Source organism: Hypanus sabinus, chromosome 6, assembly GCF_030144855.1.
Source record: "Hypanus sabinus isolate sHypSab1 chromosome 6, sHypSab1.hap1, whole genome shotgun sequence".
Lineage (NCBI taxonomy): Eukaryota > Metazoa > Chordata > Chondrichthyes > Myliobatiformes > Dasyatidae > Hypanus > Hypanus sabinus.
The window spans coordinates 182,528,918-183,015,110 of NC_082711.1; the positions used below are offsets into that span (position 1 = coordinate 182,528,918).

At 42.7% G+C, this 486,193-nt stretch overlaps 5 protein-coding genes across 8 annotated transcripts; 2 read left to right on the top strand and 3 right to left on the bottom strand.

Annotated features, from left to right (window-relative positions):
* The first annotated feature begins 106,973 nt into the window (after positions 1 to 106,973).
* LOC132396199 (integrin alpha-E-like) lies at positions 106,974 to 407,621 on the top strand. Of its 2 annotated transcripts, none has more exons than XM_059973778.1 (31): positions 106,974 to 107,075; positions 132,955 to 133,072; positions 134,405 to 134,508; positions 137,248 to 137,315; positions 141,136 to 141,250; positions 151,820 to 151,891; positions 155,725 to 155,840; positions 164,178 to 164,332; positions 187,339 to 187,492; positions 192,923 to 193,073; positions 195,944 to 196,020; positions 200,234 to 200,366; positions 207,662 to 207,804; positions 207,960 to 208,100; positions 223,360 to 223,563; positions 225,084 to 225,214; positions 242,623 to 242,765; positions 247,520 to 247,677; positions 256,078 to 256,206; positions 260,898 to 260,971; positions 278,023 to 278,164; positions 309,832 to 309,936; positions 333,488 to 333,567; positions 334,352 to 334,432; positions 336,693 to 336,759; positions 352,458 to 352,550; positions 365,012 to 365,086; positions 366,049 to 366,156; positions 367,284 to 367,388; positions 384,376 to 384,486; positions 407,483 to 407,621. In XM_059973778.1, the coding sequence occupies exons 1-31, from the start codon at positions 107,045 to 107,047 to the stop codon at positions 407,549 to 407,551; spliced, it is 3,453 nt and encodes a 1,150-aa protein (XP_059829761.1). In that variant the 5' UTR covers positions 106,974 to 107,044; the 3' UTR covers positions 407,552 to 407,621. The 2 variants fall into 2 exon arrangements, with proteins under 2 accessions (XP_059829761.1, XP_059829760.1); XM_059973777.1 differs by lacking the exon at positions 106,974 to 107,075 and adding an exon at positions 127,018 to 127,129.
* LOC132396202 (uncharacterized) lies at positions 226,181 to 233,502 on the bottom strand. 2 transcript variants are annotated; one of them, XR_009512896.1, is made up of 3 exons: positions 233,428 to 233,502; positions 227,851 to 227,995; positions 226,181 to 227,506 (listed from the first exon to the last, which is right to left on the bottom strand). XR_009512896.1 is itself a non-coding variant. In XM_059973782.1 (2 exons), exon 1 carries the CDS (start codon positions 229,074 to 229,076, stop codon positions 228,129 to 228,131), a length of 948 nt encoding a protein of 315 aa, XP_059829765.1. In that variant the 5' UTR covers positions 229,077 to 230,146; the 3' UTR covers positions 226,181 to 227,506; positions 227,851 to 228,128. The 2 variants fall into 2 exon arrangements, 1 of the variants encoding a protein (XP_059829765.1); XM_059973782.1 differs by lacking the exon at positions 233,428 to 233,502 and having other exon boundaries at positions 227,851 to 230,146.
* LOC132396201 (uncharacterized) lies at positions 343,722 to 394,175 on the bottom strand. Its single transcript, XM_059973781.1, has 2 exons — positions 394,109 to 394,175; positions 343,722 to 347,230 (listed from the first exon to the last, which is right to left on the bottom strand). The coding sequence occupies exon 2, from the start codon at positions 346,359 to 346,361 to the stop codon at positions 345,399 to 345,401; it is 963 nt and encodes a 320-aa protein (XP_059829764.1). The 5' UTR covers positions 346,362 to 347,230; positions 394,109 to 394,175; the 3' UTR covers positions 343,722 to 345,398.
* Positions 349,267 to 351,687, top strand: LOC132395138 (uncharacterized). Its single transcript, XM_059971438.1, has 2 exons — positions 349,267 to 351,432; positions 351,607 to 351,687. Exons 1-2 carry the CDS (start codon positions 350,847 to 350,849, stop codon positions 351,648 to 351,650), a joined length of 630 nt encoding a protein of 209 aa, XP_059827421.1. The 5' UTR covers positions 349,267 to 350,846; the 3' UTR covers positions 351,651 to 351,687.
* A 9,379-nt stretch (positions 407,622 to 417,000) lies between the features above and the next one.
* Positions 417,001 to 481,224, bottom strand: LOC132396204 (uncharacterized). 2 transcript variants are annotated; one of them, XM_059973786.1, is made up of 2 exons: positions 480,874 to 481,224; positions 417,001 to 417,516 (listed from the first exon to the last, which is right to left on the bottom strand). In XM_059973786.1, exons 1-2 carry the CDS (start codon positions 481,194 to 481,196, stop codon positions 417,183 to 417,185), a joined length of 657 nt encoding a protein of 218 aa, XP_059829769.1. In that variant the 5' UTR covers positions 481,197 to 481,224; the 3' UTR covers positions 417,001 to 417,182. The 2 variants fall into 2 exon arrangements, with proteins under 2 accessions (XP_059829769.1, XP_059829770.1); XM_059973787.1 differs by lacking the exon at positions 417,001 to 417,516 and adding an exon at positions 434,600 to 436,192.
* Positions 481,225 to 486,193: the final 4,969 nt, after the last annotated feature.

Below are 486,193 nucleotides of genomic sequence, written 5' to 3' on the forward strand. Positions count from 1 at the left end.
CCTCCTCAGCTCTGTTCTAAAGGGACACTCTTTTACTCTCGGACTGTGCTCGCTAGTCCTAGACTCTCCCACTACTGAGAACATTCTTTTCCAAGTCCACTCTATCCAGGCTTATCAATGGGATACCCATCAGTCCTTCTAAACCCATGATGGTGCAGGCCAAGAGCTATCAAACACTCCTCACGTATTAACCGTTTCATCCTTGGGCTCTTTCTTTAAACCTTCTGTAGATCCTCTCCAAAGGCAGCACATCCTTCCACACAGTTGGGGTCCAAAGCTGTTCACAATATTCCAAGTTTGTCTGACCAATGCCCTATAAAAGTTCAGCAGTACATCCTGATACTCTTATTCTATTGAAAAGAATGCTAACATTGCATAATAGTCCTTAAAACTCAGGGTGTGTTTGCTGCGCACAAAGTACATGACTGTATTTAGTGAACAGGTTGCTGAAAAAGTGCAATCTCAACACATGAAAAAACATAGAATTAAGAATTTCCAGACTTCTGTTAGTTTAAGCTTGAGCAGTTATTTTCAAGGTATTCAAGATCCTGACTCATGTTGTGAAAACTTCAACAGAGCACAGTCTAAAGTTCATGTATATTTGGGATTTCTGAGTGTATGTGCACTCAGTACTGTAGTGATTAAAATCAGGCACTTCTGTGCTTCATTGTTATCGTGTGAACCCTCTGGAAACAGCATATTTAGAAATCCAGTAATGTCAGGATTAAGCAATTACTATCAAATCATTTTCAAAAATAAAACATTACAACAGTAAGTGAAATGACATCAAGAAATAGTTATATGATACATTTCCAAGAGGATAAAGTCAGGTGCTTCAGAACAGAAGAGAAATGTAGGGAATTAATTAATTAATTAATTCTGTGTCAATTATGTAAATCCAACAATACCTGCTTGTTGAGCATAGATTTTCTCGACTTGAGCAGATAATTCTTTGTCCTTTTCATCAAGCATGCTTCTTATCTCCTTGAAACAATTGTCTTCTACTGAATTGTTGGACATCTGTGGAATACAGCATGACACCAGACAACTCAAGCACCTGTTTTAGAGATTGTCACTTTCATAAATGAGATATACATCAAGCTTTATCACAGGTCAAAAATCCTGTGAACAAGGTACTGGAACTGTATATAGTCAAAGCTGACCAAGGTCTGACAGTATTTAATCCGGGATGTCGGCATGGATTCCCTTAATGGAGAACGCCTTTACGTGCCTTTAACATAGGTTGGATGATGCATGAGCATCCACTATATGGCACTTGACAGATTGGGGTCTACTGCCATGGAATGCAAGATTACTGGGAACCCTTCACTGCTGCATCCTTCACCTGCCTTCACTGCCATTGTGATGTGTCATCATCTTCTGTCAGTTTCACTGTTGAGGCCTTGGTTGGATTGCTGTCAGTCTGGAACCTCCCCCTTGAACTATATCACCATGGGTGACCCTACCAGAATCTAAGCTCCAGACAGCATTACTCTCAGGATCTTAGGAACTCACAAGCCTCCCCACTATGACAAGGCAGTTGACTTTCCCAATAATATATGATTAAGTTCATATTCCACATGGATTTATCAGCCATATTCTAGAGACAACAATGACATCTGGATCTGGAAATTTAGCTGGGTAGTGCTATGTTTTGAGAGCTGTGATTTAATTTTGATGTTTTTATGTTCATCAGATGCAATCATTCTGTACAAATTGCATAGCCTATGAAATGCAGTGGAATGTCCAGGGATGCTATAAGACTATAGACTGGGCCTCTTGTATAATAAGATAGCCTCCTGAGTTTAATATCTACTTTGTCATGGCCTTTACCTTATTTTTACCTGACCAGCACTTTCTGTGTAACTGTAACTGATATATTATTATATATTTCTAATCCTGAGGAATCCATACCCACAGTTTTATTTTTGTTGGCTCAGTTTAGTAATTTTTTGGGTTACAAACTGAACCTTAATAACCTTACAAACCTTTGTTTCCTCAAAATATGCAGGTTCCAATTTATGAACGTTTACCTTTTAGATTGGTTACTGATTATTTTATACATTTAGGGGTTAAAATTACAAAGAAAAGGGATTTATTTCAGGCTAATTTTTTACCTTTAATTAATCAGATTAAACATTTATTTACCTATTGGTCACCAATGTCTTTGTCATTGATAGGTCGGATCAATGCTATCAAGATGATTATACTATCTAAATTTTTATATCTATTTCAAGCGGTACCAATTTTTATTCCAAAATCTTTTTTTGATAGTGTTCATTCTAAAATTTCTTCATACATTTGGCAGAATAAAAACCCTAGGCTAGGTAAAAGATATTTATGGAAGTTTAAAAAGGAGGGTGGTCTGGCACTGCCAAACTTTAGATTTTATTACTGGGGCAATTAATATCCGCTATTTGAAATTTTGGCTGTGGGACTTGGATTTTAATCACTACAGTACTGAGTGCACATACACTCAGAAATCCTCATTGGGTAAATCCTGAATGTAAATCTGTACAAGGGTTTTCATTGGGTTCTGTTCTAGGGACTTTGCTTCCCTTTTCTCTTTCTAAATTGTATAAACATTTGGATAATCCAATAGTTAAATACACTTTATGAATATGGTTTCAATTTCAGAAATTTTTTGGGTTGAATCAATTTATTTTAGCAAGTCCTTTTATATCTAACTTTTTTTCTATCCCTCTATCCCCCTACTTGACTTGGAAAACTAAAGGCATATTACGATTTTGTGATTTATTTTTGGATAACTGTTTCATGTCCTTTGAACAATTAGCTTACAAATATAATTTACCTAGATCCCATTTCTTTAGATATTTACAGGTTAGAAACTTTTTAAATACTGTTCTTCCTACTTTCTTAAATTTATATTCTATGGATAGTTTGGAAAAATTTTTAGATATAAATCCTTTTCAGAAAGGTGCAATAGCAACTATCTACAATATAATTATGAAAATCCATTTAGATGTATCTAATAAAATTAAAAAATGATTGGGAAAGGGAACTTACCCAGCTTACTTTACTTTTATTGAAAAATGGGAAAAAATTCTTCAATTAGTTAATTCATCCTCTATATGTGCTAAACATTCATTGATACAGTTTAAAGTAGTGCATAGAGCCCATATGTCTGAGGATAAATTAGCTCGCTATTATTCTCATATAAGTCCAGTGTGTGATAGATGTCCTTCTGAGACAGCCTCTTTAACCCATATGTTTTGGTCATGTTCCTCTTTGAAAAAATATTGGGAAGACATCTTCGATATTATTTCAACTGTATTGAATATTGACTTACAACCTCATCCTATTACTGCAATTTTTGGTTTACCAATGATAGAACCACATCACTTAACCTCTTCAGCGCGTTGGATGATTGCATTTCTTACATTAATGGCTAAAAGATCTACAAACGTTTGTATTTTGCTGAATTGGAAAGAGATTAATCCTCCCACCACATTTTGTTGATTCTCTCAAACAATGTTATGTTTAAACTTAGAAAAAATCAGAAATGTTATATATGATCCATCTATTAAATTTGAAAAGACTTGGAGGCCTTTTATTCAACACTTTCATATGATGTGTTTTGACCTTTTTCCAAACCTATTCTCATGTTTTAATATATGCAGAGAAGTTTGGAGTTGATGACACTAATGGTTCTTTCTTTTTTGATGTTACAAACAGCCCATGTTCTTTTTCTTTGCTTAGCTTTTGGTTAGTATTGTTTAGTTTTTTTGGCGGGGGTATATATTTTTTCTTTTTCTTTTTTTTGGATATGTTAATCCTTTTTTATGTATACTATATTTTGTATTTGAACAATTTTGGGAGGTTTATTACCCTTTTATTAACTGATTATATATTTATATATGTAACTATTAACAATGTAATCCCAATAATTGTGTAGCAATACTATGTTATATTTACTATTTTTATATTTTGATATTAATAAAAAGATTGGGAGGGAGGGAAGGAAGGAAGGGAGGAAGGGAGGAAGGGAGGGAGGGAAGGAGGGAGGGAAGGAGGGAGGGAAGGAGGGAGGGAAGGAGGGAGGGAAGGAGGGAGGGAAGGAGGGAGGGAAGGAGGGAAGGAGGAAGGGAAGGAGGGAGGGAGGGAGGGAGGGAAGGAGGGAAGGAGGGAAGGAGGGAAGGAAGGAAAGAAAAGAAGAAAGCCTTTGGCACATTGGCCTTTATAATCAATATATTGAGTACAGGAGTTAGGATGTTATGTTGATGTTGTATCAGACATTGGTGAGGCCTAATTTGGAATATTGTGTACAGTTCTGGTCACCTACTTACAGGAAAGATGTAAATAAGATTGAAAGGGTGCAGAGAAAACTTACAAGGATGTTGCTGGAACTTGAGAACCTGAGTTACAGGGAAAGGTTGAATACGTTAGGACTTCATTCCCTAGAAAGTAGAAGATTGAGGAGAGAAATGATAGATATACACAAAATTGAGGGGTATAAATAGGGTAAAAACAAGCAGGCTTTTTCCGCTGAGGCTGGGTGAAATGACAACTAAAGGTCATAGGTGAAGAGTGAAAGGTGAAATATTTAAGGTGAACATGAGGGTGATGATGAGAGCGTGGAAATGAGCTGACAGTGCAAGTGGTGGATTCAGGTTTGATTTCAACATTTTTTTTCCACGTTTTTATTTAAGAGAAATTTGGTTAGGTACATGAATGGAATGGATATGGAGGGATATGGTCCAGGTGCAGGTTGATGGAGCTAGGCAGATTAATGGTTCAGCATGGATTAGGAGGACTGAAGGACCTGTTTCTGAACTATAGTTTTCAATGATATTGTGACTCTAGTTGAAGGAAAATATTAAAAATAGAATGATGAGAGAATTGAAGCTATTTGGGCTATAGACACTAATTGAAGCCTTTCTCTTTAACTAGAAAAACTAAAACTAGACATAATTAAGCCTTTTGATCGTGGTGAACAAAGTAAGGATATAGTGAGTTTGGCTAAGGGTTTGTGGAAGTTGACAAAGATGATGTTGAAGAGGTTGTGGCATCCCATGACCAAGAACTGAGAGATGAAAAGCTGATGAAGTGGAAAGGATAACAATTGAAACCGAATGCAGTAGCGAACAGCCCGAAAGTGAAGTCGTCCAGGAACTGAAAGTGAGGAAATTGCGTGAGATTTTCACTGCGATTGACAATACTGCAATTATTGCAGAAAAGTATCACTTAATTTTGAAAGGGTACATAGGTTTAGGGCATATTTGCAGGATGGTTTGAGTGCTTACAAAGAACTGTATGATAGAAAAATGCACAAGGCTAAGCAGTCAAGCATACTGTCGTTTTTCAAGCCTTCCACATCAGCCACAGCAGACGACGAAACTTGACCTTTGACATTGAGGCAGGCAGACATAGAAGAAGGTGACCTGCCTGCCCTGATGGAACGATGATGAGATGACACCCCAGTGTCCCACCACCCCAACCTCTGATGACTCAGCCTAACACACCATCATCAGTGTCCTCATTGTCTTCCCGATTGGGGTAAGTGAAACTACACTGGGCGTACATTATTTCTACTTTATATAGGCTGTGTATTTTTATGTGTTATTTATTAGCTTCATAGGTTAAAGGTTACTGGAAATAGTGCTTCTGCTGGGAGCCCTTGAGCCGTGTGTTTTTGCCGGGAGCGCTTGTGCTGTGTGTTTCTGCCGGGAGCGCTTGTGCTGTGTGTTTTTGCCATGAGTGCTGCCAAGTGTGCTTGTGTGAGATTTTTGCTGTGGCGGACAGTGTTGTAATAATTGTAGAAAAATATTCCTACATTATATAGCCTGTGTATTTATCAGATCATTCCTGCTTTTACTATATGTTACTGTTATTTTAGGTTTTATGTGTTATTTGGCATGATTTGGTAGGTTATTTTTTGGGTCTGCGAATGCTTACAAATCTTTCCCATATAAATAAATGGTAATTGCTTCTTCACTTTACGACATTCTGGCTTACGAACCGTTTCATAGGAACGCTCTACCTTCGAATAGTGCGGGAAACCTGTATTTCATTATTGAATGCTGATGCTAAGATCCTGTCAAAGGTAATGGCCAATCAGTTGGAAAATATTTTGGGTAAAATTACTTTTAAAGATCAAACAGGATTTATAAAGGGTCGTTAGTCCTTTTCAAATGTTTGGAGATTATGTAATATTATATATTCGTCTTCTTTTAAAACTCCGCAATGCATCGTCTCTTTGGATGCTGAAAAAGCGTTTGATCGAGTCGAATGGAAATATTTATTTAATGTCTTAGAGAAATTTGGTTTCGGTGTTAATTTTAATAATTGGATTAAAATGATATATAAAACTCCTATTGCTACTGTTATTACTAATAATTGTAAATCCCCTTTTTCTCAGCTTTCATGGGGGACAAGACAAGGTTGTCCATTAAGTCCTTTGTTATTTAACTTAATATTAGAACACCCTGCTATTGCTCTTTGTGAAGCTAAAGATATTCATGGGATTCTTGTGAATGAGACCATTCATAAGATTTCTCTTTATGCTGATGATTTACCGGCTTATATATCTAATCCTAAGGAATCTATCCCTGCCTTGTTAAAATTATTTAATGAAATTGGAGATTTTTCAGGATATAAAATTAATTTTAATAAAAGTAAACTGTTTCCTTTAAATGAATCTGTTTCTATACATGATAATACTCCTTTCAAAGGTATGGATTCCTTTAGATATCCAGGCATTATAATCACTAAAAAATATAAGGATCTTTATAAAGCTAATTTTATTCCCTTGGTAGTTTCTATGAAGTATTTATTTAGCAGATGGAACCCATTTATGTTTTCACTTGCTGGCCGCATCCATATAGTCAAAATGATAATTTTAATAAAATTTTTATATTTATTTCAGAATATCCCTGTTTTTTGACTAAGAAGTTTTTTTGATCAAATTGATTCTATTATCTCATCTTTTATTTGGAATAATAAAAGACCAAGAATTGGTAAATGTCACTTACAAAACTTGAAAAAGGATGCGGTCTTGCTTTGCCTAATTTAAGAATGTATTACTGGGCTGTTAATGTGCGATATATGTCCTTTTGGTTATACCGGGTTGATAAGAATCAGCAGCCAATTTGGATAGATTTGGAATTGAAAGCTGTGAAACAGCTTTATTTAATCTCGTTATTGGGAGCTGCTCGACCTATACAATTAGCTAAAGTTGTTAATTTAAACTTATACCCTGTGATTCAGTATTCTTTACAAATTTGGCTCCAGTTCCGTAATTCTTTTAATCTTAAAAAATTTAAACTTTGTAGTTTAACTTACCGAAACTATGTTTTTAAGCCTTCTTTGAGTCATCCAATTTTTTTGTTTTGGAAAAATAAAGGTATTAATTCTTTTTTGGATCTATTTAAAGAAGATAGACTGATATCTTTTGAACAGTTAGTTGATAAATATTCTCTTTAATATTCAAAAATAAAAACACAAAATGCTGGCAGAACTCAGCAGGCCAGACAGCATCTATGGGAGGAGGTAGTGATGACGTTTCAGGCTGAAACCCTTCATCAGGAGTGAAGTAACATGGGATGGTCGAGGGGGGATAAGAAGTGGGGGGAGGGATGAAGTAGAGAGCTGGGAAGTGATAGGCTGGAGGGAAATGGGCTGGTGGAAGGTGGAGAATTACGGGAAATAAAAGAGAAAGAAAGGTAGGGCTGGGGGGAGAATGTAGTGAGGGGGGAAAGAGAGAGAAAGAGAACCAGACTAAAATTATATATAGGGATGGGGATAAGGGGGGGGGGGAAGGGGTATCAACGGAGGTCTGTGAGTTGAATGTTCATGTCGGCAGGCAGGAGGCTACCTAGGTGGGAGATAAGGTATTGCTCCAATGACCTGCGTGTGGCCTCATCTTGATGGTAGAGGAGGCCATGGACAGACATATCGGAGTGGGAGTGGTCTGTGGAATTGAAGTGTGTGGTCACAGGGAGATCCCACCAATGCTGGAGGACTGAGTGCCTGTGTTCGGCGAAACAGTCTCCCAGTCTGCGGTGGGTCTCCCCAATGTATAAATGGCCACATTGGGAGCACCGGATACAGTATATCACCCCAGTTGACTCGCAGGTGAAGAAAGGGGCTTCCCTTCGTCTACTAACAACTCTGCCCTCCATCGCATCTCACGTATTTCACGCACCTCTGCCCTCACCCCATCCCCCCGCCAGCCCACCAGGGATAGAGTCACCCTGGTCCTCACCTATTACCCTACCAGCCTACAGATCCAACTTATAATCCTCCGTAACTTCCGCCACTTCCTACGGGATCCCACCACCAGCCACATCTTCCCCTCCTCCCCACTCCGCGGGGATTGCTCCCTATGAGACTCCCTTGTCCATTCATCCCCCCCATCCCTCCCCACCGACCTCCCTCCAGGCACTAATCCCTGCAAACGGAAGAGGTGCTACACCTGCCCCCATACTTCTTCCCTCACCACCATCCTAGGCCCCAGATAGTCCTTTCAGGTGAGGCACCACTTCATCTGCGAGTCAGCTGGGGTGATATACTGTATCCGGTGCTCCCGATGTGGCCATTTATACATAGGGGAGACCCGCTGCAGACTGGGAGACCGTTTTGCCGAACACCAGCACTCAGTCCTCCAGCAGTGGCGGGATCTCCCTGTGGCCACACACTTCAATTCCAAAGACCATTCCCACTTCGATATGTCTGTCCATGGCCTCCTCTACCGTCAAGATGAGGCTACATGCAGGTCGGTGGAGCAATACGAGACTGTTTACGAGACGACAAAATAATGACAGTCCACTCAAGTAGCGGCAAACAGCCTGCCTACTGAGCTGGATACAAGACCACACAACAATGGACGGTACTATAACAGACAAGTTTGCTCCAAGCAGCAGGAGTTCTTGACTCACCCTGGTGGGTTAACCTTGCCCAGACACGCTCTACCAGTTCGGTCAAGAGTAAATTGCCTTTAATCACCAAGCCCGAGGGACATGGGAGAACCAGGAATTAAAGGGAAACAAGGAGTCAACGGTACGGATCATAACACAACCTAGGTAAATTGAAAGGGAACCCAATCCAGACCATGACAGGAATAATAGCTCAAAATATCCGTGGTATTTCTTTGCCTGACCAACATGTTATTGCGTTTGTTACACTGATAGCTAGGAGGGCTATTCTATTGAAGTGGAAGGATATGTCAGCTCCCACTCTGTCACAATGGTTCTCTCAAGTGATGTTATGTCTTAGTTTGGAGAAAATTAGAAGTTGAATCTTTGAACCTATGTTTGATTTTGAGAAAAGATGGGGTACATTTGCTCATTACTACCATTTGAGTTAATTGATGGACTTCCTCCATGATCTAATTGTAAATTTTGGTATAATTTTTTCTGCTGTCAGTTTGATGTTTATCATTAGAAGCTTTTTGGATGATGCATGGCTCCAGGGTTGAACACCTAATGGGTTCTTTTTTTCCTCTCACCTTTTTCTTGCTTTAGTAGGCTTTTTTTCCTTTTCTTCTCTTTTTTTTGTGTCACCATATATTTCAATCTTTAATTTTTTTTCTTTTGAGACATGGTAAGTGTTATTTACTTCAATACACTCTTGTTATTTTGGATAATAATAATAATAATAATAATAATAATAATAAAAAGATTTGAAAAGAGGGCTGACCCATTCAATGCAGTTAACCAGAAATAAACTGCAAACACTGGTTGCAAAAAAATATGTTCCAGACCAGTTTGACAGACTCTCAATTACTTTTCTTCTCTTTTTCTTTTTAAGTAGCTGAATATATAAGGGAATCAACATTTTTCTAGCCAAAGCTTCAGGAAATTCATTTTATTTACCATCAGCATTAAAGCTGATCTAGTGTAATTTATGTTCTTTTCTATTAACATACCTGATTAACCTGTTGCCTCATCCACCACTCCATGAATGTCACATATTCTTCAACCAGCTGAGTGCTAAGTGAATTGAGTGTTGTGTTCTGAGTCGCTGCTGCTATGGAGACTTGTACCAATGGAACCAGCAACAGGTAGTTTGATTCTGAAAGACACATGCTGGGGGGTTGAATATTCTGGTAGTAAGACAGGACATTTCTCATGGCCCAGGCTGCATCTGTAAGCAAATTCACAACTCCATAACAACATTGCAGAAATTTATAAATTGTGACCAACTAACACAAAACAATGATTTGAGGTATAACAAGACCTTAAAGAATCAGAATTAGGTTTATTATCACCGGCATGTGATGTGAAATTTGTTAACTTAGCAGCAGCAGTTCAATGCAATACATAATATAGAAGAGAGAAAAAAAAATTAAAAAATAAGTAAATCAATTACAGTATACGTAACAACACACACAAAATGCTGGTGGAACACAGCAGGCCAGGCAGCATCTATAAGGAGAAGCACTATTGACGTTTCGGGCTGAGACCCTTCATCAGGACTAACCGAAAGGAAAGATAGTAAGAGATTTGAAAGTAGTGGGGGGAGGGGGAAATGCAAAATGATAGGAGAAGACCGGAGGGGGTGGGATGAAGCTAAGAGCTGGAAAGGTGATTGGCGAAAGTGATACAGAGCTGGAGAAGAGAAAGGATCATGGGACGGGAGGCCTTGGGAGAAAGAAAGGTGGGGGGGGGAAGCATCAGAGGGAGATGGAGAACAGGCAGAGTGATGGGCAGAGAGAGAGATAAAAAACTAAGTATGTCTGGGATGGGGTAAGAAGGGGAGGAGGGACATTAATGGAAATTAGAAAAGTCAATGTTCATGCAAACAGGTTGGAGGCTACCCAGCCGGTATATAAGGTGTTGTTCCTCCAACCTGAGTTTGGATTCATTTTGACAGTAGAAGAGGCCATGGATAGACATATCAGAATGGGAATGGGACATGGAATTAAAATGTGTGGCCACTGGGAGATCCTGCTTTCTCTGGCGGACCGAGCGTAGGTGTTCAGCAAAATGGTCTCACAGTCTGCGTCGGGTCTTGCCAATATATAAAAGGCCACACCGGGAGCACCGGATGCAGTATACCACACCAGCCGACTCACAGGTGAAGTGTCGCCTCACCTGATAGGACTGTCTGGGGCCCTGAATGGTGGTGAGGGAGGAAGTATAAGGGCAGGTGTAGCACTTATTCCGCTTACAAGGATAAGTGCCAGGAGGGAGATCGGTAGGAAGGGATGGGGGGGGGACGAGTGGACAAGGGAGTCACGTAGGGAGCAATCCCTGCGGAAAGCAGAAAGCGGGGGGGGGGGAGGGAAAGATGTGCTTGGTAGTGGGATCCCATTGGAGGTGGCAGAAGTTATGGAGAATTATACGTTGGACTTGGAAGCTGGTGGGGTGGTAGGTGAGGACAAGGGGAACTCTATCCCAAGTGGTGTGGCGGGTGGATGGGGTGAGGGCAGATGTGTGGGAAATGGGAGTGATGCATTTGAGAGCAGAGTTGATGGTGGAAGAAGGAAAGCCCCTTTGTTTAAAAAACGAAGACATCTCCTTCGTCCTGGAAAGAAAAGCCTCATCCTGAGAGCAGATGCGGCAGAGGCGGAGGAATTGTGAGAAGGGGATAGCATTTTTGCAAGAGACAGGGTGGGAAGAGGAATAGTCCAGGTAGCTGTGAGAGTCTGTAGGCTTATAGTAGATATCAGTAGTTAAGCCATCTCCAGAGATGGAGACAGAAAGATCAAGAAAGGGGAGGGAGGTGTCGGAAATGGACCAGGTAAATTTGAGGGCAGGGTGAAAGTTGGAGGCAAAGTCAATGAAGTCAACGAGCTCAGCATGCATGCAGGAGGCAGCGCCAATGCAGTTGTTGATGTAGCGAAGGAAAAGAGGGGGATGGATACCCGTATAGTACAATATACGTACATTGAATAGATTAAAAACTGTGCAAAAACAGAAATACTTGATATTTAAAAAGTGAGGTACTATCCAAGGGTTCAATGTCCATTTAGGAATTGGACGGCAGAGGGGAAGAAGCTGTTCCTGAATCGCTGAGTGTGTGCTTTCAGGCTTCTTGAACCTCCTACCTGATGGTAACAGTGAGAAAAGGGCATGCCCTGCGTGCTGGTTCTTAATAATGGATGTTTCCTTTCTGAGACTCTGGTCCCTGAAGATGTCCTGGGTACTTTGTAGGCTAGTACCCAAGATGATGCTGACTAGATTTACAACCCTCTGAAGCTTCTTTCTGTCCTGTGCAGTAGCCCCCCCCCCACCACCACTCCATACCAGACAGTAATGCAGCCTGTCAGCATTCCATAGATCCACAACTCTCTGGGTGAAGAAGTTTTTCCAGAACTCAGTTCTAAATGGCCTACCCCTTATTCTTAAACTGTGGCCTCTGGTTCTGGACTCCCCTAACATCGGGAACATGTTTCCTGCCTCTAGCATGTCCAATCCCTTAATAATCTTACATGTTTCAATCAGATCCCCTCTCATCCTTCTAAATTCCAGTGGATACAAGCCCAGTCACTCCAATCTTTCAACACATGACAGTCCCACCATCCCAGGAATCAACTTCGTGAACCTACGCTGCACTCCCTCAATAGCAAGCATGTCCTTCCTCAAGTTTGGAGACCAAAATTGAACACAATACTCCAGGCGTGGTCTCACCAGGGCCCTGTACAACTGCAGAAGGATCTCTTTGCTCCTATACTCAACTCCCCTTGTTATAAGGCCAGCATGCCATTAGCTTTCTTCACTGCCTGCTGTACCTGCATGCTTACTTTCAGTGACTGATGAACAAGGACACCTAGATCTCGTTGTACTTCCCCGTTTCCTAACTTGACACCATTCAGATAGTAATCGGCCTTCCTGTTCTTGCCACCAAAGTGGATAACCTCACATTTATCCACATTAAACTGCATCTGCCATGCATCTGCCCTCTCCCCCAACCTGTCTAAGTCACCCTGCATTCTCCTAACATCCTCCTCATATTTCACACTGCCACCCAGCTTTGTGTCATCTGCAAATTTGCTTGTTACTTTTAATCCCTTCATCTAAATCATTAATGATTTAACTACATAACACCTCATAGGCCTGATTTTATCCTCACAAATCAACGAATATGTAGTAAATAAAGATCACTCCCTACTTGTACATAGTTTTCTCCTTTCGCTTGTTCTTTCTTTCCTCTCTTTTCTATAAGTGTATACCTCAGATAAATATTATGTGGAGATTTGTGGCATATATGACTAGATTATATGTACAATATCTGAAATACATCTTATGGAAATGTTTGTTTGATGACGAACTTCAAAAAAAAAGTACAAAAAAAAGAGATTGAGTCTGCCGTTGACTTATTGTGCCAATAGGCAAATTGCAATGGGTCCAGATCCTTGCTGAGACAGGAGTTCAGTCTAGTCATGACCAACCTCTCAAAGCATTTCATCACTATCAATTGAGTACTACCAGATGATAGTCATTAAGGCAGATCACATTATTCTTCCTAGGCACTGGTATAATTGTTGCCTTTTTGAAGCAAATGGGAACTTCCGCACGTAGCAGTAAGAGGTTGAAAATTTCCTTGAATACTCCCACTAGTTGGTTGGCACAAGTTTTCAGAGCCTTACCAGATACTCCACCTGGATCTTCCAACTTGCAAGGGTTCACTCTCTTTAAAGACAGCTTAACATCGGCCTCTGAGGCAGAGATCAGAGGGTCATCAGGTGAAGCAGGGACCTTCACAGTTGTACTTGTGTTCTTCCTTTCAAAGTGGGCATAGAAGGCATTGAGTTCATCTGATAGTGAAGCATCACTGCCATTCATGCTATTGGGTTTCACTTTGTAGGAAGTAATGTCTTGCAAACCCTGCCAGAGTTGCTGTGCTTCTGACGCCACCTCCAACCTCATTCGAAATTGCTTCTTCATCCTTGAGATAGGCCTCTGCAAATCATACCTGGTTTTCTGGTACAGATGATGTATCTCCTGGTTCATCCACGGCTTTTGGTTTGTTAATATACAGTAAACCGTTGCAGGCACACACTCATCCTCACAGGTTTTAATGAAGTCAGTAACAACTGTAGCATACTCATCCAGGTTCTTAGATGAATCCCTGAATACAGTCCAGTCCATCGATTAAAAGCAGTTCTGTAGGCGCTCATGTGCTTCCCTTGTCCATACCTTCTTGGTCCTCACTACTGGTGCTGCAGTCTTCAGTCTCTGCCTATACTTAGGGAGTAGAAGTACAAACAGGTGATCAGACTTCCTGAAGTGAAGTCGTGGAATGGCATGGTAGGCATCCTTGATGGTGGTGTAACAATGGCCTAGTGTGCTGTTTCCTCTGGTATTGCAAGTGATCTGTTGATGGTAATTGCTTAGTGATTTTTTCAGATTGGCCTGGTTAAAACATCCCAAAACAATTGTGAAGGCATTAGGGTGTGCTGTTTCATGCATGTTGATCCCATTGCTCAGATCATCTAAAGCTTGATTGATGATGGCCTGAGGTGGAATGTATACTGCCACCAAAATAACCCCAGAGGACTCCCATGGTAGGTAAAAAGTATGGCGCTTAACTACTAGATATTCTAGGTTTGTTGAGCAGAATTGGGACTGCACTGATATATTTGTGCACCAAGAGCTGATAATGAGGCATACTCCTCCACCTCTGCTTTTGAGAGACTCTATAGATCTATCCTGACGGTGTATAGTAAACCTGTCGATCTGAATTGCTGCATCCAGTACGGAAGGGGTTAACCAGGATTCCATGAGACAAAGGAAACACATGATCCTAATGTTCCTCTGATTCAGCACACTTGGTCTGAGATAATCGATTTTACTCACCAGAGACTGCACATTTGCCATTAAGATTGCCGGTATAGGGAGTTTAAAGCCAGGTCATTTGGCTCCACCATTCCATCAGGGCTGATTTATTATTCCCCTCAACCCCATTATCCTGCTTTCTACCTGTATTCTTTGACTCCCTTACTAATCAACCGCTGCTTTAAATATACCCAATATCTTACTCCACAACTGCCTATGGCATTACATTCCCCAGATTCACTACCTTGTGGCTAAAGAAATTCCTCATCTCTGTTCTAAATGGATGTCCTTCTATTCTGTGTCTGTGTCATGTGTCCTTGGCTCCGCCACTGTGAAAAAACATCCTCCTCACACCAACTCTATCTAGGCCTTACAATATTTGAAAGGTTTCAATGCAATTCCCTCCTCATTCTTCTAAACTCCAGCAAGTAAAGCCATCAAACAATCCACCCATATGTTAACCCTTTCATTTATGGGAACATTACTGGCACAGTCGTAAAACAATGATGAACTTACATAGCAACTTTAATGTTAGAAGCCCTTAGATATTTCACAAATGAGTGTAATTAAAACAAATTTTACATTGATTTATATGTCAATTCTAAGTTTAAAACTCTGGTAAATGAGGCAGACATTAAGGAGAATCACAAATGAAGAACAGCAAGAAGTTTAAGAATCGTGCTAGAGTTGAGAGAGCAATAAGCAAGAAGTCGGAACAAGCGCCAAAAGGACTGCATGGCTAGAGCTGGTCACAGAGAAAGGGAATGGAGATAATGTGGGGATTTGTAAACGTGGATGAGAGGCTTTGAATCAAAGCATTGGCCATTCAAGCTGAAAAATGCCTTGGTATAGTTTAGGGGTTTTGGTTATTTTCAAAGTTCATTAGGAGAGGATGATAGGAGATTAATCAGGAGCCCAGTAAAATTATTTATTCTTATTTAGTCAAAATCATGTATGAGGGATTCAGTAATAAATGGGCTGAGCCAAAAATGGAGTCAGGCTACAAAATAGAGATCATTGAGTCACGCAGTGTAAACATAGGCCCTTCAGCGCATGTCCATGCTGGACATCCAAATGCATATCTACACCATCTCCACTTACCACAATTCTGTGTTGTTTCTAGTGCCCATGTAAACACTTTTAAATATTGTGTGAAAATAGGCCATCTATAGCATAGGCATGGATGACTACTGAAACATGAAACAGCTCAAGAAAGGTTAAATTGAGCTGCCAGCTTGATCAAAATTTATTAATGAATGCTAAGACATCAATGATCCTTTAGAAACAAAATTGAATATTGAAAATCTCCAATAAAACCAGAAAACATTGGAAATCACTATACCTCAATACTGAATCTGTATATAGGAGGGAGAATAAAAATTTAGTTGAATGGTGCCATAACAACCTCTCACTCAATGTTAGTAAAACCAAACAGCTGATTATTGACTACAGGAAGAAGAAACTGGAGGTTCATGAGCTAGTCCACATTAGGAGATCAGCAGTAGAGAGGGTCAGTAACCTTAAATTCCTTGAAGTCAGAGAATCTGATATGATAACGTCCAGATTCATGACCCTGTTTAGATTCATAGAGTCATAAAGCCCTTTGCCTAGCAGATCCATGCTGACCTATTTGCTCTTCTCTTTCCTATCTTATTTGGTAACAATAGGATCATATCCTTCTATGCCTTTTGTTGGTGTACATTCCTTAAACACAGTAGCTGTATCCGATTATGGCTGGCAGGCCTTGTATATGTCCTCCCTGTTGCATATTTAATATTTCAGTAATTGAGTAATATTGTAAATATATTGTTTGATTAAGTATTCTTTGCTGTTTACATAATGCATTATGGGTTATATGTAAAAGTATGTAAATTGCATTTGTCATGACACTACCACGAGATAAACATGCACCTCACTTAAAGTAAAACAAAGTTAAACTCACATTTCAGACTACCATCCTTGCTATAAATTAGTAATGTTTTGGAGTTACAAAACATAACAGTGGTGACTAGGCATTTTTAAAATGAACCCTAGATGATTACCTGCTTGTAAGAAAAGGTTGAAAACGGAAAAATTCATGGGTTCATAAGAAGTGAGTACCGGGTGATAATGATCATTAAAAAAAGAACAGAAATGGCTAGCTACATCTGGAAGATTGAGACTGTTGATTACAACAGATAACTGGATTTTGTATACTGAACAAATTCAGCAGTGTTTTAAAGCAAATGGAATAGCCAATAAGAAACAAGCACCAATTTTGCTGAGTGCATTGGATTTAAAGGTTTACAGTTTGCTTTTAAGTTTAATTGCTCCAACCAAACCAGCTGAAATGAGCTTTAGTCATATCGTGAAAGTAATACAGGAACATTTAGGACCAATAATTTAGAACGAGCTGCTATATTTCATAAGGAGTTTGAAGGTTTGTTAACTAAACACTCAAACTTCTATAGATGTACTGTGGAGAGCATTCTGACAAGCTGCATCACAGTCTGCTACAGGGCGGGGGGAGGGGTGGGCTACTGCACAGGACCAAAAAGAAGCTACAGAAAGTTGTAAAAGTATCAGCTTCACCTTGGTTACTGGCCTCTGTAGTACCCAAGACATTTTCAAGGAACGGTGCTTCAGAAAGGTGATGCCCATTATTAGCAATCCCCATCACCAGGGCATGCCCTCTTCTCATTGTTACCATCAGGGACGAGGTCTAGAAGGCTGAAGGCACACACTCAGCGATTCAGGAACAGCTTCTTTCCCTCTGCCATATGATTCCTAAATGTACTGTGAACCCATGAACACTACTTCACTCTTTAAAAATATTTCTGTTTTTGCACTATTTTCAATATACAGTTGGCCCTCCTTCTCCACAAATTCTGCATGCGTGAATTCAACCAACTGCGAATCGAGAAAAAGCAGAGCGGCAGAGGATGAGAGGTGACCTGATAGAGGTGTATAAGATGATAAGAGGCATTGATCATGTGGATAGTCAGAGGCTTTTTCCCGGGGCTGAAATGGCTAACATGAGAGGGCACAGCTTTAAGGTGCTTGGAAGTAGGTACTGAGGTGATGTCAGGGGTAATTTTTTTTTTAACGCAGAAAGTGGTGTGTGTGTGGAATGTGCTGCTGATAAAATCCTATGGTGTTACAGAAAGTATACTGGCATGGATAGCAGAATGGCTAACAGGCCAGAGACAGCAAGTGGGAATAAAAGGGGCCTTTTCTGGTTGACTGCCAGTGACTAGTGGTGTTCCACAGAGGTCAGTATTGGGACCACTACTTTTCACATTGTTCATCAATGATATAAATAGTGGAATTGATGTTCTTTGTGGTAAAGTTTGCAGATGATACGAAGATAGGTAGAGGAGTAGGTAGTGCTGAAGAAACAATGCAACTGCAGAGGACTTAGATAAAAAGGTACAATGGACAAAAAAGTGGCAGATGGAAAACAGTGTTGGGAAAAGTATGATAAAGCATCTTGGTAAAAGGAATAATAGTGCAGACTATTAACTAAATGGGGAGAATGTTCGAACATCAGAGGTGCAGAGGGACTTGGGAATCCTCGTGCAAGAGTCCCAGAAGGTAAACTTACAGGCTGAGTCTGTGGTGAAGAGGGCAAATGCAATGTTGGCATTTATTTCAAGGGGAATAGAATATAAAAACAAGAAAATAATGCTGAAGCTATATAAGACACTAGTCAGGCTGCACTTGGAGTACTGTCAACAGTTTTAGTTTCTCTATCTCAGAAAGAATGTGTTGTCATTGGAGAGAGTCCAGAGGAGGTTCACAAGGATGATTCCAGGAACTGGGGTTAACATATGAGGAACATTTGACAGCTTTGGGCCTGTACTCACCAGAATTTAAAAGAATGTGTCAGGTTCTCATTGAAACCTACTCAATGTTGAAAATACTGGATAAGGTGGATGTGGAGAGAATATTTTCTCTGGCAGGAGTATCAATAACTAAAGGGCACTGCCTGAAAATTGAGAGGAGACCTTTTAGAGCAGAAGTAAGAGGAACTTTTTTAGCCAACAAGAGGTGAATCATGAAATGCTCTGCCACAGACTGTGTTGGAGGCCAAGACCGTGGGTATGTTCAAAGTGGTTGATAGCTCCTGATTGGTTGGAGGATCAAGGGATATGGTGAGAGGTCAGGTGTATGGGGTTGAACAGGATTTGGGATCAGCCATGAGGAAATGGTGCCGTGGACATAATGGGCTGTAATGTCTAATTCTGCTCCTATGTCTTATGATCTAAACAATCTGTCTACGTAAGTGTTCCTCCAGTTCCTGCTGACCTATAATATCTTCTCACCAGAGAGACAATCCTCTTCTTTTAAGTCTAATCATGTGGCTTCACTGAATTATCCTCTAAGATTATCTTCTCTAATGAAAGTTGTTATGTCCTCCTTCACCAAGAAGGCAACTCTTCCTCCTATCTTGCCCTCATTTCCGCAGTGGTGTATCTACGGAAAATAGTGCCTATGGCAAGCACTGAAATTGTGCTCCTGTCCAAACATCTGACACCCATCTTTTAGATAACTTTACCATAATATCAGCTCAAAACAACAAGTTAAGCTTGTTAATCTTTTAATTAACAAATTATGGCACTACATGAAAATTATAACTGCACCTTCCTTGCTTTCACTGATGCAAATTGGTCTATGATGTGATCAAAGTCAGTTTTTTCAGTTCTCTTTCTACACTCAGATCACAGTCTACCTTGACCCATGGAGGCTCTCAGATAGGAAAGTATTAGTTTTAACTTGCTGAATGATCTCTCACAGCTGGCAATGGAAATTGCAATGGTTAGCATTATCTGAATAACAATGCAAAGATTGGGGAAGGCGCTCTCATCTCCATACTGAATAATAAATTCAAGAAGCTCTTCAGGTCTTGATATTTTCATGTTGATCTGCCTTGATAGCAACATTCTGCAATCCAAAATTTCTTCATATAGCTGCTGTCCATCAACATCAGAGCTGTACAAATCGCCCGAATTTTTGCACTTCTTCTTTAGGTTGTTACTGTTGGCACTGTAACACAGTCTCTCGACATTGAGAAGGAACCCAAACTTGGCGTCAGTGTCATGCAAGCGAGCAAACCTTTCATCCAATTCTCTGTGAAGACGGTCGAGTGTTCCCTTCAGGACTCTTTCCATTTCCTCCTTAGCTGTTAACCCAGTGTCTCTCGAGTTCTCATCAGCCATTCATTTCTTTCGTTTCTGACATCTTTCAACTTCAATATTCTATTCTTGACAGAGACTGACACATTTGTACTTGATCCACCTTCAGATTCTAATAAACTTGTAGCAGGTGCAGGTGACTCCACGGAACGTGTCGAACTACTTGTTCCAGGCTTTTCAAAGAAGGACATGAAGAACTTTCTCAACTTCTTGGCTTCCACTGCCTCCAACTTTCGTCTCTTCCGTCCTTCAGCTCCATTTTCCTTCTTCTTCATGAAGAAACATTTCATAGTGTTCTTACACAACGCTCTGAAATAAGGCCATCCTAGTGCTTCTCACCCATGGTAATCAAAGACAGATCATACATCTGAAGAAATTTCTTTTTTCACTATCTGAGGATGGCTTGTCTGACTTTAATAGGAACTGCTCAGTAGTGCCCAGGGCACATGCCATACCTGCCATACTTTAGATACGTCACTGCACTTCCATCACACCTGCAACATCTGTACTCTGCTACACTGAGCTGCTTTTCTGCCCTTTCCTCAGCCATATTTCTGTTATGGCAGTGATATCCCAGTTGCCAGAGTCAATTCACACCCTGAGGTTATCTGTTAAGCCTCTTGGTTTTTAATAAATACAGTTTAAACCAATAGTCTTTCCTCCCCCTTTAGTGCCCTTCTGTCTATTCCAAAGACTAAACTTGCTCTTGTTGGCTACACTATTCAAATAAAGAACAATACAACACAGTACAGACTCTTTGAGATATGGTCTTGAGTGAACATCTTAACTTACTCTAAGATCAGTCTAATCCTTGCTTCCCATATCCATGTGCCTATCCAAGGAGTCTCTTAGATGTCCTAATGTATCTGCCTCTACCACCACCCTTGGCACACCTAGCACATTTTGTATTAAAAAAAAACCTACCTCTGACCTTTTCCCTATGCTTTCCTCCCAACAGCACTCTTCAGAGCCCTGCCATTTCCTGTATGAGTTCTGCCTTAGCTTAACTTCCCAAAATGCCACACTGCACACTTGTTCAAGTTCATTTCCAGTAGAGATGAGAACTGAGCAATACCGTGGTTGATGAAAAATTAGAGTGTAATTTTGTGTTCAGTTCTGGTTGCCCAATCATAGGAAAGATGTGATCTGGCATTTTGCATCTCTGAAGGTGTTCCGTGAGGCTTGGAGCGAAATGTGTGGCCTTGAGGCCAAGAAGCCTGGAAACAGGGTGGGAGCCCATGATCAACTCCATTTCTCACCAACATCAACAATTAAAGCACCGAGTGAGATTGAAATCGCCAATAAGAGTGTGGAAGGTGAGTGGGTGTTCAGCACAGCCCACCAGCCACGGTAACCAACCCACAGCCCACCAACCACCAACCCACCAGTAGCTCACGGCTACTGGACAAATGTGTCTGCAGGTAACAGTGTCTCTTTCCCTCTTGCTCACTGCTCCTGAAGGAAGGTCCCTGCGTTCAAAAGGACTCTCTTTTCCTCAATGCTACAGGAAGATAATCCAAATAGAACATACAGGGTAAATGGTAGGGCATTGATGAATGCAGGGGAACAGAGAGATCCAGGAATAACAGTGCATAGTTCCCTGAAGGTGGAGTCTCATGTAGATAGGGTGGTGAAGAAGGCTTTTGGAATGCTGGCCTTTATAAATCAAAGCATTGAGTACAGAAGTTGGGATGTAATGTTAAAATCGTACAAGGCATTGATAAGGCCAAATTTGGAATATTGTGTGCAGTTCTGGTCACCGAATTATAGGAAAGATATCAATAAATTAGAGAGAGTGCAGAGACGATTTACTAGGATGTTACCTGGGTTTCAGCACTTAAGTTACAGAGAAAGGTTGAACAAGTTAGGTCTCTATTCATTGGAGTGTAGAAGGTTGAGGGGGGATTTGATCGAGGTATTTAAAATTTTGAGAGGGATAGATAGAGTTGACGAGAATAGGCTGTTTCCATTGAGAGTAGGGGAGATTCAAGCGAGAGGACATGATTTGAGAGTTAGGGGGCAGAAGTTTAAGGGAAACACGAGAGGGTATTTCTTTACTCAGAGAGTGATAGCTGTGTGGAATGAGCTTCCTGTAGAAGTAGTAGAGGCCAGTTCAGTTGTGTCATTTAAGGTAAAATTGGATAGGTATATGGACAGGAAAGGAGTGGAGGGTTATGGGCTGAGTGCGGGTAGGTGGGACTAGGTGAGATTAAGAGTTCGGCACGGACTAGGAGGGCTGAGATGGCCTGTTTCCGTGCTGTGATTGTTATATGGTTATAAGACGGTGCCAGAGTTCTGGACTCTGGGCTATGTTAAATCGATGTGGTTTGTGGATTGGACTCTGTACTTCATGTTATGATGTGTTCCTAGTTTCTGGTTGCTCCTTTTTTGTTGCTATTTTGGGCGATTTTGAAGTGGGGTGACCTGCAGATAACGAACACTGAACTAAACTGAATAGGCCTGGACTCTTCCGATTTTGTTTTTTATATTCTGTGTTTTTTGCTCATTTTTGTTGCTGTTTGTGCAATTTGTCTTTTTATGTGTCTGGGAGAGGGGTTTGATGTTTTTCTTTTTCTTTAAATGGGATCTTTGGTTTTCTTTGTTTTGTGGCTGTCTGTGGGGAAGACAAATCTTGAGGTTGTAAATTGCATAGCATATTTTGATTGTTTTGGGGTATTTTAACCAGGCCAGTCTGAAAAAATCACTAAGCGATTAACATCAACAGATCTCTTGCAATATCAGAGGAAATAACACATGGACCACTGTTTCAGCACCATCAAGAATGCCCACCATGCTATTCCATGCCATCACTTCGGGAAGTCTGATCACCTAGCTGTACTTCTACTCCCTGGGTATAGGCAGAGACTGAAGACTGCAGCACCAGTAGTGAGGACCAAAAAGGTGTGGACAAGGGAAGCACAGGAGTGCCTTTAGGACCGCTTTGAATCAGTGGACTGGATTGTATTCAGGGATTCATCTTTGAATCTGGATGAGTATGCTGCAACTGTTACCCTTCATTAAAACCTGTGTGGATGAGTGTGTGCCTACAAAGACTTCCTGTACATTCCCAAACCTAAAGTCGGGGATAGACAATAGACAATAGGTGCAGGAGTAGGCCATTTGGCCCTTCTAGCCAGCACCGCCATACACTGTGATCATGGCTGATCATACACAATCAGTATTCCATTCCTGCCCTCTCCCCATATCCCTTGACCCTGCTATCTATAAGAGCTCTATCTAACTCTCTCTTGAATACATCCAGAGACCTGGCCTCCACTGCCTTCTGGGGCAGAGCATTCCACATATCTACCACTCTCTGGGTGAAAAAGTTCTTCTGCATCTCTGTTCTAAATGACCTACCCCTTATTCTTAAACTGTGGCCTCTAGTTCTGGATTCACCCATCAGCGGGAACATGCTTCCTGCCTCCAGTGTGTCCAATCTCTTAATAATCTTATATGTTTCAATCAGATCCCCTCTCATCCTTCTAAATTCCAGTGTACACAAACCCAGTCATTCCAATCTTTCAACATATGACAGTCCCACCATTCCGTGAATTAATCTTGTGAACCTACTCTGCACTCTCTCAATAGCAAGAATGTTCTTCCTCAAATTTGGAGACCAATACTGCACACAATACTCCAAGTGGGGTCTCACCAGGGCCCTGTACAGCTGCAGAAGGACCTCTTTACTCCTATACTCAATTCCTCTTGTTATAAAAACTAGCATGCCATTAGCTTTCTTCACTGCCTGCTGTACCTGCATGCTTGCTTTCATTGACTGATGTACAAGAACACCTAGATCTCATTGTACTTCCCCTTTTCCTAACTTGACTCCATTTAGATAGTAATCTGCCTTCCTCTTCTTGCCACCAAAGTGGATAACCTCACATTTATCCACATTAAACTGCATCCGCCATACATTTGCCCACTCACCCAACCTGTCCAAGTCACCCTGCATTCTCATAACATCTTCCTGACATTTCACACTGCCACCCAGCTTTGTGACATCAGCAAATTTGCTAATGTTACTTTTAATCCCTTCATCTAAATCATTAATGTATATTGTAAACAGGGGCAGTCCCAGCACCGAACCTTGCGGTACCCCGTTGGTCACAGCCTGCCATTCCGAAAGGGACCCATTAATCACAACTCTTTGTTTCCTGTCAGCCAGCCAATTTTCAATCCATATCAGTACTCTGCCCCCAATACCATGTGCCCTAATTTTGCCCACTAATCTCCTATGTGGGACTTTATCAAAAGCTTTCTGGAAGTCCAGGTACACTACATCCACTGGCTCTCCCTTGTCCATTTTCATAGTTACATCCTCAAAAAACTCCAGAAGATTAGTCAAGCATGATTTTCCCTTCATAAATCCATGCTGACTCGGACTGATCCTTCTACTGCTATCCAAATGTGTCATAATTTCCTCTTTTATAATTGATTCCAGCATCTTTCCCACCACTGACGTCAGGCTAACCGGTCTATAATTCCCTGTTTTCTCTCTCACTCCTTTATTGAAAAGTGGGATAACATTAGCCACCCTCCAATCAGCAGGAACTGTTCCTGAATCTATAGAACATTGGAAAATGATTACCAATGCGTCCACGATTTCTAGAGCCACCTCTTTAAGTACCCTGGGATGCAGACTATCAGGTCCCGGGGACTTATAAGCCTTCAGACTCAACAGTCTATCCAACACCGTTTCTTGCCTAATATAAATTTCCTTCAGTTCATCCTTTACCATAGTTCCTTTGGCCACTATTACATCTGGGAGATTGTTTGTGTCTTCCCTAGTGAAGACAGATCCAAAGTACCTCTTCAACTCATCTGCCATTTCCTTGTTCCACATAATAAATTCACCTGTTTCTGTCTTCAATGGCCCCATTTTGGTCTTAACTATTTTTTTGCTATTCACATACCTAAAGAAGCTTTTACTATCCTCCTTTATATTCTTGGCTAGTTTACCTCCGTGCCTCATTTTTTTCTTCGTGTATTGCCTTTTTTGTTATCTTCTGTTGCTCTTTAAAATCTTTCCAGTCCTCATGTTTCCCGCTCATCTTTGCTACGTTATACTTCTCTTTTATTTTTAAACTGCCCTTTACTTCCCTCGTCAGCCACAGTCGCCCCTTACTCCCCTTAGGATTTTTCTTCCTCTTTGGAATGAACTGATCCTGCACCTTCTGCATTATTCCCAGAAACACCTGCCATTTTTGTTCCACTGTCTTCCCTGCTAGGGTATTGTTCCATTGAACTTCGGCCAGCTCCTCCCTCATAACTCCACAGTTCCCTTTGTTCAACTGTAATACTGACACATCCAATTTTCCCTTCTCCTTCTCAAATTGTAGGTTAAAACATATCATATTATGGTCACTACCTCCTAATGGTTCCTTTACCTTGAGGTCCCTGATCAAATCCGGTTCATTGCACAACACTAAATCTAGAATTGCCTTCTCTCTGGTAGGCTCCAGTACAAGCTGTTCTAAGAATCCATCATGGAGGCACTCCACAAACTCCCTTTCTTGGGATCCAGTACCATTCTGATTCTCCCAGTCTACCTTCATGTTGAAATCCGCCATGACAACTGTACCATTACCTTTGCGACATGCAAATTTTAACTTTTCATTCAACTTACACCCTACATCCAGACTGCTGTTTGGGTGCCTGTAGATAACTCCCACTAGGGTCTTTCTACCCTTAGAATTTCTCAGTTCTATCCATACTGACTCTACATCCCCAGATTCTATGTCCCCCCTCGCAAGGGACTGAATATCATTCCTCACGAACAGAGCCACCCCACCCCCTCTGCCAGTCAGTCTGTCCTTTGTATATCCTTGAATATTCATTTCCCAGGCCCTGTCCACTTGAAGCCATGTCTCAGTTATTCCCACAACATCGTACTAGCCAATTTCCAACTGAGCCTCAAGCTCATCTACTTTATTCCTTATACTTTGTGCATTCATATATAATACTTTTAATTTGGTACTCCCCTCTCCTTTCATATCAATTCCTATTTCACTTGGCCATACTGTATGATCTCTTCTTGAGCTTTCTACTCCATTGATTCTGTTGTCCTTTTCAACTTTTCTTATTTTCACTTTCCCTTTAACTCCATCCTTATATTTCCAGTTCATCCCCTCCCTCCCACTACTTAGCTTAAGCTCATCCGTGTTGCAGTGGCAAACCTGTCTGCCAGAATGCTGGTCCCCCGCCTATTAATGTGCAACCCGTCCCTTTTGTACAATTCATCCCTACCCCAAAACAGATCCCAGTGGTCCAAGAATGTAAATCCTTGCTTCTTGCACCAGTTCCTCAACCACACATTCAGATCCATTATCTCCCTGTTCCTGCTCTCTCCAGCACGAGGAACTGGAAGCAAACCAGAGATAACCACCCTGGAAGTCCTGCTTTTCAGCCTTCTTCCGAGTTCTCTGAAGTCCCGCTGCAGAATGTCCTTTCTCTTCTTCCCGGTGTCATTTGTGCCAACATGCACTACCACTTCCGGCTGTTCACCTTCACCCTTGAGGATTCCCTACAATCGGTCCATGATGTCCTGAATCCTAGCACCAGGGAGGCAACACACCATCCTTAAATCTCGCCTGTTGCCACAGAAACCCTCTTCCTTATCTCTTACTATGGAGTCCCCTACTACCACGGCTCTTCCTGATGTCTGATTCCTCGGCTCTGCTTCTGCACCAATTTTTGGCTCGCAGACCTGTCCACCTCTTAGACTTGCAGTATCTTCTGTCCTGACAGCTTCCAAGAAGGTGAACCTGTTTACGAGAGGTAATCCCCTGGGGTCTCCTGTACTTCAAGCATCCTTTCCTTCCTTATCGTCGCTCCCTTTCTCTCTTCCAGTATCCTCAGTGTAACGACCTCACTGTAGGTCCTGTCCAGAAAACCCTCGTTTTCACGGACAAACCTGAGGTCATCCAGTTCTTTCTTCAGTGCTGCAATATGCTCCTTCAGAAGCTGAATCTGGACACACTTTCCACAGCTGTAGCAGCTGGGGACACCATCAGTGTCTCTGACCTCCCACATCATGCATGTAGCACACTGAATCAGCTTAGCGGTCATGTCTTCACCCTCTGCAATTGTGCCTGGCGTAGTCTCCTCGCCAAAGACTCTCGAGCCAAAGACTAGCACTTTTCACACCAGGCACTTCCCTCGACCAGGCCACTTCTGATGAAATACAAGGTACGTCGTTTGCTCAAGGCTAGATCTGTGGCATTCAAGTCTGGCGACCCGGGTCTGTACCAGAAAACCAGGTATAATTTGCGGAGGGCTATTTCAAGGGCGAAGAGACAATTTTGAATGAGGCTGGAGGCGACATTGGATGTACGAAAACTCTGGCAGGGTTTGCAAGACATTACTTCCTACATGAATGGCAGCGATGCTTCACTACCAGATGAACTCAATGCCTTCTATGCCCACTTTGAAAGGGAAAATATAATTACAGCTATGAAGATCCATGCTGCGCCTGATGACCTTGTAAACTCTGTCTCAGAGGCCATTGTTAGGCTGTCTTTAAAGAGAGTGAACCCTCACAAGGCGTAAGGTCCCAATGGAGTACTGGGCGAAAATTCCCACTTCCTTCAAATAGGCAACAATTATACCAGTGCATAAGAAGAATAATGTGAGTTGCCTTAATGAATATCGCCTGGAGGCACTCACATCTACAGTGATGAAATGCTTTGAGAAGTTGGTCATAACTAGACCGAACTCCTTAGCGAGGACCTGGACCCATTGCAATTTGCCTATTACCACAATAAATCAGCGGCAGATACAGTCTCAATGGCACTCCACATGGCCTTAGTCCACCTCGACAACACAAACACCTATGTCAGGATACTGTTCATAGAACACTACGGCATAGTACCGGCCCTTCAGCCCTCCATGTTGTGACGACCCATATAATCCTTTAAAAAAGTACTAAACCCACACTACCCCATAACCATCCATTTTTCTTTCATCCATGTGCCTGTCCAAGAGGTTCTTAAATACCCCTAATGTTTTAGCCTTCACCACCATCCATGGCAAGTCATTCCAGGCACTCACAATCCTCTGTGTAAAAAACTTACCCCTGATGTCTCCCCTAAACTTCCCTCCCTTACTTTTATACACATGCCCTTTGGTGTTTGCTATAGGTGTCCTGGGAAACAGGTACTGACTATCCACCCTATCTATACCTCTCATAATCTTGTAGACCTCTATCAAGTCCCCTCTCATTCTTCTACGCTCTAAAGAGAAAAGTCCCAGCTCTGCTAACCTTGCTTCATATGACTTGTTCTCTAAACCAGGCAACGTCCTGGTAAACCTCCTCTGCACCCTTTCCATAGCTTCCACATCCTTCCTATAATGAGGTGACCAGAACTGAACGCAATAAGTGCGGTCTCACCAGAGATTTGTAGAGTTGCAACATGAACTCTCTACTCTTGAACTCAATTCCCCTGTTAATGAAGCCTAGCATCCCATAGGCCTTCTTAACTACCCTACCAACTGTGCAGTGACTTGATGGATGTATGGATTTGAACCCCAAGGTCCCTTTGTTCATCCACACTCTTAAGTAACTGACTATTAATCCTGTACTCAACCTTCTGGTTTGTCCTTCCAAAATGCATCACCTCACACTTGTCTGGATTGAACTCCATCTGCCATTTTTCTGCCCGACTCTGCAGCCTGTCTATATCCTCTCGTAACCTTCAACAACCTACAGCTCCATCCACAACTCCTCCACTCTTCGTGTCATCTGCAAACTTACTCACCCATACTTCCGCCTCTACATCCAGGTCATTTATAAAAATCACAATAGCAGGGGTCCCAGGACAGATCCCTGCGGCACTCCACTAGTCACCGACCTCCAGGCAGAATACTTTCCTTCCACAACTACCCTCTGCTTTCTTCCTTTAAGCCAATTTTTTATCTAAACAGCCAAGGTTCCACTTATCCCATGCCTCATGACTTTCTGGATGAGTCTCTCATGAGGGACCTTGACAAATGTTTTGCTAAAGTCCATGTAGACCACATCCACTGCGCTGCCCTCATCAATTTCTTTTGTTACCTCTTCAAAAAACTCTATCAGGCTCGTGAGGCATGATCTTCCCTTCACAATGCCATGTTGACTATCCATGACTAGGCTGTACTTCTCCAAATGCTCATAGATTCTATCCTTAAGAATCCTTTCCAGTAGTTTGCAGACCACCAACGTAAGACTCACCGGTCTATAGTTCCCAGGTTTCTCCCTGTTACCTTTTTTTAAACAAGGGAACTACATTTGCCATTCTCCAGTCCTCTGCAGCCAAAGAGGACTCAAAGATCATAGCTAATGCTCCTGCGATCTCTTCTCTCAATTCCCACAACAATCTGGCGTGTATCATATCTGGCCCTGGGGATTTATCAATCTTAATGTTTTTAAGAAGATCCAGTGCTTCTTCTTCCTTAATCTCCACATTGTACAGCACACAGGCCCGCTCCACTTCGTCCTCATCCTAATCAAGATCCTTTTCATTTATGAATACTGAAGCAAAGTATTCACTTAGGACCTCCCCAACCTCCTCCGCTTCCAGGCACATGTTGCCCTCTTTATCCTCTAGCGGTCCCACCTTCGTTCTCATCATCCTCCCATTCTTCACATACGCACAGAATGCCTTGGGGTTCTCCTTAATCCTACATGCCAATGCTTTCTCATGTCCCCTTTGAGCTCTCCTAAATCCTTTCTTTAGCTCCTTCCTGGCTACCCTATATTTCTCATAAGCCCCTCCCACTTCCTGCTTCTTATATCTAACATATGCTTCCTTTTTCCTCTTGACAAGTTGCCTCACATGTTTCGTCAGCCACGGTTCCCTTTTCCTACCATTTTTTCCTTCCCTCAGTGTGACAAACCTATCCTGAACCCATTTCAAGTGGTCCCTTGACCACTTCTCCCACAATACCTCTGTGCTTTCCCCTTTGAACATCTGTTTCCAATTTATTCTCACTAGTTCCTGCCTCATCCCTTCAAAGCTAGCCCTTCCCCAGTTAAGCATTTTACCATTTTGTCTGATTTTATCCTTTTCCATAGCTATGCTGAAGCTAAGGGAGTTCTGGTCACTCTCACCAGAATGCTCTCCCACCAAGAGGTCTGTCATCTGACCAGGTTCATTACCCAGAACTAGATCCAGTATAGCCTCTCCTCTTGTTGGCTGGTCCACATATTGTGTCAGGAATCCTTCTTGAACACACCTGACAAATTCAGCCCCATCTATCCCCCTTGCACTCAGGAGGAGCCAGTCAATATGAGGGAAGTTGAAATCACCCATAACTGCTACTCTATATTTCCTGCACCATTCTAAAATCTGCCTGCTTATCGGCTCCTCGGTTTCCCGAGAGCTATTTGGGGGCCTATAGACTACTCCCAGCACAGTGATTGATCCCTTCCTATTTTTGACTTCCAACCACACTGACTCCATGGACATTCCTTCTGCAGCGTCCTCCTTTTCTATAGCTGTGTTACCATCCCTGACCAGCAATGCCACTCCCCCCTTTTTCTACCTCCCATCCTATTCCTTTTAAAACACCTGAATCCCAGGATCTGCATCATCCAATCCTGCCCTTTCTCCAACCAAGTTTCAGTTCACAACATCATAGTTCCACATACTAATCCATGCTCTAAGTTCATCCTCCTTGTTCCTAATCCTCCTAGCATTGAAGTAGATACATTTCAACCCCTTTAACTGGCTACAGTTATGTTACATCCCCTGCCTGTCCTTCCTCATCAACTCAGAGTTCTTAGCATCATGCCCTTGTCCTTCTGCCTTAATCCCTGAACTCACATTCTGATTCCCACCATCCTGCCAACCTAGTTAAAACCCTCCCCAACAGCTCTATCAAACCTGCCCGCCAGAATATTGGTCCCCCTGGGATTCAAGTGCAACCTGTCTTTTTTGTACAGGTCACACCCGCCCCAAAAGAGGTCCCAATGATCCTGAAAACTGAATCCCTGCCCCCTGCTCCAATCCCTCAGCCACGCATTTATCCTCCACCTCATTCTATTCCTATTCTCACTGTCGCATGGCACAGGCAGTAATCCCGAGATTACTATCTTTGAGGCCCTGCTTTTCAACTTCCTTCCTAACTCCCTGTAGTCTTCTTTCAGGACCTCTTCCCTTTTCCTCCCTATGTCATTGGTACCAATATGTACCACGACCTTGACTGTTCTCCCTCCCACTGCAGGATATCTTGGACGTGATCAGAAACATCCTGGACCCTGGCACTTGGGAGGCAAACTACCATCCGAGTTTCTTTCTAGCGTCCACAGAATCGCCTGTCTGAACCCCTGACTATAGAGTTCCCTATCACTACTGCCTTCCTCTTCCTTTCCCTTACCCTTCTGAGCCACAGGGCCAGATTTTGTGCCAGAGGCATGGCCACTGTCACTTCCCCCAGCTAGGCTGTTTCCCCCAACAGTACTCAAACAGGAGTACTTATTGTCAAGGGGTACAGCCACAGAGATACTCTTTAGTACCTGACTCTTCCCCTTCCCTCTCCTGACTGTGACCCATTTCTCTGTCCCCTGTGGCCCCAGAGTGACCTCCTGTCTGTAACTCCTCTATCACTGTCTATCAGCTCCTCACTCTCCCTGACCAGACGAAGGTCATCGAGCCACAGCTCCAGTTTCCTAACACGGTCCCTTTGGAGTTGCATCTCGATTCACTGGGTGCAGATGTGGCTGACCGGGACCCCGGGACACTCCAGAACCTCCCACATCTGACACTGACTAGAGAAAACTGGCCTCACACACATACTACCTCCTTTTGCAATCAACAACTGCCTCACCTCGACCCGTTACCACCGAAGCCCATTGAGCTAAAGCCCTTTCACTCTGCTGCCCGCTCCCAACGCTGCCCACTGGATATGGCTGCCTTCTTTTTAAACTGTTTGCGCCCGCTGGAAATCCTTAGGTGGTCTCCCGCTGCCTTCTTGTTCCAAATCAAAAACTTCTGCAGATTCCTTGCCCTTTTTAAACTGTTCACGCTCAACTGGCTGATGTCATGTGCCTGCGCAGTCTGGCCTCTCTCTTCCCCCGAGAACTCAAAATGTCTTCCTGCTGGAAATCCTTAAGTCTCTCCCGCTGCCTTCTTGTTCCGAATCAAAAAAACCTCATTGACTATAGCTTGGCATTTAGTACCATCATTCCCACAATCCTGATTGAGAAGTTGCAGAACCTGGGCCTCTGTACTTCCCTCTGCAATGAGATCCTCGACTTCCTAACTGGAAGACCACAATCTGTAGGAATTGGTGATAACATCTCCTCGCTGACAACCAACACTGGTGCACCTCAGGGATGTGTGCTTAGCCCACTGCTCTACTCTCTTTATACTCATGACTGTGTGGCTAGGCATAGTTCAAATACCATCTATAAATTTGCTAATGATACAACCATTGTTGGCAGAATCTTAGATGGAGACGATAGGGCATACAAGAGTGAGATATGCCAACTAGTGGAGTTGTGTCACAGCAACAACCTTGCACTCAACGTCAATAAGATGAAAAAGCTGATTGTGGACTTCAGGAAGGGTAAGACAAAGGAACACATACCAATCCTCATAGAGGGATCAGGAGTGGGGAGAGTGAGCATTTTCAAGTTCCCAGGCGTAAAGATCTCTGAGGACCTAATGTGGTCCCAACATAGCGATGCAGTTATAAAGAAGACAAGACAGTGACTATACTTCATTAGAAGTTTGAAGAGATTTAGTACGTCAACAAATACACTCAAAAACTTGTGTACTGTGTACTGTGGAGAGCATTCTGACAGGCTGCATCACTGTCTGGTATAGAAGCAGTGGGGGCTACTGCACAGGACCAAAAGAAGCTGCAGAGGGTTGGCTCAAGCACTAGCCTACAAAGTACCCAGGACATCTTCAAGGAACGGTGTCTCAAAAAGGCAGCGTCCATTATTAAGGACCTCCAGCACCCAGGACATGTCCATTTCTCACTGTTACTATTAAGTAGGAGGTACAGAAGCCTGAAGGCACATACACAATGATTCAGGAACAGCTTCTTCCCCTCTGCCATCTGATTCCCAAATGGACATTGAACCTGCGAACACTACCTCACTTTTTTAACATATAAGGTTATATATTATTTCTGTTTCTTGTATAATTTTTTAATCAATTCAATATATGTATACTGTAATTGATTTACTTATTTATTATTTTTTCATCTTCTATATTATGTACGTATAGCATTGAACTGCTGCTGCTAAGTTAACAAATTTCACGACACGTCAGTGATAAACCTGATTGTGATTCCATTAATAAAGTACTTTTAATCTTTGAATCTCAAAGCAGTTTTCTTCCCATCCCTCAATCTACCTATATCCCTTTGCTTAACCATATTGTCCTTATGTCTTTCTACACAGTTTGCAGGGTGGTTAAGAAGGCATGTGATATGCTTGTCTTTATTAGTTGAGACATTGAGTTAAAAAGTCAGGAAGTTATGTTGCAGTTTTATAAAACTCTAGTTAGACCGCATCAGGAGTATGGCATACAGTTCTGGTTGCCCTATTATAGGAAGGATGTTGTGGCTTTGGAGAGAGTGCAGAACAGATTTAGCAGGATGCTGCCTGGATGACAGAGCGTGTGCTACAATGTTGGACAAAAGCTGTACAAACTCGGGTTGTTTTCTCCACAGCACTGGAGCCTGAAAGGAGGTTTGATAGAGGTTTATAAGATTATGAGAGGCATAAATAGAGTAGACAGACAATATCTTTTTCCAAGGGTTGAAATGCCTAATCCAGAGGGTATGCAATTAAGTTGAGAGGGGTTTAGTTCAAAGGAGATGCGAAGGGCACGTTTTTACACAGTGAGTCTGGGTGCCTGGAATGCGCTGCCAAAGGTGGCGGTAGAGGCAAATGTATTAGGGACTTTTAAGAGACTTTTAGATAGGCACATGAATGTGATGGAAATGGACATTGTATAGGCAGAAATGATTAGTTTAGTTGTCCATTTGATTACTAATTTAATTTGTTCAGCACAAAATTGTGAGTTGAAGGGACTGTTCCTAAGTGTTATGCGTGATGAACAGACCTGATGGAAATGGAGTGCAGAGTTAACCATTTCCACCCCCCCCCCCGAGAACTATGAACTATGGCTGTTGCTATGCTGCTAATGAGAGAGAGAGAGAGAGAGAGAGATGAAGCACAGAGGCAGGAACATCTGCTACAGATAAGAGGGAGAGAGAGACTGATGATTTATTGTATCTTGACTCTTCCTGGATTATTTACCTTTCACTACAAGGACTTTACTTTGCTCATTAACATTCCACAGGAGACAGCAGGAGTGGCCTGATTTGATGGACACAGTCATTTATAGTTGATGGATAGCTGAGACCCCATTAGTAGGGATAAAAGACAGGTCTGGGGAGACACCCCTCAGACACACCAGTGGACACTGACGGAGTTTTGTGAACCCACAGGAAGGTGGGGGCTTCGAGGACCAAATCAGATCAGTCAATAAAGCTCACAGTGTGATGGCAGGGCCAGTGGGGACTTGTGTGTGTGTCCACTCATGCCAGAGTGACGAGTCCACCACAGAAGAATGGTCTAGCTGAAGAACACAGGGGTCATAGCTGAATGACCACAATGGTACGACGGAATCAGAAAGCAACAGGTTTGCCTGCTGCTGCTGTTACATCTCGCTTGCTCTCTCTCTCTCCAACGATTACAACACAACAACCATAACTACCTCAGCACGCATGAACTGAACTTTATACTCTTCTATGACAATTCATTTACCCCTAGACATCGATAGTGCTTGTTTATTATTGTCCCTACACTTTTAGGTTTATTACTGCTAACTTGTTTTATATGTATATTTGCATTTTTGATACTGTATTGTGTAGTTTACTAATAAACACCTTTAGTTTTGGTACCACCAGACTCCAACAGATTCTTCTTTCTCTGCTGGTCTGTAAACCCAGTTACGGGGTACATAACACTGAGCAATACTGTTCTACATTCTTTGTTTTCTATACTGATATTGTATCATCACCACACTTGAAAAGTTTGTTCCCTTCTCCAATTCAGCAATGTAAAATGCAAACACTGAGGACTAAAGAACATTCCTTGGGGTACTCCACTAATTATATATTTCCAGTCTGAGAAAGACCTATTCATTACAACTCTTGGTCCACATTGTTGTACTGAATTAATTAAAGTAGAAATCAAACACACAGCTAAACTAATCCCTTCTGTTTACACAATGTGCCTATCTAAGAGCCTCTGGAACATCTGTATTGTATTTGCATCTATCTCTATCCCTAGATGCACATTCCAGGTACCTAATATTTACTGACCTGCACATTTCCTTTGACCTTATCCCCTTTTACCTTAAATGCATACCTCTAGTTTGAGATATTTCATCTCTGGGAAACAGATACTGGCTCTCTTCTCTACTTGTGTCCCACTTGGCAGCGCGATAATATCAGTGCCGGACTCTGGAGCGAAGGTTCCTGAGTTCGAATCCAAGTCGGGTTGAGCGCCGAGCTAGCGACTTGGCCTCGTAAAAACAAGAATAGCTTGCTATGGAAACGCTGCCATGATGGTGCTCTGATAACTCCACTGCAGAGTTAAGGGTTATTCTTCTTCTTTCTCTATTTGTGCCTCTCATAATCTTACAAATTTCTGTCAGTTCTACCTCACCTCCCCCAGCCTTTGCCACTCCAGAGAAAACAATCCAAGTTTGTCCAACCTCTCGTTTAGCATATGCTCTCTAATCTAGGCAGCATCCTAATAAACCTCTTCTGCATCCCCTCCTAAGCCTCAACACACTTCCTATAATGGGGCAACCAGAACTGTCTGCAATCAGATATGGTCTATCTAGAGCTTTATAAAGCTGTAACATAACTTTCGAACTCTTAAACTCAGGTTTATGACCAATAAAGGCAAGCAAGCCATATGCTTTATTTACCAAATAAAAGCAAGCAAGCCATGCACTTTCTTTACTATTTAACTTTCCCTTCAAATAATTTGAGCAAATCTGTCAAACAATTTGTCATACAAGACTGTTCAGATAAAAATAGTTAAAAGGTTCAATTATTGAATACTTCAATTATGATGAGCATAGATTTTACATTCTGGGTAAAAGTTACAAGGGAAATTTGAGGCAGAATTTGTTTATGTAGTCAATATATGTATATAGTATAACCATATAACATATAACCATATAACAATTACAGCACAGAAATAGGCCATCTCGGCCCTTCTAGTCCATGCCGAACACTTACTCTCAAATGGTCCAACCTACCTGCACTCAGTCCATAACCCTCCATTCCTTTCCTGTCCATATACCTATCCAAGTTTTTTTTAAATGACAAAATCGAACCTGCCTCTACCACTTCTACTGGAAGCTCGTTCCACACAGTTACCACTCTCTGAGTAAAGAAGTTCCCCATCATGTTACCCCTATACTTTTGCCCCTTAACTCTCAACTCATGTCCTCTTGTTTGAATCTCCCCTACTCTCAATAGAAAAAAGCCTATCCATATCAACTCTATCTATCTCCCTCATAATTTTAAATACCTCTATCAAGTCCCGACTCATCCTTCTAAGCTCCAAAGAATAAAGACCTAACTTGTTCAACCTTTCTCTGTAACTTGCTGAAACCCAGGTAACATTCTAGTAAATCCCCTCTGTACTCTCTCTATTTTGTTGACATCTTTCCTATAATTCTGTGACCAGAACTTACACAATACTCCAAATTTGGCCTCACCAATGCCTTGTACAATTTTAACATTACATCCCAATTCCTATACTCAATGCTCTGATTTATAAAGGCCACCATACCAAAAGCTTTCTTCAAAAGCTATCCACATGAGATTCCACCTTCAGGGAACTATGCACCATTATTCTTAGATCACTCTATTCTACTGCATTCCTCAATGCCCTACCATTTACCATGTATGTCCTATTTTGATTAGTCCTACCAAACTCACACTAATCAGCATTAAACTCCATCTGCCATCTTTTAGTCCACTCTTCTAACTGGCCTAAATCTCTCTGCAAGCTTTGAAAACCTACTTCATTATCCACAATGCCACCTATCTTAGTATCATCTGCATACTTACTAATCCAATTTACCACCCCATCCTCCAGATCATTAATGTATATGACAATCAACATTGGACCCAGTACAGATCCCTGAGGCACACCACTAATCACTGGCCTCCAACCTGACAAATAGTTATCCACCACTACTCTCTGGCATCTCTCATCCAGCCACTGTTGAATCCATTTTACTACTTCAATATTAATACCTAACGATTGAACCTTCCTAACTAACCTTCCGTGCGGAACCTTGTCAAAGGCCTTACTGAAGTCCATATAGACAACATCCACTGCTTTACCCTCATCAACTTTCCTAATAACCTCTTCAAAAAATTGAATAAGACTTGTCAAACATGACCTTCCACGCACAAATCTACATTGACTGTTCCTAATCAGACCCTGTCTATCCAGATAATTATATATACCATCTCTAAGAATACTTTCCATTAATTTACCCACCACTGATATCAAACCTACAGGCCAATAATTGCTAGGTTTACTCTTAGAACCCTTTTTAAACAATGGAACCACATGAGCAATACACCAATCTTCCAGCACCATCCCCATCTCTAATGACATTTGAATGGTCCCTGCTATTTCTACACTAACTTCCCTCAAGGTCCTAAGGAATATCCTGTCAGGACCCGGAGATTTATCCACTTTTATATTCTTTAAAAGCGCCACTACTTCCTCTTCTTTAATCATCATAGTTTCCATAACTACCCTACTTGTTTCCCTTACCTTACACAATTCAATATCCTTCTCCTTAGTGAATACCGAAGAAAAGAAATTGTTCAAAATCTCCCCCAGCTCTTTTGGCTCCGCACATAGCTGTCCACTCTGATTCCCTAAGGGACCAATTTTATCCCTCACTATCCTTTTGCTATTAATATAATTGTAAAAACCCTTTTTTAATTTATTTTCACCTTAGTTGCCAAAGCAACCTCATATCTTCTTTTAGCTTTTCCAATTTCTTTCTTAAGACACTTTTTACATTCTTTATATTCCCTGAGCATATCATTTACTCCATGCTGCCTATATTTATTGTAGATATCTCTCTTTTTCTGAACCAAGTTTCCAATATCCCTTGAAAACCATGATTCTCTCAAACTTTTAACCTTTCCTTTCAACCAAACAGGAACATAAAGATTCTGTACCCTCGAAGTTTCACCTTTAAATGGCCTCCATTTCTCTATTACATCCTTCCCATAAAACAAATTGTCCCAATCCACTCCTTCTAAATCCTTTTGCATCTCCTCAAAGTTAGCCTTTCTCCAATCAAAAATCTCAAAACCTGGGTCCAGTCCTATCCTTCTCCATAACTATACTGAAACTAATGGCATTGTGATCACTGGATCTGAAGTGCTCCCCAACTCATACCTCCATCATACAACTCGTACCTGACCTATTTCATTCCCTAACAGGGGATCCAACACTGCCCCTTCTCTAGTTGGTACCTCTATGTATTGCTGCAAAAAACTATCCTGCACACATTGTACAAACTCCAAACCATCCAGCTCTTTTACAGAATGGGCTTCCCAGACTATGTGTGGAAAATTAAAATCTCCCACAATCACAACCTTGTGCTTACTACAAATATCTGCTATCTCCCTACAAATTTGCTCTTCCAATTCTCGCTCCCCATTAGGCGGTCTATAATACACCCCTGTGTTACTACACATTTCCCATTCATCAATTTCACCCAAACAGTCTCCCTAGACAAGCCCTCTAATCTATCCTGCCAAAGCACCGCAGTAATAATTTCTCTGACAAGCAATACAACACCTCGCCCTCTTGCCCCTCCAATTCTATCACACCTGAAGCAATGAAATCCAGGAATATTTAGTTGCCAATCACACTCCTCCTGCAACCATGTTTAATAATAGCTACAGCATCATATTTCCAGGTATCGATCCATGCTCCTAGCATTAAAATAGATGCATTTAAGGAACTCTCCACCTCTTACTCTTTGTTTATCCCTAACGGTGCAAACAACTTAATTATCTTTTTCTTCCTTCTCCCCTACATCTTTGGTCTGAGCACTCCCCTGCTCTGTCACCTGCCTATCCTCCCTCACACATTGTCTACTAGCTTTCTCTATTTGTGAACTAACCTCCTCTCTCCTAGTCTCTTCAATTTGATTCCCACCCCCCAACCATTCTACTTTGAAGTCTCCCCAGTAGCCTTCGCAAATCTCCCCCCCCCGCCAGGATATTGATCTCCCTAGGATTCAAGTGCAACCCGTCCTTCCTCATCAACTCAGAACTCTTAGCATCATGCCCTTGTCCTTCTACCTTAATCCCTGCATTCACATTCTGATTCCCACCCCCCTGCCAAACTAGTTAAAACCCTCCCCAACAGCTCTATCAAACCGACCCGCCAGGATATTGTTCCCCCGGGATTCAAGTGCAACCTGTCTTTTTTGTACAGGTCACACCCACCCCAAAAGAGGTCCCAATGATCCAGAAATCTGAATCCCTGCCCCCTGCTCCAATCCCTCAGCCACGCATTTATCCTCCACCTCATTCCATTCCTACTGTCGCGTGGCACAGGCAGTAATCCCGAGATTACTACCTTTGCAGTCCTTCTTCTCAACTCACTTCCTAACTCCCTTTATTCTCCTTTCAGGACGTCTTCCCTTTTTCTACCTATGTCATTGGTACCTATATGTACTGTTACGAACGTGCCACAACTCTGAGGGGCCGAAGGGTACAAAGTAGCCCCCTCCTTTTTGAGAATCGCAAGATCGCTATTAATTCAGGTCAGGGACCCAGGAAATGAGAGAGAGACATGCAGAATCCACAAGGGTTTTGAATGTGTCCTGGCCCCCAGAAAGGCGGAACCATTGATAACGACTATTGTCTCTTGGAGACAGAATTGTGTATTGAGTACTGTACTATTCATTGAAGCCCTCAGGGAATGACCAGAGTGGGCTGGTTGAGGGATTGCATCATCCCAACCTGATTGACATCCGAGACCCCGTGAGTAAGGATAAAAGAGTGTCTGGGGAACAACCCCTTTAGACGCACCAGGAGAAACGCAAGAAATCCCGTGACAGTGTTTAATAGCGACAGCCGGTGGAGGACCCACGTGCGTCCTTTCCTGTTGCCGGGATTGGGGCCTTACCATGGAAGAATGGCTTAGCTAAAGAAGAGGCCACCAATGAGATTTCGAAGGATCGACATCATAAAAAGGAAACGCTGGCAAGTTCTAAAAAAAATCTGTCTCTCTCTCCAACCAAAAAGCTGCAGCCTGAATGAGCTGAATGACTTTTATATTTCCATCAGACAATACATTATCCCCTAGACAACGATAGAGCTTATTTCTTATTGATTATTGTTATACCCGCACTTTTAGAGTTAGTATTGACAACGTATATTATCTGTATGTTTGCATTGAGAATATTTTTGTGTATTTTTACCAATAAATACTTTGAAAAATAGTACCATCAGACTTCAATGGACCTCTCTATCTTTGCTGGTAAGTGACCCAGTTACGGGGTTCATAACAGTACCACGACCTCTGGCTCCTTACCCTCCCACTTCACGTTATCTTGAACGTGATCAGAAACATCCCGGACCCTGGCACCAGGGAGGCAAACTACCATCTAGGTCTCCTGACTGCATCCACAGAATCGCCTATCTGACCCCCTAACTATCAAGCCCCCTATTACTACTGCCTTCCTCTTCCTTTCCCTACCCTTCTGAGCTACAGGGCCAGACACTGTGCCGGAGACACAGCCACTGTTGCTTCCCCCAGGTAGGCTGTCCCCCCCCAATAGTACTCAAACAGGAGTACTTACTGTCAAGGGGTACAACCACTGAGGTATTCTCTAGTACCTGACTCTTTCCCTTCCCTCTCCTAACCGTGATCCACTTGTCTGCCTCCCATGGCCCTGGTGTGATCACCTGCCTGTAACTCCTCTCTATCACCTCCTCACTCTCCCTGACCAGACGTAGGTCATCGAGCTACAGCTCTAGTTCCCTAACACGGTCCTTTAGGAGCTGCAGCTTGGCGCACCTGGCACAAATATGGACGTCCGGAAAGCTAGGAGACTCCAGGACCTTCCACATCCAACACTGAGAACAACAAGCTGCCCTCACACTTATACTTCCATCTTTCCTCAAATAACAGGAAAAACGGAAACCTAAACCTACCTTGCCTCGCCCAGTTCTGTCTAAGCCCGTTGAGCCAAAGCCCTTACGCCATCACTCTACTCCCAGCTTACTCCACTGCCCACAAAACGACACAAATAGACAATAGACAATAGGTGCAGGTGTCAATAGGTGACAAATAGACATAGACAATATGCCATTTGGCCCTTCCATCCAGCACCACCATTCAATGTGATCATGGCTAATCATCCACAATCAGTACCCTGTTCCTGCCTTCTCCCCATATCCCTTGACTCCGCTATCTTTAAGAGCTCTATCTAACTCTTTCTTGAAAGCATCCAGAGAATTGGCCTCCACTGCCTTCTGAGGAGGCCTAAATGGCCTACCCCTTATTCTTAAACTGTGGCCTCTGGTTCTGGACTCACCCAACATCGGGAACATGTTTCCAATGTTCATTGCCTGATGGATTGATAGAAACTGAATCAATCAGGGCATTCAGGAGACAACTGGTCAAGCATTTTAAAGAAAATAATCAGAAGAGGCTGTAGGAAAGTGAGAGGCTGCTTTACTTGGAGCAAGCATAGGCCTGGTAGACAACAATGCTATAAACCCAGTATATTTCATAAATGTCAGATAATTTTGTTTCATTATATTATTCTAAATATAAATGACTCCAGTCTGAGAGTAGCTTACAATTTGTTTCACTGAGGGTTTTGAAGGTTGGATCTGAAGACAGGAGAGATTCACATTTCAGTAATATCTCCTTGTTATTACCGGGCTTCACAACATTTAGAGAAAGCCAGGAAAGGTATTCCATTCTCACTACAGAGAGAGAGAAAAGAAGCATATCAGGAAAATACAAAGACTCAGGTTCAAATTTTGAAATTCTAACTAGGTTTATAGATGTATTTGTAGTTGACCATGTTTATGACATTGACTAATTTTACAATTAACGTGCTATGTGCTGAAAAACATGTCAAAGAATGTCATTTAAAAATTAACAAGTATAGTAGAACTTTTCCATGTCAGTAACAATTTTGTTACAAAGGATTAATAGGATTGTTTACTTAATAGAATTTTGAGGCTCTTTGTTGGTTGGGGTTGATCATGGATTTGGTGTTGAAGCTGTCTATGTGATAAGCAAGCCTAGGCAGTACCATATGGAGAGCATGCTGTTACTCATCTCCAAGCAGCTGATGGATCCAAAGAAACGACAGAGACTGATAAAATTTGACACCAGCAGTGTTGCAGGAGTTGCCAGTCAGCATTGAACTTAACTTAGAGACTCCAGCTCTAGAGTTTTCCTTGGGGTTTACTACTGAAGCCATCCCCAGAGTGGGTATAGCTGCAGGACAGCGGTGGTTTGAGGTCAGAGTTTTCCTTTCCCTAGATGAGCTGACAACTACGGCTGATGAGTCTCCTGTGAGATGTGGCAGTCTTGGAGGACCTCCCCTCTTCTGCAGAGTCACATCTACCAGAAGTGCTTGTGGCTGGGCAATCTGGAAGACCTTGTGAGGAATCTGGAGCAGCAGCTGGATGACCTTCGACTCATAAGGGAGAATGAGGCAGTCATAGATGAGAGCTACAGGGAGGTAGTCACACCTAGGCTGCTGGAAGCAGGTCGTTGGGTGACAGTCCGAGGGGGAAAAATGAAGGAGAGTAGACAGGTAGTGCAGAGCACCCTTGTAGCCATTCCCATGAATAATAAGTTTACCGTCCTGAATGCTGTTGGTGAGGATGACCGACCAAGTGTGAGCCACGTTGGCAGGGCCTCTGGCACTGAGTCTGATCCTGTGGTGCAGAAAGATGGAACGGAGAAGAGGAGAGCTGTCGTCATTGGAGACTTTATAGTCAGGGGAGCAGACAGGAGATTTTGTGGACGTGAGAAGGAAACCCGCATGGTTTTTTGCCTCCCGGGTGCCAGGGTCCGGGGATGTCTCTGACCGGGTGCATCACATCCTGGTACGAGAGGGAAAGCAACCAGAAGTCGTGATACATGTTGGGACCAACGACATAGGCAGAAAGAGGGATGAGGTCCTGAAGTGTGAGTTTCGGGAACTAGGCAGAAGAACAGGACCTCAAGGGTGGCGTTCTCAGGATTGCTGCCAGTATTACGTGACAGTGATAGTAAGAATTGGAGGAGATGGCAGTTGAATGCGTGGCTGAGGAGTTGGTGCAGGGGGCAGGGTTTTAGAATTTTGGACCACTGGGATCTCTTCTGGTGAAGGTGGGACCTGTACAGATTGGATGGGTTGCACCTGAACTCGAGGGGGAGCAATATCCTTGCTGGTAGGTTTGCTAGCATGGTTTGGGAGGGTTTAAACTAATTTGCAAGGGGGATGGGACCTGGAGCGATACAGCAGTGAAAGAAGTGCATGGAGTAAAGCCAGATCTAACATATAGACAGGTTTTGAGGAAAGAGCAGCAGAATAAAGAGTATAAAGGTAGTAAAGTAGAAGGGTTAAAGTGTGTGTACTTCAATGCAAGAAGCATCAGGAACAAAGGTGATGAACTGAGAACTTGGATACATACATGGAATTATGATGTGGTGGTCATTACGGAGACTTGGCTGGCACCATGGCAGGAATGGATTCTCAATATTCCTGAATTTCAGTGCTTTAAAAGGGATAGAGAGGGGGGGAAAGGGGAGGAGGAGTGGCATTACTGGTCAGGGATACTATTACAGCTGCAGAAAGGGTGGGTAATGTAGCAGGATCCTCTTTTGAGTCAGTATGGGTGGAAGTCAGGAACAGGAAGGCAGCAGTTACTCTACTGAGGGTATTCCATAGGCCCCCTGGTAGCAGCAGAGATACCAAGGAGCAGATTGGGAGGCAGATTTTGGAAAGGTGCAAAAATAACAGGGTTATTATCATGGTTGACTTTAACTTCCCTAATATTGATTGGCACTTGATTATTTCCAAGGGTTTAGATGAGGCAGAGTTTATTAAGTGTGTCCAAGATGGATTCCTGTCACAGTATGTTGACAGGCTGACTAGGGGGAATGCCATACTAGATCTAGTATTAGGTAACAAACCGGGTCAGGTCACAGATCTGTTAGTGGGTGAGCATCTGGGGGACAGTGATCACCGCTCCCTGACCTTTAGCATTATCATGGAAAGAGACAGAATCAGAGAGGACTGGAAAATTTTTAATTGGGGAAGGGCAAATTATAAGGCTATAAGGCTAGAACTTGCGGATGTGAATTGGGATGATGTTTTTGCAAGGAAATGTACTATAGACATGTGGTCGATGTTTAAGGATCTCTTGCAGAATGTTAGGGATAAATTTGTCCCGGTGAGGAAGATAAAGTATGGTAGGGTGAAGGAACCATGGGTGACAAGTGAAGTGGAAAATCTAGTCAGGTGGAAGAAGGCAGCATACATGAGGTTTAGGAAGCAAGGATCAGATGAATCTATTGAGGAATATAGGGTAGCAAGAAAGGTGCTTAAGAAGGGGCTGAGAAGAGTAAGAAGGGGGCATGAGAAGGCCTTGGCGAGTCAGGTAAAGGAAAACCCCAAGACACTCTTCAATTATATGAAGAACAAAAGGATGACAGGAGTGAAGGTAGGACAAATTAGAGAAAAGTGGGAAGATGTGCCTGGAGGCTGTGGAAGTGAGCGAGGTCCTCAATGAATACTTCTCTTCAGTATTCACCACTGAGAGGGAACTTGATGGTGAGGACAATATGAGTGAGGTTGATGTTCTGGAGCATGTTGATATTAAGGGAGAGGAAGTGTTGGAGTTGTTAAAATACATTAGGATGGATAAGTCCCTGGGGCCTGATGGAATATTCCCCAGGCTGCTCCACGAGGCAAGGGAAGAGATTGCTGAACCTCTAGCTAGGATCTTTATGTCCTCGTTGTCCACGGGAATGGTACCGGAGGATTGGAGGGAGGGAAATGTTGTCCCCTTGTTCAAAAAAGGTAGTAGGGATAGTCCGGGTAATTATAGACCAGTGAGCTTTACGTTTGTGGTGGGAAAGCTGTTGGAAAAGATTCTTAGACATAGGATCAATGGGCATTTAGAGAATCATGGTCTGATCAGGGACAGTCAGCATGGTTTTGTGAAGGGCAGATCATGCCTAACAAGCCTTATAGAATTCTTAGAGGAGGTGACCAGGCATATAGATGAGGGTAGTGCAGTGGATGTGCTCTACATGGATTTTAGTAAGGCATTTGACAAGGTTCCACATGGTAGGCTTATTCAGAAAGTCAGAAGGCATGGGATCCAGGGAAGTTTAGACAGGTGGATTCAGGATTGGCTTGCCTGCAGAAGGCAGAGGGTTGTGGTGGAGGGAATACATTTAGATTGGAGGGTTGTGACTAGTGGTGTCCCACAAGGATCTGTTCTGGGACCTCTACTTTTTGTGATTTTTAGTAACGACCTGGATGTGGGGGTAGAAGGGTAGGTTGGCAAGTTTGCAGACAACACAAAGGTTGGTGGTGTTGTAGATGGTGTAGAGGATTGTCGAAGGTTGCAGAGAGACATTGATAGGATGCAGAAGTGGGCTGAGAAGTGGCAGATGGAGTTCAACCCGGAGGAGTGTGAGGTGGTACACTTCACTTGGGGATACATGTCCACAGATCCCTGAAAGTTGCCTCACAGGTAGATGGGGTATTTAAGAAAGCTTATGGGGTGTTAGCTTTCATAAGTCGAGGGATAGAGTTTAAGAGATGCGATGTAATGATGCAGCTCTATAAAACTCTAGTTAGGCCACACTTGGAGTACTGTGTCCAGTTTTGGTCGCCTCAGTATAGGAAGGATGTGGAAGCATTGGAAAGGGTACGGAGGAGATTTACCAGGATGCTGCCTGGTTTAGAGAGTATGGATTATGATCAGAGATTAAGGGAGCTAGGGCTTTACTCTTTGGAGAGAAGGAGGATGAGAGGAGACATGATAGCGGTGTACAAGATATTAAGAGGAATAGACAGAGTTGTCAGCCAGTGCCTCTTCCCCAGGGCACCACTGCTCAGTACAACAGGACATGGCTTTAAGGTAAGGGGAGGGTAGTTCAAGGGGGATATTAGAGGAAGGTTTTTCACTCAGAGAGTGGTTGGTGTGTGGAATGCACTGCCTGAATCAGTGGTGGAGGCAGATACATTAGTGAAGTTTAAGAGACTGCTAGACAGCTATTGGAGGAATTTAAGGTGGGTGGTTATATGGGAGGCAGGGTTTGAGGGTCGGCACAACATTGTGGGCCGAAGGGCCTGTAATGTGCTGTACTATTCTATGTTCTATGTATATGAGGGTAGAGTAATGGATGTGTGTATTCTGACTTCAGCAAGAACTTTGATAAGGTCACACGTGATAGACTGGTCTGGAAGGTTAGGTCCATAACGGGTTACAAATTAATCTGAGGGGGACCAATATCCTTCTGGGCAAATTTGCTAGAGTTGTTGGGGAGGGTTTAAACTAAACTGGCAGGGAGATTGGGAGCCAGAGGGACAGGGCTGAGAGGATGGTGCAGTTGGTATACAAGCAGATGAAGTGTGTAGTGAGACTGTTAAGAATGACAGGCAGATGATAGGAGAAAATGAGTTGCAGTTGCAGTGCAACATGGGGACAAAATTGAAAAGGGTGATGAAAGTGTTAGATTTGAATGAATGCAGTATATGGAGTAAGGTAGATGATCTTGTAGCACAGTTTGAGATTGACAGGTATGATGCTATGGGCATCATGGAGTTGTGGCTGAAAGAAGATTATAGTTAAGAGCTTAACATCCAAGGATCAAAAAGACAGGCAGATAGGCAGATTGGGGTGGTGTGACTCTGTTGGTAAAAAGTGAAATCAAATCCTTAGAAAGAGGTGACATATGATTGGAAGATGCAGAATCATACATAGAGTTAAGGAACAGCAAGGGTATAAAACCCTGACGGAAGTTATATACAGACCTCTGAACAGTAGCCAGGATGTGGGCTATAAATTACAACAGGAGATATAAAATGCATCAAATGGACAATGTTATGATAGTCATGGGGGACTTCAATACCCAGGTAGATTGGGAAAATCAGTTTGGTGCTGATTTTGGAGCCCTAGCGTGAGAATCTGTAGAATGCTTATGAGGTGATTTTTTAGAGCAACTTGTGGCTGAACTCACTAGGGGATCAGCTATTCTGAAATGGGTGTTGCGTAATGAAGAGGATTGGATTAGGGAGCTTAAGGTAAAGGAACTCTTAGAAAACAGTAATCATAATATGACAGAATTCACCCTGCAATGTAAGGGGGAGAAGATAAAGTCAGATGTATCACTATTACAGTGAAGTAAAGAGAAATACATGAGAGAGAAGCTGGCCAAAATTGATTGGATGCGATCACTAGAAGGGATGATGGCAGAACAGCAACAGCTGGGATTCTCAGAAGTAATTCGGAAGGTGCAGTATAGATACATCCCAAAGAAGTTGTTTTCTAAAGGTAGGATGATGCAACCCTGGCTGACAAGGGAAGTCAAAGCCAATCTAAAAGACAAAAAGAGGGTATATAGAACAAAAATTACCGGTAAGTTAGAGGATTGGAAAACTTTTAAAAACCAACAAAAGGCAACTAAAAAGCCATAAGAAGGGAAAAGATGCAATATGAAGGTAAGCTAGACAATAATAAGGTACCAAAAGTTTTTTCAGATACATAAAGAGTATAAGGCAGGTGAGAGTAGATATTGAACAGTTAACAATGATGCTGGAGAGGTAATAATAGGGTCAGGGAAATGGTGGACAAATTGAATAAGTATTTTGCATCAGTTTTCACTGTGGAAGACACCAGCAGTATGCTAGAAGTTTGAGAGTGTCAGGGGGCAGAAGTGAGTGCAGTTACTATTACTAGGGAGAAAGTGCTTGGGAAGCTGAAAAGTCTGAAAGTAGATAAGTTACCTGGACAAGATGGACTACACCCCAGGGTTTTGAAAGAGGTAGGTGAAGAGATTGTGGAAGCATTAGTAATGATCTTTCAAGAAAGAATAGATTCTGACATGGTTCTGAAGGACAGGAAAATTGCAAACGTCACTCCCATCACAAATGGAGAGAGGCAGAAGAAAGGAAATTATAGGCTACTTGGCCTGTCATCAGTGCTTGGGAAGATGTTAGAGTTGATTGTTGAGGATGAAATCTCGGAGTACAAGGAGGCGCATGATAAAGTAGGCCAATATCAGCATGGTTTCCTTAAGGGAAAATCTTGCCTGACAAATCTGTTGGAATTCTTTGAGGAACAAGCAGGATAGACAAAGGAGAATCTGTGAATGTTGTGTACTTGGATCTACAGAAGGCCTTTGGCAAGGTGCTGCACATGAGGCTGATTAGCAAGATAAGAACATGTGGTATTACACGAAAGGTACTAGCATGGATAGAGCATTGACTGATTGGTAGGAGGCAAACAGTGGGAATAAAGGGATCCTTTTCTGATTGGCTGCTGGTGACTAGTGGTGTTCTGCTAGTGTCAGTGTTAGGATTGCTTCTTCTTATGTTGAATGTCAATGATGTGGATGACAGGATTGATGGCTTTGTGGCCAAGCTTGCAGATGGTTCAAAGATAGGTGGAGGTGCAGGTAGTGTTGAGGAAGCAGGGAGGCTGCAGAAGGACTTATATAGATTAGGAGAATTGGCAAAGAAGTGGTAGATGGAAGACAGTATCAGGAAGTGTATGGTCATGCACTTTGGTAGAAGAGATAAAACAGTAGACTAATTTCTAAATGGGACAAAATGCAAAAATCAGAGGTGCAAATGGGACATGGGTGTCCTTGTGAAGGATTTTCTGAAGGTTAACATGCAGGTTGAGTCAGTGGCGAGGAAGCCAAATGCAATGTTAGCATTAATTTCAAGATGACTAGAATATAAAAACAAGGATGTAATGCTAAGGCTTTATAAAGCACTGGTGAGGACTCACTTGGGAGTATTATGAGAAGTTTTGGGCCCCTTAATTAGAGAAGGTTGAACTAACATTGGAGAACAGTAGGTTCACAAGAATGACTTTGAGAATGAATGGGAATTATATGAGGTGTGTTTGATGGTTCTGAACCTGTACTTGCTGGAATTTAGAAGAATGAAGGGTGGTCTCATTGAATCCTATCAAATGTTGGAAGGCCTAGATAGAGTGGATGTGGAGAGAATGTTTCCTACAATTGGGAAGTCTAAGACCAGAGGGTACAGCCTCAAAATAGAGGGATGTCCATTTAGAATGGAGATTAGGAGAAACTTCTTTACTCAGAGGATGGTGAAACCATGGAATTCATTGCCATAGGCAGCTGTGGAGGCCAGGTTTTTGGTGTACTTCAGGCAGAGTTTGATAGGTTTTTGATTACTCAGGGCATGAAAGGTTATGGGGAGAAGGCAGAAGAGTGGGATTGAGAGGGAAAATAAGCAACCATGATGAAATGGTGAAGCAGACTCAAAGAGCTGAATGGCCTTACTCTGTTCTTATATCTTATGGTTTTATGGTCTTCATATGTTGTAAGTGGGGTGGCACGGTAGCATAGTAGTTAGCACAATGCTTTACAGTAGTGGTCCCCAACACTGGGCCGCAAAGCATGTGCTACTAGGCCACAAGAAAACAATATGATTTGGCAATATGAAATGATATGAGTCAGCTGCACTTTTCCTCATTCCTTGTCACACCCACTGTCGAACTTGAATGCACGTGAGGTCATCAGTCAGTCATTAACCTATAACTACTTGATGAGTAAAAAACAAATATTGCTTGAGAGTTTCTTTGGAAGAGGTGATAGGGGACATAAAAGGCTTAACGATGATGATGACACAGAGACAGCTGAGGCCGAGACTGCAAAAAAAAAGAAAGCTTCCTTCAACAGAAAATACAATGAGTCATACACAAAATATGGCTTTAATGCGACTGGTGACCCGCACACTCCAAGCCCCTTGTGTGTGATATGTGGAGACAAGCAGTCTAATGAGGTAATGAAGCCCTCAAAACTGCTTCGGCACCTTCAGTCCAAGCACCCTGCACTTAAAGACAAACCCGTTGAGTTTTTTGAGTGGAAAAAACGTAAGCAAGCGGGACAGAAGCAAGTGCTGAAAGATGCAACCTCCACAAACGCTGCTGCTCTGAGAGTGTCGTACTTAGTGGCTAGCTGTATTGCTAAGGCTAAGAAGCCTTTCACTGTTGGTGAAGAATTGATTCTGCCCGCTGCCAAGGACATGTACCGTGAACTGTTGGGAGAACCTGCAGCTAACAAGTTGGCACAGGTTTCTCTTTCAGCTACCACAGTTTCAAGGAGAATTCATGACATAGTGGAGGACATCGAAGCTCAGCTGTTGGAATGGCTTAACGAGTCACCATGGTATGCTATCCAGGTCAACGAGTCTACCGTTGTCGACAACAAGGCAATACTGCTGGTTTATGTGCAATATATATTTCAAGACAATGTGCACAAGGATATGTTGTGTGCACTGCTGCTGCCAACTAACACAACTGGGGCAGAACTATTCAAGTCTTTGAATGACTACAGGCCAGGCAAACTGGACTGGTCATTCTGTGTTGGAATATGCACAGACGGGGCTGCAGCTATGACTGGACGGCTATCTGGTTTCACTACCCAAGTCAAAGAAGTTGCTCCTGAATGCCAGTCTACACATTGTGTCATACACATGGAAATGCTGAATAGCCGAAAAAATGTCACCTGATCTTAACAACGTATTGAGTGACGTTGTTGAAGTTATCAATCACATCAAAGCAAGAGCCCCTAACTCACATCTGTTTGAGCAGCTTTGTGAGGAAATGAATGCAGAGCATAAACACCTTCTCTTACACACTGAAGTCAGATGGATATCAAGGGGGAGAGCCCTGGCCAGGGTTTTTGAGTTAAGAGAGCTGCTACAGAGATTTCTTTCAGGAAAAAAAGTCACCACTGTCAGCACACTTCAGTGACAAGGAGCAGATAGCAAAACTCGCTTATCTGTGTGACATCTTCAACCTACTCAATGAACTCAATTTGTCACTTCAGGGGAGAATGACAACTGCCTTCAGGTTGGCAAATAAAGTGTCTGCTTTCAAAGCTAAACTGGAACTGTGGGGACGGCGAGTGGACAGGGGCATACTTGACATGTTCCCGACATTAACTGGGATTTTGGGAGAGACTGAGGCTGCACCGTCCTTCTCATAGCTGATGCGCAATCACCTATCTTCGCTGTCGACAGAATTCGAGCGTTACTTCCCAACCTCAAATGACCCAAGACATGCAAAGGAATGGGTCTGTGACCCATTTGTGAACATCCCTGGTGAAGCATCCATGTCAGCGTGGGAAGAAGATCAAATCCTCAAACTTGCAAATGACGGTGGGCTGAAAAGTATATTTGACATAACATCTCTGCCGGCACTCTGGATCAAAGTCAAGGCTGAATATCCTGAGATAGCCACGAAAGCACTGAAAACATTGCTTCCATTTCCAACATACCTCTGCGAAGCGGGGTTTTCTGCAATGAATGCAACGAAAACTAAATTGCGGAATAGACTGGACATAAGGAACCCCCTTCGAGTATCGCTGTCTCCCATCACCCCTCGATGGGACTATCTTGATATAGGGAAATATATCCAGGGCCCAGGGCTCCCACTGATTCAGCGATATTGGTGTGTTGCAATGCTTTTGTATGTTCATACAAGGAAAATGTGCGTTGTGTGTTTAATATCCAAACGTTACTTAAAATGTTATGATGCTATTGACTTGTAAGTGACTTATAATTGACTTATCACTATATTCATGCAAGGAAAATATGCGCTGTGTGTTTAATATTAAATTTGTTAGATAAACCCTTTTCGAAATGAAATTGAGTGTATTAGCCACTTATAAGTGGCTTATAGTTGGCTTATAGTTGACTTATCACCTGTATTCCAGTCACGATTAACACCCTCCCATCCCTTGTCAGCTGGTCTGCAAGAATATTGTCAATATTAAACCAGTCCGCGGTGCAAAAAAGGCTGGCGACCCCTGCTTTACAGTACTAGCAACCTGGGTTCATTTCCTGCCACTGTCTGTAAGGAGTTTGTACATTCTCCCCTTGACTGCATGGGTTTCTTCCCAGTGTTCCAGTTTCCTTCTATAGTCCAACAATGTATTGGTTGGTAGGTTAATTGATCATTGTAAATTGTCCCGTGATTAGGCTAGGGTTAAGTTGGGGGCTGTTGGACAACGCGGCTCAAAGGGCCAGAAGGGTCTATTCTGCACTGTAGCTCAATCAATGAATACTAAAAGATGTAGATGACGGTCATTTTGTTAAAACACAAAAAATCCAGAAACATTTTATATTGTTGTATGTTCCAAATCCCTGACCCTGTCAATAGATTTTCTTTCTGATCTGCTATATTCATTTCCACCTGCAAAACAATGGCTGAGAAAGGATCATTTTTTCCCATTGTTACCTTTTGTGTTGGACAGATAAAGGTTCCAGGTAAGCTTCCTCAAATCTGGAGGTAAACTATGGTTGAATAAAATACGCAATTTGGATTTCATGTCTGGCCATTTATGTAATAGAGATATCTGAAAAGTAAAAATAAATCTTCAATATCTGAAAGAAATATTTATTAATATTTAACCCTCAAGGTTTGCTTCTAAAACTATTTGCCTGAGCTATTCCAGCACTATGATCTCCTTACCAGATGTTTCTTTGTGTTTTAGTTTGATTACAATTCCTCACTGAGTTACAGAAAACAAACCCATGATGTGGTCATTTTCCCCATCAGAAACATGGTCCATACACGCACAGATCATTGTTTTTCGAGGATACACTTAAGTACTCTAATCAGTTCTCATTTAAATAATTAATGCAACATGCTAGTAGGTTATTTCTTCAGCGGTTTGATCAGGACATGACTGTGCAAGCGCGTGGATGTTAGCCAGGTAGAACAGCGAGAAGAGTTTAAAAGCAGACGGTTATTTCTTCAGCAGTTTGATCGGGGCATGGCTGCACAAGCATGTGAACGTCAGCTAGGTAGAACAGTGAGAAGAGTTTAAAATGAGACAGTTTTATAGGGTGATTGATGAAGGTCAATGCACCATATGCTTTCTTAACCACAGAGTCAACCTCACCCTGGTCATTTATTGAAATCACAAAGAGTAGGGGTCCCAGAACAGATCCCTGAGGAACACCAGTGGTCACTGACCTCCATGCATATTATGACCCGTCTACAACCACTCTTTGCCTTCTGTGGGCAAGCCAGTTCTGCATCCACAAAGCAAGTCCACCTGGATCCCATGCCTCCTTACTTTCTCATTAAGCCTCACATGGGGTACCTTATTAAATGCCTTGCTGAAATCCATATATACTGCATCTACTGCTCTTCCTTCATGAATGTGTTTAGTCACATCCTCAATAAATTCAAGTAGGCTTGTAAGGCATGACCTGCCTTTCACAAAGCCATGCCAACTATTCCTAATAATATGTGCCTTTCCAAATGTTCATAAATCTTACCTCTCAGGATCTTCTCCATCAACTTACCAACCACTGAAGTAATAATCAGTAGTCTATAATTTCCTGGGCTATCTCTACTCCCTTTCTTGAATAATGGAACACCATCCGCAACCCTCCAATCCTTTGGAGCCTCTCCCATCCTCATTGATGATGCAAAGATCATTGCCAGAGACTCAACAATCTCCTCCCTCACCTCCCACAGTAGCCTGGGGTACATCTCATCCGGTCCCAGTGACTTATCCAACTTGATGCTTTCCAAAAGCTCCTGCACATTCTCTTTTTTAATATCTACATGATCAAGTTTTTCAGTCCACCATAAGTCATCCCTACAATCGCCAAGATCCTTTTCTGTAGTGAATACTGAAGCGAAGTATTCATTAAGTACCTCTGCTATCTCCTCCAGTTCCATACACACTTCTCCATTGTCACACTTGATTGGTTCTCTTCTCTCATGTCTTATCCTCTTGCTCTTAACATACTTGTAGAATGTCTTTGGGTCTTCTTTAATCCTGTCTGCCAAGGCATTCTCATGGTCTATTCTGGCTCTTCTAATTTCTTTCTTGAGCTCCTTCCTGCTAGCCTTATAATCTTCTAGCTCTCTATCATTACCTAGCTTTTTGAACCTTTCATAAGCTCTTCTTTTCTTCTTGACTAGATTTACAACAGCCTTTGTACACCATGGTTCCTGTACCCTACCATCCTTTCCCTGTCTCATTGGAACGTACCTATGCAGAACTCCACGCAAATATCCCCTGAACATTTGTCACATTTCTTCCGTACATTTCCCTAAGAACATGTTTCCAATTTATGCTTCCAGGTTTCTGCCTGATAGACTCAGATTTCTCCTTGCTCCAGTTGTCTGTTCCTATCCCTCTCCAATACTATGATAAAGGAGATAGTGTTGTGATCACTATCTCCAAAATGGTCTCCCACTGAGAGATCTGACCAGGTTCATTTCCCAATACCAGACCAAGTATAGCCTCTCTTCTTGTAGGCTTATCTAGAGACTGTGTCAAGGAACCTTATTGAACACACCTAACAAACTCCACCCCATCTAAACCCCTCGCTTTAGGGACATGCCAATCAATATTTGGGAAATTAAAATCTTCCACCACAACAACCCTGTTATTATTACACCTTTCCAGAATCTGTCTCCCTATCTGCTCCTTGATGTCCCTGTTCCTATTGGGTGGTCTCTAAAAAATACCCAGTAGAGTTATTGACCCTTTCCTGTTCCTAAATACCACCCACAGAGACTCCTCAAAAATTTAAGTCAATACAGTCGGCCCTCCTTATCCATGGGGGATTGGTTCCGGGACCCCCCGCAGATACCAAAAAAAGCGGATGCTCAAGTCCCTTATTTAACCTGTCTCAGTGCAGTGGTCTTTAGGACCCAGCGGAACCCCAGACTTTATTTAACCTGTCTCAGTGCGGTGGACCTTAGGACCTGGTGCAGCTCTGAATCCATAGTGTTTCTGTTCACGAAAATAATCACGATCATGATTGAAAATAAGGTGGACGTAATAAAGCGATCAGAAAGAGGTGAAATGCCATAGGTCATTGGAAATGCGTTAGGCTACAGTTGGTTAACGATCGGAACAATTTTAATGGAGGATGTGAAAGGCCCTGGCCCGATGAAAGTTACAATTATTACCAAGCAATGCAGTGTTTTAATTATTGAAATACATATGTTTCAAAGTGTTTTATATGCATAGAAAGGTAAATTATATACTATATACTAAGAAAAACGTTTTACTAACTGACGCTAAATAATACCGGATGTACCTGTTTCAAATCCAACTTAAAGACGGACTCAGAAACAGAACTTATTCATAACCTGGGGATTGTCTGTACTTTTAAATCATCTCTAGATTACTTATAATGCCAAATACAATGTAAATGCTATGTAAGTAGTTGCTATACTGTATTGTTTAGGGAATAATGATGATAAAAAAAAAGGTCTGTACATGCTCAAACGAGCGCTGCAGAGAGCTGCTCATGCGGAACCCACGGATAAGGAGGGCTGACTGTAATTAAAAAATTCAACTAAATTGTTTACAACATTTTTTGAACTATTGCAAAGGAAAAAAATGTGTACTGTCATTAAATTACCAGTCAGATTGAAGTTGGTAATTAATGGACTATGTGATGAAAATATTTACAGTAATTAGTACTGCATGAAAAATGTTGAATGTATGGAAGATCATAATCCTGATATTTTAGCTTTGTTTCTACTAGTGCCTGATCTACTGAGTATTTACAATAGTTTCTATTTTTATGTCAGGTTTCTAGTGACTGCACAGCTCCCAAATGACCATAGCTCAAAGTGTAGCATGTTGATTGTTAAAAGAAAAAAAACGCACCACACCATCCTGGATATGACTCTGAAATGCCTCATTCCTAGTTTGCACTGGTTTGCTTTCCTGTATTTTGCCAGCGAGGTGTCTAAAAATCTGTTCCTCCAATGTAGAACTGATCCGACTAACAAGAGCTTTGTAGACACTCCCTAGAGACACAAAAAGGAAAACATCAGTTTCTGAAGACAGGTCACTTACCTGAAGTGTTAGTTCTTGCCCAACCAAATAAGCATTTTCACCAGTTTCCATTTTCATTTTATCTCGGGATGTCATCAGAAGTAAAAAAAAGTACAAAAACTACAAAACCTTCTACAAAATGTTGATCTTGAGAAGTTCATCAAAATTCAAGGTGCAATTAGCCCGATGGAAGTTCAAGGAGCTGGGTAAGGTACAATAGACAGTGTTTTAAGCAAAGAGAGGAGGAATGGGCTAAGAATTCTATACTTGAATGCACGTAGTGTCAGAAATAAGACAGATGAGCTTGAAGCTCAGATGAAAATGGGGAACTACGATATTGTTGGGATAACGGAGACATGGCTGCAAGGGGATCAGGCCTGGGAATTGAGTGTACCAGGGTATACGTGCTATCGTAGAGACAGAAATATGGGAAGAGGGGATGGGGTGGCCCTGTTGGTGAGGAATGAGATTCAGTCCTTAGCAAGGAGTGACTTAGGAACAGGGGAAGTAGAGTATGTGTGGATTGAGCTGAGGAACAGTAAGGGTAAAAAGACCCTAATGGGTGTTGTGTACAGGCCCCCAAACAGTAGCTTGGATATTGGGTACAAGTTGATTAGGGAGTTAACATTGGCATGTGCTAAAGGTAATGCAGTCATTATGGGAGATTTCAACATGCAGGTGAACTGGGAGAATCAGGTAGGTGCTCGACCCCAGGATAGGGAGTTTGTGGAGTGTCTAAGGGATGTAATTTTGCAACAGCTTGTGCTTGAGCCAACCAGGAACGAGGCTATTTTGGACTTGGTGATGTGTAATGAACAGGAATTGATAAGTGATCTTGAAGTAAAGGAGCCATTAGGAAGTAGTGATCATAACATGATAAGTTTTTATCTACAATTTGAGAGGGATAAGGGCAGATCAGAGGTGTCAGTGCTGCAATTAAATAAAGGAGACTAAGGAGCCATGAGGGAAGAGCTGGCCAAAGTTAAATGGGTGGATGCCCTGGCAGGAAAGACAGTGGATCAGCAGTGGCAGACATTCTTGGGCATAATACAAAAGATGCAAATGCAGTTCATTCCAATGAGAAGGAAGGATTCAAAGAGGGGGAAGGGGCCACAGTGGTTGACAAAGGAAGTCAGAGATTGTATAGCATTAAAGAAAAAGAAGTATGACAGGGCTAAGATGAGTGGGAATACAGATGATTGGGAAAGTTTTAAGGAACAGCAGATCTTAACTAAAAAAGCAATACGGAGAGAAAAAATCAGGTCTGAGCTCAGTCTAGCCAGGAATATAAAAGGGGATAGCAAAAGCCTTTTTTAGCTATGTGAAGAGAAAGAAGATAGTTAAGAACAATGTTGGCCCCTTGAAGAATGAATTGGGAGAAATTGTTATGGGAAACAGGGAAATGGCAACAGAATTTAATGCGTACTTTAGATCTGTCTTCACCAGGGAGGACACAAGCAATCTCCCAGATGTATGGATGGGCCAGGGTCATAAGATATCAGAGGAATTGAAACAGATTGACATTAGGAAAGAAACTGTGATGAGTAGACTGATAGGACTGAAGGCTAATAAATCCCCGGGTCTAGATGGTCTGCATCCAAGGGTTCTAAAAGAGGTGGCTCAGGAAATTGCGGATGCATTGGTAATCATTTTCCAATGTTCCTTCGATTCAGGATCAGTTCCTGAAGATTGGAGAGTGGCTAATGTTATCCCACTTTTCAAGAAGGGAGGGAAGGAGAAAACGGAGAACTAACGGAGCCTAACGTCAGTCATGGGGAAGATGCTTGAGTCCATTATTAAGGATGAAATAGTGGCATATCTTGATGGCAATAATAGGATTAGGCCGAGCCAGCATGGATTTACCAAGGGCAAATCATGCTTGACTAATCTGTTGGAGTTTTTTGAGGGTGTAACAAGGATGTTAGACGAGGGTAAGCCAGTGGATGTTGTGTACCTAGATTTTCAGAAGGCATTCGATAAGGTGCCACATAGGAGATTGGTGAGTAAAATCAGAGCTCATGGCATTGGGGGCAGGGTTTCAACATGGATAGAAAACTGGTTGGCAGATAGAAAGCAAAGGGTAGCAGTGAATGGGTGTTTCTCAGACTGGCTGGAGGTGACTAGTGGGGTACCACAGGGCTCTGTATTGGGACCACAGCTCTTTACGATTCATGTCAACGATTTAGATGAGGGCATTGAAAACCATATCAGCAAGTTTGCTGACGATACTAAACTGGGTGGCAGTGTGACATGCGAAGAGGACGTTAGGAGAATACAGGGAGACTTGGATAGGCTGGGTGAGTGGACAGATACTTGGCAGATGTCATTCAATGTGAATAAATGTGAAGTTATCCACTTTGGAAGCAGGAACAAGAGGGCAGAGTATTGTCTGAACGGTGTAGAGTTAGGTAAGGGAGAAATGCAAAGAGACCTAGGAGTCCTAGTTCATCAGTCAATGAAGGTGAATGAGCAAGTGCAACAGGCAGTGAAGAGGGCAAATGGAATGTTGGCCTTTATTACAAGGGGAATTGAGTACAAGAGCAAGGATGTCCTTTTGCATTTGTACAGGGCCCTGGTGAGACCACACCTGGAATATTGTGTACAGTTTTGGTCTCCAGGTTTAAGGAAGGACATTCTGGCAATTGAGGAAGTGCAACGTAGATTCACTAGGTTGATTCCTGGGATGGCAGGGCTGTCTTACGCAGAGAGATTGGAGAGATTGGGCTTGTACACGCTGGAATTGAGGAGATTGAGAGGGGATCTGATTGAAACGTTTAAGATAATTAAAGGATTTGATAGGATTGAGGCAGGAAATATGTTCCAGATGTTGGGAGAGTCCAGTACCAGAGGGCATGGATTGAGAATAAGAGGTCAGTTATTTAAAACAGAGTTGAGGAAGAGCTTCTTCTCCCAGAGAGTTGTGGAGGTGTGGAATGCACTGCCTCAGAAGACGGTGGAGGCCAATTCTCTGGATGCTTTCGAGAAGGAGCTAGATAGATATCTGATGGATAGGGGAATCAAAGGCTATGGGGACAAAGCAGGGACTGGATATTGATAGTGAATGATCAGCCATGATCTCAGAATGGCGGTGCAGGCGCGAGGGGCCGAATGGTCTACTTCTGCACCTATTGTCTATTGTCTAACTAGAAAGGTGTATTTTGCAGAAAGGGGGAAAGTGTTTTTCTCTCTATGCAAAAGCTGCCTTGGCATGGTGTACACTGTCAAGACACAAATCCCAGAAAAGTAAAAAATAGGAATAGCCCATTTTGCTAATAATGTTAAGACCATAAGACCGTAAGATATAGGAGCAGAAGTAGGCCATTTGGCCCATTGAGTGTGCTCCGCCATTCAATCATTGACTGATCCAATTCTTCCAGCCATCACCACCCTCATATCCTTTGAAGCCCTGGCTAATCAAGAACCTGTCTATCTCTGCCTTAAATACACCCAATGTCTTGGCCTCCACAGCCGCTCGTGGCAACAAATTCCACAGATTTACCACCCTCTGGCTAAAGTACATTCTCCGCATCTCTATTCTAAATGGACGTCTTTCAATCCTGAAGTCGTGCCCTCTTGTCCTAGAATCCCCTACCATGGGAAATAACTTTGCCATATCTAATCTGTTCAGGACTTTTAACAGCTGGAATGTTTCTATGAGATCCCTCCATTCTCCTGAACTCCAGGGAATACAGCCCAAGAGCTGCCAGATGTTCCCCATATGGTAACCCTTTCATTCCTGGAATCTCTTATGAATCTTCTCTGAACCCTTTCCAATGTCAGCACATCCTTTCTAAAATAAGGAGTACCACAATACACAAGTGTGATCTCATGAGTGCCTTATAGAGCCTCAAGATCACATCCCTGCTCTTATATTATATACCTCTAGAAATGAATGCCAACATTGCATTCGCCTTCTTCACCACCATCTCAACCTGGAGGTTAACCTTTAGGGTATCCTGCACAAGGAATCCCAAGACCCTTTGCACCTCTGCATTTTGAATTCTCTCCCCATCTAAGTAATAGTTTGCCTGTTTATTTCTTCCACCAAAGTGCATGACCGTACACTTTCCAACATTGTATTTCATTTGTCACTTCTTTGCCCATTCCTCTAAACTATCTAAGTATCTCTGCAGGCTCTCTGTTTCCTCAACACTACCCACTCCTCCAACTATCTTTGTATCATCGGTAAATTTAGCCACAAATCCATTAATCCCATAGTTCAAATCATTGACAAACATTGTTAAAAGCAGCAGTCCCAACACCGACCCCTGTGGAACTCCACTGGTAACTGGCAGCCAGCCAGAATAGAATCCCTTTCTACCACTCTCTGTTTTCTACCGATCAGCCAATTCTCCACCCATGCTTGTAACTTCCCTGTAATTCCATGGGCTCTTATCTTGCTAAGCAACCTCATGTGTGGCACCTTGTCAAAGAACTTCTGAAAATCCAAGTACACCACATCCACTATCTCCCTTGTCTACCCTGCTTGTAAATACCCCAAAAAATTTAAGTAGGTTAGTCAGGCAGGATTTTCCTTTCAGGAAACCATGCTGGCATTGGCCTAACTTGTCATGTGCCTCTAGGTACTCTGTAATCTCATCCCTAACAATCGATTCCAACAACTTCCCAACCACTTATGTCAGGTTAGCAGATCTACAGTTTCCTTTCTGCTGCCTCCCACCATTCTTAAATAGTGGAGCAACATTTACAATTTTCCAGTCATCCAGTACAATGTCAGAATCTATCGACTTTTTAAAGATCATTGTTAATGCCCCCGCAATCTCTCCAGCTACTTCCTTCAGAACCCAAGGGTGCATTCCATCAGGTCCTGGAGACTTACCCACCTTCAGACCACTACTACAGCCGTGAAGATCCCTGTTGTACCTGATGACCCTGTGATCTCATTTCAGAGGCTGTCTTTAAAGAGAGTGAACTCTCGCAAGGCCTAAGGTCCTGATGGTGTAAGAACCTGGTAAGGCTCTGAAAACCTGTGCCAACTAACTAGCGGGAGTAATCAAGGACATTTTCAACCTCTTACTGCTTTGGGCAGAAGTTCCCACTTGCTTCAAAAATGCAACAATTATACCAGTGCCTAAGAAGAATCATGTGGGCTACCTTAATGACTATTGCCTGGTAGCACTCACATCGACAGTGATGAAGAGAGGTTGTTCATGACTAGACTAGACTGAACTCCTGACTCAACAAGGACCTGGACCCATTGCCTATTGCCACAATAGGTCAACAGCAGACATAATCTCAATGGCTTTCCACACGGCTTTAAACCATCTGGACAACACAAACACCTACGTCAGGATGCTGTTCATCGATTATAGCTCAGCACTTAATACCAGCATTCCCACAATCCTGAACCAGGGCCTCTGTACCTCCCTCTGCAATTGAATCCTCGACTTCCTAACCGGAAGACCACAATCTGTGGGGATTGGTGATAAGATATCCTCCTTGCTGATGATCATCTCTGGCGCACCTCAAGGATGTGTGGTTAGCCCACTGCTCTACTCTCTATACACATGACTGCATGGCTAGGTATAGCTCAAGTACCATCTATAAATTTGCTCATGATACAACCATTGTTGGTAGAATCTTAGGTGGCGACGAGAGGATGTACAGGAGTGAGATATGCCAACTAATGGAGTGGTGGCATAGCAACAACCTGGCACTCAACGTCAGTAAGATGAAAGAGCTGATAGTGGACTTCAGGAAGGATAAGACAGAGGAACACATATCAATCCTCATAAAGGGATCAGAAGTGAAGAGAATGAGCAGCTTCAAGTTCCTGCATGTCAAGATCTCTGAGAATCTAACCTGGTTCCAACATATCGATGTAGTTATAAAGAAGACAAGACAGTGGCTATACCTTATTAGGAGTTTGAAGAGATTTGGCATGTCAACAAATACACTCAAAAACTTCTATACTTGTACATTGGAGAGCATTCTGACAGGCTGCATCACTGTCTGGTATGGAGAGGCTATTGCACATGACCAAAAAAAGCTGCAGAAAGTTGTAAATCTAATCAGTTCCATCTTGGATACTAGCCTACAAAGTATCCAGGACATCTTTAAGGAGCGGTGTCTCAGAAAAGCAGCGTCCATTATTAAGGGCCTCCAGCACCCAGGGCATGCCCTTTTCTCACTATTACCATCAGGTAGGAGGTACAGAAGCCTGAAGGCGCACACTCAACGATTCAGAAACAGCTTCTTCCCCTCTGCCATCCGACTCCTAAATGGACATTGAATCTTTGGACACCACCTCACTTGTAACCATAGAACCATAGAACATTACAGCGCAGAAACAGGCCTTTTGGCCCTTCTTGGTTGTGCCAAACCATTTTTCTGCCTAGTCCCACTGACCTACACCTGGGCCATATCCCTCCAAACCCCTATCATCCATATACCTATCTGTTTTTCTTAAATGTCAAAAGAGAGCCCGCATTCACCACTTCATCTGGCAGCTCATTCCACACTCCCACCACTCTCTATGCGAAGAAGCCCCCCCCCAATGTTCCCTTTAAACTTTTCCCCTTTCACCCTTAACCCATGACCTCTGGTTTTTTTTCTCCCCTGGCCTCAGTGGAAAAAGCCTGCTTGTATTCACTCTATCTATACCCATCATAATTTTATACACCTCTATCAAATCACCCCTCATTCTCCTACGCTCCAGGGAATAAAGTCCTAACCTATTTAACCTTTCTCGTAACTCAGTTTCTTAGGTCCCGGCAACATCCTTGTAAACCTTCTCTGCATTCTTTCAACCTTATTAATATCCTTCCTGTAAGTAGGTGACCAAAACTGCACACAATACTCCAAATTTGGTCTCACCAATGTCTTATTGTATCGAAGTTTGCTGATGACACAAAGATGGGAGGGAGTGTAAGGAGTGCGGAGGACATTGAAACCCTGCAGGGGGACATAGATAGGCTGAGTGATTGGGCAGACATTTGGCAGATGAAATATAATACTGACAAGTGTGAGATCTTGCACTTTGGCAGGAAAAATAATAGAGCAAGTTATTATCTAAATGGGGAGAAACTGGAAAGTGCTTCTGTGCAAAGGGATCTGGGGGTCCTGGTGCAGGAAACACAAAAAGTTAGTATGCAAGTGCAGCAGGTGGTCAAGAAGGCCAATGGAATGCTGGCTTTTATTGCTAGGGGGATGGAGTATAAGAACAGGGAGGTCTTACTGCAGTTGTACCGGGTATTGGTGAGACCACACCTGGAGTACTGTGTGCAGTTCTGGTGTCCATATTTAAGAAAGGACATACTGGCTCTCGAGGCAGTGCAGAGAAGGTTCACTAGGTTAATTCCGGGGATGGGTGGGTTGATGTATGATGAGAGGTTGAGTAGATTGGGACTCTACTCATTGGAGTTCTGAAGAATGAGAGGCGATCTTATTGAAACATATAAGATTGTGAAGGGGCTTGATCGGGTGGATGCGGGGAGAATGTTCCCAATGATGGGTGGAACTAGGACTTGGGGGCATAATCTTAAAATAAGGGGATGCCGTTCCAGGACTGAGATGAGGAGAAATTTCTTCACTCAGAGGGTAGTGGGGCTGTGGAATTTACTGCCCCAGAAAACTGTGGAAGTTACTACACTCAATAAATTCAAAACGGAGATAGGCATTTTCCTGGATAAAAACGGCATTAGGGGATACGGTGAGCAAGCAGGTAAGTGGACATGAGGCTAGGTTTAGATCAGCCATGTGATCTCCTGGACCAGTTTTCGATAGCCTGGATGGGTTGGAGAGGAATTTTCCAGATTTTTTCTCCTCAATTGGCAAATCATTTTTTTTCCCCGGGTGATCACATGGGTTTGGGCGGGATGAATACTAAAATAAAATGGGTGGCATGGTGCCCTGTTGGTTGGCACTGTTGCCTTGTGGGATTCGGCGAAAACTAGAGTTAAGATTGGATCAGCCATGATCTTGTTGAATGGCGGAGCAGGCTTGAGGGGCCGATTGGCCTACTCCTGCTCCTATCTCTTATGTTCTTATGTTCTTATACAACCTCACCATTACATTCCAACTCTTATACTCAATACTTTGATTTATAAAGGCCAATGTACCAAAAGCTTTCTTTACAACCCTATCTACTTACCTACTTCTTAAAAAAAATATAGCATTTCCGCTTAGCTTCCTGAGCACCTTCTCAGTCATAATTTTCACTGCACGTACTTCACTTCCCTGACACTCTTGGATGTCCAGTATACTGCAGATGTCTTTCACTGTGCAGACTTATGCAAAATATACATTCAGTTCCTCTGCAATCTCTGCATCTCTCATTACAATATTTCCAGTGTTTTCTATTGGACCTATATCTACCCTTAACTCTCTTTTATCCTTTATATACTTTACAAAAGCTTTTAGCATCTTCTTTGATATTAATAGCCAGCTTCCTTTCATAATTCACCTTTTTCTTCCCAATGACCTACTTAGATTGTGCTGAATTAAACTAGTAATTAAATGTCTAGCGTAACTAATCCTTTCTATCTACATAAATGTCCATATCCCTCCATCTTCTGCACATTCATCTGACTATCTAAAAGCTCTTAAATCCCTCTATCTTATTTCTCTTTACTAGCACGTCATACACACTGCTCTCTGTGCTCCGCACATCACCTTTCTATTATTAGATATTTCAACCCTACCTATCCTGCCTCTTCCTCTCATTGTCTTATTAACTTCTATCTGGTCAACCTCCATTCCCATGCCACACTTCCTCAGCCTCCACTACTGCAGGGAAAACAAACCAAGTTTGTCAAACCTCTCCTTGTACACATGCCCTCTAATGCAAGTAGAATCTTGATACATCTCTACTACACCCTCTTCAAAGCCTCCATATCCTTCCCATAATGGGGTCTCCAGAATTGAATGCAATACCCTAGATGCAGCTTAACCAGGGTTTTATAAAGCTGCAACATACAGTAACTTTCTGACTCTTGTAACCAATGTCAAACTAGGTGGAAAAGCAAATTCAAATTACAATGTTCGAAGTAAATATATTATCAAAGTACATATATATCACCATATAAAACCCTGAGATTCATTTGTAGATTTTATTTATTATTTGTTAAGAATCAATGCAGAATGGGTCCTTCCAGTCCTTCAAACCGCACTAGCCAGCAATCCCCTGATTTAATCCTAGCCTAATCATGGGACAATTTACAATGACCAGTTAACCTACCAACCAATACGTTTTTGGCCTGTGGAAGGAAACTGGAGCACCCAAAGAAAACCCATGCAGTCAAAAGGAGAATATACAAACTCCTTCTTGCAGACATACTCAATAAATCCAATAATCAAAATAGAATCAATAAAAGACTGCAACAACAGGTTGGACAACCAGTGTACAAAAGAGAACAAATTGTGCAAATACAAAAATAAAGATAAAAAAGTTTCTAGGGGCAACTTGGAAGGTGCAAGATAGATATATCCCAAAGATGAAATAGTATTCTAAAGGGAGCCATGGGTGACAACGGAAGTCAAAAAGAGCATGAAAGTAAAAGAGAGGGCATATACTGTAATATAGTAAAAATTAGTAGGGAAATAGAGTAGAAAGCTTTTAAAAACCAACAGAGGCACCAAAAAAAGAAGAGAAAAAGATGAAATATGAAGATAAGCTAACCAGAAATATCACTGAGGATACCAAAAGTTTTTCAGATATATAAGAGTGAAAGAGAGGCGATTGTGGCTATTGGACTGCTGGAAAATGACACTTCAGAGGTGGTAAAGGGGGACAAAGAAATGGCAGACAAACTTAATAAGTATTTTAGACCATAAGATATAGGAACTGAAAAGACCATTTGGCCCATTGAATCTGCTCTGCCATTTCATCATGGCTGATCCAATTTTACTTTCAACCCCAATCTTCTTCCTTTTCCCCATATCGCTTCATGCCCTGACCAATCAAGAATTTATTAAGCTCTGCCTTAAATATACATAAAGACTTGGCCTCCACAGCTACTTGTGGCAAAGAATTCCACAAATTCACCACTCTCTGGCTAAAGAAATTCTTCCTCACCTCTGTTTGAAAAGGACACCCATCTATTCTGAGGCTGTGTCCTCTGGTTTTAGACTCTCCCACCCTAGGAAACAGTTTCTCCACATCCACTCTATCAAGGCCTTTTACCATTCAATAGGTATCAACGAGGTCACCCCTCATTCTTCTGAATCCTAGTGAATACAGGCCCAGAGCCATAAAATGCTCTTCATATGACAAGCCATTCAATCCTAATATAATTTTTGTGAACCTCCTTTGAACCCTCCCCAGTGTCAGCACATCCTTCCTAAGATAAGGAGCCCAAAACTGCTCACAATATTCCAAATGAAGCATTACCAATGCTTTATAAAGTCTCATCCTTGAAATGAATGCTAATATTGCATTTGTCTTCCTTACCACTCACTCAACCTTCATATTACCTTTAGGGAATCCTGCACAAGGACTCCAAAGTCCCTTTGCACCTTAGTTTTTTTGTATTTCCTCTCCACTTAAGAATGCTGAGGACTCAATCCCTCACTCTGACAGCGGGAAGGCAACAAACCATCTGGGAATCTTGTTCTCGTCCACAGAACCTCCTGTCCAATCCCCTAACAAAAGGGTGGCACCAAAGGGTGGTGATTCTGTGAAATTCACTGCCATGGACTGCTCTGGTGGCCAAGTCATTGGATTTATTTAAACAAAGGTTGACAAAGTTCTTGGTTAGTCAGGGCGTCAAATGTTCTGAGGAGAAAGCAGGTGAACGGGGTTGAGGGGGATTATAAATCAGCCATGATGGAATGGTGGAGCAGACTTGATGGGATGATTAACCTAATTCTGCTCCTATATCTTCAGGTTTTATAGTAGATATATAAATATTGGTGAGACTGAATTTAGAGTATTGTATACGGTTCTGGTCACCTGCCTAAGTTTGAAAGAGTATTTACAAGGATGTTGCCAGGACTTGAGGACCTGAGAAGTTATAGGGAATGCTTGAAGAGGTTAGGACTTTTAATTAGGTTTTGAGCAGCAGCCAATCAGCAATCAGAAGATTAAAAAGTCATAGCTCATGTAAGTTTGCCAATTGAGTTCAGAAGGTTGGTGTTTTGAGTAGCAGTCAGTCAGTGATCGGGATTGACTGGAAAGAACAAAATAAAATAAAGCAGGGGCAAGTGGAGTGACCATTGTCGGAGTGGTCTTTGTTTGAGTGGACAATGTTAGAGTAGTTATTTGAGGCTTTAGCTCTTCAAGGCTTCAGTGATGAGAGGCGTGGTTGAGAGAAGGCGAAAGAGCAGTTGGTAGATTTTTCCTCCAGTTTATTGTTTTCCTCCTTTATATATCAATAGTTAGAACAGTAGGGATGTCAGGCAGGATATTTGAATGTTCCTCTTGTGGGATGCAGGAAGGCATAGATAGCCCCAGTATCCCTGATGACTACACTTACAAGCTGCAGCTCTGTGTTAAGGAGTTAGAGTGGGAACTAGATGAACTCCAGATCATTCAGGAGACTGAGGAGTGATAGGCAGGACATATAGAGATGTAGTTAACCCAAGGTCAAGGACACAAGAGGCCATGCGACAGTAGGTAAGGGAAAGGGGCAAACCAGCCAGTGCAGAGTACCTGTGTGGCATTCCCATCAAGAACAGGTATACCATTTTTGATACTGTTGGTGGGGGAAGGGCAGGATGGAAATTACCTAGCAGAGGGAAGTCACTGTGGTCAGGTCTCTGGCACTGCATCTGGCTCTGTGACTCAGAGAGAAGGTGAACTGTGGTGATAGGTTATCACCTACTGCAATTCTTTGAGGAAATTACAAGCAGGGTGGACAAAGGAGATGTAGTAGATGTGGTGTACTTGGATTTTCAGAAGGCCTTTGACAAGGTGCCACACATGAGGCTGCTTAGCAAGATAAGAGCCCATGGAATTACAGGGAAGTTACTAGCATGGGTGGAGCATTGGCTGGTCTGCAGAAAACAGAGAGTGTGAATAAAGGGACCCTATTCTGGCTGGCTGCCGGTTACCAGTGAAGTTCCACAGGGGTCGGTGTTGGGACTGCTGCTTTTTATTATGTATTTTAACTCTTGATTCAACTTGCACCCTATATCCAGGCTACTGTTTGGGGGCCTGTAGAAAAAGATCCTAATGGGAGTTATCTACAGACCCCCAAACAGTAGCCTGGATATAGGGTGCAAGTTGAATCAAGAGTTAAAATTGGCATGTCGCAAAGGTAATGCTATGTTTATTTTGGAGGATTTCAACATGCAGGTAGACTGAGAAAATCAGGTTGATACTGGATCCCAAGAAAGGGAGTTTGTGGAGTGCCTCCGAGATGGATTCTTAGAGCAGCTTGTACTGGAGCCTACCAGGGAGAAGGAAATTCTGGATTTAGTGTTGTGTAATGAACTGGATTTGATAAGGGAACTGGAGATAAAGGAGGTAGTCACCATAATATGATAAGTTTCAAACTACAATTTGAGAGAGAGAAGGGAAAATCGGAAGTGTCAGTATTACAGTTGAACAAAGGGGACTATGGAGCCATGATGGAGGACCTGGCCAAAGTTGAGTGGAAAGATACCCTAGCAAGGATGACAGTGGAACAACAATGGCAGGTATTTCTGGGAATAATACAGAAGGTGCAGAATCAGTTCATTCCAAAGAGGAAGAAAGATTCTAAGGGGAGTAAGGGGCGACCATGGCTGACAAGGGAAGTCAAGGACAGAATAAAAATAAAAGATAAGTATAACATAGCAAAGATGAGTGGGAAGCCAGAGGATTGGGAAACTTTTAAAGAGCAGCAGAAGATAACTAAAAATCGGGGAAAAAAGATGAGGTACGAAGCCAAGAATATAACGGAGGATAGTAAAAGCTTCTTTAGGTATGTGAAGAGGAAAAGATTAGTTAAGACCAAAGTTGGGCCCTTGAAGACAGAAACGGGTGAATTTATTATGAGAAACAAGGAAATGGCAGATGATTTGAACAGGTACTTTGGATCTGTCTTCACTAGGGAAGACACAATCTCCCAGATGTAATAGTGGCCAGAGGACCTAGGGTAAAGCAGTAACTGAAGGAAATTCACATTAGGTAGAAAATGGTGTTGGGTAGACTTATGAGACTGAAGGCTGATAAATCCCCAGGGCCTGATGGTCTGCATCCCAGGGTACTTAAGGAGGTGGCTCTAAAAATTGTGGACGCATTGGTAATCATTTTCCGATATTCTATAGATTCAGGATCAGTATTTGTGGATTGGAGGGTAGCTAATGTTATCCCACTTTTTAAGAAAGGGAGGAGAAAGAAAACAGGGAATTATAGACCAGTTAGCCTGACATCAGTGGTGGGGATGATGCTGGAGTCAATTATAAAAGATGAAATAGCAGCACATTTGGATAGCAGTAACAGAATCGGTCTGAGTCAGCATGGATTTATGAAGGGGAAATCATGCTTGACTAATCTTCTGGAATTTTTTCAGGATATAACTAGGAAAATGGACAAGGGAGAGCCAGTGGATGTAGTGTACCTGGACTTTCATAAAGCCTTTGATAAGGTCCCACATAGGAGATTAGTGGGCAAAATTAGAGCACATGGTATTGGGGGTAAGGTACTGACATGGACAGAAAATTGGTTGGCAGACAGGAAATAAAGAGTAGGGAGTAACGGGTCCCTTTCAGAATGGCAGGCAGTGACTAGTGGGGTACTGCAAGACTCGGTGCTGGGACCGCAGCTATTTACAATATACATTAATGATTTAGTTGAAGGGATTAAAAGTAACATTAGCAAATTTGCAGATGACACAAAGCTGAGTGGCAGTGTGAAATGTGAGGAGGATGTTATGAGAATGCAGGGTGACTTGGACAGGTTGGGTGAGTGGGCAGATGCATGGCAAATGCAGTTTAATGTGGATAAGTGTAAGGTTATCCACTTTGGTGACAAGAACAGGGGGCAGATTACTATCTGAATGGTGTCAAGTTAGGAAACGGGGAAGTACAACGAGATCTAGGTGTCCTTGTTCATCAGTCACTGAAAGTAACCATGCAGGTACAGCAGGCAGTGAAGAAAGCTAATGGCATGTTGGCCTTAATAACAAGGTAAGTTGAGTATAGGAGCAAAGGGGTCCTTCTGCAGTTGTACAGGGCCCTGGTGAGACCACACCTGGAGTATTGTGTGCAGTTTCGGTCTCCAAATTTGAGGAAGGACATTCTTGCTATTGAGGGAGTGCAGCGTAGGTTCACAAGGTTAATTCCCGGGATGGTGGACTGTCATGTGTTGAAAGATTGGAGTGACTGGGCTTGTATACACTGGAATTTAGAAGGATGAGAGGGGATCTGATTGAAACGTATAAGATTATTAAGGGATTGGACATGCTAGAGGCAGGAAACATGTTTCTAATGTTGGGGGAGTCCAGAACCAGAGGCCACAGTTTAAGAATAAGGGGTAGGCCATTTAGAACGGAGTTGAGGAAAAACTTTTTCACCCAGAGAGTTGTAGATTTGTGGAATTCTCTGTCTCAGAAGGCAGTGGAGGCCAATTCTCTGGATGTTTTCAAGAGAGAGTTAGCTAGAGCTCCTAAAGATAGTGGAGTCAAGGGATATGGGGAGAAGGCAGAAATGGGATACTAATTGTGGATGATCAGCCATGATCACAATGAATGGCGGTGCTGGCTCGAAGGGCTGAATGGCCTTCTCCTGCACCTATTGTCTATTGCAGGCGTTCCCAACCTGGGGTGCCTGCACCCCCAGGGGGTGTGAGATGGAATTTCAGGGGGTGCGACAGAGTGGCTTGTGTCCTTGAGTGGCAAGTCATGAGTCATCACTCAGCCAGCTGCCAGTGTGCCTTGAGAAGTGGTAGTAACATTTGTCCCAAGCACACTCCAACTCATCACATTAGTGAGGTATGTCAATGATGGTGCTGTGAAGGAAGATTTCCTGTTTTGTAAAGATCCGAGAACAAACACAACTGCAAAGGATGTGATGCAGCTGGTGAAAGACTTCTTTGCCAAACATGATTAGATATCAAAGTCATTGGTTCTGTGTGCACTGACGGGGCACCTACAATGTTTGGAAATAAATCTGGCTTTTCTGCATTGATGAAAAAGGAGATTCCAGACTTGCAAGTTACCCATTGTTTTCTTCATCGGCATGCTTTGGCATTAAAAACATTGCCTCCAAATTTGAAGAAAATCCTTGATACTTGTATGAAGATCATCAACTGGATCAGGGGCGTGCTTTGAACCATCGCAACTTCAAATCATTTTGTGAGGATCTGGGAAGTGAGCATTCAGTTTTGCTTTTCCACACAGAAGTCCATTGGTTGTCACGAGGACAAGCTTTAACCCACTTCATTGAGCTGCGGGAAGAAATCAAAGTTTTTCTGGAGGAACATGAATGTGATCTGGTTGGGGCAATGGAATCATAGGAATTCGCCCAAATGCTGGCTTAATTAGCTGATATTTTCACTCGTATGAATGACCTGAGTGTTTCTCTTCAAGGAAAAGGGATAAACATATTGAAGGCTTGTGAAAAGTTGAATGCCTTCAAAGAAAAGTTACGTCTTTGGCATCGAAGGATGGAAAGAGGCAGTCTCTCAAATTTTCCTTTACTAGAAGAGATGGTTGATGATGCTGGATCCATAACTCCTACTGTGCGTGAAGAAATTGTGGCTCATTTGGAAATGCTGTCAGAATCGTTTGATGGATATTTTGCTGCTGGAGACCTGAAGATTTCAGAAGAGTGGATCATGAATCCATATTCCTACAATTTGGAGAAAATGTCAGATGATGAAGAGCTGAAGGAAGATCATTGATTTGCAGACAAACCGAGCTCTTGAAATGCAATTTGAAAGCAAGACTTTGGAGGAGTTTTGGTGTGCAGCACTGGATATGTTCCCAAGACTTGGTGGAAAAGCACTCCATGTCCTCATTCCATTTGCAACAACATACTTGTGTGAATCTGGATTCAGTTCTCTTTTGTCAATCAAGACAAAATCTAGGAATCGCTTGAATCCACAAGCAGACCTGCGGATTGCAGTCAGCAAGAAAGTTCCACGTTTTGACCAATCATGAATGAGAAGCAGCAGCAAAGAAGTCATTGAATTTTATGTTCACAATTGGGATTGATTTTACTGTTTACAATTTTTTCTGAATAAATTAGAATCTAATTGCTCAATTTATATTTGCATTTTATGCAGAGTTAAAAGCTTATTTTTTTTTTAAGTTTTACCTGTTCACCCGTAGTATTGTACGTGGTTCAATTTGTGGTTCAAAACTTAGAAATTAGACTTCTTCATCTTCAAATGTGATATTACTTTTGTAGAGGGTGCGAACATTAATCAAACATTTCCTAGGGGTGTGGGGCATAGAAAAGGTTGGGAACCACTAGTCTATTGTCTATTGTCAATGTCAATGATTTGGACTACGGTATTAATGGGTTTATCGCTAAATTTGCCAATGATACAAAGACAGGTGGAGGAGCGGGTAGTGTTGAGGAAACAGAGAGCCTGCAGAAAGACTCAGATAGTTTAGGGGAATGGACAAAGAAGTGGCAAATGAAATACAATGTTGGAAAGTGTACAGTCATGCACATTGGTGGAAGAAATAAATGGACAGACTGTTATTTGGATGGGGAGAGAATTCAAAATGCAGAGATACAAAGGGACTTGGAAGTCCTTGTGCAAGATACCCAAAAGGTTAACCTCCAGGTTGAGTCAGTTGTGAAGAAGGTAAATGCAATGTTGGCATTTATTTCTAGAGATATAGAATATAAGAGAAGGGATGTGATGTTGAAGCTCTATAAGGCACTCATGAGACCACACTTGGAGTATTGTGTGCAGTTTTGGGCCCTTATTTTAGAAAGGATATACTGACATTGGAGAGGGTTCAGAGAAGATTCGTGAGAATGATTCCAGGAATGAAAGGGTTACCATATGAGAAACATCTGGCAGCTCTTGGGCCACGTTCCCTGGAGTTCAGGAGAACGAGGGGGGGATCTCATAGAAACATTTGGAATGTTAAAAGGCCTGAATAGATTAGATATGACAAAGTTATTTCCCATAGTAGGGGATTCTAGGACAAGAAGGCACGACTTCAGGATTGAAGGACGTCCTTTTATAACTGAGATGCAAAGAAATTACTTTAGTCAGAAGGTGGTAAATCTGTGGAATTTGTTGCCACCAGCAGGTGTGGATGCCAAGTCACTGGGTGTATTTAAGGCAGAGATAGGGTGAAAGCAGGGGAGTGGGGATGGCTGGAAGAATTGGATCAGCCCATGATTGAATGGTGGAGCAGAGTCAATGGGCCAAATGGCCGACTTCTGCTCCAATATCTTATAGTCTTATGGGATTCTTTAGGAGGAGGGAAAGGACGGTCTATGGTTAAGAATGAGATCCCAGATGGTATGTTGTCTCCTGGTGCCAAGGTCCAGGACATTTTGGATTGAGTCCTCAGCTTTCTTAAGTAGGATGGTGAGCAGCCAGAGGTCATGGTCCACATAAGTACCAATGACATAGGTAGAAAAGTGATGAGGTTCTGCAAAGAGAGTTCAGGGAGTTAGGTGCTAAGTTAAAAGACAGGACCTCCAGGTTTGTGATCTCAGGATTAGTACCCATGCCACATGCTAGTGAGACAAGAAATAGGAAGCTCATAGTATTTAACACATAGATAAGGAGTTGGTGTAGGAGAGAGGAAATCACAGTTTTCAGGGAAGGTGGGACCTATAGAGGGAATTTGTTGAATGCCTATGAGATGGCTTTTCTGAGCAGCTCGTGCTTGTGCCTACTTGGGGAAAGGCTATCTTAGATTGGATATTGTGTAATAACCCAGATCCTATTTGGGAGCCTAATGTAAAAGAACCCTTACGTGGCAGTGATTATCATAACTCAAATGTATCAGTGTCACAATGGAATAAAGGGAATTACAGAGGCATGAGACAGGAGCTTGCCCAGGTAGATTAGAGGAGGATAATGGAATTGATGGCTTTGTGACAAAGTTGGCAGAAGATACAAAGATAGGTGGAGGGGTAGGTAGTATCGAGGAAGTATTGCGATTGCAGCAGGACTTAAACCAATTGAAAGAATGGGCAAAAAAGTGGCAGATGGAATACAGTGTTGGGAAATGTATGATAATGCATTTTGGTAAAAGGAACAATAGTGTGGACTATTATCTAAATGGAGAGCAGATTCAAGCATCAGAGGTGCAGAAGGGCTTAGGAGTCCTTGTACAAGACTCCCCAGAAGGTTGATTTACAGGTTGAGTCTGTGGTAAAGGAGGTAAATGCAATGTTGGCATTTATTTCAAGGGGAATATAATATAAAAGTGAAATAATGCTGAGCCTTTATTACACACTAGTCAAGCTGCACTTGGAGTATTGTCAACAGTTTTGGGCCCCATATCTCAGGAAGGATGTGTTGTTATTGGAGAAAGTTCACAGGAGGTTCCCGAGATGGTTCCAGGAATGAAGGGGTTAACATATGAGGAGTGTTTGGCAGCTTTGGGCCTGTACTTGCTGGAATTTAGAAGAACGCGGAGGGATCTCAATGAAACTTACCGAATGTTGAAAGGAATAGTTAGAGTGGATGTTTCCTATGGTGGGGATATCCAGAACTAGAGGACACAGCCTCAAAATTGAGGGGCAACCTTTTAGAACAGAGGCAAGGAGGAATTTTTGTAGCCAGAGAGTGGTGAATCTGTGAAACACTCTGCCACAGACTATGGTGGAGGCCAAGACTTGCATATACTGAATGCAGAATTTGATCATTTCCTGATCGTTCAATGCATCAAAGGGTACAACAAGAAGGCAAGTGTATGGGTTTGAGTGGTCAGCCATGTGCAATGGTGGAACAGGCTCAATGGGCTGAATTCCTAATTCTGCTCCTATGTCTTATACAGAAGAGACAGTTTGCACCATGGGAATGTTTGCTAGTGCTGCATGGGGGAGTTTAAACTAGATTTGCAGGGGGATAAGAACCAGATTGCCAGAACAGATAGCGGAAAGGTTGTGGAGACAGATATTGTTAAGATCTCAGACAACATCAGGAATCAAAAGGATGGTGCGACTTATGCCTGAGCTGCATATATTTCAATGCAAGGTATATTGCAGGAAAGGCAGACAAGCTTAGGGAATGAAATTATAATATTGAAGCCATCAGTGAGACTTGTTTGCAGGAGGGGCAGGACTGGAAGCTCAATGTTCTGGGATTCTGTTGTTTTAGATGCAACAGTGCAGGAGGGATTAAGGGGGGAGGGGTGGAGTTACTAGGTAGGGAAAATGTCATGGCAGCACTTAGGACAGATTGGAGAACTCATCTATGAGGCTTTGTGGGTGGAACTGAGGAAAAAGAAACATCACTACAGTAATGAGGCTGAATTATAGACCACCCTACAGTGCAAGGGAGTTAGAGGACTAATCTATAGAGAGATTACACTGTTGTACAAACCATAAACTTTTTATAGTAGGTGATTTTAACTTTCCACATATTGACTAGGAATCCCATACTGTAAAAGAACTAGAAAGGATGGAATTAGTGAAATGTGTACAGGAATGTTTTCTTAATCAGTGCACGAGAAGTCCCAATGAGAGAGTGTGCAATAGTTGATCTGCTTTTAGGGAATGAGCCAAAGCAAGTGACAGAACTTTGTGTACAGGTACACTTTGCACCTAGTGATCATAATGCCATTAATTTCAAAGTAAATACAGAAAAAACTAGGTCTGGTCCCCAGGTTGAGATTCTAAATTGGAGAATGCCAAATTTTAATGATATCACAAAGAATTTTGGAAGTGTGGATTGGGATAGGCTGTTTTCTGGGAAAGGTTTACTTATTAAGTGGAAGGTCTTCAAAAGTGAAACCTTGAGAGTACAAAGCTTGTATGTGCCTGTCAGAATAAAAGGTAAAGATAACAGGTGTTGGGAACATTTGTTTTCAAGAGATATTGAGCCACTGTTTAAGAAAAAAAAAAGAGGTGCATAGCAGGTATAGGCAGGTAGGAACAAATTATGTACATAGGGAGTATAAGAAATGTAAGAGAGCACTTAAGAAAGAAATCAGGAAGGTTAAAAGAAAGCATGAGGCTGCCCTAATAGACAAGATAATGGAGAATCCTAAGTGATTTTACATATGTTAATGGCAAAAGGATTGCAAGGGTCAAAATTGGTCTTCTGGAAGATCAGATTGGTAATCTATATGTGGAGCAATAAGAGATAGGGTGACATTAAATGGAGTTTTGCATCTGTATTTATTCAAGAGATGGACACAGAGTGTATGGAAGTGAGGCAAAGCAGCAGCAAGGTCATGGACTTTGCAGATTACAGAGGAGGTGTTCACTGTATTGAGGCAAATTTGGGTGGATAAGTCTGACAAGGTGTTCCCTTGGGCCCTATGGGAGGCAAGTGCAGGGGCCCTAGCAGAGATATTTAAATCATCCTTAGTGACAGGTGAGGTACTTGAGGATTGGAGAATAGCTGACATTGTTCTGCTCTTTAAGAAAGGCTCTAAGAATAAACCAGAAAAATATAGGCCAGTGAGCCTGACATTAGTGGGAAAGTTATTTCAAAATATTTTAAGGGACTGGATATATGAATATTTGGAATGACATGGATTGATTAGGGACAGGCAGTATGGCTTTGCTCGTGGTAGGTCATGTCTAACCAATCTTATAGAGTTTTTTGAAGACGTTACCAGGAAGGTTGATGAAGGCAAATTGTTAATGTTGTCTGTGTGGACTTCCACAAGGCATTTGACAAGGTCCTGCATGGGAAGTTGGTTAAGAAGGTTCAGTCATTCGGCATTCAAGATAAGATAGTAAACTGGACTAGACATTTGCTTTGTAGGAGAAGCCAGAGGGAGATAGTAGATGGTGTTCCATCCTGGTCACCTCACTACAGGAAGGATGTGAATACTATAGAGAGAGAGTAGAGAAGATTTACAAGGATGTTGCTTAGATTGGAGAGTGTGCTTTATGAGAATAGATTGAGTGAATTTGGCCTTTTCTCCTTGGAGTGACCTGATAGAGGTATATAAGATAATGAAAGGCATTGTTCATGTGGATAGCCAGAGGCTTTTTCCCAGGGCTAAAATGACTAACAGGAGGGCACATAGTTTTAAGGTGCTTGGAAGTAGGTACAGAGGGGATGTCAGAGGTAAGTTATTCACAGTGAGTGAACAGTGGTGAACGGAATGCATGCCAGCAACAATGGTACAGGTGCATACAATAGGGTCTTTTAAGAGACTATTAGATGGGTACATGGAGCTTAGCAAAATAGAGGGCTATGCGGTAGGAAAATTCTATGCAGTTTCTAGAGTAGGTTACATGGTCAGCATAACATTGTGGGCCAAAGGGTCTGTAATGTGCTGTAGGGTTCTATGTTCTATGGTTTTCTTTCTGACTGGAGTTCTGCGACTAATGAAGTGCTGCAGGGTTCAATGCTGGGTCTGTTGTTGATTGACATCTTTATCTATGATCAATCGCTGAATTATAGGAAAGATGTCAACAAAATAGACAGAGCACAGAGGAGATTTACTAGAATGTTACCTGGGTTTCAGCACCTAAGTTACAGAGAAAGATTGAACAAGTTAGGTCTTTATTCTTCGGAGTGTAGAAGGTTGAGGGAGGACTTGATAGAGGTATTTAAAATTATGAGGGGGATAGATAGATTTGACGTGGATAGGCTTTTTCCATTGAGAGTAGGGGAGATTCAAACAAGAGGACATGAGTTGAGAGTTAAGGGGCAAAAGTTTAGGGGTAACATGAGGGGGAACTTCTTAACTCAGAGAGTGGTAACTGTGTGGAACGAGCTTCCAGTAGAAGTGGTAGAGGCAGGTTCGATTTTGTCATTTTAAAAAAATTGGATAGGTATATGGACAGGAAAGGAATGGAGGGTTATAGGCTGAGTGCAGGTAGGTGGGACTAGGTGAGAGTAAGTGTTCGGCACAGACTAGAAGGGCCAAGATGGCCTGTTTCCGTGCTGTAATTGTTATATGGTTATATGATCAGGATGATAATGTGGTTAACTGGATCAGCAAATATGCAGATGACACCAAGACTGAAGGTGTACTGGACAACGAGGAAGACTGTCATGGCTTCTAGCAAGATCTGGACCAGCTGGAAAAATGGCAGATGGAATTTAAAGCAGACAAGTGCAAGTTGTTGCACTTCAGTAAGACAAAAAGGGCAGGTCTAAACACAGTGAGTGAATGGTAAGGCACTGAGGAGTGTTTTAACAAATGGATCTGGGAATACAGATCCATAATTCATTGAAAGTGGCATCACAGGTAGATAGGATCGTAAGGATACCTTTTGTCACGTTCACCCTCATTAATCCAAGTATAAGGGATGATCGATAAGTTCGTGGCCTAAGCTAGAAGGAGTCAATTTTAGAAAACCTAGCACATTTATTTTTCAACATAGTCCTCTCTTACATTTACACACTTTGCCCAGCGGTCATGGAGCATATGGATCTTGGACCTCCAGAAAATGTCCACAGATGAGTGATTTATAAGTGTAAGTGATAGAGTGATAGAGGTGTATAAGATGATGAAAGGCATTGATTGTGTGGATAGTCAGAGGCTTTTTCCCCAGGGCTGAAATGATTGCCACAAGAGGACACAGGTTTAAGGTGCTGGGGAGTAGGTATAGAGCAGATGTCAGGGGTAAGTTTTTTACTCAGAGTGGTGAGTGTGTGGAATGGGCTGCCGGCAGCAGTGGTGGAGGTGGATATGATAGGGTCTTTTAAGAGACTTTTAGATAGGTACATGGAGCTTAGTAAAATAGAAGGATATAGGTAACCCTAATTTCTAAGGTAGGGATATGTTCAGCACAACTTTGTGAGCCGAAGGGCCTGTATTATGCTGTAGGTTTTCTATGTTTCTATGTTAACTCTTTGAGTGACTATGCAGAAAGTTTGAAGTTAATAACTCATCTCCTTCTACCTTAGGCCACAAACTTATCAATCACCCCTGCTGTGGACGTTTGCTGGAGGTCCAAGATCCGTATGCTCCATGACCGCTGGACTAAGCGTCTAAATCTAGGAGGGGACTATGTTGAAAAATAAATGTGCTAAAATTGAGGCTACGAACTTATCAATCACCCCTCGTATTGAGTACAGGAGATGGGAGATTATATTGAAGTTGTATAAGAAATTGGTGAGGCCTAATTTGGAGTATTGTGTAAGTTTTGGTCACCTACCTCCAGGAAAGATGTAAATAATACTGAAAGTACAGAGGAAATTTACAAGGATGTTGTGGGGACTGGAGGACCTGAGTTATAAGGAAAGATTGAATAGATTATGATTTTATTCCTTGGAAAGTAGAAAACTGAAGGGAGATTTGATACAGGCATACAAAATTATGTGGGCTATAGACAGGGTAAGGCAGGCTTTTCCCACTGAAATTGGGTGAGACTACAACTAGAGGTCATGGGTTAAGGATGAAAGGTGAAAAGTTTAAAGGGAACATGGGGGAAACTTCTTGGTGGGTTGTGAGAGTGTGTAACAAACTGTCGCCACAAGCAGTGCATACAAACTTAATTTCTATGTTTAAGAGAAGTTTGGATATGTATATGTATGAAGGGGTATGGTGCAATTTGATGGAAGTAGGCAGTTTAACTGATTTGGCATGAACTAGATAGGCTGAAGGGTCTGTTTCTGTGCTGTTCTCATGAATCACTTGAGTTTATTCCTGGTGTGTAGGTATAGTGGTATACAAAATTATGAGCTATATAGATTGGGTGAATGCCTGCAGGCTTTTTTTTGCAGTTGAGTGAGACTAGAACTAGAAGTCAAAGTAAAAGGTGAAATATTTAAGGGGATCTGAGGAGAAATCTCTTTACTCAGAGGGTAGTGTGAGTGTGTAACAAGCTACCAGTGGAAGGGGTAGATGTAGTTTCAATTTTAAGATTTAAGAGAAGTTTGGCACGTGGATGGGAGGGGTTTTGAGGAATATGCTTCAGATGTAAGATTGATAGGAATAGGTAGTTATCAGGTTGGCATGGACTAGATACGCATAGGGAATATTTCTATGCTGTAGTGTTCTATGACTATGTCTCTAAATATTGTTTAGATTTTACTGTTATTGTGATGTGGACTATACAACCATTGTGAACGAGTCATTTCAATTTTAGATTACAGCATGTTAAAAACTAATTTTATTTCCAATACTTTCATTTTCCCAAATTTCTAATTAAGAGTTCACCACCAGCTTCACCCCAAACATTGCATTGTACTATAAACTATAATTAAAAGGGTGTAGATCGTACAAATTCCTCAAACACCTGTTTCTTCTCAACACCTGTATGGCAGTTGGTGGTGACAAGATTCTACCATGTAGGAAATCAGGAAGATGAACCCACATCCTGTTTCATGCTGAAGATACAGAGACTTCACACGAGAATAAGAGCAGGAATAAGCCACCTGACCCCTCAAGCTTGAACTGCCATTCAAAATGATCACAGTGGATTGACCTTGCAGAGCTTAACTCCTTCTCTATTCTGACCCCTCAAACCTGGGCTGCCATTCAGAATGATGATGGTGGATCGACCTCACACAGCTTAATTCCTTCTCGATGCCAAATTCCCTTAAGTTCTATTCCTCTGATTTTCCAAAAATGTATCTATTTCCACTTTAAATGCTTCTTATGATTTACCTTCCACAATTTTTGGGTTAGAGAATTCCAGAGATTTACTAAACTTTGCAGTAAAAAATTTCTACGTGCATTGGTTTCAAATGACCAATTGCTTATTTTGAAGCTACACTCCCTCTTTTGGGACTTACCCAATAATATAAACATCTTTAGGTGTCTTATATGCTTCAATAAGATCACCCTTTTTTATTCTAAACTCCAAAGAATACAGACAAGAGAAAATCTGCAAACGCTGGAAATCCAAGCAATGTACACAAAATGCTGGAGGAACTCAGCAGGCCAGGCAGAATCTATGGAAAAGAGTAAACACTCAAAGTTTCGGGCCAACACCCTTCATCAGGACTGGAGCAAAGTGAAGAGAAGTTGGAGTAAGAACTTGGGGGGGAAGAAATACAAGGTGTTAGGTGATAAGTGAAACTGGGAGAGAAGGGGTGAAGTAACAAGCTGGGAAATTGATTGGTGGAAGGGATAAAGGGTTGGAGAAGGGGGAATCTTATAGGAGAGGACAAAAAGCCATGGAAGAAAAGGAAAGGGGAGGAGCACCAGAGGGAGGTGATGGGCAGGTAAGGAGATAAGGTGAGACACAGAAATAGGAATGGGGAATGGAGAAGGAGGGGACATTACTGGAAGTTCAAGAAATTGATGTTCATGCCATCAGGTTGGAGGCTACCTAGACGGAATATATTGTTCTTCCAAGTGTGGCAGACAGAGCGTAGGTGCTCGATGAAGTGGTCTCCCAACCTACATCAGGTCTCACCAATATACAGAAGGCCCACAGTGGGAGCACTAGATACAGTAGATGACCTCAACAGATTCACAGGTGAAGTATCGCCTCACCTGGAAGGGCTGCTTGGGGCCCTGAATAGTAGTGAGGGAGGAGGTGTAGGGGCAGATGTAGCACTTGTTCTGCTTGCAAGAATAAGTGCCAGGAAGAAGATCAGTTGGGAGGGTCGAATGGACAAGGGGGTTGTATAGGGAGTGATCCCTGCAGAAAGCAGAAAATGCGTGGGGGAGAGGGAAAGATGTGCTTGGTGGTGGGATTCCGCTGGAGATGGTGGAAGTTATGGAGAATTATGTGCTGGATGTGGAGGCTGGTGAGGTGTTGCTTGGATTTCCAGCAAATGCAGATTTTCGCTTGGTTGACCTCTACTGCCACGATTGGGCCATACTCAGGTTGGAGGAGTAACACCTTATATTCTGTCTGGGTTGCCTCCAAACTGCTGGCATAAACATTGATTTCTTGAACTTTAAACTTGAAGTCAAAGAATCTGAATGTATTGTATCTCTGGATACAGAGAAAGCCTTTGATAGGGTGGAGTGGCCTTATTTCTTTCAGGTTTTGAAGAGGTTTAATTTTGGTCCAGCATTTTTTTCCTGGATTAAATTGAGTTATCAAGCCCCGGTGGCTGCGGTTATAACTAATAATCAAAAGTCTCCTTAATTTAGATTATATAGAGGAACCCATCAGGATTGTCCTCTTAGTCCTTTATTATTTAATTTGGTTTTAGAACCACTTATCGCTCTTAGGGATTCTAATTCTGTGCAGGGTATTAAGAGAGAGGATAATTTACAAAAGGTTTCATTATATGTGGATGATTTATTAGTTTACATTTCAGACCCTAAGAAATCTATTCCTTTTATGTTATCTATATTTACGGAATTTAGTATTTTCTCTGGATATAAACTTAACTTACATAAAAGTGAATTATTTCTTATTAATAATTATTCTGATTATTATGATCAAATACCTTTTAATATTGCTAAAAACCATTTTACTTATCTTGGTATTAAAATTACTAAAAATTTTAAAGACCTATATAAGTATAATTTTTCCCCTCTAATTGAATACACTCAACAAACGCTTTCTAAATGGTCGCCTATGTCGATGTCATTGATTGGTCGAATAAGTGCTATAAAAATGGTTATTCTACCAAATTTTTTTTTTTTTTTTTTTATACATACATTTCAAGCAGTTCTTCCTTTTGTTCCAAAAATATTTTTTGATAAAATAGATTCTATGATTTTGGCAACACGAGTGAATCTGCAGATGCTGGAAATAAATAAAAACACAAAACGCTGGCAGAACTTGTAAACTTCATCAGGAGTGTTTCAGCCCGAAACATCATCACTACCTCCTCCCATAGATGCTGTCTGGCCTTCTGAGTTCTGCCAGCATTTTGTGTTTTTATCTATGATTTTGTTTTACATTTGGAATAATAAAAGCTATAGAGTATTCTGAATAAACTTTTATTGCAAAAATCAAAAAAAGATAGAGGACTGGTCTTACCAAACTTTAGATTTTATTATTGGGCAATTAATATTTGTTATATCACTTTTTGAATTCATGATATAGACAACCAGGATTGCCCTTCATGGTTACACTTGGAGGAGAATTCGGTAGCGGGGTTTTCTTTAGCTTCTTTATTAGGACCTCCCCTTCCTTTCTCGTTCTCCAGAATAGGTAGACAAGCTCACAATGCTATTGTTAAATATATTGTAAAAATCTGGTTTCAGTTTCGTAGATTTTTTGAATTAAATAACTTTCTACTCTAGTAATATCTATTTTAACTTTTTTTTTTAAACCATCAACTCTGGATAAGGCTTTTTTAACATGGAAAACTAAGGGAATAAAAACTTCATTTTTCTTTTTACAGGATTGTTTAATGTCTTTCACAGTTAATGGATAAATATGATATCTCTAGCATACATTTTTTTTTAGATATTTATAAGTTGGAAATTTTTTTATGTGATTTTCTACCAAATTATCCCTTGGCCTACTCATCAAATTTAGCTTGTGCTATTTTTCAGCTTAAACCTTTTCAAAAACAATTAATAGCTATTATTTATAAACCGTTAATGAATGTTCGCATGTCACCTAATGATAAGGTTAAATGCACTTGGGAAATAGAACTTCAACACTCACTTCCAGATAATCAATGGAGTAAAATTAATTATCTAGTTAATAATTCATCTATTTGTGCATGCCATTCCTTAATTCAGTTTAAGATGGTACACAGGGCCCATATGTCTAAAGATAAATTAGCACATTTTTTCTAATATAAGCCCTATTTGTGACAGATGTAACAGAGGTCACTACTCTAACTCATGTTTTGGTCCTGTGTAAACTTAAATGATTTTTGGAGGGATGTGTTTAGAATATCATCCAAAGTTATAGATGTGGATTTACAACCCAATTCACTCACGGCAATTTTTGGGATTATTCCAGAGGAAACAGGTAGAGTTTCTGCTACTGCTCAACATGTGATAGCTCTCCTAGCCAGTCAAGTTGAAAACCTTATCTTGTTATACTGGAAAGATTCTGATCCATCTATTGTTTTTAACTGGCTCTTCTCCATAATGTCCTGTTTAAGTTTGGATTAAACAAATTTTGAGCAAGTCAGGTGACCCTTTATTCAATATTTTCATATTGTTTAATTTATTATTTATTTATTTTTTTCTATAGGGAAAATTTTTTCCTTATCCGCAAAAGTTCAGAGGTGACTGGAAGGATGTTTTCTCTCTTCCTTTTTCTTCTAATTTTATCCTCAAATGGACTGCCCAGTTGTGGTTTATTGTTTATATTATATATATAAACAGCATAACACTATTCTTATCTGATTTTGACATTATATATATATTTTTGCTGTATATGCCTTTTGTATTATGTGTTTGTTAAAACATCTCCTTTGATTTGTATTTTTTTGTTTTTACTGGAAATCAATAAAAAAGATCAAAAATGAACTTCCAGCAATACCTCCACCCCCTTCACCATTCCCATTCCCCTCTCTCACCTTAACTCCTTATCTGCCCTCACCTCCCTCTGGTTCTCATCTCCTTCCCTTCCTTCCATGGCCTTCCATCCTCTCCGATAAGATTCCCCCTTTTCCAGCCCTTTATCTCTTTCACTAATCAACATCCCAGCTCTTTACTTCTCCTCCCCTCTCTCAGTTTCACCTATCACCTACTACCTTGCATTTCTTCCTCCCACCTCCTTACTGACTTCTAATCTTTTTTCAGCCATGATGAAAGGTCTCATCCTGAAACATTGACTATTTACTCTTTTCTACAGATGCTGCCTGGTCTGCAAAGTGCCTCCAGCATTTTGTTTAACATACATAACAATTACAGCACGGAAACAGGCCATCTTGGCCCTTACTCTCACCTAGTCCCACCTACCTGCACTCAGCCCATAACCCTCCATTCCTTTCCTGTCCATATCCCTATCCAATTTTGTTTTAAGTGACAATATCAAGCCTACTTCTACCACTTCTACTGGAAGCTCGTTCCACACAGCTACCACTCTGAGTAAAGAAGTTCCCCCTTGTGTTACCCCTAAACTTTTGCCCCTTAACTCTCAACTCATGTCCTCTTATTTGAATCTCCCCTACTTTTAATGGAAAAAGCTGATCCATGTCATCTATCCCCCTCATAATTTTAAATACCTCTATCAAGTCCCCCCTCAACTTTCTATGCTCCAAAGAATAAAGACCTAACTTGTTCAACCTTCAAGCATAGAAATGACCATTTCAGCCCACGGTGTCCATGGCAATTTTTTTGCCCATCTTTGTCAATTCATATTTCCTGCATTAGATTCATGTTTGTGTTTCTAAACAATACAGACCCATTCTATTTAGTGTCTTTTAACAGGGCAATTATCTCATCCTAAAAATAAGCTTTGTGAATCTCCTTTGGACTGTCTCCAATGCTGCTACATTCTTTATGTATGCTGAACAAAACTACAGCCAGTACTCTAGGTATAACCTCACTACCAAACTTAAAACTTCCATATTTCTAAATTACAAATGTACAACCCCTTTGCAGTAAAGGTTAATATGACAGCTGCTTTCTTAACTACCTGTTGCAATCCCTGCACAAAAACACCTAGATTTCTTTGGCATAATTGTAGTTTTTTTTCCATTTGAGTAATAATCTGCCTATTGATTCCTCTTACCCAAGTCTATAGAATTTCTCCTTGCAGAATTTAATGAAGCTCTGGAACTCTCTAACCAAGAACTGTGGAGGATAAATCATGACTTCACTTTGCCCGTGTTATACTTCATTTGCCAAAATTTAGTTCACTAATTCAATCTATATGTCACAGTGTGGGAACAGGGGTGCTGGGAGAGGACCCACAAGCAGGACACAAACACTTCTCTCTCAGGTTAAAATAAAATGGCTTTTATTGGTAGTTACACAGAAGATTGGAAAATTGAAGACAAAAGAACACGAACCTCAGACGAGGGACTAGAATCGCCGCGGACCCCGGACTCGGACTGGGGGGGGGGGGGGGGGAGAACACGCACAGCTGCAGACCCCGGACTCGGACTGGGGGGAGCATGGACAACGGATAGGACATCTAGTCAGGACTCCGCCTTCGCACTGAGCCAGGACTTCTTCAGGGGGTAGACACAGACAATGGACAGGAACATCAAGTCATGAACTCCGCCTTCCATTCAGGCACCGAGCCGAGACTTCTTCAGAGAGTAGACGCAGACAAGGAGCATAAACATTGAGTCAGGACTCCGCCTTCAACTCACCCCTGGGAGATTGACCTCGCCGCCCCGACCTTCTCTGGCGACGGAAGGTGAATTGTTGGTTCTCCGATGCGGGCTGGATCGCTCTGGCTTGTCGTCGCGGCGGCAACTTGTAAAGGCTTCTCTAATGCTCTCGCCCCGAACTGCTAAAGCGAGGCGCTTATAAGCTGCTGGTTCGGGTCGAGGGTAGATTACCTTGATTGCCGAGTTCGAGGGATGCGTGAAACGCAATTAGACGGGAACAAGGAGTCAATGGTCCGGATCGCAACCTAACTAAATTTAAAGGGGAACCGATCCGGACCATGACACTGTATCCAATTGCAGAAACACAATCCTGTCCCTTAGAATACTTTCCAATAATTTATCCTCTCAAAGTGCCTCACTTGTCTGCGTAAATTCCATCTGCCATTGTTCAACCCATTTTCCCAGCTGATCCAGATCATGCTACAAGCTTTGATAGCCTTTCTCGCTGTCTACTACACCCCTAATCTTGGTGTGATCCACAAGTTTGTCAAAACAGTTTACCACATTATAATCAGCATCATTAATATAATAATAACCAACAACGGACCCAGCACTGATCCTTGAGGCACAGCACTAGTCATAAACCTCCAGTCAGAAAGATAACCATCTATGATCACTCTCTGACTTCTCCTGCTAAGCCAATGTTGAATCAAATTGTCTACTTCATTCTGAATGCCAAGTAATTTAACCTTTTGGACCAACTTCCCATGCATACTTTGTCAAAAGCCTTGTTAAAATCCATGAGACAATGTCCACCACCTTTTCTTCATCAATCTTCCTGGTAACCTCTTCAAAAGATTCTCTCAGATTGTTGAGATTTGACCTACCACACACAAAGGCATGTTGATGATCCCTAATCAGGCATTGCCTAACCAAATACAGTATATATCCTGACCCATAGAATACCTGCCAATAATTTACCCATGACTGACATCAAGCATACTGGACCATAATTTCCAGGCATATTCTTGGAGCCTTTCTTAAACAATGGATTGCTTATACAGGACTTACCATGCACAAAGTCATGTTGACTATCCCTAATCAGTCCCTGTTTATCCAAATATTTATATAACTTCTCTTAGAATACCTTCTAATAACTTTCCTATTATTTATGTCAGACTCACTGGCCTATAATTTCCTGGGTTATTCTTAAAACCTTTCTTAAACAACAGAACATTAGCTATTCTCCAATCCTCTAGCACCTCATCTGTGGCTAAGGATGTTTTAAATATCTCTGGTAAGGTTCCTGTAATTTCTATGCAAAAACCTTGTCAAATCCTGGGGACATATCCACCCCAATTTGCTTCAAGACAGCAAACATCTCATCCTCTAGTATACATAGGGTCCATTGTCTTCCCTGCTGCATTGCCTCACATCTATAGACTCTCAGCCCATCTCTTGAGTAAATATAGAAGCAAAAGATCCATTTAAAATCTCCCCTATCTCATTCAGCTCCATGCATAGATTATCACTCTGTTCTTCCAGAGGACAAATTTTGACCATTGGAATACTTTTGCTCTTAATATATCTGTAGAAGACCAGAGGATTCCCCTTCAACTTGTCTGTTAGAGCAACCTCATGCCTTCTTTTAGTCCTCCTGATCTTCTTCTTAAGTGCTCTTCTGTATTTCTTATACTCGTCAAGTACCTTAACTGTTCCTGCCTGCCTATCTATGTTATGCACCTTCTTGTCTAAGGATGTTTTAAATATCTCTGGTAGGGCTCCTACAATTTCTATGCAAAAACCTTGTCAAATCCTGGGGACATATCCACCCCAATTTGCTTCAAGACAGCAAACATCTCATCCTCTAGTATACATAGGGTCCATCCAGGGTCTCAATATCTCTGGAAAATCAAGGTTCCCTAAACACGTTGCCCTAGGCTTTTATTTTGACAGGAATATACAAACTCTACTCTCAAAATTTCACCTTTGAAGGCCTGCCACTTTCCAAGTACATCTTTACCAGAAAACAACTTGTCCCAGCCCACACAGCCAGATCCTTTCTGATACCATCAAAATTGGCCATTCTCTAATTTTGTATCAACCCAAGGGCAGACCTATTCTTTTCCATAATTATCTTGAAAATAATGGCATTATGATCACTAGATACATAGTGTTCCCCTACACAAAGTTCCGTCATCTGCCCTGTATCATTTCTAACAGATCTAGTATCACTCAGTCTCCAGTTGGGACTTCTAGGTACTGATGAAGGAAACTTCCCTGAACATATTTGACAAACTCCTTCCTGTCAAGACTTTTTACAGTATGGCTATCCCTGTTAATATGTGGAAAGTTAAAACAACCTGCTATCACAAGCTTATGTTTATTGCACGTTCTGCAATTTCTCTACAAATTTGCAGATTGTTGGGTGGTTTGTAATGTAGTCCCATTAATGTGGTCATACATTTCCTATTTTCAATTCTACTCATAAAGCCCCAGTAGATGAGCTCTCCATTCTGTCAGGACTGATCACCGCCATGACATTTTCCCTAACTAGTGCAATGCCACCCTTTAATCTCCCCCACTCTGTTATGTCTAAAACAATGAAATTCCAAAGCATTGAGCTGCCACTCCTTCCCCTACTTCAACCAAGTCTCACTAATGACTATAATGTCATAATTATACTTGCTGATCCATGCCATAAGTTCATCTGCCTTTCCTACAACTTGCATTGAAATATACACAACATAAAACATTAGTCTCAGCATGCTCAACTTTTTGATTCCTGACTTTTGCAAGCAGGCTTAATAAAATCTTTCTCCATAAACGAGTCCACCATTTGTTCTAGCGCTTTGGTTCCCATCCTACTGCAATTCTAGTTTAATCCACCCCACCCTACCCGTGCAGCACTAGCAAACCTTTCCACTAGGATATTAGCCTCCCTCTAGTTCAGGTGCAAACTGTCCCTTCTGTACAGGTCCCACCCTCCCTGAAAGAGAGACCAATGATCCAAAAATCCAAAGACCTCCCTCCTTCTTCACTCCTTAGTTAACGTTAAACTGTATGATTTTCCTATTTCTTGCCTCAGTAGCATGTGCCACAAACCTGGAGGTCCTGTCCTTTAACTTATTACCTAACTGAATCATCTGCGGCTCAACATCAGTAAGACAAAAGAGATGGTGATGGACTTTAGAAAGACTAAGCCTGCATTGCTCCCTGTTGCTATCGATGGTAAGGACTTGGATGTGGTGAGGTACCTACACGTACCTGGGGGTGCACCTGGATGACAGATGAGTCAAAAGGCTGTGCTCCACAGAGGCTATGTACAAGAACGACCAGAGTTGCCTCTACTTCCTGAGGAGACTGAGGTCCTTTGGAGTATGCATGTCTCTCTTTCACATGTTCTACTAGTCTATTGTCACCAGCGCAATCTTCTATGTGGTGGTGTGCCAGAGCAATGGCATCAACACAGGTGATGCCAACAGGCTCAATAAACTGATTAGAAAGGCTGGCTCTGTTATAGGAGTGAAACTGGACACACTGGAGGCCGTGGTTGAACAAAGGACCCTATGGAAAATTCTGGCAATTTGGACAATGTTTCTCACGCTCTGCATGCTTCCTTGACTGAACAGAGGAGCACTTTTAGTAACACATAACTGTGCTGCTCCAAAGAGTGCTACATGAAGTATTTCTTACCCTCAGCCGTTAGGCTCTATAATGAGTCAACCTATAGCTGGGAAGTGATGACACCCTCCTGTTAGACTTATTTATTTATTCTTTTTTACTTCTCTTCTAATATTTGTATATCTGTGCATTTGTAATGCTACATTTGTAATACTACAATTTCCTTTTGCGATCAATAAAGTATCAATCTATTTATTAAACTCCCTGAACTCAATTTGCGGGACCTCATCACCCCTCCTACCCATATCATTGGTACCAATGTGGACCACAAACTTCTGGATGCTCAACCTCCCACTTAAGAATGCTATGGACTTGATCCGAGAAGTCCCTGATTATGGCACCCAGGAGGCAACATACCATCTGGTAATCTCATTCTCATCCACAGAACTTCCTTTCTGTTTCCCTAACCAATGAATCCCTTATCACTACAGCTTGCCTCTTCTTCCTCCCTTCCCTTCTGAGCCATAGAGCCAGGCACAGTGCCAGAGACCTAACTGCTGTGGCTTTCCTTAACTAGATCATCACCACCCCCACCCCACCCAACACAGTACATCTGTTGTTGAGGGTAACAACCACAGGGGTTCTCTGTACTAGCTGCCTATCCTCTTACCCACCTTGAAGGTCACCCAGTTACCTGTGCCTTGCACCTTGTGTGTAACTACCTTCCAGTATGTCCTGTCTATTAACCTCTCAGCCTCCTGAATGATACAGAGTTCATCCAGTTCCAGTTCCAACTTCTTAACATGGTCTATTAGAAGCTGCAACTGGATGCCCTTCTTGCAAGTGCAGTCATCAGGGACACTGGAGGTCTCCCTGACTTAGACTATATAATGTCCATGTCCTTCCATTTTCCTCAAGTTCAAGTGTCTATCTAAACATCTCTGAAAAGTCCCTAAAGTATCTGGCTTCACCACCCATCACTCTCTGTGCAAAAAACTTGCCCCTCATATCTCCTTTAAAATTACCCCCTGCCACCTTAAATGCATGCCTTCTGGTATTAGATGTTTCAACTCTAGGCAAAATATACTGTCTGTCAACTCTCATAATCTTATAAACGTCTATCAGATTTCCGCTCAGCCTCCGCATTTCCAAAGAAACAACCCATGAGAATTTATCCCTCTGCTCGTTATAGCATATGGCCTCTAATTTAGGTAACATTCTGATAAATGTCTTCTGCACCCTCTCTAAAGCTTTGACGTCCCTCCTATAACAGGGCAATAAGAACTTTTCGCAATAAATGCAGCCTAACTAGAGTTTTATAAAGCTGCAACATAACTTCCTAATTTGTGAACTCAATGCCTGGACTAATCAAGAGAGTTCTGGGGAATAGGATTAACTTGCACTTGGAGAGGCTGGATTTAAACAAGAAAAGTCAGCATAATTTTGTTAAGGGGAGGTTCTGTTTGGCTGTTGATGTATGCTATGTAGTCTTTAAGAAAGGGCCATAGAAGACTGATCCGAAAGGGTGGAAGCCATTAAATTCAGGACACTTTGACAAATTGGATCCATCACCGGCTTGGTGATAGGGGCAATGATTAATTGCAAATTGGGAGTAGGCCAGTGGCGAGAGTAAAAACGTCAGGCTTTGGCTCAAAGGTGGCTTCGGCTCAGAAGAGGCGTTGGCTATGGGTAAGCTTCTGTTAAGGTTTTCTTTTTGTTTTTCTCTTACTGTATCTGGTGTAGTAAATGGCAGTTATGTGTTCTTCATGCCAGATGTTGGAGTCCTGGGAGACCCAGAGTCTCTCAGGGAACTACATCTGCATGGTGCATCCAGCTGCAGCTCCTTGAAGACTGTGTTAGGGAACTGGAGCAGCTGCTGGATGACCTTCGGCTTGTACAGGAGAGTGAGGAGATAATTGATCAGAGTTACAGGGAAGTAGTCACCCTGAAGTTGCAGGAGGTGAGTAGCTGGGTGACTGTCAAGAGGAATGGAAATGTAAATGGGCAGAACAAAGCACCCCTGCAGCCATTCCCCTCAAAAATAAGTATATCGCTTTAGGTACTTTTGTGGGGGTGACCTCCTGGGGGAATGTCATGGCGACCAGGTTACAGCCACTGAACATGGGTCCGTGGTGCAGAAGGGAAAGAGAGAGAAGAAGGGAACGGTAGTTTCAGGTAGTGAAGGGAACAGACAGGAGATTCGATGGATGTGAACAGGGCACCCGGATGGTATGTTGCCTCTCAGATGCCAGGGTCAGGGACGTCTCAGATTGCATCCACAATATTTTGGATAGGCAGGGAGAGCAGCCAAATGTCTTGGTACATATTGGTACCAATGACATAGGAAGAAAAATCAAAGAGGTTCTGAAAAGAGATTTTAGAGAGCTATGTAAAAAGCTGAGAAGCAAGACCTTCAGGATTGTAATTTCTGGATTGCTGCCTGTGCCACGCACCAGTGAGGGTAGAAACAAGATGATTTGACAGATAAAGGTGTGGCTGAGAAGCTGGTGCAGGGGGCAGGGTTCTAGGTTCTTGGATCATTGGGATCTTTTTTGGGGGAGGTATGACCTTTTCAAAAGTAACAGGTTGCACCTGAACCAAGGGGGACCAATATTCTCATAGGCAGATTCATTAGAATTGTTGGGGAAAGCTTAAACAAGTTTGGTAGGGTGGATTTGAACCAGAGTGATGGGACTCAGGATAGGATGGATGGTAGAAAAGTAAACATAGCATGCAGTCAGACTGACAGGAAGGGCAGGCAGGTGATAGGGCATAGTCGCAGCCAGCAGGGTGAGTATCATTAGATTAGGGACGCAAAATCAAAAAGGTTAGCAAATATGGTACACATGGTGTTGTATCGCAATGCGCAGAGTATAATAAATAAGGTAGATGATCTTGTTGTACTAGATTGCCAGATATGATGTTGTGACCATCACTGAATTATGGCTGAAGGATGGTTGTAGTTGGGAGCTGGATGTCCAAGGTTACACTTTGTATTGGAGGGATAGGAAGGAAGGCAAAGGGGGAGACATGGCTCTACTGGTAAAAAATGGCATCAAATCAGTAGAAAGATGTGACATAGGATCGGAACATATTGAATTTTTGTGGGTTGAGTTAAAAAACTGCAAGGGCAAAAGGACCCTGATGGCAGTTATAAACTGGCCCCCCAACAAGTGGCTGAGAGGTGGACCACAGAATATACCAGGAAATAGAAAAGGTGAGTCAAAAGAACAGTGTTATGATAGTCTTGGGAGATTTTAACATGCAGGTCGATTGAGAAAATCAGGTTGGAAATGGATCTCAAGAGAGTGAGTTTGTTGAATGCCTAAGAGATGGCATTTTAGAGCAGTTTGTCATTGACTAGGGGATCAGATAATCTGGATTAGGTGTTATGTAATGAACCAGAAGTGATTAGGGTTCTTAAGGTAAAAGAACCCTTAGGAACCAGTGATTACAGTATGATTGAGTTCAACTTGAAATTTGATAGGGAGAAGGTAAAGTCTGATGTAGCAGTATTTCAGGGGAGTAAGGGAAATTACAATGGTATGAGAAAGGAGTTGGTCAAAGTAAATTCTAAAGAGCTGCTGGCAGGGATGTCAGCAGAGCAGCAATGATGAGCATTTCTGGGAAAAATGAGTAAGGTGCAGGACAAGTGCATTCCAAAAATGAAGAAATACTCAAATGGCAAAATAGTACAACTGTGACTGACAAGTGAAGTCAAAGCTAATGTAAAAAAAGAGAGTGCATACAACAAAGCAAAAATTAGTGGGAAGATAGAGGATTGGGAAGTTTTTAAAAATCTAAAGAGAGCAACTAAGAGAATCACTAGAAGGGAAAGGATGAGATATGAATGCAAGCTAGCAAATAATATCAAAGTGAATAGTAAAAGAGCAAACACGAGGAAATCTGCAGATGCTGGAAATTCAAACAACACACACAGAATGCTGGTAGAACACAGCAGGCCAGGCAGCATCTATAAGGAGAAGCACTGTCAACATTTCGGGTTCAGACCCTTCATCAGGACTAACTGAAAGGAAAGGTAGTAAGAAATTTTAAAGTAGGAGGGGGAGAGGAAAAGGCAAAATGATAGGAGAAGATCGGAGGGGGTGGGATGAAGCTGACAGCCAGAAAGGTGATTGGCAAAAGGGATACAGAACTAGAGAAGGGAAAGGATCATGGAACGGGAGGCCGAGGGAGAAAGAAAGGGGGAAGGGAGCACCAGAGAGAGATGGAGAACAGGCAGAGTGATGGGCAGAGAGAGAAAGAAAAAAAAGAGGGGGAAAAAAAAACTAAATATATCAGGGATGGGGTAAGAAGGGGTGGGGCATTAACAGAAGGGGTGGTGGGAGGATGGGGTGAGGACAGATGTGCGGGAAATGGGAGAGATTTGGCGCCACTGTATCTGCTCTTAGGATGAGGCTTTTCATTCCAGGACGAAGGAGATGTCTTCCTTTTTTAAACAAAGGGGCTTCCCTTCTTCCACCTTCAACTCTGCCCTCAAACACATCTCTCCCATTTCCCGCACATCTGCCCTCACCCCATCCGCCCACCACCCCACTCGGGATAGGGTCCCCCTTGTCCTCACCTACCACCCCACCAGCCTCCGGATCCAACGTATAATTCTCCATAACTTCAGCCACCACCAACAGGATCCCACTACCAAGCACATCTTTCCCTCACCCTCTCTTTCTGCTTTCTGCAGGGATCGCTCCCTACGCAACTCCCTTGTCCATTCATCCCCCCCCCATCCCTTCCCACCGATCTCCCTCCTGGCACATATCCTTGCAAGTGGAACAAGTGCTACACCTGCTCTTACACTTCCTCCCTCACCACCATTCAGAGCCTCAGACAGTCCTTCCAGGTGAGGCGACACTTCACCAGTGAGTCAGCTGGTGTGGTATACTGCGTCTGGTGCTCCTGGTGTGGCCTTTTATATATTGGTGAGACCCGACGCAGACTGGGAGACCATTTCGCTGAACACCTACTCTCTGTCGGCCAGAGAAAGCAGGATCTCCCAGTGACCACACATTTCAATTCCACATCCCATTCCCATTCTGATATGTCTACCATGGCCTCCTCTACTGTCAAGATGAAGCCACACTTAGGTTGAAGGAACAACACCTTATATACCGGCTGGGTAGCCTCCAACCTGATGGCATGAACATTGACTTCACTAACTTCCGTTAATGCCCCTGCTCCCCTTCTTATCCCATCCCTGATATATTTAGTTGTTTTTTTCCCCCTCCCTTTTTTCTTTCTTTCTCTGCCCATCATGCTGCCTGTTCTCCATCTCCCTCTGGTGCTCCCTTCCCCCTTTCTTTCTTCCTAGGCCTCCCGTCCTATGATCCTTTCCCTTCTCCAGCTCTGTATCACTTTTGCCAATCACTTTTCTGGCTCTCAGCTTCACCCCACCCCCTCCGGTCTTCTCCTATCATTTTGCATTTTCCCCTCCCCCTCCTACTTTCAAATCTCTTACTATCTTTCCTTTCAGTTAGTCCTGACGAAGGGTCTGGGCCCGAAACGTCGACAGTGCTTTTCCTTATAGATGCTCCTGGCTTGCTGTGTTCCACCAGCATTTTGTGTGTTGTGTGGATAGTAAAAGCTTTTTGAAGTATGTAAAAAATAAAAGAGAGATGAGAGTGGATATAGGACCAGTAGAAAATGAGACAGGAGAAATAATATTGGGGGTCAAGGAGATGGCAAGTGAACTAGATGATTATTTTACATCAGTTGTCACTGTGGAAGACACTAGCAGTTTGCCAGATTTTGTGGTGTGTGAAGGAACAGAAGTGGGTGCAGTTACTATTACAAGAAAGAAGGTACTCAAAAAGCTGAAAGACCTAAAAGTATATAAGTCAACTGGACCAGATGAACTGCACCCTAGGGTTCTGAAAGAGACAGCGTTAAAGATTGTGGCGGTATTAGTAATGATCTTTTTAAAATCATTGGACTCTGGCATGGTGTCAAAGGACTGGAAAACTGCAAATATCACTCCACTCTTTAAGAAAGGAGGAAGGCAACAGAAAGGAAATTATAAACCAATTAGCCTGACCTCAGTGGCTGGGAAGATGTCAGTCAATTGTTGAGAATGAGGTGATGGACTACTTGGTGTCACAGGACAAGATAGGACAAAGTCTGCATGGTTTCCTTAAGGGATGAACCTGTTGGAATTCTTTGAGGGTATTACAAGTAGGATAGATAAAAGGGATGCAGTGGATGTTGTATGATTGGACTTTCAGAAAGCCTTTGACAAGGTGTCACACATGAGGTTACTTATAAGTAAAGAGCCCATACAGGAAAGTAACTGACATGGTTAGTGCATTGGCTGTTTGGAAGAATTAAACAAGCATTAGTTAGGCCATTGCTGAAATACCATCCATATAAATCTGGCCACCATTCTATAGGAAATATGTCATTGCATCAGAGAAAGTTCAGATCAGTGGCTACTTGTCAGAAATAGAATGGAGATTTTCAGCTGTGGGAAAATGGATAGGCTAGAGTTGTTTTCCTTGAGCAGAACAGGCTAATAGAGGATCTGATTGATGTAAGACAAAATTATAAATGTCATAAATAGGATAAAAAGTGTTTAACATTTTCTCTTAGAAAAGTTATCCATAATCAGTGTGCATAGGTTTAAGGAAAGGTGGGAGATTTAAAGGGAACTTCAACCAAGATCTGGGCTGCATGCCTGAGGTGTAGGTGGAGACAGAGTTTTGAGTAACAGTTAAGAAATAGATAAGAACTTGAAAAGCTATGACATAGAAGGCTATAGGCTGAATGTTGGAAAATTGGATTAGACAGAAGGGCCTAGTTCCACTATGACTCTCTACTTAGGCAATAAATTTATTTCATTGATTACCTTCATTGATTACTTTGGCAGCTCGGTCTACAAGAAGTGTTTTCTCCGATGCAGATAAATCAGTGAAGAAATTTACATGTCCTTCTGCTAATTGCTGGAGCACAACATCAACTAGCTCTTTGCAATACTCCTGCCAACCCTAGAAGAAAAAATATTCAAGAAGAAACTCAGTGATAATAATAGAAGGCAATTCTAGATTTAGTGTTGTGCAATGAACCAGATTTGATCAGGGACCTCGAGGTAAAGGAACCATTAGGAGGTAGTGACCATAATATGATATGTTTTAACCTACAATTTAGGAAGGAGAAGGGAAAATCGGATGTGTCAGTATTACAGTTGAACAAAGGGAAATATGGAGCTATGAGGGAGGAGCTGGCCAAAGTTCAATGGAACAATACCCTAGCAGGGAAGACAGTGGAACAACAATGGCAGGTATTTCTGGGAATAATGCAGAAGGTGCAGGATCAGTTCATTCCAAAGAGGAAGAAAGATCCTAAGGGCAGTAAGGGGCGGCCGTGGCTGACGAGGGAAGTAAAGGGCAGTACAAAAATAAAAGAGAAGTATAACACAGCAAAGATGAGCGGGAAACCGGAGGACTGGGAAGCTTTTAAAGAGCAGCAGAAGATTAAAAAAAAAGGCAATACACCAAGAAAAAATGAGGTACGAAGGTAAACTAGCCAAGAATATAAAGGAGGATAGTAAAAGCTTCTTTAGGTATGTGATTAGCAAAAAAATAGTTAAGATCAAAATTGGGCCATTGAAGACAGAAACGGGTGAACTTATTATGGGGAACAAGGAAATGGCAGATGAGTTGAACAGGTACTTTGGATCTGTCTTCACTAGGGAAGACACAAACAATCTCCCAGATGTAATAGTGGCCAAAGGAACTAAGGTAAAGGATGAACTGAAGGAAATTTATATTAGGCAAGAAACGATGTTGGATAGACTGTTGAGTCTGAAGGCTGATACGTCCCCGGGACCTAATGGTCTGCATCCCAGGGTACTTAAAGAAGTGGCTCTAGAAATCATGGAGGCATTGGTAATCATTTTCCAATGTTCGATAGATTCAGGAACAGTTCCTGCTGATTGGAGGGTGGCTAATATTGTCCCACTTTTCAAGAAAGGAGGGTGAGAGAAAACAGGGAATTATAGACCGGTTAGCCTGACATCAGTGGTGGGAAAGATGCTGGAGTCAATTATAAAAGAGGAAATTATGACACATTTGGATAGCAGTAGAAGGATCAGTCCGAGTCAGCATGGATTTATGAAGGGAAAATCATGCTTGACTAATCTTCTGGAGTTTTTTGAGGATGTAACTATGAAAATGGACAAGGGAGAGCCAGTGGATGTAGTGTACCTGGACTTCCAGAAAGCTTTTGATAAAGTCCCACATAGGAGATTAGTGGGCAAAATTAGGGCACATGGTATTGGGGGCAGAGTACTGACATGGACTGAAAATTGGCTGGCTGACAGGAAACAAAGAGTAGTGATTAACGAGTCCCTTTCGGAACGGCAGGCTGTGACCAGTGGGGTACCGCAAGGTTCGGTGCTGGGATCGCAGCTGTTTACAATATACATTAATGATTTAGATGAAGGGATTAAAAGTAACATTAGCAAATTTGCTAATGTCACAAAGCTGGGTGGCAGTGTGAAATGTCAGGAAGATGTTATGAGAATGCAGGGTGACTTGGACAGGTTGGGTGAGTGGACAAATGTATGGCAGATGCAGTTTAATGTGGATAAATGTGAGGTTATCTACTTGTTGGCAAGAAGAGGAAGGCAGATTACTATCTAAATGGAGTCAAGTTAGGAAAAGGGGAAGTACAACGAGATCTAGGTGTTCTTGTACATCAGTCAATGAAAGCAAGCATGCAGGTACAGCAGGCAGTGGAGAAAGCTAATGGCATGCTGGCTTTTATAACAAGAGGAATTGAGTATAGGAGTAAGGAGGTCCTTCTGCAGCTGTACAGGGCCCTGGTGAGACCACGCCTGGAGTTACTGTGTGCAGTTTTGGTCTCCAAATTTGAGGAAGGACATTCTTGCTATTGAGGGCGTGCAGCGTAGGTTCACAAGGTTAATTCCTGGAATGGTGGGACTGTCATATGTTGAAAGATTGGAGCGACTGGGCTTGTATACACTGGAATTTAGAAGGATGAGAGGGGATCTGATTGAAACATATAAGATTATTAAGGGATTGGACACACTGAAGGCAGGAAGCATGTTCCCGCTGATGGGTGAGTCCAGAACTAGAGGCCACAGTTTAAGAATAAGGGGTAGGCCATTTAGAACAGAGATGCGGAAAAACTTTTTCACCCAGAGAGTGGTGGATATGTGAAATGCTCTGGCCCAGAAGGCAGTGGAGGCCAAGTCTCTGGATGCATTCAAGAGAGAGTTAGATAGAGCTCTTATAGATAGCGGGGTCAAGGGATATGGGGAAAGGGCAGGAACGGGGTGCTGATTGTGTATGATCAGCCATGGTCACAGTGAATGGCGGTGCTGGCTAGAAGGGCCAAATGGCCTACTCCTGCACCTACTGTCTATTGTCTATAATAGAAATACCCTCATATCAGGATTCAAAATTTATGTGGCAAAGCTCTGTTGTGCTTACTAGGATATAGTTGGCTGGTTCCTTTTCACTGGAATATTAATAATTAATTGTATATTGATATTTAGGCAGCACTGCAGTGTAGTAGTTAGCATAATGCTACTACATCACTAGTGTTCTGGGTTCAATTTTGCAGCTGCCTGCAAGGAGTTTAAACGTCCTCACCGAGACTACTTGGGTTTCCTCTGGGTGTTCCGGTTTCTTAACAGTGGGTTATTAGTGCACAATTCCTTGTCACTGTTTATTGATACATGGTTCACTCACTGTGTAACTACACAGTCCCTATCACTGAGGAAATTATACTAGTACCTTTTCACTTTTTAAAATTCATTGAAGGGACCCTGTTCATGCTACTGCTGCACTGTTAGATCCAGCTCAAACCAAATCATCAAGCTCACTGATGACACAACAGTGGTTGGCCTCATCAACAATGATGAAGAGACGGTGTACAAAGAGAAGGTGGAGTGGCTTGTAGAATGATGTGAGCACAACTTGAATCTCAATGTGAACAAGAGTAAAGAGACAATTGTGGACCTCTTTTCACTGAGCATAAACACCTCCTCCGTGGACAGAGTTAGGAGCACTGAGTTTCTGGGAGTACACATAGACAATGATCTCATCTGGTCCCTCAATATCACCTTTAGTCAAGAAAGCACAGCAACTTCTCCACTCCCTGAGGAAACTGAGGTGAGTGAGGCTCCCCCCCCCCCCAGCACCAACCCCCACCATTCTAACCAATTGTTACAGGAGCACCAGTGAAAACATCTTGACCAGCTGCATCACTGTCTGGTACATGAATTGCAAGGCATCTGACCACAAGACCCTACAAAGGATTGCGAGGCCTGCTGAGAGGATCATAAAAACATAGAAAATAGGTGCAGGAGTAGGCCATTCGGCCCTTCAAGCCTGCACTGCCGTTCAGTATGATCATGGCTGATCATCCAACTCAGAACCCTGTACCTGCTTTCTCTCCATACCCCGATTCCTTTAGCCACAAGGGCCATATCTAACTTCCTCTTAAATATAGCCAATGAACCAGCCTCAACTGTTTCCTGTGGCAGAGAATTCCACAGATTCACCGCTCTCTGTGTGAAGAAGTTTTTCCTCCTCTCGGTCCTAAAAGGTTTCCCCATTATCCTTAAACTGTGACCCCTCATTCTGGACTTCCCCATCATCGGAAACAATCTTCCTGCATCTAGCCTGTACAATTATACGTTTCAATAAGATCCCCCCCTCAATCTTCTAAATTCCAGTGAGTATCAGCCTAGTCGATCCAGTCTTTCTTCATATGAAAGTCCTGCCATCCCAGGAATCAATCTGGTGAACCTTCTCTGTACTCCCTCTATGGCAAGAATGTCTTTCCTCAGATTAGGGGACCAAAACTGCACACAATATTCTAAGTGCGGTCTCACCAAGGCCTTGTACAACTGCAGTAGAACCTCCCTGCTCCTGTACTCAAATCCTTTTGCTATGAATGCCAACATACCATTTGCCTTTTTCACCGCCTGCTGTACCTGCATGCCCACCTTCAACGACTGGTGTACAATGACACCCAGGTCTCGTTGCATCTCCCCTTTTCCTAATCGGCCACTATTCAGATAATAATCTGTTCTCCTGTTCTTGCAACCAAAGTGGATAACCTCACATTTATCCACATTAAATTGCATCTGCCATAAATTTGCCCACTCACCTAACCTATCCAAGTCACCCTGCATCCTCTTAGCATCCTCCTCACAGCTAACGCTGCCGCCCAGCTTCGTGTCATCCGCAAACTTGGAGATGCTGCATTTAATTCCCTCGTCTAAATCATTAATATATATTGTAAACAACTGGGGTCCCAGCACTGAGCCTTGTGGTACCCCACTAGTCACTGCCTGCCATTCTGAAAAGGTCCCGTTTACTCCCACTCTTTGCTTCCTGTCTGCCAAACAATTCTCTATCCACATCAATACCACACCCCCAATACCATGTGCTTTAAGTTTGCACACTAATCTCCTGTGTGGGACCTTGTCAAAAGCCTTTTGAAAATCTAAATATACCACATCCACTGGCTCTCTTCTATCCACTCTACTAGTTACATCTTCAAAAAATTCTATAAGATTCATCAGACATGATTTTCCTTTCACAAATCCATGCTGACTTTGTCCGACGATTTCCCCTCTTTCCAAATGTGCTGTTATCACATCTTTGATAACCGACTCTAGCATTTTCCCCACCACCGCTGTCAGACTAACTGGTCTATAATTCCCCCGTTTTTCTCTCCCTCCTTTTTTAAAAAGTGGGGTTACATTAGCCACCCTCCAATTCTCAGGAACTAATCCAGAATCTAAGGAGTTTTGAAAAATTATCACTAATGCATCCACTATTTCTTGGGCTACTTCCTTAAGCACTCTGGGATGCAGACCATCTGGCCCTGGGGATTTATCTGCCTTTAATCCCTTCAATTTACCTAACACCACTTCCCTACTAACATGTATTTCCCTCAGTTCCTCCATCTCACTAGACCCTCGGTCCCTTACTATTTCCAGAAGATTATTTATGTCCTCCTTAGTGAAGACAGAACCAAAGTAGTTATTCAATTGGTCTGCCTTGTCTTTGTTCCCTATGATCAATTCACCTGTTTCTGACTGTAAAGGACCTACATTTGTCTTGACCAATCTTTTGCTTTTCACATATCTATAAAAACTTTTACAGTCAGTTTTTATGTTCCCTACCAGCTTTCTCTCATAATCTTTTTTCCCTTTCCTAATTAAGCCCTTTGTCCTCCTCTGCTGGTCTCTGAATTTCTCCCAGTCCTCAGGTGTGCCACTTTTTTTTGCTAATTTATATGTTTCTTCTTTGGTCTTGATACTATCCCAAGTTTCCCTTGTCAGCCATGGGTGCACTACCTTCCCTGGTTTATTCTTTTGCCAAATTGGGATGAACAATTGTTGTAGTTCATCCATGTGATCTCTAAATGCTTGCCATTGCATATCCAAGGTCAACCCTTTAAGTATCATTTGCCAGTCTATCTTAGCTAATTCACGCCTCATATCTTCAAAGTTACTCTTCTTTAAGTTCAGAACCTTTGTTTCTGAATTAACTATGTCACTCTCCATCTTAATTAATCTTAATCATCAGAGTTTCTCTTCTACCCATCTGAGATATTTATAAGGAGCACTGTGTCAACAGGGCTCTTAGCATTGTCAGTGATCCCTCCCATCGTCCCACAATCTCTTTGACTCCCCTACCATCAGGCAGGAAATACCACAGCATTAAGACAAGGACTGTTAGGATGGGAAACAGCTTCTTCACGCAGGCCGTGAATTCCCTGCCACCACTGAGGTCTCATCACTTATGAAGCATGGGTAGTGTTATAGTGTTCACTTTTTAACTCGTGTCATAAATGAAATGTTCTGGAATGTATTCTATTATTTGTGAATTTATTTATGGAAGTATTATTTCATGTATCGTGTAAGATATAGATGGCATTGACGATCAATGGTGACTTTCTGTGGGCTGCAGAAAATTGTTCCAAAATTTATTTAAATATTCTTCTTTTGAATTATTTGTGCAGTAATCTGCATCATGTAACTTTCCTCTGAACAATGGACTTTTAATTCACCTCAATGATCTGAAGAAGCCGGACCAGTCAGGTGTGATGCCTTTAAGGCTTTTTGCCATGGCTGAAAGTGTGGCAACAGAGTGGAAATCCAAGCCAGGATGAAATGCAGAGGGGTGAGGCCTCCTCTACTCATCATTTTGCTGGCAAATGTGCAGTCAACGGAGAATAAAACTGAGGATATGAGGGCAAGACTACTGTATCAGATGCAGATGAGATTCATCTCAATTGTATGGTTTATCGAAACTTGGTTATATGCGGACACACCGGGTACAACAGTCAGACCAGAAGGATTCATGATTTACAGAATGGACCGAACTGCGGATTCAGTTAAGGCAAAGGAAGGAGATGTGTGCTTTATGGTTAATTCTTGTTGGTGCTCTGTCATGGCAGTTCTGTCAAACTCATGCTCCCCTGACCTGCACCTCCTAACAGTCAAATGCCGTCCATCATATTTATCTCAGGAGTTTTCAAGTGTAATCCTGACTTCAGTGTAAATACCAGCAACTGACTATACTCAAGCACTCACAACAATGCATCATGCCATCTCTAAACAAGAAACAGCCTATCCCAACACATTTCAAATTATAGTTGGGGACTTCAATACCTTCCAATAACTTTCCGATTGCCGATGTCTGGCTCACTGGCCTCCAATTTCATGTTTTTTTCTGAAAGCCTTCCTTAAACAGTGGATCAACATTTTCACTCAGAGGTAAAAAGTAATGAAAAGAGGTGAAAAGTCACCTAGTAAACTAGGTGAAGTCCTCTTCACCTAGTTCAAGGACACAGCTTTAAAAATCAATGTTTCATAGCCATTTTTTTGGAGCTTGAACAGCAGCCAACTGGAGTTTGGAGACAAAAAGTAATGGTGCCTTCAGGTCAAAGAGCTTTAAAAATCAGCGCTCACAGCTACTTTTTCAGAGCTTAAACAGTAGCCAATCAGAATTCAAAGGCGAAAATCAGCCAATCAGCGATCCTAAGCGTGAGAAGACATAGCTCAGTCAGATTCGCTGACTGACTACATAGGCATCAATTTGCAGCAGTTTGATATTTTCAACAGCCAATCAGCGATTGGAATTGATTAGCAAGAACAAATTAAAATAAGGCAGGAGCAAGTGGAGCAGCCATTGTTGGAGTGGACAGTGTTAAAGTTGGGATTTTGGGGCTTTAGCAAAGAAGAGGCTTGAATGAGAGAAGGTGAAAAAACTGCAGATACATTTTTCCCAGTTTATTTATTGTTTTCCTTCTTCATATTTATACAGTTAGAACAGTAGGATGCCATGATGGATAGTTGAATGCTTCTCTTACAGGATGTGGGAAGGCAGGGAAACCTCCAGTGTTCTTGACGACAACACCTGCAAAAAGTGCATCCAGCTGCAGCTTCTAACACTCTGCATTAAGGAGTTGGAGATGGAACTGGATGGACTCTGGATCATGTGTGTGGAAGTGAGTGATTGATAGGACATATAGTGAGGTAGGTATACCTAAGGTGCAGGACACAGGACACTGGGTGACAGTCAGGAGCATGAAAGGGATTAAACAGCCAGTGCAGAGTACTCCTGTGGCCATCCCGTCAACAACAGGTACACCATTTTGGATACTCTTGGGAGGAGGAGGATGACCTAGCAGAGAAAAGTCATAGTGGTCAGGTCTCTGGTACCGAGTTTGGCTCTGTGGCTCAAAAGGGAAGGGGGCTGAAAGAGGTGAGCTGTGGTGATAGGTGATTCATTAGTTAGGGGAACAGAAAGGAGGTACTGTGGACAAGAATGAAATTCCCAGATGGTATATTGTCTCCTAGGTGCCAGGGTCCACAACATCTTGGATCAAATCATCAGCATTCTTAAGTGGAAGGATGAGCAGCCAGAGGTCGTAGTCCATGTAGGTACCAATGGCATAGGTAGGATGAGAGACAAGGTTCTGCAAAGTGAGTTCAGAGAGTTAGGTGCTAAGTTAAAGGGTAGGACATCCAGGGTTGTGATGGGAAGATCATACAGTTTAACACGTGGCTAAAGGATTGGTATAGGAGAAAGGGCATTAGATTTCTGGATCATTGGGCTCTCTTCCAGGAAAGGTGAGACTTGTACAGAAGAGATGGTCAGCACTTGAACTGGAGGGGGACTAATATTCTAGTGGAAAAATTTGCTAGTGCTGCATGTGGGAGGAAGGGGGTAGGGTTTAAACTAGAGTTGCAGGGGGATGAGAATCAGAGTGCCAGAACATATGGTGGAGGGGTTGTGGAGACGGAGGATCGTTAAGACCCCAATGTCAGCAGTCAAAAGGTTGAGCATGGTGTAACTGATGTCCTGAGCTGCGTATATTTCAATGCAAGAAGTTTCGAAGGGAAGGCAGATAAGCTCAGGGCATGGATCAACACATGGAATTATGACAATGTAGCCATTAGTGGCACTTGGTTGCAGGAGGGGCAGGACTAGCATGTCAGTATTCTGGGGTTTTGTTGTTTTAGACAAGACAGAGTGGGATGGATTAAAGGGCGAAGGGTGGCATTATTAGACAGGGAAAATGTTACAACAGTGTTCAGTCAGGACAACTAGGGAACTCATCTATGAGAATTTATGGGTGGAACTGAGGAATAAGAAACAAAGTAGACCACTGAACAGTTCATGGGATTTAGAGGAACAAATTTGTAGAGAGATTGTAGACTGTTGCAAGAAACATGAAGTTGTAAAGTTGGTGAATTTAACTTTCCACATATTGACTGGGACTCCCATACTGTAAAAGATCTAGATGGGATAGGGTTTGTCAGATATGTTCAGGTAAGCTCTCCAAGGCTGTGTGCTCAGCCCATTGCTGTTCCCACTACTAATGCATTACTGTGTTGCAGGATCCAGCTCAAACCCTGTCATTAAGTTTGCAGATGACACAACAGAGGTTGGCTTTATAAAAACAATGACAAGACGAGGTATAAAGGGGGAAGTGGAGCTGCTAGTGGATTGCTGTGAGAAGAACAATGTAAGCCTGAACTTGGAGAAGATACACAAACTTCTGTCACCTGCCCCGTCTCATTCCGAATAGAAGATCAAGTGTAACACATTCTCTCACTGGGACTTCGATGTATTGATTAAGGAAACTTTCTTGAACTCATTTGACAAACTCCATCTACTTCTTTTATAGTATGGGAATTCCAGTCAATATGTGGAAAGTTAAAATCACCTACTATCATAAGGCTATGTTTCTTGCAACAGTCTGAGATTTCTCTACAAAATGTGCTCCCCTAAATTCCAGACTGTTGGATGGTCTATAATATAGCCCTATAACCGTGGTCATACCTTTCTTATTCCCAAATGTATCCATAAAGCCTCACTAGACGAGTTCTCCAGTCTGTCCTGACAGAGCACTGCCCTGACTTTTTCCGACTAGCAACGCCACCCCTCGCCCCTTAATTCCTCCTACTCTATCCAGTCTGAAACAACTGAACCCTGGAATATCGAACTCTTAGAACATTATGGGAGGTTAGGAAAGAAACTGCTGTGCCCTGACAAAAATAGACACAAGCGAGGCACCAGAAGACTGGAGGTAGCTAATGTGCCTTTATTTAAGAAGGGCTGCTAGAACAAGCCAGAGAACTAATGGCCGGTGATTCAAAAGTTGCTGGAGGGGAGTCTGAGTGACATTGTACATTTACTTTATTTATGCCCCGAATAATTTTATACAACTCTATAAGGCCACCCTTCAGTTTCCTATGCTTCAGAGAAAACAGATCTTTACGAGTCTCTCTTTCTACACAAGCTTTCTAGCCTCGGTATTTATCTTTTCGTGTCCCTTAGTATATATGTTTCAATAATTTAGCCCCTTTATCTTCAAAACTCCAAAGTATACAGATTTTAACATGTTTAATTTCTTCCCAGAACAAGCCTCTCACCCCGGGAAATAGACTTCTGCCTGCTTTCCTTTCGCCTGATTTCCCAGCATATGCGTAATTTCACTCTTGATTCCTTTAAATGTATCTGGCAGCGGGATATTGCCTGAATCTTCGTGTCACTAACCTCACTGAACTGCACTTGTTCTCGAACTTCCGCCAACCACCTCGCCGCCATAGCCATAGCCGACCTGTGTTTACGCGAGGCGGTTGCCATGGTGACAGCTCACGAGCGGTGAGCGGGAAACGCACGGAAGGCGGCGGAAAGTCGGGCCCTCTGCTTGCCGTTCGTGCTCGGCTGTCCTTAGAGAGGGAGCAATGCGGTCACAGTGGAGGATTTCCGGGAGCGGTCAGAACACTGACTATTTTTCAGTTTAATAATCGTATTTTAATTTGAATTTAATCACTCTCTTGTAAATGATTAATGTTTGTATTTTGGGTATTTTTGTGTAAATAAACTTTTATTATGGTTTTGTTAAAAAAAAGGGGAAACGCTCTTCAGACCAGCGTGAGTTGAGGATTTCGGCACTTGTTTGATTAATTAAATTCGAATAGAATTTTGCCCTTTCGGTATTTATTCGACATGACATTATGGAAGATCTCTGGCTTTTTGCTGTCTGCCATAGAAAGATACCCCAAAGAGGCTACGGACGCGCTGACTTCACGACACACAGAACAACCACTTCCCACCTCGGGACAGTTTAGATCATGGCTCTTCAGATGCACTCAACACTGTTATAGTTGTTCGGTGACTTTCCTGAACCCTACTCTCCACTGATTACAATTAACAAGTAGACACACGAAATACTGGAGGAATAATGCTGGTAATCTTGAGCAACACATGAAATACTGGAGGAACTCGGGAGGTCATGTTGCATCTATGGAGGGAAATAAACAGTTGACGTTTTGGGCTGAGACCCTTCATCAGGTTCTCTGTTAAGGTAGGTAGTGTCAGGAAAGATTGAGGAGGTTTGACCCAAAAGCAGAGCAGCAAAGACGATTCAGCAATGATTGATAACTTTTAATAATAGACTGCAAAATAACAAGCCAAGTAGAATTTTTAAAAAATGAGAGCAAACTAATTACAACAGGTAACAAGGTAAACATGAGGGGAAACTTCTTTACTCAGAGGATGGTGAGAATATGGAACCAGCTGCCAATGCAAATGGTGGATGCAATTCCAATTTCAATGCTTCAAAGAAGTTTGGATAGGTACATGGATGGGAGGGGTATGGAGGGCTATAATCCTGCTGCAGGTGAATAGGACTAGGCAGTTTAAGTGGTCCAGCATAGGCTATATAGGCTGAAGGGCCTACTTCTGTGCTGAGATTTTCTATGACTAATAGTCTGAAAGTGGATAGTGCAAAGCTTGTCTTAAATACTGTTCATACAGATCAAATCATTACATAATGCATTGAGGTAGAACAAGGTAAATCAATAACAATGCAGAGTTAAGTATAATAGCTATAGAAAATGCAGTGCAGATAAACAAGGTGCAACATCATAATGAGGTAGATTGTGAAGTCAAGAATTCATCTTAACACACTAAAGAATATTTAATAATCTTATATCTGCAGGGTGGAAGCTGTCATTGAGTCTGGTAGTATGTGCTTTCAGACCTTTATATCTTGTGACCAATAAAGGGGAAGGAGAAGGTAGAATGCCTGGGGTAGGTGGGGTCTTTTATTATGCCAGCTGCATTACTGCAGCAGACAAACTTAATAAGTACTTTAAATCATAAGGATGCAAAGAATATCATGGACAAAACGAATATCTAACATGGATGTCATGAACAGAGCAAGCACAAAAAGAGAAATAATGTATGAGGTCATGAAAAGGCAACATAACTTCATTGGACATGTGATTAGGAAAGAGGTGTTAGAATGCACAGTAATTATGGAAAAGATTGAAGAGAAGAAGGCAAGAGGAAGGCAAAGACAAATGATGATGGAGACAGCAGCCAGAGAACTGGAAATGAATACCAATGACTTGATCCATTTGACCCAAAACAGGAGTGTGTGGGCCATGGCAGTCAAAGCTCCAGCTGGGCATGGCACCTGATGATGATGATGAGACCATAAGACCATAAAATATAGGAGCAGAATCAGGCCATTGGGCCCATTGAGTCTCTATCATTTCATTATGGCTGATCCATTTTTCCTCTCAGCCCCAGTCTCTTGCCTTCCTCCATATCCTTTCATGCCCTGACCAATCAAGAATCTATCAACCTCTGCCTTAAATATACATAAAGACTTGGCCTCCACACCTGCCAGAATTCCACAGATTCTCCACTCTAAAGAAATTCCTCCTCATCTCTATTCTAAAAGGACGTCCCTATATTCTGAGGCCGTATCCTCTGGTCTTAGACTCTCCCAGCATAGGCAACATCCTCTACACATCCATTCTCTTTCTTTCTTTTTAAATCTTTTAAATTAATTTTAAGCAAACATAAATGAAACATGAATACAAAGAGTTTGAGAGTACATAGTTAATAGTTTAAGTAGACATTCAAATATATAATAATCAATATATATAGCCTCCCAAACTCATAGTATTTATGAACAAAAGAAATAAAAAGAAAAAAAACAAAAAAAGAGAAGAAAAAAAAACACTAACCAACATAATGTTAGATATATACAGTAGTGCCAATAACTCCGAACCTCCATCCAAATAATTAAGGATAATAAAAGTGAGGTTTAGGAAAAGACAATTTAACTCATATGAAAATGTTGAATAAATGGTCTCCAAATTTCTTCAAATTTAACTGAAGGATCAAAAACAACACTTCTAATTTTTTCTGAGCTCAAACAAGAGATAGTTTGAGAAAACCACTGAAATATATTTCGTTCCAATTCAATAAAATAGATCTTCTAGCCATTAATGTAACAAATGCAATCATTCGTCAAGATGAAGAGGATAAATGACTATTATCCACCATTGGTAAACCAAAAATTGCAGTAATAGGATGCCGTTGCAAATTGATATTCAGAACTCTTGAAATAATACTGAAAATATCTTTCCAGTAATTTTGCAAACAAGGGCAAGATGAAAACATATGGGTCAATGAAGCAACATCAGAATGACATCTGTCACAGGTTGGACTAACATAAGAATAAAATCGAGCAAGTTTATCCTTAGACATATGAGCTCTATGTACAACCTTAAATTGTATTAGGGCATGTTTAGCACAAATAGAGGACAAATTGACTAATAGTAAAATTTTCTCCCACTGCTCAGTGGATATAAGATAATGAAGTTCTTCTTCCCATTCCTTCTTAATTTTTTCTGATACTTCTGGCTGTATTTTCATGATCATATTATAAATGACAGCTACTAAACCCTTTTGACAAGGATTCAGAGCTAAAATTCTTTCCGTAATGTCCAATGGACAACATCCATTCTATCAAGGCCTTTCACCACTCGATAGGTTTCAATTAGGTGCCCATCGTTCTTCTGAATTCTTGTGAATGCTCTTCATATGACAAGCTGTTCAATCCTGGAGTAACTTACATGAGCTTCCTTTGAACCCTCTCCAGTTTCAGAATGTCCTTTCTAAGATAAAGGACCCAAAACTACTCACAATATTCCAAGGTAACATGTCTGAATGATTGGCGTCCTGTCGCACTCACCTCAATAATAAGCAAATGCTTTGAGAGGCTGGTCAAGGACTACATCTGCAGCATGCTACCCACACTGGACCCCCTACAATTCGCCTATCAACACAACCGATCAACAGATGACGCAACAGCCACAGCTCTATCCACCGTCTGTACACATCTTAAGAAGAGGGGTGCTTACGTGAGAATGCTGTAAACAGAAACATAGAAAACCTACGGCACAATACAGGCCCTTCGGCCCTCAATGCTGTGCCGAACATGTACTTACTTTAAAAATAACCTTGGGTTACCCATAGCCCTCTATTTTTCCAAGCTCCATGTACCTATCCAGGAGTCTCTTAAAAGACCTTATTGTATCCATCGCCAGCAGCCCATTCCACACACTCACCACTCTGCATAAAAAACTTACCCCTGACGTCCCCTCTGTACCTACTGTAACTACTGTTTTTGAACTACAATTCAGCATTCAACACAATGATTAACTGCAGGCTTGGCAAGAAACTCAGAGACCTCCACTTTCACCCTGCCTTGTGTAGCTGGATCCTGGACTTCCTGTCAGATTGCTAGCAGGTGGTAAGCGTGGGCAGCCTTACCTCTGCCCTCTGACCTTCAACCTCGGGGCTGTGTACTAAGCCCCCTCCTTTACTCTCTGTATACCCATGACTGTGTCGCCACCCACAGCTCCCAATCTGCTAATTAAATTTGCTGACGATGCTACACTGATTGGCAGAATCTCAAATAATAATGAGACAGCCCACAGAGAATAAGTCATTACCCTTGACTCAGTGGTGGCAAGAAAACAACCTGTCCTTCAATGTCGCAAAAACGAAGGAGCTGGTTACGGACTACAGGAGGAATGACAATGGGCTAGCTCCTATTGACATCAGTGGATCTGGGGTTGAGCAGGTGAACAGTTTTAAGTTCCTCGGCATCCACGTCACCAAGAATCTCACGTGGTCTGTACATACCGGCTGTGTGATGAAAAAAGCACAACAGTGCCTCTTTCATCTCAGATGTTTGAAAAGTTTGGTGTGGGCCCCAAAATCTGAAGAACTTACTTAAGGGCACAATTGACAGCATCCTGGCTGCCTGCATCACTGACTGGCATGCTCGTGTTCATCAGTAGAAGTGTGGAAATAAGAGTCTGGAAGTTATGCTGCAGCAATATAAAGCTTTAGTTAGACCGCTCTTGGATTATTGCTTGCAGTTTTGGTTATCCCTCAGGTCTATAGGAAGGATTTGAAGACTGTGGAAAGGGTGCAAAAGATGTTTATCAAGATGCTGCCTGGATAAAAAGGCATGATCATGAGAGGGTTTGAAGGGTTGGAAGGGTCTTCTCCGCGCCTGATGACTAAAAAGGAATTTGAGTTGTCCTCTCTAGATTGTCAGAGGCTGAGGAAAAACCTGATAAAGTTTTAAAAACTATGAGAGGCATAGATAGGGTAAGGAGTCAGAATCTTTTCCCTAGGGTAGAAATGTCAAACACCATGTTTTTAAGGTTATGGGAAGAAGCTTAAAGGTGATATGAGGGCCACGTTTTGTTTACATGCCTGGAATGTGTTACCGGGGTAGTAGTGGAGGCAGTCAATTTGGTGAATTTTAAGAGACTTTTAGATAGACATGAATATGAAAGGAATAGAGAAATATAGATATTACAGGAGGAGGACATTTAGTATAAATTGGCATCAAGATTAGCACAACATCTTGGACTGAATTGCTGTTCTGATAATATAAGTTCTAAAATATGGCTGGAGAATAGTGTATACTTATGGTCACCACTATAGAAGAATTACGGTTTAACCAGGAGAAGTGCATCAGATTTATCAAGATATTGCCTGGGAGGTCCTGTTTCAGTTCTGAGTTTGGGGTAGTTTTATTTTTCTTGAAATGAAAGAGGTTGAAGATGATTTGAGTGATGTACAAAATATTATGAGCAGCATACATAGAGTAAAGTCATAGAGGATCATAGCGCAACAGCACAGAAATAGACCCTTTGGTCGTCAAGTCCATGCTGAACTATTATTCTGCCTAGTCCATTGATCTGTACCTGGACCATAGCCTCCACACCCCTCCAAACATGTACTTGTTCAAACATCTTAAGTGTTGGAATTGAACTCCTTACAGAGAACATAGAATAGTACAGCACATTACAGGCCCTTCGGCCCACAATGTTGTGCCGACCCTCAAACCCTGCCTCCCCTATAACCACCCACCTTAAATTCCTCCAATACCTGTCTAGCAGTCTCTTAAACTTCACTAGTGTATCTGCCTCCACCACTGATTCAGGCAGTGCATTCCACGCACCAACCACTCTCTGAGTGAAAAACCTTCCTCTAATATCCCCCTTGAACTTCCCTCCCCTTACCTTAAAGTCATGTCCTCTTGTACTGAGCAGTGGTGCCCTGGGGAAGAGGCACTGGCTGTCCACTCTGTCTATTCCTCTTAATATCTTGTACACCTCTATCATGTCTCCTCTCATCCTCCTTCTCTCCAAAGAGTAAAGCCCTATCTCCCTCAATCTCTGATCATAATCCATACTCTCTAAACCAGGCAGCATCCTGGTAAATCTCCTCCGTACCCTTTCCAATGCTTCCACATCCTTCCTATACTGAGGTGACCAAAACTGGACACAGTACTCCAAGTGTGGCAAAACTAGAGTTTTATAGAGCTGCATCATTACATCGCGTTTCTTAAACTCTATCCCTCGACTTATGAAAGCTAACACCCCATAAGCTTTCTTAACTACCCTATCTACCTGTGAGGCAACTTTCAGGGATCTGTGGACATGTACCCCCAGATCCCTCTGCTCCTCCACACTACCAAGTATCCTATCATTTACTTTGTACTCTGCCTTGGAGTTTGTCCTTCTAAACTGTACCACCTCACACTTCTCCGGGTTGAACTCCATCTGCCACTTCTCAGCCCACTTCTGCATCCTATCAATGTCTCTCTGCAACCTTCGACAATCCTCTACACTATCTACAACACCACCAACCTTTGTGTCGTCTGCAAACTTGCCAACCTACCCTTCTACCCCCACATCCAGGTCGTTAATAAAAATCACAAAAAGTAGAGGTCCCAGAACAGATCCTTGTGGGACACCACTAGTCACAACCCTCCAATCTGAATGTACTCCCTCCACCACGACCCTCTGCCTTCTGCAGGCAAGCCAATTCTAAATCCACCTGGCCAAACATCCCTGGATCCCATGCCTTCTGACTTTCTGAATAAGCCTACCGTGTGGTACCTTGTCAAACGCCTTACTAAATTCCATGTAGATCACATCCACCACACTACCCTCATCTACATGCCTGCTCACCTCCTCAAAGAACTCTATCAGGCTTGTTAGACACGATCTGCCCTTCACAAAGCCATGCTGACTGTCCCTGATCAGACCATGATTCTCCAAATGCCCATAGATCCCCTCTCTAAGAATCTTTTTCAACAATTTTCCCACCACAGACGTAAGGCTCACTGGTCTATAATTACCCGGACTATCCCTACTACCTTTTTTGAACAAGGGGACAACATTTGCCTCCCTCCAATCCTCCTGTACTATTCCCGTGGACAACGAGGACATAAAGATCCTAGCCAGAGGCTCAGTAATCTCTTCCCTCGCCTCTTGGAGCAGCCTGGGAAATATTCCGTCAGGACCCAAGGACTTATCAGTCCTAATGTATTTTAACAATTCCAACACCTCCTCTCCCTTAATATCAACATGCTCCAGAACATCAACTTCACTCATATTGTCCTCACTGTCATCAAGTTCCCTCTCATTGGTGAATACCGAAGAGAAGTATTGTTGAGGACCTCGCTTGCTTCCGCAGCCTCCAGGCACATCTTCCCACCTTTATCTCTAATCGGTCCTATCTTCATTCCTGTCATCCTTTTGTTCTTCGCATAATTGAAGAATGCCTTGGGGTTTTCCTTTACCCTACTCGCCAAGGCCTTCTCATGCCCCCTTCTTGCTCTTCTCAGCCCCTTCTTAAGCTCCTTTCTTGCTACCCTATATTCCTCAATAGACCTATCTGTTCCTTGCTTCCTAAACCTCATGTATGCTGCCTTCTTCCACCTGACTAGATTTTCCACCTCACTTGTCACCCATGGTTCCTTCACCCTACCATTCTTTATCTTCCTCACCGGGACAAGTTTATCCCTAACATCCTGCAAGAGATCCTTAAACATCGACCACATGTCTATAGTACATTTCCTTGCAAAAACATCATACCAATTCACATCCGCAAGTTCTAGCCTTATAGCCATGGCTCACACCTGGTCGGTTGTCCTCGCCTACAGTATCCAGGATGGTAAACTTATTATTCAGGGGAATGGCTACAGGGGTGCTCTGCACTACCTGTCTACTCATATTCACTTTCCTCCCTCTGACTGTCACCCAACGACCTTCTTCCAGCAGCCTAGGTGTGACTACCTCTCAGTAGCTCTCATCTATGACTGCCTCATTCTCCCTTATGAGTCAAAGGTCATCCAGCTGCTACTCCAGATTCCTCACATGGTCTTCCAGATCGCCCAGCCACATGCACTTCTGGCAGATGTGACTCTGCAGGAGAGGGGAGTTCCCCTAAGACTGCCACATCTCACAGGAGAGGCACATCACCATCTCAGGAGGCATTGTAAAGACTAACTGGGAACAAACTCATCCTCCGCCTCTTCTCATCAAAGCCTCTCGAGTCAAAGCCTCAAAGCTCCACTCCTTCACTGGCCCACTCACTCACTGGCCGCTTTCCACAGCCCTCGTTACAATGTTGTATACCTCTATCAAGTTTCCACTCATTCTCCTACACTCCAGTGATTACAGCCTTGCCCTAATCCTCTCTACCATCTGATTTTTGAATGGATGTTGAACCCATGAATTCTACCTCACCACTTTTTATTTCTTTTTTTTGTACTACTTATTTAATATAACTATTCTACATAGGATATACTTACTGGAATTCACAGATTTTTTTTCTCTATTATCATGTATCGCATTGGAATGCTGCCACAAAGTTAACAAATTTCATGACAATAAGGAGGATAAATGCATGTTACAAAAAGATATTGAGCAGAAAAATGGCCAACGAATTCAATCCTGATGTGTTAATGAATTTTGAGAATTCAGCATGAATAGGACTACACAAATCAAAGTCAAAGTAAATTTATTATCAAAGTACATATATCTCACCATATACTACTTTAAAATTCATTTTCTTGCAGGCATATACATGAAAATACAATAGAATTTATGAAAAGCTATACATAAACAAAGACCAACAAACAACAACTAACCAATGTGCAAAAGACAAATTATGCATATAGTAAAAAATAGCGACTAGAATATAGAAACGAGGATGTAATGCTGAGGATTTATAAGGCATTGGTCAGACTGCACTTGAGCAGTGTTGCACTCCTTCTCTAAGAAAGAATGTGTTGGATTTGAGAGAGTCCAGAGAATGTTCACAAGAGTGATCCCAGAATTAAAGGGTTACTTATAAGGAGAGTTCAATAGCTCTGGGTCTCTACTCACTGGAGTTCAGAAGAACAAAGGGGATTTCAGTGATACCTGTTGAATATTGAAAGGCCTAGATAGAGTGGATGTGGAAAGGATGTTTCCTATAGTGAGGGGAGTCTGGACCAGATTGCACAATCATGTAATACAAGGACATTATTTTAGAACAAAGAGGAGAATGAATTCCTTTAGCCAGAGATGATGAACCTGTGGAATTCATTGTCTTGGACTGCTGTGGAGTATATTGGGTATATTTAAAACAAAGTTGATAGGTTCTTGATTAGTAAGGGTGTCAAAGGTCAGGGGGGAAAGGCAGGAAAACGGGGTTGAATGGGATAATAAATCTGCCATGAGAGAATGGCGATAGACTTGATGGGTTGAATTCTTCTAAGTCTTATGGTCTAAATAAATAATACTGAGAACATGATTTGTAGAGTCCCTGAAGTGAGCCTAGGTTGTAGAGCCTGTTCAACATTGAGGTGAATGAAGTTAGCCATGCTGGTTATCCATTCAGAGCATGGTGCTTTATAGGGTAATAATAGTTCCTGAACCTGATGGTGTGGGACCTATGGCTCTTGTACCTTCATTTTGGTGGTAGTGAGAAGAGAGTGTAGCCTAGATACACAGTGAATAGTAAGGGCCTAAGGAGTATAAGAAAGTAGAACATCGAACAGTGCAGCACAGGAACAGGCCCTTTGGCCCAAAATGTTACACCAAACTAAATAAAATAATAATCAAATAGCCAAGTAAACTAATCTCTTTCGCCCACACAATGTCCAAGTACTTATATTTTCCTCAAAATCATGTGCCTATCTTAGTGATGTATCTGCCTTATGTATCTGCCTCTACCATCACCCCAGGCAGTGCATTCCTTTCTGTGTAAAATATTTGCCCCTCACATCTCCTTTGAAATTACCTTCTCACCTTAAAAAGCATTCCCTCTGATATTAGGCATCTCAACCCTGGGAAAAAGATACTGTCTGCTCTAACTATGCCTCTTATAATCTTATAAACCTCTATCAGAACTCCCCTCAGCCTCTGCTGCTCCATAGAAAACAAACTAAGTTTGTCCAACCACATGCCCTGTAATCCAGGCAGCATCTGATAAACCTCTTCTGCACCCTCTCCAAAGCCTTGGCATCTTTCCTTTAACAGGGCAAACAGAACTGTATGAAATACTCTACATGCAGCCTAACTAGATTTTTATAAAGCTGTAACATAACTTCCTGATTTTTGAACACAGTGCCACAGCTGGCTGAGGGATTGGAGCAGGGGGCAGGGATTCAGATTTCTGGATCATTGGGACCTCTTCTGGGGCAGGTGTGACCTCTTCTGGGGCAGGTGTGACCTGTAAAAAAGGGACAGGTTGCATTTGCATCTGAGGGGGACCAATAGACAATAGACAGTAGGTGCAGGAGTAGGCCATTCGGCCCTTCTAGCCAGCACCGCCATTCACCGTGATCATGGCTGATCATACACAATCAGTACCCCGTTTCTGCCCTCTCCCCATATCCCTTGACCCTGCTATCTATAAGAGCTCTATCTAACTCTCTCTTGAATGCATCCAGAGACTTGGCCTCCACTGCCTTCTGGGGCAAAGCATTCCACATAGCCACCACTCTCTGGGTGAAAAAGTTTTTCCGCATCTCTGTTCTAAATGGCCTACCCCTTATTCTTAAACTGTGGCCTCTAGTTCTGGACTCACCTATCAGCGGGAACATGCTTCCTGCCTCCAGTGTGTCCAATCCCTTAATAATCTTATATGTTTCAATCAGATCCCCTCTCATCCTTCTAAATTCCAGTGTACACAAGCCCAGTCGCTCCAATCTTTCAACATATGACAGTCCCAGCATTCCGGGAATTAATCTTGTGAACCTACGCTGCACTCCCTCAATAGCAAGAATGTCCTTCCTCAAATTTGGAGACCAATACTGCACACAATACTCAAAGTGGGGTCTCACCAGGGCCCTGTACAGCTGCAGAAGGACCTCTTTACTCCTATACTCAATTCCTCTTGTTATAAAAGCCAGCATGCCATTAGATTTCTTCACTGCCTGCTGTACCTACATGCTTGCTTTCATTGACTGATGTACAAGAACACCTAGATCTCGTTGTACTTCCCCTTTTCCTAACTTGACTCCATTTAGATAGTAATCTGCCTTCCTGTTCTTGCCACCAAAGTGGATAACCTCACATTTATCCACATTAAACTGCATCTGCCATACATTTGTCCACTCACCCAACCTGTCCAAGTCACCCTGCATTCTCATAACATCCTCCTGACATTTCACACTGCCACCCAGCTTTGTGGCATCAGCAAATTTGCTAATGTTACTTTTAATCCCTTCATCTAAATCATTAATGTATATTGTAAACAGCTGCGGTCCCAGCACCAAACCTTGCGGTAACCCACTGGTCACAGCCTGCCATTCTGAAAGGGACCCGTTAATCACTACTCTTTGTTTCCTGTCAGCCAGCCAATTTTCAATCCATGTCAGTACTCTGCCCCCAATACCATGTGCCCTAATTTTGCCCACTAATCTCCTATGTGGGACTTTATCAAAATCTTTCTGGAAGTCCAGGTACACTACATCCACTGGCTCTCCCTTGTCCATTTTCATAGTTACATCCTGGCAGGGAGGTTTGCAAAGGCTATTGGGGAGAGTTTAAACTAGAATTGCTGGGGGGTGGAAACTGAACTGAAGTGACAGAGGAAAGGGAGGTTGGCTCACAAATAGAGAAAGCTTGGACACAGTGCGAAAGGGAGGGTAGGCAGGTGAAAGAGAAGGTATGCTCTCAGACCGATGGTTTGAGATGTGTCTATTTTAATGAGAGGATTATTATGAATAGAGCGGATGAGCTTAAAACGTGGATCGGCACTTGGAGCTATGATGTTGTGGCCATTACAGAGACTTGGATGGTGCAGGGGTGGGAATGGCGACTTCAAGTGCCAGGCTTTAGATGTTTCAGAAAGGACAGGGAGGAAGGCAAAAGAGGTGGGAGCATGGCACTGTTGATCAGAGATAGTGTCACAGCTACAGAGAAGGAGGAAGTCATGGAGGAGTTTTCTACGGAGTCTCTGTGGGTGGAAGTTAGGAACAGGAAGGGGTCAATAACTCTACCGGGTGTTTTTTATAGACCACTCAATAGTAACAGGCATTGAGGAGCAGATCAGGAGACAGATTCTGGAAAAGAGTAATAATAACAGGGTTGTTGTGGTGGGAGATATTAATTTCCCAAATATTGATTGGCATTTCCCTAGAATGAGGGGTTTAGAAGGGGTGGAGTTTGTTAGGTGTGTTCAGGAAGGTTTCTTGACACAATTCTTTCTCCTTTACCATAGCATCAGAGAGAGATAGGAACAGACAAGTTAGGGAAACGTTTAATTGGAGTAAGAGGAAATATGAGGCAATCAGACAGGAACTTGGAAATCGGAAACAGATGTTCTCAGGGAAATGTACGGAAGAGATGTGGCAAATGTTCAGGGCTATTTGTGTGGGGTTTTGCATAGATACGTTCCAGTGAGATAGGGAAATAATGGTAGTGTACAGGGACTGTGGTATACAAAGGCTGTTGTAAATCTAGTCAAGAAGAAAAGAAGAGCTTACAAAAGGTTAAAAAAAAACTAGGTGATGATAGAGATCTAGAAGATTATAAGGCTAGCAGAAAGGAGTTTAAGAATGAAACTAGGAGAGCCCAAAGGGGCCAAGAGAAGGCCTTGGTGGACAGGATTAAGGAAAACCCCAAGGCATTCTACAAGTATGTGAAGAGCAAGAGGATAAGATGTGACAGAATAGGACCAATCAAGTGTGACAGTGGAAAAGTGTGTATGGAATCAGAGGAGATGGTAGAGGTGATTAATGCATACTTTGCTTCAGTATTCACTATGGAAAAGGATCTTGGCAATTGTAGGGATGACTTGCAGTGGACTGAAAAGCTTGAGCATGTAGATATTAAGGATGAGGATGTGCTGGAACTTTTGGAAAGCATCAAGTTGGATAAGTCACTGGGACCAGATGGGATTTACCCCAGGCTACTGTGGGAGGTGAGAGAGGAGATTGCTGAGCCTCTGGGCAATGAGTTTTGCATCATCAATGAGGATGGGAAAGATTCCGGAGGATTGGAGGGTTGCGGATGTTGTTCCCTTATTCAAGAAAGGGAGTAGGGATTGCCCAGGAAATTATAGACCAGTGAGTCTTACTTCAGTGGTAGGTAAGTTGATGGAAAAGATCCCAAGAGGCAGGATTTATGAACATTTAGAGAGCATGGCTTAAAGTATGATTAGGAGCATGGCTTTGTGAAAAGCAGGTCGTGCATTACTAGTCTGATTAAATTTTTTGAGGATGTGACTAAGCACATTGATGAAGGTAGAGCCATAGATGTAGTGTATATGCATTTCAGCAAGGCATTTGATAAGGTACCCCATGCAAGGCTTATTGAGAAAGTAAGGAGGCATGGGATCCAGAACTGGCTTACCCACAGGAGGCAAAGAGTAGTTGTAGACGGGTCATATTCTGTATGGAGGCCGATGACCAGTGGTGTGCCTCAGGGATCTGTTCTGGGACCCCTGCTCTTTGTGATTTTTATAAATGACCTGGATGAGGAAGTGGAGGGATGGGTTAGTAAATTTGCTGATGACACAAAGCTTGGGGGTGTTGTGGCTAGTGTGGAGGACTGTCAGAGGTTACAGCGGGACATTGATAGGATGAAAAACTGGGCTGAGAAGAGGCAGATCGAGTTCAACCCAGATAAGTGTGAGATGGTTCATTTTGGTCCGTCAAATATGATGGCAGAATATAGCATTAATGATATGACTCTTGGCAGTGTGGAGGATCAGAGGGATCTTGGGGTCCGAGTCTATAGGACATTCAAAGTTGCTACGCAGGTTGACTCTGTGATTTAAGAAGGCAATCAGTGCATCGGCCTTCATCAATCGTGGGGTTGAGTTTAAGAGCCAAGAGGTAATGTTGCAGCTATATAGGACCCAGGCTAGACCCCACTCAGAGTACTGTGCTCAATACTGGTCGCCTCACTGTAGGAAGGATGTGGAAACCATAGAAAGGGTGCAGAGGAGATTTACAAGGATGTTGCCTGGATTGGGGAGCACGACTTATGAGAATAGGTTGAATGAACTTGGCCTTTTCTCCTTGGAGTGACGGAGGATGAGAGATGACCTGATAGAGGTGTACAAGATAATGAGAGGCATTGATCATGTGGATAGTCAGAGGTTTTTTCCCAGAGCTGAAATGCCTAGCACGAGAGAGCATATTATTAAGGTGCTTGGAAGCAGGTATGGAGGAGATGTCAGGGGTAAGTTTTTTACGCAGAGAGTGATAAGTGTGTGGAATGGGCTGCCGGTGGCAGTGGTGGAGGCAGAAATGATAGGGTCTTTTAAGACTCCTGGATGGATACGTGGAGCTTAGAAAAATAGAGAGCTATGGATAACTCTACCTAGTTCTAAGGTAAGGATATGTTTGGGACAGCTTTGTGGGCCATAGGGCCTGTATTGTGCTGTAGGTTTTCTCTGTTTCTATGTTTGTATGTTCTGTTTCTATGTTTGTATGTTTTCTATGTTTCTAATGAAGGCAAGCATGCTATATTCCTATAAATCTATGTAGGCATTTTCAACGAGCTGTGAACTTGGACCTTAAGATCCCTTTGCTCATTGACACTGTTAAGGGCTTTTCTAGAAAGATAGTGGTGAGGAAGGCAAATGCAATGTTCACATTCATTTGAAGAGGTCCAGAATATAAGAGCAGGGATGTGATGCTGATGCTTTATAAGGTAGTGGTGAGGCCTTCCCATGAGTATTGTGAGTAGTTCTGGGCTCCTCATCTGAGAAAAGATGTGCTGGAATTGGGAGACAGTTCAGAGGATGTCACAAGAATGATTCTGGGAATGAAAGCATTATCATATGAGGAGTGTTTGATGCTTCTGGGCCTGTATGCACTGGAATTTAGAAAGATGAGGGGAGATCTCATTGAAACCTTTTGAATGTTGAAAGGCCTGGACAGAGTAGGTGTTTCCCATAGTGGGTGAGTCTTGTTTAAGAGGGCACAGCTTCAGGATATAGGGGCGTCCATTTAAAACAGAGATGCGGAACATTTCTTTAGCCAGAGGCTGGTGATTTTGTGGAATTTGTTACTGCAGGCAACTGTGGAGGCCAGATCCTTGGGTATATTTAAGACATTTGTTCAGCATAGACTTTCCACTAACCACACTATCCTCAGTGATGCATTTAATCACATCTTTCAGAAACTTAGTCAAGTTAGTCAGACAGGATTTCCTGTTAACAAAGCCACACTGACTAATTCTGATAAATTCCTTCCTCTGTAAATGCAGATTAATTCTAACTCTCAGTGCTCTTGTTACTAATGCCAGACTCTCAGCCCTGCAGTTATCTGGCTTAACCCTAACCCTGCTGCCTTTCTTGAAAAAAAGCATTATCCTCTCTGTTCTCTAGGCATCTACTATCTTTTTTGTCGCTAGATAAGCAGTTAAAATCCCTGTAGGGACCTCAGCCATCTCCTCTCTTGCCTCCATAGCACCCAGTGATATAGATTATCATGACCTGGGTTTATCTACCTCCCGAGCCTACTAATACAGCCAATAAACCTTTTAAAAAGTTAAAGTCTGTCCCGAGCCTTATAAGCTCAGCAGTTTCCATGGCATGAAGCGACTGAGAATACGAGACTCACCCCCCCCCCCCACCTCCCCGGATAGGACGCCAGTCTATTGCAAGGTTAACCCCAGCATTTTGCCGGTACCCATTTTCAGCTGGGTGGACTGGAGCAGTGTGTAGTTAAGTACCTTGCTCAAGGACACAACACATTGCCTCAGCTGGGGCTCAAACTCACAACCTTCACTAGTTCAACGCCTTAACCACTTGGCCATGCACCACACAATAAACCTTTTAGATGGTAATTTATTCTAGAATCCCACTATTCATTCTCTGAATTCTCTAATCACAACATCGTTTTTCAGAGTGAATATGGGTAAAAAATATTTAACATCTCACCTATCATTTAACATCTCCCATGCACAGATTGTATTTTTGGATGTGGTTCTGACACCCACCATCGTGAAGTGCTTTGAAAGGCTGTTCATGGCACACATTAACTCCAGCCTTTCAGACAACCTTATCCAACTGCAATTCACCTACCATCGAAACAGGCCTATGGCAGGCACCACCTCCCTGGCCCTGCACTCATCTCTGGAGCATCTGGACAATGAAGATACCTGTGCTATACTATTGTTTATTGATTACAATTTGACTGTCAATATTATAGAAACATAAAAACATAGAAAACCTGCAACACAATACAGGCCTTTCAGCCCATAATACTATGCTAAACATGTACTTACTTTAGAAATTACCTAGGGTTACCCATAGATCTCTAATTTTCTAAGCTCCATGTACCTATCCAGGAGTCTCTTAAAAGACCCTATTGTATCCGCCTCCACCACCATCGCCGGCAGCCCACTCCACACATTCACCACTCTCTGCGTAAAAAACATACCCCTGACATCTTCTCTGTACCTACTTCCAGGCACCTTAAAAACTGTTATAATACTATAAGTAAACTCATCTTCAAATGCCTAGAGTTAGAACTCAACACTTCCCTTTTCATCTGAATTCTTGACTTCCTGAACAACAAATTGCAAACACTAAGGATAGGCAGCAACACCTCAGTTATATTTTTTATAAAGCTTTCATTTTAATGCCATCAGTAACTGGAGTTTTAATGGAGATCAAATCTTTTTTAAAGGTCCTGGCAATATTGAAAAGTATCTTGGCGCCAAGATAGGCCCTTCGAAAGGGTGCTTCAGTGATCAGTACAAACTCTTGAGCTGCCAGCAGAAGTGCTGGATGCAGGTTTAATTTTAACATTTAAGGGAAATTTGGACAGATACATGATGGGAGGGTTATGGAAGGCTACATCAATGGGACTAGGCACAATAATAGTTCAGCATGGACTAGATGGACCAAAGGGGCCTGTTGCTGTGCTATAGTGTTCTATGACTTTATGACTATTACTCTTAAGTGCTTTGAATGGCTGGTAATGGCAAACTTCAAAACTCCATTCCTGGATGCTCACCAATATGCTTAGTGACAGAATCCATCTATGACAGATGCTACAATGTCTATCATGCAGCTGACCTGATACACCTAGAAAACAAGGGCACTTACATCAGAGCACTGATCCTGGATTTCAGTTCTGCCTTCAACACCATTGTCCTACAGACCTTGGTGAACAAACTCCTACTCTAAATTCACTGCTATTCAACTGGGTGTTGAACTTCATAACCAACAGACTTCAATTAGTCAGAATGCATAATCGCTCCTCTCTCCTCATCATCCTGAACACGGGTGACCCCAAGACTATGTGCTGAGCCCATTGCTGTACGTTCTGCTCACACACAACTGCACAGCCGCCGAACACCCTAGGAATCCCATTGTCAATTTTGTCAATGATACGGCAGTGGTGGGGCTCATCACTAACAATGAGACTGCCTATAGAGAGGAGGTGGAAGAGCTCGAGGCCTGGTCCCAAGCAAATGACCTCTTCCTCAATGTCAACAAGATATAGGAAACGGTTATTATCTCAAGGAGAACTCACATTACTCGCTCCCCTTTTTACATTGGCAGCACAGCAGTGGAAACTGTGAGCAATTTTGAGCTCCTGGGGCTGTTTATCTCACAGAACTCATAGTCCCAGAACACAACTTCCACAGTCAAGAAAACTCACCAACATCTCTACTTTCTAAGGAAGCTGAAGAGAGCTTGACTATGCATACCAATACTCACAACTTTCTACAGATGCGCCATGGAGAGCATCCTAACATGCCTGTACATTGTGTGGTACAGAAACTACACTACAATGGACAAGAGGGCTCTACAGTGGGTAGTTAAAACTGCCCAACGCATGACTGGCACTAACCTACCTGCCATCAAGAACGTAAATAGAGAAAGGTACCAAGATAAAGGCCAGCAAAGACATGAAGGATCCCACTCACCCTGCCTATGCACTGTTTGTCCCACTCACATCAGGGAAGGAAAAAAATTGGATTACTGCAAGTATATGTATAACACACACACACACACAATTTTAGTAATGAGTTGCTCTGCATATCATCCATACAGATCAATTCATTACGTGCATTGTACTACCTGAATGATTTACAAGACAAGTTTTTCATTGTATCTAAGTACATGTGACAATAATGAGCCAATTTACCAATTTAATGATAAGCACAAGTGATACTGGAAATTCAGAGCAACACACACAAAATGTTGGAGGAACTCAGAAAGTCAGGCAGCATTTATGGAAATGAGTAAACAGTCGACATTTCGGACCAAGGCATTTCCTCTTTGTCCGCTCAATAACCTAAGCACCCTTTAAAATATTTGAGAACTGTGCAAGGACTTTCTTGTTTATAATTGTCTGTATCTGTCATTAGCTTTTTTTCATCCTGTCATGAATATCTAAAGATATTTGTATTTGATTTTACTTTTCATTATGAAAGGAATACATGGACCTTGAATTCACTGTTTAATTTATTGCATGTAAACTTTACTGTAAGTAACTGCTCCCAGTTTCATTTTCATCATTTCTGGTTTTATCATATTGAATTGCCTTTTTCATTTTCAGGATCTAAGTTCCGATCTATCTTTGTTCCACTATATAACAGTCTTGAAGCTTCGAGTTTTGCTCACTATTTGAATGTGCAGGAATCTTTAGAGGGTACTGGACTCAGCTCATTCCATCATGGGCATATCCCTCCGCACTATTTGTGGTATCTACATGAGGTGCTATCTTAAGAAGGCAACATCAATCATCGAATATCCCCACCATCTGGGCAGACTAGAGAGTCCTTGTGGAAGATTCTCTAAAGGTTAATTTGTAGGCTGAGTCTGTAGTGAGGAAGGCAAATGCAATGTTAGCATTCATTTCAAAAGAACAAGAATATAAAAGCAAGGATGTAATGTTGAAACTTTCTAAAGCACTGGTAAGGCCTCACTGGGAGTATTGTGAGCAGTTTTAGGCTCCTTATCTTCTAAAAGATGTGCTGAAACCAGAGGGGGTTCAAAGGAGATTTACAAAAATGATTCCAGGATTGAATGGTTGTCATATTTGATGTTTCTTGGCCTGTATTCACTGGAATTCAGAAGAATGAGAGATGACCTCATTGAAATCTATTGAATGGTGAAAGGCCTTGATTGAGTGAATGTGGAGAGGATGTTTCCTATGGTAAGTGAGTCTAAGACCAGAGAGCACAACCTCAGAATAGTGGGGTGTCCTTTTAGAACAGAGATAAGGAGGAATTTCTTTAGCCAGAGAGTGGTGAATCTGTGGAATTCATTGTTGCAGGCACCTCTAGAGGCCAAGTCATTATGTATATTTAAGGCAGAGGCTGATAGATTCTTGATTGGTCAGGGCATTGAGGGATATGGGGAGAAGGCAGATTGGGGCTGAGAGGAAAAATGGATCAGTCATGATTAAATAGCAGAGTAGACTCGATGGGCCAAATGGCCTAATTCTGCTCCTATATCTTATGGTCTTTTGGTACATGGATGGTATGGGTATGGAGGGCTAAAGACAGAGTGCAGGTCGATGGGAGTAGGCAATTTAAATGGTCCAACACGGACTAGATCAGCCAAAGGGCCTGTTTCTGTGCTGTACTTTTCTGAGACTCTATTACACAACACTACCTGTTTGTGTCATCAGAAAACCTGCTACATACCTTCTATATACACATCCAAGTTATCATATTTTACAAACAACAAAGGACCCTGCAATATGCTGATAGTCAGTGACTTCTGCTAAAAAGCATCCTTCCACCACTACCCTCTGCCTCATTTCACCAAGTAATTGTGGATTAAATTAGAGACGTTATCTTAATAAAGATTGTAAGGCTTTAGAGAATACATATGTCCCCCAGTTTGATTTTTCTAGCCCTCAATGCTGCAAGCATCAACTTATGTTAGCTGCTGACCCGAAGCTACATCTGTGCAGCCTGTTTAAGGAACAGAGGTTGCATGACTTGCACCACATCCTCTAACAACAGCTCAAAGCTAGAACAAACAGCACTGCAAAGACGTCACAACTCTTGTGGGTAGAAGCTTTGTTCATTTGCAGTCTTTTCCACCCATACTTTGTATTTGACAAACAGACGTTCTCATTTTGTGATTGCTGTGAGCTGTTACCATTAATATTGAAGACTTTATTTGTCTTAAAATGAAAAGAGTGATTACAATGATATTTTTCTTGCTCTTAGGTAAGTACTTTTATATTTCATGAAAATGAAAGAAAAAACAAAAGATGCTGGAAATCTCAAATTAAGAACAGAAAATGCTGGTAATATTTCACAGCTGTAGCTGGCAAATTGGAGACCTGAAACATTAATTCTGTTTTTCTTTCCACAGACACTATTTGACTTGCTAATTGTTGCAATAATTTCTGTTTTGTACATTTCTTTGTATGGTTGAAAACAAAATCATCAAACTTTGGATATGGATTATATATTGTAAAGCAGGGATTTACAGTGTAGTAATGATATTCACCCCGAGTTATACTGACTGATGCAGCAAGGTTGTTATTAGAGAGCTTATAATTGTGTAACATTGATTTTTTAAAATGAATGCATCAATTTTTATTATTGTGATTTTAATTATTGTCTCCCCAAAATTTAAGTATTTTCATAAGTATATTATTTTGTGAGTGCTTGGCGGTGGGTAAATATAGCTGAGGAATACCACCAAGCAAAATTGTGAAAAGAAGTAAAGCTTTCAAATAGTTGCTAGCAAAGTTTATTGCTGAGTGTAGTTTTATGTAATTGCCCTCAAAACTAATCCATCACTCATTCCAGTGTAAAAAAATATTAGTTCAAATGCCATTGATCAATCTATCCTGTTCTCACCAAACACTCATCAAATGATTCTGCAAGTTATGTAATTCCTTTTCAGAAGAGGAATTCATCCACTTCTGTTTTAAATGGCTTCTTTGCTTTTCTGTTCAATGATTCATGTTGGCAGTTATTTCCACTATTAAAACAGACACCAATTAAAAAAAAACAAAGTTCCCAAATTTCCTGTTATTTCATCACAATTTTCTCTTTGTCTTTCAGTCGTCAATTTTCATGCTTGGCAAGAGAACTATGTTTGTTTCAGGTTCTCCATATTTGTTGAAAGGTTTATTTCTAAATTCTTTCCTCTTCCTCTCTAGAGAATAAATTGCAGGGTAGGCTGATCTCAACTAAAAGATCATATGCATTTCTTGTAAAAATGCCCAGAAAGAAAGATGAATGAACCATTACTAAAAGTTAGAAGTGTCTCTTGGCCAAATGTTTTCCTTTTGTTTTGAAGCAATTCTATAATTTATGCAATATTGTTCTAAATGGAAGCCGTGGTAGCCCAGATAGGCCTTTATGCTAACTAAGGTGAACTGCCAGACGACTAGAGGACAGCAGATTTAGTGCTTTTATTTAGGAAGGGCAAATGGTTATTATTAAAGGCATAAGAGCAAACTATTAGTGGCAGGAAAGTAATTGGAAAGGTGGGGATGAACCAAAAATAGTCAACATGGCTTTGTTGGAGAAGATTCTATCAAACCAATTTGCCTGAATTTCTCAAAGAAGTATATGGATAAGCTGTGTGTTATAGGAGGCAGTTGCATTCCCAGAAAACATGAAGCCACGTCATCAGTGTATGCACAAAGAAATGTGAACTGAAAATAAAATAAAAATTGACACACAGATTCCAGAAATCTCTGTCTCAGATTTGTTCACAGTGATCCATGAAGTCTGCAAGGAAGAATTTCTGTTACCTGAATTGCTGTGATGTACTTTTTGTAATTTATAATAATTTTGTGTCTTTGCACTGTACTGCCTCCACAAAACAACAAATGTCATGTCATATTGCTGCAGCTCCTGATAAACCGTGTTAGGGAACTGGAGCTGGAGCTGGCTGAACTTCCGATCATTTGGGAGGCAGAGGCAGAAATAGACAGGAGTTTCAGGGAGGTAGTCACCCTTAGGAGTCAGGAGACAGGTTGTTGGGTGACTGTCAGGAGAGCGAAGGGGAATAGACAGGAAGAGCAGAGCACCCCTGTGGCCGTTCCCATCAACAATAAGTATGCTGTTTTGGATACTGTTGGTGGGGACGACCTACCAGGGACAAGTTGCAGTGGTTGCATCTCTGGCACCGAGACTGGACCCTCAGCTCAGAAGGGAAGGAGGGAAAAGAGGAGAGCAGTAAGGATAGGGGATTCAATAGTTAGGGGGACAGATAGGAGGTTCTGTGGAAGAGATCGAGAATCCCAATGGTCTGTTGCCTCCCTGGTGCCGGGGTCCATGATATCTCGGATCGAGTTCTCAGTACTCTCAAGAGGGAGAGTAAGCAGCTGGATGTCGTGGTCCAGGTAGGGACCAATGACGTGGGTAGGAAGAGTGAGGAGGTCCTAAAAGGTGAGTTTAGGGAGTGAGGTGCCAAGTTAAAGGACAGGACCTCCAGGATAGCAATCTCAGGATTGCTACCAGTGCCACGTGCAGGTGAGTTTAGAAATAGTAAGATAGTGCAGATCAACACGTGGCTGAAGATATGGTGCAGGAGGGAGGGCTTCAGATTTATAGATAATTGGGCAGCTTTCCAGGGAAGGTGGGACCTGTTCCGGCGGGACGGTTTACATCTGAACTGGAGGGGGACAAATATTCTTGCAGGCAGGTTTGCTAGAGATGCTCCAGTGGATTTAAACTAGATGTGAGGGGGGAGAGGGACCAGAGTGTAGGAATAGATGTATGGGAGAAGGAAGAAAAAGAAGACAGTAAAGTTCTTTGTACTGTGAGAGATAAACAGAGAGGAAGAGGTGGAGAACTTCTTAAATGCATTTATTTTAATGCTAGGAGCATTGTAAGAAAGGTGGATGAGCTTAGAGCATGGATTGATACCTGGAAATATGATGTTGTAGCTACTAGTGAAACATGGTTGCAGGAGGAGTGTGATTGGCAACTAAATATTCCTGGATTTCGTTGCTTCAGGTGTGATAGAATCGGAGGGACAAGAGGGGGAGGTATTGCGTTGCTTGTCAGAGAAAATATTACGGCGGTGCTCTGGCAAGATAGATTAGAGGGCTCATCTAGGGAGGCTATTTGGGTGGAATTTAGGAATGGGAAAGGTGTAGTAACACTTATAGGGGTGTATTATAGACCACCTAATGGGGAGTGAGAATTGGAGGAGCAAATTTGCAAGGAGATAGCAGATATTTGTAGTAAGCACAGGGTTGTGATTGTGGGAGATTTTAATTTTCCACACATAGACTGGGAAGTCCATACTGTAAAAGGGATGGATGGTTTGGGGTTTGTAAAATGTGTGCGGGATAGTTTTTTGCAGGAATACATAGAGGAACCAACTAGAGAAGGGGCAGTGTTGGATCTTCTGTTAGGGAATGAAATAGGCCAGGTGACGGAGGTATGTGTTGGGGAGCACTTCAAGTCCAGTGACCACAATGCCATTAGTTTCAATATAAGTATGGAGAAGGATAGGACTGGACCCAGGGTTGAGATTTTTGATTGGAGAAAGGCTAACTTTGAGGAGATGCGAAAGGATTTCAAAAGAGTGGATTGGGACAATTTGTTTTATGGGAAGGATGTAATGGAGAAATGCAGGTCATTTAAAGGTGAAATTTTGAGGGTACAGAATCTTTATGTTCCTGTTAGGTTGAAAGGAAAGGTTAAAAGTTTGAGAGAGCCATGGTTTTCAAGGGATATTTGAAACTTGTTAGGAAAAAGAGAGATGTCTACAATAAATATAGGCAGCATGGAGTAAATGAGGTGCTTGAGGAATATAAAGAATGTAAGAAGAATCTTAAGAAAGAAATTAGAAAAGCTAAAAGAAGATTCGAGGTTGCTTTGGCAAGTAAAGTGAAAATAAATCCAAAGGGTTTCTACAGTTATATTAATAGCAAAAGGTTAGTGAGGGATAAAATTGGTCCCTTAGAGAATCAGAGTGGACTGCTATGTGTGGAGCCGAAAGAGATGGGGGAGATTTTGAACAATTTCTTTTCTTCGGTATTCAGTAAGGAGAAGGATATTGAATTGTGAAAGGTAAGGGAAACAAGTAGGGAAGTTATGGAAACTGTGACGATTAAAGAGGAGGAAGTACTGGTGTTTTTAAGGAATATAAAAGTGGATAAAACTCCAGGTCCTGACAGGATATTCTCTAGGACCTTGAGGGAAGTTAGTGTAGAAATAACAGGGGCTCTGACAGAAATATTTCAAACGTCATTAGAAACAGGGATGGTGCTGGAGGATTGTCGTATTGCTTATGTGGTTCCATTGTTTAAAATGGGTTCTAAGAGTAAACCTAGCAATTATTGGTCTGTCAGTTTGACGTCAGTAGTGGGTAAATTAATGGAAAGTATTCTGAGAGATGGTATATATAACTATCTGGATAGACAGGGTCTGATTAGGAACAGTCAACATAGATTTGTGTGTGGAAGGTCATGTTTGACAAATTTCATTGAATTTTTTTGAAGAGGTTACGAGGAAAGTTGACGAGGGTAAAGCAGTGGATGTTGTCTATATGGACATCAGTAAGGCCTTTGACAAGGTTCTGCACGGAAGGTTAGTTAGGAAGGTTCAATCGTTAGGTATTAATATTAAAGTAGTAAAATGGATTCAACAATGGCTGGATGGGAGATGCCAGAGAGTAGGGTGGATAACTGTTTGTCAGGTTGGAGGCCGGTGACTAGTGGTGTGCCTCAAGGATCTGTACTGGGTCCAATGTTGTTTGTCACATACATTAATGATCTGGATGATGGGTTGGTAAATTGGATTAGTAAGTATGCAGATGATACTTAGGTAAGTGGCATTGTGGATAATGAAGTAGGTTTTCAAAGTTTGCAGAGAGATTTAGGCCAGTTAGAAGAGTGGGCTGAACAATGGCAAAGGGAATTTAATGCTGATAAGTGTGAGGTGCTACATTTTGGTAGGAATAATCCAAATAGGACATACGTGATAAATGGTAGGGCATTGAAGAATGCAGTAGAACAGAGTGATCTAGGAATAATGGTGCATAGTTCCTTGATGGTGAAATCTCATGTGGATAGGGTGGTGAAGAAAGCTTTTGGTATGTTTCCCTTTATAAATCAAGGCATTGAGTATAGGAGTTGGGATGTAATGTTAAAATTGTACAACGCAGTGGTTAGGCTGAATTTGGAGTATTGTGTACATTTCTGGTCACCGAATTATAGGAAGGATGTCAACAAAATAGAGGGAGTACAGAGAAGATTTACTAGAATGTTACCTGAGTTTCAGCACGTAAGTTACAGGGAAAGTTTGAACAAGTTAGGTCTTTATTCTTTGGAGTGTAGAAGGTTGAGGGGGGACTTGATGGAGGTATTTAAAATTATGAGGGGGATAGATAGAGTTGATGTGGATAGGCTTTTTCCATTAGGAGTAGGGGAGATTCAAACAAGAGGACATGAGTTGAGAGTTACAGGGCAAAAGTTTAAGGGTAACAGGAAGGGGAATTTCTTTACTCAGAGAGTGGTAGCTGTGTGGAACAAACTTCCAGTTGAAGTAGTAGAGGCAGGTTTGATATTGTCATTTAAAGTAAAATTGGATAGGTATATGGACAGGATAGGAATGGAGGGTTATGGGCTGAGTGCGGGTCAGTGGGAATAGGTGAGAGTAAGCATTTGGCACGGACTAGAAGGACCGAGATGACCTGTTTCCATGCTGTAATTGTTATATGGTTATGAAACAGCCTGTGGCTAACAGACACAAATATTTGTGTCTTCTTTACTCCTCTGCACATGTTCCCCATTCTCAAAAAGAAGCAGTTGAACTGATACTCAGCAATTTAATTTGGACCTAGTGCACCAACACTCACATTTAGATTTGTAATTTTCCAATAGAGTCTATTCTTTATTGCAGAGTTTTTATATATGAACGATCATTTAATTTAGTAGTTAGGGATTTGTTGATTTATGCATACTTGATTCTTTCAGTTAACAACAGATGGATCATTATAAATTTTCTTATAGCAATGATATACTTTACAGAAGTATTCATCTTTTAATTTTTGATTTATCTATTCTTTGCAGCTCCAAAGACATTGTACACCTTCAACATTGATACCAGATTTAAGGCATTGTTTCAAAATAAAAGCAATGTACTCTTTGGACAGAAAGTTGTTCAATACGATCATAGTGAAAATAGTGGGTAAGATGGTGTATTTTGATTATACTTATTCATCTGTAAGCATTTTGAAAATATGTAAATGAATATGACCTTCTTGATTGTAACTTACCCTTTGTTATTCTCTATGTAAACGTATTCTGTACTTTTCATTGATTTTGTTCTGCCTGAATATATTGAACCATCTATTGAGGTCTTGTAAATATCTGTTATATTTCTCACAGCAAAGGAGAATTTAAGAAACTCTTAGATAGCTATATAGATGATAGAAAAAAGGAATGCTGTATAGGAGGAAAGGGTTAGACTGATCTTGGGATGGGTTAAAACCTAGACAAAATATCATGGGCCCAGGGGTCTGTACTGTGCTATTATATTCTATGTTCTATGTACTGAGGAGCAACTTCTTCACACAGAAGGCAACAGGTATTTGAAATGAGCTGCAAGTGGAAGTGGTTCAGGCAATTATAATAATAATACCATCAGACATTGGATTTGGATAGAAAAGCTTTAGAGGGAAATGGGCCTTATAGCTGAAGGGTGTAGAATGTTGCCACATGCAGCTGTGGAGGTCAGGTCGTTGAGTATATTTAAGGCAGAGATCGATAGGTTCTTGATTGGATGTGGCATCAAAGGTTATGGAGAAAAGGCCAGGAACTAGAGTTGAGGAGGAGATTAAAAAAGGATCAGCCAAGATTGAATAATGGAGCAGACTCAATGGGCCAGATGGCCTAATTCTGCTCCTATGTCTTATGGTCTTATGAGCAAAGGTGGCCAGATGGGACTAGTTTGGTGGGCCCATGGTCAGCATGGAGGGGTTGAACCAAAGGTCCTGTTTTTATCAGGCTGATCTGATAGTAATGTTAATTCTGTGCTCATAGAGCCATTTCTATCAGATCAGCCACAATTTTATGAAATGGCAGAATAGGCTTTTGTGTTTCTCTTGCAATCTTTTCCTGCTCTTGCTATTTATGTTCTTGTGAGAAAGAATGCAGTTTGAGTGTTTTTATGAGGTAAAAATTGTAAAACAACTGCTTATACAACATTGAATAATAAGTTCAAGTTTATTGTCATCTAACTCTGCATTCATAAAACCAAACAAAACAGCATTTCTCCGGATCACGGTGCATTCTCAAAACATATATCACACTCAGCACATAAAACAAAATATTACCACAAATAAATTAATAAAATATAATTCAAAATGCATGTAGTGTGCAGCAGTAAACATTAAACCGCTCGCTTTACTAGTGATGAGACCTCAGTGGTGGCATGGTTTTCATTAGTCTCATTAATAATACAATAATAATCAGCGAACATTTTGAAACTTGGCATTATATCTGATCTTTTTATCCTCAGGATATTGGTCAGCTCTCCTCTATATACCAATGACAACAGACATTATGGGAGAATAGAGAAATGTGATCTAAAAAGAAAATCATGTGAATCTATCAAACTCCCAGGTAATTTCTCTAAGAGCCATATGTTTATACTGTACTTTTCTACTGAACTATGTGTTGATAAAATTTGCAAAGATGATTTGTGATATAAATTCTTTGTGAATCTCAAATGACACAACTGGAACTGATCTACTGGATTCCATTTGCTGCAATGTTTTTCAAAGTATTGACAATATGCGTAGTGATCCTCAGCATGAGAAAAATTATTAGAAAGCAAATGTATCAAAAGTGCAGTTACTAGAAAGTTCTGATAGCTAATAGCAAGGATACAGAGACTGGGTACATGGTGGCTGTAGTGAAAGCCAGCTACAAAATACACTGCAGTTACTTGCCAAGTTTTCTTGAAAAGCATCATCAAACTCCTTAACATCTACAAAAGGAGCTCAATGGTTGAACATCATTTTGGAGGAATGGGATCAGAGTGGAGGAAAGGAATTTTAAGTATGTTGGGTAGAAACTGCATTGGTATAGAGAGTGGAAAGTAAAAATAGATAATACAGTATAAAGAGGAAGGTGGAGTATTGAGTCAGGGGCCAGTAGCTGATTGATGGATTGAGGAGGATGGGTAAATGGAGTTAGGTAGGGAAGGGCAAGAGGTAGGGTAGTTGTTAGTTGGAAGCAGGCAGATGGAACCAGGTGGGGTGAGGGGAAGTTGAAGGGGAGGGTGATAAGCTTGAAGCTGGAACACAAAGGCAACCAGTCCTGGATTCTGAAAATTAAGGAAGGAGATAATGGAAACTATTAGGGGAAAGGTAGATGGAACCATATGGTGGCTAAAATATGTTGATGTACAGGATGGGAGGGAGCACATTGGGTGATTGGGAAGGGAGACACAATGGAAGGATTAGAGGTGGATCAGAAAGAGAGTTGGGGAGAGTGGATGTGGACACAGGAGGGAATAGTTATTTGAAACTGGAAAATTCAATATTCATATCATTGGGTTGTAGACCATTCAAGTAGAATATGAGGTGCTGTTCCTCTAGTTTGCATTGGGTCTCACCCTAGTAGTGGAGAAGATCAAGGAGGACAGGTTGACATGGGAATGGGAAGGGGAACTGAAATGGAAGACAACCAAGAGCTTGGAATAGCCATTGTGGGAAGTGTGCATGTGCTCTGCAAGTCGATCGCCTACACTTGGTCTTGCTGATGTAGAGAAGGCCACATTGGGAGCATCAAATGCAACAGATGAGGTTGGAGGTGGTGCATATGAATCTTTGCCTCACTTGTTGACCTCTCTGGATGGTGGTGATGGAGGAGGTGTAAGAACAAGTATTTTATTTACCATGGTTGCAAGTGAAATTACCAAGGGTCAGGGAGAGCAGGATGGATAGGAAGAGATGAGCTGACCAAGGAGTCAGTGAGGGAGTGAACCCTGCATAAGGCAGAGAGAGGTGAGGAGAATATGTGGCTCATGGTGGGATCACATTGCAGCTGGTACAAATGACAAAGACTGATATGCCAGATGAGGAAGCTGTGAGGTGAAAGGATTAGAGGAATTCCATCTCGGTATCGCTGGTCAGTCAAGACGAAGACAAGATTTCTTCAACTGAGGATAGCAACATTTTTGGAATTCTTTTCCCAAGATCCTTGGAGGGAGGTTTTTTAGTGCTACTCAGGAGGGTTTAACTAACGTGGCAGATTGGTGATAAGAGAAGCAGTAGGTTAGCAGGTGTGGGGGTGGGAATTAAGGAAAACGTAGAGATTAAGTGAAGAGGTAAATAAGCAGGGCCAGGGTAATGGGCACGAGAGGAATGATTATCTGAAGTATATTTATTTTAATGTTAAGAGTTTAAGGGGTAAGGCAGATAATCTTTGGGCCTAAATTAGAACTGAAATTGTGACATTGTAGCCATTACAGAAACTGCATTGAGAGAAGGGCAAGACTTTCAGTTCCAGGGTACAAATGCTTCAGACATGACAGAAAAGGGTGTGAAAGAGGTAGGGTTTTTAAATTACTAATTAGCAGAATATCATAGCTGTATTAAGAGAGGATATCCTGGAAGATTCATTCAGTAAGGTTATACGGGTAGAGCTCAGGAATAAGAAAACAAGCAGGATTTCCCAGTGGTCTCCACTCCCTTTCTGACATGTCGGTCCATGGCCTCCTCTACTGCCATGATGAAGCCACACTCATGTTGGAGGAGCAACACATCATATTCCTCCAGCCTGATGGCATAAACATCGATTTCTCTCATTTCCAGTAATTTCCCATTCCCCTTCCCTCTTCTTCCCCATTCTGGCCACTTTCTTCCCTCTTTTCTTCTCCTCACTTGCCTCTCTCCTCCTCCTGATGCCCTCCTCCTTCCCTTTCTCCCATGGCCCACTTTCCTTTTGTATCAGATTCCTTCTTCTCCAGCCCTTTACCTTTTCAACCAATCACCACCCAGTTTGTCACTTCATCCCTCCTCCCCCACCCACCTGGCTTCACCTACCATCTTCTAACCTGGACTCCTTCCTCTCCCCCCCCACTTTCCTATTCTGGCTTCTTCTCCTGTCCTTTCTGGTCTTGATGAAGGGTCTCAGCCCAAAACATTGACTGTTTATTTCTTTCATGGATGCTGGCTGGCCAGTATCTTTTAAATGTTATTCTGTTGTAGTAATTTCTTTTAATTTCATTGAAAAATAGCAGACTTTAAGATATCAATCAATAAAATAATCTGTGATAGTAGGATCAAAAAGTATCTTATCATTTTTGTGTATGTTCAATAAGTGAAATAAACATAGATTTTTTTTATATTTCAGAGACTGAGAAATTACACAGTGGACCTGGATTCACCATGGCTACAAGCATATTCCGTTCACAATTCTTGGTAATCATCTATACTGTTTAAACGCACATCTAGTATTGAGGATCAAAACCCCAGAGTTTATTAACCATGTTCACTACACATACTTGTCAAGATTGTATCAACTTTCAATGAGAGACATTGAACAGATTATGTTTCTTGTAGTATTAATGTCTGACTGATGAACCTTCAGTGTTGTTCTGGGAATACTTCAGTGACAGATGCTTATGCATGCTACACCACTCTGTCATGAAATCTCCATTTGACAACTTGAACATGAAACTTGACAAAGCAGCATCTAAATGCAGCCCATCAATCAGCCCAAACATTAACTTCACAAACAAAGTTTAAATATTAATATATATTAGATACAAAATTAAACCATAACTCTGTAAAATATAGAGGCAGAATTAGGCCACACTGCACATCATGTCTGTTCTACCATTCAAATGTTCCAAGTTTTTTCAATGCTATTCTCCTGCTTTCTTCCCATAAATCTTAACCCCTTTATCAATTAAGAATCTATCACTCTCTGCTTTAAATACACCTGATGACTTGGCCTCCACAGTCTTCTGTGCAACATATTCCACAGATTTGTCAACCCCTAGTTGAAGAAATTCCTCTTCATCTCAGTTGTAAAGGGACATTCCTTTTTTCTGGGTTGTGCCCTCAGATTATAGACTCTCCGACTAAGGGAAATATCTTCTCCATGTCCATTCTACACAGGCCTTTCAGTACCTTGAATCTTTCAATGACATCTCTTCTCTTCCTTCCGAATTCCAGCAAGTAGAGACCTGGAGCTATCAAATGCTTCTCATAGTTTAGACCTTTTATTCCTGGGATCATTCTTGTGAATCTTTCCAGGGCCAGCATATCTTTCCATAGATATGGGTCCAAAATTGATCACAATTTTCCAGATGTTGTCTGACCAATACCTTATAAATCTTCAACGGGATATCCTTGCTTATATTCTAGTTGTCTCAAAATGAACACCAACATTGCATTTGCCTTTGTTACCATTGACACAACTTGTAAGTTGATCTTAAGGGATTCCTGAGCAAGGACTCCCACATTCCTTTGCATTCCCTATTTAGCAAATAGTCTATACCTTTGTTCACCCTACCAAAATGCAAACCCCCCCCCCCCCCACCACAGTAAACAGGGTTGTTACTCTGCGACCATCTGTCACTCCAGTGATTCTTGGAAGTTCAATATTGATGCCTCCACAATCTCTTCAGCCACCTCTTTTGGAGCTTTGAGGTGTAGTCTGTTTGGTCTAGGTGATCTACCTTCAAGCCTTTCAGCTTCCCCACCACCTTCTCCTTAATAAATGACTACTATACTCACATCTCCCCCATGACTCTCTTGAATTGCTGGCATGTTACTGGTGTCCTCAACCATGAAAAGTAATGCAAAGTACTGATCTACCTCCTCTGTCATTTCTTTGATCCCCACCCACGGATGTCTTATGTCACCTGTCCATGTTGCTGCTCTTCAAACGCGGAGTGGAGGCCTGGACTCCAGACATCCTTTGTCCCCATGTCCATGTCATTAGCCTTTGAGCATGGAGCGCAGAGTAGAGGCTAGTCTATGGATGCCCTTTGTTCCAATGCCTACATTGCTGGCCTTCGAATCCAGACCAGAGGCCTGGAATACAGGTATCCTTTGTCCCCATGACCATGTCGCTGGCCTTTGAATTTGGAGTGGAGACCTAGACTCCAAAGGATTCAAAAGATTCAAAGTGCATTTATTGTCAAAGAATATATAAATTATACTACTTAAGATTAGGTTGCTTACAGGCAGCCACAAAGCAAGAAACCCGAAGAACCCAATTATTAAAAAGACCATAACCACTGTGCTGAGAAAGGGGAAGAAATAACACACACATGTCATGCAAACAAAAGGAGCAAATTACAGTATTCCGAATCAGATTGAGTCCTTAGGTCCACTCCCTGGAGCAGCCAGAGTAGGCCAAAGCCTGATCAGAGTTCTTCATATTAGTGAGGCAAAAACACAGTGAAATATGCACAGATGACAGCCGCTGGGGCAGTTCACAATCTCAGTAGCACAGGGAGAGGAATGAACATTGCGGGAGAGTGAGCAAAATCTGTCCAACCTTTGCCTCCAGTCTCGACGCTCAGACTTCCCAGTCTATTTGGACTGGTGCTTAAATTGTCCAAGCACTGGGAAGTGCCTACCTCTAGGACCTGGATCCTGGTGCAACAACATGCTTGGGCTGCACAGCCTGAAGCCATTCTCAAACTTACCAAATCAGCTTAGCACTTGGAGTGATCCAACCTTGCACCCGGGTTAGGTGGACAGGCATCAATTCCTCTCAGAATTGCTCACTCCAACTCCAAAAGCAATACCAAATCTGTCTGTGATACCATCTTGAACACATTGAGCTTCAGCTTTGTGATGTACCTGCACAACCCATCCTTCAAATCATCTTCATCTCTACTTGCTTCTTCATTGTTTGCTGTGATAGTTTAACACAACTTACTTCAAAAAAGTTGTTATTAGTAATGTTTTTAGTTGATTTTTTTTTGCCTTATGAACTACCAATGAGCTGTCAACCCATTCAGTAGTACCATAGAAACATAGAAAACCTACAGCACAATACAGGCCCTTCGGCCCACAAAGTTGTGCCAAACATGTCTCTACCCTAGAAATTACTAGGCTTACCTATAGCCCTCTATTTTACTAAGCTCCATGTACCTATCCAAAAGTCTCTTAAAAGACCCTTTCGTATCCATCTCCAGCACCGTTGCCGGCAGCCCATTCCACACACTCACCACTCCCTGAGTAAAAAACTTAGCCCTGACATCTCCTCTGTACCTACTGCCCAGCACTTTAAACCTGTGTCCTCTTGTGGCAACCATTTCAGCCCTGGGAACCAGAATACAGATGTCTGTTGTCCCTATGTCTACACTGCTGTCCTTCAAATGCAGATCAGAGGCCTGTGCCCTGGATGTCCTTTAACCTCATGTCCACGTTGCTGCACTTCAAATGTGAAGTGGAAGCTTGATCTCTAACTCCTCTACATCCCTGTCCCTATACCCTAACATGACCCCTAACTCCCCTCTCTGTCCCCAAAACCATCCCTTCAAACTTAAAAATACAGCTAAGTCTGAGCTACGATCTCAACAGTCTGCAGCTTGATGCCATCTTGATGAAAGCTCTACCCCCTCTCCAAAGTCTCTGCCTCCTTCATGTATATTTTTAACTACCCTACTTCACTTCTCAAATTCTTCTGGGGCTTCTCCTGTTGTCAGTTCTGTGTACTTGACTTAGCCTATTTCATTCTTCTTTATCCATCATATGCTTAATGCTTCATTATGCTGAATTTAATGCAAAAGATAAGATTTTAAGGGCCACCCTAAAGTACATGTCCAGAAGTTTTTGCTAGTCAGAGTCTACACAAGGAAACAATTTTCTCAAGAGGCTAGTCATTCACTCTTGAATATGTTTTCAACTGCCTTTCAGGCAGAACCTTCCTAATCAAAGAGAACTGGGTAATTACTTAATGGAATCATTTACAGGAAATGCACAAGGGACTGGGATTAATTGAATTGAACAAAGAATTGATAAGTAACAGGTGTTAACAAGTACTAGTGTTAACAAGTGTTACTTGTTAACAAGTAACAGGTCTGTTTTTGTTTTGAATACATCTATGAATCTAAAATTTTCAGCGTATTTTCTGTTGCTGCTCCTCAGCTCTGTGTTGATGGTCAGCTACAGGAACATTATGGAAAGTGAAATTTGCACTTTTGCTGTAGAACACTGTAAAATAGACAGTATAGATTTAATACCAGACAGACTCATGATTATTATGATATTACAGATCTGTCAGCAACAACGAAAATGGCTACAAAAGAATACTGAAGATTTGAATGGAATTTGCACTGTCCTCTCTTCAGAACTTAAGGAAAGTTATATATTTGAAGCTTCCTCATTGGGTGGGTATATACCACTACAGTTCCTAATTATATATTAATTTAATGACTATTCTCAGCTGGACTTTAACATTGTTAACAAGTAGTTCATTTCTGAAAATCCCTGAATGAAGATGAATGAATTATTTCAAATTTTGCCTGACTGCTTTTATTTATTTTTATTTAGAAATATAGCACAGAACAGTCCCTTCAAGCTCAATGGGCTGCACCACCCAGAAACCCACCTCTTTAATACTAGCCTAATCACAGGATAATATACAAAAACAAACAACACACCTATCCTCAACATCTTTGCACTGTGGGAAAATCCAGAGCACCCAGAGAAGCCACACAATATTGGGAGAATGTACAAACTCATAATAGATGGATCCAGAATTGAACTCTGAACTCTGGTGCCATGAGCTATAATAGTGTTGTGCTAATCACTATGGCACCGTGGTGCCCCAGAGAATAGTTATATGCTTGAAAGCAAATAGTGCTTGAGTCAAAAGTGATGATATAGAGTTCTGTATTGAGAAGTTAATGAGTGGATTGGCAAGCATACTGGAAAATTCAGCAGGTTTTTAGATGAGTTGTAGTTTTGGACTGAATTGACTTTTTTCTCCTCCTAGGTCAATTAAAGCTGGTAGGGAGCGCTTGGGCTGTGTCAAAAAGTTAATTTCTCAATGTCTCAAAAATAGTATACAGTATGTGCTAGAAGTTGTAAGATGCCTGTACATAAATGTTTTGCCACAGAGAAGTTAATTTCTTATAAAGGCTTTCGTAACAAAAATAAACACTTGTACTTTATGTGTTCTGTCCTTATGGAATGCAGAATAAATTTGGTGCAACTGGAGCTGGAGGATTGCACAGGAAAGAGAGGTCAGGGATGGGATATGGGGGCAATGATAGGTCAATAATTGGCAAGACAGTGCCAATCAACAAGCTGAAAATCAGGCTGATAGGCTGGGTTGAAGGTCAGATGGTGGGAATGAATGTAGATATAGAATCATATGGCAGGTCAATTCAGTCCAAAAATACAACTCATCTAAAATCTGCTGGATTCTCAAATATGCCCTCCAGTTCATGCATAACTTTCATTGAATACAGGAGATTAAGGTGTGCTTTTACAGGATGTTGCTGAGACTGCACTTGGAGAACTGGGTTTAATTTTGGTCACTCAGCTATAGGAAGGATCACACACAAAATGCAGGAGGACCTCAATAGATCAGGCAACATCTATGGAAATGAACAGTCAATGTTTCAGGATTCAGTAGCATAGTAGTTGATCCAGAGCACTACACCAACAGTGACTGAGGTTCCATTCCTATTGCTAATGGTAAGGAGTTTGTACATGCTCCCCGTCACTGCATAGGTTTCCTCCAGATGCTCCAGTTTCTTCCCATATTCCAAAAATTTATGTGTTAATAATGGTTTGTAAGTTGTGGGCATACTATGTTAGCACCGGAAGTACGGTGACATTTGTGGGCTGCCAGGCATATCCTTGCATTGTCTTGGTCATTGATGCAAAGGATTTATTTCACTGTATGTTTCAATGTTTTAACATACATGTGGTAAATAGAGCTAATCTTTATAATTGTTATATTTATAGTGGGCTAGACTAAGAGCAGATATGTAAGCAGATCACAGAAATAGTAAATATGAGAAAGGGGGAAGATGCCAGAATAAAAAAGTGGGGTGAGGGGAAGGAGGGTAGCTGGAAGGTGATAGGCGAAGCCAAGAGTTTGGGAAAGGCAAAGGGCTGGAGAGGAAGGAATCTGATAGGAGAGGAGAGTGGACCATAGGAAAAAGGGAACGAGGAGGTGACCCAAGGGGAAGTGATAGGAAGGTCAGAAGAGGTAAAATACCAGAATGGGAGATCATCTAGGGAAGCTATTTTGGTGGAATTGAGGCATGGGAAAGGTCTAGTAACACTTATAGGGGTGTATTATAGACCACCTAATGGGGAGCGAGAATTGGAGGAGCAAATTTATAAGGAGATAGCAAAGATTTGTAGTAAGCACAGGGCTGTGATTGTGGGAGATTTTAATTTTCCACACATAGACTGGGAAGCCCATACTGTAAAAGGGATGGATGGTTTGGAGTTTGTAAAATGTGTGCAGGATAGTTTTTTGCAGAAATACATAGAGGTACCAACTAGAGAAGGGGCAGTGTTGGATCTTCTGTTAGGGAATGAAATAGGCCAGGTGACGGAGGTATGTGTTGGGGAGCACTTCGGGTCCAGTGACCACAATGCCATTAGTTTCAATATAAATATGGAGAAGGATAGGACTGGACCCAGGTTTGAGATTTTTGATTGGAGAAAGGCTAACTTTGAGGAGGTGTGAAAGGATTTCGAAGGAGTGGATTGGGACAATTTGTTTTAAGGGAAGGATGTAATAGAGAAATGGAGGTCATTTAAAGGTGAAATTTTGAGGGTACAGAATCTTTATGTTTCTGTTAGGTTGAAAGGAAAGGTTAAAAGTTTGAGAGAGCCATAGTTTTCAAGGGATATTGGAAACTTGGTTTGGAAAAAGAGAGATATCTACAATAAATATAGGTAGCATGGAGTAAATGAAATGCTCGAGGAATATAAAGAATGTAAAAAGAATCTTAAGAAAGAAATTAGAAAAGCTAAAAGAAGATATGAGGTTGCTTTGGCAAGTAAGTTGAAAATAAATCCAAAGGGTTTCTACAGTTATATTAATAGCAAAAGGATAGTGAGGGATAAAATTGGTCCCTTGGAGAATCAGAGTGGACAGCTATATGTGGAGCCAAAAGAGATGGGGGAGATTTTGAACAATTTCTTTTCTTCGGTATTCACTAAGGTGAAGGATATTGAATTGTGAAAGGTAAGGGAAACAAGTAGGGAAGTTATGGAAACAATGACGATTAAAGAGGAGGAAGTACTGGTTCTTAAAAGGAATATAAAAGTGGATAAATCTCTGTGTGCTGACAGGATTTTCCTTAGGACCTTGAGGGAAGTTTGTGTAGAAATAGCAGGGACTCTGACAGAAATATTTCAAATGTCATTAGAAACGGGGATGGTGTCAAAGGATTGGCATATTGCTCATGTGGTTCCATTGTTCAAAATGGGTTCTAAGAGTCAACCTAGCAATTATAGGCCTGTCAGTTTGACGTCAGTGGTGGGTAAATTAATGGAAAGTATTCTTAGAGATGGTATATATAATAATCTGGATAGACAGGGTCTGATTAGGAACAGTCAACATAGATTTGTGCATGGAAGGTCATGTTTGACAAATCCTATTGAATTTTTTGAAGAGGTTAAGAAGAAAGTCGACGAGGGTAAAGCAGTGGATGTTGTGTATATGGACTTTAGTAAGGCCTTTGACAAGGTTCCGCACGGAAGGTTCGTTAGGAAGGTTCAATCGTTAGGTATTAATATTGAAGTAGTAAAATGGATTCAACAATGGCTGGATGGGAGATGCCAGAGAGTAGGGTGGATAACTGTTTGTCAGGTTGGAGGCCGGTGACTAGTGGTGTGCCTTAGGGATCTGTACTGGGTCCAGTGTTGTTTGTCATATAAATTAGTGATCTGAATGATGGGGTGGTAAATTGGATTAGTAAGTATGTAGATGATACTAAGATAGGTGGCGTTGTGGATAATGAAGGAGGTTTTCAAAGCTTGCAGAGCAATTTAGGCCAGTTAGAAGAGTGGACTGAAAGATGGCAGATGGAGTTTAATGCTGATAAGTGTGAGGTGCTACACTTTGGTAGGAATAATCAAAATAGGACATACATGGTAAATAGCAGGGCATTGAGGAATGCAGTAGAACAGAGTGATCTAGGAATAATGGTGCATAGTTCCCTGACGGTGGAATCTCATGTGGATAGGGTGGTGAAGAATGCTTTTGGTATGGTGGCCTTTATAAATCAGAGCATTGAGTATAGGAGTTGGGATGTAATGTTAAAATTGTACAAGGCATTGGTAAGGCCAAATTTGGAGCATTGTGTACAGTTGTCACCAAATTATAGGAAAGATGTCAACAAAATAGAGAGAGTACAGAGGAGATTTACTAGAATGTTACCTGGGTTTCAGCACCTAAGTTACAGGGAAAGGTTGAACAAGTTAGGTCTTTACTCTTTGGAGCGTAGAATGTTGAAGGGGGACTTGATAGAGGTATTTAAAATTATGAGGGGAATAGATAGAGTTGACATGGATAGGCTTTTTCCTTTGAGAGTAGGGGAGATTCAAACAAGAGGACATGAGTTGAGATTTATGGGGCAAAAGTTTAAGGGTAACTCGAGGGGGAATTCCTTCACTCAGAGAGTGGTAGCTGTGTGGAACGAGCTTCCAGTAGAAGTGGTAGAGGCAGGTTTGCTATTGTCATTTAAAGTAAAATTGGATAGGTATATCGACAGGAAAGGAATGGAAGGTTATTGGCTGAGTGCAGGTCGGTGGGACTAGGTGAGAGTAAGTGTTCGGCATGATGGTCTAGAAGGGCCAAGATGGCCTGTTTCCGCGCTGTAATTGTTATATGGTTATATGGAAATAGACTGTTACATACCCCATAACTGGGTGTCAGACCAGCAAAGACAGAAGTATCCGTTGGAGACTGGTGGTACTATATTTAAAGGTGTTTATTGATAAAAATAAGCAAAACCATATCAATAATGCAAATATCCATATAACACAAGGTAGCAGTAATAAACCTAAAAGTGTCAGAATAATAATAATAATAATAAGCAATAATAAACAAGCTCTATCAATGTCTAGGGGTAAATGAATTGTCATAGAATATAAAGTTCAGTTCAGTTCATGAGTGCTGAGGTAGTTATGCTTGTTGAGTTGTAATCGTTGGAGAGAGAGAGAGAGAGAGAGAGAGAGAGATTAAGCAGTTGCAGTCAGCAAACATTCCTGTTGCCTTTTGATTCTGTTGCACCATTGTTGTGGTGGTCATTCAGCTATGACCCCTCTGTCCTTCTGCTAGACCATTCTTCTGTGGTGGACTCATCACTCAGGCATGAGTGGACACACACACACAAGTCCCCACCGGCCCTGCTGTAACACTGTGAGTTTTACTGACCGATCTCCTGGTTCGGTCTCCGAAGCCCCCACCTTTCTTGTGGGTTCCAACACTCAATCAGTGTCCACTGGCGTGTCTGAAGGGTGTCTCTCCAGACCTCTCTTTTTATCCCTACTAACAGGGTCTCAGCTATCCATCAATTCTGAATGACTGTGTCCATCAAATCATGCCACTCCTACAGTCCACTGAGGAATGTTAACGAGCAAACTATTGTCCTTGCGCGAAACAGTAAATAATTCAAAAGGAGTCACAACACAGTTAATCAGCAATCTCCCTCTCTCTCTTATCTGTCGCAGATGTTCTTGCCTGTTTTTCATCTCTCTTTCTCATGGTCAGCATAGCAACAGTAATAGTTCATGGTTCTTGGGGCGGGGGGGGATGGTTAACTCAGTACACCATTGTCCATCAGGTCTGTTCATCACTCATAACAAGAAGAAAAGTGTAGGGGGAGGTAACTTTTTTTACCGGAAGGAGAAATTGATATTTATGCCATCAGGTTAGTGGCTATCCAGATGGAATAAAATGTGTTGCTCCTCCACCCTGAGGGTGGCTTCATCTTGGCACAAGAGATGGCCATGGGCCAGTACGTCAAAATGGGAATGGGAACTGGAATTAAAATGTTTGGCTGCCGTGAAGTTCTGCTTTTGGGAGATGGAGCAGAGGTGCTCAGTGAAGCAGTCCTCCAATTTACAAAGGGTCTCACAATAGAGGTGGTCACATCTGGAGCACCAGACACAGTAGATGACCCCAGCAGATTCACAGGTTAAGTGTTGCCTCAACTGGAAGGACTCTGAATGGAGGTGAGGGAGGACGTGAATGGGCAGGTGTAGCACTTGGGCAGTTTGCAGGGATAAGTGCTGGGAAGGGGATTAGTGATGAGGGACAAATGGACAAGGGAATGGTGGAGGGAGAGATCTCTGTGGAAAGTGGGGGTGGGGTGGCAGAGGAGATAAAAGTATGTTTAGTGGTAGGATCCCTTTGGAGATGGTGGAAGTTGTGGAGGATGATGTGTTGGTTGCAAAGACTCATGGGGTGGTAAGTAAGGATAAGAGGAACTCTAGGTGGCAGGAAGATGGGGTGGGCATGGATGTTTGGAAAATGGAGATGTGGGTGAAGGCAGCATCAATAGTGGAGAAAAAAGACATTCTTTGAAGAAAGAAGACATCTTTGACATCCTGGAAAGGAAAGCCACATCCTGGGAACAGATGTGGAGGAGGTGAAGGAACTGAGAAAAGGGAAGAACATTTTTACAGGGGCTCTGATGGGAAGAGGTATGGTCAAAATACCCCTTGGGAATTGATAGGTTTATAAAAGATATTGATTGAGAGTTTGCTTCCAGAAATGGAGACAGAGAGATTGAGAAAGGGGGGGGGGAGGTCTTATAGAGGAGATCACAGAAATAGTGGAGGATTTTAACTTTCTGAATATTGATTGGAATTGGCTTAACTCAATGGGCTTAGATGGGGTGGAATTTGTTAAATGTGCTAAGTATACAGTGGATTTAAACTAGATATGAGGAGGGGAGGGGAACCAGAGTGTAGGAATAGATGTATGGGAGAAGGAAGAAAAAGAAGACAGTAAAGTTCTTTTTACTGTTAGAGATAAACAGAGAGGAAGAGGTGGAGAATTTCTTAAATGCATTTAATTTAATGCTAGGAACATTGTAAGAAAGGTGGATGAGCTTAGAGAATGGATTGATACATGGAAATATGATGTTGTAGCTACTAGTGAAACGTGGTTGCAGAAGGGGTGTGATTGGCAACTAAATATTCCTGGATTTCATTGCTTCAGGTGTGATAGTATCGAAGTGACAAGAGGGGGAGGTGTTGCATTGCTTGTCAGAGAAAATATTACAGCTGTGCTCTGGCAGGATAGATTAGAGGGCTCGTCTAGGGAGCCTATTTGGGTGGAATTTAGGAATGGGAAAGGTGTAGTAACACTTATAGGGCTGTATTATAGACCACCTAATGGGGAGTGAGAATTGGAGGAGCAAATTTGCAAGGAGATAGCATATATTTGTAGTAAGCACAGGGTTGTGATTGTGGGAGATTTTAATTTTCCACACATAGACTGGGAAGCCCATACTGTAAAAGGGATGGATGGTTTGGAGTTTGTAAAATGTGTGCAGGATAGTTTTTTGCAGAAATACATAGAGGTACCAACTAGAGAAGGGGCAGTGTTGGATCTTCTGTTAGGGAATGAAATAGGCCAGGTGACGGAGGTATGTGTTGGGGAGCACTTCGGGTCCAGTGACCACAATGCCATTAGTTTCAATATAAATATGGAGAAGGATAGGACTGGACCCAGGTTTGAGATTTTTGATTGGAGAAAGGCTAACTTTGAGGAGGTATGAAAGGATTTCGAAGGAGTGGATTGGGACAATTTGTTTTATGGGAAGGATGTAATAGAGAAATGGAGGTCATTTAAAGGTGAAATTTTGAGAGTACAGAATCTTTATGTTCCTGTTAGGTTGAAAGGAAAGGTTAAAAGTTTGAGAGACCCATGGTTTTCAAGGGATATTCAAAACTTGTTAGGAAAAAGAGAGATGTCTACAATAAATATAGGCAGCATGGAGTAAATGAGGTGCTTGAGGAACATAAAGAATGTAAGTAGAATCTTAAGAAAGAAATTAGAAAAGCTAAAAGAAGATACGAGGTTGCTTTGGCAGGTAAGGAGAAAATAAATCCGAAGGGTTTCTACAGTTATATAAATAGCAAAAGGATAGTGAGGGATAAAATTGGTCCCTTCGAGAATCAGAGTGGACAGCAATGTGTAGAGCCGAAAGAGATGGGGGAGATTTTGAACAATTTCTTTTCTTCAGTATTCACTAAGGAGAAGGATATTGAATTGTGTAAGGTAAGGGAAACAAGTAGGAAAGTTATGGAAACTATGACGATTAAAGAGGAGGGAGTACTGGTGCTTTTAAAGAATATAAAAGTGGATAAATCACCATGTGTTGACAGGATATTCTCTTGGACCTTGAGGGAGGTTATTGTAGAAATAGCTGGTGCTCTGACAGAAATATTTCAAATAACCATATAACCATATAGCAACTATGGCACAGAAACAGGCCATCTGGACCCTTCTAGACCATGCCAAATGCTTACTCTCACCTAGTCCAACTGACCTGCACTCAGCCCATAATCCTCCATAACTGTCCTGTCCATATACCTAACCAATTTTACTTTAAATGACAATACCGAACCTGCCTCTACCACTTCTACTGGAAGCTCGTTCCACACAGCTACCACTCTCTAAGTAAAGAAATTCCCCCTTGTATCACCCTTAAACTTTTGCCCCCTATCTCTCAACTCATGTCCTCTTGTTTGAATCTCCCCTACTCTCAATGGAAAAAGCCTATTCACGTCAACTCTATCTAACCCCCTCATAATTTTAAATACCTCTATCAAGTCCCCTCTCAACTTTCTACACTCCAAAGAATAAAGACCTAACTTGTTCAACCTTTCCCTGTAACTTAGGTGCTGAAACCCAGGTAACATTCTAGTAAATCTCCTCTGTACTCTCTCTATTTTGTTGACATATTTCCTATAATTTGGTGATCAGAACTGTACACAATTCTCCAAATTTGGCCTTACCAATGCCTTGTACAATTTTAACATTACATCCCAACTCCTATACTCAATGCTCTGATTTATAAAGGCCAACATCCCAAAGGTTTCTTCACCACCCTATCCACATGAGATTCCACCTTCAGGGAACTATACACCATTATTCCTAGATCACTCTGTTGTACTGCATTCTTCAATACCCTACCATTTACCATGTATGTCCTATTTGTATTATTCCTACCAAAATTTAGCACCGAATGTCATTAGAAACGGGGATGGTGCCAGAGGATTGGCATATTGCTCATGTGGTTCCATTGTTTAAAAAGGGTTCTAAGAGTAGACCTAGCCTGTCAGTTTGATGTCAGTGTTGGGGAAATTAATGGAAAGCATTCTTAGAGATGGTATATATAACTATCTGGATAGACAGGGTCTGATTAGGAACAGTCAACATGGATTTGTGCATGGAAGGTCATGTTTGACAAATCTTATTGAATTTTTTGAAGAGGTTACAAAGAAAGTTGATGAGGGTAAAACAGTGGATGTTGTCTATATGGACTTCAGTAAGGTCTTTGACAAGGTTCCGCACGGAAGGTTAGTTAGGAAGGTTCAATTGTTAGGTATTAATATTGAAGTAGTAAAATGGATTCAACAGTGGCTGGATGGGAGATGCCAGAGAGTAGTGGTGGATAACTGTTTGTCATGTTGGAGACCGGTGACTAGTGATGTGCCTCAGGGATCTGTCCAAGGTTGTTTGTCATATACATTAATGATCTGGATGATGGGGTGGCAAATTGGATTAGTAAGTAGGCAGATGATACTAAGATAGGTGGCGTTGTGGATAATGAAGTAGGTTTTCAAAGCTTGCTGAGAGATTTAGGCCAGTTAGAAGAGTGGGCTGAACAATGTCAGATGGAGTTTAATGCTGATAAGTGTGAGGTGCTATATTTTGGTAGGAATAATCCAAATAGGACATGCATGGTACATGGTTGGGCATTGAAGAATGCAGTACAACAGAGTAATGTAGGAATAATGGTGCATAGTTCCTGGAAGGTGGAATCTCATGTGGATAGGGTGGTGAAGAAAGCTTTTGGTATGGTGGCCTTTATAAATCAGAGCATTGAGTATAGGAGTTGGGATTTAATGTTAAAATTGTACAAGGCATTGGTAAGGCCAAATTTGGAGTATTGTGTACAGTTCTGGTCACTGAATTATAGGAAAGATGTCAACAATATAGAGAGAGTACAAAGGAGATTTACTAGAATGTTACCTGGGTTTCAGCACCTAAGTTACAGGGAAAGGTTGGACAAGTTAGGTCTTTATTCTTTGGAGCATAGAAGTTTGAGGGGGGGACTTGATAAAGGTATTTAAAACTATGAGGGGGATAGATAGAGTTGACGTGGATAGGCTTTTTCCATTGAGAGTAGGGGAGATTCAAACAAGAGGACATGAGTTGAGAGTTAGGGGACAAAATTTTAAGGGTAACACAAGGGGAAATTTCTTTACTCCGAGAGTGGTAGCTGTGTGAAAGAGCTTCCAGTAGAAGTGGTAGAGGCAGGTTCGTTATCATTTAAAGTAAAATTGGATAGGTATATCGACAGGAAAGGAATGAAGGGTTATGGGCTGAGTGCGGGTCAGTTGGACTAGGTGAGAGTAAGCATTCAGCATGGACTAGAAGGACCGAGATGGTCTGTTTCCATGCTCTAATTGTTATATGGTTATAGTTTATCTCACCAGAAAATGGGCGGTTCTTGACCTTATTTTAGGCAGCTGGAATTTAATCCAGAAAAGTATGATGTTCTCCCTGGAGTAAAGGAAGTTGAGTGATGACTTGATAGAAATATGTAAGATTATAAGAGACATGGATTGGGTTGATAATCAAAATCTTTTTCCCTTGGTAAGGAGTTTTAAAGGGGATTTAAGGATAATGCCCTGGTCATACAGTAACTTTGATGTGGCTTTTGTAATTTCTGGAATAGGCAAATCACACAACAACAACAACAACAACAACAACAACAACAACAACGACGACGATGACGACGAATTTCCAGGTAACAGATCAATGATCAAATGAAAACCATTGGCAGCAGTGTGGATATTTTAATAATAATATAATATGTTTTAAAAATAATATAAAGGATACCATTATAATGGAATGCAGGGACAGATAAATCTGTTGGCACAAGACATTGAAAAAGGCTTACACAATTCTGGGCTTTATCAACAGGGGCATTGTGAATATAAAGAAGAAATTCATGTTGACCTTTATTGGGAGAAGGTTGGAGTTGCAGAATTAAGTATTGTTACAATATTATTACAGGGCAGTAGTAGTGCAACTTGAGAGTAGCTCACTACTCTACTCTCTCTACACTATATATATATTTCTTTTTGTAATTTATTGTTTTTTTTATTATGTATTGCACTGTACTGCCGGCACAAAACAACAAATTTCATGTCATATGCCAGTTATAGTAAGCCTGAATCTGATCTTGATGTTCTCCTAAGGGGTTATCTATTGGTGGTCTTCAGGTTGCTGTAGTGGCCAACCTGGGATCAACATATTCTGGTGCAGTGTGGGCACCACAGCCATTCACCACTGGCTGATCACCACAAGATTTAATCCAGGACGTTAGGGTGGATTCCCTTAATGGAGAATGCCTGTGTATGACTATGTTTAATGAAGAGAGGTTGATTCATGGGCAGCCAATACACAGTCCCTGACAGATCAAGGCTAGGGTCCAATGGCATGGAATTGCACTAGGGAAGACTAGGGACCCTTTTCTGCTGCAACCTTCCTCTGCCTTCATTGCATTGTGATGTATCATCATTTTCTGCCAGCTCCACCATTGAGGTCTTGGTTGGGTCACTCTTTGTCTGGAACCTCCTTACAGCCATGGGTGACCCAACCAGCAGCTAAGGCCTGATGGCTAAACTCCAAATGGCATCTCTCTTGGGACCTCAGGAATTGACAAGCCTCCCCACCGTGACAAAGTGACGATCCTTGGAGAAGAATATTACAGGGTAATCGTGAGGCCACCTCTGGAATACTGTGCATAGTTTTGATCCCTTTATTTAAGAAGAATGTTACAGGGTAATAGTGAAGCTATCCTGGATTACTGTGCACAGTTTTGATTCCTTTATTTGAAAAGGGATATGCAGGCAATGGAGGCAACCTAAAGAAATATAGCTAATTCTTGGGATGAGAGGCCACTGAAGAAATTATATCTGTATTCTTTAGAACTTAGAAGAACGAGTAAGTACATAAAATCCTTACTGTGTATTATAACAGGTGGATGTCAGGATATTTCTTGAATGAGGCAGCAGAGTGATGCAATTAAGAGAGTGATCATTCAAAACTGAACTGCATAGGAAGTCCTTACAGAGGGTGGTGAATCTCCAGAAGTTCCTATCCCAGAGAGCCGAGAAAGCTAGGTAGTTTAAAAAAAATATATTTATGGAGGATGTATGTACATTTTTGACTGATCATCAAACTGACACAGAAGAGAGGATGAGTCCTGGAGCAGATTAGCCATAATCATATCAAATAACAAGGTGAGTTTGAGGGGCCAAGTTCTCTTTAAATACTTCTCCTCTCACCCTAAATCTATGCCCCCTAGTTTTGAGTGAGGGAGGGAGAGGGAGGGGAAGGGAGAGGGAGGAGGGAGATGGAGAGGGAGATTTTAAGAGTAGAAGGCTATTTCTGTTAATACCTACAATAGGGTAGTTAAATCTGGGGGCCCTTCCAGTGACGATGGTTTGAATAGGATGGGTAACATTTACCAGAACTGCAGGACAGTGAGGAGGAAAGGATCATACACACCATTGATTGTAAATTGAATTGAGTTGACTTTATTTCTTATATCCTTCACATACATGAGAAGTAAAAATCTTTACGTTACGTCTCCATCTAAATGTGCAATGAACAATCATAATAATTTATAATAAATAGTACAGTCAATGTAATATAGAGTACATTCAAGTCAGTGTGAGTTCATCAGTCTGATGACCTGGTGGAAGAAGCTGTCCCAAAGCCTGTTGGTCCTGGCTTTTATGCTGCAGTACCGCTTCCTGGATGGTAGCAGCTGGAATAGATTGTAGTTGGGATAGCTTGGATCCCCAGTGATCCTACGGGCCCTTTTTACACAGCTGTCCTTGTAAATGTCTTGAAACATGGAAAGTTCACAACTACAGATGTGCTGGGCTGTCTGTACCACTCTCTGCAGAGTACTGCGATTAAGAGAGGCACAGTAGACATCCATGTGTGCTTGCCAGAGTGCAGTGGAATATGTCTGCAGACAGCATATAACCATATAACAATCACAGCACTGAAACAGGCCATCTCGGCCCTTCTAGTCCATGCTGATGCTTACTCTCACCTAGTCCCACTGACCTGCATTTAGCCCATAACCCTCCATTCCTTTCCTGTCCATATACCTATTCAATTTTACTTTAAATGACAATATCAAACCTGCCTCTACCACTTCTACTGGAAGCTCGTTCCACACAGCTGCCATTCTCTGAGCAAAGAAGTTCCCCCATGTGTTACCCCTAAACTTTTGCTCCTTAACTCTCAAGTCATATCCTTTTGTTTAAACCTTACTCTCAATGGAAAAAGCCTATCCACGTCAACTCTATCTACCCCCTCCTAATTTTAAACACCTCTATCAAGTTCCCCCTCAACCTTCTATGCTCCAAAGAATAAAGACCTAACTTGTTCAACCTTTCTCTATAACTTAGGTGCTGAAACCCAGGTAACATTCTAGTAAATCTCCTCTGTACTCTCTCTATTTTGTTGACATATTTCCTATAATTTGGTGATCAGAACTGTACACAATTCTCCAAATTTGGCCTTACCAATGCCTTGTACAATTTTAACATTACATCCCAACTCCTATACTCAATGCTCTGATTTATAAAGGCCAACATCCCAAAGGTTTCTTCACCACCCTGTCCACATGAGATTCCACCTTCAGGGAACTATGCACCATTATTCCTAGATCATTCTGTTCTACTGCATTCCTCAATGTCCTGCTATTTACCATGTATGTCCTATTTTGATTATTCCTACCAAAATGTAGCACCTCACACTTATCAGCATTAAACTCCATCTGCCATCTTTCAGTCCACTCTTCTAACTGGCCTAAATTGCTCTGCAAGCTTTGAAAACCTCCTTCATTATCCACAACGCCACCTATCTTAGTATCATCTGCATACTTACTAATCCAATTTATCACCCCATCATTCAGATCATTAATGTATATGACAAACAACGTTGGACCCAGTACAGATCCCTGAGGCACACCACTAGTCACCGGCCTCCAACCTGACAAATAGTTATCCACCACTACTCTCTGGCCTCTCCCATCCAGCCACTGTTGAATCCACTTTACTACTTCAATATTAATACCTAACGATTGAACCTTCCTAAGTAACCTTCCATGTGGAACTTTGTCAAAAGCCTTACTGAAGTCCATATAGAAAACATCCACTGCTTTACCCTCATCAACTTTCCTAGTAACAAAGATTTACTAGCAGCTGTGATTCCAGACTGTTTGAAGACCATTAGATTTGAAAATTGTAAATTGTGTTTCTAGCCTTGACTGCTGGGAGGGGAATTCCATTCCAATGTAAATTTTATTGCATATGATTTAATTTTTTAATGACAGCAAGTTAAAGCTTGAATACATGAAATTAGAACTTGACTGGCAGAATGGTACCCACACCTACATAGGAAATGCACTTAAGTGGGACATTAAATCACTAAAACCCATCTAAAGTTTCTTAAAATGTGAGAATAAGAACTTGAGGTACGATGCTTCTTAGAACTAAGCTAATGTGATGCATGCTTGTTTCACGGGTACTTATAAAGATTTTGTTTTTGCAGGCACAGAGATTGCAATTGTTCTGGATGGATCAGGAAGCATTGAGAAGGAGGATTTTGAAATAGCAAAAGAATTTGTTATAAACATAACAAGAAATATTTGGAAAAAATGCTTTGAGGTAATTAATGAAAATGACTGAAAATGTAGAACTTGGGCCAATGCATAGATTAATTTCAAAGCAAAAAATGTCAACTATTTATAATAAACAAAACAAAAAGATGAAGGCATAAAAAACATATAAATCATTAGTAAAAACAGAAAAGGTGGAAGCCCTCAGTAGGCCAAGTGGCATTTGTGACGTGAAAATATTGGGTTAATGTTACATCTTGATTACATTTCATCAGAACTGGAGAACTGGCCTGAGTTGTTGATTTCATTGTTGAATCTTGAGTGCTGTATCTTGCCTGTGAAAGATGAAATGCTGTACCCTGAGCTTACACTGGGATGCTTGTAACAGTGTAACAGGATGAATCACTGTTAACAGTGTAAGTGGCATAAGATAGTATTGGCAGAGATGTATATTAAGGGGAGAAAAGTTACCAGGGTGAGAATAGGGCTCCTCAAAGACCAAATGGGACATTTTTGTGTGAGCAGTAGATGAGCAAAGTCCTTAATGACTATTTCTCCTCTGTTTTTTTTCTCATGGAGAAAGACAAGAAGAATGGAACAAGGAAAGTAAATTTAAGTGAAAAGTAAATTTCAGAAGGATGAGAGGGTATCTTATTGAAACCTTTTGAATGTTGAAAGGCCTAAACAGAGTAGATGTGGAAAAGATGTTTCCCTTTGATGGGGGAGTCTAGGACAAGAGGACACAGACTCAGAATAGAGGGGTGCCCTTTCAAAAGAGAAATGCAGAGAAATTTCTTTAGCCAACGATTGGTGAATTTGTGGAATTTGTTGCCACATGCAGCTGTGGAGGGCAAGTCGTTGGGTGTATTTAAATTCATAAGTTCTTGATTGGACATGGCATCAAAGGTTAGAGGGAGAAGGCCAAGAACTGGGGTTGAGGAGGAGATAGAAAAAAGGATCAGCCATGATTGAATGGCAGAGCAGACTCGTTGGGCCAGATAGCCTAATTCTACTCCAATGTCTTATGGTGTTCTGGTTTAAATGGGGAGGTGTTGGGGATAGTCTGCATTTTAGTAAAGAAGCTGATCTTCCTTCCAATAAGATGGTATCATGCTCAGATTCAGTGACCTCTCTGAAGCCAACCAAAGGCTTTTTAAATGTCATTTTACAAATGCAAGACAAAGATAGAGTTAAGAACTTCAAGTACTGCAGGTCTACCCTATCAGCGAGTTGCTCATTGGCAAAGGAGCTGGAATTGCTGGACTTGGTGCATACTGTGTTGCAGAAAGACGTTGAAGTCGGTGCGTGAAGGCAGTGTATAGTGTAACAGTGAGTGATTGTCTTGGATGTATTTCTTGCAATCACAAGACACTGTTGGACATTGGTAATGTAAAATACTGCAAGTCCAATTCACTGGTTTATTGGGGCAGAGGAGCTGCTTGGCCCTGGTTGTAGCAAGGACTAGGCTTCATGCTCTGGGCTTGCTAGTCCAGTAAGGGGAGATGTTGAGGAGGAGGTGTGGCACGGCATCCATGCTGGATTGAGGGCTAGCCCCTCCTCTCAGTGCTGTGCTCCAGTATTTGCTCAGTGGAAGACAAGCTAGATTACGTGCGTGCATGTGTACACTTGTCTGCAGACTGCTGAGAACTACTTGCTCTTGCCGACAACACCCATGCACCATCAACTTACAAGACATGTCATTCAGGGGCTTGGGCTATATATATATTTTTTTTTGTGTGACTTGGCCCCAGAGGAACGCTCTTTCATTTGGCTGTATTCATGAGTATTCACATACGCTTGAATAATAATTAAACTTAAAATTAAACTTGATGGATATCTTAAGAGGTATGAAGTTAGATAAATCTTCAGAGCCTGATCAGGTATTTCCCAGAATAATGTGGGAGGCTAGAGGAGAAAATGTTGCAGGAGGCCTGGATGACATATTTGATCATTGTTAGCCATAGGTGAGGAGCCAGTAGGCTGGAATCAGGCAAATGTTATTCCTTTAAAAGAGTGACAAAGAGCAACAGTACTATAGACCAATACAGTGTCTGTAAAAAGTATTCACCCTCCTTGGAAGTTTTTATGTTTTAATGTTTTACAACATTGAATCACAATGGATTTAATTTGGCTTTTTTGACACTGATCAACAAAAAAAAGAGTCTTGCAGGTCAAGGTGAAAACAGATCGCTACAAAGTGATCTTAATTAATTACAAATATAAAACACAAAATAATTGATTGCATAAGTATTTACCCTTTTTAACATGACACACCAAATAATCACTGGTGCAGCCAGTTGGCTTCAGAAGTCACATAATTAGTTAAATGGAGATCACCATGTGCAGTCAAGGTGTTTCAATTGATTGTTGTGAAAATACACCTATATCTGGAAGTGCCAACAGTAAGCGAGTCAGTATTCTGGCAAAAACTAAACCATGAAGACAAAAGAACACTCCAAGCAACTCTGCAAAAAGGTTATTGAAAAGCACAAGTCAGGAGTTGGATATGAGAACATTTCCAAGTCACTGAATATCCCTTGGAATATAGTTAAGTCAATCATCAAGAAATGGAAAGAATATGGCACAGCTGTAGATCTTACCTACAGTAGGTCATCCTCAAAAACTGAGTGACCATGTAAGAAGGGGACTAGTGCGGAAAGCAACCAAGAGACTTATGACAACTCTGGAGGAGTTCAGTGGCTGAGATGGGAGAGACTGCAAATACATCAGCTGTTGCCCAGATGCTTCATCCAGTCGCAGTTTTATGGGAGAGTGGCAAAGAGAAAGCCACTGTTGAAAAAAGCTCACATAAAATCTTGGTTAGAGTTTGCCAGAAGGCATGTGGAAAATTCTGAAGTCAGCTGGAAGAAGGTTCTATGGTCCGATGAAACCAAACTTGAGCTTTTTGGCCAACAGAATAAATGCTATATTTGGCATAAGCCAAACTCCACACATCTTCAAAACACACAATCCCTACCGTGAAGCATGGTGGTGGCTGCATCATGCTGTGGGGATGCTTCACTGCAGCAGATCTTGGAAGGCTTGTGAAGGTAGAGGGTAAAAGGAATGCACCAAGATACAGGGAAATCCTAAAGGAAAACCTGATGCAGTCTGCAACAGAATTATGACTTCGGAAAAAAAATTATTTTCCAGCAAGACAATAATCCCAAGCATAAAGCCAAAGCTACACAGGAATGGCTTTAAAACAACAAAGTTAATGTTCTGGTGGTCAAGTCAGAGTCCAGGCCACAATGTAATTGAGAAATTGTGGCTGGACTTGAAAAGAGCTGCACATTCACAATCCCCTTGCAATCTGACAGAGCTTGAGCAGTTTTGTGAAGAAGTATGGAGAAAAATTGCAGTGTCCAGATGTGCAAAGCTGATAGAGACCTATCCACACAGACTCAAGGCTATAATTGCTGACAAAGTTGCATCTACCGAATACTGACTTGTGGGGGTGAGTACTTATGCAATCAATTCTTTTGTGTTTTATATTTGTAATTAATTTAGAATACGTTGTGAGATCTGATTTCACTTTGACATGAAAGAGTCTGTTGATCAGTGTCAAAAGAAAGCCAAGTTAAATCCATTGTGATTCAATGTTATATAACAATAAAACAAGAAAACTTCCAAGGGGGGGGGGGTGAATACTTTTTATAGGCATTGTAAGTGTGACATCTCTGGTTGCCAAGTTACTGGAGAGAATTTTAAGAGATAAGATATATATTCAGTATATCTAGAAAGATGGCTGATCAGGAGTAGTCAGCGTAGCTTTGTATAGGGGGGATCATGTATTACAATTTGATTTGAAATGTTTGATGATGTAACCAAGAATATTCATAGCGGCATGGTGGTAGAGGTGGTTTATGTGGATTTTAAGTAAGGCCTTTAGACAAAGTAGCAGAATTAGGCCCATCGAGTCTGCTCTGCCATTCCATCATGGCTGATCCTGGATCTCTCTCAACCCCATACTCCTGCCATATCTTTGTCATATCCTTTGATGCCCTGACCAATCAGGAAGCTATCAACTTCCACCTTAAATATACATATAGACTTGGCCTTCACCGCTGTCTGTGGCAGAGCATTCCACAGATTCACTACTCTCTGGCTAAAATATTTCCTCCTTACCTCTCTTCTAAAAGCTCACCCCTCAAATTTGAGGCAGTGCCTTCTAGTTCTGGATAACCCCCACCATAGGAAACATCCTCTCGGCATCCATCTTATCTAGTCCTTTCAAAATCTGGTAGGCTTCAATCAGATCCCCTCACATTGTTCTAAATTCCAGTGAGTACAATCCCATGCTGCCAAACACTCCTCATATGTTAATCTCTTCATTTCTGAAATCATCCTTGTGAACCTCCTTTAGACTCTCTCCAATGGCAACACATCCTTTTTGAGATATGGTGCCCAAAACTGTTGACAATACTTCAAGTGCAGCCTGACCAGTGTCTTATAAAGCCTCAGTATTATCTCTTTGCTTTTATATTCTATTCCCCTTGAAATAAATGCCAGCATTGCATCTCCCTCCTTCACCACAGACTCAACCTGTGAATTAACCTTCTGGGAGTCTTGCACGAAGACTCCTAAGTCCTTTTGCCCCTCTGATGTTTGAATTTTCTCCCCATTTAGATAATGGTCTGCACTATTGTTCCTCTGACCATACGTTATCATACATTTCCCAACACTATATTCCATCAGCCACTTCTTTGCCCATTCTTCTAATTTTTCTAAGTCCTGCTGCAATCGCTTTGCTTCCTTGCCATTACCTATCTCTCCACCTATCTTTGTATCATCCATAAAGCCATCAATTCCAATCTCTAAATCATTGACAACAATGTGCAAAGTAGCAGTCTCAATACTGACCCCTGAGGAACACCACTAGTCACTGGCAACCATCCAGAAAAGGCCCCTTTTATTCTCACTTGCTGCCTCCTGCCTGTCAGCTATTCCTCTATCCACGCCAGTATCTTTCCTGTAATGCCATAGGATTTTATCTTGTTAAGCAGCCTCATGTGTTGCACCTTATCAAATGTCTTCTGAAAATCCAAGTAAATGACATTCACTGCCTCTCCTTTGGTCACCCTCAAAGAATTCTGACAGTTTTGTCAGACAACACTTCCCTTGGTTGAAACTATGCTGACTTTGACTTATTCCATTAGTCTCCAAGTATCCTGAAACCTCATCCTTAATAATACACTCCATCACTTACCCAACCACTGAGGTTATGCTAACTGGCCTTTAACTTCCTTCTTTTTTTGCCTTCATCCCTTCTTAAGGAATGGAGTGACATTTGCAATTTTCCAGGCCTCCAAGGACCATGCCAGAATCAAGTGATGCTTGAAAGATCATAACCAATGCATTTGTTATCTCTTCTGCAATCTTTCTCAGGACTCTGGGATGTAGCCCATCTGGTCCAGGTGACTTATCCACCTTAATACCCTTCAGTTTGCCTAGCACTTTTCCTTTGTAATAGCAATGGCACTTACTCCTGTTCTCTGACACTCACAGACCTCTGGCACATTGCTAGCGTCTTTCACAGTGAAGACTGATGCAAACCTTTAATAAAGTTCCACATGATGCGTTGAATTCAGGGAGAGCTGGTTAACTGGATACATGATTAGTTGATGGTAGAAAGCAGAAGTTGATGGTGGAAAATTGGGCCATTACTAGAATTCACCAGAATTCAGAAGAATGAGGGGTGACCTCATTGAAACATATCAAATGGTGAAATGCCTTGATAGAGTGAATGTGGAGAAGTTGTTTCCTATGTTGGGAGAGTCTAAGACCAGAGGACAGAGTCTCAGAATAAAGTGGTGTCCTTTTAGAATGGAGATGAGGTGGAATTTCTTAAGCCAGAGAGTGGTGAATCTGTGGAATTCATTGCCACAGGCAGCTGTGGAGGCCAAGTCCGTATATATATTTAAGGCAGAGGTTGATAGATTCTTGATTGATCAGAGCATGAAGGGATATGGAGGGAAAGCAGGAGAATGGGGCTGAGAGGAAAAATGGATCAGCCATGATGAAATGAAAGAGCAGACTTGATGGGCCAAATGGCCTAATTCTGCTCCTCTATCTTATGGTCTTATGGTTATTAAACATTAGGGTTAGTGTTAGACCAGGTAACTATTTTTTTAAAACAACAAAGAAATTATGGGCAAAATGTCCTCTTGTAATGGAAGAAGACATTTGTGACCAAGTTGCTCACAATACATAGATAGGTGAAGGGCAGGTAGGGTTAAATAAACAGGGATTCTGCAGAGAGAAGTAAACAGATTGAGAGAATGGGCAAATAAGTGGCAGATGGAATATAGTGCAGGGAAATGTCTAGTAATACACTTTGGTAGAAAGAATAAAGGTAAAGACTGTCTTCTAAATGGGCAAAATATTCAAAAACCTGAGATGCAGGTTCTGCAAGATTCTCTGAAGATTAACTTGCAGGTTAGGTTGGTGCTAAGGAAGGCAAATGCAATGTTAGCATTCATTTTAAGTGGACTAGAATATAGGAGCAAGGACGTAATGCTGAGACTTTATTGGGCATTGGTCAGATTGTACTTGGAGCATTGTGAGCAGTTTTGGGCCTCTTATTTTAAAAAGGTATGCTGACATTGGAAATGGTCCAAAGGAGATTCACGAGAATGATTTGGGAATGAAAAGGTTCATGTATGAGGAGTATTTAATGACTCTGGGACCTTACTCGCTGGAGTTTAGAAGAATGAAGGGGCTATCTCATTGAAACCTTATCAACTATAGAAGGCTGAGATAGAGTGAATGTTGAGGGGATAGGTGAGTCTAGGACCAGACGGCACAGCCTCAGAATAGAGGGACATCCATTAAGAACAGACATGAGGAAGAATTTCTTTAGTCAGAGGTTGTGAATCTGTGGAGTTCATTGCCACTGACGGCTGTGGAGGACAGGTCATTGAGTATATTTTAAGTGGAGGTTGATTGGTTCTTAATTAGCCAGTATGTCAAAGGTTATGGGGAGAAGGCAAGGGAATGGGATTGAGAGGGATAATGAATCAGCCATGATGGAATGGTGGAGCAGACTTGATGGGCTAAATGGATTAAATCTGCTCCAATGTCTTATGGTCTTATTGTTTTGTCTCCTAAATTTTCTCTGATTTAGTTCCTGAAGGGGCAGCTTGATTCTTGTGCAGATGTGTCTAAGATTATCTTGTTATAGAGTAGGACTACAAATACCAATATCCCTGCCATGGGTGTTCATTGTGATCAGTCCATTGAAGAGATACAGCACTATCTCCCATTGCTCACCTAACACTTGAGGGGATTTTTTTCCCCCAATCAGCTCCATGACTTGAAGCAGTTACATTAAGAGCTACCGGGCTAGCCAGAGATTGCCTCTTGTATTTCTTCCAATGAATAGTTAACATGCAGGAGTACTGGAGCGTAAAATGGGGTCACAAGGGTCTGCAGATAGAGTCATAAAAGAATACAACACAGAAACAGGCCCTTCAGCCCATCTAGTACATGCCAAATCATGCTGAGATCAGGAACAAAATATTGATAGAAGGACTCAGCAGATCCCATCTGAAGAGGCAAAGGGATAGATGACATGACAGCTTGAGATATATTGGTTTTATATTTGGTCCTGAAATTAGTTTTGTGGGGTTCTCATTAGTTTGCTTTTAAATGCTGCTTGTTTTCAGATCCTTCTCTTCTTTGCCACAGCCCTATCTCAGTAACTGTCTTCAACCTGACAATGTTAAGGAAGCCTTTACATCCAGTTCTTCTCTTCTTATCTTTTCTAAATTTCATTTTCCCACCATCAAGCTGAATACCTTCACCTGGCAAAATGTTAAGTGGCAATTTAATGTCTTAACAATTCCCTAACCTCTTAAAATCCCTCTCAGTCTCTACCTTACTTCATGACACTTGTTAAAATCTACCTCTGACCAACATTTGGGTCATCCAACCACGTATGGCGCCAAGGTAGTGTAGTGGTTCTTACAGTTTGGGACATCAGAGTTCGGAGTTCATTTCTGGCATCCTCTAAAATCAAATTTTCATGTTCCTTTCTGTGATGGTTTTCTCTGAGTGCTCTGGTTTCCTCCCACAGTCAAAAAATATATCAGATAGTGGGTTAATTGGTAATTATAAATTGTACTGTGATTAGACTAGGGTTAATTGGTGGTTGCTGGCTGGTTTGATTTGAAGTGCCAGAAGGGCTTGTTCTGCACTTTATCTCTAAATAAATAAATAAACAAACTTGGAGTAATATTTTGTTTGATTGTGCTCTTCTAAAGTGCTTTCCATTATTTGCTTTCCTTAGGGATGTTTTACATGTACAAGTTGGAATGAAATAATTTTTAAATGACAGTTTGTGACTGAGTAGTCACTAAAATTTATATTTGTTTTCCATTAACAGTGTGAATTTGCATTGGTTCAGTATGGAAAAGAAATTGAAACAGTATTCGATTTGAAGGACAGTCAAAAATTGAGTTCTGGAATTTTCCCAATTGTGAGAAATATGACTCAGTTGGGTAAAGTCACAAAGACAGCCTCTGCAATACAGCATGTTCTGTGAGTATTAAATATTCTGCAGTCATTACTATATAACAAAAATCCCGCTGCACCTTTTGGTTGTCATCCTCGTTGTCTACTACACCCCAAATCTTGGTGTTAACTGCAGAATTGCTGATCCAGCTTAACCATATTATCATTCAGATTGTTGATATAGATGACAAACAATAACAGACCCAGCAATGATCCTTGCAGTATTCATAGGCCTTCAGTCAGAAATGCAACCATCTAATAGCACTCTCAGGCTTCTCCCACAAAGCCAATGTCTAGTCCGATTTATTACCTCATCTTGAGTGCCAAGTGACTGATCCTTCTTAACCAGCCTCTTATGCAGGATCTTGTCAAAAAACCTTGCTGAAGTCCATATAGACAACATTTACTTACTCCTTCATCAATTTTCCTGTTAACTTTCTCAAAGTTATATATCCGGTCACTTAGAATACCTTCCAATGTCCACTGATGTCAGGCACACTGGCCTGTAATTTTTTGGTTTATTCTTAGAGCCTTTCTGAAGCAGTGGAACAAAATTAGCTACACTCCAATACTCCAGTACCTCACATGTTGCTTAGAAATATCTCTGCTAGGGCCCCTGAAATTTCTGTATTTTCCTCTCACATGGTCCAAGGGAACATGTTGTCAGATCCTGGGGATTTGCCCACTCTAATTTGCCTCAAAACAGCAAAGCTCTGCTCCTTTGTAATCTTTATAGGGTCCATGACCTGGATGCAGGTTTGCCTCACTTCTATAAATTGTGCTTGTTTCCCGAGTAAATACAGATGCAAAAAAATCAGTTTACAATCTCCCTCATCCCTTTTGGCTCCATGCATTGATCACCATTCTGATCTTCCAGTGAACCAGTTTTGTCCCTTTTGTTCTTAACATATCTGTAGAAGCCACAAGACCATAAGATATAGGAGCAGAATTAGGCCATTTGGCCCATCAGGCCTTTCTGTCATTTCATCATGGCTGATCCATTTTCCCTCTCTGCTCCAATTTCCTGCCTCTTCCCCACATCCCTTCATAACATGTCTAATTAAGAATCTATCAACCTCTGCCTTAAATATACCCAATGACTTGGCTTCCAGAGCCACATGTGGCAACGAATTCCAGAGATTCACTACTCTCTGGTGAAATAAATTTTTCCTCATTTCCATTCTAAATGGATGTCCTTCTATTCTGAGGCTGAGTCCTCTGGTCTTAGCCTCTCCCACCATAACAAACATCCTTTTCACATCCACCCTTTTGAGGTCTGTCAACATTCGATAGGTTTCAATTTGGTCACCTCTCATTCTTCTGAATTCCAGTGAGTAAAGGCCCAAAACCATCAAAAGCTCTTCATATGACAAGCTTTTCGATGCTGGAATCACTTTCATGAACCTCCCTTGAACCCTCTCCAATTACAGCACAGCCTTTCTTAGATATTTCCTTTTTTGGAGAATCTAGAGAGCTAGGCAGAAAGCTGAGAAGCAGGACCTCCAGGGTAGTAATTTCAGAACTGACACCTGTGCCATGCACCAGTGAAGGTAGAAACATGATGATTTGGCAGATAAGTGTGTGGCTAAGAAGCTGGTGCAGGGTTCAGGTTCTTGGATCATTGGCATCTCTTCTGGGGGAGGTATGACCTGTACAAAAGTGATGGGTTGCGCCTGAGCCCAAGGGGGACCAATATTCTTGTGGGCAGGTTTGTTATTGCTGTTGGGGAGGGTTTAAACTAACTTGGCAAAGGCTGGGAACTGCAGTGAAGGGACTCAGGATAGGACAGATGGTAAAAAAGTAAAGATAGCATGCAGTCAGACTGTTAAAGCAGAACAGCAATGGCTTAAGTTTCTGGGAAAATGAGGAGGGTTCAGGACTGATATATTCCAAAAATGAAAAAAAAATACACAAATGGCAAAATAGTATAACCATGGCTGACAGGAGAGGCAAAGCTAATGTAAAAGCTAAAGGGAGGGCATACAACAAAACAAAGAAGCGGTCATCAACGGAGTGATCTGAGGCAGAGTGGTAGAGGTTTGGCTCATTCAGACTTTGGCGATAATGGATTGAGGGAGGTAAGTTACCTGTGAGGAATAGAAACAGGTAGTATGCCTGTGAGGTCGGTGTTCTGTATTGGGTGTCAGATGTGGGATGTCTGGGAGACTCCCAGCCTCTCAGACGACCACATCTGCACCAGGTGATTCGAGCTGCAACTCTTTAGGGACTGTGTTAGGGAACTGGAGATGCAACTCGATGACCTTCATCTGGTCAGGGAAAGTGAGGAGGTGATAGAGAGAAGCTATAGATAAGTAGTCACACCAGGGCCCCAGGAGACAGATAAGTGGGTAACATGCAGGAGAGGGAAGGGCAGGAGTCAGATACTAGAGAGTACCCCTGTGGTTGTCCCCCTTAACAAAAGGTACTCCTGTTTAAGTACTGTTGGGGTGGACGGCCTACCTGGGGGAAGCAACAGTGGCCACACTTCTGGCACAGAGTCTGGCCCTGTGGCTCAGAAGGGTAGGAAAAAGAAGAAGGCAGCAGTAATAAGGGGACTCTATAGTTAGGGGCTCAGACAGGCAATTCTGTAGACGCAGGAAAGAAATGTGGATGGTAGTTTGCCTCCCAGGTGCCAGGGTCCGGGATGTTTCTGATCACGTCCATGATATCCTGAAGTGAGAAGGTGAACAGCCAGAAGTCGAGGTACATATTGGTACCAACGACATAGGCAGGAAAAGGGAGGAGGTCCTGAAAACAGTCTAAAGGAGTTAGGAAGGAAGTTGAAAAGCAAGACCTCAAAGGTAGTAATCTTGGGATTACTGCCTGTGCCACATGTCAGTGACTATTGGAATAGAATGAGCTGAAGGATAAATGCATGGCTGAGGGATTGGAGCAGGTGGCAGGGATTCTAATTTCTGGATCATTGGGACCTCTTTTGGGGCAGGTGGGACCTGTACAAAAAGGATGGGTTGCACTTGAATCCGAGGGGGACTAATGCGAAGGTGGGAGTGGAGGATGCTATCATGTACTTGCTGCACAAATCCCTCTCTCACCTGGACAGGGTCAGTGGTGCTGTGAGGATTACATTCCTGGACTTCTCTAGTGCCTTTAACACCATCCAGCCCAGGATCTTAAGGCACAAACTAACGGAGATGGGAGTAGACTCACACATGGTGGCTTGGATAACGGACTACTTGACAGACAGACCTCAGTATGTGCGGTTGGGAGACTGTAGGTCTGACACGGTGGTCAGCAGCACAGGAGCGCCGCAGGGGACCATGCTCTCTCTGGTCCTGTTCACCCTGTACACATCAGACTTCCAGTATAACTCGGAGTCCTGCGACGTGCAGAAGTTCGCTGATGACACGGCCATAGTGGGGTGTGTCAGGAATGGTCAGGAGGAAGAGTATAGGAAACTGATACAGGACTTTGTGATATGGTGCAACTCAAACTACCTGTGTCTCAATATCACCAAGACCAAGGAGATGGTGGTGGACTTTAGGAGACCTAGGCCTCATATGGAGCCAGTGATCATTAATGGAGAATGTGTGGAGCAGGTTAAGACATACAAGTATCTGGGAGTGCAGTTAGACGAGAGGCTAGACTGGACTGCCAACACAGATGCCCTGTGCAGGAAAGCACAGAATCGACTGTACTTCCTCAGAAGGCTGGCGTCATTCAATGTTTGTAGTGAGATGCTGAAGATGTTCTATCGGTCAGTTGTGGACAGCGCCCTCTTCTTTGTGGTGGCGTGCTGGGGAGGCAGCATTAAGAAGAGGGACGCCTCACGTCTTAATAAGCTGGTAAGGAAGGTGGGCTCTGTCATGGGCACAGAACTGGAGAGTATGACATCGGTGGCAGAGAGGAGGGCGCTGAGTAGGCTACGGTCAATCATGGAAAACCCTGAACAACCTCTGCACAGCACCATCCAGAGACAGAGAAGCAGCTTCAGCGGCAGGTTGCTGTCAATGCAATGCTCCTCAGACAAGATGAAGAGATCACTACTCCCCAACGCCATTCAGCTCTACATTTCAACCACCAGGGGCAAGACATGTTAAAGTGCCGGGGTTAGGACTGAGCTTAAGTTACCACTCAATGCACTTTAGTAAACTATTTAAGAACTTTTTAAAAGCTATTTATTAATGCTTTTTGGCAGGGTGATTTTAGATGCATATCATATTTATACTGAGTTAAATACTGTATGTAATTAGTTTTGCTACAATAAGTGTATGGGACACTGGAAAAATGTTGAATTTCCCCTTGGGGATGAATAAAGTATCTATCTATCTATCTATCTATCTATCCTGGCAGGGAGATTTGCTAAGGGATTTAGGGAGAGTTCAAACTAGAATTGGTGGGGGATGGGAACCAAACTGAAGAGACGGAGGAAGGGGTGGTTGGCTCACATATAGAGAAAGCTTAGAGACAGTGTGAGAGGGAGGACATGCAGGTGAAAGAGAAGAGATACGCTCAGGTGTTTTAAGATGTGTCTATTTTAATGCAAGAAGCATCATGAACAAAGCAGATGAGTTTAGAGTGTGGATCAGTACTTGGAGCTATGATGCTGTGGCCATTACAGAGACTTGAAAGGCTCAGGGGCAGGAATGGTTACTTAGAGTGCCAGGAAGGCAAAAGGTGTGTGTGTGTGTGTGTGTGTGTGTGTGTGTGTGTGTGTGTGTGTGTGTGTGTGTGTGTGTGTGTGTGTGTGTGTGTGTGTGTGTGTGTGTGTGTGTGTGTGTGTGTGTGTGTGTGTATATAGGAGGAGCACCACACTGGGAAATCTTTTCTGTGTAATGGATTTGTTCACTGACTTTTATGAATACTGCCCTCAACTCACAAGTAGGAGGGGTTATCCCCCACAGCTAGACATTTCCTCTAGCTCAACACAGGGTCATCTACTAGAGACCTCAGCCTTGGAATCGCACATTTGTTGCCATTTTTGTTATTATTTGCATTTCTTTATTCTTATTTATTCAGGAAGTAGATTGATTAAGTTTTAGTCTGCTAATTTCAATTATACATTGACAGATAAATACAGAAGGCTAAGGACAAAGCAAAATTCATTTTTTTAAAATATTTTTTATTAGTTTTTCAAAACATTTTACAAATTAAAAACCCCAAATCCCAATGAGGAACATTAAAACAGTGCAAAATTAAGCATACAATAACAATATGCTGCAAAGGAAGAGAATTTAGCAAAAAAAAAGCACCTGAATTAAAGACAAGTAAGCTTAGTGTCCTCCCCAAGCCCCACAACACAAGAAAAAAATACAACAGCAACTCCAGACCAACCACAACACAATATAGAGAGTATAAGTCAGGACAGCCAAACTCCCAGACTGTGAATACACTCAGCAACAGAGGGTAATAATGCCTTCTACCAGAAAAAAAAGGAGCTGAAAGCAAGGGACTGAAAAGAAAAAAAAACCCTAGTCAAGAGGAAGGTTATGAAAGTACTCGATAAAAGGTCCCCAGACCTTATGGAACTTTAGATCCGAATTGAGAACTGAATAATGAATTTTTTCGAGGTCCAAACAGGCCATGATGTCGTTAAGCCATTGAGTATGAGTGGGCGGGGCAACATCTCTCCATCTGAGGAGGATCAAGCGTCTAGCCAGGAGAGAGGCAAAGGATAATATTCGGCATTTGGTCAGACCCAGACATAAATCTGTCTCGCCCCAAAAACCAAACAGAGCAATTAAGGGGTTTGGTTCTAGGTGCTGATTCAGAATACACGATATCGTAGTGAAGACATCTTTCCAGAATTTCTCCAAGCTAGGACAGAACCAGTACATATGGATGAGAGAGGCCACGCCCCTCTTGCATTTATCACAGAGCGGACTAACGCTAGGGTAGAATCGAGATAGTTTAGATTTAGACAAATGGGCTCTATGAACAATCTTAAACTGTAAAAGGCAGTGGCGAGCACAAAGAGAGGTTGAGTTAACCGATTTGAGAACTGAATCCCAGCTCTCCTCAGATAAGGAGATATTTAAATCCTGCTCTCAGGCCATTTTGATTTTATCCATGGGGGCCCGTCGTAAGGCTGCTAGTTTATCTCGGATGATTGATATTAAGCCTTTACCTAGTGGATTCATGGAAAGAAATAGGTCCATAGCATTTTTCGCAGGCATTTCAGGAAAGTTAGGAATTAAAGGAGCAATAAAGTGTCGGATTTGGAGATATCTGAAAAAATTAGCATTGGGCAGATTGAACTTAACAGAGAGCTGCTGAAAAGAAGCGAAGCGATTACCAATGAAAAGATCTTCAAAATGTCTAATGCCCTTCCTATACCAAACCTGGAATGCTGAATCGTATGTAGTAGGTAAAAAAAGGTGATTATGAGCAATAGGGCTGGAAACGGAAAACCCCTGGAAACCATAGCATTTCCTGATCTGAGCCCATATACGCAAAGTGTGTCTAACAAGAGGATTAGCTATTGATCTGGGCAGACTACTAGGGAGTGCAGAGATAGATAATTGTTTAGTGGAGCTCAGCTCCATCCCCACCCAGTTAGGGCATTCGGGTTGGCCATGGAAGAAAGACCAGAAGGTAGCACAACGTATATTAGCTGCCCAATAATATAAACGAAAGTTAGGTAAAGCCATGCCACCCTCTTTTTTAGATTTTTGGAGATGGATTTTTATTAATTCTAGAGCGCTTATTCTGCCACAGATATGACAAAATAATAGAGTCTAAGGAATCAAAAAAAGATTTAGGAATAAAAATTGGGATAGATTGAAATAGGTATAAAAATTTGGGGAGAACATACATTTTAACAACATTAATACGACCTACCAAAGACATAGATAGAGGTGACCATTGTACCAGACTCTGTTTTATAGCATATGAAAGATTGGCAAAGTTTTCACGAAAGAGATCTTTAAACTTCCGTGTGACTGTAATTCCAAGATAAGTAAATTGATTATGGACTACTTTAAAAGGGAGATCATGAAATGTTAGTTCTTGTGCTTCTTTATTAATTGGGAGAAGTTCACTCTTATGTAAATTAAGTTTATAGCCAGAGATCTGGCTAAACTGGTCAAGAAGTGAAAACATTAGCGGTAAGGGTGTAGACGGATTTGAGAGAAAGAGTAATGAATCATCAGCTTAGAGAGAAACTTTATGCTTAACACCCCCTCTCCAAATCCCAGTCAATTCAGGGCAGTTTCGAAATGCTATCGCCAGAGGTTCCATAGCCAAATCAAAGAGAAAGGGACTTAAGGGGCATCCCTGGCGGGTGCCATGTTTGAGATTAAATACTTGGGATTTCTGAAAATTGGTTAAAACAGAGGTGGTAGGACACAGGTACAGCAATTGGATCCAAGAGATGAAACTTTGGCCAAGGTCAAATTTTTCTAAAACTGCAAAAAGGTAGTTCCACTCTATACGATCAAATGCTTTCTCCGCATCGAGGGAAATAACACATTCAGGAATCCCAGTTGGAGGTGAGTATAAGATATTAAATAGACGCCGAATGTTAAAAAAAGGGAACCGGTTTTTAATAAAGCCTGTTTGGTCATCAGAGATAATGGAGGGAATGACGGTTTCTAATCTATGAACCAAAACTTTAGCTAAGATCTTTACATCAACATTGAGCAGAGAGATCGGCCTATACAAGGAGCACTCTGTTGGGTCTTTGCCCTTTTTTAAAACAAGAATAATAGATGCCTCACTGAAAGAGGGTGGCAATTTGCCGTAATTAAATGAGTCAGATAATACTGAAAGTAACTGAGGAGAAAGAAGAGAAGAGAATGATTTATAAAATTCTACAGGGAACCCATCAGGTCCAGGAGATCGCCCTGAGGACAGTGCAGAAATTGCAGTAGATATTTCTTCTAATGACATAGGCGCATTGAGTTTGGCTTTGAAATCAGATGAAAGTGAGGGGATATTCAGATTCTGTAAAAATTGATCAACAGAGGTATTGTCATTCAGAGATTCAGAGGAATAAAGCCGAGAATAAAAATTTTTAAATGCGTCATAAATTTCTAAATGATCCGATGTAAAGTCTCCGTTCTCCTTCCGGATCTTTGTAATATGTTGTTTGGCTTTGGAACGCCTCAGCTGATTGGCTAGGAATTTACCAGACTTATCCCCATGAATGTAAAAGCGACTCTTGCTTTCGAGAAGTTGGCGTTCGACAGGTTGAGTGGACAGAAGGTTAAATTTAGTTTGGAATTCAACATGCTTCTTGTATAATTCAGGGTTCTTAGTTTGGGCATATATTTGATCCAATTCTTTAATCTGGTTAATGAGGTCTAATCGATCTGCACGGGATCTTCTGTTGAGATTTGCTGTGTAAGAGATTATTTGCCCCCTCAGATATGCTTTCATGGCATCCCAGACAATCTGGGATGGCACTTCAGGTGATGTATTAGTGTTAAAATAAAAGGTTATCTGATCCTTAATAAATTTTTAAAAATCATCATTCGATAGTAAAGTTGAATCAAACCGCCAGTGTTTATTCCTCTGAGGGAGACCAGGCAAATTCAGAGAGAGAGTAATTGGGGCATGGTCAGAGATCAGTATACTCTGATAGTCACAAGAGTGGGCAAATGGAATAAGTTGGTTATCGAGTAAGAAATAATCAATTCTAGTGAAGGTATGGTGAACATGTGAGAAAAAAGAATAATTTCTCTCCGTAGGATGGAGGAAACGCCATATATCAGAGATACCATAATTAGAGAGAAACGATTGGATAGCTAAGGCAGATTTAGTAGGTGGTCTAGTAACAGAGGACGATCGATCCAAATTGGGATCTAACCAACAATTAAAGTCACCACCCAGTATAAGAGAGTATGAGTTTAAGTCTGGTAGTGAGGAAAAAAACTGTTCACAAAATTAACATCATCAAAGTTGGGGGCATACAGGTTTGCTAGTGCAACTTTAGTGTTATATAGTTTACCAGAAACAATAATAAAACGGCCATTTATATCAGATATTTTATTATGGAGTTCAAAAGGAATATTTGAGTTAATAAGAATGGAGACTCCCCTAGCTTTAGCAGTAAAGGATGAATGAAAATGCTGACCCGCCCACTTTGACAAAAGCCGGGAGTTATCAGAGCAACGAATATGAGTTTCTTGAAGGAAAGCAATGTCAGTTTTGAGTTGTTTGATATGTGAGAATACCTTCCTCCTTTTAACAGGGTGATTCAATCCCTTTACGTTCCAGCTCATGAATTTAAGTGCACTAGCCATTATCGATTATTAATGCATAAAAGGCAGAAGGCATATAAAAAGTCAAGCAGTACAATAGCAGTCTGGGAGCAGAGATGTAAACATAGATTCATAAAATCAACACATATACATGTCCTGAGCAATAAAGAGATATAACATATACAGTGAGTGATGTTGGAACTAGAAAATCCACCCCACCCACACAACCCAAAACTAGACAGCTACCAAAACAAGTAGCTAGCTCTACCAAAAAAATTAACCCAAATACAACTTCCAGATCTGTGTCATTAACAGCAGTTCCGTATAAATACAATAATAAATAGTAACTAGTTTATGCACTAAAAAACATAACTACAGATTAGAACACCTTCTGCAGGAATATAAAACTTAATACAGAGAAAATCGGAAGAGGACCAAAATTAACCTGCCAGCGATAAAATTATAGAAGAATAAAGTAAGAGAAAGGAAAAAAAAGGGATAAAAAAAGGAGAGGAAGGGGAAAATTATAAATTCAAGACGAGTATTTATCAACCATTTACAGAGAAGAGAGAAAAAAATTCAGAAATTAGAAAAAAGGGGTGAAGAAAAGAAAAAAGTATAATAAAATAAATAAATATAAAAAGAAGAAGAAATAGATCGGCAATTAAACTGTGAACCAACAAACAGGAAGGCCTTCACTGAAGACTTCAAACCTCCAAAACAAGTTAAAGTCAGTTGTAGAACTCTGTAGATAAAGTTGTACAACAATAAAAGATAGATTTCACACACACCAAATCCAGGGAGAGATTGTCAACAGCCCTTAGAGTTTCGATGAATAATGTCTGAATGATTCAAGTAAAGTCTGTGTCCAGAAAAAGTAATTTTACTACGAGAAGTACTTATCCACCATTTTAGGAGGTCTGATCGGGTTCCGAAGATGGCTGGATAGCCGGAAGACTTGCCACAAATGCTTCAGCTTCCTTGGCTGACTTAAACCATTTGTATTTCCCAGTGTTAAGTTTGATTCGTAGATCACCAGGGGAACGAAGCGAAGGTTTAAAACCACGATCAAAAAGCACTTTCATTGCACCTTTAAACTCAGCACGCATCTTTAAGGTCTGGGGTGCAAAATCTTCCACAAAGCGAATGGTTGTATCCTGGAAAATAAAAGAACCTCTGCAACATGCCTCTACGATCAGACGGTGTTTTACCTGGTATTGATGGAAGCACAAGATTACTGGTCGCGGGCGGTTGCCCAGAATTCCAGCGGGAACATGGACCCGGTGTGCCCGTTCGAGCTCAGACGGGTTCGGGAGCAAATCTTTCCCGAATATCTCACAGAGAAACTCGGCAAAAAACTTCACTGTTGATCCCTGTTCGGTGGCCTCTGGCAGTCCAAGAATTCTAAGACTGCAGCATCTGCTGCGATTTTCGAGATCCACCATTTTGAAAAGGAGTTTGTTACACTTTTCCTCCAAGCTTGAACAGAGAGTCTCCAAGTATCGAACACGACTTTCTAAATCTTCAGAAGTCGAATCGATGCGAGATAAGTGTTGGGCAAGTTTGCCCACCTTGTCATTGATTTGATCAATCTTGACCTCCAACTGTTTGAAAGCGGTTTTGAATTCCTTTAAAATTTTGTCTCGGAGCTGACCAAGCGCAGCCAGAGTCTCGTCTGAGAGAGCCGGAGCTTCCTTTCTCCCGGATTTAGAGCTCTTGCTAGACATTGTAAGTTAGAGGTGTTCACAGGCAAGTAAGAGGTACAGAAAGAGTTCCCGACTAAGGTTTAAAAAATGGAGACATTTAGTGCAAAGATAGCGACAGTAACGGAACAAAAGTTCAGAGCAGCTAAGCAATCTCCATCTTACCGGAAGTCCAAATTCATTTCTTTTAATGTCAATGGGCTATTAAATCCAATCAAATGTAATAGAATTTTATCCAAAATGGAAAAAGAACAAGCCCATGTAGTATATTTACAGAAAACTCATTTAACTGATAATAAGCATAGAAAACTAAACAGAATGGGCTTCATTAATTTGTTTTTCTCCTCATATAAATCAGGACATAGGAGAGGAGTTGCTATTCTTATCTCAAGTAAGCTAAATTTTGAAAAAGTATTCAAAATGGGAGAAAAAGAGGGCAGATATATTCTGGTCAGGGGGAACATAGATGGAAATTCAGTTACTCTGTTGAATATATATACATCCCCAGGAAGTGATATTGGTTTCTTTCAGAAAATTACTGATATTATGGTAACGGAAACAGAAGGTCTCCTGATATGCAGGGGAGACTTGAATTTACAATTACAACCAAACTTAGACTCTTCCAATAGAAAAACCTATGAAACAAAATCCTTATGTAAGCAAGTTAATACACTTTTTGAGGATGTTGGTTTAATTGATATATTGAGGGACCTTTTCGACAACAGAAGGGATTACACTCATTATTCTGCCCCTCATTCTGTATATACAAGAATAGACTATTTCATAACATTTGGAAAAGACAAAGACAAAATAAACACCTGTAGAATTGGGACAATAGATGTAAGTGACCATGCACCTATATATTTATCTGTTGATTTTGACCTACAACCAAAGAATACTATTTGGAAACCAAATTCAAGTCGACTCAATGATCCGTACTTTAAGAAACAAATTAAAAAAGAAATTGGTCTCTACTTAGAATTTAATGATAATGGAGAGGTTTCACCTCCCATTTTATGGGATACTCTGAAGGCTGTCTTAAGAGGGAAAATTATAGTGATACGTTCATATAAGAAATAAATAAGGAATAAAACATTAGAGGAATTACAAAATAGGCTAAAGGAACTAAAGAAAAAACACAAACTGAATTTGGCACAGGATACCTTAGGGGAAATTAAAAGAATTAGGAATGAAATTAATAGTTTGGCTACGCAAGAAATCAAGAAAAATTTAATGTTTCTGAAACAGAGACATTATGAAAGTGGATCAAAATCTATGAAAATACTGGCGTGGAAACTGAAAAAAAAGATAGCAGAAAATACAAAACATAGAATTAGGGACCCAAGAATGAAAATTATAAAAAATAAGCTAAGTGAAAATCAAGAAGCTTTTGAAGTGTTTTACAAAACTCTATATTCCAAAGTTCCAGTGGTATGCATAACCCAAATTGACACCTTCTTGAATTCTCTAGAGTTACCCACATTAAGTGAAGAACAAAATAGAACGATGACTGCTGACATAACTGAAGTTGAATTAAAAGCTACAATTAGTAGGCTTAAATTAAGCAAGTCACCAGGATCAGATGGGTATACGGCAGAGTGGTACAAAGAATTTAAAAATGAGTTAATTCCTGTTTTACTCCCCACACTGAACTGGGCTCTAAAAAAGGCACAAATGCCACCCAGTTGGAAGGAAGCAATAATCTCAGCTATACCGAAAGAAGGCAAGGATAAAATGGAATGCGGATCATTTAGACCAATATCCATTCTTAATGTAGATTATAGATTATTTACCTCCACAATGGCCAAATGATTAGAGGAGTTTCTACCCATACTGATACATAATGATGAGACAGGTTTTATATGACAATGCCAAACACAAGACAATATACGAAGGACAATTCACTTTATGGATCATATACAAAAAATAAAATCGAAGCAATAGTGATAAGCGTGGATGCTGAAAAGGCATTTGATTCGGTTAATTGGAATTTTCTTTACAGAGTTTTACATAGATTTGGTTTCCAAGACACAATTATTAAAACTATACAGACACTATATGACAACCCTACTGCTAGGATTAAAATCAATGGATATTTATCAAATAGTCTTACCCTAGAAAGGGGCATGAGACAGGGTTGTGCATGGTCACTGCTACTCTTCGCATTATATCTAGAACCATTAGCGCAATAGATCAGACAAACTGAAGATATCAGGGGAATTACAATTAAAGGGACAGAGCATAAATTGGCTTGTTACGCTGATGACATTTTGATCTATCTAGGGCAACCAACATACTCTTTACCTAAATTGATGTAATCCTTTGAACAATATGGTCAATTATCAGGATACAAGATCAACATTGATGAAACCCAATTACTTTCATATTACTATAGCCCACCAAGAGAAATTGAAAGTAGATATCCCTGGGCATGGCACACAGATTCTTTCAAATATTTGGGCATCATTATGCCAAAAGATTTGGCAAAAATATCAGAACATAATTATCAGCCTTTATATAAAAAAATAAGGAAGATATGGCAAGACAGAACCTGATTCCTTTTTTCAATCTCAGTTCAAGGATTGAGTCTATTAAAATGAATATACTGCCCAGTCTGTTATATCTCTTTCAGACCCGACCAATAGAGATTAATCAAAATCAATTCAATGAATGGAACAAGATGTTATCAAGGTATATTTGGCAGGGTAAAAGGCCTAGAGTTCATCTCAAAACTTTGCAATTAGCAAAGGAAAAGGGGGGTTGGGGCCTACCTTCTCTTAGAGATTACTATTTTGCAGCACAGTTGAGAGCTGTGACATGTTGGTGCAACCCATCATATGACGCTCAATGGAAAAGCATTGAGGAGCGGGTACTTCCCATCCCCATACAAGCAATTTTGGCTGATAACCACCTGCAAAGGTACATAAATCTTATTGATAACCCATGGGTGAAATTGACTCTTAAAATATGGAAAACTACTATAAAAGAATATAATCTAGAGGGAGATATTGCATTCTTAAATGGTGTGCATATGACTCAGATTTTACACCAAATAAATTGGATGCTAGATTTAAGGACTGGACAGCTAAAGGAATAACAGTTCTTTGCAACACAATGAAAGAAGGAACACTGTTCAGTTTTGAAATGCTTAAAGAGAAACACTTATTAGAAAAACAAGATTTTTATTGGTATTTACAGATGCGACAATATGTTAATAAGATGCTTAAAAATGTAACCAAGGCAAGTACATGCTTGATAGAGCTATTTAGAAAAGCATATAATTCAGATAATGGTAGTAGAATCATTTCAAGCATGTATAAGGGGTTGTCAAATCTTAAAACACATTCAACTTCATACATTAAAACAAAATGGGGGAAGGAAGGAGGGATAATTATATCTTTTTTATTTATTAAATTTTAGAAATTACAAAGAATAAATGTAATAGTAAAAAAGTAAGAAAGATAATACTAACCCTCCCCCCTCCCCTTAACCCTCCCCCCCTTAACCCTTATCTAAAGAGAAAAAAAAAGAAACAAGAGAAAGATTGCCTGGATATTGGAGGATCCCCACATGCTCCATGGAGTTCAAAATAATTTTGATATTTATTTTTTACTTTCCCCAATTACTATAATTTTATCTTCAAAGGACCTATGTATTTAATCCTATCTTTTGTAAGTATGGGAGCCAAATTTTCAAAAATATATCATATTCATTTCTTAAATTATACGTAATTTTTTCAAATGGAATACAACTATGTATTTCATTATTCCAACGATCCATAGTTAAATATAAATCAGATTTCCAACTAACTGCGATAAATTTTTTGGCTACTGCCAATGCAATTTTTATACATTTTTTCTGATACTTGTTCAATTTAAGTTTCGGTATTGTCCCTTCAATGTCTCCTAATAAAAATAATAGTGGACTATGTGGGAGTTGTACTCCAGTAATTTGTTCCAATAAAAGTCTTAAATTTATCCAAAATGGTTGAATTTTAAAACAAGACCAAGTAGAATGTAAAAAGGTACCAATTTCTTGATTACATCGAAAATATTGGTCAGACATATTTGAATTTAATCTATTTATTTTCTGTGGTGTTATATATAATTGATGTAAAAAATTATATTGTATTAATCTAAGTCAAACATTTATTGTATTTCTCATACTATCTAAACATAATCTTGACCAGTTTTTCCCATCAATTTTAACATTCAAATCAGATTCCCATTTTTGTCTTGATTTATGAATTCCTAATTTAATTATTTGCTTTTGAATCAAATTATACATACAAGATGTAATTTTTTTAATTCTTCCTTTCTGAATCAATATTTCTATTTCACTAGGTTTTAGCATCAACATTGTTTGTCCCAGCTTTTCTCATAAATAGGCTCTTAATTGAAAATAACAGAAAAGAGTGTTATTTGATATTTTATATTTATTTTTTAATTGATCAAACGACATCAATATACCTCCTTCGAAACAATCACCTATATATTTAATCCCCTTTTGGAACCAATTATGTAAAAGTTTATTGTCCATTGTAAAAGGAATAAGCCTATTTTGAATTAAAGTTCTTTTTGCTAATGAAGATTTCTTTATCTCATCATCTATATTTACCTTATTCCATAAATCAATCAAGTGTCTTAATATAGGAGATTCTTTTTTTTCCTGTATCCATTTGGATTCCCATTTATATATAAAATCTTCTGGTATATTTTCTCCTATCTTATCCAATTCTATTTTAATCCATGCCGATTTTTCTTCATCAAAAAAAGACGCAATAAATCTCAGTTGATTTGCTTTATAATAATTCTTAAAATTTGGAAGTTGTAACCCTCCTAGATCAAATTTACATGTCAATTTTTCCAATGATATTCTTGACATCTTACCTTTCCAAAGAAATTTCCTTACATATTTATTCAGTTCTTGAAAGGGATAATTATATCTGAGGAAGAATGGACAATAATATGGAGGCATCAATGGAAGTGTAACAGTTCACAGAAATGGAGGGAGTTTGGATGGAAAAACTTAATAAGATATTTTATTACACCCTCTCAGAAATCCCATTATGATAGTAACCTCCCCGTTTGCTGGAGAAATTGTGGAAATCAAAATGCAAATCATTATTATATTTTTTGGGACTGCCCTGTTATCAAAGAGTATTGGAGGGGGATACACAATGCCCTACAAGACATCTTTAAATGTGAAATACCCTTAGAGAGTAAGACCATATATTTTGGATATATACCTTAAGAATGGTTGAAAAGAGATAAATATTTAATGAATATACTGTTGGTGGCTGGTAAAAAGACTCTTACTAGGAAATGGTTATCACAGGAGGGCCCAACTTTAAATGCGTGGATGGAAATTACAATGGACATTTACAAAATGGAGAAGATAACAGCATCTGTTAACCATCAGCTGGAACAATTTGATTCATACTGGGAAAAATGGTTTAACTACATAATGCCTCATAGGCTTGATTTTATTCTCACAAATCAATGAATATGTTGTAAAAAAAATCACTCCCTACTCGTACATAGTATTTTCCTTTTGCTTGTTTTTTTTCTTTCCACTCTTTTCTATAAATATATACCTCAGATAAATACTTAGTGGAGATTTGTGACATATATGATCATAGATCATAAGGATGTTAGACGAGGGTAAGCCAGTGGATGTTGTGTACCTAGATTTTCAGAAGGCATTCGATAAGGTGCCACATAGGAGATTGGTGAGTAAAATCAGAGCTCATGGCATTGGGGGCAGGGTTTCAACATGGATAGAAAACTGGTTGGCAGATAGAAAGCAAAGGGTAGCAGTGAATGGGTGTTTCTCGGACTGGCTGGAGGTGACTAGTGGGGTACCACAGGGCTCTGTATTGGGACCACAGCTCTTTACGATTTATGTCAACGATTTAGATGAGGGCATTGAAAACTATATCAGCAAGTTTGCTGACGATACTAAACTGGGTGGCAGTGTGACGTGTGAAGAGGACGTTAGGAGAATACAGGGAGACTTGGATAGGCTGGGTGAGTGGGCAGATACTTGGCAGATGTCATTCAATGTGAATAAATGTGAAGTTATCCACTTTGGAAGCAGGAACAAGAGGGCAGAGTATTGTCTGAACGGTGTAGAGTTAGGTAAGGGAGAAATGCAAAGAGACCTAGGAGTCCTAGTTCACCAGTCAATGAAGGTGAATGAGCAAGTGTAACAGGCAGTGAAGAGGGCAAATGGAATGTTGGCCTTTGTTACAAGGGGAATTGAGTGCAAGAGCAAGGATGTCCTTTGCATTTGTACAGGGCCCTGGTGAGACCACACCTGGAATATTGTGTACAGTTTTGGTCTCCAGGTTTAAGGAAGGACATTCTGGCAATTGAGGAAGTGCAGCGTAGATTCACTAGGTTGGTTCCTGGGATGGCAGGGCTGTCTTACGTAGAGAGATTGGAGAGATTGGGCTTGTACACGCTGGAATTGAGGAGATTGAGAGGGGATCTGATTGAAATGTTTAAGATAATTAAAGGATTTGATAGGATTGAGGCAGGAAATATGTTCCAGATATAACCATATAACCATATAACAATCACAGCACGGAAACAGGCCATCTTGGCCCTCCTAGTCCGTGCCGAACCCTTAATCTCACCTAGTCCCACCTACCCGCACTCAGCCCATAACCCTCCACTCCTTTCCTGTCCTGTCCATATACCTATCCAATTTTACCTTAAATGACACAACTGAACTGGCCTCTACTACTTCTACAGGAAGCTTATTCCACACAGCTATCACTCTTTGAGTAAAGAAATACCCCCTCGTGTTTCCCTTAAACTTCTGCCCCCTAACTCTCAAATCATGTCCTCTAGTTTGAATCTCCCCTACTCTCAATGGAAACAGCCTGTTCACGTCAACTCTATCTATCCCTCTCAAAATTTTAAATACCTCGATCAAATCCCCCCTCAACTTTCTACGCTCCAATGAATAGAGACCTAACTTGTTCAACCTTTCTCTGTAACTTAATTGCTGAAACCCAGGTAACATCCTAGTAAATCGTCTCTGCACTCTCTCTAATTTATTGATATCTTTCCTATAATTCGGTGACCAAAACTGCACACAATATTCGAAATTTGGCCTTACCAATGCCTTGTACAACTTTAGCATTACATCCCAACTTCTGTACTCAATGCTTTGATTTATAAAGGCCAGCGTTCCAAAAGCCCTCTTCACCACCCTATCTACATGAGACTCCACTTTCAGGGAACAATGCACAGTTATTCCTAGATCTCTCTGTTCCTCTGCATTCCTCATGCCCTACCATTTACTCTGTATGTTCTATTTGGATTATTCCTGCAAAATGTAGAACCTCACACTTCTCAGCATTAAACTCCATCTGCCAACGTTCAGCCCATTCTTCTAACTGGCATAAATCTCCCTGCAAGCTTTGAAAATCCACCTCATTATCCACAACACCTCCTACCTTAGTATCATCGGCATACTTACTAATCCAATTTACCACCCCATCATCCAGATCATTTATGTATATTACAAACAACATTGGGCCCAAAACAGATCCCTGAGGCACCTCGCTAGTCACCGGCCTCCATCCCGATAAACAATTATCCACCACTACTCTCTGGCATCTCCCATCTAGCCACTGTTGAATCCATTTTATTACTCCAGCATTAATACCTAACGACTGAACATTCTTAACTAACCTTCCATGTGGAACTTTGTCAAAGATGTTGGGAGAGTCCAGTGCCAGAGGGCATGGATTGAGAATAAGAGGTCAGTTATTTAAAACAGAGTTGAGGAAGAGCTTCTTCTCCCAGAGAGTTGTGGAGGTGTGGAATGCACTGCCTCGGAAGATGGTGGAGGCCAATTCTCTGGATGCTTTCAAGAAGGAGCTAGATAGATATCTGATGGATAGGGGAATCAAGGGATATGGGGACAAGGCAGGGGCTGGGTATTGATAGTGAATGATCAGCCATGATCTCAGAATGGCGGTGCAGACTCGAGGGGCCGAATGGTCTACTTCTGCACCTATTGACTATTGTCTATAAGATATATATGTACAATGTCTGAAAGACATCTTATGAAAATGTTTGTTTAATGATGAACTTCAATCAAAAAAAATTACAAAAAAAAGAAGGCGTACGGGTGTGTTGGCCTTCATTAATCATGGAATTGAATTTAGGAGCCAAGAGGTAATGCTGCAGCTACATAGGACCCTAGTCTGACCCCACTTGGGGTACTGTGCTCAGCTCTGGTCGCCTCACTACAGGAAGAATGTGGAAATTATAGAACGGGTGCAGAGGAGATTTACAAGGATGTTGCCTGGATTGGGGAGCATGCCTTATAAGAATAGGCTGAGTGAACTCAGACTTTTCTCCTTGGAGCAAAGGAGGATGAGAGGTGACCTGATAGAGGTGTATAAGTTAATGAGAGGCATTAATCATGTGGATAGTCAGAGGCTTTTTCCCAGGGCTGAAATGGTTGCCACAAGAGGACACAGGTTTAAGGTGCTGGGGAGTAGATACAGAGGAGATGTCAGGGGTAAGTTTTTTACTCAGAGAGTGGTGAGTGTGTGAATGGGCTGCCAGCAACAGTAGTGGAGGTGGATATGATAGGGGCTTTTAAGAGACTTCTAGATGGGTACATGAAGCTTAGTAAAATAGAGGGGTATAGGTAAGCCTAGTAATTTCTAAAGTAGGGACATGTTTGGTACAACTTTGTAGGCCAAAGGGCCTGTATTGTGCTGTAGGTTTTCTATGTTTCTATGTTTCTACCTCCTCTGTACCTACTTCCAAGCAACTTAAAACTATGCCCTCTCGTGCTAGCCATTTTAGCCCCGGGGAAAAGCCTCTGACTATTCACATGATCAAAGCCTCTCATCATCTTGTACACCTCTATCAGGTCACCTCTCATCCTCCGTCATTCCAAGGAGAAAAGGCCAAGTTCACTCAACCTATTTTCATAAGGCATGCTCCCCAATCCAGGCAACATCTTTGTAAGTGTGCTAGCATTGGAGAGTGTTCAGTAGATGTTCACAAGGATGATTCCAGGAATGAAAGGATTATCCTATGAGTAACATTTGATGGCTCTGTGTCTGTACTCATTGGGATTTTGAAGGATAAGTGTGGATCTCAATGAAAACTTTTGAAAGTTGAAAGGCCAAGATAGAGTAGATATGGAAAGGTTGTTTCCCAAGGTGGGGGAGTCTAGAGCAAGAGGGCACAGCTTCAGAATAAAGGATCGTCCATTTAAAACAGAGAGGTGGAGAAATTTCTTTTGACAGAGGGTGGTGAATTTGTGGAATTTGTTACTCCAGGCAGCTATGGAGCCGGGTCGTTGGATGTATTTAACACAGGGCTTAATGGGTTCTTGATTAGACATGGCATTAAAGGTTACAGGGAGGGGGCCGGGGAGTGGGGCTGAGGAGGGGAAAAAAGGATCAGCCGTGATTGAATGGTGGAGCAGACTTGATGGGCCAATGGCCTAATTCTGCTTCTATGTCTTATAGTCTTATAAGGGACACAAAACTGTTCACAATACTCCAAGTGAGGCCTCATCAGCACTTTATAAAGTCTCAATGTTACATCCTTGCTTTTACATTCTCATCCTCTTGAAATGAATATAAACATTGTATTTTCCTTCCTCACCACCAACTGAAACTTCAAATTAACCTTGAGGGAACCCTGCACAAGGACTCCCAAATCCCTTTGCATCTCAGATTTTTGAATTTTTCTCTTACTGGGTGCTTTTCCACAGTTAAGACAGATGAAGACACCAGCAGGGTCCATGAGTGTCAGGGAGCAGGAGTGAGCGCCATTGCTATTAAAATGAAAATGTGGTTGGCAAACTCAAAGGTCTTAAGGTGGATAAGTCACCTGGACCAGATGGACTACATCCCAGAGTCTTGAGAGAGGCTGCTGAAGCAATAACCGATGCATTGGTCATGATCTTTCAAGAATCACTTGATTCTGGTATTGTCCCAGAGGCCTGGAAGATTGCAAATGTCACTCCATTCTTTAAGAAAGGAGAAAGGCAAGAAGGGAAATTATAGGCCAGTAAGCTTAACCTCAATAGTTGGGAAAGTGTTGGATCCTGTTATTAAGGATAAAGTTTCAGGATACTTGGACACTAATGATAAAATGTCAAAGTCAGCATGGTTTCTGTCAAGGGAAGACCAATCTGTTAGAATTCTTTGAAGAAGTAACAAGCAGGGTAGACAAAGGAGAGGCAGTGGACGTTATTTATCTTGATTTTTCAGAAGGCATTTGATGAGGTGCCTCACATGAGGCTGCTAAACAAGATAAAATCCCATGGTGTTACAGGAAAGATATTGACATAGATAGAGGAATGGCTGACAGGCAGGAGGCAGCATGTGGAATAAAAGGGGCCTTTTCAGGTTGGCTACCAGTGACTAGTGGTGTTCCTCGGGTCAGTATTGCTTTTCACATTGTTTGTCCATGATTTGGATAATGGAATTGATGGTATTGTGGCTAAGTTTGTGGATGATACGAAGATCGGTGGAGAGGTAGGTAGTGCTGAGGAAGCCATATGATTGCAGCAGGACTTAGACAAATTGGAAGAATGGACAAAAAAGTGGCAGATGGAATACAGTGTTAGGAAATGTATGATAATGCATTTTGGTAAAGGGAACAATAGTGCGGAATGGTTACCTAAATGGGGGGAAGTTTCAAACATCAGAGGTACAGACGAACTTGGGAGTCATTGTGCAAGACTCCCAGAAGGTTAATTTACAGGCTGGGTCTGCGGTAAAGAAGGCAAATGCAATGTTGGCATTTATTTCAAGGGGAATAGAATATAAAAGCAAGGAAGTAATGCCGAGGCTTTATAAAATACCAGTCAGGCTGCACTTGGAGTATTGTCAACTGTTTTGGGCCCCAAACCTCTGAAAGGATATGTTGTCATTGGAGAGAGTCCAGAGGAGGTTAACAAGGATGATTCTGGGAATGAAGAGCTTAACAGATGAGGAGCGTTTGGCAGCTTTGGCCCTGTACTTACTGGAATTTAGAAGCATATGAGGGATCTCATTGAAACCTACCAAATGTTGAAAGGACTAGATAAGTTGGATGAGGACAGGATGTTTCCTAAGGTGGGATAGGGGGGGTGTGGTATCCATTACTAGAGGGCACAGCCTCAAAATTGAGGGGCAAGCTTTTAGCAGAGAGGTAAGGAGGTATTTTCTTAGCCAGAGAGTAGTAAATCTGTGGAATTCTCTGCCACAGACTGTAGTGGAGGCCAAGTCTGTGAGTATATTTAAAGTGGAAGTTAGGGCATTGAAGGATATGACGAGAAGGCAGGTGTATGACCATACAATTCTGTATTCCATCTGCCACTTTTTTGCCTATTCTCCTATTTGTCTAGATCCTTCTGCAGGCTCCATACTTCCTGAACACTGTCTGCCTGTATTCATATTGTCCACAAAGCCATCAATTCCATCACCCAAATCATTGACATATAATGTGAAAAGAAGCAGTCCCAGCACTGAAGTCAATGGAACACCACTAGTCACCAGCAGCCAAACAGAAAAGGCCGCCTTTATTCCCACTCTTTGCTTCCTGCCAGTCAGCCAATCTTCTGTTCATGCTAGTATCTTGTTTAGCAGCTTCATGTGCGGCACCTTGTCAAAGGCCTTCTGAAAATCCAAGTAAGCACTGTCCACTAACTGTACTTTATCTAGTCTGTTATGTACACAAAGAATTTCAACAGATTTTTCAGGCAAAATTTCCCTTAAAGGAAATCATGCAGACTTTGGCCTATTTTATTATGGACCTCCAAGTACTCCAGAACCTCATATTTAATAATGAACAACATCTTCCCAACCACTGAAGTCAGTTACCTGGCCTATAATTAAATAGTGGAGTGACAATTGTAATTTTCCAGTCCTCTGGAACTATTATAAAATTTAGTGAAAGATCATTACTAATGCCTCCACAATCTCTTCAGCCACATTTTAGCTCCTCAAGCACCTTCTCCTTAGTAACAGTAACTGCACTCACTTCTGCTCCCTGACTGTATTGAATTTATGACATACTGCTGGTATCTTCCACAGTGAAGTCTGACAAATATATTTATAAAGTTTATGATATTATATAAAACCAGAAAGATGTGTTTCTGAAAGCTAAACCTTTTCTACTACTTGTACGTCCAGAGACAATATCTTCAATGAAAGTACAGGCTCCAAAAAAAATGCGAAACAGTTTATCATTGTGGTAACAGATGGCGATATATTCCAAGATGAGTTAAACCTGACCGACGTAATCCGCTCAACTAAAATCGCTAATGTGACACGGATTGCTGTTGGGGTAAGCTTCTTACTACCACATCCTGGATGTTATTTCTATTTACTTACTTAGAGATACAGCACATTAACAGACTCTTCTGGCTCAATGAACTCTCACCACTCAATTACACCCATGTAACTAATTAACCTCTACTAACCCATTTATCTTTGGAATGTAGAATGCAAGATGTTCTGAGGTTTAGATGTTTTGTTTCAAAAGGGGCATGGAGAGGTGCGGGAGTGGCATTACTAATCAGGGTAGTATCACAACTACAGAAACAGAGAATGTCATAGAGAGATTGCCCACCTAGTCAGTGCAGGTGGAAGTCAGCAACAGGAAGGAAGCAATCACTCTATCTGGAGTATTCTATCGACACTGCCCCTCCCATTAGCAACAGAAATATTGAACTGTAATTGGGAGGCAGATTTTGGAAAGGTGCAAAAATAACAGGGATGTTGTTATGGGTAACTTCAAGTTCCTTAATACTGATTGACACCTCTTTATTGCAAAAGGTTCATTTGGACATAATTTGTTAAGTGTATCCAGAATTCCTGATGCAATATGTACTCAGGGCGACTAGAGAAGAGACCATACTGGACCATAGTGGTAAGCAAGGAACCAGGTCAGGTGTCTGATCACTTGGTGGGTGAGCATTTCAGAGACAGTGATCACAACTCCCTGACCCTTACCATAGCCTTGGACTTGGATAGAAGCAGAGGGCATGGCAAGGTATTGAATTGGGGAGGATGAATTATGATGCTATTAGGCAGGAACTTGGTAGGGTAAATTGGGAATGGATGTATTCTTGTTTAGGCACCAAATGCATAGGGTTCTGGATTGATTTGTCCCATTGAGGCAGGGAATGGATGGTAAGGTGAAGGAACCATGGTGACACGAGATGTGGAACATTTAGTCAAGAGGAAGAAGCTTACTTAATGTTTAGAAGCGAGGATCAGATAGTGCTCTAGTGAATTACGAGGTAGTCAGGAAAGAGCTGAAGAGTGAACTTAGGAAACCTAGACAAGAATATGAGAAGGCCTTGGCAAGTAAGATTAAGGAAAACCTCAAGGTGTTCTACACATATGTGAGGAACAGGATGAATACTAGAGTGAGGGTAGAACAATTCAGGGATGGAAGAGGAAACTTGCGCCTGGAGTCAGTGGAAGTAAGGAAGGTCCTTAATGAATACTTTGGTTCAATATTTAGCAGTGAGAAGGACTTTGGCATTTCTGAGGACAATGTTAAACAGATGAACAGGTTATTGGAGGATAAGCTGGAACTTTTGAAAAATGTTAGGATGGAAAGTATCTAGGAAATGAAGGAAAAGATTGCTGTACTTATAGAGATGACCTTTGCATCCTCAATCGTCACCAGATAATTGGAGCGTGGTAAATATTATTCATAAGTTCAAGAAGGGTAGTAGGGATAACCTTGGGAATTGTAGACCAGTGAATCTTAATTCATTTGGTGGGCAAATTATTGGAGAAGATTGTTGGGGACAAGATTTCCAAGCATTTGAAGAAGCATAGATTAATTGGGAATAGTCAGCATGGCTTTCTGAAGGATAGGTCACGTCTCATGAGTCTGATTAAATTTGTTGAGGTTATGACAAAGCACATTGATGAAGATAGAGCAGTAGATTTGGTGTATATGGATCTTAGTAGGATGTTTGATAAGGTTCCCCAACAAAGGCACATTCAGAAAATCAGGAGGCATGCAAACCAGGTAAACTTGGCTGTGTGGATACAGAATTGGATAGGACTGAAGGTGCTGTATCAGAATGTACGCAGTATATGGAATAAGGTAGATGAACTTATCAAGCTGGATGAACTCAGCAGGTTGGGCAGCATCTGTTGAAAGGAGCAGTCAACATCTCAGCCCAAAACACTGACTGTTCCTTTCAACAGATGCTGCCTGACCTGCTGCATTCATTTAGCTTGTTTGTATGTGTTGATTTGTATCTTCAGTATACTTTGTGTTTAGGTAGATGAACTTGTAGCACAGTTGCAGATTGGCAGATATGATGTTGTAGGCATCACTGAATCATGGCTGAAAGAAAATTATGGCTGGAAGCTTAATGCCCAAGGATACACATTGTATCGATAGGCAGGAGGGCAGAGGGGGCGGTGTTGCTCTCTTAGTAGAAGATTAAATCAAATAATTAGAAGAAGATGACATAGAGTCGGAAGGGACTGAGTCATTATGGACAGAGTTAAGGAGCTGCAAGGGTAAATAGACCCTGATGGGAGTTGTAAACAAACCCCCAAACAGTAGTAATGAAGTGACCTACAAATTATAACAAGAGATAGAATACATTACAAAAGGGCAATGAAAAAGAATTTCAGGAGGTATATTGTATACATTTCTCTGACATAAAATTAAACCTATTGAACTTGTTTTTACAGAAGTCATGGGGAACTTCAATGTGCAGGTAGATTGGGAAAATCAAGTTGGTGATGGATTCCAGAAGGGGGAATTTCTAAAGTGCCTAAGAAATGGCTTTTTAGAGCAGCTTGTGGTTGAGTCCACTAGATGGTCAGCTATTCCCGTTTGGGTGTTGTGCAACGAACCACAAAAAGATTAGAAAGCTTAAGGTAAAGGAACCCTGAGGGAAAGTGATCATAATATGATTGATTTCATCCTGAAATTTGAGAAGCTAAAGTCAGATGTATCAGTATTATACCAGAGTAAAGGGAATTACAGAGGAATGAGAGAAGAGTTGGCCAGAATTGACTGGAAAAGGACACTAGAAGGGATGATGGCAGAGCAGCAATGGCTGGAATTTCTGGAAGCAATTTGGAAAGCACAGGATATGGACATCCCAAAGAGGAAGAAGTATTCTAAAGGCAAGATGATGAAACCGTGGGTATCAACAGAAGTCAAAGCCGGCACTAAAGCCAAAGAGTGCATATAATAGAGCAAAAATTAGTGGGATTAGGAAGCTTTTAGGAACCAACAGAAGACAACTAAAAAAGTAATTAAGAAGGTAAAGATGGAATACGAAAGTGAGCTAGCCAATAATATTAAAGAGGATACCAGAAGTTTCTTAAGATACATAAATTGTAAAAGAGTGTGGGAGTGGTTATTGGACCGCTGGGAAACAAAGCTGGAGAGGTAGTAATGGGGGACAAGGAAATGGCAGACAAACTGAATAAGTATTTTGCATTAGTATTTACTGTGGGAAACACTAGCTGTATGGTGGAAGTTCCAGGTGTCAGAGAGCATAAATTGTGTGAAGTTACCATAACTAGAGAGAAGGTTCTTGGGAAACTGAAAGGTCTGAAGGTAGATAAATCACCTGGACCAGAGAGTACACCCCAGGATTCTGTAAGAGGTGGCTGAAGAGATTGTGGAGGCATTAGTAATGATCTTTCAAGAATCACTAGTCTTTGTGCAAGATTACATAGGGTTAACTTACAGGCTGAGTTGGTGGTGAGGAAAGCAAATGCAATGTTAGCATTCATTTCAAGGGGACTAGAATAGTAAGGCAAGGACATAATGGTGAGACTTTATAAAGCACTGGTGAGGCCTCACTTAGAGTATTGTGAGTAGCTTTGTGCCTCTTATCTTAGACAGGATGTACTGAAACAGGAGACGGTTCAAAGGAGGTTCACAAAAATAATTCCAGGAGTGAATGGCCAGTCATATGAAGTGTGTTTGATAGCTGTAGGCCTGTATTTATTGAAACCTACCGGATGTTGAAAGGACCAGATAGGGTGGCTGTGGAGAGGATAGAATATCCAGAACTAGCGGGCCCAGCCTCAAAATTGAGGGGTAACCTTTTAGAACTGAGGTATGGAGAGTTTTTATAGGTGGAGGCCAAGTCCGTGGGCATACTTAAGACCAAAGTTGACAGTTTCCTGATCAGTCTGGGCATCAAAGGATATGGCAAGAAGGCAGGTATATAGGGTTGAATGGGATCTGGGATGGCAGAGCAGACTCAATGGGCTGAATGGCCCTGTTCCACTCACATGTCTTATGGTCTTACTTGTGCAAAGGACAGTACACTGAAAAACCCAGGTAACTTGGCCCACTGCAACAATTGCCACTTTACTGGCTCCTATATTTTTTTTATTGGCTGCTGACAATTATCTAATTAGCCAATCAATTTTCAACAAATGATTTGCAAGTGTGCTTATTTTAGTTTCTTGCTTTGTGAAACTGAACAGAAAGCCCTAAGGCTACATCTACACTTGACTGGGTAAGTCTGTAACCGAAGCTTTTTCTGTTCGTTTTGACCCTCTGTCCACACTGAAATGGCGTTTTCCTCCCCTGAAAATGGAGCTTTTCTAAAACGCCCTCCAGAGTGTTTTAAATTTGAAAATGCCGCTTGAGCAAGAGTAGTGTGGACGAGGTAACCGGAGATTTCTAGAAACGCTGTCATGACGTGCAGGAACAGACTGCAGCATTTCATTGTTTTCCTGAACACAATCCCTCCACACAACCTAGCAATTTCAGAACAGACAGCAACGAGACTGAAGCCAGAAGAGTTAGAAATGTACTCACCAAATACTTTGACCCATAACTTACTGAATAAATAAGTATACGTACTCACTTTGCCCTGTTTTCTGCCCTTGCTTGTATGAAGGTAGTTTACCTATTTATGCAAGTACTTCTCTGACAATAGATGTGTAACAGCCTAATGTAACATTGTATGGAAATACAAGGTGCTTTATTAATAACCTTGTTATTAATAAACTAACACTGATAACACTGATACAGACATGTTTTATACATTTAACAAGGTGCTTTATTAATACAATAGATTTATCAGTTTTTCAATGTTCATTGTCAGTCAGGCCATACTATCTGTGAACTCCCTGTCGGTTGCTACCATACGCTCCAGTATTTGTTTTTTTTTAGTTTTTAGTCATCCTGTGTGAGAGCCAACAGCTGTCCATCGTTTGGCAATTTCCTTTTAAGTTTTTCTAGTCTGTAACTGCACAAACGCGCACTTTCACTGCAAGATTCGGCACTTGTTTTCTGTAGGTGTGTCCTGTGCATGCCCAGTAGGAGGAGATTCGCCCAAATACCCGTTTTAATGTGGACAGAGGTATTTTCAAAAATGCTTGGTGTGGACGCTTATCGTTTTTACGCGAAACCAGCATTTTCAAAATTATCCGCTCTAGTGTGAGGTAGCCTGAGACTCTCCTATTAAAAACATTTACCCTTGTTCCAAATTCCAGCTCCTGTTAGGTGAAACTGAACTAAATAATTACAGCATTGTGGTTTCTTAGAAGGAAGTTTCAGCTATTCAACAAGACATTGGATAGAGTCTGAAGTTTCTGTGGGTTGGATGACTTGATACAGCCAATTATCAAAGGGTTACTTCAGCAGCAGTTATTCTGGGCTCTTCATTATGTTACAGTTAAATAAAGGTGCTTTATCTATCAAAGGATGTGATTGATCAATCTATTGCAATATTAACTTTGTAATTCTGTTTCCACCAAGGTTGGTAAAAGCTTTAGCAAGCCAAAAGCAATGAATGAGCTAAAGCTAATCGCGACTGATCCAGATGACAAACATTTATTCCAAGTGGGTAACTATTCTGCTTTAGATGGTCTACTGGCAGATCTGGAGGAAAATATAGTTGGAATTGAAGGTATTTACAATATTTATTTGTTCTTTATTCTGAAATGAATGTTTGAATTAAAACCAATAAAACAGAATTATTCATCATAATTATTGACCATCTTTGTTTTAAATCTTATTATGACACAAGATCAGGGAAAATAACAAAGCATATTATCTAACTAGGAAGAGGGTATACAGCTATGAGATGGAGATGGCCTTGCAGATTATGGGTACATTTATCACCCTATCCAGTGTTCTCACTTTCAGGGATCTATGAACTTGGACCCCAAGATTCATTTGTGTGTCGATGTTTTTGGCATTTAATAATATACTTGGATCTTTTGTTTGATGGCTCTCGGCTTGTACTCACTGGAGTTTAAAATAATGAAAGGGCAGCTCAATGAACTCTATTAAATATTGAAAGGCCTAGATAGAGTAGAGGTGGAGAGAATGTTTCCTATACTGGGTGAGTTTAGGAGCAGGAGCAGAAGGCACAACCTCAGAATGCAGGGATGTTCTTTTAGAACAGAGGTGTAGAGGAATTTCTTTAGGTAGAGGATAGTGTATCTGTGAAAGCCAAGTCATTGGGTATATTGTGAGCTCAATTTCAATGTTTAAAAGAAGTTTGGATAGGTACATGGATGGCAAGGATATGGGTGGGCTTTGGTCCAGATGCAGATTGATGGGACTGGGCAGTTTAAATGGTTCGGCATGGACTAGATGGGCAGAAGCACCTGGTTCCGTGCTGTACTTTTCTTTGACTCTATGACTCTATATTTAAAATAGAGGCTGATAGATTCTAGATTAGTACGGATGTCAAAGGTTACAGGAAGCAGGCAGGAGAATGTGATTGAGAGGGATAATAAATCAGCCATGATCAGAGCAGACTTGATATGCTGGATGGCCTAACTTTGCTCCTATATATTATGGTAGAATGGTGCTCAGTATTTTGATTTATGAAGGCTAATATGCCAAACACTCTCTTTATGATCTTATCTACCTGTGATGCCAATTTCAAGGAATTCCCAGATCCCTCTGTTCTACCAGACTCCTCAGTGTCCAACTGTTCACTGTGTAAATCCTGTACTGCTTTGTCCTCCCAAGTGCAGCACACTACACTTGTCTGCCCTTGTCAACCATAACCATATATACCGCCATATGAAACAAAGTTTCTCCAGACCAAAGTGCACAACACAGTACGTATAACTCACACACATAACACATAGTGATATTGCCACTAATAAATTTACACACAATAAGGTGTATTTGAGGCACAAGTTGAAAAGCAAACAGCATAAAGCTACTGGCACTTCATGTGTGATGAGACCTGGGTGCTGGCAGGAAGTTCAATAGTCTTACGGCCTGGGGGAAGAAGTTGTTTCCCATCCTAACAATTCGTGTCTTAATCCTATGGTAGATGATCAAAGAGATGTTGGATGGATGGGAGGAATTATTGACAACGCTAAGGGCCCTCTGTATGCAGTGCTCCTGATAAACATCTCTGATAGATTGATAGATGAAAGAGAGATCTCAATGATACATATCACTTGCAGCACGAGGGGTCCCAGCACACTTGACTATTGCTACGCTAAGATTAGAAATGCTTATCATGTCACTAATATGTCACGGTTGTCACAGACTTTATTGAAACAGTCATAGATGAGCATTTGCCCACAAAATCATTCGGAGTCTTTCCCAACCAGAAACCCTGATTAAATCAAGAGATCTACAATCTGTTGAGGGCCATATCAGTGGCATTCAAGTCTGGCAACCAAGTAAAATATAAGAAGTCTAGGTACAACCCCCAGAAAGCCATCTCACATGTGAAGTGAATCATTGAAGGATGCTCAACTGCTGTTGCAGGGTTTGAATGCTAGCACCTCTAGCAAAGTGAAAGCAAGTGACATATCATAGGTGACAACAAAGTTTTTCTCCCAGATGAGCTCAATGCCTTTTATGCCTGCTTTGTTATTAAGGGGAATGGCTACACCAGTACTCAGCACTGTCTACCTATTCCCCTTCCTTCTCCTAACAGTTACCCAGTTACCTGCATCATGCACTTGAGTAATTGTCTCCCTTTAGCTCTTGTGAATCAACCCCTCTGTCTACTGAATTATCTGTTGGTCATCCAGCTCTAGTTCCCTAAGGCTGTCTGTAAGGAATTGTAGCCAGATGCAATTCTCGCAGGCGTTGTCATCAGAGACCCTAGATGTCTCCATGACTTACTGCAAGAGGAGCAACCACGACCCTGGGTTATATACCCACTGCTTTAGACTGTGCAAAATTAGCAGAAACCTCACTCTAGTCTCTGCCTCTTCTCATCAAAACCTCAACTCTCCACTCTAAATTTGGCCACTGATTCAACTTAGCCATTTTTTATTGGCCTTTGCCAATTGCTGAATTATCCAATTAATTTACAACTAACAATTCATATTTGTGCCTCTCTTATGCTCTGACTAGCTGAAACCGAACAGAAAGTCCAAACAGATGTCAAAAACTGAAAGAAATATATTAGGTTATCTGTCTGAGTGGGTAATGTGAATGGGTAATCTTGATGAAGTAAAGACAAGCCATGAATTTCTAAGGCTTAGAAGTCTACAGGCTAAATACTGGCAAATTAATGTTGAGAGGCACCTAATGTTCAGCAAGTAGTTTGTGGGCCATAGGGTATGTTTCTGTGTGGGATGAATCTATGACTAAGGAGTGAGATAAATTTGTAGATGGAATAGGCATTGAGGAGTATGGGGATACATTGGGAATCTAGCAATGGAATAAAAGATTAGCCATGATCTTATTGAATGGTAGCGGGCTTGAAAACCAAATAGCTACTACTTGATTTTTTTATGTTATTATATTTACTGATTATCTTCATTTCCTTTTTATTTATTAATTCAACAGGTACTCAAGGTGCAAATGTAAGTGCCTTTCACATGGAGCTGGCACAAATCGGATTTGCTGCAGATTACTCTAGTGATGTAAGATGGTGTTATATTTTTCTAAAATCTGTGATTTTATGTTGTTTTTATGAATGTGAACTACAGGTCTTCTCCAGGTTATATCAGGATTGCATTCCTGAGAACGATCCATAACACAAACTGCTTGTAAGTCAGAAATACAGCAAATTAAAGCAGTTAAACCAGGTGTTTAACTCAGTCAATTTGATATAATGAACCCAGTTCCCACACTGCAGCATGCTCCTGTAGTCCAGTAGCAGCCAGCAAAACCATTCTACTGGTCTCCTAAATTCTCATTTGTATGTACAAGCTGTCAAGTTGAGCATCCGTAACCTCTGGATGATTTGTAAATGAATAAAAAAGATTGAGGGCCACAAGTTGCCCAGGTATATGTGCCAATTTTCTAATTTGTGTCAGAATTACCACTTGAAGTTTCATTTTAAATTCCACCTTCTGCTGAATTGAAGCAATGTGTTTGTGATGAGAGCAAAACTCTATAGGCACAACAACATCAGTTATAAGAACAACATTACTAATTCAATTGCACCCAGTACAAAGAGAAACACTGAATTGATAGTCACTGTCTTTACCTTGAACCTCTTGGGACTTGGCTTTGTGTGACTATAGCACAAGCTCTTTCCCTTCTGCTGTCCTATTAGATGCAGATTTTCTTCCTCTTGGTTACAGAGTCATCAAGCACAGGAAAAAGGCCCTCAGTCCACTATGTCCATGCCAATTGCCAATCCCCTCAAAGACATGGAATCATATAGCATTCAAACACATTTGGTCACTGTGTACATATTAACTTGTGGACACTTTGTATTAATTCAGACATCACTTGGCCCATCGCCAGCCTGAGAAAGATACTAGCATGATAAGCAGATTGGCTGAATGGCAGGAGGCAAAGAGTGGGAATAAAGAGGGCCTTTTCTGATTGGCTGCCAATGACTCTATAACTCTATTAAATTAATCCCTGGAGGAATTCAGGGGATGCAGGAGTATAATTGAGAAGGAGATTAGAAGGGCAAAAGGGTCATGTGATAGCTTTGGCAGAGAAGATGAAGTAGATTTTATATATATTAGGAGAAAAAGATGAATAACTAGAGAGAGAATAGGGGCACCTTTATATGGAGGTGAGGAGATGGGTGATGCCCTCAGTGAATATTTTTTTCTCTGATTCTGTTGCTGAGAAGGAGATGAAGACTTCAGAACTTGAGTCAGTTAATGTGGATGTCCTTGGGATAGCCTGCATTACAGCAAGTGAGGGTAGGATTTTCACAGTGAAGTGTAGGAACCTGAAGAGTGTTGTATAACAATGAGACTAAGGACATGGTCAGGCTGCATTTGAAATATTGTGAATAATTTTGAATTGTGAATTTAAGGAAGGATATGCTGGCCCTGAAGAGAATCCAGATGACTTGAGAAAGAATGATCCCAGGAGTGAAAAGCTTAAAAAGCATATAAGGAGCATTTGAAATCTCTGGTTTGTACTTGGAGTTCAGAAGGATGAGGGATTAAACCTACTAGATACTGAAAGGTCTGGATAGGGTGGATGGGAGAGGATGTTTCCATTAATAGGTGAGTTTAGGATCTGAGGGTACAGCCTCAGAATAAAGAGATATCCCTTTTAAAACTGAGAGAGTGCCAGAGGGCAGCACAAAGTCTGTGGAATTTGATTCGGGGTTACAGAAAGGAGGTGGGACAACAGGGTTAAAAACTGTCATTGTTTAATGGTGGAACTGTCTCAATGGGCTGAATGGTCTTACTCTGCTCCTGTATCTTATGGTCTTATTAGATACAAGTACATGGTAGTTAGACAGGCTGGTGAAGAAGGCTTTGGTACACTAGTCTTCAGAAATCAGGGGATTAAGTATAGAAGTTGGGATATTATGTTACAATCATACAAGATATTGGTGAGACTACATTTGGAATATTGTGTCCAGTTTTGGTCAACTTCTCATAGAAAAGATGCAGTAAGCTGGAAAGAGTATAGAGGAGGTTTATGAAGATGTACTGGAACTTGAGGGATTCATTTATGGAGAGAGGTTGAGCAGGTTGGAGCATTTAAGAATGAGACTGTCTTTTTTTCAGTGGGTCAGGGAAGAAGAGAGTGTATTGGGTCAGAGCCCTACAGAAGTCAGGAGAAAAGACTAAAGGATCAGATTCAGGCATGACCAGTCTTTTTGGACTCTGCAGGCTTAGAAAGTATTGGTGTCGAAGGCCTAACCTCAGCTGCAAATACTTGTAAAAGGAGGGTAGGTTGAAGCGGAACAGCCATTGTTCGGAGCGGCTATTGGCAGAGGGTGCCAGTAATAGAGTGATAGGCCTTGGCTTTGGCTTAGCAGGCTTCAGTATGAACAGGCAGAGGCACAGTTAAGAAGAGGAAAGCTTTTCTCTTTTTTGTTGTACAGTAGTCAGGATGGAATTCTCCTGCTGTCAAACGTGGGAATTTGGGATACCTAATGACTTCCCTGATGACTACAGCTGTGGGAAGTACACTCAACTTCAGTGCCTGACTGACTGGGTCAAGAAGTTGGAGTTGGATGTACTCAGGATCATTCAGGAGGCTGAAGATATTAGAGATGAAGAGGTGGTCACATCCAGAGTATAGGCTTCAGACAGAAGATGGGTGACTACCAGGAGAGGTAAGGGGATTAAGAAGTCACTGCAGAGTTCCCCTGCAGCCATTCCCCTCTGCAACTGGAACACTGCTGGGGTGGGGGGTGGGGGGAGATAGCCCATCAGATCATAGCAGCAGCTGCTAGATTGGTGACACTGTAGCTGGTTTTGAGCCTTGACAGGGAAAGGTAAAGTCAGGCAGTGTAGTAGTTACAGGGGACCAAAAGGCAGGGGGACAGAACGAAGATTCTGTAGCCACAAAAGAGACACCAAGATGGTGTATTGCCTCCCAGGTGCTAGGGTCCATGATGGATCAGAGAGGGTGCAGGATATTCTCAAAAGGGAGGGGCACAGTCAGAGGCCATGGTGCATATTGGCACCACTGACATAGGCAGAAAAGGGGAAGAAGTCCTACACAGTGAGTATATAGAATTAGGAAAGGGGCTGAAGAGAAGGACCTCCAAGGTTATAATATTGGGGGGGCTAGAGCAAGTAGGAAAGGGGTGATGGCACAGATGAATGTGTGGCAGCAGAGATGGTGCAGGGGACAGGGTTTCAAGTTCTTGGAACATTGGAACCTTTTCTGGAGAAGGGGTGACCAGTACAGGAGGAATAGGTTGCACCTGAACTGGAGGAGAACCAATAACTTGGCTGGGAAATTTGCTAATGGTACTCGGGAGAGTTTAAACTAGTTTTGCAGGGGTCTGGGAACCAGAGCTTTAGGTCAGGATAGCTATAGATAAGAATAGGTTGTTGTGGGTGAGTTTTAAATTGGAGTAGGGCAAATTACAAGGGCATTAGGCAGGATAAAGAACTGTTAATTGGGAATGCTTTTTCTCTGGCAAGTCCACATCATTCATGTGGAGGGTGTTTAAAGATCAATTGCACAGACTACAGGGAAGGTATGTTCCTGTTAGAAGGAAGGATGGGGATGGAAAAAAAGAGAATTTTGGATGTCCAGAGAGGTGATGAATTTAGTCACGAAGTAAAAGGAAAAGTATATCAAGTTTCAGAAATTGGGATCAAAAGAAGCACACAAGGAGTATAAAGAAGCCAGGGAAGAATTAAAGAAGGGAATTGCCATGAAAGGTCCTAGGCAAGTAGAATTAGGATGAATCCCAAGACATACATCAAGAGGAAGAGGATAACTAAGTAGGACAGCTCAAGGATAAAGAGGGGAATATTTGTTTAGATGTGAAGAATATGAGTAAGATACTTAATGAGTATTTTGCTTCAATATTTACCAAGGAAGAGGATTAGTTGAGGCATTGAGTTCAAAAGTCAAGAGGTTATGTTGCAACTTTATAAAACTCTGGTTAGGCTATATCTCGAGTATTGCATACATTTCTAGTTGCCCTACTATAAGAAGGATGTTGAGGCTTTGGAGAGGGTGTAGAAGAGGTTCAGCAGGATACTACCAGGTATAAAGGGCATGTGCTATCACAAGACGCTGGATAAAGTTGGGTTGTTTTCTCTGGAGTACTGGAAGCTGAGGGGAGATCTGGTAGAGGTTTACTAGAGTATGAGAGGCATAGATAGAGTGGACAGAGAGTATCAGTTAATATTGGCCCTAACACCATGATCCATGCTATAATCACTTACCATAATCTTACAGGACAATATTTTGCTTGGTGCTGTGGGAGCTTATGATTGGACTGGAGGAGTAATGATATACAACAAAGATAAAGGAGTAAAGCAGTTTCTGAATGAATCCAAAGGAATGTTTTCAGCTGCTTACGGTTATCTTGGTATGTAAACTTTCATCATATAACTTACCACATTTTTATTCATGCGACTACCTTGTGTTCAAGTGCTACACTTCAAACAAGCAATAAATTTAAATATATGGTGTGGCAGCTCATTCCATGCTCTCACCACACTCGGAGTGAAAAAAGTTCCCTCTCATATTCCCATTAAACAGCTCACCTTTCACTCTTAACCCATGGTCTCTACTTCTAGCCTTGCCCAAACTTAGTGGAAAAAGCCTGCTTGCCCTTCCCATCTCATAATTTTGTATACTTCTATCAAATCTCCTCTTATTCATCTACATTCTAAGGAATAATGTCCTAAACAGTTCAGCTTATTCAACCTCTCAGATCCTCAAATCCTGGCAAAATCCTTGTAAGTTTTCTCTCCACAATTTCAATATTATTGATATCTTTCCTGCAGGTAGGTGCTCAGAACTGAACACAATGCTCAAAGTTAGGCCTCGCCAATGTCTTTTACAAATTCAACAAAACATCACAACACCTGTATTCAGTACTTTATTTATGAAGGCCAATGTGCCAAAAGCTCTCTTTATGACCCTATCTACTTGTAATGCCACTTTCAAGGAATTATGAATCTGTATTCCCGAATTAACTTCTGTTCTACTGCACTCTCAGTGTCCTATCGTTCACCATTCAAGTCCTACTCTGGTTTGTCCTCCAAATTGTGACACCTCAAGTTTGTCTGCATTAAATTCCATCTGCCATTTATTAGCCCATTTCTTCAGATCCTGCTACAAGCCTTGCTTGACTTCCTCACTATCTACTATACCCCAATTTTGGTGTCATTTGCAAATTTACTGATTCAGTTTACTACATTATCACCCAGATAATTGATAACAAACAACAACAGGCCCAATCTATGCGGTGCTCCACTAGGCATAGCCTCCAGTCAGCCATCCACTACCACTCTCTGGCTTCTCTCACAAAGCCAGTGTTGAATCCAAATCATCGTTATGAATGCCAAACAATTGAACTTTTTTGACCAACTTTCCATGCAGGACCTTGTCAAAAGCCTTATTAAAGTCCATGTAGACAACATTCACTGCCTTTCTTTCATCAAATATCCTGGTTACTTCCTTGAAAAACTCTTTAGATTGATTAGACATGAACTTCCACTCATAAAGCCATGTTGACTATCCCTAATCTTTCCCTGTCTATTGAAAATTGGCCAGTTAGATTACCCTCCAATATCTTTCCCATTACTGATTCAGGCTCACTGGCCTATATTTTCCTGGCTTATTTTTAGAGCTTTTCTTAAAAACAGAACAACATTATCAATCCTCTAATCCTCTGACTCCTCACCCATGGCAAAGATCACCTCTGCTGTTGTTGTTGTTCGTCCTTCGGAGTCGAAGACAACCACGACTTCTGTCAGGTGGAGGATTTGTGACTGTGGGTCCGGAGGTGACTGGTGAGGCTAATCCGGGCCCTAAAAGCTCACCCACATGTGGGACACATGAGGGTAGGTGCTGCAGTGGAAGTGGAGGTATCTCGAGCCTTGTGCACGGCGCGTTTCCTCTGAGCCTCTGCGGTGCGTCTGATTTCTGCTGCATACACTCCTTTAGTGGTCCTGCTCCACCAGGTTGGGCGGTCCAGAGCAAGTGATTCCCAGCTACTGGGATTGATGTTGAGGTCTTTGAGGGACACTTTGAGGCAGTCTTTGAAATGTTTCTTCTGCCCTCCAACTGTGCGCTTGCCCTGGCTCAGCTCTCCATACAGCAGCTATTTTGGTAGTTGACTGTCTGACATCCTGACGACGTGGCCAGCCCATCTGGCTTGGGCTTTCTGTAGGAGGGTGTAGATGCTGTGGGTGCTAGCCCACTCCAGGACCTCCGTGTCTGGGACTTTGTCCTGCCATCATACGTGGAGAAGTCTGTGGAGGCAGCTCAAGTGGAAGTGGTTGAGCTGTTTAGTGTGTCTGCTGTAGACAGTCCAGGTCTTGCTGGCATAGGGGAGGTTGGTGAGAACCACTGCTCGGTAGACCTTCAGCTTGGAGAGACCTTCAGCCTCTCTCTCTCACCTCTGCTACGGCCCCTGTAATTTCTGCACTAGCCTCCCACAGGGTCCAGGGAACATCTTGTCAGGCCCTGCTGATTTATCCACCCTAGTTTGCCTCAAGACAGAAAACACCTCATCCTCTGTAATCTGTATATGGTCCATGACCTCAATGCTCTTTTGCCTCACTTCTACAAACTCTGCATTCATATCATGAGTAAATAGACATATAAAATATCCATTTAAGATTTCCACCATCACTTTCAGCTCCAGGCATAATTATATTGAAAGTAATGGCATTATGATAACTAGATAAAAAGTGTTCCCCGACACAAACTTGCCCTGTCCTGTCACCTGCCCAGTCTCATTCTAACAGTTGTAGTATCACACTCTCTCTAGTTGGGACTTGTATGTATTGATTAAGGAAACTTTCCTGAACACATTAAAATCATTAGATATACAAGCAGAATGAGGACATTTGGCCCATCGAGACTGTTCTACCATTCCATCGTGGCTTTTTAAATATTCCCCTCAACCTCATTCTCCTGCTTTCTCCCTCCAAGAAGATGGTGGCTTTTTAGAGCACCTAGTTGTTGAGCCTATTAGGGGATCTGTCATTCTGGATTAAGTTTTGTGTAATGAAATGGAATTGATATGAAAACTTAAGGTAAAAGCACCCTTGGGAATAAGTGATTATAATATGATTGAATTCATCCTGAAATTTGAGAAGGAGAGCTAAAGTCAGATGTATTAGTATTACAGTGGTGTAAAGGGAATTACAGCAGCATGAGAGAGGAGTTGGCCAGAATTGATCAGAGACACTGGCAGGGATGACGGCAGAGCAGCAATGGTTGGAATTTTTGGAAGCAATTCAGAAGACACAGGGTATGGACATCCCAAAGAGGAAGAAGTATTCTAAAGGCAAGATAACACAACCGTGACTAACAAGAGAAGTCAAAGCCAACATAAAAGCCAGACAGAAAGTAAGCTAGTTAATAATATTAAATAATATTTAATAATGATATTAAAAGTTCCTTCAGAAGTGTAAAAGAGAGGCGAGAATGGATATCGGATCACTGGAAAATGATGCTGGAGAGGTAGTAATGGGGGAACAAGGTAATGGTGGATGAACTGAATAAGTACTTTGTGCCAGTCTTCACTGTGGAAAATACAAGCAGTATGGTGGAAGTTCCAGGTGTCAGGGGTCATGAAGTGTGTGAAATTATCATAATGAGAGAGAAGGTTCTTGGGAAACTGAAAGATCTGAAGGTAAATGTCACTGAGACCAGATGGTGTACATCACAGTGTTCTGAAAGAAATGGCTGAAGAGATTGTGGAGGCATTAGTAATGATCTTTCAAGAATTACTAGATTCTGGAATACTTCTGGAAGACTGGAAAATTGCAAATGTCACTCCACTCTTCAAGAAGGGAGAGAGGCAGATCAGTGGATGGGAAGATGCTGGAGTCGATTATTAAGGATGAAGTCTCAGGGTACCTGGAGGTACATGATAAAATGGGCTGTAGTTGCATTGTTTCCTCAAGTAAAAATCTTGCCTGACAAATCTATTAGAATTCTTTGAAGAAATAACAATCAGAATCAGTTGATGTCGTGTACTTGGATGTTTAGAAGGCCTTTGACAAGGTGCCGCACATGAGGCTGCTTGACAAGCTATAAGCCCATGGTATGACAGGAAAGATTCTAGCATGGATAAAGCAGTGGCTGATTGGCAGGAGGCAAAGAGTGGGAACAAAGGGAACCTTTTCTGGTTGGCTACCAGTGACTATTCATGTTCCACGGGGGTCTGTGTTGGGACCAATTCTTTTTATGTTACATGTTAATGATTTGGATGATGGAATTGATGGTTTTGTTACAAAATTGCAGATGATACAAAGATAGGGGGAGGGGCAGGTAGTTTTGAGGAAATAGAGAGACTGCAGAAGGACTTAGACAAACTAGGAGAATGGGCATAGAAGTGGCAGATGAAATACAGTGTTTGGAAGTGTATGGTCATGCACTTTGTTAGAAGAAATGAAAGGGTTGACCATTTTCTAAATGAAGACAAAATACAAAAACCTGAGGCGCAAAGGGATTTGGGAGTCCTTGTGCACAATTTCCTAAAGGTTGATCTGCAGGTTGAGTCTGTGGTGAAGAAGGCAACTGCAATGTTAACATTCATTTCAAAAGAACTAGAATACTAAAGCAAGGGTGTAAAGTTGTGGTGTTATTAAGTGCTGGTGAGGCCTTACTTGGAGTATTCTGAACAGTTTTGGGCCCCCTATCTTAGAAAGGATGTGCTGAAACTGGAAAGGGTTCAAAGGAGGTTCACGAAAATAATTCCAGAATTAAACCTTGTCATATGAAAAATATTTGATGGCTCTGGGCCTGTATTCACTGGAATTCAGAAGAATTTGGGGAGACCTAATTAAAACCTATCGAATGGTAGAAGGCCTTAATAGAGTGGATGTGGAGAAGATGTTTCCTATGGTGGGAGAGTCTAAGACCAGAGGACACAGCCTCAGAATAGAGGGGTGACCTTTTAGAACAGAGATGAAGAAGAATTTCTTTAGCCAGAGAGTGATGAATCTGTGGAATTTATTGCCACATGCCGCTGCAGAGGTCAAGTATTTCTGTATATTTAAGGCAGAGGTTGATAGATCCTTGATTGGTCAGTGGCAGAAGGGATATGGGGGTGGGAAGGCAGGAGGTTGGGGCTGAGAGAAAAAAATGATCAGCCATGATGAAATGGTGGAGCCGACTCAGTGGGCCAAATGGCCTAATGCTGCTCTTGTACCTTAAGGTTTTATGGTCTTATAACAAAGAGGAGACTCTGGTGATTTGAAGTACATAAAGTGGACCATGTATATTGTAGCATGTTTGTGGGAAGGTCGGGAAGAAATTGCTGGGAACGCAGAGGTATTTGTATGACCCTTAGCCATGGATAATGTACCAGAAAGCTGGAGGATAGCTAGTAGAGTGTCCTTATTTAAGAAGGGCTGCAAAGACAACTTGTCACCAGAAATGGGATCTTCTAGGAGAGGAGCCAGAATTTGGAAGGACAAGGACTGATTGATTAATTAATTACCTATCTATCTATCTAATTAATTAATTAATTTTATTTAGCAATGCAGAATGGAATAAGCCAATCCGGCCCTTCGAGCCGCACCCCAGCAACCAACCTAATTAATGCTAACCGAATCATGGGAGTATTTACAATGACCAATTAATCTTCTAACTTAAATGTCTTTGGACTGTGGGGGTGGGGGCAATCAGACTACCCAGAGAAAACCCTTGCATTCACAGGGAGAAAGTACAGACTCCTTACAGAGGATGCTGTGATTGATCTCCTATGTCTGATGCCCCAAGCTGTAATAATGTTGCCTTAACTGATATGTTACTATGGCACCTTAGGAATTAGCAATAGTCAGCGTGGCTTTATGTGAGGCATAAACTTGCAAAATGAATTGAGTTTTTTGAGGAGGTGACAAAGGTGATTGAGAGTAGGGCTGTAGAGCTTGTCTACATGGACTTTAACTAAGACATGAGGGTGATAAGGAAGTTTAACATGCATTGGATTTTCTCTCTCATTCTCTCACTCTTCATGTATGGGATAGACCAATGGATTGTTTTTTGTGGAGTGTTGGATGGTGATATAAGGCCTGATAGAAGTTTATTTAAAAAAAAATGAGAGGTATAGACAGTCAAAATTTTTACCCTAAGTAGAAGTATAACATTAAAAAACATAAAAAGAGCATTTCTTTTCTTCGAAATTTGCATAGACTCAGCATGTCATCTGAAACATTGACAAACTTCTATAGATGCATGGTAGAGAGTATTCTGAATGGTTAAATCAAGGCCTGGTTTGGAAAGACCAATTTCCAGGAGCTGAAAGTCTACAAAAAGAGGTGGATACAGCCCAGTCCATGTCAGGCAAAGCCCTCCTCATCATTGAGCACATTAACAAGGAGTGTTGCCTCAAGAAAGAAGCATCCAACATCAAGGGCTCTCATCATCCAGGCATTCATTGTTCCCTTCTCCCCACTACCATTGGGCAGGAAGTACAAGAGCCTTAGATCCCACACCACCATGTTCGCAACAGTTATTACTTTATAACCATCAGGGTCCTGGACCAAAACGGATAACCTCACTGACTTCAACACTGAACTGATCATAAAACCTCTGATTTTAGATACACATATGGATATGCAAGAAATGGAGAGATTTCTGTTATAATGCAGGAATCTTAAACTGGCATCATACGTTGCACAGTTGTCATAGGCAGAAGGATCAGTTCCTGTGCTGCATTGTTCTATGTTCATTGATCTAACACATTCTTTAGTTCTTTTCTATCTTGCAGGATGTCAGTGTTGCTGGCTGTCAAATTCATGACCTGCTGCCTAATGTAGTTTTCCCACTTGGTGGATAACTTTTTCTTACAACTTGTAATCTTGGTTACATTTAAAGTTTGAAATAGCAACCAGAAATTCTGGAAACTTTCAGTAATTCAGGCAGCATATGTGAAGAACCAGTTCAAGCTCATATGATCTCTTGGATGGCATGGTGGTGCAGCAAATAGTGTACAGCTCAGGTTTTATCTTCACCATGAGTGCTGTTTGCACAGTCTTCCTATGAATGCCTGGATATCCACTAGACATGCTGGTTTCTCCCACATTCCAAGGACATATCGGCAGTTTAATTGGCAATTAATAAAAACAATGAAAGGGAAGAGAATGGGCACAAGTCAGAGAGAACATATTACAGGGCTAACACGAGGAAATCTGCTGATGCTGGAAATTCAAACAACAACACACACAAAATGCTGGTGGAACACAGCAGGCCAGGCAGCATCGATAGGGAGAAGGGTCTCGGCCCGAAACGTCGACAGTGCTTCTCCCTATCGATGCTGCCTGGCCTGCTGTGTTCCACCAGCATTTTGTGTGTGTTGATATTACAGGGCTACAGTGAAGTAAGGAAAGAAGGTATGGGGCTGATGGCATGGTTTCGCTGACAGCCAGCTTCGACCATATGATCAACAGCCATCATATATGTACAATATAAGGTCATTGACCCTTCTCCATGGATGCCACCGAACTCTGAAATTAAACCAGACAACCATGATTATCTGGTTTAATTTCAGATTTCCAACATAAACAACATTTTCTTATGTTCCTAATCATTTGTGATGAAGGTCCCCAGCTGAAATGTTAATTTTGGTTTTTTTTCTCTCTGGCTGTATTTTCTATTTTAAAATTTTTGTTGATGTCTTTTTCCAACTGACAGGGTACAGTGTAACTGGAGCAAAAACAAAAAGTGAACAACACCTTTACATTGCTGGGGCTCCTCGGCATAGCCAGATAGGTCAAGTTGTAGTATTTGAAGCCGGAACATCTGTCAAAATAAAACAACGTATTTCTGGAAAACAGGTTAGTTTATACCTGGCTCTAACTAAAGCTCAGCACTGCCAAATTACAATTAACAACAAGTCAAAGGTTTTGTTGCTGACTAAAATATTGAAGTGATAGAGATTAAATGACAGTGGAAAAGTAATGGGGTTCAATAATTGAATTTATCTTTTCAGCTGGGATCATACTTTGGCTCAGAGTTGTGTCCCCTTGATGTAGATGGAGATCTTGTAACGGATTTTCTGCTTGTTGGTGCTCCATTCTTTCACATACATGGGGAGGAAGGTGCTGTTTATGTTTACCATCTGAATGAAAAGGTATGAAACTAAGGTTCATACAATTATAGAAGTTATGCAACAAAATAACATTATTCAGCTCATTTAATATATTCCAGCCAGCCAAAAATGCAAATGTAGTCCCATTTAAAAATCCTTTTTGATGTTTCTGGCTGGGCCCAAACTGTTATTTTCCTAAGTTGAGTTCTGTTTGCTGCATTTTTGTGTTAAATTAGCTGTTCATTTGCCAGTTTTGTGTTACCTGCAGATTTGGAATTTTTTTCCCTGTACACTCAGGTCTAAGTTACACATACATATTAAGAAAAATACAGATACCTGGGTAACTCCACCATATAGTTCTTGATAGCCTCTTTTTTTGTTACTTTCCAGTCTTCTGTCATGTTGTATTGCTCCTTTTAATCTCTGGGCTTCAGTGCTGACGACAAGCACATTATTCAAAGTACACACATACCAACGTATGTACACAGTTTATAACCCTGAGATTCATCTTCCACAGAAAACCATGGTACCTGTTCAAAGAAAAATGAATGTACAAGGGTATACATGCTATTGTAGGGACAGAAATGTGGGCAGAGGGGGTAGGGTGGCCCTGTTGGTGAGGAATGAGATTCAGTCCTTTGCGAGGGGAGACATAGGATCAGGAGAAGTAGTCTGTGTGAATAGAACTGAGGAACAGTAAGGGCAAAAAGACCCTAATGGGTGTTGTCTACAGGCCACCAAACAGTAGCATGGATATTGGATGCAAGTTGAAGAGGGAGTTAACATTGGCATGTGGCAAAGGTAATGTCGCAGTAGTTATGGGGGATTTCAACATGCAGGTGAACTGGGAGAATCAGGTTGGTGCTGGACTCCAGGATAGGGAGTTTGTGGAGTGCCTACGGGATGCATTCTTGGAACAGCTTGTACGAGAGCCGACCAGGGACAAGGCTATTCTGGATTTAGTCTTGTGTAATGAACAGGATTTGATAAGCGATCTTGAAGTAAAGGAGCCATTAGGAGGTAGTGACCATAATATGATAAGTTTTTATTTGCAATTTGAGAAGGATAAGGGCAGGTCGGAGGTGTCAGTTTTGCAGTTGAGCAGAGGAAACTATGGAGCCATGAGGGAGGAGCTGGCCAAAGTTAACTGGAGTGATATCCTAGCAGAAAAGACAGTGGAACAGCAATGGCAGGTATTCTTGGGAATAATGCACAAGGTGCAAAATCAGTTCATCCCCCGGAGAAGGAAGGATTCAAAGGGGGGAAAGAGGCCACAGTGGTTGACAAAGGAAGTCAGAGATTGCATAGCATTAAAAAAAAGGAAATATGACAGAGCTAAGGTGAATGGGAGGACAGATGATTGGGAAATTTTTAAGGAACAACAGAACTTAACTAAAAAGGCAATACGGGGAGAAAAAATGAGGTACGAACACAAGCTAGCCAGGAATATAAAGGAGGATAGCAAAAGCTTTTTTAGCTATGTGAAGAGAAAGAAAATAGTTAAGAACAATGTTGGGCCCTTGAAGAATGAATTGGGTGAAATTGTTATGGGAAACAGAGAAATGGCAGAAGAATTTAATAAGTACTTTAGATCTGTCTTCAAGAGGGAAGACACAAGCAATCTCCCAGATGTATGGATGGGCCAAGGACATAGGGGAAGAGAGGAAATGAAACAGATTGACATTATGAAGGAAACGGTGATGAGTAGACTGATGGGACTGAAGGCTGACAAATCCCCAGGTCCAGATGGTCTGCATCCTAGGGTACTAAAGGAGGTGGCCCTGGAAATTACAGATGCATTGATAATCATTTTCCAATGTTCCTTAGATTCAGGATCAGTTCCTGAGGATTGGAGAATAGCTAATGTTATCCCACTTTTTAAGAAAGGAGGGAGGGAGAAAACAGAGAACTATCTTCCTGTCAGCTTAACATCAGTAGTGGGGAAGATGCTAGAGTCCATTATTAAAGATGAAATAGTGGCATATCTAGATAGCAGTGATAGGATTGGGCCGAGCCAGCATGGAGTTACCAAGGGCAAATCATGCTTGACTAATCTATTGGAGTTTTTCAGGGATGTAACCAGGAAGTTAGACAAGGGAGATCCAGTGGATGTAGTGTATCTCGATTTTCAGAAGGCATTTGATAATGTCCCACATAGGAGATTGGTAGGTAAAATCAGGGCTCATGGTATTGGAGGGAAGATATTGACATGGATAGAAAACTGGTTGGCAGATAGAAAGCAAAGGGTAACGGTGAATGGGTGTTTCTCTGAATGGCAGGTGGTAACTAGTGGGGTGCCACAGGGCTCGGTATTGGGACCACAGCTGTTTACAATTTACATCAACGATTGAGAATAACATCAGCAAGTTTGCTGATGATACTAAGTTGGGTGGCAGTGTGACATGTGATGAAGATGTTAGGAGAATTCAGGGTGATTTGGATAGGCTGAGTGAGTGGGCAGATACTTGGCAGATGACGTTTAATGTGAATAAGTGTGAGGTTATCCACTTTGGGAGTAAGAACAGGAAGGCATATTATTATCTGAATGGTGTAGAGTTAGGTAAGGGAGAAATACAAAGAGATCTAGGAGTCCTTGTTCATCAGTCACTGAAGGTGAATGAGCAAGTGCAGCAGGCAGTGAAGAAGGCTAATGGAATGTTGGCCTTTATTACAAAGGGAATTGAGTACAAGAGCAAGGAAATCCTTTTGCATTTGTACAGGGCCCTGGTGAGACCACACCTGGAGTATTGTGTACAGTTTTGGTCTCCAGGGTTAAGGAAGGACATCCTGGCTATAGAGGAGGTGCAGCATAGATTCACGAGGTTAATTCCTGAGATGTCAGGACTGTCTTACGCAGAGAGGTTAAAGAGACTGGGCTTGTACACACTGGAATTAAGGAGATTGAGAGGGGATCTGATTGCAACATATAAGACTATTAAGGGATTGGACAAGATAGAGGCAGGAAATATGTTTCAGCTGCTGGGAGAGTCCAGTACCAGAGGGCATGGTTTGAGAATAAGGGGTAGGTCATTTAGGGCAGAGTTAAAGAAAAACTTCTTCTCCCAGAGAGTTGTGGGGGTCTGGAATGCACTGCCTCGGAAGGCAGTGGAGGCCAATTCTCTGGATGCTTTCAAGAAGGAGCTAGATAGGTATCTTATGGATAGGGGAATCAAGGGATATGGGGACAAGGTAGGAACCAGGTATTGATAGTAGATGATCAGCCATGATCTCAGAATGGTGGTGCAGGCTCGAAGGGCCGAATAGTCTACTTCTGCACCTATTGTCTATTATCTATAAAAACTTCAAGCCCCCAAACATGCAAAAAAAGAACAAATCATGTAAACGGCAAAAGAAACAAGCGAAAAATATAGAATGTAAAACACCATACCACAAAGTCATCTAAAAAAACATAGAAAACCTACAGCACAATACTGTACAGGCCCTATGGCCCACAATGCTGTGCCGAACATGTACTTTAAAAATTCCCTAAGGTTACCCATAGCCCTCTGTTTTTCTAAGCTCCATGTACCTATCCAGGAGTCTCTTAAAAGACCCTATTGTATAAAGAGTGCAGGCATATTCAGTTCAGTTCAATCTAGTGCTGCATCATTTGTTATCTGCACACTACAGAGCTGGTCTGTCTTGATCAAAATCACACAAAATAGCAACAAAAAAGGAGTGACCAGAAACACATCACAACATGAACTACAGAGCCCAATCTACAAACCACGTTGGTTAAACCTTACCCAAGACCCAGAACTCCAGCACTTTGCTCTGGGAGCAGTAGACAAGGGAGAGAGAACTGATCACACACAAGTAGACAGCGCTGAACACCCACCTACCTCCTGCTCTAGTCTTTGTTGATTTCAATCTTTTTTGATGCTTTAATCAGTGAGGAGTGAAGTCTATCATGGGCTTGTACCTAATCTACAGGCTTGTTTGCCTCCAGGCTGAAAACTTGGCTCAAAACTTCATGAACCCCCTCGGAGACAGCAAAATGCCAGATTGCTCAAAAACACACCACTAAAATATAAATTGTAGGCTCCCACAGTGGCAGAACCACGTTTGAAAGAAAATGAAGTAAATGAAGTTAAAAAAGTAGTTTCATGAACCATCTGAAAGATGGTCTAATTCATCCATACCACCAGGTTGCCTACCTCAGCTCAAGTCAAGTCAAGTCAGTTTTAATTGTCATTTCAACCATAACTGCCAGTACAGTACACAGTAAAAATGAAACAACATTCCTCCAGGGCTATGGTGCTATCTGAAACAACACAAAACTACACTAGACTTCAGACCTACACGGGACTACATAAAGTGCACAAAACAGTGCAAGGCAGTACAATAATTAATAAATGAGACAATAGGCACAGTATGTGCAAATTACAATATAATAATAAATAATGTAAATGTAAACAACGTGAACAAATTTTTAGCAGGAATTGAGACAGAAATGAGCAAAAATTGCAAAGGGAGTGGAGTGTGTGTGCATGTGTGTGTGTGTGTGTGTGTGTGTGTGTGTGTTGGTGTCAGACTAGACACTGGGAATTAGGAGTCTAATGGCTTGGGGGAACAAACTGTTGCACAATCTGGTTATGAGAGCCCAAATGCTTTTGCCAGATGGCAGGAGGGAGGGGAGTTTATATGAGGGGTGCATGGAGTCCTTCACAATGCTGTTAGCTTTGTGGATGCAGCGTGTAGTGTAAATGTCTGTAATGGCAGGAAGAGAGACCCCGATGATCCCTTCAGCTGAACTCACTATCTGCTGCAGGGTCTTACGATCTGAGACAGTACAATTTCCGAACTAGGCAGTGATACAGCTGCTCAGGATACTCTCGATACATCCTCTGCTGAATGTGGTGAGGATGGGGGGGGTGGGGGGGGGGAGGTGGGAGATGTACTTTTCTCAGCCCTCGCAGAAAGTAAATGCTTCTGGGCTTTCTTGGGTATGGAGCTGGTGTTGAGGGACGAGGTGAGATTCTCCACCAGGTGAACACCAAGGAAGCTAGTCCTATTTGCTGTGTTTGGCCCATATCACCTCAAATCTTCCCTATCCATGTTCCTGTCTAAATATCTTTCAACCATTGTAATTGTACCACACTTAGAATTACAACATTTAAAATATATTTAGATGTGTAATTGGATAGGAAAGTTTTAGAGGGATTTGATCATAACAAAGGCAAATGGAACTAACACTCTTGGTTGGCAGGGATAATTGGACTACAGGTCCTGTTTCCATACTTTATAACTCTATGACTCAAAGAGGGATTTACCTTTACCAATTTCTTTGGCAGCCCTTTCCATATACTCAACACCTCTGTGTTGTCCTTCAGGTCCCCTATACCTTATCACCTTAAAAATACTCCTTTTGTTTTTAAAGTTTCCAACCCTGAGGAAAAGACTGTAATGGTTGTTGTGTACTGTTCAGCTAGGTCTTCCAATATAAAGAAACTGACTACAGCCAATGCAGAGTGGATTATATTATTAAAGCATTTATTATTTTACTTGCAAGGGGAGCTGTACTTACTCCAAGTTTCATCTGGAAATATAGCTTATTTTATAAAGAACATTGATTAAGTTACTCCATTCCATAACATTACATTCCTCTGCTATCTTCATTCTTATCTCGTTCTCACATTTGATATTTAGAAGCCTTATTTTCCCTGTTGTCAAAAATCCTTTTTGGCCATAAAACAAATTGCCTCTCACTAAAGAAAGTAGTTCGTTCCCAGATAACATAAACACACTTGTAAGTTTTCTCACCCATACCAGCAAAGCATCCTAGGATTTCATAGACCCCATTTTGTTGCATTACATTTTACAGAAGTTACAAATTCATAAAGAATTCAGAGTTACAGATATATTTTCATGCCATTCACCTTAACTATATCTCTCATAGTTTTACTGTATATGCCTTCCACAAGTTCACATCTCAGCCTCCTACACCCTAGGGGAAGGAAAACAGTCTATCCAGTCTTTCCTTATAAACTCAAAGCCTCCATTCCTGGTAGCACTCTTGTGAAGCTTTTCTGCACCCTTTCCAGCTTATTGACATCCTTCCTAATATTCTGAATACAGTCATACCAATATCGTGCACAGTTCTAATATGATGTCCTAATTTAAGAGTGTCAAATTGAAAAAGATAGTGGCTGATTGTGGTAGTGTAATTGAGCTCTGACCAGCAACAAATCTGAAGTTTGTGTTTGACAGAGTCTGGACAGCTGACTGGGTAGAAAGAGGCAGCAGGGATTGCGGCAGTGTAACTGAGCTCTGACCAGGGACCAGTTGCTGTTTGGAATTGATTACCAAGAGCAAATTAATGGAAGGCAGAGGCAAGTGCTGCAGCCGTCGTCTGACTGGACATGATTAGAGTGGTGATCTTGAGGCCTTAGCTCTTTGAGGCTTCAGTCAGAGAAAGCAAAAAAAGAAAAGTTCTAGGTAAACTTTTCTTTTCCCTTCTTTATATATGATCAATTAGGACAGTAGAGATGCCAGATAGGAAAGTTTAATACTCCTCTTGCAGGATGTGAGAAGGCAGGGAGATGTCCACTGTCCCTGATGACTACAACTATGAGAAGTGCATCCACCTGCAGCTTTTAATAAACCACATTAAGGAGTTGGAGCTGGAACTGGGTGAGCTCTGGATCATTCGCGAGGCTGAGGGGATCGATAGGACATATAGAGAGGTAGTAAACGACTTTGGATACTGTCGGTGGGGTGGGGGAAATAACCCAGCAGAGGAAAGTCACAGTGCTCGGGTCTTTGGCACTGAAACTGCCTTTGCGACTGAGAAGGGAAAGGAGGGGAAGAGGTATGCTGTGGTGATAGGGGATTCATTAGGGGGACGGACAGGAGGTTCTGTGGGTTAAAACAAGACTCCTGGATGGTATGTTGCCTCCTGGGTGCCAGGTTCCGGGATATCTCGGATTGAGTCCTCAGAATTCTTAAGTGGGAGGGTGAACACCCAGAAGTTGTGGTTCCTGTAGGTACCAATGTCATGGGTAGGATGAATGATGAGGTTCTGCATAGGAAGTTCAGGGAGTTATGTGCTAAATTAAAGGACCTCCAGGGTTGTGATCTTAGGATTGTTACCTGTGCCACGTGCTAGTGAAGCAGAACTAGGAAGATTATAAAGTTTAATATGTCACTAAGGAGTTGGTGTAGGAGGGAGGCCATAAGATTTTGAGAAGGTTTGTTAATGCTGCATGGTGAGGTTTAAACTGATCAAACCAGTTCTAAAGGTGAAAACCTGTCCTGAGGATACAATCTCTGCACGGCGGGACTGCTTTAATAATACGAATTAGAGAATGTTCAGTAAAGCTGCTACCTATGGCAACCATATCAACATCAAGGAATATGTGGATTCTGTGACCAGCTACATAGAAAAGTGTACTGATGATGTTAATACACAAAACACATCCATGTGAGGGCAAATTAGAAGCCATGGTTCACTGCAGAGGTCCATGCCAGGCTGAGGGGTCATGATGTTGCCTTTAGATCAGGGGATGCACCAGCTCTTAGGAAAGCAAGAACTGTGCTTTGCTGTTCCTTCAGGAAGGTGAAATGAGAGCATTCTCAGAGAATTTACAACAACTTCTGTAATACCAGAGACATGAGGCACATGTGGCAGGGAATTCAGATGATTACAGATTACAAATCTACCTTGCAAGTCAGCTACCAGGATGCTTCGTTCCCTGAGAGGCTGGTTAAGAAGGTTCAGTCACCTTGCATTCAGGATGAGGTAGTAAATTGGATTAGTCATTGGTGTTGTGGGAAAAAGCCAGAGAGTGGTAGTAAAAGGTTGCCTCTCTGACTGGAGGCTTGTGACTAGTGAAATGTCACAGTGATTGGTGCTGGGTCCTTTATTATATGTCATCTATATCAAAGATCTGGATGATAATCTTGTTAAGCAGCCCCATGTATGGAACTTTATCAAATACTTTCTGAAAATGAGGAAAGGTACATACTGGGCAACTTACAGTATGGGAGTGACAAAGTGGGCCAGTCAAGATGAAAACATGTGCACTGGAAAACACCCCCCACCAAGAAAAGAGGGAGCCCCCCACCCCCATGTAGGAGGCTCAGTTGATTCACTATGCTATTAAACTGCATACAATACACTTGCTATCTCACTTTCACTTGCTCAGTATAATTTCTCAAGAGGAGATCAAGTATAAGCCTGATATTTTGCATATTGCTTCATAGAACTTTCCTGGGCACATTCTGCCCCATCTAGTAGAGCCATAAAGCAATATAGCATGGATACAGGCCCTTCAACCCAGTCAGCTCATGCCAACCTACAGTGCCCACCCAATTACCTGCATTTGGTTAACATCCCTCTAAGCTCCCCAACCCATCACTCTCTCCATGACTCCTCATTCACTTGTCCCTTTCCACAGACACTGCAACTGTGCTAAGCATTACCTACACTACCACTATATCTTCTCCCTCATCACTATACATGGTCCTAAATGTTATTTCAGCTGAGGCTGCACTTTAGCTGTGAGTTTTTTGGGGGTCACTTATTGTATCTGGTGCTCCTAGTGCAGCCTTATTTACATCAGTGACATCAATGAAACACACTACTCATTGAGGACCGCTCTGTCAAGAACCTTTGCTGTTTGTGACCATGGCCAGGATCTCCTGATGACCATTCATTTCAATTTCATTTCCCATCCACACACTTCCCATTTGTCAAAGACCTCCTCCACAACAATGAGGCCAAATGCCTAATATTTCATCTTGGTAGTCTCCAACCTGATAGCATGAACATCAATTTAACTAACTGCTGATTGATCACTCTGTTGACCAAACTCCTCCTTTATGTTATTTCATTATGGTGGTCATACCACCCTTTCTCTTCCTCACCTCAGCTATCATGATCTGCCCATCACCTCCCTCAGGTTTCCCACCTCCTTCCCTTCATTCCATAGTCTACTATGTTCTCCTATCATATTCCTTGTATCTTCCACCCACCCTCTCCCAGCTTCTCACATAATTCCCTTTCATTCCCCCTCCACCACCCACCCACCTTCACCCTCACCTACCTTCTCCCTCATCCAGACTTACATGTTACCTGCCAGTTTGGGCTCCTCTCTCTTCACCCTATCTTCTTGCCCTAACTTTTGCCCTTTGTTTTCTATTCCTGATGAAGTGTCTTGACTCAAAACATTCACTGTTTATTTCCCTCTGTAGATGTTGCCTGACTTGCTGAGGTTCTCCAGCATTTTCTCTGTGCTACTCCTCTCCCAACATATCTAGAGCACTATGGCATATTATTTTTATGTACTTCATCTAAATTTCTCTCAGTCCCTTTGTTCTAAAGAGTACAATCTCAATGTAGGCAGCTTCTCCTCGCAAATATAATTATAAGACAAAAGCAGAAATTCTGTTACAACTCCACTAGTGAAGCAGCATTAGTAAAAGAAATATCAGTTAACATTTCAGGTCATAAGACCATAAGACAGATTTACAAGGATGTTGCCTGGACTGGGGACCATGCGTTATGAGAATAGGTTGAGTGAATGTTGCCTTTTCTCCTTGGAGTGACAGACAATGAGAGATGAACTGATAGAGGTGTATAAGATGATGAGAGGCATTGATTGTGTGGATAGCCAGAGGCTTTTTCCCAGGGCTGAAGTAGCTAACACAATGGGGCATAGTTTTAAGGTGCTTGGAAGTAGGTACAGAGTGGATGTCGGGTAAGTTTTTCACACAGAGAGTGGTGGGTGTATGGAATGTATGGTGGTAGCGGTGGATACGATAGGGTCTTTTAAGAGACTCTTAGATAGGTACATGGAGCTTAGAAAATCAGCTCTGTGGTAGGGAAATTCTAGACAGTTTCTAGAGTAGGTTACATAGTGGGAACAACATTGTGGGCTAAAGGGCCTGTAATGTGCTGTATGTTCTATAAGACATTGAACAGAATTAAGTAATTCGGCTCACTGAGTCTGCTCCACTATTCCATCATCGAAGATTTATTAACTCTCTCAACCACATTCTCCTGTCTTAGATCATAAACATAGGAGCAGAATTAGGCCATTTAGCCCATAGAGTTAGCCCCACCAGTCCATTATGGCTGATCCCAGATCCCACTCAACTCCATACACCTGCCTTCTCGTCATTTCCTTTGATGCCCTGACCAATCAGGAAACTATCAGCTTCTGCTTTAAATATACCCATGGACTTGGCCTCCACCACAGTCTGTGAGCATTCCACAGATTCACTACCCCCTGGCAAAAAAATCCTCCTTGCCTCTGTTCTTAAAGGTCACCCCTCAGTTTTGAGACTGTGCTGTCTAGTTCTGGATACCCCCACCACTGGAAACATCCACTCCACATCCTCCTTTACCTAGTCCTTTCAACATCCAGTAAGTTTCAATGAGATCCCTCTGCATTCTTCTAAATTCCAGTGAGTACAGACCCAAAGCTGCAAAATGTTCCTCATATGTTAACCCCTTCATTCCTGAAATCATCCTTGTGAACCTCCTCTGGCCTCTCTCCTATGACAACACATCCTTTCTGAGATATGGGGCCCAAAGCTGTTGACAGTACTCCAAGTGCAGCTTGACTAGTGTCTTATAAAGGTTCAGGATTATCTTCTTGCTCCTAACTAGGGCCTTCTTTCAGCCATGACTCAGTGATGCCCATACATAATTTCGACCAGTTTCTAATTGCACCATGAGTTTGTCCATCTTATTCTGAATGCAACATGCATCTAAATACAACACCTTCAGTCCTCCATTCTTCGCCCTTTTGAATTTTGCCTCAGCGGTACAATTTAACTTTTTGCTCTGTCTGCATTTAATACCCAATGATTTCATTGGTTTGACCTTCCTTACATTCATGTTACACGCATCATCTACTTGTAAACCTGCTGACTCATCCTCAGCTCCATCGTACTGGTTCCCATCCCCCTTCCACATTAGTTTAAATCACTCTTAACAGCTCCAGTAAATCTGTTTGCCAGAATATTGGTTCCCCTCGGATTCAAGTGCAATCTGTCCCTTTTGTACAGATCTCACCTGCCCCAGAAGAGGTCCCAATTATCCAGAAATCTGAATACCTGCCCCCTGCTCCAATTCTTCAGCCATGCATTTAACTGCCACCTTACTCTATTCCTATCCTTATTGTTGCGTGGCACAGGCAGCGATCCTGAAATTACAACCCTTGAGATCCTGCTTCTCAGCTTCCTTCCTAACTCCCTGTATTTTGTTTTCAGGACCTCCTCCCTTTTTCTACCTATGCCACTCTTGCCAATATGTACCACAACTTCTGGCTGCTAGCCCTCCCTTTTCAGGATATTGTGGACATGTTCAGAAACACTGCGGACCCTGGCACTGGGTGGCAAACTATCATTTGTGTTTATTTTTTGCATCCAAAGAATCATCTATCTGTCCCCCTAATTGTAGAGTCCCCTGTTACTGCTGCCATCCTCTTTAATTCCCTACCCTTCTGAGTCACAGGGCCAGACTTGGTACCAGAGGAATGGGCGCTCTTGATTCCTCCAGGTAGGTTGTCCCCACCAACAGTACTCAAAATGGAGTACTTGTAGCCATGTGCTACATGCAGCGCTAAAATAACGACACAGAGTCGGAAAACTAAACAGCCTTGCTTTTAAGCCTCCCTCAACCCGCCCCCCGTGGGCACGGATGCTCCAAAAGACACGTACTCACAAACCCCCGTAGGCTATCTCCCTTAGCCAGAACGCTGGCTAATTGTGAGCCGGTTCAGATGTGCCAGGAAATGGGTCGCTACATACTTATTGTTCGGGGGGAGGCCACAGGGCTTCTTTCCACTATCTGATGCTCTCCCTTCCCTCTCCTGACAGTTACCCATTTATCTGTCTCCTGTAGGTTTGCGGTGACTACCTCTCTATAGCTGCTGTCTATCACCTCTGCACTTTCCCTAACAAGCCAAAGATCGTGAAGCAGCAACTTCTGTTCCTTAACATTGTCTCTCAGGAACTGCATCTCGATGCACCTGGTGCAAATGTGGACATGGGTAGTCTCCCAGAAATCCCACATCTTCTGAGGGACATATCTATTCTGTGCCTTGTGAACTATTTCCAAACCCTAAAGCCACCTCTGCTTGGTTGTCATCCTTGTCAGTATCCTCCTCCAATCCACCTGTGAAAGCTTCTCTCTCATGCCTCTGTAATTCCCTTGATTCCATTGTGATGCTGATACATGTGACTTATGCTTCTCCCTCTCAAATTGCAGTATGAATTCAATTATATTAAGATCATTGCCTCTTAAGGGTTCCTTTACATTAAGCTCCCTAATAAGATCTGAGTTCTTACACAACCTTCAGTCTAAGATAGCCTTTCCCCAAGTAGGCTCAAGCACAAGCTGCTCTAAAAAGCAGTATCATAAACACTCAACAAATCCCCTCTCTTGCGATCTGACACCAATTTGATTTTCCCAATCCCCTTGCATATTGAAGTCCTCCATTACAAATGTGACATTACCCTTATTACATGCCTTTTCCAGCTCCCTTTGCTTGTTGGCATAACCCTTGGCAGCCAGACTAATCAAGAACCTATCAAATTCTGCTTTAAATATACTCAATGACTTAGCCTCCATGGCCATCTGTGGCAATGAACTCCCCCCGGCTAAAGAAGTTCCTTCTCATCTCTGTTCTAGATGGATGTCCACTATTCTGAGGCTGTGCCTTTTGGTCCTAGACTTCCCCTCCATAGAAAATATCCTGTCCACGTCCACTCTATCTGTACCTTTTAATATTCAATAGACTTCAATGATATCCTCCTCTGTACCCTCTCTATTTTCAGCATACAATATTCAATAGGTTTCAATGAGATCCTGCTCTGTACCCTCTCCATTTCCAACACACAATATTCAATAGACTTCAATGAGATCCTCCTCTGTACCCTCTCCATTTCCAACACACATTTTCATAGATAAGGGGCCTAAAACTAATCACAATACTTCAAGTGTGGCCTAACTAATGTCTTATAAAACCTCAGCATTACATTCTTATATTATATTCTAGTCCTCTCCAAGTGAATGCTAACATTGCATTCCTTACCACCAACTCAACCCTTAGGGAACCCTGCATGAGGACTCTGAAGTTCATTTGCATCTCTGATTTTTAGGTTTTCTCCCTGTTTATAAAATAGTTTGTGCCTTTATTCCTTGCTAACAATGTGCATGACCATACACTTCCCAACACTATATTCCATCTTCCACTTCTTTGTCCATTCTCCTAATCTGTCTAAGTCCTTCTGCAGATTCCTTGTTTCCTCAACAATACCTGCCCCTTCACTTGTTTTCATATCATCCACAAACTTAGCCACAAAGCCATCAATTCTGTCATCCAAATCATTGATATTTAACATGACAAAAAGTGGTCCTAACACTGACCCCTGTGGAACACCATTACTTACTGATAGCCAACCAGAAACATAGAAACATAAAAAATAGGTGCATGAGTAGGCCATTCGGCCCTTCGAGCCTGCACCGCCATTCAGTATGATCACGGCTGATCATCCAACTCAGAACCCTGTACCTGCTTTCTCTCCATACCCCCTGATCTCTTTAGCCACAAGGGCCATATCTAACTCCCTCTTAAATATAGCCAATGAACTGGCCTCAACTGTTTCCTGTGGCAGAGAATTCCACAGATTCACCACTCTCTGTGTGAAGAAGTTTTTCCTCCTCTCGGTCCTAAAAGGCTTCCCCTTTATCCTTAAACTGTGACCCCTCGTTCTGGACTTCCCCAACATCGGAAACAATCTTCCTGCATCTAGCCTGTCCAATCCCTTTAGAATTTTATACGTTTCAACAAGATCCCCCCCTCAAACTTCTAAATTCCAGTGAGTATAAGCCTAGTCGATCCAGTCTTTCTTCATATGAAAGTCCTGCCATCCCAGGAATCAATCTGGTGAACCTTCTCTGTACTCCCTCTATGGCAAGAATGTCTTTCCTCAGATTAGGGGACCAAAACTGCACACAATATTCTAGGTGCGGTCTCACCAAGGCCTTGTACAACTGTACAAAAGCCCCCTTTATTCCCACTCTTTACCTCCTGCTGGCCAACCACTCTTTTATCCATACTACACACAAAATGCTGGAAGAACTCAGCAGGCCAGGCAGCATTTATGGAAAAGAATAAACAGTTGATGTTTTGGGCTGAGACCCTTCAGCAGGACTGGAAAAAGAATGAGAAGTCAGAATACAAAGGTGGGGGGAGGAGAGAAAGAAGTACACGGTAATAGGTGATAGGTGAAACAGAGAGAGAAGAGGGTAAAGTAAAGTGCTGTGAAGTTGATTGGTGAAAGAGATAAAGGGCTGGAGGAGGGAGAATCTGATAGGAGAGGGTAGAAGATCATGGAAGAAAGGGAAGGTGGAGGAGCACCTGAAGGAGGTGATGGGCAGGCAAGGAGATAAGGTGAGAGAAGAGAACCGGAATAGGGAATGGTGAAGAGGGGCCAATTGCCTGAAGTTCAAGAAATTGATGCTCACGCCACCAGGTTGGAGGCTATAGAGATGGAATATAAAGTATTGCTCCTTCACCTGAGTGTGTCATTGCAGCAGTAGAGGAGGCCATGGACTGACATGTCAGAAAGGAAATGGGAAGTAAAATTGAAGGATGGGTACCGGGAGATCCTGCTTTCTCTGGCATATGGAGTATAGGTGCTGAGCAAAGGAGTCTCCAATCTATGTAATGTCTCACCAATATACAGGAGGCCACACTGGGAGCACTGGGCATAGTATATGACCCCAACAGACTCACAGGTGAAGTGTTGGCTCACCTGGAAGGACTATTTGGGGTCCTGAATAGCAGTGAGGGAGGAGGTATAGAGGAAGGTGTGGCACTTGTTCTACTTGCAAGATTAAGTGCCAGGAGGGAGATCAGTGGGGAGGGCCGAGTGGACAAGGGAGTCATGTACGGAGTGATCCCTGTGGAAAGCGTAAAGTGAGGGGGAGGGAAATATGTGGGGTGGTAGGTGAGGACAAGAGGAACCCTGTCTCTGGTGTAGCAACAGGAGGATGGGGCAAATGTGTGAGAAATTTTATCTTTCCTGTAATACCATGGGTTCTCACCTTGTTAAGCAGCCTCATATGCAACACCTTGTCAAGGTCAATGTCCTTTCCTCAGAATTCTCCTATAATTCTTTGCTTTGAAACACCCTTCTAAATCTCCTCTACACCTTTAGTGCTGTTGTTACCTTTAGGCTGGTGATCAGAAAATATATAATGCTCCAGTTGTGTTCACTGGACGACATATAATCATGCTTCAGGATATCTCTGCTCCCCATTCATTATTTTTTAATTTAACAGGGTATCTTCGATGATGAGATGCGTTTGATGGGAGAAGTCGGTAATTCCAATGCCAGATTTGGGTTTGCTATTGCAAACATAGGTGACATTAACAAAGATGATCACAATGATATAGCTATCGGAGCTCCAGTGGAAGAAGATCATTGTGGCAGCATCTATATATTCAATGGTAAAAGGAATGGCATCCACAAAACTTATTCCCAGGTAAGGTTATCTGTAGGAGATTCATTATGATTGGTTGTATCCAGGCTCTCAAACTTTTCTATTATATCTGTAACTATCTTGAAGAGCAAAAGCAGCTATATCCTACCCTTCTGAAGCTTATGACACTAGTAATATAAATAGGAATGGTAAGTAATTAAACATCTTTTGAGAAATCAAGATTGATAGGTTGAGGAAGATGTTAAGAAAATGAGATTTTAGAAAGAGTGGTCAGTCCTCAATGTTTTCCGAAGCCAATGTATATCATCATCTTTGATGTTTTGAACTCCAAAACTGTCTTAAGATTTAATGTTGCACTAATGGCCTCCATAATCACCTTCATCAGGCTATGGTTTTACAGTCTGGTATGTTCCATAGTCACTCACCAGCAGTGCAAGAGAGAGGAAATGTGCCATTGAATGTAACAGTATTTGTTGATGAGGCTGCACTTGCAATATTATGTTCAGAGTTGTTCACCCTCTTATAGGAAGAGTGTAATTAAAATGGAAAGAGTTCAAACAAAGACTCTATGGACTGCGTTATAAGGAGAGGTTAGTCAGGGTGGGCCTCTCACTCTTCAGAGCACTGGCAACTGAGGGGTGATCTCACAGAGATATATACAGTAAAATCATAAAGAGCTTAGATAGGTTGAGCAGTCTTTTTTTCCCAGAGTTGGGGAATCAAAAACGTTTAAGGTTAGAGGTGAATGGTTCATTAAGAACTTGAGGCAACTTTATTTTTACATAGTGGGTTGTAGATATATGGAGCAAGCTGCCAGAAGATGTGACTGGGGTGGATACATTGGGAATATTTTTTTTAAATGATTAGAGATTAGAGGGATAGTGGCCAATTTCTGGGAAATGAAATTTGCTTGAAGATACATCTTGGTCAGCATAGACTCATATGGGCCTATTTGACTATGTGACTTCAACTTCGCCCATAGCAATATTCGAAGTACATTTATTATTGAAGTATGTACAGCATATGATGTACAACTTGAGATTTATCTTTTTACAGGTAGCCACAAAAACAAAGAAACCAAATGGAATCCCTTTTTAAAAGAGGCCCTCAAACACTCAATGTGCAAAAAATAAACAATGCAAACAATAAAAAGTAAAGAAATAGGACTCAGAACTAAAGTTCACAAATCGAGTTCACAGTCAGTTCATTGCTGCAGCCAGGAGCCCATTAGTTGAAGGCCACAGCCTCATTTCAGCACAGAGACAAGTAAATCTCGTGGAGTAGTGAACTAAACACCGGCCTGGCCCCAACACCCCAACCTTTTCAACTGGCCCTGTGCTTAGATAGACCAAACATCGGCTCATTCCTCACTTTCAGGCCTGGACCCTGCCGTTCCAATTTGACCTCAATATTGCATTTAGTGTCCACTAAAATTTCTAGTGAAAGATAGATGGGCGTGTATAGACTGGATCTGATCATGAGAAAAAAAAGACAAGTAAACTATCAGAAAATAGTTTAATTTACTATCTACTGATACACTTTTTACTCTTTGTATTCTTTAGCAAATAAAGGGGAAGGATGTAATGACTGGTCTGCAGTACTTTGGACAATCAATAGATGGCACAACAGATGTGGATGCAGATGGGCTACTTGATATAACAGTCAGTGCAAAGGACAATGTTGTGGTGCTCAGGTATGTAGACTTACTGTGTAGATTCAGGTTAATTCAGACACGAGGGCCAGTACATTTTGGACCAATTAGCTGAAGTTTCATTGAAATGGTTAAAAGTTATACAAAAGAAAAACTTCCATTTAAATGAGTAACAATTCATGTATTTAAATGAACTACCAAACAAGTTAAAGCTCTACCAATACCTCTACAGTACTATAAAACTGTGTATTAGATCCCAATAGTTATCGATGGATGTGGTGAACTACATATACCTGTCTGGACACGCCCCCTGCTGACTGCTCCTGTGGCTCCTCCCACAGACCCCTGTATAAAGGCGATCAAGGCCTGAGCCCAGCCTCTCAGTCTCCAGGATGTAGTATGGTGGTCACTCACTGCTTGTTCCTTCTTCCAGTCAATAAAAGCCGATATCTCACCTTACGTCTCAGAGTGAGTTATTGATGGTGCATCAATGGAGGAATTTATCTGCCATGTTCTTTTGATTAACTGTAAATGAACAAAATCAGTGCAGACACCTAGTGCAGGTATGGACTGCCTTCATGCAATGCTTTAAATGATTGCATCCTCCAAACCTTCATTTTCATTGTAACATTCAACATGATTGTTGATACCTTCCTAACTTGTTGAAGTAGTGAATTCATTTAATTTTCATTCCCTGCTGTTTCTGGCATCTCCAAGCCTGAATAATTGAAACCACGGTGAGCAAAACAGTTCAGAATTGTCTTGTTGATCATTTCTTGCCAGTTATCAATGACAAAAATCACCACTTTTTGCAGACAAACACATGCAATTGACTCTTTTTAACTGGTCGCTCTAAGCATGCTGTAGTGTCCAGCGGCCTCACAAGTGCCTGCGACTGATACTAGTTAGGAACTGTTCCGCAATAGTCTCCTTCCCCAGTCGAGCAGCACAGTGTCCCAAATAAACAAAAGGAATCCAGGCTATTTTCTCAATTTAGGTTTTATTCATTAAGAGTTATTCCAAATAAACAGCCGCCCTGATTAACTGATGGGCCAATTAACCAGAATCCACTGTATAACATCTTACATTAGACAAATCAGTTTGTGACTTTGCTGACATTTTCACTTTGCTTTATTAATGTTCAATATTGCCTATATAAGCTGGAAATACGAAAGACTGCAGATGTAGAATATGGAGTAACAAACAATCTGTGAAGACACTCAGGGGGTCAAGGAACATCTGTTGGAGGAATAAATTTATTGACTTTTCAGGTCAAAACCTTGCGGCAGGACTGAGAGAGAGGAAAAGATGGACAGTATAAAGAGAAGGAGATCCTTCCCCTCTTTATGCTGGCCATTTCCCCTCTCCACTATCAATTCAGATGCGGGATCTGGACCCGAAGCATTTACAGTGCTTCCTCTTCCACAAATGCTGGTCAACCCACCAAGCTCCTCCAGCACATTTTTTGTGCCTATATAACTTGTTAGATTGATTTGATCAAAAGGGCGGCATGCAGTTAACATGATGCTGTTACAGTTCTGGAGTTCAGAGTTCAATTTTGTATCCTCTGTAAGAAGTTTGTGCATCTTTCTCGTGAACACATGGGTTTCTTCTGGATGCTCCAGTTTCCTCCCACATTCCAAAGACATATCAGTTAGTAGGTTATTTGGTCACTGTAAATTGAGTATCCTGATGAAGGGTCTCAGCCCAACGTGTCAACTGTTTACTCCTTTCCATAGATGCTGCCTGGACTGCTGAGTTCCATAAGACCATAAGACATAGGAGTAGAATTAAGCCATTCAACCCATCATGTCTGATCCACCATTCCATCATGGCTGATTCTGAATCCTACTCAACCCCATACACCTGCTTTCTCACCATATTCTTTTAGTTTCTCCAGCATTTTGTGAGTGTTGCTTTGGATTTCCAGCATCTGCAGATTTTCTTGTGATTGTAAATTGTCCTCTGATTAGACCAGGACATGCACATGATGAACAAATGAATGATTAGACTAGTGTTAAATAGATGGGTTGCTGAGTGGTGAGGCTCAGTGGGTTGGAAGTGCTTTTTCTGTGCTGCATCTCTAAAAAAATATAGGAGTTTAAACAGTGCAACTAAGGCTGTTGGGACTCAAACTGAACAATTCTTTACGTGGATTGTTTTTTTATTGTAAAATATATATACACAGTAGTAACTGGGTTACATAGTGTAGTGTTCTCATTCAGGTGTAAGAACTCTAAACTAAACACCAAGGTAAACCATAGTCAATGAGGCATGATCCCAGTAAGATTAACCGTTTACTGTTCACTCTTCCACATTAACGTATGGTGAAAACTGTTGATAAAACAATACAAAATATATTCAGTATTTGTTTCCTTCTTGACATCACATTTACATCATAAATACTTCTAAAAGTAAAACTACAACAAACTATATTACATTAAAATACAACATACAGTCAGAATCTACCTACACCATCAACTGGCTTTAAATACACTTCAACACAAACTATCCAGCAATGCTTTCAATAGCACAAGAAAATAAACTTTATCAACCATCATTACTTTTAACAGAATCAGCGTTAACATTTTTACTTCAACATATCGATTATCTTATAAACTTACGGCATTGCTTCTATGATGTTTCTTAGTGCATCATGTTTCTTTAAAGAAACTTACCTTGTGCTGATCCTGCACACACAAGCCCCCTCCTTCCTGTTTCTCCAAACTGGTATTTTCCCACAAGACACGGCGAAACCGGGTGTGTTGTCATCGCATGCCACATCACAGACAACGAATGTACTTTCAACAACCTTAACTTTAACTAGAAAATAATTACAAATGAATTACTAAAGCGAAAATGTATTAAAGCTAAACAAATGCCTTAAGGGCAACACACTCCCCGCCTGACCTTTGTAAGGTCACTATGAACATAATACAAAACTTCAGTCTCTAAATCAGTCTTTAGGTAGAAGTAGAACGACTTCTGCAACTGGCCTTTGGTAAGTTTTCACATCACCTTCGTCAGAAATTTTCAACTCAACCTTCCTGACATGTCCATCCCTACCAGGGAATGTGGCACTGATTCCAACCATTGGCCAGCAGTTGCAGGCAATCTGCTTGTTCCTGAGCAGGACGATATCTCCAACTTGAAGATTCCTGCGAGGTTCTGTCCACTTTTGTCTGAGTTGCAACAAAGGTAGATATTCATGTCTCCAACGGGACCAGAACTGATTTGCGAGAGCCTGAACCTGTTTCCATTGCTTTGTGTACAAGTCCTTATCTGAGAAGTCCCCAGGTGGAGGAGGAACTCCTGCCTCCTGCATAAGGAGCATTAATGGCAAGAGTATGAAGGGGTTTTCTGGGTCAGAAGACACAGGTAGGAGTGGTCGTGCATTTATAATGGTTATGACCTCTGCCATTAGTGTGCACAGCACTTCGTGAGTCAGTCGGGTGCGTTGCTGTAAAAGTATTGAATCAAGGATCCTTCTGGCGATACCAATCATCCACTCCCATGAGCCTCCCATGTGAGAGGCATGTGGTGTGTTGAATTCCCAGTTGCATCCTTGCTCACTGAGGTACCTTTGTACTGTTTTGTCCATCCCGAGCTCCTTGGATGCTCCAACAAAGTTCGTGCCGCAATCAGACCTTAACTGTTTTGCAGGGCCTCTTAGTGCAAAGAAGCGCCTGAGAGCATTAATGCAGCCGGATGTATCCAAAGATTCGATTACCTCAATGTGCACCGCTCTTGAACTCATGCAGCTGAACATGATGGCCCACCGTTTGCTCTCTGCTTGTCCTCCTCTGGTGCGTCTAGTGTTGATTGTCCAGGGACCAAATACATCGAGCCCCACATATGTAAAAGGAGGGCAGGCATTGAGGCATTCTGGTAGGAGGTCTGCCATACATTGAGCTTCCAGCTTCCCTCGCAGTTTCCTGCAGGTTACACATCTGTGAAGTACTGAATTGATCAGTGTTTTGCCTCCCAAGATCCACAGTCCCACTGCCCTGTCAGGTGACAGTCCTGATGCCTTACCTGTTCATGGTGATGGCGAGTAAGCAATAAGGACACATGGCTGTCTTTGGGCAGGATTACCAGGCTCTTCTCTACAGCTGAAAGGTGAGAATGTATTAACTGGCCTCCAATGTAAATGAGATCGTTCTTCAGGATCGGGTTGAGTTTCCTCAAAGGGCTGTCCTTTGGTATTTGTTTATTAGCTTGGAGGGCCAAAAACTCCCTCACAAAAGCTGCTCTTTGAGTTGCTTTAAGGATGACGTCCTTTGCCTGGGCCAATTCGTCCACAGTGCGAGGTAAGTTACATTTGTGCCATCCCTTGCATTTACTATTTCAGGATGAGTGTTTGTGGGATCTGGCTATGTGAATGAGGAATGCAAGTCTTCTAACTAAGGAATTCAAGATGAAGAACCACTGAAAGCATTCGGTGGTACATATTGATTCTTCGAGGTAGGTGACTCCTGTTTGTATTTGCGGCCGAATTTCCGAGTCTCTTTCGGGTTCGATCAACTCAAATTTCTTAATCGTTTGAGTTTTTTCTGCTGATGGATGATACTGGAAGTGGGGTTCCAGGAAGTCTGCGCCAGACGGGATGCAGATACGGATCTCGATGCATGGTCCGCAGGGTACGTACATAATGCCATTGTTCATGCTTTGATGACAGGCAGATACGTTGAACTCTATTATAAACGTAGACGTAGAAATGTTTTGATTCATTATAAATATAACCAAGCACCACTTTGCTATCCTTATAGAACTTGGTGTCATCCAGCTCTAGGTCTAGCTTGTCCTGGATAAGATCCGCCATTTCCACAGCCAGGACAGCTGTGCACAGTTCAAGCCTTGGAATTGTCAGCTCAGACTGAGGAGCGAGCTTCGCCTTACCAGTTACAAATCCTACTTCAACTTGACCATCCTTCCCAACTACTTTCAAGTAAGCCACAGCACCGATGGCCTGGGTTGACGCATCCGAAAACACGCACAATTCTCTGTGCGCTGCCTTGGTGAATGATGTCGCAATGTACCTACGTGGGATATGAAGCTGTTTTAGATCTTGAAGTGAATCTCTCCAAGCCTCCCATCTGCTTAGCTTGTCTTCTGGTAGAGGAGTATCCCAGTCGGAGAGCTCAGAGGTAAGTTCCCTGAGAAGGGCTCTTCCCTGGATCGTAACTGGCGCCAGTAGGCCCAAGGGATCGAAAACACTGTTGACAGTGGAGAGAACTCCACGGTGAATGGCTTGATCACGGTCGGCACAGAGAACATGAATATGTCAGTTGTAATCTCCCAAAGGAGGCCCAAACTCTTTCGTGTGGGTATGGTTTCTCCATCTAGATCTAGGTCTTTGATTGCCGGAGCATAGTCATTGTGTGGAAAGGCCTCCATGACTGCCTGACAGTTTGATGCAAAGACTGACTGTCCCAGTGTCTTGTCAGTCACTTTACTACACTTGTTGAAGCCTTGTCGTGCTTCCTTGATACACATGAAGCTTGTGCAGGGTTGAAAAATTGAATGGTGGCCACTCTAGCACATTGGTCTTGAGTGTGTTAACTGTTGTTTTTTTGTACGTTGCCAAGGCACACCTCTCCTATCACCACCCAGCCCAGATCCAGGCATTGGGCAAAGGGGGTCTTGTGTGGTCTATTGACCTGCTGCCTGACCTTGTGCACCTGGAGAATGTCTCTTCCAAGTAGCAGAAGTATTTCTGCTTTTGGATCCAGTTCTGGGATGTGCTTGGCAATGTGGTGGAGATGCAGCTGGTGTTGCACTGTGCTTTGCAACCAAATCTCAGTGCTGTTATTCAAAATTTCATTGCACTCTAAGAGTGGAGGGAGACAGATGACAACTTTACTGTCCAGCGACTCGAGCTGAAGCCTTCTGCCTTCCTGCCATATGTTTCTACGCTGCCTGAGCAAGTTCTAAGGTAGTATGGGAACTGATTACTCTCTACGTTGATCAAGTCGAAGAACTCTGGTCTGACTAGTGAGCAATTGCTCTGGTCATCCAGAATTACATAGGCTTTTATGGCCTTGTCTTTGCCTCCCTTAAGGTATACCTTAGTGAGGCAGATCTTTGAGCAAGAACGGCTTGACTGACCTTGACCGCAAACTTCTGTGCAGCTCGAGCTGACAACAGTTGTCTTGGAGTGATCCTCTCCGTCCCCGCCGTCCTCTTGTGAGGGTGAGGGAGCTTTGTCAGTTTGTGGTAACGGGCCGGGATGCATGGCCCCATTGTGATTAGTGCTATTACATTCTGAGCACTTCACGGGGGTCATACACTCTCTAGCGAGGTGAGAGGTAGAGGAACAGCATTTAAAACATTTTTTTCTCCTTGACTAGGGCCATTCTCTTGTCAAAGGGTTTTTTCCTAAACGTTCTGCATTTTTGAGGGGGTGGGATTTGTTGTGCAATGGACAATTCTTGCTAGGGTCATTGTTAGTTGTGGAGACTTCAGTTTTACGCACCGAGACAGGTTTACTGATGTTAAAATTATTCAGAGTGGATTTGACTGGCTTGGAGTGAATTGTACTACTACCTTGACTCATGAGGCTAGGGTCGTTTCACTTCTTCGCCTCCTTGCACACAAACCTAGTGAAATACTTAAAGGGAGGAAATCGACCACCGTTCTCTTCCTTATACTCTGAGCCAACAGACACCCACCTTTCCTGCAGCCCAAGTGGAAGTTTGTCCATGATTGGTCTAATTCTGTATGAAGTATCTAGATATAACAGGCCAGTTAAATAGCCATCTTCTTTAGTGCCTTCAATCTCCACGTGTAGATCTCCGAGTTCTCTTAATTTAGTGTGGTCCTTGGCTGACACCCTAGGAAAATTTTCCAGCTGTCGAAATAGTGCCGTTTCAATAATAGCACTCCGGAAGTCTCTCCCATGCTTTGCGTAAGGCTAGCTTGGTTGATGTACATTGAACGTATGCGTCTCACCTGTTTGCATGATTCTTTTCCCAGCCATTTTGTCATAAGATCCAACTCTTGGGTTGCTTCGAGCTGGACTCCGCCGGTAGCGTTGGCGAATGAGGAGTACCATGCACATTAATTTTCAGGCTTATCGTCAAACTGGTATAGTCCTGAAGTGATGAGTTCTCGCCGTGCTAAATACTGTGCCAGGGGTTCAACTACAAGTGGCACACTGGCTGGGGGAATATGTTGGCAGGCATATGATTGAGCGTGTATGTTCTTTATGGGATTTGCTGTTCTGACTTCAGCCTTTGCCTCTTCTCTCACCAAATCTGGTAAGTTTGGTGTCAAGAAGTATTTGTCATCAGCCCTTTCGTTCTCGATTTAATCACAAAGTTGCAAGCGTGAATTGTCTTCCTCAGATGGATGCGATACAATTGGGCCTCTCTTTGACTCCTCATGAAATGGGACGTTAGCATATAAGTATGGAAAGGAAGAACAAATCTTCAGGTCCATTTGAGATTGGACGTAGTCGCTAGTGCATTCCAATCTGGTCCTTTCTGAAGTAGGTTTTACTTCATCTAGAACATGCATTTCTTCAGCACTTTCTAATATTTCTGCTTCCACACTAGCTGCTTTGGCTTCTCAGCGTAGCGTCAGCACTTCTAACTCTGTTTCTATCCTTACCCTTTCCAAATGGTTTTTGGCTTCTTTGGCAGCCTTTTCCATTTTCAGTTTTGCTTCCTGTTCAGCATATGACGCTCTCACCTTGGAGGTTTCTGCTTTAGCTCTTGCGAGGGCAGCCTTACTCGTTGATGCCCCACTGCTCCTTGCGCTGGATGGCAACAACTTGACGCTTGATTGCGTGACCATCATACCATTTGTTGAAACACCAAATAATGCCGCCTTTTCACTGCAGTATTCTCATTCAGGTGTAAGAACTCTGAACTGAACACCGAGGTAAACCGTAGTCAATGAGGCACGATCCCAGTAAGATTAACCGTTTACTGTTCACTCTTCCACATTAATGTATGGTGAATACTGTTGATAAAACAATACAAAAGATATACAGTACTTGTTTCCTTCTTGACATCACATTTACATCATAAATACTTGTAAAAGTAAAACTACAACAAACTATATTACATTAAAGTACAACATACAGTCAGAATCTACCTACGCCATCAACTGGCTTTAAATACACTTCAACACAAACTATCCAGCAACGCTTTCAATAGCACAAGAAAATAAACTTTATCAACTGTCATTACTTTTAACAGAATCAGCATTAATATTTTTACTTCAACATATCGATTATCTTATAAACTTACGGCGTTGCTTCTATGATGTTTCTTAGTGTGTAGAAAGAAACTTTCCTCATGCTGATCCTGCACACACAAGCCCCCACCTTCCCATTTTTCCAAACTGGTATTTTCCCACAAGATGCAGCGAAACAGGGTGTGACATCATCGCATGCCGCGATACATCACAGACAACGAATTTACTTTCAACAACCTTAACTTTAACTAGAAAATAATTACAAATGAATTACTAAAGCAAAAATGTAATAAAGCTAAACAAATGCCTTAAGGGCAATACACATAGTAAAGCTCAGAATTGAAAATCAGGCTACTTTATGCTTTTTTTTAATGAAATAGTTAATACTTAATTTGTAGTTGAGAAGTCTAGGGAAAATGATCACATAATTCACTAGAATGACTCCAGCAATGAAGAATTTCAGCTGTAAAATTACACTGGAGAAGTTAGAATTATTTTCCTTGGAGCAAAGAAAGTTGGGAAGAGATTTGACAGAGGTATAGAAAATGATGTTAGGTTTAAGTAAAGTAAATAGAGAGAAATTGTTTCCATAAACAAATGGTTCAATGCCCAGTCAGCAAAGATTAGGGTAAAAAGATACAAGGGGGATATGACAAAAAAAATGTAGCGAATGATCACCTAGAATTTGCTGCCTTTAAGGATGGTGGAAGCAGAGTTAATGAGAATTGTCAAAAATATTGGAATCAGCACTAGACAAGGCTAAGGGGGAATGGGCCTTAAAAGATTGCTATACAGGAGCTTTCATGAACAAATGGGATGAATAGCCATGTGATTTTAGAAAACATAGAAAACCTGCAGCACAATACAGGCCCTTTGGCCCACAAAGTTGTGCTGAACTCGTCCCTACCTTAGAAATTACTAGGCTTACCTATAGCCTTCTATTTTACTAAGCTCCATGCACCTATCTAAAAGACCTTATCGTATCCGCCTCCACCATCGTTGTCGGCAGCTCATTCCATGCACTCACCATTCCCTGAGTAAAAAACTTACCCCTGACATCTCCTCTGTACCTACTCCCCAGCACCTTAAACCTGTGTCCTCTTGTGGCAACCATTTCAGCCCTGGGAAAAAGCCTGTGACTATCCACACGATCAATGCCTCTCATCATCTTGTACACATCCATCAGGTCACCTCTCATCCTTCTTCTCTCCAAGGAGAAAAGGCCGAGTTCACTCAGCCTATTCTCATAAGGCATGCTCCCCAATCCAGGCAACATCCTTGTAAATCTCCTCTGCACCCTTTCTATGGCTTTCATATCCTTCCTGTAGTGAGGCGACCAGAAATGAGCACAGTACACCAAGTAGGGTCTGACCAGGCTCCTATATAGCTGCAACATTACCTCTCGGCTCCTAAACGCAATTCCACAATTGATGAAGGCCAATACACCATACGCCTTCTGCTCAGAGTCAACCTGCGCAGCTGCTTTGAGCATCCTATGGACTCGGACCACAAGATCTCTCTGATCCTCCACACTGCCATTAACACTATATTCTGCCATCATATTTGACCTACTAAAATGAACCACTTCACACTTATCTGGGTTGAACTCCATCTGCCACTTCTCAACCCAGTTTTGCATCCTATCAATGTTCTGCTGTAACCTCTGACAGCCCTCCACACTATCCACAAAACCTCCAACCCTTGTGTCATCAGCAAACTTATTAACCCATCCCTCCACTTCCTCATCCAGGTCAGTTATAAAACTCACGAAGTGTAAGGGTTCCAGAACAGATCCCTGAGGCACTCCACTGGTGACTGACCTCCATGCAGAATATGACCCATCTACAACCACTCTTTGCCTTCTGTGGGCAAGCCAGTTCTGGATCCACAAAGCAATGTCCACTTGGACCCCATGCCTTCTTACTTTCTCAGTAAGCCTTGCATGGAGTACCTTATCAAATGCCTTGCTGAAATCCATATACACTGCTCTTCCTTCATCAATGTGTTTAGTCACATCCTAAAAAAATTCAATCAGGCTCGTAAGGCATGACCTGCCCTTGCTGATTACTCCTAGTCATATTATACCTCTCCAAATGTTCATAAATCCTGCTTTTCACGATCTTCTCCATCAACTAACCAACCACTGAGGTAAGACTCACTGGTCTATAATTTCCTAAGCTATCTCTACTCCCTTTCTTGAATAAAGGAACAATATTCACAACCCTCCAATCCTCGGGAACCTCTCCCATCCCCATTGATGATGCAAAGGTCATCGCCAGAGGCTCATCAATCTCCTACCTTGTCTCCCACAGTAGCCTGGGGTACATTTCGCCCGGTCCTGGAGACTTATCCAACCTGATACTTTCCAAAAGCTCCAGCACATCCTCTTACGTAATATCTACATGCTCAAGCTTTTCAGTCTGCTGTAAGTCATCACCACAATCACTAAGATCCTTTTCCATTGTGAATACAGAAGTAAAGTATTCATTAAGTACCTCTGCTATTTCCTCTGGTTCCATACACACTTTCCCACTGTCACACTTGATTGGTCCTATTCTCTCACCTCTTATCCTCTTGCTCTTCACATACTTGTAGAATGCCTTGGTGTTTTCCTTAGTTCTGCCCACCAGGTCCTTCTCATGGCTCCTTCTGGCTCTTCTAATTTTCTTCTTAAGCTCCTTCCTAGTAGCCTTATAATCTTCTTGATCTCTAACATTACCTAGCTCTCTGAACCTTTTGTAAGTTTTCCTTTTCTTCTTGACTAGATTTATTACAGCCTTTGTACACCACAGTTCCTGTACCCTACCGTAACTTCCCTGTCTCATTGGAACGTACCTGCACAGAGCTCCACACAAAAATCCCCTGAATATTTGCCACGTTTCTTCCATACTTTTCCATGAGAACATCTGTTTCCAGTTTAAGCTTCCAATTTCCTGCCTTATAGCCTCATAATTCCCCTGATTCCAACTAAACACTTTTCTAACATGTCTGTTCCTATCTCTCTCCAATGCTATTGTAAAGGAGATAGGATTATGATCATTATCTCCAAAATGCTCTTCCATTGAGAGATCTGACACCTGACCAGGTTCATTTCCCAATACCAAATCAAGTACTGCCTCTCCTCTTGTAGGCTTATCTACATGTTGTGTCAAGAAATCTTCCTGAACACACCTAACAAACTCCAACCCATCTAAACCCCTTGCTCTAGGGAGCTGCCAATTGATATTTGGGAAATTAAAATCTCCCGTTACGACAACTCTGCTATTACTACACCTTTCCAGGATCTGTTTCCCTATCTGCTTCTCGATATCCCTGTTGCCATTAGGCGGCCTATAAAAAACATCCAGTAAAGTTATTGACCTCTTCCTGTTCCTAAACTCCACCCACAGAGACTCTGTAGACAATCCCTCCATGGCGTCCACCTTTTCTGCAGCTGTGACACTACCTCTGATCAACAGTGCCACACCCCCACCTCTTTTGTCTCCCTATCTGTCCTTTCTGAAACATCTAAAACCCAGCACTTGAAGTACACATTCCTGTCGTTGAGCCATCCAAGTCTCTGTAATGACCACCACATCATTATCTCCAAGTACTGATCTACGCTCTAAGCTCATCCGCTTTGTTCACAACACTCCTTGCATTAAAATAGACACATCTCAAGCCTTCAGTCTGAGTGCATCCCTTCTCTATCACCTGCCTAACCTCCCTCTCGCAGTGTCTACAAGCTTTCTCTATTTGTGAGCTAACCTCCTCTTCCCCAGACTCTTCAGTTTGGTTCCCACCCCCTACAACTCTAGTTTAAACTCTCCCCAGTAGCCTTAGCAAAACTCCCTGTCAGGATATTGGTCCCCCTGGGATTCAAGTACAACCCATCCATTTTCTATAGGTCACACCTGCCCCAAAATAGGTCACTATGACCCAGAAATCTGAATCCCTGCCCCCTGCTCCAATCCCTCAGCCACGCATTTATCCTCCACCTCATTCTATTCCTATGCTCAAAGTCGCGTGATTAATCCTGAGATTACTACCTTTGTGGTCCTATTTCTCAACTTCCTTCCTAACTCTTTTTTCAGGACTTCTTCCCTTTTCCTACCTATGTCATTAGTATGAATATGTACCATGACCTCTGGCTGTTCTTCCTCTCACTGCAGGATATTTTAGACGAGATCTGAAACATCCTGGACCCTGGCAGCTGGGAGGCAAACTATCATCCAAATTTCTTTCCTGCATCCACAGAATCACCTGTCTGACCCCCTAACTATAGAGTCCCCTCTCACTACTGCCTTCCTCGTCCCTACCCTACTGAGCCACAGGGCCAGGTTCAGTGCCAGAGGTATGGCCACTGCCGCTTCCCCCAGGTAGGCTGTTCCCCCCCAACAGTACTCAGGCAGGAGTACTTATTGTCAAGGGGTACAGCCACATGGGTACTCTCTAGTACCTGACTCTTCCCCTTCCCTCTCCTGACCATGACCCACTTATCTGTTTCCCGTGGCCCTGGTGTGACCACCTGCCTGTAACTCCTCTCTATCACCTCCTCGCTCTCCCTGACTAGGCAAAAGTCATCAAGCTGCATCTCCAGTTCCCTAACTCAGTCCCTCAGGAGCTGCAGCTCGACACATCAGGTGCAGATGTGGCCGTCCGGGAGGCTGGGAGACTCCAGGACCTCCCACATCTGACACTGAGCACAGAAAACTGGCCTCACACACATACTTCCTACCTCACCTGTTTATTCTGAGAGGGACGCAAATCAAATGCTAAAAACCTGAACTTAAGTAAAGGCAGTTACATGGGTCAAAGAAATTGCTGAGGTTTAGAAGTGATAGGATGTTTAATAAATCAAAAGGGATGGTGGTACAGATTGTGAAGGAGATAATAGCAATCACATTTGTGGCACTGAAAATACAAGCAGAAGTTTGTCAAAGAAAGTGGATCCAGAGTAAGTAAAATTTGTAAAAAGAATCAAAGATTAAATCCCTTTATTTGAATGCATCTTCCGGTTGTAACAAGATTATTGAGTTGATTGCACAAATAATGAAGGATTAGTAAGACAGCACATAGGTGCAAGAGAGAGGCAAAGGGTGATGGGTTCAAAGACATGGAAAATTGTGGTAAAAGGTGAATGGCAAGTGCAGGAGAAGATTATTAAAGTCATCAGAATGAAAAAATATAGGATAGAGAGTTTTGAAAGATTTTGGAATCTAATTTCAAGCAACAGAGGAACAACATTGAGTAAGGAGGTGATGAATACAAGATTGAGTGGGTTGCACGTGAATGTGTGCAGTGTATGTAACATGGTAAATGAGTTTACAGCACAGACTGAATTTGTTGGGTACAATGTCAGTGGCATCATGGAGATGTGGCTGAAAAAAGAATCAGAGATGGGAACTAAGCATCCAAGGTTGTGCATCCCATCAATAGAACATGCAAGTGGGCAGAGGGAGATGGGTGGCCTTTTTGGTACAAAATGAAATTAAATTGATAACAAGGGGCAACGCAGGATCAGAATCTTTGTGGGTAAAGTTGAGGAGCCAAAAAGATAAAAAGACCCTGATAGGAGGTATGTGCAGACCTTCAAATAGTAGCCAGGATGTAGGCTACCAGGTGCACCAGAAAAAAACATTTGAGAAGGATAACATTACAGTGATCATGAGGACTTCAATACGCAGGTTAGATGGGGAAAGTTAATACTGCTGAGGTTTTATAAGGCATTGGTCAGACTACATTCAGAAAATTGTAAACAATTTTAGTCCCTGTATCTGAGGAAAGATGTGTGTCCCTGGTTGTGATAGTAGGTGGCTTTAACTTTGTGTATATTGACTGGGATTCCCACATTGTAAAAAGACTAGATGTGATGGAGCTTGTCCAATGTGCTTAGGAAAGTTTCTTTAATCATTAGAGAGAGAATTCAACTAGACTGGATCTCCTATTAGGGAACATTAGTTTCAGTATAAATAATGGAGAAGGTAGGACTGGTCCTTGGGTTGAGGTTCTATATTAGGGCTAGAACCCTAATAAACCCTGATGAACCGATGAACTAAATGAGTATTTTGTGTCAGTCTTCACTGTGAAAGACACTACGCAGTATGCCTGATGTTGTAGTGCGTGAAGGAAGAGAAGTGGGTGCAGTTACTGTTACAAGAGAGAAGGTGCCCAAAAAGCTGAAAGACAAAAAGGTACATAAGTCACCTGGACTAGAGGAACTGCACCCTAGGATTCTGAAAGAAGTAGCATTTGAGATTGTGGTGGCATTAGAAATGATCTTTCAAAAATCATTGGACTCTGGCATAGTGCCAGAGGTCTGCAAAATTGCAAATGACACTCCACTTTTTAAGTAAGGAGGAAGTCAGCAGAAAGGAAATTATAGATCATTTAGCCCGAACTCAGTGGTTGGGAAAATTTTAGAGTCAATTGTTAAGGATGAGGTGATAGAATATTTGTTTGACACAGGACAAGACAGTACAAAGTCAGTATAGTTTCCTTCAGGGAAAATCCTGCCTGACGAACCTATTGGAATTCTTTGAGGAGATCACAAGTAGGATAGATAAGGGGGATACAGTAGATGTTGTTTATTTGGACTTTCAGAAGGCCTTTGACAAGGTGTCACACATGAGGTTGCTTACCAAGTTAAGAGCCCATGGTATTACAGGAAAGTTACTAACATGGTTAGAGCATTGGCTGATTGGTAGGAAGCAGCGAGTGGGAATAAAAGGTTCCTTTTCTAGTTGGCTGCCAGTGACTAGTGGTGTTCCGCAGGGGTCGGCATTGGGACCACTTCTCTTTAAGCTGGATATCAATGAGATGATGGAATAGATGACTTTTTTCCCAAGTTTGCAGATGTTGTGAAGATTGGTGGAGGGGCAGGTGGTGTTGAGGAATCAGGTAGGATGCAGAAGGACTTAGACAGATTAGGAGAATGGGCAAGAAAGTGGCAAATGTTGAAAAATGCATGGTCGTGCACTTTGTTAGTGGAAATGAACGTGCGGACCATTTTCTAATTGGGGAGAAAATCCAGGAATCTGAGATGCAGAGGGTCTCGGGAGTCTTTGTGCAGAACACCTGATGGTTAACTTGCAGGCTGAGTCAATGATGAGGAAGGTAAATGCCATGTTAGCATTCATTTCAAGAGGTCTAGAATAAGGTTCATCCATCGTCATCGATGAAGACCTCGACACCATTAGTAATTTTTATGAGGTCGAGTTGCTAGCTCAACAGATGGAGAGCATGTACAGGGGCCGGCCAGATTCGAACTTGGGACTTCTCGCCCCGAGGTCCAGCACTGATGCCACTACGCCACTAGCCAGCTTGATGGTGTCAAGACTAGCGCTTGATTTGGATTTAAGTGAGGGAGAGTTGCACAGCGTCAGCCTCACTCTCTCCTCCCAATTCCCATTTGGATCCAGTGGCAAGACAAGTCGAGATGGCTGGAGATGGGACTAGGCGCAGTGGATGACCAGGACGTCTTCTGTGTCTTGTCGTGCTCTACAAGTTCCATGACTCTTTCAGAGACGAGCTTCTTGATCATTGGACCTTTCATTGGTCTCGTCCGCTCAATCTGCTGGAGTCTGTCTTCACGTGCTGGGATAGACATCTCCCTATCTCACTGAGCATTTGAGATCTGTCGGCTACCCTCACCTGGTTTAGCCAGCTTGTTGAAGCTATTGCCCGGGGTGTGGCCACTGTTGCATGCAAACAGCTACGGGGAGCCACAGATGAAAGCTGAATGCCAGGTGGGGACAAAAGATGGACTAACCGCCTTGAAAAGGACATGACATGTTTCCCCATCAGAAGTGCAACCCCTCCCTGGTCTAGAATACAAGAGAAAGGATGTGATGCTGAGGCCTTATAAGGAACTGGTGAGGCCTCACCTTGAGTATTGTGAACAGTTTCGGGCCCTTCCTCTTAGAAAAGATGTGCTGGCATTAGAGAGGTTCCCAAGGAGGTTCAAAAAGCTGATTCCAGGAATGAAAGGGTTATCATATGAGGAATGTTTAATGGCTCTGGGTCTGAACTCACTGGAATTCAGAAGGATGAAGGGGATATCTCACTGAAACCTTTCAAGTGTTGAAAGGCCTAGACAAAGTAGATGTGGACAGGATGTTTCCTATGGTGGGAGAGTCAAAGGACAAGAGGGCACAGCCTCAGGATAGAGGAGCGCCCTTTCAAAACAGAGATTTGGAGAAATTTCTTTAGCAAAGGGTGGTGAATTTGTGGAACTTGTTGCCACGTGCCCCTGTGGAGGCCAGGTTGTTGGGTGTATTTAAGGCAGAGATTTATAGGTTCTTGATTGGACATGGTATCAAAAGTATGGGGAGAAGGCCAGGAACTGGGGTTGAGGAGGAGATAACAAAAAAGAACAGCCATGATTGAATGGTGGAGCAGACTCAATGGGCCAGATGGCCTAATCTTGCTCCTGTGTCTTATGGTCTTGTGGTCTAAATTAGAGAAAGGCCAATTTTGATGGTACCAGAAAGGATCCAGTAAGTATGGATTGGGATGGTTTGTTTTCTGGCAAAGAGGTGTTGATAAGTGGGAGACCTTCAAAAGTAGTTCCCACACTCCTGCCAAACTAGTTTAAACCCTCCATAAAAGCTCTAACAAATCTGTCCACTAGGATATTGGTTCCTCTCAAGTTCCTGTGTGTCTCATCCTTTATGTACAGGTTGTACCTTCCTCAGAAGAGATCCCAGTGATCTACAAATCTAAAACCCTACCCCCTACACCAATTCCTCAGCCACACATTCATCTGCCAAATCATCCTAGTCTTACCCTCACTGGAGTGTATTGCAGGCAGCAATCCAGAGATGACTACCCTTACCAGCTCTCTAAACATACATACACTATATTCCCTCTATAGATGCTCTATAATGAGTCCATCAGCAGCTCCAATCACTCTAGGGAGTCTGCCAGGATATACATCCTGCAGGAGAAGCACACTACTGCACTAGCTTCCAGAAACATTACAAATGTTCCCTTTGACTCAGACTGTAGGATACAAAAATAAACTACTATTCCTTGTTACTACTTCCCTGGTCACCAAAATTAGCACTTTAACCTCAACAGCAGAAACCACATGAAGCTAGCCCTTCTCAAAATGGCCACTCCAGTTAGAGCTGGAGAAGAGAGCTCAGAATGTACTTGACAACATGCAGGAAACTGTGAATCACAGCTAGAATAACTGTTAAACAAAAAATGATTACTTTTACATTCTATTTTGGAGCTTTAACATGAATTGATATTTTTTTTTACAGCTCAAGACCAGTTATCAACATCAAGGTGGCTGCCAGTTTTTTTCCAGAGATGGTGCCTCTATCTTTTGCAACCTCTTCTGAGCAGAAGAAAATTATTCGAGTTCATGTCTGTTTTAATGCTGAATCAAATTTTGGATCATTAGGTAATTTTTCAGTACAGAATTCAAAAGAAATGTCAACAGTATTGTTTTCATGATTTTGCTGAGGGCAATTACGTTTTAAGATCATGCAGGAAAGATTAAGGTAGTGATGATAGATGCAGACAAAATGTAGGATAGTCAATTGAGGATATTTGATTATACAACAATGAACAGAGTTTCCCGTAAGCAGAATTTTAGACCTAGATAGAGTGGATGTGGAGAGGATATTTTCTGTAGCAGGGGAGTCTAGGAACAGAGGGTAGCCTCAGAATAGAAGGATGTCCCTTTGGAACAGAAATGAGGAGGAATTTCTTTAGCCAGGGGGCGGTGAATCTGTGGAATTCAGTTGTGGAGGCCAAGGCAGAGATTCATAGGTTTTTGATTAGTAAAGGCATCAAAGGCTATGGGGCAAACACGAGGAAATCTGCAGATGCTGGAAATTCAAACAAACCACACAATATGCTGGTGGAACACAGCAGGCCAGGCAGCATCTATAGGGAGAAGCGCTGTCGACATTTCGGGCCAAGACCCTTCGTCAGGCTGTGGGGTGAAGGCGGGAAAATGGAGTTGAGCAGAATAATAAATTGGCCATGATAGAATGACAGAGCAGACTTGATAGGCAGAATAGCCTAATTCTGCTCCTATAGTATGTCTTATGTCTTCTTATTATGTTAATAAATGAAATGCAAAGTGATTCTCCAAATACACCAAGTTTGGGTGGGACTACAACTGGAGGTCTTGGGTTAAGGATAAAATAGTTCAATTTAATATCAGAGAATGTACACAAGACACAACCTGAAATTCTTATGGAGAGAGAGAGAGGGACAGAGAAAGAAATAACACACTTTCAGGAATGATGGCAGAGCAGCAATGGCTGGAAATTCTGGAAGCAATTCAGAAGGCACAGGATATATACATCTCAAAGAGGAAGATTCTAAAGGCAAGATGACATAACTATGGTTAGCAAGGGAAGTCAATGCCAACGTAAAAGCCAAAGAGAGGGCATATAATAGAGCAAAAATTAGTGGGGAGTTAGAGGATGGGGAAGCTTTTAAATACCAACAGAAGGCAACTAAAATAGAAATTAAGAAGGTAAAAATGGAATATGAAAGTCAGCTAGACATTATTATTAAAGAGGATATCAAAAGTTTCTTCAGATAGACAAAGTCTAAAAGAGAGGAGAAAATGGATATCAGAGTGCTGGAAAATGATACTGGAGGTAGTAATAGGGGACAAGGAAATGGTAAATGAACTGAATAAGTATTTTGCATCAATCTTCACTGTGGAAGGCACTAGCAGTATGCCGGTAGTTCCAGGTATCAAGAGTCATGAAGTGTGTGAAGTTACCATTACTAGGGAGAAGGTTCTCGGGAAATTGAAAGGTCTGAAGGTAAACCAGATGGTGTACACCTCAGGTTCTGAAAGAGGTGGATGAAGAGATTGGGGATGATTAGTAATGATCTTTCAAGAATTACTACATTTTGGCATGGTTCCAGAGGACTGGAAAATTGCAAATGTCACACCACTCTTTAAGAGCAAGAGAGGCAGAAGAAAGGAAATTATAGGCCTAGCAACATACACAAAATGCTGGAGGAACTCAGCAGGCCAGGCAGCATCTGCGGAAAAGAGTAAACAGTCCACATTTCAGGCTGAGAGTCGTCATTATTTTGAGAGGTCTAGAATATAAAGGAAGGATGTAATGTTGAGGCTTCATATGGCATCACTTGGAGTATGGTGAGCAGCTTTGGGCCCCTTATCTTAAAAAGGATATGCTGAAACTGGAGAGGGTTCAAAGAAGGTTCACAAAAATGATTCCAGGATTGAATGGCTTGTTACTATTTCATGGCTCTGGCTTGTACTCACTGGAATTCAGAAAAATGAGGAGCTGTCAAGAAGGCAACTCCAAAGAAAATCATCAAATATCCCTGCTTTGGTCTGTTACAGCTAAAAACCACAGCTACCTCTCTAGTTAGTAACATCATTTCAAGGCGATTTAAAAAATCAATCGCTGCTCAGATCTGTAACTGTGCTACAAATTAATTTACTTTTCTCAGCATACTGCATGCATTCAAGTATAACACATAAATAATCTTCTGGAAATAGTAGGGGACCGAGGGTCTAGTGAGATGGAGGAACTGAGGGAAATACATGTTAGTAGAGAAGTGGTGTTAGGTAAATTGAAGGGATTAAAGGCAGATAAATCCCCAGGGCCAGATGGTCTGCATCCCAGAGTGCTTAAGGTAGTAGCTCAAGAAATAGTGGATGCATTAGTGATAATTTTTCAAAACTCCTTAGATTCTGGATTAGTTCCTGAGGATTGGAGGGTGGCTAATATAACCCCACTTTTTAAAAAAGGAAGGAGAGAGAAACCAGGGAATTATAGACCGGTTAGCCTGACATTGGTGGTGGGGAAAATGCTAGATTCAGTTATCAAAGATTTGGTAACAGTACATTTGGAAAGAGGTGAAATCATCGGACAAAGTCAGCATGGATTTGTGAAAGGAAAATCATGTCTGACAAATCTTATAGAATTTTTTGTGGGTGTAACTAGTAGAGTGGATAGGGGAGAACCAGTGGATGTGGTATATTTGGATTTTCAAAAGGCTTTTGACAAGGTCCCACACAGGAGATTAGTGTGCAAACTTAAAGCACACGGTATTGGGGGTATGGTATTAATGTGGATAGAGAATTGGTTGGCAGACAGGAAGCAAAGAGTGGGAGTAAACGGGACCTTTTCAGAATGGCAGGCAGTGACTAGTGGGGTACCGCAAGGCTCAGTGCTGGGATCCCAGTTGTTTACAATGTATATTAATGATTTAGATGAGGGAATTAAATGCAGCACCTCCAAGTTTGCAGATGACAGGAAGCTGGGTGGCAGTGTTAGCTGTGAGGAGGATGCTAAGAGGATGCAGGGTGACTTGGATAGGTTAGGTGAGTGGGCAAATTCATGGCAGATGCAATTTAATGTGGATAAATGTGACGTTATCCACTTTGGTTGCAAGAACAGGAAAACAGATTATTATCTGAATGGTGGCCGATTATGAAAAGGGGAGGTGCTACGAGACCTGGGTATCATTGTACACCAGTCATTGAAAGTGGGCATGCAGGTACAGCAGGAGGTGAAAAAGGCAAATGGTATGTTGGTATTCATAGCAAGAGGATTCAAGTATAGGAGCAGGGAGGTTCTACTGCAGTTGTACAAAGCCTTGGTGAGACCACAGCTGGAGTATTGTGTGCAGTTTTGGTCCCCTAATCTGAGGAAAGACATTCTTGCCATAGAGGGAGTACATAAGAAGGTTCACCAGATTGATTCCTGGGATGGCAGGACTTTCATATGAAGAAAGACTGGATCGACTAGGCTTATACTCGCTGGAATTTAGAAGATTGAGGGGAATCTTATTGAAACGTATAAAATTCTAAAGGGATTGGACAGGCTAGATGCAGGAAAATTGTTTCCGATGTTGGGGGAGTCCAGAATGAGGGGTCACAGTTTAAGGATAAAGGGGAAGCCTTTTAGGACGGAGAGGAGGAAAAACTTCTTCACACAGAGTGGTGAATCTGTGGAATTGGATTCTCTGCCACAGGAAACAGTTGAGGCCAGTTCATTGGCTATATTTAAGAGGGAGTTAGATATGGCCCTTGTGGCTAAAGAGATCAGGGGGTATGGAGAGAAAGCAGATACAGGGTTCTGAGTTGGGTGATCAACCATGATCATATTGAATGGCGGTGCAGACTCGAAGGGCCGAATGGCCTACTCCTGCACCTATTTTCTATGTTTCTATGTTTCTAACACCTTCAGTCCTGTATTCATCACCCTTTTCATTTTTGTCCCCCTTTTACATTGCAACTCATTCCATTTACTACAATTTTACCCTATCATTTGCTTTTCCTTGCTAGCAATCACACCACATACTACTTTTGTTAGTAAATCAACTACCCCATCCTCAGCCCTATCACTCCAGTTCCTATTACTCCGATCTTCTGTTAGGAAATGAGAAAGGTCAGGTGACAGATGTGTGTGGAGGGGAATACTTTGGACCCAGTAACCATAATTCCATTAGTTTCAATATAATTACGGAGAAGGATATGACCAGTCCTCAGGTTGAGATTCTAAATTGGAGAAGGGCCAATTTTGATGGCATCATAAAGGATATAGCAGGTATGAATTGGCAGAGGTATGTTTAATAGGTGGGAAACCTTCTAAAATAAAATATTGAGAGTACAGAGTTTGTACATTCCTGTTAGAATAAAAACTTGATTCTTGATTTTCAAGGGATATTGAGGCCCTTGTTAAGGAGAAAAAGGAGGTACATAGCAGGTATAGAAAGGCAGGAACAAATGGAGTACTGGAGGAGTATAAAATGAATATAAATATGTATATAAAATGTATATAAATATAAAATGTGTGTATATATATATATATGTATATAAAATGTATAAAATATGCAAGAGAACACGAGAGGGAAATCAGGAGGGCTAAAATAAATCACAAATTTGCTCTGGCAGACAAAATTAATCTTAATGACTTCACGGGTATATTAAGTCCAAAGGTTTCATTATGAGAATAGTCCAACATCCAAGTTAAAATAATATTAGAAATTAAGACTTGGAATGGCAGATCATAAGAATCCAATATTAATGTTTAATTGTCAATAAGATGAAAAATGTACAGTAAAATTGGAATCAAGTGGTTTGGGCAAAAAACTGGAATAAATTAGATAGAATGTATCAATATATTTTATTCTGGATTTTTGTAGATTTGAAGAATTCTTTTGTTAATTACACCATCAACCTGGACACAAAACAAAAAAACAAAAGGGTAATGTTTACAAAAAGTGATGGAACTCCTGGCACCATGTCTGATTCTGTGAGGATTTCAGAAGAAGCTTGTAGGAACCATTCAATCACTGTGCAGGTAAGATCAGAATAGTCCTGAAAAGTAGGCAATACATTTTATTTCTACTCTTCAACTTTTAGATTTGAACTATTTCAGGGAACATAAAACAGGACAGCAAAGTACAGGGCCTTTGGCCCACAATTTTGTGCTGCCCTTTTATCCTACTCCAAGATTAATCTAACCCTTTCCTCCCACATAGCCCCTCCACTTTTCTTTAATTCTTGGTCTTTCTAAAAGTCTCTTAAATATCTCTAATGTAATTGTCTCTATCAGCACCTCTGGTAATGTGTTTTGTGCACCCACTGTTCATTGTGTTTAAATATATATATATATATATATATATATATATATATATATATATATATATATATATATATATTTCTCTGATAGCCCCCTATGCCTTCCTCCAATCAACTTAAATCTATGCCCTCCTGTACTAGTTATTTCTTTCTTGGGATGTCCATTCTATCTATGCCACTTATTTTTTTACACCTCTGTCAAGTTACCTTTCATCTTCCTTTGCTCGAAAGAGAAATCCCTAGCTCGCTCAGTCTATCCTCATAAGACATGCTCTACAAACCAAAACAGCATCCTGGTAAATCTCTTCTACATCATCATCATTATTATTATATGTCATGTCTTATGATGTGGGTAGTCATGGTCAATGCCTGTGATTGTTCTTGGCAAATTTTTCTACAGAAGTAGTTTACCATTGTCTTCTTCTGGGCAGTGTCTTTACAAGTTCGGTGACCCCAGCCATCATCAATACTATCTGGCATCAGTGGTCACATACTAGGACTTGTGATATGCACCAGCTGCTCGTATGACCATCTACCACCACTCCCTAGGCTTATCTGGGGTCTAAGCAGGTGTTACACCTTGCCTAAGAGTAGAGGGAGGGAGCGAACACCTTACATCTCTTTTGGTAGAGATGTATCTCCACAACCCCCCCCCCCCCACCCTCTGCACCCTCACTAGAGTTTCCACATCCTTCCTCTGATTAGGTGACTAGAACAGCACAAATGTGGTCTAATTAGAGTGTGGTCTAAATAGAGTTTTTTTAGAACTGCAACAATACCTCATTTCTCTTGAACTCAGTTCCATATCAACAAAGGCCAACACACCATAAAATCTTCTTAACCACCCCATCATTTGCATGACAGCTTTGAGGGGGTCTATGGGCACAGACCACAGCATACCTCTATTCTAACACACTGCTAAGAATCCTGCGATTAACCCTGCACTCAGCCTTCAAATTCAATCTTCCAAATTGAATCACTTTGCACTTCTCCTGGTTGAACTCTATCTGCCACTTCTCATCCCAGTTCTACATCCCATAAATGTCCTGTTGTAACCTATTACAATTTGCATAATCCACAAAACCACCAACCTTTGTGTCATCTGAAAACTTACTAACCAACCTTACCACTTCTTCATCCAAATCATTTATAAAAATCACGAAGAGCGGAGGTTCCAGAGCAGATCCTTATGGAACTTCATTGATCACCAACCTCTAGGCAAATTATACTTCATCTACTACCTTCAAAGTGATAATATCTGCCTTCGTCTGCCTCTGTGGGCAATCCTATTATGAATCCATCATTCTCTGCTACTTCTGCCATCTTCAGTGGGATCCTAACACCAAAAACATTTTTACCTCCCCCACTCTCCGCTTTGCACAGGGATTGCACTCTCCATGATTCCTTGTCCATTCATTCCTCTCCACTGATCTCTCACCTGTTAATTATCCCATCAAGAGGAAGAAGAGCTACTTGTTGACTGTTTGTCAACGGAACTAGATTAGGAAATTCACTACGCAGCTCATAATTAATCAAAGCTCACACTTAATTATCTCTGTACAAACAACATAACTATGTTGATCCCGGGCCAACAACTTAGAACATGAATTCTACTGTTCCCTCTGCACCAATACTCACTCAGACAACTTTCCTATTTATAACACTAAAATGGGGGATGATCGATCCTTTGTTCACCCAGCCCCTATCATGGGGGTTCTTCCTTGTGATGATAGGTCCCTTGAGAGAGTTATCACTGATTGACCTTTAACACCTTTTTATTGGCTTTGCTCCAGGCCAGCATCCATTTAATGCCCTCTTCCCAGCAAGTGACAATCGATAATATGACCCTTTGTTCGCTTCAGTAACCAGCTCGAATCACTCCAGGCAGGCACCAATCCCAACATTCACAAACCTGCATGTTACGTTATATTAAAATACAGGAACAGTCAGCATGGCTTTGTGAAGGGCAGATGGTGTCTAACAAGCCTGATAGAGTTCGTTGAGGACATGACCAGGCATATAGATGAAAGTAGTGCTGAGGATGTGATCTATGTGGATTTTAGTAAGGCATTTGACAAGGTTCCACACGGTAGGCTTATTCAGAAAGTTAGAAGGCATGGGATCCAGGGAAGTTTGGCCAGGTGGATTCAGAATTGGCTTGCCTACAGAAAGTAGAGGGTCATGGTGGAGGGAGTACATTCAGATTGGAGGGTCGTGACTAGTGGTGTCCCATAAGGATCAGTTCTGGGACCTCTACTTTTCATGATATTTATTAATGACCTGGATGTGGGGGTAGAAGGGTGTGTTTATCAAGTTTGCAGACGATACAAAGGTTGGTGGTGTTGTGGAAAGTGTTGAGGATTGTCGAAGTTTGCAGAGAGACATTGATAGGATGCAGAAGTGGGCTGAGAAGTGGCAGATGGAATTCAACCCAGAGAAGTGTGAGGTGGTACACTTTGGAAGGACAGACTCCAAGGCAAGAAAAAAGTAAATGGCAGGATACTTAGGAGTGTGGAGGAGCAGAGGGATCTGGGGTTACATGTGCACAGATCCCTGAAAGTTGCCTCACAGCTAGATGGGGTAGTTTAGAAAGCTTATGGAGTGTTAGCTTTCATAAGTCGAGGGATAGAGTTTAAGAGTCGCAGGGTAATGATGCAGCTCTATAAAACTCTGGTTAGGCCACACTTGGAGTACTGTGTCCAGTTCTGGTTGCCTCACTATAGGAAGGATGTGGAAACATTGAAAAGGGTACAGAGGAGATTTACCAGGATGCTGCCTGGTTTAGAGAGTATGCATTATGATCAGAGATTAAGGGAGTTAGGGCTTTACTTTCTGGAGAGAAGGAGGATGAGAGGAGACATGATAGAGGTATACAAGATATTAAGAGGAATAGATAGAGTGACAGCCAGCACCTCTTCTCCAGGGCACCACTGCTCAATACAAGAGGACATGGCTTTAAGGTAAGGGGTGGAAAGTTCAAGGGGGTTATTAGAGGAAGGTTTTTTACTCAGAGAGTGGTTGGTGCATGGAATGCACTGCCTGAGTCAGTGGTGGAAGCAGAAACACTAGTGAAATTTAAGAGACTACTAGACAGGTATATGGAAGAATTTAAGGTGGGGAGGTTATATTGGAGGCAGGATTTAAGGGTCGGCACAACATTGTGGGCCAAAGGGCCTGTACTGTATTGTTTTATATTCTATGTTCTATGTAAACCTCACAAACAACTTCTTTGGAGATGCTCTCTAGTTCAACAGATTACCTGAAGCATCACTGTGTCTACTTTAAAATACAGAAAGCAAAGCACCTTCATCTCGCAAATAGGAGGATGTAAAACAGTTCCAAAAATGGTAGCCTTCATCTCCAAGCACATGGCAGGAACAAAGAAAATTGATCTGCCTGCTTCCATTGTCCTTGACCCATTCTAGTTGGACATTTTTTTCCATATTTATAACCTAAAATGTCCTCTCTAACAGCTCTGTGAATGTGAATTCAGGAGAATGTTTTCAGTGGTTCAAGAAGGTGGCTCAACTCCATTGTCTCAAAGGCATTTGGTAATGGCAATAAATGCTGGCAACCCCCATGACATCTAGACCCTTCAAAATGAAGGAATACAAAAATATGTTAACTCACTGTATTCTGGATTATAAAACCATAAGACATAGGAGCAGAATTAGGCAACTTAGGCCACTTGGCCCAACGAGTCTGCTCCACTATTCAATCATGGTAGATCTTTTTCTCCCCTCCTCATCCCCACTCTGCAGCCTTCTCCCAGTAACCTTTGAGGCCGTGTCTAATAAAGAACTGTCAAGCTCTGCCTTAAATACCACCATGACCTGGCCTCCGCAGCTACCTTTGGCAACAAATTCCACAAATTCACCATCCTTTGGCTAAAGAAACTTCTCTGCATCTGTTTTAATGGACATCCCTCTATCTTGAGGCTGTGCCTGCTTGTCCAAGACACCCCATCATGGGAAACATCCTTTCCATATCTACTCGGTCTAGGACTTCCAATATTTGAAAGGTTTCAATGAGATTCTCCCTCATCCATCTAAATTCCAGCGAGTACAGACCTAGAGCCATCAACTATTCTTTGTATGATAACCCTTTCATTCCTGGAATCATCCTTGTGAACCTCCTCTGAACCTTCTCCAATGCCAGCACATCTTTTCTTAGATGAAAAGCCCAAAACTGTTCACACTACTCAAGGTGAGGCATCACCAGTGCCTTATGAAGCCTTAGCATTACATCCCTGCTCTTGTATTCGAGACCTTGAAATTAATGCTAACATTGCATTTTCCTTTCTCACCACTCACTCAACCTGCAAGTTAACCTTTAGGGGGTTCTGCACAAGGACTCCCGAGTCTCTTTGCATCTCAGATTTTTGGATTTTCTCCCCATTTAGAAAATAGTCTGTACGTTTAATTCTTCCACCAAAGTGCATGGCCATGCATTTTCCAACATTGTATTTCATTTGCCACTTTCTTGCCTATTCTCCTAATCTGTCTAAATCCTTTTGCAGCCTACCTGTTTCCTCAACACTACCTGTCCCTCACCAATCTTCATATCATCTGCAAACTTGGCAGCAAAGGCAACTATTCCATCATCTAAATCATTGATATACAGCATAAAAAGAAGCAGTCCCAACACCAACTCCTGAGGAACACCACTAGTCACTGGCAGCCAACCAGAAAAGGATCCTTTTATTTCCGCTCACTGTCTCCTTCCAATCAGCTAATGTTCTAACCATGCAAGTAACTTTCTGTAATATCATGGGCTCTTAACTTGGTAATAGCCTCATGTGTGGCATCTTGTCAAAGGTCTACTGAAAATCCAAATATACAACATCCACTGCATCCCCTTTATCTATCTACTTGTAATCTCCTCAAAGAATTCCAACAGGTTCATCAGGCAAGATTTTCCCTTAAGAAAGCTATGCTGACTTTGTCCAATCTTGTCCTGTGTCACCAAGTACTTAAATATATATATATATATATATATATATATATATATATACACACACACACAGTTGGTCAGAAGTTTCCATAAAACCTAGCTAAATACATTTAAACTCAGTTTTTCCACAATTCCTGACATTTAATCCCAGAAAACATTCCCTATCTTAGGTCAGTTAGGATCACTACTTTATTTTAAGAATGTGAAATGTCAGAATAATAGTAGAGAGAATGATTTATTTCAGTTTTTATTTCTTTCATCGTATTCTCAGTAGGTCAGAAGTTTACATATACTTTGTTAGTATTTGGTAGCATTGCCTTTGTTTCCCTTTCTCTTCACCATCTACACCTTGGACTTCAACTACTGCACAGAGTCTTGCCATCTTCAGAAGTTTTCTGATGACTCTGCCATAGTTGGATGCATCAGCAAGGAAGATGAGACTGAGTAAAGGGCTACGGTGGGAAACTTTGTCACATGGTGTGAGCAGAATCATCTGCAGCTTAATGTGAAAAAGATTAAGGAGCTGGTGGTGGACCTGAGGAGGGTTCTAAGGCACTGCTGACCCCTGTTTCCATCCAAAGGGGCAGTGTGGACATGGTGGAGGATTACAAATACCTGGGGATATGAATTGACAATAAACTGGACTGGTCAAAGAACAAGAAGGCTGTCTACAAGAAGGGTCAGAGCCATCTCTACTTCCTGAGGAGACTGAGGTCCTTTAACATCTGCCAGACGATGCTGAGGATGTTCTATGAGTCTGTGGTGGCTAGTGCTATCATGTTTGCTGTTGTGTGCTGGGGGAGCAGGCTGTGGGTAGCAGACACCAACAGAATCAACAAACTCATTCGTAAGGCCAGTGATGTTGTGAGTGTGGAACTGGACTCTCTGACGGTGGTGTCTGAAAAGAGGATGCTGTCCAAGTTGCATGCCATCTTGGACAATGTTTCCCATCCACTCCATAATGTACTGGTTAGGCACAGGAGTACATTCAGCCAGAGACTCATTCCACCGAGATGCAACACTGAGCATCATAGGAAGTCATTCCTGCCTTTGCCCATCAAACTTTACAACTTCTCCCTCGGAGTGTCAGACACCCTGAGCTAATAGGCTGGTCCTTGACTTATTTCCACTCGGCATATTTTACTTATTATTATTTAATTATTTATGGTTTTATATTACTATATTTCTACACTATTCTTGGTTGGTGTGACTGTAACGAAACCCAATTTCCTTCCGGATCAATAAAGTATGTCTGTCTGTTTGTCTATCAAAATTGTTTAACTTTGGTCAATCATTTTGGGTAGCCTTCCACAAGCTTCTCACAATAAGGTGCTGGAATTTTGTTCCATTCTTCCAGAAAGAACTGGTGTAACTGAGCCAGGTTTGTAGGCCTATCAGATTGATGTCAGGGCTTTGTGATGGCCACTCCAATACCTTGACTTTGTTGTCCCTAAGCAATTTTGCCACAACTTTGGAGGTATGCTTGCGGTCATTGTCCATTTGGAAGACCCATTTGCGAAAGAGCTTTAACTTCCTGGCTGATGCCTTGAGATTTGCTTCATTATATCCACATAATTTTCCTTCCTCATGATGCCATCTATTTTGTGAAGTGCACCAGTCCCTCCTGCAGCAAAGCACCCCTACAACATGGTGCTACCATCCCCATGCTTCACAGTTGGGATGATGTTCTTTGGGTTGCAAGCCTCACCCTTTTTCCTCCAAACGTAACGATGGTAATTATGGCCAAACAGTTCAATTTTTGTTTCATCAAAGGACATTTCTCCAAAAAGTAAGATCTTTGTCCCTATTTGCACTTGCAAACTGTAGTCTGGCTTTTTTATGGGCAACACGAGTGAATCTGCAGATGCTGGAAATAAATAAAAAAACACAAAATGCTGGCAGAACTCAGCAGGCCAGACAGCATCTATGGGAGGAGGTAATAATGTCATTTCAGGCTGAAACCCTTCATCAGGCTTTTTTATGGCAGTTTTGGAGCAGTGGCTTCTTCCTAACTAAGCAGCCTTTCAGGTTATGTCGATATAGGACTCGTTTTACTGTGGATATAGATACTTGCCTGCCTGTTTCCTCTAGCATCTTCACAAGGTCCTTTGCTGTTGTCCTGGAATTGATTTGCACTTTTCGTGCCAAAGTACGTTCATCTCTAGGAGACAGAATGCATCTCCTTCCTGAGCAGTATGACAGCTGCGTGGTCCCATGGTGTTTATACTTGATGTATATATATACATGGTGTATATATTGTTTGTACAGATGAATGTGGTACCTTCAGGTGTTTGGAAATTGCTCCCAAGGATGAACCAGACTTGTGGAGGTCCACAATTTTTTCTCTGAGGTCTTGGCTGATTTCTTTTGATTTTGTTTGTAAACTTCTGATCCACTGGAGTTGTGATATAGTCAATTAAAAATGAAATAATCTGTCTGTAAACAATTGTTGGAAAAATTACTCTTGTCATGCACAAAGTAAGTGTCCTCAACGTCTTGCCAAAATTATAATTTGCTAATATGAAATCTGTGGAGTGGTCAAACAATGAGTTTTAATGACTTCAACCTAAGTGAATGTAAACTTCTGACCCACTGGGAATGTGATGAAAGAAATAAAAGCTGAAATAAATCATTCTCTCTACTATTTTTCTGACATTTCACATTCTTAAAATAAAGTAGTGATCCTAACTGACCTAAGATAGGGAATGTTTTCTGGGATTAAATGTCAGGAATTGTGAAAAACTGAGTTTAAATGTATTTGGCTAAGGTGTATGTAAACTTCTGATTTCAACTGTATATATATATAAACAACAAGCAAAACCAAAAGTTATTGAGTCCTGTGAGACCCACAAGTCACAGAAAATCATTTCAGTCTGCTGCATGCCACTGAGATATATTTCTGGATCCAATGTGCCACTTTGTCATGGATGTCATGGGTTTTTTTCAGCAGCTTGCCATGCAGCACATCATCAAAAGTCTTGCTCCCTCATTGAGATTTTTGGTAACTTCTTAAAAAAATGCAATCACATTAGTACTAATGATTTCCATGACCCATTTATGAATTAAAGTGCAGGATCTTAGACCAGTTTTAGAGATGCTGTAGAAATCCTAGTTGTTCTATTTTTCACAGGAAGCCTAACTAAAATTTTTAATTCTTTAATTTCAGCATTGTACCATTGATTGCGTCTCTGCCATTGATATAGAAGTCAATTATAAGCTATACAACAGTGAAGAAAATGCTCAACTACCCTTACCAGTTCTTGACAAATTTACTAATCCTTCAACAGCTTTTCAGGTAAAATTAAAATAGAAAAATAACTGAATTTATTAAGGTGGTTTCAAGCACAAGCGTTTAAAGCAAACAATCTATAGATAAGTCAACTAAGGATGGGGCTGCACCACATCTTGTACTGTGTAATGAGTTTGGCTATGTGATTGAAGTTTCTGTGGCTGAGCACTATGGATGCAGTGGAAATGAGTCCTTCAGTTTTAAGCTGAGTAGAGGTAAAGATTACACTGGTTCTTGGATGAAAGTGCTAAATTGGGGGAAGGATAACGAAGCTGGAGAAAGTAGATTGGGAGTTGTTGGTTGAGGCTAAGTTCACAACTTGCATATGGGAGCCTTAAAGCCCATTTCCTCAGAGTTCAGGGTACCTGGATGAGGAAGTGGAGGGGTGGGTTAGTAAATTTACTGATGACACAAAGGTTGGGGGTGTTGTGGATAGTGTGGAGGGCTGTCAAAGGTGACAGTGGGACATTGATAGGATGCAAAACTGGGTTGAGAAGTGGCAGATGAGTGTGTGGTGGTTCATTTTGGTTGGTCAAATATGATGGCAGAGTATAGGATTCATGGCAAGACTCTTGGCGGTGTGGAGGATCGGCGGGATCTTGGGGTCCGAGTCCATAGGACATTCAAAGCTGCTGTGCAGGTTGTCTCTGTGGTTAAGAAGGCATACAGTGCATTGGCCTTCATCAATCATGGGATTGAGTTTAAGAGCCAAGAGGTAATGTTACAGCTATAAAGGACCCTGGTCAGACCCCACTTGGAGTATTGTGCTCAGTCCTGGTCTCCTTACTACAGGAAGAACGTGGAAACCATAGAAAGGGCGCAGAGGAAAGTTAAAAGGATGTTTCCTGGATTGGACAGCATGTCTTATGAGAATAGGCTGAGTGAACTCGGCCTTTTCTCCTTTGAGAGACAGAGGATGAGAGGGGACCTGATAGAGGTGTACATGATGATGGGAGGCATTGATCATGTGGATAGTCAGAGGCTTTTTCCCAGGGCTGAAATGGCTAGCACGAGAGGGCACAGTTTTAAGGTGCTTGGAAGCAGGTACAGAGGACATGTTAGGGGTAAATTTTTTTACGTAGAGAGTGGTGAGTGCATGGAATGGGCTGCCGGCGACGGTGGTGGCGGCGGATACCATTGGGTCTTTTAAGAGACTCCTGGATATCTACATGGAGATTAGAAAAGTAGAGGGCTATGGGTAACCCTAGGTAATTTCTAAGGTAAGGACATGTTCTGCACAGCTTTGTGGGCCAAAGGGCCTGTATTGTGCTATAGGTTTTCTATGTTTTTTTTCACCTGACTGAGTACTAATGACCTGTGATCAGCTGGCTGGAGTGTTTACCGATATCTTTAACCTCTCATTTTTCAGTCTGAGGTACCTACTTCAAGCAGGCTTCAGTTATACCAGCCCCTAAAAAGAATGTGGTAATCTGCCTCAATGACTATCATCCAATAGTACATACAACCACAGCGATGAAATGTTTTGAGAGGTTTGTGATGAAACACATCAATTCCTGTCTAAGAATCCACTTAGATCCTCTCCAATTTGCCTATTGACATAACAGGTTCTCAGCAGATGCCACTTCATTGGTTCTTCACTCAATGCTGGAACATCTGGACAGCAAAGTGCATACATCAGGTTGCTCTTTATTGATTACAGCTCAGCATTCAATACCATCATCCTCTCAAAACTAATCAATAAGCTTCAGAACCTTAGCCTTAATATCTCCTGTGCAAATAGATCCTCTATTTCCTCACTTGCAGACCACATCTCCTCCTCAATCTCCATCAGCACAGGTGCACCATAAGGCTAGGTACTTATCCCCTACTCTACGCACTTTACACTTATGACTGTGGCTCAACACTGTTCCAATGCCATATTTAATTTTCCTGATGACACCACTGTTGTTAGCTGAATCAAAGGAGACTGAAAATCTGGCTAAGTGATGCCATTACAACAAATCTCTTAATGTCAGCAAGACCAAGGAGAAGATTATTGACTACAGGAGGAGGTCCATGAAGGTCCATGAGCCCGTCCTCATCGAGGGACCAGAGGTGGAGAGGGTCAACAACTTTAAATTCCTCAGTGTTTTCATTTCAAAGGACTTACCCTGGGGCTAGTGTGTAAATGTAATTATGAAGAAAGCACGGCAATGCCTTTACTTCCATAGAAGTTTGCAAAGATTTGGCATGACACCTAAAACTTTGACACACTTCTGTAGATGCATGGCAAGGAATATATTTACTGGTTGCATCACAGCTAGTGGAATGGAAAATCCTACAAAAAGTAGTGGATACAGCCCAGTCCATCACAGGTAAATCCCTCCCCACCACTGAGCACATCTACACGGACCACTGTCACAGGAAAGCAGCATCCATCATCCGGGAGCCCCACCACCCAGACATGCTCTCTTCTCACTGCTGCCATCAGGAAGAAGGTACAGGAGCCTCAAGACTCTCATCACCAGGTTCAGGAACAGTTATTACACCTCAGCCATCAGGTTTTTGAACCAGTGGGGATAATTTTACTCCACTTCACTTGCCCCATCACTGAACTATTTCAACAACTTATTGATTCGCTTTCAAGGACTCTTTATCTCATGTCCTTGATATTTATTGCTTCTTTATTTATTTATTATAAGATCATAAGACATAGGAGCAGAAATAGGCCATTTGGCTCATCGAGTCTGCTCCACCAATTCCTAATGGCAATTTCTTTTTTCTTTTGTATTTACATGGTTTGTTGCCTTTTGTACATTGGTTGTTTGATTACCCTGTTGGCTGCAGTCATTCACTGATTCTATTATGGTTTTTGGATTTACTGAGTCTGCCTGCAAGAAAACAAATCTTGGGGTTATATATGGTGGCATTTATGCACTTTAATAATAAATTTACTTTGAATTTTGAACTTTGGCTATCGTGTATGGGAATGAAAACAAGGCTCAGAAAACTTGGATGACAGGAGCTATTGTAAGTTAAGCCAAAAAGTAAAAGGAAGCACATCCAAGTTGAGAGGTGAAAATGAGATTGGTTTAGATTGGCATCATTGTTAGCACAGTCATTGTGGGTTGATGGAACTGTTCCTGTGCTGTTCTATCGTCTATGTAGTATAGCATGTAGTTAGAGTTACCTCAACATCTCATATGATTTGGAACTTTGGTCAGATTGCACCTGGAATATTGCAAACAAGGTCTAGTTTGGTTTAGCTGCCTTTAATACATGGTGTGCAAAAGAGGTTCATTGGATTGATTCTTGGATTTAGTGAGAGTGCCTGCTGGTGAAGGAAGAGATTGTCCTTAGGAAGGAGCTCACTAAGCCTTTGCTTTCAGCTTCAGATTCAGATTTATTTAGTTATTTGTCACATATACATCTAGGCCTGGAGCGAGTCACCAAGGTGGGTCCTGGTTCCTAGTGTGAGGTTTGAACAACTTAAACACCAGCCCAGATAATCTAGGGGCTCCTCTGTCCATAACACTAAGACTATGAGACTGCCCCCAGGTGCTGTGCCTGGTGTCTGCAAATTTGTGGCCACTTGCCTCGCTAATATAATGAACTGAATACATAGGGCCTTCTCCAGGCCATTCTGGGAATTTAGATCTAAGGACTCAATTTGGTTCTGAATGCTGTTGTTGCTCGCTTCTATCGTTTGCATGATTTGTTTTGTTTTTTCATCACTTTCTCCGTGGGCACTGGGGGCTGGTGTTAATTTTTTGATTGGGTTCCTTTGGGTTCCTTGCTTTGTGAATGTCTGTTAAGCAAACAAATCAAGATTGTATCATTTATAAATTAATTGGTAATAAATGCACTTTGAATCTGAAACATAGAGTGAATTGCATTGTTTGCGTTAACAACCAGCACAACTGTTATGTGTGAGGTTATGCCCCATGACTATCATTAATTTTTTTTGATGTAGTCTCTGAATAGCCTCTTGAGTAGCCAAGAAGATCAATGAGGGTAGGGTAGCAGCTTTGGTCTACATGAACTTCAGAAAAGCCTTTAAGGTTTTGCATGGTGAGGTGCTTTAAATTATTCACTTTCTGCCCAGATAGAAGATGAGGTGCTATTTCTCATGTTTACATTGAGTTTTGATGTAAAAGAGCTGGAGGGCACAGATGAGTGGATGAGAATCATTCCAAATTAACTCACCTGGAAAGAGAAATAGCCCTAGAGATTACAGACAGCTTGAGAGGGATACAATGTGGGAGACATCTTGCTGTCAGAGAGGGATTCAATTCTAGACAGTCTCAGATGGATACAGTATTTGTACCTCCTGCCAGTCCAGGAAGGATACAGTACAGGAGAGTCCTGATGATCATAAAAGAATATATTTCTGGAGACTCCTATTGGTAGGACACTGGAGTGATAAAGATGTACAGCACTGACCATGAGTGCTGATATAATTTCAATAGAGATGATGCTGGAGATTCTGAGATATTCCTAATGGTACACTAAACCAGCCTAATTATTATCATAAATTATTGATTTCTGATTATATTAAATCTGGGGATGAACAGCCTATTTCCACCCTCCAATCCAAGGTGGTGTTTGTGTGGACATTCTAGGAATATATCCTTACCAATATATTCCTAGAATATATTGATTATATACCAAAGTTTATCTTTCTTTGAAAAGGCAATTCTTTGATTATTTGTTATGATATAACACATCAGCAATGTTACTTCTATCTTTTTTTTCAGCTCCAATTTAAGAAGGACTGTGGCTCTGATAACATTTGTGATGCAAATCTCATTTTGGAATGCAGTTTTCCATAGTAAGTTGATAATTCTTTGTATGTTATTATCAGTCATGGAAACAGGCCCTTCAGTTTGAATGGTCCATGCTGACCACAAATCCTCCTTACCTATCATGTTGCCGACACTCAGCCCCTCCCCTCCATGTAGTTATCCAAATTATGCGATTGTACCTGCCTCAGCCACTTTCTCTGGCAGTTCATTTCAGATACTCAGTACACTCTGTGTTAAGAAATTATCTGTCAAGTCTCTTTGAAATAACTCCTCTCTTATCCTTTCTTATATATATACCCTCTAGTTTTGGATTCCCCAGCCCTGAGGAAAGGACCATAATGATCCACCTAATCCAGACCTTTCATAATTTTATAAACTTCTATGAGGTCACCAATCATTTTCATGCACTCGAGAGAATAAATATCCAGCATAGCCTTACCTACCCAATAACTCAGACTTTCTAGTTAAGGTAGCATCCCCGTAAATCTCTTCTAAACTCACTCCAGCTTGATAATTTCTTTCCTGTAAAAAAATGACCAAAATTATATACAATTCTTCCCAAGTGTGCCCTTACCAATGACTTAATGCAGTGCCAGCAGATGAAGGCCAACATGCTAAATGCCTTATTCTCCACCTTGTCTATTTACACAAACCGTGCACTTGCATTCCCTTTCACTGTATAGGTCCAGCGCTTACTTGATTTTTCAAATGCGTTACTACTCAGTTAGCTGAGTTGAAATCCATTTCCCATTCTTCAGCACATCTCCATAACTGATCAGGGTTTTTTTGCAATTCATTATAACCTGCTTCACTGTTAAAACCCCCGTATTACCGGATTCTGATCCAACTGGATCCCACCACCAAACATGTCCTTGCCTCCTCCCCCCTCCTTCACTTTCTGCTTTCAGCTAGGATTGCTCCCTATGCGATTCCCATTCGTCCCTCCCCACTGAACTCCCTCCTGGTACTTATCCTTGCAAGCGGAATAAGTGCTGCATCATCTCCCTCACTATCATTCAGGGCCCCAAACCTTCCTTCCAGGTGAGGCGACACTTCACCTGTGAGTCTGTTGGGGTTATATGCTGTGTTTGGTGCTCCCAGTGTGGCCTCCTGTATATCAGTGAGACCTGACATAGACTGGGAGACCGCTTCGCTGAGTATCTATGCTCCATCCGCCAGAACATGTGGGATCTCCCAGTGGCCACCCATTTTAATTCCACTTCCCATTCCCATTTCGATATGCCCATCCATGGCCTCCTCCATTGCCGTGATAAGGCCATACTTATGTTGGAGGAACCACACATTATATACTGTTTGGGTAGCCTCCAATTTGATGGCATGAACATCAATTTCTCAAATTTCCAGTAATTCCCCCCTCCACCACTTCACCATTTCCCACCCCCTTTTCCCTCTCTCATATTATCCCCTTGCCCACCTTTTGCCTTCCTCTGGTGCTGCTACCCAACCCCCCCTCCTTTTTCTCTTTCTTCTATGGCCTTCTGTCTCTTTCACTAGTAAACTTCCTAGCTCTTTGCTTCATCCCTCCCCCTCCAAATTTCACCTATCGCCTGGTGTTTCTCTCTCACTTCTCTCCCCGCCTCCCACCACTCTTCTAATCTACTCCTCAGCATTTTTCCTTCAGTCCTGCCAAAGGGTTTCGGCCTGAAATGTTAACTGTACTTTTCTCCATCATTCCTCCAGCATTTTGTGTGTGCTGTTTGGGTATATTTCAAGTGAATCAGCTGTGATGGAATGATAGAGTAGACTCGATGACTTAGTGGCCTTATTCTACTCCTTCGTCTTACGGTCTTATTAGTATTATTAGTAACCTTGCTAATTGCATCATGTACATTCACCTCCAGATTGTATATACATATAAGAAATGAGTAACAGAGCTCCCAATGCAGACCACTTATGCACCCTCTAGTTACAGACCTCTAGTCCATGAATCAACCTTCAACCATTACCCTCTGCTTTCTATCATCAAGCCAATTCTGAATCAAACTTGCTAGCTTCCTTTGAACCCCATGCAATCTAATCTTTCAAAACAGCCTGCTCTGCAGAACCTTGTCAAAGTTCATATTCAAGTCCATATAGACAATATCCACTGCTCTACCTTCATCTGTTACCTCTTCAAAGGACTAAAAAGATAATTTGAAAGATTCGCCAGGCATGATCTCCCACACCAAAACCATGCTGACTGTTCCTGATCAGACCTTGGCTATCCAAGTGATGGTAGATCTTGTCCCTCAGAATTCTCTCCAGTAACTTCCCTACAACCAAAGTCAGTTTCATTGTCTTCTAGTTCTTGGCTTGTCCTCTCTACCCTTCTTGAACAATGGAATAACATTAGCCACCCTTGGGTCTTCTGGAACTTCACCAGTGACTGAAGAAGAAGCAGATATCTCTACAAAGGCCTTCATCATTCTTTCCCTTATCCTCCAATAAGGTCCAGGGTGCACTTGATTAGGCCTTGGGGATTTGCCCAATTCAAATGCACTTCAAGGCTGTAAATACTTCCATCCTCGTAACTTGTATGTGATCCAAGACATTGTTTCTTATTACCCTCATTCGTTTAGCATCCATGATCGCCACCTTAGTGAATACCGAGGAGAAACAGTCATGCAGAATCTCGACCATCTCCTGCAGCTCTATACACAGTTACAAGGATGAAAGCATTTATAGCCTTGAAGTGCATTTTTTTGTCAGCTGAGATCATTGGGGGTCTCTCTTCCCGCCATTACGGGCATTTACACCACACGCTGCATCCGCAAATCAAACAGCATTATGAAGGACCCCATGCATCCCTCATACAAACTCTTCTCCCTCCTGCCGTCTGGGAAAAGGCTCCGAAGCATTTGGGCTCTCATGACCAGACTATGTAACAGTTTCTTCCCCCAAGCCATCAGACTCCTCAATACCCAGAGCCTGGACTGACACCAACTTACTGCCCTCTACTGTGCCTATTGTCTTGTTTATTATTTATTGTAATGCCTGCACCATCTTGTGCACTTTATGCAGTCCTGGGTAGGTCTGTAGTCCAGTGTAGTGTTTTTTTTTCTGTGTTGTTTTCACGTAGTTCAGTGTAGTTTTTGTACTGTTTCATGTAGCACCATGATCCTGAAAAATGTTGCCTCATTTTTACTGAGTACTGTACCAGCAGTTATGGTCAAAATGACAATAAAAAGTGACTTGACTTGACTTGAAACTGGGCCCTGAAGATATTTAAGAGGGCCTAGTTTCTCCATAGTCAGCCTTTTACTGTTAATATAAGATCATAAGACTGTAAGATATAGGAGCAGAATTAAGCAATTTGGCCCATCAAGTCTGCTCCGCCATTTCATAATGGCTGATCCAATTTTACTCTCAGCCAAAATCTTCTGCCTTCTCCCCGTATCCCTTCATGCCCTGACCAATCAAGAACCTATCAACCTCTGGCTTGAATATATATACAGACTTGGTCTCCATACCTGCCTGTGGCAAAGAATTCCACAGATCCACTGTCTGGCTAAAGAATACCTCATCATTTCCATTCTGAGAGGATGCCCCTCTATTCTGAGATGGTGCCCTCTGGTCTTAGACTCTCCACTAAGGGAAACATCCTCTCCACATCCACACTATCAAGGCCTTTCACCATTCAATAGGTTTCAATGAGGTCATCCCTCATTTTTCTTGATTCCAGTGAATACAGGCCCAGAGCCATGAAACGCTATCCATATGACAAGCCATTCAGTCCTGGAATCATTTTTGTGAACCTCCTTTGAACCCTCTCCAGTTTCAGCACATTATTTCTTAAGATAAGAGGCTCAAAACGTTTTTAGATTGTACAAGATCACCATAATCTTCAAATTTCGAATTACATTTCAAAAACTAACAAACTACGGGGAGCCGCAGCACAGAGATCAAAGAGCCGCATGCGGCTCCGGAGCCGCGGGCTGCCAACCCTTGGGCTAACCGGACTATAACTTCCTTTCTTTTGCCTTCATCCCTTCTTAAGAAGTGACAGGGAAAGCCAAGACTAAAGTTGGTGCTGCTTTGTGTTTTGCTATTTCATACCCAGAAGTAGGGAAAAATTCCATTCATATAGTCGATGTGGAGAGGATATTTCCTACAGTTTGTGAGTCTAGAACCAGAGAGCACAGTCTTATGATGGAGGGATGTCCATTTAGAAAAGAGATGAGGAGGACTTTCTTTAGCCACAGGGTGGTGAATCTGTGAATTCATTGCCAAAGGCAACTATGGAGTCCAGGTCATTGGGTACATTTAAGATGGAGGTTGATAGGTTCTGGGTTAGTCAGGGCTTGAAAGGGAGAAGGCAGGGGAATGGGATTGAGAGGAAAGTGGAACAGCCATGATAAAACCGCCAAGCAGACTCAATGGCCAAATGGCCTAATTCTGTTCCTCTCTCTTATGGTCTTATATCTATAGATAAAAATTAACCAATTAGAAATTACTTATTCAATACTGCAATACCAAGTTAACCAATGAAAAAACACATATTCACTTAATCAGAACAAAGAAGCTTCCAGAGCTTTCCAGAATTATACTTTATATAACCACTAGAAGCATATTAAATTGATAGGTGCACTCTGACCAAATTTATCAAGGTAAAGATAATTTTAAATCTAGTTTTGATAATGAGGTCTCCTATACATTGGAGAAACCAATTCAAAAATAAACAAGAGAAAATCTGCAGGTGCTGGAAATCCAAGCAACATGCACAAAATGCTGGAGGAACTCAGCAGATCAGGCAGCATCTATGGATATTGATAAAGTCAACGTTTCAGGTGAGAGCCTAATCTTGAATCTTGAAATGAATATTGGGTGACTGCTTTGGAAAACAACTGTAAAATTGATTCTGAGCTTTGAGTCCTATAGACCATAAGACATAGGAGCAGAATTGGGCCATTTGGCCCATTGAGTCTGCGCCACCATTTCATCATGGCTGATCCATTTCCCTCTCAACTCCATTCTCCTGTCTTCTGTCTATAATCTTGCACACCCTGATTTATCAAGAATGACCTCCACCTTAAATACACCTAATGAGTTGGCCTTCACAGCCACCTGTGGCAACAAATTCCACAGACTCACTACCCTTTGACTAAAGAAATTCATCCTCGTCTTTGTTCTAAATGGAGGTCCCTCTATTCTGAAGCTGTGCCCTCTGGTCCTAGACTTGTCCACAAAAGCAAACATCCTCTTCACATCTACTCTATCTAGTTGTCTTCTACTTTCAATCTGTAGCTCTGTCCCATCAACACTTCTTTGTTATTGACTTGTAGAGATGCCCAGTGTGAGTTGAGCAATCTACACCTAAGTTTCTGAATGGACACATTGCAGCACTTGGTATTCCATAATGAATTCAACAATTTTATGTTATCAACTGCCTGTTTCTTTAATGGAACCATAGCAAAATACAGGATGGAAACAGGCCCTTGGCTCACCAAATCCATCATGTCCATCAAATACCCATTTATACCAATCCTTCATAATTCTCCTCATATTCTCATCAATGGTGTGCCACAGTGGCATTGTGGTTAGCATGATGCTATTACAGCTTGGGGTTTTTGGAGTTAGAGTTCAATTTTATCACTATTTGTAAGGAGTTCATACATTCTCCCCATGACCGTGTGGATTTCCTCTGGGAGCTCCAGTTCCCTCCCACAGTCTAAAGATGTACCAGTTAGTAGGTTAATTGGTTAATGTAAATTGTCCAGTGATTAGGCCTAGGGCTAGATAGGTGGGTTGCTGAGCAATGCAGCCCATTGAGACAGTTCTACACTGTATCTCTAAATAAAATAAATAAATAGAACTACCCCCCAGATTCACACACCTACAGTATATAATGGGGATAATTTACAGTGGCCAATTAATTTAGCAATCTGCACATCTATAGGAAATGGAAGAAAACTGAGCACCTGAAGGAAATCAACAGGCCACAGGAAGTACGTACAAACTCTATGCAAGTGGTCAGATTGCATCTGGTTCTCTGGTGTTTCAAGTCAGTGGCTCGACAGTGACCCCACTATGCACCCCACTCACCATCAATGTTGCAAGATTCTTCAATTTTAATTTGTTTTATTTTCTCTAATTCCTGCTGTTTAAATAATAATTACTTTTACAACTTTGATCTGCACCCTACACAGACATTCACATTTATACTTCTTTTGATGAAAGATAATGGAACACTACGGCACAAAAACAGGCCAATTAGCCGAAGGTACCTGTGCTGACCATGATGTCAATCCAGACTAATTTCTCGACTATATCTCTTCCCACCCTGCCAAATGTAAAAATGCTATTCCCTATTCCCTGTTCCTCCGTCTCCGCCGCATCTGCTCCCAGGATGAGGCTTTCCATTCAAGGACATCTCAAATGTCCTCTTTCTTTAAGAACCGTGGTTCCCTTCTGCCATCATCAATGATGCCCTCACCTGCATCTCCTCCATTTCCCGCACTTTGGCCCTCACCTCATCCTCCCATCACCACAACAGGGACCGTGTTCCCCTTGTCCTCACCTACCACCCCACCAGCCTCTGGATCCAGCATATTATCCTCCGCAACTTCCGCCACATTCAACAGGACCCCACCACTAAGCACATCTTTCCCTCTCTATCCCTCTCCACCTTTTGAAGAGACAGTTCCCTCTGCGACTGCCTGGTCCACACGCCCCTCCCCACAGATCTCCCACATGGTACTTACCCCTGCAAGTGTAAATGCTACAACTGTCCCTACACCTCCTCTCTTATCACCATTCAGAGCCCCAACAGTCCTTCCAGGTGAGGCAACACTTCACTTGTGAGTCTGTTGGGGTCATCTATTGCATCCAGTGCTCCCAGTGTGGCCTCCTCTACATTGGCAAGACCCGACGCAGATTGGAGGACTGCTTTGTTGAGCTCCTCTGCTCCGTCTGCCATAACAGACAGGATTTCCCAGTTGCCACCCACTTCAACTCTGCTTCACGTTCCCATTCGGATATGTCCATACATGGCCTCCTCAACTGCCATGATGAGGCCAAACTCAGGATGGAGGAGCAACACCTCATATACTGTCTGGGTAGTCTCCAGCCCCTTGGTATGGACATCGAATTCTCTAACTTCCGGTAATTTCCTCCCTTTCCCTTCCCCCATCCCACTTTCACTCTGCCTCCTCTTCCAGCTGCCTATCACCTCTCCCATGATTCTGTCTTCTTGTACTACCCAAAGTGCTTTCCCCTTACATTCCTTCTTCACCTTTCCTGCCTATCCCCTCCCTGCTTCCCCTCCCCCACCCCTTGATCTCTCCTCTGATTGGTTTTTCATCTGGCACCTACCAGCCTTCTCCTTCCCACCCTCCCCCCACTTCTTTATAGGGCCCCTGCCTCCTTCTTCAGTCCTGATAAAGGGTCTCGGCCTGAAACGTTGACTGCTCGCTTCCACGGATGCTGCCCAACCTGCTGAGTTCCTCCAGCGTGTTGAACGTGTTACCCAGGCTAATTCCATCTGCCTGCACATGGGTTGTATCCCTCCATTCCTTGCCTGTTCATGTGCTTGTTTAAATACCTCCTAAGCACTGTTGTATCTACTTCTACCACTTCTACTGGCAATGTGTTCCAGCCATCTATCACTCTCTGTGAAAAGAAGCAGAATCAGATTTTAGCAAGGCACCCCACACGGTACCCCATGCAAGGCTTATTGAGAAAGTAAGGTGGCATGGGATCCAAGGGAACGTTGCTTTGTGGATCCAGAACTGGCTTGCCCACAGAAGGCAAAGAGTGATTGTAGATGGGTCATATTCTGCTTGGAGGTCAGTGACCAGTGGTGTGTGTCAGGGATCTGTTCTGGGCCCCTACTCTTCATGATTTTTATAAATGACTTGGATGAGGAAGTGGAGGAATGGGTTAGTAAATTTGCTGATGACACAAACGTTGGGGGTGCTGTGGATAGTGTGGAGGGCTGTCAGGGGTTACAACAGGACATTGATAGAATGAAAAACTGGGCTGGGAAGTGCCAGATGGAGTTCAACCCAGATAAATGTGAGGTGGTTCATTTTGGTAGGTCAAATATGGTGGCAGAATATAGCATTAACGGTAAGACTCTTGGCAGTGTGGAGGATCAGAGGGATCTTGGGGTCCGAGTCCCCCTACTCCAGTCTCTCAGCCATGCATGAACATGTTATTTTTGCGCTTGTTAGCACGTGGCACAGACAGCAATCCTAGATTACTACCCTGGAGGTCCTGCTTTTCAGCTTCCTACCCAACTCCCTGAATTCTCTCTTCAGGCCTCCTCCCTTTTTCTGCCTATGCCAATGTGTACCAAGACTTCTGGCTGTTCACCCTCTCCCCTCAGAATACTCTCCACCCAATCTGAGACATCCCGTACCCTGGCACCTGGGTGGCAATGCACCATATGAGTATCACTATCAGGCTGACAGAACTGCCTGTCTGTACCCATCACTATTGATTCCGCTATGACTTACCGCATTCCTCATCATTTTCTCTCCCTTCTGCGCCATGGAACCAGGCTCAGTGCCAGAGACCTGATCACCGTGGTTGTCCTCTGTCAGGTCATCCCCTTCAACAGCATCCAAAACGAGATGATTACTGAGGGGGTTGGCCGTACTGAGGGGGTTGGTGCTCTCTACTACCTGAGCTCTTCCCATCCTTTCCCTGACAGTCACCCAGTTATCTAACTGCTTCAGCCTTGGGGTGACTAACTCCTTGTAGCTCCTCTCTATCTCCTGCTCACTTTCCCTTATAAGCTGTAGCTCATCAAGCCATAGCTCCAGATCCCTAACACAGTCTCTCAGAAGCTGCATCTCAGTGCACCTGGCACAGATGTGGCCATCTGGGAGACTGGAAGATTCCCAAGATTCCCACATGTGACACCCAGAGCAAAGTATTAGCCCTACAGCCATGCTCTCCATTCCTCCAAAAAAAATGCAAGGGAAAAAAAATTGAAGTCCACCTACCTATTTACCTCACTGAAGCCTGAATGAGCCAAAGCCTTACTACTCTGCTTCAGACCACTCCATTAATGACTGCTCCAATTTGCAGTGTCTCCCTTTTATGCCTGAAACCTCCCAGCCCAAGATTGGTGTGCCGTTAAAGTTGACGAGGGTAAAGCAGTGGATGTTGTCTATATGGACTTCAGAAAGGCCTTTGATGGGGTTCCACACGGAAGGTTAGTTAGGAAGGTTCAATCGTTAGGTATTAATATTGAAGTAGTAAAATGGATTCAACAATAGCTGGATGGGAGATGCCAGAGAGTAGTGGTGGATAACAGTTTGTCAGGTTGGAGGCCAGTGACTAGTGGTGTGCCTCAGGGATCTGTACTAGGTCCAATGTTGTTTGTCATATACATTAATGATCTGGATGATGGGGTGGTAAATTGGATTAGTAAGTATGCAGATGATACTAAGATAGGTGGCATTGTGGATAATGAAGTAGGTTTTCAAAGCTTGCAGAGAGATTTAGGACAGTTAGAAGAGTGGGCTGAAAGATGACAAATGGAGTTTAATGCTGATAAGTGTGAGGTGCTACATTTTGGTAGGAATAATCAAAATAGGACATGCACGGTAAATAGTAGGGCATTAAGGAATACAGTAGAACAGAGTGATTAGGAATAATGGTGCATAGTTCCCTGAAGGTGGAATCTCATGTGGATAGGGTGATGAAGAAAGCTTTTGGAATGGTGGCCTTCATAAATTAGAGCATTGAGTATAGGAGTTGAGATGTAATATTAAAATTTTACAAGGCATTGGTGAGGCCAAATTTGGAGTATTGTGTACAGTTCTGGTCACTGAATTATAGGAAAGATGTCAACAAAATAGAGAGAGTACAGAGGAGATTTACTAGAATGTTACCTGGGTTTCAGCATCTAAGTTACACAGATAGGTTGAACAAGTTAGGTCTTTTTTCTTTGGAGCATAGAAGATTGAGGGGGTCTTGATAGAGGTATTTAAAATTATGAAGGGGATAGATAGAGTTGACGTGGATGGGTTTTTCCATTGAGAGTAGGGGAGATTCAAACAAGAGGACATGAGTTGAGAGTTAAGGGCCAAAAGTTTAAGGATAAAACGAGGGGGAACTTCTTTACTCAGACAGTGGTAGCTGTGTGGAATGAGCTTCCAGTAGAAGTGGTAGAGGCAGGTTCAATTTTGTCATAAAAAAAATTGGAAAGGTATATGGACAGGAAAGGAATGGAGGGTTATGGGCTGAGTGCAGGTAGGTGGGACTAGGTGAGAGTAAGCGTTCGGCACGGACTAGAAGGGCCGAGATGGCCTGTTTCCGTGCTGTAATTGTTATGGTTATAGCCAAGTTCCTGTGAAGCTTTCCCCTTCTAAACTTTGCTCCCGGACATGTATGCCACCTCCTCTCACCGGTTATCGGCAGCACTACAATGAAAGACATGATAAATACATTTAGATAAAAAAACTGAATTACAATAAATATAAACTTAAGTTAAAATAAGTACCAAAAAACAGAAATTAAAAAGTAGCAAGATGGTGTTCATGGGTTCAATGTCCATTTAGAAATTGAATGCGTCATAAATCTGCTTTAAACTTCCCCCTCTCACCTTAAAGCCATGTACCACAAGTATCCGACACTTCCACTCTGGAAAAAACTCTATCTTCTTTATCCGTGCCTCAATCAGGTTGCCCTTGGCTTCTGACATTTCTGAGAAAACATTCCAAGTTTGCCCAAATTCTTCTTACAGCTAGTACTCTCTAGTCCGGACAACATATTCTGCACCCTCTCCAAAACATCCACATTCTTTTTGTTCACCACTACTTTATTTCCTGCCAGTCACCTTATGTAGAGCCTAGCATCACTTTATCGATGTACAATTAATATATATATAAACTATCTTATTTATTTATATTTATTGTTTTGTTTTTATTATTATTGCCATAGAATCATAGACCATTATAACACAAAAACAGGCCTTTTGGTCCTTCTTGGCCAAACCATTTTTCTGCCTAGTCCCACTGACCTGCACCCAGCCCATATCCCTCCATACACCTCTCATCTATGTACCTGTCCAAGTTTTTCTTAAATGTTAAAAGTGAGTCTGCATTTACCACTTCATCTGGCAGCTCATCCCACACTCCCACCACTGTCTTTGTGAAGAAGCCCCCCCCCTAAGGTTCCCTTTAAACTTTTCCCCCTTCACCCTTAACCCATGTCCTCTGGTTTTATTTTCCCCTAGCCTCAGTGGAAAAAGCCTGCTTGCATTCACTCTGACTATACCCATCATAATTTTATATATCTCTATCAAGTCTCCCCTCATTCTTCTATGCTCCAGGCAATAAAGTCCTAACCTATTCAATCTTTCTCTGTAACTCAGTTTCTCAAGTCCCAGCAACATCCTTGTAAACCTTCTCTGCACTCTTTCAACCTTATTAATATCCTTCCTGTAATTCAGTGACCAAAACTGCACACAATACTCCAAATTCGGCCTCACCAATGCCTTATACAACCTCACCATAACATTCCAAATCTTATACTCAATACTTTGATTTATAAAGGCCAATGTACCAAAAGCTCTCTTTTACTACCCTATCAACCTGTGATCTGCTTTTAGGGAATTTTGTATCTGTATTCCTAGATCCCTCTGTTTTACTGCACTCCTCAGTGCCATACCATTTACTTTGTATGTTCTACCTTGGTTTTTCCTTCCAAAGTGCAGTACCTCACACTTGTCTGTATTAAACTCCATCTGCCATTTTTAGCCCATTTTTCCAGCTGGTCTAAATCCCTCTGCAAGCTTTGAAAACCCTCCTCAACTATCCACTACACCTCCAATCATTGTATCATCAGCAAATTTGCTGATCCATATACCACATTATCATCCAGATTATTGATATAGATGACAAATAACAATGAACCCAGTATTGATTCCTGTGGCACACCACTAGTCACAGGCCTCCACTCAGAGGAGCAATCCTCTACTACCACTCTCTGACTTCTCCCATTGAGCCAATGTCTAATCCAATTTACTACCTCATCATGTATACCTCGTGATGGAATCTTCCTAACTAACCTCCCATGCGGGACCTTGTCAAAGGCCTTACTGAAGTCCATGTAGACAATATCCACTTCATCCACTTTCCTTGTAACCTCCTCGAAAAACTCTAATAGATTTGTTAAACATGACCTACCATGCACAAAGCCGTGTTGACTCTCCCTAATAAGTCCCTGTCTATCTAAATATTGGAAGGAGTACTAAGAGATAGGATCTACTAGTATTTAGATAGAGGTACCTACTATTACCTACTACTGACGTCAAACTTACCAGCCTATAATTTCCTGGATTACTTTTAGAGCCTTTTTTAAACAACAGAACAACATGAGCTATCATCCAATCCTCCAGCACTCACCCGTAGATACTGACATTTTAAATATATCTGCCAGGGCCCCTGCAATTTCAACGCTTGTCTCCTTCAAGGTCCGAGAGAATACCCTGTCAGATCCTGGGGATTTATCTTCTCTGATTTGCCTCAAAATAGCAAGCACCTCCTTCTCTTCAATCTGTATAGATTCCATGACCTCACTACTTGTTTGCCTTATTTCCATTGACTCCATGCCAGTTTCCTTAGTAAATACAGACGCAAAAAAACCATTTAAGATCTCCCCCATTTTTTTGATTCCATAGATAGCCAACCACTCTGATCTTCAAGAGGACCAATTTTATCCCTCACTATCCTTTTTGCTCTTAATAAACCTGTAGAAGCTCTTTTAGATTATCCTTCACCTTGACTGCCAAAGCTACCTTTTGTCTTCTTTTAGCCCTCCTGATTTCTTTCTTAAGTATTTTTTGTACTTTTTATACTCCTCAAATACCTTATTTGTTCCCTGTTTCCTATACATGTCATACATCTCTCTCTTCTTCTTTATCAGAGTTCCAATATCCCTAGAGAACCAAGGTTCCTTATTCTTATTCACTTTGCCTTTAATCCTGACAGGAACATACAAACTCTGCACTCTCAAAATTTCTCCTTTGAAAGCCTCCCACTTACCAATGACATCCTTGCCAGAGAACAACCTGTCCCAATCCACACTTTTTAGATTATTGCTCATTTCTTCAAAATCGGCCTTTTTCCAGTTTAGAACCTCAACCTGAGGACCAGATCTATCTTTATCCATGATCAAGTTGAAACTAATGGTATTATGATCACTGGAACCAAAGTGTTCCCCTACACACACTTTCATCACCTGTCCTAACTCGTTTCCTATTAGGAGATCTAATATTGCATCCTCTCTAGTCAGTACCTCTATATATTGACTGGAATAACAAATATCTTGTTCTCCTTTAGAAAAACTACAACACACAACAGGCCCTTTGGCCCACATTCTTGTTCCGAACATGTCCCTACCTTAAAAATTACTAGGTTTACCCATAGCCCTCTATTTTTCTAAGCTCCATGTACCTATCCAAAAGTCTCTTAAAAGACCCTATTGTATCTACTTCCACCACCGTTGTTGGCAGTCCATTCTGCGCACTCACCTGTTAGAGTAATTGACAACTCTCTGGTAAAAAAAACTTACCCCTGACATCTCCTCTGTACCTACTCCCAAGCACCTTAAACCTGTGCCCTCTTGTGGCAGCCATTTCAGCCCTGGGGAAAAAGCCTCTGACTATCCACATGATCAATGGCTCTCAACATCTTATACACCTCTATCAGGTCACCTCTCGTCCTCTGCCGCTTCAAGGAGAAAAGGCCGAGTTCACTCAACTTATTCTCATAAGGCACATTCCCCAATCCAGGCAACATCCTGTAAATCTTCTCTGCACCCTTTCTATGGTTTCCACATCCTTCCTGTAGTGAGGCCACCAGAACTGAGCACAATACCCCAAGTGGGGTCTGACCAGGGTCCTATATAGCTGCAACATTACCCCTCAGCTTCTAAATTCAATTCCACGATTGATGAAGGCCAATACACTGTATGCCTTCTTAGCCACAGAGTCAACCTACGCAACTGCTTTAAGCGTCCTATGGACTCCGACCCCAAGATCCCTCTGATCCTCCACACTGCCAAGAGTCTTAGCATTAATACTATATTCTGCCATCATATTTGGCTTACCAAGATGAACCACTTCACACTTATCTGGGTTGAACTCCATCTGCCACTTCTCAGCCCAGTTTACTTTACTTTACTTTACTTTATTGTCACCAAACAATTGATACTAGAGCATACAATTATCACAGTGATACTTGTTTCTGCGCTTCGCACTCCCTGAAGTACAAATCAAAGTAAATATAATAAAAATTAAAATTATAAATCATAATTAGAGAACAGAAAAGGGAAAGTAAGGTAGTGCAAGTCAGGTCCAGATATTTGGAAGATAAGGCCCAGATCCCAGTCAGGATCTGTTCAGCAGTCTTATCACAGTTGGAAAGAAGCTGTTCCCAAATCTGGCTGTACAAATCTTCATGCTCCTGAACCTTCTCCCCGAGGGAAGTGGGACAAGAAGTGTGTTGGCTGGGTGGGTCTTGTTCTTGATTATCCTGGCAGCACTGCTCCAACAGCCTGTGATGTAAAGTGAGTCCAAGGATGGAAGATTGGTTTGTGCGATGTGCTGGGCTATGTTCACGATCTTCTGCAGCTTCTTCCAGTCTTGGACAGGACAACTCCCACACCAAGTTGTGATGCACCCTAGAAGAATGCTTTCTACGGTGCACCTATAAAAATTAGTAAGGGTTTTAGCTTTAGAAATTTAGCAAATTTCTTCAGCTTTCTCAGGAAGTAAAGGCACTGGTGGGCCTTCTTGGCGGTGGACTCTGCTTGGTTAGACCAAGTCAGGTCATTTGTGATATTCACCCTGAGGAACTTAAAGCTTTTGACCTGTTCAACCTGCGTACCACCGATGTAGATGGGGTTGTGCGGTCCGCTGCTCCTTCGTCTTGCTGACGTTGAGGGATAGGTTATTGTCTTCGCACCATGCCACCAGGTTCTAATTTCCTCTCTGTACTCGGACTCATCATTACCCAAGATACGGTCTACAATAATGGTGTCATCAGCAAACTTATATATTGAGTTTGATGGAAACTAGGCTACACAATCATGGGTGTACAGTGAGTATAGCAGGGGGCTGAGTACTCAGCCTTGTGGGGCACCAGTGCTCAGAGTGATTGTAGAGGAGAGCTTGACCCCTATTTTTACAGCCTGGGTCCTGTCATTCTATCAATGTTTTGCATTAGTTTTGCATCCTATCAATGTCCCGCTGTAACCTTTACACTTGTATACTGGAAATGACATTAAGCAGTCTTGAATCTTGTAATAAGATGACTAGAACTATATTCAATACTCAAAATGTGGCCATGTATAACTGCATCATGACTTCCCACTTTAGTATTCAAATCCCCAACTGATGAAAGCAAGTGTGCCATAGACCTTCCTATCACCCTGTCTCCTTTCAAGGAGCTGTGGAGTCACATTCATCTCTCATATCCCTCTGTACATCAATGCTCCAAACAGTACTGTTAATGAGTGTATATTTTCTTTTGACATTTGACCTCCTGAAGTAAGACACCTTACATTTGTTGGAATAAATCCTGGATGAGAACCTAGTATGTATTGATGACAGAAGAAGCAATACTCGAGTGATCAAAAACAAGCAGTTATTATTAACACAAGAGATTTTGCAGATGCCGGAAATCCAAGGTTAGACACACAAAACATTTGAGGAACTCATCAGATCAGGCAGCAGTTGTAGAAATGAATGAACAATTGACATTTCAGGCCAAGAGCCTTCTTCAGGACAGAAAAAAAGAAGAGGGAAGTGCCAGAAAAAAAGTTGGGGGAGGTTATGGAGAACTATCAAGAACAGAGGTTCCCAACCTGTGGTCCATGAACTCCTTGCTTAATGGTATTGGCCCATGGCATAAAAGCATTTGTGAACCCCTGATCTAGGAGCCAGGTGGGTAGGAAAGATGAAGGACTGGAGAAGGAATCTGATAAAAAGGAGGAGGCCATAGATTGATATATCAGAATGGAAATGAGGTTAGGAATTAAAATGGCCTGGTAGCCAACCATTTTGCCATATTGAAGTCACTCTCAGGGTGGAGGAGCAACACCTTATATTCTGTCTAGGTAGTCTCCAACCTGATTGCATGAACATCAATATCTCCTTCTGGTAATGTTTTTCCTCCCTTCTTCCTTTCTTCTATTCCCCACTGGTGTCTTACTTCTCCTCCCCTGGTGCCCCTCCTTCTTCCCTCCTTTCCTATCAGATTCCGTCTTCTCTAGCCTGTTACCCTTCCCACCCACCTGGCTTCAACTATTACCTTCTAGCTAATCATCCTCCTCCTTCTCTCACCTTTTTATTCTGGCTTTTTCTTCCACCCTTTCTGATCCTGCAAAAAATAGAGTAATAGAGGGCCATGGGTAACCTTAGGTAAGTTCTAAAGTAAATACATGTTCGGCACAGCATTGTGGGCCAAAGGACCTGTATTCTGCTGTAGGTTTTCTATATTTCTATCCAAAACGTCAACTATTTATTAATTTCTAACAGTTATCATTGTTTGATTTCTAAATCAAACAATGATAACTATTAAAGGAAAGATATGTCGATCCTGGTGAGGGTTGAGAGGAAATTACAGAAGTGTGATTCCAGGAATGAAAAGCTTGAAGTATGAGGAATGTTTAATTTCTATGGCCTATGCGCCATGCAATTCAGAAGGATGAGGGTGAACCTCACTGAAACCTAATGAATGCTGAAATGCTTGGATAGACTGACATGGAGATATAGTTTCCATTAGTAGTTGAGTCTGATCGGAGTAAAATAACAGCCTCAGAATAAAAGTACATCCCTTGAAAACAGATGAGGATAAACTTCTTCAGGCAGGGAACAGTGAATATGTCAAAATTATTGCCACAGTGAAGTTCAAGTCATTGGGTGTCCCTAAGGTGGAGATTGATAACTTCTTGATTAATTAATAGATTGAAGGTTAAAAGGAGGAAGTGTGAGAATGGGGTTTACAAACTCAGCCATAATTGAATGGGGGAACAGACTCGATGGCCAAATGGCCTAGTTCTTCTCCTATATCTTCTTGTCTTGTGGTTTTACTGATGCAAACTGTAACTCTTCTTTCAGTAATTTTACGTGGATTGTTGGCAAGATAAAAGAATTGAGTTTAAACATCTCTCTGAATAATACTGGAGAAGATTCGTATCTCACCACTATGTACCTTTGCTATCCAACAAACTTTTACTTCAAGGAGATTTCAAAGTCTGAGGTAAGATGAAATTCCAAACAAGGGATTACAGCTGAAGCACTGGAGGAATTTTATCCCCAGGCAAAGAAAGGTTATGCTTGATTTTAAATAAAATCACAGAACAGTTGAAGTTTCTTAGGCTCCTTGTGTAATTTTAACTGATGTGTATTGCTTGCTTAAGAATATTTTTTCTGGGGTCATACAGATCATTGTTCCATGGAGTTGGGCAGATTGACATAGACCACTTGATCACATGATACATTCGCACCTTGCATGAAGTTAGACTCACATTTTGGACTCCAGTGTCTTCCTTTGAATTAATTTAATGTTTTCCAGTTACAAAACAGAACAATGGTGAAGAGGTATTTTTAAAAAGAACCGAGATAGCTACTGACCTGTTGAAGCTTAGCGAGACATTGGAACTATATATAAAAAAAATTGCAGTGAATGAAAAAACACAGCCCAACACATGCAAAGGCTATCGAGTTAAAAAATAAGGCAGGAAATGGAAGAATTCACAGGTTCATGAAGATTGAGTACCAGATGATAATAATCACCAAAAAAAAAGCAGAAATGCCTATGTCAGAAAAATGTACGTGTTTGATTACACAACGGATAACTGGAATATGTATACTGAGCTAATCAAACAGTATTTTAAAGCAAATGGAATAGCCAATGAGAAACAAGTACTAATTTTGCTGAGTGCATTGGGTTTAAAGGCATACAATTTGCTTCAACGTTTAACTACTCCAACCAAACCAGCAGATCACTGCTATTGTGAAAGTAATGCAGGACTACTTAGAACTAAAACCATTACTGTTTGCAGAACACTTTAGATTTCGTAAGCAGAATCAAAAAGAAGGTGAGTCCATTTCAGCATATGTGGCTGACTTGAAGAGTCAGTTCAGTAATGGGCTTAATGATACATTGAGATATCATTTAGTTTGTGGAATCTTACAAGAAAGCATTCAAAAACAGCTCCTAACTAAAGCATAACTTACATTTTAAAAAGCAGTTGAAATTGATGCATCAATGGAAACAGGAGAGAGACACACACAATTGAGTTGCAGTCAGGGATGAAATAGAACGTGACCAAAATTGCAATGTCTAAGCAAAAGGTTTCAAAGGATTAGGCATGGTGTGACTAATGTCCTGAACTGTGTATCATAGGAAAGGTAGATAAGCTCAAGGTATGGATCGACACCTGGAATTGTGATATTGTAGCTATTAGTGAGACTTGGTTGCAGGAGGGATAGGACTGGCAGCTCAATGTTCAAGGGTTCTGTTGTTTTAGATGTGACAGAGCAGGAGGGATTAAATGAGGAAGAGAGATGGTATTACTAGTCAAAGAAATTGTCACGGCAGTTCTCAGTCAGGACAGACCGGAGAACATGTCTAGTGAGAAGTTCTGGGTGGAGCTGAGTAATAAGAAATGTATGGCCATGTTAATGGAGCAATATTAAAGAACACCCAACAGTCTGAGGGATTTGGAGGAACAAATTTGTAGACAGATAGCAGAATGTTGCAAGAAACATAAGGTTGTTATAGTAGGTCATTTAACTTTCCTCATATTGACCGGGAATCCCATACTGTAAAAGGACTAGATGGGATAGAATTTGTCAACACACACAAAATGCTGGTGGAACACAGCAGGCCAGGCAGCATCTATAAGGAGAAGCACTGTCAACGTTTTGGGCCGAGACCCTTCGTCAGGACTAACCAGAAGGAAAGATACTAAGAGATTTGACAGTAGTGTGGCGAGGGGGAAATGTGAAATGATAGGAGAAGACCGGAGGGGTGGGATGAAGCTAAGAGCTGGAAAGGTGATTGGCGAAAGTGATACAGAGCTGGAGAAGGGAAAGGATCTTGGGATGGGAGGCCTCGGGAGAAAGAAAGGGGGGAGGAAGCACCAGAGGGAGATGGAGAACAGGCAGAGTGATGGGCAGAGAGGGAGAAAAAAAAACAACTACTAAATATGTCAGGGATGGGGTAAGAAGGGGAGGAGGGGCATTAACGGAAACTAGAGAAGTCAATGTTCATGCCAGCAGGTTGGAGGCTACCCAGCCGGTATATAAGGTGTTGTTCCTCCAATCTGAGTGTGGATTCATCTTGACAATAGAGCAGGCCATGGATAGACATATCAGAATGGGAATGGGACGTGGAATTAAAATGTGTGGCCACTGAGAGATCCTGCTTTCTCTGGTGGACCGAGCGTAGGTGTTTAGCGACCCGATGCAGACTGGGAGACCATTTCCCTTCTCCAGCTCTGTATCACTTTCGCCAATCACCTTTCCATCTCTTAGCTTCATCCCACCCCCTCCAGTCTTCTCCTATCATTTCGTATTTCCCCCAACCCCCACTACTTTCAAATCTCTTAGTATCCTTCCTTTCAGTTAGTCCTGATGAAGGGTCTCGGCCCGAAATATCGACAGTGCTTCTCCTTATAGATGCTGCCTGGCCTGCTGTGTTCCACTAGCATTTTGTGTGTGTTGTTTGTATTTCCAGCATCTGCAAATTTCCTCGTGTTTGCTCATAGAATTTGTCAAATGTGTTCAAGCACATCTCTTTAATCAATACATAGAAGTCCCAATGAGAGAATGAATAATACTTGATCTGCTATTAGGGAATGAGACAGGGCAGGTAACAGTAGCTTGTATAGGGGAACACTTTACATCTAGTGATCACAATGGCATTAGATTCTAAGCAAATAAGGAAAAAGATAATTCTGGTCCATGGGTTGAGATACCAAATTGGAGAAAAGGAAATTTTCATGGTATCAGAAAGTATCTGTCAAGTGTGGATTGGAGCAGGCTGTTTTCTGGCAAAGGTGTACTTGGTAAGTAAGAGGCATTCTAAAGTGAAATTTTGAGAATAGAAAGCTTGTATGTGCCTGTCAGAAAAAAAAGGTAAAGAGAACAGGTTCAGGAAACCTTAGTTTTCAATAGTTAAGGGAAAAAGGAGAAACATTTAAGGTATAGACAAGTAGAGACAAATGAAATGCTTATGGAGTATAAGAAATGCAAGAGAACACTCGAGAAAGAAATATGGAAGGCTAAAAGAAGACATAAGGTTGCCTTACCTGACCAGGTGAAGCAGAATCATAAGGGATTCTGCAGATATGTTCAGATCAAAAGGATTGCAAGGGGCAAAATTAGTCCTCTGGAAGATCAGAATGTTAATCCAGGTGGGGAACGAAAAGAGATAGCAGAGATCTTAAATGATTTTTTTGCATTTGTATTTACTCTGGAGACAGACACAGAGTCTAGAGAAGTAAGACAAAATGGCAATGACTTCATGGGCCCTATACAGATTACACAGGATGAGGTGTTTGATCTTGAGGCAAATTAGGATGTATAAATCTGCAGGGCCTGACAGGGTGTTCCCTTGGACTCTGTGGAAAGCAAGTGCTAAAATTGGTGGGGCCCTAGCAAGGATATTTAAATCATACTTAGTGACAGGTGAGATATTGGGGAATTAGAGGATAACCATTGTTGTTCCACTGTTGAAGAAAGGTTCTAAAACAAATCAGGAGATTACAGGCTGGTAAGCCTGATATCAGTGGTAGGGAAAGTTTTTGGTTCGACATGGACTGGTTAAGAATAGTCAGCATGGCTTCATACATGGTAGGTCATGTCTAACCAAACTTATAGACTGTTTTGAGGAAGCTACCATGTAAGTGGGTGAAGGCAAAGCAGTGGATTTTCTCTACATGGACTTTAGCAAGGCATTTGACAAGGTCCCGCATGGGAGGTTGGTTAAGAAGGTTCATTCGCTGGGCATTCAGGATGAGGTAGGAAATTTGATTAGACATTGGCTTAGTGGGAGAAGCCAGAGAGTTGTGGTAGATGGTTGCCGCTCTCTCTGGAGGTCTGCGACTAGCGGAGTATGGCAGGGATCAGTGCTGTGTCCATTGGTGTTTGTAATCTATATCAATGTAATTAACTGGATCAGAAAGTTTGTGTTTCACTCCAAGATATACTATCATGGCTTGCAGCGGGATCTGGACCAGCTGGAAAAATGATAAATGGAATTTAATGTAGACAGGTGTGAAGTATTGTACTTCAGTAGTACCAACCAGAGTGACTCTTTCACAGTGAACTGTAGGGCACTGAGGGATGCTGAAGAGCAAAGGGATCTGGGAATACAGGTTCATAATTCATTGAAAATGGTGTCACAGGAATGCTTTTTGCACATTGGCCTCTGTCAATCAAAGTATTGAGTACAGAAGATAGGATGTTATGTTGAAGTTGTATAAGACATTGTTGAGGCCTAATTTGGAGTATTACATGCAGTTTTGGTCATCTACCTACAGGAAAGATGTAAACAAGGTTGAAAGAGTACAGAGAAAATGTACAATGTTGCTACTGGGTCCGGAGGATCTGAGTTATATAGAAAAATTGAATAGGTTAGAACTGTATTCCTTGGAATATAGAAGACTGAAAGAAAATTTGATAGAGGTATACAAAATTATGAGGGGTATAGATAGGGTAAATGTAAGCAGGCTTTTTCCACTAAGACTGGGTGGGACCACAGTTAGAAATCATAGGTTAAAGGTGAAAGGTGAAAAGTTTAAGGGGAACGTGAGGGGAAACTTCTTTACTCAGAGGGTGGTGAGAGTGTGGAATGAGCTGCCAGTGGTGCAGGTAAGCTCAATTACAATATTTAAGAGAAGTTTGGATAGGTATATTGATGATAGGGGTGTGAAACGCTATGGTCAAGTTGCAGGTTGATGGGAGTAGGCAGGCTAAATGCTTTCGCACAGAATGGATGGGCTAGAGAGCCTATTTCCGCAGCATACTTTTCTATGACTCCATAGCCTCCAACAGAAATCGGCCTAGATGAGCAAATTGTATTACCATTATGGCAGGGGCTCACATACACCAGACCAATTTAGGCTTGATGCTGAAACTTACAGGAAATACAACAAAGATACACACAAAAAGCATATCATGAACAAAGTGGATGAGCTTAGAGTGTGGATCAGTACTTGGAGCTGTCATGTTGTGGCCATTACAAAGACTTGGATGGCTCAGGGGCAGGAATGGCTACTTAAAGTGCCAGGCTTTAGATGTTCCAGAAAGGACAGGGAGGGAGGCAAAATAGGTGGTGGTGTGGCACTGCTTATTAGAGATAGGTTCACGGCTGCAGAAAAGAAGTAAGTCATGGAGGGATCGTCTACTGTATCTCTGTGGGTGGAAGTTAGAAACAGGAAGAGGTCAATAACTCTTCTGGGTTTTTTTTTATAAATCACCCAACGGTAACAGGGACATCAAAGAACAGATAGGGAGACAGATTCTGCAACGGTGCAATAATAAGAGGGTTGTCGTGGTGGGAGATTTTAATTTCCCCAATATTGACTGGCATCTCCCTAGAGCAAGGGGTTTAGGTGGGGTGGAGTTTGTCAGGTGTGTTCAGGAAGGTTTCATGACACGATATGTAAATAGATCTACAAGAAGAGAGGTGGTACTTGATCTGGTATTGGGAAATGAACCTGGTCAGGTGTCAGGTCTCTCAGTGGGAGAGCATTTTGGAGATAGTGATCATAATTCTATCTCCTTTACCATAGCATTGGAGAGAGATAGGAACAGACAAATTTGGAAAGTGTTTAATTGGAGTAAGGGGAAAATGAAGCTACCAGGCAGGAACTTGGAAGCATAAATTGGGAGCAAATGTTCTCAGAGAAATGTATGGCAGAAATATGGCAAATGTTTATTGGATACTTGCTTGGCATTCTGCATAGGTATGTTCCAATGAGATAGGGAAAGAAACAGGAACCATGGTGTAGAAAGGTTGTTGAAAACCTAGTCAAGAAGAAAAGAAAAGCTTATCATAGGTTCAAAGACTTGGGTAATGACAGAGATCTAGAAAATTATAAGGCTAGCAGGAAGGAGCTTAAGAATGAAATTAGGAGAGCCAGAAGGGGCCATGAGTAGGTCTTGGTGAGGAAGTGGAGGGATGGGTTAGTAAATTTGCTGATGACACAAAGGTTGGGTGTGTTGTGGATAGTGTGGAGGGCTGTCAGAGTTTACAGCAGGACGTCGAAAGGATGCAAAACTGGGCTGAGAAGTGGCAGATGGAGCTCAACCCAGAGTGTGTGAGGTGGTTCATTTTAGTAAGTCAAATATGATAGCAGAATATAGTATTAATGGTAAGATTCTTGGCAGTTTGGCTTGCTAGTTGTTGTATTTCATTATCATGAACCCCATTCCCATAAGGGTTAACTTTTCTCCAGTACTTGGAGCTGTCATGTTGGATATCTGCAGGCTTCAGTGTGAAGGATCAGAGGGATCTTGGGATCCGAGCTGTGCAGGTTGACTATGTGGTTAAAAAGGCATACCATGTCTTGGCCTTCATCAACCATGGGATTGAGTTCAAGAGCTGAGAGGTAATGTTACAGCTCTATAGGACCCTAGTCAGACCCCACTTGCAGTACTGTGCTCAATTCTGATCACCTCACTACTGGAAGGATGTGGAAACTATAGAAAGGGTGCAGGGGAGATTTACAAGGATGTTGCCTGGACTGGAGAACATGCCTTATGTGAAGAGGTTGAGTGAACTTGGCCTTTTCTCCTTGGACAATAGACAATAGGTGCAGAAGTAGACCATTCGGCCCCTCGAGTCTGCACCGCCATTCTGAGATCATGGCTGATCATTCACTATCAATACCCAGTCCCTGCCTTGTCCCCATATCCCTTGATTCCCCTATCCATCAGATATCTATCTAGCTCCTTCTTGAAAGCATCCAGAGAATTGGCCTCCACCGTCTTCCGAGGCAGTGCATTCCACACCTCCACAACTCTCTGGGAGAAGAAGCTCTTCCTCAACTCTGTTTTAAATAACTGACCTCTTATTCTCAATCCATGCCCTCTGGTACTGGACTCTCCCAACATCTGGAACATATTTCCTGCCTCAATCCTATCAAATCCTTTAATTATCTTAAACGTTTCAATCAGATCCCCTCTCAATCTCCTCAATTCCAGAGTGTACAAGCCCAATCTCTCCAATCTCTCTGCGTAAGACAGCCCTGCCATCCCAGGAATCAACCTAGTGAATCTACGCTGCACTTCCTCAATTGCCAGAATGTCCTTCCTTGAACCTGGAGACCAAAGCTGTACACAATATTCCAGGTGTGGTCTCACCAGGGCCCTGTACAAATGCAAAAGGACATCCTTGCTCTTGTACTCAATTCCCCTTGTAATAAAGGCCAACATTCCATTTGCCCTCTTCACTGCCTGTTGCACTTGCTCATTCACCTTCATTGACTGATGAACTAGGACTCCTAGGTCTTTTTGCATTTCTCCCTTACCTAACTCTACACCGTTCAGACAATACGCTGCCCTCTTGTTCCTGCTTCCAAAGTGGATAACTTCACATTTATTCACATTGAATGACATCTGCCAAGTATCTGCCCACTCACCCAGCCTATCCAAGTCTCCCTGTATTCTCCTAACGTCCTCTTCGCATGTCACACTGCCACCCAGTTTAGTATCGTCAGCAAACTTGCTGATATAGTTTTCAATGCCCTCCTCTAAGTCGTTGACATAAATCGTAAAGAGCTGTGGTCCCAATACAGAGCCCTGTGGTACCCCACTAGTCACCTCCAGCCAGTCCGAGAAACACCCATTCACTGCTACCCTTTGCTTTCTATCTGCCAACCAGTTTTCTATCCATGTTGAAACCCTGCCCCCAATGCCATGAGCTCTGATTTTACTCACCAATCTCCTATGTGGCACCTTATCGAATGTCTTCTGAAAATCTAGGTACGCAACATCCACTGGCTTACCCTCGTCTAACATCCTTGTTACACCCTCAAAAAACTCCAACAGATTAGTCAAGCATGATTTGCCCTTGGTAAATCCATACTGGCTCGGCCTAATCCTATTACTGCCATCAAGATGTGCCACTATTTCGTCCTTAATAATGGACTCAAGCATCTTCCCCACGACTGACGTTAGGCTAACAGGGCGATAGTTCTCCGTTTTCTCCTTCCCTCCCTTCTTGAAAAGTGGGATAACATTAGCCACTCTCCAATCTTCAGGAACTGATCCTGAATCTAAGGAACATTGGAAAATGATTACCAATGCATCCGCAATTTCCTGAGCCATCTCTTTTAGAACCCTCTGTTGCAGACCATCTGGACCCGGGGATTTATCAGTCTTCAGTCCTACCAGTCTACTCATCACAGTTTCTTTCCTAATGTCAATCTGTCTCAATTCCTCTGATATCTTTTGACCCTGGCCCATCCATACATCTGGGAGATTGCTTGTGTCCTCCCTGGTGAAGACAGATCTAAAGTACGCATTAAATTCTGTTGCCATTTCCCTGGTTCCCATAACAATTTCTCCCAATTCATTCTTCAAGGGGCCAACATTGTTCTTAACTATCTTCTTTCTCTTCACATAGCTAAAAAAGCTTTTGCTATCCCCTTTTATATTCCTGGCTAGACTGAGCTCATACCTGATTTTTTCTCTCCGTATTGCTTTTTTAGTTAAGATCTGCTGTTCCTTAAAACTTTCCCAATCATCTGTATTCCCACTCATCTTAGCCCTGTCATACTTCTTTTTCTTTAATGCTATACAATCTCTGACTTCCTTTGTCAACCACTGTGGCCCCTTCCCCCTCTTTGAATCCTTCCTTCTCATTGGAATGATCTGCTTTTGCATCTTTTGTATTATGCCCAAGAATGTCTGCCACTGCTGATCCACTGTCTTTCCTGCCAGGGCATCCGCCCATTTAACTTTGGCCAGCTCTTCCCTCATGGCTCCGTAGTCTCCTTTATTTAATTGCAACACTGACACCTCTGATCTGCCCTTATCCCTCTCAAATTGTAGATAAAAACTTATCATGTTATGATCACTACTTCCTAATGGCTCCTTTACTTCAAGATCACTTATCAATTCCTGTTCATTACACATCACCAAGTCCAAAATAGCCTCGTTCCTGGTTGGCTCAAGCACAAGCTGTTCCAAAAATACATCCCTTAGACACTCCACAAACTCTCTATCCTGGGGTCCAGCACCAACCTGATTCTCCCAGTTCACCTGCATGTTGAAATCTCCCATAACGACTGCATTACTTTTAGCACATGCCAATGTTAACTCCCTAATCAACTTGTACCCAATATCCACGCTACTGTTTGGGGGCCTGTACACAACACCCATTAGGGTCTTTTTACCCTTGCTGTTCCTCAGCTCAATCCACACAGACTCTACTTCCCCTGTTCCCAAGTCACCTCTTGCTAAGGACTGAATCTCATTCCTCACCAACAGGGCCACCCCACCCCCTCTTCCCATATTTCTGTCTCTACGATAGCACGTATACCCTGGTACACTCAATTCCCAGGCCTGAACCCCTTGCAGCCATGTCTCCGTTATCCCAACAATATCGTATTTCCCCATTTTCATCTGAGCTTCAAGCTCATCTGTCTTATTTCTGACACTACGCACATTCAAGTATAGAATTCTTAGCCCATTCCTCCTCTCTTTGCTTAAAAACACTGTCTATTGTACCTAACCCAGCTCCTTGAACTTCCATCGGGCTAATTGCACCTTGAATTTTGATGACCTTCTCAAGATCACCCAAACTTTCTACACATTTAACCCCATGCTCCTTCTGACCAACCCTCTGGATCTGAATCCCTGCCCCCTGCACATCTAGTTTAAACCCCCCCCCCCGAGCAGCACTGGCAAACATTCCTGCAAGAATGTTAGTACCCCTCCGGTTCAGATGTAGACCGTCCCTTCGAAACAGATCCCAATGTCCCTGGAACAAAGACCAATTATCCAAAAACTTGAACCCTTCCTTCCTGCACCATGCTCTCAGCCTCGTATTAATGTGCATAATCATTCTATTCTTCACCTCACTCGCACGTGGCACAGGTAGCAATCCCGAGGTTGTCACCCTGGAGGTCCTGCCTTTCAGTTTCACTCCTAACTCCCTGAACTCTCTAAGCAGGACCCCCTCACTCACCTTACCTACATCGTTGGTCCCTACATGGAGCGACGGAGGATGAGAGGTGACCTGATAGAGGTGTATAAGATGATGAGAGGCATTAATTGTGTGGATAGTCTGAGGCTTTTTCCCAGGGCTGAAATGGCTAACATGAGAGAGCACAGTTTTAAAGTGCTTGGAAGTAGGTACAGAGGAGATGTCAGGGATAAGTTTTGTTTTGTTTTGTTTTCTTACGCAGAAAGTGGTGAGTTGATGGAATGGGCTGACGGTGATAGTGATGGAGGCAGACATGATAGGGTCTTTTAAGAGACTCCTGGAGAGGTACATGGAGCTTGGAAAAATAGAGGGCTATGGGTAACCCTAGGTAATTTCTAAAGTACATGTTCGGCACAGCATCATGGACCAAAGGGCCTGTATTGTGCTGTAGGTTTTCTCTGTTTCTATTTTACCATTATGTCAAGCAGACAAAAATAGTTAGCTTAAGAGTCAAATTTCAGTTTCAGAAAGAGCACTGATCTGCATGCTGATTATGAAAAATCAAATCATAATGAGAATGATGCAGACTGTGTACCCTAGAGATTTCCAATGTGAAAACTAACAATAAACAAGCAATATGGCTTACACTAGAAGTAAACGGCAAATTAACTAAAATGGAATTGGACATTGGTTCAGTTGTTTCAGTCATACCACAAAATGAATTTGGGAGGGATGACGTCTTTTAGTCAAATAGTACAGAAATTTAATATACCCAACAAGGATCTTTTTTGTTTCTTTCAGATAAGAGATTATATACAGAAAAAAAACATCATTGTTAACTGGTTTCTATAGTTCCAACATAGAAAAGAGGATGTTTTGTTCTAAGGGTGAAGTCTCTATTAGTACTTTTAACAACATCCTGAGGGAATGAACGTACTTGTGGAGAGGCTGAGCAGCTGGGAAGGGACAGGGAGGAAAAGCTGGGAGTAGAAATTACGGCTGAAACATGGGAAGACATCTGTGATAATGCAAAGAAAATTTCAGTTTGTAATAGAACTAAAGCATTGCAACTCAAAATTCTGCATAGAGCCCATCTGACTCCAGATCATCTCTCGAAATTTAAGACGGGGGTTTCCCCAATGTATTCTAAATGTAAAGTAAATACTGGAACTTTCACCCACTGTTTTTGGACTTTTCCCAAACTTCAGGCATACTGGAGTGATATTTTGGGTGAAGTGAAAATGATTCTGAAGATGGAGCTTGAACTGGACCCAGTGTCTTTTCGCTTAGGCTTACCCAGCAATCGTATTATTAATGCACATCAGAAAAAACTTTTTAACATCCTGACTTTTTGTGCGAGGAAGTACATTTTACTTTGTTGGATATCCGATATGGCCCCTGGACTTCTTGGTTGGCGTAAACTTATCATGGAATACATTCCTTTGGACTTTTTGACATTTATGGTACACTCAAAAACAAATAGTTTTCATAAAACATGGCAACCTTTTCTGCAGTATGTAGATCTAAACCTGTCTGCTATACTAATAAAGGCTTTTGTATAGGCTTTTGTGGTGATGTCTATATTTTGATGTAAGTGTTCTGATAGCTGATATCTGTGAGGGTAAGCAATGTAAATGTAATTGTATCTGGAAATTGGAAGTTTTGTTATGCTGACCAAAAAATAAAAAATAAAATTTAAAAGAAGAGTTTGAACAGCACTTCAAAGATACTGAACTGAAGCCTGCAGAAATCCAACTAAGGACTTGTACTGGAGAAAAGTTAACCCTTATGGGAATGGAGTTCATGCTAATGAAATACAACAACCAACAAGCCACACTAAGCTTGTACGTGGTTAAAAAAAAACAGAAGGACTAGCATTGTGGGGTTGTGATTAGCTGAGACAACTGGAACTTGATTGGAAATCTAACCACCATTTGCATGCCACATTCTCTACAATAAAGTCAAATGGAACCGAATTAAGCAAAGTACTGGGTAATGCCACAACTGTCTCCATGCTGTATGCCATGATCCATTGCCCAACAGAGGTCAAACAGGTGCTGATACTAACCTTTGTGCCGCTGGTTGAAAAGCATATTGGACCAAGAAAAGACCATACTGCTCAGAGGAATCATAAAAATGACAAAAACAGTGATCCAACTACAACAGGTAATATACCTGTATCTAAGAAAGCCACTGATAAGATAATCAGGCAATTACTTGCAAAATGTAGCTATGTTTTAAGTTGGAAGAGTGTTCAAGGAGCTTCAGGAAAGTTGCAAGCATTTGGCCTCTGAGTATAAGGGACCAGAATCTATCCTGCATACAATAAAGCTATTGCATAAAATTTAATTGGGAGACAAAATACTGCTTATAAAAGTAGATACAAAGACCAAAGCCCAGCTAAATGAATGGAAGGACAAAAAGAAAGGAATCAATGGAGATACAAAAACAGGGGATTTGTCAGATGACATTGTGGATTGTAACCATTTATAACCATATAACAATTACAGTACAGCCCTTCTAGTCCATGCCGAACACTTACACTCACCTAGTCCCACCTATCCGCACTCAGCCCATAACCCTCCATTCCTTTCCTGTCCATATACCTATCAAATTTTACTTTAAATGACAATATCGAACCTGCCTCTACCACTTCTACTGGAGTTTCACACAGCTACTGCTCTCTGAGTAAAGAAATTCCCCTTCGTGTTACTCTTAAATTTTTGCCCGCTAACCCTCAACTCATTTCCTCTTGTTTGAATCTCCCCTACTCTCAATGGGAAAAGCCTATCCACGACAACTCCATCTATCCCCCTCATAATTTTAAATACCTCTATCAAGTACCCCCTCAATCTTCTACGCTCCAAATAATAAAGACCTAACTTATTCAACCTTTCTCTGTAACTTAGGTGCTGAGACCCAGGTAACATCCTAGTAAATCTCCCCTGCACTCTTTCTATTTTGTTGACATCTTTCCTATAATTCGGTGACCAGAACTGTACACAATACTCCAAATTTGGCCTCACCAATGCCTTGTACAATTTTAACATTACATCCCAACTCCTATACCCAATGCTCTGATTTATAAAGGCCAACATATCAAAAGCTTTCTTCATCACCCTATCCACATGAGATTCCACCTTCAGGGAACTATGCACCATTATTCCTAGATCACTTTGTTCTACTGCATTCCTCAATGCCCTACCATTTACCATGTATGTCCTATTTTGATTAGTCCTACCAAAATGTAGCACCTCACACTTAACAGCATTAAACTCCATCTGCCATCTTTCAGCCCACTCTTCTAACTGGCCTAAATCTCTCAGCAAGCTTTGAAAACCTACTTCATTATCCACAACGCCACCTATCTTAGTATCATCTGCCTACTTACTAATCCAATTTGCCACCCCATCATCCAGATCGTTAATGTATATGACAAACAACACTGGACCCAGTACAGATCCCTGAGGCACACCATGAGTCATCGGCCTCCAACCTGACAAACAGTTATCCACCACTTCTCTCTGGCATCTCCTATCCAACCACTGTTGAATCCATTTTTATTCCTTCAATATTAATACCTAATGATTGAACCTTCCTAACTAACCTTCCGTGTGGAACCTTGTCAAAGGCCTTATTGAAGTCCATATAGACAACATCCACTGCTTTACCCTCGTCAACTTTCCTTGTAACCTCTTCAAAATATTCAATAAGATTTGTCAAACATGACCTTCCATGCACAAATCCATGTTGACTGTTCCTAATCAGACCCTGTCTATCCAGATAATTATATATACCATCTCTAAGAATACTTTCCATTAATTTACCCACCACTGATATCAAACTTACAGGCCGATAATTGCTAGGTTTACTCTTAGAACCCTTTTTAAACAATGGAACCACATGAGCAATACACCAATCCTCCAGCACCATCCCTGTTTCTAATAAGATCTGAAATATATCTGTCAGAGCACCTACTATTTCTACACTAACTTCCGTCAAGGTCCTAGGGAATATCCTTTCAGGATCCAGAGACTTATCCATTTTTATATTCTTTAAAAGCACCAGTACTTCCTCTTCTTTAATCATCATAGTTTCCATAACTTCCCTACTTGTTTCCCTTACCTTACACAATTCAATATCCTTCTCCTTAGTGAATACCGAAGAAAATAAATTGTTCAAAATCTCCCCCATCTCTTTTGGCTCCACACATAGCTGTCCACTCTGATTCTCTAAGGGATCAATTTTATCCCTCACTATCCTTTTGCTATTAATATAACTGTAGAAACCCTTTGGATTTATTTTTACCTTACTTGCCAAAGCAATCTCGTATTTTCTTTTAGCTTTTCTAATTTCTTTCTTAAGATTCTTTTTACATTCTTTATATTCCTCGAGCACTTCATTTACTCCATGCTGCCTATATTTATTGTAGAGCTCTCTCTTTTTCCTAACCAAGTTTCCAATATCCCTTGAAAACCATGGTTCTCTCAAACTTTTAACCTTTCCTTTCAACCTAACAGGAACATAAAGATTCTGTACCCTCAAAATTTCACCTTTAAATAACCTCCATTGCTCTATTACATCCTTCCCATAAAACAAATTGTCCCAATCCACTCCCTCTAAATCCTTTTGCATCTCTTCAAAGTTAACCTTTCTCCAATCAAAAATCTCAACCCTGGGTCCAGTCCTATCCTTCTCCATAATTATATTGAAACTAATGGCATTGTGATCACTGGACCCAAAATGCTCCCCAACACGTACCTCCATCACCTGACCTATCTCATTCCCTAACAGGAGATCCAACACTGCCCCTTCTCTAGTTGGTACCTCTATGTATTGCTGCAAAAAACTATCCTGCACACATTTTACAAACTCCAAACCATCTTGCCCTTTTACAGGCAACATGAGTGAATCTGCAGATGCTGGAAATAAATAAAAAACAGAAAATGCTGGCAGAACTCAGCAGGCCAGACAGCATCTATGGGAGGAGGTAGTGACGACGTTTCGGGCTGAAACCCTTCATCAGTAGGTTCACCCTGATGAAGGGTTTTGGCCCGAAACGTCGTCACTACCTCCTCCCATGGATGCTGTCCGGCCTGCTGAGTTCTGCCAGCGTTTTGTGTTTTTTATTTGCCCTTTTAAAGAATAGGTTTCCCAGTTTATGTGTGGAAAATTAAAATTTCCCACAATCATAACCTTGTGCTTACTACAAATATTTCTTCTTGATGTGGAAATCAAGAAGAGAGATCAGTTCATAAAAGAGGCAAAAAAAGAATACTGCAGTGAACTAAATGCACCTTCTTAAGATCAAGATGCACAAGCTAGAAGAAGAAAAAGGAAGGAGAAGAAAAGTGTCCAGAGCTATCAGAAGCACTTCCTGCAGCCTCAGAATCGATTCCAACAACCATCACAGAGGAGGCCCCAGAACCTGAGATTGTTTCACAGCCATAAGTGTCACCTGCCAATCAGAGGATCCATTTTGTCAGAAAAGACATTATTACACAACAGTAAGAAATCCTCTGGAGCAATAAAATCTTTTGGCCTGAGTGGGACAATTTAAAATTTACTACACTATGGATGTCTGTATAGTGCTTGTATTAGATAGTACACTGTGTATATCAATAAGATGCATTCTCTATTGAGTTAGAGTTTATAGCTAAGCAGGAAGGTGTGTTATCATTTTCATATTTCAGTAATATTTAAGTAATCTTATATGTTATTTGATTAAGCATTATTTGTTTATATAATTCATAATGGTTACATGTAAAAATACGTGAATTGCATATTTCATCATGCTATCACTTGATATTTGTGTGCCTCGCTTGAAGTAAACACCAAGTTGGACTCACATTTAACACTCTTGTGCCTTCCTTTGAATTAGTTTAAATGTTTTGAGATTACGAAAAATAATACTCATCAATCATATTCCTAACTATCCTTTCCAGTAACTACTTAACCACTGAGATTCACCAGTCTATAGTTTCCAGGATTACCCCCATTTTCCTCGTTAAAGGATGAAACAACATTAGCTGCTCACCAGTCCTCTAAAACCTTGCCTGTGCCGAGAGAAGACACAAAGATCTTGGTCAAAGGCCTAGCAATCTTAGCTCTTGTTTTTCTCTTTAATCTGGAATATCTCACATCAGGCTCTGGGGTTTATCCACCTCAATCTTCTTCAAGAGACCCAATACAATCTCTTCTTTATCGCAAAATTCTCTAGCGTAACAGCACGCTCCACTCTGATCTCACTGTTCTCTACATTCTTCCCCTGGTAAATACAGTTACAAAACACTCAAATTTAAGACGTGATCCAGACCTTCCAACTATAGGTATGTAGTATGTTCCCTCCTTTACACTGAGAGGTTCTACCCTCTCCCTAGTTATAGCTCATAAAGTATAGGAGCAGAATTAGGCCATTTGGCCATCGTGTCTGCTCCGCCATTTCATCATGGCTGATTCAATTTTCCTCTCAGCCCCAGTCTCCTGCCTTCTCCCTGTATCCCTTCATACCCTGACCAATCAAGAATCTATCAACCCTTGCCTAAAAATAAATAAAGACTTGGCCTCCACAGCTGCCTGTGGCAAAGAATTGCACAGATTCACCACTCTCTGGCTAAAGAAATTCCTCCTCATCTCTGTTCTAAAAGGATGCCCCTTTGTTCTGAGGCAGTGTCCTCTGGTCCTAGACTCTACCACCACAGGAAACTTCCTCTACACATCCACTCTATCAAGGCCTTTCACCATTTGATAGGATTCCAATGAGGTCACCCCTCATTCTTCTGAATTCTAGTGAATACAGGCCCAGAGCCATCAAACATTCTTCATTGACAAGCCATTCAATCCTGGAATCATTTTCATGAACCTCCTTTGAACCCTCTCCAGTTTCAGCACGTCCTTTCCTAGACAAGAGGCCCAAACCTGCTCACAATACTCCAAGTCAGGACTCAACAGTGCTTTACAAAGTTTCAACATTACATCCTTGCTTTTATATTCTAGTGCTTGTGAAATGAATGCTAACATTACATAACTGTGGTAAACTATATATACCTGTCAGGACACACCCCTCTGCTGACTGCTCCTGTGGCTCCTCCCACAGACCCCTGTATAAAGGCGATTGGGGCACTGCTCCTCCCTCAGTCTCCAAGATGTTGTGCTCCCTTTTTGCTGTTAATAAAAGCCTATCGTTCGCTTCCACTCTCCAAGAGTTATCAATGGTGCATCAATAACCATATAACAATTACAGCACAGAAACTATGCCATCTCGGGCCTTCTAGTCCATGCTGAATGCTTACTCACACCTAGTCCCATCAACCTGCATTCAGCCCATAACCCTCCATTCCTTTCCTGTCCATATACCTATCCAATTTTACTTTAAATGACAATATCGAACCTGCCTCTACCACTTCTACTGGAAGCTCATTCCACACAGCTACCACTCTCTGAGTAAAAAAGATCCCCCTTGTGTTACCTCTAAACTTTTGCCCCCTAACTCTCAACTCATGTCCTCTTGTTTAAATCTCCCCATCTCTCAATGGAAAAAGCCTATCCACGTCATAATTTTAAATACCTCTATCAAGTCCCCCCTCAACCTTCTACACTCCAAAGAATAAAGACCTAACTTTCTCTGTAACTTAGGTGCTGAAACCCAGGTAACATTCTAGTAAATCTTCTCTGTACTCTCACTATTTTGTTGACATCTTTCCTATAATTCGGTGACCAGAACTGTACACAATCCTCCAAATTTGGCCTTACCAATGCTTTGTACAATTTTAACATTACATCCCAACTTGTATACTCAATGCTCTGATTTATAAAGGCCAGCAAACCAAAAGCTTTCTTCACCACCCTATCCACAAGAGATTCTAACTTCAGGGAACTATGCACCATTATTCCTACATCATTCTGTTCTACTGCATTCTTCAATGCCCTACCATTTACCGTATAACCATATAACAATCACAGCACGGAAACAGGCCATCTTGGCCCTCCTAGTCCGTGCCGAACCCTTAATCTCACCTAGTCCCACCTACCTGCACTCAGCCCAAAACCCTCCACTCCGTTCCTGTCCATATACCTATCCAATTTTACCTTAAATGACACAACTGAACAAGCCTCTACTACTTCTACAGGAAGCTCATTCCACACAGCTATCACTCTTTGAGTAAAGAAATACCCCCTCGTGTTTCCCTTAAACTTCTGCCCCCTAACTCTCAAATCATGTCCTCTAGTTTGAATCTCCCCTACTCTCAATGGAAACAGCCTGTTCACGTCAACTCTATCTATCCCTCTCAAAATTTTAAATACCTCAATCAAATCCCCCCTCAACCTTCTACGCTCCAATGAATAGAGACCTAACTTGTTCAACCATGTATGTCCTATTTTGATTAGTCCTACCAAAATGTAGCACCTCACACTTATCAGCATTAAACTCCATCTGCCATCTTTCAGCCCACTCTTCTAACTGGCCTAAATCTCTCTGCAAGCTTTGAAAACCTACTTCATTATCCACAACGCCATCTATCTTAGTATCATCTGCCTACTTACTAATCCAATTTGCCAGCCCATTATCCAGATCACTAATGTATATGACAAACAACACTGGACCCAGTACAGATCCCTGAGGCACACCACGAGTCACCGGCCTCCAACCTGACAAACAGTTATCCACCACTTCTCTCTGGCATCTCCCATCCAACCACTGTTGAATCCATTTTTATTCCTTCAATATTAATACCTAATGATTGAACCTTCCTAACTAACCTTCCGTGTGGAACCTTGTCAAAGGCCTTACTGAAGTCTATATAGACAACATCCACTGCTTTACCCTTGTCAACTTTCCTAGTAACCTCTTCAAAATATTCAATAAGATTTGTCAAACGTGATCTTCCACACACAAATCCATGTTGACTGTTCCTAATCAGACCCTGTCTATCCAGATAATTATATATACCATCACTAAGAATACTTTCCATTAATTTACCCACCACTGACGTCAAACTTACAGGCCTACTCCATGCTGCCTATGTTTATTGCAGATATCTCTCTTTTACTGAACCAAGTTTCCAAGTTTCCAATATACATTGAAAACCATGGCTCTCTCAAACTTTTAACCTTTGCTTTCAATCTAACAGGAACATAATGATTCTGTACCCTCAAAATTTTACCTTTAAATAACCATTTCTCTATTACATCCTTCCCATAAAACAAATTGTCCTAAGGGAAATTAGGGATAGTATCAAGTCCAAAGAAGAAACATATAAATTAGCAAAAAAAAGCAGCACACCTGAGGACTGGGAGAAATTCAGAGACCAGCAGAGGAGGACAAAGGGCTTAATTAGGAAAGGGAAAAAAGATTATGAGAGAAAGCTGGCAGGGAACATAAAATCTGACTGTAAAAGCTTTTATAGATACATGAAAAGAAAAAGATTGGTCAAGACAAATGTAGGTCCCTTACAGTCAGAAACAGGTGAAGTGATCATAGGGAACAAAGACATGACAGACCAATTGAATAACTACTTTGGTTCTGTCTTCACTAAGGAGGACATAAATAATCTTCCAGAAATAGTAAGGGACTGAGGGTCTAGTGAGATGGAGGAACTGAAGGAAATACATGTTAGTAGGGAAGTGGTGTTAGGTAAATTGAAGGGATTAAAGGCAGATAAATCCCCAGGGCCAGATGGTCTGCATCCCAGAGTGCTTATGGAAGTAGCCCAAGAAATAGTGGATGAATTAGTGATAATTTTTCAAAACTCCTTAGATTCTGGATTAGTTCCTGAGGATTGGAGGGTGGCTGATGTAACCCCACTTTTTAAAAAAGGAGGGAGAGAGAAACGGGGGAATTATAGACTGGTTAGTCTGACATCGGTGGTGGGGAAAATGCTAGAGTCGGTTATCAAAGATGTGATAACAGCACATTTGGAAAGAGGTGAAATCATCGGACAAAGTCGGCATGGATTTGTGAAAGGAAAATCATGTCTGACGAATCTTATAGAATTTTTTGAAGATGTAACTAGTAGAGTGGATAGGGGAGAGCCAGTGGATGTGGTATATTTAGATTTTCAAAAGGCTTTTGACAAGGTCCCACACAGGAGATTAGTGTGCAAACTTAAAGCACACGGTATTGGGGGTATAGTATTGATGTGGATAGAGAATCGGTTGGCAGACAGGAAGCAAAGAGTGGGAGTAAACCAGACCTTTTCAGAATGGCAGGCAGTGACTAGTGGGGTAGAAACATAGAAAATAGGTGCAGGAGAAGGCCATTCGGCCCTTCGAGCCTGCACCGCCATTCAGTATGATCATGGCTGATCATCCAACTCAGAACCCTGTACCTGCTTTCTCTCCATACCCCCTGATCCCTTTAGCCACAAGGGCCATATCTAACTTCCTCTTAAATATAGCCAATGAACCGGCCTCAACTATTTCCTGTGGCAGAGAATTCCACAGATTCACCACTCTCTGTGTGAAGAAGTTTTTCCTCATCTCGGTCCTAAAAGGCTTCCCCTTTATCCTTAAACTGTGTACCGCAAGGTACCACAAGGCTCAGTGCTGGGACCCCAGTTGTTTACAATATATATTAATGATTTAGACGAGGGAATTAAATGCAGCATCTCCAAGTTTGCAGATGACACGAAGCTGGGCGGCAGCGTTAGCTGTGAGGAGGATGCTAAGAGGATGCAGGGTGACTTGGGTAGGTTAGGTGAGTGGGCACATTCATGGCAGATGCAATTTAATGTGGATAAATGTGAGGTTATCCACTTTGGTTGCAAGAACAGGGAAACAGATTCTTATCTGAATGGTGGCCGATTAGGAAAAGGCGAGATGCAACAAGACCTGGATGTCATTGTACACCAGTCATTGAAGGTGGGCATGCAGGTACAGCAGGCGGTGAAAAAGGCAAATGGTATGTTGGCATTCATAGCAAAAGGATTTGAGTTGAGGAGCAGGGAGGTTCTACTGCAGTTGTACAAGGCCTTGGTGGGACCGCACCTAGAATATTGTGTGCAGTTTTGGTCCCCTAATCTGAGGAAAGACATTCTTGCCATAGAGGGAGTACAGAGAAGGTTCACCAGATTGATCCCTGGGATGGCAGGACTTTCATATGAAGAAAGACTGGATCGACTAGGCTTATACTCACTGGAATTTAGAAGATTGAGGGGGGATCTTATTGAAACGTATAAAATTCTAAAGGGATTGGACAGGCTAGATGCAGGAAGATTGTTTCCGATGTTGGTGAAGTCCAGAACGAGGGGTCACAGTTTAAGGATAAAGGGGAAGCCTTTTAGGACCGAGATGAGGAAAAACTTCTTCACACAGAGAGTGGTGAATCTGTGGAATTCTCTGCCACAGGAAACAGTTGAGGCTGGTTCATTGGCTATATTTAAGAGGAAGTTAAATATGGCCCTTGTGGCTAAAGGGATCGGGGGTATGGAGAGAAAGCAGGTACAGGGTTCTGAGTTGGATGATCAGCCGTGATCATACTGAATGGCGGTGCAGGCTCAAAGAGCCGAATGGCCTACTCCTGCACCTATTTTCTATGTTTCTATGTTTCAATCCACTCCTTCTAAATTCTTTCACATCTCCTCAAAGTTAGCCTTTCTCCAATCAAAAATCTCAACCCTGGGTCCGGTCCTATCCTTCTCCATAATTATATTGAAACTAATGCTATTGTGATCACTAGACCCAAAGTACTCCCCAACACATACCTTCGTCACTTGACCTATCTCATTCCCTAACAGGAGATCCAACACTGCCCCTTCTCTAGTTGGTACCTCTATGTATTGCTGCAAAAAACTATCCTGCACACATTTTACAAACTCCAAACCATCCAGCCCTTTTACAGTATGGGCTTCCCAGTCTATGTGTGGAAATTAAAATCTCCCACAATCACAACCCTGTGCTTACTCCAAATATCTGCTATATCCTTGCAAATTTGCTCTTCCAATTCTCGTTCCCCATTAGGTGGTCTATAATACACCCCTATAAGTGTTACTACACCTTTCCCATTTCTCAATTCCACCCAAATAGTCTCCCTAGACGAGCTCTCTAATCTATCCTGCCAGGGTACCACCGTAATATTTTCTCTAAAAATCAATGCAACACCTCCCCCTCTTGTCCCTCCGATTCTATCACACCTGAAGCAACGAAATTCAGGAATATTTAGTTACCAATCACACCCCTCCTGCAACCTTGTTTCACTAATAGCTACAACATCATATTTCTAGGTATTAGTCCGTGTTCTAAGCTCATCCACCTTTCTTACAATGCTCTTAGCATTAAATTAAATGCACTTAAGAAATTCTCCACCTCTTACTCTCTGTTTATCACTAACGGTGCAAACAACTTTACTATCTTCTTCTTCTTCCTTCTCCCATACATCTGTTATACACTCTGGTTCCACTCCCCCCCCCTTGTATCTAGTTTAAATCCACTGGAGCCTCTCTAGCAAACCTACCTGCAAGAATATTTGTCCCCCTCCAGTTCAGATGTAAACCATCCTGCTAGAACAGGTCCAACTTTACCTGGAAAACTGCCCAATTATCTATTAATCTGAAGCCCTCCCTCCTGCACCATGTCTTCAGCCATGTGTTGATCTGCACTATCTTACTATTTCTAAACTCACCTGCACGTGGCACTGGTAGCAATCCTGAGATTGCTATCCTGGAGGTCCTGTCCTTTAACTTGGTGCCTAACTCCCTAAACTCACCTTTCAGGACCTCCTCACTCTTCCTACCCACATCATTGGTCCCTACATGGAGCACAACATCCAGCTGCTTACCCTCCCTCTTGAGAGTACTTGAACTCGATCAGAGATATTGTGGACCCTGGCACCAGGGAGGCAACAGACCATCCAGGATTCTCAATCTCTTCTACAGAACCTCTTATCTGTCCCCCTAACTATCGAATCCACTATCACTACTGGTCTCCTCTTTTCCCTCCTTCCCTTCTGAGCTGAGGGTCCAGTCTCGGTGCCAGAGACGCAACCACTGCAACTTGTCACTGGTAGGTCGTCCCTACCAACAATATCCAAAACGGTATACTTATTGTTGATGGGAACAGCCACAGGGGTGCTCTGCTCTTCCTATCTATTCCCCTTCCCTCTCCTGACAGTTACCCAGCTACCTGCCTCCTGACTCTTAGGGGTGACAATCTCCCTGTAACTCCTGTTTATTTCTGCCTCTGCCTCCCAAATGATCCGAGGTTCATCCAGCTCCAGCTCCAGTTCCCTAACACAGTTTGTCAGGAGCTGCAGATGGATGCACCTTTTGCAGGTGTAGTCATCAGGGACAATTACGCTTGCCCTGACTTCCTACATACTGCAAATGGAGCACTCAACTGCCTTAACTGCTGCCTCCGTTACCTACTCCTAAGGTAATTAAATTAATTAAAGGAACTTACCTGGCCTTACCTCACTTGGAGTGAAGCTCGACATCAGCCTCTGCTCGCCGAAGCCTCTCGAGCCAAAGCCTTCCTACTCTGTCACCCTCTACTCCGTCACCTGCTATTATGTCACCCGCTCCGCTAACCTGCTCTCTTTTTAAATTCTCCCACTGCCTCACGGGCCAACTTTCACATGCTTGCGCAGTTGTGCCCCATTCAAACCGCCAAAGAAATGATCCATCGCATTTGCCTTACTCATCACAGACTCAACCTGCAAATTAAACTTTAGGGGATTCTGCACAATGACTCCTAAGTCCCTTTCACCTCAATGTTTTGTATATTATCTCCTCCAATTCATTTCTTCTACCAAAGTGCATGACCAAACACTTCCCAATTCTGTATTCCATCTACCATTTCTTTAACCATTCTCATAATCTGTCTAAGTCCTTCTGTAGCCTCTCTACTTCTTCAAAACTACTTGCCCCTCCACTTAACTTCATATAGTCTGCAAACTTTGCAACAAAGCCATCAATTCTAACATCCAAATCATTGACATATAACGTAAAAAGAATTGGTCCTAACACAGACCCCTGTGGAACACCACTGTCACCAGCAGCCAGCCAGAAAAGGCTCCCTTTATTCTTCCTCTTAGCCTCCTGTCAATTAGCCACTGCTTTATCTACCCATGCTAGAATCTTTCCTGTAAAACCATGGGCTCGTAACTTGTTAAGCAGTCTCATGTGTGGCACCTTGTCAAAGGCCTTCTGAAAATCCAAGTACACAACATCAACCAATTCTCCTTTGTCTATCCTGCTTGTTATTTCTTTAAAGATTTCCAACAGATCTGTTAGGCAAGACTTCCCCTTTATGTATCTGAAGAAACTTTTGTTATCTTCTTTAATACTATTGGCTAGCTCACTTTTGTATTCCATATTTACCTACTTATTTACTTTTTCAGTTGCCTTCTATTGGTTTTTAAAAGCTTCCAATCAAACTTCCCAGGAATTTTAGCTCTATTATATATCCTCTTTTTGCCTTTATGTTGGCTTTGACTTATCTTGTTAGCCATAGTTGTGCCATCTTTCCTTTAGAATACTTCTTCCTTTCTGGGATGTATAAATCCTGTGTCTTCCAAATTGTTTCTGGAAATTTCAACCATTGCTGCTCTGCCATCATCCCTGCCAGTGTTCTTTTCTAATCGATTCTAGCCAACTCGTCTCTCACACCTCTGCAATTCCCTTTAATTCACTGTTATACTGATACATCTGACTTTAGCTTATTCTTCTCAAATTTCAGCATGAATTTCATCATATTATGATCATTTTCCCTCAGGGTTCTTTCACCTTAGGCTCACTAATCAATTCTGATTCATTGCACAACACCCAGTCCAGAATAGCTGATCCCCTAGTGGGCTCAACCACAAGCTGCGGAACACCACTAACTACTGGCAGCCAACCAGAAAAGGATCCTTTTATTCCCACTCCCTGTCTCCTACCAATCAGCCAATGCTCTAACCATGTTAGTAACTTTCCTGTAATACCATGGGCTCTTAACTTGGTAAGTAGCCTCATGTGTGGCACTTTGTCAAAGGTTTTCTGAAAGTCTAAATATACAACAGCTACTACATCCCCTTTATCTATCCTATGTGTAATCTCCTCAAAGAATTCCAACAGGTTTTTCAGACAAGATTTTTCCCTTAAGGAAACCATGCTGACTTTGTCCCATCTTGAACTGTGTCACCAGTTACACCATTAACTCATCTTTAACAATTGACTCCAACATCTTCCCAACCACTGAGGTCAGGCTAACTGGTCTATAATTTCCTTTCTGTTGCCTTCCTTCTTTCTTAAAGAGTGGAGTGACATTTGCAATTTTCCAGTACTATGGCACTATGCCAGAGTCTAATGATTTTTGAAAGATCATTACTAATACCTCTATAATCTCTACCACTACCTTTTCAGAATACTAAGGTGCAGTTCATCTGGTCTGGGTGACTTCTGTATACCTGGGTCTTTCAGCTCTTTGAGCACCTTCTCCCTTGTAATAGTAATAGTAATTATCTTTCCTTGCACCCGTCAACATCTGGCACTGCTAGTGTCTTCCACAGTGAAGACTGGTGCAAAATACCCATTTAGTTCATTTGCCATCTTCTTGTCTCCTGTTATTATTTCTCTGGTCTCATTTTCTAGTGGTCCACTCTCATCTCTCTTTTATTTTTTACATATTTGAAAAAGCTTTTAATGTACATGTACACTTTGATATTGTTTGCTAGCTTGCTTTCATATTTCATCTTTTCCCTCCTAATGATTCTTTTAGATGCTCTCTGTAGACTTGTAAAAGCTTCCCAATCCTCTGTATTCCCACTGATTTTTACTTTTTTGCATGCCCTCTTCTTTGCTTTTACATTAGCTTTGACATTTCCTGTCAACCACAGTTGTACTATTTTGGCATTAGAGTATTTCTGCGTTTTTGGAATACATCTATCCTGTAGCATCCTCATTATTCCCAGAAATTCACACCATTGCTGGTCTGCTGTCATCCCCGCCAGCATCTCCTTCCAATTTACTTCGGCCAACTCCTCTCTCATACGACTGACATTACAGTGGTATGTCCTACCCTTTAACTAAGCACCCAAGTCCCTGAACAGCTTATGCAGAACCTCATCACTTGTCCTACCAACATCATTGGTACCTACATTGACCACAACATCTGGCTGCTCACCCTCCCACTTAAGAATGCGGAGGACTCGATCCAAGGTATCCTGGACCGTGGCACTCAGGGGAAATGTACCATCCAGGAATCTTGTTCTCATCCACAGATCCTCCTGTACATTCTCCTAACTAATGAATCCCATATCTCCACAGAGTGCCTCTTCTCCCTACTTTTCCCACTGAGTCACAGAGGCAGACTCAGTGCCTCTCTGTGACTCTCCCTTGTTAGGCCATTCCCCCCACCCCAAAGTATCTAAAGCGGTATATCTGTTGTTGAGGGGTTTGGCCACAGGGGTAAACTGCACTGGTTCATTAATGATTTTTCCCTTTTGACTATCACCCAATTTTCTGTGTCCTGCACCTTAGGTGTAACTATCTCTCTATATGTCCTATCTACCACCCCTTTAGCCTCCTGAATGATCGAGTTCATCCAGTTCCACTTCCAACTCCATAATGTGGTTTGTTAGAAGCTACAGGTGGATGTACTTCTTGCCATTGTACTGGTCAGGGACACTGGAGGTCTCCCTGCCTTTGCTCATCCCACAAGAGGAGCATTGCACTATCCTGCCTGACATCTCTACCTAGCTGAGCAGATATAAAGAAAAGAAAAAAAACTTGAGCTTTTCTTCCCTTCGCTCTCTCTGGGTGAAGCCTCTCTTCACTGAAGCCTCAAAGAGCTAAAGCCTTAAGATCACCACTCTACGTCCACTCGGACAATGGCTGCTGCGCTTGCCTCTGCCTTTCTTTAATTCGCTCTTACTAATCAATCCTAAGTGCCGATTGGCCACTAGTCAAAGTTCTGTTATGCTACCACAACCCGTTCTTGCCATTTATCCTTGGGAGTAGACCTGATTGAAGTCTCCTCCTCTTCAAACGTCCAGTGTCTGGATTGCCTGCTGGTCAAAGCTCTGTCCTCTTAATCTTGAATATTGATAAAATGGTTTGGGATTCTCTTTAATCCTACTTGCCATGAGCATTTCAAAGGCTATCTAGTTCTCTTAATCCCCTTCTTAAGCTCCTTTCTATATTTTTATATATAATTTTCAAGGGCTCTGTTTGATTTTACTTCCTTTTACCTCTTTGATTAAATTCACCATCTTCCTCACCATCCACGATTTTCTTACCTTATTCTTCCTTCTTACTGAAACATATCCTGTACTGTTAGAATTTAAATACCCTCCACATGTCAGATATGCACTTGCCCAAAAACAGCTGTCCCCAATTAATTCTTCCCAGTGCATGCCCAATACTTTCATAATTTTTCCTGACCTACCTTCATATTCTCCAACAACGTGCATACTTTGCTTCATAAGACAGAGTCTAGGCTTTGAGAATTGAGTCTAGCTTTGGTTACCTTGCTGTAGGAACAGTGTTATTTAACTGGAAAAAGTAGGGAAAAGATTCATAATAATGTTGACAAGACTTTGGAGGCTGAGTTATAGAGAGAGGTTGGACAAGCCAAGGCTCTAGTCTGTGGAGAGTAGGAAACTGAGAGGTGATTTTATGAAAGTGTATAAAATAATGAGGGCTGTGGATAGATTGAATAAACTCAGAATTTTTCCCCCAGATTGAGGATTCAATAACTAGAGGATGTTGATTTAGGGTGGGACAGGAAGATTTAGCAGGAACTTGAGGGGCAACTTTTATTTTAACACAAAGGATGGTATATGTAAAATGAGCTGCCAGAGGAAATGACTGAAACAGGTACAACAACAATGTTAAGACAACAATGGGCAGGAATATGGATAGGAAAGGTTTAGGACACTATGGGCCAAAGACTGGTAAATGGGACTAGAGTGCATGAGCATTAGAACATAGAACATAGAATAGTACAGCACATTACAGGCCCTTCAGCCCACAATGTTGTGCTGACCCTCAAACCCTGCCTCCCATATAACCCCCCACCTTAAATTCCTCCATATACTTGTCTAGTAGTCTTTTAACCTTCACTAGTGTGTCTGCCACCACCACTGACTCAGGCAGTGCATTCCATGCACCAACCACTCTCTGAGTGAAAACCCTTCCTCTAATATCCCCCTTGAACTTCCCTCCCCTTAATTTAAAGACATGTCCTCTTGTACTGAGCAGTGGTGCCCTGGGGAAGAGGCGCTGGCTGTCCACTCTGTCTATTCCTCTTAATATCTTGTACACCTCTATCATGTCTCCTCTCATTCTCCTTCTCTCCAAAGAGTAAAGCCCTGGCTCCCTTAATCTCTGATCATAATCCATACTCTCTAAACCAGGCAACATCCTGGTAAATCTCCTCTGTACCCTTTTCAATGCTTCCACATCCTTCCTATAGTGAGGCAACCAGAACTGGACACAGTACTCCAAGTGTGGCCTAATTAGACTTTTATAGAGCTGCATCATTACACCGTGTCTCTTAAAATCTATCCTTCGACATATGAAAGCTAACACCCCATAAGCTTTCTTAACTACCCTATCTACCTGTGAGGCAACTTTCAGGGATCCATGGACATGTACCCCCAGATCCCTCTGCTCCTCCATACTACCAAGTATCCTGCCATTTACTTTGTACTCTGCTTTGGAGTTTGCCCTTCCAAAGTGTACCACCTCACACTTCTCCGGGTTGAACTCCATCTGCCACTGCTCAACCCACTTCTGCATCCTATCAACGTCTCTCTGCAATCTTCGACAATCCTCTACACTGTCTACAACACCACCAACATTTGTGTCATCTGCAAACTTACCAACCCACCCTTCTACCCCCACATCCAGGTCGTTAATAAAAATCACAAAAAGTAGAGGTCCCAGAACAGATCCTTGTGGGACACCACTAGTCACACACCTCCAATCTGAATGTACTCCCTCCACCACAACCCTCTGCCTTCTGCAGAAAAGCCAATTCGGAATCCACCTGGCCAAACTTCCCTGGATCCCATGCCTTCTGACTTTCTGAATAAGCCTACCATGTGGAACCTTGTCAAATGCCTTATTAAAATCCACGTAGATCACATCCACTGCACCACCCTCATCTATATGCCTGGTCACCTCCTCAAAGGACTCTATCAGGCTTGTTAGGCATGATCTGCCCTTCACAAAGCCATGCTGACTGTCCCTGATCAGACTATGATTCTCTAAATGCCCATAGATCCTATCTCTAAGAATCTTTTCCAACAGCTTTCCCACCACAGACATAATTGGTTACTGGTCTATAATTACCCGGACTATCCCTACTACCTTTTTTGAACAAGGGGACAACATTCGCCTCCCTCCAATCCTCCAGTACCATTCCTGTGGACAACAAGGACATAAAGATCCTAGCCAGAGGCTCAGCAATCTCTTCCCTCGCCGTGTGGAGCAGCCTGGGGAATATTCCGTCAAGCCCCAGGGACTTATTCGTCCTAACGTATTTTAACAACTCCAACACTTCCTCTCCCTTAATATCAACATGCTCCAGAACATCAACCTCACTCATATTGTCCTCACTATCATCAAGTTCCCTCACATTGGTGAATACTGAAGTACTCATTGAGGACCTCGCTCACTTCCACAGCCTCCAGGCACATCTTCCCACTTTTATCTCTAATCAGTCCTACCTTCACTCCTGTCATCCTTTTGTTCTTCACATAACTGAAGAATGCCTTGGGGTTTTCCTTTACCCTTTTTGCCAAGGCCTTCTCATGCCCCCTTCTTGCTCTTCTCAGCTCCTTCTTAAGCTCCTTTCTTGCTACCCTATATTCCTCAATAGAGCCATCTGATCCTTGCTTCCTAAACCTCATGTATGCTGCCTTCTTCCACCTGACTAGATTTCCCACTTCACTTGTCACCCATGGTTCCTTCACCCTACCATTCTGTATCTTCCTCACCGGGACAAATTTATCCCTAACATCCTGCAAGATATCCCTAAACGTCGACCACATGTCCATGGTTCATTTCCCTACAAAAACATCATCCCAATTCACACCCTCAAGTTCTAGCCTTATAGCCTCATAATTTGCCCTTCCCCAATTAAAATCTTCTCTGATTCTATCCTTTTCCATGATAATGCTAAAGGCCAGGGAGCGGTGATCACTGTCCCCCAGATGCTCACCCACTGACAGATCTGTGACCTGACCCGGTTCGTTACCTAATACTAGATCCAGTATGGCATTCCCCCTAGTCGGCCTGTCAACATACTGTGACAGGAATCCATCCTGGACACACTTAACAAATTCTGCCCCATCTAAGCCCTTGGAACTAATCAAGTGCCAATCAGTATTAGGGAAGTTAAAGTCACCCATGATAACAACCCTGTTATTTTGCACCTTTCCAAAATCTGCCTCCCAATCTGCTCCTCGGTATCTCTGCTGCTACCAGGGGGCCTATAGAATACTCCCAGTAGAGTAACTGCTGCCTTCCTGTTCCTGACTTCCACCCATACTGACTCAAAAGAGGATCCTGCTAGATTACCCACTCTTTCTGCAGCTGTAATAGTATCCCTGACCAGTAATGCCACACCTCCTCCCCTTTTCCCCACCTCTCTATCCCTTTTAAAGCACTGAAATCCAGGAATATTGAGAATCCATTCCTGTCCTGGTGCCAGCCATGTCTCCGTAATGGTCACTACATCATAATTAGGTCAGCATGGACCAGCTGGGCTGAAGAGCATGTTTCTGTACTGTATAATTCAATTAATTCCATGGACTTATTTTTCTTCAACTGTTGAATGCTATTTTCTGTATTTGTTCCTCATTCCAGGAATCTACAACTTTTATGACCAACACAAGTCAGTTATTTGTATGCTTCAAGAATTTAGAGTCAGACATAGCAAATATTGGAAGTGACAAGTTAGAGTATCTATGGATAAAGAAACAGTATTAATATTTTGGTTCATTGAATTTCAATCATTATTTTTATTTTAATTGAAAAGCTTCACTGCTGTTTGATGTCACCCCAGTTAATAATGAATGTCTGGAAAGAATGGTAAAACCAGACCCATTTCTACTCCTAAGGTTACAACATCTTGTTCCACCATTCCAGACATTAAGAATGTATAATGTGATAATTAAAAATCTATTACACATAAAAGTCTTACGCAACAAGATACTTACTGTTTCTTGAAAAAGCTGGAAAGGTATAACTGCTCATATTGCTAAAGACTGGTAAGTTACCAGCTATCAGACTGGTAAGAAGCTGCACAGGACCAAAAGAAGCTGCAGAAGGTTGTAAATCTAGTTAACTCCATCTTGGACACTAGCCTACAAAGTACTCAGGACATCTTTAGGGAGTGTTGTCTCAGAAAGGCAGCGTCCATTATTAAGGACCTCCTGCCCCCAGGGCATGCCCTTTTCTCACTGTTACCATCAGGTAGGAGGTACAGAAGCCTGAAGGCACACACTCAGCGATTCAGGAACAGCTTCTTCCCCTCTGCCATCCAATTCCTAAATGGACATTGAAGCTTTGGACACTACCTCACTTTCTTAATATACAGTATTTCTGTTTTTGCACATTTTTAAAAATCTGTTTAATATACATAATTGATTTACTTGTTTATTTATTATTATGTTTTATTTTATTTATTACTTTTTTTCTCTCTCTGCTAGATTATGTATAGCATTGAACTGCTGCTGCTAAGTTAACAAATTTCACGTCACATGCTGGATGATAATAAACCAGATTCTGATCTGATCTGACCTGACCTGCCTTGTGTTTTTGTACTTAATTTGACAGTCTTCTTCATTCATTGGTGTGAAGTGTACAGATCAAGGAACAGCAAACTCCTTGTCATTCTTAAATTGTGAGATTTCCCATCCAGTCTTCAAGAGGACTTCACAGGTAAGCAATAAAAGTTCCATGTGCACATTCACAATTCAAAATTAACATATTTGTATTGATTTTTTTTCTATGCAGAAGTGTATACATAGCTGGTCTTCCATTTATATACATTCAAATAAATACAATATCTCTCCCCTCTAAGTATATTCACATACTATTTTCTCATATCTATACAAACATATATACAGATGTTCTCAAAGGTATGTAACACACCAGTTAGAACTTTGTGCAGTGTCAAAGAGTCACAGAGCATGGAAATAAACCCTTCAGTCCAACTGGTGCATGCTGACCAATTGGTTTGCTTTTGGTCCATGTTCCTATCATGTGCTTGTTCAAGTACTTTTAAATGTTATTAATGTAACTGCTTCAAACACTTCCTCTAGCAACTCATTCCATATACCAATCTCTCTTTGATATGTCACCCCTCATACTCCTACTAAATTTCTCCCCTCTCACTTTAATCATATGCCCTCTAGTTCTTGATTCCCCAACTCTGAGTAACAAATTTAAAGATTCAAGGAATGTATAAATTATACAACATTGAGATTTGTCTGTTTACAAGCAGCCTCAAAGCAAGAAACCTGAAAGAACCCAATTTTTAAAAAATAAAGACCACAGAGAAAGAGAAAAAAATTTCAAATCATGCAAAAAAGATGCAAAGCAAATTGAGAGCTTAGATCTAAATCCCCAGAGCAGCCTGGTTTCAGTTCATCATATTAATAGGGCAATTGCTGCAGACACAAAGCACAGCAGTCAGGGCAGTCTCACAGCCTCAGAGTCACAGATAAAAGAGTGAACTGGATTCTCCCTATTTATGCCTCACATGATTTTACATATTTCTACCAGATCACCCCTCATTCTACTACACTCCAAGAGAAACAGTCCCAATCCAGTCAACCTCTCTCCATAACTCAGTCACTTGAGTCCATCCCATCAGCATCCTCATAAAATCTCCTCTGCAGCTTAATTGCATCTTTCCTACAGCAGAGTGAACAAAATTGAAAAGAACATAAGAAATAGGAGCAGGAATAGGACATCTGGCCCATCGAGCCTGCTACACCATTCAATAAGATCATTGCTGATCTGACTATGGATTCATCTCCACCTACCTGCCTTTTCCCCATAACCCTTAATTTCCCTTCTATGCAAAAATCTATCCAACTTTGTCTCAAACATATTTACTGAGGCAGCATCCACTGCTTCATTGGGCACAGAATTCCACAGATTCACTACTCTTTGGGAAAAGCAGTTCCTCCTCATCTCTGTCCTAAATTTACTCCCCCGAATCTTGAGAATATTCCAAATGCATCATGAATGTCCTGATGCAACATGACATATACTCAGTACCAACTAATGAAGACAAGTGTACCAAAAGCCTTGTCACCACACCATCTGCCTGCAACAACATTTTCAGGGAACATGTACTTGTACTCCAACACTCCCTAGTTCTACAAAGCTTCCTAGGGTTCTACTATTCAATGTTTTACTGAAGTGCTGCACCTCATACTGCCTTTCTGTTCTGTTCTGTTCTGGGTGTCAGATCTAGGATTTCCAGGAGATTCCCAGCCTCCCCGATGGCCACATCTTCACTAGGTGCATTGAGATGCATCTCCTTAGAGACCATGTTAGGGAACTGGAGCTGCAGCTCGATGACCTTTGGCTTGTTAGGGAAAGTGAAGAGGTGATCGACAGGACTTACAGGGAGGTAGTCACCACAAGTTTACAGGAAACAGATAAATGGCTGACTGGCAGGAGAGGGAAGGGAGAATGTCAAATAGTGGTGAGCACCCCTGTGGCTGTCCTCCCCAACAACAGTGAGTACTCCTTTTTGTGTACTGTTGGGGGAGTGGTGTGAAACAACCTACCTGGGGGAAGCAACAGTGGCCGTGTCTCTGCAACTGAGTCTGTCCCTGTGGCTCTGAAGGATAGGGAACTGAAGAGGGTGACAGCGGTAAAAGGGGACTCTATAGATAGGGGTTAGGTAGGAGGTTCTGTGGTTCGCCTCCCAAGGTGCCAGGGTCTGCAATGTTTCTGAATGTGGCCACAATAGCTTGAAAAGGAAGGGTAAGCAGCTAGAAGTCATGATACATACTGGTACGAGTGATATAGGTTAAAAAAAGGGAGGAGATCTTGAAAACAGAACATAGGGAGTTAGGAAGGAAGGTGAGAAGCAGGACCTGAAGGGTAGTAATCTCAGAATTGCTACCTGTGCTAGGTGACAGTGAGGATAGGAATAGAATGAGATGGCAGATAAATATGTGGCTGAAGAATTGGAGCAGGGAGCAGGGACTCAGATTTCTGGATAATTGGGACCTTTTCTGGGGCAGCTGTGACCTGTACAAAAGGGATGGGTTGCACTTGAATCCGAGAGGGACCAATATTCTTGCGGGCAGGTTTACTAGAGCTGTTGGGAGTGGTTTAAACTAATATATCAGGGGGATGGGATCCAATTTGATCGAGCTGAGGATGAGACAACTGGTTTACAAGTAGATGATGGGTGTAACATGAATGTAAGGAAGGACAAGCCAATGATTGGGTACAAATGCAGACATAACAAAGAGTTAAGTTGTACCACAGAGGCAAAATTCAAAAGGGCAAAGAATGCAGGCCAGAAGATGCTGTATTTAAATGTGTGTAGCATTCGGAATAAAGTGGACAAACATGTGCCACAATTAGAGATTGTGTGACGTTGTGGGCATCACTGAGTCGTGGCTGTAAGAAGGCCATAGTTGGGAGCTTAACACCAAAGGATATACTTTGTATCGAAAGGACAGGCAGGAAGGTATAGGCGGTGGTATGGCTCTATTGGTAAGAGATTGAATTACATCTTTAGAAAGAACTGACATGGGGCACAGTATGTTGAATCTTTGTGGGTGGAGTTAAGAAACTTCAAGAGTGTAAACAAAAACATTATGAGAATCATATATAGTCGTAAAATAGTAATCAAGATATGGGGTTGGGATTGCAAAGGGAGCTGGAAAAGGCATGTAATAAGGGGAGTGTCACAATTGTAAAAGGGGATTTCAAAATGCAAGGCAATTGTGAAAATCAGTTTGGTGTCAGATTACAAGAGAATAAATTTGTTGAATGGCTATGAGATGACGTTTTAGAGCAGCTTATGCTTGAGCCTACTAGCGGAAAGGCTTTCTTAGAGTGGGTGTTGTGTAATAATCTAGATCTTATTAGGGAGCTTAATGTAAAGGAACCCTTTGGAGACTATGATCATAATATGATTGAATTCATACTGCAATTTGAGAGGGAGAACATATCAGTATCAATAATGGAATAAAGGGAAATAAAGAGGCATGAGATGGAAGCTTCCCCAGGTGGATTGGAGGAGGATGCTGGTGGGGATGATGGCAGAGCAGAGATGGCTGAAGTTTCTGGGAATAGTTCACAAGGCGCAGGATAGATATATCCCACAGAAGAAGTTGTTCTCAAATAGCAGAGGTCGGTAACCACGGTTGACAAGGGAAGTTAAGGAAAAGGCATACAAGGTAGCAAAAGTGAGTGGGAAGTTGGATGATTGGGAAGCTTTTAAAATCCAAAAAAAAAGGCAACTAAAAAAACTATAAGAAGCAAAAAGATGAAATATGAGAGCAAGCTAGCCCATAATATAAAGCAGGGTACTAAAAGGTTTTTCAGTTATATAAAGAGTAAAGGGAGGTGAAAGTTAAAATTGAACCACTGAAAAATGATGTTGGTGAGGTAGTAATGGGGGACAATGAAATTGCAGATGAATTACATGAGTACTTTGGATCAATCTTCACTGTGAAAGATGCTAGCAATGTGCCATTGGTCCATGAGTGTCAGAGCAGGAGTGAGTGCTGTTGCTATTACAAAGGAAAAAGTGCTAGCCAGACTCAAAGGTCTTAAGGTGAGTAAGTTACCTGTACCAGATGGACTACATCCCAGAGTCCTGAGAAAGGTTGCTGAAAAGGTAATGAATGCATTGGTCATGATCTTTCAAGAATCACTTGATTGCGACATGGTCCCGGAGGACTGAAAAATTGCAAATATCATTCCAATCTTTAAGAAGGAAGGAACACAAAAGCGAGAAAATTATAAACCCATTAGCCTAACCTCAGTGGTTAGGAAGGTTTCAGGGCACTTGGAGACTAATAATAAAATAAGTCAAAGTCAGCATGGTTTCAGGAAATTTTGCCTGACGAATCTTTTGGAATTCTTCGAAGAAGTATGAATTTGCAGAAGGACTTAGACAAATTGGAAGAATGTGCAAAAAAGTGGCAGATGGAATACACTGTTGGGAAATGTATGATAATGCATTTCAGTAAAAAGAACAATAGTGCAGACTATTATCTAAATGAGGAGAAAATTCGAATATCGGATGTGCAGAGGGAATTGGGTGTCCCTGTGCAAATCTCCCTGAAGTTTAATTTACAGGTTGAGTCTGTGGTAAAGAAGGTAAATGCAATGTTAGCATTTATTTCAAGGGGAATAGAATATAAGAGCAAGGAAATAATGCAAAGGTTTTATAAGACATTAGTCAAGCCACACTTGGAGTATTGTCAACAGTTTTGGGCCCCATATCTCAGAAAGGATGTGTTGTCATAGAAGAGAGTCCAGAGGAAGCTCATGAGGATGATTCTGGGAATGAGGAGCGTTTGGCAGCTTTGGGCCTATGCTCACTGGAACTTAGAAGAATGCTGGGGATTTCAGTGAAACCTACTGAATGTTGAAAGGACTAGACAAAGTGGATGTGGAGAGGATGTTTCTTATGGTGGGGTTATCCAGAACTAGAGGGCACAGCCTCAAAATTGAGGGGTGACCCTTCAGAACAGAGGTAAGGAGAATATTTTTTTAGCCAGAGAGTACCGGTAGTAAATCTGTGGAACGCTCTGCCACAGACTGCAGTGGAGGCCAAATCCCTGGGTATATTTAAAGCAGAAGTTGATAATTTCCTGGTTGGTTAGAGCATCATAGGATATGGGGAGATGGCAGGTGTATGGGGTTGAGTGGGATCTGTGATCTGCCATGATGGAATGGCAGAGAAGAATCAATAGGCTGAAACGCCTTATTCCGCTCCTATGTCTTATGGTTTGACATCTCGAATCCACAACAAGTCCACAGCATTCTTAAGTGGGAGGGTGAGCAGCCAAATGTCCTGGTGCACATCCATACAAATGATAAGATTAGGAGGGGTGACAAGGTTCTGCAAAGTAAGTTCAGGGAGTTAGGAACTAAGTTAAAGAACTAGACTTTCTTTCTTATTAAATCTTTTTGTTAATTTTAAACAAACATAAATGAAACATGAATACAAAGAGCTTGAGAGCACATAATTAATAGGTTAAAATACAAATACAAATAGATGATAATCCATATATAATAACCTCCCAAACTCGTAGTAGTTACACAAAATGGAGTAAATAAGAAAACCCCCCCCAGAAAAAGAAAAAAAACCTAACCAACATAGGCCATTGCATTATGTCAAATATACACAGTCAAATATACCCGTACCGCCATTCAAATAATTAAGGATAATAAAGGTAAGGTTTAGGAAAAGTCAGTTTAGCTCACATGAAAATGTTGAATAAATGGTCTCCAAGTTTCTTCAAATTTAACTGAAGGGTCAAAGACAACACTTCTAATTTTTTCTAAATTCAAACAAGAAATAGTTTCAGAAAACCACTGAAATATAGTTGGAGGATTAATTTCTTTCCAGTTCAATAGGATAGATCTTCTAGCCATTAATGTAACAAATGCAATCATCCACCAGGCTGAGGGGGATAAACATCTATTATCCACCATTGGTAAACCGAAAATTGCAGTAATAGGATGCAGTTGCAATTTGATATTCAGAACTGTTGAAATAATACCGAAAATATCTTTCCAATAATTTTGCAAACAAGGACAAGACCAAAACATGTGGGTCAATGAAGCGACTTCAGAATGACATCTGTCACAGGTTGGATTAACATAAGAATAAAATCGAGCAAGTTTATCCTTGGACATGTGAGCCCAATGTACAACCTTAAATTATATTAGGGCATGTTTAGCACAAATAGAAGAAGAATTGACTAATTGTAAAATTTTCTCCCACTGCTCAGTGGGTATAAGACAGTGAAGTTCTTTTTCCCATTCCTTCTTAATTTTTTGATGTGGTATTTTCATGATCATATTATAAATTATGGCTACTAAACCCTTCTGGCAAGGATTCAGAGCTAAAAAATTTTCCGTAATGTCCATTGGACATAACTTCAGAAAAGACTGTAACATATTTATTATTCAAGAAATTTCTAACTTGCAAGTATCTAAAGAATGAGTTTTAGGCAAATTATATTTATTGGATAGCTGTTCAAAGGACATAAAACTGTTATCTAAAATAGATCACGAAAACATGTTATACCTTTTGTTTTCCATAATACAAAGGCTTGATCCATAAAAGAGGGCTGAAAAAAAAGTTAGGTATAATAGGGCTTGATAAGATAAACTTTTTCAAGCCAAAGAATTTACGAAATTGAAACCATATTCGTAATGTATCTTTAACTATAGGATTAGTTATTTGTTTATTCAATTTAGCTAAAGCAAAAGGAAGCGAAGATCCTAAAATAGAAAACAATGAGAAGTCTTGTACAGATTTACATTCCAAATTTACCCATTGTGGGCAAGGCGCTATAATCAATTCTTGAGTCCAAAATATTAAATATCGAATATTAACTGCCCAATAGTAAAATCTTAGGTTTGGCAAAGCCAAACCTCCTTCCTTCTTAGGCTTCTGTAAATATTTTTTACTTAATCTAGGATTTTTATTCTGCCACACATACGAGGATATTTTGGAGTCAATAATATCAAAAAAAATTAGGAATAAAAATTGGTAATGCTTGGAATAAATATAAAAATTTAGGTAATACTATCATCTTAATAGCATTAATTTGACCAACCAATGACAAAGAAAATGGGGACCACCTAGTAATAAGTTGCTTGATTTGGTCAATTAAAGGTAAAAAATTAACTTTAAATAAATCCTTATGTTTCTTGGTAATTTTAATACCCAAATAAGTAAAATGATCTGTGACAACTTTAAATGGTAAGTGTTTATAGATTGAAACTTGTATATTTAATGGAAATAGTTCACTCTTATTAAAATTCAGTTTGTAACCAGAAAAGCTACTAAACTGAGCAAGCAAGGATAAAATAGCAGGAATCGATCTCTCAGGGTCAGATATGTATAGTAACAAATCATCAACATATAATGATAACTTATAAGTCCCTTCCCTACGGGTAATACCAAAAATATTAGGTGATTCACAAATGGCAATGGCTAAAGGTTCCAAAGTAATGTCAAATAATAGAGGACTTAAAGGACAGCCTTGCCTCGTACCATGGGACAACTGAAAAGAAGGAGATCTCTGATTATTGGTAAGAACCGAAGCCAATATATTATATTAATTAATTTTCTGATGTTAAAAGATGAATAACGGTTTTTAATAAATCCGGTCTGATCTTCAGAGATGATTTGAGATAATATATTTTCTAAACTAGTGGCCAAAATTTTGGTAAAAATCTTAGAATCTGTATTCAGCAAGGATATAGGCTGATAGGATGCACATTCAGTGGTGTCTTTATCTTTTTTAAGAATTAGAGAAATGGAGGCATCGTAAAAAGATTGTAGTAATTTACCTACAGTTAACGCATCTTTAAAAATTTCACAAAGCCAAGGAGTGAGTATAGAAGAAAAGGATTTTAAAAATTCCACAGTATAACCATCCGGACCAGGGGCTTTACCTGAATTCATTGAAAAAATAGCCTCTTTTATTTTGGTTTCCGTAATAGGTGCGTCTAGAAGTACACAATTTTCTACAGTTAATTTCGGGATATTCAATTTTCTTAAAAATTCATCCATTATGGAAGAATCCTCAACAAATTCTGATTGACATAAAGAATTATAAAAATCTTGAAAGGCTTTATTTATCGCTTTATGATCAATCATCAAAGTGCCATCTTGTTTATGAATCTTAATGATTTGTCATTTAACCGAAGCAGTTTTCAATTGATTAGCCAATAATTTGCCAGATTTATCTCCATGTATATAAAACTGGGTTCTAGATTTAATTAACTGATTTTCAATCGAGGAGGATAATAACAAAGCGTGCTCCATTTAAAGTTCAACTCTCTTTTTATAAAGTTCTTTACATAGGGGTCACTGAATAGATCTTATCAATTTCTTTAATTGTATCGACCAATATTAGTATTTCAGTATTAGTTCATTTCCTAACTCCAGCAGAGCATGAAATAATCTGTCCACAAATAAATGCTTTAGAAGTGTCGCATAATATTCCACTAGGGATCTCTTCTGTAGAATTTGTTGAAAAAAACAAATCAATTTGTTGTTCAATGAAGTTAAGAAAGTCTGAATCCTGAAGTAAAGTAGAGTTGAACCTCCAAGATTTAGCATTAGAAGATGAATCCATTGTCTTAATAGATAGCTTCAAAGGTGCACGGTCAGAGATGGTAATGGAATCATATTTACAATCAATAACATCTGTAAGTAAATGATGATCAATAAAGAAGTAGTCAATTATTGAATAATTATGATAAACATGAGAAAAGTATGAAAATTCTTTGTCGTTGGGGTGTAAGAACCACCAAATTTCAGAAATTCCAGAATCAACCATAAAGGAATTAGAACCATAAAGGAACCATAAAGGAACTAGACTTTCACGGTTGTGATTCTCAGAATTATTACCAGTCATGTGTTAGTGAAGTTAGAAAGAGGAAGATCATACAGTTTAATACGTGGCTAAGGGGATGGTGCAGGAGGGAGGGCTTCAGATTTTTGGATCATTGGGCTCTCTTCCAGGGAAGGTGGGACATGTACAGAAGGGATAGTTTACACCTGAAATGGAAGGGGAGACTAATATCCTAGCGGGAAGGTTTGATAGTGCTACACGGGGATGATTAAATGTGAGTTACATGGAGATGGGAACCAGAACACCAGAACAGATAGTGAGGCAGTTGTGGAGAAAGGTGTTGTTAAGCCTACATACAAAGTCAGGAATTGAAGAAAGGTCATGCATTGTGGGACTGATGTTCTAAGCTGCATATATTTGAATGCAAGGAGTATTGTAGGTAAGATGGGTTAATTTAAGGAATGGATCAGCACATGACAATATAACGTTATAGCTATTAGAGAGATTTGTTTGCAGGAGGGGCAGGACAGGTAGCTCAAGGTTCCTGGGTTCTGTTATTTTAGACGAGATAGAGCAGGAAGAATGAAAAGGGGAGGGGTGGCATTACTAGTGAGGGAAAATGTCACAGCAGTGCTCAGTCAGGACAGACTGGAGAACTCATCTGCTGAGGCTTTATGGGTAGAAATGAGAAATAAGAAAGGTATGACCATATTAATGGGATTATATTATAGACCACCCAACAGTCCACAGGATTTAGGAGAACAAACTTGTGGAGAAATTGCAGTCTGTTGCAAAAAACGTAAGGTTATGATAGTAGCTGTTTTTAACTTTCTACATATTGACTGGGACTACAGTGCTGTAAAAGGGATGGATAGGAAAGTGTCTGTCAATTGTGTTCAGGAAAGTTTCCTTAATCAGTACGTAGAAGTCCCAACGAGAGAGAGAGAGGGAGCAGGAGCGAGAGCGAGAGCTATACTGCATCTCCTATTCGGGAAGGAGCCAGACAAGTGACAGAAGTTATTGTAGAGGAACACTTTATATCTACTGATCATAATGCCATTGGATTCAAGGTAATTACTGAAAAGGATCGGTCTGTTCCTCAGGTTGAGATTCAAAATTGGAGAAAGGCCATTTTGATGGTATCAGAAAGAATGTCAAGTGTGGATTAGGTGAGTTATTTTGTGGCAAAGATACACTTGGTGACTGGAATACTATCAAAAGTGAAATTTAGAGAGAACAGAGGTTGTATGTTTCTGTCACAATAAAAGGTAAAGATAAAAGAAAAACAGTGGTTTTTGAGAGATATTTAGGCCCTGGTTAAGAAAAAGGAAGTGCATGATAGGTATAAGCAGGCAGGATCAAATGAGGTACTTGAAGAATACAAGAAATGCAAGAGCACACAAGAAAGAAATCTGGAGAGCTAAAAGAAGGCATGAAGTTGCCTTAACAGACAAGGTGAGTGAGAATCCTAAGGGATTCTACAGATATGTTAAGAGCAATGAGATTGCAAGGGACAAAATTGGTTCTCAGGAAAAATCCAAAAGGTAATCTCTGCATGGAGCCAAAAAGATGGGGGAGATTTTAAATGGATTCTTTGCATTAGTATTTACTTGGGAGGTTGACACAGCGTCAACAGATATGAGACAATGTGGTAGCGGGGACATGAACCCTATACTGATTATAGATGAAGAAGTGTTTGCAGTCTTGCGGCAAATTAGGGTGGATAAATCCCCAGGGCTTGACAATGTGTTCCCTCAGACTCAGTGAGAAGCTAGTGCATAAATTGTAGGGACCCAAGCAGACATTTTTAAAACATCCTTAGCCACAAGTGAGGATCCAAAGGCTGGAGGATAGCTAATGTTGTTCCATTGTTTAAGAAAGACTCTTAAAAATAAAACCAGGAAATTTTGGCCAGTGAGTCTGACATCAGTAGAGGGAAAATTATTGGGAGATGTTCTAGGGGATGGAATACATAAATATTTTGGCCGACATGTACGGATTAGTGATTAGTCTCCAAGTAACCCAAAACCTCATCCTTAATAATAGACTCCAATACTTTCCCAGCCACTGAGGTTAGGCGAACGGGCCTATAATTTCCTTTCTTTTGCCTTCCTCCCTTCTTAAAGGGAGAAGTGATATTTGCAATTTTCCATTCCTCCGGGACCATGCAATCATCAAGTGATTCTTGAAAGATCATAACCAATGCATTCATTACCTCTTCAGCAAACCTCTTTCAGGACTCTGGGATTTAGTCATAGAAAAACATAGAAAGCTTACAGCCCACAATACTGTGCCAAACATGTCCTTTCTTTAGAAATTACCTAGAGTTACCCATAGCCCTCTATTTTTCTAAGCTCCATGTACCTATCCAGGAGTCTCTTAAAAGACCCAATCATATCCACCTCCACCACCGTCACTGACAGTCCATTCCACGCAATCACCACTCTCTACGTAAAAAACTTACCCCTGACATCTCCTCTGTACCTACCTCCAAGTTCCTTAAAACTATGCCCTCTCGTGTTAGCCATTTCAGCCCTGGGAAAAAGACCCTGGCTATCCACACAACCAATGCCTCTCACCATCTTGTACACCTTTATCAGGTCACCTCTCATCCTTCGTCCCTCCTAGGAGAAAAGGCCGAGTTCACTCAACCTATTCTCACAAGGCATGCTCCCCAGTCCAGGCAAAATCTTTGTAAATCTCCTCTGCACCCTTTCTATGGTTTCCACATCCTTCCTGTAGTAAGGCAACCAAAACTGAGCGTAATACTCCAAGTGGGGTCTGACCGGGGTCCTCTACAGTTGCAACATCACCTCTTGGATCCCAAACGCAATCCTACAGCTGATAAAGGCCAATGCACCGTATGCCTTCTTAACCACAGAGTCAACCCGCATAGCAGTTTTGAATGTCCTATGGACTCGGACCCCAAGATCTCTCTGATCCTCCACACTACCAAGAGTTTTACCATTAATTCTATATTCTGCCATCATATTTGATCTACCAAAATGAACCACCTCACACTTATCTGAGTTGAACTCCATCTGCCACTTCTCAATCCAGTTTTGCATCCTATCAATGTCCCGCTGTAACCTCTGACAGCCCTCCACAATATCCACAACACCCCCAACATTTGTGTCATCAGCAGATTTACTAACCCATCCCTCCACTTCCTCATCCAGGTCATTTATAAAAATCACGAAGAGAAGGGGTCCCATAACACATCCCTGAGGCACATCACTGGTCACCAAACTCCATGCAGAATATGACCCGTCTACAACCACTCTTTGCCTTCTGTGGGCAAGCCAATTCTGAATCCATAAAGCAATGTCCCCTTGGATCCCATGCCTCCTTACTTTCTCAATAAGCCTTGCATGGGGTACCTTGTTAAATGCCTTACTGAAATCCATATACACTACATCTATTGCTCTACCTTCATCAAAGTGTTCAGTCACATCCTCAAAATATTCAATCAGGCTCATAAGGCATGATCTGTCTTTGACAAAGCCACACTGACTATTCCTAATCATATTATGCCTCTCCAAAGGTTCATAAGTCCCGCCTCTCAGGATCTCTTCCATCAACTTACCAACCAATGAAGTAAGACTCACTGGTTTATAATTTCCTGGGCTATCTCTACTCACTTTCTTGAATAAAGGAACAACATCTGCAACCCTCCAATCCTCTGGAACCTCTCCCAAATACAAAGATCATCACCAGAGGCTCAGCAATCTCCTCCCTTACATCCCACAGTAGCCTGGGGGTACATCTTGTTTGATCCTAGTGACTTATCCAACTTGATGCTTTCCAAAAGCTCCAGCACATCCTCTTTATTAATATCTATATGCTCAAGCTTTTCAGTCCGCTCTAAATCATCCCTACAATTGCCAAGATCCTTTTCCATGGTGAATAGATAGATAGATAGATAGATAGATAGATAGATACTTTATTCATCCCCAAGGGGAAATTCAACATTTTTCCAGTGAACTGTACACTTATTGTAGCAAAAACTAATTACATACAGTATTTAACTCAGTATAATATAATATGCATCTAAAATCACCCTCCCAAAAAGCATTAATAAATAGCTTTTAAAAAATTCTTAAATAGTTTACTAAAGTGCATTGAGTGGTAACTTAAGCTCAGACCTAACCCCGGCACTTAACATGTCTTGCCCCTGGTGGTTGAATTGTAGAGCCGAATGGCGTTGGGGAGTAATGATCTCTTCATCCTGTCTGAGGAGCATTGCATTGACAGCAACCTGCCGCTGAAGCTGCTTCTCTGTCTCTGGATGGTGCTGTGCAGAGGATGTTCAGGGTTTTCCTTGATTGACCGTAGCCTACTCAGCGCCCTCCGCTCTGCCACCGATGTCATACTCTCCAGTTCTGTGCCCACAACAGAGCCCACCTTGCTTACCAGCTTATTAAGACGTGAGGCGTCCCTCTTCTTAATGCTGCCTCCCCAGCACGCCACCACAAAGAAGAGGACGCTCTCCACAACTGACCGATAGAGCATCTTCAGCATCTCACTACAAACATTGAATGACGCCAGCCTTCTGAGGAAGTACAGTCGACTCTGTGCTTTCCTGCACAAGGCATCTGTGTTGGCAGTCCAGTCTAGCTTCTCGTCTAACTGCACTCCTAGATACTTGTAGGTCTTAACCTGCTCCACACATTCTCCATTAATGATCACTGGCTCCATATGAGGCCTAGGTCTCCTAAAGTCCACCACCATCTCGTTGGTCTTGGTGATATTGAGACACAGGTAGTTTGAGTTGCACCATATCACAAAGTCCTGTATCAGTTTCCTATACTCTTCCTCCTGACCAAAGTATTTGTTCAGTACATCTGCTATCTCCTCCGGTTCCATAAATACTTTTCCACTGTCACACTTGATTGGTCCTATTTTCTCACATCTTATCCTCTTGCTCTTCACATACCTGTAGAATGCCTTGGGGTTTTCCTTAATCCTATCTGCCAAGGACTTCTCATGGCCCTTTTTGGCTCTCCTAATTTAATTCTTAAGCTCCTTCCCGTTAGCCTTATATCCTTCTAGATCTCTATCATTCCCTAGTTTTATGTGTTACGTACCCCGTAACTGGGTGTCTAACCAGCAGAGAAAGAAGTATCCGTTGGAGTCTGGTGGTACTATATTCAAAAGTGTTAGTAAAATACACAAATCAATATCAATAATGCAAATATATAGATAATACATGTTAGCAATAATAAACCTAAAAGTGTGGAAATAATAATAAGTAATAATAAACAAGCTCTATCGATGTCTAGGGGATAATGAATTGTCATATGTAAGTATAAAGTTCAGTTCTGTTCATACGTGCTGAGGTAGATGTTGGTTGTTGTGTTGTAATCATTGGGGAGAGAGAGAGAGAGAGAGAGTGAGCGAGTAGTAACAGCTACAGGCAGGCAAACCTTCCTTTACGTTCTTGATCCGTCGATGTGTTGTGGCCATTCAGGTATGACCCCTCTGTCCTTCAGCTGGACCGTTCTTCTGTGGTGGACTCGTCACTCTGGCATGAGTGGACACACACGCAAGCCCCCACCAGCCCTGCTATAACACTGTGAGTCAAACTGACCGATCTTTTGTTCGGTCTCCAATGCCCCGCACCTTCACGTGGGTTCCAACACTCAAGCAGTGCTCAATAGTGTGTCTCCTGGTGTGTCTGAGGGGTGTCTCCCCAGACCTCACTTTTATCCCTACTCATGGGGTCTCAGGTGTCAATCAGTTTTGAATGGCTTTGTCCATCAACCCAGCCCACTTCGGCTGTCCACTGAGGAATTTTAATGAACAGAATGGTATAAGGTAAACAACCCTCTCAGAAGCCATAAGTCTTTCAGAAGTCATAATATGGTGAATCAACAAGTCTATCTCCCCTCTCTTATCAGTAGCAGATGTTCTGGCATGTTTTTGTTCCATCTCTCTCTCATTAGCAGCACAGCCAAAGTAACGGTTTGCGATTCTCCTGGGGGGGGGGGATCATGGGCAACTCTGCGCCCTTCTGCCTATCAGAGCTGTTCATCCTTCATAACATTTGAAACTTTTATAAGCCTTTCTTTTCTTCTTGACTAGATTTACAACAGACTTTCTACACCACAGTTCCTGTACCCTACCATCCTTTCCGTCTCATTGGAACGTACCTATACAGAACTCCACACAAATGTCCCCAGAACATTTGTGACATTTCTTCCGTAAATTTCCTGAGAACATCTGTTCCCAATTTATGCTTCCATGTTCCCGCTTGATAGCCTTATATTTCCCATTACTCCAATTAAACACTTTACAAACTTTTCCTATCCCTATCCAATGCTATGGTAAAGAAGAGAGAATTGTGATCACTATCTCCAAAATGTTCTCCCACTGAGAAAGCTGACACCTGACCAGGTTCATTTCCCAATACCAGATCAGCCTCTCCTCTTGCTGGCTTATATATATACTGTGTCAAGAAACCTTCCTGAACACATTTTACAAGCTCCACCCCATCTAAACCCCTTGATCTAGGGAGAAGCCAATCAATATTTGGGAAATTAAAATCTCCCACCATGACAACCCTAACATTATTACACCTTTCCAGAATCTGTCTCCCTATCTGCTCCTCGATGTCCTTGTTACTATTGGGTGTCTATAAAAAACACCCAGTAGAGTTATTAACTCTGTTCCTAACTTCCACCCACAGAGACACAGTAGACAAGCCTTCCTTGACTTCCTCCTTTTCTGCAGCCGTGTCACTATCTCTGATCATCAATACCACACCCCCATCTCTTTTGTCTCCCTCCCTGTCCTTTCTGAAACATCTCAAGCCTGGCACTCCAAGTAGCCATTCCTGCCCCTGAGCCATCCAAGTCTTTGTAATGGCCACAACATCAGAGCTCCAAGTACTGATCCACACTCTAAACTCATCTGCTTTGTTGAATTAAAATAGACACATCTCAAACCACCAGTCTAAGCGCATCACTTCTTTATCACTTGCCTATACTCCCTCTTGCACTGTCTATAAGATTTTTTGATTTGTAAGCCAACCGCCCTTTCCTCCATCTCTTCAGTTCAGTTCCCACCCCTGGCAATTCTAGTTTAAACTCTCCCCAGTAGCATTAGCAAACCTCTTTGCCAGGATATTGGTCCCCCTCGGATTCAAGTGCCAATCATTCTTTTTGTACCCATCATGGTCCAGGTGACTTAGCCACCTCAAGTGCTTTCAGTTTGCCTGGAACTTTTTCCTTTGGATGTGGAGAGGATGTTTCCTATAGTGGGCATATCCAAAACTAGAGGACACAGCTTTAAAACTGATTGGCAACCCCTTGGAACTGAGATAAGGAGGAATTTTTTAGCCAAAGTGTACTAACTCTGAAATGTTCTACCACAGACTGCAGTGGAGGCCAAGTCTATGTGTATACTTAAGATGGAAGTTGATAGCTTCCTGATCGGTCTGTTAAAAACTGCAACTGGAAGCACTTTTTGCAGGTATAGTCATCAGGGACACTGGAGGTCTACCTGCCTTCCTACATCCCACAAGAGGAACATTCTATTATAAGACCATAAGATATCAGAGCAGAAATAGGCCATTTGGCCCATCAAGACTGCTTCACCATTCAATCAGGAGCTGATCCAATTCTTCTGATTATCCCCACACCCCAGCCTTCTCCCCATACCCTTTTGATGGTCTGGCTAATTAAGAACCTATCCGTCTCTGCCTTAAATGTACTCAATGACTTGGCCTCCACAGCTGCTCATGGCAACAAATTCCACAGACTTACCACTCTCTGACTAAAGTAATTTCTCAGCATCTCTGTTCTAAATGGACGTCCATCTATCCTGAATTTGTGCTCTCTTATCCTGGACTTCCCTACCAAGGGAAATAACTTTGCCATATCTAATCTGTTCTGGCCTTTTAGCATTCAGAATGTTTTTATTTGATCCCCCCCCCCCCACACCATTCTCCTGAACTCCAGGGAATACAGCCCAAGAGCTGCCAGACTTCCTCATACAGTAACCCTTTCTTTGCTGGAATCATTCTCATGAATCTTCTCTGAACCCTCTCCAACGTCAGTATATCCTTTCTAAAATAAGGAGCCCGAAAGTGTACATAATACTCCAAGTGTGGTCTCACGAATGCCTTAGAGCCCAGACATCACATCTCTGCTCTTATATTCTATATCTCTAGAAACGAATGCCAAAGTTGCATTCATCTTCTTCACCTCTGACTCAACCTGGAGGTTAATCTTTAGGGTATCCTGCACAAGACTCACAAGTCTCTTTGCATCTCTGCATTTTGAATTCTCTCCCCATCTAAATAATAGTCTGCCCATTTATTTCTTTCACCAAAGTGCATGACCATACACTTTCCAACATTGTATTTCATTTGTCACTTCTTTGTCCATTCCCATAAACTATCTAAGTCTCTCTGCAGGTTCTGTTTCCTCAACACTACCTGCTGCTCCACCTACCTTTGTATCATTGGTAATTTTAGCCACAAATCTATTAGTCCAAATCATTGACATTCATCATAAAAAGCAGTGGTCCCAACACTGACCTCTGTAGAACTCCACTGGTAACTGGCAGCCAGCCAGAAATTCCCTTTATATGGAGCAATCAGCCAATGCTCCACCCATGCTAATAATTCTCCTGTAATTCCATGGGCTCTTATTTTGCTGGACAGCCTCATGTGTGGCACCTTGTCAAAGGCCTTCTGAAAATCCAAGTTCACCACATCCACTGCATCTCCTTTGTCTACCCTGCTTGTAATTTCCTCAAAAAATTGCAGTAGGTTAGTCAGGCAGAACTTTCCTTTCAGGAAACCATGCTTGCTTTGGCCTACCTTGTCATGTGCCTCCAGGTACACTGTAATCTCATCCCTAACAATCGATTCCAACAACTTCCCAACCACTGATGTCAGGCTAACAGGTCTATAGTTTCCTTTCTGCTGCCTCCCACCCTTCTTAAATAGCAGAGTAACATTTGCAATTTTCCTGTCATCTGGTACAATACCAGAATCTATTGACCCTTGAAAGATCATTGTTAATGCCTCCGCAATCTCTCCAGCTGCTTCCTTCAGAACCCGAGGGTGCATTCCATCAGGTCCAGGAGGTTTATCCACCCTCAGACCATTAAACTTCCTGAGCACCTTCTCAGTCATAATTTTCAATGCACATACTTCACTTCCTTGACACCCTTGTATGTCTGGTATACAGCAGATGTCTTCCACTGTGAAGTCTGATGCAAAATACGCAATCAGTTCCTCTGCCATCTCTGCAGCTCTCATTACAATATCTCCAGTGTCATTTTCTATTGGTCCTATATATCTACCCTCAACTCTCTTTTACCCATCATATACTTAATAAAGCTTTTAGTATCTTCTTTGATATTAGTCACCAGTTTCCTTTCATAATTCATCTTTTCCTTCCTAATGACCTTCTTAGTTTTCTTCTGCATGTTTTTAAAAGCTTCCCAATTCTCTATCTTTCCACAAGCTTTGGCTTCCTTGTATACTCTCTGTTTTGCTTTTACTTTGGCTCTGACTTCACTTCTCAGCCATGGTAGTGTCCTTCTTCCATTCTTCTTCTTTGGAATATATCTGTCTTGCACTTCCCTCATTTTTCACAGAAATTCCAGCCACTGCTGCTCTGCTGACCTTCCTACTAGTGCCTCTTTCCAGTCAACCTGATACTAAGATAGGTGGTGTTGTGGATAATGAAGTAGGTTTTCAAATGCTTGCAGAGAGATTTAGGCAAGTTAGAAGAGTGGGCTGAAAGATGGCAGATGGAGTTTAATGCTGATAAGTGTGAAGTGCTACATTTTGGTAGGACTAATCATAATAGGACATACATGATAAATAGTAGGGCATTGAGGAATACAGTAGAACAGAGTGATCAAGGAATAATGGTGCATAGTTCCCTGAAGGTGGAACCTCATGTGGATAGAGTGGTGAAGAAAGCTTTTGGTTTGCTGGCCTTTATAAATCAGAGCATTGAGTATAGGAGTTGGGATGTAATGTTAAAATTGTACAAGGCATTGGTGAGGCCAAATTTGGAGTATTGTGTACAGTTCTGGTCACCAAATTATAGGAAAGATGTCAACAAAATAAAGAGAGTACAGAGAAGATTTACTGGAACGTTACCTGGGTTTCAGCACCTAAGTTACAGAGAAAGGTTGAACAAGTTAGGTCTTTATTCTTTGGAGTGTAGAAGGTTGAGGGGGGATAGAGGTATTTAAAATTATGAGGGGGATAGATAGAGTTGACGTGGATAGGCTTTTTCCATTGAGAGAAGGGGAGATTTAAACAAGAGGACATGAGTTGAGAGTTAGGGGGCAAAAGTTTAGAGGTAACACAAGGGGGAACTTCTTTACTCAGAGAGTGGTAGCTGTGTGGAATGAGCTTCCAGTAGAAGTGGTAGAGGCAGGTTCGATATTGTCATCTAAAGTAAAATTGGATAGGTATATGGGCAGGAAAGGAATAGAGGGTTATGGGCTGAGTGCAGGTAGGTGGGACTAGGTAAGAGTAAGCGTTTGGCACGAACTAGAAGGGCCAAGATGGCCTGTTTCCATGCTGTCATTGTTATATGGTTAACCTTGGCCAGTTCCCCTCTCATGCCACTCTAATTTCCTTTATTCCACTGAAATACCAACACATTGGAATTCAGTTTCTCCTTCTCAAATTTTAAAATGAACTCAATCATATTGTGATCACCGTTCCCTAAAGGTTCCTTAACCTTACACTCTCTTATCACCTCCAGATCATTGCACAACACCCAATCCAGCACAGCTGATCCCCTAGTGTGCTCATCAACAAGCTGTTCTAAAAAGCCACCCCTCAGACATTCCTCAAATTCTCTCTTGAGGTCCAGTACTGGCCTGGTTTTCCCAAACCCCTTTCATGTTAAAATCCCCAACGATCATCAGGACATTGTCTTTCTGATACGCCTTTTCTATCTCCTGCTGTAATTTGTAATCAACATCCTGCTGCTGTATGGAGGCCTGTGTACAACTGCCATTAGGGTCTTTTTACCCTTGCCATTTCTTAACTCAACCTATAAAGACTCTACACCTTCCGATCCTATGTCATCCCTTTCTAATGATTTAATATTATTTCTTATACACAGGGACACATCAACCCCTCTACCTATTAACCTATCTTTTTGATACACCATATATCCTTGAACATTCAATTCCTGATGGCAGCCATCCTTTAGACAAGTTTCAGAGATGGCCACAACTTGCCAATCTGTAGCTGAATTTCAAAATTGTCCATTTTATTTCTTATGCTGCATGCATTCAAATATAATAATTCCAGTCCAGTATTTGTTGCTTTCTGTTTTAACTGCACCACACCTCTATTGCCCTGTAACTCATCCCACTGACTGTGATTATGCCTCATCTCCTGCCTGTCCTTTCTATCATCTCTGTTGCACGCTATCTTTGATTTATTTCAGTTTCCCCCTTCCTCAGCCCTATCACTCTAATTCCCATCTCCCTGCCAAATTAGTTTAAACCCTCCTGAACAGTTCTATTAAACCTGCCTGCTAGGTTATTGGACCCCTTTGGGTTCAGGTGTAACCTGTCCTTTTTGTACAGGTCCTACCTCCGCCAGAAGAGGCCCCAATGATCCAGGAACCTGAAGCCCTGCCCCCTACACCAGTCTCTCAGCCACACATTAATATGCCTGATCATACTAATCTTGCACTCGTTAACGTGTGGCACAGGCAGCAATCCCAAGATCACTACCCTGGTGGTCCTGCTTTTCAGCTTCCTACCCAACTCCCTGAATTCTCTCTTCAGGACTTCCTTCTTTTTTCTACCTATGTCATTGGTACCAACGTGTACCAAAACTTCTGGCTGTTCACCCTCTCCCTTCAGAATACTCTGCACCGATCCAAGACATCCCATACCCTGGCACCCGGGAGGCAATACACCATAAGGATCTCTATCAGACTGACAGAAACTCCTGTCTGTTCTCCTCATTATGGAATCCCCTTTCACAACCACATTCCTCATCTTCTTCTCTTCCTTCTGCACTACAGAACCAGGCTCAGTGTCAGAGACCCGATCGCCGTGGTCATCCTCTGTCAGGTCACCCCCCCTCCCACCACCAACTGCATCCAAAACAAGATAACTATTACTGAGGTAACAATTACGTAACTTCCACCACCTCCAACGGGATCCCACTACCCATCACATCTTTCCCTCCCCCCTCTTTCTGCTTTCCGCAGGGATCGCTCCCTACACGACTCTCTTGTCCCCTCGTTCCCCCCCCCCATCCCTTCCCACTGATCTCCCTCCTGGCACTTATCCTTGTAAACGGAACAAGTGCTACACCTGCCCTTACACTTCCTCCCTCACCACCATTCAGGGCCCCAGACAGTCCTTCCAGGTGAGGCGACACTTCACCTGTGAGTCGGCTGGTGTGGTATACTGCGTCCGGTGCTCCCGGTGTGGCCTTTTATATATTGGTGAGACCCGACGCAGACTGAGAGACCGTTTCGCTGAACACCTACGCTCAGTCCGCTAGAGAAAGCAGGATCTCCCAGTGGCCACACATTTTAATCCCACGTCCCATTCCCATTCTGATATGTCTATCCATGGCCTCCTCTACTGTCAAAATGAATCCAAACTCAGGTTGGAAGAACAACACCTTATATACCGGCTGGGTAGCCTCCAACCTGCTGGTATGAACATTGACTTCTCTAATTTCCGTTAATGCCCCTCCTCCCCTTCTTACCCCATCCTTGACATATTTAGTTGTTTTTTTTCTCTCTCTCTCTGCCCAACACTCTGCCTGTTCTCCATCTCCATCTGGTGCTTCCCTCCCCCTTTCTTTCTCCCGAGGCCTCCCATCTCATGATCCTTTCCCTTCTCCAGCTCTGTATCACTTTCGCCAATCACCTTTCCAGCTCTTAGCTTCATCCCACCCCCTCCGGTCTTCTCCTATCATTTCACATTTCCCCCTCCCCTCACTACTTTCAAATCTCTTAGTATCTCTCCTTTCAGTTAGTCCTGATGAAGGGTCTCGCCCTGAAACGCCGACAGTGCTTCTCCTTATAGATGCTGCCTGGCTTGCTGTGTTCCACCAGCATTTTGTGCATGTTGTTTGAATTTCCAGCATCTGCAGATTTCCTTGTGTTTGCTCTTAAAATTACTGAGGGGGATGGTCACAGGGGTGTCTCTACTATCTGAGCTCTTCCCTTCCCTGACAGTCACCCACATATCTAATTCCTGCAGCCTCGTAGTTCCTATCTATCTCCTGCTCACTTTCCCTAAGAAGCTGCAGGTCATCAAGCCACAGCTCCAGATCCCTAACATGGTCTCTTAAGAGCTGCAACTCGGTGTACCTGGTGCAGTTGTGGCCATCTGGGAGACTGGAAAATTTGCAGGATTCCCACATTTGACACCCAGAGCAAAGTACTAACCCTACAGACATGTTCGTTATTCCTCTAAAATAAAAATGGAAAGCAAAAAAAAATGAAGTCCACTTTCCCACTTACTTTACCGAAGCTTGAACGAGTCAAAGCCCTACCACTCTAGTTCAGATCAGTCCATCGATGACTGCTCCTTTGATGACTGCTCCGCTAGGCAGTGTCTCCCTTTTATGCCAGAGCCTTCCCTGCTATCTAATTCATGATTGGTGTTCCGGTTATGGCCACTGATAGGCCATGTCAAATGGACAAATGCTCTTGAAGCTCCCTTTTTAAATAACCACCACCAACTTGCAAAAAGTACCTCTTGGTGAAGCTCTCTTGATGCTGCTGATAGGCCACGTAAATCCTGCCTGGCATCCCCACTGCTCTAAGTGTGCAATAAGAAAGAAAGAATGAATAAATAATGAAAAAAAATTGACCTATGGTCTACGCCTTGCCTCGCAAAGCCTTGATGAGCCAAAGCCTCAACTCCCCGCTCACAACTTAGAGAGAACAATTACCACAACTTACTTTACAAAAAAAAATTTAAAGTGCCATGTAGTTTTCAGTCTATGTAAAAAAATTTCATGCTCACAGCTGTAAAAAAAATTGGAGGGCACTTTGATTGTGGGTATGTTATGTTGGTGTTGGAAGCTTTGCAAAACTTGTGGGATGTACCCACATATCCTCTTTGATTTGATTTGATGCAAACAACACATTTCACTGTATTTCTTGATATGCATGTAAAAATAAAGTTAATATTTATATGCCTTTATACTGTATGCCTTTATAAATTGTAATGGGCCCAGTACTAAGCTTTGGGGAACTCCAGTCCGAAAAGCAACCTTCTATCATTCTCTACTTCCTACCACCAAGTCAAATGTGCATCTAATTAACCAGCTCTCCCTGAATCCCATGCAATTTAAGTTTCCATTGCAGCCTTCCATGTAGAACCTTATTAAAGGTGTTACTAAAGTCCATAAGTAAGAGTATAAGACCCATTTGCTCTGCCATTTCATCATGGCTGATCCATTTTCCCTCTCAGATCCAGTCTCCTACCCTCTCACCGTATCCCTTCATGCCCTGACTAATCAAGAATCTATCATCCTCTGCCTTAAATATATCCAATGACACAGCCACCTGTGGCAAGGGATATCAGACCATTGGAAAATGATGCTGAAAAGGTAGCAATGAGGGACAATGGATAGTAATGGGTTTCTCCTTCTCAAACTGCAGGGTGAATTCTATTAGATTATGATCACTGGCCCCTAAGGATTCCTTTCCCTTAAACTATATTGGCTGGGGTCAGATGTCTTGTAAAGACATTGCCCAGAAGAAGGCAATGGCAAACCACTTCTACAGAAAAATTTCCCAAGGACAATCAAGGATCACCCACATCATAAGACACGGCACATAATGAATGAATGACCATAGTCCTCTAATCTAATTCCTCTACAGAATTTAATTTTTCTTACTCTAATACCTTTTTTTTATCAATAGGCGATGCTAACTATTTCTTGGGATCTTGCAACCGTTCCATTTAAGGAGGAATATGCAGCCATCAGCATCAACGTCAGCAAGTAAGAAAGGAATCAAACAATATTTGACTGAGCTTTAATGATCTGTTAAAGTACCTCAAACATCTTATTATTCAGCATCACAGCAACTCTAAATCAGATTTAGGGAACAAGAGTCCAGGTACACCTGACAGTTACTTCAGATTCAGATTCAGATTCCGATTCAATTTATTGTCATTTAGAAACCATAAATGCAATGCAGTTAAAAAGTGAGACAATGTTCCTTCCGAATGATATCACAAAAGCATATAACAAAACAGACTACACTAGAAAATCCACATAACGTTTGGCAATCCCCAATCCAAAGTCCGGAGAGGCTGCTGCATATTAATATCACACTACCATCTTAGCGCATTCCCCGGAAAGGAGCTCCAAATCCACCAGACAAACAAGACCAAAAGCTAAAGCTACAAGACCTGCACAAAATCACATAGTTACAACATTTAGTTACAACAGTGCAAACAATAGCATAATTGATTAAAAAAAACAGACTATGGGCACAGTAAAAATAGTCCAAAGATGTTAAAGGACTATAAGTTCAAAGGAAATCACCACACAGTTTAAATCGTTACCAAGACTTACTCCTGATATCTCCTCTGTCTCTACTTCCAAGCACCTTAAAACTGTGCCCCTTTGTGTTGGCCATTTCAGCCCTGATGTTGTCCTTCTGTCCAAACCTATGCATTTTGTTTCCAGCTGCTTTTTTGCCAGACATGACAATTATAGGCTTTTTCTTCATAAAATATCACTTTTAAACAGTAAATTCTCTTTAAATATCAATTTACAGCAAAAATGGAGATGGAGATCTTGCTCAATGGACCCACAATATTCCCATGAGGCATGGTTTGAGTGTGTTCCTGAAACCACTGTAAGTGTTATTTCAAGAATTAATCTACAAAATCCAATTTTCAAAAAGTATTTTCATTTTGAAATCTAGTTTTGTAGGGTAATGTACATGGTGGAAACGTACATAATTCACAATCACTGACATTGAGTTGGGGTTCACTTTAAGAGGCTGGTCTGACATGATGTAATTATGTAAAGTTCTGTTACCACACTTTGTGTCTGGAGTATAATAAATGAGTGTTAAGGTTTTTTCTAAACATAAAATGTCTCGCTATTTTATTTGCAAAAACCTACAGTTGTCTCACAAGATCCAATATTGTCATTTTTGGAATGTATTCACTCACAAGTTCCTATATTATCATTTTTGGAATCTCCAAGTTCCTGTTATCATACTTGGAATGTAAATCCTCCCCAATTTCCTATATCGTCATTTTTAGAATGTAGTTGCTCCATGGTTCCAATATTGTCACTTTTGGAATGTAGAAACTCCTGAGATTCATATATTGCCATATTTGAAATATGATTGCTCCACAGATTCCTATATCACTCTGTGATTCCTTTATTGTCACTTTTGAAGTTCATATATTATCATTTTTAGAATGTAGTCACTCCATGGTTGCTATATTGTCACTACTGGAATTTAGATGCTTTTCAAGTTCCTATTTTTGTCATTTCAGTGGAATTCTTTTCCACAGACAGCTGCAGAGGCCGTCTTTATGCATATTTAAGGCAGTTGTTGATAGATTCTTGATTAGTCAGGGCATGAAGTCAAGTCAAGTCACTTTTATTGTCATTTCGACCATAACTGCTGGTAAAGTACATAGTAAAAATGAGACAATGTTTTTCAGGACCATGGTGTTACATGACACAGTACAAAAACTAGACTGAACTACGTAAAAAAACAACACAGAGAAAGCTACACTAGACTACAGACCTACACAGGACTGTGTACAGAAGGAGTACAGGAAGCCGGCAGGAGACTGAGGTTTAAAGAAAAATTGGATCAGCTTTGCTGAAATGGCAGAGCACACTCAATAGGCCAAATGACCTAATTCTGCTCCTATGTCTTATGGTCTGAGTTCCTACATTGTCATTAGTGGAATGTAGATGTCCCACAAGATCCTATATTGTAATTTTTGAAATGTAGATATTCATTAGTTCTTATATTGTCATTTTATTTGAAGTGTAATTGTTCATAGGTTCCTATTTTGTTTTTTTTTTGGAGTGTAATTGCTCACAGGTTCTTGTATTGTCATTTTTGGAGTTTAGTTGCTCCACAAGTTTCTTTATTGTCATGATTTTATGTAGCAATGCCAGTGTACTAAATGGTATGTACTAAGTTATTGTTTAGTATATAATTCTACATCCAGAATTAGAGCATAACTGGCATGAAATCATTTGAGTTTCTGTTGCATCAGACAATTGACTTAATTTCTGAAATGTGTTGTGATAAAAAATTGAAACTAAATAAAACTAATCAAAATGTTCAAATTATTACAAAGATTGGTGTTGCTGCAATTAGTGTAAAAGGTTGTCAAAGGATATAGCAGGATAGACATCAGCTGGAGATGTGAGCAGAGCAAAGGCACATGGAGTTTAATCTAGCTAAATATGAAATCAAATGCAAGTGCACAATTAATGTCACCGAAAGTGGCTGTACAAATTGATAGCATAGTAAATAAGGCATGTGGCATGCTTGCCTTTATTAGTTGAGGCATTGAGTCCAAGGGTCAGGAAATTTGTTTCCACTTTATAAAACTCTGGTTAGGTCACATCTGGAGTATTTGCATTCATTTCTGATTGCTCTATTATAGAAAGGGTGTGGAGGCTGTGGAGAGGGTGCAGAAGAGGTTTATCAGGATTCACTCTGGTTTAGAGGGTAGGTCCATATGAAGAGTTTGGACAAACTGGGTTTTCTTTGAAGCAATGGAGACTATGGGGAGACCTGACAGAAATTTATAAAACTGTGAGAGCCTTAGATAGTCAGTATTATTATCGTAGGGTTGAAATATCTAATACTAGAGAGCATGTTAGAGGGGAGAAAGTTCAGAGGAAATGTGCGAGGCAAGTTTTCATTACAGAAGGAGTGGTGGGTTCCAGGATAGAGGTAGATAAAAAGAAGCATTTAAGAAGTTCTTAGATAGGCAAGTGGATATTCAGGAATGTAGGGATATGGCCCATGTGCAGGCAGAAGGGATTAAGTGTTATTAACTTAATTAGTTCAGCACAGCAGCCTGAAGGACCTATTTCTGTAATATTCTGTTTTCTATGTTCTGTTGCAGAAATCAAATAACCAAGATTGACATCAACAATGATGATGAGAATAGACATGTAACATTTCATTTCCAGGTATGATGCATTCTCTTTACCATGATCAGCTAACTTCAATTCAGACCTTTCTTGAAATACATCAAATCCACTTGAGAGTAGTTATCACAATTTCCTTACAGATGAAACTAAGTAATTTCTCTTTTATGCAACACACACAAAATGCTGGTAGACGGCAGCAAGCCAGGCAGCATCTATAGGAAAAAGCACAGTCAACATTTCAGGCCGAGACCCTTCGTCAGGACTAACTGAAAGAAAAAATAGCAAGAGATCTGAAAGTGGGAGGGGGAGGGGGGATCCGAAATGATAGAAGACAGGAGGGGGAGGGATGAAGCTAAGAGCTGGAAAGTTGATTGGCAAAAGGGATACAGAGCTGGAGAATGGAAAGGATCATGAGATGGGAGGCCAAGGGAGAAAGAAAGGGGAAAGGGAGCACCAGAGGAAGATGGAGATCAGGCAAGGAGTGATTGTGAGAGGGGCAGAGAGAGAAAAAAGAGAGAGAGAGAGAAAGGGAGGGTAAACAAATAATTAAATAAGGGATGGGGTAAGAAGGGGAGGAGGGGCATTAATGGAAGTTAGAGAAATCAATGTTCATGTTGTCGGGTTGGAAGCTACCCAGATGGAATACAAGGTGTTGTTCCTCCGACTTGAGTGTGGCTTCATCTTGACAGTAGAGGAAGCCATGGTTAGACATATCAGAATGGGAATGGGACGTGGAATTAAAATGTGTGGCCACTGGGAGATCCTGCTTTCTCTGGCGGACAGAGCGTAGGTGTTCAGTGAACTGGTCTCCTAGTCTGCCTCGGGTCTCACCAATACATAGAAGGCCACACCAGGAGCACCGGATGCAGTATATCATACCAGCCGACTCACAGGTGAAGTGTCGCCTCACCTGGAAGGACTGTCTGGGGCCTGAATGGTGGTAAGGGAGGAAGTGTAAGGACAGGTGTAGCACTTGTTCTGCTTACAAGGATAAGTGCTGGGTGGGAGATCAGTGGGAAGGGATGGGTGGGGACAAATGGACAAGGGAGTCACCTAGGGAGTGATCCCTGTGGAAAGCAGAAAGATGGGGGGGAGGGAAAGATATGCTTGGTGGTGGGATACCGTTGGTGGTGGCGGAAGTTACGGAGAATTATATGTTGGACCCGGAGGCTGGTGGTGTGGTAGGTGAGGACAAGGGGAACCCTATCCCGAGTGGGATGGCGGGAGGATGGAGTGAGAGCAGATGTGCATGAAGTGGGAGAGATGTGTTTAAGAGCAGAGTTGATGGTGGGTTTTATATTCTCTTTTATATTATCTTTGATCAATATACTTGATAGAGAATGACTGTTGATGTTGTTCTGTGTGAGGCCACATTGTGTGATTAATTTGATATAAATAGGCATAATGAATATACACTGAATTTCCTGAAGTGTCCACAACCAAATGACAGAAATTAGTGACAGCTTTGCCTTGGGCAAGGTAGGAGCTGTTAGGATGGGAAAGCATAGAATTTGGGTTGGGCTAATTTTGATGCTATTAGTCAGGATCTTGGGAGTATAAATTGGGAACAGAAGTGCACAGGGAAATGTGCAATGGAAATGTGAAAGTTGTTTAGGTAACACTTGGATGGGACTCTGGATAGGTTTGTTCCTTTGAGGCAGGGAAAGGATGGTAGGTTGAAGGAAACATGTTTGACAAGAAAGGTGGACCATTTAGTCAAGAGGAGGAAGGAAGAAGGTTTAGAAAGCAAAGATCAGACAGGGCTCTTGAGAATTATAAGGAAGCCAGGAAAGAGCTTAAGGGACTTAGGAAAGATGGTAAATTGAAGGAAACATGGTTGACAAGAAAGCAGATACGAGAAGTTCTTGGTGAGTAGGACTAAGGAAAACTCCAAGGCTTCTACACGTACGTGAAGAATAGGATGATGACCAGAGTGAAGGGAAGGATAATCAGGGATAAAAGTGGAAACTTTTGCCCAAAGTTGAAGGAGGTAGGGGAGGTCCTTAATTAATTTTTTTTAAAACATAGAACATAGAAAAAGAATTTCAGGATGTGTATTGTATACATTTCTCTGACATTAAATATACCTACACAGAAAATGACAGGCCCTTTGTCCCACAACGTTGTACCAATCTTTTAACCTACTCTAAGATCAAGCTAACCTTTCCCTCTATTTTTCTATCATTTATTTGCCAATCTAAGGGTTTCTTAAATGCCCCTAATGTTCCTGTCTCCGTGAAAGCCCTGCAAGGCATTCCATACAGTCACCTTGCTCTCTGTAAAGAACTTACCTCCAACATATCCCCTAAACTTTCCTCCAATCACCTTAAAATAATGCCCCCAGTATTAGCCATTCCCCCTAGGAAAAAGGCTCTGGCTATCCACATTATCTATTCAAGAAGGAAAACAGGGATAATCCTAGAAACTATAGATTGGTGAGTCTCACATCAGCAGAACTGAAGTTACTGGAGAGAATTCTTATGGATAGAGTCTATGAGCACTTGAAAAAGCTAGCATTGCTTTTTGTGGGGCAAGTTATGTCTTACTAACTTCATTGAGTTTTTTGACCAGCTAGTGTGGGGGATTGATGGAGGTGGGGCTATGGATGTTGTCTATGTAGATTTTCGTGAGGCTTATCCAGAAGATTAACAAGCATGGGATCAATAGTAAATTGGCCATTTGGATTCAGAACTGGCTTGCCCATGGAAGACAGAGGGTGGTGGTCAAAGGGACTTACTTTAGCTGGAGATCTGTGATTAGTGTTGTCCCACAGGGATTTGTATTGGAGCCTCTGCTGTTTGTGATGTATATAAATGACCTGAATGAAAATGTAGATGGGTGGCTTAGTAAGTTTGCAAATGATACAAAGATTGTTGTTGTGTAAGAATAGAAGACTTCTAAAGAATACAGCAGAATTTAAATCAGTTACAGATAAGAGAAGAGAAATGGCAGGTGGAGTTTAATCCAGCTAAATGTAAAGTGCTACACTTTGGTAGGTCAAATATAAAGAGACAGTGCACTATTAAGGATAAAACCCTGAACAGTATTAATGAGCAGATGGGGTCCAAGTTCATAGTTCCCTGAAAGTGGCTACGCATGTTGCTCGGGTGGCTAAGAAGACATATAGCATGCTTGTGTTTATTTGTCAAGGATTTGAGTTCAAAAGTCAGCAAGTTATGTTGCTGACTTTTTAAAACTCTAGTTAGGCCACATCTGAGGTATTGCATACATTTCTGGTTCCCCATTATAGGAAATATGTTAAGGCTTTGGACAGGGTGTAGAAGAGGTTTACCAGGATGCTGCCTGGATTACAGAACATGTACTATAATGAGAGCATAATATTCCTGTGTTACACTGTTCTACAGAAACATAGAAAACCTACAGCACAATAAAGGCCCTTCAGCCCACAAAATTGTGCCGAACATGTCCCTACCTTGGAAATTACTAGGCTTACCTATAGCCCTCCATTTTACTAAGCTCCATGTAACCATCCAAAAGTCTCTTAAAAGACCCTATCGTATTCACCTTCACCACCATTGCTGGCAGCCCATTCTACACACTCACCACTCACTGCGTAAAAAATTTACCCCTGACATCTCTTCTGTACCTACTTCCAAGCACCTTAAAAATATGCCCTCTCATGCTAGCCATTTCAGCCCCGGGGAAAAGCCTCTGACTATCCACACGATTAATGCCTCTCATCATCTTATACACCTCTATCGGGTCACCTCTCATCTCCCATCACTCCAAGGAGAAAAGGCTGAGTTCACTCAACCTATTCTCATAAGGCATGCTCCCCAATCCAGGCAACATACTTGTATGTCTCCTCTACACCCTTCCTATGGCTTCCACATCCTTCCTGTAGTGAGGCGACCTGAACCGAGCACAGTACTCCAAGTGAGGTCTGACCAGGGTCCTATATAGCTGCAACATTACCTCTCGGCTCCTAAATTCAATTCCACCATTGATGAAAGCCAATACTCGGTACACCTTCTTAACCACAGAGTCAACCTGCACAGCTGCTTTGAGTATCCTATGGACTCAGACCCCAGGATCCCTCTGATCCACCACACTGCAAAGAGTATTATCATTAATACTATATTCTGCCATCATAGTTGACCTACCAAAATGAACCACCTCACACTTATCTGGGTTGAACTCCATATGCCACTTCTCTGCCCAGTTTTGCATCCTATCAATGTCCCGCTGTAAGCTCTGACGGCCCTCCACACTATCCACGACACCTCCAACCTTCGTGTCATCAGCAAACTTACTAACCCATCCCTCCACTTCCTCATCCAGGTCATTTATAAAAATCACGAAGAGTAAGGGTCCCAGAACAAATCCCTGAGGCACTCCACTGGTGACTGACCTCCATGCAGAATATGACCCGTCTACAACCACTCTTTGCCTTCTGTGGGCAAGCCAGTTCTGGATCCACAAAGTAATGTCCACTTGGATCCCATGCCTCCTTACTTTCTCAATAAGACTTGCATGGGGTACCTTATCAAATGCTTTGCTGAAATCCATATACACTATGTCTACTGCTCTTCCTTCATTAGTGTGCTTAGTCACATCCTCAAAATTCAATCAGGTTCGTAAGGCAGGTCCTGCCCTTGAAGATGTTTTATGTTCTATGTCTCCTATAATGTTGTACACTTCTAATAAATCACCTGTCATCCTCCTTTGCTCCAAAAAGAAAACCCCTACTTCACTCAACCTATCCTCATAAAACATGCTCTCTAATCCAGGCAGTATCAGATTAATCTCCTCTGCACCCTCCCTTAAAGCTTTCACATCCTTCCTACAAGGAGCAGACTAAAACTGAGCACATTTTTCCAAGAATGATCTAACCAGAGTTTTATATAGAGCTGCAACATTACCTCTAGCTCTTGAACTCAATCCCCTGACTAACGTAGGCCAACACACCTTAACCATACTATCAATTTGTGCAGCAACTTTTAAGGGATATATAGATGTGGACCCCAAGATCCCTCTGCTACTCTATACTACCAAGAATCCTATCATTAACCCTGTATTCTGCCATCAAATTTGATCTTCCAAAGTGAATCACTTCACACTTTTCAGATAAAACTCCATCAGTCCAGCTCTGCATGTTTTCAATGTAACCTACAACAAACTTCTACACTGCTACAACTCCACCAGCCTTCATGTCATCTGCAACGTACTAACGCAGCCTTCCACTTTCTCATGCAAATCAAAGGTTGAGCTTGTTGTGGATAGTGTGGAGGCTGTCAGAGGTTACAGCAAAACATCGATAGGATGCAAAACTAGGCAGAGAAGTGGCATATGGAGTTCAACTCATAAGTGTGAAGTGGTTCATTCTGGTAGGTCAAATATGATGGCAGAATATGGTATTAATGATAAGATTCTTGGCAGTGTGGAGGATCAGAGGGATCTTGGGATTCGAATCCACAGGACGCTCAAAGCAGCTGTGCAGGTTGACTCTGTGGTTAAGAAGGCGTACGGTGTATTGGCCTTCGTCAATCATGGGATTGAGTTTAAGAGCCCAGTGGTAATGTTACAGCTATAGAGGACCTCTGATCGGACCCCACTTGGAGTACTGTGTTCAGTTCTGGTCACCTCACTACAGGAAGGATGTGGAAGCCATAGACAGGGTGCAGAGGAGATTTACAAGAACGTTGCCTAGATTGGGGAGCATGCCTTACAAGAATAAGTTGAGTGAATTTGGCCTTTTCTCCTTGGAGCAACAGAGGATGTCAGGTGACCTGATAGAGGCATATAAGATGATGAGAGGCATTCATTGTGTGGATAGTCAGAGGCTGAGATACCCAGGGCTGAGAACACAGTTTTAAGGTGCTTGGAAGTAGGGACAGAGAAGGTGTCAGGGGTAAGTTTTTCTCCCCCACACGCAGAGTGGTGAGTGCATGGAATGAGCTGCCAGTGATGGTGGTGGAGGAGGATATGGTAGGATCTTCTAAGAGACTCCTGGATAGGTACATGGAACTTAGAAAAATAGAGGGCCATGGGTAACCCCAGGTAATTTCTAAGTACATGTTTGGCACAGCTTTGTGGGCCAAAGAGCCTGGAGAGCTTTTCTATGTTTCTATAAGTCACTGATCCCTGCGGAATACCAGACAGAATACATTCCATTTAGATCCACCCTCTGCCTTCTATGGGCAAATCAACTCTGAATGCACACACCCAAGTTTTTCTGGATTCCATGCCTCCTGACTTTTGGAATGAGCCTACAATGGGGAAACATCAAATCCCTTACTAAAATCCACTGCTCTGACTTCATCAATGTACTTTGTCACATCCTCGAAGAATTCAATCAGGATTGTAAGGCACAACCTAACCCTAACCCTAAACCCTCACAAAGCCATGCTGATTATCCCTAATCAGACTACTCTTTTCCAAATACTCATAAATCTTGTATTTAAGAATCATCTCTAATAATTTGCCCACCACTGAATTAAGAATCAAAGGTCTATAATTCCCAGGGTTATCCCCACTCCTTTTCTTGAACAAGGGAATAACTTTTACCACCCTCCAATCATCTTGTACTGCACCCTTGACCAGTGGGGACACAAAGATCTTCAACAAAGGCATAATAATCTCCCCCTCATTTCTTATAATGACCTGAGCTACTTTATATTCCATTTGACCCTGGGAACTTACCTATTCTAATGTTTTTCAAAAGTTCCAGCACTTTGCTTCAGTATTCACATGAGAAGGACTTTAACAAATGTTCTTTCTTTCTTTTTAAATCTTTTTATTAATTTTGAACAAACATAAATGAAACATGAATACAGAGTTTATGAGTACATAATTAATAGGTTAAGTATACATTCAAATAGATGATAATCCATATATAATAACCTCCCAAACACATAGTAATTACAAAAAAAGGAGTAAATAAAAAAAACCTAACCAACACAGGCCATTCATTGCATTATGTCAAATATACACAGTAGCATCAATAACTCCGTACCTCTATCCAAATAATTAAGGATAATAGAAGCAGGGTTTAGGAAAAGTCAGTTTAACTCATATGAAAATGTTGAATAAATGATCTCCAAGTTACTTCAAATTTAACTGAAGGATCAAAGACAACACTTGTAATTTTTTCTAAGCTCAAACAAGAGATAGTTTGAGAAAACCACTGAAATATAGTTGGAGGATTAATTTCTTTCCAGTTCAATAGGATAGATCTTCTAGCCATTAATGTAACAAATGCAATCATCCGTCGAGCGGAGGGGGATAAACAACTATTATCCACCATTGGTAAACCAAAAATTGCAGTAATAGGATGCGGTTGCAATTTGATATTCAGAACTGTTGAAATAATACCGAAAATATCTTTCCAATAATTTTGCAAACAAGGCACAAATGTGAGGTCAGCATTGATCAGACCGATAGCAGGAACGTGCTGATGTTAAGAAAGAGGATATGTAACATCAGGATCGATAAGTCCCTGGGGCTGGACAGCATATGCCTAAGTTACTATGCAAGTGAGAGAAGAGATTTCTGCACTGTTAGTTTTGATCTTTGTGTCCTCACTGGCTACAGGAATAGTACCAGAAGATTGGAGAATGACAAATGTTGTTTCTTTCTTTAAGAAAGGGAGCAGGGCTAATGCTGGGAATTATCAACCAATGATTCTTACTGGACATGTCAAGGAAATTTTTAACCTCTCACTGCTATGGGCAGAAGTTCTCACTTGCTTCAAAAAGGCAAGTGCCCAAGAAGAATAATGTGAGCTGCCTTAATGAGTATCAGCCAGTAGCATTCACATCCACAGTGAAATGTTTTGAGAGGTTGGTCATGACTAGACTGAACTCCTGCCTCAGCAAGGACCTGGACCCACTGCATATACAAACACCTGTGTCAGGATTCTGTTCATTGACGAAAGCTCAGCATTTAACACCATCATTCCCACAATCATGATTGATAAGTTACAGAACCTGGGCCTCTACAGCTCCCTCTGCAATTGGATCCTCAACTAACTGGAAGATCACAATCTGTGCAGATTAATGATAACATCTCCTCCTTGCTGATGATCAACACTAGTACACCTCAGGAGTGTGTGCTTAGCCCACTGCTCTACTCTCTCTGCACTCATGTCTGTATGGCTAGGCATAGCTTAGATATGATCTATAAAGTTGCTGGTGATACAGCCATTGTTGGTAGAATCTCATAGGGTGACGAGGGAGCACACAGGAGTGAGATATGCCAACTAGTGGAGTGGTGTTGCAGCAACAACCTTGCACTCAACATCAGTAAGATGAAACAGCTGATTGTGGACTTACCGAAGGGTAAGACAAAGGAACGCATAACAATCCCCACAGAGGGATCAGAAATGTAGAGAGTGAGCAATTTCAAGATCATGGGTGTCAAGATCTCTGAGGATCTAACCTGGTCCTAACATATTGATACAGTTATGTCAAGTCAAGTCATTTTTATTGTCATTTCGACCATAACTGCTATGGTACATAGTAAAAATGAAACAGCGTTTTTCAGGACCATGGTATTACATGACACAGTACAAAAACTAGACTGAACTACGTAAAAAACAACACAGAAAGAAAAAAAAAACTACACTAGACTACAGACCTACCCAGGACTGCATAAAGTACACAAAACAGTGCAGGCATTACAATAAATAATAAACAGGACAATAGGGCAGTAAGGTGTCAGTCCAGGCTCTGGGAATTGAGGAGTCTGATAGCTTGGGGGAAAATACTGTTACATAGTCTGGTTGTGAGAGCCCAAATGCTTCGGTGCCTTTTCCCAGATGGCAGGAGGGAGAAGAGTTTGTATAAGGGGTGCGTGGGGTCCTTCATAATGCTGTTTGCTTTGCGGATGCAGCATGTAATGTAAATGTCTATGATGGCGGGAAGAGAGACCCTGATGATCTTCTCAGCTGACTTCACTATCCACTGCATGGTCTTGCAATCTGAGGTGGTGTAATTTCCGAACCAGGTAGTGATGCAGCTGCTCAGGATGCTCTCAATACAACCCCTGTAGAATGTGATGAGGATGGGGGTTGGAAAATGGACTTTCCTCAGCCTTCGCAGAAAGTAGAGACGCTGCTGGGCTTTCTTTGCTATGAAGCTGGTGTTGAAGGACCAGGTGAGATTCTCTGCCAGGTGAACAGCAAGAAATTTGGTGCTCTTAACGATCCTTACCGAGGAGCTGTCGATGTTTAGTGGGAAGTGGTCGCTCCGTGCCCTCCTGAAGTCAACAACCATCTCTTTTGTTTTGTTCACGTTCAGAGACAGGTTGTAGGCTCTGCACAAGTCCGTTAGCCGCTGCAACCCCTCTCTGTAAGCTGACTCGTCATTCTTGCTGATGAGACCCACCACGGTTGTGTCATCGGTGAACTTGATGATGTGATTTGAGCTGTGTGTTGAAGCACAGTCGTGGGTCAGCAGAGTGAACAGCAGTAGACTGAGCACACAGCCCTGGGGGGCCCCCATGCTCAGTGTGATGGTGTTGGAGATGCTGCTTCCGATCTGGACTGACTGAGGTCTCCCAGTCAGGAAGTCTAGGATCCAGTTGCAGAGGGAGGTGTTCAGGCCCAGTAGGCTCAGCTTTCCAATCAGTTTCTGAGGGATGATTGTGTTGAATGTTGAACTGAAGTCTATGAACAGCATCTATGAATGAATGTGTCTTTTTTGTCCAGGTGAGTTAGGGCCAGTTGGAAGGTGATGGCAAATGGCGTTGTCTGTTGAGCGGTTGGGACGGTATGCAAACTGCAGGGGGTCCAGTGAGGGGGACAGCAAGGTTTTGATATGCCTCATGACAAGCCTCTCGAAACACTTCATGATGATGGATGTGAGAGCAATGGGACGGTAGTCATTTAGGCAGGACACTGAAGACTCCTTCGGCACGGGGACGATGCTGGCAACCTTGAAGCACGTTGGAATGGTGGCGCTGCTCAGAGAGATGTTGAAGATGTCAGTGAGAACATCTGCTAGCTAGTCTGCACATCCTCTGAGCACTCTGCCAGGAATGTTGTCTGGTCCAGCAGTCTACCATGGGTAGACCTTGCACAGGGTTCTTCTCACATCGGCCACGGTGAGACACAGCACCTGGTCATTTGTAGGAGGGGTGGATTTCCTCACCGCCACATCATTTTCCACCTCAAAATGGGCATAGAAGTTATTCTGCGCATCTGGGAGGGAGGCATCACCCACACAGTCAGGTGATGTTGTCCTGTAACTGGTGAAGTCCTAGATGCCCTTCTACACGTGCTGCGTGTCACCTCTGTCCTGGAAGTGGCTGTGGATTTGCTGGGTGTGTGATCACTTTGCTCCTCTGATGGCCCACAACAGTTTGGCCATTGCTGTTGTTAGAGCTGCCTTGTTGCCTGCTCTGAAGACGGAGTCACGGGTCCTCAGCAGCGCACGCACCTCCGTGGTCATCCATGGCTTCTGGTTGGCACGTATAGTGATGGTCTTGGACAGAGGAACATCATCAATGCACTTGCTGATGTAGCTGGTCACTGATGCTGTGTACTCCTCTAAGTTGGTAGAGTAAAGAAGGCAAGACAGCAACTATACTTCATTAGGAGTTTGAAGAGATTTGGTACGTCAACAAAAACACTCAAAAGCTTCTATAGATGTACCGTGGAGAGCATTCTGACAGACTGCATCACTATCTGGTATGAGGGGGGAGGGGGGTGTGCTACTGCACAGAACCGAAAGGAGCCGCAGAGGGTCATAAATTTAGTCAGCTCCATCTTGGGTACTAGCTAACAAATGTTACGAAGGATGAACAGTTCTGATGGACAATGGGGTGAAGAGTTGCCCATATTTCCCCCCCCCTTTTGAGAATCACGAACCATTACTGTTGCTATGCTGCTCATGAGAGAGAGAGATGAAAAGAAAACATGCAAGAACATCTGCTACAGATAAGAGACGGGAGAGAGCCTTGTTGATTTACTATACTATATCTTCTGCGAGGGTTATTTATCTTCTACCATTTTGCTCATTAACATTCCTCAGTGGACTGCCAGAGTGGGCTGGTTTGATAGACACAGTCATTCAAAATTGATTGATAGCTGAGACCCCGTGAGTAGGGATAAAATTCAGGTCTGGAAAGACACCCTTCAGACACACCAGTGGACACTGATTGAGTGTTGGAACCCACAGGAAAGGTGGGGGCTTCGGAGACCGAACAAGGAGAATCGGTCAGTTAAACTCACAGTGTTGCAGCAGGGCCGGTGGGGACTTGAGTGTGTGTCCACTCATGCCAGAGTGACGAGTCCACCACAGAAGAACAGTCTAGCTGAAAGACAGAAGGGTCATAACTGAATGGCCACAAAGATACGCCGGATTAAGAAAGCAAAGGAAGGTTTGGCTGCAGTAGCTGTTACATCTCGCTCTCTCTCTCTCTCTCTCTCTCTCTCTCTCTCTCTCTCTCTCTCTCTCTCTCCAACGATTACAACACAACAACCATAACTACCTCAGCACGCATGAACTGAACTGGACTTTATACTTTTCTATGACAATTTATTTACCCCTAGACATTAATAGAGCTTGTTTATTATTGCATTATTATTCCTACACTTTTAGGTTTATTATTACTAACTTGTGTTATCTATATATTTGCATTATTGGTATTGATTTGCTTATTTTACTAATAAACACTTTTGAATACAGTACCACCAGACTCCAACGGATTCTTCTTTCTCTGCTGTTTAGACACCCAGTTACGGCTTACATAACAAATAGAACTCAGGACATCTTCAAGGAGCAGTGTCTTAGAAAGGTAGCATCCAATTAAGGACCCCCAGCACCCAGGGCATGTGCTTTTGTCACTGTTATCATCAGGTAGGAGGTACAGAAGCCTAAAGGCACACACTCAGCAATTCAGGAGCAGCTTCTTCCCTCTCTGCCATCCAATTCCTGAATGGACATTGAACCTATGAACACTACCTCACTTTTTTAATGTATATTATTTCTGTTTTTGCACAGTTTTTAATCTATTCAATACAAGAGGGGTGATTGATAAGTTCATGGCCTAAGGTAGAAGGAGTCAATTTTGGAAAACCTAGCACATTTATTTTTCAACATAGTCCACTCCTACATTTACACACTTAGTCCAGCAGTCGTGGAGCATACAAATCTTGGGCCTCCAGAAAGTGTCACCAGCAGGGGTGATTGATACGGTTGTGGCCTAAGGTAGAAGGAGATGAGTTATGCAGCTCTCGTTACATGCACAGTTCAGCTCTGAGTGATTATGCAGAAAGTTTGAAGTTAATAACTCATCAGTGGTAATTGATAAGTTTGTGGCCTAAGGTAGAAGGAGATGAGATGAGTTATTAATTTCAAACTTTCTGCATAATCACCCATGCTGTGGACACTTTCTGGAGGTCCAAGATCCGTATGCTCCATGACCACTGGACTAAGTGTGTAAGTGTAGGAGGGGACTATGTCGAAAAATAAATGTGCTAGGTTTTCTAAAATGGACTCCTTCTACCTTAGGCCACAAACTTATCAATTACCCCTCGTACATATACTGTAACACCCACAAAATGCTGGTGGAATGCAGCAGGCCAGGCAGCATCTCTAGGAAGAAGTACAGTCGACATTTTGGGCCGAGACCCTTCATCAGGACTAACTGAAAGAAAAGATAGTAAGAGATTTGAAAGTGGAAGGGGGAGGGGGAGATCCAAAATGATAGGAGAAGATAGGAAGGGGAGGGATGAAGCTAACAGCTGGAAAGTTGATTGGCAAAAGGGATACAGAGCTGGAGAAGGGAAAGGATCATGGGACGGGCTGAGGGAGAAAGAAAGGGGGAGGGGAGCACCAGAGGGAGATGGAGAGCAGGCAAGGTGTGGTTGTGAGAGGGACAGAGAGAGAAAAAAGGAAAAAATGATAGATAGATGGATAGATAGATAAATAAATAAGGGAGGGATAGGGTAAGAAGGGGAGGAGCGGCATTAATGGAAGTTAGAGAAATCGATTTTCATGCCATCAGGCTGAAGGCTTCCTAGACGGAATATAAGCTGTTGTTCCTCCAGTCTTAGTGTGGCTTCATCTTGACAGTAGAGGAAGCCATGGACAGACATATCAGAATGGGAATGGGACGTGGAATTAAAATGTGTGGCCACTGGGAGATCCTTTGACATATCAGAATGGGAATGGGACATTGGACATATCAAAGGAATCATAGGTTCGATTTTGTCACTTAAAAAAAATTGGATAGGTATATGGACAGGAAAGGAATGGAGGGTTATGGGCTGAGTGCAGAAAGGTGGGACTAGGTGAGAGTAAGCGCTGGGCACAGACTAGATGGGCTGAGATGGCCTGTTTCCGTGCTGTAATTGTTATATGGTTATATCAGAATGGGAACGGGAAATTTGACATATCAGAATGGGAATGGGACGCTTATCCATGGCCTCCTCTATGGGTGTGTCTTATGAGGAAAGATTGAGCAAGTTAGGGTTTTCCTCTTTTGTAATAAAGGATGATGAGATGAGAGTACCTGTCTTCCAGTCAAACAATGACTAATAAGAAAGGACATACTTTTAAGGTGATAGAAGGAAAATATAGGGAGGATATCAGAGGTAGAGCGTTTTATTTAAAAAAAACAGAGTAGTAAGCGCATGGAACACACTGCCAAGTGTGGTGGTTGAGGCAGATATATTAGGGACAACTGAGATACTGTTAGATAGGGACATGGATGAAAGAAAACTAGAAGGCTCTGTGGGAGGGAAGGACTAGATTGATCTTGGAGTAGATTAAGAAGTCAGCAAACATTGTGGGCTGACGGCACTGTACTGTTCTGTGTTCTGTAACAAGTTACTGTTTCTGAAATTGTCTTTTTTTGGATGGAACTAGTTGACTTCTTTGCTTCTCAAGGATGTCCTCAATGGTGGGGAGGATAATGCCCATGATGGAGCTGGCAGAGTTTATAACTCTCTGCAGCTTGTTCTGATCCCATGCATTAGAACCTCCATAGCGGCGGTTCCGGAGACGTCATTATCAAGAATTATTAAGAATTATTAAGAATGGCAGCTTAAGTCACAAGCTCCTCCAGAAAAATGTGTATTAAGCCCCGTTATCCCATCAACTATGATATTTTTTGAAAAATATTTGAACTGAAAAGAGGGGCAAGAATGGGGAGAAGAAATGGAAATTAAAAAAAGCAACATTGCAGAGCCTGCATCCAAGAGGAGTGCAGCGAGCGGCTCTCCGACCCGACCGCGTGCAAGCGAGGCGGCTGCTGGGCCTCATTCAGGCGAAGTGGCGAATATCTTTGAAATCCTGAAAGAAATAATGGAGGTCCAGAAAGATATAAAGCAGCAGCTCCATGATATTAAGGCAGAGCTCGCCAGCGTTAATCAAAAAATAGTGGTGACAGAGACTCAAATTGAGAAGGTGGAAGATCGCGTTCAAAATGTTGAATGGATACTGAGCAAGACAATAAAAATAATACATCACCAAGAAGGTAAACCGTTTGACCTGGAGGGAAGATCACAGCGGAAAAATATCAGAATCTACAACGTTCCTGAAGGAGCAGAGGGCTCGTCTATGACCGAGTTTGTCGAAAAGTTACTGCAGGACGCACTGGATCTTCCCTCGGTTGTGGAGCTGGAAGTCGAGAGAGCCCACCATGCATTCGTTCCGAAACCTACCCAGGATAGAAAGCCACGTTCAATAATAAATAAATTCTTGTGGTACAGCACCAAGACGCAGATTCTACAAAGAGCCTGGGGTAAGAAGAGAGTGTTTTATGACGATAAATTAATATATTTTGACCAAGATTACCCCCCCCTGCGGTCCTGCAGAAATGCAAAGAATACTCTGAAATAAAGCGAGTACTAAAGCAAAACAAGATTAGATTTCAAACTCCGTACCCTGCTAAACTTCGAGTGTTTTATGACAACAGGACGCGGTTGTACCAGACGGTGGAAGAGGCGACTACAGACATGAAGGCCAGAGGGTTGCCATTTAGCGTCACCAAAATGAGGGAAAGCCTGACTGAGGAATTATCCTGCTCCGGTTGGGAAATAGTGCGAGAATCGAGAAGGCAGGAGACGGGAGGAGGCCGAGGGAAATATTTCAGGAAGAGACCAGGAGTTTCCCAAAGACAGTCCTCACCCCCTTCAGAAGAGCCATAAGGTTTGGCTAACTTTAAAAATGTTGAGAAGCTAAATGGAAGCAAAAGTACACTGTGATATATATGATTTTATACCCTGATTTTATTTTCACAAATCAATGAATCTGTTGTAAAAAAAGATCACTCCCTACTTGTACATAGTTCTTTCCTTTTGTTTGTTTTTTCTTCCCACTCTTTTCTATGAGTGTATACCTCAGATAAATACTTCATGGAGATTTGTGATATATATGATTATATGATATATATATATATATATATATACAATGTCTGAAATACATCTTATGGAAATGTTTGTTTGATGATGAACTTCAATAAAAAAATAAATTACAAAAAAAAAGAACCTCCATAGCAGTCAGTAATGCAGCCAGCCCTAATGATCTCCACGATGTATATATAGAAATTTGCTGGAGTACTTGGTGACATATCAAATCTCCTCAAACTCCTAATGAAATATAGTCACAGACATACTTTCTTTGGCTATATTGCTGTCCAATATAGTGCAGGAAAAAGTGGTTAACTGTCATTTTACAATACTGTATAATTTTAACTGCCTCACATAGAAGTTCTGTTAGGGTACTGTGTTTCTACCAAAGACAACTAACCCACTGCTTATTTTACAGGTTACGATGGACAACCCTTACAATGCTACAATAAACCTAACCATATCAATCCCAATTAAAGTACGGGGTCAAGAAATTCTCAAGCTGCATCAGGTAATATTAATTTTAAATTTAATGTAATTAAATCACTATTAGCAAATAATAAAAAATTATATTTAAAATGTCTGGACAAAGAAGGAGACATATGTTAGTTAAAGAGCATAAGGAATGTTGGACCACACTTGTGGAAAATTAGGAGGGCTAAAAGGGACCATGAGATATTCCTGTAAAATAAAGTGAACGAGAGTCCTAAAATATTCTATAGTTATACTAAGAGCTAAGGAAGATGCTAGGGAAAGAGCAGACCTCCTTAGGAATCAATGTGGTAATTTATATGTTGGTTTTTGGGAAATCTTAAATGAATACTTCTCCTCTGTGTTGGTTGAGGAATTGAGTTCAAAAGTCAAAAACAGAAACTGTGAGCATACACAAAGACTCAAATACTTGCACTAATAGCACTTTGTGCATTACTGTGACATTCTGGTGCTGCTGTAACTTATTTTATTTTAGCTACTTATCTATTTAATACCGTCTTTCTATTACTGTCTTGTTTTTATCTACCGCTTTGTTTGATTGACTGAGAGGAAGCCAAATAGTTTCATTGTACCTATGTGTAATGACAATAAAGATCATTCAATTCAATTCAATTTAAAGAGCTCTGAGGCAGACAGATACTGTCATTGTGCAGGAAATGGAAGGCTGTGAACATCGTATAGGTAAAAGGGGTTAATTTAGCATCACTTCATAGAATATAAGAGCAGGGAAGTGTTTCTTCAACTATAAAATGTTGGTTAGGCTACAGCTGGAATATTTGTGCATTACTTAGAGGGCTATGGGTAACCCGAAGTAATTTCTAAAGTAAGTACATGTTCGGCATAGCATTGTGGGCTGAAGGACCTGTATTGTGTTGTAGGTTTTTCTATGTTTCTTTTTATGTTTCTTATCACCAGACTACAGGGAAGATAAGAAGGACTGGAGACAATGCAGAGGGGATGGATGATATCGAGCATTTCAGTCAGAAGGAGATTAATGAGGTTGGGTTTGTTTTCCTTGGAATGGAGGAAGCTAGGCAAGAGGCTGTAATAGAAGTATTAAGGGAGATTAAAGGAATATTAAGGATTAAGGGAATATTAAAGGAGAGGAGGTGTTGGAGTTGTTAAAATACATTAGGACGGATAAGTCCCCGGGGCTTGATGGAATATTCCCCAGGCTGCTCCAGGAGGCAAGGGAAGAGTTTGCTGAAACTCTGGCTAGGATCTTTATGTCCTCGTTGTTCACGGAAATGGTACCAGAGGACTGGAGGGAGGCAAATGTTGTCCCCTTGTTCAAAAAGGGTAGTAGGGATAGTCCAGGTAATTATAGACCAGTGAGCCTTACGTCTGTGGTGGGAAAGCTGTTGGAAGATTCTTAGAGATAGAATCTATGGGCATTTAGAGAATCAAGGTCTGATCAGGGACAGTCAGCATGGCTTTGTGAAGGACAGATGATGCCTAACAAGCCTGATAGAGTTCTTTGAGGAGGTGTCCAGGCATATAGATGAGGGTAGAGCAATGGATGTGATCTACATGGATTTTAGTAAGGCATTTGACAAGGTTCCACATGGTAGGCTTATTCAGAAAGTCAGAAGGCATGGGATCCAGGGAAGTTTAGCAAGGTGGATTCAGAATTGGCTTGCCTGCAGAAGGCAGAGGGTTGTGGTGGAGGGAATACATTCAGATTGGAGGGTTGTGACTAGTGGTGTCCCACAAGGATCTGTTCTGGGACCTCTACTTTTTGTGATTTTTATTAACGACCTGGATGTGGGGGTAGAAGGGTGGGTTGGCAATGACACAAAGGTTGGTGGTGTTGTAGATAGTGTAAAGGATTGTCGAAGATTGCAGAGAGACATTGATAGGATGCAGAAGTGGGCTGAGAAGTGGCAGATGGAGTTCAACCCGGAGAAGTGTGAGGTGGTACACTTTGGAAGGACAAACTCCAAAGTAGAGTACAAAGTAAATGGCAGGAAGCTTGTAGTGTGGAGGAGCAGAGGGATCTGGGGGTGCATGTCCACGGATCCCTGAAAGCTGCCTCACAGGTAGATAGGGTAGTTAAGAAAGCTTATGGGGTTAGCTTTCATAAGTCGAGGGTTAGAGTTTAAGAGTCACGATGTAATGATGCAGCTCTATAAAACTCTAGTTAGGCCACACTTAGAGTACTGTGTCCATTTCTGGTCACCTCACTATAGGAAGGATGTGGAAGCATTGGAAAGGGTACAGAGGAGATTTACCAGGATGCTGCCTGGTTTAGAGAGTAAGGATTATGATCTGAGATTAAGGGCTTTACTCTTTGGAGAGGAGGAGGTTGAGAGGAGACATGATAGAGGTGTACAAGATATTAAGAGGAATAGACAGAGTGGACAGCCAGCCAGCGCCTCTTCCCCAGGGCACCACTGCTCAGGTACAAGAGGACATGTCTTTAAGGTGAGGGGAGGGAAGTTCAAGGGGGATAATAGAGGAAGGTTTTTCACTCAGAGAGTGGTTGGTGTGTGAAATACACTGCCTGAGTCAGTGGTGGAGGCAGATACACTAGTGAAGTTTAAGAGACTACTAGACAGGTATATGGAGGAATTTAAGGTGGGGGGGTTATATGGGAGGCAGGGTTTGAAGGTTGGCACAATTTTGTGGGCCAAAGGGCCTGTGATGAGCTGTACTATTCTATGTTCTAAGTATACTAAATTTTAAGAATTATAGACAGCATGAAAGCTTTCTTCTTGGAAGTAGTATTTAAAAGCAGAGTGTGCAGGTTTAATAAATCTTGATAGGGACAACTAATATGATGTATGAACACTTTAACTAAAGTTTAGTGCCACTCAGTCTCAGTTAGTACTCTTACTTAAAATATACAGGCATTCTGTTCACCTGGCAGACTCCCAATGGCCTACATTTAAACCTCTATCCATGCTGCTTCATACATTCAATCCCAAAAGCAACTGGACGAGAATACAGATACTATTCATTGAATGAACTGGCCAGGCTCACTTTGTAGGGTAACACTCTTCTCAGATCACCAAAGTCAGGATCCTTCCTTTGATCAGCAGCCAATGCAGACATCAGAAATTTGGAGAGGAGGGAACTTCAATCAGGTGCACCACCCAAGAACAAAAGGCAGAAGTGGTTTGAAGCAGTGTAATAGAGTTTTGGCCAGTGGCCAATCAGCATTTAGGATTAATAAAAGCAAATTAGAGGAAGGCAGGGGCAAGCACAGCAGCTGTTGTCTGAGTAGACATAGTCAGAGTGAGGATCTTAAGGCTTTAGCTCTTTAGAGTTTCATGCAGGGAAGATCAAGCTTTTTCCTTCTCTTTATATCTGTTCAACTGGGTAGAGATGACTAGCAGGATAGTGCAGTGCTTCTCTTGTGGGATGTGGGAAGGCAGGGAAGCCTCCACTACAACTGTGAGAAGTGCATCCAGCTGCAGCTTCTGAAAAAGCCACATTAAGGAGTTAGAGCTGGAACTGGGTGAACTCCGGATCATTCGGGAGGCTAAAGGGGTGATAGATAGGTATAGTATGGAAGAGGAAAGGATTACCCCTATGGCCATCCCCCTCAACAACAGATATATCACTTTGGATACTGTTGGGGGGGGGGGGAGGGGATGACCTAACAGAGGAAAGTCACAGTGGTTGGGTCTCTAGCACTGAGACTGCTTCTGTGACTCAGAAGGGAAGGGGGGAAGAAAAGACAACTGTGGTGATAGGGGATTCATTAGGGGAATGGACAGAAGGTTTTATTGGTGAGAATGAGATTCCTGGATGGTACGTTGCCTCTGGGTGCCAAGGTCCAGGATATCTCAGATCAAGTCCTCAGCATTCTTAAGTGGGAGGGTGAACATCCAGAACTTATGGCCCAAGTAGGTATGAGAGATGAGGTTCTGCATAAGGAGTTCAGGGAGTTAGGTGCTGAGTTAAAGGTCAGGACCTCCAAGGTTGTGATCTAAAGATTGCTACCTGTGCCAAATGCTAGTGAGGCTAGAATTAGGAAGATTATACAATTTAATACGTGGCTAAGGAGTGGTGTAGGAGGGAGGGCATAAGATTTTTGGGTCATTGGTCTCTCTTCCAGGGAAGGTGGGACCTGTACAGAAGGGATGGTTTACACCTGAACTGGAGGGGAACTAATATCTTAGCATGAAGGTTTATTAATGCTGCACGGTGGTGTTTAAACTAGAGGTGTAGGGTTATAGGAACCAGAATGCCAGAACAATTAGTGGAGAGGTTGTGGAGGCAGATGTTGGTAAGACCTCAGACAAAGATAGGAATCAAAAGGTTGAGCATGGTGGGAGGAAATCAACAAGGGCAAATACAAGTCTGAAGGTGTTATATCTGAATGCATGCAGTGTACAAAACAAGGTAGATGAATTTGCAGCACAGTTTTAGATTGGCAAGTATGATGTTTTAGGCATTACGGAATCATGAATGAAAGATTACAGCTAGGAGCTTAATATACAAGGGTATACATTTTATAGGATAGACAGGAAGGCAGAAGGGGTGGCATTGCTTGGTTGGTAAAAAATGAAATCAAATCATGAGAAATAAGTGATATAGATTCAGAAGGTGTTGAACCATTGTGGATAAAGCTAAGGAACTGCAAAGGGAAAAAGATCCTGATGGGAGTTGTATACAGACCCTCAAACAGTAAAAGGATGTTGCTTACAGATTACAATGGGAGATAGAAAATGCATGCCAAAAGAGCAATGTTACAATAATCTTGGGGGTCTTCAATATGCAGATTGATTGGGAAAATCAGATTGGTACTGGTTTACAGGAGGGGGGATTTCTAGAGTGCCTGTGAGATGGCTTTTTAGAGCAGCTCATGGTTGAGCCCACGAGAGGATCGGCTATTCTGGATTGGGTGTTGTGCAAGGAACCAGAATTGATTAGAGAGCTTAAGGTAAAAAAAAAACCCTTAGGGGAGAGTGATCACAATATGATCATATTCACCCTGATATTTGAGAAGGATAAGCTGCAGTCAGATGTACCAGTATCAGTATTACAGTGGAGTAACGGGAATTGCAGAGGCTTGAGAGAGGAGTTGGCAGAGACGAAAGCAGAGCAGCAATGGCTGGAATTTCTGGAAGCAATTTGGAAGGCACAACATATATAAATCCCAAAGAGAAAGAAGTATTCTAAAGGAAAGATGACCCAACCATGGCTAACAAAAGAAGTCAAAGCCAACTTAAAAGCTAAATAGAGGGTCTGTAATAGAACAAAAATTGTAGCCTATAAAACCAACAGCAAGGCGCCTCATAAGTCATTAAGGTAAAGATGCAATATGAAATTTAATAAAGCCAATAATATTAAAAGAGATACCAAAAGTTTCTTCAGATATATAAAGAGAAAGCCTTGCTTGACAAATCAGTTGGAATTCTTTGAAGTGACAAACAGGGTAGATGAAGGAGAAAAATTGATATTGTGTACTTGAATTTTCAGAAGGCCTTTGACAAGCTGCCACACATGAGGCTGCTTAACAAGCTACAAGTCCATGATGTTACAGGAAAGATTATAGCATGAATAAAGCAGTGGCTGATTGGCAGGAGGCAAAGAGTGGGAATAAAAAGCCTTTTTTGGCTGGCTGCTGGTGACTAGTGGTGTTCACAGGGGTCTGTGTTGGGACCGATTATTTTTTACGTCATATGTCAATCAGTGGAATTCTCTGTGGAAGCCAAATCGTTATGTATATTTAAGGTAGAGGTTGATAGATTCAGGCCTTTGACAGATTCTTGATTAGTCAGGGCATGAAGGGATACGGGGAGCAGGCAGGAGATCGAGGCTGAGAGGAAAATTGGATCAGCCAGGACGAAATGGTGGAGAAGACTCGATCAACCAAATTCTGCTCACATATGTTCTGGTCTTATGGTGTGTGATAGTTATGCTCGGGTTATTGCAGCTTGGATTTGATATTTTTTAAAAATATGTATTTTACACCAAACATTTAGAATATTGAGCTCCTTAAGCACAAACTCATCTATAAGTCTAAATAGAAGTGTGGAATTCATTGCTCCAGACAGTTTTCTCAGATAGGTCTCATAACCTAGTCTTTGAACATAGGCATTTCATTGTTTTCACCTGCAACACTAGTTTGTTCTTATTATGGTAAATATGAACTATTCGGATTTTCTCAGACCTTTGATAGTATGGGAGATGTTTCCTGCTTTCTTAACTCTGAAAAGATTACATAGAAACATAGAAAACCTACAGCATAATACAGGCCCTTCGGCTCACAAAACTGTGCTGAACATGTCCCTACCTTAGAAATTACCTAGGGTTACCCATAGCCCTCTATTTTTCTGAGCTCCATGTACCTGTCCAGGAGTCTCTTAAAAGACCCTATCGTATCCGCCTTTACTACTGTCACCAGCAGCCCATTTCATGCGCTCACCACTTTCCGCATTAAAAAAAACTTACTCCTGACATCTCCTCCGTACCTACTTCCAAGCCCCTTAAAATGTGCCCTCTCATGCTAGCCATTCCAGCCCTGGGAAAAAGTCTGACTATCCACACTATCAATGCCTTTCATCATATTATACAACTCAATCAGATCACCTCTCATCCTCCGTCGCCCCAAGGAAAAAGGCTGAGTTCACCTAACCTATTCTCATAAGGGATGCTCCCCAATCCAGGCAACATCCTTGTAAACGCAAACATGAAGAAATCTGCAGATGCTGGAAATTCAAGCAACACACGCTCCTGCGCAGGTTGACTCTGTGGTTAAGAAAGCATACAGTGCATTGACTTTTATCAATCATGAAATTGAGTTTAGAAGCCAAGAGGGAATGTTGCAGCTATAGAGGACCCTGGTCAGACCCAACTTGGTGTACTGTGCTCAGTTCTGGTCGCCTCACTATAGGAAGGATGTGGAAACTATAGAAAATGTGCAGAGGAGATTTACAAGGATGTAAATCTCCTCTGTACATTGACCATGGATGTCCAGACCCTATATGCCTCCATCCCCCACCAAAAAGGTCTCAAAGCTGTCTGCTTCTTTTTGGATTCCAGACCTAACCAGTTCCCCTCTACCACCACTCTCCTCCGTCTAGTGGAATTAGTCCTTACTCTTAATAATTTCTCTTTGGCTCCTCCTACTTCCTCAAAACCAAAGGTGTAGCCATGGGCACCTGTACGGGTCCCACCTATGCCTACCTTTTTGTTGGCTTTGTGGAACAGTCCATGTTCCAAGCAAATACTGGTATCCGTCCCCCATTGACAAAAGTCAATGCACTGTATGCTTTCTTAACCAGAGTCAACCTGCGCAGGAGCTTTGAGTGTCCTATGGACACGGACCCCAAGATCCCTCTGATCATCCACACTGCCAAGAGTCTTACCATTAATACTATATTCTGCCATCATATTTGACCTACCAAAATGAACCACCTCACACAACTGGGTTGAACTCCATCTGCCACTTCTCTGCCCAATTTTGCACCCTATCAATGAAATGCTGTAACCTCTGACAGCCCTCCACATTATCCACAACACCCCCAACCTTTGTATCATCAACAAACTTACTAACCTATCCCTCCACTTCCTCATCCAGGTCATTTATAAAAATCACAAAGAGCAGGGGTCCCAAAACAGATCCCTGAGGCACGCCACTGGTCACCGACCTCCATGCAGAATATGATCCGTCTCCAACCACTCTTTGCCTCCTGTGGGCAAGCCAGTTTTGGATCAACATAGCAATGACCCCTTGGATCCCATGCCTCCTTACTTTCTCAATAAGCCTTGCATGGGGTACATTGTCAGACACCTTGCTGAAATCCATATACATTACATCTACTGCTCTACTTCATCAATGCAATTAGTCACATCCTCAAAAAATTCAATCAGGCTCGTAAGACATGACCTGCCTTTCACACAGCCATGCTGACTATTCCTAATCAAATTATGCCTCTCCAAATGTTCATAATCCTGCCTCTCAGGAAAATCTCCATCAACTTACCAACCACTGAAGTAATACTCATTGATCTATAATTTCCTGGGTGAACTCTATTCCCTTTCTTGAATAGGGAAACAACATCCTCAGCCATCCAATCCTCCAGAACCTCTCCTATCCCCATTGATGATGCAAAGATCACTGCCAGAGGCTCAGCAATTTCCTCTCTCACCTCCCACAGTAGCCTGCGGTACATCTGGTCTGGTCCCAGTGACTTATCCAACTTGATGCTTTCCAAAAGCTCCAGCACATCCTCTTTCTTAATATCTACATGCTCAAACTTTTCAGTCTGCTGTAAGTCATCCCTATAATTGTCAGGATCCCTTGCTGTAGTAAATACAGAAGCAAAGTACTTATTAAGTAGATCTGCTATCTCCTCCAGTTCCATGCACACTTTTCCAATGTCACACGTGACTGGTGCTATTCACTCACACCTTATCCTCTTGCTCTTCACATACATGTAAGTTGCCTTGGGGTTTTCCTTATTCCTGTCCGTCAAGACCTTCTCATGGCCCCTTCTGGCTCTCCTAATTTCTTTCTTGAGCTCCTTCTGGCTAGACTTATAATCTTCTAGATCTATCATTCTCTAGTTTTTTTGAACCTTTCATAAGCTCTTCTTTTCTTCTTGACTAGATTTACAACAGCCTTTGTACATCACAGTTCCTGTACCTTACCATCCTTTCCCTGTCTCATTGGAACGTACCTATGCAGAACTCCACGCAAATATCCCCTGAATATTTGCCACATTTCTTCCATACATTTCCTTGAGAATATCTTTTCCCAGTTTATGCTTCCAGGCTTTGCCCAATAGCCTCATATTTCCCCTTACTCCAATTAAACACTTTCCTAACTTGTCTGTTTCTATCCCTCTCCAATGCTATGGTAAAGGAGATAGAATTGTGATCACTATCTCCAAAATGCTCCCCCACTGAGAGATCTGACACCTGATCAGATTCATTTCCCAATACCAGATCAAGTACAACCTCTCCTCTTGTAGGCTTATCTACATATTGTGTCAAGAAACCTTCTTGAACACATCCAACAAACTCCACCCCATCTAAACTCCTCGCTCTAGGGACATAGCAATCGATATTTGGGAAATTAAAATCTCCCACCATGACAACCCTGTTATTATTACACCTTTCCTGAAGCTGTCTCCCTTTCTGCTCCTCGCTGTCCCTGTTACTATCAGCTAATAGATCCAAATGGAAGTGTGGAATTCATTGCTCCAGACAGTTTCCTCAGATAGGTCTCATTACCTCTGTCTTGTTTTCAATTAATGAAACATGGTGTAGGAGGGAAGGCATCAGATATTTGGATCATTGAGCTCTCTTCCAGGGAAGGTGACACCTGTACAGAAGAAATGGTTTACACCTGAACTGGAAGAGATCTAATATCCTTGTGAGAAGGTTTGCTAGAGTTGCATGTGGGGGGGGGGGGGTTGGTGTTTAAACTAGAAGTGCAAGGGATTAGGGGGATGGGAACCAGAATTCTAGATAGTGGATAGATTCCTGAACACATTTGACAACATCTTTCCCATCTAGTTCTTTTACAGCATGAGAGTTCGAGTCAAAATGTGTAAAGTTAAAAATCATTTACTAAACAATCTTATGTTTCTTGCAACAGTCTGTGATCTCTCCACAAATTTCTTCCTATCTGTTAGCAGGTACAGTCAGTTAGGAGCAATTGAAGTGTTTATGGAGTATAAGAAATGCAAGGCAACACTTCAGAAAGAAATATGAAGGGCTAAAACAAGGGATGAGCTTGCCCTATCAGACAAGGTGAAGGAGAATCCTAGGGATTCTAGATATGTTATCAGCAAAAGGATTGTAAGGGACTGGATTAGTTTTCTGGAAGATCAGAATGGTAATCCATGTGTGAAGCCGAAAGAAATGGGGGAGATCTTAAATTAATTTTTTTGCAGCTGGATTTAGTCAGGAAACAAACACAAAGTCAATAGAATTGAGGCAAAGTGACATCTACTTCATGGACCCTATACAGATCACAGAAATGAAGCTGTTTGCTGTCTCGAAGCATGTTAGGGTGGATAAATCCCCAGGGCCTTGCGAGGCCCTAACCCTAACCCAATGGAAAGTTTTCTAGATCAATATATAGAGGAACCGACTAGAGAGGATGTAATATTAGATCTCCTATTAGGACAGATAACAGAAGTGTGTGTAGGGGAACACTTCGGTTCCAGTGATCATAACATCATCAGTTTCAACTTGATCATGGATAAAGATAGATCTTGTCCTCGGGTTGAGGTTCTAAACTGGGAAAAGGCCAAATTTGAAGAAATGAGAAAGGATCTAAAAAGTGTAGATTTGGTCAGGTGGTTCTCTGGCAAGGATGTCATTGGTAAGTGGGAGGCTTTCAAAGGAGAAATTTTGAGAGTGCAGAGTTTCTATGTTCCTGTCAGGATTAAAGGCAAAGTGAATAAGGATAAGGAACCTTGGTTCTCTAGGGATATTAGAACTCTGATAAAGAAGAAGAGAGAGATGTATGACATGTATAGGAAACAGGGAGCAAATAAGGTATTTGAGGAGTATAAAAAGTGCAAAAAAGTACTTAAGAAAGAAATCAGGAGGGCTAAAAGAAGACATGAGGTAGCTTTGGCAGTCAAGGTGAAGGATAATCCGAAGTGCTTCTACAGGTTTATTAAGAGCAAAAAGGATAGTGAGGGATAAAATTGGTCCTCTTGAAGATCAGAGTGGTCAGCTATGTATGGAACCAAAAGAAATGGGAGAGATATTAAATGGGTTTTTTGCATCTGTATTTACTAAAGAAACTGGAATGGAGTCTATGGAAACAAGGCAAACAAGTAGGGAGTTCATGGAACTTATACAGATTAAAGAGGAGGAGGTGCTTGCTGTCTTGAGGCAAATCAGAGTAGATAAATCCCCAGGACCTGGCAGGGTATTCTCTCGGACCTTGAAGGAGACTAGTGTTGAAATTGCAGGGGCCCTGGCAGAAATATTTGAAATGTCGATATCCACGAGTCAGGTGCCGGAGGATTGGAGGATAGCTCATGTAGTTCCATTGTTTAAAAAAGGCTCAAAAAGTAAACTGGGAAATTATAGGCCGATAAGTTTGACATCGGTAGTAGGTAAATTATTGGAAGGAATACTAAGAGATAGCATCTACAAGTATTTGGATAGACAGGGACTTATTAGAAAAAGTCAGCATGGCTTTGTGCATGGTAGGTCATGTTTAACCAATCTATTAGAGTTTTTCGAGGAAGTTCCCAGGAAAGTGGATGAAGGGAAGGCAGTGGATGTTGTATATATGGACTTCAGTAAAGCCTTTAACTAGGTCCCGCATGGGAGGTTAGTTAGGAAGATTCAGTCGCTAGGTACACATGGTGAGGTAGTAAATTGGATTAGACATTGGCTCAATGGAAGAAGCCAGAGAGTGGTAGTGGAGGATTGCTACTCTGAGTGGAGGCCTGTGACTTGTGGTGTGCCATAGAGATCAGTGCTGGGTCCATTGTTATTTGTCATCTATATCAATGATCTGGATGATAATGTGGTAAATTGGATCAGCAAATTTGCTGATGATACAAAGATTGGAGGTGTAGTGGACAGTGAGGAAGATTTTCAAAGCTTGCAGAGGGATTTGGACCAGTTGAAGGAATGGGCTGAAAAATGGCAGATGGAGTTTAATGTGGACAAGTGTGAGGTATTGCACTTCGGAAAGTCAAACCAAGGTAGAACATATAAGGTAAATGGTAGGACACTGAGGAGTGCAGTAGAACAGAGGGATCTGGGAGTACAGATACATAATTCCCTAAAAGTGGCGTCACAAGTAGATAGGGTCATAAAGAGAGCTTTTGGTACGTTGGCCTTTATAAATCAAAGTATTGAGTATAAGAGTGGGAATGTAATGGTGAGGTAGTATAAGACATTAGTGAGACCCAGTTTGGAGTATTGTGTGCAGTTTTGGTCACCTAATTACAGGAAGGATATTAATAAGGTTGTAAGAGTGCAGAGAAGGTTTACAAGGATGTTGCCAGGACTTCAGAAACTGAGTTACAGAGAAAGGTTGAATAGGTTAGGACTTTATTCCCTGGAGCGTAGGAGAATGAGGGGTGATTTGACAGAGGGGTATAAAATTATGATGGGTATAGATAGAGTGAATGCAAACAGGCTTTTTCCACTGAGGCTAGGGGAGAAAAAAAAAGAGGTCATGGGTTAAGGGGGAAAAGTTTAAAGGGAACATTGGGGGGGGTCTTCTTTGCGCAGAGAGTGGTGGGAGTGTGGAATGAGCTGCCAGATGAAGTGGTGAATGTGGGCTCACTTTTGACATTTAAGAAAAACCTGGACAGGTATATGGATGAGAGGGGCTTGGAGGGATATGGCCCAGGTGCAGGTGAGTGGGACTAGGCAGAAAAATGATTTGGCACAGCCAAGAAGATCCAAAAGGCTTGTTTCTGTGCTGTAATGTTCTATGGTTCTATATTCTCACTCTCCTGTACAAGCCAGAAGTTTGTTATCTGATGGCAAATGTGACTGAATACCTAGAACCTAAACAATCTGATCTTTTCGCAGGAAAGTTTGAAAGGTTGTTGGAAAACACAGAACATCCTAAACAGCAACATAATACAACAAGAAAAAGATAAATGGGTATTTTTAAATTTGTTTGTCTTATTTACATGTTAAATCCACTGTTCAACTAATAATATTGACAATGTCAGCCAATAGAAACTTCCTAAATCACAGCAATGCATCCTAACCAGCATAAAATAATGTGTCCCTGCTGAGATGCAGGACTCCCTATCCATTGGAGAGACATGCATTGATCCTGCAAAAGGCACTTCAAACATGTTACAGAAAATTTGCATGTAATATAAACCTGATCTCTGCCTGAGACATCTGTATGACTGATAAAATATATCCGTATGACTGGGCAATATGGTGAAGCCCACTGAAATGTTGATGCAGAATTGATCTCACCCCGGCAGACTTGTTTTGCATCCCCATGTTTGATTTTTTATATATATCCTGAACTTCAGGATTACAGATGGTAACACAAGAATCTGATTCAAAATTTGTCTATTCTTGCTGAATTGTGAGAATGATGCAAAGTAAAAATTCTCCCTCGAGTTCAGTTGTTCATAAGAAAAGTTTGTAAGATGACAGAGGTTGAGAAAATGACAGAGGCGAGGGCAAGGCGAAAGGGTGTGGACAAGAGGAGGGGAGAACTGATGGAACTATAATGAGTACTGCAATCTTTTGAAATATCCCACAACTATAAATGACCATGAAGCTTACAGTTTAATGTAAGCCACCAAAATGGCTCAGTTTGTCTTGGAAAAGGAAATCTGCCTAAATGTAACTCCAACCCCAAACTACTTATGTTGACAATTCTCTTGAAGGAACCCAACAATGCATTCAGCTGAATCAAATCATTAATCTACAATTCCCAAGTAAATTTCTAAGAGCACCCACTCACATAGACAACAACAGTTCCATATGGTTAACTACAAACCACTCACAAATAACTCCAGTTGAATAGCTGATGGGGGCATCACTTTGACATTCATGTGAATTTATGCATTACATGTTCATACATTGATCTCCCTTAGGACTGTGACTTGGAAGGATGCGAATGCCAATATTTTGAGTGCATGCTCACAGACTCAAACCAAGATATCATTGTAAAAGCAAATTTAGCAACAGACAATTTAAAACAGGTAAAATTTGTTTAACATCTATTAAGAATTTTATTTGTTTTCAAGTACTTAATCCCATATTTCCTTACCTCAACTTTGAAATGATTCTTAATATCAAGTACTATGTGTTCGGCCTTTTACACATGTTTTGCTCCCTGATATGGACACTAGGATTGTTTACCATGCAGAGTACTCTGCTACAAATGTCTCATACTAGGTCTTCCGGGAAAGGCATCTACTGCTCAGACTTCTGATGTACAGTTCCAGTATTGGGGTGTGTGGCACCCATACATGGGCATTTCTAGTGCAAGTATTCAGTGCTGAGTCTGACTGTGAGTTCTAGGATTTTGTCAGGGTGCTGGAGTAGGGATCCAATCGCAGACCCAGTACGAGACACACAGTGATATTAATTGAGTAACAAATCCCAAGGCGCAAAGAAAATTGGCATCAAATTTCAGACAGAGATCAAAACATCCAGAGAAATCCAAAAACCAGAATGAAGAAACAAGTAAAGTCAATATTCAGACAGAGTTCAAATACAAATACTGGAAAGGCTCAGGAAAACTCGGTACAATCTGGCAATAAACAGGTGAAAACCCAGGACTGAAACACACTGAGCAATAAACAGTTTATTGCAGTGTTGCAATAAACAGAGAGGCAGATGATAGGAGGAACACAATGAGACACAGGTGGCAGCAATACAGGTAATAATAAGAAGCAGAAGAGAGACAGAGTACTTAGTAATACAAGGGCCGGAGTAGAACACGAGCAGGAACAGGAGCACACGGCAATTTAAAAAAAACACACAGTCTGACAGCTAGGGGGAAACACACAAAAAGACAAGAGTTCAACTGGAGGTACTGACAGATTTCTAGTACAGGTGTCCTATTTTAGGCTCTCTAATGCAGGTGAGGTCTTAAGTGAAGATAACTAATGTTAGATATTTTGGTCATTAGGCAATAAGAAAACCGTTTATGTACTTTCAGAACTTTTGGCTCTCAATCTATTCTTTGATGAATCAGCCATTTAAATCCAGTCTCATGAATATCAAGTTAATTTTAATTTTTAAGTTCTGTAAAATCATATTTTAAATTTCATAAGTTTTGTGTTCTAATAACTTCATCTTCCCTAATTCTCCATCCTAACAGCTTGTAAAGGACAGGGCTGATATTGTGGTCTCTGGAAATGTCGTATTTGATGGAAAATTATATCAGGAAACATCTGATGCTGAAAACAAAGGTCACAATGTTAAGGTAAAACAAAAAATCTGTCTTCACAAACCTCTGTTCAAATCCGAACCACAAAAGCAACAAAAATCTTCCTGTTCCCCCATCCAACCCTATTCTAAGTATCTCCATCCACTCGCCTCAAACTATATCTATTTGTACTCTGACCCCAACCCCTCCCAACCTAAACTCCACAACAAGAATGTACAGTATATGGCACAGGATCATTTTCACAGACCTGTTTCATTTGTCACCAAAAATAGGCATCATGAGGAAAACACAAGAGATTCTGCAGATGCTTGAAATCTGGAGTAACACAAACAAAATGCTGGAGGAATTCAACAGGTCATGAGGCACCTATGGAGAGGAATATCCAGGCGATGTTTTGGGATGAGATTCTTCATTAGGTCTGGAAAAGAAGGGGGAACAAACTCCATGCTAGCTTTGTCCCCCAACATTTTGTGTGCATTAATTATGATGGAAAGGTCAAATTCACCAGTTTCACATTTCAATAAAGTCCTAACCTATACAACTATTCTATATAACTAAGGCACTCGTTCCAGCAACATCTTTGTAAATTTTCTCTGCACTCTTTCTATCTTATTGCAATCTTTACTATAGTTTAATCATCAAAACTCCACATAATGCTCCAAATTATGCCTCAGCAATGTCCTATACAACTTCAACATAACATCCCAACTCCTGTACTCAATACTCTGAAATATGAAGGCCAATGTGCCAAAAGCTCCTTTATGACTCTATTTACCTATGCCTATGCTACCACTTTCATAATTCACAAATCCTTTTGTCCTACCATACTCCTCAGTGCCCTCCCATTCTCTGTGTAAGCCTGACCCTGGTTTGTCCTCCCAAAGTGCAACATCTCACTTGTCTACATTAAATTTCGTCGGCTATTTATCAGACCATTTTTCCAGCTGGTCCAGATCCTACTGCAAGCTTTATCCACTATGTGTCATTAGGTTCGGATATGGCCCAAGTGTGAAGTCAGAGACACAGAAGTGGGTTGATAGTTCAGAGATTTTAATGCAAACAGTGTAAACAATAAACATTAGGCCAAACAGGGCTGCTAACTAAAACAATCATATGGAAAAATGAAGCCTACACTGCAGCTGAAAAGAACAACTAGAATATAAAACGAAATCAGCTAGTTTTCAGTCAGTTGACTTAACAGTCCAATTTCTCAGGCAAGGCTGAATGCAAACAGGCAGAATAGAGAAACATTGCTGTGCTGTGTCCAAGTCTCAACAAGCACTACAACGACAAGTATGGAGTTAAATACTATCACAATGAAATAATAATTAGCTGACATGTGCATATTCACAAGCGTAATTGCTGTATCTACTGTGTTGCCAAATCCATGGATGTGACAGGGGCCCCTCTCTAGGCACAGCCCTGAGGCGCCATAGACCTGTGTCTGCTGGAAGTCCCGGAACAGCGACTTGTCCAAGATGTCTTTCGCTGGGATCCAGGTTCTTCTGGACCATACCCTTCCCAGTCCACAAGGTACCAGACCTTACCACGTACCCAGCGAGATGCCAGGAGGCACTGCACCTTGTAGACAAGGGAACCATCTACCAGGTGGGGAGGAAGAGGAGGTGAGGTGACTGGAGCCAGGGTAGTGGAAGTAACCAGCTTGAGCTGGGAAACATGAAATACTGCATGGATCTTTAGTGATGCAGGTAGATGCAACCTATAGTACACCTTGTTGACAGCCTTTTTTCACTACAAACAGTCCCAAGTAGCATGGTGCCAATTTACGGCTCTCAATTCTCAGGGGAAGATCCCTTGATACCAACCAGACCTCCTCTCCTGGCTTGAATGGCCTTACTTGTCAATGGAGCCGATCAGCCTGCCAGAAATGATGTTTCTGGGCACGCAGCAGAGAAGCCCTGGCTCATCTCCAGGTGCACTTGTAGCAGTAAATCAGCTGTTCAGCAGCTGGACCTCCTACATCAATCTCCTGATCAGGGAAGAGTGGGAGTTGGAATCCCTTCTGGCATACAAAAGGAGACATACCAATGGAGGACGACTGGAGATTATTGTGAGCGATCTCTGCCCAAGCCAATTGGGAGCTCCAGGACCTGGGGTTAGTTGAAGCAAAACAGCGCAGGGTTGTCTCCAACTTCTGGTTCACCCTCATTCTGGCCATTGGATTGAGGGTGGAACCCAGACGAGAGGCTGGCCGTGGTTCCTACAAGAGAGCAGAGAGCCTTCCAAAAGCGGGAAGTGAACTGTGGTCCACAATCAGACACTATGTCTTGAGGAAAGCCATGGAGCCAGAACATATGTTGAACCATGAGTCTGACAGGCTCACAAGCCAATGGGAGCTTGGGGAGGGCAATGAAGTGGGCAGCCTTGGAAAATCGATCCACAGCGACCAAAATTGTGCTGTTTCCATTAGACGGGGCAGACCAGTGATGAAATCTACTGAGAGGTGGGACTGGGGACGGTGGAGTACAGGCAGTGGACATAACAATACATACAAACAAGCTGGATGAAGGATGAAGCGTGATGTCTTGTTCTGAGCACAGGAGGGACAGGCAGATACAAAGTCGTGGGCATCCTGGGACATAGATGGGCACCAAAATTGTCCTTATAAACTCCTGAGTCCATTGAATTCCCGGATATCCAACCAGACAGGAGGAGTGACCCTATTCCAACACCTTGGAACGCACTGCAGGAGGGACAAACAGCCAGTTGAGAGATCCCCCATCCAGGCCTAGAGCTGATTGTCGGGTGAACCTCACCTCTGCCTCTATTTCCCAGATCACCGGAGCAGCAATACACGAGTGAGGAAGAATGGGCTTTGGATTGGCATTGTCCTCAGATCCGTCGAACTGCTAGGAGAGAGCATTGGCTTTGTATTCCTGCTGCCGGGATGATAACTGAGGATAAAATTGAACTGTGTGAAAAAGAGTCCACCAGGCTTGACGAAAGTTGAGTCTCTTAGCTCTGAAAATTGGAGAGGTTCGTGTAATCTGTCCAGACCAAAAATGGATGCTCTGTCCCCTCCAGCCAATGTCGCCATTTCTTCAGGGATTCCTTGACAGTCAGAAGCTTCTGGTTCCCAACATCATAATTCCTTTTGGCCGGAGTCAAGGGACAGGAAAGAAAGGCATAAGGGTGCAGCTGGTTATCTGCAGACAAGCTCTGAGAGAGGACAGATCCAATGCCTACATCGGATGCATCCACCTCGACAATGAATGGTTGAGATGGGTCTGGGTGTTGCAGCAGTAGGGCTGTGGTGAAACATCACTTTAGCTCGAAAAATGCTTGGTCGGCATTGTCCGTCCGATGGAATCCTGCCGAGGTCTTCTTGGTGAGTGCATTAATTGGAGCCGAAATTCCATATGAAAGGGCGATAACAGTTTGCAAACTCCATGAAGTGCTGTACCTTTTTGACTGTAGATGGTTTGGGCCATTCTGCAACTGCCTGAACTTTACTAGGGTCCACTTGAACACTGGCTGGGGTGTATATAGCCCAAAAATGACATCTGGTCTTTATGGAATTCACATTTTTCAGGCTTGGCATACAGGTTATTTTCAAGAAGCCATCTGAGTTCTCTCCGGGCATGCTGAATGTGCTCCTTTTGAGAGCGGGAATAGATAAGGATGTCATCTAAATACACAAACACAAACTGGTTCAACGTGTCTCTGAGCACATTGTCATCTAAGCCCTTCAACACAGCGGGGGCATCGGCCAAACTGAAAGGAATCACCAGGTACTCATAGTGGCCACTAGAGTGTTGAAAGCCATTTTCCACTCACTCTCTTATGTGAATCAGATTGTAAGCATTATGCAGATCAATTTTGGAAACTATGGTTGCTCCCTAGAGATGTTCAAATGCAAACGTCAGCAAGGGAAGAGGGTAGCAGTTCTTCACAGTGATGTTGTTCAGGGACCGATAATCAATGCAGGGATGGAGCTTGCCATCTTTCTTGCTCACAAAAAAGAAGTCCACTCCTGCTGGTGAGGTTGACGGACAGATAAACCCTCATGCTCAATGCCTCCTTGATGTATTCCTCCATGGCCATCATTTCAAGATGAGAAAAGGAAAAGAGCCGGCCCGGGGAGGACCAGTGCCAGGTAGGAGGTCTATGGCACAGCTATACGCCAGTGTAGGGGCAGGGTGGTGGCTTTTCTTTTACTGAAAACCTCAAGGAGATCTGCATATTCGTCTGGAATCCCAGACAAGTCCACATCCTTAGCTGACACAGGAGGGGATTCATGGAATGGAGCTTGAGCTGGACCCACACAGGTAGACAGGCATGCTAGTCCCCACTCTTGGAGTACCTTCAGAGACCAATTGATCTGTGGGTTATGTTGGGATAACCAGGGGAGACCAAGTCCCATTGGCAGTTCAGGTGAATTAACTAGATAGAAAGCTATTTCTTCATGATGGTTGCCTTCAAGCACCAGTTGGAGGGGTTGGGTGGAAAAGTGGATCTGGCCAGTTACCAGAGGTTGACCATCCAGAGCTTTGACATTGATCTTTTAATTCCAGAGTTGGAACTCCCCATCTTTGAGCAAGAGAGATGTCCATAAGATTCCTGGCTGCACCAGAGTCGATAAACTCCTTAAGTTCATGGGTCTGAGACCTCCATGACAAGGAAGCTGCAAGCATTACACAATTAGGGGAAGCTCATTGAAGAGAGAATCAACCAGTCAGGAATCCCCTCCCTGCTGATGGGTATTCTCTTTTACTGGAAGCTTGGAGCATGCCACCGGGAATGTCTTGGATCACTACAATAGAGACAGGAACCTGTACTCTGGCGCTGCTCTCATTCCTCCTGAGACAGGTGCATGTGTTCCTCTTGCATAGGCTCCTCTGTGTCCATGGGTTGGGTGCTGGTGGTGAGGGAGTGGGAGAGAGTGAGGGAAAGGGTGAGGAAAGACGGTGATCAGGCAGTGTGTAGGAAGTTTGAAACATTCTTTCCCTGCGCCATTCAGTCACCCGGTCGTCAATTCGAATAGCCAGATTTATCAGGTCAATCCAGACTATCCTGCACGTCCCGGACGGCAATCTCATGCCAGACTCCTGCGTTCAGTCCACTCTGGAAGGCAGTGATAAGAGTTCTCTCATTCCAACCTGTCTCTACTGCAAGGGTATGGAATTTAACTGCTTAGGCTCCCACCATTCCTCTGCCTTGTCACAGGTCCAAGAGTTGGTGGGCAGCCTCCTGACCCTGTACTGGAAGATCAAAAAGAGTGGGACTGAGGCAGCCTGAGGCTGCTGAATTGCATTGGTGAGAACATTAATAGACGTCAGCTGATGCTGGCTGTTCACAGTAAGTTCATGGACGGCCGTGAATGTGGAAATCACAGACACCTGAGTCCAATTGTCTGCAGTGAGCAGTTGAACAGTTGTGCTAGGGACAACACCTGTTCCTCCAAGTGAGACTGGGCTTGTTAGCACAAGATTCTCTGCCTCATTGCCTCCATAATTTCACTGAGAAAAGATTCCATTGCCTGTAGCTTGTCTACTACCTGACCAATGAATCTCACAGCCAAGGTCAGCTGCTCTCTCTCCGCTGGGTCCATCTTTGTGTGGTCAGGACTTGCTGTCACTAGGTTTGGATATGGCCCAAGTGCAGAGCGAGACACACTGAAGCAGGTTGATAGTTCACAAACTTTAATGCGAACAGTATTAAAGGTTCAAGGTTCAAAGGTCCAATTTAATGTCAGAGAAATGTATACAATATAAATCCTGAAATGCCTTTTCTTCGTAAACATCCACGAAAACAGAGGTGCCTAAAGAATGGACAACAGTTAAATGTGGGAACCCTGAAGACAACCCCCCAGCTTCCCCCCATGCATAAGCGGCATCAAGGCAACGGTCCCCCCTCAACTCAGCAAAAAAAAGCACACCCGCGACCAAGCACAAGTGTGAGCTAGGCGATAGCAAAGACACAGACTTGCAGTTACCCCAAAGACTATTGCATTTCATCCGGCATTCGACAAACCACAGGTTCTCTCTCTCCCTAGTAAGGGAGAGGGAGGTGTCCCCCATTTTTATGAGTGGAAGACATAACAACAAAGGGGAAAGAAAACAATAAACACTAGGCCAAACAGGGCTACTAACTAAAACTCTCAAATGGAAAAATGAAGCCTACACTGTGGCTGAAAAGAACAACTAAATATTAAACAAATACTGCTAGTCTTCAAAGTCAGTTGTCTCAACATTCCAATTTCTCAGGCAAGGCCAAATGCAAACAGGCAGCACAGTGAAACATTGCTGTGATGTGTCCAAGTCTCAACAAGCACTATGACAACAAGTATGGAGTTAAATACTATCACAATGAAATAATAATTAGCTGACATGTGCATATTCACAAGCACAATTGCTGTATCTACTATGCTGCCAAATCCGTGGATGTGACATTATGTCCTCAATCTCCATGTCATCTGCAAATTTGCTGATCCAGGTAACCGCATTATTATCCAGACCATTAAAATATAGTAGGTGGCAAGCAACAATGGGGCAAGCACCTATCCCTGCAGCACACTACTGCTCACAGGGTTCCACTCAAAGAGATAACCATCTACCACCACTCTCTGGCTTCCAGTAGTATACTAAGTAAATACAGATACAAAAAAATCAGTCTAAGTTCTCCCACATCTCTTTTGGCTCAAGATGTCAATTGTTGTGTTTTTTATATTAATATGTACCATGGGTTTCTAATAACGAACCATATTCTGGAAGAAATAGAACTTTTATTTAACAACAACAACCACATATGTCTTACAACGGCATGCTTCCAGATCTTTCTATCATTTCTGCACATGCTCAGAACTCTGTCCAATCACGTTCTTACACGTGATATCACCACATCTTCCTTTCCTTAAAAAGAAAAACAATTAACAACATTGACATTACAAATGCATTATTTAACATGCCTTGATCAGTCTCTCTGGGGGTTTACAAACACGAGTAGACCTTTTCAGTGGTTCACACAGTCCTTGTGTTTTGTTATTTCCATGTTTTGTCTGGTCTGCATCAGTTAACTGAAACTCTGAAGTTGTCTCTTTCTTGACGTCTTTGCGATTTCTTCTTAACACTACTCCTTTTTCTGCTTGGACCATGTATGATTTGGGTTGTACTTCTTTAAGTACTGTAGCTTTCAGTGTCCATGTGTTCATTTTGTCTTATATCCTTACTTCATCTCCTTGGTGCAGTACAGGTAATGGATGAGAACATCTGTCAAAGTATATTTTCTGCTTTGCTTTGTGTTCATCTTTCCATCTTTTCACTTGTTCACCTGCCTCTGTTCTCAGAAGACTTTCATCTATTGGCAGATTGGATCACAAATGGCATCCCATCAAGAGCTGAGCAGGTGAAAATCCACATTCAAGTGGAGTACTGTGATAGGCTAACAAAGCTTTATAAAAATCACCTCCACTATCTTTTGCTTTGTGCATCAGTTTCTTGATAATTCCTACCGATTTCTCAACTAATCCATTGGACTGAGGGAAAAATGGACTAGATGTTGTATGAACAAAGCCCCATTCATGAGCAAAATGTCTCATGCATTCACCATTGAATTGTGGACCACTGTCTGTGAAAACTTCATCAGATACACCATGTCTGGAAAAAACTGATTTCATAAATGTAATTACATTCTCTGCAGTTGTTCTGCTCAGACAACACACTTCAGGATACAATGAGTAGTAATCTGTTATTAATAGATAATCTTTGTTGTCAGTTACAAAAAGATCAATGCCTACCTTCTGATAAGGTCTATGAGGAATAGGATGTGGATGCTCCTTAGGGTTGCTGATCTTAAAGTGGACCAACTTTTTCCCTTGCTATCCTTTTTCTCATAATATACCTGTAGAAGCCTTTAGGATTCTCCTTCACCTTGTCTGCCAGAACAACCTCATGCCTTCCTTTAGACCTGATTTCCTTCTTAAGTGTTCTCTTGCAATTCTCGTACTCCTCAAGCACCTCATTTGTTCTTTGCTGCCTATACTTGCTGTACACCTCCTTCATCTTAACCTGAGCCTCAATACACCTTGAAAACCAAGGTTCCTTAAACCTTTAGCCTTGCCTTTTATTCTAACAGTAACATACAAACTCAGTATTTCACTTTGAAGGCTCCCCACTTACACTTGAACTGGGAGGGTGCCAATATATTTGTGGGCAGGTTTACTAAAGCTGTTCAGGAGAGGTTAAACTAATTTGGCAGGGGGTTGAGAACCAGAGGGATAGGGCTAGAGATGGAGTAATTGGTTTACAAACAGAGACAGTGTGTAATGAGACTGTAGGCAAGGAGAGACTGATGACAGAGCAAAACTGCAGTGAACAGGATAAGTTGCAATGTAAAAGGAGGACAAAATTGAAAAGGGTGATGAACACAGGACTGAAGGTGTTATATCTGCATGCTCGCCGTATATGGAATAAGGTAGATGAACTGGCAGCACAGTTACAGATTGTCATGTATAACATTGTGTGCTGAAAAAGATATAACTGGGTGCTTAATGTCCAAAGCTACACAGTGTATGAAAAGGACAGGCAGATAGGCAGAGGGGGTGGGGTGGTTCTGTTGGTTAAAATTGACATCTAATTATTAGAAAGAGGTGACATAGGATCAGAAGACGTAGAATTGTTTGGGTACAGTTAAGAAACTGCAAGAGTGGGAAGACCCTGATCGGTGTTATATACGGACCTCCAAACTGTAGTGAAGATATGGTCTGCAAATTACAATGGAAGATAAAAAATGCATGTCAAAAGGGCAATGTTATGATAGTCATAGGGGTTTCAATATGCAGGTAGATTAGGAGATCCCAGGAGGGGAAATATGTAGAATGCTTATGAGGTGGCTTTTTAGGGCAGTGTGTGGTTGAGCCCACTAGGGTTTCAGCTATTTTAGATTAGATGTTGTACACCAGACCTGAACTGATTTTAAGTTTAAGGTATAGGAATACTTAGGGGGAAACTGATCATAATATTATATAATTCACACTGCAATTTGAGAAGGAGAAGCTAAAGTCAGATGTATCAGTATTATCAATGGAGCAAAAGGGATTACAGGGGTACGAGAGATGAGTAGGGCAAAATTGATTACAAGGGAACATTAGTAGGGATGATGACAGAGCAGAAATGGTGGGAATTTCTGGAAGCAATTTGTAAGGCACAGCATATATATATATATCCCAAAGAAGAAGTGTTCTAAAAGCAGATGATGCAACTATGTCTGAAAGACAAAATAAAAGCCAAAGAGAGGGCATATAACAGAGCAAAAATTAGTTGGAAGTTAGAGGATTGGGAAGCTTTTGAAAACCAACAGAAGGCAATTAAAAAAGGTCATAAAGAAGAAAAAGATTGAATGAAAGGTAAAGCTAGCCAATTATATTAAAGAAGTTACCAGAAGTTTCTTCAGATGTATGAAGTGTAAAAGAGAGGTAAGAGTAGTGTGGTGAACTATGTGCCTGTCGGGACACGCCCCTGCTGACTGCTCCTGTGGCTCCTCCCACAGGCCCCTGTATAAAGGAGATCTGCGGCCTGACGCTCGGCCTCAGTCTCCACGACATTGTATGATAGACACTCACTCCTGGTTCCTTCTTCCAGTCAATAAAAGCCGATATCTCGCCTTACGTCTCAGTGTGAGTTATTGATGGTGCATCAAGTAGTTTGTGGACTGCTGCAAAATAATGCTAACAGGTAGTAGTGGGGTCAAGGAAATGGCAGATGAACTGAATAAGTATTTTGCATTAGTCTTCACTGTGGAAGACACCAGCAGTATGCCAGATTTCAAGAGTGTCAGGGGGCAGAAAGTTGCCATTACTAGGGAGAAGGTGCTTGGGAAACTGAAAGGTCTGAAAATAGACAAGTCACCTGGATCTAGTCTATACCCAACTATTCTGAAAGAGGTGGCTGAAGATATTGTGCAGGCATCAGTAATTACCTTTAAAGAATCAGTTGGTTCTGCCATGGTTCTAGAGGATTGGAAAATTGCAAATGTTATTCCGCTCATCAAAAAGGCAGGAAGGCAGAAGAAAGGAAATTATAGGCCAGTTAGTCTGACCTCAGTCATTGGGAAAATGTTGGAGTTGATCGTTAAGGACGTGGTTTTGGGGTACTTGGAAGAAAATGATAAAATAGGCAATAGTTAGTATGGTTTCCTTCAGGAAATTTTTGTCTGATAAATCTCTTGGAATTCTTTGAAGAAATTAGATAGACAAAGGAGAATTGATGGATTTTGTGCAATTAGACTTTTAAAAGGCCTTTGACAAAGTGCCACACTTGAGGCTGCTTAACATGTTAAGAACCCATAGTATTACAGCAAAGATACCAGCATGGATAGAACATTGGCTGATTGGTAGGAGGCAAAGAGTGGGAATAACAAGAGCCTTTTCTGGTTGGCTGCTGGTGATTAGTGGTGTTCCACATGGGTCTGTGTAGGGACTGCTTCTTTTTACATTTATGTCAATAATGTGGACAAGTTTAGGGATGTTACAAAGATAGGTAGAGGGGCAGGTAGCTTTGAGGAAGCTGAAATGTACGGAAGGATTTAAACAGATTTGCAGATTGGGCCAAGAAGTGACAGATGGAATAGATACATACTTTATTGATGCCAAAGGAAATTACAGTGTCACAGTAGCATTACAAGTCCACAGAAATAATTAGAAGAGAAATAGTAAGAATAAAAAATAAGTTACCACAACATTCTAACAGGATGGTATCATCACTTCCCCAGCTATAGGCTGACTCATTATAGAGCCAAATGGCCAAGGATAATATGTACCTCATATAGCGCTCTTTGGAGCAGTGTAGTTGTCTTAGTCTATTACTAAAAGTGCTCCTCTGTTCAGCTAAGCTGGCACGTAGAGGGTGAGAAACAATGTTTAGAATTGCCAGGATTTTCCATAGGGTCCTTCATTCTACCACAGTGTGTCCAGTTTGACTCCTATAACAGAGCCAGCCTTTCTCATCAATTTATTGAACCAATTGGCATCACTCATGTCAATGTAATTGCTCCAGCACACCACTGCATTGAAGATTGTACTGGCAACAACAGACTGGTAGAACATGTGAGGAAGAGCCCTGCATACTCCAAAGGACCTCAGTCTCCTCAGGAAGTAGAGGTGACTTCTTGTACACAGCTTCTGTGTTGGTGCTCACTCAAGTCTATCATCCAGGTGAATCCCCAGGTACTTGTAGGTCCTCACCATCAATAGCAACAGGGAGCAATGCAGGCTTAGTCTTCCTAAAGACCATCACTATCTCCTTTGCCTTACTAATGTGGAGCTGCAGATTATTCTGCTTGACAAAGTACAATACTGGGAAGTGTATGGTCATGCCCTTTGATAGAAGAAATAAAAGAGAGGACTATTTTCTAAACAGAGAGGAAATTCAAAAATCTGAGGCGCAAAGGAATTTGGGAGTCCTTGTGCAGGATTTCCTTAAGGTTAATTTGCAGGTTGAGTCGGCGGTGAGGAAGGTAAATGTGATTTGAGCGTTCATTTCTAGGGGACAAGAATATAAAAACAAGGATGTAATGTTGAGGTTTTATGAGGCACTGGTGAGACATTGCCTGGAGTATTGTGAGCAGTTTTGAGCCCCTTAGATGTGCTGGCATTGGCTAAGTTTCAAAGGCGGTTCATGAAAATGATTCCAGATTGAAAGGCTTATTGTATGGGGAGCATTTAATGCCTCTGAGCCTATACTCCCTGGAATTCAAAAGGAGGAGAGAGGATCTCTTTGAAACCTATTGAATGTTGAAAGGCCTCAATAAGCTGTGGAGGCCAAGTCATTGGGTATATTTAAAGCAGACGATGAAAGATTCTTGAATAGTTCGGGAATGAAGGATTATTAGGAGAAGGCAGGAGATGGGGGCCGAGACAGACTGCCACGAAATACTGTGTTCAGGTCTACAGGAAGGATTTGGATGCTATAGAGAGAGCACAGAGGAGATTTGCAAGGATGTTGCCTGGAACGGAGGGTGTGCCTTATGAGAATAGGTTGAGTGAACTTGCCCTTTTCTCCTTGGAGCAATGGAGGATGAGAGTGACTTGATAGAGGTGTATAAGATGAAGCATTGATCATGTGGATAGCCAGAGGCTTTTTTGAGGGCAGAAAAGGCTAACATGAGGGGCATAGTTTTAAGGTGCTTAGAAGTAGGTACAAGGGGGATGTCAGAGGTAAACTTTTCACACAGAGAATGGTGGGTGCATGGAATGCACTGCAGCAACAGTGGTGGAGGCAAATACAATAGGGTCTTTTAAGTGAGGCTTAGATAGGTACATGGAGCTTAGAAAAATAGAGAGCTGTGTGGTAGGTTAATTCTAGGCATTTTCTATAGTAGGTTATGTGATTGGCACAATATTGTGGGGCAAAGGGCCTGTAATGTGCTGTAGATTTCTATTTTCTATGTTCTATGATGAAATGACGGAGTAGACTCAATGGGACAAGTGGCTTAATTCTGCTCCTCTGTCTTATGGTCTTACCAAGCATTCCTTTGCTAGAGAACAGTTCACCTGAATCCACACCTGCCAGATCATTTCTGATTCCATTTAAATTGGCCTTTCTCCACTTTAGAATATGAACCCAAGGACCAGTCTTAACCTTCTCCATAACTATCTTGAAACTAATTGTAATTATGATAACTAGATCCAAAGGATTCCTTGCCACATGTTATCCTCCCTGTCTTGTTCCCTCTATATATTCTTTAAGGAAACTTTCCTGAACAAATCTGACAAACTCAATCCCATCCAGCTATTTTACAATCCAGGAATTTCAGTCAATATATGAAAAGTTAATATCACCTACAATCACAACATAATCTATTGTGCAACAGTCGTGACCTCTTTACAAACGTTCTTCTAAATCTCATTGACTATTGGGTAGTCTATAACATAATCCCACTAATGTGGTCTTTCTTTTCTTATTCTTCAGTTCCACCCATATAGCCTGAGTAGATGAGCTCTCCAGTCTGTTCTGTCTGAGTGTTGTGACTTTTTTTTTGATGAGTAATGCCACTACTCCCCCTTTAATCTCTCCTCCTCTGTCACATCTAAAACAACAGAACCCCAGAACAATGAGCTGCCAATCATAGAAACATAGAAAACCTACAGCACAATACAGGCCCTTTGGTCCACAATGCTGTGCTGAGCATCTACTTACTTTAGAAATTACCTAGGGTTACCCATAGCCCGCTATTTTACTAAGCTCCATGTACCTATCCAGAAATCTTTTAAAAGATCCTATCGTATCCACCTCCACCACCGTTGCCAGCAGTCCATTCCACGTATTCACCTCTCTCTGCATAAAAATACTTATCCCTGACATCTCCTCTGTACCTACTTCCAAGCACCTTAAAACTGGACCCTCTCATGTTAGCCATTTCAGCCTTGGGGAAGAGTCTCTGACTATCCATATGATCAATGCTTCTCATCATCTTATACACTTCAATCAGGTCACCTCTCATCCTCCATTGCTCCAAGGAGAAAAGGCTGAGTTCACTCAACCTATTTTCATAAGGCATGCTCCCCAATCTAGACAACATCCTTGTAAATCTCCTCATGATCTCCTTATTTGTTCAATATATTCCTTGCATTAAAATAGACACATCTCAAACCATCAGTCTGACTGCATCCCTTCTCGATCACCTACCTATCCTTCCTCTCACACTGCCTACAAGCTTTCTCTATTGATGAGCCAACCGCCCCTTCCTCTGTCTCTTCAGTTTGTTTCCCATCCCCCAGCAATTCCAGTTTAAACTCTCCTCAATAGCCTTATCAAACCTCCTCTTTGCCAGGATATTGTCCTCCTCAGATTCAACCCAACCCATCCTTATTGTTCAGGTCATGCCTACCCCAAAAGAGGTCCCAATGATCCAGAAAGCTGAATCCCTGCCCCCCCCCCCCCCCCCCGCCACTCCAATCCCTCAGCCATGCATTTATCATCAACCTCATCCTATTCCTATACTGACGACGTGGCAGTGTCTCTACACCCAACAACCTGGCCTCCATAGCTGCATGTGGGAACAAATTCCACAAATTCACCACCCTTTGGCTAAAGAAATTTCTCTGCATCTCTGCTTTGAAAGGTCACCCCTCTATCCTGAGGCTGTGCCCTCTTGTCTTAGACTTTCCCACCATGGGAAACATCCTTTCCACATCTACTCCGTCTAGGCCTTTCAACATTCAAAAGGTTTCCATGAGATCCCCTCTCATCCTTCTAAATTCCAGCAAGTACATACTCAGAGCCATCAAACATTCCTTATCTACAATACTCCTTGCATTGAAATGGATGTAACTCTGAGCTTTAGTTCCACCATGCTCAACTTTTCAGTTCCTGTCTTTGTACATACTGGTAGGCTAAATATCTGCTTTCCTCACAATGACTCCACTAGTTGTGCTGGCATTCTGGTTCTTATTGCCCTTGCAACTCTAGTTTAAAACCCCCAGAGCAGCACTAGCAAACCTTCCCTCAGGGTTATTGGTCTCCCTCCAGTTCAGGTGCAACCCATCCTGTTTGTACAGGCCCACCTTCACTGGAAGATCCAAAAAACTGAAGCCCTCCCTTCTGCACCATGTCCTTAGTCAAGTGTTAAACTTATTATTTTCCAATTTCTAACCTCATTAGCCTTTGGCATTGGCAACAATCTTGAGTGATCTTTAGCTTAATACCAACTCCCTGGATGTACTTTACAGGATGTCATCATCCTTCCTGCCTACATCATATGTTGTGAAATAATCTTGCAGATGTAAAAGTTAAGACAAAATCTTAGTATCATTTATGGAATAATATAATACATAGGTGTTAGTATCTGTCTGAAAATTAATATGGTCAAATGATGTCCTTTACCTTTACAGAATTAAGCTGTACATAGCCATCGTGTATCTGGTCCAACAGCTTTTGGCAACAATAGCATTGCTACAATCATTTGGATGGTGTTTACCACATTAATTAAAATGTATATGTATAGAAATACATGTATAGTTTTAGAAGAATGCAGGAAAACCTCATTGAAACCTATCAAATATTGAAAGGCCTTGATAGAGTGGACATGGAGAGGACGTTTCCTCTAGTGAGAGAGTCTAGGATCAGAGACCATAGCCTTAATACTAGGGCAGAGATGTGGAGGAATTTCTATAGTCAAAGAATAGAATAGAACTTTATTGTTGTTGCTCAAGATAACAAGCTTGCAGGGCTACTCCAGTCCGTGCAAAACAGATATTTATAATGCATGTATTACGGATTAATTAAAAACAAAATCCCATATTTGCAAGTGACTTCAATAGTCCATAACATTGGAAATCTGAAGCGTAGCATTACTCTGCACAACAGTTCTCGGAAAGAAACTGTTTTTCAGTCTTACTGCCTTTGCTGAGATATTTCTGCGTCTCCTACCAGATGACAGGAGATTGAACACACAGTGTCCAGGATGGGATTGGTCTTCAATGATGCTACAAGTATGCTGTAGGGTTGTAGATTGTCTCCAAGTCCAGTAGTTGAGTCCCAATGATGTGCTGAGACATCCTAATCACCCATTCGAGGGTGGTAATCTGTGGAATTAATTACCACAGGCGGCTGTGGAGGCAAAGTCATTAGGTTTATTTAAGGCAGAGATTGATAGATTCTTGATTAGTCAGGGCAGAAGGGATATGGGGAGAGGTAGGAAATTGGGGCTAAGAGGGAAAATGGATCAGCCGTGATGAAATAGCAGAGCAGACTCAATGGGCCAAATGGCATAATTCTGATCCTATATCTTATAGTCTTATGGTCTTATGGATGGTTGTGGTGGCTCAGTGGTTAAATTTAAAGTGAAGGTTGATCGGTTCTTGATTATTCTGGACATAAAAGGGAGAAGGCAGGAGAATGGGTTGAGTGGGACAATAAATCAGCCATGATGGAAGAGCAGAACAGGCTTGATGGGCCAAATGTCCTAATTCAGCTCCTATATATTATGGTCGTATGCATCAATATATAGTAATATCAAGTACTAAACTAATGGAAAGAAACAATATTGTGTTCTGCCAAGTTGTTTTGACTTTGTAAACTATTTCTGCAAATCAATAGTAATTGAATGCAACTTTTAATAAATAATTTTTTTATTATTTGAAGCTCTCTTTAAACTTTAAATATCAGGGAAGCAGATTCAGAAGGGGATGTCCTTGCCCTTAGCTGCCAGTTGGTAATTGATAATCATTTTATTGGTGTTACATACTAAGATACTGCAAAAGGTTTTATTTTCATGCCATACAGACAGATAATTCCAAATACAAGTACATCAAAGAAGTTAAAATGTAAAAGGCAATAACAGAATGCGGAAAATAAATACAAGAGATTTTGTAGATGCTGGAAATCCAGAACAACAGAAACAAAATGCCTCTTCATAGATGCTGCCTAACCTGCTGAATTCTTCCTGCATTTTGTGTGTATTGAACAGAATGCAGAATATAATTGCTTACTTTTCTGGTGCTATGGGAACTGTATGGTAGACAGAGGAGGTTAGTTTTCATGATAGATTAAGCTGTGTTCATAATTCTCTGCAGTTACAACCTGATCTGTCTGTGAGGTGGTTCCAGAGTGAACGTCTTTATCTTCTTGACAGCCATATAAGCACAACTGATTAGTGAGGTCACTGGTTAAACATCGGCAAAGGGTTGGATTGAGCAAGATAGGACATATCTCCAGTTAGAAAGTAGATATAGGCAATAGGCAAGGAAGCAGAAAAGAACTCTTGGCTAGGGCATTAGTATTCCTGGATGGGAACTCAACAAATCCTGGAAATCGCTGATCTTTCTCCCTTTTTCCAAGACAATCGATCTTTTAATGTTTAATTTTCTAATAAAACTTAGTCAGTAATTTGACACATGGAGCTTAGAAAATTAGAGGGCTATGCACTAAGGAAATTCTAAGCAGTTTCTAGAGTAGGTTTCATGGTCACAACATTATGTGCTGAAGGGCCTGTAATGTGCTGTAGATTTCTATGTTCTATGTTCTATGTTCTAATCATTGACTCATGTTGATCATTCCTTCTTCAGATACATGTGAATGTTGTAAATACTCCAGTCTTTAATGCTGTCCCACTGGTGGTTGGGAGCTCAGCTGGTGGAATCCTGCTTCTATTCCTGATGATTTTCATTCTCTACAAAGTAAGTGCAAATATCAAAACTTGCCTGTACAGCAAGTTTTGGCTTTCTGTGATTCAGCACATAGATCTTATTTTGTCCAATGAATATAATATAAGAAAAAATATTAGCTAAAGATCGTTCTTTTAATATCAATATCACAAAATGCAATTTATTCAGAAGGCTGGAAATACATATTGCTGGGGCATTCACTCAGTAAGGCATTTACCCTGATACAATAAAAAAGCAGAAGAGTAAGCAGAAAACCAGCAATACAAGAGGCTAAGGGGCATAGAAAAGATAAGTGCTCATGGTCTTTTTTTCTCCCAGAGTAGGGGAATCTAAAGCTACTTTTAAGGTGAAGAAGGAAAGATGTAATTAGGACCTGCGAAGCATGCTTTTCCACACAGAGGATGGTGGATATGTAGAATAAGCTGCCACAAGAAGTGGTAGAGGCAGGTACAATTCAAATGCCTAAAAGACATTTGGATAGGTTCAAGCATAAGAAAGGCTCAGTGGGATAGGGAGGCATGTGGGGACCAGCACAGGAAGGCATGTGGACAAGTTGAGCTAGAGGATATGTTTCTGTGCTGTATAAATCTATGACTCAATGATTAGTAATGGAATTTGGAATGGGAAGTCATATCGAACTCCTACAGAGAGAATGGAGGAAAACTGAAGAAATAAAGATAGAAGATGATTGTTCATTCATTGGATTGCTTACGAAGTCTGCAGATGACATAAAAATTGATGAGGCTGCAGATGGTATAGAAAAACATCAAGGGATCAATTATGGACAGATAAATAGCAGATGGATTTTATGTAGAATATGGATCATTTATGGAAAAGGGAAAAGCAGATGGAGTTTATCAGTAGGATAGATTGGTTATGGACAGATAAATAGCAGATGGAGTTTATTTCCAAGTAAGTGTGAGTTAGACCATAAGACCAGAATAGTACATGGAGCTTAGAAAAATAGAGGGTGATGGGTAACCTGAGGTAATTTCTAAAGTAAGTACATGTTCGACACAGCATTGTGGGCCGAAGGGCCTGTATTGTGCTGTATGGACTCTATGTTTCTAATTAGGCCATTTGGCCCAATGACTCTACTCCACCACATCATGTCTGATCCATTTTTCCTTTTAGCTCCAATCTCCTGCCTTCTCCCATATCCCTTCATTCCCGACAACCTATCATCTTCAACCATCCCCTGAGAATCTATCAACCTCTGCCTTAAGTGTACACAATAACATGGCCTCCACAACTGTCAGTGGCAATGAATTCCACAAATTCACCACTCTCTAGCTAAAGAAATTCCTATTCATCTCCATTCGAAAAGGTTGCCCCTCTAATCTGAAGCCTTGTCCTCTTGTCTTAGACTCGCCAAGCAGAGGAAGCAGCCTCTCCACATCCACTCTATCAAAGTCTTTCAACTTTCAATAGGTTTCAATTAGGTCATCCCTCATTCTTCTGAATTCCTGTGAATACAGGCTCAAAGCCATCAAACACTCTTCAAATGACAAGCCTTTTAATCCTAAAATAATTTTTGTGAACCTCCTTTAAACCCTCTCCAGTTTCTGCACATCCTTTCTAAGATAAGGGGCCCAAGACTGCTCACAATACTCGAAGTGAGGCCCCACCAGTGCTTCATAAAGCCTCAACATTACATCCTTGCTTTTATATTAGAAACTTAGAACACCAACAGCACCATACAGGCCCTTTGGCCCACAATGCTGTGTTAAACATGGACTTACTTTAGAAATTACCTAGGGTTACCCATACACCTCCATTTTTCTAAGCTCCATGTACCTATCCAGGAGTCTCTTAAAAGACCCTGTCATATCCGCATCCACCACCATTGTGGGCAGCCCATTCCATGTACTCACCACTCTCTGAGTAAAAAACTTACCCCTGACATCTCCTCTGTGCCAACTTCGAAGCATCTTAAAACAGTGCCCATTCGTGTAAGCCATTTCAGGCCTCGGAAAAAGCCTCTGCTTTCCACACAATCAATGCCTCTCATCATCTTATACACCTCTATCAGGTCATCTCTAATCCTCTATCGCTCCAAGCAGAAAAGGCTGAGTTCATTCAACTGATTCACTGAGAGTGAGGGCATGAACCCAGATGCAGTGGTCCATGTAGGGACCAATGATGTAGGTAAGGTGAGTGAGGGGGTCCTGCTTAGAGAGTTCAGGGAGTTAGGAGTGAAGCTGAAAGGCAGGACCTCCAGGGTGACAATCTCGGGATTGCTACCTGTGCCACGTGCGAGTGAGGCGAAGAATAGAATGATTATGCACATTAATACGAGGCTGAGAGCATGGTGCAGGAAGGAAGGGTTCAGGTTTTTGGATAATTGGTCTTTGTTCCAGGGACATTGGGATCTGTTTCAAAGGGATGGTCTACATCTGAACCGGAGGGGTACTAACATTCTTGCAGGAGTATTTGCCAGTGCTGCTCGGGGGGGGGTTAAACTAGATGTGCAGGGGGCAGGGATCCAGATCCAGAGGGTTGGTCAGAAGGTGCATGGGGTTAAATGTGTACAAGGTTTGGGTGATCTTGAGAAGGTCATCAAAATTCAGGGTGCAATTTGCCCGATGGAAGTTCAAGGACCTGGGTTAGGTACAGTAGACAGTGTTTTAAGCAAAGAGAGGAGGAATGGGCTAAGAATTCTATACTTGAATGCGCGTAGTGTCAGAAATAAGACAGAGAGCTTGAAGCTCAGATGAAAATGGGGAGCTACGATATTGTTGGGATAACGGAGACATGGCTGCAAGGGGATCAGGCCTGGGAATTGAGTGTACCAGGGTATACGTGCTATCGTAGAGACAGAAATATGGGAAGAGGGGGTGGGGTGGCCCTGTTGGTGAGGAATGAGATTCAGTCCTTAGCAAGAGGTGACTTGGGAACAGGGGAAGTAGAGTCTGTGTGGATTGAGCTGAGGAACAGCAAGGGTAAAAAGACCCTAATGGGTGTTGTGTACAGGCCCCCAAACAGTAGCGTGGATATTGGGTACAAGTTGATTAGGGAGTTAACATTGGCATGTGCTAAAGGTAATGCAGTCGTTATGGGAGATTTCAACATGCAGATGGACTGGGAGAATCAGGTAGGTGCTGGACCCCAGGATAGGGAGTTTGTGGAGTGTCTAAGGGATGTATTTTTGGAACAGCTTGTGCTTGAGCCAACCAGGAACGAGGCTATTTTGGACCTGGTGATGTGTAATGAACAGGAATTGATAAGTGATCTTGAAGTAAAGGAGCCATTAGGAAGTAGTGATCATAACATGATAAGTTTTTATCTACAATTTGAGAGGGATAGGGGCAGATCAGAGGTGTCAGTGTTGCAATTAAATAAAGGAGACTACGGAGCCATGAGGGATGAGCTGGCCAAAGTTAAATGGGCAGATGCCCTGGCAGGAAAGACAGTGGATCAGCAGTGGCAGATATTCTTGGGCATAATACAAAAGATGCAAATGCAGTTCATTCCAATGAGAAGGAAGGATTCAAAGAGGGGGAAGGGGCCACAGTGGTTGACAAAGGAAGTCAGAGATTGTATAGCATTAAAGAAAAAGAAGTATGACAGGGCTAAGATGAGTGGGAATACAGATGATTGGGAAAGTTTTAAGGAACAGCAGATCTTAACTAAAAAAGCAATACGGAGAGAAAAAATCAGGTATGAGCTCAGTCTAGCCAGGAATATAAAAGGGGATAGCAAAAGCTTTTTTAGCTATGTGAAGAGAAAGAAGATAGTTAAGAACAATGTTGGCCCCTTGAAGAATGAATTGGGAGAAATTGTTATGGGAAACAGGGAAATGGCAACAGAATTTAATGCATACTTTAGATCTGTCTTCACCAGGGAGGACACAAGCAATCTCCCAGATGTATGGATGGGCCAGGGTCATAAGATATCAGAGGAATTGAGACAGATTGACATTAGGAAAGAAACTGTGATGAGTAGACTGGTAGGACTGAAGGCTAATAAATCCCCGGGTCCAGATGGTCTGCATCCGAAGGTTCTAAAAGAGGTGGCTCAGGAAATTGCGGATGCATTGGTAATCATTTTCCAATGTTCCTTAGATTCAGGATCAGTTCCTGAAGATTGGAGAGTGGCTAATGTTGTCCCACTTTTCAAGAAGGGAGGGAAGGAGAAAACGGAGAACTATCGCCCTGTTAGCCTAACGTCAGTCGTGGGGAAGATGCTTGAGTCCATTATTAAGGATGAAATAGTGGCACATCTAGATGGCAGAAATAGGATTAGGCCGAGCCAGCATGGATTTACCAAGGGCAAATCATGCTTGACTAATCTGTTGGAGTTTTTTGAGGGAGTAACAAGGATGTTAGATGAGGGTAAGCCAGTAGATGTTGTGTACCTAGATTTTCAGAAGGCATTCGATAAGGTGCCACATAGGAGATTGGTGAGTAAAATCAGAGCTCATGGCATTGGGGGCAGGGTTTCAACATGGATAGAAAACTGGTTGGCAGATAGAAAGCAAAGGGTAGCAGTGAATGGGTGTTTCTCAGACTGGCTGGAGGTGACTAGTGGGGTACCACAGGGCTCTGTATTGGGACCACAGCTCTTTACGATTTATGTCAATGATTTAGATGAGGGCATTGAAAACTATATCAGCAAGTTTGCTGACGATACTAAACTGGGTGACAGTGTGACATGCGAAGAGGACGTTAGGAGAATACAGGGAGACTTGGATAGGCTGAGTGAGTGGGCAGATACTTGGCAGATGTCATTCAATGTGAATAAATGGAAGAGGGCAGAGTATTGTCTGAATGGTGTCGAGTTAGGTAAGGGAGAAATGCAAAGAGACCTAGGAGTCCTAGTTCACCAGTCAATGAAGATGAATGAGCAAGTGCAATAGGCAGTGAAGAGGGCAAATGGAATGTTGGCCTTTGTTACAAGGGGAATTGAATACAAGAGCAAGGATGTTCTTTTGCATTTGTACAGGGCCCTGGTGAGACCACACCTGGAATATTGTGTACAGTTTTGGTCTCCAGGTTTAAGGAAGGACATTCTGGCAATTGAGGAAGTGCAGCGTAGATTCACTAGGTTGATTCCTGGGATGGCAGGGCTGTCTTACGCAGAGAGATTGGAGAGATTGGGCTTGTACACTCTGGAATTGAGGAGATTGAGAGGGGATCTGATTGAAACGTTTAAGATAATTAAAGGATTTGATAGGATTGAGGCAGGAAATATGTTCCAGATGTTGGGAGAGTCCAGTACCAGAGGGCATGGATTGAGAATAAGAGGTCAGTTATTTAAAACAGAGTTGAGGAAGAGCTTCTTCTCCCAGAGAGTTGTGGAGGTGTGGAATGCACTGCCTCGGAAGACGGTGGAGGCCAATTCTCTGGATGCTTTCAAGAAGGAGCTGGATAGATATCTGATGGATAGGGGAATCAAGGGATATGGGGACAAGGCAGGGACTGGGTATTGATAGTGAATGATCAGCCATGATCTCAGAATGGCGGTGCAGACTCGAGGGGCCGAATGGTCTACTTCTGCACCTATTGTCTATTATCTATTGTCTATTGATTCTCATAAGGCATGCTCCAAAATCCCGGCAATGTCCTTGTAAATCTCCTCTGCACCCTTTCTTTGGTTTCCACATCCTTCCTGTAGTGAGGTGACCAGAACTGAGCACAATACTCTAAGTGGGGTCTGACCAGGGTCCTATATAGCTGTAACATTACCTCGCGGCTCTTGAACTCAATCCCACAGTTGATGAAGGCCAATGTACCGTATGCCTTCTTAACCACAGAGTCAACCTGTGTAGGAGCTTTGAGTGTCCTCTGGACTCAGATCCCAAGATCCCTCTGATCCTCCACACAGCCAAGAGTCTTACTATTAATACTGTATTCTGCCATCATTTGACCTACCAAAATGAACCACCTCACACTTATCTGGGTTGAACTCCATCTGTCACTTCTCAGCACAGTTTTGCATCCTATCGATGTCCCACTGTAACCTCTGACAGCCCTCCACACTATCCACAAAACCCCCAACCTTTGTGTCATCAGCAAACTTACTAACCCATCCCTCCACTTCCCGATCCAGGTCATTTATAAAAATCAAAAAGAGTAGGGGTCCCAGAACAGATTCCTGAGGCACACCAGTGGTCACCGACCTCCATGCAGAATATGACCTGTCTGCAACCACTCTTTGCCTTCTGTGGGCAAGTCAATTCTGGATCCACAAAGCAATGTCCCCTTGCATCCTATGCCTCCTTACTTGCTCAAAAAGCCTTGCATGGGGTACCTTATACACTACATGTACAATTCTACCTTCATCAATGTGTTTAATTATATCCTCAAAAAATTCATCAGGCTTGTAAGGCACGACCTGCCTTTGACAAAGCCATGCTGACTATTCCTAATCATATTATGCCTCTTCAAATGTTCATAAATCCTGCCCCTCAAGATCTTTTCCATCAACTTACCAACTACTGAAGTAAGACTCACTGGTCTATAATTTCCTGGGCTATCTCTACTCCCCTTCTTGACTAAGGGAACAACATCAGCAATCCTCCAATCCTCCGGAACCTCTCCCGTCCCCACTGATGATGCAAAAAATAATCGCTGGTCTCAGCAATCTCCTCCCTCGACTCCCACAGTAGCCTGGGGTACGTCTCATCTGGTCCCAGTGACTTATGCAATTTGATGCTTTCCAAAAGCTCCAGCACATTCTCTTTCTTAAGATGCCACCCCCTCTGCCTTCCTGCCTATCTTTATCTGTGGACTTTAAGCTCCCAGCTAAAACCTTTTTTCACCCATGATTCAGTTATGCCTACAACATCATAAATGCCAATCTGTAAGTTCAGCAACCTTATTTCATATACTATGCGCATTCAAATATAACACCTTCAGTCCTATATTCACCCATTTCTATTTTGTCCACCTTTTACGTTGCTACTCATCCTGTTGACTGCAATTTTCACCTATCCTCTCTTTCGTAGGAGGATCACTACACTTTGCCTCTGTTTGTAAACCAACTGCTTCATTTTCAGCACTCTCACTCTGGTTCCCATCCCCCTGCCAAGTTAGCAAACCCACCCAAACAACTCTAGCCAACCTGCCCACAAGGATATTTGATCCCCCTTGTGTTCAGGTATAACCTGTCCCTTTTGTACCCGTCATACCTTCCCCAAAGATCCCAATGATCCATGAATCTGAGTCCCTTCCCCCTGCACCAGTTCCTCAGCCAAGCATACATCTGCCAAACCATCCTATTCTTGCCTTCACTGGTACGTGGCATAAGCAGCAATGCAGAGAGCCTGGAGGTCCTGTTTTTCAGTTTTTTACCTATCTCCCTAAAATTTCTGTTTGCACTTGAATTATTCCCATTGGCTCTTTCTAATGATTCCTCTTGCTGATTGGTTGCTCCTGAACACAGAGAAACTGCCACGACACTCTTTTTTTAAAATCTCAATTGCTGCCCTGATTAAAAAGTAACTCTTTTTTTGCCTCCCTGGTGTGGATTATCCAACTCAGAGTTGTTGCACTTTGGGAGGGAAAATGCAGGAAGTAAGTATACAGTTAATTGCAGGACCCTTAACAGCATTGATGAGCAATGGAATCTTGGAATCCAAGTCTATATCTCCCTGGAAGAAGCAATTGGAAGTAGAGTGGTAAAGAAGGCATATGGCATGCTTAACTTCATTGGTCAGGGCACTAAATGTAAGAGTCTTTAAATCTTCTTCTTTTTGTATAAAATTTTGGTTAGGCAGCACTTGTGTGCAATTCTATTCACCCCATTATAGGAAGGATGTGGAGGATTTGCAGAAGTTGTAGAAAATGTTCACCAGGATGCTGCCTGAATTAAGAGAGTATAAGTTATAAGGAGATATTGGACAAACTTGAATTGTTTACTCTGGGCATCAGATGGCAAAGGGAGACGTAGATGGGGTACACAACCAGAATCTTTTTCTCTGGGTAAAAATCTCAGAAGCGGGGCCAGAGGTTGAAAGTGGTGGAGGTTATAGTTTAAAGGGAGATGTACAGGGCAAGTTTCTTTTTCACACAGACAGTGATAGGTGCCTGGAACACACTGCCTTGGCTAGTAGTGAAAGAAGACATGAGAGTAGCATTTAAGAGGTATATAGATAGGCATACAAATACATAAGAGAATGGGGAAATATAGATCATGTCAAGCCAAAAGATATTGTGGACCTAAGGGCCTGGTCCTGTGCTGTAATGTTTTATGTGCTCTGTTCTATGCTCCATACCGTGTTTCCTTATAACTCAACCCCTTCAGATCTGGTAGCACTCTAGTGAACATTTTTGGACCCTTTCCAACTTACTGGTATACACTAGGTGACCAGAACTGCACACAACACTCCCAGTGTGATCTTATTAATGACTAGTATAGTTGTAATTTGATGTTTCAACTCATATACTGAACACCTTGACTGATAAGGAAAGCCCTTTTCACCACCTGTCTACCTCTATGTCCACTTTCAAAAAATTAAGTACTGTATCTGTTCCTCTCTGTTTTAAAACATTTTCCAAGGCCCTACCATTTACTGTATTAGTTCCACCATAGCTTAAGTTACCAATGTGCAGCATCTCATACTCATCCAGCTGAAATTCTATTTGATATTCGTTGATTCACTGACTCGATGGGCCTAATTCTCAGTGGAGCCGACTCGATGGGCCTAATTCTGCTCTTATATCTTCTGGTCTCCTCTGAACCCAATCAGGCCCACAGCCACCAAACGCTCATCATATGCTGAGCTTTTCAATTCTGGAATCATTTTTGGAAACCTCCTTGCACCCTCCACAATGTCAGTAAATCCTTTAAAAAAAGGTTCAATGACAATGGTTCCGGGAATGGAAGGGTTATTGTATGAGTAGTGTTTGTTTGCTCTGAGCCTGTACTCACTGGAATTTAGAAGAATCAATTCAGAATCAGAATCAGGTATATATCACTGGCACAAAGAAAATAGAACATAGAACATAGAAACCTTCAGCACATAATAGGCCCTTCAGCCCACAAAATCGTGCCAACCATGTAACCTACTCTAGAAGCTACCTAGAATTTCCCTACTGCCTAGTCCTCTATCTTTCTAAGCTCCATGTACCTATTTAAGAATCTCTTAAAAGAATATATTATATCCATCTCTACCACTGATGCTGGCAAGCACCCACAATTCTCTGTGTGCAAAACTTACCTCTGACATCCCCCTTGTACCTATCTCCAAGCACCTTAAGACTATGCCTTAAGACTACTTAAGACTATGTAGTGTTCTCGCACAGGTGTAAAAACTCTGAACTAAACACCAAGTATAAACCGGTCAATGAGGCGCAGTCCCAGTAAGATTAACCGTTTACTGTTCACTCTTCCACATTAACATATGGTGAAAACTGTTGATAAAACAATACAAAATATACAAATTGTTTCCTTCTTGGCATCACATTTACATCATAAATACTTGCAAAAATAAAACTGCAACAAATTATATTAAAGTACAACGTACAGTCAGAATTTACCTACGCCATCAACTGCTTTAAATACACTTCAACACAAGCTATCCGCAACTCTTTAAATAACAAAGAACATAAACTTTATCAACCGTCATTACTTTTAACAGAAACAGTGTTAACATTTTTACTTCAACATATCGATTATCTTATGAACTTACAGCGTTGTTTCTATGATGTTTCTAGTGCGTAGAAAGAAAACTTTTCTCGCGCTGATCCTGCACACACAAGCCCCCTCCTTTCCGTTTCTCCAAACCGGTATCTTCCCATAGGATGCAGCGAAACCAGGTGTGACATCATCGCATGCGGCAATATATCACAGACAACGAATTTACTTTAAACAACCTTAACTTTAACTAGAAAACAATTACAAACAAATTACTAAAGCGAAAATATAATAAACTAAACAAATGCCTTAAGGGCAACACAATGCCCCACAGTGTTAGCGATTTCAGCCCTGGGAAAAAGCCTCTGGTTATCCACACGATCAATGCCTCTCATCATAGAAACGTAGAAATATAGAAAACGTACAGCACAACACAGGCCCTTTGGCCCACAATGCTGTGCCGAACACGTACATAGCTAAACCCATAGCCCTCTTATACAACTCTATCAAGTCACTCCTCATCTTCCATCACTCCAAGGAGAAAAGGCCAAGTTCACTCAACCTATTCTCATAAGGCGTGCTCTCCAATCCAGGCAACGTCCTTGTAAATTTCCTCTGCTCGTTTTCTACAGTTTCCACATCCTTCCTGTAGTGAAGTGACCAGAACTGGACACAGTACTCCAAGTGAGGTCTAACTAAGGTCTTATATAACTTTAATATTACCTCCTGGCTCTTGAGCTCAATCCCGTGGTTGATGAAGGTCATCACACCATACACCTTCTTAACAACATTGTCAACCTGCACAGCAGCTTTGAGAGTCTTATGGACACAAACTCCAAGATCTAGCTGATCTTACCATTAATATTATATCCTGTCTTCAAATTTAACCTACTGAAATGAACCCCTTCACATTTATCTGAGTTGAACTCCATCTGTCACTTCTCAGCCCAGTTCTGCATCCTATTGATGTCCCTCTGTAACCTTTGACAACCTTCCAGATTATCCACAACACCCCCAACTTTTGTGTCATCAACAAACTTGCTAACCCACCCTTCTACTTCCTCATCCAGGTCATTTATAAAAATCACCAAGAGGAGGGGTCCCAGAACAGATCCCTGTGGAACATCACTGGTCACCAACTTCCATGCAGAATACAAACCATCTACAACCACCCTTTGCCTTCTGTGGGCAAGCTAATTCTGGATCCCATGCCTCATTACTTTCTGAATGAGCCTTGCATGGGGAACCTTATCAAATGCTTTATTGAAATCCATATACACTACATCCACTGCTCTACCTTCATCAATGTGTTTTGTTACATCCTCACAGAATTCATTTAGGCTCGTAAGGCATGATAAAGCCATGCTGACTATCCCTAATCAGATTATGTTTCTCCAAATGCTCATAAATCCTGCTTTTCAGGATCTTTTCCAACAACTTGCCCACCACTGAAGTAAGACTCACTGGTCTATAATTTCCTGGGTTATCTCTACTCCTTTTCTTGAACAAGGGAATAACATTTACAACCTACCATTCCTCTGGTATTTCTCCAGTCCCTATTGATAGAACGTAGAACATAGAACAATACAGCACAGTACAGGCCCTTCGGCCCACAATGTTGTGCCAACCCTTAAACCATGACTCCCATATAACCCTCCACCTTAAATTCCTCCATATACCTGTCTAGTAGTCTCTTAAACTTCACTAATGTATCTGCCTCCACCACTGACTCAGGCAGTGCATTCCATGCACAAACCACTCTCTGAGTGTAAAACCTTCCTCTAATATCCCCCTTGAACTTCCCTCCCCTTACCTTAAAGCCATGTCCTCTTGTACTGAGCAGTGGAGCCCTGGGGAAGAGGCATTGGCTGTCCACTCTATCCATTCCTCTTAATATCTTGTACACCTCTATCATGTCTTCTCTCATCCTCCTTCTCTCCAGAGTAAAGCCCTTGCTCCCTTAATCTCTGATCATAATCCATACTCTCTAAACCAGGCAGCACCCTGGTAGATCTCCTCTGTACCCTTTCCAATGCTTCCACATCCTTCCTATAGTGAGGTGACCAGAACTGAGCAAGGTCCTCAATGAATAATTCTCTTCAGTATTCACCAATGAAAGGGAACTTGATGATGGTGAGGACAATATGAGTGAGGTTGATGTTATGTAGCATGTTGATATTAAGGGAGAAGAGGTGTTGTTAAAATACATTAGGATGGATAAGTCCCCGGAGCATGATGGAATATTCCCCAGGCTGCTCCACGAGGCAAGTGAAGAGATTGCTGAGCCTCCGGCTAGGATCTTAAAGTCCTCATTGTCCACGGGAATAGTACCAGATGGATTGGAGGGAGCCAAATGTTGTCCACTTGTTCAAAAAAGGTAGTAGGGATAGAACAGTGAGCCTTACATCTGTGGTGGGAAAGCTGTTGGAAAAGGTTCTTAGAGATAGAATCTATGGGCATTTAGAGAATCGTGGTCTGATCAGGGACAGTCAGCATGGCTTTGTGAAGGGCTGATCATGTCTAACAAGCCTGATAGAGTTCTTTGAGGAAGTAACCAGGCAGATAGATGAGGGTAGTGCAGTGGATGTGATCTACATGGATTTTAGTAAGGTATTTGACAAGGTACCACACGGTAGGCTTATTCAGAAAGTCAGAAGGCATGGGATCCAGGGAAGTTTGGCCCGGTGGATTCAGAATTGGCTTGCCTGCAGAAAGCAGAGGGTCATAGTGGAGGGAGTATATTCGGATTGGAAGGTTGTGACTAGTGGTGTCCCACAAGAATCAGCTCTGGGACCTCTACTTTTCGTGATTTTTTTCAACGACCTGGATGTGGGGGTAGAAGGGTGGGTTGGCAAGTTCCCAGATGACACAAAGGTTGGTGGTGTTGTGGATAGTGTTGAGGATTGTCGAAGATTGCAGAGAGTCATTGATAGGATGCAGAAGTGGGCTGAGAAGTGGCAGATGGAGTTCAACCCAGAGAAGTGTGAGGTGGTACACTTTGGAAGGACGAACTCCGAGACAGAGTACAAAGTAAATGGCAGGATACTTGGGAGTGTGGAGGAGCAGCGGGATCTGAGGGTAGATGTCCACAGATCCCTGAAAGTTGCCTCACAGGTAAATTGGGTAGTTATGAAAGCTTATGGAGTGTTAGCTTTCATAAGTTGAGGGATAGAGTTTAAGAGTCGTGTGGTAATGATGCAGCTCTATAAAACTCTAGTTAGGCCCCACTTGGAGTACTGTGTCCAGTTCTTGTTGCCTCACAAGAAGGATGTGGAAGCATTGGAAAGGGTACAGAAGAGATTTACCAGGATGCTGCCTGGTTTAGAGAGTGTGCATTATGATCAGAGATTAAGGGAGCTAGGGCTTTACTCTCTGGAGAGAAGGAAGGTGAGAGGAGACATGTTAGACGTATACAAGATATTAAGAGGAATAGATAGAGTGGACAGCCAGTGCCTCTTCCCCAGGGCACCATTGCTCAGTACAAGAGGACATATCTTTAAGGTAAGGGGTGGAAAGTTCAAGGGGAATATTAGAGGAAGGCTTTTCACTCAGAGAGTGGCTGATGCATGGAATGCACTGCCTGAGTCAATGGTGGAGGCAGATACATTAGTGAAATTTAAGAGACTACCTGACAGATATATGGAGGGATTTAAGGTGGAGGCTTATATGGAAGGCAGGGTTTAAGGGTTGGCACAACATTGTGGGCCGAAGGGCCTGTACTGGGCTGTATTGTTCTATGTTCTCGCCATATCCTTTGATGTCCTGACAGATCAGAAAGCTATCAACTTCCACCTTAAATATACCCACAGACTTGGCCTCCACTTCAGCCTGTGGCAGAGCATTCCACAGATTTACTAATCTCTGGCTAAAAAAATTCCTCCTTACCTCTGTTCTAAAGGGTTGCCTTTCAACTTTGAAGCTGTGTCCTCTTGCTCTAGATGCCACCACCATTGGAAACATCCATCCTATCTATTCCTTTCAACATCTGGTAGGTTTCAATGAGATCCCCCTGTATTCTTCTAAATTCCAGTGAGTACAGGCCCAAAGCTGTCAAACACTCCTCATATATTAATCCCTTCATTCCTGGAATTATCCTCGTGAACCCCATCTAGACTCTCTCCAATAACAACACATTGTTCCTGAGATATGAGGCCCAAAACTGCTGAAGGTACTCCAAGTGTATCCTGACTAGTGTCTTATAAAGGCTCAGCATTATCTCCTTGCTTTTATATTCTATTCCCCTTGAAATAAATGCCAACAGGGCATTTACCTTCTTTACCAAAGACTCGACCTGTGAGTTAACCTTCTGGAAGTCTTGCATGAGGACTCCTAAGTCTCTCTGCACCTCTGATGCTTGAATTTTCTCCCCACTTAGATAATAGTCCACACTATTGCTGCATTTACCGAAATGCATAATCATATATATCCCAACACTGTATTCCAACTGCCATTTTTTGCCCATTCTTCCAATTTGTCTATATCCTGCTGCAATCACATTGCTTCTTCAGCACTACCTACCCCTCCACTTATCTTCATATCATCTGCATATTTTGCCACAAAGCCATCAATTTCATTACCTAAATCACTGACAATGTGAAAAGTAGTGGTCCCAATACTGATCATTGAGGAACACCATTAGTCTCTAGCAGCCAACCAGAAAAGGCCCCCTTTATTCCACTTGCTGTCTCCTTCCATGTCAGCCATTCCTCTATCCACACCAGTATCTTTCCTGCACCACCATGGGATTTTAACTTCTTAAGCAGCCTCATGTGTAGCATCTTATCAAATGTCTTCTGAAATCCAAATAAATGACACCCACTGCCTCTCCTTTGTCCACCCTGCTTGTTACTTCCTCAAAGAACTTGAACAGATTTGTCAGGAAAGATTTCCCTTCACAGAAACCATGCTGACTTTGACTTATTTTATCTTAGTCTCCAGGTAACTTGGAAACCTCATCCTTAATAATAGACTCCAGCACTTTCCCAACTACTGTGGTTAGGCTAACTGGCCTATAATTTCAAACACGAGGAAATCTGCAGATGCTGGAAATTCAAACAACACACACAAAATGCTGGTGGAACACAGCAGGCCAGGCAGCATCTATAGGAGAAGCACTGTCGACATTTCGGGCCGAGACCCTTCATCAGGACTAACTGAAAGGAGAGATACTAAGAGATTTGAAAGTAATGGGGGGAGGGGGAAATGCAAAATGATAGGAGAAGACCGGAGGGGATGGGATGAAGCTAAGAGCTAGAAAGGTGATTGGCGAACGTGATACAGAGCTGGAGAAGGGAAAGGATCATGGGACAGGAGGCCTTGGGAGAAAGAAAGGGGGGGGGGAAGCACCAGAGGGAGATGGAGAACAGGCAAACAACTAAATATGTCAGGGATGGGGTAAGAAGGGGAGGAGGGGCATTAACGGAAGTTAGAGAAGTCAATGTTCATGCCATCAGGTTGGAGGCTACCCAGTGGTAACACAAACCTGCCTGTCCAGGTAGACCTATTGTCTCAGCTTGCTCCTGTCCCACTGAACCCATTTCTGCATACCTTGACAATGTCTTATCCCCCCCTTGTTCAATCTCTTCTCACCTATGTTTGTAACACTTCTCACACTTTGAATTTTTTCAATGATCTTAAGTTCCCTGGCCCCCACCGCCTTATTTTCACCATGTACGTCCAGTCCCTATATACCTCCATTCCCCATCCCGACGGTCTCAAAGCTCTTCGCTTCTTTTTGGATTCCAGACCTAACCAATTCCCCTCTATCACCACTCTCCTCCGTCTAGCGGAATTAGTTCTTACTCTCAATAATTTTTTTGGCTCCTCCCACTTCCTCCAAACCAAGGGAGTAGCCATGGGCACCCGCATGGGTCCCAGTTATGCCTGCCTTTTTGTTGGCTTTGTGGAACAGTCCATGTTCCAACTCTATACGGGTATCCGTCCCCCTCTTTTCCTTTGCAACATTGACGACTGCATTGGTGCTGCCTCCTGCACGCATGCTGAGCTCATTGACATCATTAACTTTGCCTCCAACTTTCACCCTGCCCTCAAGTTTACCTGGTCCATTTCCGACACCTCCCTCCCCTTTCTTGATCTTTCTGTCTCCATCTCTGGAGATGGCTTATCTACTGATATCTACTATAAGCCTACAGACTCTCACAGCTACCTGGACTATTCCTCTTCCCACCCTGTCTCTTGCAAAAGTGCTATCCCCTTCTCACAATTCCTCCATCTCCGCCGCATCTGCTCTCAGGATGAGGCTTTTCATTCCAGGATGAAGGGAATGTCTTCCTTTTTTAAACAAAGGGGCTTCCCTTCTTCCACCATCAACTCTGCACTCAAATGCATCACTCCCATTTCCTGCACATCTGCCCTCACCCCATCCACCTGCCACCTCACTCGGGATAGGGTTCCCCTTGTCCTCACCTACCACCTCACCAGCCTCCAGGTCCAACGTACAATTCTCCGTAACTTCCGCCACCTCCAATGGGATCCCACTACCAAGTACATCTTTCCCTCCCCCCACTTTCTGCTTTCTGCAGGGATCGCTCCCTACACGACTTCCTTGTTCACTCGTCCCCCTCCCCATCCCTTCCCACCAATCTCCCTCTCGGCACTTATCCTTGTAAGCGGAACAAGTGCTACACCTGCCCTTACACTTCCTCCCTCACCACCATTCAGGGCCCCAGACAGTCCTTCCAGGTGAGGCAACACTTCACCTGTGAGTCGGCTGGTGTGGTATACTGCATCCGGTGCTCCCAGTGTGGCCTTTTATATATTGGTGAGACCATTTCGCTGAACACCTACGCTCAGTCTCCCAGAGAAAGCAGGATCTTCCAGTGGCCACACATTTTAATTCCACGTTCCATTCCCATTATGATATGTCTATCCATGGCCTCCTCTACTGTCAACATGAATCCACACTCAGATTGGAGGAACAACACCTTATATACCGGCTGGGTAGCCTCTAACCTGATGGCATGAACATTGACTTCTCTAACTTCTGTTAATGCCCCTCCACCCTTCTTACCCCATCCCTGACATATTGAGTTGTTTGTTTTTTTTCTCTCTCTCTCTGCCCAAAACCCTGCCTGTTCTCCATCTCCCTCTGGTGCTTCCCCCCACTTTTCTTTCTCCCGAGGCCTCCCATCCCATGATCCTTTCCCTTCTCTAGCTCTGTATCACTTTCGCCAATCACCTTTCCAGCTCTTAGCTTCATCCCACCCCCTCCGGTCTTCTCCTATCATTTCACATTTCCCCCTCCCCCCACTACTTTCAAATCTCTTAGTATCTCTCCTTTCAGTTAGTCCTGACGAAGGGTCTCAGCCCGAAACGATGACAGTGCTTCTCCTACAGTTGCTGCCTGGCCCTCTGTGTTCCACCAGCATTTTGTGTGTGTTGTTTGGCTTATAATTTCCTTTCTTTTGCCTTCCTCCCTTCTGAAAGAGTTGAGTGGCATTTGCAATCTCCCAGTCCTCTGGAACTATGCCAGAATCAAGTGATTCTTGGAAGATCATGACGAATGCACCCATTACCTCTTCAGCAATCAGGCTCAGCACTCTGGGATGTAGTCCACCTGGTCCAGGTGACTTATCCACCTTAAGACCTTTCAATTTGCCTAGCTCTTTTTCCTTTGTAATAGCAATGACAGTCACTTCTTCTCCTTGATACTTATGGAACTCTGGCCCACTGCTCATGTGTTCCACAATGAAGGCAGATGCAAAGTAGCCATTAAGTACATCTGCCATTGTTTTGTCCCTCATTACTCACTAGCATCATTTTTCAGTCAACCAATAACAACTTTCACCTCCCTTTTTCTCTTGATATAACTGAAAACTTTTAGCATCCTGCTTTATGTTATTGGCTAGTCTGCCCTCGTATTTCACTTTTTCCCTTCTTATCACCTTTTAGTTGCCTTTTGTTGATTTTAAAAGCTTCCTTATCATCCATCTTGCCATTCAGTTTTGCTACCATATATGCCCTTTCCTTGGCTTTTATGCAGTCCATAATTTCCTTTGTCAGCGTAAAATGTCCCCTGTCATTTGAGAACTGCTACCTGTGGGCCAAATCTATTCTGCACCTTATGAACTATTCCCAGAAACTTAAACCATCTCTGCTCTGATGTCACCCCCACCAGTATCCTCCTCCAATCCACTTGGGCAAGCTCCTCTCTCATCCCTCTGTAAGTCCCTTCGTTCCTTTGTCATATTGATACATGTGACTTATAACCATATAACAATCACAGCATGGAAACAGGCCATCTCGGCCCTCCTAGTCCGTGCTGAACTCTTAATCTCACCTAGTCCCACCTACCCGCACTCAGCCCATAACCCTCCACTCCTTTCCTGTCCATATACCTATCCAATTTTACCTTAAATGACACAACTGAACTGGCCTCTACTACTTCTACAGGAAGCTCATTCCACACAGCTATCACTCTCTGAGTAAAGAAATACCCCCTCGTGTTTCCCTTAAACTTCTGCCCCCTAACTCTCAAATCATGTCCTCTAGTTTGAATCTCCCCTACTCTCAATGGAAACAGCCTATTCACGTCAACTCTATCTATCCCTCTCAAAATTTTAAATACCTCGATCAAATCCCCCCTCAACCTTCTACGCTCCAATGAATAGAGACCTAACTTGTTCAACCTTTCTCTGTAACTTAAGTGCTGAAACCCAGGTAACATCCTAGTAAATCGTCTCTGCACTCTCTCTAATTTATTGATATCTTTCCTATAATTTGGTGACCAGAACTGCACACAATATTCCAAATTTGGCCTTACCAATGCCTTGTACAATTTTAACATTACATCCCAACTTCTGTACTCAATGCTTTGATTTATAAAGGCCAGCGTTCCAAAAGCCTTCTTCACCACCCTATCTACATGAGACTCCACCTTCAGGGAACTATGCACTGTTATTCCTAGATCTCTCTGTTCCTCTGCATTCCTCAATGCCCTACCATTTACCCTGTATGTTCTATTTGGATTATTCCTGCCAAAATGTATAACCTCACACTTCTCAGCATTAAACTCCATCTGCCAACGTTCAGCCCATTCTTCTAACTGGCATAAATCTCCCTGCACGCTTTGAAAACCCACCTCATTATCCACAACACCTCCTACCTTAGTATCATCGGCATATTTACTAATCCAATTTACCACCCCATCATCCAGAGTATTTATGTATATTACAAACAACATTGAGCCCAAAACAGATCCCTGAGGTACCCCGCTAGTCACCAGCCTCCATCCCGATAAACAATTATCCACCACTACTCTCTGGCATCTCCCATCTAGCCACTGTTGAATCCATTTTATTACTCCAGCATTAATACCTAACGACTGAACTTTCTTAACTAACCTTCCATGTGGAACTTTGTCAAAGGCTTTGCTGAAGTCCATATAGACTACATCCACTGCCTTACCCTCGTCAACATTCCTTGTAACTTCTTCAAAAAATTCAATAAGGTTTGTCAAACATGACCTTCCACGCACAAATCCATGCTGGCTACTCCTAATCAGATCCTGTCTATCCAGATAATTATTAATACTATCTCTAAGAATACTTCCCATTAATTTACCCACCACTGATGTCAAACTGACAGGTCTATAATTGCTAGGCTTACTTCTAGAACCCTTTTTAAACAATGGAACCACATGAGCAATACGCCAATCCTCCAGCACAATCCCCGTTTCTATGGTTCTTATGGTTCTCCCTCTCAAATTGCAGTATGAATTCAATCATAATATGATCATTACCTCTTAAGAGTTCCTTTATGTTAAAAAAAAGAGTTCCTTTATGTTAAGCTCCCTAATAAAATTAGGGTATTACATAACAACAAATCTTTTTTTTTACTAATTTTTTATGAGTTTCTACAATGCAACAACAAAAAAAAGTAACAAAAGAGGTTTATTCAGTGCAAAACAAACATATCAAATGTACAGTTCATAACCTTAAGGAAAAACACCCATAGTAGAATCATATAAAGTTAGTTACCAACCCACCCTCCCACTACCCAATTCCAAGCCAACTTTATGATATATAGAAAAGTTAATCAGAACTTTAGAAAGTTTGTCACCACAAAGCTGTATTTATTAAAATGGTACACGTACAAACAAGCTGGAAGAACTCAGCAGGTCGGGCAACATCCATGGAAACAAGCAGTCCGACCTGCTGAGTTCCTCCAGCTTGTTTGTACATGTTGATTTGACCACAGCATCTGCAGTGTACTTTGTGTTTATAAAAGGGTATATTGCCTACTACCTGAGCTATAATATGTTTACACACCAAAAAAACATAAATCTTAACCAAAAGAAGCTGCAAGGAATTAAATGCAAAAGAAAAAAAGGAGGGTTGAACCCTTAATCTAAATGGGAGTTATGAAAATATTCAAGAAAAGGTCCCCACACCTTTTGGAACTTTATGTCCAAATTAAGAAGTGAATAATGAATCTTTTCAAGGTCTAAGCAGGACATAATGTCTCTGAGCCATTGAGCATGAGTGGGTGGGACAATAACTCTCCACCTAAGAAGGACTGCACGTCTGGCCAAAAGAGAGGCAAAAGACAATGTATGATGTTTAGTTGGACTCAGATGTGTGTTAGCTTCTCCCGAGGTGCCGAAAAGAGCAATCAGAGGGTTAGGTTCCAAGTAGCAATTAAGTATATGGGATAGAGTTAAAAAGACATCTCTCCAGAATTCTCCAAGCTAGGACAAGCCCAGTACAAATGAATAAAGGAAGCCTCACCCCCTTTACACTTGTTGCAACAGGGACTAATATCAGGATAGAACCACGATAATTTAGTTTTAGACATATGAGCCCTGTGTACAACCTTAAACTGTAAAAGGCAGTGGCGAGCACATAAAAAAGTTGAATTAACTGACATCAGACAGAGGAAAATTTAAATCATGCTCCCAGGCAGTTTTAATTTTGTCAAAGGGGGCTTGCCTCAAAATCACTAACACATCTGGAATAGTGAATAAACCTTTATCCAATGGGTTCATATGAAGAAACAAGGCCACAACGTTTTTAATCAGGTACCTCAGGAAAGTTTGGTATTAAAGGGTTGATAAAATGTCTAATTTGGAGATATCTGAAATAACACCAAATCGAAGACAGCCTTTTCCTAAGTAGGCTCAAGCACAAACTGCTCAAAAAAGCCATCTCGTAGGCAGTCAGTAAGTTCCTTCTCTTGTGATCTGACACCAACCTGATTTTCCCAATCCCCTTGCATATTGAAAGCCAACCTGATTTTCCCAATCCCTTTGCATATTGAAAGCCCCCATTATAATTGTGTTGTTACCCTTATTACATGCCTATTCCAGCTCCCTTTGCAAACTCAACCCCACATCTTGGCTACTATTTGGAGGCCTATATACTGTATGATTCCCATAATGCTTTTTTAAACCCCTGCAATTTCTTAATTCCACCCACAAAGATTTAACATTCTCTGACCCTATGTGGATTCTTTCTAAAGATGTAATTCCATCTTTTACCAACAGAGCCACAGCACTGCCGATGCCTTCCTGCCTGTCCTTTCCATACAAAGTACATTCTTTGAATTTAAGCTCCCAACTATGGCTTTCTTTCAGCCATGACTCAATGGTGCCCATAATGTCATACCGACGTTATGTGTCAGGAACTTGTCCACTTTATTCTGAATGCTACACGCATTTAAATACAGCACCTTCAGTCCTGCAGTCTTTGACCTTTTATATTTTGCCTCTGTTGTACAATTTAACTCTTAGCACTGTCTGCATTTGTACCCAATCATTGGCTTGTCCTTCCTTACATTCATGTTACACCCATCATCTACTTGTAAACCTGCTGGCTCATTGTCAGCTCTGTTATACTGGTTCCCATCCCCCTGTAAACATTAGTTTAAACCATGCCCAACAGATCTATAAATCTGCCTGTAAGAATACTTGGCCCCCTCGGATTCAAGTGCAACCTAATCATTTTGTAAAGGTCCCACCTGCCCCCAGAAGAGGTCCTGATTATCCAGAAATCTGAATCCGTGCCCCCTGCTCCAATTCTTCAACTATCCATTTATCTGCCACCTCATTCTATTCCTATCCTCACTGTTGTGTGGCACAGGCAGAAACCCCAAGATTACTACCTTTGAGGTCTGCTTCTCAGCTTCCTTCCTAACTTCATGTGTATTTTTTTCAAAACCACCTCCCTTTTCCTTCCCATGTCATTGGTACCAATATGTACCACAGCTTCTGGCTGCTCAGACTCTCTTTTCAGAATATTGTGGATGCATCCAGAAATGCCTTGGACTGTGGCACTTGGGAGGCAAACTACCATCCGTGTTTCATTTTCACATCCACAGAATCGCCTATCTGTCCCCCTGACTATAGAGTCCCCTATTACTGCTGCCATCCTCTTTAGTTCCCTACTCTTCTGAGCTGCAGGGCAAGACTCAGTGCCAGATGCACAGCCGCTGTTGCTTTCCCCAGGTAGGTCATCACCCAACAGTACTCAAAATAGAGTACTTATTGTTGAAGGGGACAGCTACAGGGCTGCTCTCCACTATCTGACATTCTCGTCTCCCTGTCCTGAGAGTCACCCACCTTGTATCTTGCAGCCTTGGGGTGACTACCTCCTTATAGCTTCTGTCTATCACTGCTTCACTTTCCCTAACGGTCAGAAGATTATCAAGTTCCCTAACACGGTTTCTAAGGAGCTACATCTCAAATCACCTGGCATAGATGTGGCCATTTGGGAGGCTGGGAGTCAGTCTCCTTGAAATCCCACATCTGACACCCAGAACAGAACACTGGCTCTGTAGATATACCACTATTCTTTCTAGAGTTAAATAAGAAATCAGGAATGAACTCACCTACTTACCTTGTCTCCACTTGTTCTCAACAAACTTTTATGCCCTTGTGTTCTGTTACTGGATGCTTGGGCTTTTAGAATTTAATATTAATACTGTATTTCAAAGGTCTGATCATCCTAAGCAAGACTGTCCATTTCAATTTTGGACTTGTGATCAGCTTTGATTCAATATGAAACTTGCTGTGTTAGGAATTTGTTAATATTCTTTCCCACTCAGTGCTGATTTCCACAACACCAATAATGTTTAGGTCTGCTACCATTGCACATCTTGCATTTATAGTCTAAGGTAGGTTCTAAGTAATTGGACTCTTGCTGAATAAATTGAAATTCTGAGTTAAAAATCACATGGTGCTGTCTTATCTTTTCCCAAAATTCTGCAAGGCGCTCCTCATGAGCAATGTGATTAATTGAAAACACACATTCATGCCGCCTAACTCATGAAGACTGTATGGCCAACCACTGACTGCTATTTGTACTTACCTAGTTTGAAACTTGTTTTGATTTAACCCTTCAAATTGCTGTCTCACATCCATGCTTATGTTATCTAATTCCTTGCATTCATTTTCTTTCCCTTTCCCTCACAGTGTGGCTTTTTTAAACGAAGTTACAAGGACAAGATTGATGAAGAAATAGATGAAGAAATTGAAAAGTGAACAATGAAAATGAGGGAACATTTCACTTTAAAGGATGATTCATTCAGAGCAAGGATTTGTTGAGTTGAATATGTGATGTGCTTTGTATTGATTGAACTGCCTTTTAATAATAAAATATGTGTTACTTTTCCAATGTGGTTATATTTATAAAGCCACTAGCAACTTTTCATCTGATCTGGGATTTTGTGCAAGGTGTAAACATAATACAGAATTGTTAATATGAAACTACAGTGACATAGTAGTCCTAACAGTAGGGATGCCAGGCAGGATAGTTGAATCTCCATCTAAGATTCTGCCAACAATGGTTGTATCATCAGCAAATTTATAGATGGTATTTGAGAAATGCCTAGCCACACAGTCATGGGTATAGAGAGAGCAGAGCAGTGGGCTAAACACACACCCCTGAGGTGCACCAGTGTTGATCATCAGCAATGAGAAGATGTTATCACCAGTCTGCACAGATTGTGGTCTTCTGGTTAGAAAGTCAAGGATCCGATTGCAGAGGGAGGTACAGAGGCCCAGGTTCTGTAGCTTCTCAATCAGGAGGTGAGAATGATGGTCTTAAGTGCTAAGCTATAGTCAATGAACATAGGTGTATATATTGTCCAGGTGGTCTAAGGCCATGTGAAGAGCCATTGAGATTGTGTCTGCCATTGACCTATTGTGGTGATAGGCAAATTGCAATGGGTCCAGGTCCTTGCTGAGGCAGAGTTCAATCTAGTCATGACCATCCTCTCAGATCATTTCAAAACTATAGCTGTGAGTGCTACCAGGTGATATTCATTAAGGCAGTTCACATTATTCTTCTTAGGCACTGGTATAATTGTTGCCTTTTTGAAGCAAGTGGGACCTTCCACCCATAGCATTGAGAGGTTGAAAATGTCCTTGAATACTCCCGCCGTTGGTTAGCACAAGTTTTCAGAGCCTTACCATCGGGACCTTCCGCCTTGCAAGGGTTCACCCTCTTTAAAGACAGCCTAACATCAGCTTCTGAGACAGAGATTCCAGGGTCACTGGGTCAACGCCAGTAAGACGAATAAACCGATTGTGAACTTCAGGAAGGGTAAGGTGAAGGAACACATACCAAACCTCATAGAGGGATCAGAAGTGGAGAGGGTGAGCAGATTCAAGTTCCTGGGTGACAAGATTTCTGAGGACCTAACCGGGTACCAACATATCAATGCGGCTATAAAAAAGGCAAGACATTGACTATACTTCATTAGGAGTTTGAAGAGATTTGATCATATAGAGTGGAACTACCTTTTTGCAGTCTTAGGAAAATTTGACCTCGGTCAAAGTTTCATCTCTTGGATCAAATTGCTGTACCTGTGTCCTACTGCTTCTGTTTTAACTAATTTTCAGAAATCCCAGGTATTTAATCTCAAACATGGCACCCGTCAGGGATGCCCCTTAAGTCCCTTTCTCTTTGATTTGGCTATAGAACCTTTGACGATAGCATTTCGAAATTGTCCTGAATTGACCGGGATCCGGAGAGGGGGTGTTGAGCATAAAGTTTCTCTTTATGCTGATGACTTATTACTCTTTCTCTCAAATCTGTCTACATCCTTACCTCCAATGTTTTCACTTCTTGACCAGTTTAGCCAGATCTCTGGCTATAAACTTAATTTACATAAGAGTGAACTTTTCCCAATTAATAAAGAAGCACAAGAATTAACGTTTCGTGATCTCCCTTTTAAAGTAGTCCATAATCAATTTACTTATCTTGGAATTACAGTCACAAGGAAGTTTAAAGATCTCTTTCATGAAAACTTCGCCAATCTTTCATATACTATAAAACAGAGTCTGGTACAATGGTCACCTCTATCTATGTCTTTGGTAGGTGGTATTAAGGTTGTTAAAATGTATGTTCTCCCCAAATTTTTATACTTATTTCAATCTATTCCAATTTTTATTCCTAAATCTTTTTTTGATTCATTAGACTCTATTATTTTGTCATATCTGTGGAAGAATAAGCGCTCTAGAATTAATAAAATCCATCTCCAAAAATCTAAAAAAGAGTGGGGCATGGCTTTACCTAACTTTCGTTTATGTTATTGGGCAGCTAATATACGTTGTGCTACCTTTTGGTCTTTCTTCCATGGCCAACCCGAGTGCCCTAATTGGGTGGCAATGGAGTTGAGCTGCTCTAAGGAATTATCTGTCTCTGCACTTCTTGGCTCTACACTCCCTAGTAGTCTGTCCAGATTAATAGCTAATCCTCTTGTTAGACACACTTTGCGTATATGGGCTCAGTTTAGGAAATGCTATGGTTTCCATTGTTTTTCCGTTTCCAGCCCTGTCGTACATAATCACCTTTTTTTACCTACTACGTACGATTCAGCATTCCATGTTTGGTATAGGAAGGGCATTAGACATTTTGAAGATCTTTTCATTGATAATCGCTTCACTTCGCTTCTTTTCAGCAGCTCTCTGTTAAGTTCAATCTGCCCAATGCTCATTTTTTTTAGATATCTCCGCATTAGACACTTTATTGCTCCTTTAATTCCTAACTTTCCTGAAATGCCTGCGAAAAATGCTATGGACTTATTTCTTTCCATTAATCCACTAGGTAAAGGTTTAATATCAATTATTCGAGATAAATTAGCAGCCTTACGACGGGCCCCTGTGGATAAAATTAAAATGGCATGGGAGCAGGATTTAAATACCTCCTTATCTGATGAGAGCTGGGACAAATCGGTTAACTCAACCTTCATATTGTGTTGTGGTTGGTCTGGAGTTTTTTTTTGTGTTGTGGGGCTTGGGCAGGATACTAAGTTTACTTGTCTTCAATTTAGGTGCTTTTTTTTAAAATTCTCTTTCTTTGTATCATATTGTCATTGTATGCTTAATTTTGCACTGTATTAATGTTCCTCATTGTGATTTGGGGTTTTTTAATTTGTAAAATGTATTAAAGAAATTAATTAAAAAAAAAGGAGTTTGAAGAGATTTGGTACATCAACAAAAACACTCAAAAACTTCTATAGGTGTACCGTGGACAGAATTCTGGCAGGCTGCATCAGTGTCTGGTATTAGGGGGGGGTGGGGGTGGGCTGATGGGCTACTGCACAGGATTGAAAGAAGCTGCAGAGGGTTGTAAATTGGTTGACACAAGTTTTCAGAGCCTTACCAGGTATTCTGTTGGGACTTTCTGACTTGCGAGTGTTCACTCTCTTTAAAGAAAGCCTAACATTGGCCTCTGAGACAGAGATCACAGGGTCATCAGGTGCAGCAGGGATCTTCTCAACTGTAGTTATATTCTCCTTTACAATGCAGGCAAAGAAGTCATTGAGTTCATCTGATAGTGAAGCCTCACTGCCACTCATGCTATTGGGTTTTGCTTTGTAGGAAGTAATGTCTTGCAAACCCTGCCAGAGTTGTCGAGTATCCAATGTTGCCTCCAACCTCATTCAAAATTGTCTCTTCATCCTTGAAATAGCCCTCAAGTCATACCTGGTTTTCTGGTACAGACCTGAGTTGCCAGCCTTGAATACAACAGATCTAGCCTTCAGCGGATGACATACCTCTTGGTTGATCCACAGCTTTTGGTTTGGGAATGTACAGCAAGTCTTTGTAGGCACATATTTATCCACATAGTGTTTAATGAAGTCAGTAACAACTGCAGCATACTCATCCAGATTTGAAGATGAATCCCTGAATACAATCCAGTCCACCAATTCAAAGCAGTCCCCTAGGTGTTTCCCTTGTCCATACCCTTTTAGTCCTCACTACTGGTGCTGCAGTCTTTAGTCTCTGCCAATACTCAGGTGGCAGAAGTACAGCCAGGTGATCAGACTTCCCAAAGTGAGGGCTTGGACTAACACAATAGGCATTCTTGATTGTGGTGTAACAATGTGTTCTTTCCTATAGTATTGCAAGTGATCTGTTGATGGTAATTGAACATAGAACAATGCAGCACAGTACAGGCCCTTCAGCCCACAATGCTGTGCCGACTCTTAAACCCTGCCTCCCATATAACCCTCCACCTGTCTAGTAGTCTCTTAATTTCACTAGTGTATCTGCTTCCACCACTGACTCAGGCAGTACATTCCACACACCAACCACTCTGAGTAAAAAACCTTCCCCTAATATCCCCCTGAACTTTCCACCCCTTACCTTAAAGCCATGTCCTCTTGTATTGAGCAGTGGTGCCCTGTGGAAGAGGCACTGGCTGTCCACTCTATCTATTCCTCTTAATATCTTGTATACCTCTAACAAGTCTCCTCCTCCTCTCCAGCGAGTAAAGCCCTAGCTCCCTTAACCTCTGATCATAATGCATATTCTCTAAACCAGGCAACATCCTGGTAAATCTCCTCTGTACCCTTTCCAATGCTTCCACATCCTTCCTATAGTGAGGTGACCAGAACTGGACATAGTACTCCAAGTGTGGCCCAACCAGAGTTTTACAGAACTGCATCATTACCCCACAACTCTTAAACTCTATCCCTCGACTTATGAAAGCTAACACTCCATACATAAGCTTTCTTAACTACTTGTCATAAGTCAGGTGTTGAATCAGGACCCAACTGCAGGATACAGACACTAGAGTCCTGGAAACAGGACAAGACGGAACTCAAGGACAGGATGGGATGCAGACTAGGCAGGGGAAGCAGGACCAGGACGAGGGACTAGGAACAAGGAGCCTGGGGTGGACTCCAAGCCTGAGACTGGACAAGGACCCAGAACCTGGGTCTTGCCTCGAGCTCGGACCCTCAAACCTAGGCGAGGACGTGTCGATGCTTGAGGCTAGAGGCTGCAGGCTTGGGTCGAGGCTGCCAGCTTGGGTCAAGGCTTGAGGGAATTCGGAGGCTGGAGCTAGGGGCAGACTAGGAACTGTACATCAACATGGAGCCGGGACTTATCCTCTGACTAGCCAGGACTCAGCTTTAATAGGACACTGACATGAAAAGGAACAGTACACAACATAGAGCTGGGACCTATCTACCGACAAGCCGGGACTCATCTATAACTCCGCACCAAGGTGGGGCAGGACCATCCATCAGGTAACAGCAGAACAGCCTGACCTACCCAACAGAAGCAAAGACAAGACAAGACAGATTCTCCCCACAGGGCAACAGCAGAACAGCCAGACTTACCCCACAGGGGTGAGGACAGGAAAAGACAAACACCAAGGAACAACAGACAGTTCCACCTCTGCATCATGGTAGCTCCGATTAGCTGTTACAGCCGGCAGCCTTAGCTAGATACAGAAGCAACCGGATCCCTACCTAGCTTGGAGTGGCTGAAGGCCACCCAGCTGTCCCAGGAAACAGCTGAATCCATACTGCAATGACTGTTCCAACTACTACCAGCAAGGGTCCCAGAAGCCATAGTTCTCCAACATAGCCCCAAGGATGGCAAGAGTCCATTCTAGCCTTCCACCAGCCACCTGTGCCATGAGTATCTCAACAAGACAACAACAACAACAACAACAACCCAACTCAACCCAACCACATGTCCATAGTACATTTCCCTGCAAAAACATCATTCCAATTCACACCTGCAAGTTCTAGTCTTATAGCCTCATAATTTGCCCTTCCACAATTAAAAATTTTCTTGACCTCTCTGATTCTATCCTTTTCCATGATAATGAAAAAGGGAGCGCCAGGGAGCGGTGATCACTGTCCCTCAGATGCTCACCCATTGAGAGATCTGTGACCTGACCCGGTTCGTTACCTAATACTAGATCTAGTATGGCATTCCCCCTAGTCAGCCTGTCAACATACTGTTACAGGAATCCCTCCTGGATGCACTTAAACTCTGCCCCATCTAAACCATTGGAACTAATCAGGTGCCAATCAATATTAGTGAAGTTAAAGTCACCCATGATAACAACCCTGTTATTTTTGCACCTTTCCAAAAGATGCCTCCCAATCTGCTCCTCGGTATCTCTGCTGCTACCAGGGGACCTATAGAATACTCCCAACAGAGTGACTGCTCCCTTCCTGTTCCTGACTTCTACCCATACTGACTCAAAAGAGGATCCTGCTACATTACCTACCCTTTCTGTAGTTGTAATAGCATCCCTGACCAGTAATGCCACCCCTCCTCCCCTTTCTTCCCCCTCTTTATCCCTTCTAAAGCACTGAAATCCAGGAATATTGAGAATCCATTCCTGCCCTGGTGCCAGCCAAGTCTCTGTAATGGCCACTACATCATAATTCTATGTACGTATCCAAACCTCAGTTCTTCGCCTTTGTTCCTGATGCTTCTTGCATTGAAGTACACGCACTTTAGCCTTTCTACCCTGCTACCCTTATGCCCTTTATTCTGTTTTTCTTTCCTCAAAGCCTCTTTATATGTTAGATTTGGCTTTACTCCATGCACTATACTTGCAGCTCACGCATGTCCTTTATCCTCCTCCACCTCACCATCTACTCTAACACTTTGGTTCCCCTCCCCCTGCAAATATAGTTTAAAGCCTCTGGAGCAGCACTAGCAAACCTTCCCGCAAGGATGTTAGTCCCCCTCCAGTTCAGGTGCAACCTGTCCCGTCGGAACAGGTCCCACCTTCCCTGGAGCACGGCCCAATTGTCGAGAAACATGAAGCCCTCCCTCCTGCACCAACTCCTTAGCCACATATTTAGCTGAATTATCTTCCTATTTCTAGCCTCACTAGCACGTGGCATGAGTAGAAATCCTGAGATTGCAACCTTGGTGTCCTGTCCTTCAACTTTGCACCTAACTCCCTAAATTCTCTTTGCAGGACCTCCACCTTCTTCCTATCCACGTCATTGGTCCCTACATGGATCACGACATCTGGCTGCTCACCCTCCCTCTTGAGAATGCTGAGAACTCAATCCGAGATATCGCGAACCCTGGCGCCAGTGAGGCAACAGACCATCCATAATTCTCAATCTCTTCAGCAGAACCTCCTATCTGTCCCCCTAACTATCGCATCCCCTATCACTACTGCTCTCCTCTTTTCCCTCCTTCCCTTCTGAGCTGAGGGTCCAGTCTCGGTGCCAGAGACGCAACCACTGCAACTTGTCCCTGGTAGGTCATCCCCACCAACAGTATCCAAAACGGTATACTTATTATTGATGGGAACGGCCACAGGGGTGCTCTGCTCATTCTGTCTATTCCCCTTCCCTCTTCTGACAGTCAACAAGCTATCTGCCTCCTGACTCTTAGTGGTGACTATCTCCCTGTAACTCCTGTTTATTTCTGCCTCAGCCTCCCAAATGATCCTAAGTTCATCCAGCTCCAGCTCCAGTTCCTAACTTGACTTGTCAGGAGCTGCAGCTGGATGCACCTTTTGCAGGTGTAGTCATCAGGGACAATTGTGCTCGCCCTGACTTCCCACATACTGCAAATGGAGCACTCGACTATCCTAACTGCTGCCTCCATTACCTACTTCTGAGCTAATTAGATCAATTAAAGGATCTTGCCCACCCTTACCTCACTGGGAGCAAGCTCGTCCTCAGCCTCTGCTCTCCGAAGCCACTCGAGCCAAGGCCTTCATACTCAGTCTCCCACTACTCTGTCGCCCACTCTGTTAATCTGTTCACTTTTTAAACTCTCCCGCTGCCTCACGGGCCAACTTTCACACACTTGCGCAGTCGTGCCCTGTTCAAACTGCCGAAGAAATTACTTGGTGATTTTGTTCAGACTAGCCTGATTAAAACCTCCCAAAACAATGATGAAGACATTAGGGTGTGCTGTTTCATGCATGTTGATCCCATTGCTCAGATCATCTGAAGCCTGATTGACATTGGCCTGAGGTGGAATGTACACTGCCACCAAAATGATCACAGAAATCTCCCGTGGTAGGTAAAATGGATGGCACTTAACTGAGAGATACTCCAGGTCTGGTGAGCAGAATTGGACAGCACTGATATATTTATGCCCAAAAGCTGCTCACAGTACTCCAAGAGAAGCCTCACAGGTGCCTTATAAAGCTTCAACAATCCCTCTTTGCTTTTATATTGTAGTCCTCTCAAAATTAATGCTAAAATCACATTTGCCTTCCTCACCACCAGCACAACCTGCAAATTACCCTCTGATTTTTGAATTTCTCACTATCTATGAAAGTCTACATTTATTTTTTCTCCCAAAGTGCATGACTATACATTTCCTGACAATGTATTCCATCTACCACTTCTTTGCCAATTCTCCTAATTTGTCTGTCCTTCTGTAGCTACTTTGCTTGCTTAACACTGCCTGCCCCTCCTCCTAATCTATGTATCATCCACAAACTTGACCACAAATCCATCAATTCCATCACCCAAATCATTGAATATAACATAAAAAGAAGTGATCCCAACCCAGAAAGTGTGAAACACACTTGTCACCAGCAGCCAACCAGAAAAGGCTTCCTTTATTCCCATTCTTTGCTTCCTGACAATCAGCCAATGCTCTATCCATGCAAGAATCTTTCATGTAATGTGATGGGCTCTTAACTTGTTAAGCAGCCTCATGCATGGTACCTTGTCAAAAGCCATCTGAAAATCCAAGTACCCATCTATTGATTCCCCTGTGTCTATCCTGCTTGTTATTTAGAACCATAAAACATAGAACATTACATCACAGAAACAGGCCTTTTGCCCTTCTTGGCTGTGCTGAATCATTTTTCTGCCTAGTCCCAATGACCTGCACCTGGCCCAAATCCCTCCATACACCTCTTATCCATGCACCTGTCCAAGTTTTGCTTAAATGTTAAAAGTGAGCCCACATTTACCACTTCATCTGGCAGCTCATTCCACACTCCCACCACTCTCTGTGTGAAGCCCCCCCCCAATGTTCCTTTTAAACTTTTCCCCCTTCACCCTTAACCCATGACCTCTGGTCTTTTTTTCTCCCCTGGCCTCAGTGAAAAAAGCCTGTTTGCATTCACTCTATCTATACTCATCGTAATTTTATACACCTCTATCAAGTCTCCCCTCATTCTTTTACGCTCCAGGGAATAAAGTACTAAGCTATTCAACCTTTCTCTGTAACTCAGTTTCTCAAGTCCCAGCAACATCCTTGTAAACCTTCTCTGCACTCTTTCAACCTTATTAATATCCTTCCTGTAATTTGGTGACCAAAACTGCACACAATACTCCAAATTCAGCCTCACCATTGCCTTATAAAACCTCACCATAACATTCCAACTCTTATACTCAATACTTTGATTTATAAAGGCCAATGTACCAAAAGCTCTCTTTACGACCCTATCTACCTGTGACGCCACTTTTAGGGAATTTTGTATCTGTATTCCTAGATCCCTCTGTTCTACTGCACTCCTCAGTGCCATACCATTTACCTTGTATGTTCTACCTTGGTTTTTCCTTCCAAAGTGCAATACCTCACACTTGTTTGTATTAAACTCCATCTGTCATTTTTCAGCCCATTTTTCCAGCTGTTCCAGATCCCTCTGCAAGCTTTGAAAACATTCCTCACTATCCACTACACCTCTAATTTTTGTATGAATGAATGATCTTTATTGTCATTATACATAGGTGCAATGAAACTCTGTTTGACTTCCTCTCAGGCAATCAAACAAAGTGGTAGCTAAAAACAAGGCAGTGATAGAAAAACTGTATTAAATAGATAAGTAGCATAAAGTAAGTTACAGCAGCACCAGAATGTTACAGTAATACACAAAGTGCCATTACTGCAAGTACTTGAGTATCCGTGTGTGCTCACAGTTTCAGCCATTGTTCTGTGGGAGTGGTACGATGGAGGCCACAGCTCTGGGGTCGAAATTGTTCCTCAGTCTATTTGTTCTGGTTTTTAGTGTCCTGAACCTTTTGCTGAACGGAAGCGGGTCAAACAGGGAGTGGCCGGGATGTGTGGTGTCTCTGGTTATGCTGATTGCTTTCCTCCTGAGTCTGCTGGAGTAGATGGTGTCCAGTCCTGGGAGCTCCATCCTGACAAATCGCTGGGCCGCCTTCACCACGCAATGCAAGTCTTGTCGCTCAGTGGCTGTGCAGCTAGCATACCACACGGTGGCGCTGTCGGTCAGGATGGTTTCAATTGTGCTTCTGTGGAAGTTAAGCAACAGCTTTTGTGGGAGTTTGTCCTGTTTCAGCTTTCTGAGGAAGAAGAGTCTTTGTTGTGCCTTTTTTACAAGCAGCGAGGTGTTGGTGGTCCATGTCAGTGAGGTGTTGGTGGTCCATGTCAGCGAGGTGTTGGTGGTCCATGTCAGCGAGGTGTTGGTGGTCCATGTCAGTGAGGTGTTGGTGGTCCATGTCAGCGAGGTGTTGGTGGTCCATGTCAGCGAGGTGTTGGTGCTCCATGTCAGCGAGGTGTTGGTGGTCCATGTCAGTGAGGTGTTGGTGGTCCATGTCAGTGAGGTGTTGGTGGTCCATGTCAGTGAGGTGTTGGTGATCCATGTCAGTGAGGTGTTGGTGGTCCATGTCAGAGAGGTGTTGGTGGTCCATGTCAGCAAGGTGTTGGTGGTCCATGTCAGTGAGGTGTTGGTGGTCCATGTCAGTGAGGTGTTGGTGATCCATGTCAGTGAGGTGTTGGTGGTCCATGTCAGAGAGGTGTTGGTGGTCCATGTCAGTGAGGTGTTGGTGGTCCATGTCAGTGAGGTGTTGGTGGTCCATGTCAGCGAGGTGTTGGTGGTCCATGTCAGTGAGGTGTTGGTGGTCCATGTCAGTGAGGTGTTGGTGGTCCATGTCAGTGAGGTGTTGGTGATCCATGTCAGTGAGGTGTTGGTGGTCCATGTCAACGAGGTGTTGGTGGTCCATGTCAGCGAGGTGTTGGTGCTCCATGTCAGCGAGGTGTTGGTGCTCCATGTCAGTGAGGTGTTGGTGCTCCATGTCAGCGAGGTGTTGGTGCTCCATGTCAGTGAGGTGTTGGTGGTCCATGTCAGTGAGGTGTTGGTGGTCCATGTCAGTGAGGTGTTGGTGGTCCATGTCAGTGAGGTGTTGGTGGTCCATGTCAGAGAGGTGTTGGTGCTCCATGTCAGCGAGGTGTTGGTGCTCCATGTCAGCGAGGTGTTGGTGGTCCATGTCAGCGAGGTGTTGGTGGTCCATGTCAGTGAGGTGTTGGTGGTCCATGTCAGTGAGGTGTTGGTGATCCATGTCAGCGAGGTGTTGGTGGTCCATGTCAGCTGCTTTGACAACGTAACTCCAAGGAACTTTAGGTGTTCCACACTTTCCACTACCTCTCCATGTATGTGGAGGGGGTGTGTACTCCGTCCTTTGACCTCCTGAAATCAATGATCATCTCTTTTGTTTTAGAAGTGTTAAGGACCAGGTCATTGTCCTTACACCACTCTATCATTATCAGCAAATTTGCTGATCCAATTTACCACAGTATCATCCAAATCATTGATATAGTTGACAAATAACAATGGACCCAGCACTGATCCCTGAAGCACACTATTAGTCGCAGGCCTCCACTCAGAGAAGCAATCCTCCACTACCACTCTCTGGCTTCTCCCATTGAGCCAATGTCTAATCCAATTTACTACCTCACCATGTATACCTCGCGACGGAATCTTCCTAACTAACCTCCCATGCGGGACCTTGTCAATGGCCTTACTGAAGTCCATGTAGACGACATCCACTGCCTTCCCTTCATCCACTTTCCTTGTAACCTCCTTGAAAAACTCTAATAGATTTGTTAAACATGACCTACCATGCACCTACCGTGTTGACTCTCCCTAATAAGTCCCTGTCTATCTAAGTACTTGTAGATCCTAACTCTTAGTACTCCTTCCAATAATTTACCCACTACCAACGTCAAACTTACCGGTCTATAATTTCCTGGATTACTTTTAGAGCCTTTTTTAAATAATGTAACAACATAAGCTATCCTCCAATCCTCTGGCACCTCACCCACAGATACTGACATTCTAAATATATCTGACAGGGCCCTGCAATTTCAACACTAATCTCCTTCAAGGTCCGAGGGAATACCCTGTCAGGTCTTGAGGATTTGCCTCAAGATAGCAAGCACTTCCTCCTTTTCAATTTGTATAGGTTCCATGACCTCACTACTTGTTTGCCTTATTTCCATTGACTCCATGCCAGTTTCCTTAGTAAATACAAATGCAAAAATAATCATTTAATATCTCCCCCACTGCTTTTGGTTCCATACATAGTCAACCATTCTGATCTTCAAGAGGACCAATTTTATCCCTGACTATCCTTTTGTTCTTAATATACCTGTAGAAGCTCTTTGGATTATCCTTCACCTTGACTGCCAAAGCTACCTCATATCTTCTTTTAGCCCTCCTGATTTCTTTCTTAAGTATTTTTTGCACTTCTTATACTCCTCAAATACCTTATTTGCTCCCTGTTTCCTATGCATGTCATACATCTCTCTCTTCTTCTTTATCAAGTTCCAATATCCCTTGAGAACCAAGGTTCCTTATTCTTATTCACTTTGTCTTTAATCCTGACAGGAACATACAAACCCTGCACTCTCAAAATTTCTCCTTTGAAGGCCTCCCACTTACCAACGACATCCTTGCCAGAGAACAACCTGTCCCAATCCACGCTTTTTAGATCCTTTCTCATTTCTTCAAATTAGTCCTTTTTCCAGTTTAGAACCTCAGCCCGAGGACCAGATCTATCTTTATCCATGATCAAGTTGAAACTAATGGTGTTATGATCACTGGAACCAAAGTGTTCCCCTACACACACTTCTGTCATCTGTCCTAATAGGAGATCTAATATTGCATCCTCTCTAGTCGGTTCCTCTATATATTGATCTAGAAAACTTTCCTGAACACATTTTACAAACTCTAATCCATCTAGACCTTTAACTCTATGGGAGTCCCAATTAATGTGTGGAAAATTAAAATCCCCTACTATCACAGCTTTACGTTTCCTGTAGTTGTCTGCTATCTCTCTGCAGATTTGCTCCTCCAATTCTCGCTGACTATTGGGTGGTCTATAATACAACCCCAGTAATGTGGTCATACCTTTCCTGTTTCTCAGCTCCACCCATATGGCCTCGGTAGACAAGCCCTCTAATCTGTCCTGCCTGAGCACTGCTGGAACATTTTCCCTGACTAGCAATGCCATCCTTCCCCCACCCCCCCACCACCCTTCATTCCTCTGTCTCTATCACGTCTGTAACATCAGAACCCTGGAACATTAAGCTGCCAGTCCTGCCCCTCCTGCAGCCGTTTCACTAATGGCTACAATGTCATAATTCCACGTGTCATTCCACGCCCTCAGCTTGTCAGCCTTCCCCACAATACTCCTTGCATTGAAATAGACACACCTCAGAAGATTATTACCACCACACACAACCCTTCTATTTGTGACTTTGCATGAGACTTTAACATCATTTATTTTCACCCCTGCTCCACTATCTACTCTGGCACTCTGGTTCCCATCCCCCTGCAAATCTAGTTTAACCACCCCACCAATAGCACTAACAAACCTCCCTGCAAGGATATTGGTCCCCCTGTAGTTCAGGTGTAACCCGTCTCTCTTGTATAGGTCCCACCTGCCCCAGAAGAGGTCCCAATGATCCTGAAATCTGAAACCCTGCCCCCTACACCAGTTCCTCAACTACATATTCATCCTCCAGAGCATTCTATTCTTACCCTCACTGGCACATGGCACTGGTAGCAATCCTGAGATTACCACCCTCGAGGTCCTGCTTTTTAACTTCCTACCAAGCTCTGTATACTCACTCTTCAGGACCTCGTCACTCTTTCGTTCTACGTCATTGGTACTGATGTGTACCATGACAATCTAGCTGCTCACCCTCCCATTTCAGAATGCTGTGCACGTGATCAGAGACATCCCTGACCCTGGTACCTGGGAGGCAACAAACCATCCTGGAGTCTCTGTCGTGACCACAGAACCTCCTATCTGTACCTCTAAATATCGAGTCCCCTATCACTACTGCTCTCCTCTTCCCCCCTCCCTGCTGCACTGCAGAACCAGACTCAGTGCCAGAGATCCGGCTTCCGCAGTTTGTCCCAGGTAAGTCATCCCTCCCAACAGTATCCAAATCGGTATACTTGTTGTTAAGGGGAATAGCCACAGGGAAGCCCTGCTCTGCCTGCCCTTTCTCCTTCCCTCGCCTGACGGTAACCCAAATACCTGTGCACTGGAATAACTACCTCCCTGTAGCTACTATCTATAAACACCTCATTCTCCCAAATGATCCAGAGGTCATCCAACTCCTGCTCCAGTTCCCTAACATGGTTTGTTAGGAGTTGCAGCTGGATGCACTTCCTGCAGGTGTCATTGTCAGGGACACCAGAGGTCTCCCTGACTTCCCACATCCTGCAAGAGAAGCATTCCAACATCCTGCCTGGCATTCTCTCTACTCTAAACGATCATAAATAAAACTTACCGGAACCTATCCTCGCCTCTGCCTGGTCACGCCGAAGCCTGTTGAGCCAAAGCCATCCCACTCTGCCTCAGTCCACTCCGACAATGGCCGCTGTATATGGCGGTCTTTTTTTTTAACCTTTGATGAGCTACGTCACGCTCCTGCACAGTTTAGCCTCTTTTCCCAAATCTGTAAAAAAAAGGCTTCTCTCCGAGATGCCTTTACTTCTTCACTGTCCGCCTCTTGCTTCAAATTAAAAGACCATTGAAAAATTCCTCTCCTTTTTAAACCTTTGGCACGCTACATCACTTGCCCATGTAGTCTAGCCTCTTTTCCCTGATCTGTTAAAAAAATGGTTTCTCTCCATTTCTTCAAAGAATTCCAACAGATTTGTCAGGCAAAATTTTCCCTTGAGGAAACCATTCTGACAATGGCCTATTTTATCATGTGCCTCCAAGTACCCAAAACCACATCCTTCACAATTGACTTCAACATTTTCCCAACCTCGAACATCAGACTAACTGCCCTATAATTTCCTTTCTTCTGTTGTTCTCCTTTCTTGTAGAGTGGAGTGACATTTACAATTTTTCCAGTCCTCCAGAACCATGTCATTCTTGAAAGACCAGCTTCCATGGAGAAGGATCTTCTATAGGCCTTTGAGTACCAGTCAGATATGTTGGACCAAAATCCAGTCAGTGAAGGGCAAAACCAAAAGGTGTGTGACAATGTGACCTCCATCCCTTGAAATCTATCACACATTGGCAAGACAAAAAGATAAATCTTGTGCAACCTGAGTTTAGAATAGTGAAGACAATGGACAACTTTGAACTGGATCAGTTAGTGTCTTCCGTTAACAGAGCAGGCCCATACCATAGACAAACTCTTGTCCCAAGCAGCTTCAGATAATTCAATGCCCAATTCCTCTCTCCAGGCCTCCCTGATCTTCACAGTGGAGGCTATAGTACAACCATCAAACAAACGTACAAACTTAGAAACAAGATGCCTGGAGTCAGCAGGGTTCTTTAAGATATCAAAAAATATATTCTTCCCTGGAAGGATTTCAAAATTACAAATTTTGGATTGGACATAGTGTCTAATTTGTAAGTAATGAGAAAAGTGTGAGTGAGGCAGCTCAAATTTCTCATTTAGCAGACTAAATGTTGCAAACCGTCCCTCTATATACAGGTCTTCAATAGAAACTAGACCCTTCTCCCTCCAGGCATGCTAGATTTTGTCTAACCATGAGGGTAGAAAGGAGTGGTTGAAACAGATTGGTGTTTGTATCAGAGGTCTCTATTAGATTCAGAACACTCCTACTCTGATTTGGAATTCTGACGAAGTTTTTCAAAATGAAACTTAGACTGTTAGAAGTCCCAGGCTTTTCCAGCTTAGAGAACAGCATGGCTGGCAAAGAAGAGTTGACAACAGAGTTAGACTCCATCTATATAGCCACAAAGGGGCCCCAGGGGCTAAGTTATCCGGAGTCCCCTGTTGCCAAAACATTAGAGCCCTAACATTAACAGCCCAGTAATAGTGTCCAAATACAGGTAATCCCAGCCCTCCTTCAGACTTGGGCTTTTGCAAATGAATTTTCAAAGTCCTGTAGTTCTTGTAATTTCAAATGTAAGACAAAATCATGGAGTCAAACTCTTTAAAGAAGGCTGATGTGAGAAAAATGTGGAGATTTTGACAAAGATAGAGAAACCTAGGAAGGGAGACCATTTTAATTGAATTTATGCAGCCAATCATGGACAAAGGTAGGGTTTTCCAACTTTCTATATTCTAAGTTTTGAGAGAAACTCTGCGAAGTTTAATTTAAATATTAGTTTAGGATCTTTGGGTATTAACAAGCCAAGATAGGTAAGGTGATTTTTAACTACTTTAAACGGGACACTTTAAAAAAAAACCGGTGTGTAGACGTCAGAGAGGGGCACCAAGTCTCTTCTTGTCCAATTGATTGAGTATCCTGATAGTCTGCCAAAGGAGCTGATTAAATCTAGAAGAAGGGGGACTGACTTTTCTGAATTTTGAAAGTACAATATCATATCATCGGCATATAAACTAATAAGTGTTTCAATACCTTCCACTTTCAAACCCACAATATTTGAGTGACTTCTTATTTTAGGGTGAGGGGCACTACTGCAATGGTAAAGAGGGTGGCAAGAGAGGGCAACTCTGCTGAACTGAACAGTGTAGGGGAAACATAGTTGAATTGTCGCTATTGGTTATGATAGAGCATATTGGGCTGGCGTATATCAATTTTACCCAAGATATAAATGTCTCGCCAAACCCAAATCTGTACAGTGACTCAAACATGTAAGGCCACTCAATCTGGTCAGAAGCCTTCTGTGCATCAAGGTTGCAGCTCCACTGGCTTTCCCATGATCAGCATACATAGTATTAAGGAGGCATCTGACATTGGAAAAAGAGAAACTGCCTGGAATGAATCTGATATGATCAGAATGGATGATAAATGACAAGTGCTTATTTAGCCAGCTAGCCAGCATTTTAGTTATTACTTTTCTATCGAAGTTCTGGAGTGCAACTGGGCCTGTAGCTGGCCAGGTCTGTTTCCTCTTTACCTTTCTTTAGAATGAGGGAAATGTTAGCCTTGTACAATGTTTTAGGCAAGGCTTTGTCTCTCTGAGAGCAAGATATCATTCTGAGGAGGACTGAGGCGAGGATATCACAGAATTTTTTATAAAATTCGCAGCAAAATCCATCCGACCCAGCTGCCTTGCCGGACGGAAATGACTTAATGGGAGAGGTTATTTCTTCCAATGTGAAGTCAAAACCTAGGTCCTTCCTGGCAACGTCACTGAGTTTCGGCATTACAAGAGAGTCAAAGAAGTCATTCAAGTTAGATTGAGTGGCAGCACATTTAGAGGTGTAGAGTTCACTGTAAAATTCTTTAAAACAGTCATTTACCTCCTTGGGGTTAGATAACAGGGTGCCCACCCTTGATCTAATGCAGTGGGTTGATCTTGAGGCTTGGGCGCCCCTAAGTTGCTGCACCAGGAGCACCCCAGTCTTGTCCCCCATTTCAAAATGCTTTTGTCTTAATTTTAAAAGGTTATTTATTTGACTGCCCAAGATGCAACTGTACTCATATTTAAGCTTCATTATATCTTATTACAGTCTTCAGAGGATTTTGAGACTTGGTATATTGCTTCAAGGGTTGGAAGAGCATTTTAATCTCTAATAATTGCCCCTCTCTCTCTTTCTTAGCAGCAAATTCATATGAAATTATATACCCATGAATTACAACTTTTAATGTCTCCCAGAGTGTGGAATCTGACACTTCGCCACTATCGTTAATTTCTATGAAATCTTTTAATCTGGTGGTGATGTTTTCAATAAATTTCTTATCAGTGAGGAGGGAAGGGTTAAAACACCAGGAGTAGATTCATTTGGGAAGGGAGAGATTTAGGGACATTGTCAAGGGGCTATGATCAGAAACTAATATATTATATTTTATATCGGTGACATGAGAAATTAAATGAGAGCCAAACCAAAAAGTAGTCTATTCCACTATAGGCTAACTTTGAGGAGATGCGAAAGGATTTAGAGAGAGTGGATTGGGTCAAGTTGTTTTATGGGAAGGATGTAACAGAGAAATGGAGGTCATTTAAGGGTGAAATTATGAGGGTACAGAATCTTTGTGTTCCTGTTAGGTTGAAAGGAAAGGTTAAAGGTTTGAAAGCACCATGTTTTTCAAGGGATATTAGAAACTTGGTTCGGAAAAAGTGGGATGTCTACAATAGATATAGGCAGCATAGAGTAAAGGAATTGCTCAAGGAGTATAAAGAATGTAAAAGGAATCTTAACAAAGAGATTAGAAAAGCTAAAAGAAGATACGAGGTTGGTTTGGCAAATAAGGTGAAAGTAAATCCAAAAGGTTTCTACAGTTATATTAAAAGCAAGAGGATAGTGAGGGATAAAATTGGTCCCTTAGAGAATCAGGGTGGTCAGCTATGTGTGGAGCCGAGGGAGATGGGAGAGATTTTGAATGATTTCTTCTCTTCGGTATTCACTAAGGAGAAGGATATAAAATTGTGTAAGGTGTGGGAAACAAGTAAGGAAGTTATGGAACCTATGACAATTAAAGAGGTGGAAGTACTGGCGCTTTTAAGAAATTTAAAAGTGGATAAATCTCCGGATCCTGACAGGATATTCCCCAGGACCTTGAGGGAAGTTTGTGTAGAGATAGCAGGAGCTCTGATGGAGATCTTTCAGATGTCATTAGAAACGGGGATTGTGCCGGAGGATTGGCGTATTGCTCATGTGGTTCCGTTGTTTAAAAAGGGTTCTAGAAGTAAGCCTAGCAATTATAAACCTGTCAGCTTGACATCAGTGGTGGGTAAATTAATGGGAAGTATTCTTAGAGATAGTATTTATAATTATCTGGATAGACAGGATCTGATTAGGAGTAGCCAGCATGGATTTGTGCATGGAAGGTCATGTTTGGCAAACCTTATTGAATTTTTTGAAGAAGTTACAAGGAATGTTGATGAGGGTAAGGCAGTGGATGTAGTCTATATGGACTTCAGCAAGGCCCTTGACAAAGTTCCACATGGAAGGTTAGTTAAGAAGGTTCAGTCGTTAGGTATTAATGCTGGAGTAATAAAATGGATTCAACAGTGGCTAGATGGGAGATGCCAGAGAGTAGTGGTGGATAATTGTTTATCGGGATGGAGGCCAGTGACTAGCGGGGTGCCTCAGGGATCTGTTTTGGGCCCAATGTTGTTTGTAATATACATAAACGATCTGGACGATGGGGTGGTAAATTGGATTAGTAAGTATGCCGATGATACTAAGGTAGGAGGTGTTGTGGATAATGAGGTGGGTTTTCAAAGCTTGCAGGGAGATTTATGCCGGTTAGAAGAATGGGCTGAATGTTGGCAGATGGAGTTTAATGCTGAGAAGTGTGAGGTTATACACTTTGGCAGGAATAATCCAAATAGAACATACAGGGTAAATGGTAGGGCATTGAGAAATGCAGTGGAAAAGAGAGATCTAGGAATAACAGTGCATAGTTCCCTGAAGGTGGAGTCTCATGTAAATAGGGTGGTGAAGAAGGCTTTTGGAACGCTGGCCTTTATAAATCAGAGCATAGAGTACAGAAGTTGGGATGTAATGTTAAAATTGTACAAGGCATTAGTAAGGCCAAATTTGGAATATTGTGTACAGTTCTGGTCACCAAATTATAGGGAAAATATCAATAAATTAGAGAGAGTGCAGAGACGATTTACTAGGATGTTACCTGGGTTTCAGCACTTAAGTTACAGAGAAAGGTTGAACAAGTTAGGTCTCTATTCATTGAAGCGTAGAAGGTTGAGGGGGGATTTGATCGAGGTATTTAAAATTTTGAGAGGGATAGATAGAGTTGACGTGAATAGGCTGTTTCCATTGAGAGTAGGGGAGATTCAAATGAGAGGACATGATTTGAGAGTTAGGGGGCAGAAGTTTAAGGGAAACACGAGGGGGTATTTCTTTACTCAGAGAGTGATAGCTGTGTGGAATGAGCTTCCTGTAGAAGTAGTAGAGGCCAGTTCAGTTGTGTCATTTAAGGTAAAATTGGATAGGTATATGGACAGGAAAGGAGTGGAGGGTTATGGGCTGAGTGCGGGTAGGTGGGACTAGGTGAGATTAAGAGTTCAGCACGGACTAGGAAGGCCGAGATGGCCTGTTTCCATGCTGTGATTGTTATATGGTTATATGATTTGTGAACATGAGAATATCAAGAATATTCCTTGTCGGTAGGATGTTGAACTTGCCAGATGTCTACTAAATTCCTAGATTTAATCAAATTGTTTAGGACCTGCACTGACACGATATTTGGGGGCGGGCGGGAAGACAGTCTACCTAAGTATGGATCTAGGTAGCAATTCAAGTCACCACCAATAATTATATTTGGATTACTGGCATCCGGAAGTAAGTCAAAAACTTTCCTAAAAAAATTTGGCTCACCTGTGACCGTAAATATTAAGGAAGGTTAGCAGAAATGAATTAATGGTGCCAGAGGCCATGATATACCTGCCAAGAGGATACGTGGTCATGGAAGTGAGTTGAAATGGAATATTTTTCCTAAAGAGGATAGCCACACCACGGGCATGAGAAGTAAATGGTGACTGGTAAACCTGCGATATCCAGCTAGACCTCAATCTGCGTTGCTCAGTTACAAACGTGCTTTGATATGGGTTTCCTGTAGAAAAATCACATCTGCAAATAGAGATTTGAGATGTCTAAAAACTTTATCCCTCTTAACAACTTGACCAAGCCCCTTAACATTCCACGAGACTACTGCAATATCTTTGCCCCCCAGCTGCATTCTACGATGAGACCTCTGCATATGAGAATAAAAGAGAGATTATTGCAGTTGAGCACAAACATAGTAAACAGTGCAAAATGGCTGGCAGCCTCATAAAAACACAACGTACAAAAAAGAACAAAAACATGTCTGAGCCATAAACAAGAACAACACACCCTAACCCACCCCCCGTATCTCCCTAAACCAGACACATAGTTCCCCATTTCCATCCAAAAGGGAGCTGCTGGGCAGGTAAGTAACATTACACAATTATCATAAACTCCCTCTGCGAGAAAATTTATAATGCAAATTATATAATACCGTTAAACATGTGCTATTAGGGCATAGGTAGCAATCCAGAGCTCACAACCCTAGAGGTCCTGCTCATTAATTTAACACCTAACTCCCAGAGCTCCACCTCAAATTCCAACCCTCAAACTCCACCCCCCTCAAACCCCACACCTCAATCCCCAAGCCTCAAACTCCACACCTCAAACCCATGCCTCAAACTGCACACCTTAGACTCCACATCTGATAAGCCACCCCAAAAACTCCACCCTTCAACCTTCAAACACAACCCCTCAAACTGCATGGCTCAAACTACACGTCTCAATCTCCACGCAACCATCTCCATCCTTCAAGCTTAATCTCTCAAACTCTACCACTCAAACACAACCTCTCAAACTCCATCCCTTAAACTCCATGGCTCAGGCTCCACCCCTCAAAACTCCACACCTCAAACTCCATCCCCTAAGGATCCACACCTCAAATGCCACTCCTCAAAACCATGCCTCAAACTCAATGCATCAAACACGAGCCCCCAAACTCCAATCGTCAAGCTCCATAATTGAAACTGCATTTCTGATAGCCCACCCTTCAAACTCCACATCTGATAGCCCAACCCTTGAACTCAATCCTTCAAACTCCAACCTTCAAACATTCAAGCCCCACCCTAACCCTAACCCTAACCCTCATGTCAGGGTTTGCGGGGGTGAGTCCAGGATTAATTGGGGTGTGTCTAGGGCTAGTGGGGATGTGCGCACCCCTGGACCTTAGGATTAGGTTTGAGTGTAGGATTGGTGGATGTATATGTGTGGCTGGGAGACACAAGGCTGCGGAGTTTTGAGTGGTGAGGTATAAGGTCCAATGCCAGATAGAGCAGTGTAGCGGAGTCAGTTTAATCTGGCCCATACCTTTCAATATTGTGGTCCAATACCACTTGGTTTAATGAATCGGGTGTGCGCTGGGAAAAATCATCAGTAATGCAACCTCAGGTCACTGGGTGTTTTGGGTCTTTAATCATTAGACAGCCTCCCCCATGTGACCCAGCCAGGATTGGATGATCAGGCCTTGCTTGTGTTTATCCCATGGACAAACAGAATGAGAGGCATGTAATTCTGAGGGTAATTATATTTTAAAACAGCGTTACCTGGCATCTGTATGCCTGGGATTGCATGGGTTAAATAGTGTTTACTGGGGACTTAGTATCACTTCATCTTAGTAGTGACTTGTTTTCTGTGGACCCAGCTTGGGTTTAACTTATTGGTTCTCTCTCACCTTTTGGGTATATTGGCATTTTTCTTGGCATTTCATGGACTGGGAAAATGAAGAGCACGTCACTGTAAGGTTAGGTTGAGAGTATTAGGGCAGTGGGCGAATAAGCCCTAGTATGCTTTTTGAACTCGTCACTTGAGATTCAGTATCACGACACCCTGCAACTTTGATCTGGCACACACCTTCATTCACAAGGTCCAAAGCTTACCTTTCTTAGATATTTCTCCTCCCAACACAGGTCATTGGGTGTGTGGGGTTGTGGCCCGGGTTAAGCAGGGGTGTGCCTTGGGTTAGTGGGGAGTGTGCACCCATTTTGACTTTAGGATTAGGTTTCAGGATAGGCATTACGGATGTATATGTGGATCGGGGAGCGGTAAGGTTCTAGAATTTTGTGCAGTGAGGTTGGAGGTGCTATGGTGGATAGGGTAGTGTTTTGGAGCCAGTTTAATCTGCCCCATGCCTTTCATTCCCAAGGTCCGACACCACTTGGTTTAATGAACAGTGTGTGTACTGGGAGACATCAAAAGCAATGCAACCTCAGATCATTGGGTGTTTCAGGATTTTAATGATTACACAGCTCACCAAGGAAACTGAGGTAGGATTGATCAGGCCCGGCTTGTGTTTATCCCAAGGACCAAGATAATGAGAGGCATGTGTTAGGGTTAGGTTGAGAGTATGCAGGCAGTAGGCAAATCGGCCCTCTTGTGCATTTTGATCTCGTCACTTGAGATTCAGTTTCACACGACCCTGACACTTTGAACTGGCCCACGCCTTCATTAACCAGGTCCAGATTGCCTTTGTTGAAACTTGCCCCTCCTGACATAGTACATCGGATTTGTGGGGGGTTTGTAAGGGTTAATGAGGGTGTGCTTAGGGTTTGTGGGGCTGAAGCCAGGGTTAATCGGGAAGTACCAAGGGTTTGTGGGGATGTGTGCCCCTTTTGGACCTTAGGATTAGGTTTGGATGTTGGGCTGGTGGATAGGGTTAGGGTAAGGTTGAGAGTATTTGGGCAGTGAGCGAATCAGCCCTCTTGTGCTTTTTGATCTCATCACTTGAGATTCAGTTTCACACAACCCTGCCACTTTGGTCTAGCCCACACCTTCATTAGGGTTTATGTAACAGTCCTTTGCCTTTCTTGGATCTTGCCCCCCCCCCCCCCCGACACAGGATATCGAGTTTGTGGGGCTTTGGCCAGGGTTAATCGATGCTTGCCTCGGGTTTATGGTGGTGTGTAGGAGGATTGGAGATGTCAGGTTTAGGGATAGGGCAAAGGACTGTTACATAAACCCTTTAGTGGGGTGTGGCTTAGGTTCTTTGAGGTGCCGTCTGATTTAGTTTGGATGCACAGAAGTTAAGACTGGGTGAAGGGTGGGGTTGGGGATGTTTGTGGGGTGGTGTGGTATTGGTGATGTGGTGTGAAGTTGGCTCCCTGGTGGGGAGTGGACTCAAGATTATGGGGGAGTATAGGAGGGTTAGAGGTGTTTGGATTAGGAGTATGGCTGGGAGGTGGGGCTGTGGGACCTTGCAGTGGAGGGCATGGTTCAAGGAGCACCTGAGCTGCTCATGGGTGTTGCATGAGAGGGAATGGTGGGGGCTGCAGTAATGTAAGCCCCTTTGTGGGGTCTGGCTTGGGGTATTTCAGGTGCTGTCTGGTTTATTTGCGTGGTCAATTGGAAGTTAGTATTAGGGTGAAGTGGAGAGTTGGGGATGCTTATGGGGTGGCGTGGTACTGCTGATGTGAAGGTGAACCTGGCTCCCTGGTGGGGAGAGGGCCTGGGTTTCTAAGGGTGTGCAGGAGCATTGGCGGTTAGGGTTAGAGTTTGGGGGCTAGGGGTTAGAGGTTAGGTTGAGAGAATTTGGGCAGTGAGTGAATCAGCCTTCTTGTGCCTTTTTGATCTCATCACTTGAGATTCAGTCTTACACCACCCTGCCACTTTGATCTGCCCCACACCTTCATTTACCAGGTCCAACACTTGCCCCCCCCCCCACCGACAAAGGACATCGAGTTTGTGGGGGTGTGACCAGGGTTAATCGGTATGTGCCAAGTGTTTTTGGTGGTGTGTGCCACTTTTGGACCTTAGGATTAGGTTTGAGTGTTGGGCTGGTGGATGTATATGTGTGGCTGGAAGAGATAAGGCTGCAGAGTGTTGCGTGGTGATGTATGAAGTGCTATAGCATATTGGCTCGTATGGGGAAGCCAGGTTAATCTGGCCCATGCCTTTCATTATTGTGGTCCGACACCACTACGTTCAACGAACTGGGTGTGCGCTGGGGCCCCTCATCAGTAATGCATCCTCGGATCGTCAGGTGTTTCGGGCCTTTAATCATCAGACATCCTCCCCATGGTGGCCCAGCCAGGGCTGATCAGACCCATCTTGTGTTTTTCCCATGGACCAGCATAATGAGAGTCATGTAATTCTGTGGGTAATGATATTTTTAATCCTCATTACCTGGCATCTGTATGCCTGGGATTGCAGGGGTTAAACTGACAGTGTTTACTGGGCATTCAGCATAACTGCACCTGAGTTTAGTACTGACTTGTTTTCTGTGGCCCCATCTTGGGTTTAATTTACTGGTTCTCTCTTGACTTATGGGTATCTTGGCTTTCTTATTGGCATTTCGTGGGCCGGGAGAATGAAGAGCGTGTCACTGTAAGGTTAGGTTGAGATTATGCGGGCAGTGGGCGAATCAGCCCTCTTGTGCTTTTTGAGCTCATCACTTGAGATGCAGTTTCATGCAACCCTACCACTTTATTCTGCCCCACGCCTTCATTAACCAGCTCCAACACTTGCCATTGTTGGATCTTGCCTCTCCGCGTTAGGGTTAGTCATGATTAGAGTCATTCTGCAGAACACTACCAGCTGGGAGTGTTGTGCACATCTAACCTGTCATTACAGCATGTCACCACCAGGTGGGAGTGTTGCCCACATCTGATCTGTCATTATGGCAGGACCCCATCAGGTGGGAGTGTTGTCTAAATGGGATCGGTCCTTGCAGCAGGACACCAGCAAAGGACATTACCAGTTGGGAATGTTATCCACTGCGGACCGGTCATTGTGGCAGAACACCACCAGCTCAGAGTGTTGTAGAAAGCCGAACTGTCATTGTGCCAATACACCACCAGGCAGGAGTATTGTCCACAGCGGAACTGTCATTGCAACAGCACACCACCAGGTTGGAGTGTTGTCCACAGAGGGTATGTCATTACAAGAGAACACCAACAGGTCGGACTGTTGTCGACAGCGGAACTGTCATTGCTACAGGACACCACCTGGTGAGAGTCATGTCCACACTGGACCTGTCATTAAGGCAAGATACCATCAGTGCGAGTGTTGTCCACAGGAGATCTGTTGTTATAGAAGGACACCACCAGGTGGGAGTGTTGTCCATGTTGTTGTTGTTCATCCTTCGGAGTCGAAGACAACCACGACTTCTGTCAGGTGGAGGATTTGTGACTGTGGGTCTGGAGGTGACTGGTGAGGCCAATCTGGGCCCTGAAAGCTCGCCCACATGTGGGACGCATGAGGGTAGGTGCTGCAGTGGAAGTGGAGGCAGCTTGAGCCTTGCGCGCGCTTCCTCTGAGCCTCTGCGGTGCATCTGATTTCTGCTGCATACACTCCTTTAGTGGTCCTGCTCCACCAGGTTGGGCGGTCCAGAGCAAGCGATTCCCAGCTACTGGGATTGATGTTGAGGTCTTTGAGGGACACTTTGAGGCAGTCTTTGAAACTTCTTCTGCCCTCCAACTGTGCGCTTGCCCTGGCTCAGCTCTCCATACAGCAGCTGTTTTGGTAGTTGACTGCCAGACATCCTGATGACATGGCCAGCCCATCTGGCTTGGGCTTTCTGTAGGAGGGTGTAGATGCTGTGGGTGTTAGCCCGCTCCAGGACCTCTGTGTCTGGGACTTTGTCCTGCCATCGTATGTGGAGAAGTCTGCGGAGGCAGCTCAAATGGAAGTGGTTGAGCTGTTTAGCGTGTCTGCTGTAGACAGTCCAGGTCTCGCTGGCATAGAGGAGGGTGGTGAGAACCACTGCTCGGTAGACCTTCAGCTTGGTGGTAAGGCTGAGTCCTCTCCGCTCCCATACATTCTCACGGAGTCTCCCAAAGGCGGCACTGGCTTTGGCAATTCTGTTGCTGATCTCTGCATCTATGTTCACCTCTCGTGATAGAGTACTGCCCAGATAAGTAAAGCTGTCGACTGCCAGCAGCTTCTGCCCCTTTACTGTGATGTGTGGTTCTTAGTAGGACTTTCCAGGTGCGGGCTAGTACATAACTTCAGTCTTTTTGGTGCTGATTGTAAGTCCAAAGTTGTCACAGGCTTGTGAGAGGCAATCCATTTCTCTCTGCATCTTCTGCTCTGTGCTGGCGTTGAGGGCGCAATCATCAGTGAATAAGAAGTCTCTAATGATGGTCTCCTTCACCTTTGTAACAGCCTGTAGATGCCGGAGGTTGAATAGCCCACCACCAGTCCTGTATCTGATGTGTATACCATCCTGACAATTGCGGAAGGCATCAGTCAGCATAGCAGAGAAGACCATGCTAAAGAGTGTAGGGGCGAGAATGCATCCTTGCTTCAAACTGTTCATCACTGGGAAGGCTTCTGACTCGTCACCATCATCCAAAACTTTCACCATCATGCCATTGTGGAACTGCCGAACAATCGTAATGAACCTGCTAGGGCAGCCAAACTTCTCCATTATCTTCCATAAGCCATCTCTGCTGACCGTATCAAATGCCTTGGTCAGATCGACGAAGGTCATAAAGAGGTCGTTGTGCTGCTCTTGACATTTTTCCTATGTTACGTACCCCGTAACTGGATGTCAGACCAGCAGAGAAAGAAGAATCCGTTGGAGTCTGGTGGTACTATATTCAAAAGTGTTTATTAGTAAACTAAACAATACAGTATCAAAAAAAATGAAAATATACATATAAAACAAGTTAGCAGTGATAAACCTAAAAGTGTAGGAATAATAATAAGCAATAATACACAAGCTCTGTCGATGTTTAGGGGTAAATGAATTGTCATAGAAAAGTATAAAGTTCAGTTCAGTTCATACATGCTGAGGTAGTTATGGTTGTTGTGTTGTAATTGTTAGAGAGAGTGAGAGCGAGAGTTGCAGCAGGCAAACCTTCTGTGGCTTTCTTTAGCCCTTCGTGTCATTGTGGCCATTCAGTTATGACCCCTCCGTCCTTCAGCTCGACCGTTCTTCTGTGGTGAACTCATCACTCTGGCATGAGTGGACCCACACACAAGTCCCCACCGGCCATACTGCAACACTGTGAGCTTTATTGACTGATCTCCTGATTCGGTCTCTGAAACACCCACCTTTCTGTGGGTTCACAACACTCAGTCAGTGTCCACTGGTGTGTCTGAGGGGTGTCTCTCCAGACCTGTCTTTTATCCCTACTAACGGGGTTTCAGCTAGCCATCAACTTTGAATGACTGTCCATCAAATCAGGCCACTCCTGCTGTCTCCTGAGGAATGTTAACAAGCAAAATAAAGTCCTTGTAGTGAAAGGTAAATAATCCAGGAAGAGTCAAAATACAATAGATCAACAATCTCTCTCTCCCTCTTATCTGCAGCAGATGTCCTTGCCTGGGTTTCATCTCTCTCGCTCAGTAGCAGCATAGCAATAGCAATAGTTCATAGTTCTCGGGGGGTGGGGTGGAAATGGTTAACTCTGTACACCAGTTTCCATCAGGTCTGTTTATCACTCATAACACCTGGAGTTGGCGTGCAGCAAATATCATGTCGACAGTTCCATGCTCTGCACAGAAGCCACACTGGCTTTCTGGGAGGAGACCTTGCTCAAGGTGTTGGAGAAGGCAATTAAGCAGGACGCGAGCCAAGATCTTCCCAGCTATGGACAGGAGGGAGGTGCCTCAGTGACTGTCACAAGACTGGCAGTTGACTTTCCTATTGTAGATGTGGACTACACTGGCATCTTTCAACTGTTGCGGAACCTTTCCTTCATTCCACATAGACTGGAAGAGCTCAGTCAGCTTCTGCATCATGAATGGGCCTCCTGCTTTGTAGACTTCAGCAGGGATTGCATCTGATCCTGGTGCTTTGCTACAAGAAAGTTGCCAGATGGCTTTTCTGACTTCTTCTGTGGGGAGGTTGTCAAGGTGCAGGTTGATCACCACCTGAGGTAGGCGAGCAATAGCCTCATCATTGATTTTGGCAGGGCGGTTGAGTACCTGGTTGAAGTGTTCAGCCCATCTCTCCAAAATTTGCTTTTTCTCTGTCAGCAGCCGAGTCCCATCTGCACTAAGGAGTGGGGAGGAGCCAGAGGACTGAGGTCCATACATAGCCTTCAAAGCGTCGTAGAAACGCTTGGTGTCGTGACTGTCTACGTAGCCCTGGATCTCATCTGCCTTATTGCTGAACCAGACATCCTGCATCTCACGGAGTTTCTTCTGCACTTCCCGTCATAGCAGGTTTGACATTACAGCAGGACACCACCAGTTGGGTGTGTTGTCCACATCTGATCTGTCGTTACGGCAGGACACCATCAGGTGGGAGTGTTGTAGAAAGCCGAACTGTCATTGCGACAGCACACAAACAGGTTGGAATGTTGTCCACAACCGAACTGTTATTGTGACAGGTCACCATGATGTTTAATGTTGTCCAGAGCGGACCTGTCATTGTGGCAGGACACTACAGGATGGGACTGTTATGGAACTGTTAATGCTACGGGACATCACCAGGTGAGAGTCATGTCCACACTGGACCTGTCATTAAGGCAAGACACCACCAGTGCGAGTATTGTCCACAGGGGATCTGTTGTTATGGCAGGACACCATCAGGTGGGAGTATTGTCTATAGCCGAACTATCTTTGTGGCAGGACACCTCAAGGTGCAAGTGTCATCTACATGGGATCAGTCCTTGCGGCAGGACACCAGCAGGTGGGACTGTTGTCAACAGCGGAACTGACAGGGAGAGTCAGCGTTCGGCAGGACACCACGATGTGGGAATGTTATCCACAGTGGACCAGACATTGTGGCAGGACACAATGTAGCTATCCCAAGCCCTAACCCTAATCCTAACCATAATGCCAGTGTTGTCCACAGCGGGCATGTCATTACAGCAGAATTCCACCTGGTCAGAGTGATGTCGACAGCTGAAATGTCACTGTGGCAGGGTACCCAGGTGGGAATGTTGTTCGTAGCGGAACTGTAATTGTGGCAGGACTCCACCAGGTGGGAATATTGTCCATATCGAAATTGTCATTCTGCCAGAACACTACCAGGTGGGAGTGTTGTGCACATCTAACATGTCTTTATGGCAGGACACGACCGCCTCCATTAACCGGGTCCAACACTTGCCTTTGTTGAATTTTGCCCCTCTTGACATAGGACATCAGGTTTTTGGGGTTATAGCAAGCATTAATTGGGCTGTGCTTAGGGTTGGTGGGGCTGAAGCAGGGGTTAATTGGGAAGTGCCTAGGGTTTGTGGGGGTGTGTACCCCTTTTGGACTTTAGGATTAGGATTGAGTGTTGGGCTGGTGGATGCATATATCGGGTTTGTGGGGGTTTAGCAAGGGTTAATCGGGGTGTGCGTAGGGTTTATTAACCCTGAAGCCAGGGTTAATCGGGAATTGCCTCGGGTTAGGTTGAGATTATGCGGGCAGTGAGCGAATCAGCCCTCTTGTGCTTTTTGATCTCGTCACTTGAGATTCAGTTTCATGTGACCCTGCCACTTTGAACTCGCCCATGCCTTCATTAACCAGGTCCAGCACTTGCCTTTGTTGAATCTTGCCCCCCTTGACATAGGATATCTGGTTTGTGGGAGCTTAGCAAGGGTGAATCGGGGTGTGCTTAGTGTAAGGGTTAGGTTAAGATTATGCGGGCAGTGGGCAAATCAGCCCTTTTGTGCTTTTTGATCTCGTCACTTGAGATTCAGTTTCACGCGACCCTACCACTTTGAACTGGCCCACGCCTTCATTAACCAGGTCCAACACTTGAATTTGTTGAATCTCGCCCCCCTTGACATAGGATATCCAGATTGTGGGGGATTAGCAAGGGTTAATCGAGGAGTGCCTAGGGTTTCTGGGGGTGTGTGTCCCTTTTGGACTTCAGGATTAGGTTTGAGTGTTGGGCTGGTGGAGATATGTATCGGGTTTGTGGTGGTTTAGCAAGGGTTAATCGGGGTGTGCTTACGGTTTGTGAGGCTGAAGCCAGGGGTAATCGGGAAGTGCCTAGGGTTTGTGGGGGTGTGAGCCCCTTTTGGACTTAAGGATTAGTTTTGAGTGTTGGGCTGGTGGATGTATATATCGGGTTTGTGGGGGTTTAGCAAGGGTTAATCGGGGTATACTTAGGATCTGTGGGGCTGAAGCCAGGGTTAATCGGGAAGTGCCTATGGTTTGTGGGGGTGTGTGCCACTTTTGGAAGATGCCTAGGGTTTGTGGGGGTGCGTGCCCCTTTTGGACTTTAGGATTAGGTTTGATTGTTGGGCTGGTGGACGTATATATCGGGTTTGTGGGGTTAGGTTGAAATTATGCGGGCAGTGGGCTAAAAAGCCCTCTTGTGATTTTTGATCTCACTTGAGATTCCGTTTCACGTGACCCTGCCACTTTGATCTGGCCCACGCCTTCATTAACCAGGTCCCACACTTGCCTTTGTTGAATCTTGCCCCTCTCGACATAGGATATCCGGTTTGTGGGGGTTTAGCAAGGGTTAATCGGGGTGTGCTTAGGGTTTGTGGGGGCGAAGCCAGGGCTCGTCAGGAAGTTCCTATGGTTTGTGGGGGTGTGTGCCCCTTTTGGAAGTTGCCCAGGGTTTGTGGGGGTGTGTGCCTCTTTTGGAAGTTGCCTAGGGTTTGTGGGGGTGTGTGCCCCTTTTGGAAGTTGCCTATGGTTTGTGGGGGTGTGCGCCCCTTTTGGACTTTAGGATTAGGTTTGAGTGTAGGGCTGGTGGATGTACATGTTTGGCTGGCAGAGGTTAGGCTGCAGAGTTTGAAGTATGAGCTGCTATGCTGGCTAGGCTTGTACAGGGAAGTCAGGTTAATCTGGCATTAGGGTTAGGATGAAATTATGCGGGCAGTGGGCTAAAAAGCGCGCTCGTGATTTTTGATCTCCTCACTTGAGATTCAGTTTACGTGACCCTGCCACTTTGATCTGGCCCACGCCTTCATTAACCAGGTCCCACACATGCCTTTGTTGAATCTTGCCCCTCTCGTCATAGAATATCCGGTTTGTGGGTGTTTAGCAAGGGTTATTCGGGGTGTGCTTAGGGTTTGTGGGGCCGAAGCCAGGGCTAGTCGGGAAGTGCCTAGGGTTTGTGGGGGTGTGTGCCCTTTCAGAAGTTGCCTAGGGTTTGTGGGGGTATGCGCCCCTTTTGGAATTTCCCTAGGGTTTGTGGGGGTGTGTGCCCCTTTTGGACTTTAGGATTAGGTTTGAGTGTAGGGCTGGTGGATGTACATGTTTGGCTGGCAGAGGTTAGTCTGCAGAGTTTGAAGTATGAGCTGCTATGCTGGCTGGGCTTATACAGGGAAGTCAGGTTAATCTGGCACATGCCTTTCATTATCGTGGTCCGACACCACTTGGTTCAACGAACTGGTTGTGCACTGGGGCATTAGGATTAGGGTTGGTTGCGATTATGCGGGCAGTGGGCTAATTAGCCCCCTTGTGATTTTTGATCTCGCCACTTGAGATTCAGTTTCACGTGACCCTGCCACTTTGATCTGGCCCACGCTTTCATTAACCAGGTCCAATACTTGCCTTTGTTGAATCTTGTTCCCCTTGACATAGGATATCCAGTTTGTGGGGGTTTAGCAAGGTTTAATAGGGGTGTGTTTAGGATTTGTTTGGCCAAAGCCAGGGTTAATCGGGGAGTGCCTAGGGTTTGTGGGGGCGTGTGTCCCTTTTGGACTTTAGGATTAGGTTTGTGTGCTGGGCTGGTGGAGGTATATATCGGGTATGTGGGAGTTTAGCAGGGGTCAATCGAGGTGTGCTTAGGGTTTGTGGGGCTGGAGCCAGGGCTAGTCGAGAAGTGTTTAGGGTTTGTGGGGGTTTGTACCCCTTTTGGACCTTAGGATTAGGTTTGAGTGTAGGGCTGGTGGATGTATATGTTTGATCCAGTTTGTGGGAGTCTAGTAGGGGTTAATCGGGGTGTGCTTAGGTTTTTGTGGGGCTGTGTGCCCCCTTTGGACTTTAGGATTAGGTTTGTGTGTAGGGCTGGTGGGTGCTTAGGGTTTGTGGGGGTGTGCGCCCCTTTTGGACTTTAGGGTTAGGTTTGTGTGTCGGGCTGGTGGATGTATATGTTTGGCTGGGAGGGGTTAGGCTGCCGAGTTTGAAATATGAGCTGCTATGCTTAGGGATTGTGGGGCTGAAGCCAGGGTTGATCAGGAAGTGCCTAGGGTTTGTGGGGGTGTGCGCCCCTTTTGGACTTTAGGATTAGGTTTGTGTGTAGGGCTGGTGGATGTATATGTTTTGTTGGGAGGGTTTAGGCTGCAGAGTTTGAAATATGAGCTGCTATGCCAGCTGGGCCTGTATGGGGAAGTCAGGTTAATCTGGTCGATGCCTTTCATTATCGTGTCCTGGGACACATCGTCAGTAATGCACTCTCGGATCATCAGGTGTTTCAGGCCTTTACATTAGACACCCTCCCCGAGACGGCTCCGCCAAGGCGATCAAGCTTGGCGTGTGTATTACCCCTGGACCAGATAATGAAAGGCATGTAATTGTGCGGGTCATGCTATTTCTAAGGGTTTAATTCCAGGGCAGCCTAGCTCTTTAGGCCTCGCTCAGGCCGTGCGGTGAATAAGTCTGCAGTGTTTCAATCCATCTCCTCTCTGCTCTTTTTCTTTGGGCGTTTGTCCAGTTTATGTTAGTTTCCAGGCCTAATATTTTTAAGAAGTACCCCCCATGTTCCTGGAAGTGTCTGCTAACTGGTCTGTTTTGGTTACCCCTTCTGATGTTACTGAGGTGTCCCGTGAGTCTGGTTCTCAGGCTGTTGCCCGTCTCCCCTACGTATATAATATGGCATAGTGTGCACTGGATTGCATATACTACATTCTTTTGTTCACAGGTTATCCTCTGCTCTATCTTGGCCCACTTTCCTGTGGCTCTGTTGTGTATGTTTTTTGAAATTCTCAGGTATATGCATGCCCTGCAATTTCCCACCTCACAGTTTGGCGCTGCTCGTACTTTGGTACTGACTAGTATGTCTTTCAGATTCCTACCCCTTTTGTAGGCTGAGACAATGGTGTATTGTCCCAGTGTCCCCGCTTCCGCTTTCAGTTCTTCAAAGCGTGTTTTGACCGTCCTGTGAATATTCACTGCCATTTCACTGTATCCCGTTATTAAGGGTAGCTTCCGTGTTGTGATGTTCTGTGGTCGGGGATTTGTGATACTTTTCAGAAAGTCAGATTTAATGTGCCTAAGTCTCCTTCTGCTGTAGCCTCTGTGTCTAAGTGCAGAGAAGAGGATGGTTGTGGCCTGCTGGAAGTCCTCCTCCCTCGTGCAAATGCGGTGAAACCGGGTCAGCTGTCCCTTGACAATGCCTCTGAAGGTGTGTTTAGGATGGTGGCTCCCTGTGTGTAGGAGGGTGTGTGTGTCCGTGGTTTTAAAGAATACCTTGGTAGCTAGTTTCTGATTGCCATTTACCCTAACCCTAACCCTTCCCTTTGAGGTACTGAGCCCTTTTCAGTTCTCGCAAAATGTTCCTAATTTCCATGTGTGTTTCCCAGTATATGGGCTCCTTTAGTTTCGTGTAGTGCTCCGTGTTGTTTAATTGTCTGTGTGCCTCAAATAGGTATTGTTGTTTGTCCATGATAACTATGCTGCTCCCCTTATCCGCTGGTTTGATAACAATGTCCATGTTTTGCCTCAGTTCATTTAGGGCTTCTCTCTCCTTCCTAGTTAGATTGGGCTTATCCTGTACTTCCCTCTCCCTCTCTATAATCTCACCCAGTGTGCTCTTAAATTCTAGAATAGCTTCGGACCTATACCTTCTCTTGGGCATCCAGTCTGAGGGAGGGTGAAAGGGGTCTTTGTACTTTCTGAGTCACCAAAATAGTCGGCGAGTACCAGTCCCCTATAGAACTTATTCATGTCCCTCTCAATCTGCTCCTTATGGAGTTTTACAGTCGGTACAAAAGTCAGGCCCCTGTTCAGAACCTTTTGCTGGGTTTCTGTAGGGGTGAACGTACGGGAGAGGTTCACGATGGTCTCTCCCAGGCGTTGACCCTGCCTCTCTTGGCTTTGCCCCCACTCTAGTTTAAAGACTGCATCCACCTCTTGACTATTGTCTGGGCTGTACTCTCAGTCCAATGGATATGGTCTGTGTCTACCTTAAACTGCCTCGCTGGGATTGCAGGGACATGATTCTTAGTTCTAATAACCTCGTTCAGTTGGTCCAGGGTTGCCTGTTCTGCCTCTGTCAAACTGCGGCTAAAGTTTAATTCTGACACCCAGATACTGGCGTGGGGAAATTTAATGCTGGCCATTCTCAGTAGTTGTTGAAGCTGTTTAGTAGCTGTTGTTGGTTTGTGGGACCTATTGTTTATTCCAAAGGAAAGGATGACCTTCTTAATCTCTGGCTGTGGCTCTAACTTTTCCAGGTTAGCAGTGGCATGGACGAATTTGGCCCCCGGAAAGCTGTCTAATTGAATATCCTTGTTGGGGCATCTTTTAACCCTGGAAATGTTAGAGTCCCCTGTGATTAGTATAGGTTTAAGGGACCTTAGTTCCCAAGTTACATTTTTCTGTTTAGAGTTAGGATGCCTCGTTATTTGACCCCCCTGGTTGTTGCAAATGGGGTGTACCTGTCCCCTGTCCTGCGACTCTCGGGCTGGGGTGGGAGACCTGCTCGGTCCTTGTGCCCTGGCTCCCCTCGTCCCCCTTGTCTCTCCTCCCCTTCGAACGGGTGTGGGATGGGGTGCCGATTCTCCGGAGTCCTGGGTCAGGGAAGTCGTGGGGGTGGCAGGTTGGGGCTCCTGCGCCGCTAGGTTGGATTGCGTCCCCTCGGAGGGGCTCGTGGGTGGGGAAGGGCGCCCTCGGTCCCTTCTCCGTCTCTGCGGCAAAGGCAGTGGGGCCGCATCGGTATCTGGAGGGTTAACCAGCTCGAGCGCCCTCGGGTGGACAGTGTCGGTACTGCCACTGCACGTGGTGTTCTGCACGCGTGCCTCTCCTAAAACGTCCCGCAGGACAATTGGGTTCAGGTTTGCTTCACCCTGTGCCGACGGACCAGGTACCGTCCGGGCGGTTTTTCCCCGGGGCTCGGGTGTGACACGGGTCCGGTCCTGGCTAACCCAGAAACCGTCCCTGGAGGTGAGGGTCCGTTCCCCTCCTGTCCCTGGGATGCGGCCTCTGTGGTCAGTGGGAAGCCCTGGGGTCCCCTGTGGGTCCGGTCCGCAACGGCTTGCCGTTCCGGCCCTGGTCCCTAGACTAGATCGAAAACATGTTTCTGGGCCATCTCCAATTTGATTTGCAATTTGTCTTTTAATTTTCGTTTGTTCCAGATTACAGCTTTGGCGACCGCTTCCTGTAGGCGATCAGTTAAATTCGATTCCAGAAGTTTTAGTTCCAATTCATGCAGGCTACTCTGGTAATGTCCAATTAAAATTCGTCTTGTTTCTTTAGCCCAATCATCAGCATTCGCAGCAATTTTGCGAAGTGTTTCCTGCGAAGGGTTCGCAGGCCTAACAAATTTGGTTAGTCTGTGGGCCTGGCATTAGGGTTAGGGTTAGCTTGGGATTATGCGGGCAGTGGGCTAATTAGCCCCCTTGTGATTTTTGATCTCGCCACTTGAGATTCAGTTTCACGTGACCGTGCCACTTTGATCTGGCCCACGCTTTCATTAACCAGGTCCAATACTTGCCTTTGTTGAATCTTGTTCCCCTTGACATAGGATATCCAGTTTTTGCAAGGTTTAATAGGGGTGTGTTTAGGGTTTGTGGGGCCAAAGCCAGGGTTAATCGGTGAGAGAAATGATACTTAAGGAGTCCATTTAGAATGTGCTGACACAGAAAGAGCGTGCAAAGCAACTTGCAGGGCAACGTATAAACCAATTTGCAAAATGAGGATGAAACAATAGCTTGCTGATTAAAGAAGCGATACGGGTAACTGGAAGACATGCTTAATGGTTGAACAATAACGGTGTTAATGCCCTGAGGCTGATAAGTGGGCCAAAGGGTAATCACATTTGTAATTTTGTAATGAGATTAAGGAAGAATATCTGCACCTCACATGGGTGCAACTCACAAAGTCGTAAACAAGTAGGGTATAAAAAACTGTGCAAAGTGTAATTCGGCACTCAATCTAGCAGGAGCTGGTTGGGTCCGACTCTGCAGACTCGAAAAATAAAGTTTACCGTTCTGCAAATTGCTGAGACTCAGTGTGTTTCTGACAACGTGGGGGCTCATCCGGGATCCACACTCCGGCCGCGGTGGACACGAGGAAGGACATCGGAGACGGTGCACCCCGCCGAGTTTGGCTGTCCCTGACTCCTTGCTCGTCGCTCCGACGCGGCTTGAGCGAGTGATATCCGGACAGCGCGGAGTGGTAAACGGGGAGAAGGGGACAGTACCTGGTACTGGAAGTCCTCAGGACGCACCGGGTAAGTGCCTACTATTATAGTAGAAGGGTGCGGGAATAAGTAAGGACGGAGAAGACCGGGATCGCTACCCGGGGGTCCTCCTGATAAAAGTCCTTGAGACGCACCGGGTAAAGTGCCTACTGTTGCAGTAGAAGGGTGCGGGATTAAGTAAGAGCGGAATAAGATGGGAGGGGGTGGCTCTAAAAAGAAAGAGGAAACGAGCCCCCTCGGTAGAATGTTTGAGAATTGGGGATGTGGAAGACTAAAAGGGAAACAAAAAAAAAAAATGATACAGTACTGTTTAATTTGGTCGAAACAGCCGATAGAAAAACCTGCGGTCTGGTGGCCGCGGCTTGGGTCTGAGGAGGATTGGGTACGACAAGCCTTAAACATTTACGTTAATTCAAAACCAAATGTAAAACCGGAAGAAATTGCTTATGCTTTTTGTTGGGCTCCCTGGCCAGGAGTAACAACAAGGAGTTTTAAATTGGGCATTAAAGGGGAGCGGAAGTGGGACCCACTCGATCATTTACCCCCTCCCTATGTCCAGCCTTCTGCGCCCCTTGCGGGAGCAGAGGGAGGACGTGAAGAAAGTGAAAAAACAGAAGAAATAGACCCGGAGAGGGAAGAGAGGGATGTTAGGGAAAAAGCAAAAGCAAGGATCGAAACAAGGAGTGTGACAGGAGCAGATAAGAAAAAGAAAGACAAATTAAAAAAGGAAGAGGTACAGCTGTGTCCCCTTCGAGAGGTTCCAATGGGAGGAGAACGGGGAGGAACAGGATTTGTAAACGTCCCTCTGACAAGTACCGAAGTACGAGGATTTAAGAAAGATATGAAAACTTTATTAGAAGATCCAATGGGACTGGCAGAACAGTTGGATCAATTCTTAGGACCTAATGTTTACACTTGGGAAGAAATGCATGCGATTATGGGAACGCTATTTTCTGCACAAGAGAGGCAAATGATACGACAAGCTGCAATATCAATTTGGGGAAGGGAACAGCCGAATGAGTTACCGGGGGACCGGAAATTTCCAGTAAACGACCCACAGTGGGACAAACAAGCAGAAGAGAGAAGACGGCAATATCCCATTGCCATGGAAGGGAGGAGGGGATTACAACCTGTAATTGAGACATTAGTATCAGATGGACTCCTGGAAGAATGTATGTCACCCTTTAATACCCCCATCCTACCGGTCCGAAAGCCCGACGGCACGTATCGAATGGTTCAAGATCTGAGAGGCTTAAATGCGGTAGTCCAAACACGATACCCGGTAGTGCCTAACCCCTATACATTAATGAGCAAAATACCTCCTGAACATGAATGGTTCAGTGTGATAGATCTAAAAGATGCCTTTTGGAGTTGCCCGTTGGAGGAAGGTAGCCGAGATATGTTCGCATTTGAATGGGAAAATCCCTTCACTGGGCGGAAGAAGCAACTCCGGTGGACCGTCTTGCCCCAAACCTATTCGAACAGGTACTGGAGCAAGTATTGGCTGGATTCCATTGTACCGAAAAGAACCAACTATTACAGTATGTCGATGACCTACTACTATCGGGACCAGCAGAGGAGGTAGTGCGAGACGATACTATAAGACTCCTGAATTACCTAGGAGAAAAAGGATTGCGGGTGCCCAAGAAGAAACTGCAATTTGTCGAGAAGGAAATAACATATCTCGGACACAGAGTCAGTAAAGGGCACCGCCAAATAACCCCAGAAAGAATAGCGGGAATAACTAAAATACCGCTTCCCAGGACAAAGAAGGAAATAAGACAATTTCTGGGCTTAGTGGGCTATTGCCGGATTTGGATAGAGAATTATACCTCCCTGGTGAAGTTTATGTACGACAAATTGGCAAAGGAAGACCGGGGAATAATCAGCTGGACCGAAGAAGAAGAACAGAAGTTCAGGAAAATAAAAGGGCAACTAATTCAGGCCCCGGTATTAACACTGCCAGCACTGGAAAAGCCCTTTCAGCTGTATGCAACAAACAATGAAGGAACTGCGTTAGGAGTACTAACCCAAGAAAAAGGAGGAAAGCGGCAACCTGTGGCCTTTTTATCAAAAATGTTAGACCCAGTATCCCGGGGATGGCCGACGTGCATACAAGCCGTAGCGGCAGCAGCCATACTAGTAGAAGAAGCACGGAAATTAACCTTTGGGGGAAGAATGACGGTGTATACCCCGCAATCCGTTAGCACCCTCTTAGCCCAAAAAGCTCAGCGGTGGTTGACGGACTCTCGCATACTGAAATACGAAACCATTCTGATGGTCAGGGATGATTTAAGCTTTGAAAAGAACAATAGTTGTAACCCGGCACAGTTCTTATACGGGGAATCAACAGGGGAGGAAACCGAGCATAACTGCGTGGAGCTAACAGACCTTCAGACAAAAAGTAGGGAAGATCTACAAGAAGTTCCCCTAATTGAAGGCGAGAAACTATATATCGACGGCTCCTCCAGATGCATCAATGGGGTACGACACAGTGGATATGCTATTATAAACGGGAGGACTAGGGAGATGGTGGAGTCCGGCCGGCTCCCGGGTAATTGGTCAGCCCAGTCTTGTGAACTATATGCCTTGCAGAGGGGACTGCAACTGTTAAGAAACAAAATAGGCACTATATACACCGATTCTAAGTATGCCTATGGAGTGGTACACACCTTCGGAAAGATTTGGAAAGAACGGGGGTTGATAACAGCCAGGGGAAGGGAATTAGCTCACGAACAAATGATAAGCATGACTCTGGAAGCTCTAACACTACCTCAAGAAATTGCAGTGGTTCACGTTCCAGGACATCAACGAGGAACAGCCCCGGAAGCAATAGGAAACCGGCTCGCAGATGAAGAAGCCAAGCGGGCAGCAATGGAAAAAACGGTCCGACTTCTAACCCTGATACCAATAAGGGAAGGGCTTAACAAACTACCAGTCTTCACCCAAGTAGAAATAGACGCTATGAGCCAGCTGGGAGCCCGACAAACATCAGAAGGCGAGTGGAAGACCCCCGACGGACGGCAAGTACTGAATAAGGAAGTAACTCGTCATATACTGCAACAACTACACCAACAAAGCCATTGGGGAGTGCAAGCTATGTGCGACACTATCCTAAGGGACTATGTTTGTAAAGGGATATTCACACTAGCTCAACAGGAGGTGTGGGGCTGTTACACCTGCCAAAAGGTAAACAAGAAAATGATGCGTGCCACCCATAAGGGGGGACAAACACTAGCCGTCCGACCGTTCCATCGGATCCAAATAGACTTTACGGAACTACCACAAGTTCAGAGATGGAAGTACCTGTTAGTAATTGTGGATCACTTCACTCGGTGGGTGGAAGCATTCCCAACCACTAAAGCGGACGCCCCTACAGTGGCACGGATCCTATTAGAAAATATAGTCCCGAGATATGGAATAATGGGGTCTATTGATTCAGATAGGGGAACACACTTTGCCTCAAAAACACACCAGCTAATCTGTGACGCCTTAGGAATCCAGTGGAAGCTGCACAACCCCTGGCACCCTCAGAGCTCAGGAAGAGTTGAGAGGATGAACAGTACTTTGAAGACGCAATTGACAAAACTAATGATGGAAACCAAGCTACCCTGGACCAAGTGTCTACCCCTGGCCCTACTAAGAATCCGCACAGCTCCTCGAAAAGATATAGGAGTATCCCCTTATGAAATGTTGTTTGGCCTTCCATATTGGAACAAGGTGGAGGGCTATCCTTCCCTGCAAGGGGGAGATGTCTTTGTAAGGGACTATTTACAGGCACTGTCTCGTTCTTTTGCAGAATTGCGCAGGAAGGGGTTACTCGCACAAACCCCACCTCTGGACTTCGCACTCCACCGAACTCAGCCCGGTGACTGGGTCCTGATTAAGACTTGGAAGCCAGAGAAGTTACAGCCGCAGTGGGAAGGCCCATTCCAGGTGCTACTGACCACCGAAGCCGCAGTAAGGACAAAAGAAAAAGGGTGGACCCACGCCGCGAGAATCAAGGGACCCGTAAAGCCCGAAGAAGGTGCAGAATGGACTTGCGTCCAGGGAGAAGACCCGATGGTGCTAAAGCTCAAAAGACGGACAGAATGAACTTTGGGACTGTAATGTACATACTGCTATTGTTGAGAAGCGCTGAAGGGGGATGTGATAAGTGCAGGACGACGGTAAGGGTGGGCATGACGGTTTTTCCAGGGTCCTTTGTATCACACTCGCATGTAAACGAGAAATGTTATGACTACAACAAAAAGGAGGAGTATGTGGAAAGTTTAATCTAACCAACTGCTGCTTAAAGATAGATGACAACGGAAAGGTGGTTCAAAAAATATCAGATAAAATAAGGAAACTGGCCCACGTGCCGGTACAGACCTGGAAGCCGCTGGGGTATTGGGACTGGCTGGACGGATGGTTGACAGGAGGCTGGTGGCGAACCGCTTTAGGGGTTATAGGAGGGGGATTGATGGTTCTCCTTCTGCTACCATGTCTGATCCCCTGCTTGCGGGAGCTAGTAGTTCGGGTGGCAAGACAAGTCATGCAACCAGGGGCCCCAGCTCATCCTGTTCAGGTACTCCTACAAAGGGAAATAGAGCTAGAGGAAGAAGCCTATGTAAACCCGTGGCAAAAGCCCAACTGATAGCACATTCTAAAAAGAAAAAGGGTGGATTGAGAGAAATGATACTTAAGGAGTCCATTTAGAATGTGCTGACACAGAAAGAGCGTGCAAAGCAACTTGCAGGGCAACATATAAACCAATTTGCAAAATGAGGATGAAACAATAGCTTGCTGATTAAAGAAGCGATACGGGTAACGGGAAGACATGCTTAATGGTTGAACAATAACGGTGTTAATGCGCTGAGGCTGATAAGTGGGCCAAAGGGTAATCACATTTGTAATTTTGTAATGAGATTAAGGAAGAATGTCTGCACCTCACATGGGTGCAACTCACAAAGTCGTAAACAAGTAGGGTATAAAAAACTGTGCAAAGTGTAATTCGGCACTCAATCTAGCAGGAGCTGGTTGGGTCCGACTCTGCAGACTCGAAAAATAAAGTTTACCGTTCTGCAAATTGCTGAGACTCAGTGTGTTTCTGACAATCGGGGAGTGCCTAGGGTTTGTGGGGGTGTGTATCCCTTTTGGACTTTAGGATTAGGTTTGTGTGCTGGGCTGGTGGAGGTATATATCTGGTATGTGGGGGTTTAGCAGGAGTCAATCGGAGTGTGCTTAGGGTTTGTGGGGCTGGAGCCAGGGCTGGTCGGGAAGTGCTTAGGGTTTGTGGGGGTGTGTGCCCCTTTTGGACTTTAGGGTTAGGTTTGAGTGTTGGGCTGGTGGATGTATATCTATCAGGATTGTGGGGTTTAGAAAGGGTTAATCGGGGTGTGCTTAGGGTTTGTGGGGCTGAAGTCAGGGTTGATCGTGGAGTGCCTAGGGTTTGTGGGGGTGTGTGCCCCTTTTGGACCTTAGGATTATGTTTGAGTGTAGGGCTGGTGGATGTATATGTTTGATCTGGTTTGTGGGTGTCTAGTAGGGGTTAATCGGGCTGTGCTTTAAGGTTAGGGTTAGGTTGAGATTATGCGGGCAGTGGGCTAAAAAGCCCTCTTGTGATTTTTGATCTCCTCACTTGAGATTCCGTTTCACGTGACCCTGCCACTTTGATCTGGCCCACGCCTTCATTAACCAGGTCCCACACTTGCCCTTGTTGAATCCTACCCCTCTCGACATGGGATATCTGGTTTGTGGGGGTTTAGCAAGGTTTAATCGGGGTGTGCTTAGGGTTTGTGGGGCCTGTTATGATCCCAGCCCCCTCCCTTGTGAGAATCGCAAGAGCACCCGTCGAAAGGGGGGGGGGGTCAGTAGACCCAGTCGGAGAGAGAGAGAGAGACGTGCCAAATTGCAGGTACCACCAGGGATACAGAATAAAGACAACAGCGACTATTGTCTCATGGAGGCCACATGAAAAGCCCTTGGGCAAGGTGGGCTGGTTGAGAGAGAGATTGCATCATCCCAACCTGATTGACACCTGCGACCCCGTGAGGAAGTATAAAGGAGAGTCTCAGGGGGACAGCCCCTCAGACACACCAAGAAGACACGAGAGTGTTCCCGCAGCAGCGGGAAGCCATTCTGAAGGAAGCCACGTGCGTTAGATTCCGGGATTGGAATCTGTGGCTGGAATCACAGAAAACCGCTTTTAACTAACATCGGGGAGAGGGAACCAACGCTCCCCCGATTTCACGGAAGATTCATCGAGACTCGGCAAGTTCTTTCTCTTCTCCCCCCAATCTCTCTCTCTCGGTCGCCCCACGTGAAACCCAGCGATTTTTAAAGGGCTGAGGCTGACAGCCTTCTGAGTGACTTTTATATTTCCAACGGACAATCTATTAACCCCTAGACATCAGCAGAGCTCACTTCTTAATGATGATTAATATACCCGCGCTTTAGATTGAGTATTGACAATGTGCCCTATCTGAATGTATGTATTAACCCTACTTTTGTGTCCCTTTACGAATAAAACGTTTGAAAATAGTGACAACAGACTTCAACAGACCTCTCTATCTTTGCTGGTAAGTTATCCAGTTCCGGGATTCGTAACAGGCCGAAGCCAGGGTTAGTCGGGAAGTGCCTAGGGTTTGTGGGGGGGGGTGTTATCCTTTTGGACTTTAGGATTAGGTTTGAGTGTAGGGCTGGTGGATGTACATGTTTCGCTGGCCGAGGTTAGCCTGCAGAGTTTGAAGTATGAGCTGCTATGCTGGCTGGGCTTATACAGGGAAGTCAGGTTAATCTGGCCCATGCCTTTCATTATCGTGGTCCGACACCACTTGGTTCAGCGAACCGGGTGTGCACTGGGGCACATCGTCAGTAGTGAACATTCGGATCGTCGGCTGTTTCGGGCCTTTAATCACTAGACAGCCTACAGAAGCAGCCCAACAGTGTCCGACTCAGACACTGCTTGTATTTTTGGCTGTTTCGGACCTTTAATCACTAGACAGCATTAGGTTGCGATTATGCGGGCAGTGGGCTAATTAGCCCCCTTGTGATTTTTGATCTCGCCACTTGAGATTCAGTTTCACGTGACCCTGCCACTTTGATCTGGCCCCCACTTTCATTAACCAGGTCCAATACTTGCCTTTGTTGAATCTTGTTCCCCTTGACATAGGATATCCAGTTTATGGGGGTTTAGCAAGATTTAATAGGGGTGTGCTTAGGGTTTGTGGGGCTGGAGCCAGGGCTAGTCGGGAAGTGTTTAGGGTTTGTGGGGGTGTGTGCCCCTTTTGGAATTTGCCTAGGGTTTGTGGGGGTGTGTGCCCCTTTTGGACTTTAGGGTTAGGTTTGAGTATTGGGCTGGTGGATGTATATATATCGGGTTTGTGGGGTTTAGAAAGGGTTAATCGGGGTGTGCTTACGGTTTGTGGGGCTGAAGCCAGGGTTGACCGGGAAGTGCCTAGGGTTTGTGGGGGTGTGTGCCCCTTTTGGACCTTAGGATTAGGTTTGAGTGTAGGGCTGGTGGATGTATATGTTTGATCCGGTTTGTGGGAGTCTAGTAGGAATTAATCGGGGTGTGCTTAGGGTTTGTGGGGCTGGAGCCAGGGCTAACCGGGAAGTGTTTAGGGTTTGTGGGGGTGTGTGCCCCTTTTGGACTTTAGGGTAAGTTTTGAGTGTTGGGCTGGTGGATGTATATATATCGGGTTTGTGGGGTTTAGAAAGGGTTAATCGGGGTGTGCTTAGGGTTTGTGGGGCTGAAGCCAGGGTTGATTGGGAATTGCCTAGGGTTTGTGGGGGTGTGTGCCCCTTTTGGACTTTAGGATTAGGTTTGAGTGTTGGGCTGGTGGATGTATATGTTTGATCCAGTTTGTGGGAGTCTAGTAGGGGTTAATCGGGGTGTGCTTAGGTTTTTGTGGGGCTGTGTGCTCCCTTTGGACTTTAGGATTAGGTTTGTGTGTAGGGCTGGTGGGTGCTTAGGGTTTGTGGGGGTGTGCGCCCCTTTTGGACTTTAGGGTTAGGTTTGTGTGTAGGGCTGGTGGATGTATATGTTTGGCTGGGAGGGGTTAGGCTGCAGGGTTTGAAATATGAGCTGCTATGCTTAGGGTCCGTGGGGCTGAAGCCAGGGCTACTCGGGAAGTGCCTAGGGCCTGTGGGGGTGTGTGCCCCTTTTAGACTTCAGGATTAGGTTTGTGTGTAGGGCTGGTGGGTGCTTAGGGTTTTGTGGGGGTGTGTGCCCCTTTTGGACTTTAGGATTAGGTTTGTGTGTTGGGCTGGTGAGTGCTTACGGTTTTGTGGGGGTGCGTGCCTCCTTTGGGCTTTTGGATTAGTTTCGATTGTTGGGCTGGTGAATGTATATATCGGGTTTGTGGGGTTTAGCGAGGGTTAATTGGGGTGTGCTTAGGGTTTGTGGGGCCGAAGCCAGGGTTAATTGGGATCCGGTTTCTGGGGGTTTAGGGAGGGTTAATCGGGGTGTGCTTAGATTTTGTGGGGCTGTGTGCCCCTTTTGGACTTTAGGCTTAGGTTTGAGTGTAGGGCTGGTGGATGTATATGCTTGGCTGGGAGAGGTTAGGCTGCAGAGTTTGAAGTATGGGCTGCTATGTCGGCTAAGCTTGTTTAGGGAAGTCAGGTTAATCGGGCCGATGCTTTTCATTATCGTGGTCCGACACCACTTGGTTCTGTGAACCGGGTGTGCACTGGGGCACATCGTCAGTAATGCACCTTGGAATCGTCAGCTGTTTCGGGTCTTTAATCACTAACAGCCTCCCCAAAGTGGCCCAACAGTGTCAGACTCAGACACTGCTTGTGTTTTTCCAGGGACCAATAATGAGAGGCATGTAAATCTGAGGGTAATGATAGTTTTAAATATCATTACCTGGCATCTGTATGCCGGGATTACATGGGTTAAATTGACAGTGTTTACTGGGCATTCAGCAGAACTACCCCTGAGTTTAGCACTGACTTGTCTATCGTCCGATCTTGGGTATAATTTACCAGTTTTCTCTCGCCTCGTGTGTATCTGGGCTTTCTTAATAGCACTTTGAGGACCGGGAGAATGAAGAGCGTGTCACTGAAAGGTTAGGTTGAGATTATGCAGGCAGTGGGCGAATCAGCCCTCTTGTGCTTTTTGATCTCGTCACTTGAGATTCAGTTTCACGTGACCCTGCCACTTTGATCTGGCCTAGGCCTTCATTAACCAGGTCCAACACTTGCCTTTGTTCAATCTTGCCCCGCTCGGCATAAGACATCGGGTTTGTGGGGGTCTAGCAAAAGTTAATCGGGGTGTGCTTAGGGTTTGTGCAGCTGAAGCCAGTTTTAGTCAGGAAGTGCCAAGGGTTTGTGGGGGTGTGTGCCCCTTTTGCACTTTAGGATTTGGTTTGAGTGTTGAGCTGGTGGATGTATATATGTGGCAGTCACAGCTAAGGCTGTCGAGTTTTGAGCAGTGATGTATGAACTGCTATGGCGGATAGGCTCGCGTAAGGGTAAGGGTTAGGATTTTGTTGCAAAACTGTCATACCGACAGGTCACCACCAGGTGGGATTTCTGTCTTCACCTAATCCTTCATTGTGACAGGACACCACCAGGTGGGAGTGTTGTACACATCTGATCTGTCATGGCGGCAGGACACCACCAGGTGGGAGTGTTGTACACATCTGATCTGTCGTTATGACAGGACACCACCAGGTGGGAGTATTGTCCACATCTGATCTGTCGTTATGACAGGACACCACCAGGTGGGAGTATTGTCGACGGACGAACTGTCATTGTGGCAGGACACCACCAGGTGGGAGTATTCTCCACATCTGATCTGTAATGGTTGCAGGACACCAGCAGGTGGGAGTGTTGTACACATCTGATCTGTCGTTATGACAGGACACCACCAGGTGGGAGTATTGTCTACGGACGAACTGTCAATGCGGCAGGACACCACAAGGTGGGAGTGTTGTCAACAAGGGATCAGTCCTTGCCGCAGGACATCTGCAGGTGGAAATGTTGTACACAGCCAAACTGTCATTGCGTAAGGCACCACAAGGTGAAAGTGTTTTCTGCAAAGGATCAGTTCCTCCGGCAGGACACCAGCAGGTGGGACAGTTGTCCACACCAAAACACACATCACGGAAGGACACTACCAGGTGAGAATGTCATACACAGCGAACATGTCATTGTGGCAGGACACCACCAGGTGGCAGTCTTGTCCCACAACAAACGTGTTGTTATGGCAGGACTCCACCAGGTGAGAGTATTGTCCAGATCTGATCTATCTTTGCGGCAGAACACCACCAGGAGGTACTTTTATCCACAGAGGACCTGCCATTCTGGGAGGACACCACCAGGTGGGACTATTATCAATAGCACAACTGTCATTGCGACAGGACACCACCAGCTGGGAGTGTTCTCCACATCACATTACGGTTAGGTTGAGCGTATGTGGGCAGTGGGCGAATCAACCCTCTTGTGCTTTTTGATCTCGTCACTTGACATTCAGTTTCACGTGACCCTCCCACTTTGATCTGGCCCACGCTTTCATTAACCAGGTCCAATACTTGCCTTTGTTGAATCTTGTTCCCATTGACATAGGACATCCATTTTGTGGGGGTTTAGCAATGTTTAATAGGGGTGTGTATAGGGTTTGTGGGGCCAAAGCCAAAGTTAATCGGGGAGTGCCTAGGGATTGTGGGGGTGTGTGACCTTTTGGACTTTAGGATTAGGTTTGTGTGCTGGGCTGGTAGATGTGTCTGTTTGATCCGGTTTGTGGGAGTCTAGTAGCGGATGATCGGGGTGTGCTTTAGGGTTAGGGTTCGGGTTAGGTTGGAATTATGCGGGCAGTGGGCTAATTAGCCCCCTTGTGATTTTTGATCTCGCCACTTGAGATTCAGTTTCACGTGACCCTGCCACTTTGATCCGGCCCACGCTTTCATTAACCAGGTCCAACACTTGCCTTTGTTGAATCTTGTTCCCCTTGATATAGGATATCCAGTTTGTGGGGGTTTAGCAAGGTTTAATAGGGGTGTGTTTAGGGTTTGTGGGGCTGAAGCCAGGGTTGATCGGGATGTGTTTAGGGTTTCTGGGGGTGTGTGCCCCTCTTGGACTTTAGGGTTAGGTTTGAGTGTTGGGCTGGTGGATGTGTGTCTATATATGGGTTAGGTTGAGATTATGCGGGCAGTGGGCTAAAAAGCCCTCTTGTGATTTTTGATCTCCTCACTTGAGATTCCGTTTCACATCCCCTGCCACTTTGATCTGGCCCACGCCTTCATTAACCATGTCCCACACTTGCCCTTGTTGAATCTTGCCCCTCTCGACATGGGATATCCGGTTTGTGGGAGTTTAGCAAGGGTTAATCGGGGAGTGCCTAGGGTTTGTGGGGGTGTGTGCCCCTTTTGGAAGTTGCCTAGGGTTTGTGGGGGTGTCAGCCCCTTTTGGAATTTGCCTAGGGTTTGTGGGGGTGTGTGCCCCTTTTGGACTTTAGGATTAGGTTTGAGTGTATGGCTGGTGGATGTATATGTTTGGCTGGCAGAGGTTAGCCTGCAGAATTTGAAGTATGAGATCGGGGAATGCCTAAGGTTTGTGGGGGTGTGTGCCCCTTTTGGACTTTAGGATTAGGTTTGAGTGTAGGGCTGGTGGATCTACATGTTTGGCTGGCAGAGGTTAGTCTGCAGAGTTTGAAGTCTGAGCTTCTATGCTGGCTAGGCTTGTACAGGGAAGTCAGGTTAATCTGGGCCATGCCTTTCAATATCGTAGTCCGACACCACTTGGTTCAGCGAACCAGGTGTGCACTGGGGCACATCGTCAGTAGTGAACATTCCGATCCTCGGCTGTTTCGGGCCTTTAATCACGAGACAGCCTACAGAAGCAGCCCAACAGTGTCCGACTCAGACACTGCCTGTATTTTTCCCAGGGACCAATAATGAGAGGCATGTAATTCTAAGGGTAATGATATTTTTAAATATCATTACCTGGCACTTGTATGCCTGGGATTGCATGGGTTAAATTGAGAGTGTTTACTGGGCATTCAGCAGAGCTGTACCTGAGTTTAGCACTGACCTGTCTGTCGTCCCCATCTGGGGTTAAATTTACTGGTTCTCTCTCGCCTTGTGTGTACCTGGGCTTTCTTATTGGCCTTTCGTGGGCCGGGAGAATGAAGAGCGTGTCACTGATAGGTTAGGTTGAGATTATGCGGGCAGTGGGCTAAAAAGCCCTCTTGTGATTTCTGATCTCCTCACTTGAGATTCTGTTTCACATCACCCTGCCACTTTGATCTGGCCCACGCCTTCATTAACCAGGTCCCACACTTGCCCTTGTTGAATCCTACCCCTCTCGACATAGAATATCCGATTTATGGGGATTTAGCAAGGGTTAATCGGGGAGTGCCTAGGGTTTGTGGGGGTGTGTGCCCCCCTTGGAAGTTGCCTAGGGTTTGTGGGGGTGTCTACCCCTCTTGGAATTTGCCTAAGGTTTGTGGGGGTGTGTGCCCCTTTTGGACTTTAGGATTAGGTTTAAGTGTAGGGCTGGTGGATCTATATGTTTAGCTGGCAGAGGTTAGTCTGCGGAATTTGAAGTCTGAGCTGCTAAGCCAGCTAGGCTTGTATGGGAAAATCGAAACCTTTCATTATCATGTCCCAGGACACATCATCAGTAATGCACTCTCGGATCGTCAGGTGTTTCGAGCCTTTACATTAGACACCCTCCCCGAGACGGCCCCGCCAAGCTGATCAAGCTTGGCGTGTGTATTACCCCTGGACCAGATAATGAAAGGCATGTAATTGCGCGGGTCATGCTATTTCTAAGAGTTTAATTCCAGGGCAGCCTAGCTTTTTAGGCCTCGGTCAGGCCATGCGGAGAATAAGTCTTAATCTCCGAGTTCTGTGTCAATTTTTGGGTTAGAAAATCTGGGTTTTCTTATTGGCCTTTCTTGGGCCGGGAGAATGAAGAGCGTGTCACTGAAAGGTTAGGTTGGGATTATGCAGGCAGTGGGCTAATTAGCCCCCTTGTGATTTTTGATCTCGCCACTTGAGATTCAGTTTCACGTGACCCTGCCACTTTGATCTGGCCCACGCTTTCATTAACCAGGTCCAACACTTGCCTTTGTTGAATCTTGTTCCCCTTGATATAGGATATCCAGTTTGTGGGGGTTTAGCAAGGTTGAATAGGGGTGTGTTTAGGGTTTGTGGGTCCAAAGCCAGGGTTAATCGGGGAGTGCCTAGGGTTTGTTGGGGTGTGTGTCCCTTTTGGACTTTAGGATTAGCTTAGTGTGCTGGGCTGGTGGAGGTATATATCGGGTATGTGGGGATTCCGCAGGGGTCAATCAGGGTGTGCTTAGGGTTTGTGGGGGTGTGTGCCCCTTTTGCACTTTAGGATTTGGTTTGAGTGTTGAGCTGGTGGATGTATATATGTGGCAGTCACAGCTAAGGCTGTCGAGTTTTGAGCAGTGATGTATGAACTGCTATGGCGGATAGGCTCACATGAGGGTAAGGGTTAGGATTTTGTTGCAAAACTGTCATACCGACAGGTCACCACCAGGTGGGATTTCTGTCTTCACCTAATCCTTCATTGTGACAGGACACCAGCAGGTGGGAGTGTTGTCTACGGACGAACTGTCATTGTGGCAGGACACCACCAGGTGGGAGTATTCTCCACATCTGATCTGTCATGGTTGCAGGACACCAGCAGGTGGGAGTGTTGTACACATCTGATCTGTCATTATGACAGGACACCACCAGGTGGGAGTATTGTCTACGGACGAACTGTCATTGTGGCAGGACACCACCAGGTGGGAGTATTCTCCACATCTGATCTGTCATGGTTGCAGGACACCAGCAGGTGGGAGTGTTGTACACATCTGATCTGTCGTTATGACAGGACACCACCAGGTGGGAGTATTGTCCACATCTGATCTGTCGTTATGACAGGACACCACCAGGTGGGAGTATTCTCCACATCTGATCTGTCATGGTTGCAGGACACCAGCAGGTGGGAGTATTCTCCACATCTGATCTGTCATGGTTGCAGGACACCAGCAGGTGGGAGTATTCTCCACATCTGATCTGTCATGGTTGCAGGACACCAGCAAGTGGGAGTGTTGTACACATCTGATCTGTCGTTATGACAGGACACCACCAGGTGGGAGTATTGTCTATGGACAAACTGTCATTGCGGCAGGACACCACAAGGTGGGAGTGTTGTCAACAAGGGATCAGTCCTTGCCGCAGGACATCTGCAGGTGGAAATGTTGTACACAGCCAAACTGTCATTGCGGAAGGCACCACAAGGTGAAAGTGTTTTCTGCAAAAGATCAGTTCCTCCGGCAGGACACCAGCAGGTGGGAGAGTTGTCCACACCAAAACACAGATCACGGAAGGACACTACCAGGTGGGATTGTCATACACAGCGAACATGTCATTGTGGCAGGACACCACCAGCTGGCAGTCCTGTCCCACAACTAACGTGTTGTTATGGCAGGACACCACCAGGTGAGAGTATTGTCCAGATCTGATCTATCTTTGCGGCAGAACACCACCAGGTGGTACTGTTATCCACAGAGGGCCTGCCATTCTGGGAGGACACCACCAGGTGGGACGATTATCAACAGCACAACCATCATTGTGACAGGACACCACCAGCTGGGAGTGTTCTCCACATCACATTACAATTAGGTTGAGCGTATGTGGGCAGTGGGCGAATCAGCCCTCTTGTGCTTTTTGATCTCGTCACTTGAGATTCAGTTTCACGTGACCCTGCCACTTTGATCTAGCCTAGGCCTTCATTAACCAGGTCCAACACTTGCCTTTGTTGAATCTTGCCCCTCTTGACATAGGAAATCCTGTTTGTGGGGATTTAACAAGGGTTAATCGGGGTGAGTTTAGGGTTTGTGGGGCTGAAGTCAGGGCTAATTGGGAAGTTGCCTAGGATTTGTGGGGGGGTGTGTCCCTTTTGGACTTTAGGATTAGGTTTGTGTGCTGGGCTGGTGGAGATATATATCGGGTATGTGGGGGTTTAGCAGGGGTCAATCGGGATATGCTTAGGGTTGGTGGGCTGAAGCCAGGGTTGATCGGGAAGTGCCTAGGGTTTGTGGGGGTGAGTGCCCCTTTTGGATCTTAGGGTTAGGTTTGAGTGTTGGGCTGGTGGATGTATATGTTTGGTCCGGTTTGTGGGAGTCTAGTAGGGGTTAATCGGGGTAGGCTTAGGTTTTTGTGGGGCTGTGTGCCCCCTTTGGACTTTACGGTTAGGTTTGTGTGTAGGGCTGGTGGATGTTTATGTTTGGTTGGGAGGGGTTAGGCTGCAGAGTTTGGAATATGAGCTGCTATTCTTAGGGTCCGTGGGGCTGAAGCCAGGGCAGCATTAGGGTTAGGGTTAGGGTTAGGTTGAGATTATGCGGGCAGTGGGCTAAAAAGCCCTCTTGTGATTTCTGATCTCCTCACTTGAGATTCTGTTTCACATCACCCTGCCACTTTGATCTGGCCCACGCCTTCATTAACCAGGTCCCACACTTGCCCTTGTTGAATCCTACCCCTCTCAGAATATCTAATTTATGGGGATTTAGCAAACGTTAATCGGGGAATGCCTAGGGTTTGTGGGGGTGTATGCCCCCCTTGGAAGTTGCCTAGGGTTTGTGGGGGTGACTACCCCTCTTGGAATTTGCCTATTTATGGGGGTGTATGCCCCTTTTGGACTTTAGGATTAGGTTAGGGTTAGGGTTAGGGTTAGGGTTAGGGTTAGGTTGAGATTATGCGGGCAGTGGGCTAAAAAGCCCTCTTGTGATTTCTGATCTCCTCACTTGAGATTCTGTTTCACATCACCCTGCCACTTTGATCTGGCCCACGCCTTCATTAACCAGGTCCCACACTTGCCCTTGTTGAATCCTACCCCTCTCAGAATATCTAATTTATGGGGATTTAGCAAAGGTTAATCGGGGAATGCCTAGGGTTTGTGGGGATGTATGCCCCCCTTGGAAGTTGCCTAGGGTTTGTGGGGGTGACTACCCCTCTTGGAATTTGCCTATTTATGGGGGTGTATGCCCCTTTTGGACTTTAGGATTAGGTTAGGGTTAGGGTTAGGGTTAGGGTTAGGGTTAGGGTTAGGTTGAGATTTTGCGGGCAGTGGGCTAAAAAGCCCTCTTGTGATTTTTGATCTCCTCACTTGAGATTCCGTTTCACATCACCCTGCCACTTTGATCTGGCCCACGCCTTCATTAACCAGGTCCCACACTTGCCCTTGTTGAATCTTACCCCTCTCGACATAGGATATCCGGTTTGTGGGGGTTTAGCAAGGGTTAATCGGGGAGTGCCTAGGGTTTGTGGGGGTGTGTGCCCCTTTTGAAAGTTGCCTAGGGTTTGTGGGGGTGTCCGCCCCTTTTGGAATTTGCCTAGGGTTTGTGGGGGTGTGTGCCCCTTTCGGACTTTAAGGTTAGGTTTGAGTGTAGGGCTGGTGGATGTATATGTTTGGCTGGCAAAGGTCAGCCTGCAGAATTTGAAGTATGAGATCGGGTAATGCCTAGGGTTTGTGGGGGTGTGTGCCCCTCTTGGAATTTGCCTAAGGTTTGTGGGGGTGTGTGCCCCTTTTGGACTTTAGGGTTAGGTTTGAGTGTAGGGCTGGTGGATCTATATGTTTAGCTGGCAGAGGTTAGTCTGCAGAGTTTAAAGTCTGAGCTGCTAAGCCAGCTAGGCTTGTATCGGGAAATCAGGTTAATCTGGTCAAAACCTTTATTATCATGTCCCAGGACACATCCTCAGTAATGCACTCTCGGATCGTCAGGTGTTTCGAGCCTTTACATTAGACACCCTACCCGGGACGGCTCCGCCAAGGCGATCAAGCTTGGCGTGTGTATTACCCCTGGACAGACAATGAAAGGCATGGAACTGTGCGGGTCATGCTACTTCTAAGGGTTTAATTCCAGGGCAGCCTAGTTCTTTAGGCCTCGTTCAGGCCGTGCGGAGAATAAGTGTGCAGTGTTTCAATCCATCTCCTCTCTGCTCTTTTTCTTTGGGCGTTTGTCCAGTTTATGTTAGTTTCCAGGCCTAATATTTTTAAGAAGTACCCCCCATGCTCCTGGAAGTGTCTGCTAACCGGTCTGCTTTGGATACCCCTTCTGATGTTACTGAGGTGTCCCGTGAGTCTGGTTCTCAGGCTGTTGCCCGTCTCCCCTACGTATATAATATGGCATAGTGTGCACTGGATTGCATAGACTACATTCTTTTGTTCGCAGGTTATCCTCTGCTCTATTTCGGCCCACTTTCCTGTGGCTCTGTTGTGTATGCTTTTTGAAATTCTCAGGTATATGCATGCCCTGCAATTTCCCACCTCACAGTTTGGCGCTGCTCGTACTTTGGTACTGACTAGTATGTCTTTCAGGTTCCTACCCCTCTTGTAGGCTGAGACAATGGTGTATTGTCCCAGTGTCCCCGCTTCCGCTTTCAGTTCCTCAAAGCGTGTTTTGACCGTCCTGTGAATATTCACTGCCATACCACTGTATCCCGTTATTAAGGGTAGCTTCCGTGTCGTGATGTTCTGCGGTCGGGGATTTGTGATACTTTTCAGAAAGTCAGATTTAATGTGCCTAAGTCTCCTTCTGCTGTAGCCCCTGTGTCTAAGTGCAGAGAAGAGGATGGTTGTGGCCTGCTGGAAGTCCCGCTCCCTCGTGCAAATGCGGTGAAACCGGGTCAGCTGTCCCTTGACAATGCCTCTGAAGGTGTGTTTAGGATGGTGGCTCCCTGTGTGTAGGAGGGTGTGTGTGTCTGTGGTTTTAAAGAATACCTTGGTAGCCAGTTTCTGATTGCCATTTTCCGGTGCTAATTTAAATACTGTAGTGTCCAGGAAGTCAATTCCCTCTCTATTGGTTGTGGCTTTAACCTTAATGGATGGATGGTGAGTGTTTAGGATTTGAATAAATTCCTCTAGCTCCCCCTCTGAGTGTGTCCACACTCCCCAGATGTCATCCAGGTATCGGTAGAGACACATGGGTTTTTTAGGACACTTTGGATAGACCGTTTCCTCCCACCCAGCCATGTATATATTGGCATAGGCTGGAGCAAACCTCTTTCCCATCGCTGTGCCCTTGACCTGTAGGTAGAATTTACCATCGAATTCAAAGTCATTTTTAGTCAGGCTGAGGTGGAGGAGTTCTAGCAAGGCCTCATCTGCTCTCCCTGGCTGGGGGTTCTTCCGTAGGACATCCCTCACTGCCTCCATGCCCCTGTCCGTTTCAATATTGGTGTACAGGCTTTCAACGTCCATGGTGAAGAGTATGGCCTCAGGGGGCACTGACATGGAATTGACTGTCTGGACAAAGTGATATGTGTCCTTGATGTAGCTGGGGTGTTTCTGCGAGAGTGGATTAAGGCTGGCATCAATAAACTCCGCTATCCTGTATGACTCACTGCTGCAGTCTGACACGATGGGTCTGCCGGGAGGGATTTCTCCCGGAACAGTCCATGAGTCTGGGTTCTTGTGTATTTTGGGAAGGATATAAAACTGTCTTGCTCGTGGCTGTGTCCCTGTCAGGTACTCCACTTGCTTCCCTTTGAGGTACCGAGCCCTTTTCAGTTCTCGCAAAATGTTACTAATTTCCGTGTGTGTTTCCCAGTATATGGGTTCCTTTAGTTTCGTGTAGTGCTCCGTGTTGTTTAATTGTCTGTGTGCCTCAAATAGGTATTGTTGTTTGTCCATGATCACTATGCTGCTCCCCTTATCCGCTGGTTTGATAACAATGTCCATGTTTTGCCTCAGTTCATTTAGGGCTTCTCTCTCCTTCCTGGTTAGATTGGGCTTATCCTGTACTTCCCTCTCCCTCTCTATAATCTCCCCCAGTGTGCTCTTAAATTCTAGAATAGCTTCCGACCTATACCTTCTCTTGGGCATCCACTCTGAGGGAGGGGTGAAAGGGGTCTTTGTACTTACTGAGTCACCGAAGTAGTCGGCGAGTACCAGTCCCCTATAGAACCTATTCATGTCCCTCTCAATCTGCTCCTTATGGAGTTTTGCAGTCGGTACAAAAGTCAGGCCCCTGTTCAGAACCTTTTGCTGGGTTTCTGTAGGGGTGAACGTGCGGGAGAGGTTCACGATGGTCTCTCCCAGTCGTGGACCCTGCCTCTCTTGGCTTTGCCCCCACCCTAGTTTAAAGACTGCATCCATCTCTTGACTATTGTCTGGGCTGTGCCCTCAGTCCAATGGATATGGTCTGTGTCTACCTTAAACTGCCTCGCCGGGATTGCAGGGATATGATTCTTAGTTCTAATAACCTCGTTCAGTTGGTCCAGGGTCGCCCGTTCTGCCTCTGTCAAATTGCAACTAAAGTTTAATTCGGGCACCCAGATACTGGCGTGGGGAAATTTAATGCTGGCCATTCTCAGTAGTTGTTGAAGCTGTTTAGTAGCTGTTGTTGGTTTGTGGGACCTATTGTTTATTCCAAAGGAAAGGATGACCTTCTTAGTCTCTGGCTGTGGCTCTAACTTTTCCAGGATAGCAGTGGCATGGACGAATTTGGCCCCCGGAAAGCTGTCTAATTGAATATCCTTGTTAGGGCATCTTTTAACCCTGGAAATGTTAGAGTCCCCTATGATTAGTATAGGTTTAAGGGACCTTAGTTCCCAAGTTACATTTTTCTGTTTAGAGTTAGGATGCCTCGTTATTTGACCCCCCTGGTTGTTGCAAATGGGGTGTACCTGTCCCCTGTCCTGCGACTCTCGGGCTGGGGTGGGAGACCTGCTCGGTCCTTGTGCCCTGGCTCCCCTCGTCCCCCTTGTCTCTCCTCCCCTTCGAACGGGTGTGGGATGGGGTGCCGATTCTCCGGAGTCCTGGGTCAGGGAAGTCGTGGGGGTGGCAGGTTGGGGCTCCTGCGTCCCCTCGGAGGGGCTCGTGGGTGGGGAAGGGTTAGGGTTAGGGTTAGGGTTAGGGTTAGGGTTAGGTTGAAATTATGCGGGCAGTGGGCTAAAAAGCCCTCTTGTGATTTCTGATCTCCTCACTTGAGATTCTGTTTCACATCACCCTGCCACTTTGATCTGGCCCACGCCTTCATTAACCAGGTCCCACACTTGCCCTTGTTGAATCCTACCCCTCTCAGAATATCAAAAGTTAATCGGGGAATGCCTAGGGTTTGTGGGGGTGTATGCCCCCCTTGGAAGTTGCCTAGGGTTTATGGGGGTGACTACCCCTCTTGGAATTTGCCTATTTATGGGGGTGTATGCCCCTTTTGGACTTTAGGATTAGGTTTAAGTGTAGGGCTGGTGGATCTATATGTTTAGCTGGCAAAGGTTAGTCTGCAGAATTTAAAGTCTGAGCTCCTAAGCCAGCTGCTTGTATAGGAAAATCGAAACCTCTCATTATCATGTGCCAGGACACATCATCAGTAATGCACTCTCGGATCGTCGGGTGTTTCGAGCCTTTACATTAGACACCCTCCCCGAGCCGGCTCCGTCAAGTTGATCAAGCTTGCCGTGTGTATTACCCCTGGACCAGACAATGAAAGGCGACACCTACCCTGAAATGGCTTAAACCAAGCCAATCACGCTTGGCGTATGTACTACCCCCTAGACCAGACAACGAAAGGCACAAAATTGTACAGGTCATACTACTTCTAAGGGTTTAATTCCAGGGCGGCCTAGCTCCTTGGGCCTCACTCAGGCCATGCGGAGAATCTGTAGGCCTACTTCTTAATTCCCTTAGGTAGTTGGGACTATTTTTCCAGAATTTTCACATAATGAAAGTTCTGGACTATTTTTAACCTGACCGTGGTTAAGAAGGAATCCCCAGGGACACTAACCAGAGTTACCCACTCGCCCACGTGGCAGGTATCGATCCACACAACCTCTCCTATCTTTGCCTTTCCACATCATTAAGACAATAATGTAAGTAAGACAATAAATAAAAGAATAATGTTCCTACTGCTTATCTTGCGTCTGCGATTTCGACTCCAACCAATTGCCTTCAAAAAAGCGTGATTCCCGACCGGAAGGTCCAACTCGACTCTCGTCCGTCACTCGGGTCTTCTGTGGAGTCTCTAAACCCAGACAGTACTGCTATCCAGTTAAAACGTCCCTCACCTTCTTCCCCCCCGCAGGGCCTCTTTTAACTAATGTGATACTAAAACCTAATTGTCCAACTGCTGCAAACCTGGCTGTTGCTAGGAGACCGGCTCACCTCAGCCCTTAAAGGTACATTAGCTGCTGATTGGTGAACCTCTCCATTCTTTTAACTATGAATTTTTGAACACCTAATAGGTGGAATAAAATATCTGGGTTTTCTTATTGGCCTTTCTGGGGCCGGGAGAATGAAGAGCGTGTCACTGATAGGTTAGGTTGAAATTATGCGGGCAGTGGGCTAAAAAGCCCTCTTGTGATTTCTGATCTCCTCACTTGAGATTCTGTTTCACATCACCCTGCCACTTTGATCTGGCCCACGCCTTCATTAACCAGGTCCCACACTTGCCCTTGTTGAATCCTACCCCTCTCAGAATATCAAAAGTTAATCGGGGAATGCCTAGGGTTTGTGGGGGTGTATGCCCCCCTTGGAAGTTACCTAGGGTTTATGGGGGTGACTACCCCTCTTGGAATTTGCCTATTTATGGGGGTGTATGCCCCTTTTGGACTTTAGGATTAGGTTTAAGTGTAGGGCTGGTGGATCTATATGTTTAGCTGGCAAAGGTTAGTCTGCAGAATTTAAAGTCTGAGCTCCTAAGCCAGCTGCTTGTATAGGAAAATCGAAACCTCTCATTATCATGTGCCAGGACACATCATCAGTAATGCACTCTCGGATCGTCGGGTGTTTCGAGCCTTTACATTAGACACCCTCCCCGAGCCGGCTCCGTCAAGTTGATCAAGCTTGCCGTGTGTATTACCCCTGGACCAGACAATGAAAGGCGACACCTCCCCTGAAATGGCTTAAACCAAGCCAATCACGCTTGGCGTATGTACTACCCCCTAGACCAGACAACGAAAGGCACAAAATTGTACAGGTCATACTACTTCTAAGGGTTTAATTCCAGGGCGGCCTAGCTCCTTGGGCCTCACTCAGGCCATGCGGAGAATCTGTAGGCCTACTTCTTAATTCCCTTAGGTAGTTGGGACTATTTTTCCAGAATTTTCACATAATGAAAGTTCTGGACTATTTTTAACCTGACCGTGGTTAAGAAGGAATCCCCAGGGACACTAACCAGAGTTACCCACTCGCCCACGTGGCAGGTATCGATCCACACAACCTCTCCTATCTTTGCCTTTCCACATCATTAAGACAATAATGTAAGTAAGACAATAAATAAAAGAATAATGTTCCTACTGCTTATCTTGCGTCTGCGATTTCGACTCCAACCAATTGCCTTCAAAAAAGCGTGATTCCCGACCGGAAGGTCCAACTCGACTCTCGTCCGTCACTCGGGTCTTCTGTGGAGTCTCTAAACCCAGACAGTACTGCTATCCAGTTAAAACGTCCCTCACCTTCTTCCCCCCGCAGGGCCTCTTTTAACTAATGTGATACTAAAACCTAATTGTCCACCTGCTGCAAACCTGGCTGTTGCTAGGAGACCGGCTCACCTCAGCCCTTAAAGGTACATTAGCTGCTGATTGGTGAACCTCTCCATTCTTTTAACTATGAATTTTTTAACACCTAATAGGTGAAATAAAATATCTGGGTTTTCTTATTGGCCTTTCTGGGGCCGGGAGAATGAAGAGCGTGTCACTGATAGGTTAGGTTGAAATTATACGGGCAGTGGGCTAAAAAGCCCTCTTGTGATTTCTGATCTCCTCACTTGAGATTCTGTTTCACATCACCCTGCCACTTTGATCTGGCCCACGCCTTCATTAACCAGGTCCCACACTTGCCCTTGTTGAATCCTACCCCTCTCAGAATATCAAAAGTTAATCGGGGAATGCCTAGGGTTTGTGGGGGTGTATGCCCCCCTTGGAAGTTGCCTAGGGTTTATGGGGGTGACTACCCCTCTTGGAATTTGCCTATTTATGGGGGTGTATGCCCCTTTTGGACTTTAGGATTAGGTTTAAGTGTAGGGCTGGTGGATCTATATGTTTAGCTGGCAAAGGTTAGTCTGCAGAATTTAAAGTCTGAGCTCCTAAGCCAGCTGCTTGTATAGGAAAATCGAAACCTCTCATTATCATGTGCCAGGACACATCATCAGTAATGCACTCTCGGATCGTCGGGTGTTTCGAGCCTTTACATTAGACACCCTCCCCGAGCCGGCTCCGTCAAGTTGATCAAGCTTGCCGTGTGTATTACCCCTGGAACAGACAATGAAAGGCGACACCTCCCCTGAAATGGCTTAAACCAAGCCAATCACGCTTGGCGTATGTACTACCCCCTAGACCAGACAACGAAAGGCACAAAATTGTACAGGTCATACTACTTCTAAGGGTTTAATTCCAGGGCGGCCTAGCTCCTTGGGCCTCACTCAGGCCATGCGGAGAATCTGTAGGCCTACTTCTTAATTCCCTTAGGTAGTTGGGACTATTTTTCCAGAATTTTCACATAATGAAAGTTCTGGACTATTTTTAACCTGACCGTGGTTAAGAAGGAATCCCCAGGGACACTAACCAGAGTTACCCACTCGCCCACGTGGCAGGTATCGATCCACACAACCTCTCCTATCTTTGCCTTTCCACATCATTAAGACAATAATGTAAGTAAGACAATAAATAAAAGAATAATGTTCCTACTGCTTATCTTGCGTCTGCGATTTCGACTCCAACCAATTGCCTTCAAAAAAGCGTGATTCCCGACCGGAAGGTCCAACTCGACTCTCGTCCGTCACTCGGGTCTTCTGTGGAGTCTCTAAACCCAGACAGTACTGCTATCCAGTTAAAACGTCCCTCACCTTCTTCCCCCCGCAGGGCCTCTTTTAACTAATGTGATACTAAAACCTAATTGTCCACCTGCTGCAAACCTGGCTGTTGCTAGGAGACCGGCTCACCTCAGCCCTTAAAGGTACATTAGCTGCTGATTGGTGAACCTCTCCATTCTTTTAACTATGAATTTTTTAACACCTAATAGGTGAAATAAAATATCTGGGTTTTCTTATTGGCCTTTCTGGGGCCGGGAGAATGAAGAGCGTGTCACTGATAGGTTAGGTTGAAATTATACGGGCAGTGGGCTAAAAAGCCCTCTTGTGATTTCTGATCTCCTCACTTGAGATTCTGTTTCACATCACCCTGCCACTTTGATCTGGCCCACGCCTTCATTAACCAGGTCCCACACTTGCCCTTGTTGAATCCTACCCCTCTCAGAATATCAAAAGTTAATCGGGGAATGCCTAGGGTTTGTGGGGGTGTATGCCCCCCTTGGAAGTTGCCTAGGGTTTATGGGGGTGTATGCCCCTTTTGGACTTTAGGATTAGGTTTAAGTGTAGGGCTGGTGGATCTATATGTTTAGCTGGCAAAGGTTAGTCTGCAGAATTTAAAGTCTGAGCTCCTAAGCCAGCTGCTTGTATAGGAAAATCGAAACCTCTCATTATCATGTGCCAGGACACATCATCAGTAATGCACTCTCGGATCGTCGGGTGTTTCGAGCCTTTACATTAGACACCCTCCCCGAGCCGGCTCCGTCAAGTTGATCAAGCTTGCCGTGTGTATTACCCCTGGACCAGACAATGAAAGGCGACACCTCCCCTGAAATGGCTTAAACCAAGCCAATCACGCTTGGCGTATGTACTACCCCCTAGACCAGACAACGAAAGGCACAAAATTGTACAGGTCATACTACTTCTAAGGGTTTAATTCCAGGGCGGCCTAGCTCCTTGGGCCTCACTCAGGCCATGCGGAGAATCTGTAGGCCTACTTCTTAATTCCCTTAGGTAGTTGGGACTATTTTTCCAGAATTTTCACATAATGAAAGTTCTGGACTATTTTTAACCTGACCGTGGTTAAGAAGGAATCCCCAGGGACACTAACCAGAGTTACCCACTCGCCCACGTGGCAGGTATCGATCCACACAACCTCTCCTATCTTTGCCTTTCCACATCATTAAGACAATAATGTAAGTAAGACAATAAATAAAAGAATAATGTTCCTACTGCTTATCTTGCGTCTGCGATTTCGACTCCAACCAATTGCCTTCAAAAAAGCGTGATTCCCGACCGGAAGGTCCAACTCGACTCTCGTCCGTCACTCGGGTCTTCTGTGGAGTCTCTAAACCCGGACAGTACTGCTATCCAGTTAAAACGTCCCTCACCTTCTTCCCCCCGCAGGGCCTCTTTTAACTAATGTGATACTAAAACCTAATTGTCCACCTGCTGCAAACCTGGCTGTTGCTAGGAGACCGGCTCACCTCAGCCCTTAAAGGTACATTAGCTGCTGATTGGTGAACCTCTCCATTCTTTTAACTATGAATTTTTTAACACCTAATAGGTGAAATAAAATATCTGGGTTTTCTTATTGGCCTTTCTGGGGCTGGGAGAATGAAGAGCGTGTCACTGATAGGTTAGGTTGAAATACGGGCAGTGGGCTAAAAAGCCCTCTTGTGATTTCTGATCTCCTCACTTGAGATTCTGTTTCACATCACCCTGCCACTTTGATCTGGCCCACGCCTTCATTAACCAGGTCCCACACTTGCCCTTGTTGAATCCTACCCCTCTCAGAATATCAAAAGTTAATCGGGGAATGCCTAGGGTTTGTGGGGGTGTATGCCCCCCTTGGAAGTTGCCTAGGGTTTATGGGGGTGACTACCCCTCTTGGAATTTGCCTATTTATGGGGGTGTATGCCCCTTTTGGACTTTAGGATTAGGTTTAAGTGTAGGGCTGGTGGATCTATATGTTTAGCTGGCAAAGGTTAGTCTGCAGAATTTAAAGTCTGAGCTCCTAAGCCAGCTGCTTGTATAGGAAAATCGAAACCTCTCATTATCATGTGCCAGGACACATCATCAGTAATGCACTCTCGGATCGTCGGGTGTTTCGAGCCTTTACATTAGACACCCTCCCCGAGCCGGCTCCGTCAAGTTGATCAAGCTTGCCGTGTGTATTACCCCTGGACCAGACAATGAAAGGCGACACCTCCCCTGAAATGGCTTAAACCAAGCCAATCACGCTTGGCGTATGTACTACCCCCTAGACCAGACAACGAAAGGCACAAAATTGTACAGGTCATACTACTTCTAAGGGTTTAATTCCAGGGCGGCCTAGCTCCTTGGGCCTCACTCAGGCCATGCGGAGAATCTGTAGGCCTACTTCTTAATTCCCTTAGGTAGTTGGGACTATTTTTCCAGAATTTTCACATAATGAAAGTTCTGGACTATTTTTAACCTGACCGTGGTTAAGAAGGAATCCCCAGGGACACTAACCAGAGTTACCCACTCGCCCACGTGGCAGGTATCGATCCACACAACCTCTCCTATCTTTGCCTTTCCACATCATTAAGACAATAATGTAAGTAAGACAATAAATAAAAGAATAATGTTCCTACTGCTTATCTTGCGTCTGCGATTTCGACTCCAACCAATTGCCTTCAAAAAAGCGTGATTCCCGACCGGAAGGTCCAACTCGACTCTCGTCCGTCACTCGGGTCTTCTGTGGAGTCTCTAAACCCAGACAGTACTGCTATCCAGTTAAAACGTCCCTCACCTTCTTCCCCCTGCAGGGCCTCTTTTAACTAATGTGATACTAAAACCTAATTGTCCACCTGCTGCAAACCTGGCTGTTGCTAGGAGACCGGCTCACCTCAGCCCTTAAAGGTACATTAGCTGCTGATTGGTGAACCTCTCCATTCTTTTAACTATGAATTTTTTAACACCTAATAGGTGAAATAAAATATCTGGGTTTTCTTATTGGCCTTTCTGGGGCCGGGAGAATGAAGAGCGTGTCACTGATAGGTTAGGTTGAAATTATGCGGGCAGTGGGCTAAAAAGCCCTCTTGTGATTTCTGATCTCCTCACTTGAGATTCTGTTTCACATCACCCTGCCACTTTGATCTGGCCCACGCCTTCATTAACCAGGTCCCACACTTGCCCTTGTTGAATCCTACCCCTCTCAGAATATCAAAAGTTAATCGGGGAATGCCTAGGGTTTGTGGGGGTGTATGCCCCCCTTGGAAGTTGCCTAGGGTTTATGGGGGTGACTACCCCTCTTGGAATTTGCCTATTTATGGGGGTGTATGCCCCTTTTGGACTTTAGGATTAGGTTTAAGTGTAGGGCTGGTGGATCTATATGTTTAGCTGGCAAAGGTTAGTCTGCAGAATTTAAAGTCTGAGCTCCTAAGCCAGCTGCTTGTATAGGAAAATCGAAACCTCTCATTATCATGTGCCAGGACACATCATCAGTAATGCACTCTCGGATCGTCGGGTGTTTCGAGCCTTTACATTAGACACCCTCCCCGAGCCGGCTCCGTCAAGTTGATCAAGCTTGCCGTGTGTATTACCCCTGGACCAGACAATGAAAGGCGACACCTACCCTGAAATGGCTTAAACCAAGCCAATCACGCTTGGCGTATGTACTACCCCCTAGACCAGACAACGAAAGGCACAAAATTGTACAGGTCATACTACTTCTAAGGGTTTAATTCCAGGGCGGCCTAGCTCCTTGGGCCTCACTCAGGCCATGCGGAGAATCTGTAGGCCTACTTCTTAATTCCCTTTAGTAGTTGGGACTATTTTTCCAGAATTTTCACATAATGAAAGTTCTGGACTATTTTTAACCTGACCGTGGTTAAGAAGGAATCCCCAGGGACACTAACCAGAGTTACCCACTCGCCCACGTGGCAGGTATCGATCCACACAACCTCTCCTATCTTTGCCTTTCCACATCATTAAGACAATAATGTAAGTAAGACAATAAATAAAAGAATAATGTTCCTACTGCTTATCTTGCGTCTGCGATTTCGACTCCAACCAATTGCCTTCAAAAAAGCGTGATTCCCGACCGGAAGGTCCAACTCGACTCTCGTCCGTCACTCGGGTCTTCTGTGGAGTCTCTAAACCCAGACAGTACTGCTATCCAGTTAAAACGTCCCTCACCTTCTTCCCCCCGCAGGGCCTCTTTTAACTAATGTGATACTAAAACCTAATTGTCCACCTGCTGCAAACCTGGCTGTTGCTAGGAGACCGGCTCACCTCAGCCCTTAAAGGTACATTAGCTGCTGATTGGTGAACCTCTCCATTCTTTTAACTATGAATTTTTTAACACCTAATAGGTGAAATAAAATATCTGGGTTTTCTTATTGGCCTTTCTGGGGCCGGGAGAATGAAGAGCGTGTCACTGATAGGTTAGGTTGAAATTATGCAGGCAGTGGGCTAAAAAGCCCTCTTGTGATTTCTGATCTCCTCACTTGAGATTCTGTTTCACATCACCCTGCCACTTTGATCTGGCCCACGCCTTCATTAACCAGGTCCCACACTTGCCCTTGTTGAATCCTACCCCTCTCAGAATATCAAAAGTTAATCGGGGAATGCCTAGGGTTTGTGGGGGTGTATGCCCCCCTTGGAAGTTGCCTAGGGTTTATGGGGGTGTATGCCCCTTTTGGACTTTAGGATTAGGTTTAAGTGTAGGGCTGGTGGATCTATATGTTTAGCTGGCAAAGGTTAGTCTGCAGAATTTAAAGTCTGAGCTCCTAAGCCAGCTGCTTGTATAGGAAAATCGAAACCTCTCATTATCATGTGCCAGGACACATCATCAGTAATGCACTCTCGGATCGTCGGGTGTTTCGAGCCTTTACATTAGACACCCTCCCCGAGCCGGCTCCGTCAAGTTGATCAAGCTTGCCGTGTGTATTACCCCTGGACCAGACAATGAAAGGCGACACCTCCCCTGAAATGGCTTAAACCAAGCCAATCACGCTTGGCGTATGTACTACCCCCTAGACCAGACAACGAAAGGCACAAAATTGTACAGGTCATACTACTTCTAAGGGTTTAATTCCAGGGCGGCCTAGCTCCTTGGGCCTCACTCAGGCCATGCGGAGAATCTGTAGGCCTACTTCTTAATTCCCTTAGGTAGTTGGGACTATTTTTCCAGAATTTTCACATAATGAAAGTTCTGGACTATTTTTAACCTGACCGTGGTTAAGAAGGAATCCCCAGGGACACTAACCAGAGTTACCCACTCGCCCACGTGGCAGGTATCGATCCACACAACCTCTCCTATCTTTGCCTTTCCACATCATTAAGACAATAATGTAAGTAAGACAATAAATAAAAGAATAATGTTCCTACTGCTTATCTTGCGTCTGCGATTTCGACTCCAACCAATTGCCTTCAAAAAAGCGTGATTCCCGACCGGAAGGTCCAACTCGACTCTCGTCCGTCACTCGGGTCTTCTGTGGAGTCTCTAAACCCAGACAGTACTGCTATCCAGTTAAAACGTCCCTCACCTTCTTCCCCCCGCAGGGCCTCTTTTAACTAATGTGATACTAAAACCTAATTGTCCACCTGCTGCAAACCTGGCTGTTGCTAGGAGACCGGCTCACCTCAGCCCTTAAAGGTACATTAGCTGCTGATTGGTGAACCTCTCCATTCTTTTAACTATGAATTTTTTAACACCTAATAGGTGAAATAAAATATCTGGGTTTTCTTATTGGCCTTTCTGGGGCCGGGAGAATGAAGAGCGTGTCACTGATAGGTTAGGTTGAAATTATACGGGCAGTGGGCTAAAAAGCCCTCTTGTGATTTCTGATCTCCTCACTTGAGATTCTGTTTCACATCACCCTGCCACTTTGATCTGGCCCACGCCTTCATTAACCAGGTCCCACACTTGCCCTTGTTGAATCCTACCCCTCTCAGAATATCAAAAGTTAATCGGGGAATGCCTAGGGTTTGTGGGGGTGTATGCCCCCCTTGGAAGTTGCCTAGGGTTTATGGGGGTGACTACCCCTCTTGGAATTTGCCTATTTATGGGGGTGTATGCCCCTTTTGGACTTTAGGATTAGGTTTAAGTGTAGGGCTGGTGGATCTATATGTTTAGCTGGCAAAGGTTAGTCTGCAGAATTTAAAGTCTGAGCTCCTAAGCCAGCTGCTTGTATAGGAAAATCGAAACCTCTCATTATCATGTGCCAGGACACATCATCAGTAATGCACTCTCGGATCGTCGGGTGTTTCGAGCCTTTACATTAGACACCCTCCCCGAGCCGGCTCCGTCAAGTTGATCAAGCTTGCCGTGTGTATTACCCCTGGAACAGACAATGAAAGGCGACACCTCCCCTGAAATGGCTTAAACCAAGCCAATCACGCTTGGCGTATGTACTACCCCCTAGACCAGACAACGAAAGGCACAAAATTGTACAGGTCATACTACTTCTAAGGGTTTAATTCCAGGGCGGCCTAGCTCCTTGGGCCTCACTCAGGCCATGCGGAGAATCTGTAGGCCTACTTCTTAATTCCCTTAGGTAGTTGGGACTATTTTTCCAGAATTTTCACATAATGAAAGTTCTGGACTATTTTTAACCTGACCGTGGTTAAGAAGGAATCCCCAGGGACACTAACCAGAGTTACCCACTCGCCCACGTGGCAGGTATCGATCCACACAACCTCTCCTATCTTTGCCTTTCCACATCATTAAGACAATAATGTAAGTAAGACAATAAATAAAAGAATAATGTTCCTACTGCTTATCTTGCGTCTGCGATTTCGACTCCAACCAATTGCCTTCAAAAAAGCGTGATTCCCGACCGGAAGGTCCAACTCGACTCTCGTCCGTCACTCGGGTCTTCTGTGGAGTCTCTAAACCCAGACAGTACTGCTATCCAGTTAAAACGTCCCTCACCTTCTTCCCCCCGCAGGGCCTCTTTTAACTAATGTGATACTAAAACCTAATTGTCCACCTGCTGCAAACCTGGCTGTTGCTAGGAGACCGGCTCACCTCAGCCCTTAAAGGTACATTAGCTGCTGATTGGTGAACCTCTCCATTCTTTTAACTATGAATTTTTTAACACCTAATAGGTGAAATAAAATATCTGGGTTTTCTTATTGGCCTTTCTGGGGCCGGGAGAATGAAGAGCGTGTCACTGATAGGTTAGGTTGAAATTATACGGGCAGTGGGCTAAAAAGCCCTCTTGTGATTTCTGATCTCCTCACTTGAGATTCTGTTTCACATCACCCTGCCACTTTGATCTGGCCCACGCCTTCATTAACCAGGTCCCACACTTGCCCTTGTTGAATCCTACCCCTCTCAGAATATCAAAAGTTAATCGGGGAATGCCTAGGGTTTGTGGGGGTGTATGCCCCCCTTGGAAGTTGCCTAGGGTTTATGGGGGTGTATGCCCCTTTTGGACTTTAGGATTAGGTTTAAGTGTAGGGCTGGTGGATCTATATGTTTAGCTGGCAAAGGTTAGTCTGCAGAATTTAAAGTCTGAGCTCCTAAGCCAGCTGCTTGTATAGGAAAATCGAAACCTCTCATTATCATGTGCCAGGACACATCATCAGTAATGCACTCTCGGATCGTCGGGTGTTTCGAGCCTTTACATTAGACACCCTCCCCGAGCCGGCTCCGTCAAGTTGATCAAGCTTGCCGTGTGTATTACCCCTGGACCAGACAATGAAAGGCGACACCTCCCCTGAAATGGCTTAAACCAAGCCAATCACGCTTGGCGTATGTACTACCCCCTAGACCAGACAACGAAAGGCACAAAATTGTACAGGTCATACTACTTCTAAGGGTTTAATTCCAGGGCGGCCTAGCTCCTTGGGCCTCACTCAGGCCATGCGGAGAATCTGTAGGCCTACTTCTTAATTCCCTTAGGTAGTTGGGACTATTTTTCCAGAATTTTCACATAATGAAAGTTCTGGACTATTTTTAACCTGACCGTGGTTAAGAAGGAATCCCCAGGGACACTAACCAGAGTTACCCACTCGCCCACGTGGCAGGTATCGATCCACACAACCTCTCCTATCTTTGCCTTTCCACATCATTAAGACAATAATGTAAGTAAGACAATAAATAAAAGAATAATGTTCCTACTGCTTATCTTGCGTCTGCGATTTCGACTCCAACCAATTGCCTTCAAAAAAGCGTGATTCCCGACCGGAAGGTCCAACTCGACTCTCGTCCGTCACTCGGGTCTTCTGTGGAGTCTCTAAACCCAGACAGTACTGCTATCCAGTTAAAACGTCCCTCACCTTCTTCCCCCCGCAGGGCCTCTTTTAACTAATGTGATACTAAAACCTAATTGTCCACCTGCTGCAAACCTGGCTGTTGCTAGGAGACCGGCTCACCTCAGCCCTTAAAGGTACATTAGCTGCTGATTGGTGAACCTCTCCATTCTTTTAACTATGAATTTTTTAACACCTAATAGGTGAAATAAAATATCTGGGTTTTCTTATTGGCCTTTCTGGGGCTGGGAGAATGAAGAGCGTGTCACTGATAGGTTAGGTTGAAATACGGGCAGTGGGCTAAAAAGCCCTCTTGTGATTTCTGATCTCCTCACTTGAGATTCTGTTTCACATCACCCTGCCACTTTGATCTGGCCCACGCCTTCATTAACCAGGTCCCACACTTGCCCTTGTTGAATCCTACCCCTCTCAGAATATCAAAAGTTAATCGGGGAATGCCTAGGGTTTGTGGGGGTGTATGCCCCCCTTGGAAGTTGCCTAGGGTTTATGGGGGTGACTACCCCTCTTGGAATTTGCCTATTTATGGGGGTGTATGCCCCTTTTGGACTTTAGGATTAGGTTTAAGTGTAGGGCTGGTGGATCTATATGTTTAGCTGGCAAAGGTTAGTCTGCAGAATTTAAAGTCTGAGCTCCTAAGCCAGCTGCTTGTATAGGAAAATCGAAACCTCTCATTATCATGTGCCAGGACACATCATCAGTAATGCACTCTCGGATCGTCGGGTGTTTCGAGCCTTTACATTAGACACCCTCCCCGAGCCGGCTCCGTCAAGTTGATCAAGCTTGCCGTGTGTATTACCCCTGGACCAGACAATGAAAGGCGACACCTACCCTGAAATGGCTTAAACCAAGCCAATCACGCTTGGCGTATGTACTACCCCCTAGACCAGACAACGAAAGGCACAAAATTGTACAGGTCATACTACTTCTAAGGGTTTAATTCCAGGGCGGCCTAGCTCCTTGGGCCTCACTCAGGCCATGCGGAGAATCTGTAGGCCTACTTCTTAATTCCCTTAGGTAGTTGGGACTATTTTTCCAGAATTTTCACATAATGAAAGTTCTGGACTATTTTTAACCTGACCGTGGTTAAGAAGGAATCCCCAGGGACACTAACCAGAGTTACCCACTCGCCCACGTGGCAGGTATCGATCCACACAACCTCTCCTATCTTTGCCTTTCCACATCATTAAGACAATAATGTAAGTAAGACAATAAATAAAAGAATAATGTTCCTACTGCTTATCTTGCGTCTGCGATTTCGACTCCAACCAATTGCCTTCAAAAAAGCGTGATTCCCGACCGGAAGGTCCAACTCGACTCTCGTCCGTCACTCGGGTCTTCTGTGGAGTCTCTAAACCCAGACAGTACTGCTATCCAGTTAAAACGTCCCTCACCTTCTTCCCCCCGCAGGGCCTCTTTTAACTAATGTGATACTAAAACCTAATTGTCCACCTGCTGCAAACCTGGCTGTTGCTAGGAGACCGGCTCACCTCAGCCCTTAAAGGTACATTAGCTGCTGATTGGTGAACCTCTCCATTCTTTTAACTATGAATTTTTTAACACCTAATAGGTGAAATAAAATATCTGGGTTTTCTTATTGGCCTTTCTGGGGCCGGGAGAATGAAGAGCGTGTCACTGATAGGTTAGGTTGAAATTATGCGGGCAGTGGGCTAAAAAGCCCTCTTGTGATTTCTGATCTCCTCACTTGAGATTCTGTTTCACATCACCCTGCCACTTTGATCTGGCCCACGCCTTCATTAACCAGGTCCCACACTTGCCCTTGTTGAATCCTACCCCTCTCAGAATATCAAAAGTTAATCGGGGAATGCCTAGGGTTTGTGGGGGTGTATGCCCCCCTTGGAAGTTGCCTAGGGTTTATGGGGGTGACTACCCCTCTTGGAATTTGCCTATTTATGGGGGTGTATGCCCCTTTTGGACTTTAGGATTAGGTTTAAGTGTAGGGCTGGTGGATCTATATGTTTAGCTGGCAAAGGTTAGTCTGCAGAATTTAAAGTCTGAGCTCCTAAGCCAGCTGCTTGTATAGGAAAATCGAAACCTCTCATTATCATGTGCCAGGACACATCATCAGTAATGCACTCTCGGATCGTCGGGTGTTTCGAGCCTTTACATTAGACACCCTCCCCGAGCCGGCTCCGTCAAGTTGATCAAGCTTGCCGTGTGTATTACCCCTGGACCAGACAATGAAAGGCGACACCTCCCCTGAAATGGCTTAAACCAAGCCAATCACGCTTGGCGTATGTACTACCCCCTAGACCAGACAACGAAAGGCACAAAATTGTACAGGTCATACTACTTCTAAGGGTTTAATTCCAGGGCGGCCTAGCTCCTTGGGCCTCACTCAGGCCATGCGGAGAATCTGTAGGCCTACTTCTTAATTCCCTTAGGTAGTTGGGACTATTTTTCCAGAATTTTCACATAATGAAAGTTCTGGACTATTTTTAACCTGACCGTGGTTAAGAAGGAATCCCCAGGGACACTAACCAGAGATACCCACTCGCCCACGTGGCAGGTATCGATCCACACAACCTCTCCTATCTTTGCCTTTCCACATCATTAAGACAATAATGTAAGTAAGACAATAAATAAAAGAATAATGTTCCTACTGCTTATCTTGCGTCTGCGATTTCGACTCCAACCAATTGCCTTCAAAAAAGCGTGATTCCCGACCGGAAGGTCCAACTCGACTCTCGTCCGTCACTCGGGTCTTCTGTGGAGTCTCTAAACCCAGACAGTACTGCTATCCAGTTAAAACATCCCTCACCTTCTTCCCCCCGCAGGGCCTCTTTTAACTAATGTGATACTAAAACCTAATTGTCCACCTGCTGCAAACCTGGCTGTTGCTAGGAGACCGGCTCACCTCAGCCCTTAAAGGTACATTAGCTGCTGATTGGTGAACCTCTCCATTCTTTTAACTATGAATTTTTTAACACCTAATAGGTGAAATAAAATATCTGGGTTTTCTTATTGGCCTTTCTGGGGCCGGGAGAATGAAGAGCGTGTCACTGATAGGTTAGGTTGAAATTATACGGGCAGTGGGCTAAAAAGCCCTCTTGTGATTTCTGATCTCCTCACTTGAGATTCTGTTTCACATCACCCTGCCACTTTGATCTGGCCCACGCCTTCATTAACCAGGTCCCACACTTGCCCTTGTTGAATCCTACCCTTCTCAGAATATCAAAAGTTAATCGGGGAATGCCTAGGGTTTGTGGGGGGTGTGTCCCTTTTGGACTTTAGGATTAGGTTTGTGTGCTGGGCTGGTGGAGATATATATCGGGTATGTGGGGGTTTAGCAGGGGTCAATCGGGATGTGCTTAGGGTTTGTGGGCTGAAGCCAGGGTTGATCGGGAAGTGCCTAGGGTTTGTGGGGGTGAGTGCCCCTTTTGGATCTTAGGGTTAGGTTTGAGTGTTGGGCTGGTGGATGTATATGTTTGGTCCGGTTTGTGGGAGTCTAGTAGGGGTTAATCGGGGTAGGCTTAGGTTTTTGTGGGGCTGTGTGCCCCCTTTGGACTTTAGGGTTAGGTTTGTGTGTAGGGCTGGTGGATGTTTATGTTTGGCTGGGAGGGGTTAGGCTGCAGAGTTTGGAATATGAGCTGCTATTCTTAGGGTCCGTGGGGCTGAAGCCAGGGCCGCATTAGGGTTAGGGTTAGGGTTAGGTTGAGATTATGCGGGCAGTGGGCTAAAAAGCCCTCTTGTGATTTCTGATCTCCTCACTTGAGATTCTGTTTCACATCACCCTGCCACTTTGATCTGGCCCACGCCTTCATTAACCAGGTCCCACACTTGCCCTTGTTGAATCCTACCCCTCTCGACATAGAATATCCGATTTATGGGGATTTAGCAAGGGTTAATCGGGGAGTGCCTAGGGTTTGTGGGGGTGTGTGCCCCCCTTGGAAGTTGCCTAGGGTTTGTGGGGGTGTCTACCCCTCTTGGAATTTGCCTAAGGTTTGTGGGGGTGTGTGCCCCTTTTGGACTTTAGGATTAGGTTTAAGTGTAGGGCTGGTGGATCTATATGTTTAGCTGGCAGAGGTTAGTCTGCAGAATTTGAAGTCTGAGCTGCTAAGCCAGCTAGGCTTGTATGGGAAAATCGAAACCTTTCATTATCATGTCCCAGGACACATCATCAGTAATGCACTCTCGGATCGTCAGGTGTTTCGAGCTTTTACATCACACACCCTCCCCGAGACGGCTCCGCCAAGGCGATCAAGCTTGGCGTGTGTATTACCCCTGGACCAGACAATGAAAGGCGACACCCTCCCTGAGATGGCTCAGACAAGGCGATCAAGCTTGGCGTATGTATTACCCCTAGACCAGACAACGAAAGGCATAAAATTGTGCAGGTCATACTACTTCTAAGGGTTTAACTCCAGGGCGGCCTAGCTCCTTGGGCCTCATTCAGGCCATGCGGAGAATCTGTGGGCCTGCTTCATAATTCCCTTTGGTAGTTGGGACTATTTTTCCAGAATTTTCACATAATGAAGGTTCTGGACTATTTTATAAATTAACCTGACCGTGGTTAAGAAGGAATCCCCAGGGGCACTGGGGTCCCGGTAGTAACCGGAGTTATCCACTCGCCCACCTGGCAGGTATCGATCCACACAACCTCTCCTATCTTTGCCTTTCCACATCATTAAGACAATAATGTAAGTAAGACAATAAATAAAAGAATAATGTTCCTACTGCTTGTCTTGCGTCTGCGATTTCGACTCCAACGGATTGCCTTCAAAAAAGCGTGATTCCCGACCGGGAGGTCCAACTCGACTCTCGTCCGTCACTCGGGTCTTCTGTGGAGTCTCTAAACCCAGACAGTACTGCTGTCCAGTTAAAACGTCCCTCACCTTCCTCCCCCCCGCAGGGCCTCTTTTAACTAATGTTATACTAAAACCTAATTGTCCACCTGCTGCAAACCTGGCTGTTGCTAAGAAACCGGTCCACCTTGTTTGCTCAGCCCTTAAAGGTACATTAGCTGCTAATTGTCCCTCAGGGTTGGTGGACCCCTCCATTCTTTTAACTATGAATTTTTCATTTCTAATTTCATAACCCCTAGTAGGTGAGATCACAAATTATTCCTCTGTTTAAATTATATTGGTTTATTATGACTGTAGGGTTCAACCCATTACTTCATTGTTCTATGGGCATGATGGGGTTATATAACCTAGATAAATTCGTCACCTCTGCTGGTGATTTATCAATTACTTAATTAATTATGTCAGGGGTTGGTCTTAATCTCCAACTTCTATGTCAATTTTTAAGATAAAATATCTGGGTTTTCTTATTGGCCTTTCTTGGGCCGGGAGAATGAAGAGCGTGTCACTGATAGGTTAGGTTGAGATTATGCGGGCAGTGGGCGAATCAGCCCTCTCGTGCTTTTTGATCTCATCACTTGAGATTCAGTTCAATGCGACCCTGCCACTTTGATCTGGCCCACGCCTTCATTAACCAGGTCCCACACTTCCCTTTGTTCAATCTTGCCCCTCTTGGCATAAGAGATCGGATTTGTGGGGGTCTAGCAAAAGTTAATCAGGGTGTGCTTAGGGTTTCTGCGGCTGAAGCCAGTTTTAGTCGGGAAGTGCCAAGGGCTTGTGGGGGTGTGTGCCCCTTTTGCACTTTAGGATTTGGTTTGAGTGTTGAGCTGGTGGATGTATATATGTGGCAGTCACAGCTAAGGCTGTCGAGTTTTGAGCAGTGATGTATGAACTGCTATGGCGGATAGGCTCACATGAGGGTAAGGGTTAGGATTTTGTTGCAAAACTGTCATACCGACAGGTCACCACCAGGTGGGATTTCTGTCTTCACCTAATCCTTCATTGTGACAGGACACCAGCAGGTGGGAGTGTTGTCTACGGACGAACTGTCATTGTGGCAGGACACCACCAGGTGGGAGTATTCTCCACATCTGATCTGTCATGGTTGCAGGACACCAGCAGGTGGGAGTGTTGTACACATCTGATCTGTCATTATGACAGGACACCACCAGGTGGGAGTATTGTCTACGGACGAACTGTCATTGTGGCAGGACACCACCAGGTGGGAGTATTCTCCACATCTGATCTGTAATGGTTGCAGGACACCAGCAGGTGGGAGTGTTGTACACATCTGATCTGTCGTTATGACAGGACACCACCAGGTGGGAGTATTGTCCACATCTGATCTGTCGTTATGACAGGACACCACCAGGTGGGAGTATTCTCCACATCTGATCTGTCATGGTTGCAGGACACCAGCAGGTGGGAGTATTCTCCACATCTGATCTGTCATGGTTGCAGGACACCAGCAGGTGGGAGTATTCTCCACATCTGATCTGTCATGGTTGCAGGACACCAGCAAGTGGGAGTGTTGTACACATCTGATCTGTCGTTATGACAGGACACCACCAGGTGGGAGTATTGTCTATGGACAAACTGTCATTGCGGCAGGACACCACAAGGTGGGAGTGTTGTCAACAAGGGATCAGTCCTTGCCGCAGGACATCTGCAGGTGGAAATGTTGTACACAGCCAAACTGTCATTGCGGAAGGCACCACAAGGTGAAAGTGTTTTCTGCAAAAGATCAGTTCCTCCGGCAGGACACCAGCAGGTGGGAGAGTTGTCCACACCAAAACACAGATCACGGAAGGACACTACCAGGTGGGATTGTCATACACAGCGAACATGTCATTGTGGCAGGACACCACCAGCTGGCAGTCCTGTCCCACAACTAACGTGTTGTTATGGCAGGACACCACCAGGTGAGAGTATTGTCCAGATCTGATCTATCTTTGCGGCAGAACACCACCAGGTGGTACTGTTATCCACAGAGGGCCTGCCATTCTGGGAGGACACCACCAGGTGGGACGATTATCAACAGCACAACCATCATTGTGACAGGACACCACCAGCTGGGAGTGTTCTCCACATCACATTACAATTAGGTTGAGCGTATGTGGGCAGTGGGCGAATCAGCCCTCTTGTGCTTTTTGATCTCGTCACTTGAGATTCAGTTTCACGTGACCCTGCCACTTTGATCTAGCCTAGGCCTTCATTAACCAGGTCCAACACTTGCCTTTGTTGAATCTTGCCCCTCTTGACATAGGAAATCCTGTTTGTGGGGATTTAACAAGGGTTAATCGGGGTGAGTTTAGGGTTTGTGGGGCTGAAGTCAGGGCTAATTGGGAAGTTGCCTAGGATTTGTGGGGGGGTGTGTCCCTTTTGGACTTTAGGATTAGGTTTGTGTGCTGGGCTGGTGGAGATATATATCGGGTATGTGGGGGTTTAGCAGGGGTCAATCGGGATATGCTTAGGGTTGGTGGGCTGAAGCCAGGGTTGATCAGGAAGTGCCTAGGGTTTGTGGGGGTGAGTGCCCCTTTTGGATCTTAGGGTTAGGTTTGAGTGTTGGGCTGGTGGATGTATATGTTTGGTCCGGTTTGTGGGAGTCTAGTAGGGGTTAATCGGGGTAGGCTTAGGTTTTTGTGGGGCTGTGTGCCCCCTTTGGACTTTACGGTTAGGTTTGTGTGTAGGGCTGGTGGATGTTTATGTTTGGTTGGGAGGGGTTAGGCTGCAGAGTTTGGAATATGAGCTGCTATTCTTAGGGTCCGTGGGGCTGAAGCCAGGGCAGCATTAGGGTTAGGGTTAGGGTTAGGTTGAGATTATGCGGGCAGTGGGCTAAAAAGCCCTCTTGTGATTTCTGATCTCCTCACTTGAGATTCTGTTTCACATCACCCTGCCACTTTGATCTGGCCCACGCCTTCATTAACCAGGTCCCACACTTGCCCTTGTTGAATCCTACCCCTCTCAGAATATCTAATTTATGGGGATTTAGCAAACGTTAATCGGGGAATGCCTAGGGTTTGTGGGGGTGTATGCCCCCCTTGGAAGTTGCCTAGGGTTTGTGGGGGTGACTACCCCTCTTGGAATTTGCCTATTTATGGGGGTGTATGCCCCTTTTGGACTTTAGGGTTAGGGTTAGGGTTAGGGTTAGGGTTAGGGTTAGGGTTAGGGTTAGGGTTAGGGTTAGGGTTAGGGTTAGGGTTAGGGTTAGGGTTAGGGTTAGGGTTAGGGTTAGGGTTAGGGTTAGGGTTAGGGTTAGGGTTAGGGTTAGGGTTAGGGTTAGGGTTAGGTTGAGATTATGCGGGCAGTGGGCTAAAAAGCCCTCTTGTGATTTTTGATCTCCTCACTTGAGATTCCGTTTCACATCACCCTGCCACTTTGATCTGGCCCACGCCTTCATTAACCAGGTCCCACACTTGCCCTTGTTGAATCTTACCCCTCTCGACATAGGATATCCGGTTTGTGGGGGTTTAGCAAGGGTTAATCGGGGAGTGCCTAGGGTTTGTGGGGGTGTGTGCCCCTTTTGGAAGTTGCCTAGGGTTTGTGGGGGTGTCCGCCCCTTTTGGAATTTGCCTAGGGTTTGTGGGGGTGTGTGCCCCTTTTGGACTTTAAGGTTAGGTTTGAGTGTAGGGCTGGTGGATGTATATGTTTGGCTGGCAAAGGTCAGCCTGCAGAGTTTAAAGTCTGAGCTGCTAAGCCAGCTAGGCTTGTATCGGGAAATCAGGTTAATCTGGTCAAAACCTTTATTATCATGTCCCAGGACACATCCTCAGTAATGCACTCTCGGATCGTCAGGTGTTTCGAGCCTTTACATTAGACACCCTACCCGGGACGGCTCCACCAAGGCGATCAAGCTTGGCGTGTGTATTACCCCTGGACAGACAATGAAAGGCATGGAACTGTGCGGGTCATGCTACTTCTAAGGGTTTAATTCCAGGGCAGCCTAGTTCTTTAGGCCTCGTTCAGGCCGTGCGGAGAATAAGTGTGCAGTGTTTCAATCCATCTCCTCTCTGCTCTTTTTCTTTGGGCGTTTGTCCAGTTTATGTTAGTTTCCAGGCCTAATATTTTTAAGAAGTACCCCCCATGCTCCTGGAAGTGTCTGCTAACCGGTCTGCTTTGGATACCCCTTCTGATGTTACTGAGGTGTCCCGTGAGTCTGGTTCTCAGGCTGTTGCCCGTCTCCCCTACGTATATAATATGGCATAGTGTGCACTGGATTGCATAGACTACATTCTTTTGTTCGCAGGTTATCCTCTGCTCTATTTCGGCCCACTTTCCTGTGGCTCTGTTGTGTATGCTTTTTGAAATTCTCAGGTATATGCATGCCCTGCAATTTCCCACCTCACAGTTTGGCGCTGCTCGTACTTTGGTACTGACTAGTATGTCTTTCAGGTTCCTACCCCTCTTGTAGGCTGAGACAATGGTGTATTGTCCCAGTGTCCCCGCTTCCGCTTTCAGTTCCTCAAAGCGTGTTTTGACCGTCCTGTGAATATTCACTGCCATACCACTGTATCCCGTTATTAAGGGTAGCTTCCGTGTCGTGATGTTCTGCGGTCGGGGATTTGTGATACTTTTCAGAAAGTCAGATTTAATGTGCCTAAGTCTCCTTCTGCTGTAGCCCCTGTGTCTAAGTGCAGAGAAGAGGATGGTTGTGGCCTGCTGGAAGTCCCCCTCCCTCGTGCAAATGCGGTGAAACCGGGTCAGCTGTCCCTTGACAATGCCTCTGAAGGTGTGTTTAGGATGGTGGCTCCCTGTGTGTAGGAGGGTGTGTGTGTCTGTGGTTTTAAAGAATACCTTGGTAGCTAGTTTCTGATTGCCATTTTCCGGTGCTAATTTAAATACTGTAGTGTCCAGGAAGTCAATTCCCTCTCTATTGGTTGTGGCTTTAACCTTAATGGATGGATGGTGAGTGTTTAGGATTTGAATAAATTCCTCTAGCTCCCCCTCTGAGTGTGTCCACACTCCCCAGATGTCATCCAGGTATCGGTAGAGACACATGGGTTTTTTAGGACACTTTGGATAGACCGTTTCCTCCCACCCAGCCATGTATATATTGGCATAGGCTGGAGCAAACCTCTTTCCCATCGCTGTGCCCTTGACCTGTAGGTAGAATTTACCATCGAATTCAAAGTCATTTTTAGTCAGGCTGAGGTGGAGGAGTTCTAGCAAGGCCTCATCTGCTCTCCCTGGCTGGG

What these genes read in the sequence shown, in the direction of transcription:
- LOC132396199 (XM_059973777.1), top strand. Translation starts at nt 127,090, where the DNA reads ATGAAAAGAGTGATTACAATGATATTTTTCTTGCTCTTAG. An exon ending in TGAATCTATCAAACTCCCAG is followed by an intron (nt 134,509 to 137,247) that starts GTAATTTCTCTA and finishes TTTATATTTCAG; the next exon opens with AGACTGAGAAATTACACAGT. An exon ending in TGATTTTCATTCTCTACAAA is followed by an intron (nt 384,487 to 407,482) that starts GTAAGTGCAAAT and finishes TTTCCCTCACAG; the next exon opens with TGTGGCTTTTTTAAACGAAG.
- LOC132396202 (XM_059973782.1), bottom strand. Translation starts at nt 229,076, where the DNA reads ATGGCAGACCTCCTACCAGAATGCCTCAATGCCTGCCCTCCTTTTACA.
- LOC132396201 (XM_059973781.1), bottom strand. Translation starts at nt 346,361, where the DNA reads ATGCTGTTCATAGACTTCAGTTCAACATTCAACACAATCATCCCTCAG.
- LOC132395138 (XM_059971438.1), top strand. Translation starts at nt 350,847, where the DNA reads ATGGAAATTAAAAAAAGCAACATTGCAGAGCCTGCATCCAAGAGGAGT. An exon ending in GATTCTACAAAGAGCCTGGG is followed by an intron (nt 351,433 to 351,606) that starts GTAAGAAGAGAG and finishes TTATGACAACAG; the next exon opens with GACGCGGTTGTACCAGACGG.
- LOC132396204 (XM_059973786.1), bottom strand. Translation starts at nt 481,196, where the DNA reads ATGGAGGGGTCCACCAACCCTGAGGGACAATTAGCAGCTAATGTACCT. An exon ending in TCGCAGACGCAAGACAAGCA is followed by an intron (nt 417,517 to 480,873) that starts GTAGGAACATTA and finishes TAACTTCCACAG; the next exon opens with AAGCACAATTGAAACCATCC.